This window comes from Epargyreus clarus, unplaced genomic scaffold, assembly GCF_041222505.1.
Source record: "Epargyreus clarus isolate Ecla_fem2 unplaced genomic scaffold, WU_Ecla_fem_2.2 ptg000024l, whole genome shotgun sequence".
Classification (NCBI taxonomy): Eukaryota; Metazoa; Arthropoda; class Insecta; order Lepidoptera; family Hesperiidae; genus Epargyreus; species Epargyreus clarus.
In genome coordinates this window covers 4352987-4820076 of record NW_027332231.1, presented here as the reverse complement: position 1 = coordinate 4820076, position 467090 = coordinate 4352987, and the positions used below count along the sequence as shown (strand labels likewise).

At 35.1% G+C, this 467090-nt stretch overlaps 15 protein-coding genes and 1 non-coding gene across 23 annotated transcripts; 11 read left to right on the top strand and 5 right to left on the bottom strand.

The window, feature by feature from the left end:
• The first annotated feature begins 17627 nt into the window (after positions 1-17627).
• Positions 17628-304413, top strand: Pde8 (phosphodiesterase 8). 6 transcript variants are annotated; one of them, XM_073086215.1, is made up of 19 exons: positions 17628-17688; positions 112433-112748; positions 192965-193053; positions 235048-235113; positions 236071-236276; positions 255245-255304; positions 285484-285541; positions 289302-289469; positions 290263-290465; positions 291389-291569; positions 293743-293919; positions 295528-295560; positions 296396-296488; positions 296769-297020; positions 297674-297890; positions 298525-298706; positions 299014-299147; positions 299504-299658; positions 300277-304413. In XM_073086215.1, the coding sequence occupies exons 2-19, from the start codon at positions 112496-112498 to the stop codon at positions 300408-300410; spliced, it is 2661 nt and encodes an 886-aa protein (XP_072942316.1). In that variant the 5' UTR covers positions 17628-17688; positions 112433-112495; the 3' UTR covers positions 300411-304413. The 6 variants fall into 6 exon arrangements, with proteins under 6 accessions (XP_072942316.1, XP_072942317.1, XP_072942319.1 ...); XM_073086216.1 differs by lacking the exon at positions 295528-295560; XM_073086218.1 differs by lacking the exons at positions 17628-17688; positions 112433-112748 and adding an exon at positions 133761-134371.
• TRNAS-CGA (transfer RNA serine (anticodon CGA)) lies at positions 88756-88837 on the top strand. The gene has a single exon. It is a non-coding gene; the product is annotated as a tRNA-Ser (tRNA).
• On the top strand, positions 203595-213130 carry LOC140752514 (uncharacterized). The gene is made up of 5 exons (XM_073086851.1): positions 203595-203681; positions 203942-205729; positions 212640-212753; positions 212841-212921; positions 213036-213130. Exons 2-5 carry the CDS (start codon positions 203944-203946, stop codon positions 213128-213130), a joined length of 2076 nt encoding a protein of 691 aa, XP_072942952.1. The 5' UTR covers positions 203595-203681; positions 203942-203943.
• A 5453-nt stretch (positions 304414-309866) lies between the features above and the next one.
• On the bottom strand, positions 309867-354779 carry cert (ceramide transfer protein). Its single transcript, XM_073086203.1, has 12 exons — positions 354433-354779; positions 353475-353591; positions 347220-347319; positions 345235-345405; positions 344390-344540; positions 342442-342502; positions 318459-318641; positions 314204-314310; positions 313747-313868; positions 313078-313259; positions 312307-312430; positions 309867-310448 (listed from the first exon to the last, which is right to left on the bottom strand). The coding sequence occupies exons 1-12, from the start codon at positions 354649-354651 to the stop codon at positions 310321-310323; spliced, it is 1665 nt and encodes a 554-aa protein (XP_072942304.1). The 5' UTR covers positions 354652-354779; the 3' UTR covers positions 309867-310320.
• A 614-nt stretch (positions 354780-355393) lies between these two features.
• On the top strand, positions 355394-363877 carry Fcp1 (RNA polymerase II subunit A C-terminal domain phosphatase Fcp1). 2 transcript variants are annotated; one of them, XM_073086409.1, is made up of 12 exons: positions 355404-355654; positions 356345-356492; positions 356771-356908; positions 357146-357396; positions 357667-357809; positions 358194-358545; positions 360625-360860; positions 361264-361409; positions 362183-362332; positions 363075-363211; positions 363455-363501; positions 363690-363877. In XM_073086409.1, exons 1-12 carry the CDS (start codon positions 355437-355439, stop codon positions 363824-363826), a joined length of 2103 nt encoding a protein of 700 aa, XP_072942510.1. In that variant the 5' UTR covers positions 355404-355436; the 3' UTR covers positions 363827-363877. The 2 variants fall into 2 exon arrangements, with proteins under 2 accessions (XP_072942509.1, XP_072942510.1); XM_073086408.1 differs by lacking the exons at positions 363455-363501; positions 363690-363877 and having other exon boundaries at positions 355394-355654; positions 362188-362332; positions 363075-363205.
• A 393-nt stretch (positions 363878-364270) lies between these two features.
• Positions 364271-365032, bottom strand: mRpS17 (mitochondrial ribosomal protein S17). Its single transcript, XM_073086370.1, has 2 exons — positions 364822-365032; positions 364271-364679 (listed from the first exon to the last, which is right to left on the bottom strand). Exons 1-2 carry the CDS (start codon positions 364945-364947, stop codon positions 364320-364322), a joined length of 486 nt encoding a protein of 161 aa, XP_072942471.1. The 5' UTR covers positions 364948-365032; the 3' UTR covers positions 364271-364319.
• A 654-nt stretch (positions 365033-365686) lies between these two features.
• Positions 365687-368985, bottom strand: Pex11ab (peroxisomal biogenesis factor 11ab). Its single transcript, XM_073086695.1, has 4 exons — positions 368828-368985; positions 368016-368218; positions 366770-366885; positions 365687-366546 (listed from the first exon to the last, which is right to left on the bottom strand). The coding sequence occupies exons 2-4, from the start codon at positions 368069-368071 to the stop codon at positions 366002-366004; spliced, it is 717 nt and encodes a 238-aa protein (XP_072942796.1). The 5' UTR covers positions 368072-368218; positions 368828-368985; the 3' UTR covers positions 365687-366001.
• A 272-nt stretch (positions 368986-369257) lies between these two features.
• Positions 369258-372184, top strand: nito (RNA-binding protein spenito). The gene is made up of 2 exons (XM_073086694.1): positions 369258-369442; positions 369533-372184. Exon 2 carries the CDS (start codon positions 369559-369561, stop codon positions 371812-371814), a length of 2256 nt encoding a protein of 751 aa, XP_072942795.1. The 5' UTR covers positions 369258-369442; positions 369533-369558; the 3' UTR covers positions 371815-372184.
• A 6970-nt stretch (positions 372185-379154) lies between these two features.
• On the bottom strand, positions 379155-381452 carry LOC140752293 (neuralized-like protein 2). Its single transcript, XM_073086529.1, has 2 exons — positions 380551-381452; positions 379155-379854 (listed from the first exon to the last, which is right to left on the bottom strand). Exons 1-2 carry the CDS (start codon positions 381242-381244, stop codon positions 379745-379747), a joined length of 804 nt encoding a protein of 267 aa, XP_072942630.1. The 5' UTR covers positions 381245-381452; the 3' UTR covers positions 379155-379744.
• A 285-nt stretch (positions 381453-381737) lies between these two features.
• LOC140752179 (leukotriene A-4 hydrolase) lies at positions 381738-391305 on the top strand. 2 transcript variants are annotated; one of them, XM_073086385.1, is made up of 11 exons: positions 381738-381942; positions 383468-383526; positions 384395-384507; positions 385192-385334; positions 386071-386182; positions 386708-386928; positions 387215-387413; positions 388579-388800; positions 389305-389452; positions 389874-390045; positions 390671-391305. In XM_073086385.1, exons 1-11 carry the CDS (start codon positions 381758-381760, stop codon positions 391116-391118), a joined length of 2022 nt encoding a protein of 673 aa, XP_072942486.1. In that variant the 5' UTR covers positions 381738-381757; the 3' UTR covers positions 391119-391305. The 2 variants fall into 2 exon arrangements, with proteins under 2 accessions (XP_072942486.1, XP_072942485.1); XM_073086384.1 differs by lacking the exon at positions 389305-389452 and adding an exon at positions 389121-389268.
• A 10468-nt stretch (positions 391306-401773) lies between these two features.
• Positions 401774-403720, top strand: mRpL13 (mitochondrial ribosomal protein L13). The gene is made up of 3 exons (XM_073086572.1): positions 401774-401953; positions 402040-402318; positions 403131-403720. Exons 1-3 carry the CDS (start codon positions 401930-401932, stop codon positions 403362-403364), a joined length of 537 nt encoding a protein of 178 aa, XP_072942673.1. The 5' UTR covers positions 401774-401929; the 3' UTR covers positions 403365-403720.
• Positions 403721-413006: 9286 nt separating this feature from the next.
• On the bottom strand, positions 413007-426127 carry Snx1 (sorting nexin 1). The gene is made up of 10 exons (XM_073086222.1): positions 425866-426127; positions 424331-424444; positions 422617-422860; positions 421832-422017; positions 420723-420844; positions 419528-419734; positions 418512-418628; positions 417969-418088; positions 417239-417391; positions 413007-413562 (listed from the first exon to the last, which is right to left on the bottom strand). Exons 1-10 carry the CDS (start codon positions 425956-425958, stop codon positions 413512-413514), a joined length of 1407 nt encoding a protein of 468 aa, XP_072942323.1. The 5' UTR covers positions 425959-426127; the 3' UTR covers positions 413007-413511.
• An 822-nt stretch (positions 426128-426949) lies between these two features.
• Positions 426950-438501, top strand: LOC140752190 (protein PRRC1). The gene is made up of 9 exons (XM_073086402.1): positions 426950-427101; positions 427211-427372; positions 431189-431307; positions 431793-431911; positions 432354-432500; positions 432789-432891; positions 433226-433396; positions 436435-436624; positions 437802-438501. The coding sequence occupies exons 2-9, from the start codon at positions 427220-427222 to the stop codon at positions 437925-437927; spliced, it is 1128 nt and encodes a 375-aa protein (XP_072942503.1). The 5' UTR covers positions 426950-427101; positions 427211-427219; the 3' UTR covers positions 437928-438501.
• Positions 438502-441594: 3093 nt separating this feature from the next.
• Positions 441595-461489, top strand: LOC140752541 (uncharacterized). Its single transcript, XM_073086879.1, has 10 exons — positions 441595-441818; positions 442902-443057; positions 443370-443537; positions 444018-444224; positions 447492-447596; positions 450266-450457; positions 451561-451716; positions 452195-452362; positions 452695-452890; positions 460806-461489. Exons 1-10 carry the CDS (start codon positions 441633-441635, stop codon positions 461450-461452), a joined length of 2181 nt encoding a protein of 726 aa, XP_072942980.1. The 5' UTR covers positions 441595-441632; the 3' UTR covers positions 461453-461489.
• Positions 448852-449274, top strand: LOC140752345 (uncharacterized). Its single transcript, XM_073086607.1, has one exon. The coding sequence runs from the start codon at positions 448869-448871 to the stop codon at positions 449229-449231; it is 363 nt and encodes a 120-aa protein (XP_072942708.1). The 5' UTR covers positions 448852-448868; the 3' UTR covers positions 449232-449274.
• Positions 456002-456469, top strand: LOC140752344 (uncharacterized). Its single transcript, XM_073086606.1, has one exon. The coding sequence runs from the start codon at positions 456015-456017 to the stop codon at positions 456375-456377; it is 363 nt and encodes a 120-aa protein (XP_072942707.1). The 5' UTR covers positions 456002-456014; the 3' UTR covers positions 456378-456469.
• Positions 461490-467090: the final 5601 nt, after the last annotated feature.

Sequence of the window (467090 nt, the reverse complement as noted above, 5' to 3'; positions counted from 1 at the left end):
AATCATACTTGTTATCGTCGTTAATAAGAAGCTTGGATATTAACGATATCACATTTTTATAAGGTTACATTAAAGTAATAAGTGACTCATTTGATACTACAGTTTAAAAACAGATGCGGTAGGTGAAGTGGGGACGACACCTTGGCGGCGCTCGAATTAACAGAGAGCGACATTCTGGTCGGAGACTTCAGCAAGAGCAGTCGAATAACGGAGATACTTGTGTAGTTATAATACTTCTAATCACTAGTGTGAACTTACTTACGTATAATTGTTATATCGTTACTCTGTACCGTTTATGTGACTATATTATTACATGACTTCAAGACCTTCAAGATGAGTTTGATTTCATCAGAAGTGTACAAGAACCAGCTCACAATCATGGACGGCGATTCGTAAGTACGAACATACTTGACACAGGAATAAAAACCGTGAGTTAAAACATTATTATGTCATATGTGAATTCATCTTGGTAGAATAAGTAAAAATGGGGGTAGATAAATGTCGTTGATGTAAGGGAAAACTCATTTGAATTAAGAAAATGGATAGATTGAGACTAGTAATTCAATGAAATGTTAATACCCTCTGAAAATGATATACTTAAATTTTGTGAACAAACTTTACTCTTATCAAATTACTTGTTAACATTGTAAACTGAGGTGTTTACTACAAAATAAGTGCATTTTCTGTGAAGAAGTGTCTAAAAGTAATTTTGCAAGGCAGTTCTTGTGGTAAATCTGTCCATTTGGTTAAATTCTGTGGTGTAAAAAGTAAATCCTAATTGTTCTAAAGTTACACCTACTTTGAAATATATAGAAATACACGTACTTATGAAAATATTTTAAGGATCTTTAATCTTAAATGTCAGGCTTTATAGATATGGGAACCTAATGGTTGTTAATATAGGCTAATGTACGCCAGAAATTGCATACAGGTTAGATTTGAATTTATTTTTGATAACTTTTAATGTTTCAAACGGGGTTTACGTATATGCGTTTGTTATTATTGTATGGAAGGGACTATGCGGTAGCAACAAACGCAGTTACAGAGTACAGTATACCTACTTGATATAAGTGACACGTTTATTAAGTTGCAAAATTTTGATTATTCATAATTGTACAGAAATGTATAATATCTACGTGGTACTTATTTAACTGCCTGCAAAAAAGTATCACGACCACGGTATTGAGTGGCTGAGTGTACCCAGGAGGGAAATGGTAAATGAGTTTAAGGTTTATTGTTTTTTTTTTTTGGATATTAATTGACTATATTTAAAAATAAACTTGCATTCACATCTACATTGTTCACATTTTCATTTTATAAATCAATGAAAGTTTCCTTTTGATTTCATATACTTGATACGTAATTGTTATGAAAGAAGCATACGTACGTTGCCAAATTTAGATTTCCATCAATTCTAGGCGAACTCACGCAGTACTGTGTACTACTGTGTTTTGACTCCCATAAAGTATAAATGCACATTAGTTAATGATCTATAAGAAAACTGAGAAACTTATGCGCAGCGGTCTTTGGAATATTATATATAAAAATATCTCTCTTATCTCCCATTCTACTTCTGACTGACTCACTTATACATAATATTAAATGTCTGTTTTTAATTTAGTATGCAACGTTTCGTTTTGTATTAATATTTCTTTACATCTCGTAATTTTAAATCTTTAAATTTCAATTTGAATTTGACACATTACACGTCCTTTTGGTTTGAAAATTGGGCACTATCAAATACTGGTAAATGAAGTTTGTACCTTAAACGTTGAGACGCTTAGACTATCTATATTATCAATTATGTGAGCCATTTACGAAATGATAAACGGGATCCACTTTGTATGGGATTGAGAATAAATTATTTTAAGTAAAATAATAATAAAAATAATAAATTGATGCTTTTATAACTTGAGCTTAGTTCTATTTACAAGTTACAGCAATTAAGTTATTATACGTATTAAGTGAGAAACGGTCACTGAAGCCTACATAAATTTAGATAGTCTCTTGTATACCATATTTAAAATGAGTCTTGCCTGCGACTTTGTTCATGTGGAGTCAGAATATAATTTGAATTGCATTTTTAAAACGAGTCTTGCCTGCGACTTTGTTCATGTGGATTCAAAATATAATTTGAATTGCATTTTTAAAACGAGTCTTGCCTGCGACTTTGTTCATGTGGATTCAAAATATAATTTGAATTATACAATGCCCTCTGTCAAGATCACGGAGTACGTTAGTAATTTGGAATTCTCCATTACCTGGTCATGTAATGTTTTTAAAAAAAAATGTATACTTTTGACATCAACTTCGTAGTTTTGGTTTTAATGCATTTTCAAACATACAAACCGACAGACAATTTTTCTTTTTCAAATATATTCGATGTAAACACGTGAAGATTTCATTCTTATTATATGTATATCATAGCCAAATGAATAATAATGTAATCAAATAAAAGCATAGGTACATTTCGATGGGATTTTCTTATACAATAATTTACTTTTCATATAAATTTCATACGGTTCACAATTGCGTCATGTCTAGGTTTTCTCTATAGAAACATCGAGCATCTCCTTGAGTGTTGGTTGTAAATGATACATATTATATTAATATAATCTATACAGATATTACGCACTAATATAATTTTTATTACAAACTATATAAAAGTCAGGTGAAGCCGAGGCGTTTGAAATATATATAATAAATATGAATTGTTCGGTAATAAGGTGTATCATAAGATAGTTTGACTAACTGTTTGTTTGGCTGGCTGGTATAAAATCATGATCAACTTTAATAGACCTTTTTCAGGTCATAGAAATTTTAGGTTGTGATTGATAAGGAGCCACATGTTATGTAAAACAGTTATAGTTTTAAATCTGACGATCGTGATGAGACAAAATTAGAATCGGACAAGATTATTAAAATCATGTCATGTCATAAGTATTTCAAAATTTTTAAATAAATCTGACCGTTCAAAGTAGGTAAAAATCGAATTCAAATATTCCGTTACATACATACAGGTCAAGTTAATAAAAGCGTGGCAAAAATAAAAGCGTGTTTAAAAAAAATCTTTTATCAGTTGTAGACACAAATAAGTATAGTTAAATAATGGCCGGTTTCTGAAGTCATTTTCTTGGTAGGTAGTTTACGAGTGTGTATTCAATAACACTATCCGTTTGATAACTACCTACGGAAAAAAAATCCGCTTCCGAGGAACTCAATGTAAGACAAGGTCTGTTTAAACTCCGTTTAGATTAACGGACCATTTTAATGTGTTTATTCTTTCCATAACATTATTTCATTTTTTTTAAAAACGACGTTTGCGTAAAGTCTAGCAAATCTTCCTTAGTATAATGCATAACTTTTACAGTAAAATAGCCCAAACTATAACTTCCTTATGGGAATCTTAATTTAAAACTTTTGGTGAAATAAAAAAAAAAAAAAAAAAGTTAAGTAGTTAAGCCATACACAATTGACAAGTATGTCGCTGACGTGAACGCATGGGTCCTTTGCTTTGTTAATTAAATTTTGAAATTCATGTAATAGTATGTATTATTATAACTGAATATAAATTCAATTTAATGTAATGACATTTCTTTCTGACTTTCAAAAGTGGGTTATGTGGCCCTACTTTGAAAGAAATAATTTGAATTTGTGATAAATAACGTAAAAAAATTGGGTTCATACAACTTATACGTGTTATATTGTGTGATGTTAGGGCGTTAAGGTTACTTTTCACTTGCTGGGAATATTTTAAGCAAAACAAACGTGCATTCACTTCGAAACTTTATTTGCAACTAACTTCAATAGACAAGTGGACTGTATTATTGTATCTTAGCGTAAAGTACTATTCTATTTAGACATTCCGCCCACCAAGAACATAGTTCTTAAACTAATTTAAACATAACTTACAATACATAAAAGAAAACCTTCATACAGAACATAACAAATGATAATAAAGGCTACAATATTAGTTGTTTGCAATATCTGTTACAATCAAAGAATAAATTTTATTACAATGCTACAATTTAAGAATATATTGTATTATTATATAATACTACTTAGTAATAATACACAATTTATTCACTGGACGCTTGAACACTCCTGATTTACATTGAACTGTCACAATTCTCGTTATGTTATCAGGTCCAGTATGTTTTTCTATTATCCTGCCTAAAAACCACTTAGCCGGAGGAAGGTTATCCTCTTTTAAAATTACAATGTCATTAATTTCAGGCTCGGTACATTTTGTGTTCCATTTATTTCTTTGATTTAAATTTACTAAATACTCTTTGTACCATCTATTCCAAAAATCATTTACAATTTTTTGCGTTAAGCGCCATCTGTCTAAACCTTGAACATTACATTTAGTGTAGTCATCATCTGCAATATTTAACAATGGTTCACCTACCAAGAAGTGACCAGGTGTCAAGGGGAGAGGGTCGTTTGGGTCGTCACTAAGTAAAGTTATAGGTCGCGAATTTAGGCAAGCCTCCACCTGCGCCAGTACCGTCGCTAACTCCTCATAGGTAAGTGTATTGTTCCCAACTACTTTACGCAAGTGTGTTTTTGTACTACGTACCCCTGATTCCCATAATCCCCCGAAGTTCGGCGAATGGGGTGGCAAGAAATGCCACTTGGTACTCTCCAAGGTAAGTAATGCAGCAATCTCTCCAGGCAGGGATGACTTGGCATTGTTGAACATCTCTCTCATCTCTCTATCTGCGCCTACGAAGTTAGTGCCATTATCACTGTAAAGATTTTGACAGTGGCCTCTTCGAGCGGTAAAACGTCTGAAGGCAGCAATGAATCCTTTAGCGGTCAAGTCAGTCACTGCTTCTAAGTGTACTGCTCGAGTGACCATGCAGACAAAAAGGCAAATGTATCCCTTGTAGGATTTAGCTCCTCTTCCTGGTGAAAATCGTATATTTATTGGACCACAGTAATCAACTCCAGTAGACTTAAATGGCTTACTTGGTTTTAGTCTAGCTTCAGGTAAAAGTCCCATGAACGGAGTAGTCTTCTTTGTTGTATAACGTAAACAAATTACACACTCTCGGTAAACCTTTTTAACTCTCTCTTTAACTTGCAGTATCCAATATTTTGCTCTTAAAAGGTTCAGCATAGCTTGTGGACCTCCATGTAATGTCCGATGATGAGCATCAAGAATTATCAGCATGGTAAGATGATTCTTAGCAGGCATAATTATTGGATGTTTTGTATCATAACTTGCGTCACATTGTGTTATACGTCCCGTCACTCTCAAGATCCCTTGTTTGTCTACAAAAGGGCAAAGAGTTCGCAGATTACTCCTTTTTGGTACACATCCTCGAGTCTTTAACTGTTTTATCTCATTGTCAAATTCCCGCTCTTGAACTTGTTTTATGCAAGCCAATAAAGTGTCATTTCTTTCAGTTGGTGTAATATATTTAGGTAATTTTATTCTCTTCTGTTTTGGCAATTTTAAATTCAAAATTCTTCTGCAATATGATAATACCATAAGCATTCTTGATAATGATGAAAATTTAGTCCAAATAAATTCATCTTCAATGTTTGATACAACAGTTAAAGATTTGATTCTTTCTTCTTCGTGCGTATCTTCAATACAAGTGTTGTCCTTCTTTAAGTTAGGTTCTGCAAGCCATTGTGGTCCAGTCCACCACAGTGAATGAGTTAACAGCTCGTTCGGTTGTAACCCTCGTGAAGCACAGTCAGCAGGGTTTGTCTCTGTGGATACATGACTCCACTGATCAGAGTCCATTACATTCAATATCGTAGATACTCTATTACTCACAAAAGTCGTCCAACGGCTAGACCCACCTTTGAGCCAAGCCAGAACAATTGTGGAGTCTGTCCAGCCATTTAGGTTCTCCTTGGGTATCTCCATCACCTGTGAAACTTCGCTTATAAGCTTTGCTGCCAAGGCAGCGCCACACAACTCGAGCTTTGGAATTGAAAGTTCCTTCTGTATGGGAGCAACTTTGGTCTTCGCAGTTACTAAGTGCACATGTATTTGGTTTGTCTCATCTATAACTCGTGCGTACACTGCCGCGGAAAAGGCTAACCTTGAAGCATCTGAAAACACATGAAGCTCTGTCTTAGAACCACTTGTTACATTTAACCATCTCGGTATTTGTAGTTGTGTGAGATCTGCTAGTCCATTCTTAAATGTCCGCCATTGATCCAGGAGGTCTCCGATTAAACAGTCATCCCACCCAAGTCCTGATTGCCATAATCTTTGTATCAGGACCTTGGCAACTACTACCACTGGAGCAATCCATCCCAAGGGATCGTAGAGTTGTGCTATAATTGAAAGTACCTGTCTTTTAGTTATTGGCTCTTTAGATTCACGTAAATTTACCATATATTGGAAATTATCACTCTCTCTGTTCCAACTCACTCCTAGAATCTTAATGCAGTCATTAAGTTTAATATATTCTGGCGGATCTCCTTGCTCATTACGTTTTCCAACTTTCTGTAGAACCATGTTACAATTACTATTCCATTTTTGAAGTTCGAATCCTCCCGATTTCATTAACTCCGTCATCTCATTATATATAGCTATTGCTTCATGTTCATTATCAGCGCCAGTAATCAAATCATCCATGTAGAAATCTTTTTTCGTTATTCTCGCTGCTAATGGATATTTTGCTTCTTCTAGCTCAGCCAGTCTTTGTAAGGACTTAACTGCCAAGTATGGCGCGCAAGCAGTGCCAAAAGTCAGTCTCAGTAGCTTGTAGTGTACTATAGGCTGCGTCCTGTCAGATGAAAATCTCCAAACGATTCTTTGGAAATCCGTATCTTGCTCCGCTACACAAACCATCCTATACATTTTAACTATATCTGCAACAATGCATATTTTGTGATTTCTCCATCTCATCAAAATATGTCTCAAATCTTGTTGTAGCTTGGGACCAACTAGAAGTTCATCATTCAGTGACCTATTATTATTGTCTTTACTCGAAGCATCAAACACAATCCTCACCTTGGTAGTCTCTTTATCCTCTCTCACCACGGCATGATGAGGAAGATAAACTGCTTTGGTACTCTCTATCTCATCCTCATAAACTTGTCTCATGTGATTCAAACTCAAATACTCTTGAAATACCTTGTTGTACTCTTCTCTCAGTTTAGGCTCTCTTGCCAGTTTTCTTTCTAAAATCTCTAATCTCTTGATAGCTATCTCCTCAGAATTGCCATACAGACACTTTGGATCATCAGTTGCAAATGGTAATCGCACAATAAATCTGCCCTCATTATCTCTCTCTGTCGTTGCATCAAAAAATTCTTCACAAATCTTCTCACTCCTTGTCATCTCTTTTTGAATAGTGTTAGGCTCATTCTCCATTTCCCAAAATTTCTTCAATAAATCATCGTCCCTTACTTGAATGTGCATACCAGTGAATGATGCTCTGGGGGACTCTTCCAATCCTCTGGTAGCTCTTCCAGACAAAATCCATCCAAAAATAGTGTTTTGCGCTATCAAACTGCCCTCGGATTGTTTAACTATACCATCTAGCAATATCTGGCCATAAACCTCGGCACCCAGCAGCATATCAATTTTATCCGGTGTTGCATATGTTGGATCAGCTAAGGGTAGGTTTTCAATTTCTGCCCACTCCGGTACGCTAAGCTTTGTAGCTGGAAGTAAAGAAGTTAGGGAATTTAAAACATAAGCAGTTATATTTATGAATCTCTCAGAGCTATGGTGTGACTCCACGCGTAGTGAAACTGTGTATTTGATTCTCATACGACCATCTCCCAGACCTGACACCCACCCACTGATTGGTTTACGCCTAAGGCCAAGTAACTGTACAGTAGCCTCAGTGACAAAGGACGCCTGAGACCCTTGATCAAGTAATGCTCTAATAGCTCGCTTACAACCATTTGAATTAAATACCTTAACTCTAGCTGTCGCCAGTAACACGCTGGTAGGGTGAAGCTCTGCTTCTCTCGAAAAAGCTGTAGTTACATTATGTGCGTTACCTCGTGATGTGATAGGTCTCTCAGGTAAACTCGATGACGTTGTTGCTGCAGCTTCCCTCACATTGCTGGTATTATGATCGGGTTCCTTACTCACTCTCTCAAAATGTAGCATAGTATGATGCCTTCTTCCACATCTTCTGCAACTCGATGACTGTCGACACTTCAATGCAGTATGAGTCGGTGAAAGGCAATTGAAACACAATCTATTGTTTTGCACAAAATCTTGTCTATCTTGAGGCGTCATAAGTATGAATTTTTTACAGTGATAAATATAGTGGTTCTCATGACACATTGAACACTCAACATCACTTTTCTTCGGCTTGCTCTCAATAGCTGTATGAAACGTTTTAGTTTTCGATATATTTTTGACAGCTTGTGTTGCTCGAACTGAACTTGTATCTATCATCTCTAACGATCTGAATCTGTGTTCTAAATATTCACATAATTGTTCCCAAGTGGGTATATCATCAGTAAGCATGTTAATATAGTGTTCCCACTGTTTCATCGATTCGGCATCTAATTTTGTGACGGTTAAAAACACAATAATTGCGTCCCAAGTACTCGTGTTAATGCCCATATTCTTCAAAGACTTCAAACAGGTAGATGTAGTGTCCAATAAGTGCTTAATCGCGATCGCTGACTCTGTATGTAATTTCTTCAATGAAAATAAGTTTCTTAACACAGCATTTGAGTTGTATCTTTTGTTATCATACCGCCGCACTAATTGTCTCCATGCTTCGTCATAATTACTTTCAGTAATCGAAAAATTATTTAATAAATTTTGTGCTTCACCTGTCAAATTTCCTTTTAAATAATGCATTTTTTGCACCGTTGTAATAGTCTGGTTGTTATGGATTAAAGATGAAAACATGTCGTGAAATGTTTGCCATTCTTCATATTTGCCACTAAAATTGGGTAGACTTATTCGAGGTAATTTAACATCACAATAATTATTCTCGTTAGCACCACACGTGGCCACAGAAGGCGTAGTAGTAGGCGGCAAAAGGTTCTGCAATGTTTCACGTAAAGAAGTCTTGTATTGTATATAAAGCTCTTCAAAAGTCTCGTATATATCCTCCGTAAAATATTTTTCTTTTTTCTCTTTTGAAGCCTGCGATACAATCGCCTTATGGCCATCTTTAAACTCATTATACTGTTGTTCTAATAACTCTAATCTCGTTTGTAAATAAGGAACTTTAATTTTGTCTTTAGCTGTCTTCTTGTAATTTCTTAAACCTTTCTCCAAATTGCCGTATAGATCTTCTTGTAATGATATTAGTTTCTCAACGGTAGCCATCTTAACTCACTCGTAATAATCCCAACAACACCACAATATGCACTCAGTCCTGGTTAAACTTGTAGAATTATGATTAGACACGCTGTCCGTTAATGTATCTCACTCAATTAAACGTAATTAACTCGCATTGTCCATAAAACTCATAAACTCGATGTAATAACGCGTAATTATAGTTGCACTCAAACTTGCACATCGCCGGTCACCGAGCGCTTCTTATCTCTGTTCAGGTAGCCGGCCTATTGTTCTCGGTGCTCGGGTCACTTCCGGCGTTGCCGCTCCGTCCGGCTCGATTTGGACCATATGTTAGGGCGTTAAGGTTACTTTTCACTTGCTGGGAATATTTTAAGCAAAACAAACGTGCATTCACTTCGAAACTTTATTTGCAACTAACTTCAATAGACAAGTGGACTGTATTATTGTATCTTAGCGTAAAGTACTATTCTATTTAGACATGTGAAATTCATGGTTTGTTTACCATTATTTAGTCTTTAACTTTGATATCATTCATTTCAAATATTCACGATATATTATTATTTTGATACTGCTTCATCAGTTGATAAAAGACGTACATTGGAAAGGCAACTATTTGTATAAAATAACATTGTAATAATTAAAAGAAGTACTAAGTAGTAATAAAATAATTTTATAATAGTATTTTGAGTCGCACAGTTTCATTTAGTGGCCAACTATAGATCTATCTATCTATCAGTATAACAGTTATTGAACAGGTTGTTGAGCATTCCGAAATGGACTAATAAGATTAACGTCGTTATTCTGATGCGTAACTTTATCGAATCAATAGTTGTTGGAGATTTAACTATTGGACTTAGAATCCAGACATAAGTAAAGTGGGCAGCTAGATGTTGTCATTACTGTAGGTGTAGGAAACTTTTTTAGTTTGATTTTTATTTATCTGTAGTTAAGATGGATTAGTGCAGATGCCTCGAGCAGTGTAATGTTCGCGGGTGTCTCTTGGTGATGCATATGGTTGGGTGTATGTATGTATGTATGTTGGGTGGATGTATTACATTGAGTGAATATTGCATTTTTAGAGTAAATTTGAGTTGAGCACTGGCCGAATGTTATCGTAAACAAGGTATAAAAACTGCGGTGATACATGACTAGAGTGATCCTATATGAACATCACCTAGTTATAACCGTGTGTTTTATTATTTAACAATGGTCTAATGCATTCGCTTCAATACCTGTCGCGCATATGACATTTATGTAAAGAGTCCTTATGAACTATGCCTGCAACAGAAATCCGTGGTGAACACTGTTGGGGCAGATTTATAACCTAGGTAATACACAACTAGTGTGATTCTATATGAACATCACCTAGTTTAAGCCTTGGTTCGGATCAACAGTTCGGGCTTTTTACATGCGAGTCGGTATTGCAAGAAAATGCGTAGAGTTTAAGCCATGTTTTTGATAAACAGTTCGGGCCTCTTACGTGCGAGTCGGTATTACAAGAAAATGTGTAACTCTTCTGGACTTAGGCATTAAACAACTGGTTTTCTTTTGCAGCTCTTGCATCAGACCATACACGATCGAGGACGAACGTGTGAGCAGGACGGCCGAATGTTATCGTCGTTAATAAGAAGCTTGGATATTAACGATATCACATTTTTATAAGGTTACATTAAAGTAATAAGTGACTCATTTGATACTACAGTTTAAAAACAGATGCGGGTAGGTGAAGTGGGGACGACACCTTGGCGGCGCTCGAATTAACAGAGAGCGACATTCTGGTCGGAGACTTCAGCAAGAGCAGTCGAATAACGGAGATACTTGTGTAGTTATAATACTTCTAATCACTAGTGTGAACTTACTTACGTATAATTGTTATATCGTTACTCTGTACCGTTTATGTGACTATATTATTACATGACTTCAAGACCTTCAAGATGAGTTTGATTTCATACTTTTACTTTTTTTTGCAGGAAATGTAACTTTTTAAGTAAAATATAACAATTTCAGTTGGTTTTATACAATGGATGAGCGAAAAATTAATAAGGGTTTAAAGTTGAACTGTGTATGATGGAATATTTTACTGTTTTAAGGAGAAAATAAAACTTTCCTGAACTATGATGGTTTTTAAAAGATGGTGGTAGACCCCAGAGCTAAGTTAACCTAAGCAATGAAAATCAATCCTATTGGTCGATTTGACACATATCCACAGCTTATCCTCCTCGCATATCTGTTGTTGAAAGACGCTCTCTGACAGGCACTTAGAGTACAAAATAAAGTAGAATATAGTACGAAAGATGCTGTAAGAATAGCTTTGCGGTGGGATCGCATTACCGAGAAAAGCGACTCCGATCTGCACTTAACCGTTTATTTAAACCATTAGACTCTTGATAGTCGAGCTCTTGGTAGATACTCCTTTAAGTATTTATCTATGAAGTTGATTGAAAGTACTTTTGTAGGTATTAATTAGTATTTAAAGCTACATTTTCAGAAATACCAGTAAGTAATAGAAATCGTTTTTTTTTTAGAATAAAATGTAGGATTACGTTTTAAGTTTAATTATTTTTTAAGCTTCTTGATAAGAATCCTAATTCTTGTAATTAGGTAGAGTGGAGTTTATCATGAGCGGTAGGTAGCCACTTTTGCCTAATAATAGGTGTATCTGCCTGATAAGCTGTAGTTTACAGCATGACACGACACGACGTTACGATACGACATACGATACGATGCAAACACATGTTTCCTATACTATATCGTCTGGTATAGATATCATACCTTAATTTTGTTTTCTGCATACCTTGCAATATTAAGCAGCCAACTTTATAGCGTCGATTTGTTTGTTTCTAAAAATCTGTATTTTTTTCTAAAATTCCAAAAGAAGTATAATTTCAAATCAGACCGCGGTACGAGATGTAATTTTGATATCCAATTCCTGCGAATACGTACAAAGTAGAACCAGCAATTAGAATCTCATATTCATTGTAATTAAGGCGTCCTCTGCAGTCTGGTTGCTATCCTACTACATGACAGCTTAATTAGTGTTCATATGAAGCTTTCATAAGTACACATATCTTAATAATTTATACTGTTTATAAAGGTTAACAATGTATAGACTTTGTTTAGTGGTATTTGAAAGTGCATTAATAATTTATTTATTTATTTACATGCCAACAGCAACACACACAATACATTATATAGTACTTAGAAGTACACTATAGTATTAATAATATAAGGTTCGTATGAGTCCCATTTATAGGCATGAACAACGTTTATATTATATTAGTCTGTATTTTTAATTTAATAATGTTAATATTGTTGTCGTAAAAATATTCTTCGTAAAACATGATCGCTTATTATGTTTTATGAAGATTTTTTATTAGTGTAAATGGTAAACTATGTGTTATTTTGAAGGTGGTAGAACCGTAGACAAGGCACCACCACCACACCTATTTCTGTCAAATATATATTCTTAAGTCCTGCTGTGTTTCTGTTGAAGGGTAAAGGTATGTATCCGAGGTGTTCTGCATATCACAAAGATTTTCACCGCAGTGAACGTATTTCTTATTATTTTTCGTTTATGTCAGGTTTTAGGACCTCAGGTGTAGTTTTACGATATATTCTCACAGACCGAATAATTGATAGTTAATTTCTAATACTTGTGTGTGTTTTGAAAGTGGTAGAACCCTTTGTGGTTCGTCTCCGGCGGCACCACCGCCACACCTTTTTCTGCCTTATAACAGCAGTGTTAAGCGCTGCTGTGTTCTGGTTTCAAGCTTATGGTAAGGGAGACATACAGATGTCCAGATGTTACACATGTCCATGGGCGGCATAGCCACTTTCCATCAGGTGAACTGTATGCTCGTCTGCTACTCCTACATTATATAAAAAAAAAACTTCGAAACAGAGGTGCCGCACATGTCTTTGAAATATCAGGTACCTACATGTCTGGGATTTGAACCTCGGCCTCCGATCGAAAAGCCGAGTTCGAACCACTAAGCTATTGCTGTACTAGATAAGGCGTCCTCTTATAGGAAGCTCTTTCCACATATCTAAGGCTATAAAGCCATATCGTATGTGCCAATACTTCTACGACGGGTAATAAATAGGCTAGATTCTAGGGCAGAGGTTCTTAAATATATTTTACCTAGCGTCTAACTTTTAAAATTAAGTATTGTGTGGCTTCCGAAATAAGATGAAGAAAAATTTGGTTCATTGGAGTAATAAATAAGCTATCGTATTCTAAACATCTTTATGGATTTTTCTGCACCTTTCATAGCTTCTAGGATACATAGCGCATCGCTCACTTTGAGAAACACTTTCCTGGGGCATAAAATCTCTGGTATCTACATCTATAAAATGACATGTCATACAATTGGAAAATTTTATGATCTAGGTAAGTCAAATAGGGCTCATAATAAAATTCTTTCCGTACATTTTGAGCTTCTGTCAGGACGTACGAGTAGAAGCATTTTTTCTTCTCTGTTGAGATCCAATATTGATGAAGAGTAATATTTAAAATAAATATATAATATTAGAAAACGACCATGCAGTCCAACTTATGAGAGGCCACTCATTTGTAAACTCAACCAGATCGGATTGGAGTCTCAACCGAGGTCGAAACAGATGTGCTGCTAGTGCTAAGTAGAGGTGAGGCGTATATACTGGAACAGGTTCAGGGACTAGGTATTTTACCGTACTAGGTAGCACCTATTACAACTTTTAAAATACTCGATCCACCTAGTCTCATCTTGTATCCACTACGGGCAGCGGTACTTGTGCCCAGTTACACCTAGTAACTGTCGGATCAAACTATCTGTTTGCTAAATGCTGTTTCCTAAAAAAAAACGAACTAGCTTCCTAGTCCAAGACTAAGTACACTAGGTACTTGGTCTTGGACTACTACACTACTAGTACATATGTACTTAGTCTTGGACTAGGTATTTAGTGACCAGATTTTATTGTATTATACTTTGTGACCAAATAATGAGACTAGGTGCAACAGGTATTTGGATCAAGTATTTTAATTAAAACCTTACCTAAATTTACCTAGTACATTTAGCTACTTCAACCCATCACTAGTCCTAAGTAAATTGGAATACCTCATGTAAGCGTCTCTATTCTCTCCCTTACCAACCATCAACCCTAAGATTGTTTTTATGAAGAATACGGAATAGAAATGTAGAATGGTGTCTATAATCCTATTCCGTATTCTACATTAGAATCATACGATACTATACAGGAATCTAGAAGAAATATAAAAATATGTTGTTTTTCTGAACTTTTAATTAAAAAAGTTGTAATTTTGTGCACTCTTCCTAAACTCAATTAGTAATTACCAACTGTGTTCGTCTAAACTCTTTCCATTCCGGTTAAGATTCGGACTCAGAAATACCCTTACCCTTAATACCCTATGATACCTACCCTTTTTTTTTTTTGTTGACGAGGGGGAAACCTTCAAAAGGTACCCTATGCCGTGGGAGCGGCACGGGGTTATGTGGGATTCTTACCGCACTAAAACCCCCCCGGTGGCCGTCCTCGGCGCTGCGTAGAGGACTCCAGGATCTCCAACGGAACGCAACCGGAGTCCACTTGGCGCGTTGCCCCGTCGTGCTCCGCCCAGGTGAGCTTGAAACTCACCACACCATCTGGTGTTCACGACGGTATGCGACCACACATACCGCCGTCCATCCCGGGGTTGCTGGCCAGGCGGTTCGAGCTCCCACTCTTGCCGTCCGCAACCCCGGAAGCCCCCTTTTAGTTGCCTCTTACGACAGGCAGGGGATACCGTAGCCCCATTCTGGTCCCGGATCTACAGGGACAATGATACCTACCCTACCCTACCCTTAAGGCCCTTACCCTTAATAATGTCTATAAGTACAAGAATTAGTGCCTACTTCATATAATTTAGCTATTCATAATTCAGTTCACGTCGTTGACATCGATTAAAAGCTAATTAATGCGATCTGCGTAGGATTGCAGTGCGCTTGCATAATTCTGATAGAGGTTACAAGGAAACTGATCTTTATCTAGAAATAGCTTCACGAAAATAATATTCTAATTTGTAAAACTATATGTAAATTGTTAGAAGACTTTTTAAATTATTTTGTGTTATTTTCGTGATGTGTTATTTTTATAATTACAAAATTACTGGCTGGCTACTGTACTATTTTATGAGTTAGTATAAAAAAAGAAAAATAACGCTTCTTGACACTTGAATTGTATAATAAAATAACTTGAATAAAAAAATAAATTTATTTGAAATAATTTGAATTGTATAATGTAGCGGGCATAATAAAAGTTGTAAATGTGTTGAAGAAATAGTTTTATTTTTACAAATCAGAAGTGGGATATAATTAACAAAATTATATTTACGAGTACTTTTAATTTGATATCCGTCCAAAATCCCTTGAAGTATATAGTGTTAAAGAGATGGAGTTATCCTTGTTATAAAACTCTCCTAAAACTCTTTGCTTGCAGAGCAACTCAACAAGTTTATTTAATTTGAAAACCCTTTAATATAATTCAATAATTTAAGACGAAATGTCTTATATATTTATGCAAACGCAACGTACTTTATAATACAACATTGCATTATTCCAATCTCATTTTGATGTACGAGTGCCACAAAGCTGGGAGCGCTTGGACAAAGTTTCAACGTCAACACACTTTAATTGATTGGCCTCTACATAGACGCTATCAAACTCTAGGTCCTAACCTAGAATCAAGCTTTTGCAATGTAAAGATAGAGTAAAGATGGCCACAACAAAATATTCTGTTTATGCTTGTTATTACGATAATAAGGCAATTTTTCATTTTTGTAATTTGTCTGCTCAAACAATATAATACTTAAATTAATTGAAATTTGTCTTCAGATTTTTCATATCGCGAAAAAATGAAGCGTAATTGGATTTTAATATACTTAACATAGATTAGTAAAGATTACTCACTCCTATCAAGAAAATGTACCCAGTAGCATTACCATGAGTTGGCATAGAAACGCCACTATAGAAATGGTAAATAGAAAACTATTGTCATTTTGCTATTGAATAACATAACTACTATCGTTACAGTATTTCTTGACAACGTCTGTCAAATTAATGACTCATGGGACCGAATTTGTATGGCAATAGATCATAATGACATTCGCTAGCGATTTGATTTCGATAGGTTTTTTACGTATCGAGTTACGTGACTACGGATTTTAGTTCTACGAGTAACCAGCAGAGGCGCTGTACAATTTTTCATACATTTATTTTACGCAGTCGCTAGCGAGTAATACTTTTGTAAACTCATGGTAGTCCTACGTTTTTGAGAATTGAAATAGTTGCGTAAAAAAGTTTTGTCACGTCTCCGTGCTAAAATGCCCCTAAAATAATTGAAATCATTATTTATTTATTGTGTTAATTACGCAGTATTAGTTATTTATTCTTAAATTTTCTCTAAAAATGTTTTTATTTGTCAAGAATTCAAAAAAGAACTTACTAATAAGCCGTTAGTGGCTCCATTCAATTTCAAGGCGGCGAAGTATCTTTACTAATCTATGATACTTAATTGCTTTTTATAAGTAAGTTTTTTAATATTATAATGTTATACTTTTTAACGAATAAAATAATGCACACGGTTTAACTATTAATGTGATAGAATATAGTAAAGGAGAATCATAACCTATTTTTATGGTATGTATAAGTGCATACTTGAACGTCAAGAAATTATGGATATTAACAATACTGTAAACCGACTTGAACTTGCTTTGTAAAAAATCTCATTAAGAATATATGAAACTTACTTGTAGTACATTGTTTAAACATAAAAATAGTCTCTGTTTAATAAATAAAGTAATTTGTTTTTGTAAGACCACTAATAAGAACCAGTAAATTGTGGAAAAAGGAGCTGGTAGCAATGTTAAATAGGAATGTTGGATATATATTATATTTCTGTAATATTGTATTTTGTTACAGTTTGTTTTGTCTAATAAATTAAAAAAAAAATCTAGATTTTTAACCAAACATCACTTATCACACAACTTTCAAGCAACTTTCTTTCCCATCGTCACGGAAGCAGAGAGATGAACTAGCATTAGCATATTAATGAAGAGTATTAAAAGTCGGTTGTATTAAAGTGGTTATGCAAACATTTTTCGCTTGGGCGGCGGCGGCTAGGGCGGGCGGGGTACTTCAGTCAGTCGCGATGCGTCAGCGGGAGGAGGCGCACGTCGCGTTTCATGTCCACACGCGTTCCGAAACGCCGGTAAATGTACTTTTCCCCCCTTTTTACCCACCAACTAATTATTAAACCGTGAAGTAAATCTTATCTCCAGTGGACCGTGTAGTATATATTTAAAGTATATCGCATTTTACTGTATTATTTTATTTTATTTTTTAAGTGTTTGTGTATGTTTGTCGAGTGCATTTTTATTGAGTGCCCGGATTTGAGAGGTAAGTTCCAATAACATTACTTATTTCTTTGTAAAGTTACTGTTTTATTAAAATTTACCGCGTGTAAAGAATGTTTGACGAATTTGACATCAAAAAGCAAGATTTAGGACACCCACGTGTTTATCTAGAAAACGTTCCTACTTTCAAATTATTTCTATCCGTTCTATTTTTGAATCATTTTATATTTAGAAGAAACAGATATTTTCTTGATAAACAAACAGTTTTAAGTAACAGCAATTATATTTAAATGGTGTTTGCAATTACGTTAATATGATTATTAAAGATAAACAACAACAATTTTCCTTTTAAGATTAGAATAATGTAATCGTAAATGTTATAGTGAGTTACTAAGACGATTTTGCAAAATAAGGATAAGAATCCTCTTAGTAGTATAAAGACAATTGTTATAAAATATCGTAAAATTTAATAGAATCAAACAAACTATTGCACACAAAAGTACAAATTAATTAATTAATAATTTTGATAAATACAATTAATTAATTACTTGCATTCTTTTAATTAAGTTTTTAGTGTACCTACATACGATTAATTTTATTCTTTTACAGTTTGTTTATAGATTTTGGCAAGCGTTTAATTATACATTTTAAATAACATACGATAAGTACTCTTCTTAATAATATTTTTAATTATATTGAATACTATTTTAAGTAATCCTTAAATGTTTAAATGGAAATTAATAAAAGTGAATAGGTTATGTGGTAGGTAAATATTAATATTATTGTAACATTGAAACATAGGCATGAATGTTTGATAGATTTGAAGATAAAACGTGTTACCTATAGCAACAAGAGATAAAACATTTGACAGGAGCATACATATCTAAGGCCTCGCTAATATCTACAGACGTTCAACGTGTAGTTTCAGACACGACCCGGGTAAGCACGGTCGCGTTTCGGATGATATAAATACGATACACGTCGTATATATATAGAATAATATATCTAATATTGTTTTGCTACGAACTGTGTCTGAAATTACGATATCTGCGGATATAATTGCGGCCTAGATCTTGTATACTTCTGTTAAATATGTTTATTTTAAGTTAAACTGGTACCAACATTGCACTTTAATAGATACAAGTAACATATTTCTGACTGTATTTTATGTAATTTAAATTGTTTCATTGACGTGTGGGTAGTTAAATAACCGTTAGCGTATTGTTTACGTTTTTTAATAACTTTTTGTACAATGAAAACCGTAAAATATACCTCTAATCAGAATGTCCCAATTTGTGCTCATGTAAGGTGTTGTCGAAAGCAAACAGCGATTGAGGTCGGGTGCTAATGATTTCGTCGTGACGACAGTTTAGTATGTTGACAGCGAATGACGAACACATTTCCTGTTTTATATATACGTTGTGTGTACTTGGATGGTCTATGGAGCTGTTGATTCTCTATAGCCATACTTCAATGGCTTGTTACTTTAAATGTTACGTATTTTGTTTTTAAAATTTTGGTTATTTTTTTGAACCAAGTAGGAATTGGTCAGTCCAACATTTGTTTTCTATATTTATACCTAACGATAAGGTAAGGTAAGGTAAGGATTTGGACATTTCGCCTTTGGACATTTGCAACACCAGAGGAGTCGCCAAAGCATCGCCAGCTTTGAAAGAGAGCTCTTTTTGCATCCATTTTGAACAGGACTCTTGAGGACTAAGATAGGAATGTAGGTCATCTGGCATAGTAGGCTTCGACCGAAATGCTAGTACTGCGTGTAGAAAAAGTATGTTGCTAGTACCCGCAGTCAAACATATTTGTTTCATCTTTCAATGCCTATTAAAGATTGGAGTCTTTCCTGAAACCAGCACATGATTATATTAATGTATACAAGGGCAAGCCTTAGTAACCCTTTGGGACTAGGATTCTAAAAAAGTAAAGGTTTAATTTCCACACTTATAAATTGAGACCTTATTTAAAAACTTACAACTAAAACCTTTTATTTTAGTTAATTCTAATTTCCAGGTTTCAGCAAGTACCTAGTCTTTATCTTTGTCTCTTACAGTCTTATTTGGGAAATTGAACTGATTTTGATAACACTTACAAGAAAAAATAATTTTATTACCTTCCGAGTTAATTTGGGTTACAAATGTAATGTATTTTTATTACAAAAATATTGATTGTTGTTGCGTAAATTCGAAAATTGTTTGTATAGTTAGTTGTTATTAATATAAGTGTGACTTTAGTCGGGTTGTTTTAGTCGGATTTGTTTGTTTTGGGAGATCAGAGAGAAATATTCATGCATCACGTCGGCAATCTGCATGTGAATTGTGAACGTACGGAATACATATGGCGTTGTGCCAACAATAATGTTTTATACTTTTTTAAGAAATGTAAATCTGTAAATGGATTACCATCTGATTCTCAGTGCGTCGGCAGTCTTAAATTAGGATTAGACTCCTACCTAAGATCGGCCTTTCCAGCGATTCTTTCCGAAAAAGACCGATTCTTGAATCGGTTACAATCGAAATGCAATAAATTGATTTACAAAAAATCGAGGCCCAAAGAATCGATTCTCTAAAAATCGATCTTTGATCTTTTTAGCTAAAAAAGGGGGGAAGATAGCGAAGAAAAAAAAGGTCTTCGATAAAAAAAATCGTTTTTTTTGGCCCAAAACATCGATTCTTCGATTAATCGATCTCAGATCGCCATCTAGATCGGTCCCATACGGCATCGGATAAAATGTGATCTTGTTCCGTTATGCTGTCTGAAAGGATTAACTTGGAATAATAGCTTATAGCAACGTTGAGACGTTCCAACGTAATTTTTATGGTTACGCATTTATTGCCGAATTCACAATACAAAAATCCTATCTGGAGTTGATTACAGATATTCATGGGCGGCAGTATTCTCTCACGTCAAGAGGACTGCATGCCTGTTGGTTAGTAATTCATTCATCATCATCAACCCATTATTATCCCACTGCTGGGCACGGGTCTCCTCTCAGAATGAGAAGGACCGTAGACTTCACATACCTTTGAGATTTTCTTTATCAATCTCTCAGGTATGCAGGCTTCGTCACGATCCTCCTTCCACCTTCACCGTTTAAGCAAGTGATAATTAATTTCTAATACGCACATATATCTGAAAAATCAGAGGTGCGTGCCTAGGATTCGAACCTCGGACCCCTCGATAGAGAGGCCGAGTTTTTTAACCATTATGCTATCACTGCTGTGATAGCAATTCATTATAAAAGGCTATTTTCAGAAAACAGAATCAATTAACACTGTCGTAAGGCAGAGATACCTCGGAGTGGTTTTCGTGCCTTCGGAATTGAGTCCAGATTGGTTCTATCACCTTTAAAGCTACCTCGTTTATTATAGGAGAGATACCTCGTAAAGAACGTTTATTATCGAGATAATTTTAAGCCACTTAATCTGTAAATATTTTTACCGAGAGAAGATATACTGGACAGTGGCACTTTATTAACCTTAAATAACCTCATGTTATATGTTTTCGTAGAGATTTTTAACTGATTTGTTTCATAATCCATGTTTGTCCATCTATTGTTTTAATCCATGACACTTAGGTACATGAATAAGTAACGAAAATAATTGGTCAGGCTCGAGTCGAACTCGCACACGAAAGGTTCAGTATTACGTACGACCTAATTTTATTTTTTGTATTTCTTAATTTTGTTGTCATAACAGCTATAGCAGTAAATGTATTGTAAAAGTTTGAATATATACCTATTAAGATTAAATAGCCTTAACACGACAAAACATACCTTCTTGTACGGAGACTCCTTTTATTTATAACTTTATTAGTATTTATCACTAAGAATGTAAATTGAGAATTTTATTTCGGTTTACAAGATGGAGTCCTTACAGGCAGACAGTAGAGGGTCCCGTTTTACCCTTTGAGTAAGGAACTCTAATATACTTAGTAGGTAGTGATCTTGTTGCGGTATACAGTGTGGTATTCAGTAGCATTGCACGCTGGTTGTATTGAAATGTGTTCAGGGTACCTGTACGCTGATTTGCTCGAATAAACACATCATGTTTGTGAGCTAGCGATTAGATGGGATCTGTTTAACTCATGCTACAAGTACCTACACCAGAAAGTGAGTGTCGTGAGTTAGCGAATTTAGATTTAACTCATGCTGTACCAGAGTGTGTGTCGGTTACTAGGAGTCTGATTAGTTACTTTGTCTACGGTAAAATTATATTTATACAGTATAAACATATGGTGACTTATACATTATTACATACATACTTATCTTTGCAAATTCAAATTTATTGAAATTAGGAATAGCTAGGACACAATAGGTAAATGAAGTAGTAGAAAAGGTTCTAGGGTTTTTTTACTCTGATAAGTACAAGAATATTATATTTTACTGAATTAATAATACAAAGGCCATTTTCATCATTATTTTCCCACTGTTAAATTTTCCTGAAAATAGCTTAGTCCTGACTTTATCAAGCAGCCCGTTTTATTCGAGTTCGCACTTTTTGAGAACTTAGATACAGATATTAGATAATTAAATACTCGTAGATATTAGATAATTAAATTTTAGATATTTTTAGATACAAGCCTACAAAGGTTTTGCTATTCCCTTCTTTTGACTAGTTCATGATAGAGCATGATAGATAGTTCATGATAGATGGGTTAATTTAGGTTGCATTTGTCTTATTTGTTAGGCCGTTACAAATTGATTCTCGTTATCGGTTTGTCATTTGTAAGACTTGCATATATTTTACGTATATTTTATATTTAAGTGTGTAATTTCATTGATACAGGAATAAATTTCCATTATGCTAGATCGAGCAGTTAATGGAGCTGCTAATTCTTGTACAAACATAATATCTTATAAATATATCTATTACATCCTAAGCTAACGACCTTGTCGACTGCTGCTGGATTTTCAGAATAATTTGAATAAGTGATTCATGTTACAAAAGAGGAAAATGGTGAAATATATTTTTTGTTAAGTTATGTAAGGGTGTGACGTTGATTTCCAATAATTGGGTTGAAGATTATGGTGGCAGAGATGAAGATGTCGCAGTTTAACTCTACTAGTAAAAGGGTTAAGGGTAAATTATATTGAGAAATTTTGTGGCGGCTGTTTAGCAGCATATGTGGGAATTGTGAAAGATGTAGTAGCTCAGTGTCTTCCAGTATAATGTCGACGTGAATCCGTTGTTCAATGGCACAGGGCTCCTCTGAGAATGAGAGAAGTCTAGGCCATAGTCCACCGCGATGGCTAAGTGCAAATTGGTAGACGTCTCATTCCTACTTTTGTAAACTTTTTTAAAGAATCTTGTGGCGTGTAGGTTTCCTAACGAAGTTTGTTTTCACCGTTGAAAAATCAGTTATGAAAATGTATACAAAGTATTAAATAGTTCCTCCTGGATGTTGCAACCAGATCGCTACTGTAACAAGTATAAGTCCCAATGGGAAACGTACGTGGCTCAATTACGTGTAGATATCTACATATGTAGTATGCATATATCTACATATCTACATATGAAGTGCACAGATCTCGTGTAGTTTGATTATAACTTTAAAGTCATTAAACGAGCGAGTGTGGTTCAACTCTTCTTATCGATATAGAGTTTGATTGCTATGTCCATTGATAGTTCGTTTTGTATCGAATTACGTATATTATTATTTGAGGTCTAGACCTTTTTATTGATTTTTTTATGGATATTAGTATAATCGCTCTTTATTCTAATACTAGCTGACCCGGCAAACTTTGTACCGCCTCAAAATCTATTTATCAAATATATTTCATATAAAATATAGCCTATGTTACTCGTTGATAATGTAGCTTTCGAATGGTGAAAGAATTTTTAAAATTGGTCCAGTAGTTTTTGACTATTCATTACAACCAAACAAACAAACAAAGTTTTCCTCTTTATTATATTAGTGTAGATAATCATTTTTATATTTTTTGAATTGTTTAATTGTTACATATATAAAGACAAGAGGAGTAGTAGGAAGAGAGGAGGGTACCATCGCATCAGCCGTAAATAGTTGTTTTTAATTTCGTTAGAAACAGGATTGATCAGCTGATTTACACTTTTTTATATAATACAGACGAATACTTTTCAATAGTGGCAATGCATCTGTAATTGTCTTCAGGTAGAACTTTTTGATGTCCTAGGGCGGTAGTGAATACTTATTATCAGGTGGATATCCAGTACAATGTTAATTTGCTATTTCAATCTTATAATAATAAGGTGGTAGAACCCTTTGTGGTTCCACTCCGGCGGCTACACCGCCACACCTATTTCTACCTAATACAGTGTTAGGCGCTGCTGTGTTCCGTTTTGAAGGGTGTGGTAACGGAGACAGACTATTCCGAGGCGTTCCAGCTTAGTCCTCAGGGGTAGCGGCGCATCTGTGGCCGACCTCAGGTAGGAATATCTAATCCTATCTGGGGTTGATTATAGATGTCTAGGGCGGTAGTAGCCACGTACTATCAGGTGGACTGCATACTTGTCTGCTAGGTTCTCCTATATTGTAAAAAAACGCTTTCTCATTTAACATTCTGTACCAATCAATGTGTAAACCTCATTTAAATTCTTCAGCAGGTGACACATAACAGAGGTCTAATATATTGTAGATAAGCCACCATCACCCTCGTTATCTCACTGATAACGGAGATAACGCAAGCACTTAACTCTATTATCTTGGGTCAGCCATTGATGTCTTAAAATAGTTGAGCAACTATGACGATCGTATGAACTGAACCATGGGAGAATTAAACTGAAAATGCGTCTTATTTCTTAAATATTGAATATATTCTTGAAGGAAAGTAGAGACAAAGTCTACGTTTAGCAGTTTAAAACACTATTATTAATCTAATTTCCTAATAAAATATGTATAAATATTGCTATTGATAATAAAAGTAACAAAATAAAATCAATGAAGTAAAAACAGATCCGCGGAGTTGCTAGATGTTCTCGGATCGGAAGATATTCCAATCCGGGAGTAAAATAAAAAAAAATATTAACTGATAATAATATGCAAGTGCCCACAGATGCTTGCTTGATGGTATATCATGCAGTATGCACCCAGACAAATACCTGGGATATTTATCTATACTAATACTAATTATAAAGAGGAAAATTTTGTTTGTTTGTTTGATTGTAATGAATAGGCTCAAAAACTACTGGACCGATTTTAATAATTTTTTCACCATTCGAAAGCTACATTATCCACGAGTAACATAGGCTATATTTTATATGAATATATTTGATAAATAGATTTTGAGGCGGCACAAAGTTTGCCGGGTGAGCTAGTGATTTATAAAGGCAGAAATAAAACATCTTTGAATTAAACATGTTGGAGATAAAAAAAATAGTAATTTCTGTAAAGATGTATGTACGGACACATTATATTTGTGTCACAACAATTTCAAGTTCGTTATTTATTGCAGCGGTTAGTAATTAGACAATTGAGATGTGACGTGTAGACGAAGCATGTTCGAGCATAAGTACTTGTCTCATTATGTGCGTTGAGTATTTTAAAGATATTACTGACCGAGACATGCTATTTTAAGAATCGGTAATTCGCGTTTTGGCGATTGCATCTCCGCTGGTTCACGTTTTGTTGATTGGCGGCTCTCGATCGCAGTATCGAAACGCATTTTATCAGCATTAATGCAGCACCGTGTTATTTGGTGTTTAGTTACTGTATCGACCGTCCAAAAGTAGCTATACCGGCGGTATGTGGCATTTGATTTCTATGTAACTTCTGAAGAGCAACTAATTGTTGATAGGTGATACTAAAAGGAGCATTTCTGCTCGGACCCGTATTGTGACAGCCTTTTTTATTCATCTAATTGTGTCATTTAATTCTGTAAAGTAACAAATGAGTATGTTTTCTTATTTATCATTGTGATCCTATGATAGCAGTACTATTTAGGGAGCTAACGCACGTGCGACAGATAGATCTCGAAGGTGGTAGAACTCTTTGTGGTCCGACTCCGGTGGCACCACCACCACACCTATTTCTACCTAATAACAGCAATGTAAGGGAGACAGACTTTTCCGAGGCGTTCCAGCTTAGTCCTCAGGGGTAGCGGCGCATCTGTGGCCGACCTCAAGTAGGAATATCTAATCCTAACTGGGGTTCATCACAGATGTCCATGGGCGGCAGTAGCCACTTACCACCAGGTGGACTGCATGCTCGTCTGCTACTCCTATATTATTTAAAAAAAAGATAGTTAACATATAAGCGACAATTTATGTCAATGACTACAGTAGAGTAATTAAACACTTCAGTTAAAATAATATTCTATATTTCAACACACTTACAATTTACACTACACTTTCACTTATTTCGAACTTACTGTAAGATAATTTGGAGTATAACTATCACCCGAGAACCTTCTCGCTTCGTGGCAAAGTTTCTAATGATCCTTTTTGAGAGCCTATCATATTATCTGCGTAAAGAAAAACTTTTTAAAACTACCCACATTACAATTAACATTATGATTAAATGTATGAATCAAGTTATCAACTCAATAGAAATATTAATTCATCTAGCGTTGTAAAATATAACAGAAAAATATTACAAATTTTATGAAATCATTACACTAAGGTCATTCGCTGTATGTCGTCAACGACAACCGACTTTAGTTGACGACAGCCGGCTACAATCGGCAACTGTCTAAGATCGCTTCTATGTTACCTCACTGTCGTTCATGTGTTAGAGGCCTTAGAATAAATAGAGCCCGAATAATGTTATCATCATTTTTATAGTGAATGCAAAAAAAAATTGACAGACATTTACATACAGTTCTATGAAGGTTTGTTTATAAATATAGTGCGAAGACTAAACAAAGTTAACGCCTTGTGAATAAGACATCGAAAAAGTAGAAATATCTTGTGTAAATGTTTAGGCTCGGTCTGAGGTACTTTTATCTTTCAACCAAGATTCCATTGCTGAAAGTAGGTCTTTCCTAAACAAATAACATTATCCCTTAGTCACTCGTTGGCTATGCCTATTTGATCATTGACCAGGATTGATAATTTCAAAGGTAGCAAGGGTATTTATTCCCTTAGTGGTTTAATCCAGAGGCATCATTATCACACCTGTATATAACACCTATATCTTACCATGAGTTTTTACGTTTCGATAAATATGACTGTTTTGGTATTTGTTTACGTATTGGCCCATACAATTTCCAAGTTCTGATACAATCCGCTAGGGGCGCTGATTGGAAATGGTATGGGCAAATACGTAAACAAATACCAAAACAGTCATATTTGTCAAAACGTAAAACTCATGGTAAGGGTACTGTACTGCTTTATAACCTTAATCGTTGTGTTCTGGTTGAAAGGGTGCATCAGGGCTACTTATGCATTCTAACTAATCCGGGGGTAGTACTCGGGGGTAGTACTAGGCCAGGCAGGGGTAGCTACACACCTGTAGCCGAGCTCATATAAGATTTCAGTACTATTTGGATTCATGGCAGTAGCATTTACCATTTCCTTTATAGTAGAACTGACTCATTTTTTCTACATCCAGAGATAGGTACTTAAGTATAAATAAATAAATACGTGTGGCACTCGGAGACTGCCGCGGTAAAGCTATTGCATAGCATTTTTTATGCTATGAAAACGCTCAGAAGGAATTCCAGAAATACAATATATTCTTCCATAATCATCAATATTTACATTAATACATCTTTATCCACTATTTTATCATATCTCCATTATATAAGACATTGCAAATATCAGCTGACATTTCATAACTCCAAGCAAGACTGAACATTCTAAAATATAAAATAGAAAAGTATTTAATAAGTGACATAAAGTATTAACAACCAGCAATATAAATGGATCAATGCGATGTGCCTGTGACATTTGGCCGAATGTTACAGGTACATCGCATTTTTCATTAATAAATGCACTTTGTTTATTCATATTTAAAACACTTTGTACACAAATTATTTGTACCATAAATCATAATGGCGTTTTGATTTTGTGCTGTCAAGTCTGTCAGTTGTAATTGTACGTTTAAAAATAACAAACACTCTTTTACGTTATTTTATCAATCCAGAATTCAACATAGCTTATGTTGATAAAACATATTATTTGGATAATATGGTAATATAATTTTGAATTTTATAATGGGAATATAAAATATACTTCACGCAATTTTAAGATTTCTGCACGGATTATAAAAAAATGTGTATTACTGCCATCTGTGTTCAAGTTGACGAATTAAGGTTATCAAATAAAATAATAAGGAATGTAAAATAATACTTTATTCAATTATATCCATATTTTTCTATTGACAGTCAACAACTCGGTTGCCTGGAGACTTGATATCCAACAGTCCTCCACCGCTATTTTCACTTACACCACCAGGGGCGCCGGCAGCATTTGGTCAAGGTGACGGCGCACCAGTATGCCATTTTCAGTTCTGACTTCATAATGGAGTCTACCTAATCTTCGGATGACGACTCCGAACTCCCATTTAACTCTTGGGTTGGTGTAACTGCGGACTTGTACCTTATCACCTTGTCCGAACTCCTGCGTTGGCGGTGCATTGTAATGTAATTTGGATAGTGGGGCGGATTTCTTAAATAAGGCATGCATATAGGTTCTTACCTCTCTGCCGAACATTAACTGATAAGGTGATAACTCTTTTGTATTAGGTGTACGTCTCAAGCGTGCCTTGACAGTTAACAGTTTATCAAATAAACTTCCGCTCTTGCTGATATAAAAGAACATTCAGGTATTAGCCGATTATTTTCTTTTTGTACATTCAAAAATTTAAATTTTAGCTTTGTATATATTTCTTCAAATTCGTACCTGTATTTTATTTCCTCTTCTAAATTTTCTTCTTCTGTAAGCCATTCAATTTTTTCTTGAATCGCGTAGAATTTGTTCAAATTTTCTTGTAAAGAATTCAGTCGTATATTTATTTCTTCAATGTCAATTTTTTCTATTCCCGAAATGTAATTTTCGGTTCGTTTCATTAACCCACGTAATGTGGCTCGTATTTCCTTATTGTGTTTTAGTTCATTCGACACCTCGTCGCCAATATCAAATAAAATAATAAGGAATGTAAAATAATACTTTATTCAATTATATCCATATTTTTCTATTGACAATCAACAACTCGGTTGCCTGGAGACTTGATAGTTGGATATCAAGTCTCCAGGCAACCGATTTGTTGAAAGGTGTTACTTATTTTCGTTACGGAATTTCTCGATTCGGTCGCCGCGCTCAAAGCCCGCGATAAAAGCTATGCAATAGCTTAAAAACACAGTTGAATTTTGTTTGTGTTGCAAAAACGTGACAGTGAATCATTAGAAACTTTTCCATGATGGCCGGAAACGTGAAACTTTTCCACGCGGTCTGTCAATCGCTTCCTGAACAAATAAGGGTAATTCATAGAAAAGTCAATAGTAGGCACCAACTGTCGTACGTGTCTTGTTTCAATAAATAATGTAATCTAAATGAATTTGTTTTTGAATATGAATTTATTAAATGACATGTATAAATTATGTAATTGACCTGACTTAGAGAATCTTGTAAATGTAATTTGGAATATATATGAACATAAAATTATGTTTCACATTTATGCGTGAATAGATAGGTAATAGTTAATTCGGTGTATACTAATTTGTTACTTAATATTATAAAATATTTTTGTCATACTTGACTATATATTTGCACGCCTTAAAGGCAAAATAAGAGGATTCTATACTTTGTCTAAACACCTATTGTACCTTATTTAGCAAATAAAGATTATGATTATGATTAAAATGAACTTTCGTATTCTCGTGAACACATTCTAGAATGAAGGATAGGTATTTGGGGTATACAGCTTAATGGTATAAGACTCAATTTATATCTATACATAATGTGTCTTATCAGTCAGAATCATATTTTTCTATATATTATAATATGTTCATAGGCACCGCACAAGTAGCGCGTTTGTGTTACGGAAGATATAAATACGTTTATAAATACACATTGCGCAGAATTATAATATTTTGTCTGTCACTGCACGTGCCTGACACGTTACATGTCTGAATATATAGATGCAGATTGCATTTATAAATGTTGAGATTGCCCCGCTGTGATATAACCGGCGTCTCATACGAATTCCCATGGGTTTGACGTCACAAGTCCATCGCTACACACAGACGATTCCACAAACTTAGATCCAAGATAAAAATCGACTAGTAGACATATTTTTTCAAAGCAACTTAGTTCTCCAGAGAACCCTAGGGTTGAGGGGCTTCTGTGGCCGAACTCTGATAGGAATCTATTCTTACCTAGGGTTGGTTAGAGATGGCCGTGGGAGGCAGTAGTCACCTACCATCAGGTGGACAGCATGCTCGTCTGCCACTCCTATATTATAAAATCTCAGGAAAACATATATTTCAATTATATTGATAAATTTAATAAATGTACGTACACGTAGTCACGATATGAATAGACTTTGGCACAATGCATACATGTTTTACCATAAAATCAATAAAAACCTATCTTTTACGATGATAGGTACAGCCGTATAGATTAAAGATGATGAAGTCGATACAATGATGTAGATATAACATGGAGCTTTATTTATATAGACACGTCGTATTTAAATACCATTTTCAAATGTAACCTAGATTTTGAGATATTAGGATTTAAAATTACTTTTGCTTAAAAAAGTTACTTGTCAATCTATTACTATTTCACTGAAGTTTTTTTTAGAGTACATGGGGTTTAGCTCATAGTCCATCAAATTGGCTTGGCCCAGTGCCCACACACACTTCTGAGAACTTTTTTAGGACTCTCAGGCGTTTAGGATGCCTCACGTTTTATCTTTTCACTGTAAAAGTTATAATTGAATTCTAAAACGCTTCTATTTAACTTTGAAAAATCAGAGATGTCCTTGTGATTTGGACCTTGGACGAAGATAGAGGTCTTCGTTCGATTATCATCAACCAAAAACCAATTCTTACAGTGTCTAGCACTGCTGTAGTAAGGCACGAGATTTCCTTAGTCCATTCCAACAAGTTTTTTTTTTATAATATAGGAGACGAGCATGCAGTCCATCTGATGCTATGTGGCTACTGCCGCCCATGGATATCTGTAATTAACCCCAGATAGGATTAGCTATTCCTACCTCAGGTCGCCTACAGATGCGCCGCTACTCCTGTGGACTAAGCTGGAACGCCTCGAAAAAGTACGTCTCCCTTACCACACCCTTCAAACCAGAACACAGCAGCGCTTAACACTTGTTATGAGGCAGAAATAGGTATGGCGGTGGTGCCGCCGGAGTCGAACCACAAAGGGTTCTACCACCTTCAAAGGTAGCAACCTATGTGACCAATCTCAGGTATGACTGTAATTCTATTTTGCGTTGTGAATGGTTGGAGAGCTGTGATCACTCACAAATAGACAGATTCTTGTTTGTCACTTAAATTTTATAAATAAATATCTATCACTGTCTCAGTATTAGTCATCTCTAGCAATTTCCTACTCAATCTTCCACTCGCGGACGGCAAATAGACTCACATAACTTTCTAACTTTATTATGTTTGATTTAAAGAAACTCGGATAAAGTCTTATCCGGGACCGAGCTTCAAAGATAATTATCCGATCTTCTTTATGCCGAAGTATATTTGATATTTTAAGTTTTTTCTTGCTCTAGTTTGTTAGGTAAAAATGTAATGGTTGGCATTGTTAGGAAGTAAGCCCTTATTTCTTAACAATTCAGTTTAATTCGATAACTATTTTTATATGTAGTTTTATATATGTAGGTAGGTTTATATTGGTTTATGTCTAATATTGTTTAAGGTAAGGATGTTTTATTAAAGGGGGACGGGGTGAAAGTTTATTCAAAAGCAGTATTCAAGGTCGGCGAAAAAAGGTTCGGCTAGTTGAAATATTCTTTAAGTAATTGGTCCTATATTTTATCTGCCATTTTGGATTTAGAATGACTCTAATAAGCTAATCATGTTTTGTCATGGAAACCACCATTGCGAATTATTAGCACAATACATTACTAGTTCGAAAGCTGCGAAAGCTGGTTTGAAATTCAGTTGCAAGATTTGACCCTCAGACACGAACGAAACGAACTAACAAGGCAAGTTGTAATAATTAGTCCCTTCCTAGACAATAGGCCTTTGACGCCACACCGACCTATGGTTTGTATAGTAGAACCTATCTATATAGGAATAAATATACTATTAGGAAAACTTGTCAGGAATTTATTAAAAACAAACGTTTATAAACCGAAAACATTTTACTTCACAAATTTTACTTTACAAAGTTAACAAAATAACAATTAAGCATACAAATTATAGATTCGACAACAAAAGTGGCAGAGTAACGTTCTTTACAATAATCGGAAAATAGCTGCCCAGAAGGCGATCTACATTGCCTTTTTATACGCCCCTTTTTAGTTAATATCCTCATTTGACAATTAAATTTTCTATCTTCTGTTGACGTTCCTAACAATACAAACTTTTATTCAGGTATCTATATAAATATTGAAATATTAAGGGAGGTACACGCGGATGGAGGCATCAAGTAAATAATATAATTGCCTTCTCTAATGTTTATCGGTCCAATTAGTGGCTCAGAAACCTTTATCAATCAAATCATAGCTGTCATAGTAAGAAAGCGTAACGTAATATCCATAATTTAGTATTTATCCTTTTAGATATTATTAAGATGGAAATAATATAAATGGGCATTTGATGTACTATTTGATTACACTGAATAAATGTATAATGAATGTAAAATGTCGAAGGTGGTAGAACCCTTTGTGGTCCCACTCCGGTGGCACGACCGCCACACTTATTTCTGCCTAATAACAACAGTGTTAAGCGCTGTTGTGTTCTGGTTTGAAGAGTGTGGTAAGGGAGACATACTTTTTCGCGGCGTCCTAGCTTAGTCCTCAGGAGTAGCGTCGCATCTGTGGTCGATCTCAGGTAGGAATATCTAAGTCCATGGGCGGCAGTAGCCACTTACCATCAGGTGGACTGCATGCCCGTCTGCTGTTCCTATGTTATAAAAAATGTCAAAGTGTAAATGTCTATTGTGAGTATTTTAATAAAGATTTTGTGAGCATCCAATCTTGGTCACGTACATACCATTTTGCTGACAACATAGGGATTGTGCGAATTATTTCGATAAGAATCAGACGGGAAACCAAAATCACCGAATTTTCATTAAAATTCGACTTAATACTTTTTCTAAAGTCTTGTATTGTAGGGCTTTGGAAATTAAACTACACATTCAGAAAACCTACGTACCTACAAATTACATGCCTACAATAGTAGTTGATTCACCGAATTTTCATTTGAATAAGACTTGAGAAGTCAAGAAAAGTCAGGACTCAGCAATACAAACTTTATTTGAGAACACGCACAAGTTCAAAGCGCTTTTTATCGCAGGAATGAAGATTTTTTTGCATGTCATAAATATTTAATTTCGAGAATAATTATTTTAATGTAATGAATATTGAAAAGAAATAGTTTCGAAACGACGACATTCGACGTTGTTACGATATTATTCAAATTATAATTATTGAGATTAACGATTTATTTACGACTAGCTGACCCGGCAAACTTTGTACCGCCTCAAAATCTATTTATCAAATATATTTCATATAAAATATAGCCTATGTTACTCGTGAATAATGTAGCTTTCAAATGGTGAAAGAATTTTTAAAATCGGTCCAGTAGTTTTTGAGCCTATGCATTACAATCAAACAAACAAACAAAGTTTCCTCTTAATAATATTAGTATAGATCACCTTAGACACCCGGTTGGAAAATTATAAATGAAGACATAATTTTGTATGTATATAAAAATATATTTAATCTCATTTAGCTAACTTAATGTAAAGGTCACTTTATAAATCATAAATCTAAGTTTTCAACGTAGTCTTATAATCAAAGGAAAACTAGAATCATTGGACACTTCGATTTAAACAAGTTTTCTACTTAACGCTTCAAATTAACAAAGCTTGGTAACTTTATCATTTATTTCGTTGCGGTTACTGACCTTGAGTGGTGATAACCTCTGTCTTCAACCATTAAGCGAAAAGGGTTGGAGCCGCAATTCCAGCGACAAATGAAACTGACAGCTCACTGACTACAAGAATATGAAATGTAAATGAGAACTCGAGTTTCAATTCGAAATACCTTATCTCGAAACCTTTTGGATTCAAATCGAAAGTAGACACGTAGAAATACTCGAGTACTCGAGTGCTGAGTTTATCTAGGTTTTGATAAAGGTGAGGTTCTATTGTATCTTTTGAAGGGCGGCACGAGCGTTGAACTGGGTTTATGTTTTAGTGAGTATATTTTGTCAATGTTTGGTGTCATTTGATTGACTTCTTGAAACTTTTTGAAGGTGGTAGAACCCTTTGTGGTTCGACTCCGGCGGCACCACCGCCACACCTATTTCTACCTAATAACAGCAGTGTTAGGCGCTGCTGTGTTCCGGTTTGAAGGGTGTGGTAAGGGAGATAGACTTTTCCGAGGCGTTCCAGCTTAGTCCTCAGGGGTAGCGGCGCATCTGTGGCCGACCTCAGGTAGGAATATCTAATCCTATCTGGGGTTGATTACAGATGTCTATGGGCGGCAGTAGCCACTTACCATCAAGTGGACTGCATGCTCGTCTGCTACTCTCATATTATAAAAAAAAAAACAAAACAGTGATAGCTTAGTGTTTGACACTCGTTTGGTACTTGTATTTTTCCACAAGAAGGTGTGGCCCGAAGTATGCATGTATCAATAAAATCGGTGGAATTATGTTAAAGTCACTTTTCACTGCTGCATTTCCGGATAGTGTAGCAATAAGTCTGTGATCACTAATTATCAGACGGCAGGATGCTCATTTAGTACCTTAGGTATATTACGTAGACTACGGCTCGGTAACCGAGTCCCGGGTCCGGTCCCGAGTTCGATCCCTGCCCGGACAAATAAATAAATAATAAACACTTTCTACACTCACAGCCCCACACTAGGATTCCCTGTGTCGTGGGTGCCATGGACACACACATAGACAAATACACAAACACCCAGACCCAGAAACAGAAATCTAAATTCATCATTTAGATATCTGTCTGGCCGGGGATCGAACCCGGGACCCTTTGCGCGTCAGACCGGTATGGTGACCGCTCCGCCACGCGGGTCGTCAATATTTAAATTATGAATTTAGATTTACGTTCAGAGTCTGTATATATATGTAATCGTCTTTACATGTGTCCATGACACGACGCAAAATCCTAACACTAAAAGAGCTTTTCCTAGAACTTAGAAGGGTTGAAGATTCTATTCTACGTAAAACAAAACGTTACTGTGTTCATTTTACTGGTCCTAATCGTAACTAATCCTTTATACATTTTAGATTAGGTAATTTAGTCCCTATAAAAGCTATTTTTGATTTAAAGACTCAACGCTAATTAAAGTTTGGATTAGTTCGCTCATCTTCGTATTAGCTAGACTAAAACCTCTCGTACATTTATGAAACAGTAAGATTATGAATGGATGAAGTGTGACTACTATTCTGATTGAATATTCTCTTACTTTGTAGAAGTTATTAATCATAGTTACATACTCGTATTATGTTATAATCACACATTGTTTGGGTACCTAAAATTATAACATTGAACAATGAAAATTTTCATCAAGTTACTATCACCTATGCTTCATCATCAGTCAGTATTGAGGTGGTAGAACCCTTTGTGGTTCGACTACGGCGGCACCCCCGCCACACCTATTTCTACCTAATAACCTAATTACGTACGTACGTACGTACGTAATGTACTTCCACGCTGGCCAAGTGCGAATTGGTAGACTTCACCTGAATTTGAAATTTATTTTTAAGATTTCTCAGGTATGCTGGTTTCCTCACGATGTTTTCATTTGCCTTTAGAGTATGTGACAATTAATTTCTAAATCGCACAAAACTTTGAAAACTCAGAGGTGTATGCTTGGGATTTGAACCTCGGACCCCTCGATCAAGAGGCTGAGTTTCCTAACCACTAGGCTATTACTGCCTTTTTATTACTATTTTTATGTACTATATGCTTAGTCGTTGTCAACTCATTACTGTCCCACTGCTGGGCATGGGCCTCCTCTAAGATCGAAAGGGGTCCAGGTAATAGTCTTCTGTGCTGGTATGCTGGTATGCTTCAATGGCCTTTGAACTGTCCAGCGTATAGGTTTCCTTACGAGGTTTTCCTTTACCGTTAGAGCAAGAGAAAATTATATTTCTAATACGCACACAACTTGAAAACTCAGAGGTATATGAATGGGATTTGAACCTTGGATCTCGATTGAGAGTTTTATCCACTAGGCTATTAATACCCGCCTAGCAATAGGCTTCATTTGGAGCTACAAAAAATGCGTAACCTTAACGGGAGGTATGAACAATAACGTATTGTCATGAAATACAGGTACGGGTAAATTTTTGCCGGCAAATTGAAATACGGGAAAACACCAGTCGTTATTAAAATCGAGTTCAAAGAGCCCTTTGTTGTTCACACTGTATTCAATATGACGGAAATGTATTATATATTATTATGTAACGGGTACTCACGATATGCGTTTTTTATTGCCGATATTTCGACCCAGTTGCATGGATCGTGGTCACGGCGAAACTATAAAAAACGCATATCGTGAGTACCCGTTACATAATAAAATGTCTCAATTCCGTGATAATTTTAGTCTAAAATCATATAATGTATTATATATTCATATGACTATTATTTCTGAAAATTCAGACATTTGACTCAATAGTCCTGTCCTTTAAAATAGTTATCATGTATTATTACTCTCCTACTGCTCGGTATAAGTCTGAAAGTGAGAAAGGTTTAAGAGATAGTCCTTCGTGCCAGCCAAGTGCGGATTCAGATTTTGATTTTGTAGAGTTCTAATATTCATACCACTGAAAACTTTTTACTGATCTTACGGGCTTATGTTTTTCTTCATCAGTAAAGGATGTGACAATCATCTATTGCAGTGCATGGGTCTCGTTAATGGGAAGCATTAGGCCTTAGTCCACCACGCTGTCCAAGTGTGTCTTTGGTACACTTCACACTTTTGAGAACTTTTTTTATATCTCACAGGTTTCCTTACGATGATTTCCTTCGCTATTAAAGCAAGTTATAATTTATTTCTAACATGCACATAACTTTGAAAGAATCATAGTTGCATGAGATTTGAACCTCAGACCCCTCGATCGAAAGGCCTAGTATATACCACTGCTCTTCGGGGTACGAGCATGAAGTTGCACCCCAGAATTAAAGTCCATTCCCAGTGTGGCAAGTCACAATTTATACAAGTTTATCACTGCTGTTGCATTGTATTGATGTTCGTTCCAAAGCTCTTCATTTTAACTAAATTGTGACTTTTGGCTTTCACGATGCTATAATAAAGGATCCGTGGATCTATTGCGGACACTACTTATTTTTAACAGTGCTTAGTTTGAGGGGTGTGCTACGTACCTAAATCAAGTCTTTCGTCAATGTAATGCATCAGTGGCCGACCACAGGTTGATCTCTAATCGTATTAAAGGTGCTTCCATCCATCAGCCTTTTGAGGTCCACTGCTGGACATAGGCCTCCCCCAATTGGCGCCACTCCAACCGGTCCCATGCCCTTTGCAGCCAGCGGTTTCCCGCCGTCTTCTTCAGGTCGTCGGTCCACCTGGTCGGAGGGTGGCCTGAACTCCTTTTGCCTAGGCGTGGTCGCCACTCGAGGACCTTACTTCCCCACCGGTTATTATTCCTCCGAGCGATGTGGGTTATCGTTCCTCCGAGCGATGTGGCCGGTACATTGCCACTTCAGCCTGCTTTTTTTTTTTTTTTTTTTTTATAATATAAGAGTAGCAGACGAGCATGCAGTCCACCTGATGGTAAGTGGCTACTGCCGCCCATGGACATCTGTAATCAACCCCAGATAGGATTAGATATTCCTACCTGAGGTCGGCCACAGATGCGCCGCTACCCCTGAGGACTAAGCTGGAACGCCTCGGAAAAGTCTGTCTCCCTTACCACACCCTTCAAACCGGAACACAGCAGCGCTTAACACTGCTGTTATTAGGTTGAAATAGGTGTGGCGGTGGTGCCGCCGGAGTCGAACCACAAAGGGTTCTATCTCCCTAAACAACTACGGCTTCGGCTACAAGACTAACGGATATATACTTAAATATACAAAACCACATTTTCACCATGTTTCAAACATATTTCCTTTTTATTATTACCACGTAAGAAGTACAGAAACTACAAATTGCCTCTAATACAAATGTAAAATAACAAGTTGCTTAAGTTCAGGTAATTTGAGTGATATGTTATACTGCACTTATGGGCATAAATTGGGTAAATTGGGTATTAATAAAACGTGTCTATATATAGATTTCGTGATTAAATAGACACCACCGTTTTCTACTTCAGTTTCAGTGAAAAAATAGTACATTACAATACGAGGACGAAAATTTTTTTTCTGACAAGTGTGAGTTTGCAGGCCGAGCCGCAGGCGAGGACTGCAATCACACGAGTCAGAAAAACATTTTTCGTCCGTGTGTTGTATAAAATTTTATATTACGGGGTCGGAAATGGGGGTTTTGCGCACGCGAAGCGTGCGTAAAACGTCAATTTACGCACGCCGTGATATAAACATATATATGTGTCGATACAATGGCTGACCGTAGATCTAGACCGACAGTGACACTCATTGTTGTTTGCGATGACACTGCAACAAGTGGCTGTGTAGGCTTTTGTTGTCGTGCTTTCATTTCTGTCAAAGAGCAAAGTCTTTGGCCTGCATGTATGGTTAAGGTTGATTACGTAATGGGTAGGTATAGGTTATAGATTAGTAAAGATACTTCGCCGCCTTGAAATTGAATGAAACCACAAACGGCTTATTAGCAAGTTCTTCTTTTGAATTCTTGACAAATAAAAACATTTTTAGAGAAAATTCACGAATTAATAACTAATTTACGTAATAATTACGTAATTTACGTACTAAATAAATAATTATGTCAAATATTTGAGAGACATTTTAGCACGGAGACGTGGCAAAATTTTTTTACGCAACTATTTCAATTCTCAAAACTGGGTACATTTCCTTGTTAGGAGTGAGTAATCTTTACTAATCTATGGTTGTCGTGCTAACATTTCTGTCAAAGAGCAAAGTCTTTGGCCTGCATGTGTGGTTAAGGTTGATTACGTAATGGATAAAGTGTAGGTATAGGTCATAGATTAGTAAAGATACTTCGCCGCCTTGAAATTGAATGAAACCACAAACGGCTTATTAGTAAGTTCTTCTTTTGAATTCTTGACAAATAAAAACATTTTTAGAGAAAACTTACGAATAAATAACTAATTCTGCGTAATTTACATAGTAAATAAATTATTATTTCAAATATTTTAGGGACTTTTCTTGTTAGAAGTGAGTAATCTTTACTTATCTATGGTATAGGTACAAAGTATGGGTTGTAAAGCGGCATAAAATTTCCGAAACAATTTGTATGTAACTTTTAAAATTTAAGTTGTTATATTTAAACCGACCACTTTCGTGTGTGATAACAAATAAAAAATACGCTTTTATAAAAAATTCGACCAAAAAATGAAAAATAAATAATAGTTTAAAAAAACTAAAAAAAATACACTTTTTATAGAAAATCCAACTTAAAAAATAGAAAATAATGTTTTTAAAATTTGAATTAAGAATAGTGTAAATAAGATAAAAATATTTTTTATTGTAAAAAAAGCGTGGGGTGCATGGTGTCAATAGTTATAAATATTTTATTGATAGATATTGAGTAGAAGGATTATCATTTTGATAATATCTTAAATAGCACCCCACGCTTTTTTTACAATAAAAAATATTTTTATCTTATTTACACTATTCTTAATTCAAATTTTAAAAACATTATTTTCTATTTTTTAAGTTGGATTTTCTATAAAAAGTGTATTTTTTTTAGTTTTTTTAAACTATTATTTATTTTTCATTTTTTGGTCGAATTTTTTATAAAAGCGTATTTTTTATTTTTTTTAACAATTATTTATTTTTAATTTTTTAGTGATTATTTTAGCGATTATTTTAACGATTATTACGTAGCGTATTATCAAGTTTATCTTTCGAATCAGCATCAGCACCTTTGCTTAGCAGTGCAAAAATGAATATTGGGTCTTTGTTTAACGCAGCTGTATGAAGTGGTGTTTTACATTGGTGTTTATTTTTATTGTTAATGTGAAAATCCCAGAGGAGTTGTTGAATGACATCCGAATTGCCAATGCTAACTGCTTTCTTTCATAATTTATACCATATCCCAGGTTCTCTATCTTGGATAAAAGTAATCACGGAAAAAGGATGATAGAGCATCTTTTAAAAACAGGCGCTGATGGCAATACTCAAGAGAAAAACGGTCAACTGCTTTACATCTAGCCATTTCAAAAGGACGTCGTCCAATCATCGATTTAATATTACAGCATGATGATGTTAATATCAAAAATAATTCTAGAATTTCTTCTCTTTGTGTTGCTGCTGCCTGCAGAGATTTTAAAACTGTTAGTAGTTTAATTAATTTTACAGCTCGAGTTAATAATATAAGTTGTGACTATGACGATGAGCTGAAATCATATATGCCTTTACATTTGGCAGCAAGAAATGGGAACAATGAAATAGTGGAAATCTTGTTAAAGGAAGGTGCAGATGTTGAAGTGCTGAATGAATAAGGATGATGAGACACCGCTTCATGATGCTATTAACAACGGACGCGTCGAAGTTGAGGTCAGGTCAGGTCAGGTCAGGTCAGGTCAGGTCAGGTCAGGTCAAGTCAGGTCAGGTCAGGTCAGGTCAGGTCAGGTCAGGTCAGGTCAGGTCAAGGTCAGGTCAGGTTAGGTCAGGTCAGGTCAGGTCAAGGTCAGGTCAGGTCAGGTCAGGTCAGGTTAGGTTAGGTGATCGGCGCGCCTGGTAGATTCCTTTATTGGTCTTAACGCAGACCTTCCGGGTCTCAGGAAAACAAAAATCGCTGATCCTGATTATCCTAGTAAGGATAACGGGTCAGAATGTTTAAAATATTGAATTGTCATCGGTCCTTAATAAGTATGCCAAATTTCAAGTTAATCCGACGTTTTGAAGGGGGTTAAAATCATGTTCAAAGATTCCGTTACATACTAACATACCAATATACCAACATACATACGTCTGAAGCTAATAAAAGCGTATTAATAAAAAATATGACTTCGTGGAAATTGCAGCAAATATTCGGCTAGGAATTGCTATAAGCTTCGTAGTCAGGTTCAAGCTCCAAGCTCCGTTTTAGCGTAAAACGAACCACTGTGGTATCCTTTCGCCTAAAGCCCAGCTTGTCTATGGAACTTTAAAGCTCGTCTAAGCTCATCCTCTTATCTCATGCATCCGTTTCTACTCTGTTTTTGTATGAATGGAAACATTTTGTTGCCAATGCTGATATCATCTTTTTTATTTATACATGATATATCGTTTTATATGGTTCCAAAACCTCTTATATCCCACTGCTAGCTAGTTACTCTACGTCTCCCTTTGTGAAATCTGAATAATTTAATTAATCATGTGTGTATTAATATGAAAACAATAACTAAGTTTCTCACATTTCTTGTCACGTTTATAGGTCATACTACACATAATATTATTTTTATTATTAATTATTATTTTATTATATTTATAATACTCAGTTCCTTAGAAAAAATGTATTCAGATACGTTTGTCTCAGCTTTTTTTATAATAAAGGAGTAGCAGACGAGCATGCAGTCCACCTGATGGTAAGTGGCTACTGCCGCCCATGGACATCGGTGATCAACCCCCAAATAGGATTAGATATTCCTAGGACTAAGCTGGAACGGCTCGGAAAAGTATTTCTCCCTTACCACCCCCTTCAAAACAGAACACAGCAACGCTTAACACTGCTGTTATAAGGCAGAAATAGGTGTGGCGGTGGTGCCGTCGGAGTCGAACCAAAAAGGGTTCTATCTCCCTAAACAACTACGGCTTCGGCTACAAGACTAACGGATATATAGTTAAATATAAAAAAAACACATTTTCACCATGTTTCAAACATATTTCCTTTTTATTATTACCACGTAAGAAGTACAGAAACTACAAATTGCCTCTAACCAACCTCAACTTTGTAAGGCTCTATAACTGCTAATTTTATTCTACAGCATTAGTATTTGGCAAAGACAACTGTTTTGTGCAAATAGTGTACAAGTGAGACCAAATAGAGTTGCTAGATAACATCTGAAACGAGACATTTGCGTTCCAGCGTAGAAGGCAGTTGCTAGGTCAGAGCTGTAAAGTTATAAGCAAAGAGCGATATATGACAAAGGTTCAAGTCCCATGCAACTCTGATTTTCCAAAGTTATGTGCGTATTAAATATAAATTAATTATCACTTGCTTAAAACGGTGAAGGAAAACATCGTGAGGAAACCTGCATACAAGAGAAATCTTAAAAAAAAGTTTTCAAAGGTATGTGAAGTCTAACAATCTATCAATTTGCACTTGGCCAGCGCGGTGGACTATAACCTAATTCTTCTCATTCTGAGGGGAGACCCGTGCCTTGCCGAACATATTATGCTGAGATAGTCTTTTGTTTCTATACCTTTTCTGGAAAAGGAATAGAAAAAAGCTAGTATTTTATTATCATTTGGACTCGTTAAATAATAGGCAGACGATTAAGAAATGCTTGCTAGAAATGCTAGTAATTGAAAAACCAAAATTTGCTTTTTTTCATTGATTAACAAAACGCATATAAATTAATATGAAAATAATACATCGTAGTATTTTCTTTCTTTACATCTTATTATCATGTTATATTATTGTAATTAGCATCCGTATTTACTGTATGAAATTTGTGGCTTATATTTCGCATGTACAATAGACTGAGTCAGAAAAAAAATGCTTTTTTTAGTAAATACATGTAGGTAAAAAGTTACTTTGATAAACAGAAAAAAGATCTCCTAAAATTTGAGCTTGATATCTTAAAAATTGAACTGGCGCATGGGGGTCCCCTTATCCATTTAAAATGCATTGAAAAAAACTTTTTTTTTCATTTTCAATGTAAATCATCGAGAATGTTTTTTTATAATTTCCGTTTTCGTAATCTTGTAGGAAATTAAATTCTCTACAAAAAAGTTCTTGTCTTCTTTTTGCTCAGCCTAATAGGAAAAAAGTTACAGAGTGTTTTTAGGAGATTTTTTTTTGTCTATAAAGTAACTTTTTACATGTATTTACTCAAAAAACTTTTTTTTTTCTGACTCAGTCTAATGTACAGCTCAATTTTTATTTTATTTCATAAGAGAAAACAACATCTAATTTTTCGTTAGCGACGTTTACTAAAGCTTTGTTATTTTTAACCGCTTGTCGCCTTTGACTTGTACTCAAAACGCAGTAAGATAGCATCAAACAACTCCGTCCTGAGGACCGAAGTGAACAAAGTGTACACAGAGTTCTGACTCACAATGCATTTATGAACAACCTTATCGCGGAATAGTACGAAGTTATAAACTTTTCTTGTTGTTGAACTTCTTATTATATTAGGGGTTCCAGCTTGAGTAGTGCCAAATTGTATTCATCTGGTGACGATTAACGTAGGTAGGTGTGTTTAGAGGATTAAAATTGATAATTATCGAAAAATTGTTAAGAAGATAGTATGTATGAATTAGGGAAATTATTATCTTTTTAGTCTTTCAATTTCTTTTCTGAACTTGGCCAACACGGTAATCATCACCCCGTTACCGTCCCACTGCTGGGCATTGGTCTCTTCTTAGAATGAGAAGGGTTAGGCCACAGTCCGCCGCGCTGGACAAGTGCGAATTGGTAGACTTCACATACCTTTGAAATTTTTTTTTTAAGATTTCTCAGCTATGCCGGTTTCCTCGAGATGTTTTTCTTCATCATTTAAGCAAGTGATTATAAATTTCTAATACGCACATATTTTTTACAATCAAAGGTGCGTGGGACGGTAACGGCTGGGATTTTTTGCTAATTTTACTTTCGAATTTGACCTTTACATTCAGTTGAAATTTCACCCTGTATTTTTACATGAAACATTTTTTAAACGACATCAATATCAAACTCAAAAATAAGTAAGTAATCGCCTCAGGCAAGGTTAACGATATTCCGAGAAAAATATATTAACGAAAAGCCTGAAGATGAATTTTCGCGATGAATTTCCGCGAATTTTGCCAGTCTGTATTTTGCTCTATCGTAAAAAGGCTAATTGTATCTCCGTGACATCCTTTCAAAGATATTTTATCGAAAAAATAATAATTTCAAAACGTTTTAAGTAATCAATGCTATTTTTTTCATCATCAACCCATTACTGTCCCACTGCTGAGCAGGGATCTACTCTCAAAATTGGAAGGATTAGGCCTTTATACTTATGAATTTATTTTTGTTTTAATTTCTGAGGTATGCAGATTTCTTCACGATGTTTCCCTTTACCGTTTAAGCAAGTAATAATTAACTTCTAATACGCGCATAACTTTGAAAAATCAAATGTGCGTGCCTGGGATTTGAGCCCCTCGATCAAGAGGTTTTTAACCACTTAGACTATCACTGGATTACGGTCCAATTCCATTAAGCCATATACATAAGTAAAGTAAACTTCATTCAGTTTAGAAAACATGCAGTGCGCTCGGTTAGTTCACACTTCCTTTTACGTTAATTAGGGCGATAATAAATGTAATATGCATTTATGACGTACAAAAACAAAGGTTATCTTAAATTTGACCCAGGAAGACACTATAATAACATATTAATTTACCAATTTAATTTCTTCCACAATCAACGATTGCGTAATTCTTTCAACAAAGTAAATAATAAATCGAAAACGCAATCGATCATTCTTCGAACCAGAATTTTGACACTAAAAAGACAAATTATTATACCGCATGTTACATGACAGAATTATATAATTTACATCTCAACATTGCTATATTTATTAAACCTATCATACTCTTCTCTTTGATGATATAAAACTAATTCTAAAAAACAAGCATCTGTACCAATTTGAGTCATAACTATTCTCTTTGATGATATTTAAAAAAACTGAATTCAAGAAACCAAGTATCTGTACCAATTTCAGAAATATTTTGAGATTTATAGCGCTAATTTAGTACCGGATTACCGTCACTGCGGTCGTCGGTTCGTCACGAAACAAGTTTAGTTTGAAGAACATTTTCAGACTCAAGGATACTTGTTTTACAGATTATTATGAAATTGTTTAATAACTTCCAAACCGCCCACTACTACGGATCGTGTATAGTTGTAATAATTTTACACACAACTTTTTCGCTTCTAAATAGATGTGTAATTGAAGTGTTAAGGTAAAATCCTTTATGGGTAATATGGTTGAAGGAAACCACAAATGGCAGACACATACGAAAAATGGCTGACTGTTTTACCACTATGTCTCCGATTGTCATGGGTTATTTACGCGGATCAATGCAAACATGTGCAGTTAAGTGGTGTAAAAACAACACGAAGTCGATGAAAAAATGCGGATTTCGTCATTTTTCAAACACGAAAATAGATGACAGTGACAATTTCAATTGTCAAATCTGGTTACATTTTCTTGTTAGGAGTGAGTAAACTATGGTGGTACTCGTAGTATCCACTCGTCATCAATACTGCATGCTGGTTTGTTTTTTCCAATTCATAAACTCAAATATTATGACATTATTCAAATATGTAATAACCTACGATTCAATTACTCACTTAATTAGCAGATTAACTAATTGATGGCTAGGATAACAGCATTAAACACTCAGTTCATTTGCTGTAATATTAATTCGAATACATTTTGATATTACTACGAAAATTATGTTCATGATATTTGCATATTAAAATGGAATGACAATATTTGGCATACCATGTGTGTACCTACTAGATTATTGTTCTCAGACAGACAAAAAGATAGACATAGCCTTTCGGAAAAAGTAAAAAAGCGTGCAAAAATCTACCGATTTAATTAGCATGCATGCATTACTCAGATGCTAGCAAAATTAATGTATCAGATAAATCACTTGGCAATACGGTGTTGGTCAACAAGTTTCAACTGAGTTTAAAAATAATTCATAACGGTGTGTGCAGTACTCTCGCAGTGCGGTGGATTATGACCCTATTACACTAGGGCAGAAGCAGGACGAGAAATGCAATTGCAAAACACCGGTTATGTTTATCAAGAAGAATAATTAAAGGTGTTGTTATTTTTAAAGGGCTGAACAGACACCATCGGCGATTGACGATTTAGCTTTTTTTATAATATAGGAGTAGCAGACGAGCATGCAGTCCACCTGATAGTAAGTGGTTACTGCCGCCCATGGATATATGTAATCAACCTCAGATAGGATTCGATATTCCTACCTGAGGTCGGCCACAGATGCGCCGCTACCCCTGAGGCCTAAGCTGGAACGCCATAAAAAGTAATGTCTTCCTTACCACATCCTTCAAAGTAGAACATAACAGCGCCTAACACTGCTGTTATTAGGCAGAAATAGGTGTGGCGGTGGTGCCGCCGGAGTTGAATCACAAAGGGTTCTACCACCTTTAGCTGCCTTACGGAAGCTCAAAGCTACCTCACACGTTTGAGCGTCCGTCACAGCTATCTTTAGGCGGTCCAACATAAATGGATCTGAAAATAAACGTTTACCAAACGCGAATCGCGAACTTGTCTTTCAATGCAATGTTCCGCGAGGCGTCTTTTCCTTTTGGTCTGAGATAGTATCACACGTATGTCCTACAGATGGACCCGTTTCTGGTCTTATACTTGTTTATGTACGGTATGATCCTTAAGAGTCACGTGAATATTTCCAGCATACACGTAAGCATAGTGTGGAGATTGAACGATAACCCCTTTTGCCAATTGTTAGTAAAATCGTCCATTGTGTTCGGTTAGCATAACAGCCTTATCTTCCTCGTGTCAATTCGAGAATCTACGTAAATTCACAATACCTAAAATGGAAATCAGTGGTTCCAAGATTGGTATCTTGGCTCCTCCTTTTTCCTCCTTAAATTCCTACTTAAATTTCCTTCAAAACTTTAATATTTTTATTGAAGTAGTAAACGATAATGCACTCCACATAATATTAACTGTTCCCTACTGACCCTGAACATTAACATCATTATCAGCTATCCCATCACTGTTCCACTGCTGGGCACGGGTCTCCTTTCAGAATGAGACGGATTAGGCCATAATGCACCGCGCTGGCCAAGTGCGAATTTGTAGACTTGTAGACGTAGAAGAATATTATTTAAACTAAACAATATGTTTTGAAGGTTGTAGAACCCTTTGTGGTTCGACTCCGGCGGCACCACCGCCTTTTTTTTTTTTTTTTTTGGCGCCCAGATGTAGGTGGAAAAAGGGCTGACCCTCTACGGAGAGGGAGGAGTAAAAAATGCATCCAAGCACTTACAGGCCGCGACGGCCGGTGCCTGCGTCGTGTGGGGCTGAATGAAAGGTCCTCCTGAAGGGAGGACCATCCCACTAAAAACTCCTTTAAGGCATTCGTCCAAGGGGACCGTACAGCCGACATCGGATAGCGACCTCTCGTTGCGGATCGAGAGGCGCTAGCGGCGCTCCCTAGAGAGCGACCGCTGGATAGATGACACTGAAGGTGTCAACGTATCGTGAATAAGACTAGAATCGTCGGGAAGACGATTCTCTATGGAGAGTTGTACGCCCCTGTGGGCGGCCAGAAGATTCTCCACATCGGTGGAGAGTTTGTTAGGAGCGTCGGTCAAGATATTTCTTGGCCGACGGCAATTGTAGCGGGTAGGAAGAGGGGCAGCATAGTCCGCTGCACCCTTGATTAAGGCACCACCGCCACACCTATTTCTACCTTATAACGGCAGTGTTAGGCGCTGCTGTGTTCCGGTTTGAAGGGTGTGGTAAGGGAGACAGACTTTTCTGAGGCGTTCCAGCTTAGTCCTCAGGGGTAGCGGCGCATCTGTGGCCGACCTCAGGTAGGAATATCTAATCCGATCTGGGGTTGATTACAGATGTCCTTGGGCGGCAGTAGCCACTTACCAGGTGGACTGCATGCTCGTCTGCTACTCCTATATTATAAAAAGAAAAAACAAAATAATAATAATACGAAAGAAAAATAGTGTTCAGTATAAGTATAATCTTTTACGGTGCATCAATACATCGCAAAAACAAATACTAATAATAGAAAATGATGTCATGTTTTATTCAACCGATTCTGTGATTAATATAAACACCATACGAATTACCATATCCACGTCATTTATAATTATGTTGAAGACTACATTTAAAGAACTTGTCCTATCCTCAACAAGTAACAATTAGTGAGAAAAGACAGTTGAATTTCATCTTAATATGACATTTAAAATATTTTGTCCGAATTTGATGACACAATGATCATTAAAATTTTTTTCATAACTTTTTAATATGAATTTTGTTTATCATTTAATCAAGGCTGTCTAAAGTACTAAATGTTTCGAGGATTTTCAACAAACTGTAAGGTTTCGTTAGACGATAAACTTCAATATTTTAATTCCTAAAACATGACATAAAATTACATTTTTTTTATCAAAATAATTATAATGACATTAAAAAGTCTATTATTATATTTTCCAGAATTTTCCGTCATTCTGGGAATCGCATAAAGCGTAAATATGATTATAACAATTTTGCATCCGTGTCACTTGTCCGTTATCCACAATTAAATTGACGTTTGAATAAATTTAGCGAGAAAATGTTGATCGCTTTCAATTTACTCGCGCATCGTGAAATTCGAGACACGGCCTTTATTTTCAAAATAATGTGGAACAAATCAGCCTTCGTAACGAGATCTTTTGTCACTCCAGTATGACAAATTGACTAGACGTTGTTTTGGTTAGACGACAATATAAGGGTGAGTTGCACCGTAGGCCTGTTTAAAGTTTGCGTTAAAGTTATATATATTTTCTCATAATATTGTAGTAGTAGACGAGCATGCAGTCCATCTGATAGTAAGCGGCTACTTCAGCACCTCTGCAATCTCAGCAATCTGTTATTAGTTAGATAAGATTAGATACCTACCTGAGGTCGGCCACAGATAAGCCGTTTCCCCTGGAATGTCTCTGAAAAGTATACCGTCCTTACCCTTCAAACTAAAACAAAGCAGCGCTTAACACTGCAGTTATTAGGCAAAAATATATTTAACTATAACAATTACATTGACGATTGTCAATTAATGTCACTTGTGACATTTTCACAACATTTTTTCGACGTTGACAGATACTGAAGTTGACTAAAACAATATCATTGACCAACCGAAATCGACCAGTAAATGTTGTGTTAATTATGACGTCATATAAACCATAATAAAATAGTGCAACCTAGGAGTTACGCAAGCATAGACATAACGGCTGGTTAGGCTTATGTTAACGTTAAGGTTACATGGTGCAACCCACCTTACGTTGATAAATTGCTCCCAGCCGGAAGTTTGTCAACATAACAATCTTTAGAATTTTGGACGCACTGAAGAATGTCTTGAACATTTTTGACTGAGTTTCTTCGCTATTTTTATTGTTTTAATGTTATAGACGTTTATTTTTGTTACAGGTACGATATTTGTGAAGCGAAAAACACAGACACCTGCCAAAGAATTTTTATTTACGTATCTAATTTGTCGCTAAATAAGTTGGTATCGTGTGTATTTTTATCATTTCGATTTCTTGATATTAAATGTATAATTCACGTGTTAATGTTCATACACGCTTATCTCCGAAAAAACTATATTATTGAAATTTTGTAACAACTATACACTAATTGTTTTCTTTTTGAAATATGGCATTATTTTGGAGACCATAGGTAGATGTTGTCAAAAACTATTTTCGTAGTATGAAGACGTCCGCCCAAGCCAAGTTTGAATGTAGTAAAAAATATCATTGGTAATGAAAGTTTTAATTTAATTTCTTATATTTATTACTGAATTTTTTTCACTCATCTACTGATTCTGACGAATCACAGCAGAGCGTGAACTATTACAACTAGAACCGTGAAATTTAGAGAATAGTTTCATTTTTTGAATTACCTACTAAGAAAAGATTGTTCGATAATTCATGTTTAAGGATATTATAATTAAGTATATTATATTTATATGAAACGCGGTAACATTTAATTTTCTACGTAGCTATTATATTTTTAACAATAAACGACCCTGACCTAGATAGATTCCTACCACTCCCTTTTGTCAGCAGTGTTACCTAAACATTACTAATCAAATAGAAATTACTTAACATTATTAAAACACTAATATAATGAACATCACTTCACGGGTTAGTAAAAACTTTAATATACGTTTATTGGGGCTATTTACGCCTGTATGATTTAAAGTAAGTAGTATGTGGTAGAATACTTTGTGATTCGATTCCAGCGGTACCACCGCCTACACACCTATTTCTATCTTATAACAACGGTTCTAAGCGCTGCTATAATATTTTATTTTAAGAAATGTAGTAAGGTACATAGACTTTATCCCTGTAGTTCCGGGACAAGAATAGGGCTATGGTATCCCCTGCCTGTCGTAAGAGGCGACTAAAAGGGGGCTTCTGGGGTCGTGGGTGTTAAGAGTGGGAGCTCGAACCGCCCGGCCAACGGTCCCGGGAAGGACGGCGGTATGTGTGGTCGCATACCGTCGTACGCACCAGACGGTGCGGTGAGCGATAAGCTCACCTGGGCGGGGCCCGACGGGGCAATGCGCTAAGAGGACTCCGGTTGCGTTCCTTTGGAGACCCCGGAGTTCTCTACGCAGCGCTGAGGACGGCCACTTGGGGGGTTTTAGTGCGTTAAGAGTCCCACATAACTCTGTGTCGCTCCCAAAGCATCGGGTACCTTTAGAAGGTTTCCCCCTTCGTGAACAAAAAAAAAACAAAGGTACATAGACTTATGTGTAGTGACGCATATCTCTCATCTAATACCACACGCTGGTCTTATACCAGATGGACTCTATGTCTTTTTATAATATAAGAGTAGCAGACGTGCATAAAGTCCAGCTGATAGTAAGTGGCTACTGTCGCCCATGACCATCTGTAATCCACCACAGATAAGATTAAATTACTACCTGAGGTCTCCACAAATACGTCGCTACCTCTACCTCTTCTGAGGACTAAGCTGGAATGCCTCGCATATTTATGTCTCTCTTACTATACCCTTCACACCAGAACACAGCAGCATTTAACACTGCTGTTATATGGCGGAAATAGGTGTGGAAGTGGTGTCGCCGGAGTCGAATCACAAAGGGTTCTACCACCTTCAACCACCATGTTTGCTATTTCTATATTAAAAAAATAACGTGGTATGTAGTGATTGAATAGCCTGCATAGTATGTTACCCCTTAAAAGTGGTAGAATCGTTTGTGGTTCGACTTCGACGGCACCACTGCCACATCTATTTCTGCCTCATAACAGCAGTGTTAAAAGCTGGTGTTTTCTGGTCTGAAAGGTTTGGTAAGGAATACATACAAGGCGTTCCAGCTTAGTCCTCAGGGGTAGCGGCGCTTTTGTGGCCGACCTCAAGTAGGAATATTATTTTAATCCTACCTGGCCTTGATTACAGATGTCCATGGGCGGCAGTAGCCACTTACCATCAGGTGGACTGCATGCTCGTCTGCTACTCCTATATTATAAAAACAGCACAATCGAGAAAGCTACACACAAATCGTTCGATAGAGTCAGTGGAGCGTGAACCAAATACGCCGCAATTCCGTTTGCATTTCTAAAACAGTCTTTAGAATTCTATTAGATGTATGCGGGTTCAATTTCAGTTCATGGCAGTATCGAAAAGATTAAGGATTAATCTATTAAACTGTATCCGCAGGCTGTATCTAACTGCATACAGTTAGTTCTGTCATTGCTAAACTCACTATGACGGGATTGCATAAAAATAATACTTTGTAAGGATCGTTTATCCGTGCAGTAACAGTGTGGTGGTTTGAATTTCGGCTTTTCAATCTTGGGGTCTTTGATAAGTAAAATAGAAAGACACTTCACCGCCTTGAAATTGAATGAAGCCTCAAAAGGATGATTATATCATTTATTTTTTGACTTCTTGACAAAAGAAAAATATTTTTAGAGAAAAATTACCAATAAATAACTAAGACTACGTAATTTAAGCAATAAAAAATAAATATTTAAAGCAATAGGACAATTTAGAACGGAAACGTGGCAAAACTTTATTTACGCAACAATTTCAATTCTCCAAACTGGTTACACTTTCTTGTTAGGAGTGATAAATCTATCTATTTTACTAATCTAAGCTTGGGGTATGAAGTTATGTTTGTATAAGAGAATAATGATCACTTGCTTTGCCGGTGACGGAAACAACGGCAGAAAACCTACACCCTAGAGGATTTGAAAAACAAAATAAAGTTTTCAAAGGCTTCACCCATCTCACTTTGAGAAGAAAACCGTCCTAAGCCATGGGACAGTAATATTTTGATGGCGATTATCCAAAACATATTTAGGGTTTTATCAAAAATCTACGTGTTACTGGTATTAGATTTAGTACATTCGAAGAAACAGACAATATAATAACTGAAAAAATGCAAAAATAAAGTCCAGTTAATTTTGCCGTAATACGGTTTCTTTTAACATTTAGTAGCAGAAGAGCATGCAGTCCACCTGATGGTAAGTGGCTACTGCCGCCCATGGACATCTGTAATCAACCCCAGATAGGATTAGACATTCCTACCTGATGTTGGCCACAGATACGCCGCTACCCCTGAGGACTAAGCTGGAACGCCTCGGAAAAGTCTGTCTCCCTTACCACACCCTTCAAAACGGAACACAGCAGCGCCAAACACTGCTGTTATTAGGTAGAAATAGGTGTGGCGGTGATGCCGCCGGAGTCGAACCACAAAGGGTTCTACTACCTTCAATATGTAAATATATAGGTACTAAGCATAATTGTAATTAAAAATAATTACCACACAGTAACGACCCGCGCGGCGGAGCGGTCACCATACTGGTCTGACGCGCAAAGGGTCCCGGGTTCGATCCCCGGCCAGACAGATATCTAAATGAAGAAATTTAGATTTCTGCTTCTGGGTCTGGGTGTTTGTGTATTTGTCTATGTGTGTGTCCATGGCACCCACGACACAGGGAATCCTAGTGTGGGGCTGTGAGTGTAGAAAGTGTTTTTTTTTTATACAACAACATTTTAACCAAACTGATTATTTATTTACCGGCTTGGCGCCACGTGAACTGTCCGTCTCTTTGCCAAACACCGCTGACAAGTTGCATCTGTTACTAAAAGCCAAAAACGAGAGCCAAGTCGGAGTGAATGACATTCAGCACAGATTTAAATTATAAATACGCCCCGTTCTATTAACCGCTTGAGACATTGATGCTGCGATTGTGTGCATGTACTGAATACAAATTATTCGTCATCGTCGTCGTCATCTTAAGGATCTGCTTATTACATACATTGAGCGTATCAGGCACGGGCCGTGAGCGACAAAATCATAATTTGTGTAATATTTTTTGTTTGATCTGTGCTGTGATAGAGTTAGAAAAATATAGGTATGTCGATACACATTGTCAAAATTAAGTGGAGATTTATGAATGTAAATAACCAAAAATATGACAAATTCAAAATATAGCGTATATTAAAGTTAACCGTTTAAACTTTGGCCAAAGAATGAGACAGGAATGCTTGAAAAACATTACCCTCCGCAGTCGGGTAACAAAACCAGTGAAACAAAAAATCGAAGACACAATTTAATCTTTCATTATTTTCAATGCCAATGTTGACGTTTTTCTGACGCATGTCATTCTAAAATAATACAAATTGTTGTTACTGGACGCATCAAACATTTAAATCTATGATATGGCATGGATAATAGCATAGGGTGCCATAATCATAATGAAAAATATTGCATTAACATAAAAAAAAATCAAAATATTACTTTGGTGAATGGTGACGTAGGCACCAGGTTAAATAGTGCCTCGGAACACTCACCATAGTAAAGCCGGTAGAACACGCAAAGAGAACCTATGTCCCTCCGCAAACTTTAACGTTCTAGCCGATCGGAAATCTTCGGATCGTCGACTGCCGTACTGCGTTAAGTTGGTATTGGGGCGTCCCTGCCCAGAGATGCGGGCAGTACTCCATGTGGGGTCTCACTTATGAACAAACTTTTGCACGGAACTTAAAGATCTGTGTTGAATTTAATAATTTTTGTTCTTAATCACTCCCAATTGACTACGTACTACGTACAAGGCACAGACCTGTATTTGTTTAGGTCTGTGATACAAGTAAATAAACTGGATATTTTCTTTAAAAGGTCCTATTTTCCGATTGTTTATTTGCACGTCACTAACATTATTATAACAACATAATTAATTTACCGAATTTAACTAAAAGTATTATAGAAACATAATTAATTGACCTATGTTTGACCGTTTACATTTCTAGACTGGAAACGACTGAAATGATTTTGAATGGGTTTTCTCGAAAATGTATCTTAGGGCTTTATAAAGGATTTTCTTTTATATAAGGGTTTTCTATGCAAAATTACAAAAGCTAAATTTCAGCTAAATAATTTGAGTTAAGTAAGTTCCAGTAAACCTGTCAAAGACTGAATAAAAAAATATCTATTGAATGCAAATCAATTACAATGTTTTCCTTTGAAAACAGTAATTATTTTCTTCTCTTTCAGATATAAAGGCTCGGTAGACTTAAAACTTTGTCCGTGAAGCTAAAGAAAATATAACAATCAAAGTTAATACATTTCGGGGTCGTTAGAAAAGTGTTTAATAAAAAAATGTTTCACAATTTTCCTTGTAGCTGAGGGAAATAGATTTTCGTTTCATTGTGTACGAATAACAAGCGGCCTTTTGACGTACCAAATACCTAATTTTTATAACAGACGTAAAACAGTTTTGTTTTACTTATAAATTAAGAGTAAAGTCCTGATTTATTATATAATTAACAAGATTGTTAACTAGCTATTGTATCAATAGCTCCCTATCGGTTCGGTTTGCACGGTCATTTTTCCCACGTACGTGAAAAATGTGGAATGAACTTCCTCCTGAGGTATTCCCTCAGGACTATGACATGGGGCTCTTGAAGAGGGGTGTAAAAAGTACTCTCCTTTAAAGCCAGCGATGCATTGGCGACTCCTCTGGTGTTGCAAATGTCCATAGGTGACGGTGACTGCTTTCCATCAGGTAGCCCGTCTGCCTTATCGTTAGGTTAAATATTAAAAAAATATACATCTTCTCGTGGAAGACCAAGGAGGCGACTAAGGAAAGACCGTGTCTGCTTTAAGATCAGTTTTTTTTATAAAATAGGGGTAGCAGACAAGCATGAAGTCCACTTGATGGTAAGTGGATACTGCCGCCCATGGACATCTGTAATCAACCCTAGATAGGGTTAGATATTCCTAACTGAGGTCGGCCACAGTTGTGCCGCTACCTCTGAGGACTAAGCTGGAACGCCTCGGAAAAGTATGTCTCTGTTATCCATACCCTTCAAAACAGAACACAGCAGCGCTTAACACTACTGTTATGAGGCAGAAAGTGGTGTGGCGGTGGTGTTGCAGGAGTCGAACCACAAAATGCTCTACCACCTTTAAAAGAGATAAGATTAAATTCCTACTTGAGGTCGGCCACAGATGGGCCGTTACGTCAGACTAAGCTGGAAGGATTCAGAAAACTATTGCTTCCGTCTACGGACGGGCCGTTTCCACTTAAGACTAGCTGGAATACCTCGGAAAAGTGTGTCTCCTTTACCACATCCTTCGAATCAGAACACAGCAACGCTGCTGTTTTAGTCAGAAGTATGCGTGGTGGTGTTGTCGGTGGTGTAAAACCTCGGAAGGTGAACATATATTAACAAACCTTAACACCTTCAATATATGGTGGAAAGGGTCCCTAAACACTCAGAAAGAAAATTTCTCCCTTCTACCGAAGTCTACGAAATCTGGGGCAATTTACTTCGCGTTATATTCGTAATAAGTAGCTTTCATACCTGCCCCATATTACATGCTGCTGTTTTATATGAGAAATTGCCAAGAACAAATAAGGAAGTAGAGAATATCAAATTATTTCGGGTTTCGTAAATCACAATCTTCCTATTAGGGGCGGGCGGTAATTCAACTAAATATAAGGGCAAGAACACATATTATATTTCCAGTTATTTTTATTCCAAGTTTTTATTTAATTTTCATTATTGGTTCGTGTGAGAGGATCAAATGTTGCTACAGAATTTTAAATCCCTTTTTATAATTACCTCCAACAAATTAAACTGAAATTTTGCATACACGTTTAATATCAATGATAATGCATAATTAGATCAGTGACGTCATTATAAATACAATATGGCGGAATCTCCAAGAAGATAGATGAATTTTTTTATGTAGCTCAATTAAATGTAAAGGACAGTTGTTGTTTTTCTATTAATTAATTAAATTAATTATGCTACTTAAAATTGTTTAAATAATATGAAAAGTCATTTCTGTAAGGTATTCCTTTTAAAATAGGGTATACTAAAAACTACTACTACTACTTACTATTGGGGTACTAAAAACCCACCCAATAAATGTAATTATATCTACAGTATGAGTAAGTACATTATGAACACATCTTAACCATTAACCGAGTTTCCTCACAGCTGATAACGTGACGTCAGTGCGGCACCTGCCAACAGTGCGTAACTATTTTCATAACGAAAACACGTAAACGCAATAAATTTGTTATTGCACTAGTAAACAGCTTGGTATTACTGATCTTCGGTTCGTTGCTCTAAAATATTATTATTACAGAGTCTACAGAGCTAAGTATTAAATAAACTATTCACATCTAAATGTGTAGTCTTATGGAAGTTCTTAGCAGCGCCTTAATTTCTACTCGACTGAGAAGGTTAATGTTTTTTTAAACATCGGTATTATGTATCTATGTCCCATTCCTCATACCATAGAGTTAGAATTTTTTCGACATTCTATATCTATGCCTCATCCCGTCCAAACGACTAAATTGCGGGAAATGACAAAGAAAGAGACTAAATCATTATGTGAAATTGTCGCCTTCAAACAGTTCCTCTGTTACAAAGCGTTCCGCATACGACATTACCTTCTGCTTGTTGTAATACGTTGAAAACATTAAAGATTCATTTCTATTTGGTTACTGTGTAACAAGCGTAACATTATGTGAAATTGTCGCCTTCAAACAGTTTCTCTGTTACAAAGCGTTCCGCATACGACATTACCTTCTGCTTGTTGTAATACGTTGAAAACATTAAAGATTCATTTCTATTTGGTTACTGTGTAACAAGCGTAACATTATGTGAAATTGTCGCCTTCAAACAGTTTCTCTGTTACAAAGCGTTCCGCATACGATATTACCTTCTGCTTGTTGTAATACGTTGAAAACATTAAAGATTCATTTCTATTTGGTTACTGTGTAACAAGCGTAACAATATGTGAAATTGTCGCCTTCAAACAGTTTCTCTGTTACAAAGCGTTCCGCATACGACATTACCTTCTGCTTGTTGTAATACGTTGAAAACATTAAAGATTCATTTCTATTTGGTTACTGTGTAACAAGCGTAACATTATGTGAAATAGTCGCCTTCAAACAGTTCCTCCGTTACAAAGCGTTCCACATACGACATTACCTTCTGCTTGTTGTAATACCTGGAAAACATTAAAGATTCATTTCTATTTGGTTACTGTGTAACAAGCGTAATATTATGTGAAATTGTCGCCTTCAAACAGTTCCTCTGTTACAAAGCGTTCCACATACGACATTACCTTCTGCTTGTTGTAATACCTGGAAAACATTAAAGATTCATTTCTATTTGGTTACTGTGTAACAAGCGTAACATTATGTGAAATTGTCGCCTTCAAACAGTTTCTCTGTTACAAAGCGTTCCGCATACGACATTACCTTCTGCTTGTTGTAATACGTTGAAAACATTAAAGATTCAATTCTATTTGGTTACTGTGTAACAAGCGTAACATTATGTGAAAATGTCGCCTTCAAACAGTTCCTCTGTTACAAAGCGTTCCACATACGACATTACCTTCTGCTTGTTGTAATACCTGGAAAACATTAAAGATTCATTTCTATTTGGTTACTGTGTAACAAGCGTAACATTATGTGAAATTGTTCACCACCTTTACACCGAAAATCACAAATTATGTTTTGACGTGAGGAAATATTGCCGGTGGATTTTAAAATAGAGCTAGACAGTAATTTATGACTAGAAAATATTATTTCTAATGACTCAGGGATCTTTAGGTAACGATTTTTTTCATTGAGAAATAGTTTTTACCCTCTAAACAAAAGCAACGCAACGTGATATTCGTGAGTTGTGTACACATAGGTATGTATTAACCTAGTTAGTTAATTCTTAAGTGTCTTACAGTAAGAACTAATTTTTGCGATGGCTAGAACATGTACTTGATCCACAGTACTTATGATTTGACGCAAGTTAGTGTTAGTTATTAAAATCAACTGATTATTGATCTACTATGAGGGATGGGTCTTTCACAGTGAAATGGCAATATGTATGATCCATAGTCCTATGATGTTTATCGATGTGTGTCTGAAATGTGTGATGTAATTTGCATCGTGCGAGTATGTGGAAAGAATACATGAACAAAAGAGATATGTTAAAAATGCAAAAGATGTATGGAAATATTGAAATAGAGACAATAAAATATTTTCTTTTCATTCGTAGAACTGTCTGAAAAGTTAGGTTCTACGTATAAATATGTACAGTTTGAAGATGGAGAAACAAATTAAATCACTTTAATTCCTCGTGAACGCCAACAGGCAATTAGCTGGACTTGTCGCCGACTAGGGTATGCAATACTGGAATACCGGGATCCCGTATTCTATACACAGGACTAATCCTCGCCCTGAATTGTACGGGATCCCGCGCAGGACTCCAATTCGGCGCTGGACTCCAGTCATTTGAGTCAAGTTATGAGACTAATCTGCAATAAATACTTTAAAAAATAAATTGGAAAAAACTCTCCATTCACGGAACTAGAAAATCTAGTCCATCGTTTCATTCAAATTCATTTTTTATTGAAAATAGTAATATCAAATAGTAATTTCAAAAATATTAATAAAATATATTGATTGTACTTTAAATTTGGCCTGTTTCAGTTAAATCTCTCCTTTCTTCTCATTCCTTAAAAATTGAACTTGTTCATAATTTACTTGCAAAGTAACTAACCATGCGGTATCCAGCAAATGTAGTGATCCCGCGGGATTGAGAATATCCAATCCCGCAAATACCGGGATTGAAAATCTTACGATATTGCATTCCCTACTGCCCACGGTCTGCTCGAGACGGTGTAATTTGCTCTTAATTTTTTCATTAACCTTTATTTTCTATTACTTTTTTCATACACCGACATCTGGAATTCTTTAAGTCGCTACCTAAAACGTTAAGGCTCCGGTAATTTGAAATGGAAAATATTAAACGCGATCGTATTAGATTTGGCAAGGCTTTTGAATTTTCAAAACAACGATTCAAAATCGTCATAATTACGGTTAAATTTTGTAATCTAAGTAAAAATAATTAATTCCATCCATCCAACCATCAATCTTTTAAGGTCCACTACTAGACATTGACCTCCCCTAATTGGCGCCATTTCAACCGGTCCAGTTCTTTGAATCCAGCGGTTTCCCGCTGTCTTCTTCAGGTCATTGGTCCACCTGGTCGGGGGCGGCCTGAGCTCCATTTGACTAAACGTGGTCGCCACTCGAGGAACTTTCTTTACCTTTTCGAGGAATTTCTAGATTTCTAGGCTTAGATTGAATTTATTCATAAATCCTTTGGTACCTAATAATGGATATTAGTCCATTCTTTTCTATCCTTTTCCTGTATGAAGTTTTTCGTGACACGTCAAAAAATACATTTTACACTGTGTGCACTATACAAACGTCATAATACCTGGTATATACGACGATGTACACATTGTACTATTTCGTAGATAAAATAGACTCTAGGTTGCGCAATAAATCGGATAATTGAAGATATTACTAGTGCTGAAACTTCAATATGTGAAATTCAAGATCAACGGATTATTGATTTCATTGAAAACTTGCCAAATATTTTACCATCACGTCTTTAAGAACGTCTATATGTTTTTACACATATCTATTTGTCATTTCTATTTGTGCTAAACATCAAAAAATATCATGAAAAATATAATAATTTTAAATTAAAACTCGTACATTTCTTGTAGAAGCTGGTTAGGAGATAAGATTGCATATTTTTTAGCTTAACCCAAAGGTAGAGAATGTTTCTAGCATTAAGTCCGCCTCTTGTACCACTTTCTACGGCATAATAAAGTTTTAAATATATAAATAATTTCACGTGTGAGGTGGCGTTAAATAAATTTCGGACATCCTACACAAAAAAATTAAAAAATCAAAATGGCGTCTTTCTTTGCTTTTCCGACGCTGCCTTTTAAAAAATGTGTTGGGTGTTATAATAAACCGTTTTACGAGCCCAATAAGGTGTTACTTATATTGTATGAAAATAACACGGAATGTAGCCTTCGTTAAGTCCAGCTCTTCATGTGATCCACGTACCGATACTTATTGGTCACGAGTTTTTTCAGATAAAGATCGCGAGTACGTAACTCTACCTTGAATTGGGTTCGGTGGTACGGTACCTGAATTTATAATTGATGTTGGAAAATCTTGTTGCACAAACCACTGTTATGTATCGTACATCTGTGAAGGTCGTGTTTTGTTTTCAATTCAACATTTGGGTACTCGAGAATAGCATACCGAATAACTTGCCGAATAATGTTGAAGCTCGACTTGGCGGAGGCACTGCCGTGCCTCCAGATATGTAAACGCCAAGCAAGAATACAGACGAATAGTCATTTTATTTGCGCTAGATTCAAATTTTAATTTTACAATATAGGGACAGAAACTGTTAAATTCCGATCTTTGATGACAATAAATTGCTAGATTAATAATAATTACTATTAATAACAAGCAGTGATAACCTAGCGGTAAGCAACTCGGCCTCTCAAGGTTCGAATCTCAGGCAGGTACTTGTATTTTTTAAGCTACGTACGTATTAGAAATTAATTATCACTTTTTTAAACGTTGAAGGAAAACATCGTGAGGAAACCTTGGGTACATTCAAATCGTTGGCACCTCTATTTTTTTACCTACGAGTATATGTTTATTAGAATTTATATTCATTATTAGTCATCATTTACTTTGACGGAACATATCGTGAGATAAACTTATGATAGATGAAAACGTGTTCTAGTCACGATCGAAACAATTGCAACGCTACAATACAAAGTTTCACGAAGTTCGACTCCCGTGGCGCGTGACATGAAACACATTGCAAAGGATTCCTATTCCATTTCCACTCTCTATATCACTGCATGTACGAATATTCATTTGCGACTGGATTTTGATATTAAAGTCACTTTGTATGTTGTAGTTTCATGTCATAGAGTACCGTAGGTAAATACCGTAAAGTGAGTAATAGTTTAACAGGTAGAGAAATTCCCTTATTGTAAAACTTCGATCGTCGATGGGACATCGCAAGCTACTCCAATTGGATATTTAGGCCTACTTGAGGTCGTAGAAAAATGGACACTCTTGTTTACTAACTCAAAACGTCTATTACTATCTTCCTTTAAAATACCTTTCAACCTCAAAATAAAACAAGAATATTTCCCACAAAGCATTCAAAGTTATAATACAACGGAGGATTGAGTTCAAACGTCTTTTGACATCTACCTTGTTACACAACCAGTTATAGGTATCAAAGTGAGCTCCCCTCGGTTGAGACTGACGCCTCTGCACGACAAAGGTCTACCCACAAGAGCCTACCCACACGTGAAAGCGGCGAAAGAAAGAAATTACTTTCACGAGAAAATGTGAAATTAGTTTGAAGAGTTTTCGTATAGCACAGACTAAAAAATGTAGACTTGGTGCCTCGGACTATCTATACAATATTTCGATAGGAACAGCCCTTGTACATTTTTATAGAAGAATGTTAACGTACAATGTACATATTACGTAAAGATACATTAACACAAGTTAAATTACTCGAAACTTTGATGTACGATATATCGTTATTACCCAAGCATATACCTAAATACTTAGATAATAATTTTAAATCCCACTCCATGTCAATAAGTGGGTAAATTTCTACAGCTCGACAGTTTACAAAAAAGTTCATATTCGCAACATTACAACTTCTACGCAACTTACTAGAAGGCGTTATCTTTATTTTTTGGTCCGAGAAACAAAGGAAATATATCAATTTTAATGTTCGTCAACAATCACATTGACTCAACTCCTTGCTAATCGAAATCATTTATTCTTACATTAGTGACATAAAGACGGGCCAATTCCTTAGTAAATTGGCCTGCATTGTCTTCACGCACCGCGACGTGGACAAATGGTGATAAATGATCCAATAGATAACTAACGATTGCTAAGGGTTCGAATGGAATGATCTGGTTGAACGCGAACAACTATTAGGTTTGCTAAGTTCCTGTTATTTTTTTGTCCGGAAGGTAATGTTTTTCTAGCGTATACAGGGTGAATTTTTCAAATAGGCCTTCAAGGCCAAATCCGAAACTATAAGGATTAGCGAAAAATGCTGAAAGGAGTTACGAGGCCGATTTTGATAAAAACTAAAACTGCATCATTCGTTTTTTAAAATATCCTTTTTCTTAGCCGGTAATCGAACGAGTTCATATATGAGCGTATGTACGTTGTTTTCTTTGGCAAGCCCTGCAGCCCACGGATTTTAACATTAGGTGATGTTGGATTCGTCTACATTGTGAGAGTAGCATCATATAGGTAGGCTGTATTTTTAAGCGGTTGCGTTTTTTTTTTTATAATATTCCTCTAGTTATTTAATTATTTAGACTATAATCAAATGATTCTAGTTTAATGTTGAAATAATTTGAAAAAGGATGTTTTGTTCTCCGGAAATTTGGTTTTTCTTGTTCAAGTTTATTCACGTTTATTTTCAGATCATCAAAATGCAATGTTATGTTGCGGAGTTTTGCTCAATGCTGATGCAAAATTGACAATTTGCTTGAATAAGTTTCGAATCGAAAGTTCGAAACTGTGCGATTCTATCAAAGAGATATTGAAAATTTTGTTAAACTTTGGAAAGTTGTAAATTCATCCGAACTAAATCAAAAATCGGAAATCAATTTATTTGTTGCGCTGTTAGAATTTTTATTGAAATTGTAATAGTATCAATCAATGTCTTTAATTTTTTATCTCCATGATATGGAATCTTCATTCCTGCAAAATTTACCTAAGTGAATTTCACTTGATTCTAAAACATTGATACGTCCCAAAAATATCAAAATAGAAAATTGATAAGGTATATGTATTACAGACGAGTGAAAGAAACAACGCGAGTGAATCCGCGGGGCACAGCTAGTTCTAAAATATAAGTAGCCTAAGTTACTCCTTATTACGTCAGCTACCTGCCAATAAAAGTCCCGTCAAAATCGGTTCAGCCATTTCAGAGATTAGCCAGAACAAACAGACAGACAGACAGACCAAAATTATAAAACATGTTGTTTTGGTGTATGTATCGTATGTATATTATTAGTATGTATATTATATAGTATGCATGTAGTAAAAAGCTGTTATTTCAATATAAAAACATACACTCCAATTTTATTTATATGTTCTATACATACTGAGCTAACTTTATTTCTGACTGTTTCGTTTTTCCATATTCAAAAGGAGACATAAAGGAAGGCTGTATTGAAAATAGGGAAGAAAATGTCCCTCGGCATTAGCCGTCGTTATCTACACAGTGACATTAACGAGAACAAATTATGATAAATGATCCTACAGGTTATTGAGCGAATGGATCTATTTGAGTTTGCATTTATTTCAACGAGGCTAATATTGCTGACTGGAATTTATTCTATTTTTCACTATTACGTAAGGATTTCTTCCATCAAATGGGTTAAATCTGGTGAATAATCCACAGTTATTAATTATATTGTTTTTCTTATAGCTTATATATATTATATAGCTTAGTGATCTTCAATCTGAGAATCCTAGGCACGCACCTTTTACAGTGGTGCGAGAACTGTACCAATTCGCACTTGGTTATTACTTTGAGATGAGACCTTTGCTTAGGAGTTGGGATAGTAATGGGTTGAGAATTAATTTCATTTTTAAAATATATAAGGAATCAAAAAGTGCAAGTGTATTCCATTAAATTAAATATTTTAAAAACACCAGTGTTATAAATATTTACGTAATCCTAATATTAAACTAATACTGAGCTATGAGTACATATCTATTTATGATAGTAACATAAATAATCCAGCATATATTTTCAATACAATCCATTAAAAGGGGTCGAGAAAATGAAAACTACTGAAAGGTTGAGCCTCACACTGTTGTACCTACAAACATAGTATCTATCTATCTGCAGAGAATAATGAGAAAATCAACAAAGGCTCTATTTACGTTACATTTATGATATAAATAAGATATAAATACCGACATTATAAAGACGTGTTTTATGCATACATATATGTCACGTGGGTTCTTTCGTGTTTAAAAACAATGTCCTTATATTATTGAGAGGTCAAGTTAGATCGCCAGTTCGTGCCGATTTTAAGAAAATATAAACCTTAAACAGGATCAACAAATGATCTATCAAATTCAAAAAGCCATATTCAAATTAAATCGGTATTATAGAGATAAGCGCGTTCGAACGAATACAGAATCTCTTTTGCCTTATAATATGTCTATGTCAATATTATTGCAAGAAGTAGGCAATGAGTATGCAATCCACGTGATTTCCATCGTAAATAGACCCGTGTTCAAGCCCATGGTGGAACCCTAAAAAGTTAATAAAATTCTGGGTCCCGTTATTTGAATCATAGCTGTCCCCATGAACCCATTTTAGAAGAAATGCAAATATTATTGTATAGGGTTAAAGGGTTAAGGGTTTAGAGCAAATATTTGTGAAACAGACGTGCTTCCTCACATATCGATATTGATATCCCTTTTCAATAATATTGCTGATATTATTAGTATTTCTAGTCACGTTTACTTTCCGTGCACTGCATTGAAGGATTACATTGATTATTTAACTTTCATTATTAGTTATTCAAGAATTTGAATTTAATCTTAACAAACATAATTGCTCTTGTTATTGGTAGAACCTTGTGTAAACAATTATGAAAATACCCAATACAGACTTATTTAAATGTCTTGGTAATTTTGATGTAATTACTACTGAGATTAACACTTAGATGAATTAATGTAAAACGGAAGTTATGATGTGAAAATAATTATATTGTATTAAATTAATTTTAAATAACTTATTATATTATTAAATGTTTTATTAATTTTTAGTAATATTAAACAAGGTGTACAAACAAACTAGATTATTTATGTTAAACGGATGTCCGTCCTCGTGTCGTACAACTTCCGATTACTTTGCATAGATGGCGCTCAGGTGGCGATGAAATAACTTGAATTGTTGTAACGACACGAGCACGGCAGTTGGTTGTTGGAAGCGCTACCGAGCGCATGTTCTAAAAGTGTAGTATAGAACTGATACAGAATAAAAGTGTTTTAAATATCAGGAAATCGTATTATTTCTTACAAATCAGAAAGCGGGATAATATCGAGGTAACCAGTACTCGATATTTGGACTCAGCGCCCTGTATAAAATTGGAGAACGGTATGTTTAATTTTTTTTAATTTCTATTATTATTTAACGATGATTTTTTTTTAAATTTATTATTTTTCTCTTCGAATAATTAAACTATACTTATATATATATATTTTTTTTTTATTATTTTTTTTATATTTGTTTGATATTATGACAAAAGCTTTTATATATTACAAGTATACGTTACTTTTTTTTATTTATTACTTATTGTTCGTCGTATTAAGATAGAATAAAGAATAAATATAACGTAACTGTAACGAATTCCCTTTTGTTTCGTTTAAACATTTTACTTTTTAGACTGTGTTTATTTTCTAGCGAAGAAAATGGAAAGAAAACGATCGTCTCGAAAACGGGACAGATCTCCAACTAGAGATCGTAGTGGGCGACAGCGAAAACAAATGCGGCGTGATCACAGTCCATCGCGGCATTTGCAGCGAAGCCCATCACGACGTACCCCAACTGGACGAATGGAACGCAGCGTATCCAGACAGTTGGAGCTCAACACGCCGAGGCAAATTCAACGCAGCTCTTCAAGGCGGAGGGAGAGCAGTGCTTCAAGGCGAGTCTACCGCAGCACGTCGAGGCGGGTGGACCGCAGCACGTCGAGACGACTGAACCGCAGCGCATCGAGGCAATCGGAGCGCAGCACGTCGAGGCGACTGCAGCGCAGTGCATCCAGATGTTTGCACCGCAGTCCTTCCCACCCAGCGGGAGACAGCCGTTCGCACGCACGGAGTAACGAGGAGCAACAACATCAGCCACATTCTTCCCTGCCTACTGGTGAGCTACCCGTTATTCCTTCTGTTCCTCCGGCCAATTTAATAGACACATTCAAAGAACTAATTAGTGCAATAAAAACTGATACCAGTAATGATAGATATCCTGCTTTAAATGTAATTCCTGAATTTGATCCATCTAAACGAAATCAAACAATAGATAATTGGATTAATAAAGTTAATGAATGTGCATTGATCTATGGTTGGTCGGAGCGGCAGATTATTCATTATGCATTGCCGAAACTTGTGGGATTAGCCCAAAAATGGTACCAAGGTTTACCGAGTTTAATGTTTTCTTGGCCTGATTGGCAAAGTAAACTTAAATTAGCGTTCCCTAGTAGTCAAAATTATGGTCAATTGTTGACAGAAATGCTTGCAAGTAAAGCACGATTCGGAGATTCGTTAGAAGAATATTTTTACGAGAAAATGGTGTTGCTAAACAGATGTTCAATTTCTGGTAAAAATGCTATAGACTGTATTCTACATGGTATTGAAGATAGATCGGTTAGGACAAGCGCAGAGGCGGCACAGTTTACAGACCCGGATAAATTATTAGTCTTCTTAAGAAATGTAAAAATAATGAAGAAACCTGATAGAATTTCAACGCTAACTCAAGCAAGCACTTCTGACAACAGACGACCCAGGCTGTATAAGTCTATGCAGAACAACCCAGACACTAAGTTCACGCCTAAGTGTTATAATTGTGGTGAGGAAGGTCACCCATATTTTAAATGCAAACATCCAATAAAGAAATGCGACACTTGCCATAAAGTAGGTCATTTATCTAGTGAATGTTCCACGCAAGGAACTCCTAATACTAAGACTGTTTTACGTATATCTGAACAAGTCGATAACGATTTAAAGTATTTTAAGTCAGCCAAGGTGAATGACCAGAGTTTTGATTGTTTTATTGATTTTGGTAGCCAATGCACTATGTTGAAGGAATCTGTTGCTAAGACATTAGGTGTGCCACTTTCAACCAACGATTTGCCGGTGTTAAGAGGGTTCGGGGATTCTGTAGTAAACTGCCTAGGAAAATGTGATATCGATATAGAAATAGATTCTGCTAAGGCTAGAGTTCAAGCGCTCATTGTTCCTGACCAATTATTACAGGTTCCCTTGTTGTTGGGACAAACTTTTACAGAACAAGAACACATTATCGTGTACAAGAATAATGATATCTTAAAAATAACTACGAACCAAGAAAAAATATTTAAAATTTTGTTATATGTGTCCGATTCTAAACACATTTCTTTCGGTTATAATGAGATAAATGTATACACGTGTCCCAATTTTTCTGGGGATTTATTTATTGAAACTAGTATTTCTCAACAACCCAATCGACAATATGAAGTAATTCAAAGTGTGGTACAAATAAATAATGGTCATGGTCAATTAATAACTAAATGTATTTCGGCTGATGGTTTTCAACTTACTAAGGGTATGCTCTTAGCTCGAGCTATACCAATGAAAGAAATTTTAACCTCTCGTATTAACAGAATTGAACATAGATTCGATTCCGCTGTTACTGTTATAGAAAGCTCCATGGTTAACGTTAACCAAAATATAGATAGTAATGACAAATCTAAATTGTTGAACCTTTTAAATGAATTTAGAAGTTGTTTTGCTTTTTCAATAAATGAAATCGGATGTGTTCTTGAGTCTGAAATGAGTATTAAATTAAATGACGAAACACCCGTTGTATATAGACCGTATCGTTTGTCCCAACTTGAAAGAGAGCGTGTTAGAACAATGATAAAAGAGTTAGAAGATTCCGGAATTATTAGGCAGTCTACGTCAGAATATGCGTCCCCCATATTGCTCGTCAGAAAAAAAACTGGAGATTATCGTCTATGTGTAGATTTTAGAGCGTTGAATAAAAAAACCATAAAAGATCACTATCCACTACCACGAATAGATGACCAACTGGATAATTTGTCGGGGTTCAAATATTATACTTCCTTAGACCTTGCATCGGGCTATTACCAAGTACCCATGTCTGAAACTTCGAAACGTTTGACGGCGTTTGTTACTCCAGATGGGCATTATGAGTTTAACAGGATGCCCTTTGGTTTAGCCAATGCGCCGTCTACTTTTCAAAGGACAATAAATAATATTCTTGGAAATGCACGGTTTAAGGAAGCATTCGCGTATATGGACGACGTCATAATTCCTTCAAAAACGATCGATGAAGGGCTTAGCAAGCTTCGAGACGCACTTAAACTATTTCAAAAGGCAGGCTTAACATTAAAATTGTCTAAATGTAATTTCCTTATGCAAAATGTTGATTATTTAGGTTTTGAGATAAGTGAGGATGGCGTACGACCTGGGGTTAAAAAGATAGAGGCTGTAGAAAAGTTTCCTGAACCCGTTGATCAACATAATGTTCGGCAGTTTATCGGGTTAGCCAGTTTTTTTCGGAGATTCATTAAAGGATTTTCCACCATAGCGAGACCATTAACGCAACTTTTAAAAAAAGATACGAAATGGAAATGGGGTACTGAAGAGAGCAAAGCATTTTTAACTTTAAAAGCAGAGTTAGTCAAACGTCCCGTTCTAGCATTCTTTAATCAATCTTACGAAACTCAAGTACATACTGATGCTTCCAAACTCGGTATTGCTGGTATTTTGTTACAAAGACCTAATAAAGATTCGCCGTTTAATGCTGTAGCATATTACAGCAGGCAGACCACCCCCGAAGAAAGCAGATTTACATCGTATGACTTGGAAACTTTAGCTGTTGCCACTTCATTGCAACGGTTCCGCGTGTACTTATTGGGTGTTCATTTTACAATAGTAACAGATTGTAACTCTTTAAGAGCCACTTTTGAAAAACGCGATATGTTGCCTAGGGTCGCCCGATGGTGGAACGTTATTCAGGAGTATGATTTTAATATTGTATACAGACCAGGTCTTTCAATGTCTCACGTTGACGCCCTTAGTCGTAATCCTGTAAATTTTGTTCAAGATTGCGTAAATGTACGTTGTATTGATTATAATTGGATCTCAACGGTACAACACAGCGATTCAGAATTACAAAGAATCGTAGATATATTACAAGACTCGGAAACTAATAATTTGGTGGAAATTAGGAACAATTTTGTAGTTAAGCGGGGACTTTTGTACAGAAAAACTCAAGATGGCGATCGCTGGGTTGTACCAAAGGGAGTTCGGTGGCAAATATTAAAAGCTAATCATGATGATATAGGCCATTTTGGTTTCGAAAAGACATTTGACAAAATTAAAAGCCAATACTGGTTTGCTAAAATGCGTAAATTTATAAAAAAATACGTCGAGTCGTGTTTAGAATGCGCCCGCAGTAAAGTTCCATCTGGTAAAAAGGCTGGACAGCTACATCCAATTCCTAAAATTGACCGTCCATTTGATACTATTCATATTGACCACTTAGGCCCATTTGTGCGCAGTAAAAAGAAAAATACACATTTATTATTAATAATTGACGCGTTTACGAAATTCATAGTTTTGGTTCCGGTTAAAAGCACTAAGACCGTTCATACTATTAGAGCAATAAAACATTATTTTCATACTTTCAGTGTTCCTCGACGACTTATTTCCGATAGAGGAACTTCGTTTACGTCAAAACATTTTAAAACATATCTAGAATCCCTTGGAGTAAAACATATATTAAATGCGGTGGCAACTCCTCGGGCTAATGGCCAAATTGAGAGGTATAATCGAACGGTCTTGGCTGCACTAACCGCTTCAAATCATAACAAATCTGAAAATTTATGGGATGAGTGTGTGAGTAGTATACAGTGGGGCTTAAACAATACAATAAATAAGTCAATCGGTAAAACTCCTGCTGAAGTGTTGTTTGGAATAAAAACAATAGGTACAAATGATTCCCTAATACAAACTAGTATATTGAGTGATTTAGACATTGACGATACACAAGTGCCCAATATTGATCTTATTAGGAACGAAGCATCACGACAGATAGAATTAAACCAAATGAAACAAAAAGAACAATTCGATAGAAGTAGGAAAATTTTAAAATTTAATATTGGCGATCTGGTAAGGGTGGAAAGAGATGTTCCTTCAACTGGTAATAGCAAGAAATTAATATCTAAAATTAGAGGACCATATCGTATTAAGGAAGTCTTAGATAACGATAGGTATGTAATTGAGGATACGCTTGTATCACGTAAAGGTAGGCCCTTTAGTGGTATATTTTCGATAGATAAAATTCATCCTTGGCTGGTTTACAATCGGAGCTATGAATCTGATTCTAATAGTTCGAATAATGAAGATGAGCACTAAATATATATTTACATTTAAATGTAATATGTTTAAAGTAGCGTATAAAGGTACCTATCAGTTATATTTTGAAATCAATTGTGATTAACGAATTAATTAAAATGAACTGAAATTATTTGTTTATGTTTAATGAATATATGTGTGCATGAATGTAGTGTTCTTACTTCTTAGTGAGAACATGTAGGGGTCTCACTGGGATAAGTAAGTCTGGCATTTTACCTGATGAGAACATGTAGGGGTCTCATTGGGGTAAGTAACTTTGATATTTTGCCTAGTGAGAACATGTAGGGGTCTCACTGGGTTAAGTTTAGTATTTTACCTTGTGAGAACATGTAGGGGTCTCACTGGGTTAAGTTTAGTATTGTACCTAGTGAGAACATGTAGGGGTCTCACTGGGTTAAGTTTAGTATTTTACCTAGTGAGAACATGTAGGGGTCTCACTGGGTTAAGTTTAGTATTGTACCTAGTGAGAACATGTAGGGGTCTCACTGGGATGAGTGTGAGCTTCCGTATTCTAATATTGCTGTGAGCAATGCCACTGCTATATTATTAACAGATTCTAATTACCTACTTGAAAACATGAAGGGGTTTCAAGTGGCAGTAATTTATTTGTTATAACTGTAGATAAAGGGCCAGTTCATAGCCAGTTTCCAATGAATTTATGTATTATTATTATTATTTTTTTTTTTTTTTATTTTCTGTTTATTTGTTCATTTTAACACTACTATTTCACGAGACGTGAATATGCCAGGAAAGGCCGACTGTAAACAATTATGAAAATACCCAATACAGACTTATTTAAATGTCTTGGTAATTTTGATGTAATTACTACTGAGATTAACACTTAGATGAATTAATGTAAAACGGAAGTTATGATGTGAAAATAATTATATTGTATTAAATTAATTTTAAATAACTTATTATATTATTAAATGTTTTATTAATTTTTAGTAATATTAAACAAGGTGTACAAACAAACTAGATTATTTATGTTAAACGGATGTCCGTCCTCGTGTCGTACAACTTCCGATTACTTTGCATAGATGGCGCTCAGGTGGCGATGAAATAACTTGAATTGTTGTAACGACACGAGCACGGCAGTTGGTTGTTGGAAGCGCTACCGAGCGCATGTTCTAAAAGTGTAGTATAGAACTGATACAGAATAAAAGTGTTTTAAATATCAGGAAATCGTATTATTTCTTACACTTGTTATTGGAGGTACTACTGCTACACCAATTTCTGCCTAAAAAAAGCAGTGCTGTGTTGCTGTTTAAAAGGTGTAATAAATGAGATAGACATAATTATTTACCCCAAGCATTCCTACCTCCTCAGGGGTAGCAACACAAGCAAGGGTTCTTCCTGAAGCCGATCAGCCTTATCTGCCCTTTTAAAGAAATCGGTGTTTTTATTTATAATATTGGAATAGCAGACGAGCACGCATCTTGATAAGTGGCTACTGCCGCCCATGGACAACTGTAATCAACCCCAGATAGGATTAGATATTCCTGGCTGAGATCGGCCACAGATGCGCCGCTACCCCTGAGGACTACGCTGGAACGCCTCGGTAAAGTATGTCTCCCTTACCACACCCTTCAAACTAGAACACCCTTCAACTAGTTCGATCCCCGGTCAGACAGATATCTAAATGATGAATTTAGGTGTATGTTTCTGGGTCTGGGTGTTTGTATATTTGTCTCTGTCTTAGTGATTAGTGAACCATACTGGTTCTACCACCTTTCAAACATAATCTAACAAAATCAATCATTAGGAGAGATTTACTCGAATAGATAAAACTTTAAGACGCGAAGTACATTTAACTTTGAACTAAACGTGAGTGAACTATTAAACTCAGATAGTGAGACATAAAGTTAAAAGGATTATAAAAGTAAATGCGGTTGTATATCTACGATGTTAATGGTATTCTAAAGCTATAACTAATAAAAATAAATTAACTTTGGGTTATGTAACGACATGAAATATAACTAACTACCTCAAGTAATTGTATAGAAATAAAATAAAAGTACTTAAATAATTTGATAAACAAGTTTCCTGTTCAGATTTCCTGATCAGATCTGATTGTGGAGTCGAGTTTTGAACCACTAAGCTTCTATAGTCAACGTATACGTCATCAACAACCCATTACTGTCCCACGGCTGGGCACGGGTCTCCTCTCATAATGATAAGGATTAGGCCATAGTCCATCGCGCTGGTCAAGTGCGTATATTGGTAGACTTCACATACCTTTGAGATTTTTTTTATAAATCTCCTAGGTATGCAGGTTTCCTCACGATATTTTCCTACATCGTTTAGCAAGGGATCATAAATTTCTAATACCCGCATAACTTTGAAAAATCAGAGGTGGATTTGAACCTCGGACCCCTCGATCGAGAGGCCGAGTTTCTTAACCACTAGGCTATCACCGCTAACGTATACGCGATGGCCACGTTTATGAAGTCATACATAAAGAAGCAATTAAGGTATTATAACTGTATTTGTGGGGTATAAAGGTCAGAAAGTAACGTTCTCTCTTGTATCCCTTGATCCCTCGGTTAATAGGATTTTATTGTAGTGTAGGTAAATAAAATAATAAACGTAAAAGGTAAGTAGCTAATGTACCTTCAAGGTAAGTAGGGTTTTAAGGAAAAACAAATTGAAACAAATAGTTACTAGAATGAGTTATTATTTTTAACGTTTTATTATGAAATATTGAGTTTTTAATTAGACATATTAAACTTTACATTTATCTCTCGATTTGGCTACAATCAAAATTTAGTGGTTTTAAAGATACACATTTTAAAGTTTTCTTCTACCTCCGCTATACTGATATTGACCCATCTTTTTTTTTGTTTCAGGTAACGGAAGTCTTTAGTTTAAGAAAACAGTTCTTGCGTTTCAATAAAAGGGTATGGATGACGGGTGACTTACATATGTAGCGACCATCTTGGTCCTTTGAAGATGATAGAACCCTTAGTGGTAGGACTCTGGAAGGACCACCGCCACATTTATTTAATTTAATACGTTTTTGTACACAAAAATCATACAATACAGAAATCATAGAAATAAGGTACAAAGAATTGCCACATACATGTTTGCCTATTAAAAGCAGTGTAAAACGATGTTTTATTCAGGTTTCAAGGTGTAGTATGGTGACACTTATCCAAGGCGATTCAACTTAGTATTCAGGGGTAACAACGCATCTGTCGCAAACCTCATTAGGACTGAAATGTTGTCTCTGTAGCTCCGGGACCAGAATAGGGCTACGGTATCCCCTGCCTGTCGTAAGAGGCGATTAAAAGGGGCTTTCGGTGTTGCGGGCGGCAAGAGTGGGAGCTCGAACCGCCCAGCCAGCGGCCCCGGGAAGGACGGCGGTATGTGTGGTCGCATTCCGTCGTACGCATCAGACGGTGATGCGAGCGCCAAGCTCACCTGGGCGTAGTCCGACAGGGTAACGCGCTAAGAGGACTCCGGTTCCGTTCCTTTGGAGCCCACAACGCAGCGCCAAGGACTGCCACCGGGGGCGTTTTAGTGCGGTAAGAATCTCACATAACCCTGCGTCGCTCTCACAGCACCGGGTACCTACCTTTTGAAGGTTTCCCCCTCGTAAAAAAAGGACTGTAATGTTATCTGGGGCTGAATACAGATCTCAATAGATGGTAGTTACTTAGGCATTTACCACCTCGTAGACTGCATGCTCTTTACTGATATAATATTTTGAAAAAGAGTTTAAAAGTAAGAGTAAGAGTTATAAAGTATTTAACCAAGATTTATAATAATGTTAGAGTCTGATCTATCACTTTGCCTGGACCAGCTCGAGAGGGTAAATAAGACTCCACAAGTGACCGTATAAAAGACTCACTTTTTAAGATTTATCTTCGCTCAGAGACACTTCAAGTACCTTGTATGTATTGGCCATTTAGTTTACGTAAGAAAGTAATAACGTAAGAAGGTAGTGTTTTAATGTAGGTAATAGAATCCTGACTTATAACAACAATGAGTTTTCGTTTGAAGATAAAGAAGACACTTGTACAAGGCATTCTAGCTCAATCCTTAGAGTTAGTGTAGTCGATCTTAGGTAGATCTCTAAAAGTATTTTAAGTTAATTACGAATCATTTAAATAGGATTACAAAACTTAAATTCTGTCTGCCTAAAGGTAGTTCTTAAATTGATTACAGCTACCCCAGCTATTTTGCTACCCCTGATCATTATTTAGGAAACATCGTATACATATTCTTACATTAAAATACCGTTTGAATCACATCCTTTAAATAAATACATAGCCGTGTAAGTAGTATGAAGTAGAATAGTAGTGCTAGTTCCTACCTAGCTAGGAAGATATTCAAAATTAAAAATAAAACTCAAATTTAAAAAAGGTACTAAATTTAAATCAGAGCAAAAAATGGAAATTACAAAATTTTACATCGGTTCCAGCAGTAAAACGCAGCTGGCGATATTAAAAATTGAATGTTATTTATTATCTTTCCTGGTTTAATCCCGTTTTATATCCCAACCGGGAATGGGACCAACCCTACTCGGAAGTAATTGAACAGAGTATGTTCAATTACGCTATAAATCAAAGATAACGCGATATTTATGAGGATAGTAATCGATCAATAATAATCTAGGACAATATAATACTAACTAGTCTGCGCCAAACTGCTAGTCCGCTCTGAAGTTATTGCGAGCCGGTGTAGTCATACAATTTACTATGGCGACGCGATTCATTTCTATATTCAGAGCGGACAAGCAGTTTTACGAGTACTATACCTGTGGTGCCATCTGGTGACGATAATGAAATAAAGTTAAATTTTAAATGAGGGTTCATATACTGCTACAGACATAGAACGTGTCAGACGCGTGCCGTGCCAGATAAAACAGTATTTTCCTTCAAAATGTATATTGACCTATTTTTATAATACAGGAGTAGCAGACGAGCATGCAGTCTACCTGATAGTAAGTGGCCACTGTCGCCCGTGGACATCTGTAATCAACCCCAGATAGGATTAGATATTAATAGCTGAGGTCGACCACAGGTATGCGCCGCTACCCCTGAGGACTAAGCTGGATAGAACGCTTCTGAAATATACGTCTGCACCACCGTCACGCTTATTTCTACCTAATAACACTGTTATTAAGTACCTAACTAATAACACTGCTGTTATTAGGAATAAGTGTGGCGATGTTGCCTTCGGAGGTGAACTAGAATGGGTTCTACCTTCAAATATTTTGTCATTATCAACATTATATTCATAAAGCCTCGTGTTATGATAAATAATATGACGTAACGCAACTAACATTCACAACATACTCGTAAGGATGGAATAAAATGTTGTACTTATTACAAGTGTGCCTATTTTGATATCGTTTATCATAAAATATGAATAGTTACAATATCCAGCAGTATACTCGTGGAGCTACTGAAGTGGGTGATATAAATTGTGCGACTTTAACGTGGGAGTTCTAAAAATAATATTCGAATGTATAAAATTGCGATATGCTACCTAAAAAGAAAATCAAATTGTCATCGGACTGAATATCAAGAAATGTCTGTAAATGTGTGTAGTGAATATCTAGAAACAGTTGGGGTAAGTACCTAACCGTATAAAATACATTATCCTTACTAATCCTTAGTAATATACAATATTATAAATCCGAAAGTAACTCTGTCTGTCTGTCTGGTTGTCTCTTCTTCACACCCAAACCACTGAACCGATTTTAATGAAATTTTGTACAAAGATAGTCTGAGACCCGAGAAAGGACATAGGATAGTTTTTATCCCGGAAATCCCATGGGTACTAGGGATGGCGATCTAAGGTCAATTAATCGGAGAATCGATCTTTTGGACCAAAAAAATCGATTATTTTAATCGATATTAGTAAGGATTGAATGGTAAACTATGCTTTCGATCAAGTGGTGATCTTTAGCGAAGTTGTTGTCCATCCAATTTTCGCCAGATGGCGCCACTGTAATTCCAATGAAGGTACGAATTTTCAGTTTTATGTATGTTAGTATGTCATATTATTTCCTTTTAAACAAAACTAGTAATAAATATGTACGAGTACCTATAGTATAACAAATAGATAATGTTGATTATAATAGTCATCATCATCAACCCATTACTATCCCAATACTAGGCAAGGGTCTCCTTTCAGAATGAGAAGGATTAGGCCATAGTGAATTGGATTGAATGGCGGATGGCCAAATGCGAATTGGTAGACTTCAACTACTTTGAAAACTTTTTTTTCAAGATTTCTCAGGTATACAGATTTCCTCACGAAGTTTTCTTTCACCGTTTAATCAAGTGATCATTTATTATTTTCTAATACGCATATGACTGAAAAATCAGAGGTGCCTGAAATTTGAACCTCGGGACTTTTTAACCACTGGGCTATCACTGGTTTGTATATCACTGCGTTGTATAAAATACATTGCAATAAAATTATGTACCTATAGTGCAACTAATTTATGATAATTAAGATAGTAATCGTAATATAAGTCAAAGGCTCTCGATCAATATTTAAGAAGACAATAAAAATTAACGCATTTGGTCCTTTTGGTGCTAATCTGTCGTAGATTAGGACCATTCAGTTACGATCGATTCAATATAACGTTGTCAGGAACAGATCAACCTCGCATACGACGCCACCGGCGATTCCTAGTGTATGAATAGAATTCCTTCCCTCGTGTCTCAGGGTTCCAATTTATTTCTTTATTACGAATTCTTTCCTTGCCACCAGGATGATTTTGCGATGAATGTCTGCGCAAATATCGTAATTACATTCGTTATTCGGTAATCTTGACAAAATACTGTCGTAAATTGAGATTATTCGCTTCAAGCTTCTACGGTTTATTTGTTTATGTATTTAAATTATTGTTTATTTGTTTCTGTATATTTTTTATATCTTTGTGAAAGTTAGATACTAATGTAACAAATATTTAATCTTTTTTTTACTATATGAATGTTTTTCGCTTACTTGTTATTTGCAATTTTATGGTACATATTTTTATATTTATACCTAACGATAAGGCAGACGGGTTACCTGGTGGAAAGCAGTCACCGACGCCTATGGACATTTGCAACACCACAGAAGTCGCCATCGCATCGCCGGCGTTGAAGGAGAGCTCTTTTTGCACCCCTCTGGAAGAACTCCATGTTATAGCGCTCAGGGAATACCCCGGGAAGTTCATTCACATAAATTTCTCGTAATGAATTTCTATTGTCTTCCTTCATTATTTCATAGTTTAGCAATCAAATGATGGTCCTTTTATTGGCTAGAGAATACACAGAATATTACCCCTATGTGTATATAATTAAAAAGTTTTTCTTTCATCACGTATTTATAAAGTAGACTTTTGAGTTGGGACTTAAAATTTCCATCGGGAAAGTAATTATTGAATTCTCTATTTCTACAACATCTTTAGGTCAACATCCAGAAAATTATGAGAAAATGTATAAAATACTGGAATCACTTTTCTAAGAAGCTCATTTCATTTTCTTTGACAGGTTTCCCCGCACTAATTAAGCGGTATTAAATTTTTAGAATATTTTAGAAAATAAAATTGATTGATAGTAATTTTTAATAAAAGTTTATTTTTACTTGAGGTCCATTTATCGTATAGGAGTTGTAGATATAGTACTATTTTGGATTTTCAAGTAGGGTACGAAACATTCTTACTTAGTTTTCATTTCGATTCCACGAATTAATTGCACTTGATTACCTCTTAATTTGAGAGTCCGAGGTACGCATCCAAGGTATGGGCCTCTTTCAAGTTACTATTAGGTACGTGTTAGAAATTATTATGTCTTTCTATAAAGACGAAGAAAAACATTACGATGAATCACACCGCCCGAGAGTTCTTTAAATAAAGTTCTCATAGTCGCGGACTTTGGCTTAAACCTGTCTCACTTTGAGAAGAGACATGTGCCCAATAGTGTGACAATAATGGACTGACCACGAAGATGGGTTAAAGCAAACAACTTAGCCGATTATATTTATATTAAAAAAATACATTAGATAAGACTTATCTAGATAACACGATAATCATATTTAATACAAAGAGGTAATGGCTAATATTTGGAAAGTAATTACAATGACAACGGTCACGTGAGGTTACTTAGGGACCGCCGCCGGGCAAAGGTTTGATTGCGACATGTTGCTTTGTAGCCGCGACATTTGTTCTTTTACTAAAAGAATTTTACCAAAACGGCCTTGGGAAGGGCACGAAAATTAGCTAAATTTAAAATAAAAAAGAAAATTCCATGAATTCTTAAAATAGAGTAATTTAAGACGAGAAAAACAACTTGATTAATGCGGATTATACTTATCTAAGTCTAGTCTTTTGTCCCTTAGGACAAAATTAAGTTTTTCGTTCTCTTTTAAATACTTGGAAAACATCAGGTGTATTTTTTGTAAGTTTTCTAATTATTTACTTTCATCTTCTAGTAGGTACCTTGTTTTTCCACGGCCGATAAACCTGTCTTACAGGAATAGACGTAAACTAGTGTAAAATGTTGCCGAGGCAGTTAAAGTCAACCGTAGCAATACGTCAGTCATAAACTATATGCGTCTATCTTCGTCTTCTTAGAACTTGTAAGGTTTACCTCAAACTGACGGCAAATATTACAAAACCATTAGAAAAAGGAAATCTCCTAGCTGTACCCTTAGTATGTGTTGTACCTTTTTTACAAAAATGTCTGTTTTTGTATTTGTTTACGTATTTGCCCATACATTTCCAATCAGCGCCCCTAGCGGACTGTATCAGGACTGATTGGAAATGTATGGAAAATACTTAAACAAATACAAAAACAGTCAATAATGTAACAACTTATACTAAGGGTACAGGCTATATGATCATGGTAGAGAAACGGAAATCTTATTGTTTCAGTTTTGAAGTTGTATGTTGTATGTGTAAAATGTTAAGTAAACTTCGATACTGTGATTCAGAAATATTAGCAGCGCCATCTCTTGATTAGTTACGAAAGATTCACCAGAAGTTGATGGCGCAGAATTTTTATCTATTTTTAGAAATAAGACTGTAAATGTATTTTTGCTGCAAATTTTTGGCGCTTTGAATGGTTCGCTTAAGATTTTACCTTTGATCACCACTGGATCTCTATGACTCTAGTTCAGAAAATTTTTTTATTCCTAGCAAATTTGTCACAATAGGAATTGGAACCAGCTATTTAAGGAATTCAATAACTACTTTTACGTACGCTTTTAAAATGCGTTTGATCGACGTTCAATATAAAGTCGTCCATACAGATTGTGCCTTAGAATTTCCACGATTATAAACACAAAATACAAATGTTTGGCTTACAAATCGTTTAACAGTAATAATGCTAACTTTAATTGTTTTTACGAGAAATAGTATTTAGTAAATGCGATGCTTATTTACCTCGTGCTTTTCGAATGTTTATGTATTGTTTCGTCATTACACACGGTTTGACGTGAAATTCCGGCAAATGTTAGAGTTATAATTGTTATTATAAGGTTGTGGTAAATATAGACAGGTTCAATTATGGTAAACGATGGTAGTCGTGGTATTGCGAAAAAGAAAAAGCCAATGTGTATTTTTTTTCGTGTAATTTTGTTAAAAAGTTTAAAAGGGTATATGAATTCTCCTAGTTTGCACTTGACCAGCGAGATGGACTATGACTTAAGCCTCTTTTACGGTGAGTGGAGACTCGTGCCTAGCTGTGGGACAGTACCTAATGAGATGACAATAATCGGGATGATAACTTTGTATTATAAATATCTGTCATGAAAATCTGTAAGCGATTTTATTACCATGAGTACTAAGTTGAAATATTTCTGTGTTGAAAAGTTAGTATATTTGATTTATTTCCGTCTTCGAATCAGAACACATCCTTATATTGCTACTACTTATAAGGTACCGCCGCTTACTGACACACCCATTTCTAGTACTACGAATAACTACCAGAAATGGGTGTGGCAGTGCTGCTGCCGTATTTGTTGTTATAGCGGACATAATAATGTAACAACAAAATGTAAGATTTTAAGTGTCTATCTATTACGGTTTAAGAGATAGAACCCACTGATAGATGGATAGATGAACAGTATAGGCTTAGTAATAGGGTTCCGCTTTTACTTCGTGTATAGAACCCTAGAAAATAAGTACCAAAAGTTTTAAATCGAAATTATATTGTAATAATTACCAGAAAATCGAGGAGAGTGCGCGCTCTATAAAATATTTTATTTTTGTTTTCTCAACAGATAAACAGTCAATTTGCTACGAGTATTAAATGTTCGCTATACAATCTCGGATAGTAACCGTTTGCATGTCAAAAGTACAAAAAGTGCGCATTTTTTGTTTACCGCGCAGTATGTGACGTCTACATGACGTATGTGTTGCCGATTTCGACGCCTACGCAGTGCTTTCGTCAAAAATGTTGCTACCATGGCCGAAAAACTTGATAGACCAAACGCTTGTAAAAAACTTACGAAAAATTAAAAAATATTAAATTAATTATAAGAATATCATACTCGTATTATGATTGGACATTGGTTTGTTTGTAGAGTTAAATAAATTGCTATTCATACAAATATTTCTACATACTTTACACATTAATATTTGCTAATTAAAGTTGACCAAACAACAATAGTGAGTACCGACTTTACAAGCAATTATTCAAAAAGTAACAGATTTACCTATGTACCAAAATGTATTATTAGGAGTCCATTTCCTTAGTTCATCTTTGACGTGTTTTATGTAGTGTACACATGTAGTATCGGTTAATCGATTTTAATTTAGAATCAAAAAGAGAATGATTCAGTGACGGCGCCAGAACAGTTCTCTCAAGGGCAAAGGTCAATATTCTCAAGTACTCCGAAGTTATTCTGTGCTAATGTTATACTGACAGATAAATAATAAGTAGTAAGTACATATTTATTAAACAGGGTAAGTGGTAAGTACCTATAAATCTAGTTTAATAACTAGATGATGATTATAGAAAAAGCCCGATTGCTTAAAAATATTATTTCCATTATTCCTTGTTCATAAGCAACTAGTGACGAATTGAAACTAAAAGTAACAAATTCTAAACATTGTTATGTAAAGCTCCCTACATTTATATGTAATAAACAGTAAGGCACATCTGCAAGTAACATCGGTGTAATAACTCGTGGGTGCAACATTTTTATTTATTTATTTATTTATTCATTCTTAATATACCTAAAATATGGTATAAAGGCGGACTTAATGCTATGAGCATTCTCTACCAGTCAACCTTTAGGTCAAACAGAGATCAGCGAGGACGGTATTGATATAATTAAATATAAATAAATTTACTAAATAAAATATTCAACAAAATAAGATATATATTGTACGTATAGATGTATATAAACGGTAATTTAATAAACATATAAATGCAGAAATAGTGAAAAAAGAAAAAAAAATAAAAGTAAAAAATAAAAACAAATACAATTAATTGTAATAAATAGATAAAACTAAATTAATTTAATTCCCCAGATGTTGTCTCAGATAGTATTCTGTGACTTTTGATTTGAATCTCTCCCTGTTCAGAAGTTTTTTGAGATTAATGGGTAGGGCGTTCCAGATACGTTGTTGACCGAGGGCTTCTAGTGCAATGCGTTATAACAACTTCAATTGGCTGATGTAATGGTGATATGGACTGTTGTAAAATGGATGCATGGTTTGCATGTACTATTAATATTTATTAGACATTAATAAGTAAACAGAAAATAAAAGATAACATCCATTAATACAAAAATATTTTTTAATATAAAAACTATCGCTTTACTTGTTAACTTTAAGATAATATTTTAAAATAATAACGGTGACTTACTTTGGACTAACAGATGCCCGTTTATAGTTACTGTTCCATTATTCCTTGTTCATAAGCAACTGTGAAACTAAAACTAATAAATTAAAAACATTGTAATGTAAAGCTCTCTATATCTATATTTAATACAACCACCGTAAGGCACATCTGCAAGTAACATGAATGCAATAACTCGTGAGTGCAACAATGTTGACAGAGTGCTTCTAGTGCAATACGTTCAATCAACTTCAATTGGCAGATGGTGATATGGACTGCTGTGAAATTGAGGCATGTTTTCATTTATTATTTATTTTCTTTAAAGATACATTTGGAAAGATAGTTGAGAAGTTATAGAAATCTGAATAGTTTTAATATAAAGACACACCTGAATAATTTAGCACTATTAATTCAAATCAATCCGTATAATACTTAGAAAGAAGGGGTTTTGGATCGAAGCAAAATATATTTTATTTATTTTAAATAATAACACATAGAAAATAGCAGACATCATTTATTGATACAAAAAATATATTAAAAAACCATGGCTTTACTTGTTTACTTTAAGATATTATTTGAAAATAATAACGGTGACTTACTTTGAACAAACAAATGCCCTTTTATTATTACTGTTCCATTATTCCCTTTTCATTAGCAACAAGTTGCCAACTGTGAAACTAAATCTAACAAATTGTAAACATTGTAATGTAAAGCTCTCTAATAAAGAGCAGCTAATAAACAGTAAGGCACATCTGCAAGTAACATGAATGTAATAACTCGTGAGTGCAACAATGTTGACCGAGTGCTTCTAGTGCAATACGTTCAATCAACTTCAATTGGCAGACGCTGCTTTAGACTGTTGAAAAATGGATGCATGTTTTAGTAATATTAATTCAAATCAATCAGTATTATACTTACATAGAATGGCTTTTGGACCTGACTAAAAAAAATCTATGTTTAATAACAATATATAAAGAGAAGAAAAGGTAAAGTCTATTAAGACACAAAATATATTTTGAAGTTAATAACCATTGCAATACTTATTTGTTTACTTTGCAAATAATAACGGTGACTTACTTTTGACTAACAAATTCCTGTTTATGATTTGTTCACTATTCTATTATTCCCGCCTTATAAGCGGCAACCAGTGACGAACAAAGTTGAAACTAAAAGTAGAAAAAATCTAAACATTATAATTCAGAGCTCTCTACATTTGTAAAGAACATATAGTAAGGCACATCTGCAAGTAACATGAATGTAATAACTCGCGAGTGCAACAATGTTGACCGAGAGCTTCTAGTGCAATACGTTCAATCAACTTCAATTGGCAGACGCTGCTATGGACTGTTTTGAAAATGATGCATGTTTTTTGGAGCACTCTTTCGTAATATTACATTTATGTTGTTGTAGTTTTTTTCGAAGATTCATTTGAAAAATGAGTAGAGAAGTTATTGAACTTCAAATATGTATTTGTATATTCTTGGGTTCTTATAATTTCCAAATTTAATAATTTAGAATAGTTTCGTTATAAAATAACACTCGAATATTAGAATAATATTAATTTAAATCATTCAGTATAATAACTTAGTGGGCAATTAGATAACTAAATATATTTATTAGTTTGAAACCAGATATAAGTAGATCCCAATTAGTGACGATCTTCATCCGTTTAATGGATGAAAATCATACCAAATCGCTACTTTACCTATTTTGAATAAGAGTAAATAATGAAAAAAATGAAAATTATTTATTTAATGTATTGTATTGTATTTACAAGTAACGGTGACTTATATTTGACTTACAATAGCTCGTTTGGCTTATTACCAGTGTCAAAGATTGTGATATTTTCATTATAGTTGCCATCAAACAGCCCGCCTTTACGACAATAACATCTATACCTCTCATACTATACTGGTATCGGTGACAAACACACTTGACATTTTTACTCGGACGCAATTACCCCAATACCCGTATACGATAGGTCAGCTGTGCCCAACTTTCATTGCATTTTCTACTTAGCTACACTATTTGCAAGACGACCATTCATAAGCTGTATTGGAAATAAATTTGTTTACTTTTATATGTTCCACACATTCTGTTTTATTTTACAGTTTTATTTTAAATTGAAATTAAAAATAAAACTCTTAAAAGAGAAGGAATTCTTAAGTAAAATACTGGCAATCATTGTATAAAATTAAGAAATAAGTTAATTTTTTTTTATAATATAGAAGTAGCAGACGAGCATGCAGTCCACCTGATGGTAAGTGGCTACTGCCGCCCATGGACATTTGTAATCAACCCCAGATAGGATAAGATATTCCTACCTGAGGTCGGCCACAGATGCGCCGCTACCCTTGAAGACTAAGCTGGAACGATCCGAAAAGTCTGTCTCCCTTACCACACCCTTCAAACCGGAACACAGCAGCGCCTAACACTGCTGTTATTAGGTAGAAATAGGTGTGGCGGTGGTGCCGCCGAAGTCGAATCGCAAAGGGTTCTACCACCTTTCTCTAATTTCGGTTTCTAATTATATTCACTTCGCCGATCATGCACCTACATTGTTTTCATCAGACGTGTCATTATTGCATTGATGACTTAGATTTTTTTTTCTATGTTGGTTTGACTTCTCTTCGTGTGAGAACGTCACGAAAATTCCACTACCATAAATTACACCGATGGTTCAGCACCTGAATATTTCTGAATATAGTTATAGTTAGTTTAGTTTCATCAAACAAAATTTAATTAGAAAATACGTCATAGATTTTATAATATCTTTGACGATTTTAATCACCCGTCATTCCGTAGGAGAAATAAAAATAGCATTACATCATCAATAAATTACGAGTATAATGGAAATTTTATCGACTTTCTGGTACAGTAGGTTGAGAACCGCTGCCCCGTGACGCCAGCCCACCTGCTTGTTTCCATCACCTACTAATGTAGCCGCCGTCACATAAATTTAGTTAAGGAGCCCCTTCGACAGATATACGAACCGAATTTTCGTGTGTCGCTTTTGTCTGCTCTCTCATTTCAGTCTTATTTGTTCGACAATGCTTGAAGAATAGTTCCCAATAGATGGCGTTACTTAAATTTCGATATCAAAGGTTGTTAAAAATAGTCTTAAATATTTGCGTTATGACGTAAAACGTATCGATACGCCCCTTTTGCATTTTAATCCTGCTATAACAAGCTAAATATAGAAATTTCCTGTCACCCACTTTAAAGACACAACAAAGAAACCTTTTATTTTCAGTTACAGTTAATGTGCATTTGATCAGCGTGGTAGACTATGGGCCTTGTTAGTCTGAAAACCAGCTGGAGCTAAGAAATGGGACAGTAATGGCTTAATGATGATTAGGTATAAAGAAAAAAGCTGAAAGGAGCGCAATATTTACTCCCGACTATTCCTTCTGGACCGCGCCTTAAATTCCTAAAATAAATTATTATTACATACTTAATTGAATGTGATGAAAATTTAATGTTATCTTAAAAATTAGAGTCGAGCCCGGCAAGTCGTTACTTCCCGTTTACGGGTAATAGACGACTCAAAGTAATTTAAACGTGAAATAAATTTCACTTAAGAGAACCCTTAAGTTCTCATATTGCCCCTAAGATTATAATGCTAAAATTTCATATACAAACGGTATATGGAATCTTAGAAATTTTATGTTTAAATTTTTATTAATTATGAGAATTTTTTATTTAGTTCATATTTATTTTTATACTTATTTAATATGTTTATTACGTAAATATAATTTGGAACAATTTCGATTTTAAATAAAGATACAATTTATATAGTTATTTGTTGGTCATGAGTATAGCCAGTAATTGACTCAAGAGAGATTAAAAAACAGGTAAAAAATCGGATGTATTGCTTTGCCCGCCATTAGTGTTATCTGTGGCACTCATAGACAAGGAATCTAATGTTTTTAATGCACTTTTTGTTACGTAGCGCAGAGTACAATCAACTATAATTATCAAACTAAGTATTAGTTGTATTTTTACGTACAATTTCTTATAGCTTTCAAGTTTTAAATTGACATATGAATGTTTTAAAGGGTGATTGTAACTTATCAGAATCATGTTTTATTAAATGTTATCATTAATATTTAAGACATATATTATGTGCTACAATATTTAAAAAAAATATTGTAGTTGTAATATGATTATCTGTCGAAATAAAAATATGTTATTTTGTAATTGAAACATTATATAATTAGCTTCTGTAATTAAGAAAATTTGAATTTTGTCTTCACACCTCAATAATCGTGTTAACAACTCCTTCGACTCGTATATTTTATTACGAGCTAAATATTAGAATAATTATTTAATTTATGCAAGTGATGTATCACATCATTAACCAAGTAATCAACACAAATAAACGTTGATTAAAATAAATTTTAAAACGACCCTTTGTTTTAAAACTGTAAACTTTACAACAAATCTCGTCGAATTGTGTATTTTCCAACACAATACACAATAAAGGCATTTCAGCGAAGGAATTTCTGAGCTTGAAATTCAATTCCATATCGAGTGAAACGTAAATCTATTCTATTCTATTTACGTTTCAAACCATATGAACCATGCGGATTTGTTGTGATCCAGATAAACCGATCGGCCGTGTAAAATGTATTCGAATAAATCATACATGGTATTGGAATATGTAGAAATACATTCAGTACGCAGTACAAAGTGCTTCAATTTCAAATTCGGATTTTACACATGCTATAAATGTTAAAGGATTGACGTGCAACAAAGGTTTTCAATTGATACCTATTCCCGGATTAGTGACGCAATTTGTGCTTCTGATTACTGTATTATATCTTTAATTATCTAATAAAATATTAAGTTATTTAATAAGAATTAGCCTGAATGTTGAGTAGATAGGGTATAATTGAAGTGAAGTGTTTAGGTAAATCACAAAAAGTCGTACCACGTTTTAGAAAATTGATAATTACGTATTAATGAAAAATGAAGATGCACATTTTGGAATATACTTTATAATTATTTTCTTTTATCTCTGATTATAAAAATAAAAGTGGTTAACTACAAAATGTAGAGTCGCATGCTTGTCAAACTTGCTACATTTTCTTGTTAGGAGTGAGTAATCTTTACTAATCTATGGCTTTATATAATGTAAGTCAATATTCGAAGGTTTGTGAGTAACTTATTCAACTATAGTACCAACAAAGAGTAATTCAGATTGCAACTAGAAACTAATCAATATTTAATCGCAAACACGAGTTAGGAATGGCATTCAGGGACTTTCAACAACAATTTCCTCTTCAACCTCTAGAACTATTGGTGTTAGTCTATGATAATTGAGATAGGTAATTGGATTAGTTCTGGTTCAAACCGGATAGTAGCGGAACAGTCAAGTTATTGTTTTCCGAAATAATATGTACCTATATTTTCTCACGAATTGTTTGCAGCCAGATTTTTTGCAGCCAAATTATCTATTCTTAATAGATATAACATATTTTATAAAGTAAAGTAACTATTACGCTTTTTATACTCATAATTTCACATGAGGATATTTTCTGTGTATGAATGAAAATCGGTAATAAAAAACGAAAGAAATAACTATATCGCCTTTTAACAAAATAAAGAATTCATATTCCATTTTCAAACTTTAAATTAACTATTAGAAAAACACAATGATTATTTGGTATTCCATAGATTAATATATAAATTATTCTGCTGTGCTCTCAAATCAGCAGAAACTATTTATTAATCTGTGTGATATTCCTTTTTCAAATGATTCAAATACCTACATACGAGTAGGTGCGTTCACTTTAAGTGGTCACTTCAGTTAGTTATTTATATATTGTTACAAATATAAACTGATACTATAGATAAGATACTTCCTTAATTCCATAAAATTATTGTAGAATCATCGTCATCATCATCAACCCATTATTGTCCCACTGCTGGGCACGGGTCTCCTCTCAGAATGAGAAGGATTTGGCCATAGTCCACCGCGCTGCCCAAGTGCGTATTGGTGGAATAACGTACCTTTGAGATTGTTTTTTATAAAAATCTTAGGTATGCAGTTTTCCGCACGATGTTTTCCTTCACCGTTTTAGCAAGTGATAATTAATTTATAATACGCACATAATTTCGAAAAATCAGCGGTGAAGAACCTCGGACCTCTCGATCGAGAGACCGGGTTTCTTAACCACTAGGCTACCACTGCCTTATTATAGAATATTATTGTAAATATGTATGTATATACCTACCAAACACTTCAATGTAATTTCTAAAAATACACATTAATTATTTATAATAAAATAACATAAAAAATATGCTTTTTGGAAATCGACCGAGTTGGATTCCAGGTGTAAAATAGTATTTAGTACTTTAAAAAGTCTATGCATATACTTTGCGCTTATTTCTAACGAATTCTTCGAAAAATAAGTACAGATATTCTTCATTTACTAAGACCGTTGTGACAAACTTCTTAATAAAGTGTATTGCAAGAGATTTAAAGTAAAATGAGAAACCCGTTTTAACGTATTCCATATTTCGTTCCTCTACGTATAGCAGTCGTGGCCGAGTGGTTAAGGCGTCTGACTCGAAATCAGATTCCCTCTGGGAGCGTAGGTTCGAATCCTACCGGCTGCGTGCGTTATACACGTCTGGTATATTTTTTGATATTTTATAACAAGATTTTTTTCATGTTTTTTGAATAATTTCAAAAGTAAAACACGATATGTACATTTTGTTACGGATAAGTGAATAACAAAAACTAAAGAGTTAAAATATAACTTTTACGAACCTACTTTAGTGATATTCATATTTATGAAAAGAAAAAAAACAATCCATTATCTGTTTTTATTTATGTTGTATTCTATTAAAATGTCAAATATTTATTCATACAGAAATTGTTTATAGGTTTAAATTATCTGGATATCACATTTAACTTTTAAATTTCTTTTGGGACAAATAATTTCATACTATTTAGTAAGATATTTTTATTATACATTACACGTCTCAGAAATGACAGTAACAGAAGTTTGTAGATAAACCACCCCTAACGTTATTTCGAGTTGGCAACATTGAACAAAGATACCTACTCGGAGACTTCACTTACGACTACTGTATTCCCTCGAGGCGAGATAATAATTGGCCAAGTACGAATCGAACGAACAAGGAGAGTTCCGTACCACCAAACTTTCGTTTATTTTATTTTTTGTATTTGTTATTGTAGTGCTATACAAGTAAATACCTACTTACATTGTGAAAATTTGAACGGTCTACCTGTTACGGGTCAATAGCGGTTCAGTATGGTTTATATTACGGTTCAATCAATCAACGCGAAAAACGTAAAAAATAGAGGTATTCTTTATGTGGCTTTGTATGGCGACCCCTAATTACTTTGAAGCGTTTTTTATTTTGTACCTATAGTTGTCACAATTTGATAGGCCCATTTTGACACATGCTATCTTAATGTCATTAATGTTTTAAACTAACTTTTTAGTAGACAGTTTACGACCACGTTACGGCTAAATCATAATCGACTAACCTTCAAATAATCGAAACTTAAAATTACCAATAATCAATTATTTATCCCCTTTTCATCATAACAACACACAAATAATCAAGACGTTGTTTCTTAATGAATGATAAAATGAAAAAAAAAATACAGTTAACGAGCGATGCTTTTAAACATGATTTAATTTTTAAATTATACTAGGATTTATTTTCTTTTCTCCTTTTTATTAAATATTTCGATGACTTAGAAAAATATTAAATAAATATTCTGTTTACAAAATTTTAAGTAATCTATACAATACGATGTGGGGTTGTAATCGATTTGTAGTAAAAATTGGTTTTAGGTTATCGATTTCTATATCACACGCTTAGTGCCTAAAAATGGCATGTGTCAAAATGGGCCTATTTAATTGTGACGACTATACTTGTTGTTATAGCGATCATCTTTATTCATATTATCATACTTTATAAAAAGATCAAGTGTCTATCTATTAAGGCCCAAGAGCCCTGCGACAGACGGACGGACAGCGGAGGCTTCTTGCTTAGTAATAGGGTGGCGTTTTTACCCTTGGTATACGGAACCCTAAAAGAGGAACGGGAATTAAGGAGTTTGGATGTGGGGTACGAATGTCAATTTTGCAGCATCCAGCAAAGGCTTTCATCCCCTGGGGCGATTGTTGTTTTTGTCGAACGATTTTAAGTCGCCATGGATGAGAAAAGGTAGGGACCCTCTGAATATATTTTCCAAGAAAATATTTCACGTGTTAACTTTTAAAAACGATGCTTTTTAAAAGAGTTTTGTTCAGGAAAGTATGATAGTTTTTTGTGTGTATAAAAATAAATGTGAATATGCAGCTAAAACACAAAATATTTGCTTATAAATAACTAATTTTTCATTGAATTTCTATAAATTTTGTTTGTACTGTGGACTAATGGAAACAACAACAAATAGTTTTTTTTCTCTTATTGAGACTATCAAACGGGTTTGAAGTTATAATAACGTTAAGACTGCAATTCAATTATTATTCTAAATTATTCTAAATATTTAGGTAGTTATCCCTTAGAACGAAATTGAAATATATCTTAGTCCTATCCTTATCGAACGTCAATTTTGAACAGTAACATTATCCCTTTCTATAATAAGTCAAAAATAAAGCGTTCCAAAAACGCTTAATAAGTATAGACCGCGTAAAACTGCTAGCCCGCTCTGAATATAGAAATCAATCGCATCGCCATATCAAATTGTATGACTACACCTGCTCGCAACTACTTCAGAGCGAACTAGCAGTTTGGCGCGGACTATACCTTTTGTGCGAAGCTGGCATATGAGTACGTTCACATCTGAAGTAATAACAAAAATTTACGATGCTCAGAGAATTCTGTTGCCTTGGGAATTGTTAAATTATATTTTTCGGCAACTTCCATAAAGTTATTCGATGTTGAGTCTCGACAGACCGACTTACTTCTCGGAGTAATGCTGTTATTTGCTTGTGTTTTGAGGCAAAACTTTTGTGGCAGATTTCACCAAGCCATCGCGTTGATTTAACATTTTTTGTAAGAAGTAGTAAAGTACCATGCAGTCCACCTAATGCTAAATGGTTCCAGTACATATGTAATCGGTTACTGGAAAGGTTTTAGTGCGGTAAGAATCCCATATAATCCCGAGTCGCTCCCACGGTACTGGGTACTTTTTGAGAGTTTCCCCCTCGTCAACAAAAAAAGGACATCTGTAATCGACTCCAAAAAAGATTAAAGTCCATCCTGAGATCAACAACAGATGCTACTTTTGCGTACTAAGTTGAAACGCCTCGTATAAGCATGTCTTCCTTACCACACCTTTCAATCCAGAACACAGCAACTAACACTGCTGTTATGAGGCAAAAATAGATATTGTGGTGTCTGTCTGAATATACGTGATCACTGCAACACATACCAAGAATATGCATGCAAGCGTAATTCAGAGACACGATAGTATATTACGCCCAAGAGGAGTTTACACATATTAGATATATACCTATCACTATCACATAGTAGTGAATACGCAAGTTAATTAGTTACGAGCTGACGCTCAATTCCTTCGACTAGTGATCTAATTTGGAATGGCTTATGTAAGCAAATGTAAGCTACTAACTACCAATCCCTTGGAAACTAAACGAGTATTAACCAAATTAAAGTCGGCGCAAATATTTCTTTAGGCAAATGTTCAGATGTAATGATGGTGATGTTGATACCGAGTACCGACTTTAAATATGTCTCGACCTGACATCGATTAGAGATGAATAGCCTCTGAAGCCTATGTGAGAAAGCTTTATTATTTTTCTATTTATTTATTTTATTTAGTCCAAATAAATATATGATGATGATTATTAATATTCTTAATTAATAGTATGTCCAAAAACGTGTTTAAAATTAAACTTCACAGAGCGCCTGAAGGAAATACCTTCTGGCTATAAATTGTCATCCAAAAATATAGGCAACTTATGGTTAGGTACAAATATTTTGGGCTTTTCCTCTTTGTCCTATAAATCTATTTCATTGTCTCTTTCTCTCGATTTGTATCCACTCTTCACTTGGAGTTTCTCGCTTCCATTCACCTGTTTTACTTACAATTTCTGAGTAGGTTTTCTTTTCGCTCCTACTAACTTTATTAACTACCTCTATAATCACATAATTAAAACAAAAGTAGGTACGATAGCTTTGTTGATAGTCCAAGTTATATTTCTTTTCGCCCTTTTCGAAAAGAGATCAGAGTGTATTTTAGAAGGAGACAAAATTGAGGCACGTCGATGTAACACATATTTTTTGCTATTGATCGTCACCAGCGCCATCTAGTTACAAATTAAACGCACGCATGCTACGGTATACTAATATTTTTGAACTATTTAAAAGATGGTGATTCAACACTAGTAAGCAGTGATAGCCTATTGGTTAACAATCTCGGCCTCTCGATTGAGGGGTCCGGGGTTCAAATCCCAGACACGCATCTCTGATTTTTCAAAGTTATGTGCATATTAGGAATTAATTATCACTTGCTAAATGCTGAAGGAAAACATCGTGAGGAAACCTGCATACTTGAGAGATTTAAGAAAAAATCTCAAAGGTATGTGAAGTCTACCAATACGCACTTGAACAGCGCGGTGGACTATGGCCTAATCCTTCTCATTCTGATAGGAGACCCGTGCCCAGCAGTGGGACAGTAAAGGGGTGGATGATGATGCAACACTATTTCACGTGTAAAATAATTGGACGATAAGATTCCACACTATTAATTTATATTTGTAAAACTTCATTCATATTGAAATATTTGTTTGTTTGTAATATTTACTTGTCTATTGGTTGTTTGTATCAGTTAAATTTATTTGTATACATAAAAATGTTTTACACTCTCGATTTTATAGCGTTGAAACATATGTGGAAATGGTGCCGCAGGCGTCATTAATAACCTTTGTTTGTATTTACAATATATCGTTATTCTATTGAATGTAGCGATCGTATTGTATCCCAAAAGTCATCTCTGTGCACACAATAAAGTGACCTCAATATTGCACACTGAAATAAATGTAACGTTTTCAATTAACTATTGATTTACCTGTTCGCTGCCCGGTCTTTGAAGTTGAGTTAGCAGGAACAATAAAGAAGCAAGTTTATTGAAATAAACAGTTGTATGGCGGTAGTGGTGGTAGCCTTTTCAAGCAGCTAATTAAAATCGTTTTCAGTTACAAAGGAAAGTATTTAGGTTAACTATTGTTCGCCTCAATTCTTTCTCCGTTTTGATTTCGTTTGTAATGGTAATGTAAGTTTTCTTAAAAATGAAAGGTTATTCTGATAAAAGCTAGGTTTTGCTTAGAGTCGTTTGTTTAAATAGGATTTTGTTCCTGTACCAAAATAAAAAAAAAGTTAAAATTAAATTAAGTATGTTTTTATAGCGCTGAAAAATTCGTACATAATATGTGATAGGATCTGTTTGTGTATAATTATTATTTATTTATTTTTATTTATTTATTAATAGTAACACCAACGAAGTAATCACTGACAAATCCATTGTACAGTTTATATGAGCAATAAGTGTCACTTCACTTATACGTGCGAACGGCATGCAATAGAAAACAAGTAAGAGCTAATAGAAAATTACATAATTAAAAACATTAATATCTACAATTGAATTACCATCAAATATTACTATATTTATAATAAGCTTGAAGTGTATAGAAAATATTACTTTAACTATAAGTACGACGTAGGTACCTGGTTCTTAACAAATAAAATTATAATATATTTTTCCTTGAAAAAACACATGGGTGAGTCGTTATTATTAGTATATAAGGATTTCGTCGAAATCGCGATATTGGTAGGTACTTTTCTTATTCAATAAACATCAATAGGTAAAAAAATCAGTTCGAAATAAGTAGTCCTTTGTACTATACCCTTTGTTAATGTCCTTTGTACATGTCACCGTGCAAAGTCATAAAATAAATAAATAAGGTGGTAAAACCCTTTGTGGTTCGATTAGGTGGTGGAACCCCTGTGTGTCTGGCGTCACCACCGCCTCACCTGTTTCTGCCTAATAACAGTAGTGTTAAGCGCTACTGTGTTCTGCTTCGAAGGATATGGTTAGGGAGATATACTTTTCCGAGGCACTCCAGCTTAGTCCTCAGGGTTAGCGGCGCATCTGTGGCCGACCTCAGGTAGGTACATCTAATCTTATCTGGAGTTGATTACAGATAGTCATGGGCGGTAATAGCCACTTATCATCAGGCGAACTGCATGCTCGTCTGCTACTCCTATACTATATACAAAAAATGGTATAAGTAGTAAAACATATCACTGTCAAAATCTGTCTAGTTTTGTATCATACTCTACTACAGACATTACTTTTCATATAAAATGGACAGAACGAAAGTTTATCTTAATATGGGACTTAAATGTGTCCTGACTGCGATATAGGAAGATTAATGTGCTTAACGTGATCTTTTAAATACACATTTATCTTAAAATAAGAATGCTAGAAATTTTCCAAGAATAACTTTACATATTACTAATATGTGATATGTGGAAGGTAGAATCATCTATGTTTTGAATCTGTTTTTAACCGCAGTTTTAAGGGCTGCTATATTCTGTTTTGAAGGGTGAGGTATGGGAGACATACTTTTTCCAAGGCGTTACTTTGTCCTCAGGGGTAGCAAGTAGCAGCATCTGTTGACAGGTAGGGGTCTAATCTTATCGGGGATTGATTACAGATGCAAATAGGGGGCAGTAGCCACTTACGACCAGGTGGAGAGTACGCTCGTTTGCTATTCAATATTAACAAATAAATATAAAGAATAAATCTACAGGGTGAATTTTTCAAATAGGCCTTCAGGACCAAATCCGAAACTATAAGGATTAGCGAAAAATGCTGAAAGGAGTTACGAGGCCGATTTTGATAAAAACTAAAACTGCATCATTACTTTTTTTTTTAATTTCTTTTTCCCTAGCCGGGAATCGATCGATTTCATTTTCATAAAAAAAAAATACATCCTCTATATTATTCCTCTATCTAATAGTGTTGCTTATAAGGATCAAATTTTGGGAAATAATGATAAATGACAAACTAAAGGAAAAGCCTCAATTTCCAGAAAATACATATTTTTGACAGGTCCTTCATTCATACCTTGATAGGTATCAAAGCCAAAGATCGTGTTGAAAAAATATGCACATTACGTTCATTTTGAAAATCATAACCCTGTGACTGTCGCATTTGGGTAACATCGTCCAGACGTCTCCAATTACTATATACAGGGCCGGACTTAGAGGTGTGGAGGCTAATATTCCGAATTAAAGAAACCCATTTTTATCGTCCAGTGTTTCAAAAATTTACTCCTAACACAACACACCAATATAGTTTGGAACATAACTTATAAGGTGACCCATCGATATTTGGATTTTTTCACTGTTATTGTCCCCCACAATGTGCGCTACTGCCCATAAATTGGGTCCTGGGCTAGATATAACCCATTACAGTGTTAATTGGCTAAGTTATCGTGCACAGTTATTCCTCTAATTATAAAGTAGTAGAACTAATTTCAGTGTAACGTTTAAAGCTTTCATTTGCAAGTTGATAGCAATTTGTTTGCAGTGTTCAGTGTAGCTGAAGGGAATTGGTAAGACGTTTTAATTGCTGCTTACGTTGATAGGATAATAGCAACAGATTATAGGAAATTACAAGGTACATAAAACAAATATGTTATCACTAAATTGAACCAAAAGCGAAACCATTTCAATGAATGCTTCTATAAATAATTAGAATATTTTTCTTTTCGTAGTCTTATTTACGAAATTTTTATTATAGCAGTCTGTTTTGACTTTGTGATCATATTTGTTTATTGATTTGATAACTTTTCGACAATAAATAAAATTTTGGTTAGTAAAGTTGTAAAAAACGCAAGTAGCATGTAATGTATCATATGTGGATTCAGTGTGTGATTGCAAGGGTTGCAACCCTTTTGTGTCCCACTGCTGTGCATGGATCTTCCCCAATAATGGGAGGAGAAAAGTATGACTTATAGTACAAATCTTAAAAGTATGATCAACGTAATTTTAAGATTAGTAAGACAAAATTAATAATAAGAAATAGTAAGAAATTTTAAACAGTTTGGTTGGTAAACTACAACCAAGTAGTTTGAGATTCTTAGTTAAATTCTCTGAAGTAAAATTTTCTTACATCGTAATAATTACTTTAATTTTTTGAACCCTACGCACAAACAACTTCACCCATTAACCATTTGGCTAGGCATAGATACTGACCCGTTTGAACGATCAATCTCGGTCGCAAACGAAGACGGCGAACCCATTAATGGAGTTGTTGGTCATATGATAGTTCTGTTACTGCTGAAGTTACATTCAACTTGGACCATAGATTAGTAAAGATACTTCGCCGCCTTGAAATTGAATGAAGCCTCAAACGGCTTATTAGTAACTTATTTTTTTGAATTCTTGACAAATAAAAAGATTTTTAAAGAAAATTTACGAATAAATAACTAATACTGCGTAATTTACATAATAAATAAATAATTATTTAAAATATTTTAGGGACATTTTAGAACGGAGACGTGGCAAAACTTTTTTACGCAACTATTTCAATTCTCAAAACTGGGTACATTTTCTTGTTAGGAGTGAGTTATCTTTACTAATCTATGACTTTGACCTTGAATTTAGCTTTCAGTTTCGTTTCTTTAGTGTTGTTCTTAATGTTAGAGTCTGGTCTATACTTAAATAATAGTTACATGCCAATTGTTCATTAACCATTTGGCTAGGCGCATAGACATTGACCCGTCTGAACGATCAATCTCGCTCGCAAACAAAGACGGCGAACCCATTAGAGGAGTTGTCGGCCATATGATAGTTCTGTTACTGCTGAAGTTACAATCAACTTGGACCTTGAATTTAGCTTTCAGTTTCGTTTCTTTAGTGTTGTTCTTAATGTTAGAGTCTGGTCTATACATAAATCCTTACTAATATTATAAATCCGAAAGTAACTCTGTCTGTCTGTCTGTCTGTCTGTCTGTCAGGTTGTCTCTTCTTCACGCCCAAACCACTGAACCGGTTTTAATGAAATTTTGTACAAAGATAGTCTGAGACCCGAGAAAGGACATAGGATAGTTTTTATCCCGGAGATCCCACGGGAACTAGGGATGGCGATCTAAGATCGATTAATCGTAGAATCGATCTTTTGGACCCAAAACATCGATTATTTTAATCGATATTAGTAAGGATTGAATCGTAAACTATGCATTTGATCAAGATGATCTTTAGCAAAGTTGAAGGTACGAATTTTCAGTTTTATGTATGTTAGTATGTTATATTATTTTCTTTTAAACGCGGGCGAAGCCGCGGGCAAAAACTAGTGATAGTAATATGCCAATTATTCATTAACCATTTGGCTGGCATAGATACTGACCCGTCTGAACGATCAATCTCGCTCGCAAACAAAGACGGCGAACCCATTATTGGAGTTGTCGGTCATATGATAGTTCTGTTACTGCTGAAGTTACAATCAACTTGGACCTTGAATGTAGCTTTCAGTTTCGTTTCTTTAGTGTTGTTGTTAATGTTAGAGTCTAGTCTATACCTAAATAATAGTTACATAGTATTATCAGATAGTTAATAGCATTTTTTTAAATAAACGATTTGTTTTAATTAAATTCAAATAAGTATATTTAAAAAAGCTTTATAAAGGCAATTATTTTGAGAATATGATCGGACATTTTTTTTTCTTTTTGTCTATATGAGTTTAAAAATGCAATAATCACATTTATCACACTATAATTCTACATTTGATAAAAAAATACTTCACTCAAATCTTGAATGAAAGAACTAAATAAAACATGTTTGCTCGTCACTATTACCTACCTTAGATAATGCAACGTCATTTTGTAAAGATCTTACAAAGATGACTTTGCACTATCTTATCTAATTAGATATTTCAAGGCTAAGTTCTACGGTGATCCATTAAGAAATTTGTAGAGTGAGCGATTTGGCCAATTTCAAACTATATAGTAAAGCAAATTGAGCTGTCCGGCCGCCGGTCAATCTCACTTACGAACAAGATCCAACTTAAATGGAATTCCACTGACTTTTAGGTCCTATTATTTTAGTTCTATGATAGTGAACTTATACAACCTCAACACTTGAAGTATAATGGGTTAATAAATTAGTAAATTTTTAATAGAAATAAACATTTATTTTAACTAATGTACTCGACTCGTTAGCCTTCTTAAGTTGATACATTTTAATAGTCGTTCTGAGTTATCATTGGTCCAGCTAAGAAATATCAGCTCATCAAGGTTATAGCTTTGATTACCGTAGAGTTCGTTGATTTTTTTTAATTAATTAGTATGTAACTGCTTATTGATTTTTTTTTAATTAATTAGTATACAACTTCTTAATGTTTTAGGGCTCCTTATGAATCGATTTTCATATAAGATCACCAGTATGAAAATTTTACGGGGAATGTAATGAATATAAGCGTTCGCGTTAACTCAATTTTTTATTTTTTTATTTTTTTATACTGAAAGGTCCTCCTGAAGGGAGGACCATCCCACTAAAAACTCCTTTAAGGCATTCGTCCAAGGGGACCGTACAGCCGACATCGGATAGCGACCTCTCGTTTGCGGAGCGAGAGGCGCTAGCGGCGCTCCCTAGAGAGCTACCGCTGGATAGATGACACTGAAGGTGTCAACGTATCATGAGTAAGATTAGAATCGTCGGGAAGACGATTCTCTATGGAGAGTTGTACGCCCCTGTGGGCGGCCAGAAGATTCTCCACATCGGTGGAGAGTTTGTTAGGAGCGTCGGTCAAGATATTTCTTGGCCGACGGCAATTGTAACGGGTAGGAAGAGGGGCAGCATAGTCCGCTGCACCCTTGATTAGGGGGTTGGAATGGTTTTCTGAGCGGTCGAAGAACGCTTCAGAGAATTGTCTGAGGACTTGTTGTATTGGAGCGAGCTCCAGGTCGCGGTGGAGGTCAGCGTTTCTGACATACCAGGGGGCATTAAGTGCCCGACGACAAAAGAGATTTTGTATGACCTGGAGTTTGTCTAGGACGGTGGGATTCGCGTGAGCGAAGACTGGAGAGGCGTAGGTTAACACCGGTCGAATGCAAACCTTATACAGCGTTCGCTTATTCCTGGCTGACAACTTGCTGTGTCTGCCAATCATGGCGTTGAGGCGGCTCATGTAAGAGCGGGCGGTATGGGTGACCTTAGAGACGTGGGGTCTAAAGGTGAGGCCCGGGTCAAGGGTAACTCCTAGGTATTTTACTGTGGGCCTCCATGGAATGGGGGCCCCAAGTAATTTGACGGAGGGCAGGTTGTTTAAAACGCCTGCGTTTGTGGTCGAAGCGCATTGCGGAGCTTTTCTCCGCATTGACTTCGATGCGCCATTTCCTAAACCAATCTCCTAACTCGTTGACCGAGCGTTGGAGTTTGGCGAGGACAGATGACTCCTTTTGCCCTTGGATGTAAAGGGCGGTGTCATCGGCGAAGAGTGAGAGCTGCACCCCATTTTTGGGGATAGGAATATCGTTGGAGTACGATATGAATAATGTAGGAGCGAGCACTGAGCCTTGAGGGACTCCGGCTGTTACGGGGCGTGGGGGAGAGAGGATACCTTCGTGTCTGTAGCGGAAGGTTCTGTCCTGAAGGTAGGAAGCCACGATGCGGACTAGGCGATCAGGAAGACCAGAATGGTATAGCTTGTATACCAGTCCTCCATGCCAGACTTTGTCAAAAGCCTTGGCGACGTCGAAGAAGACTGCTAGTGTCTTGTTACGTCTTGGATAAAACCCGCTTGTGATGTACTCGACAATGCGGTGGACTTGTTGGGGGCACGAGTGCTGGAGGCGAAAGCCAAATTGGTGAGGAATGATGAGTGGGGGAGCATCTATTGGGAAGAGGTGCCCTCTTATGTGAACGAGGATCACCCGTTCGAAAACCTTGCCCATTGCATTGAGGAGGCTAATGGGGCGGTGGTTGGAGGGAATATGTTTCGGTTTCCCAGGCTTGGGAATACCGATAACTGTTGCTGTCTTCCAGGCTGTTGGAAAGAAGCTGAGATCGAGGCAGGCATTGAAGATAATGACCAGAAGGGTCAGTGCCTGCTCGGGGAAGTGTTTGAGCGCCAGGTTGGAGATACCATCCGGACCTGGGGCTTTACGAGGTTTCAAACCGCGGATGACGGTCCGGACCTCGTCTGTAGTGATTTTAATGGGAGCAGAGGTGACAGGGAGAGAGATCTTTTTAAGGACGTCCTCCTCCACCTTGTGAATGTGGATAGGGTCGCACGGTTGAGTGCTGGGGGAGCACTGCGCAGCGATGCTATCTACGAAGCATTCGGCCTTCTCAGCGTCTTCGAAGGCTATGCTGCCGTCGGGACGCGTGAGAGGGGGAGTGCTTGAGAAGGCTTCGGTACGAAATCGTCTAGCGACTTTGTAGAATGCCTTATGAGAAGGTTGGATATCCTCCATGAGAGAGTTCCAGTTGAAGTCCCTCAATTCGGCTAGCCGGGATCTGACTTTCCTTTGGAGGGCGTTAGCGCGCCTCCTAAGGACAGGGGTGGGATACTTGGCGGCCCATCTGAGGGCTGCGTTTTTAGTTTGGATTAGCTTCCCGACCTCGCGAGGTAGTTTTCGGTTCGGGACCTCTACCACCTTCGCGTTGTCATGAAGCGAAGTCTGAACTAGCTGGGTGAGTGAGTTCACCGTACTGTCTATTTTCTCCGAGCTAACAAGGTAGTCTGGGGGAATAGTATACGGTGAATCGGGGGCCTCTATGGCCGAGGTGAGAGATTTCTCGTACCCTTCCCAATTAGTGAAGGTTTTCGAGGAGGTATGGGGAGTTGGATCATAGGGACCTAACTGTAGAGAGACTGGACGATGGTCTGAGCCCAGATCGTCCAGTGTTTCGATCGCTCTTGTATTGAGCGCGACGCCTTTAAGGAGGGCGAAATCCAGCACGTCGGGTTCTTGGTCTTCCCGATCGGGGTAGTGGGTTGGCGCTGTTGGAGAGAAGATATCAAAGTCCAGTGCGCGGGAAATGGTTAAGAGTTTCTTACCGTTGGTGTTAGTCAGACGACTGTTCCAAACGGTATGTTTGCAATTGAAATCTCCAAATAGTACGACAGAGTCTCCGAGCGAGAGGAGGGCCTCCAAGTCGCTTTGGAGAGGGGCTTTATTGGCGGGGAGGTAAATTGAGGCTATGATCAGGGACGGGTGTCCTGTCATGCCTAATTTGCATATGGTGGCTTCCATATTGGTGAGCTTGGGTGTTTCCAGAGGGGTGCAATGGAAGGATCTCTTGTAGTAGATGGCAGTGCCTCCGCCACGACGGTCGTCGGCTCTGTCATTACGTACAAGCGCGTAAGAGGGGAGACTTACGCCTTTAAGGGAGGGCTTGAGGAAAGTTTCCTGAACAAGCAACAGGTCGATATCCCTGTTGCGGACGAACTCTTTGAGTTCGGGAATGCAAGGCTTAAGACCTCGTGTCGGTTTGACACACACACACACATATAATGTGGCCACACACACACATATATACACTTTTTTTCTCTTTTTTATACAATTGTTAGCTTCATTTTAATTTTTAAAACTAATTGAAATTAAAAACGCTAAGCCGCAAACACAAACCGCAGGCAGATAACAGCAAACCACTTTGTGAAACGAAACCAATTCACTTTGCCTCATATACTTAGTTCTTTGATTATTTGTTGTTTGACATTCAATATCATGAATGGCTATTGTATTTTAGTACCATATTGGGTAAAATACAAATTAATTCCGTATAAATAATTTCTGATTTTTAGACTAGTTTGAGATGTTTTCGATTCGATTTGATTATGTGTTTCGTATTCGATCCCCTAATCTAAATGATGAATTTAGATTTTTATTCTGGGTCTGGGCGCGTGTATATATAAAAAAATATTTTCTACACTCACAGCCCCACACTAGGATTCCCTGTATCGTGGATGTCATGGATACCCACAAAGAAGAATACACAAACACCCAGACCCAGAATAGATATCCAAATTCATCATTCATATATCTGTCTGGCCGGGGTTCGAACCCAGAACACTTTGCCTGTCAGGTATGGTGATCGCTGCGCCGCGCGGGTCGTCACAAACGTTGTGCGTTCAAGGTATGTACGATGTAAGAAATTTTGCTGTGCATATATAAAATAATTATAGTTTAACTAAAAAACACGCTAATATAAACCGCACGAGGAAAATCATTAATCCTGATTCCTGACTATCCTGATGAGGAGAATGGGATAAAATTATCAAAATCGTGTGTTGCCATCGGTTCTTGATAATTGTTCAAAATTTTAAATAAATCGGACCGTTCAAAGTCAGTAAAAATCGAGTTCAAAGATTCCGTTACATACATACATACAAAGATACAACCCAAGCTAATGAAAGCGTGGTAATATAAAAAGCGTACATATTCAAAAACTACATCATCAAAAATAATATCTTTAATATTAAGGATTTATAAATAAGATGTCCTCTGAATAGACGAACAAATTCTTAAATACATTCAAAATTTCAAAAGCAATTTCTATAAATTAATTTTGCAATATTTCGTCGGCACTCCATTGCAACAGGATTACGAAGTCTTGGACTACAAAATCCAATTTTCTTTACGAAGACAGACAAGTATTACCATAAATTATTGATTTAACAATAACTTCGTCGTGATAAGATTTTCGGGTAGTTCAAAACTGTTATATATGACGTCTAGACGCCTGGCTTTACGCTTCTACTAACTTTTGTTATAAATGTGTCTTGTTGAATGTATCTGGAAATTGCACAGTGCACTTTGGTCATCATGCTATCCTGCAAAGAGTTCTTGTTCGTTTCCGGTTTGATCAAATTATTTGGTCAAGTGTCCATGGTAACTTTTGAAGAAAGCGATATTGTTAATTTTCTCGAGTTTTTTTTTTCTCAAATAAGTTAAACTTAATAGAAGGAGTTCTTCTTGAGGCCGATCACTGATAAATTGCTACTTCTGACGAATAAGATAGTCTCCTCATAAGTCGTATGTAAGACAGTCATTTTAAATCAACTAACGTCAGAGATTTTGATTCTCCACAACTTAATATGAGAGAATTGTCAGTATTCCTCACTTTGTCCCAATAAAAAAAAATACAAAAATTAGCGCTGTTTTAACTTGTGTTTATGCCAAGAATGCCATTTTAATAACAATAGGCTTATTTAATTGGTACCTTTTATAATATTTTATAATACAGCATATTAATATGAATGCAACTTAATATTATGCTCGAAGTCCTAAACATAATTATTTATCAGGTTAACATACAACCATTAGAGGACTATTAACTATTCATGAAAGTTTTGAAGAACTACCGTCTCACTTAGCATACTAATCTCAGCAGTTTCCTAGTTTTACGCCAACTTTACCGGAGCCTAGATTTTCACGAACATAAATTAGTTTTCAAGTGCTTTTAGGATACTTACTAAGATGGCTTAATATTTCGCAGAGTTTTATATACTTAAGTATCTTATAATGATGTCATTACAGGCCAACATTTATTAATATCATAATGCATTCTATTTTTATACCTTATGGTAGTATGCCAGTAAATCATCAGTTTTTATCATTAGATCATATCTTAAGATATTTTAATAATAAATTAATACAGTGTGGTAACTAGTTTAAATGCACATTATATATGAATGCTCAATTGTAAAATTGCCTTAACAATACTCACAATCCTAGCAGTACAATTAATTTTTACCGCGCAGGGTTTGTGTCTCTGTGCGATTTTAATTTACATGCGTGCAATTATAATAGAATGCGATCATAGTTACTTTTCCTGTCACGTAAGTCTCACGCGTGACCCGCAGAGGCTGTAGCGGATTACACACATGCGGGTGAGGCAGGCGCGGACAATAACGTGCGTGTCATGAAAAGGCCCTAAGCACCCTTAAGTGACTAGTTAATATATGCATAGTATATATATGTATAGTTGTCGGTGCGTGGGTAACCAAACACTGTTTATTATTTGCTCCGAATAAATAATTACAAAATTACTTCTAAATCGAGTTGTTTTGGAAAAAATATAGTGTGCCTTATAGAAGAAATTGTAAGGAAGAAAACTGCATAACTTATAACATTCGTAAGTCTAAGAATAAGAAGAAAGAATTTTAATAAATTTTAATATTCTTAATAACTCCAGTCGGCTAACCAAGCAAAGCGTTGAGATAAACGCGTAAGCGACGCTCATAGAAACATAAAAGTTTTTTTCACGAGAGTGCTACGAAAAAATAATATGTACATTGTATCCAATGTACTTACATATTATTTTTTTCGTAGTTTATGAGACAAAATACTGTGGTACTTATCAGTGCCACAGTATTTTGTCTCATAAACATTTTAGTGATTCAAGCGTAAAAATTAAGTTTTTCCTGAACTGACATTAGCGTACAAAAGATGGTAATAAAAATAAATTATTAATAACTTTTTCTGTGGAAATTTTTATCGCTAATATTTACATCCGTGAAACTTGTTGTGCCGCTAAAAATAAGATATCCAAGTAAAACAAAATTGATCCTTAATCCATCTTAAGGGAATAACGATACAAGACGATGAACTTATTATTAAAAAACTTGAACATAAGTAGCCATAAGCTGGAAATTATGGGTCTCGTAAACTTTACGGCAATTGCAAACTAGATCAGGGATTTATGGAGACATCTTTATGTTAAAAGTTTCCCATACTGTACAAATCCCGAAAAAGTCGAAGTATTTTATAACTTTTTGAGTAAAAGGTGAGTACCACGCGTACCTTTATAATCTTTATCTCCGTGCATGGATTTTCAAAAACCCCTAGCTTTTTTGCAGTAAAAGCAGTATTTGCGATTTCCTATATAACTTTTACGTGTATGAGAATGTCATCCATATTGCCTTTATTATACCAACTGAGACAAGCCCGTGACGAAGCATTTGTCATTGTCAATGCCAATTAATTAGACAATGCTTTCACGGAAGCAATTTCCGGGGTAAATTTTAATGTCAATATGAAATAATATTCTATTACATAGCAATGTAAATTTTCGGTGTCATTGGTATTTACTGGTTATCAATTAATTGAGCACCTATTGTAATATCGAAGGCAATTATCTCGAGTAAATAACCCTGTCTATTTCTTGTTGTTAATACTCAATCTATCCAAATTTTACCTACCAGAGATCGAAATTTGACAATTTCTAGTATAAAGTAATTGTTGTGTTTATCCTTTGCTAGGCAAAACATTAGATAGATTGATTATGAATGACGAGGGTAAATATTTAATAGTGATAGACGTTCAAATTCTCATAAGTGACGGGGTAATACTTATTAAATAACAGTAAACATTTCATGAGAAACTTGACAGCTGATGACAATATTTGACAACTTTAATAATATATGACAGCGGAATTTGTGACAACTATAACCAAACTAAACTATAATTCCATTTAACTGTCAACATGCGCCGTGACAAATTAATTTCAGCGCTATTTTGTGCTTCGTTTGACAAATGAATTTACTGTCGAAGCCACAGAGTAGATAACCGATAGAAAATTCATGGGTTACAAGATTCTATTAAACGTATATTTTTTCATAGTTACAAGAAGAATCTTCTTTTGTAAATGACCGAGTATAATACCTATGAATAAAAACTAATCACCTGAACGTCTTGCACATCAAAAATTGACATTTAAAAAATTCTTCAAGATTAACAATCCTCCTGTCCCTGTAGTTCAGGGACTAGAATAGGGCTACGGTATCTCCTGCCTGTCGTAAGAGGCGACTAAAAGGGGGCTTCCGGGGTTGCGGGCGGCAAGAGTGGGAGCTCGAACCGCCCGGCCAGCGGCCCCGGGAAGGACGACGGTATGTGTGGTCGCATACCGTCGTATACACCAGATGGTGTGGCGAGCGTCAAGCTCACCTGGGCGGAGCCCGACGGGGCAACGCGCTAAGAGGACTCCGGTTGCGTTCCTTTGGAGATCCCGGAGCCCTCAACGCAGCGCAGAGGACGGCCACCGGGGGGGTTTTAGTGCGGTAAAAATCCCACATAACTTGGCGTCGCTCCCACGTTGTCGGGTACTTTTTGAAGGTTTCCCCTTCGACAAAAAAAAAAGATTAACCATCCTCCAAGTTAACAATTTTCAGTCGAAAGAAATAGATTTCACACAGTTTCTCACAAAACTGAATTGTAACACATTTGCAAAAGTGAACCGAAACCTCAAAGGTAATGTAAAAAATTAGCTTAAATTGAAACGCAAAAGTGACTGTACATAAAAATAGTCTAACAATTATACCTAAGCTCGGAGGCATTTCTAACTATTCATAACAATGCATCTACTAACAAACTTTTATGCCTCTGATAGCGTCACTGGTATCGTAATACTTTATAACAAGCTTGATATTTATTGCCTGTGACATTCCTGATAAATAAAATTACTCCACGTCGATGGTATGGAGTGAAAACAGCGTTGCTTTTCAGTAAATAAAGCCGATTTGATGTTCAAATTGATGGGTTTCGGACGTAATCCTATCAAGAGGCCCAATTTTTTGTGATTTTGTTTTGAACATTTTTTAAAGTTGGAAAAAATACGGTCTGGCTAAGCCAGTAGGCTTGTAGACAAAGGCAAGGCATCTGTGATTGACTTCAAGTAAGACTTCTGTTAATCATTTTCCTCTTTCTTTTGATGGAGTCCTTTGTGGATTTACTTTACCTCGCTCAAGTAACTTGGGAATCGACAATCATCTTTTGCCCGCGGCTTCGCTCACGGTCAGAGTACTTTAATTTTTGTGTGCTAAGCCTCTACTAGTGCCTCAAAAATGCTAGAAAATAACCATATCACGTATTATTAGTACATGTTTCTACTCCATTATCACCCCACTGCTGGGCACGGGTCTCCTCTCAGAATGAGAAGGATTAGGCCCGAGTCCACCGCGCGGGCCAAGTGCGTATAGGTATGGTGGTGGTGCGTAAACTAATGTCCAATTAAAAATATATTGTTATCAGCTAAATGAAAAAGAGTCTGAAATAGCAAAATATGTTCCTAATTATGAAGGACATTTTCCTTTGAACTCCGTTCAGTCTGCCATTCAACCTTTACTTTAAAACTATTTTCTTGGCCAAGTAATAAAATCTTAGTTGATTATAAAAAAATCAAGTTTCCGCTCGCAGAGCTGTCGTTCAGGCTTAATCCCGCTAATAGTTTTAAATCACTTAGATCTGGGAATTTTATCGACAGTTCGTGGGGAATTTATTCGTTTAATCTAAGGATGGTAACACACGGACGACAATGAGGTAACACTCGAGCGACAGCTCATGTCAGCTACGGTCGGCAACAGTTGCCAGTCGTCGCTGGCAACGGTCGTGAGGAGGCGCTAGTTACTTTATTGAACGTTACTAAAACGTTAAAATGAACTTTTACAATATACAAATACAGATACAGAAATAATATTTAACATTTTTTTATTTATTAAATATCAATATCATAAATGTAATTCTCATATTCACTCAAAATTGAATTTAATAATAATAAAAACTCGATATAATATAATAGTACACTAATCGTAAATATGTGTTCCAATTTAAACATCACTTACGCTCGATATTCACGATTCGAAATTTGCGAATTTAAGTCGGTAAAAATTGCCAAAGTTGAAGTTTGACGGACAACAATTGCTTATAATGGATTTCACTAATGAGTATTAATCAAACTGTTAAATAGGAAGAACTAAAACAGACTACGGAATACGTAGTCTATATACAACTCAATGATCGACTCTAATACAATCTCCATTTTACAAGTACGTACCTCGACGAATGACAAGGCACAAACAACCCTACCACTGAATCAAAACAATACTGCTATTCAATTTGTAATGGACAACTGAAAGGTAGGTAGGTACTCATGTATCATTCCATCAAGTGTATTTCATTATGAACGGTTACGTACTATAATTAGTAGTACTGTGTACTAATAATGACTTGGTAACTAAATTGAGTGATTAAATAGACATAATCATTTGATATAGGCTTTGCTAGTAGATAATCGTGCTTTAATGTAGTTACAGTGGTTGTTAATATTGTGTTTGTGGTGTCAATAGTCAAATGATTTGGTTACTGGATAGTAGGTGTGAAACAGTTCTGTCCCTGTAGTTCCGGGACTAGAATAGGGCTACGGTATCCCCTGCCTGTCGTAAGAGGCGGCTAAAAGGGGGCTTCCGGAGTTGCCGCCGGCAAGAGTGGGAGCTCGAACCGTCCGGAGAGCAACCCCGGGAAGGACAGCGACATGTGTGGTCGCATGTAGTCGTAAACACCAGGTGTGCGGGAGGAGCGAAAAGTGCTCCACCCTGGGCAGAGCCCGACCGGGGCATCGCGCTCGGAGGTTGTGTTCCATCGGAGATCCCGGAGTTCTCCACCAAGCGCTGAGGACGGCCACCGGGGGGGTTTTAGTGCGGTAAAAATCCCACATAACCCGGCGTCGCTCCCACGTCGTCGGGTACCTATTCAAGGTTTCCCCCTCGAAAACAAAAAAAAAGGTGTGAAACACTTCGTGATTGGACTTCACAGGCCACCACCTTGATCGCGCCTATTTCTGTGTAATAATGGTGTCCCCTTTACGAGGCATTTTAATTTAGTCACACTATATTAAAAAAAAAAAGATTTTTCTATACTCATACACTACGTATGTACAGAAAATTCTAGTGTATTCTAGTTATACACTAGAATTTTCTGTATCGTCGGTGTCATTAACAGACAAAAAGATGAGTACACAAAAACCAGGCCAAGCAGACCATATCAGACCCAGAACAGATATCTAAATTCATCATTAATCATTCAACATTTTTGAGGGTGGTAGAGCCCTTTGTGGTTCGACTCCGGCTGCACCACCGCCACACCTACTTCTACCTAATAGCAGCAGTGTTAGGCGCTGCTGTGTTCCGTTTCGAAGGGTGTGGTAAGGGAGACAGACTTTTCCGAGGCGTTCCAGCTTAGTCCTCGGGTGGAGCGGCGCATCTGTGGCCGACCTCAGGTAGAAATATCTAATCCTATCTGGGGTCGATTACAGATGTCCATGGGCGGCAGTAGCAATTTACAATCAGGTGGACTGCATGCTCGTCTGCTACTCCTATATTATAAAAAAAATCAGATATCTGTCTGGCCGGGGATCGAACCCGGAACTCTTTGCGCGTTGAACTGGTATGGAGACCGCTCCGTCCAACTTTACGACATTTGTGGCCGACCTTATCTATCTCTTATTTTCAAATGTCCAAAAGCAGCAGTAGTCACTAACCTTCAGATACACTACAACACCTTTACTAACCTAACCTAACCTAACCTCCAGATAGCCTACAAAATTGTCGCTTTGTTCGTCTTCCCCATTGATTTAATACGTCTGAAAACTAGACGCATAATCAGTCCAATTAAGCCAATTTATTGATGTCTACAAATATAATTAAACTCGGTATGTGGCACACTTCGCAGACAATCAGCGTTCAGTTAATTTGTTTATTTATGTATTAAAGTTAATATTTACGCTTTTATAAGCGTATTAAGATTGAATATTTAACGGGTTACTCACTATACGCGGTTTTATTGCTGAACTAAAACCCACGCTAAAATCGCATCAAAATGGTTAATGATTGGTGATTCCTGACGGTCCTGAGGATAATGGGATAAAATTATTAAAATCGAGTATTGGCATCGGTTCTTGATAATTTTTCAAAATTTAAAATTAATTGGACGGTTCAAAGTTGGTAAAAATCGAGTTCAAAGATTCCGTTACATACATACATACAGGTCAAGCTAATAAAGGCGTAGTAAAAATACATTATACCTAATAGTTTCATACGTATATGAATATTTTTAGAATACATTAATAATAATATAATATACTCGTATCACTAAAAATATCGTTCATTAAAAATCATACAATAAATTACCGTTGATTACTTAATGTGAAATAACTTTGTTTTAGTAACCATTGCTATTAAAAAATCAATGAATTTTTAAACATTTTAAAATTAATTGCATTTTAATTTGTAGTTACATATTTCTTTTACGGCAATATAATCTGCAACATTATATTTTAACACGTAGTACGTGTACGTACGTATCTACGACATCTAATGCGCGAATATATTAATCTTTTTTTATTTTTTTTTATTTTCATTGATTTATAGATAGTATTCTTATAATAAAAAACCCTATTCAGTGGGAACTTTGCAAAAGCAAAAACGCTAGCACTCAGAAGTAATCCGTGTGTGTTTGTGAATGCTCTGTCTGTATCCTTGTTTAAGACGTTTATAGAATCCATTTACAGAGTGCACTTTAAAATAACCGATTTTATTTAATGACATAGAGATAAGTAAAAAAATAGTAGAATTTGTGAATGCAATTTATTTACGAAAAACTTTTCCTATTTAACACTTGCCGAATTTTAACTCTAATAAAATAAAATATAGTTAGCGAATTAAAAATAAATATTGTAAAAATTAAAAGCCAAATTTAGAATGATTAAAAAAGCTTAATAAAATAAGGTTCCGTAAGTTGAAACGAAAAACTAAACTACTATTATGTCTTATTTCTCTATCTTTAACGGAAACTCTCAATAAGGAATTTATTTTTTAAAAGTGATAATTAAAGATTTATCTTCAATTATCACTTTGGAAAATAACAGTTTAAACTGATAATGAACGACTTCGTATAACTTCGTATATAGATACTAAACAATGATACCGTAGGTTTTCATTTCAATGGTATTAGTTAGAGTCACTGCAGTAATAGCATTCGTACCGCAATTTTATTAAAAGCAAACGAAACAAGACAAACGGAATAAGAACAAAATGTCCCTGAGTTTCAATTTGTTCTCAGATTTGTCTTTGAAAATTTACTTTGCGAGATGAGGATGACGAATTACAAATGAAAACAAAATTGTAAACGACTTGTTGTATTACACGCTGGTAGAGAGTAGAGAACGATAACGAATGTTAAGGAGATTTACAATACCTTTCAAACCAGGGATATTCTACAGATCCTTCAACGAATTCTTGATCCCTCCAAATAATATTTTAACTATCCGAAACAATTGCCATTTTTTCGGACACACGCATTGTAAGGATTAGTTGAAAAATGATGAATATCGCGATTGTTACACAGCGAAATTCGTCATCAAAAGTCCCTCATTTTTCCTTTGCTTGTTGAGAATAAACGTCCAAATTACACTGGAGTATAAAAACCGAAAGTTAAGACAATAACACCGATTCTATTTGTAGAATATACCTGTGGATCATATCGTTGCTTGAAACTGCTCGTACAAACCAGAAGGATTGTACCATCCTAAATGTCTCAAATAATGCGTGATTTTTTTTTGTATTTGTCATAGTAAGAATTTACAAACATTTATGTTAACTTCGCATATTTATAAAGATTTTCAAATTTATAACTGCAACTTTTGAAAATATAACTCATCCACTCATAGTGGAACAAGTGGTAATTTCGAACGGGACGTTCAGTGGTGGAATGCAAGCGAAATTTAATTTAAAATAAAACAAGAAACCTGATTTAACAAAGCCAATTAATTTCATAAGAGATAATTTTCTCATAAATTGCTTTTCTCATTGTACAGCTGCTAAATTCGAAACAATTAATATTTATGTCAATTAACGGAAGCGATTTGGAGAATTATAAATTATTTGATGTTGCTTTTTTGAGGAAGGTACTGAAATAGTAATTAACACGTATCGAATTCCTTCAAAAAGGTCAAACGAATGCGATTTAATGGTAACAACCGGGACCGACAGCTTTTTTACGAAGAGAAAACTTTCAAAGGGTACCTATCCGGTACCGTGGGAGCGATATTCAGTTATGTGGGATTTTATTCCACTAAAACCTCTTGGTGACCATCATCAGTGCTACATGGAGGACTCCGGGATTTAAAACGGGATACAACCGTAGTCTTCTGAGCGTGATGTTTCGGTTGGGCTCGGTCCACATGCAGGTTATTACGACGATATGCGTCCACACTTACCAGGGCCCAACAATGTAGCCTTGTGGCAAGCGTCCACGGATATTTGTTATAAACTTCATACGTACATATTCGGCCACAGGCCATACACGCTCATGTAATGCAAAGGTCAAAAATATTTACATCATTTTCTCCTTGTTCCAGGCTTTACAATGTCACCAGATAAGTGCAGCAGTGCTAGTGCCAAAGTGTAGTGCCAATGTGACAATGGGTTGTACGCCGAGTATGCTGTTAGACCACAAGAACCGCCGGCGCGACAGTACCGGCTCGCAGGAGGCTGCCTTAGCCAAGATCGCACCAACACCGGTCTGCCAGAACAAGGCGGTCCAGGCAGCGAGGGCACCAAGAGCCTCGCTGGAGTCAGACGGCTTTAGCATCCAGCTGTCAAGCAAGAAGGACAGCTATGTTTCCCAAATGGGGAACAACTTCGCTACTCAGCTCCACATAAAGAGGATATCTGGTAAGTTCTAATTTTAATTATTAAGTTGTTTATTTACTTGTGTGTGCAAACAGTGATATAGATCAATAATCTCATCAAGTCTTGATAAAAATTATCAGTGATTGTGAAAGTAATAATAAATTGTTATTAGTAGATAAAAATAATTAGAAAGGTAAAGATAAACTTCTGGGGTAGGATTGCGATGCAGTAGGTGAAATAAAAGTAAGAATCTAAGAAAATTCAAACGACACTTAAACAAATTGCAATTGAACATTTCTACTTTCGACAATCAACATAGGATATTATGTTTATATAAACTCTTGTCAAAGTGAACCTCAAATAAGATAACTAGATTTAAAGTTTAATATTAATAGAATTTAAATCTTAACCAAAGAAAAGCAAAGCAAAAGGCAATATAGACATAATACGCTTTCTGTGCATCCAAATAAGCCGTGAGCTTGAGAGACAGAGCTTGAGAATTCTGAGCGAGTATTGCTGAAGAAATAAAAATAAACGAGATGATCAAAGCAAACCCAGCTCACGACATCAAAGAGCATCGTTGTAAAATAAACCAATGTTTTACCATCCGACGTGTTATCGTAGGCTGTATCTTGTTTAGCAAATTAAATATCAGCAATTTTCATATCTTCAAAAACAACTTGAGTTGAAGTATCCGTTTGTGATTTTACGGATTGAATGGTCGTGTTGTTATTTGGACCAAAAATACGTATTTGTTTTCTTTGTGTTTACTAGTAGTTTCTGTTGCTCTTGATATTTTATAATCAATGTAATAGGATTGTTCTACATAATGTCAATTCTGGATCCGTTACTATACTTTTTTATGCGGGGAAACCCTGCAAGGTGCAGCGGAGAGGAATTGGATTTCTACCGGCTAAAAACCCACGTTGCCCCTCGGGACGCCCGTGCTACCCGTGAAGACCAAATTGGCACATACATTTATAGTATACATATGGATATTTACTTTATTTATTTATAAAATATGTATAACTAATGTTAAATAAAATCAGTCAAAACTCAAGATCGTTGTGCTAATAGATAACATCTTTACGTTGAAGATTTTTTTTTGAAGGTAAAAAACATGGGTTTGGTCTATAAATACAATAACTCTCTAGTGGACTCAAATCTTGCTTTAGAAGCTAACGCTACCAATGAGTATACTCCACCACGCTTCCCTTATTCGTGATAATTATAAAGTTGCATATCTTTTAACTCATTCGCCATGCTTTCTTCCTTGTTCAAAATCGTTTTTACTTTTTAAAGGAAGATTCATTGATTTATGGATAATAATTTGAAAGCATGGTGTTTGAACAGTGCTTTCACGGCGTCGAGGTGTCTCGCCATATTGATTGCTTGGGAGCAACGTGCCTAAAGTGCAAGCCACTGAATTATTGTTAACATGTGGCCGATATGGAAAATGATATTTGTCCAAATACGTGCGAATAAATTTAATAAATAATATAAATAAATTCAATATGTTAAAGTAAGTGCACACTTAGGTACTTACATTTCAAGTATCTACTTTAATATATATTTTTAAAAATATTTTTAAAGATACTTCTCAATTTATTGGATTCTATTTTGTATGTAGCGTTTTATTAAAGGTATGTAATGTTCGTGAATTACTAGTAAATTAAGTTTTTTTTATGTTATCCAGTAATATTTGTTTTAGGATTTCATTTTAAGTAGAATGTATTTTTGAAAAGTTATAACGAAACCATTGAAACTATTTCGTGATCATTTAAAGTTCATCTGTTAACAAAAGCTTGGAAAAAAGAGAACTTACTAATTTTATATTAATTTTTATCTAGAAGCATGGAGTGCGTCAACCAAACCTTCCATACTACAATTACATCAAAATAAATATTAATTATGATTGTATGAGATTTATCATTTTAGTATTAACACATGTTGATAATAAGCGTCCAAAATTGAAATTGCTTCTATCTCCCACTTAATATGTTTATAATCATCATCATCATCATCAACAACACATTACTGTCCCACTGCTGGGCACGGGTCACCTCTCATAATGAGTAGAATTAGGCCATAGTCCACCGCGCTGGCCAAGTGCGTATTGGTAGACTTCACATATCTTTAAGATTTTTTTTGTAAATCTCTCAGGTATGCAGGTTTCCTCACGATGTTTTCCTTCACCGTTTAGCAAGTGCTAATTAAATTTTAATACGCATAACATTGAAAAATCAGAGCTGCGTGCCTAGGATGTGAACCTCGGACCCCTCGATCGAGAGACCGAGTTTCTTAACCACTAGGCTATTACTGCTTATGTTTATAATACGCATACAATTGTACATACATATAGTATATCACAAGTAAACAGAAATTGGTGCTCAGTTGAGTGTGTGGCGTTATAATTCCAGCTAGTTAACATACCAACTGTAACGTCAAGTCGTGACGACACTATTACGTTGTAGCGTTGTGTAGCTGCCAACGGTCACTAATTCAATTTTGACGTCAAGATTCTTTTCTATGAATCTGAATGAACAATGTAGCAAATGTCTGGTCTAGTTAATAGTACGTGAACAGTGTTGCTCATGGACATGTGTAATTAAGCTCATGCAGAAGAACTATATATGTATAACTAGTTTTTGCCCGCGGCTTCGCCCGGGTTTAAAAGAAAATAATATGACATACTTACATACATAAAACTGAAAATTTGTACTTTCATTGACATGACAATGGCGCCATCTGGCGAAAATTGGTCGTACCAACTCTGAAACCTCCGTGGGCTCATGAACAACAACTTTGCTAAAGATCATCACTTGATCGAATGCATAGTTTACGATTCAATCCTTACTAATATCGATTAAAATAATCGTTTTTTTTTGGTCCAAAAGATCGATTCTCCGATTAATCGATCGCCATCCCTAGTTCCCGGAATTTCTGGGATAAAAACAATCCTATGTCCTTTCTCGGGTCTCAGACTATCTTTGTACAAAATTTCAGTAAAATCGGTTCAGTTGTTTAGGCGTGAAGAAGAGACAACCAGACAGACAGACAGTTACTTTCGGGTTTATAATATTAGCAAGGAAGTAAGGATAAGCATTACCGCCTACAGATACGTTACTAAACAAGGGGGCCTAAGTTGTAACGCTACATGAAGTATCTTAAAGATTTTAATGATATTAGGCTCTTTTTGATATTCGGTGCCTAGATAGTAGATTTAAATTAAGACGACAACAGGTGTCACAGACTAGAGGCTAAAGTATTCATCATAATAGAGCCTTAATTAATATTAATTACAAAAATATATACCCGTAGTTTTGTCGTGTCATGGTAATATCCAATACCATCGGCGAAAAACTTGGTCTTTCTATCCCATACAAGATCCGGATTAAGTAATTAACTATTTATTAAAAATTTCGCGGAGCACTTCTAACCTTCATGGATCAATTTAAATTCCTCTGTAGACCCTACTGGTGGTCTGGTAATAGTAAGCGAACAATTGGACGCATTTATGCAAAATGGATCTAACCTAAAAAAACGTTTTTTTTAGTTACTATCACAAATGGCATCTCCACGTCAACTTTCGTATATGCAAAAAATATTCAAGCTGCATGGTAGGTACATTTTTTCTTTTGAAATATACAGATATCAGTGATACCAACCATAAATTAAGCAATTTAATTTTTACTAAAAGACTTATTTTCTCAAAAGCTAGTTTTTGTGGTTGGATCTATTTTGCATAACTACGTCCAATTGCCGTTAAAATTAGGAGCATTGTTATTTCAAATATCAAAAGCGTTCTGCAGTTGTGGATTTTAAGAATCATTTTTAATATAGAAGTGACTTTTACATACCTTTCTTATTTGCAAAGTGAACGTAATAAATATTTCAATTTAATAGTATTTTTTTTTTAATTGAAGTAACATACAAGCGCAACTTCCATGAACACCTTTAACAAAGTCGATAATTGTAGAACTACCTGATGTTGTACTCCTAAAGACCAAGATGGTAGCCAGTTTTATATAATATGGCAGTAGCAAATGATTATGCAGTCCTCCTGATGGTAAGTGGCTACTGCCGCCCATGGACATCTGTAATCAACTACTAAGCTGAAACGCCTCGGAAAATTGTAATTCCGTTACCACACCGTTCAAACCAGAACACAGCAGCGTTTAACACTGCTATTATTAGGTAGAAATAGGTGTGGCCTCATATGAATGTCAGACATCCACAGTTCAATCGAAATGCTATACCTGCTTCACGCAGAAATCGCTGCAGCGGTCGATGGTACATACAACCCCGATGCTGATTCTACCACCTCTCAAAATCATTCCAAAATTCATATTACATTCCAGGCTGTCAAACTTCATCTATTATCTGTACGGAGCTCAAATTGAAACTTCCGTAAACAGGAATTGGCAAGCATTGGGATCGTGACGTTTTCATTATATAATATACAGTGACGTGCTACGTGACGCCAATGTCACGTCGGAGGTGTTGGCCAGTGCCGTGCCAAACGCTAATTGAATTCTGACTAGATTAATTGTTTTGATGAGATCGTATTTAATCATCTAAATTGCGGTTTACATTTTATTTATATTTGTTTTGATCTTGGTGAAAGTTTACTTTTTATTTTTGTGAATTTGAAGTAAGTAGCCAACATGTATTTCACCTGGTTCACATGCAATACATTTGAAGGTGTTAGGTGTGGTTCGAATCCGGCACCTCCGCCGTACCTATTTCTACCTAATAGCATCAGTGTTAATCGCTGCTGTGTTCTGGTTTGAAGGGTGTGGTAAGGGAGACATACTTATCCGAGGAATTCTAGCTAAGTACTAAGATGAATAGTTGGTAGTGACTGATTATTGCTGCTCAAAAACATTTGTAGCCGGGTCGGAGACCTACTTACCTGCGTACCTACCTTTTTTTGTTTACGAGGGGGAAATCTTCAAAAGGTACCCGACGATGTGGGAGTGACGCCAGGTTATAGGGGACTTTTACCGCACTAAAACCCCTCCGGTAGCCGTCCTCAGCGCTTGGCGGAGAACTCCGGGATCTCCGATGGAACACAACCGGAGTACTCCGAGCGCGATGCCCCCCCTATCGGGCTCTGCCCTTGGGGGAACAATTTACACTCCTCCCGCACACCTGGTGTTTACGACGGTATGCGGCCACACACACCGCCGTCCTTCCCGGGGTTGCTTGTTGGATGGTTCGAGCTCCCACTCTTGCCGCCCGCGATCCCGGAAGCCCCCTTTTAGTCGCCTTTTACGATAGGCAGGGGATACCGTAGCCCTATTCTAGTCCCGGGACTACAGGGAAAACCTGCGTACCTACCTAGGGCGGGGTATACATCTACCTAATAGGGCTTGGTATATATTTGCTAGTAGTTGCTAGATGCTACTCCTGAGAACAATGATACAATGCCACTTAAAGTTGTTGCAAATATCGCTGACGCGATAGTATTCAATGGGCGGTCAGCCTTGGCTTTGTTTTTTAAATCAAAAAACAAATTCATGTAATTTTACTAATTAAGTGAAGACTTACTAAGTTATTATCGAAATTGGCTCTAATAATACCTTTATTTGAAAGTTAATGTCAAGTCAAACTTTTTACAGAAAATACGAAGTTTTTAATTTAATTAACGCCACTCAATCATATGACGTCATAATTGTCTTAATTGTAAACTTTGTTAATCTAGTTACGTCAACTGGCAAAAGGTATTTTCTTTGTTTTTGTAATCAATTGGCGAGTGTCCGTGACGTCACAGTTGCGATTAGTAATTGTATAATTTGGGAACGTGACATGAAGCCGTGATGAAAATGTCACGTCGTAAGGGATCAGTAATTGGATTTCGACATGATATAAGTTTGTTCTTATGTGATTATATAGTACATAGGTAGGTAAAATATGTTTGTTGATTGTTGTCGTCAACGGTTTACGGCCACAAAGCGTGGCTTGGGTCTTCTTTTCGAATGAGAAGCAGCTTAGTTTATAGTTTAAGGTGCTGGCTAAGTTCGGTGGTAGTGGGACAAGTAGACTTTACACAGTTAAGAGCTTTTTTTAAGAATTCTTAGTTTTGTAGGATTCTTACATACATTTGTGATATTTAAATGATTGTAAGGGTTTTTATAACAATACTTTTTAGTTAATTTATGTTAATAAGAGTCTATTTAATTGCTGAGAGCAGCAATGTAGCGGGAAACTATATAAAAAGGAAGAAGGATATTATGTTTTTTGAGAGAATAAGATGTCATGGAATGAAGTGTCAGAAAAAATAAATAATGGAGTTGTAATTGGATCTTTTATTATATAAAATAGTATTTCAGGAATAATGAGTTTACATGATATTAAAAAATGTCTTGTTAAAATCAAATTTTGGACCTTTATAATAAGTAAAGAAAATATCCAATTCAATACTTGCATGACATTTAGATTGTGTATATTTTTACTAATAATGATTTCTGGATGTCTGTCAATCAATCAAATTACATACTGAAATATTTTTACGTAGAAACAAAACATGTGTCATCTTTTCCTATTTCATACAGTATTTATTATTGCTTTTCATTATTTTCGTGACGAAAGCAGTGACGAGCGTGACGAGAGTCACGTCACTGGGCACAATGCCAGCGCTTGTGGAATGTTGAATGACAGTTTGACAGTGACATGACATTGTATGACACGCTATACAAACATTTTTTCAGCTTTGTGCATTTAAGCAACGATTTAAGATTTGATTGACAATGCAATTGATTGGCAGATCTCAGGAAAAGTCTAGACAGAAATTGTTTTTCGATCTGGTCATCAATATTTCGGCCAATCTATAAAGCAAACGAGCATACAGTCCACCTGATGGTAAGTGGCTACTGCCGCCCATGGGCATCTGTAATCGACCCCAGATAGGATTAGATATTCCTACCTGAGGTCAGCCACAGATGCGCCGCTACCCCTGAGAACTAAGCTGGAACGCCTCGGAAAAGTATGTCTCCCTTACCACACCCTTCAAACCAAATCACAGCAGCGCTTAACACTACTGTTATGAGGCAGAAATAAAATACCTACTTGTATCGTCCACCCAGTGCTGTCCCACTGCTGGGCACACGTCTTGTTTCAGATTGAGAGGTTAGAACATAGTCCACCGCGCTTGCCACGTGCGAATTGATAGGCTTCGCACACCTTTGAGAACTTTTGGTTTTAAACTAAGTGTTTTAAGTTTCCTCACGATGTTTTCCTTCAGCGTTAAGGCAAGTAACCATTAATTTCTAATAAACACATCATTTTGAAAAATAAGGCGGTACGTGGTTAGGACATAGATTAGTAAAGATTACTCACTCCTAACGAGAAAATGTAACCAGTTTTGACAATTGAAATTGTCACTGTCATCTATTTCCGTGTTTGAAAAATATATAAAAAAATGTAGTTTTTAGATCACTTACAAATGAAACGATTTTTCTCCGCACTTTTTCTTCGATTTCGTGTTTTTGCACCACTTAACTGCGCATGTCGGCATTGTTCCGCGTAAATTACACCATGACAGCCATTAAACAGCTGACACATTGTCAGCCGTTTAAGCCATTTAGTGGCTTCCTTCAATTACAGGGCGGTGAGATATCTATACTTATCTATGGTTTAGGGCCCGAATCTTGGATCTTCGGAAACTCAAGTCCTCTTGGCTTATTTTGAAGTAACACCACAGTTCTCGAGGACCTACTTGAAGTTCAAGTTTGGGCAAATCTCACACAACTTGCTTATTACTTATGCACAAGTTATGTCGTGTTACCAGTTTCGACTAGTGCAATTACTTACAGTCAACTTAACTTGGCGGCCAAAACTTGGGAACAGGAAGATTGTGCGGAAGTTTCAAGAACAGTTCGTAAATTTAAGAGGCAGGCAAATAGGACTTGTCGAGCAATATTAGTGGCAAGTATCGTATAAAGTAAGTTCTTTGCCGTGTGGTGTGGGTACAAATCGCATCTTGCCTCTCTCCCTTTGAATGTCTTAGAAGACTAAGGGTTTAGATCCAGATTATTGGAAGGTCTTCATTACTGCGGTGATGACATACGGCACAACCAAGCATGGAAAGTAAATCCTTAATCCTTAAAGCTGCTGTATTCTGGTTTGAAAGATCAAGGCAGACATATTTTTTCGAGGCATTCCAGCTTAGTCCTCAGAGGTAGCGGCGCTTATTTGGGGTTATGTCCATGGGCGGCAGTAGCCACTTACCATCTCATGGACTGCGTGCTCGTCTGCTATTCTATTATATAAAAAAAATCTAAATAATTCCTCACCACAGAAGCTTATGACCAGCTATTATATATACTTACGATCATAACAAAATCTCCTTTTTAGAGAGTGGTTACATCTAGGACCAAGTTACGGAATTAAGAGCCATTGGTTAGAACGGCGCTCTGCGGCTTTGATCTCAGTATCAATTGTATTGTTATGTAAATGTCGTCTGTTGCGCCTACTGTGTAATTCGTACTGTAAAATTTCCTAAATGGTCTCAACGCTACGTAGGTATATAGGACAGATCTATACTGAGGACCTTCGCAGGACTCGTATGTTCCATAGTACGCAAATAATATGAAAACCATAGTTTTTTTCCCATGCCGCTACCCAAATAAGATTATACTCATTCATTCATTCACTCTGCTAAGTCGTCAAATTCGATATCGTTCAGTTTCTAAGCGTGACTGCGTAACGATATCTATATATGAGTACATAAAAATGAATGTTTGTCAGTATGTTCATTAGAGAATCGTAAACTGTGCATTTGATCATGTGATGATCTGTAGCAAAGTTGATGTACATGAGCCCACGAAGGTTTCTAAGTGCATACGATCAATTTTACGAAGGTACACATTTTCAGTTATATGACTTATTATTTTTCTTAAAATGCAGGCGAAGCCGCGGGCGCTACTAGTATGCTATATATTTCAATTAAAGTTTTCTTAGCATAACAACGTGCACGAAGTTATAAGCTCCATAACATTCCAATTATGAAATGAAATTAAATTGGCTACACTTAAACATAAACCTACCTAAAAGCTTTGAAATCATTAAGTTCACATTTACGGCTACGCATAAAATGGCTTCATACTGAAAATAGGATCCTTGACTTCCTGTTAAATAACATTTTGCGCGTTTGATTTTATTGTGAAAGAATAAAAGAAGTTAAAAAGTAATTTCTGATTACCGTTATATAAAACAAAACAGATTCTAATAAAATATAATTATAAATGTACTTGTACATATATACCCATAATTGAAGCTGGTAGGACTATTTGTGGTTCTACTCCAGAAGGATCGCCGCCTCGTAACAGCAGTATTAAGCGTTGCTGTAGTCCGCTTTGAAAGGTGTGGTACCGGAGTTCTTAGTTCTCAGGGGTCGCATCTGACGCATCTGTGGCCAACGTCAGGTAGGAATCCAATTTAATTAAGGTTGATACACGAGCTTAGAAACCAACTGATGATAACAGGCAGTTGCTACCAATGAATGTTCATAGTCAACCCCATATGGAATAAGAGTCCCGCTTGAGTACGGCTACAGATCCTTTGGTACCCCTAAGGACTAATTTGGAACGTCTCTTCATCATCATCATCAACAACCCCACTGCTGGGCACGGGTCTCCTCTCATAATGAGTTTTCCTTCACCGTTTAGCAAGTGATAATTAATTTCTAATACGCACATAACTTTTAAAAATCAGAGGTGCGTGCCTGGGATTTGAACCTCGGACCCCTCGATCGAGAGGCCGATTTCTTAACCACTAGGCTATCACTGTTGCTGCTGGAACGTCTCTTATAGATGCCTTTCTCCGAACTAACAAATTCCAGCCGCTTTTCATTTCCAAAAATGTAAATACGGCTCAACTATATTGGGCTAACTTAGTAGTCAATTACGATAAAATTATAAAAGTATTTTTCGTAAGACAAAAACTGATTACCGGTAATTTTAACGTTCCGTTGAGCCTGTGAATCCTAACGGTATTTTCTTACAGTGTTTATCTTTTGTAATGGTATAAAGATATCTTTGGGCTATTAGGCAGAAAATGTTGCTTGCCGAAATTGGGAAAAACTAAATAATAAAAACAAGTTAACACTATTTATGCGACATTATTGTAAGAATGTATAAAAATTAAGAGAAAAGTTCTCACCTAAATCTAATATATAAAATTCTCGTGTCACAGTTTTCGTTGCCATACTCCTCCAAAACGGTATGACCGATTTTGATGATTTTTTTTGTGCTTATCCGGTATCTATGAGAATCGGCCAACATCTTTTTTCATCCCCCTAAGTGATAAGGGTAGCTCACCCTTAACATTTTTTTTATTTAAATGGCAACACAACGTTTGCCGGGTCAGCTAGTTCATTATAATTTTAATACTATTTCAAACTTGAAAATATTTAAATACATTAATTTAAATTGAAACAAAATATACATAAATTGAAACACTTACACCTATACTTAACTGATAAAATGAAATCTAAATAATAGCGTATCGGGTAATCATTGAGAGAGAGAACCCACGGAGCTATTTCCTTTCGTTTCCGGATACGGAAGAGCTGTTTTATTTCAAAACCAACGATAACGCAGTTTTTGTGCGGTTATAGCACCGCAGTTACTGAAGCGCCCGCAAACTATGATCGCTAACGGACGGAAAGAAATCTACTTATATATAAGTTGCCCACAGTTACAGCGAAAAACGCAGACTACCGCGCACGCCACGGAATCAAACCGCACCGGAAAAACTGCAACTGCTCCTTACATAATCATATTTTATGAGAGTTACGGTTCCGCGGTGTCCGCGGCGGTGGCGGAAGAAAAACGGTCCGTGGGTTCTCACCGTAAAGGGAATTTCCCTGAAAACGAGAGAAAAACTTCGTAAAATGGACAAAAGTAGACGTATAATTTACTTGATGTACACAATTTTTCTACTTCCCAATTTTAAAATCCATTGAATTTGAAAAATTCGGAATATTAAACCCCCCTCGACACCCGTCCGCTGCCCGCTCGCGCTCACGGGTACAAAGCGTTGCTAGGGATTATATGCTTGCAGTTGTGTTCGACCGCATTGGCTCTCTGACTGACACCCGTGGGTATTAACTTTATAGCAGACTTTAAGTTTGGCGCAGATTATACACATTTTCGTCATAATTCTGTAAAAAATAACCAAAGAGCTAACCAACCTTGGCAAAAATAATGTACCAACACACAGTAAAAGAGTACCGTCTCGGCTCGCACCCATTTTTATAGAACCCGAGCGATCTTTTATACAAACTCGTTACGAGTAAATGGTTATTTGTTTAACGGAACTGCGATTACCTTCGTTTCGTATAACTTGCCAAGTTCCAATGTTTCCGGGCTTGTCATAGACAAATTACTTTTCCCGGTGTTTGGTTACTTAGGTTATTTTCAGAGGAGCTAAAAAAGTTGGCGTTTTCGCGGAGACTTTTTGTTTTGTTGGAAGGATGACGTATTGTTGAGTCTTTTAATTAATTGCGCAGGATTTATATTTACTGTTCAAAATTAATAAATTATTTATTTGATGATATAAAGTTTGAAAATTCTTATAAGTTTAAGGGGGCTAATGCACGAGTGAATCTTTATGTCGATGACCGATGGTCACTGATTGTCGCTAGCGAACACTTACCATATTAACAGACTTATTATCTGAGCGTAATCAAGTCATTATAATTAATTGCAGAACCTATGCTTAAATTAATTTTAGGATAACTGTAATTGGCTTATATTCGGCGTTACCCCTAAAAGATACATAAATATACGAAGTAGAGTATGCTTTAAGCCTCCCCCAATGACGGAAGGAGATCCGTGCCCACAATTGGGAAGTAAAGTGTAGTAGCCGCATACACTTAATAAAAAAATGAAATCACTCTTTGAAATTGAAACTGATAGACAGCTGAATTTTATTTATTTATGTAGACACTTCTCACTGGTTCTATAAATACTTTTAGTATTATAGAGTTTTCAACCATTACTCTGTTATGACAATATGTTACATACTGTCCTATTTACATTTTATCAATAGATATGTGTCCAATAATATATGATCCGTATTGTTATCGTAGATCTAATAGTAATACCCTAATGGCTACCGCTAGGAAATATTAAATGCATATTGAGGTTATCAAGATAATTATAATAGATATTATTATTAGTACCTACTGGCCTACCTACTGGCACTTGAAACTATCTGTAGCTCCTATCTTACAATATTTAATGGGAATTGTTTACATTTTTCTAATTAAATTAATTTTGTAATCATTTAGATGTGTAATATAGGTATGTCTTTAAAATAAATTAATTAAATGACATTTAAATCAATCTAATGGTGCGAAATCGATTTAACTAGTTATGATTGAATTTATTTATTTTACCAATTTTAATACAATTCAATTTTACCTAACTGGGTTCAAATCCGGAACTAGGAGACTGATGTAGAAACCCCTACATCACAAGCTCAACTTCCTGAGATATTTTCAGAAAAGACGCAGTAGATAGACATAAATCTGTTAAGAACATTTACCTGCCTGTCATATTTTGTTTGAAGAAAACTTTTAATTGTCCCTTTTCTTGTTCGCAAATTTAATAACTGTTATCGTAAGGACGCCTTTCTTAAATTAATATTTATTTTCGTACAAAACAAGCAAGGCGCTGAAGCGAGCAAATTATATTTTTGATTTAATAATCTGATTTAGGAGTATTAAATTGATTTGATAATTGAATAGGCTCTATTCAGATATCTTAGTAAAGCTTTTACGAAATGAGTTTTGGGCAAAGTTTTCGAAAAGACACTGCACTGAGTTGATTTTTGTGCTCAAGTACCCTTACCATGAGTTTTTATGTTTTGACAAATATGCCTGTTTTGGTATTTGTTTAAATATTTGCCCATACAATTTCCAATTAGCGCCCCTAGCGGATTGTATCAGAACTTTAGTGTCAGTAACGTAACATTAAATGTCTAAATTGACAAAATGGCGCTTTATGTTTTGTCTCCCTTTTTTGCGAACATGTGAGGGAGACAATAAGTTCATCGTCACTTGAGCACTTACTTATTGTTACGTTTACTCAGTCTACTATAGCAAACGGAACAAAATAATGGATTGAGTAAACGTAACGTAAAATTGTGGGATGTTTTGAAAACTCATAGTAAGGGTACGGGTAAGGTGTGAGACGCGTGCAGGCTTAACACGCGCTACAGGAAAAGCGCTCTAGCCGTTGCGCCGCGCGGGTCAAATCAAATAAATAAAAAAAAAGTGTGTGTGTGTCAGCTACGACGCACGATTGGAGTTTACTCCTTACGAATGATAATTATGATATATATCGAATAGAAAAAAGGGTAGGTCAATGAACGCATCTGCTAAAATGATAAGAGAAACAAACATATATCTGTAATTATTCGGATTATTTATATTACTTCAATAATGCGTATTGCATAAAGTATGTTACAAAATAATATAAAATAGCGCCATCTAGTGGCAAGTTTTATAAATTGTAAGTTTGCAAGTTTATCAATCTATGTATTTTGGTTCCAAATATTATAATGGTAACTTAATATAATTGTTTATATTAAAGTAAATTTTAATATAATATAATTATTTATATTTAAAACAATGTTAAACGTTTTATAACTTAAAACTTAATAATTATAATTTCTTTGCCATCTATAAAATATCCTTGTTGCAATTTACGGATGAAATTTATATGAGACTCAATAAACATGTTATTATATGTAATTTGGATTGTTTCTGAATGTTTTATAATTCTAGAATTCATTTAAAACGTATTGCTAATTTTATATAACTTATTTTGAACATAATTCATTAGCAATAATTCTGTAATAAATATTAAATAATACTGTTTTGATTTTGCCCGTTTATCGTTGATAGATGGTGCTGATCAATAATGCATCCATTTTTATAAGTTAAATTAATATATCAGTAACTTACAAAAGCCTCTTTATGTTAAAAACTTATTTTGCTAATACTATATCTTATTCAATTGCTTACTGATTTTATATGTTACTCTTCTTTAAAAACGTTCATAAAAGATTGTTAATCATATTATGGCGCCAATGTTCATATTTTTCACAGTGTTTATAAATGATCAAACCTATAACTTAATTTATGCAAAAATGTAAACAAATTAGTTAATGACGTTTTAATGTTTTATATATTGCTAATTATTTTTATTGTAATAATTACTTTCATATGGGATTTGAACTTACTGTATTTTAAATTAATAAAAGCACTCTTGATTCATATTTTGGTTACCGTTACGCCTCAACTTTTCGTGTTACACTTGATTTTACTCCTCATAAAATTTCCGTACCGGGCCTTATAACTCAAATCGTTTCTTAAGGAGTAAACTCCAAAAATATTTTACTCAAAGTATAACAGATACTTCTTGAACGTCAATATATCTACCGCCCCCTTACGAGATGTTTAGTTATGGAGAAGAAGCGGCGAGAGAAACTCCATGTCATGGAGTTTCTTTCTTTTAAAAAACGTCTTTTAAATAATAAGTGTTGTCTGTTAAATAATAATAGATGTGTTACCATCCGTATGAACTAAGTTTGAACGGCTCCTAACTACAACAGCTCCACATTGTTTTAAATCCGAAAAAGATATGACGGCAGCATTTCCCTTCAAAGTTATAACAGAGCCCTCAGAATAGCATGTTAACATGGTGACAACGCCGGCGTCATCCTTCGAACCGCTTATCTCTTCCATTATCGTTATCAAGCAATGACGCACGCGGATACCTCCACTAATTTAAATATACCTACGAGTACTACACTTTATCCCTGCTACACATTGAATATCATTATGACCTCATTACTATACACCTGGAATCGATCTTTTCCTAGAAACAGAACGGTAGAAGAACAGATTTATGTATCTTTGGGAATATCATAAATGAGAATGTTACTAATCTATCTAATACCTTTAAACGAGCAATTCTTGTATATATTTATATCAACGATCTCGGAAACGACTCCAACGATTTTTGTGAAATTATGTATTTAGGAGGTTTCGGGGCGAATCGATCTAGCTAGGTTTTATTTTCAGAAAATGTCGTTTTTTTGTTTTATTATAACATCACCAAGCAAAGCTCGGTCATCCAGGTACTATTCTATATTAAAAGCCTTTGTGTTTGACTTTGTAGGTACCGTCTTAACCTTAAGGGTACACGAGGCACGTGCCTAGACCCCCCTCCCTCAGCTGCTTCCCGAAAAGCCAATATATTCGCTACTTGATATCTACTAAAATATAGATAACATACTAATTTAAATTATTTTAAATCTATGGAGACAGTTTATTTAGGGATTTTGCTTGATATTACCTATTTGTTTTAAAAATAACTATGCCGTGTTTATTTTTTTAATATTTTCTAAATATTTTTTTAATAGGGCCCGGAATTCTTATGTATGCGCCCCTGCCTTCAGTATTTCCTTAAACGGCTCTGTCCAAAACATTCTCTATGTATAAAATATCCCTCAGAACTCAGATTCTGAATAAGATAATCATATCAAATAGATACTTACATAACAATTTGCGTAGAATTTAATCAGAAATGAGTTAGCAGATGATCAATTAATGCGTAATTTCAAGGTCGTATCAATAACAGGGCTAAAGTTCAGTAATTGTCATGATTGAAGAATTAAGGTCGTGTCATTCGATTTAGATCATGCAAATATAAGTAGATTTTTTTTAATACTGTGATTAGACAATTTTGTACTAGTCTAGAATTAGTAGGTACAATTTTTATTTAATGACTGTGTGTGAATATAATTATGCATCTTTTGAAGGTTTCCCCCTCGTAAACAAAAAAACATTGAAACACATACAGAAGATAGCCTAACTGAAATGTAGAGTTCCGTGACCTCTACACTCTACAGGCTAAATATGGATGACATTTGTGTATTCTGATTTTGAAAGTATGTGCTCAAAGACCCCACAAGGAGCAATGAACTTATCTCGCTTGATATATAAGACTGAAAAAAGAATTTGGTAAAGGTGAGATCTCCACAATATAAATGATCTATGCCCCATTACTTTGAGTTTAAACGTCGTGAAAACTAGCTGCTTAGAAAACTTCGATAGCGTGATTCAGACTACACGTGGTGCTCTTTGTTGTCAAATAGCATGTTTCAAGTTCAATTGTGTCTCATTTGTTTTAGTCACCGTCTATTTATTTATTAGGTAATTGGTGTGTGTGTTTTTACTCTACAAGGTGAGAAGAGTAATATTTGTATATTATTTGGTATCGTTTTGAGTCTAATTTATCCATTTTTACCACGCTTTTATTAGCTTGACCTGTATGTATGTAGCGGAATCTTTGAACTCGATTTTTACCCACTTAGGTGCGATTAATTTAAAATTTTGAACAATTGTCACGCCCGTCAGGAATCAGGATTAATGATTTTCCTTGTGTAATTTTAGCGTGGTTTTTAGTTTTTAGACTATATTCTTTTTATATCTCGATATTTTTCGAGCTAAAAGCGCTCTGTTTTCTGATAATTTGTGATTTTTCGCTGACCTTCGTTGCCAACACGTCATGTTATCTCGTAGCTACCGGTGACGTGGGTTCAAGACAGATTATCTAGAAGCTAGGTAAGCAATGCCGTATTCATATCGAATTAGGCCAAGGAAATAAATTGATAGTTTGAGATTTCTTTTTTTTAAGGGAGTAGTTGATCGGGCGTTCAGTATAAATGAATGAATGACATTTCTTCTCATTATTGATTTACAAAAACTTTTAGATTTTCTTTTAGTTTCTAGTCGACTGCAGAGGGCAATGATTTTTCTTTAGCACGCGCTACAGCCCCAACTGGAGGTCCAATTTTAACATAATATATAAGGTCTCGTTGGATCGTCTTAATTTTGGTAGAGACAATGGATTTTTTTCTATAATAATTACTAGATGTGACATAATTTATGTTTTGTTTATATATTTTATTATTTACAAATAATGAAAATTTTTAGAAATTGTCTGCAGAAAGTCTCCGCTTAATGTTTAGCACCGTCTTTTATACTTCTGATTTGGTGGATGTTGGTGGATCTCTCTAGTTGTCTATATAATAAACAATATCATATCGTGTCGAATCACATGTTTAACATCATAGTTATCGTACAGAAATATAAATCTTTAAAACGAATTGGAAAGAGTTTCTGTAATATTTTATTGCTTTATTTTATGTGTTTAATAAATAATAAATAACAAATAAATAAATAATAAATCAATAAGATGAATCCCATCCAACCCGCAGAGAAGCGTCTCTTCGACCATAAAATAAACCAGTGCCCAGCAGTGGGACCCCAGCAAGCTTTACACCAATTTAAATATAGTGTAACGCAGAAGGCAATTTATGACATTTGATTATGCGAGCGCGATTATATTTAATGTATCACACTGTGATGTCACGCGATATCTAATCGGATTAACCGTTACTTGTAAATATAGTCGAGTTCATGTATGGAATGCTGTCCATACACGCTGTATCAAATTGATCAAGTTCAGGTTATTGATTCAAGATTTTTTTATATAATATAGGAGTACCAGACGAGCATGCAGTCCACTTGATGGTAAGTGGGTACTGCCGCCCATAGACATGTGTAATCAACCCCAGATAGGATTAGATATTCCTATCTGAGGTCGGCCACAGATAGAACGCCTCGGATAAGTATGTCTCTTGTCACACCTTCAAACCAGAACACAGCAGCGCTTAACACTGCTGTTATGAGGCAGAAATAAGTGAAAATATTTTTCCAAACGCGCCAAAAGAAATACAAATTCAAAAATAGAACCGGCGTTCCTAAACTGTCTACTCAAACTGTCAATATTACAAAATAATGGATAAAATTTCATCACAAATTACGCATAACTTAGTAATTATAAAGTTTTCAGTCTCAACATGGCCTCAGTTCAGACACGTGTCACAGTTGATTTCAAACTTCGAACTAATTAACTTCACTGATGTATCAACTAATCTACTAATTGATGCATTGTAGGTACATTAAATGTAATCATCGCAATTAAGTGATAAGTTTCTTTGAATTAGGTCATATTTTTTCCGTGTACATGTTTAAATAATTCGGGACATAAAATATTTGGATTATTTTTTTATACTTAAGTGGTATTTTTATATTAATATTAAAAACTTTATTTCCGCAAATAATTTACATTCCTCATTTATTATTACGGTATTACCTACATATTGTTGGAAAACTTTCGAATTTATTTATTCTATTATAGTATTATGTTAATTTTGTTTTGTGTTATTTTTATAATAATAAGTAAGTAAATTACGTAAATTATAGGAAAAAAATATATAATCACTGGCTGGAAAGATTTGATAAATTAACAGAAAAAAGTAAACAAATGTGTGTTGACGTTTCAGTTACATTTTGAGCGGGAATAAAGGATGTAAGTTTGTTGATGGAATTGTTTTATTTTATCAATATTATATTTAGAAAACCATAAAGGAGTTATTATAAGTCAAAGATGATCGCCACCCTTATGCCTTTAATAATAATTCTTTTTATATTTAATCTGTATCTATTCTGTTCTCTGCATACGTAATGATATCGATACGTGGTCAACCAAGTGCTAAGTCCGTTCGAGAAACGTCATAAGAACAAAGTGTCAATTTACTATCGCAAAGATTACATATCCAGTACCTACTTAAGGCGAATTATATATTAAAGTATTTTATGAATTATCTTATTACTTAAAATACGACTTCTATTTTTAAAGTAACAGGCAATGGTTAGTGGCAGACACTTAAAAATGTATATGAGAGAGATATTTGATGTAGAGTTCTGTGAAAGAATATTTTATGAGTAAAAAATTTACAAGCACATGGAGGGTTCCTTACCACCAAATTTCAATATTTTATATATTTAGAAATTTATTATTTTGTTATCATGACAGATATAATAGTATGTGCATTGTGAAAATTTAAATTGACTTACTATTACAGTTCAATAGTTACTACGAAAATGTCGAAAATGCAGGTTTCTTACAAGATGTAACTGTGGGCAAATTATATATAAGTAGATTTCTTTCCGTCCGTTAGCGATCATAGTTTGCGGGCGCTTCAGTAACTGCGGTGCTATAACCGCACAAAAACTGCGTTATCGTTGGTTTTGAAATAAAACAGCTATTCCGTATCCGGAAACGAAAGGAAATAGCTCTGTGGGTTCTCTCTCTCAATGATTATCCGATACGCTATTATTTAGATTTCTTTTTATCAGTTAAGCATAGGTATAACTGTTTCAATTTATGTATATTTTGTTTCAATTAAAATTTATGTATTTAAATATTTTCAAGTTTGAAATAGTATGAAAATTATATTAAATTTAGGTAAGAACTTTTCCCTTAATTTTTGTACATTCTTACAATAAAGTCGCATAAATAGTTTTAACTTTTTTTTTTATAATATAAGAGTAGCAGACGAGCATGCAGTCCACCTGATGGTAAGTGGCTACTGCCGCCCATGATACAGATGTCCAACCCCAGATAGAATTAGATATTCCTACCTGAGGTCGGCCACAGATGCGCCGCTACCCCTGAGGACTAAGCTGGAACGCCTCGGAAAAGTCTGTCTCCCTTTCCACACCCTTCAAACCGGAACACAGCAGCGCCTAACACTGCTGTGATAAGGTAGAAATGTGTGTGGCGGTGATGCCGCCGGAGTCGAACCACAAAGTCGAACCACTACCACCTTCAAAACCTATCTCATGTTATAGCGACCTTAAAAACGTTTACAGTTATTTTTAACCTTGATCGATACCGAATGTGCTCGTTTTACTACTTCCGTGTGATATATGTTTGTATTTTGTCGTAACATATGTGACGTATAAGGAATTTTACTATAGTTTCTTGTGTGTTCTATTATAAATTGAATTACTACCATAAGCATTTTTTTTGTTTTGGGTACAGAATACTTTGTACTAAGTAACTAAAATTATTGAAACATTTGTATGACCAGGGCTCGAACCTGGATTTCTCTGGAATATTTCTTTCATTATTATTACACCACGTAGTTCCGGTTGTAGAGATCTATAACTTTGCCTGTGGTGGGACCACTTTTACACCTATTTCTATTTTGTAACAGCAGGGTACCCAACTCTGTTAAGTCTCCAGCTGTTAGATCTAGTTAAAGGGTTATAAGACCGATTTAATAATTCCAGCCATCCCATACTGCTCCGTTTGCGCCGCAACGTATCTATAAAATAATTAAAAAAAGTTTAAAGACTAAAATTCTATGAAAAATAGTGCTCTAAAACTGCAAACTGAAAATACGCTCATTGTATAGTTCTAACTTCATCATGTAAAGTATAATATCATCGTATACCACTTTATTCTAGGAGATTCTCTGCTAAGAATAAGATCGACGTTTTTACGTAAACGTATACGTTTTAGTTTTGATTTATTCGGTTACAATTGCTCATATAAGTGGCAACGATAACTTAAAATCACATGGGCCATGATTTTATATTTCTTTTGTTAAATAAAATTGCATAAAATAAACACTTTACTATAAAACTTGTCCGATTCTGACCAGTATTACATAGTTGCAAAAACATATACAAATCGTATGCATAGTTCAAGCATACGTATATTATGTCATGTATTTGTGACAATAGTACTAGTTAGCGCGTGGTGTCGGCATGCGCGCTTATCAGTCGACCTCAGACGTGTGCACGCAGCACGCCGGTATAACTCGATAACATCTACACATCGATAATTGTGAACTCTAAACCATGTGTACAGTTCACAAAGTGTTGAAAGACGTCTTTTTGACTGAAAAGTGGGTTTAAAGACAAGTGTATGTTCACTTTGGCGATGGCGATCGTTTTTCGCGTTTAGAGTAAATAAGAAATAGTCTTAGTGTAAATAGTGTTCGTGTTTGTGAGTTTCTTCACGGTTTATGTGTGACTATATTTAATTGGTTAACGTAAATAATGAGACTGACTGATGATGACAGAGTGACTTTAAATTGAAATTGAAATTAATACTTAAAATTGAAAATTCAAAGTGTTATAATAGTTTCAAAGTGTTACCTTTTTGCACAAGTTTAAAATATGTAGAGTCGATTTTCAAAACATCAGCTTCAATATGGTGGTAGTAATACTAGGAACAAAATTTAATTAGTATTTAAGACTAAATCAATGGAACACGATACGAGACGAGCGTATATAAAATTAATATTGCTTACAAAGAAAATATATTTCGTATCGTATGCCAATTTATCGCAGAAGCAGAAGTTAGGAATAGTACAGTAACACTTGATAGTACAACACGAAATTGAAGCCACCGTTTGAAACGCTTTATATACACAGATTATTATTATCGATGACGATAAGATGATGATGATGACGATTTGATACTACCGACAAGACACAGTGATTTTGGTTTGCGACATTCAGTGTGATTTTCGTAAATATTCGCGTAACTTATCGACATTTTATTGTTTTATTTTTATGTTTTTATTGCAAATTTCAATAATGATGTGACAATTGTGTGACATAGGATGTGATATTAAAACGTTATGGGTATGGTTTTCCTTGTGTCACCGAAAAGGATGAATTGACCACGTAATGGAAATCGAAACTGAGGATTATAGAGGTAAATTATTTTGGAATTTGATATATACCTACTTACATATAGAATTACAAGTGCTCATGAATTTTATATGTACGTAATTATTTCTAGCTATGTTCAACATAATCTGTATTGTTTCAATTATCGCCTTCATTAATTGACATCAATATGCTTGTAAGTGTATCAAAAGCTATATGAGGCGTCCCCAAATTCAAATTTCCATGAAAAATATGGTGATTGATATAAGATTTCAATTTGGAGAATTTCGAGGAGAAGGATTTGAATTTTAAAGTATATGTGTGTTGAAGATACATATATAAACTCAATGTAAATTAATTTACTTTTAAATATATCTATGTGTCACTCTTTGATTTGATCAGTCTGTCTGTCAAGTGTATGTATAATGTAGTGTACAGATTCCAAGTAATATATCGTGATTAATCCTGCAAGTTCGTTTATATTATCCTATAACTCCTTCAATGTGTTTGTATTTAGAAGATTTAGAACCAATTTATGTACCTACATACACGGAGTTGTTCAGTAAAAAACTTACATATAAATATGACTACAATAGTGATAACCCAAACATAAAAGAGGTTAATAAAAATGCGAATTGGTGACATTCTGTGAGGTTATTATAATCTGGAAATATGTCACAACAAGCGGATCCGAAAGAAGGCCGTTAACGCTCGGTTACAAAGCCAAAACATTGGTTAGAAATTAGGCACAACAGAAAAGTCTTGATACGACCAATTAAAGCCCTCACATGTACAAGAACTTTATTTTAAAAGCACTTAGGACCACACAACTAGTTTTGCGACTTTCGTCTATAATAAATGCATCAACATGCCAAACTCTGGTATTTTGTACAAATTTCTGTATCTTAAATTTAAATCAATGATTTGTAGATATTATAACGTTTATCATGATGCGTGTGGAATTTCGTGATACAAGCTAATTTATATAAAGGCTTATACCCGTTAATTATACTTTTAATTATTCTGATAACATACCTATTTATAATTTATTTCTACTAGAAAGTGGCGGAGGTGCGGGGCTATATTAAAATTACAACACTTTGAGATATCTGTACATTTTACTTAGATTTTTTTATAATATACTTTGTAGAAAAAGACGAGCATGCTGTCCACCTGATGGTAAGTGACTACTGCCGCCTATGGACATGTATAATCAGCCACAGACAGAAATTTATATTCCTACTTAAGGTCGACCAGGACTAAACTGGAACGTCTCGGAATAATATGTCTCCCTTACCGCAACCTTCAAACCTTAACACAGCTGCGCTAACACTGCTGTTATTAGGTAGAAATAGGTATGGCGGTGGTGCCGCCAGAGTTGAACCACAAAGGGTTCTACTTCAAAACTTATTTACTAGATCCACCAACAAAGTACGCGTCAGTATCACGCGTCAGTATCGCCAAATAACGCAAGTTTCAATAGTATTTTCGGGTATCAACTTCCATACATTAGTTATGGGTGAAAATCAATAATACGCTGTTTACTCGCTGATAACGCCATCCTATACGCACTCGCTACTGTCTCCTATTGCTGTTATCACTATACCAATATCATAAACGTAGCTACCTACTTCTGTCATGTTTGTTTCACCTTTTAGTTTAATTTACCTGAATATAATACCTAGGTATAGTTTCAAAGTTAGTAGAATCTTTCCTGTTCCAGGTTTGTTTTTTATTTTTATTTTTTTTATAATATAGGAGTAGCAGACGAACATGCAGTCCACCTGATGGTAAGTGGCTACTGCCGCCCATGGACATTTGTGATCAACCCCAGATAGGATTAGATATTCCTACCTGAGGTCGGCCACAGATGCGCCCCTGAGGACTAAGCTGGAACGCCTCCTAAAAGTCTGTAAACCACACCCTTCAAACCGGAACACAGCAGCGCCTAACACTGCTGTTATTAGGTAGAAATAGGTGTGGCGGTGGTGCCGCCGGAGTCGAACCGCAAAGGTGTTACCCCTTTATAGGTGATAACACCACCGCCATACCTATTTGCTTTACTACTCGTGGTAAGCGTTGTGTTCTGGTCTGAAGGGTATGGTAGCAGGGACACTTATATGAGACATTTGAATTTAGTCCTAAGGTAGCAATGATTTCGTGGCTAACCTCAAATAGAACTTCTGTATTTTTTAAGGTTGATCGATAAAACTTAATTCCTACCTAAGGTCGGACACAGGTGCGTTACTCTGAGAACTAATCTGGAAAGCCTCGGAAAAGTATGTCTCCGTTCAAACCAGAACATATTAGCACATAATACAGCTGTTATTAAGGAGAAATATGTGTTATCATAGATGTTTCTACCTTTCTACATCTATTTAATAAAAAATACTGTTTACATTAAGTATTTAAAGCCTGTTTGTAAATATAAGATTAGGCGTTTCAAAACAGGACTTCTAATAACATCCTCTGTTTAAAGTTTATGTTTAGCTGACGTGAGCAAAATAACAATGTAACTGAATCATAGGGATGGGGACCTGAGATGGATTTATCAAAGAATAGATCTTGTGGACTAAAAAATCGATTTACTGAATTGATTTTTCATTCTAGATCTAAAGTCGATCTTCTTGAAGTTGATTGAACATTAACAAATGTGATTTAGACATTTTTTGCTGTCGGATATGTATTTCAGTGCTTGTTTGGTCCTGATGAGCTCTTTTTCGCTATTATCACCCTTTTTAGCTAAAAAGATCGAAAATCGATTTTCGGAGAATAGATTATGTGGGTCTCGATTTGTTGTGAAATTTTTTTGTGAATCGATTTATCACACGTCAATTCGAATCGATTCAAGAATCTTTTTCGGAAAGAATCGCCATCCCTACTAAATCACTATATGAATACATGATCTCAGTAGATTATATAAAAAACAGATGGATAAAGTATGCAAATTTTGAAAAATAGACGGAAGTAACATAACTAGAGAATAAAGTCCAATTGAGCTATTAATGACCATGTTATTAATTGTATTTTTTTGCCATTTTTTAATTTCACTTTTTATATCGTGATGCTTAATTAATTTTATTTTTAGTAGAACTGTTATATGGTTTTCAGTATTTTGATGATTTAGTAGAAGTAAATGGAATTAAATTTTTAATTCGTTTTTAATTAATATTCTATACAATCTTTTGCCTCTCTAATCGCAATTTGTCAATTTCTGTCACTAGTCAATTGTCAAATTTCCATCTCTGGTATGCAAAATGGAAAGATTTACGATCGTTATTAATAATCAATCTATCCACTGTTTTGTCTACCAAAGATCGAAATTTGACCACATTTGCCATTTGGTTATTACTGTAAGTGTTCTCACGACATAAATGGAGGTGTAGTAGTCTAGTTTTACTGCTGCCCGTTATTAATATTCAATCTATCCAACGTTTTGCCCACCAAAGATCGATTGACAATTTCCGCCTAATGTTAATTTCAGTAAGTGTTCTCACAAAAATGGAGGAGTAATAATCCAGTTTTACTACTCTAGCAGTATAAACTACTAGCTGACCGGCAAACTTTGTACCGCCTCAAAATCTATTTATCAAATATATTTCATATAAAATATAGCCTATGTTACTCGTGGATAATGTAGCTTTCGAATGGTGAAAGAATTTTTAAAATCGGTCCAGTAGTTTTTGAGCCTATTCATTACAATCAAACAAACAAACAAAGTTTTCATCTTTATAATATTAGTATAGATATTAGTATAGTAAATAATATAGTATAGAAGTATAGGTTAACTGCAAATACATACTACGTAGTATGCATACGTCTACTTAATTATCAAACCAGTTAATCCAATTTATGACCCTGTAGGACTACCATGAGTTTACAAAAGTATTACTCGCTAGCGACTGCGTAAAATAAATGTATGAAAAATTGTACAGCGCCTCTGGTGGTTACTCGTAGAACTAAAATCCGTAGTGACGTAACTCGATACGTAAAAAACCTATCGAAATCAAATCGCTAGCGAATGTCATTATGATCTATTGCCATACAAATTCGGTCCCATGAGTCATTAATTTGACAGACGTTGTCAAGAAATACCGTAACGATAGTAGTTATGTTATTCACTAGCAAAATGACAATAGTTTTCTATTTACCATTTCTATAGTGGCGTTTCTATGCCAACTCATGGTAGTGCTACAGATCGTACTATGAGTAGGTATACGAGATACGCCATTTGAGATAATTATCTTCTCGTTGTATTAGATCTAACAAGATATAATAACATGATTGAGTAAATCGATTCGGGTAAATGCCTATTTACGCAATTAATCGATTATAGGTTATAATATATATATGTATATCAATACATAATCGATTATAGGTAAGTACCTATTTCATTAGTAAATTTTCATCAAATGTACCCACGTAACTAGGTAAAAATAATCCTTGTCCCTATAGTATCGGGACCAGAATAGGGCTACGGTATCCCCTGCCTGTCGTAAGAGGCGACTAAAAGGACTTCCGGGGTTGCGGGCGGCAAGAGTTGGAGCTCAAACCGTCCAGCAAGCGGCCCTGGGAAGGACAGCGGTTTGTGTGGTCGCATATCGCTGTAATCACCAGGGATGTGAGAGGAGCGCAAATTACTTCCCCAGGACAGAGCCCGATAGAAGGAATCGCGTTAGTTCCGTTGGAGATCCCGCAGTTCTCCACCAAACGCCGAGGCCGACCACCGAGGGGGTTTTAGTGTGGTAAAAGTCCCACATAACCCACCGTCACGCCCATGGCGTCGGGTACCTTTTGAAGGTTTCTCCCTCGTCAACAAAAAAAAGGTAAAAAGAATCCTAGTTTAATCGCGTTTTTAATGTATTTGATATTTCACCAAAAGAGAGTCGTCGCTCATATCTATGTCCGTCTTTTTATAGAATGAAAAGAAAATAATTGTAAAAGATTAAGATAAAGAATAATAAATAAAAAGATAAAGATTAAAGGACGAAACAACTTTCATAAGTTGATCTTAACTGTACCTAAAAATAGATAATGTTTTTTACAAAAAAATAGAAAGTTAAGATTTTGTTTCATCTATTTATATATCGCATTCTTAGGTACGGGTCCTTCCCTATAGCTAGCTGTGTCTGTCATCAGCCAGTGTAAAACTTTAGTTAGGAGACAGTAAAGTGTCTTAAAGAAGCAAACTTATTTTATTTATGTATTTATTGAACACCAACATAATGTACACTAGATGTATTAGTTAAGCGTGAAATAATTAGAGAAAGTAGGTGAGTGCCATTACAATTACAGGTGAAGACTGCATGCTATAGAAAGAAGCGAGTATATAGAATTATAGGGGTAAAATGAACACATACATTTTAGATTCTACAAGTTGACCCGGCAAACGTTGTAAATAAAAAAATGTTAAGGGTGGTGAACTTATCACTTAGAGGTATGAAAAATAGATAGTAGCTGTTTCTCAGACCCACTGAATATGCAGATAAAATTTGGTGAAAATCGGTAAAGCCGTTTCGGAGGAGTACGGTAACTAACATTGTGACACGAGAATTTTATATATAAGATTTTTAAATTATTTTTAAACTAATTTCAATCTATTTTTAAAGTATTTTTATAACATAGAAGTAGCAGACGAGCTTGCAGTCCTCCTGGTGGTAAATAGCTACTGCCGCGCATAGACATTTGTAATCAACTAAAGGTAATTAGATTCCCATCTGAGGTCGGCTCCACGTATTTCTTTCCCAGTTTTACGTATGCGATCCCGGAATTATGACAACAGTTACATTGAACACCCTCGTGACATTTGGCAAGTGGCCAGTGATACAGTACTCTATTTCAGTTCAGCATTCCCGTCACGCGGCTATATCTTTATTGCCTCGCTAATTGATGTCACTGGGACGAACTATCCCAACGTCACGGTGCTAGTAAAGTTTGAACTGAACCCTGCCGCCGTGGGTTCTTCGCCCCTCAGAACCCTCGGCGGCACCATCGCCACATTTCGTCATCAATGATGTGCTTGCTGATGACTGGAAGCTGATCATGTCTGTATGCTTGGAGTTCTGTGAGATGTCTGTATGTTATCTGTCTAGTTAGTATAAGTGGGCTCGGCCGTTCTAATTAGATCAATAAAATAAATAAATAAACCCATTATTGTCTCATTGCTGGGCGCGGGTCTCCTCTCAGAATGAGAAGGATTAGGCCCTGGTCCTCACTATGTTCCCCTTTACCGATAATTAATTTCTAATACGCACATAACTATCAAAAATTGTCTGGGATTTTAACCTCGGGCCCTCCATCGAGAGGTCGAGCTTCAACCACTAAGTGTTGTGTTATTTTTTTGTTTATTTCCGTGACGTTATATTATAAATAACTAGCTAACCCGGCAAACGTTGTGTTGCCACATAAATAAAAAAAGTTAAGGGTGAACAACCCTTATCACTTAGGGCTATGAAAAATAGATAGTAGCCGATTCTCAGACCTACTGAATATGCGTATAAAATTTGGTTAAAATCGGTAAAGCCGTTTCGGAGGAGTACGGTAACTAACATTGTGACACGAGAATTTTATATAAGATTAATCTATCCAATTCTTAGTTTACCTAAGATCGAGGTTTCACAATATTAAGCAGATATTTCTATTATAGGTAGGGAGAAAAAAATAGGATTAATAATGATAAATAACAGGCGTTAGTTCTCAAGCGCACGACGCATCTGTGGGCGGGCGTAGGTGGGACTCCAAATTATCTAGGTTTAATTACAGAAGTCCAAGGGCGGCAGTTGTCATTTACCATCAGGTAAAGTATGCTGTCCCACTGCTGGGCACGGGTCTCCTCTCAGAATGAGAAGGATTAGTGGCCACCGCGCAGGCCAAGTGCGTATTGGTAGACTTCACATACCTTTGAGATTTTTTTTTATAAATCTCGCAGATATACAGGTTTCCTCACGATGTTTTCCTTCGCCGTTTAGGATGTGATAATTAATTTCTAGAAATGCTTTTGTATGCAAAAAAAAATACAATGAAAAGTGTTTGGAATTTTTCTACAAACTTTCCTTGTGTGTCGTATTTTAGTTTGTTGAGGCTAATTTAACATTAAATACCATTTTTTATGGACCATTCGCGCGAGGAAATGTTCCGTTGTTTTGGACGCGTTACAAAGAGATTCTTTCAAGTTTTTTTGGTTATAAAACCAATTATACACATAATGTTCCACGCAACATTTGCAAGATTAACGACGGCAAAGACTGTGAACTGTTTGATGTGATTCCATTTTACTTTTTGTTACGTGTAAAATGTCATGTTTCGTATAAAAAAACATTAAACATTTACGGTTACGAAGCGTTTTTCTTCCGCGTACGAACGACGAACATGAGATTTTATTAACATGCGGTTATTTAACCGGTGCGTTAACGGAAGCGCCCGCACACTCAGCGGAAAAAGATCGCAATTCGATAGCAGAAAATACATTGAAGGTGGTAGAAACCTTTGTAGTTCGACTCCGGCGGCACCACTCCCACACCTATTTCTACCTAATAACAGCAAGGCGCTGCTGTTTGAAGGGTGTGATAAGGGAGACAGACTTTTCCGAGGCGTTCCAGCTTAGTCCTCAGGGGTAGCGGCGCATCTGTGACCGACCTCAGGTAGGAATATCTAATCCTATCTTGAGTTGATTACAGATGTCCATGGGCGGCAGTAGCCACTTACCATCAGGTGGACTGCATGCTCGTCTGCTACTCCTATATTATATAAAAAAAAACATCGATATAAGATGCCCAACGTTACAGCAGAAACCTGTGGCTGTTCCCGAAGAATCCTTTTTACCCGACTAAGGTGGGTAATGTTTTTTTGAGCGTATCATCATCAACCCATTACTGTCCCACTGCTGGGCACGGGTCTCCTCTCTGACTGAGAAGGTTCAGGCCATAGTCCACCGCGCTGGCCAAGTACGTATTGGTAGACTTCACATACCTTTGAGATTTTATTTTTATAAATCTCTCAGCTGTGCAGGTTTCCTCACGATGTTTTCCTTTAGCGTTTAAGCAAGTGATAATTAATTTCTAATGCGCACATAATGTTGAAAAATCAGAGGTGCGTGCGTGCCTGGGATATAAACTTAGGACCCCTCGATCAAGAGGCAGAGTTTCTTAACCACTAGACTATCACCTGCTTCGTGTAAGTACCTACGTATGAATCATTTGGCAAGTCCTGTACTCCGAAGGGTTAACAGATTTAACACATGAGGTATCGTTGATTTCACTGATCTTAACATACTTATGAGGTGTCCTAGGATTCATCTAAATTACCCACACCAGATGGTATACACCAGATGGTGTGGCGAGCGTCAAGCTCACCTGGGCGGAGCCCGACGGGGCAACGCGCTAAGAGGACTCCGGTTGCGTTCCTTTGGAGATCCCGGAGCCCTCAACGCAGCGCAGAGGACGGCCACCGGGGGGGTTTTAGTGCGGTAAAAATCCCACGTAACTCGGCGTCGCTCCCACGTTGTCGGGTACCTTTTGAAGGTTTCCCACTCGACAAAAAAAAAAAAAAAAAGGATTCATCTAAATTGTGGGAGAGGTGAGCTATATTTTAAAGCACGATTTTTTTGTAGTTATAATATCTCTCCAGTTTTATTCATATCGTCAAAGGGTCCCGGGTTTGATTCCCGGCCAGACACATATCTAAATGATGAATTTAGATTTCTGTTTCTGGGTCTGGGTCCTGGGTGTTTGTGTATTTGTATATGTGTGTGTGCATGGGTCCCACGACACAGTGAATCCTAATGTGGGGCTGTGAATGTAGAAAGCGTTTTTTAAAAACAAAGGCTTTTTAACACAACAAACAAACATATTATCTACTCGCTCTATACAGTTATAGTTGAACGCAGCGACCGGAAATTTTAAAAGGTCTCCCAAATTACATTTCCGATGTACACGAGTTTTCTACGCTCAAATATTTTCTCATATCCGAGCTACGAATGATGTTGAGTTTATTTGTGCATCCTTTTTATAGCACTTGAACTTCGTTACGGTTAGAGGTTATTTGTAACAGGCCAGTATAAGTTCAAAAGTAGTCTAAACTCTAAAGTGACAGATAGATTAATTATTTATTGATTGTGAAAATCTGTAGTGGTTGTGTAAATGTGTATATTGTATGTTATAAAAATCTTTCAATATTAGTCGGAAACGCATTTTTAAAAAAAGAAATGATAGGTGATTGGCCAAATGCGAGTCGAGTAGCACAAAGAGGGTTCTGTCTCATTAAATTTTTATTTGTTTTTATTGGAGTGAACATTTCTTTAGCGGCGTTGTGCAGTTTTTATGATGGGTTTTCTTCAATTAAATTACAGTTTAATAGAGAAAACTAAATACGCCGCGGTCCTTGTATGCTCGACCTCCCTTTTATATTCAAGCTTTTTTTATTTTTAGTATTTGTTATAACGGCCACCGTTACACATGCTCTATAAAAAAATTAAGTGTTTATCTATTACGGTTCAAGAGATGTGTGAGCGATGTACAGACAGCGGAGGCTTAGTAACAGCGTACCCATCTACCCTTTGGGCACGGAACCCTAAAATTGACAGACACAGCCCATAACAAAAATTATGATGAATTCTAATTTTAGCGATGTATGAACAACCGAAGTAGACAACCTTGTCCTTAATTTCCAAGAACAAACAAACAAACCTATAAATCGAATAGTAACAGTAACTACATGTCTCTTAATATTGCAATGAAACGCTTGCTAAGCGTTATTAAGTGTGACGGGAAAACAGAATAATGTAACGATTATTAACAACTTGGCGCTTCGCCATTGCACCGTGTTCGAATTAGCGCGATTTTCGCACAGCGTGTGCGTGAATAACATTAGTTTTTTTTTATATAATGTAATAGTAGCAGACGAGCATGCAGTCCACCTGATGGTAAGTGGCTACTGCCGCCCATGGACATTTGTAATCAACCCCAGATATGATTTGATATTACTACCTGAGGTCGGCCACAGATGCGCCGCTGCCGTGAAGACTAGGCTGGAACGCCACGAAAAATAATGTCTCCCTTACCACATCCTTCAAACTGGAACACAGCAGCGCTTAACACTGCTGTTATTAGGTAGAAATAGGTGTGGCGGTGGTGCCGCCGGAGTCGAACCACAAAGGGTTCTACCACCTTCAAAGTTAGTCTTTAGTTGATATATAGAGGCTGTGTATCTATATATCTACAGGTATAAAGATTTACTTTAGATTTTTTAAGAGTAGCGGACGAGTATGCAGTCCACCTGACGGTAAGTGGCTACTGCCGCCCATGGATATTTGCAATTAACACCAGATAAAATAGATACCTGTCTGAGGTCAGCCAATAATGCGCAGCTACCCCTGAGGTCTAAGCTGGATCGCCTCGGAAAAGTATGCCTCCCTTACCATTTTCCTTGAGAAATGTTACCTTCTATTAATCAACTGATTTCTAATTGTAATACTTGGTAACAATGAACTAAATCTAATTGAATAATTTTTTGCAACAATCTTTACACTGAAATTTAATATATTAAAAAATTTATATACAGGGTGAATTTTTCAAATAGGCCTTCAAGGCTAAATCCGAAACTATACATAAGTCATAAGTTATGTATAATCCATAAGGATTAGTTCGCCAATGTATGAAAAAATATGTATTTTCTTTAAAAAAAAACATTTTCCTTTAATTTGTCATATAACATCACATCACAGAATTTGGTCCTTATAAGCGACACTATCAGATAGTGGAATAATATAGAGGATGTATTTTTTTTTCAAAATGAACTCGTTCGATTCCCGGCTAGGGAAAAGGTTAATTTAAAAAGTAATGATTCAGTTTTAGTTTTTATCAACTTGGCCTCGTAACTCGTTTCAGCATTTCGCTAATCCTTATAGTTTCGGATTTGGCCCTGAAGGCCTATTTGAAAAATTCACCCTGTATATTTGGTCATTATAATCAAAGTCAAATTATCTTAGCCTATTTTTGCGGATCGGTAAAATTTCTAGACATACCACCTGGTTTGTCTAGTACACAAGACAAATCGCCTTGTCTAGTACGTGTGCTAATGAAAATGTTTAGGTGCAATCAAATTGTATAAATCAAGCTAAATCGTAAAAGCAGTCTGTCTGCATTCAGTTTATTTCAGTAAACCACGTTTATTTAAACAGATCTTACTGTTACTGCCCGTTACATATTATTCGCTTTATATTTGTGACGGCTTCATTCGGCTACAGCTGTGAATGAATCACGGCATTGGAAATAAACACATGCACTGACTGCATACGTTTATTTGGGTTTGTTTTGCTCCCGATTCTTCATTGCTTGTATGAAGCAATAAATAATTCTAGTTATATATAGTCAGTTCATATACTGTTTGAAAAAAAATATTCGCTTTATATCTATGACGCCTTCATTCGGCTACTATTAATGAATCACGGCATTGGAAATAAACACATGCACTGACTGCATACGTTTATTTGGGTTTGTTTTGCTCCCGATTCTTCATTGCTTGTATGAAGCAATAAATAATTCTAGTTATAGTCAGTTCATATACTGCTTGAAAAAAATATTCGCTTTATATGACTGCATACGTTTATTTGGGTTTTCATTTGCTCCAGATACCTTGTTGTTTATATGAAGCAATAAATAATTAAATTTTACATACTACTTACAAAAGAATAATTCGCTTTATAACTGGGACGCCTTCATTCAGCTACAGCTGTGAATGAATCACGGCATTGGAAATAAACACATGCACTGACTGCGTACGTTTATTTGGGTTTTCATTTGCTCCAGATACCTTAATGTTTATATGAAGCAATAAATAATTTAATTTTACATACTACTTACAAAATAATCATTCGTTTTATTTTTGTGATGCCTTCATTCGGCTACAGCTGTGAATGAATCACGGCATTGGAAATAAATACATGCACTGACTGCATACGTTTATTTGGGTTTGTTTTGCTTCCGATTCCTCGTTGCTTATTTGAAACAATTATAGTTATAAGTATGTAGTAACGTGTTACAAAAAAGAGGCTGACTGGTGCTGATTTTTTTTAATATTAAAGTGGCAAGCATGCCACCTGAAAGTAATTAGACTTGACCGCTGTCGCCGATGAAGGCATCTAAAGCGGAGGACTAAGTTGGCCACCTCATGAGTAAATCAGCCGGAAATCACATCCTTTAAGCTAGACATGGTACTTCCCACTGTGATTGGTCCTCTGAAATTAAAACAATTAATTTAAATTTGTCAGCCTATAATATTAGCCACTACTACTCCCCGCGTCTCCATTCAGAGCGAAAACGTTTAAGCCATACACACAAAGCTAGCCATGTACGGATTGGTAGGTAAAGGTTTCAGTCAAAGTTTTCTCACTATATTTTTCTTTACTGTCGGTGTCTGCGCGCCGCGTTACGATAGATATTTAGTTTGCCACTGCACGTGATAATGATAAATTAATTATGTCTATGTCTTGAATATTTTTTCTTAGATATTTTTTGCTAAAAGGATGCCACTCGTTGTGGTGGTAGAACCCTTTGTGGTTCGACTCAGGCGGCACCACCGCCACACCTATTTCTACCTAATAACAGCAGTGTTAGGCGCTGCTGTGTTCTGGTTTGAAGGGTGTGGTAAGGGAGACAGACTTTTCCGAGGCGTTCCAGCTTAGTCCTCAGGGTTAGCGGCGCACCTCAGGTAGGAATATCTAATCCTATCGGGGGTTGATTACAGTCCATGGGCGGCAGTAGCCACTTACCAGCAGGTGGACTGCATGCTCGTCTGCTACTCCTATATTATAAAAAAAAGAAACTCTTATGGCGTTTATGATTCCATGGTTCCCACAACCGAGAAATTTAGATAATGTTAACATGACCCGTCATTTCAATTTCTAATTTCTACGCTGATATTGACATTTCTACCAAGATCGCTCGTTATCACTAATATACGTCAGATCTTGAAGATAAGCCGAGTCAAGGAGACCAGCTTGTTTTCGATCCAGTGTTTGTTGCGTGCCGAGACAATTGAGACGGGTTTATGTAATAAGTGAGAAATGACTTAGTGCACAGTAAGGTCAATATGTACCGGCCTATCGATATATGGAGACGTGAGTACTAATACGTTACTTTTATACGCTTATTCAAACAAAATTTACGTTGAGAAATTGATTTGTCACTTTACACATGTATGACCAAAGTAATTACGAAAATATCTCCCTTTCTTGCCAATTGAAGATCGATGTTTGACTATTGTACCAACTAGAAGTTGACACGTTTTGGTCTTTGTAAGGCAAAAATTGAATAAGTGGATTATTTATTAAAACAGACCACAAAATAATTCTATAGACAGCTGAAAATATCAAAACGTTTCACTTCAAAGCAAGAAAAAGACTCTACTAAACTCTTATCCCTACATTTAATCCTTTTAATCCAGAAATAATTCTTATATCATTTTAGTCCATATAATATAATTGTTGTTATAAGATATTTTAACAAAGAGTAAATTAAAAAGTTTCTTTTACTTTCAATCCAAAATAATATGTTTGCTTTAAAACATACTCGTACAACAAATCAATAATTTTTCAAAACACCTACTGTTTGTTTTGGAATAACCTAAAATTAGTACGCAAATACTCTATCTCTTATACCTACAATAACTATATTTCGATATCATATTGTATTCGTATTTTCATTGATGATATCTGATAACACAAAGCTGCTATATAAAACTGTAAAATTAGTATCGTTTATTATTATTATAAAACAATTAGGCATTTCCGAATATGCTAAGAGAAAATTCATAATCATCTGACATCGTAGAATCAATAGACTGTATATTATCTTCAGTTTTCACTGTATTATATTTATTGTCTGAAGTATTTTCAACTCTATTAAAACATTCAGGCATCATGTATATCATCTGCAACCCATTACTGTCCCTCTGCTGGGCACGGGTCTCCTCTCATAATGAGAAGGATTAGGCCATAGTCCAGCGCGCTGGACAAGTGCGTATTGGTAGACTTCACATACCTTAGAAAACTTTTTCTCAGGTATGCAGGTTTCCTCACGATGTTTTCCTTCACCGTTAAGCAAGAGATAATTAATTTCTAATGTATATACCTAATATTATTATTATACAATAGGCATATGACGCATGCCAACTTAGCCTTTAAAGTGATCATTCTTTAGGATTAACTTGCGTTAATACTATTTTATTTCTATTTTATAACAGCAGTGCTAAGGGTTGTTGTGTGTATCTATAGCAAGGCAGACATTTTCATGAGAGGTTGAACTCGGCCCTTAGTTATAGTAACGCATTCTTGGTCGTGGGTAGCAGTCATGCACACCAGACGGAGTGGCGAGCGTCTTGCTCTCCTGAGCGGTGCCCGACGAGGCAATGCGCTAAGAGGACTCCGGTTGCGTTCCTTTGGAGATCCCGGAGTCCTCAACGCAGCGCCGAGGACGGCCACCGAGAAGGTTTTAAAATCGGTCGTCCTATGCCGCGGCGTGACTTCGCCGCTTGGCGCAGGGTCTACGGGCCTCGAGGGATCCCTACCCGGGCAATCTCCTCACTGGGTATCACTGCCCACCGGTGTTGTGAGCTGCCGTGAGGCAGCGGTGCAGTAGTCGGTCCTCTACGTGACCTGTAAAATCCCATATAACCCGGCGGCGCTCCCCCGTCGTCGGGTACATTTTGAAGGTTTCCCCCTTAATGAAATAGTTTTAAAATGAAAATAAGTTTTAACTTGGAACGTGTTTAATGTGAGAGATTCTACCACAGACAACACAGAGCAGTAGTAATGTGCATTACATATAGGGTTGTGCCAATTGAGAAAGAAGGGTCAAATTTAAATATTACAACACCCCTCGTAAAAAAAGTGTAGCAGTCATCACTTATCATCGGTTATCAATGTATATAACTTAAATTTTATTTTAAAGTCGTGTTTTAGTAAAACGTCGGTCTTTTGTAGTAGTTTTGTACTTGTCAGGTAGACTGTGTGCTCATATTATTTAAATTCTTTTAAAAAATCCTTTTATTGGGAAACGCATCAATTTCTTCAACAACCGTAGAGGTACGTTCGAATCCGATTTTATTTAAAGATTTAAAACGATATTTAAAAGTAGTTCCTCTCAAAAGTGATGAGAGGAACCACATTATCATCTCGATGCAACTGAGTTCATCACTGTTTCGAAATTGAAACCATCCGTTATCTTAAGGTTACCTATTTCAGGTTACATGATAATGTTAAACCTTGCTTATAGTCGCAATAAACTTTCCGTTCTAGGCGTCACTGTACAGTAAATCTCTTGTTTTAAATTAAATAAAGTAAACAACGTGATTTTTTTAAATTAATAATGCAATCACTTATAAAAGTCGCAATTTAGTTGTTACTGACGATTCGTTAACTTGAACACGATACCGTGGCATGAAAATTATGCTAAGGGAAAAGGTACCTACTTAGGAAATACCTACTTAGGGGTTACCTCCTAAGGAAATAATATAAATACGCACTTGGCCAGTGCTGTGGACTATGGCCTAATCCTTCTCATTATGAGAGGAGACCCGTGCCCAGCAGTGGGACATTAATGGGTCGATGATGATGATGATGACTTAGGAAAAACGTCCCTTCGCGGGCTTCTGCCTACGTGTGACTCTGTACTACATTTATACCACTTGTATCCTATCATTTCATAAATTCTCTTCCTGTCATGTAGGTAAGAGTAAGCTACATTAAAAATACCGTTAATGATGCTTACTATATACAAAATAGCATACTACGACAGTGTGGTTAGTGTCATGAACACACCAATAATTACATACAAAGATCACACCCACACAACACTCAGAATGAAATTTAAAATTCGCTTTGATGTCTGGCCTAGAACTGAAATCTGTTGCTGTCTATATTACATTTTCTTCCGGACCACAAATCGAACTTAACAAATTCAGCGTGACGGTAAGTATTGATAGGATAGTGAAAATTCATATATAATAAAAACAAATAAAATTCTCAACGAAGTAGCAGTCGTCTTAGGACTGCAATAGCGACAGCACACGCGAGTGACCGTTGCCGACGGTCGGCGCGAGCCGCTTACGACAGAAAGGACCGATGACAAAACATGTTTGTAAATCGGCAAACGTATCTTGTCGTTGTCACTGATAACTGTCGGCAACAGTCGACAAGTCGCGCGTATTTACGGAGAGTAATGAGCGTTGTCGATAGCGGTAACTAGCGATAGTAGCGACAATCTAAAGATTGTAGATATACCATTAACAGCCCGCGCTACAGCCCGCGCTAAAGCGCGGGCTGTTAATGGTATATTAGCACAGTCGCTCGTCTGTTACCTCCCTTAGATCATATAACATCAAAAAGAGCACACTGTTCATACATTTCCACACTACCAGTACGATTCCGCTAAGAATAGTTCCCGAAATTCTAAAATTTGGATCTGAAAGTGATAACATTTCTTTTTTTATAACACTGAGTGGGACTTGTTAGTTGAAAAGCGAATTCTGTTCAGCAGATATTCATACCAGCTGTGTTTTGTTTTAAATGTTGTTGATCTCGTATCAAAGTGGGGAGCACGTGGATCCAATATAGCGTAACGGCCCACTATTAGTCACAATATTTACTAAATTAGTGATTTATCTCCCCGTATATACCCGTTAGCGTCGTAAATCAGCCGTATGTTGATCCTACAATAGTTACAGATGCTGCGATAAAACTACATGTACTCGTTGGTTGACGTTAGATTATATTGACCTCTTTTTTGTTGATGGAGTGAAACTTTTAAAAGATAGGAGTGACACTGGGTTATGTGAGATTTTTAGACAAAAAAAAACTCAGCCTGGTAGCCATGATCAGCGCTGCATGGAGGACTTCAGAATCGCAATGGAAAGGTAAGGAATCTGTAGAGATATTTATGTGTAAGTAACACATAAAAAGTAACAATATCGTTAATCAAGTATTTAATAGAAAACTTAACCATTTCATATCATTATAAATGTTGGATTTAGATAATAATGCAGTGAAATCTAAACGTAATTTATTCCGAGTAAATAATTTTAATACGCAAAGATTAGAAGCGTGAAATTTTAATTTTTCTTCATTCATAAGTGCGCCACAATAATCGTGCGATCACTATTACGGCTGAATAGAATACAATAGCAAATAAATACCGATTTAATATCTGTTGTAGAATATTGACAGAACGGTTATTTTGTAACACTGTTTGTAATCAAATAAAATTGACTTTGTCTTGTTCATTTGATTTTAATATCGCTTTCTAAAAATAAACAATAAATATTTATTTTTTTATTAAACCTTGGTGAAAATTTTACGACTCTTCTAGGGAGAACTGGTCGAAATGTATGGTGAGCAATAGTTTTGTATGTTAATAACAACAAGTACAACATTAAAATATTAGTTACAAAGAAAAATATTTTTTCACTTTCAAAATGTAATTCTTAGTAATTGGTTTTAGGAGTCACATATAGGTAATACATGGGCTGGTCATTATAGTTACTAGTTCAAACCCTATCACCAAATAATAATAATCATTGGTAAAATAGAACAAAACAGGACTAGACTACAAATCAGTGTTTAATGAACATAGGCTGAAATGAGTACGGAATAACCAAATAATTTAACGATGAATACATGGATTAGTGAAGATTACTCACTCCTTACAATCTTTACTAATCTATGGATGTATATTACAAAATAGAGCTAGACTACAAAATCAGTTGAAATTCCCGGCAGATAATGCAGGTTTCAAAGTATCCCGATTTATCTTTCATCGGGCATCTTCGGAATTACCGGGAATCCAAAAGTTTGGTTTTACTTAACGAAATGAGTTTGAGTAGTCAACTTTCGTGGATAAGATCAATTGTTTTCTTTTTGTTTTCGCCCGACTGGAGAAGTCTAAATGGAGGGTTATTTGTGTAACACTTAAACCTGTGTATAGGTATGTCTGTTTGTACGTACCCTCTTAGCTTCTCGTTTCGAAATGGATGAAACGATCTTGATAAGTTCGGTCCATGTTGGTAGAAAAATCTTGATTATCAAAAATAACTGGGTAGCAAAACAAAACATTAAACAGATTATATAATGTCGCGTATATTGTAAAATATTAAAAATATTGGTCGCAGACAATATTCATCATTTTTATCATACCTATAGCTTAGGTTACGTTAGGTTAGAATGAATTATCATTTTGAGGCATATTTCAATCGTATAATAAAACTAGCAGAACCCGCGGCTTCGCCCGCGAAAAAAAAAATCATATGACTGTAATTGTAAATTTGTATCTTTAACAATTATAACTATAAAGTAGCATTAATATTTCATTAATATTTTTTTTTTACATTTTTTTTTCGTCACTGTGTCCTAAATTGGTCAAGCTTTCTTCAGAAAAATACACTAAAATTCTAAGTAGTGGACTGTAATGAAACTTCTTTAAAATATAAGTTTGATGTAGGAGACAATAATAATTGCTTACAATATTCCATAGGAACCGTCCATGTTATTCTCTGACCCATATCCGTTGATATGTGAAAAGCGAAACACAAACGTATAGATAGGAATCGTATTTCAACTGGTTGGTGGCAACTGTATGGCAAATCGTTAACAAACCAAAACCCTCTCTCACAACTTTTGGTTAAGGTTTAGCTTAAAGTATGCGGCCTCACATACAGTGGTTCTTTCCAGGGTCGTTGGCTGGGTTAAAGCTCCCATTCTTACCGCCTGCAACCCCAGGAATCTCCCTTTAGTCTCTTGCTACAGGCGGGGGATACTGTAGCCATGTTCTAGCCCAAAATTTTAATCCAAGGTCTATGTATCTACCATACCCCACGGCAGGGAAAAAATGTCGGCAAGCAGTGTATCCAAAGTGGTTGCGATTTAATCAGTATACCAAAATGTGAATGTGATTCCAAAATTCCATGTGAATAGAATTACGCATTATCATATATGAAATTTGCACCTATCCACGTTATCGTGTAGTTGTGCTTACGTGACATCTTAAATTACCCAGACCCTATCTTAAATTTTACTTTTCTAACTTGGAACGTAAAAGTTTCCCGTATAATACATTTACCAATAATTTTACCTCCTTAGTGGAAAAGCATTCCTATGTACATATATATCAATAAATAGGAATATTCATTAGTAAATTTCGGAAAGCTAATGTTCAACACCAGCGGTCAGCAAGCCGTGACCCACGGGTGGTGTATGGCCCGCGTCTCTCTTGTCGCCCGCGGGTCTACGCGTTATTAAAAAAACCGTTGCTCTGCACTTCAGCACGCGCAATACATTCCCATGTTAAAAAAATATGTTACGACGGCCCGTGGAATATCGCCCTACACTAAACCTCTCTGCACTCTGTTATTTTTCCAAACACTCCAAAGAAGTATAACTTCAATAACGGTTTTTAGAGAAACTTTCTTAACTTATAGTACTCTAATGGGGCTGATTGTTAAGTAGCTAAAAATGCTGAAACAGGTGTGTAAACAGAAAGGCATACTGCATACACCGTTTTGTAGCCGTCTTAAGGGTTGATCTACATTAAGCAGTGACTCAGATACTTCATTCTGTCTAATAATAATTTTCGTATTGCTTCCTTCCAAATTAAAGGATTATAAAAAAAGTTCCTACCTCTATTCAACGACCTTAAGGATTGATTTTTCAAAAACGAAAAAATAAGTATTAGGTATATTATTTACAATCAGAAAGCCAAATATTAAGTTTAATAGACTTTGCTTCATAATCAGCTTATTTCTAAACACACTTTCAACCCCTATATTTCCCACTTAGGCATAAGTTTTCCATAAATGGTGTTAAAAAAGTTCTGTCATTCCCAACCAGAAAGCCAATTGCTAATTTTTGCAGCCTTTGCTTCCAAATTAGCGGTTTTTAAAATAAAGTTGCATCCCCTATTAAACGACCCTAAGGGTTGATTTTCCAAAAACGGTGAAATAAGTGTCCTATTATTTTCAATTGGAAAGCCGAATACCTAATTCCATAGACATTGCTTCAAAATCTGCAGACTTCTAAACGTAGTTTTTACCCCTATTTAACCTTCTTAAGGGTAGATTTTCCATAAACGGTGTTAAAAAAGCTCTATTATTTCGAACCAAAAAGCTAAAAACATATTTTAACAGGCTTTGTTTCCAAATTACCGGATTTTAAAATAACGTTCCATCCCCTATTAAACGACCTTAAGGGTTGATTTTCCAAAAACGGTATAAAAGGTTCCCTATTATTTCAATCAGAAAGCCAAATACCAATTTTCATAGACTTTGCTTCAAAATCTGCGGACTTCTTAACCAAGTTTCTATCCCTATTTTACCCTCTTAAGGGTACATTTTCCATAAAAATTGTTAAAGAAGCTCTATTATTTCGAACCAGAAAGATAAATGCTAGTTTTAGAGTCCTTGTTTCCAAATAAACGGATTTTTAAAAATAAAGTTCCATCCCTTATTAAACGACCTTAAGGGTTGATTTTCCAAAAACAATGAAATAGGTATTTAATTATTTTCTACGAAAAAGCCAAATACCGACTATCATAGAGATTACATCAAAATTGGGGGACTTTCAAACAAACTTACAACCCTTATTTATCCCAATAAGGGTTGATTTTCCAAAAACGATATAATGGGTTCCCTATTATTTCAATGAGAAAGCCAAATACCAATTTTCATAGACTTTGCTTTTAAATCTGCGGACTTCTAAACGAAGTTTCTACTCCTATTTTACCCTCTTAAGGGATGATTTTCCAAAAACAATGAAATAGGTGTTTAATTATTTTCTACCGATAATCCAAATACCGATTTTCATAGAGATTACATCAAAACTGGAGGACTTTCATACAAACTTACAACCCTTATTTAACCTACATAAGGGTTGATTTTCCATAAACGGTAGAATTACAGTTCCACTATATCTAACCAGTAAAGCAATGGCTTACTTTCATAGTGATGGCTTTCAAATTGGCAAATTTAAAATAAACTGTCAACCCCTATTTTACCAACTTAAGGGTAGATTTTCCAAAAATGGTGAATAAGGTAAGTATTTATTTTCTACCGTAAATCCAAATCCCTCTTTTTATAGTGTTTACATCAAAATTGGGGGAGTTTCATACAAACTTACAACCCTTATTTAACCCACGTAAGGGTTGATTTTCCATAAACGGTAGAATTAAAGTTCTACTATATGTAACCAGTCAGGCAATGGCTAACTTTCCTAGTGCTGGCTTCCAAAATGGCTGATTTTAAAATAAGCTGTCAACCCCTATTTAACCACCTTAAGGGATGATTTCGAAAAACCTTTTAAATTATATTTTTATTATTTTAAATTAGAAAGCTAAATATGAATTTTCATCGAGTTTGCTTTAAAATTGACGGACTTTCATACTAACTTTCAACCCCTATTTAACCCCCTTAATGGTGGAATATCAAAAAATCCGTTCTTAGTGCGCATCTACATTGTAAAGTGAAGCTATATTCCAAATTTCATGATTGTAGCTTCAGTAGTTTAGCCAAAACCTTGATTAATACGTTTTGAACGTGAGTATCTTTTCGCTTTTATATATATAGATATAGGTTACAACTCCAGCGTTACAATATCTCATTCATAAACTTGGTTTTGATATACTAACATAGTTCATATTTTGACTATGACTAATATATTTTTTTTTAAATTACCCACGTCCAAATATCATAAGATCTCGCTAGTGTCCACAACAGGAACAATAACGATTAATGTTATGAAAACAAAATTATCGTATGGTAGAAGATCCCGATATAAGACGACCTTCACCGTGCTGCTTAATAGATGAAACGTTTTTTAAATCAAATTCAATATCAAAAAGTTCATTGCAAATGGGTTGACTAAAAAATTTCATTCCAGAATAGTTTTTGTTTTTTTTTCTTAAAACTTTTTTTCGTTAATAGAAAAGTTACATAGTAATCGAAAGTATGAAGCCTTATAATATGGCAACGTTAAGTTGACTATTTTTTCCTGTCACAGTCCTTGGGTAGGCCAACTTGTTTACCCGCTATTTATACCCGCCTACCCAAGGGTTGTGACAGGAAAGGAATAGTCAACCTAACATTTGCATATTCTATAGGCTTCATTATCGATTGGTATGTAATTTGTCCAAAAAACAGAGCAGTGAAATTTTTAAGATTTTTTTTAATTGAAAAAAAATCATATTCTGGACTGGATATTTTTAGACAACCCATTTGCAATATACTTTTTGACATATTTAATTTCATATAAAAAAGGTTTCATCCATTAAGCAGCTCGGTGAAGATCCTCTCATATCGGGTTCATAGACCAGTAGGATTTGCTTCACGAAGAAAGTAAAACAAAGCAAAATACAATACTTCAATTCGGTGTAGAATTTCAAAGCCATTGATTAGGTTTCAAAAAGTTTGACATAGTTTATCTTGTAGCGGGTAACAGGATTATCGGAATGGGGAAGTTTAGTTTTAGTTAAACAGACAACTTCCCCTTTTATAGATAACCATTTTGTTATACATATATAATGGATTGTATTAAATAACCGTAAATCATAAATCCATTTAATTGTTTGCCTCGTTATTTGTATTCGAAAAAAACTTAGAAATGTTTTTTGAGTCACAACACTATTCTCACAAGGATTTCCTTTGTTGTTAGTCCCATAAAAACATATAGGGAAGACCCTATAAACCAGTACAAGATTTTCTTAATTTTTGGTTTTGCCTGGTCGGGGAAGAACCCAGGACCCTTTGCGTAAGAAACTAGTTTGTCACGTCACATAAGTATAGATTTTATTTTTGGCTTCCTACAAACTCCAAGACACTTATAATAAACTCGATTTTTTCACTCACAAAACTTCATCCTTTCTTCTAAAAACAAGTAAGCTTTGCTCAAAAACATTCAACATAAAATAATAAATATTACATTTACTTAATAGAGGACTTGAAAGCAGCACGTGTAAATATAAGCACTTTGTTTCTCCGGGCCATCTAAATGACACCTCGTATATCAATGGATGACGCAGGTTCGGTGACGTTTACTACATCCCGACCTCATTTGGGAGGCCAGATGTAGGATCACAGTGTGAGATGTTTCGATATTATTCTAAAGGTATATAGGATACTTCATATTTTGCTGTTTAGGCATGTACAGACATAGGTATAGTATAGTAGGATAAAATAATAAAGAAACTATTAGAAGCTCTCAGAAGTGTATGAAGTCTACCAAACATATCTTTAAAAGAAAAATCTTCATCTAACGTTATTGATTTTCTATCTGATCCCAAAGTAATAAAAGCAGTAAAAAGTTCTTAAAACGTAATTACAGGTTGAAAATTGCCCCGAGAAAAGCCCGCCTTATAAAATAATAAACAATAAAAAATTGCGTCTAATCAATTAGGTCTTTCATAGAGACGCAGGACATTTTCTCAAAAACGTTAGACTAACGGGGTTATTAGCAATAAGACCATATACCAAAGGCTAGAACTAATAAACTAAATGTACTATATTCTAGTCCCTTTGACGTAAAATTGCTGTCGTTAAGCTAATCACACCCTTTACCGCGTCGTAACTAACGATTTGGTGAGGTCTTGTTTCTTGTTAGTGTAATTGGGGGATCCGGTGACATCTCTAATATTACCGTACATGCCCCGTGGCTTATTAGGACTCATTTACGGCAATTGTATTGTGACTTGTTTACCAATATTTTTTGTATTATTGGAGTAGCAAATGAGCTACCTGATGATGAGTTGCTACTGCCGCTTATAGATGACTGTAATCAACCCTAGATAAGATATGATTCCTATCTGAGTTTGGCCGCAGATTCGTTGCTAATATGAGGGCTAAGTTGGAACGCCTCGGATATGCATGTCTCCCTAACCACCTCTTCAAACTTATTAGGCATAAATAGCAGTGCCTCCGGACACGAACCACAAAAGGTTCTCAGCAATTTTTTTTTATATTTACATTTTAACATGAATTTCGTTACGACAATCTGAGTAGTTAAGGTCTTTCTACATAACGTTGAAAAAAAGTCTGCTTGAAATATTTATAGCCTACAATGACTGTTTGACTCAAATAAATTGAAGGTGCTTATTAGGTACCGTATTTCATCACCATTTTCAAATTAAATCATCATCATCAATCATAAATAATTATTAGATAAAAAATCAGAACATGCGACCATACTTGTCAGTATTAATAAATTCATATCACGAACATCCGGTACCGTTTGCAAAATAGTTCAATTTACAGACCCTAGTATTACGGGTCATAAATTATCATAGAAATAGTCGTCTTCGATACGTTGTTGTTACTTGTGCGGGCGTCATCAATATCACTTTTGTCGAGATGTTGGTTCCAAACTAGTCAAGCTTCATGGCTTTACCTATTTAAAAGTTTTTCTTTGTATTCTTATTTACAAATATGTAGTAGCAAATATGTATGCAGGTGGGTTGATTGGTAGGACGGCCACCGGGGGGGGTTTTAGTGCGGTAAAAATCCCACATAACCCTGTGTCGCTCCCACGGCACCGGGTACCTTTTGAAGGTTTCCCCCTCGTGAACAAAAAAAAACGTGGGTACTGCTGCTAACTAACTTTACTTTCGCAACAACCCAAAATAAGTCTCTGCCTCCGATATACAACTTCGTACTGTCCTGTGCTATCGTTAACCAGCTTTCCACCTGTAGTTCGCCCAAGTTCTTCATTACTTCATCTTTCAAGCGATATCCGGGACAGCTGACTGGGCGTCTACTGTCGTTTAGGAACATCTGAAATCAATCCGAGATAGAAGTCTAACTTGTTGTTGTTGAGGTCAGCTACAGATGCTACCTGAGAATTAAGTTGGAAAACCTCGTTTAAATATTTCATCCTTGCCATACCGTGCAGCCTTCGATGCGCGTGCATATTTATGCATGAACGCACCAAAAACCGACGAATAAAAATCAACACCATCAAGTTGGCTAGGAAATATAAATTTTGCAGAAAAAAATGATTATTTATTACACGACACGAAACGATATTACACGTGACATCGTGTCTCTTAGATATTGATACACGTACCTTCTTTATTAAGTTCTTCAAAGAAGCATAACTTCTTACACTACATACTCGTAAATACCCACACACTTATAAATAGATACTCCTAACTTTATTAGCGACGTGACTATCCACAAGCTCGTGTGACATTTAATTCACATCTACAATTCCTATTCCCGATCCAGCCGGTTCGTTCACCTCTCCTAAGCTAAGATACGTGTTCCCTGCCAATATCGGGAAAACCTCTTAAGCCAACGACCGGAGACAACTGGAGAGTACTCAAATCGATGCCACGAAGCAATTTTAATATAAGACTAAAGAAAGGAAAATGGGCGTATAAAGGTTACAATAAGTAGGTAAATTAATAATACAAGTAGGTATTTACCTATTTACATTAAAGAAACATTTAGCAGAGAGGTTAGTTAGGTGTTAGGTGTTAGTAGAGAGCATCCGCATGGCGCAACAGTCAGGATGTACCCGTAACCTGCCTGACGTGCAGGTTACGGGTTCGATCCCCGGCAAAACTGATATCTAAATAATTAATTAAGATTTCAGAATTTAACTATTGTAGTAAGTCTACACTTTCGGGGAAATATGATAACTGCTTTCTTATTAACGCTTTCGTAAATGATACTAATGATAATCATTTAAAACAGCAGTGTTAACCACATGTTGATAATAGAGAGATATCTTTCCAAGGCGTTCCAGCCTAGTCCTCACAGGTAGCAACGCATCTGTGGCTAATCTCAGGTAGGACTCTAATCTTATGTAAGTTATAGATGTCCATAGGTGACAGTAACTACTTACCATTAGGTGGAATGCCTGCTCTCTTACTCATATAGATAAAAAATACAATCAATTCAAAGACATGAGTTCAAACCGAAATGAGTTTCGCTGATATATTCCTACCAATATTATAGATACCTATATAAGTATGAGAGGTTACGGTGGAAGGTGATAAACAGTATTGATCTATCAATGTTTCCATGGGGACGGATACAACGCGAAATAAAATGAATGAGAAACAGGAAATCAACATACACGTGTAAATGAAATTAGGAAAATAAATTGTCGGTATTCGGCTTACAAGGGTCCGAGGTTCGAATCCTCTGATTTTTCAATGTTATGTGCGTATTACAAATTAATTATCACTTGCATTTACGATGAAGGGAAACATACAGGTTTCCTCGCGATGTACCTGAGACCTGAGAGATATTTTAAATAAAATCTCAAAGGTGTATGAAGTCTACCAATACGAACTTGGCCAACGTGGTGGACTACGGCTAATCCTTTTCATTTTAAGAGGAGACTCGTGCCCAGCAGTGGGACAGTAATGGTGGACGACGACGATACGGTTTACGAAATCCATACTGACAAAAAGCAATCTTGTGTGTTTTTCACACTAAAAAAAAAGTTATAAACTACCTATGACAGATTCCATCGTTAAAATAAAGTGCTCCACACATAAGCATTTACTCAACCGGCCCAAATATCCCATTTACGAAGCGGAATTTTAATTTTAATTTTAAATTTGCGGATTAAAAGATGGACTGTAAAAGCATTTCGCTTGTTATATCCCAATTTACTTTTTAATACAACTGTAGTTATAAATACGGAACCCGTGTGTATGCCTAATTTATAAATACTCGTAACCTCAGTTTCGTAAGAAATAGCAAAAAAAAAATTATGTATGCGAGTAAAACGATTTGTCGATGTCATTTGTCGAAGCTTTAACACAGCATATGAATAGGAAAACCCGTTATCCCTCACTGTTAAAACAAAACTAAACGTGCATTACCTACGACAGATTCCATCGTTAAAATAAAGTGCTCTACACACAGGCAGTTACTCAACTGGCCCAAACATTCCATTTACGAAGCGGAATTTTATTCGTGCTTCGGCATTTTGCGGATTAAAAGATGGACTGTAAAAGCGTTTCGGCTTTAATGGTTCTACATAAACGGGATGATGTTTCGCGAAACATTTGCTTGTTAAATAATAACACAAAACATTAACAATCGTTTAAATTTCATGACTCACTCTTTGGTTGTTTTTATATAGCGACTAACAACTAAATATACTATGTAAGTAATATATTTGTTTACAACAAATGCGTATATTATTTTTGAAGCTACAAAAAATGTTTGCATTTTAAATAAAGTTTCATCTTTATTTTTATTTTTCATGAAAATGAGAATTTACAGAGAACTATCGTATGATATTCGTATCAAAAGTTTACTCGATACAACCCAGCTTTCTTTTCGAGGGGGAAACCTTCAAAAGGTACTCGACGACGTGGGGGCGATGCCGGGATATGTCGGATTTTTACCTCACTAAATCCCCCCCCCGGTGGCCGTCCTCAGCGCTTGTTAGAGAATTCCGGGATCACCGACGGAACACATCCGGAGTCCTCCATGCGCGATGCCCCGATCGGTCTCTGCCCTAGGGGAGCGTTCGCTCCTTCCACAACATCTGGTGATTACGAAGGTATGCAACCACACATACCGCCGTCCTTCCCGGGGTAGGTTACTGGACGGTTCGAACTCCCACTCTTGCCGCCCGCAACCGCGGAAGCCCCCTTTTAGTCGCCTCTTACGACAGGCAGGGGTTACCGTAGCCCTATTCTAGTCCCGGAACTACAGGGACAGCTGTAGATAACCTAGCAGTTGAACTTAGAATCCCAAGGTCCAGGGTTCGAATTCCTGGCACGCCCTTCTGATTTTTTTAAGTTATGCGCATATTAGAATTTAAATATTAGTTGCTAAATGGTGAAGGAAAACATCGTGAGGAAACCTGCATACCTGAGAGATTAATAAAAAAAAAGAAATCTCGAAGGTATGTGAAGCCTACCAATACGCACTTGGCCAGCGCGGTGGACTATGGCCTGAACCTTCTCACTCAGAGAGGAGACCCGTGCCCAGCAGTGGGTCAGTAATGGGTTGATGATGAATGATGATGATGATGATTACTTGCTATAACGGTGAAGGAGAACATCGTGTAGACCTACATAAAAGCTATTTTCTAGTACCTAAAGAATTTCCGAACTCCTTTCTCTATAATAAATAAAGTAGACTCATTACATGCCTTTGTTATAAGTATTATTATGGTATAAGTGCTCGTATTATTTAAGTATGTAAAATATTTCCTTTAAGATATCCGCACAACCGATATTCCATACATTCCTCCTAGTAAAGGAGAAATTCTCTAGAAATATATCAAGTTTCGTGATGAATTATGGAAATATACTGGTATTTTCTCGAATAGAAGGTGTATGAGTATAATGCATATTTAACAGCTTATCATAAGTGCATTGTTCATTGTTGAATGAAATTCTTCATATTTAATTCATAAAAGACAAGATTGAAGACATTTTATTCACGCTGCTACGCTGGCATAAGTTTTACACTTTTTCTTGTTTGAATATAAAAACGCTTTATACACTCACAGCCTCACACTAGGATTTCCTTGTATCGTAGGTGCTATGGACACAGACGAAAGCAAATATACAAATACCCAGAACCTAAATTTATTGCACGACTCATGATGCGAAGCATCAGAGAGTGCTTTACGATCGAAACATTTTTTTCACTTCATTTTGGCGGCTATTTTTATTATTATAGCCTTGATAGTTCACGGAATCAAGATATTTTGCATACTATTGTCGAGATAATTTAATGGAGATTAATTCCATACTTTTTAAAAATTGATTTACTGCAATAGAGTTGGAAAAAAACACCAAAATAGGTCAAAAAATTTTCCTGTCCGTCATGTGTGAAACCTGAAAACACTGTAACTTGTGAAAAAATCCATGATTTGAGTTAATTTTTTTTTTTAAATTCTAATCGACGATTGTAGGTCACTGAATGCGAATGATTAATTAATTCAGTGTCGTTTAATTGCAATTAATAAAAAACGAAAACTACAAGACTGTATATCTATAGATATTATGTACATTTATTCCACCAGGGGCGCTTGTGCAGTACCTTCTTCCTACTACAGCTGTTTTTTCGTCAATTAATTTTGAACGACTTAAGTTTTTTTTTTTTTTTTTTTATATTTCATAATTAAATATGAATTAAATGAGCATTATGAGTCGTGCACTTTTGGATTTTCCAAACTTTCATTTAGAAATCTGTTTGGCCGGAGATCGAACCCGGGACTCTTTGCGCGTCAGACCGGTATGGTGACCACTCCGACACGCCTCGTAATATGTGTGTTTTATTTATATTTTAGACGTAGCAAATGAGCATGCAGTCCAGCAGTTAGATGATAAGTAGCTACTGCTGTACTTAGATGTAGAATTGACCCCAGAATAGAGTCCTAACTAACATCACCCATACATGCGTTTCTTAGATTTCTTAGATACAGCATTTATTCCTTCGTCAAGCCACCACTGTTCCACTGTTAGACAGACACTGTTGGACGGGTCTTCTCTCAGAGTTAGGGTGGTTGAGGCTATAGTCAACCGCTGTAGCCAATACGGCGCAGCCACAGCGCTTTGAGATTTTATTTTTTATTTCACCTTGTATAGTGGTATTCCAATATTTCCAATCTTACAGAGTTCAAAGTTCAAAATCCCTCACGTGTAACGTCTCTGCCTTACATTCAGAGTTCGTTGTAGAAAATCATACATCATATACTAATCCTTTTGTACAAAAACTATACCTACTTGTCACGATAATCGTGAAACGCACTTATTAGAGCCTACGCAATCACTTATCACTTACACACGCTCAAAGTTGATTTTAAATAACCAACGATGTACCGATGAGAATAAAACCTTACCGAATACATAACTATTAATAAAATATTAAGTATTTTATTACACACTAGATGACCCGGCAAACTTTAAAAAACTATTTATCAAATGATTTCATATAAAATATATTCTATGTTACTCGTAGATAATGTAGTTTTCGAACGGTGAAAGAATTTTTAAAATCGGTCCAGTAGTTTCTGAGCCTATTCATTACAATTAAACAAACAAACAAAGTTTTCCTCTTTATAATATTAGTGTAGATTACGAATCGTGGCTTGATAAAACATATGTAATTTAATATTCTCGCGAAGAAACTGGTATCTCGAATGTATTATTGTCCATGCTACGAGTAATACTTGGTTGTAATAAAAATAATATAAAGATTATTTTAAATATACTCAAAGACATTAATAACATCGATGCAATAATAAAGCGTAAATATAAGATTAATATACCTATGTAGATACCTATATAAAATAATGTACAGTCATATTAGATTAGTCTTCAATCTTCTTGTGACGTCTGCCAGTTCGCACTTGGCTAGTGCGGTGGACTATGACCTGGATGTAATATGCTTTAGTTTTCTGATGGAAGGATTAGCTCTGATGTGATCTAGTTTAAAAGCTATGGCAAACCGTAGGGACATGAGGCATTCCAACTTAGTCTTGAAGAATCCATGGTTCCTGTTGCAGTCATGGATTAGTAAAGATTAGTCACTCACTCACTGACAATGTAACTAGTTTTCACAATTGAATTTGTCACTGTCATCTATTTTCGTGTTTGAAAAATATTAAGAATATGTGTATTACTCTGCACTTTTTCTTCGATTTCGTGTGTTATCTGCGCATGACGGCATTGTGCGGCGTAAATTACACCATGACAGCCATTAAATGGCTGACAGAATTGTCAGCCGTTTAAGCCATTTAATGACTTCCTTCAATTACAAGGCGGTGAGATATCTATACTTATCTATGGTTGCAGTTGTAGTATTTTATACACGTGATATAAAAATAAAAATGTGTTAGTGGCACGCATCACACCCACGCTTAAAATCCACTTTGAGCTGTTTTTCGAAACGCGCCAAAAATACTTATAACCTAAAAAATTCTTGAGTAAACCTGCAGAATTACCTTGGGCCAGCTTTTTTCCGTGAAACATCGTCATTGATCCCCTTCCATCTGGAAAGGTGGATTAGCGGTGTTCCTCTGGACGCTCGGTTTCGAATCACGAGAAACGTTAGAATTACCACGATGCAAATATCTATAATACTGCGGCATTACATTCGCGGCCCGGCAACGTCGGCCGGAGCTGGTATCGACGCCAGCCACGGTCTGAGAGGAACGCCCTCTGAATGGTGCCCCTAATGAGATGAGCGCCTTGGGCTAGCATATACTTCCTCACATATTACAAAAAAGATTGTAAATAAGTCCACAAAATGTATATAAAACAATAACACACTCATAATGTACTATGTTATCAGAAGACACCTAAAATACGAGTAGCTTTATAAGAATCAAGTTAGATGCTGTCGCTTCGAGATAATAAATATCGTGTCATGAAAAGTTATGACTGGCGGAAAATGCTACTGACATTAATATCTTATAGGCCTCGATACACTCTCGCTTAGCTATTTGTCACTGGAACTTAATATTTTTAAGAAAAAATCCGTTTTTTGGGTACGTTGTAGTATGTGTTCGTTGACTACGTAGAAAGTATATAAATTGCCGTAATTTTGATTACAAACCTTACGTTTAATTCTACGTTATATTGCTTCTTCTACTATCTACGTTAGGAATTAGGATACTTATAATGTTTTCGACATAATTTATCATCAGTAGCACCACCATGAGTTGGCATAGAAACGCCACTATAGAAATTGTAAATAGAAAACTATTGTCATTTTGCTAGTGAATAACATAACTACTATCGTTACGGTATTTCTTGACAACGTCTGTCAAATTAATGACTCATGGGACCATAGATATATTATACTAAAGGATAATATATCTATGCATGGGACCGAATTTGTATGGCAATAGATCATAATGACATTCGCTAGCGATTTGATTTCGATAGGTTTTTTACGTATCGAGTTACGCCACTACGGATTTTACTTCTACGAGTAACCACCAGAGGCGCTGTACAATTTTTCATACATTTATTTTACGCAGTCGCTAGCGAGTAATACTTTTGTAAACTCATGGTAGTGCTGTAGTAGTACTACTACACTTACCATGAGTTTTCAAAACATCTTACAATTTTACGTTACGTTTACTCAATCCATTATTCTGTTCACATGTCCGCAAAAAAGAGAGACAAAACATAAAGCGCCATTTTGTCATTTTGACATTTAATGTTACGTTACTGACACTATAGTTCTGATACAATCCGCTAGGGACGCTGATTGGAAAGTGTATGAGCAAATACGTAAACAAATACCAAAACAGTCATATTTGTCAAAACGTAAAAACTCATGGTAAGAGTACAGAACCAATTACTATGTGACAAAATAAAATTTTGTATTTGCTTATAAATTACTAGATGACATACTTCAAGTTATTATATTATTCTGGTTATTATTAATTGTAATAACTGGGTTTAACCAGTCATACAAATTGATAATGTCGATATACGCGTTCGCTTTACGTTGATGTTCGGTGATTGCAATGCACGAGTGTAGAACTACCTTTACATAAGGGGGAATATCAGACTAAGGTAATAAAGTAGTCATTACAAGTAATATGATTTTGAATGATGTTTCCTCTTCATTGACTTGCGAAATATGTAGTGACAGTTTCCATGTATAATGTTTTTTTCTTTGATGTTTACTTTTCTTAGGTTCTTTTGAAGAGAAATAAAGATAAAATCAATAAAATACATAGATAAGTAAAACTCACATCACTCTTACCAAGAAACTGTAACCAGTTTTGACAATTGAAATTGTCACTGTCATCTATTTTTGTGTTTCAAAAATATTTAAAAAAAGTAGTTTTTAGATCATTTACGAATAATACGATATTTCTCCGCACTTTTTCTTCTATTTCGTGTTTTTGCACCACTTAACTGAGCATGTCGGCATTGTTGCGCGCAAATTACACCATGACAGCCATTAAATGGCAGAAAAAATTGTCAGCCGTTTAAGCCATTTAATGGCTTCCTTCAATTACAAGGCGGTGAGATATCTATACTTATCTATGATAAAATAATATAATTTCCTTAAAAATCTCTTGATTAGAAATCGGCCATAAATCAAGTGAGTATTTAAAATATATTATACATTTTAAAGGAAACAAAAGGACTTTAAAAGGACAGACTTTTGATTTAAAAGTATATGATATCAATGAAATAATAAATCAATCATTTTATGATTCAATGATTTATATAACTTTGCATTTATTATTCAGTTATTCACATTAATAAAAAACAATTGGTTAATAAACAATTTATTTAACGGATACACAACAATTTATGATAGATTTTGTAATAAATTATTGAAATAACCACTGGCTATGTGATCATACGATTAGACAAGTTCCATACATGCCTTTAGGTCAAGTCCTTTAGCATGTAATCTATATGCAAATGTATCTTAGGTTAGTGTAATGTCAATGCCATTAAGCGAACTTACAATATATTGTAAGTTCGCTTAATGGCATAATAAACTACAGTATATCTTTATAATTATTTATCTAAAAGTATTTTTATGTTAATGTAGACCTGTTTTTTATAATATGCACGTAAGTGGTCGGAACTGCCGCCCTTAGACATCTGTAGTCAAACCCAGATAGGGTTAGATATTCCTACCTGAGGTCGGCCACAGATGCGCCGCTCCCCCCTGAGGATTAAGCTGAAACGCTTCCTTACCACACCCTTCAAATCAGTAGGACTACCATGAGTTTACAAAAGTATTACTCGCTAGCGACTGCGTAAAATAAATGTATGAAAAATTGTACAGCGCCTCTGGTGGTTACTCGTAGATCTAAAATCCGTAGTGACGTAACTCGATACGTAAAAAACCTATCGAAATCAAATCGCTAGCGAATGTCATTATGATCTATTGCCATACAAATTCGGTCCCATGAGTCATTAATTTGACAGACGTTGTCAAGAAATACCGTAACGATAGTAGTTATGTTATTCACTAGCAAAATGACAATAGTTTTCTATTTACCATTTCTATAGTGGCGTTTCTATGCCAACTCATGGTAATGCTACAGAACACAGTAGCGCTTAACACCGCTGTTGTTTGGTGGTCATTGTACTCGTATATTGGTCAGGTATGAGAAATTAATTCGAAATAGGGAATGTTTTCGTTTCGTTCTGAAAATAATAACGTAAATGGAAAATGAAACACTTAAAGGAAAATAGGCGAACTTTTGGAATGTGAGATTATTTCTGTAACACATTTTGAGTTTAACGACCGCAGAATTAACATCGTTTTTCAATGTCTTTAAAAATACTGTTAATATTTTTTTATTATTAATATTAATTTATAATTAATGTTTATTAAAATGCGTTATTACATAAGTAGTATTCAATCCAATCTTCCCTGCCATAGATTTAAATTTAACATTTTTTACCTACTAGGAATTTTCGAATTTCTATTTTTGGTAGAAAAAAATGTATATGTGTTGTTTTAAAAGATTTTTTCTACGGGAGCCTACACTACCTTATCCCTGGAACTTGCCTATTCATACACAATTTCAGAGGACCAAGGTACAAATAGCCTGAGAAAATATTAAGTGCCCTACGGCAAGGCAAGCGACAGGACCTATTTCAGTTATTCTAACCTTAATAATAATATAAGGGTCTAGTTACACAGCGAAACGATTATCTTAACATCGGCTTAATTATAAGATCACTCTACTTTAAATTATTAAAGTTTAATTTTACTAGATTGTGATCTTCATTTAAGGGACTTCAATGGACTTTAAAAACCTTTTAATTACCTCGAATTAAAATCATATCTGTACTTATATGAAAGTTACCGTGCGTATTACCCGTTTGAAGGTGGTAGAACCCTTTGTGGTTCGAGTCCGGCGGCACCACCGCCACACCTATTTCTGCCTAATAACAGCAACGTTAGGCGCTGCTGTGTTCCGTTTTAAAGGGTGTGGTAAGGGAGACATACTTTTTCGAGGCGTTCCCGCTTAGTCCTCGGGGGTAGCGGCGCATCTGTGGCCGACATCAGGTAGGAATATCTAAACTATCTGGGGTTGATTACAGATGTCCATGGGCGGCAGTAGCTAACTACTCCTGTATTATAAAAAAAAACCCTCCGTAGTCGGGTAGATATAATGCTTTCATTTTCCAAAAATATATCAAAATCTTGCAATATCAAAATCTTCCCAATTATGTCGTGAATATGAATTCCAAATTTTACAAAGGGCCTTGGCATAGAGATTATTTACATGCACAGCCAAGCACATTAACTATAAAACCCCTTTGTATGAACCTATCATCCATACAAACCTATATTCTATACAAAATTCCAGGGGACCTGAATTATTAGCACTGACCTTGTAAAGTAATGGAAGGGCACCTTATACCAGTAATAGTAGAACAAATAATTTCATTTTATTCTCATCAAATACAATCAGTATTAGTACGTATCCGTAATGAATAAACATTCAATAACACGTGATATGATACCAGTGATACCACTGATACGTGTGATAACAATACTACGTAGTGATGACGTCACATATCAGCTACGACACAGCTAACAGGATATTATATGTAAGACGATATGGTACGCTTATAGCAAAGCGTAATATTAAATGAACATTTCATATTCATATAAGCCTAAGTTAATTGTCCTTGTAGTTCCGGGACCAGTAGCATTACCATGAGTTGGCATAGAAATGGTAAATAGAAAACTATTGTCATTTTGCTAGTGATTAACATAACTACTATCGTTACGGTATTTCTTGATAACGTCTGTCAAATTAATGACTCATGGGACCGAATTTGTATGGCAATAGATCATAATGACATTCGCTAGCGATTTGATTTCGATAGGTTTTTTACGTATCGAGTTACGTCACTACGGATTTTAGTTCTACGAGTAACCACCAGAGGCGCTGTACAATTTTTCATACATTTATTTTACGCAGTCGCTAGCGAGTAATACTTTTGTAAACTCATGGTAGTCCTACAGAATAGGGGTACGGTATCCCCTGCCTGTCGTAAGAGCCGAGAGTAGGAACTCGAACCGCCCGGCTTACGACCCCAGGAAGGACGGCGGTATGTTTGATCGCATTCCGTCGTATACACCAGACGGTGTGATGATACAAACTCACCTGGGCGGAGCCCGACGGGGCAGTTCGCTAAGAGGACACCGGTCGCGTTCCTTTGGAGACCCCGGAGTCCTCTACGCAGCGTCGAGGACGGCCACCGGGGGGGGTTTTAATGCGGTAAAAGTCCCACGTAAATGCCGTGGGAGCGACACAGGGTACCTTTTGAAGGCTTCCACCTCGAAAAAAAGGTGGTTATGAATTGTGAGCTTAATAATGTTTCCTAATCTATTCTTGTAATTTTGCTTAAGATCTTTTTTAAAGTTACTGGTAGTAATGGTTTGAACACAGACCTGTATTTTTGTTTGAAAATCAGTCTCTCATTCTGGAGGACCAAGGTTCGAATTTTTCGAAGTTACGAATTGTTTTGCCACTTCAGGGCATGGTGCTCTTTTTGTAATGATGAGGGTTTCAGCCGCATTTGACCACGCTGACCAGTTAATAGCGAGCAATTAATAATAATAAAATATTTTCTCAGAGAATCCTAATTTACCTAATGATTTTTTTTGAGAGTCTACTGTATTAAAATGAGTCAAAAACAAAATGTAAATATTACATCTAAAGTTTGTTAATATTTAACCGAATTTTAAAATAGCTCAAGTGCCGTAATTTGTACTGAAACTACTTTTTACCATAAGGATTTAAAAAGAATATTTATTATCATTGTAGTATTAATTACAAACACGTTTTAACTAATATTAAAACCATTATGATAAAAACCAAAAAACCGACTGCTTAAAGATTAGTCTCAGGTTACTCCCACAATTTATATGAATCCAACGACACTTCATATTTTAATACCGTCACGCTATCCGTCACGCCGTTTGGGCTAAAGGGCGTGCCAGCGAAATACGCTCAAAAATCATTACCCTCTGCAGTAAGATAATACAAAATTGACTAAATGTCAACTTTACTGGGCAAGTAGCGGTAGTAAAATTTTGATGAATAAGCGAAAATTAGTATAACAATTATTAGCGTTAAGAGCTACTTTCAGTTTTGAAGGGTGCGGTATGAGAGACATACTTTTCTGAGGCGTTCCAGCTTAGTCCTCAGGGGTAGCTGCGCATCTATGGTCGATCTCAGGTAGGAATATCTAATCCTATCTGGGGTTGATTACAGATGTCCATGGGTAACAGTAGCAACTTACCATCAGGTGGACTGCACGCTCGTCCACAACTCCAATAGTATAAAAAATAGTATGTGATGAAATAATAGGGTCTCGTCTTCACTACTCAAGCTTAAAAACCTTTAAGAAAAGCTTCAAGGAACAGAAAGGAAATAATAAATCCCGAGCATAATATTTTGCTCCAGTATTATAAATGTTATTGGCGATATAAAAACTTTCTCCATTATTTACGAGCCAGAGTATTTTTGCAGGAATAGACGCTTCTTTAGTGGGACGACAACGGCACGGCACGGTACCGATGCTGTCAGAACTTCTTTTATTACCGGCTATAGATACAAAATCTAAATAGAAAGAGCGTGTACCACCGTCGTATGAGATCAAATATGCCATTTTTTTGCCTATTGCGACCTCACAAGGCGATCTATGTGATATCTTATTCGAAAATTAGTTTTAAGATCAAAAATATAAGAATAATAAAAGATTAATAGACATTATCGATACTCAGTAGTCTCAGTACTCAGCAGTGCATCGATTTAGCGAACTCTTCTGTGATGTTGTTTGAATAAATAAATAAAAAAACACAATAACTGTACAGATTGTCTTCTATAAGGGATTTGCTCTCCCTTTTGATACCCGATTTACTTTTATTTACACAAAGTACATACATTTGCATCGTCTATTTAGATATTGTCCGTGGTGCCGTTGCCGTGTCGTGCCGTTGCCATACCGTACCGTCGTCGTCCAAATAAAGAATAAAGAAGCACCAGTCTATCGTATCGTTGCGCTAAACGTTAAAACAAAATATTCTAGTTTTGGCCGAACAATTTGTTTTTGCTATGAACACCATTTATTTTCCTCATAGTTATCTTAAGTCTCGGCATTAATTAACATCAAGAGCAAAGGCTTGGGATTTACAATTTATACAAACTGTTTCAGATTCAGTGTGTAGTGAAAGATAAAATGATAAATTGTTTCGCTTTGTGGCTCTGTTTTGGAAATGATTCTGTCTTTTACGGATATCAATTTCAATGGATATTTGTCTTGTATTTTGAAATACGTATAAGTACCTATTTATTATACGTATATTTGAATATACATTATTGTTCGTGTATTTTGTAGTATATGAATAGTTTGTTACTTACCGTAAAACTAGCAAACAAGCAGGTCATCTGCACCCTTACCACGAGTTTTTACATTTTGACAAATATTACTGTTTTGGTATTTGATTACGTCTTAGCCCATGCAATTTCCAATCAGCGCCCCTAGCGGATTGTATCAGAACTATAGTGTCAGTAACGTATATTACGTAATAAACGTATAAATTGAAAAAGTGGCCATTTTTGGTATTCGAGTACTTTAGTACTCATATAAAAAAGAATCGAGTCAGTACTCGAGTCCAAAGGATTCACAAAGTACTCGAGTACTTTGCACAACATACAGTCCAATAGCACGGAAGAGCAAAAAAAAAACGCCACTCACTACACAAAATTAAACAAGTTTTTACTTGTACGAGTAGTAGTTGTAGTGTACGAGTATCGTCAGTATTCGAGTATTACTGGTACTCGAGTATGCGAGTTTATGTAAGTACTCGAGTACTGACTCGAGTCGACCTGACTCGGCACATCTCTAACTTCGCAGCCTTGAAATTGAATGAATCCGCAAAAGGCTTATTAGTAAGTTCTTTTTTTGAATTTTTTAAAATAAAATATTTGAAATAATTATTTTTCAAATATTTTAGGGACATTTTAGCACGGAGACGTGACAAACTTTTTTACGCAACTATTTCAATTCTCAAAACTGGGTACATTTTCTTTTAAGGAGTGAGTAATCTTTACTAATCTGTGATAGCAGCATTCAGTTAACATGTGGCTCCATCTATCATCGATTAGTGAAAATGATTATTTTTTGTTGATTATTAATTTTGAAGAATTTAAGAATTTGAAGGTGGTAGAACCCTTCTATAGTTCGACTCCGGTTGCACCACCACCACACCCATTTCTGCCTATTAACAGTAGTGTTAAACGTTCCTGTTCTAGTTTTAGTCTAGGTGTGGTAAGGGAGACATACTTTTACCGAGGCATTCCAGCTTAGTCCTCAGGGGTAGCGGCGAATACCACTCCTATATTATACGAAAAAAAAATACTGGCTTAATATTACATATATGGTTCAAAATAATTGCGCGTCAAAAATTTTTTTTTCCTCCGCAGCTACAAAAGCAATGATTTCGTCCTCTTCAAATTTCTTAAACGGATAATAATTGAGAAAACATTTGTGTTTAAAGAAAAAGTCCCACGCATAACTTCCTGCTCACTGGCTCAGAAATGGATCGTTATTTTATTTTTACCAAAACTCCTTTTTGACCCAAATTTCACTGTGGCCGCGCTTTGATGTCGGTTGATCTCTGATTTTTAAAGTTATGGTGCAATTTTCGTGAACGTGAATGTTTATTATTAAAGCAAAATATATCAGAGTATATTTTATCACATGGAGAATCGTACAAAGACGTTCAAAATTACTTTAAGAGCCGATTTCACCAACACTTAATTTATACTAGAGTAGCTATCCCGGTATAATTTTACACTGTCAATTTATTCCACGGTTAACTTCATTTTCGTTTCACCACGTTAGTCTAAGGATATCTTATTCTCGCATAGTTACTCTGTGATGTTGAACGAATGAATTGAACAAATACGTAATGCGTCCAAGTAAAATAGACAGTTTGACGTATACTTGCACAATAGCGCTGCATATTCTTACATTTGTTTGGATAACGGTTGACAGTGATCCCGAGGTATTCGGTTTAGTTTTGTTGTATTTAGATATTTTTAATTTGGCGTAAACAAATCTTTATTATTGATTTATATAATTCGTTTATTATATTTATTTTCTTTTATAAACGAAACCTTAACACGAAATCGTGCTCGTCATAAGTCTCCAAAATAATTAACCCTTGTTTTAAACCACCGTGGGCGAGGAAATAAACAATCATCGTCATCACTATCGGTTTTGTTTAATAGTACTTTAAAGACGACGTGCCATTATTAAGGTTTTAATCAATGATATAAATAATAAGTACAAGTTGTACAACATACAATACAGTGACAGAAAAATGACACGACTAATCTAAGAATAACAGCTTATTCGGCCGAAATCGGCGGTATACGACTTTACTCCAGTATAGAGATTTTGTTATTCCTAGATGGAATATCTACCTGAGGTCGGCCACAGATGCGCTGCTACCCCTGAGGACTAAGCTGGAACGCCTTGGAAAAGTCTTTCTCCCTTACCACACCCTTCAAACCGGAACACAGCAGCGCCTAACACTGCTGTTATTAGGTAGAAATAGGTGTGGCGGTGGTGCCGCCGGAGTCGAACCACAAAGGGTTCTACCACCTTCATACTTCTAAGTACCTTGTTATTTTGATGTCAAGTGTCTCAAACTTGGCCCCTTTAGACCAGGGTGAACATAATAATTAATCTTCGCTTTATCTGTTACGTAATGATTTATTTCTACACCTCTGGTAACGTGATACTCGTTCTAAGATAATTACTCGTTTGGTTTTATCTATCACTTGTAAATGTCAATGCTTACATGTTAACGTGACACGTTATCGAATCAAGTTCTCAGTAACTAACTTTTGCACGAACTTGAGTGTAATATTGTCATTTTTTTCTTCATTTTTTTCTTCTAGTTACGTGTTCAAGTGAGTATCAGATATATTAAATACGTATTTGTTACTTTTTAAACATGGAAATACAATGCATTTTACGCTATTACATCCACAGATACAGATACAGTTCAATCAAACATAATAGAATATCATATGATATCATACACAACATTAGAAGATTCACTATTAAAAACTATTGAATTCTTCTTTTCCAAATATGCTAAAGATCATTTATCGTAGAAAAATCTCTTTAGATCTCCCTTTAGTAGTATTTATTTAGTGCTTATATAATTTCACTTTGCTTTGTTTCTTTTGTACAAAACTATACTTAACTTTGAAAATTGCAGACTAATGCTAATATGGTCTTAAAATATGAATGTGATATGTATATTGTACAGTATAAGTGTAATAGGTAAAATATTTTTGAGCTGCAAGATTCCTGTGTAAAAATAAAAATTAAACTTACGCAAAATAAATAAGAAGTGATGTGCGCGACACCTTATATTTTTACAAGCTTTTGCCCGCGGCTTCGCTCGCGTTACGAAGTAGTATTTTCATCCCCTATTTTATCCCCTTGGGGGTAGAATTGATCAAAATCCTTTCTTAGCGGGTGCCTACGTCATAACATCTACCTTAAGCATCTACCTTAGCATGCCAAATTTCAGCCCGATCCGTCGAGTGGTTTGGGCTGTGCGTTGATAGATCACTATGTCAGTCAATCATCTTTGAGTTATATATATTAAGATTAATACCTGCATAAGTGCATATAGTGCATATATTACATGTAAATATTAATGATGCATCGCCTTATGCCCATTATCGTCTGATTCCGCGTCATTATTCAGATACATTGATAGCGTTTAATCAAGTTTATTTTTCGAAATGCGTATAATATATCTTATCTTGAAAATCACACTAGGATATACTTAGCTACGTCAATAATGCAACGGTCTGTTAATCGTCATATGATATAAAATACATATGTGTGTTGCACAGGAAGTATTAAGAAAAAATGTGCGATACGATTATTATAATGTAATCGATCTTTTATCTATTATGTGGAGCGATGATGTACCTAAATAGGTATTTATTTCTTTAATTTTTACAAGTAAATACATACTTACACTTTAAAAAAATATATTTAAAATTATATCTTTCAATTATGCAGAGAGGTTTTCTACTATTTATTAATTTTCCAACTACGCTCGCTTTGTCATCTAAAAATCTTCACATCATATCGCAGATTCATCACTTTCCGCTCGCCTTATGCCTCACTTACAAATATCTAGAAGGACGAATTCCCAAAATAATAAAGTACATTATTTAGGCAATGAGCACAAACCAATATAATAAATCAGTTCATAAAAATAACCTACTTACATTAAATTTCTGCCTCAACAAACTCGGGTGATATTTATTAGGTGCTTACATTTAGTATTAAGCAAAACACTTCAATATCATAAGCCCAAAACTCGGAGGCAAATTAAAGTAAAATACTACCCAAAAGGGCTCAAGAATCACAAATAATACGGCGTTAATTAAATCAGTTAATCATAAAATATAAATAAATCAATATAAGGCATTCCTAATTAAGTACACTTAAAAAATGTTAACGCTGTGTCTACAAATGTTTGCTCGCTTTATTCCCTTTGCTGGACGATTTTCCAAAATAACAAAGAAAATCATTTAGGTAATGAGTACAAACCAATATAATAAATCATTTCATAAAAATAACCTACTTACTTAAAATGTCTGCCTAAACAAACTCGGGTGATATTTATTAGGTGCTTACATTAAGTACTAAGCAAAACACTTCAATATCATAAGCCCAAAACTCGGAGGCAAATTAAAGTAAAATACTACCCAAAAGGGCTCAAGAATCACAAATAATTCACAACGGTGTTAATTAAATCAGTTAATCATAAAATATAAATAAATCAATATAAGGCATTCCTAATTAAGTACACTTAAAAAAATGTTAACGCTGTGTCTACAAATGTTTGCTCGCTTTATTCCCTTTGCTGGACGAATTTCCTAAATAACAAAGAACATTATTTAGGCAATGAGCACAAACCAATATAATAAATCAATTCATAAAAATAACCTACTTACATAAATTTCTGCCTAAACAAACTCGGATGATATTTATTAGGTGCTTACATTTAGTATTAAGCAAAACACTTCAATATCATAAGCCCAAAACTCGGAGGCAAATTAAAGTAAAATACTACCCTACAGGGCTCAAGAATCACAAATAATACGGCGTTAATTAAATCAGTTAATTGGATTTCTGGCGTTTCAAAACGGAACATGACATACATCTCTCATAAAATAATTTAATAGAATTGCCTTAATTCCTTTGACAATAACTTGAAATTCTAAGAGGTCATTAAAATTTATGTTATTCTGTCAGTTAACGGCAATAAAGTGTATAATTTGGGCGAGGCTTTGCCGTAATTCATTATTGAATATAAACTTAGTTTTTTATCCAATTTATTTTACAGGTTTAAGATCATTTTTAGGGATCCACGAATCTATAGCTGTTCTAAAACTAAACTACTTGAATTATTTTTATACAATAATTTTATAATTTTAAAGAATGATTGACATGGCAAACACTAATCGGATTTAAATAATTAAACTTTACTTACTGCCTTCCTTTTATATATACTTTGGTTACAGATTATATAACCACAAGATTACCGAGTTCAATATAACATATCACTAAAGTAATAATTATATTCTTTTCAATCTATGCGCTTCAATTTTACGTTCCTCTTTTATGGTTGTAAGGAAAGACTTTCAATCCTGCTAAGGCTATAAAGCTACTTTGCATACGATCCAATCAATATTACTGTTTGATGATATTACGAGTATGTATGCGTAGAGAAGACAAAATCTACTACCTAAAATATTTAAAACATCTAGTCTGTTACTGTTCTAACACTTGCATTCTCGGTAAAGCTAGATGCTAGATTTATCGTAGCTAATAATTCTGGTCAGACTTGGAATTGAAGCCAAGAATTCCTTAATCAATAGACCGGTAAGTGGTCCAATTTGAGGTCCGCAACACAAGACGGCTTGCCACTAATTGGCTTAACAACCGAGCTTAGTTAACATGCGGCAACCGTTCCTACCTGGTAACTGGGATACACCTTATAACCTGTAATTTCCCAAAACTAGATTCCAATGACCCAATGAATTTGGTTTGTTAATATGACCCATCGTAATTGTCATCAACCTGTATTTTTATAGTATAGGAGTAGCAGACGAGCATGCAGTCCACCTGATGGTAAGTGGCTACTGCCGTCTATGGACATCTGTAATCAACCCCAGATAGGATTAGATATTCGTCTACAGATGCACCGCTACCCCTGAGGACTAAGCTGGAACGCTTTGGAAAAGTCTGTCTCCCTTACCACACCGTTCAAAGAAATAAGTAGAAGAAATATTATTAGGTAGAAATAGGTGTATTTATTTAGATACAGGTCTGTGTCATCAACCCATTGTCCCACTGCTGGGCACGGGTCGCCTCTCAGAATAAAAAGGATTAGGCCATAGTCCACACTAATCAGAGGTGCGTGGGATTTGAACCATGAACCTCTCGAGCGAAAGACCCAGTTTCTTAACCACGAAGTTAGCACTGCTTTATTAATATGATTGATATGGGTCAATTAACAAAAAGCTAAGCTAATAACCAGACCAGCAGGTTTATAACCAGATTTATAAACCTCGCATAAGTAATTTATCATACAGTAAGTTAGGTTGCCACCGGATTTAACGGTAGACCTTTCCACTGTGGCAACATCCACACTTATACCTATTGTACCTTTTTGTTGCTTTGCCGATACTATGATTTGGTTTATGATACGGTAGAATAATTTACCTATATTGATCCAGTGTCGACCTCAATAGCAACACTGTTTGTATTAAAACTTCAGACAAAAATTCTTGATTTTTTACAGCGGACTAAGAATTATAATTCATTACGCTATTTTCATCTAGTCGTAAATTGGTGGACTAAATGTTTATTTGTCCATTTGTAGAAATTTACCTAAGTTTTCAGATAATGATGTTAATATGTATCTACTATACATTGATTAAATGGATCTTAAAGTAACATAACATAATATGTAAAATATTATTAATGAAATATGTGAATAGGTATTACATTTCATACACATACGTTTACTACAAATTTTCTACGAATAATTTATTTAAATTATACCCAGCTTTTGCACAAGACATTAAATAAATTTAATGTTTCGGAAAAATAACTAAATTAAAATGAACAGACTGTAACTTTAATGTTCCGAGTTTAAAACTCAAACAATGACCTTAGAGAGCGTGCAGTTACATTTTCTATTATTTTACACAGTTAAAAATATTAAAATAGTTTTACGAGCACCTCCGAGATTGCAACAACTTTACAACTGAAAACAGTTTGAAATTTTAAATTCATGCAGATATAAATCTGTTATTCTTATAGTTTGGTAGTAACACTCCGTTATGACTATATTTACGGTATAACTTTATGTACAGTATAGACCTTGTATGTTTAAAATAAGTTTAAATTGTATTATTTTAAGTGGCTTTTTATTTTCACCGAAGTTTTAATGATAATACTTAAATTAAAAAATGCAATCGTATCCAAGTAAGGAAGCTTCCTCCTTTTTCCCTATTAAGCCTATTATCAAAAAATCTCTCTTCTTCTTTCTTGCCTTTTCCCTTTATTTGGGGTCGGCTCTCCTCCTTCGTATGCGACAGGGTGCTCTATCCTGGGTTGTCTGTGTATTTAGCTGAGCTCGTTCCATATCATATGGTAACGGTTGTCCACCACGTGGCCCGCGGTCTTCCTCTGCCCTTTGCCCTGCCTCATCACATGTCCAAACCATCTCAAACGGCTGTCCACCATCTTTTCCGCAACTGAAGCGACTTTAAACGAAACTTTTATCAAAAAATTCTCAATTGACAAAAACGGAATGTACAAATTTACCTTATGCACATAATCATAACGATATCTGTATTATCCTATAAGTTTACCCTTAAACTTTTCTATACAGAATGATAGGTCGCTACTCTGACGTACTGACGTCATCACGTAGATATTTTGACGTCATTATTGCTGTTTGTCTTCTGGATAAGAGAATCTTGTTAGCGCACGGAACGTGACCGTCAGAATGGCCGGTCACTACCCATATTTTACATCGAAATAATTACTAAGAGTTGCTACCTAGTTGCTACTAGTTGCTATTAGTTGCTACTAATTGCTACCTTCGATTAAAAAAAGATAAACTACTTTTTAAGGTGACCGGCCATTCTGACATCAGGATGGCCGGTCACCTATCCAGTGAGTAGAAACTACGCAAATGAATAGAGTTTTTTTGTAATCAATAGTTGCTACCAAATTACTACCTTCATATGCATCGTATTGGACTTCATAGCTTTTAAGGAAAAAAAAATATTACGGATTTAATATAAGAGGACTAAACGCCTAATACGCCTGTATAATTAAAAGAGAAAACCCGAAATTAAACATATTATGCTTATACATTATACAGGCGTTTAGTCCTCTTATATTAAATCCGTAATATTTTTTTATCCTTAAAAGCTATGAAGTCCAATACGATGCATATGAAGGTAGCAATTTGGTAGCAACTATTGATTACAAAAAAACTCTATTTATTTGCGCAGTTTCTTCTCACTGGATAGGTGACCGGCCATCCTGATGTCAGAATGGCCGGTCACCTTAAAAAGTAGTTTATCTTTTTTTAATCGAAGGTAGCAATTAGTAGCAACTAATAGCAACTAGTAGCAACTAGGTAGCAACTCTTAGTAATTATTTCGATGTAAAATATGGGTAGTGACCGGCCATTCTGACGGTCACCACGGAACGCGGCGACATCAAATTGACACATTTGATATGTTGACGGGTTATGGTTGTGTGCAGGTCTTTATAAAGTTACTGTAAACTTCACTTGCTTAGAGGAGCTGTCGTATATTAAATTGAATTGATGCATGTATGTTGCATAAAACATTTAAATCAATGGTTTAAAAACATGAGAGAATGGGACGCTTATACTGTTAGCTCGCAAGTTATCTTTGCATTGTGGTGGAATATTCCAGACGTTCCTTAGTTATGGAAGCGACCTAATACCCTTTGTATAAATTTACTAATTGAGCCAATTGCTACTTTAAGTTTTGTTACAATACAGATTAGCAAATGAGCATGCTGTCAGTATGGCAATTGGCTACTGCCGCAAATGGACGGATATCTGCCATCAACTCCAGATAAGAGTCCTGAGCTTAGCCACAGATGCGTTGCCTTTGAGGTCTAAGTTGGAACACCTCGGATAAATAGTCTTCCATGCCACACCTTAATAACCGAAATACATTAGCGAAAACACTGCTGATATTAGGCAGAAAGAAGTAGTGCCTCTGAAGTCGAACCACAAAGAATTCTACCAGCTTGAGATACAAGAGAAAACACACTAGCTTGAGATACAATAAACAATACACAGTACACACTATATATTAATACAAACCTCAATACATCTCACACATAAATACAAATAGTTTCAAAGGCACTATGACAGATGCCTCAAGACAGATTGGCAAAGTTGAGCTACAGTTTAACTAAATTAATGGAGTCTCCGTGCAATCAAGAAATGTCACTGCAGAGAACTTCGTGTCGGAAAGGGATTAGTACGTTGCGTCTTAGACCCACTTGCTCCTGTAAGTTTGCACATTGCATGCATATAGTTATGTGACACATGTTGTGTATAGTTTAATTATTATAGTTGTCACGCTAGGTAATTGCCGTTCAAGTAAGATAAGCACCTGAATAATAATAATATACCCTTAGTATGAGTTTTTACAAAAATGACTGTATTGGTATTTGGTTACGTATTTCCCATACATTTCCAATCAGTTCTGATACAGTCCGCTAGGGGCATTTTTGTAAAAACTCATACTAAGGGTAGATACAATTGTGAATAATATGATTTTCAAAAACGTTTAAACTTACGCTTTTAATCATTATTTAACATAATTATATTTTTTACATTCTTGTGTGTAGCATTCCTTAATTTCGTAGTTGTTAAATAATTATGTTAAAAATATTTTCTTGTTTCATACTTTTTAGAGCCAATTTTCACTTCATTGCTATATACCTACTCGTAGCATGATCAGCGTCATATTCAAACAATTTGACGTCACACTTCACGATAGTCGGATAAATAAAAAGCTTTCGCAAATAAATAGCCGTCACGTTTTAAATCTCTTTGCGTATGCATCTTTTAACACCAATCACACGTTCCAACCAATTTCCTTACCAACACGATCGGGTAATGAAAACTGACGCACGTTACGTAACAAACAAGCATCGTGCATTTAATAGGGTTGCCAACAAAGAAATCACATATGTGGACATTGTCGAGATTTACGTACAAAAAAAGTTTTTTCGACACAATTTGACATCATTAACTGATTTATATTTCAGATTGATTTACACACATATCCCATTAATTATAACTACTTAGTTGATTGGTAGTTGTTGTTGGTACTTCACTACCAACCATAGTTATGATACATATATAAGTTTAGTTAACTATTATTACTATATGTGAAAAGGCAAAGGAGAAGCATGTCGGTTTGAGCTGCAAGTCTGAATATGCGTTAAATGACGTTTTAAGTAAGATAAATATAATTTAGATATTCTATAGGAAGACCTTATTTTCGCCTACACTTATGGCGGCTGCCAATACTACTTTCTACCTTATTTTGAGTTTTCACTTTAAATATTTTGTTTTCCAAAAAAACATTACAATCGTCTGAAAACTCACAACCCTAGCTATCAGCGCGAGTGCGAATTAAACGACTATGAACAAAGTGATCCGCGCACAAAGCCGACTAGTGCGACGGCTAGTTGCGACAAACGACAGCGACAGCAATGCACACGTTTCACAAGAAGTGACTAGAATTTCATTCAAAAAATAAAACAAAGGTTTTATTAACAAGATTTTATCGGTAGATACTAAAATGAAAAATTTATACAATTAATAATAATTAAATTATTATAATTATAATATTATCTGGCAATTATTTTAAAAGTTTGTAGTGCGCAAGAAGTTACACAATTTAGTGAAAATTCCTCAACACACATTTTATTTGTGCTACTTAACAAAGTAAAGGAGTATCTCGCTGTTCTTTTTTAAATCTTGTGGACAACCCTAGCTATCAGCGCGAGTGCGAATCAAACGACTATGAACAATCTGGTCCGCGCACAAAGCCGACTAGCGCGGCGGCTAGTTGCGACAAACGACAACGACAACAATGTAGACGTTTTACAAGAAGTGACTAGTATTTACATCAAAAAATAAAATATAGTTTTTTATTAAACAAGCTTTTATCGGTAGATAGTAAAATGATAAAAAAAAAAATTATGTAATTAATAATAATTAAATGTTTATAATCATAATATTTACTCGTAATATTATCTAGTAATTATTTTAAAAGTTTGTAGCGCGCAAGAAGTTACACAATTTATTGAAAATTCCTCTACACACATTTTATTTGTGCTATTTAACAAAGTAACGGAGTAACACGCTAGTTATTTCGAAATCTTGTGGACAACCCTAGCTATCAGCGCGAGTGCGAATCAAACAACTATGAACAAACTGGTCCGCGCACAAAGCCGACTAGCGCGGCGGCTAGTTGCGACAAACAACGGCGGCACCAATGTACATGTTTTACAAGAAGTGACAAGTATTTACGTCTAAACATAAAACATAGTTTTTATTAACAAGCTTTTATCGGTAGATACTAAATTGATAAAAATAAATTTTATGTAATTAATAATAATTAAATGTTTATAATCATAATATTTACTCGTAATATTATCTGGTAATTATTTTAAAAGTTTGTAGCGCGCAAGAAGTTACACAATTTAGTGAAAATTCCTCAACACACATTTTATTTGTGCTATTTAACAAAGTAAAGGAGTAACTCGCTGGTTTTTTATAAATCTTGTGGACAACCCTAGCTATCAGCGCGAGTGCGAATCAAACGACTATGTAAAAACTGGTCCGCGCACAAAGCTGACTAGCGCGGCGGCTAGTTGCGACAAACGACGGCTACACCCATGTACATTGTACACGTTTTACAAGAAGTGACTAGCACTTACTGCGTTCGTAACGGTTATAGAAGTATTTTGGTACTGTGATTTTTCTGTCCGAATATTAGTCGTCATGTAGTATAACCATTGTGGTCCACTGCTGGGCACATGTCTCCTTTTAGCTTAAAAGAGGGTAAAGCCACCACACTGACTAAATGCATGGTAGAAAAAAAGTTCTCAAAAGTCAGACACCTTTGAGAACTTTTTTTGTAAAAAAATATCGGTCATATAGATTACCTCACGATGTTATTCTTCATCGTTTTAGCACGTGATAATTAATTAATCTTATAAGTTTGCAAAACGCACGTACATGAAAAATCATAGAGAAAAGACAGTTTCAACCACCAGGCTATCTTTTTAGAACATTCGTAAGCCTATTATAAAGTGTCAGCTCTCTCTCGTGTCTCTTTAATCCCATAACAGGATATAGCATCAAAGAGCTAGAGTGAGAATATAATAATAATTAGGGTGACCACACGCACTTATTCAACGAAACAAATTCGTTCAAAATTTTGTAGTCCCGTTATGATAATGAGGATGAAATTTATGATGATAAAAATATGAATAGATTGGTTATCGATTAGTGTCTACAATATGATTATTTAAAAATAAAATAAAATAAAATAAAACGAAACGAAACGAAACGAAACGAAACAAAACAAAAAAAATAAAAGATACATTAATTGAAATGATTCAATCAGAACTGAAATCGTAGATATTGCTGTTAAATCGAATAAAATTTAGAGGGAAAAACGAACATGTCTATATTTAAAGTGTAAAGTTAATATAGGTACTCATTTTGGTATTAAGTTTTGGTTAAAACGTGTATGAGTTGACAACGCTAAACATAATGTATGCAGTTTGTTAGATTTCACACGTAATTTAGATATTTTGACCTTATAGAGAACTCGAACTATTCACGACACTGCCCTTTTCCGTTAGAATAAGTGATAATTAATTTCTTAGACATAACTACGAAAATTCAGGTCAAACTTAGATATTCAATGTGGAATGCTGGCTGGAATATTAATGTTCTTAAGATAATTGGCCAAGTGTGAGTCGAACTCGCACGCTGCGGGTTCAAAATTTCGTTTATTTCGTTTATGTTTTAGTTAAAGTTTTTGTTATCATAGAAGCATAGCTTAACTAATATATTATAGCAGCCATAGAAGTATATTGTGAAAATTGTCTACCTATTAGGGTTCAATGGATAAAGCGAAAAACGCCGAAAAGTAGCGGTGTTTTAAAATTATTTTTTTTAGATACTATTATACATACTCTGTAAAAATTTCTAGTGTTTATAAATTAAGATTCAAGAGATAGATCTCCGTGATAGACGGACAGACAGCGGAGGTTTATTAATAGGGTTCTGTTTTTACTCTTAGGATACGGAACCCTAAAAACTTAAGTTGGCATTATTTTAAGTAGGTAGTTCATCACTTAAAATACAAGAAACGTTTTGCATCTTCGTTCGTATGTGACGAAACGATTGCATTCAGTGCAGATGTCCACGCGATGCATATAAATTAGGGAAGGGTCTACTTCCTTGAACTATTTCGTTGGCCTCACCTTCTACGACAGTATCGTAAATAACTATTGTGTAACTACTACAGTCTGCATAATAAATCTACATCTACATAAATAATATTACACGTAATTACCGATGTGCGTGTGTATCTATATTTATCAATTTTTATTTTTCCTGTTACATAACGCTGCTTTGAAATATATTTATAAAATAATTACAATTAGTGTCAAAATATATTGCAACGAAATACTTATTTTATTTTACTCAGTAGATAAAACAATTCATAATGAATATTTGAATAATTTATATTATTTTGATAAATTTTGTTGTATTTACAATCAATTTCTTGCTCAAAAAGCATGAATTAACATATAAGGGAAAAATAATTTAATAAACTCAACAATATTTTTTTACATAGTTAAGACCATTTTTCTCTTTTATTTGAAAATCGTTTTTTACTTGATAACTGTTGACAAACTTCATGAATAACTATATCGTAAAATTGTTTATAATAATTATGATCCAATTTCGACTACTAGACAAAAACTAGTTTATACTAAAAGGCAGTGACGTAGTTATCAATGAGTATGCAGTTTTATATTATGTTCCTATTTGAACGTACTTTCATAATTACCAACGTTTTACGAGTAAACGTTATCGCTTCCAGTCAAAATAATGTGCTTACACGGCGTACGTTCGTCCTACATTTACCCCCCTTCTTGATCAACTGTCGACTTGACGACCATTACCTAACCGGCCGCCTTACACACTCCTCGCTGCAACTTTTAAAGCCAAAATAACTTCAAACACCTAAACAAACTTTATCGCGCCGTATTAACGCATAAAGTTAAATAAGAACATGCAAAATAAACGGTAAAAGTAACTTTGTATCGTCTACGCTCAGTACACTCGCTGTTTACACTCGGCTGTCGGCGATCATCATTCAATTAATTCGATATTTGAACGCGGTAAAGAGCGGCCATGTTAACGTTTGCGAATTCGTTTTTTGAAATTTAAATCGTCGCAGCGTGTATGAAGCCAGTGTTTGTGAACTGACCTATTTAATAGTGCGTTTTATTTTTATTTCTCGTTAAAACTATTTAACCAGTTATGTGATCTACGAAGATTTATTGTGTTTGTCAAAATGTGCGTGTTCTACAGTTTTTATTGTGTTGTGCCTAAATTATAAGTGTTAGAAAAATATGTGTATGAAAGATGCTGGCTGGTGAAGAAGCCAGTATAGAATTAGTGCAAAGATGGCTCCAAAGACGCAGTAGTGATGAAGGTGATTACAATTATTAACGATTAGAAGTTATACTCTCAGAAAATGTTCTAGTAATGACTAGGTTTTCATAGCAACATAAGAGATCACGGTTATGTATAAGATATCACAGTTATGTTGCTACCTGAGAACTACGTAAGAGTGGCCTCATATCAGAGTATTACAGCCATAGAATATTTATAATACTGAAGGAGTAAACGAAAATGCAATTTACCTTATAGTTAGCGGTCACTTACGCCAATGGACATATAGAAGTAGGATTATATCTGAAGCCGATTACAAATTATTACCATTTTTAGGGCTAAAAAAGTCGTCTCAAATATAGGCAGCGTTTTGTTATTAACGGTTTGTTTTAAGACTTATAAATTCTGTTAAAACCTAAAACAAGTTCTTATAAAACCTAAAACAAGGTTTTCAAACTAAGTTCTCAGGGCTAGCAATGAAGTGTCTTGTAATATACAATATGGAGTAGAATCTAAGCTTAATATGCACTGCTACAGATGCACTGCAAGCTAATTAGTATTTCTACTACATAGAGAAGGCGGACTGCTACTTGAAAATAGACAAGTGTATAAGCCTCTTTACAGTATAATGGAATTAAATTTTAATGCTAAATTTCTACACGTGGGTGTTGATGGCCAATTAGAGAAGATTTGCTTCATACTACTAGAAATTAATGAATTCAGTTATGAAATTGTAGCTTCATAAGCTACTTTATACTTAGCATCGAAATAACTAAATAATACCTTCAATTTTATTTTCTATTAAAGGTTATTATTTTCTATTTCTACACCAATATATTTCTCTAGTAATCATTAATTCTTAAGTAAAGAGAATGAATTACTAATTAATTAATTAGTACCGGAAATTTGTACGGGCTATTTCGCTTGACCAGTAGAATTTAATCGATTTTAAATAACTTATTAAAAACCTTTCTGTTATTATTGATCAATAATTTATATGTTACAGTAAAAAAATATTAGAAATACGATTCCCAGAGACAACATGAAATTATGAAATGAGATTAAGCATTTCAAAGGCTAATTGCGAGCCGAAAATTTTATAAATAAGTATTTATAAAATCTTTTTTAAATTTTAAATCTTACATTCGATTATCTTGCAAAAGCAATGTGACGATCAATTTATTATGTAGGATGCTGTTGATGTCAACGACTTTAAGTTTTGAACACATAATTACATCGATAAAGACAACACGATAATCTGTTGACAATATAATAAATCTGAGCCTCAAGGCACGATGAGAGGTCTCGTTTGCATACAATACATACTAAAAAATATGACTACAATATATTTGTATTTAGGTATTCATTTACTATTGATTTGTATTCATAATTATCTTTCACAATTTATTATTTTTATTCTCATAATTTCAGTGCTCAAGTGCTCACATTACAACGATCCGTTTTTAAGGAATCTATTTAATGAGTCAAGGATAATAAATTTCTAACTAAATATTTATTTATAAATTTACTGTATATTTTTATTCAAATAATTAGAAAAAAAATGAAATAGCAATTCACGTCATTTTTACTCCCACGTTCGTTTTTTAATTTATTTTTTAAATAAATTACGCAATTCAGTAATAAACTATTCAATATTTTAATAAAATGTTATTTTAAAAATAATATACAGAATAAGTGTAAACTATTATTTATTATTTAATATGTATTACAATTTACAATATATCCGAGTCATATTTTGCTTACATTATATTTCTCACATCTTAAGTAACATTGAAGTAGCTTTGCAGATATTATCTGTGATTATTTAACGTGAAATTCGTAATTAGAAAACCGGGTGACCAGCAATAGGTTCGTAGCAACTGGTCGGCCTCGATTATCTAAGATCTTGCATCTCGCTCATGTGTGAACCAATTTCGTAATTCGATTCAACTTGGTTCAGGCATAGCAGTTTAAAATTCTTTACATCGTTTCTTGTACTAATTGCAATCGATCTTATAATTTGGCGATGTATATGTAGCAAGGTATGAACCACGTATGGACATTAAAATGTTTCGTGGATAACGTATGTGTTTTTTGTGTCGCTTGCTGTTGAGCAGGCCAGTTGTTTAATTATTGTTAAAATATTTGTAATGTTAAGTAATTGATCATTACTTAAGAGTCTTATAGGGCTATATCCGTACTCAAAGGTTAAAAACGAATGCGTCTTTACTTACTAATCCTCCGCTTTCTGTCCGTCGATCGGTCCATCTATCCAGGGTTTTTATCTATCGTAATAGATATACAAATGCACGAAAGGCACGAAACAAGGCACGAAATTTTCTACGGTCGCTATAAAAACAAATATTAAAACATTCGTATATACTTAACGTAAATTTAAACTATAAGTTTTATTGTTTTTAAATCAATTTATGAAAGTATCGGTTAGGTACTTTATATAAGTAATTGTTGATTCTCAAAAAGTGGATAAACTTGTTAGGAAATAGCTAAATACAATTTAAACTAAAGCTTAATGCAGTTTAATTTCTAACCAGATTACGAGCAACTCTTACTATAGATAACCGGTTCATTACCAAGTGAGAAATGATTTATCTGAGCGACATTATGCAAGTTTGTGCCAAAGGAAGTCGCTAGCACGTGATCTCAGAGTTATCGATCAAGGACGATTTTAATTGATAAGGAACAATAAATGAATGAAAGGTCTTCAACTCTACCATTTGCAACCACTTTTCATAGAAAGGTCCTAATGTACAAAATCCGTTGTAGTCGTCACAAAACTATTACTATCCCACTGCTGGGATTGTATCTCCATTCAGAATGAGAAGGATTAGACCATAGTCACCGCGCTGGCCAAGTGCGTATTAGTAGACTTCACATACCTTTGAGTTTTTTTATGAATCTCTTATATGTGTACTGTGTAGGTTTCCTCGCGATGGATTTTCCTGCACCGTTTTCCAACACGCACATAACTTTGAAAATCAGAAGTGAGTTGAAGTGATGTGAGAAAAATCGAGAGGCCGAGTTTTAACCCTTAGGTTAGGTTAGGTTAGGTTAGGTCTGTTTATATGCAGAAACTACGCCTTATGGTATTACATCAGTCACGTAGATCTTATATAACGCTACGAGTGCTAATACTATTGGTAGCAGCATATAAAATGTATAATGCTCCTTCGACGCAGCCAGAAGCCGCTTCTCACCTCGTACATTATTGCAATAAATTAACAGATCTATTAACGATACATGACCAATGTTTCAATGGTTTATTAATGGGTCTAGTCTAGACACACTGTGAATCCCTGTGTCTCTTATCTCTAAGCTCTCTGTCTGAGGCTGAGCTCGTTACACGGAGCTATGGGCAACACTAATGGAGTAAAAATAATTGGCCAAGTGCAAGTTGAACTCGCAGCCGAGGGTTCTGTATCACCAAATTTTTTATTATTTTTTTACCATTGAAGTACATGTATTATGAAGATTTGAACTGTCTTCCTATTACGGTTGAATACATAAAGCGAAAAAGTTTAAAAATAACGTTTCCTTGTATGACCCCCAATTATTATCTACTTTTTTATTGGTTGTTGTTATAGCCGCCACATTATACACATTTTAATAAAGTGTCTATCTATTACAGTTCAGGAGATAGAGTCCTGTGACAGACGGAGAGACATCGGCCTCATAGTAATAGGGTTCTGTTTTTAGCCTTTGGGTACGGAACCCCGACAATGTGCTTTTTATCTGATTGCCGAGGGTAGTGTTTTACGAGCATAATTAATAAATCTATGTATGTCTGATTCTTTGGCTCCACAAACCAAATGGCTTGATGGATTTTTAATATACGGTGTCATTGGAGGTATATTTAGGCTACATTACTCGCCTTTTTAGTTAAATATTTTTAAGCAGTCAGGTTTTTTGTTTTAAAAATAATTCCTCTCTCTCATTACTTTACTCCTAGTAAATTGATCAATAAGACCATTGATGTAGGACACAAACTTCACAGGAATCTTACAAAATATCTCATTGGGCACAAAATAAAAGAATATATAACATACTAGCTGACCCGGCAAACGTTGCGTTGCCATATAAATTTAAAAAAATGTTAAGGGTCAACAGCCCTTATCACTTAGGGGTATGAAAAATAGATAGTAGCCGATTCTCAGACCTACTGAATATACATATAAAATTTGGTGAAAATCAGTAGAGCCGTTTCGGAGGAGTACGGTAACGAACATTAATTTTATATATAAGATGTTACAACGACACAATAATTTTATATATAAGATGTTATAAGTAACAAAGATGCTGAGAGTACCTATAAACTCCGTACGAGAAAGTAGAATACATGCAAGCGGAGTCGCGTGAGAACGGCTACTAAACGTTAAATCTTTATTGTTTATTTGGTTATGAATGAGGTAATCGTAATTAAGAGGAATAAATACCGGGCAATGACCTTAACATTACCACAAAACAAGCTTTACTGCCCTTTAGAAGTGTAACAGATGTCCCTTAAATTATCTCGGAAAGCCTTTAAATCGCCGAAGATTACAGTCTTGAGTTCACACATCCGAAAATGATTATTGAAGACGTGATTTGGTTATGTTATTTAGTATTATGTGTATCTTTGAAGATTTTTTACGTATTTCCATAGTCTATACATAATAATTTGTCATATTAATATTACGTATTAACTTATTTACACAAGAACATAAAACCTTCTTTTGTCGACCCGCGTGGTACATATACCGGTCTGACACGCCAAGGGTTCTGGGTTCGATCCCCGGCTGATATGGGTGTTCGTCTTTGTGTGTGTCCATAGCACTCACGACACAGGGAATCCTAGTGTGGGACTTTGAGTGTAGAAAGCGTTTATTTTCTTCGCTTTTATAAAATCAAAACTTAATTACCTACGTATGCTAGTAAGATTAAAATCTTTATCTTTTGAAGCTATTTTTTAAGCTGTAGTTTTTACGTTTCTAATGTATAAACACTATTTTAGTAAAAAGTTGTAGGTAAGTAGCATATAATACATCAATAGCTGTATATTTCGTATAATATTTAAATTATTGATGTAAATGTAATCTCTATTATAAATCATACTCAATTAATAAGTAAATGAAAGATAGTGATTATCCCTTGATTAATATTAGGTACACGTCATATCACGGACGTAATGATACGAAATAGTACATTTTTGTGCAAAGTTACAAATCAATTTATTTTTGGGTAATATTTTCTTTGCATTGCTAAAAGGTGTGTTAAGTCTAACAGTTCGCCCTTGATCAATGGTGTGGACTATGGTCTAAACTCCTTTTATTCTGAAAGGAGACCGTTTCACTCTGAAAGGAGAGCTCAACTTTTTTTATATATAATATAGGAGTAGCCGACGAGCTTGCAGTCCACCTGATGGTAAGTGGCTACTGCCGCCCATGGACATCTGTAATCAACCCCAGATAGGATTAGATATTCCTACCTGAGGTCGACCACAGATGCGCCGCTGCCCCTGAGGATTAAGTTGGAAAGCCTCGCCGCTATTATCCCTGAGGACTAAGCTGGAACGCCTCGGAAAAGTTTGTATCCCTTAGCCTTCAAACCAGAACACAGCAGCGCTTAATACTGATGTTATGAGGTTGAAATAGGTGTTGTTGGATTCGTCTGAATTGTGAGAGTAACTACGCTTTAATTTTAAGGAGTCCGTTGTTTTATAATAATTTAAATTTTAAATTAAAACACGTAAAAATAAAATATCATATTTTGTTAACAGGTAGTTCGAGCGGGTCGCCGGGCGCCCGCGCCGGCCGCCGCTCCTCCCTCGCCCTGACGCCCGAAGACGAGCCGCTGGTAGACGTCGCCGTAAGTAATGTGCACCTAACATACATCTCAGAAACTAGAATGATGAAGTAGCAAATGAACTAGCAATCCACCTGATGGTAAGTATGTCTCCTTTACCTCTCGATCGATGGATTCGAGGTTCAAATCCCAGGCACTCACCTCTGATTTTCAAAGTTACGTGCGTATTATAAATTAATTATCACTTGCTAAACGGTGAAGGAAAATATCGTGAGGAAACCTACATAAGTACCTGAGATTTATAAAAAATATCTTAAAGGTATGTGAAGTCTACCAATACGCACTTGGCCAGCGCGGTGGACTATGGCCTAATCCTTCTCATTCTGAGTGGAGACCGGTGCCCAGCAGTGGGAGAGTAATGGGTTGATGATGATGATGATGATGACGTTCATTTGCTATTTCATTCTTGTAATAAATAATATGCTACGCTATAGTATTCAACAAAGCATATTTTGCGTAACATGAGTAGCGACACATTACGTATGTTGAATTAAATTGCAGGGATGATTGTAATCAAAATGAGTAGAGGATATTCGACTCTTAATTGACATCAGCACTTATTTCTGTAACAGTACCTACGCACGTGTACACTTGCATTTGTTGGAAATAATTAAATTCAATTCGACACTAAAGTTACAACAACCATTTTACAGTGCATCTATAAAATGTAATTTCAAATTTAATCTATCCCGTGATGATTAATATGTACCCTTAGTGTGTGTGTGTGTATGTGTGTGTAGTAGTTTTTACAAAAATGATTGTTTTTGTTTTACGTATTTCCCATACTATTCCAAATTTCGAAGGTGGTAGAAACCCTTTGTGGTTCGACTCCGGCGGCACCACCGCCACACCTATTTCTACCTAATAACAGCAGTGTTAGGCGCTGCTGTGTTCCGGTTTGAAGGGTGTGGTAAGGAAGACGGACTTTTCCAAGGCGTTCCATCTTAGTCCTCAGGGGTAGCGGCGCATCTCGGGCCGACTTCAGGTAGGAATATCTAATCCTATCTGGGGTTGATTACAGATGTCCATGGGCGGCAGTACCCACTTACCATCAGGTGGACTGTATGCTCGTCTGCTACTCGTATATTATAAAAAAAATCATTTCTGATACAATCCGCTAGGGGCGCTGATTGGAAATGTATGGGAAAATACGTAAACGTATACGTAAAAAGGGTAGTGAGAGTGACACTATAAATTATCCAGTACTGTACTTTCGGTATAATCGCGTTTATTTTGGTCCAGTTACACTGACAAACTTACTTCGTTTGCTCAGCGATCCGAACTGGCGTTAAAATTGCTCCCGTCAGACTGACAACTTACTTACTCCGTTAGCTCAGCGACCCGAAGTGAATCTTTGCCTTAGGCACCTGAAGTTGCTGTTTCTCCCGATTATATGCAATTTCGTGGCAATTATGCGGTCAAACTGACAAATAATGTGTGAGTAAAACTAGACAATTATCATACGAACAAGGAGCCTGACAACTTAAAAATGTAATATTTATGTCACTCGCACAATATAGAAAAATCCTGTTGTCATAGAAAGTGTCCCTCATATGTTAAAATCCGTGAAGCTGTTTGCTCTGCAGGGTGTGCCAAAGAATTAGACATACATACACTCGAAAAACTTGACCCTCCACAGTCTAGGAAAAATTGCAATAATTTTAACATATGAAACCATAGATTAGTAAATATACTTCGCCGCCTTGAAATTGAATGAAGCCACAAACGGCTTATTTTAGTAAGTTATTTTTTTCAATTCTTGACAAATAAAAACATTTTTAGAGAAAATTTACGAATAAATAACGAATACTGCGTAATTTAAGTAATAAACAAATAATTATTTCAAATATTTTAGGGACATTTTAGCACGGAGACGTGGCAAAACTTTTATACGCAACTATTTCATTTCTCAAAACTGCGTACATTTTCTGGTTAGGAGTGAGTCATCTTTAGAAACAGAAGAAAGGAGAAATATATTTATATGTATAGATAATAAAGAAACATATTCCATATATCATAGACTAATCCTAACATTAATCAAACGTCACATTCATTATTCATAAGTGTATAATATTTATAAAACATCTATTAAAACAAAATCTCGACATCATTTGCACAATGAGAATTCCAATAAGTGTACACAAAAACGTAGACTCATTCATAATTCAATACAGTTGACATAACTGAACACACACGTGTGGTCAGCTGAAATTGAAGTCGGTCACTTGTATGTATTACAATTATATAAGGCTTTGATTTCTGGCACAATTGAAGTATTATTATTATGTTGATTTAATTATCATTCCACAACACCCGTTATGTGTAAAATCGAAAACCTTATATTTGCCTATAATTTATGACTAATAGAAATTGTCAAATATAACACTTTCTGATCAAAAGTTAAAAAAAAAATTAATATTTGTCAATTTCTGTCTAATAGAAATAGTCAAATTTCAGTCCTTAGTAGGCAATAAATAGAAATTGACTATTAATGAATAAATAATTATGTGAGCGTATTTGTTATCTAATAGAAATACCGAACGAACTTGAATCCCACCTTAATTTAAGTGACCACTGCCGCCATAGACATTTATAATACACACCACTGACCTATATCTAAACAAATACAGGTCTGTGATGCACACAGATAGTTCTACCTGAAACAATCATAGATGCATTGTGCGACGAATAGGAAATGCATTTCGGTATTAAAATTGAAATTCTCAACTGATACTTTCAATGTAATACCAAATTCTGTCTTACTGACACATTCAAAGTAACTTTAATAAGGTCTTTAAAGAGGTAAAGATAATGTTAACGAATAGGAAATGCATTGCGATATTAAAATTGATATTTTCAACTACTGATACTTTTAACGTAAGGCCTAATTCTACTTACTGACACATTCAAAGTAACTTTGTCTTTAAAAAGGTAAAGATAAGGTTAAAAGTATACAGTACCAATCTAACGTCTAATTCTTAAACACAATAAATAACACTGATTTTATTTTTTTGTGTACCATGAATCTAAAAGATAAAACGCTATTTTAATATAGAAATCTTACAAGTTATAACGGAGACTAAAAGTGACTTAATAACACCAATATCGTGTAATCTGTGCGACACTGATTGATAAATTAAAAGAATAAATCCTTATCATAATCATTATCAATATCACCACGGCTATTCACTGTACTAACTGTTTTAGTTTCATCCAAGCCGCGGTACAACGCTATCGTTGTAATTTTCACACATTTGTGTTATATGTTTTCGATCTTTAAATAGTGCATTAAATTTTGTCGTCGTATACGTATTGGTGATAAGATAAAACGTGCAAAATTTGTTATTAGTACACCTCTAGTGAAATACAGCTGTTTTAGTGTTATGTGGGTGATGTGTTCAACATAACAAAGTGTTACATTTTAATAATGACACATACGTTTCTAACACGTTATAAAAGTGACATTTTCTACGATTCATCGATTATGTATCGTTGCTACTAGACGGAACTAATAACCTATTCGATTATAATCACAATCGATTATATTCAGTGATATTAAATCGATTTCGGTCCAACGAAACTGATTTTAAAGTACTTGATTATAATGTAATACGGGGAAACAATTATTACTTTTATCATATAGGATTAAGAGATGATTAGTTCCACTTCCTTTTAATAATACCTGTGAAATGTAATTAATAATCTTGTGATCGCTTTATCAATAACCTTGAAAATGGATGAAACGAATAGTATTCAGGCAAAACAAAAGATAGAAGAAAGTGGTAATGAAACAAAAAAGTTAGGATGCTGGGCTAAGTTCAAAAGCTTGTTTGATGAAAGAGGATTTGACTTGGAATACGAATACAATGACAGGCGTTCGATTAACATTTTGGGCGAAAATCAAGGTGATAATGAAGGGTACAGACGCATCGAAGATAGAAAAGCTTCGATTAAGAGAGAGCGTGAACCTGAAAAAATAATTAATATTGACGGGGATTTATCTGGAGTGATAAACTTTTACGAACAATTCGCTACTCTAAATGATGAGAGCAACGAAGATGCAAATAAATGGAGACGGTCGACCATACGGCATAGAGTCTCCGTTAGGCCTAGTATACTGTTGACTCACATTGCAGAAGAAACGAGTACGGGTGAACTTGAAATGGATGACGTTGAGGAGGTAAGCAACATTTAAAGTAACATAAAGATCACGTGGTCCTTAAGGCCATGGTCATATTGCGAAATAAACACATGAATTAGAAATGGACATTGCTCAACGGCTTCGGCACAAATGGCATATTTACCGTATAATATTAAATTTGACGGTGATACCCTATGATTTGAACAACTTGATGATGATGGTGATGATGATAAGGAAGACGATCTTTTCTGCCAGCTACTCATTTCTTTACGTGTTTCTAATGTGTTGGTATTCTAACAAAAAGTGAATGTATGTACTGAATTTTATTAATATTCGCGATTTCTAGAATTAAATTTCTAGATTATCGTATTTCTAGATATCACATTAATACCCATGTCGTAATTATCGCGTGGTCACCAACTGGACCATATTTATGATTGACAATAATATTGTTTTGAAATTTATTATTTAAAAGTGAAAGTAATGTAATATGAAACAGCAATAAACCCGTACTGGCTCATTATTATATTCAAAACAAGTAATTAATTTAAAAATCAAAAACCCGACTGCACCAAAAAGGCTGAAGTAGAATTTCCAAAAGCAGTGAAATAGGCATTTCATTATTTTTATCCAGAAAGCCAAATACAAAGTTTCATAGGAGGTGTCTGCTTCAAAAACAAAAGATGTTCAAACAATATTATCCTATTTTATCCTCGTAGTGTTCATTTACGCTATATAAAGAACCTATGTGTAAAATTCCAGCACGCTAAAGTTCAGCGGTTTCCCTTTGCGTTGATCTCGGGCACAGCAACTCTCTCATTTAGTCAGACAGTCGTCTCGATGTGTATATACGAGTATATATGTACTAGCTGACCCGGCAAACGTTGTGTTGCCATATAAATAAAAAAAATGTTAAGGATGAACAACCCTTATCACTTAGGTGTAAAAAAAAAGATAGTGGCCGATTCTCAGACCTACTGAATATGTATATAAAATTTGGTGAAAATCGGTGAAGTCGTTTCGGAGGAGTACGGTAACTAACACGAGAATTTTATATATAAGATATATTATATAATGTATATGTAATCTCCTCTTAATTTCCTTTATTTTGACACCCTACTCGATAGGTTTGGTTAACTTTTTTTAAAACGTGTTACTATTTTGCGAAAAAATTCACCATTTACGGTCTATAAAATATATAACTTCAGTAAATCAAAGTTTCGGTCATTATTTTACTTCGTTAGAGGTAGCATTTCATTATTTTTATCCAAAAAGCCTGATACAACATGTCATAGGGTTTCCTTCAAAATTGACGATTGTTCAAATGACCTTTTAACCCTTATTTTACCCGCTACGGGGTTGATTTTTGGGAGGGGGATAAATAAGTGCGTCCTTGTTCCTATCCAGAAAGCCAAATACAATTTTTTATAGTAGTTGCTTCAAAATTAAAGGATTTCAAAAAAACTGTTTTCCCCTATTTTACCCTCTTAAGGGTAGAATTTCCAAAAGGCCTTTCTTAGTACTTATTCAAGCTATATAGAAAACCTGTGTGCAAAATTTCAGAACTGTAAGGTCCTTGGTTTAGGCTGTACGTTGATTTCTGAAAAATGAAAAAGTCATTTAGTTAGTCAGTCAGTCAGTCACCTTACTGTTTTATATATATACAAATATGTTTTTATAATCTCCGTTTATTTTCCTTTCATTTGATACCCTACTCGATAGGTTCGTTTAACTTTTTTTTTTAAATGTCTTACTATTTCGCGCCAAAAATCCGCCATTTTGATTTTTTTTTACTAACACCTATCTAAGGACACTCGGGTCGTTGAGACAAATATAATGACACTTTAACTGTTGAAATTCATCCAGCCGTTTGTTAGATCGGATCAAATAAAGAAAGACAAACATACAAGATACGCGCGAAAAACATAACCCTTCCTTGGCAGTCGGGTAATAAACCTTAAATTATTTTATAACCAAGGTATTGCTTGACCTATATCATTTTTATTTCTTTATTGGTTATTAAATTTGTTTATACAATTTTTTAAAGTTTTATATTCATTCAATTTAAGATCCTATGATCATTTGTGCAAAATAAACTGCAAGGCAACTTATTTCAAAAAAATCAGTATTTCAAAGAATTTTTTTTTTTGGTTTAGCGTGCAAAAGTCAAAGGACGCCATTTATATTTTTTGGACATAAAGGACAGTTAGCGTAAAGACACTTCAAATTTGTGGGGTCCCCTTTGTCTCTCGGCTGCCATCTTGAAAAAAGGGTTGCAAATCACTTTGAATTGACTCCCCTTTAACATCTTAAAAATAAAAGAAGTCGGTTAATTACGTTTTCTGAATGTACAACTTCAAAATATATCCTTTCAATCGACTACAACAAATGCAATAATTTTAAGTGTCTGCTGTGTTTCTATTTTTATTTGAAATTGAGATGTAGACTATATTTTTCAATAAACACCTAATGAGCAAGTATAGTATGTATTACATACATACAATCCTTAACCAAATTAATTTTGTTTACACTCACCAAATACTACAAATAAAATTAAAGAACACACTTGCGTTAGGGACTAAATAAATAGCTCGCCGTCTTTGTTATTTTATGATATAAATGTCACAGTTCTCAAACAGCAAACTAGGCCTTTACAAAAACAAGTAAAGGAATAATTCGTTTGCCTTTCATTATTTTCGTGGACTGCGTCAATACAATATCATAGTTAATTATACACCGGATGTGCCTGAGGGAAGCCGGTTGGACGCTTTTTCGCTAATTGAAACTCCGGTACAAAGACTGATTGTAATATAATACTATTGTTCCATATTTTTCAATACCTTCTTTATTTTAACGGTAGCATATACGCGTCTTATTATTTTTATAATTTTATATCCCGTTTGAGTTTTTAAAGTATCTGTAAAGCTTCACTCATACGATATGAAACGATATATACCCGTTTTTTAGATAACGGAAAGTGGAATGTTTCATGATCCTGTTCATATATGTATGTGAATTTATGAAAGATCACGTAGCCCAACTTACATAAAGGATAAATAGTAACTATTCATAGGTCGTACGTGGGAATGCAAAGATAATAACTAGTCAAATATGAATATCAATATTTGTTGAACCACCTCCGATATGACATTATCATAATTTACATTATAAAAGAACTAGTACGACGAAAAAAGGTCGTTATTTTTTTAGAAACTTCTCAAAAATAAAAAAGTACTTTTCATGATTTTTGTGGAAACTTTACATGATCGAAAAATCGATATTATCTTTATAATTGTCGATATTATCAGAATAGATCCTTCAATATAAACATTTACTTATATCGATATAGGTAAATAAGGACACTTATATCATTTTCACAAACTTGCATCAGTTGCATCCCTGACACTGCACTCATAGATCAGTTTTCCTATCTATGATTGATCATATATTATGTGTCGCTGTCGAAGGCATACCTGAGATATTCCAATTAGTTGTAGTCATTGATCTATTGGTTCCATTAATTTGATATTGATCTCTGCCTTACCATATGGGTCAGAACCACAACAGCTTTAGACCACTTCTTTTAAGCCAAAATGCCTGAATCACAAATAGTTCTACCAACGTTAAATTTTGAATAGATTTATTTTTATCATACAATACAAAACTCTTTATTGTACACCAAATAAAAAGTAATAAATACAAAATTTTAAAAATAAACTAATGTACAATTGGCGCCCTTATCCATAAAATAGCGATCTCTTCCAGGCAACCATTTACTTGTTGCGCAAGAACTATTAAATAATTATAATTGATTCATATTGAAGATTTATTTTTATAATTTATTGATATTGAAGTAGCAAACGAGCATGCTGCCCATCTGATGGTAAGTGGCTACTGCTGCCCATATACAACAACAATCCCAGATAAGATTAGATTTCAATCTGAGGTTAGCAACAGATGCGTAGCTAGTCTTGAGGACCAGGACGAATAAGTATATCCCATAAATAACACATCTTTCAAACTAGAATACAGCAGCGCTTAAAATTGTTGTTATGAAGCAGAAATAGGTGTGACCGTGGTGCCGCCGGAAACCACTGAGGGTTCTACCACCTTCAAAAGATTTAAGTAGTTAGGTAATAACTATTCCCACAGTCTGTCCATATGTGTAATTAACCAGAATTACTGGAACTGCCCCGGGCAGTTCGCAGATCGCTCTCACTAATTATATTTTTGACACAAAGACAATGTGAACACTTATTTAATGTCTCCAATTTCTTTGTTTATGAGTAAATAATATGTATGTTCGTTTTCCGTTATGGATACAGTCACTGAAAAAAAAATAGGTTTGTGCATGTAAAATTAAAACAAGAAAGAGTTTGAAGCATCAATCATGATCATCATATAGGGATAGGCCAAGAAAAAAGTTGTTGAAACCTTTGTTATTTTCCATAAAAACCTCCAAATCCAAATCATTAATGATTATGATCGAATTTTGAACATTCTGCGAAAACTACTTAAGTTATGAATAAAATTCACTACATCACACATTCATTATTACGTAGGTACTTTAGCGGATGTCCCTGTAGTACCAGGATCATTAGTGCGGTAAAAATCCCACATAACCCCGTGTCGCTCCCACGACACTGGGTAACTTTTGAAGGTTCCCCGTCGTGAACAAAAAAAAGGGTACTTTAGCGGTGACAGAAAACATCGTGAGGAAACCAACATACGAAAAATCTTTAATAAAAGTTGATGATGACATCACAAATTAATTTGAAGAAATCATACTCACTTATTGTCATAACACCAAAAAAGTAGTAAAAAAGTAAGAGCTTATTATTACAATTCAATAACTTTTTCTTTGCTACTTAAAGAGAAACCTTACATTTAAAGTCTCAGAAACTAAAACTTAACGTAAGAAACATTTAGCTTACATCTCAAGACTTTCTCCTTTCTTGTGGAATTTAAACTGTTACCAATTTGTATCACGTCAGCGAGATCATTTGAATATGAATACGAACAATAAAAATTTGCATAACTCCGTGAGCCATTTTCACTACTCCGTTGTGAACTCACATTCATAGATTTTACGGCACAATATTTTTTTTTATAATATAGGAGTAGCAGACGAGCATGCAGTCCATCAGATGGTAAGTGGCTACTGCCGCCCATGGACATCTGTTATCAACCCCAGACAGGATTAGATATTATTACCTGAGGCATAGATGCGCCGCTACCCCTGAGGACCAAGCTGGAACGCCTCGGAAAAGTATGTCTCCCTTACCACACCCTTCAAAACAGAACACAGCAGCGCCTAACACTGCTGTTATTAGGCAGAAATAGGTGTGGCGGTGTTGCCGCCGGAGTCGAACCACAAAGAGTTCTACCACCTTCAGAAAATCACAATATGGCTTTGACAGCCAATTGTAATGTTATAGGTATTTGATAGTGAATTATAAAACATGATTCATTGCTCAATTATGTTAATTATATTTATTACGACATATTAAGATCTTGTTGATAAATCTTTATTTTGATGAAATTGTTGTTGTACCGAATGTTTACGATACCAATGTAAAGAGTTCCTATTTTTAGATTTTTTGTTTCATTTATTTTAAGCTGGCAAAACTTCAAAGAGGTATAAAAGAAAGGCTTAATGACAAAAGCATTCACACCACACAACTTTCAGGCTAATCATAAAACCTTAAAGGTGTTTAAAAGTTTAGAAAAGTTAATAATCCAATATTATGTATTGATTTAAGGAGTTATCTACCAAGTACCTACCTAGCGTATTAGAAATTTATTATCACTTGCTAAACGGTGAAGGAAAACATCGTGAGGAAACCTGCATGCCTGAGAGATTTATAAAAAAAAAATCTCAAATGAATGTGAAGTCTACCAATACGTGGCCAGCGCGGTGGACTATGGCCTAATCCTTCTCATTATGAGAGGAGACCCGTGCCCAACAGTGGGACGATAATGGGTTGATGATGATGATGATGATGATGACCTACCTAGTAAACAACTTACTGACAATACATAGCCAAATATGTTGGTCAAGAATAAAAAAAAATTTCGTAGGAGATGCTTGTATAAGATAAAAGTATTTTTGAAAATGTATTCCCTAAAGGAAGTAAATAAGGGATGAAAGCTTGTAACAAAAGGGATGTTTGATCAAAGAAACTCAGATCTCAGATCAGAAGAAACATTTGCTTGTTGGTTTTGGGCGGACATTCTTGAGATATACCGAGAAATGAACCGTCATATACACAATAAATATTAGTAGAGGAACATCAGCAAATTTGGAATACTGCAGGTAAGTTGGAATACCTTGGTTAACTCATTATTATAAGTGCCATCTGTGTTTTCTTCTTGTAAACTTATCGCCGCACGTCATACGGAACTAATGAGCTCTAAAAACCGACCGCCATCTTTACATTTCGGCTGCCAGCCTCGTAGAAGCGAAACGTCAAATTTCAAACTTTTTTCGGTAAGAAAGCAATAATTGATAATCATTTACTATGATACATAAAATCTTTATTGCAATTATTTAAACTAATAAGTAACCTATTTAGTTAATGGTTTTACTTTTATTTTGTTAATATTTCTGAAATTAAAAATGTGATATGAAATTTTAGGTTAGGGTGTCATGTTGCTAATTTGGAATACCAAAAGTGAGTCTAATTTGGGATATTCCAAATTTTATGCACATTTTTGTAAGAAGATATCAATTCTTGTTTTTTTTTTCAGAAATGTCTGCATCTCATAAATACAGCAAAAGAAAGAAGTGGGAGAAGGAGGATATGTCCGCTGCTATTATCGCTGTTCGAGAAAAGAGAATGGGATACTTGAAGGCAGCTAAACACTTTAACGTTCCCAGGTCTACCCTCTTTCGATTTGTTAATGATAATGACTCCTCGACTGAATCTGTAATGAATAAAGTTATTGGTCGAAGGCCAGTTTTGGGTACAGATATTGAAAACATGCTGGTTGAGTACATATTAACAATGGAGAATAAATTTTATGGGCTGACCAGAATGGATTTGCGTCGGTTTGCATATCAATTAGCTATAAAAAATAATATTCAAAACGCTTTTAAGGATGGATTTGCTGGAAGATACTGGCTGAAGGGATTTTTAAAACGACATAAGGAAATTTTGTCCATAAGACAGCCAACTGCAACTTCCCAAGCAAGGGCCAATGGATTCACTAAAGAAAGAGTGGACGAGTTCTACGACAATCTTGACAAAATCCAAGCTGATAAGCCTTTCCCTGCTGCGCGCATATTTAACGTTGATGAGAGTGGTCTCTCTATAGTTCAGAGTAAAATACCAAAGATCATTGCGCGCAAAGGGAAAAAACAAATTGGAGCAATGACATCAGCAGAAAGAGGGTCCTTAATAACTATTGTCGTCTGCATGAGTCCGGCAGGGATATTTGTCCCTCCTATGTTAATTTTCCCTCGAAAAAATATGACCGAGGCTTTGATGAGGGGAGCTCCAGTTGGGTCCATAGGAAGAGCTCATCCATCTGGATGGATTCAAACTAATTTATTTACCCAATGGTTTCAACATTTCGTTGAATATGTAAAGCCAACAGAAGCATCACCAGTGCTTTTGATTCTTGATGGCCATTATAGTCACACCAAGAATATAGAATTGATAGATCTAGCGAAACAGAATTATGTGACAATTTTATCTTTGCCACCTCATTGCACACACAAAATTCAACCCCTTGACCGTACTTTCATGGGTCCTTTAAAATGTTACTACAGTGAAGAAGTCAGGGTGTTTCTCCGGGAACATAACAGACCTGTAACACCTTATGATGTTGTTGAGCTATTTGGGAGAGCCTACATTAAGTGCCAAACGGCCGAAATTGCAGCAAATGGTTTCAAAATTGGTGGTATCTATCCATTTGATAGAAACATATTCACAGAAGCCGATTACATAGCCGCTGCTATTGATGTTTCAGAGGATCCAAACCCTCAAATGAGTCCAAACCCGCTCGACTCACCCGTGGCCGCTGTTCGGCGATTGGAGAGTTTTGATGAAACTCAACCAGGGCATCAGGCATCAGGAATCCAATCAATAGTTACTCCCTCTCAAATTTCTCCCGTACCAAAATTAAAAAAGAAAACAAGCAATAGAGGCCGTAAGCCAGGAAAATCTACAATAATTTCAAGTTCCCCTTATAAGAAAGACCTTAAGAATGCACAATTTAAAAAGTCGGGAAATGCGAAGACATCACAGAAAAAAACTGTTAAGGGAAAAGGCAAGAAGAATGTAACAAAAAGCACAAATGAGAGAAATATTACAGAAAGTGAATCATCAGATTCAAATCCTGCTGTCTTTGGAAATTACACAGACTCATCCGACGATATAGCAATGAGAAATGAGTCTGCAGTCCCAACTGATGAGGATGCCGAGTGTTTTTTCTGTAATGGAAAATTTAGTGAGGATAAAAGGGGTGAAGAATGGGTAAAATGCTTAATTTGTGAAATGTGGGTTCACGGAGATTGTGGTGGTTATGAATCTGGTATTTATATATGTGATTACTGCAAGAATTAATGACTTATAAAAACAGTAATGTAAGTTCATATTTAACACTGATCTGTGATTATTTTGACTGATTATTACTTGATAATTATATTAGTTTAAGCTATTTTGTTATAAAAAATATTACCTAGACTGAAAACTATAAAACTGTTACAATAATAAGATATTTATTAGATGGTAAGAAAAAGTGTAAACAAAGTCAAAGAAAAAAAGGTGATCATAATTTGGAATACTATATTCCAAATTATCTGCACCATAAGTCAAATGAAGCTTTTGGAGATTTTTAGGTTAATTAAAATTTTGATAATGTTCTTAGTTTTCGTTTTGTTTTATTCTTTTTATTATTAAAGTTTAATACTTTTATAACCGTTTAAAGTTTTTTTTATTCCGCTAAGCCATTTTCTTCTCTACTTATTCCCAAAAAACAAACCAGTATTCCAAATTTGCTGATGTTCCTCTATAATAAAATATTGGAGTGGATCAGAGTAAAATATATTTTACTTTTACCGTCTAATGGCATTGTTATATTAGCAACTTTTTAGGGTTCCGTACCGAAAAAGTAAAAATGAGACTATTACTAAGCTTAAGATGTCTGCTTCTATCTAGAACACAGTATACTACAGGAGAAAATAGCAAAATGTATATTAGGTACCTAGTATTGCCACAATAACAACATATAGTAAAAAGATAAAAATGAAAGGGTCCCCATACAGGGAACCGGTATTCTTCGTCATTATTCGTTGACACTTTGAAATTTTACAATGCTTGTGTTCGACCCGCACTTGGCAAATGTTTTAGGCAGCTTGTTATCAGTACCCTTACTATGAGTTTTTACGTTTTGACAAATATGACTGTTTTGGTATTTGTTTACGTATTGGCCCATACAATTTCCAAGTACTGACACAATCCGCTAGGGGCGCTGAATGGAAATTGTATGGGCAAATACGTAAACAAATACCAAAACAGTCATAAATTGTCAAAACGTAAAAACTCGTGGTAAGGATACAGGTAATTTTAAAAGAGACTAAACAAATCATAACATTACAAGATTAATGTCTAGTCGTATTTTATTTTATACAAAGGAACCGCTTTCACCTTCAACATCTGAAAGATAAAAGCATAATAATCGTAAAACCACAAACATTTTCCCAAAACAGATTCCTCACATCGACCTTGTGTTTGTAAACAACCTTTGTACATACGTACTGAAATGATTCTATTGAAGTATCTTGGACCAAAATACAATTTTTAGGGTTTCGTACTAAAAAAATGCTAGCGAACTCTATACTAAGTCTCCGCTGTCCGTCCGTCAGTGAGAGGGCTGTATCTCTTGAATCGTAATAGATAAACATCACAAATCCTCACAAAATGTGTATTACAATTACATGAAGACGTATAACGGTACGGAACACTTGTGTGCAAATATAGCTCGCACTTGGTCGGTTTTTTTAAATAAATTAACGAACTAACAAACATCTCCAATATTCGTATATTCGTAAATTTCGCTGGTTGTTGAAAACATCTGTTGACCACCTAACACACTTTGATCCACTTTTATAATTTGGCTTTTACAACAGTTTATAACTACCAATTCTTAAATTCACGATACCAGGCAAAACATTTTACAACAATGCTTTCAATCGTAATATAAACTTTTATATTGTTTATGATGTCTGAAGCTGCAATGTGAAACCCCAAGAATGGTAATGCATTTGTGATGGGCTTCAGGTAGAATTCCTGTTCTATTTGAAGTTTATTTTTTATTTTAATACATAGGAGAAGCAGGCCATCTTGCCGCCGATGGACATCTGTAATAAACCCCAGATAGGATTCCATTTCTACCTGAGGTCGACTTCAGATACGCCGTTAGCCCTGAGGATTAAGCTGGACCGCCTCGGAAAAGTCTGTCTCCCTCACCACACCCTTCAAAACGGAACACAGCAGCGCCTAACACTGCTGTTATTAGGCAGAAAAAGGAGTGGCGGTGGTGCCGCTGGAGTCGAACCACAAAGGGTTCTACCACCTTTAAATTTTGTAGTTTTGTAATTTCTTATACCAAGAGAAAATAATAACAAGAATGTCCATTTTATCATCAACAACCATAATTCTAATAAACATATGGATTATGTACACAAGTACAGTCAGACAAAGATGTCTCAATATCTTCCTACACGAGAGAGGATTATTGTACCAAACTTTAGGGTTCGTCGTCTTCAACGTGTTTCATTGGGTACATGTACTTTGTATTATTAGGAAACTTCGTATCGGGAACTCGTTACTGGAATAATCTGTCAACAATACGATCGTAATACGTATTATATCAGATAAAATAAACATTAAGTTTGTTTGAGAGTCGTTCTGTTGAAAATTACTACAAATGGACCCTATTAACTTTTGTCATTAAGTGCTTTAATGTAGTTTCACTTTTTTATTTGCTTATCATCATCATCAGCAACCCATTACTGTCCCACTGCTGGGCACTGGGTCTCCTCTCATAATGAGAAGTATTAGGCCATAGTCCACCGCGCTGGCCAAGTGCGGATTGGTAGACTTCACATACCTTTGAATTTTTTTTTCTTTATAAATCTCTCAGGTATGCAGGTTTCCTGACGGTGTTTTCCTTCACTGTTTAGCAAGTGATAATTAATAAAGTTTGGAAAATCCAAAAGTGCACGACTCATAATGCTCATTTAATTATGAAATATAAAAAAAAAAAAAAACTTAAGTCGTTCAAAATTAATTGCCGAAAAAAAGCTGTAGTAGGAAAAAGGTACTGCACAAGCCCCCCTGGTGGAATAAATGTACATAATATCTATAGATATACAGTCTTGTAGTTTTCGTTTTTTATTAATTGCAATTAAACGACACTGAATTAATTAATCATTCGCATTCAGTGACCTACAATCGTCGATTAGAATTAAAAAAAAAATTAACTCAAATGATGGATTTTTTCACAAGTTACAGTGTTTTCAGGTTTCACACATGACGGACAGGAAAATTTTTTGACCTATTTTGGTGTTTTTTTCCAATTCTATAGTAAATCAATTTTTAAAAAGTATGGAATTAATCTCCATTAAATTATCTCGACAATAGTATGCAAAATATCTTGATTCCGTGAACTATCAAGGCTATAATAATAAAAATAGCCGCCAAAATGAAGCGAAAAAAATTTTTCGATCGTAAAGCACTCTCTGATGCTTCGCATCATGAGTCGTGCAATTTCTAATACGCACATAACTTTGAAAAATCAGAGGTGCGTGCCTGGGATTTGAACCTCGGACCCCTCGATCGGGAGACTGAGTTTCTTAACCACTAACCTATCACTGCCTGTATTGCTCATTATTATTTGCTCATCGACCCTTTATTGTCAAGTGTGCCGTCATTACTTAGTGCTGGACACCAATACTTTCTCAGAGTAAGTAGGATTTACTCGTAGGCCGCAGTCCACCGCGCTGGCCGAGTTGGGAGTGGTTCACAGACCTTGTACGATGTTCTCCTTCACCATTATAGCAAGTGTTTTTTTTTCTAATATGCACATACAGGGGTTTAAACCCCCGTTTGTCACACTGACATTCAACCAATAGTCATAGTAAACCAATAGTAGGAATCTGTGGTAACAGCAGACATATTTGCATGCGCGCTTCAGCGCTTGAAAGGAATTAAGCCGTCGGTTTTATCATAAGATAGCAATCTAACTCTTCGGAGGCCCTTTGAGCAGTTTTAAAAGTCCCGACTCAGGAGGTGGTACTCCACGAATACCTTTTCCTTACCTTAACCTTCATAAGGTACCCGACGCCATGGAAGTGACGCCGGGTTATGTGGGACTTTTACCGCACTAAAACCCCCCCGGTGGCCGTCCTTGGCGTATGGAGAATAACTCCGGGATCTCCAACGGAACACAACCGGAGTCCTGCTAACGCGATGCCCTTCTATCGGGGTCGGCCCTGCGAATTACAGCGATATGCGACCACACAAACCGCTGTCCTTCCCGGGGTCGCTTGCTGGACGGTTTGAGCTCCCACTCTTGCGGCCCGCAACCCCGGAAGCCCCTTTTAGTCGTCTCTTACGACAAGCAGGGGATACCGTAGTCCTATTCTGGTCCCGATACTACAGGGACAACTCCATGAATACCTATTGGAGCAGAGTGATTGAGTATGCTCGTGAACTTTCTGAGTCGTGGGAAGAACTTTATGCACAGAAATGCGAAATGTTACAGCCATGAGAGTTACAAGGAGTTAATAAGTAAATTAAAGCATAGTTAATTAAAATCTTAGATATTTAATCTACCTCCTTTATACGTGACTAATTTATTTCCCGGTTTTCCTGATTCCACCTCAAAGGATCATTGTTCCCAAACTTTCGGGACGATTTACTGTCATTTGCTTGTTTCGCCGAAAACGTGTTCTATTGTTCTGTTATGTTCTGTTCTGTTTTTGTTTTATTGTTCTTCAAAACTCCGTTGAATAACTAACGTGTTCGTACGTGCCAATTCCTTGTAATTGGGTATGAATATAATTATCCCGACAAAACAATTATGTAAAATATGCAGTCAAGGTGTGTAGATTTATATTTTATGGTGTGAAGTGGTGAAGTTTGAATACAATTTTCCGCGAGTGAGTTAAAATTAATAATCATTCGATTTTGTTGGTACAAATGAGAAACAACATTACTTTTAAAGTTTTTTTTTATAATATAATATATAAGATGTACCGATTAATTTCTTCTTATTCTAGAGGAAATAATAAAAAAGATGTGTGCTTAAAACTTTTTCAATGAAATTATCTTATCAAAGTCGCGATATTTAATTTCATTCGACAACTACAAATTACGGAGTCTCCGTAGCCCATAGATATATCAGTAGGATAATATATCTATGCCGTAACCAACAAAGGACTTGCTCTTGCCTTTTAATATCAAAATAATTTAAGAATATTCATGAAACCGTCAATAACAATAATAGACAAGATATAATAGAAGTATCTTAAAAATACCGCATAAATATACATATTTTTTTGCAATACTGAACTGCAATGCTCTAAAACGTTGAAAATATATATTACTTTTATTATCTTCATTCCTTCTATCCATATTCTATTCCAGAAAATGTGAATTCCAAGAAATAAAACTATAGATAACGACAATTACAATTAACGCTAAAACTTCTCAATAAAACTTTCGCCATGAAAATTCCACGTAGCAGACACAAAACACGACGAACAAAGTATTTCAATTCGCCACAAAGTGCATGAACCAAACTATTCAGACATAAAGGTACAACCATACTGACAACTGGCCAGGTATAAGAACAAAATAGCACTGTGAAATATTCAAAATATCATATTCAACTTTTAGTTCTCAGTAGCAAAATAGCAGATAGATGAAAATATAGTTGCTTTATAGATCAATTTCGACAAAGTTATGTGTGCGTGCAGCGACATTTGGACACATCAATGCTCTATTGTCTATGGTGTCTATAATTATTATTATACTATTTTTAATACATTTTTATTTCACGTAAAATAGTGCATATAATTAATTTGGAAGTAATAATGGATAGTGACGTCATTCTTAATCCAATATGGCAGGCGCTCCAAGATTGCGAACCTTTATCCTATGGGTAACATCCGATAGTGATGTTTAACTAAATGTAAATACACGACAGCTTTAGTTTATTTCACATATTATATACATATGCATTTTTAACTCATAAGCTACATTTTACATTCACAATTATTTGCGAGAGATGTCACTGACCTTAAATCCCCCGTTCATGAAGTCTCCTCTTTGAAGTAACAACTAAAGTAACGCGCCACGTTTCATAGAAATATAATATCATGAATATTTTAAGCAAATTGCAGTATAAATACGTATTCTGGGTAGCAATTATCTTCATTACTAAAGTTGTAGTTAGTTTTGGATTTAGTTGTAATTGTGTAGTCGTTTTGATTCTTAGAAATGTTAAAAAGATTGATATTTATAAACATATTTGTAGAAATTTGGAGTATTAACATACGTAGTTCAATTGCAATGGAATCTTCGGTTATATATTAAATCTTTATCACGCGTAGACGTCACTGAAGTCGTAACATTATGCATCTTAGATCTCGGAAGTGGCTACGCATTTGTAACCGCCTTCATATAGAACCCCTGCTCTATATGGAATTGGATGCACGGGATTTATATGGGATTGGTTTCAGACCTGAGCCGATGTGACCACACTGTGCCGTACTGCACCATGCAATCGTCATGTATCTTCTACCTCAATCTTATAACATATGACACGTTTTACCTTTCTCAGATTTACATATTATTTGGGATTATCTTCAAACGTCGTGTATATGTAAATAACAATAATAACATAATTAAAGGTAAACTAAAAACCTGTTCGGAATATCCACACTAATGCATGCATAATTAAATTATAATTATTCTCTCGTAGACCGCACATGTGATTAAATAATGCTAACCACTTCACACAAAAATATTACACCTAATAATTTTGTATATTAAATTAAAACAGTTTAAATCTCTCTATTACGAGTTAATTAAATAATAAATACAATCTTTATTAACCTTAGGGAGTTTATATACGAGTTTCAGGATTGGATCGAGATAGGGATGTCGCCAGCGACCGTCAACGACGACCGTCGATATTAAGTGTCGCTCGTTTAATAGCTAACTGTTGCTCTTGTGTATTTTATCATAACAAATATTTTGAAAATATGTATCTGACATATTAACCCGAGCTCTTAATACAAGGGGTCATAATTAATACTACAAATTTATCTTTAATTAATACACCACTAATAGTTAAAACATTACTTAGAGTCAATACAGTACTGACAGTAAGTGCATCAGTAACAGTTATTACAATGTAATGTGTAATACAGAGTTCACGTCCAATGTTTGTGCAGTATTATCTGCGCAAGTGGCGTTACACTCGGCGCCGCCGTACGTGACGCGAATCAGATTGTCTGATCCTGAGGTGCCCAAAGTTACTAGCAGTTAGTATATTACCAATAGTTACTACTTCACCATTCGTTACTACAATATAGTGTGTAATACAGAGTTCACGTCCAATGTTTGTGCAGTATTATCTGCGCAAGTGGCGATACACTCCGCGCCGGCGTACGTGACGCGAATCAGATTGTCTGATCCTGAGGTGCCCAAAGGTACTAGCAGTTAGTACATAATCAATAGTTAGTACATTACCAATAGTTACCACATCACCATTCGTTACTACAATGTAGTGTGTAATACAGAGTTCACGTCCAATGTTTGTGCAGTATTATCTGCGCAAGTGGCGATACACTCCGCGCCGGCGTACGTGACGCGAATCAGATTGTCTGATCCTGAGGTGCCCAAAGGTAGTAGCAGTTAGTACATAATCAATAGTTAGTACATTACCAATAGTTACCACATCACCATTCGTTACTACAATGTAGTGTGTAATACAGAGTTCACGTCCAATGTTTGTGCAGTATTATCTGCGCAAGTGCGGTACACTCAGCGCCGGCGTACGTGACGCGAATCAGATTGTCTGATCCTGAGGTGCCCAAAGTTACTGGTGGGTAGTACATCCCTGACAATTATTACATTATCAATAGTCACTAGGTACATCACCATTACTTCCTACAATGTAGTGTGTAATACAGAGTACACGTCCAATGTTTGTGCAGTATTATATGCGCAAGTGGCGATATACTCCGCGCCGGCGTACGTGACGCGAATCAGATTGTCTGATCCCGAGGTGCCCAAAGTTACTAGCAGTCAGTATATTATTAACAGTTATTACATCACAGAGTTCAAATGCAATGTTGTGTGTAATACTGAATTCAAGTCCAATGTTTGTGCATCTGCGCAACTTTCAATGCTAAGCCTATTCAATCGGTTTTATCTAGCTTGATATTATTGGGCCAAATCTGGTAATAGAAACCTGAAATTTGGCCTCAAATATATCTTTAATACCTGTGACAATACAATTTTGTGTATGTAAACAAAATACTGGATTACTGTTTTTATAAAAAACAAGAAAACTCGTAATAAAAGTTTGAATATAGCTGGCCGCAACAGATCTACGCTGTTTGCGCCGGATTGAAATTTATTTGTCGATAGAGCCGCCCTGAAATACAGTGACGTGTAGTGTGACCATCATTAATTAACAACTAAAGAAAAATAATATTTAACAATTAAAGAATATTTATTGTTTAAGATCACGAGTCACTAATTTTTCGATACAAAAGTAATTAGTGGATCCACCGTTTGAAAATTTGAGGACTTAATCTTTTAATAGTATTTAAAAAAGAAAAAAATTAGTCTTTGTGTCTTCTTTAATGGTTTTTATATTTCAATAAAAATCTGTTAAAATAAACTTGAAGGTGGTGGAACCTTTGTGGTTCGACTCCAGCGGCACCACCGCCACACCTATTTCTGCCTCATAACAGCAGTGTTAGGCGCTGCTGTGTTCCGTTTTGAAGGGTGTGGTAAGGGAGACATACTTTTCCGAGGTGTTCCAGACTAGTCCTCAGGGGTAGCAGCGCATCTGTGGCCGACCTCACGTTAGAATATCTAATCCTATCTAGGGTTGATTACAGATGTCCATGGGCGACAGTAGCCACTTACCATCAGGTGGACTGCATGCTCGTCTGCTACTCCTATATTATAAAAAAATCTAACGTATTCTTTAAATTATAATCTCATATTTACGCTAGATATAGGTATTATTACTTTATAAAATAAAACTTATTTTTCATAACAAAAGGGCATTCAAACACATTTTATTTATTCGATCCAACAATCCATAAGAATTTAAAGGTCCACTACTGGACATAGGTCTCCCCTAATTGGCGTCGCTCCAACTCCAGTTTCCGCCGTTTTCTTCAGGTCCTACCTATGTAACCAAGATATACCTATGTAAATAAAACTGACAGCGTCCTTAATTATTAATCCAGAAAAGGACATTCCGTGTACCAAAATATTCATGGTCACTGTACAGGCGCCCAGTAATCCCCAGAGCGATTTATACCACCATAAATTAATGCAATATTGCTACGGCCTCATATCTCTCGGTTTATTCACAAAAATTACGTATTAGCTGTTGAAATCTCGTCTTATTAATGAGTCTCGTTAAGACAGAAATAGATTTTGCATCAACAACTTTTCTTATTGCCTTGTAGTAAGAAAATATTTCGTCGCAAATTTTACACGAATAAGCTAGAGGTTCTATAGCTTTTTTAGAGGTTATAAAACTCGTAGGAGTTTGATTCCTTTGTCCCTGTAGTTCCGGGACCAGAATAGGGCTAGGGTATCCCCTGCCTGTCGTAAGAGGCGACTAAAAGGGGGCTTCCGGGGTTGCGGACGGCATGAGTGGGAGCTCGAACCGCCCGGCCAGCAACCCCGAGATGGACGGTGGTATGTTTGGTCGCATACCGTCGTGAACACCAGATGGTGTGGTGAGTTTCAAGCTCACCTGGGCTGAGCCCGACGGGGCAACGCGCCAAGTGGACTCCGGTTGCGTTCCGTTGGAGATCCCGGAGTCCTCTACGCAGCGCCGAGGACGGCCCGCGGGGGGGTTTTAGTGCGGTAAGAATCCCACATAACCCCGTGCCGCTCCCACGGCATAGGGTACCTTTAGAAGGTTTCCCCATCGTCAACAAAAAAAAGGGGTTTGATTCCAAGGGCACCACCATCACACCTATTTCTATGATTAATCAGTATTTTAATGTGTTTCTGTGTTCCGCATCAAAAAGTGGTAAGGGATACATACTTATCCCAGGCGTTCCAGCTTAGTCCTCAGGGATAGCAAAGTAGCTGTAGCCAACCTCAGGTAGAAATCTTATCTTATCAGACGTTGATAAAGGTGTCCATGGACGGTAGCCACTTACCACTTACTTATATAAAAAGTGCACACAAAAACGTACAGTTGAATCCTAAAATCTGTACATCGAAATATACTTTGTATACCTATAAGTAATGTATATTTTTTTTAGTGTATAAAGTACACAAATTTAATTTAATTTTGACCTTGGATATGAGTACTACACGAACATTAATGATATTATTTTGCATTTTAACACAAAAAACGTAGAAAATACCAGATCTAGCAAAAACTGCAACAAAAAGAATATCAGATTATTTTGAGCACTTGCATTATTTCGTCATGATAATATAATAAACCGAAAATGTAGAGTTACCTAATGTTTTAAGTAATTAGAATATAAAGAGTTTCGTCTACTAGCGCATTAATAATTATTGTAATGAAACTATATCTTATATATAAAATTCTCGTGTCACAGTGTTAGTTACCCAACTCCTCCGAAACAGATTTACCGATTTTCACCAAATTTTATATGTATATTCAATAGGTCTGAGAAGCGGCTACTATCTATTTTTCATACCCCTAAGTGATAAGGGTTGTTCACCCTTAATTTTTTTTCATTTATATGGCAACACGTTTGCCGGGTCACCTAGTAGTATTATGTGATTATTATACACTAGCTGACCCGGCAAACTTTGTACCGCCTAAAATCATCTCTATTTATCAAATATATTTCATATAAATTTCATATAAAATATAGCCTATCTTACTCGTGGATAATGTAACTTTTGAATGGTGAAAGACTTTTTAAAATCGGTCCGGTAGTTTTTGAGCCTATTCATTACAATCAAACCAACAAACAAAGTTTTCCTCTTTATAATATTAGTATAGATTTAAGGTAGTAGTACCCTTTGTGAATCGACTCCGGCGGCACCACCGCCAATCGCCATACAAACTGCATAATAATAACATTGTTAAGTGTTGCTATGTCCTGGTTTGAAGTGTGTGGAAATGTGACTTGCTTACCGGAGGTTTTACGACTTAATCCTTAGGGGTACAAGCGCATCTGTGGCAGATCTCGGGTAGGAATCTAATCTTATCTGGGGTGGATCACAAATGTACGAGGGCGGCTGTAGCCACTTACCATCAGGTCGTTTACCTCATCTATATTATAAATGAAAAAAAAAATCAATATTACCCGATATAGGTTAAGATTTACATAATCGATCCCAATAACTGCTTCCTACAGGAATACAATTTCTGCCTTAAGGCAGTAATGTTCGTGCTAGGGTGTTCTACAATGTGCTATACTTGCAAGGCTTTCCAACTTAGTCTTCGGGGTAAAGTTGTGCAAAGTAACTTGTAGGTTCCGTAACTCTGTTGTGTATGTACGTGACGCGATAATTAATTTTATTCTTGAAGTGATTGCTGTGACTGAATAAAAATATTGTAACTACTTAATTTTTAGGGTTCCGTGCTCTACGGGTAATAACGGAACCATGTTAAACTAAACCTTCGCTGGCTGTCCGTCTGTCACAGGGCTCTATCTCTTGAACCGTGATAGAAAGACACTTAAAATTTTACAGTGAATGTATTGCTACGGCCACTATAGTAAGTATAAACACCAAAAGATTTCATTTTTTTTTTCATAAAACTTGGTAGATATAAACGATCCCTACCATTTGAGTATAAAGTAAAAATCAAAAGTCGCAAACTAAATTTCACGGAAAATGTCGTCTACAGTTCACTGAAACATTGTCCCGGCTTCATTGTCATGCAAATACGTACATGCAACCGTTTATCAGTCAGTGTTTCACAAAGCCAATTTTACAGAACACGCTAGTTTCTTTTGTTCATTTACTATAATGTCAAAACTATGCTAATTTTGAACGCAACGCTGCGTTAGTACAACCTACAAATAAATAAATTGTATCCATTTTTGGGGTTCCGTACCCAAAAGTTAAAAACGGAACCCTATTACTCGTACTAAGCTTCCGCTGTCTGTCCGTCTCAAACAGGCTGCTATCTCTTGAAGTTTCTACCCAACTACGGAAGGTTAGGTTTTTCAAGCGAAGTATGTATGAACAAATTATATAATTATAACAAACCACTCGTATTATCAAACTAGATGATATGAAAGACACAAATACCACACACAATTGTGTTAAGTGCGGATTGTAGATAAGTAATCAAATGCCGATCATGGATGCGTTGTTCCTGAAGTCATATAATTAGTCACGAGTCTTCAATCAGAATGAGAGAGTGTAGGTCTTATGGCCTATAACGTCTATATTAGCCAGGTGAGAAAGCACACACCCTGAGATTATTCGGATTCTGAAGTCCGCATCGGCCCCCAGATTAAAAAACCGAGTTTGAACCACTAGACTATCACTGTTTCTCTGCTACAGCAAATGTTATATTTGAATTGAACTGCATATGAAAGCGAAACTTTCTATTAACACGAGGTGCTCTGGGGTAGCAACAAATACGTTGCTATTTGTGGCAGACTTGAATTAGAATTCCAATCCTTTTAGGACTTAATCGCAGATGTCTGTACACGGCAGTGTGAGTATTTATTGAGCTTACTTATTAGGCAACATTAAGTATTAATGCTTGGACTTAGATAAATTTAGAAATAGCATTGTCAGATCTTTGGCAAGCAAAAATTGGATTGTTTTTTTTTATAATATAGGAGAAGTAGACGAGCGTGCAGTCTACTCGATGGTAAGTGGCTACTGCCGCCCATGGGCATCTGTAATCAACCCTAGGTCGATTACAGATGCGCCCCTACCCCTGAGGACTAAGCTGGAATGCCTCGGAAAAGTATGCTTTCTTTACCACACCCTTTCCACTAGAACACAGCAGCGCTTAACATTTCTGATTTGATAGGAATAGGTGTGGCGGTAGTGCCGCCGGAGTCGAACCACAAATATTTCCACCACCTTCAATTGATTGATTATTTAATAACGGGAGTAAGTGAACTTCATGTTAGCTTTGCGTTGCGTCGCGTTGCGTTGCGTTGCGTTGCATGCATATTGCATATTTTTATGAAATACTAGACATGCTACGCAACGCAACTTTCCAACTTTTATTGAAATGATTGAAACATTTTCACAAAAAATTCACAGCCGTCCGAATTGGCGAAAATGTTCGTACATTCAGGAAAATATTTTTCAGATGCCAACCCCGTTTGCATAATGTCGCGTATAATATGGCGTATTCAGAGCCGTCGCATATGTCATACTTTATGCGATGGGTTCCGTGTGCTGCCAACACCCTTAAAATATTCATGTTATTTTTATTACTCAGATTGAAGTGGGAAATGTGCGAGTAGTCCAACTGATGTTAAAGTAGGCACTGCTGCCCCTCGGAAATGAAAGAGTAGTCCGCCTGGTGATAAGTGGTTTCTGAAGGTGGTAGAACCCTTTGTGGTTCGACTCCGGCGGCACCATCACCACACCTATTTCTGCCTAATAACAGCAGTGTTTGGCGGTGCTGTGTTCCGTTTTGAAGGGTGTGGTAAGGGAGACATACTTTTCCGAGGCGGTCCAGCTCAGTCTTCAGGAGTAGCGACGCATCTGTGGCCGACCTCAGGTAGTAATATCTAATCCTATCTGGGGTTGATTACAGATGTCCATGGGCGGCAGTAGCGACTTACCATCAGGTGGACTGCATGCTTGTCTGCTACACCTATATAATATAAAAAAGTGATCACTGCCACCTAAGGAGATCTGTAAGTAACTTCACATAGAACAGGGGTCTACCTGAAGCCGATCACCGATGCGTTGCCACTTCTGAAGACTTAAGATGGTCGCCTCATATCTAAGTCAGCTGGCATACACCTAAATGAGAGCATTTCTAACTATAAACCGCTCCCACATTTAAAGCAACATTTCGCCATTTTGGATTTTAATTTTACTAAGTTAAATATAACCACCCTTCATATTATTTTATTATAATTATCTATTTTATTTTTGGAGTTTACTCCTTAAGAAACGATTTGAGTTATAAGGCCCGGTACGGAAATTTTATGAGGAGTAAAATCAAGTGTAACACGAAAAGTTGAGGCGTAACGGTAACCAAAATATGAATCAAGAGTGCTTTTATTAATTTAAAATACAGTAAGTTCAAATCCCATATGAAAGTAATTATTACAATAAAAATAATTAGCAATATATAAAACATTAAAACGTCATTAACTAATTTGTTTACATTTTTGCATAAATTAAGTTATAGGTTTGATCATTTATAAACACTGTAAAAAAATATGAACATTGGCGCCATAATATGATTAACAATCTTTTATGAACGTTTTTAAAGAAGAGTAACATATAAAATCAGTAAGCAATTGAATAAGATATAATATTAGCAAAATAAGTTTTTAACATAAAGAGGCTTTTGTAAGTTACTGATATATTAATTTAACTTATAAAAATGGATGCATTATTGATCAGCACCATCTATCAACGATAAACGGGCAAAATCAAAACAGTATTATTTAATATTTATTACAGACTTATTGCTAATGAATTATGTTCAAAATAAGTTATATAAAATTAGCAATACGTTTTAAATGAATTCTAGAATTATAAAACATTCAGAAACAATCCAAATTACATATAATAACATGTTTATTGAGTCTCATATAAATTTCATCCGTAAATTGCAACAAGGATATTTTATAGATGGCAAAGAAATTATAATTATTAAGTTTTAAGTTATAAAACGTTTAACATTGTTTTAAATATAAATAATTATATTATATTAAAATTTACTTTAATATAAACAATTATATTAAGTTACCATTATAATATTTGGAACCAAAATACATAGATTGATAAACTTGCAAACTTACAATTTATAAAACTTGCCACTAGATGGCGCTATTTTATATTATTTTGTAATACGCATTATTGAAGTAATATAAATAATCCGAATAATTACAGATATATGTTTGTTTCTCTTATCATTTTAGCAGATGCGTTCATTTACCTACCCTTTTTTCTATTCGATATATATCATAATTATCATTCGTAAGGAGTAAACTCCAATCGTGCGTCGTAGCTGACACACACACACTTTTTTTTATTTTATTTTACCACGCAAACAGGTTAACAAATAAAACTTAGAAATTATAATGTAGTACATATACAACTGTTCAATGTATGTAAGCCAATTATAGGCGTGCAGAATTTTCATATATGATATGTTATATGTTTTATGAACAACATGAACTTAAATATTTGATCTAAGAATTCTATATCCATGTATTAATTGTGAAATTTCGATAAATTTCATATTAATGCTGCAATACTTATTATTTTTATAAGCAAGTACAGCAAAAGCTTTAGGTATTGTGATATCGGGCCCACGTTCAAGGAAACCGCTATGAATACTGATTAGAACGTCGCAGGGTGTCTAGCGTAGGGCAAGGGTTTAAACAGCAAGGGTTAAAACAGGGTAATATTATTTACAACATTTTTATTATGCAATAGGATTTCATTGCTCCCTCAAGGAATGAATTCTGAAAAGCCCTTTCTTAGTGTTCATCGATTTTTTTTAGAAGCTCCTTCATTAAAAAAACTTCCAACTTAAAAAAATGGGTTTAGTGTGCTAAATCAAACCTAAGCTAAGTATAAGATATACTATGAAAATACTTAGCTACACCATATACAGGTGCTCTGGGTTCTGGAACTACAACTCCAAAACGGTCTGTTCTGGAGTTGTAGTGTATTAGGCTCGTGTACGTGTGCAGTGTGTGTACTGAAGCAGTGTGGAAGAAGCAGTAGTGGTTAAGAAACTCGGCCTCCCGATCGAGGGGTCCGAGGTTCAAATCCCAGGCACGCACCTCTGATTTTTCAAAGTTATGTGCGTATTAGAAACTAATTATCACTTGCTAAAAACGGTGAAGGAAAACATCGTGAGGAAACCTGCATACCTGAGAGATTTATAAAAAAAAAAAATCTCAAAGGTATGTGAAGTCTACCAATACGCACTTGGCCAGCGCGGTGGACTATGGCCTTATCCTTCTCATTATGAGAGGAGACCCGTGCCCAGCAGTGGGACAGTAATGGGTTGTTGATGATGATGATGATGAGGCTCGTGTACTGTTAAAAAGGAGTCTTACTTGGTTGAAACTATTACAATAATTAACTAAATAGTAGTAGCATTAAGTTATATAATACGCGGCTTAGCTCTACATCACACCTGGGAGTTTTTTTATTCAAATATATGTGAGGTTGCTAGTGTGTGCATCGGAACGTAATGAGTGAGTGTGTGAATGATATAATGAACGGAGAACGGATGGAATGAAAGGGGCTGTGGAAGTGCCACCGCAAAAATCAATTAAAAATACAGTTGTGAGAGAAGTATAGAATACTACATTACACAAATACGTTTTCATGGAAATGCTTCAAGTATTTGACTCATACGCTTTTGTACAATGCAGGATGAATTTAAACAGAATTCGCCCATCCTAAATGCAATTTTCGCAGAAAATAATAATGCATTATTACTTCATTTTGGTATTTGCGAATGCAGTATATGTAATCATTTTATACTGAAACAAACGAAAGCTAAACTATTGTTCTTACTTTCATTACCTCAAATTAATTTACATCCAGCCGAAGACGATTTCCATAATGTCTGGTTGAACCTCTCTAGTGGGACTCTCATGGAGACGCCCGTATAAGCCCGTATATTAAGTATATTAAGTATATTAATGTTATGATCCTTGCCTAAACGTAGAAATACGAAAGACATTTGTCAACCAACTTAAAGGTAGCAAAAAAAAGGAAAAAAATACAATTCAACCTACAAAAATAATACATACATGTAATAAGATATACACATCCATACATAGACTAACAAAACAATATATGTAACAAATAATATATGTTATAAAAATAAAAGCTACCCATTTAGACTAAAGAAAAGAGGTTATTCTCCAAGAATACTCACAATATGAAGAATACTTCACAATAGACTCCGGAATAAGACGCAATATTTCCATACAATATTTAGCCCATTGTGACGATACAACTGCTCATTTAGAAATCAATATCAGGAAAGAAAGGTGAAGGGTGGAAGGGTTGCTATGGCATTTTCATTACTCCCGAATTCCCCGTCCCCATTAGAGTGTTAATATCCTTTCCTATGTGAATCACATGACTTAATTATCACGTCGTTTGCGAGTAATCAGGTAAATCTAAAGTGGTTGTTGTGTAGTTTGCGTACAGAAAGTATAGGCAAATTTACAGTTTGAATGGTATATTGTGAACATGATACATTGTTAAAAATATCAGTATTTAATCTATATATCAGTGCTACCATATTTGGACTACGAAGCGCCTAACAACATTAAAGTAAAGTATTTATAATGCTTTTAATGTCTTATGTATGTACGAGTATATACATTGTACACTGCAATTTATACTTACCAATACATTCATATATTGTAAATAAAAAAAAAAAAAAAAAAAAAAAAACAAAACATAAATTAAATAATACAAAACTTCCCCTTACATTTTATTACGTTTATCGTTTTTTGTCAATACTTTACTCCTACTTTATTTACTTCATACTTTATTTACTAATTTTGAAAATGAAGAGAGAATTATTTTCTTTTGTCCTATAAGTTTCCTAATAAACACGGAAAAGACGGAGGCGGACAATTAGTAAGTTCATAATAAAGTTGCTAAGCAGATCTTGTATATTGGAAACGTCGTTTAATATTCTCTTGGTCTTTTGTAACAAAAATACAAAATGCTTTTTAACTGAGTTCAAAAAGGAGGTTATGAAATCGATCACTATGTATGAAGGTATATGAGTTTGTATGTCCGCGATTTTACAATTTAGATTTATTAAGCTGTCATCTGCAATTACGCCTATTTAAGATTTCTGAACAAGAACTCAATATTTTCAAAGCACTCTTTGTACCGGTTATACCACGGTAAAGATTTTGATGAAGTTGTTTAATTGTGAAAATAAAAACCCACTTTAAGTAAGAATATAGGATATTCTTCACTCCCAAAATTTAGGAAAATCCACTACAACTCATATGTTGAAATCCGTCAAGCAGTTTGGGCTGCAGAGCGTGCCAAAGAATGAGACATACATACATGCCATACATACGTTCGAAAAACATTACTCTCTGCACTAGTTTAATAAAAAAATACTATTCCCAGACACCATCTATAATTGAACGTTCTATGAACGATTTTGATACAGTTCATTTACTACAATTACCTATGTTTAAAGCTTTCACCATAGGTAATATCTATAACTATATAAGCTTTAACCATAGGTAATATCAAATTCAAATTCAAATGATTTATTGCTCATGCTTATTATTATAGGTCTTACAAATTAAATATAGTGCAAGCATGCACCCTGCTAGGGTATTGCAATTTAATATTTAGAAATTTATTTTTTAACATGAAATGTCTTATCGTTATTAAACATTTTTTTAAATTAATAGTAATAATTATATCAATTGTAACATAGTCGAGGATGGATAAAGCTTTAAACATAGGTAATTTTAGTAAATTAAGTCAGGGTAAATTATGTGAAAACTCCGATACAAAGTCGAGACACGTAAGGGGTACAACCACATCGTGTAATTATGCGGAAAGCTTCGTAGACGGTTGAGTAAAACTTTGACGGCCACCTGCAACCCATTAAGTCTCTATGAAGGAGGTACGTCACATGATATGGGTATTAAGGACAAACGATCCGGTAATCTTTTGTTCCGGCAGGCTGATTTACGTCCGTTATTAATAATTAATCTATCCGAACTTGGTTGCCAAACAAAAATTCAATAATTATAGACTGAATTTGGCGTTGATGACCAAATAGGTACATAATCATATACATCATCTAATCTATTATCGATTGGATATTATAAATCTATCCAATGTTTTGCCTGCCAAAAATCTAAATTTTACAATTTCTGCCTACTAAAAATTGACTACTAAAAGTTCCATCTTTAATAAGCAAAAATTGGAAGAATTTATTATAATGGCCGATGTTGCTCAATAACAATATATCGTTTTGAATATAACTAGTAGACAAAGCAAAATTGTGGCATATAATCTTTATAAAAATATATAAAGAACTCAGCTTTGAGAAAAGATTCTATAAAGTGACAAAAAAAGTAATAAGCCCAATGAATAATTATGTGCATTAAATCCATTCTAACAGAACAGAAAAAGCCTTTTTAAATAGAATAACTTAGAGCCAGTTGCATGATTGAAACCACCGACAATAATAAAAGATTCTATAAAATGAAAGGAAAATGAATAAATCCAATGAACAACTATTTGCTTTAAATCCATCTTACAGAGAACAGAAATAGCCTTTTTAAATAGAGTAACTTAAGCCAGTTGCTTGATTTAAAAAAACGACAATAATATAGGATTCTATAAACTGAAAGAAAAAGTAATAAGCCCAATGAATAATTATGTGCATTAAATCCATTTTACAGAAAACAGAAATAGCCTTTTTAAATAAAATAACTTAAGCCAGTTGCATGATTGCGGGTTTGCGTTCAGGAAACTTTTACCAAGTCTGACATGACGAAGTTTATTTGCAAGTCGAACAGTTTTCAGGTCATAGTTTTAAAAATGGTCCATTAAGGGCCAGAGTTTTATTTTGAACTATGTTAAATGGTACATTAGGGGTTTTTCTATTTACTTTGTATTATGGAAGATATTGTAAACCTCGGCCTCTCAATCCGGGATCCAAGGTTCGAACCTTGGGCTATGGTTTTTAAAAGTTATGTACGTATTTGAATTAAATTATCACTTGCTATAACTATGGACATTACAAAACGACAAAAACATTGTGAAAAAATCCGATTAGGCACTACTACGTCTACCTACACTGTCTGCAAAGTCATACTTCTACTGCGCTCAGGAATAACCAGCCAAGCATGCTTAGTAAAGCCATTAAGCCACCTTTTCTATTAAGGAAAAGGAATGCATTTCACCAAAAATTACTCCAAACAACACTACTTTCGAAGGTGGTAGAACCCTTTGTGGTTTAAATCCGGCAGCACCACCATCACACCTATTTCTACCTAATAAGAGCAGTGTTACGCGCTGCTGTGTTCCGGTTTGAAGGGTGCGGTAAGGGAGGCAGACTTTTCCGAGGCGTTCCAGCTTAGTCCTCAGGGGTAGCGGCGCAACTGTGGCCGACCTCAGGTAGAAATATCTAATCCTATCTGGGGTTGATTACAGATGTCCATGGGCGGCAGTAGCCACTTACCATAAGGTGGACTGCATGCTTGTCTGCTATTCCTATATTATAAAAAAAAGAACTACGCAAGCAATACAATTTGTTTGAAACCTTCAAATTGCTAAACCCGTTAACTTTGAAAAATTTAACATATCTCTATACTGTTATCGCTGCAATCGTTTATCGCCATCGTCTAGTGTACGACAAGTTGGTGGAACATAAAATTTGTACAAGTTCAGCTATAAAGGTGGCACGGCCATTAAATTGTACGTTTCCCTCGTAGGTGTCAAGTTTATCGCTGCAGTGTTTAATGTCTTGTGGGTAGAACTTCGTGGTTTGATGGTGGCACTACCACATAATATATTCTACTTAACACCAGGTACTAGCGTCACATATATTTCTACCTTACACCTAACAGTGGTATTTTCTACTGCTTGCATTAAAAGATTTCCGAAATTTAGTATAGTAACACAAAGGGTTCCAGTATACTCCTCAGAGATATAAACTTATTTATAGTCGTCCGTAGATAAGATTCATGTTCTATTTGAGCTCAAAAATACATAAATCGTTAAATTACCTTAAAATTCCTTAAGTGCTTCGTGTTTTTGTAATTGATGCTCGAAACGTAATAATAAAACCACATGCTATTGTTACTCATGCTTACAATGCAATTATAAAGACAAGTTCTTTGATGTCAATGCTCAAATGTAATTACAAAGCTGCGTTCTTTGATAGTCATCCTAATAGCGCAGGAATAAAGCCACGAACTTTTGATATTCATGCTCAAAATGCAATAATAACCCAAGTATTTTTGTTATATATGCTCAAGTACAACAAAGACAATCCATTCTGTCAAAATGAATTCTACGTATATATGTCCTAAAGTGAGGAGAAAACACGTGCTTTGTTATTTATGCTCAACATGCACTAATACAACCACGAACTTTTGATATTCATGCTCAGAATGCAATAATAACCCAAGTACTTTTGTTATCATTACCTAAGTACGACAAAGACACTTCATTCTTTCAAAATAAATTCAACGTATATATCCTAAAATGAAGAGAAAACACGTACTTTGTTATTTATGCTCAACATGCAATAATAAAGCCACGAACTTTTGATATTCATGCTCAAAATGCAATAATAACCCAAGTACTTTTGTTATCTATGCTCAAGTACAACAAAAACACTCCATTTTGTCAAAATAAATTCCACGTATATATCCTAAAATGAGGAGAAAACACGTGCTTTGTTATTTATGCTCAACGTGCAATAATAAAGCCACGAACTTTTGATATTCATACTCAAACTGCAATAATAAGAAAAGTACTTTTGTTATTTTTGCTGAATTGCAATGAAGATACGTATTTCCAATGCCAGACAACTATTCTGTCAAAATAAATTCAACGTATCTGTCCTAAGATTAGGAGAAAACACGTGCATCGTTATTTATGTTCAAAATGCAAGAAAAGGCCACGAACTTTTGATATTCATGTTCAAAATGCAATAATAAGCCGAGTACTTTGTTATCTTTGCAAAGTGCAATAAAAATACGTATCCAGACAACCATTCTCTCAAAATAAATTCAGCGTATCTGTTCTGAAAAGAGTGGAAAATAGTGAAAATACTCTAGTGAATTCCCGGCTGATAAAATAAATTGTATTTGCAAAGTTCGCTGTACGTAAAAGCTAATGAGGTGTACGTTTCGGCGTCTTATTTTGACGTAGACGAAAGAAATAAATCGACTCCTAAAACAAGAGTCACTATCTGGTATCAGTATAGTAAATAAATGCTACGGTCCTGCCTGTAAATGCACTTCCGTGCCTCCAGATAGACAAATATTTATTAATAAATTTCCTATTATTTATGTTTAACCGAGTTCCTAAAGAAGAGAGGTTATCTAATCGACACGTCTATATTTTTTACGTGCCCAACGATTTTTTTTATTAGCGTATCTGCGTAGATATAAAAAACTTCTTAATTTTACGGCGTATTTAGTTTCGTCATCAGCTAGTATCAATCCACTGACAGACATAGGGTTCTGGCAAGGCGCGTACTGATCCCGGTCCTCAGATCCCGTCATCCAGTTGCTTCTCGCTGCCCGACGTTGGTATTCGCGCCACCCAGACGGTGGGCGTCCCACGCCAAGTTAACCCACATATAGTGTCTATTCCAATAACTGCTTGCACGAACGAGTGTATATAAAGCAGATGTCATCGGCCTATTCCACTTCGACCAACGATTGTCGAATGTAAATCAGATGTCATCGGCCTATTCGGCTTGCTGCTATTTGAGACGTGCCAGTGACCTTGGTCCCCGTACGAATTTCTTCGTTTCGGAATTCGTCTTTCAGGGGCCGAACATAGTCATTTTGAACTAAAAGATTTTTAATTCTCCTTAAGACATTTTCCAATACTTACTACGGGTTCATAAAGTAATCTTTTTGTAGAAATCTAAAAGGAGTCTATTCAATTACTTTATCTTTAAATTTGGCTTTCAGTGTAAACTTTCCTCAAGTTCAATGGGCTTCTTATCTAAGTTCTTTTTTCACATAAATAGTTTTAGCATCTGAACATTTTAATAAAATGAAATCTAAGATTGTTTTTGTAAAAATGTAACGTTTATATTATGATTTTACTTTTTCAACAGTATTCTAGTTATTACATTATATTTTTTGCAACTATTTTGTACATAACAAAAATAAATTAAAAATAAAGTTTGTACGGTGCGACGTACCATGATTAGTTTGAACAAGTCAAATACAGGAAGGTCGCCGTCAACCTACTCCCACTGCTGAGCATGAGTCTCCTGGGATTCAACAGTCTGCGCTAGCCAACTGCGTACTGGTAGAATTCACAACAATTTGAAAACATTTTATTAAATCTCTTAGGTATGTACATTTCCTCACGATGTTTTCCTTCACCGTTAAAGCAAGTAATAATTAATTAATTTTTAATACGCATTATATAACTTTGAAAATCAGGGGTACCTGGAATTCGAATAGGCAATCACAGGTTTGACAGAAATGTAATTCAATCCACCATGATGAGTTTACCACTTTCAAACGAAGGTGGTCAGGTTGTCTTTGGGCGGCAGCAGACACTTACCTTCAGGTGGACTGCGTGCGTCAGCTACTCCTATATTAAAAAAGGTGTAGCAGTAGTTTTCCCACTTAGCTTGATGTGGCCGTATTTTTCACTTTCATTTAAATCCCAAATAACATAAGAACTTTAAATTTTTTTATAAAACGCAATCGGCAAATGAATATTATTATGCAATCCACCTGATAGCAAGTCTGTAATCAATTCAAGATTGGATTCAAGATTGGACCTGTTATTTGTGGAGATGCGTTGCTCCTGAATACTAAATTATGATAGCTTTAGCGGTTATGTTAATGTCTTTCCCTAACCATTCTTCAAACCAGAACACAGTAGCGCATAGTAGATACCGTTACAGAACTTTTTCTAAAATTGAAATAGATACAGTTATAGAACTTTTTCTAAAATTGAAACTACCGGTAGTTTCCCCACTAAACCCGTTCGCATACTTTAACGAAATGCAAAATACATTTGACGCCCCACTTAGCTTGATGTGGCCGTATTTTTCACTTTCATTCACGCGAATGACAAGAACTCCGCATTATAGGGTGAATGTGTGTTTTACGAGTACCCTCTCGCAAATGGACTTGAGTGTACCTGAAACATATAAAGAAAGTGTGTATTCTAGTAATATATTTCCGTCTCGTTTATGCGTAGTTACACTAGCAATAAATATATTTTATAATATTGTAGTAGCATATGATGTAGCCATTAACGCCTGTGGACTTCTATAACCAAATTCATGTACATTAGGGGTTATATGGTAGATCTATATGGTCGTCTCATATTTAAGTCTACATTGCATACACCAACCTAAGAACTGCTTGACGATGTTATAGGTAGCACCCGGTAAAATATAAGAACCTACTGGTACTTATATTCGACCGGCTAAATTCTAGTGGGTAAACTTTCGTCCCCTACTGGGAATTTATTTTCAAATATTTTGTTGATTCATTAAGCATAAATAAATAACTTTGTGCAACGTCTGCGGTCATGCAGTATATTATACCTAAATACTGGACTTTAATACCCAAGCGCTTAGAAATTTATTAAGTAATAAAATAGGAAAGTAAGTAAATTACTCATGGATTAGTTTTTAAAATAGATAATTCAAAACGCATACTTATACTTTATTTGGTATTGCTTATTTATTTTAAGACGAACATCTTACGTCTATCCCTTTCAGTAAAATATCTGTATAATATTCCCCAATAAAGGGTTAGGATCACTTCAGCGACCAATGTTCAATCGGCATTTCACAATACCCTCTCAAGACATAATGAGCGGTCGACTGGAAGACTCCGTATATATAATATTTAATAACATACAAACGTAGGTGTACAAAAAATATTCTTTATGTTTTATCGAGGATCTGTACCCTTACCATGAGTTTTCAAAACATCCCACAATTTTACGTTACGTTTACTCAATCCATTATTCTGTTCCGTTTTCTTCAGTAGACTGAGTAAACGTAACAATAAGTAAGTGACGATGAACTTTTTGTCTACCTCACATGTTCGCAAAAAAGAGAGACAAAACATAAAGCGTCATTTTGTCAATTTAGACATTTAATGTTACGTTACTGATACGATAGTTCTAATAAAATCCGCTAGGGGCGCTGATTGGGATTTGTATGGGCAAATACGTAAACAAATACCAAAACAGTCATATTTGTCAAAACGTAAAAACTCATGGTTAGGGTGCTGATAAATAAAGACCAAAGGCAAGTGTGAACAGGGAATTACGCACCGTGTTATAAAAAAAAGTTTATGATACTCGTACATTTAGTAAAAATCATTCAAGAAATGTCTATTTCTAGTTATAACGATCAATTATTTCAGACATATAATTGGCCAAGTGCGAATCGAATTAACACACAGATCGGTTCCATATCGGCACCTAATTTTCATTTATTTCTTAGTTTTAGTATAAGTTAAAGTTTTACATTGTGAAATTTAAACTGGTCACCTGTTAGTTCAAAAGATAACACGAAAAATGACGATATGTATAATAGTTTTTCTCTTTTCAGTAAATTATTTTGGAGCAGTCGGGGTTTGTTTCTATAAAAAAAATCCTATATTAAACGAATTAGCTAAGTTATTCCACGTACTAAACGTTGTCTAGTAATACAGACTCTGTACTAGTGAGAAAAACAATTGATGAATCACACTTCTTTTACGACAATAATTAACATGCTGAACTGCTTTCTATTCTTACACCAGCAATATCATTGGTCGTTAATATTATCGTTGGCGCCGAGGCAGATAATGAATAATGATCAGAAATATCACTAACATTTCTATATTGTATAGACACATTGTATTGTTGTTTACGCGTGCGGTTTACGCGTGCGCCGAAATCAATACATTTGTTGCCAAGATGATCTCAGATAGACAAGTAAGAAACCGACCAAGCGTGAGTCGGACTCATACATCAAGGGTTCCGTGCGTAAATAAAAGAAATCTTTTAGAGCTTTAACTGAATATTTGTTTAAACGTACATAAAACACGTATGATAACTACATGGACACAGAAATGTGTACCTTTAAATTAAATCAATCAGATGGACAGACATACAAGAGATCTTAAAAGAATTTCGTTTACTCGTTTTTATGTACGGAACCCTAAAAATGATCTTATTCATTCACTAATCATTGGAGAACTGGATATGGACCTAGACCTCTCCAAGTTGGTGCCACTTAATCTGATCCTGTGTTGTATGGAGCAATTAGTCTTCTTCAGATCATCAATACTGGTAAAATAAGTCACCTTCAAAGAAGTCAGGACATGGCCACCACTCGACACCTCAAAAATGTTTTCATGCAAAATATTACACAAATAGCATAAAGACGTCAAATTTCGAGTTATTTTTAATTCATTTAGCTATATTTACAGATAAGCAAGGTATTTTCGAGCATGTATCATAGCTAATATTAAATTTCTTACTAAGTCTACAAAGACGGGATTAAGTAAACTACAAGCAAACGTGATTTAAGTGAGCGTTGCACTCCAATTCAATTTGGGAATAGCGATAAGGGGCAACACCTGCCGGGGAGTTGTGCGCTGTGTAAGTGTATTTACAGCACGCTCGTTGAATTTTGTACGTATTGATACAAGTATTGGGTCCCATTTATATGTATAGACTTTGAATATATCAGATGCTTTCAGTAGTAGACAAAATCGTACAACATTTTGATAGGCAAAAGAAAAAAAACGTTTTCAAAGGTATGTGAAGTCTACCAATTCGCACTTGGCCAGCGCGGTGGACTACAGGTGCTCAACAGTGGGACAATAATGGGTTGATGATGAAAATATAATTTATTTAAATGAAGGAATTGTAAACTCCATAAGTTCAAGTCAGTTTGGGGTTCCCTCTCAGCATAAATTGTCTATGAATAAGCGCCGTTAAAGTTATTATGCAACACGCACACTTAGTCTGCTCCTGTCTTGCATGGAGCAGTTATTGACTATCTCCTACCTATAGGCGTAATACCTCATAGGCGTGAAATTAAAATTATTTTTAATTCATAAAGCAATATTTACACATATGCAAGGTATTTTAGAACATGTGTCATAGCTAATATTAGATTCAAAGTCTACATCCGCACGGGATCAAGTAAACTACAAGCAAACGTGATTTACGTGAGCGTTGCACTCCAATTCAATTTGGGAATAGAGATAAGGGGCAACACCTGCCGGGGAGTTGTGCGCTGTGTAAGTGTATTTACAGCACGCTCGTTGAATTTTGTACGTATTGATGCAAGTATTGGGTCCCATTTATATGTATAGACTTTGAATATATCAGATGCTTTCAGTGGTAGACAAAGTCGTACAATATTTTGATAGGCACATATAAATATATTGTACCACTGTTTTTAATATTTAAATAGTAGTAAAATCATTTATTTAAATTAAGGAATTTCGTTAAAAAAATATAAAAAAATGTAGGTAACTCTAAACTCCATAAGTTCAGTTTAGTTCAGGGTTCTCTCTGAACATAAATTGTCTATGAATAAGCGCCGTTAAAGTTATTATGCAACACGCACACTTAATCTGCTCCTGTCTTGCATGGAGCAGTCATAGACTGTCTTCTACCTATAGGCGTAATATCTTATAGGCGTCAAATTAAAATTATTTTTATTTCATAAAGCTATATTTACACATATGCAAGGTATTTTAGAACATGTGTCATAGCTAATATTAGATTCAAAGTCTACATCCGCAAGGGATCAAGTAAACTACAAGCAAACGTGATTTCTATGAGCGTTGCACTCCAATTCAATTTGGGAATAGAGATAAGGGGCAACACCTGCCGGGGAGTTGTGCGCTGTGTAAGTGTATTCACAGCACGCTCGTTGAATTCTGTACGTATTGATAGAACATTATCAAATAAGTATTCGGTCCTATTTGTATCTACACATACTGGCCGTTGTAGGCAAAATATTTTTTTTCGTACAATATTTGTACACGTGAGTAATGATAGCCTAGTGATTGAAACTCGGGTCCCGATCGAGTAATCTGAGGGTCATATTTCAGGCGCCTCTGTTTTTTTAATTAAGTGTTTATTAGAAATTATTCATTTATTTACAACTTATTGGCCAAAACAAAGTTGTAGTACAAAAAAATATTGATTCTAAAAATACACCCTTTTTTTCTCAAAATTTCAAAATGGTTTCAAACTTTACCATTGCTGTCATCTTTAGCCTTATTACAGAAAAAATAACATGTTTAGGTTTAGTCTTTCGACAACATGGAGATTCAATTTCATCTACACACTATAAAGGGTTAATAGGGTGAGAGTCAGAATCCTTGCTGTGCGATGTTTCGTAAAATGCCAACTGAGCCGAGGTTTCGATTTCCGGTCGGGACAAATGTTTATGTGGCAGGCAAATATTTGTTGCGGACAACCCCGCATTAGGCGTTGATTGTGGACGCATATCATCGAGGCTCCATTTCCTCGGAACTTACGCTATTTCCCGCCTCAATACCTTCTGATACGAAAATAGAATATTATTTGGAATGAACATACAATAAATAAATCAATTGAATTAAAATTCCATCTATTGCCAATTTTTTCTGCAATATTGTTAAAAATCTCTATCCTCGGAATATTTTGGCTCAATAGAGAAAATGTCGAGGTCTACTAGCAAAAGTATTAATTTCTGAATATAATGACGATTACGACATCGTTAAAAATGCTGTTTGCTTTGCAAAATGGATATAACAAAGGAGCAAGTAAAGAACATAGAGAAGTAGTCACTACCGCCCATGGACGGACATTTTTACCAGTACTGTTTGAGGCAACTGATCTTAGGAATCTTTATGAGAATATTCACAAAGGTACTTAGATTGTAAAAGCAGCGATAACCTATTGCTTGAAACTTGGTTTCTCAATCAGGGGTCCAAGGATTGAATCCCAGACACACACCTTTGATTTCTGGTCGGGACAAATGTTTATCTGGCAGGCAAATATTTGTTGCGGACAACCCTGCATTATTTGTTGATTGTGGACGCATATCATCGGGGCTCCATTTCCTCGGAACTTACGCTATTTCCCGCCTCAATACCTTTTGGTACGAAAATAGATTTTATATGTAGAAAATAAATTTAAAATTTTGTCAACATTTTTGTTTTGGATTTGTTTAAAGTTTTTCTTCACTTAACCTCAAGCTAAACAAAAAAGACAAAGTTTACTAGAAATGTAATATTGAAAAATCAAATTTTGAAAAATTATTTCACCCAGATTTTTTTGAATAATTTGCTGTAATATGCTTTAAGTAATTAAAGCAGCAAACGTGACTGTAAGTAGTTTCCGTGCCTACGGACATCTGGAATCAACCCCAAATAGGACTGGAGTCCTGCTGAAGGTTACCCACAGGTGCGGTCCTACCCCCTGAGGACTGAGGTCGTTCCTGTCGCTTTAGGATAAGTTTTCAATGCCTTGTATACAATAATATCGATAAACGGTATCGTAATACTGCTACTGTAATTGATTATCATATCTGGGGAATATTGACCTTCATTAAATATTTATTTTTAAGCATGTTTGTATCAAATCCATATAATTTCGTCATATCGCTGATAAGAATATTTTCAGAGATGTTGATAAGGTTGATGTATATTACACAAAGTGTTCTCTTTGCAGAACAGGTCGCCGCCGCCCGCCTACATCCCCTCTGCCCTGTTCTACGCGCCGCCTGAACCCCTTGAGGTAATTATTTTAACATTTCTATAAGAAATAAATATCTATATTGATCTCTAAATCAGTTAATATTAAAGAAAGTTTTTCAAAACAAGCTGCTGCATCAATAAGAGTATTCATTAAGTTAAAACAACGGAAATTTGATAAGGTTATTTAAGATAAGTATTTATATTATATACAAGAGCGGTAGAACGTTAAATAGAGAAAATAGAACATCCGCCCAAAATTATAACCTTCAAAATTTTAAGAAAGTCATGAAATTTAAAGAATCATCAACAATTTGAAAGTAGGAGGCTACGTAAAACCATTAGGTGACAAGGTCGCGAAGAATAATTTCTGGAAGAAATTCTCCCAGGAGACATTAAAAGACATCCCGTAGTGAATTATTAACGAATTTTAAGAGCCGGAATTGATCAAGGGGACATTCGAAGAGGAATCTATTACGTACTAATTAATTATATTGAGTAAAACATCAACTTCCTGGTTTAAATTAAATTGAAACTTGAAGGATACAATGCTAATCGGCATCTCACTTATAGATGGATTAAGTAAACTTAGGTAAAGGCATCTATTTCCGTGATACTTTACTGGACAGAAAATTGGAAGTTTAACCATTTACTTAGATTTTTCATGGTTGATTGAATAAATTTACCCACTTTGAACGGAATAATTAAAAACCTTGAACAATTATCAAGAACCGACGACAATTTATAATTTTGAATAATTTTGACCCGTTCACCTCATCATCGATCGCCAGGATTAACGATTTCGATCAGTCGATCTTAGCGTGGTTTTTAGTTTTAAAGTGTAATTTTATTATTTACTTACGCCAAAAAATAATACATTTTTTGCGCGTAAGTAAACGGTATGTAACGGTTTTTTTGAAGTCGATTTTTACCCACTGAACAGTCAGTGTAATTCAATTTTTATGTGTTACAAGTTTATAAATTTGTGTTATCTCTCCAGCTACTATGCGTGTTCCCGGAGCGTGCGTCGCGCGTGTGCGCGGCGGCGTGCGGCGCGGCGGCGCGAGCGGGCGGTGAGGCGCGCGCGGTACGCGGCGCGAGGGAGGCGCTCGACGCGTTCCGACGCGACAACGACTCGCGGCAACCCCACGTTGTCGTTGTCGACGCGCGACAACCGCAGATACTTGATGCTGCGTTGCTTGCACGGTAAGCTTTTGAAGACTTCTTCAATCATTGTACATCGTTGACGCTCCGTATAGTAGAGCGACCATCATACCGGTCGGATACACAGTGGGTTCCAGGTTCGACCTCTACAGACAGATATCTAAATAATAAATTTAAATATATGTTGTGGGCCCGTGTACATTTGTGCGTATTTACCTTTAAGTCGTCGTCCGCCGTCCGCGCCGCGACAACGACTCGCGGCAACCCCACGTTGTTGTTGTTGATGCGCGACAACCGCAGATACTTGATGCTGCGTTGCTTGCACGGTAAGCACTTTTGAAGACTTTTTCAATCATTGTACATCGTTGACGCTCCATGTGGTAGAGCGGTCATCATTCCGGTCGGACACACAATGGGTCCCAGGTTCGGACAAACAAATATCTAAATGATAGATTGAAATATCTATTGTGGGCCCATGTTTATAGTATTTTAAAGACTACTTCCATCAATGACTACCTGATATATTTAGTTATGAGATGTAGAAATGTATCTAGTTATACTCACTCTCTCAATCACTGCATAATTATAATCTAGAAACGTGAATCATCGTATGCACAACATACAAACAAAAGTAATCAAATAATAAAATACAAAAGTAAATCAATTTAATAATTTATTTACTCACTTAAAATTCTTTGCACTGCTAAGATTAAATAGAACTGGTCATAAAACAAATATCCCGTTTAATTTTTCAAAAATATAACTGAAGCTGGAATAGCCACAAACGATTTACGAGCATTGTAGACTCAATTTGGGAGGTCGTTATTTATGTATCACTTAAAAGTCTGCGGTTTTTAATAACTTGTTGCAACTGTTATTTATTTTATAGACTGAAACTTTAATAACTCCATTAAACTACATCGTTAACTTCAAAGGGATATTGATACTACGCTTTTTAAATTTTTAAAGGAAAGATAAAAATATGATATCACGAGTAAAACTTTTTATGATGCGTTACTTTGCGAAAATCTTTGATAAATTTAGGATGAAAAACCACATTGCAACAATCCCCTACTAATATGTATCATGATATATATTTTAAACCATGCAGTATGCACCACCCTTCCTCCCAAATTAGTTACGTGGACATGCAGTCATAAAAAAAATGTATGGTTTTTATGGTCGTTTAGTTCCTTAGTTTCAGTCAAAAGAGTTTAATATATCTGTCTCACGTCTCTCTTCAAATCTTTGTTAGGTGCTGTTGCCGGCCACACCACAGTGCTGTTCGAGGTTTATTCGATGTATATCTCAGAGCTGTCTGTAATGAATTTGAAGCTCACGCTCAATGCAATCACGCAAACTAATCCGTTCCCAACGTCTTCTACACGCGCTTGTGAAATTGTAGAGGAATTCACTAGTAGTAGTGAAATTATATACAATAGAAATTGATAAACAAGCTATTGCTGTTCCACTGCTGGGCACAAATCTGTCCTTAGAACTAAAAGGATTTAAACTGCAGTTTTGCCCGTTGTCAACCTATTACTATCCCACTGCTGGGCTCAGGTCTCCTCTCAGATTCAGAGGGTTCATACTCCACCGAATTAGGCAAAGGCGAATTAGTAGACATCACACTCCATTGAAACCTCTTTTTTTAAAGATCTCAGGCGTAAAGGCAACCCCTAATAATGTTTCCCTTTACCGTTATAGCAAATGACAATTAATTTCTGAACAGGTTTAGCGCATTGTATTTCACCAAAAAATTAAACCATGAATTGAACGGAAAATAATATTGTTTAAAATATATCCTAAATTCATGTATACATCATATAAAGGATTACAATTTCACAATGAATGCATAGATGCATGACTACGGAAACGTACCGTAGGTAGGATCTAGCTGTACACAAATACAGTAAATACCGAGAGATTCAGTGGTATTACTGGATTTACAGTCGCAGTCCAATCTAGATAGAGTACCAATCACTATTTCTACTCTATCTGTACAATGTTCTAATGCTACCAAATACAATGTAAAGTTTAGTACAAAGGACAAGGTACACAAGAAGAAATAAGGTACAAGAATGTTCGTAGACAAAAGTATTGAGAAGTAAACGTTGTTAAATTCTGTAAAATTTCTCTTCACTTTAGGATTATATAGTAATACAAATTGCTTTTCTAAAGTCCATCTGTAATTTCAACACTATTAAAGATATGATAGATATGACACCTAAGCATAAAAACCAGTTTTAATAATGTACGTCTGTGTTTGTACGGGTTAATCTTAAAAGTGATCGATGTTATCACTACGTTTCTATTTCAATGGAATGTAAATGTAAAGAAGCATATACAAAAAGATAAATTATCTAGTGGTGCATGCCATCGTCATCAATAAAATATTCCTTTACTCTCAGAGCAATAGGAAGGCCGTTAAACATCACACTGACCAGGTCTGAATTGATAGACTTAATTAACACACCTTTAAAAACTTTTTTTAAAACTCTCAAAAAATATTTCTCAAAATAAAACAATGCGTAATCAGTCGCTGCAACTTATCAGATGTTGAAAACTAATTTGCAAAGAGTTTAATTCATTGTGTCCGATAAATTAATGGTTTTACGACGAACCTCTTTAGATTGATCGGTCGTTTGACATTCTATTAATCTTCAGTAATCGCTCGTTCACGTTTATTGTAATCCAGATTAGGCTAACAAAATAACAGATTATATAATCAAAAGTCATATAATGCTTTCATGTCAAACGTAAGCTCAATGTTAGTGTTATTTTAAGTGATTTAATAAACACTCTTAACTTACTATAGTTTTAACGACACTGTAAAATATTGACAGACAGACAGTCTCTAAATAATGGGACAAATATGAAATTGTAGGTAGAGCCTAAGAATTCTGTAAAAATATTTTGAGATGTGTTATGGATATGTCTGAGGTCAACCACACATGCGTAGCTGCCCCTGAGGCCTCGGATAAGTATGTCTCCCTACCCTTCGATCAACAATTGGTATTGTTGATCGAAGCCCTTACCACACCCTTCAAACCGGACACATCAGAGCTTTTATCACTGATATTATTAGTCCGCAATAGGTGTCGCGGTGGTGCTTCTAGAGTAGATGTTCCTACCCCTTTGGTTTAGTGATCAACATTACATACTCATATAAACTTCAATAGCTTTATACAACAGCAGATACGAGAATTAATCGGCGCCCAATAGCTTAAACTCGTTAGTTTGAGCAACATGTCTGGTTAGACGTGTTGCGTGTTAGTTCAGAACAGAGTTTAATTCGTCATTACTGCCTCTAATAGATTTATGAACGCGACAATCGCTTTAGGCGATTGGTCGATCCGCTTGACATTCGATTAATCATCGGTAATTGTACGTACATTCGTATAATAAGTAACTCACTATAACCTTAGATGAGTAAAATACATAGATTGATCACTCCTAACAAGAAAGTGTAATCAGTTTGATAATTGAAATTGTTGCGTAAATAAAGTGTTGCTACGTCTCCATGCCAAAATGTTTGAAATTCTTATTTAATTATTACGTAAATTACGTACTATTAGTTATTTATAGGTTAATTTTCTCCAAAAAAAATTTTATTTGTCAAGAATTCAAACAATAAATGATTAAATCATCTTTTTGTGGCTTCATTCAACTTCAAGGCGGTGAAGTATCTTTCTATTTTACTTATCAATGACTATAACCTAAATTCTGCAATAAAATTATGAAATTAAAAAGCAAAAATCCTATCTTGTATCATAAGCTATTTCAAGGTTATTACGCGTATATCATTAGATATTACTTTATTTAAATTTTCAAAATTAATAACAACATTAATCATTTACATGCATGTTTATAATATTTATTATGTAATTTATGGCAATATGAATGATTAACATTATATATATTTTAAGTTTGTAAATAGATAGATATATTATATATAATTATGTTAATAACATAGTAATAAATAACAGTAAAGTGTGCAACATTATCTTGTTATATTAAATATGAAGTAAGAATATTGACACTCAAAGTTAAACCGTTTTCCTCTTTGGCAAAATTTAAACAAAATAAATTGTAGAATCAAAATGAAAGAATTATTAGAAATTCGCAGTCGATGTTAAGCTATAAAAGTGACATAAGTAAATTCCCTTTTTGACATAAATGCAAAAACATGAATTTCTTTGAAAGGTGGCATGCCCAGAGTCCAACCAGGGAGCTACCACCACCATATCCACGTATGCGTGAAGCAGTTCTGTATCTAGGCTTAGTCCTGAGGAGTGGCAACAGATCCACATGTAGGTTACAAAGGTGGGAGAAGCCTTTGTGGTTCGACACACCTATTTCTACCTAATAACAGCAGTGTTAGGCGCTGTTGTGTTCCGTTTTGAAGGGTGTGGTAAGGGAGGCAGACTTTTCCGAGGCGTTCCAGCTTAGTCCTCAGGGGTAGCGGCGCATCTGTGGCCGATCTCCGGTAGGAATATCTAATCCTATCTGGGGTTGATTACAGATGTCCATGGGCGGCAGTAGCCATTTGCCATCAGGTGGACTGCATGCTCGTCTGCTACTCCTACATTATAAAAAAAATACTCATTGGCCACTTCAATTTTATTTTTAAAATGTCTACTGTTTTAAATGAATATTTCAAGAGTGTTGGCAACACATAGCGGAATCTACCATATAAAAACATTTAAAACGCCATATTATACGCTATATTATGCAAACGAGGTTGACATCTGAAAAATATTTCCCCGAATGTACAGGCAATTTCGCCAATTCGGACAATGGTGTTTTTTTTGGGAAAATATTTTCAATAAAAATTATTTCAAGGAAAGTTGAAAATTTGCGCAAGGAGACTCCCAATGCTTATTTTTTGGTAGTTAAATTCATGCTTGTATGCTAATTTAACAATTTCTAGAATTTGTCGACATTTTGAATGTGACGAATTTTGAAAGTGAACTGTAGCGTAGACTGAACGATCAAAATGTACCCTGGCCTAATCAAAGCGTGCTCGGTTTCTACTGACGATTTGAATTTAAAGTCGTGTTTAAACTTTGCTTTTCCGACAGGGGACTGAAAAGTGAAAAGCGAGAGAGTTTTAACGCCCATATATGTATGTTATGTCATAGGTATGTGTATCCTCACATATATATGTATCCCGACTTTGTGAGCGTGGAAAGAATCCTTAAGGAATATTATGAACATTATAATTTCCGTACAAAAATAATTTAAATATATAAGCACATCGTTTCGAAAAATTAGCGGTAGAAGTATGCTTTGTTCTATTTTTTTTTTGTGCCTGGGATGCGATGCGATGCCTAGTAGGTATATCACGGCATCCACTTTATATATCTACTTACATTTAATAAATCTAATCTAATATAATAGATATTTTATAAGCCATACTCTTTATATCTTCAGATAGTTCTATTGTTGGTATATCTCGCCATGTTCCACAACAAAGTAACTCAGTCCATTTCCCGATATGACACCACAGTCCCACGGGGCTGAACACTGCATTTGCTCTGCACAATACAAAGAGAAACGCTGGAATTGAATCTAGATGTCCATCTAGATAAAAGAGTGTGCTTCGTACTACTGACGTGGCAAGGGGTTGTCTATTGAGTTTCTTATTTAGAGAATGAAGAGGTCCGTGTCAAGAAACGTTAATATGACCATTTTAGGAAATATTAATGTGTAGCTTCGATCTTCAGAATGTTTAAGGATATTTAACTTGGATTATAATGGAAAATCTAAGTAGTCATCAATCTAAGTACTAAAACATATGTAACAATAAGGCAAAAATATGTTACTCATGAGTTAGGTGGGATGATACATCATTGATAATTATATAGAAATTAAGAGCCTCTGCAAACTACAGCCTTTTATATCGGTCGATAGTTTGGTGGGACCTTCAATTAATTTGAGTAAGTGTGCAAGTTAGACCACATTGCTACCGCGGAGAAATTACACAAGAAAGAAAATTTTGAGCGGTGCGAAGTAAACAAATTTAATAACTCTAAATGTAACTGTGTACCAAATATTTCTCTTTGGAAAATGCGAAGTTGTCAAGCCAAAAAATAGGTTAATACGATAAGACAAAGTAAATATCCGAGCAACACTTATTACTCACTGTTTTTTTTAATTCTCAACTAAACAGGCGCAAAGTCTAATGTTGTGCGAAAACCGGAAAAATGCCTATCATCTTTATAATAATCTTGGCTTAAGAAACATCACTAAATTCACAAAGTGAAAAGGTTCAACGCTCGTCACTATATTAAAACGGGAACCTTTTAACAAAACTCCGTCGGTGTAAAATTTTGATGCTCTCAGGTTGTCGCCTTCATGAATTATGGACCTTAAATGTTAGAATTTTTACACAAAAACCTTTTACAAACTCGCGGCTTATGAAGCGCGTCAGTTTTTGTAATTTTGTATTAACTTTGTGATATATTTCCCTCTTTTACAATACGGTATCATTGATTTATTGCTTGCCCTGTATATAAATCAACTATTTGATTTAATATTGCGTTTTTCATTTGTTTCATGTTGTATTCGTAATATCCGGAAATGGTGTTATATTTACGAGAGGAAAATATATTATTTTTATCTGAGCTTCCAACCTCAGTCTTAAACTACCTTTTTTGACGACGATTGGCCAAATTGTAGGGTAAAGCCCTTTCTCGGTAAATTTTAGAATCCCTCAACATACTCGTATTTAATGAACATGTCAATACCAATCGAACATTTAGCATTTAGATTGACAGGATTGTTGATATTGAGCGATCCTCGGGGATGAACCGAAATTGGTTGAGGATATGATAACTTTGAGTTATCCGTCGACAATTATTTACGATTTGGAGGTAGTGACTAATTGAGCGACCAAATAGCAGTGCCAGCTTAGTGCCTCGAATTCGAAAATTGTCAATTTTAGCCTACATACATTGACCAAAGTTATAATATATACGCGATAAGCAAAAATTACGTAATATTGATTATTAATAACAGACCTAACGCACACAATGTCTTATCTAAAACTCGCAATCCGCATTTGAAAATTCGCGCAACGCTTATTCTGCACAAATGGCTTCAACTCGGTGTAGTTATATATTTACGATAGTTAATATTATTAAGGTTGACTTAAGTATTGATCAATAAATATCGTACCGTAAAATCTCTTGTTGTCAATAAATTTTACAATCCCTTAACGTATTTAATGATCATGTCAATACCGAACGAACATTTAGCATTTAGATTGACAGGATTGTTGATATTGAGCGATCCTCAGGGACGAACCGAAATGGGTTGAGGATATGATAATTTTGAATTCAGTGGATTCCGTACAGTAGATATTAAATACTTGTCAAGTATTGTTTGAGTTGAACAATCTTGTTTTAGATTGAATAAACTTGTTAACGCTGGACCATAATTTTGTATTTGATGGAGTTGAGATATTGACATTGGAATGTCCTTCAGCGATTGTTTGAGATTTGTAAGAAGGTATTATGTTGACTTATTAACGTCCTTTATTATTAATAAGTCAATTTATACAATTTTTGCTTATTTTTTTTGTAGGCAGAAATTAATAAATTTAGATGTTTTGTAAACTAAACATTGCTTAGATTGAATATTGTCAATAACTGGTATTTATATAAAAAAAATATATACGTACATTTCATAGAATATTATATAATAATCTGTATATTGGTGTTTTCCAAAGATATATCTAGTGTAGATATTTTATTTATCATTCATATTCTATTGACAGGCGGCGGAAAAACCTTGGGAAATAAAATGTGATAGTCGGCGTAGCTCTTACCTTCATTACGAATTCTTCATTTGCCTACGAATCAGCCACACAAACACACATTACGATGTTACTTATATAATAATATCATGGTGGTCCGTATTTGTTATGCACATATAAATAAAGTCATTTTTAGCGCAAAATGTATACCGCCAAGTGGTATTAAGATATAATTATTTACATACAGCCCTATAACGTCCTATAACATATAAATATATTACTTATAACGTGTACACGATAGCGTGTCTGTGTTTTTTCAGTATGATTTTTTTTAAACGAACATATAAGGATTAGCGAAAATGCTAAAAATTACGAGGGCGTTTCGTTTAAAACTAGAAACACACCCTGTATTATCGTTTAACAGTATTAACAGTCGCTTATAAAGATCAAATTCTGAAAAGTAATAATGATTGAACTAAAGGAAATAGCAACTTTTTAAAAAACCATTTTCATAAATTCCTATACTAAGTCGTAACATTATAAACCATGAAAATAGCAATAGCTTAGTTAGTTTAGGTAGCCAATACATTATTAACTGTCAAATGATTGCATAAATTTGCATAGCAATAAATTGAATACAAGGTTTAATTAAGATAATCTCGTTTTAGATACAGGCAATAAACTTGTCAACGCCGGACCGATGTCCCGTGTGATTGATGATACCGTTGATATTGATTGATTCTTCGGAAAAATCCCGAGATAGGTTGAATTAGAACACAATTTTTATATCCTGGTATAAGTGTATCAAATAAAATAGCTATGATACAAAAATATTTGGTGGCAACCCGTTACTGGCCCACACCTGGGCACAGGTCTCTTTTAAGAGCGAGGTTTGTGCCCAGGTGTGGACCTTTTTGGCCATAGTCCACTGCGCTGGCGAGATTCAGATTAATAGACGTCACATACATCTTGGAAATTTTTTTTAGACTCTCAGGTATGCATGTTTCCTCACGATGGTTTCCTTCACTGACATAGTAAGTTCTAATACGCATACAACTTAAAAAAATCAGGCATGGGATTCGAACCTTGGGAGGCGAATCCCAAACTAGGCAAAAGGCAAAAATTGTGTGGCGTTGGCACCGCCTCAGTACCTTGCTGATTTGATTTCAATGCTCGCCTTCAAACACAAGTGACCAAAAGATCCCCACAGAAGTGATTAATGTTTACACGTAGTTGATTGGATGTAGGAATTCGATTTGCTTAATGAGCCGAAAATCCTTTTAGTGCCTGAACTAATACATGTATATCTTACGGTCGGAGCTCGACCGGCAAAGAGCCGCCGCTATATTTACTTCTTTGATTGAAAGAAAATAAAAGCGATTCATTTTTTTTTGACGTGAAGCATCTATAGCCGCAAGTAAAACCGATTTCTGGCGTGGCGACGCATGCCGACGCGTCGCCATGCGCAAAAATCGTAATATTTTATTTTATCATTATGACATATTTAGTTCCTATCACAATATGTTCTTTTCTGCATATTACTTTTACAAAATAATGTCGATGTTTCACATCTGCCAGGCGTCCCGTGACGGCTCACATTATTTTTTTTCTTGGTACGCCTGTCTTTAATAAATTAATTATCAATCCATCCATGCTTTGCCTACCAAAAATCGACATTTGACAATTTCTCTATAATGGATATTGTCAAATTACGATTTTTGGTAAACATTAATGAGATTGATCAATGATACCGAATTGTCACGTTTCATACAACTAAATATGTTTACGTCGTAAATAAAGATGTTCACGGATCATTATGAATCGTAATCTTGTAAAATGACTTAGAGACTTTACATAAGATCTGCTTGACTGATGTATTGTCATTACATTGCCTTTTTTGTTAACGAGGAGCGAACCGTACAAATGATTTTAACAGTTTCTAATTAAACATACCGCAATGGACTAAAATATTTATATTTTGATAACAAACAGGCCACCAGTTATTAAGTAATATAATTAACAACTGGCCACATTTGTTACAAACTCACTTCATCATAGTTACAAATTATAGTTGCAAATATTTCAATAGCCACCAATTAACGCTAATGTTAAATTAAATTATGGGGGATGAAGTTTAGGGTGGTTTAACGAGTTGGTGTTGCGTTCAAAATACTTATGGCTAAGTTAAGGGTTCGGCTCGGGTTCCAAATATTAAATTGAATTCCCTCCCGTGGGATGCTATGTGACCTTGGGGCCCTTACAGATGTTTCATTTTGGATTGCCTGATTAATATACGAGTACGTAGCTTAGCAACAAAGTATGTATTTCATCGCCATATTTATGGGTATATGTTGAGAAGGCTTCAGTTTCGCTTATATATTTACCTGTAGTTTATTAAAAAAAATATTAATTTTTATATGAACATTTTTTAAAAATGTGTTTTTTACTTAAGTTTTTTGTTTAAGTGCTCATTTTGTTAGACATGGTTTATGGTGGTTTTGTGCAAAAATTAAGTAATTTTTTCACATCATCTATGATGATGTTTATCTAATTATGATGCTAAGGGTGTTTAGCTACTAATGAACGCTTAGGTGTATTTTTGAAACCTTGATCTGCTCATGTACTTCTGGAGCTGACTGTACATGGGCGGCTGTTCCACTTACTCATCTGCTCCTATATTATATAAAAGAGCATGTGGGAACTCTACTTATCAAGTTAATTAACGATTGTGCCTCCATTAGCGATCGACGTTACATAGCTCACTTTGTTATAGCTTTTATTGACTTTTAAACAAATTACTGACGTCCTCACAACGGTATCAACTGAAACCACAACCAATTAAGGTTATGTCTTTTCTATAACACAGCTATAATAATAACGTCTGATTTATTTTAAAATATATTATGGAGATTATACAGTACATTGTATGTCTCTGTAGTATACATGTAAATTTAAATGTAAACATTTGCAATTGCATCTACTTTTGCCGTTGACTGTCAACGGCAAAAGTAGATGATCAAAATTGGACATTCAATACTAATGATCGTAATTTGCGTCAAAATAGTGTGGCGGTGAAGTGTTTCTAAAGCACGAGATTGTCAAGTGTACCAAATATTAACTAATAGTACTGCCGCCCAATATCAATGATGATTCATATACACAAGTTCTCTAAACTTATTTAGCGTCAAAACTAAGAAATGAAAAATTGTTTCAAAAGATGATTCATTCTTCATCATTAGTATTGAATGTCCGATTTTGATCATCTACTTTTGCCGTTGACCGTACATGTAGGTACCGTTCCGTAATGAATGCTACGGAAACATACGGTGCACTATTTCACAGCATGTCGGTCACGCGAACGGTAGGTTTTTTCCCTACAGAATATCTCTTCATACGCCACTTTTCAAAAAGAGACCAATTTGGAATAGAAGAGGATCCTACTGAAGAAATTGATTAGATCTTTAACGCGTTTTCCAAATACTAAAATATTGATTTTACTACTTCTTTTAAAATATTTTGATATTCGAAACGTTTATTATCTCAATAGTTTAATTTACTGAAAATTTTGGAACCAAATCTTGCCCTTTTTGTCTTATAAAATAACTGTAATACAAACAACGTCTCTCTCTTTATAATTCAGTAATATAATTTTGATAAACGATTCTCCTAATATCTAATAAAACCTCCAGCATATTATTACAGCGTTGTATTACGCGATTCATTTTCGTTATCAAAGAAACATCGCACCGCACTACCTAATTAAAATAATTGAAGCAATAATTTCTCTTGAAGCATAATTACCGGTCGCGAAACGTTGCAAAGCGAAAGTTTAGAAGGCCCATTTATAATCAAGTAAGAGGTTCCGTTTACAGCTACTAAGTTTAGGCAACGAACGACATTATGTTAGGAAGCTCTTAAAATAACCTATGTTAAGTTAGGGTTAAGTTACTAGCGTTTGCCAGTGACTTTGGATGCGTAAATCATAACGTTACATATATAATCACTAGTGGTGCCCGCGGCTTCGCCCGCATTTTAAAGAACTAATATGACATACACAAAACGGAAAATTTGTACCTGCATTGGAATGACAGTGGTGCCACCTGTCGAAAATTGATCTTACCAACTCCCAAACCTTCGTGGGCTCTTGGACAACAACTTTGCTATAGATCATCACTTGACCAAATGCATAGTTTTCGATTCTATAACTACTTACGAATTAAAAATTAATTAAAAAGAAACCTTTTGCCACGGACTAAATTGTGAATCTAAACCATTCTCAAGTCCTCTTGAACACACACAACAAATTTCATCAAAATCAGTCCAGTCGTTTAGGAGGAGTTCAGTGACATACACACGCACATAAGAAATATATATATAAAGATCATCATCAACCCTTTACTGTCCCACTGGTGGACACGGGTCTCCTTTCAGAAAGAGAAGGATTAGACCATCGCGCTGGCCAAATGCGAATTAGTACACTTCACATACCTTTGAAAACTTATTTTTTTAATTTCTCAGGTGACACCTAGGGCTGATTTTCCATAAACTGTAAGATAAATAGGTATTTCATTTTTTCTTATTCTGAAAAATAAGACTAAGTTTTCCTAAGAAGTCAATGAAATATAAAACGTTCGTAGAAATATTGAATGTTTTTTAATTTAATAAAAGGACTAACTTTTAATTTTTACTGACTATTTAGTGGCTTCGTAAAACAGAGTGTTATCAGGGGTATTTTATTCTCATCTCGAAAGATAAAACGGCAATTTTTTCAAAATTATTCCCCGACTAAATGACAAACCGCTTACCACGATTACCATATTCAACACTCACTGAATATTTTTCCTGAAACTACTGGATTTTATATTTTTCTAGTAATATTAAAAGTAGCGATAATTTCCGCTGTCTAATACATGGCTGCAATATGCTAATGTCCCACTGCTGGGCATAAATCTATCCCCACAATTGGGAGAGGAATGTAGCTCACTAATCAAGCTTTTTTATAATATTTAGGTTGGTAACAGATTCTCTATTCCTGCGGACTGAGTTGTAAACGTTTCGATTAAATATGTTTCCCTTACCACACCCTTCAAAGCGGAACACGGTAATGCTTAACACTGCTCTTATTAGGCAGAAATAGGCGTACCGCCACGCCTCCGGAGTCGAACCATAAATGGTTCTACCACCTTTAAAAATTCTTAAGTTCTTTACGTTAAGTTACTTCTTCACCATAATGACTAAAATCACTATAATCGACTAAATAAACTAAAATGGACTAAATGATAAGCCGCTTACAACGATTACCATGTTTAACGCTCACTGTATATTTTTCCGGGGACTCGCGTATTTTTTACCATTTTGACTCAAGAGACTGCTGGTATTAGGCAGAAATATGCATGCCGATGGTGCCTCTGAAGTCGAAAGGGTTCTACTACCTTTACAAATTCTTAGTGATGCTGGAGTCGAACCATAAAGGGTTTTACACCTTTACGAATGATAACTTCTTTACTTTAAGTTACTTCTTCACCATAAATTATTCGACTAAATGGTAAGCTGCTTACAACGACTACCATGTTTAACGCTCACTATATTTTCCCGGGGACAAGCGTATATTACCATTTTAAGCTATTAGACAGATATAGGTGTGGCGGTGATGTCTTTGGTATCAAATCACAAAGAGTTCTACCAAGTACCACCTTTACAAATTCCTAACTTTGTTACGTTAAGTTACTTCTTTATCATAAATTATTCGACTAAATGATAAGCCGCTTACAAAGATTACCATGTTTAACGCTCACTGTATATTTTTCCGGGGACGAGCGTATTTTACCATTTTCAATCTACGATAAAGTGACGATGTTTTCCGCGCCCTAATGCATATCTAATCACAATTTCTGCCGTGCTCAACGCTTAAATGTCTTATTGACGCTTATTTGCTTATACTACTAGAATATGGATTTAAATTTGTATATTGAGGCATTTGACATTTCGCCTCTACGGTTTATTGCAAACATTGAACATTACCATTTTTCTGTTGCAGTTTAGTAAAAAGTTGCCATTATTCAGAAGAAGTAAGTGAGATGCCAAGATAGCTAAGAAAAGTAAGCTAAGTGGGTAGAAACTCGACCTCAGCAATACCAGGCATTGAGTTTTGTGCGTATTAGAAATTTATTGTCACTTGGTTTAAGGACACTAAAAAGAAAACTTTGTTATGAAAAAGTTCTATGTTGTGTGCAGTCTCACAATTTGCACTTAGCCAGCATCGTGGTCTATGGCCTGAAACTCCTTTTAATCCAAGATTACCCGTACCCAGCAGTGGCACAGCATTTGACTAGAACAAAAGTCTATTCAATGTTTAGAATCCCGTCGTATTTTTTTTTAATATTTTTTGTTAATTCAAATTCAGAGTCAAAATCTTATCTAATCATTAAAACCCGAGCACCTAATTCCTACTTATTCTATGTAACATACTAAAAACAAAGAAAAAATATTCACACAATCAAAATTATTGTCCCCGAGTCACAGCAATTACAAACAACTTTAACAATATGTGGTTAGAAACGTTTACTCATTAGATTATATAATAAGCACCCGTAATTAATATTTCAGGCGCCCTCCGGCGGGGCTCAGGTGACCTCGCATCTGAAATTAATCATTTTGTAAACAAAAATTTCATTGTGCCCCACGTAAGTGTTGCCCGCGGTAAACGAAAATTATAACAAAGTTCTATTTCAAAGAATTTAAGGACTTATAAAGTAAAACATACACATAAATAATACGAGTTTCGGTTTGTGGTTTTGTTTTTTATAATATATAAGTAGGAGACGAGCGTGCAGGTCACCTGATAGTAAGTGGCTACTGCCACCCATGGACATCTGTAATCAACTCCATATAAGATTAATTTCCTGCCTGAAGTTGACAACAATACGCCGCTACACCTGAGGAGTAAGCTGAAAGGCCTCAGAAAAAGTGTGTCTGCCTTACCGGACCCTTCAAAACAGAACACAGCAGCACTTAACAATGCTGTTATTAGGCAGAAATAGGTGTAGCGGTGGTGCCGCCGGAGTCGAACCACAGAGGGTTCTTCCACCATCAAATAAATATTCTTATACAAAAGGAACCCTGTTACCTGTACCTATACCTGTTACAGTGAATGTTACATGAATGGAAATTCGTGCCTTCGTCCGTCCAGCAAGCAACCCCAGGAAGGACGTCGGTGTGGGTGGCCACACCAGGTGTGTGGGAGTAGCGTAAACTGCTCCCCCCAGGTAGATCCCGATAGGGGCATGGCGCTCGGAGGACTCCAATTGTCTTCAACCAAGCACTGAGGATGGCCATCAGGGGGGTGGGTTTGAGAGGATAGTGCAGTAAAAATCTCACATAACCCGGCTCGCTCGCTCCCACGTCGTCGGGTACCTTTTGAAGGTTTCCACCTCGTAAACAAAAAAAAGGTGTCATTCTAAAGCTCAGAGTCCAGCATTGGCCCTTAAAAAGTTGATAGAGGCAGGCAAAGGCCAGGTTTTGAGTTTTAGCGAAATTAGATATGAAAATAGTGATTTCACTCGTGATAGAAATTTTGATTGTAGCACTATATGATGGTGTATCTACGTATAGATTTTAAGTCCAGGACACTAACATTGTATGAGCAACACAGAATTTCACCCGAGATTTCGTCAGTGAATTTACGAAAAAAAACATTTATTATTTTCCAGATCAAATGATATCAAATGCTATTTGGGATTCCGAGAAATTTACTGTTCATATTCAAAAAATATTCGCTGAAAGTTATTATTAATAATTTCATGGTACAGTCAGCTCCAGAAGTAGATGAACAGGGCTCAAAAATACTTGTACCGCAAGCGTTCAAAAGTAGCTAAACACGACTAGCATCATAATTAGATGAACATCGTAAAGCGTCAAAATTAGATGAACATTAACGAGTCAAATGTAGCTGAACATCAAATTGTGCAAAAGTAGCTTACCATCATCCGCTTCTAATGTAGCTGAACAATATGAAATGTTTATTTTGTTTGTATAAATAACTTCGGTTGTGTTTACCTACTTATGCATGCTGTATATGTATATTGAAGGTGGTAGAACCCTTCGTGGTTCGACTCCGGCGGCACCACCGCCACACCTATTTCTACCTAATAAAGCAGTGTTAGGCGCTGCTGTGTTCCGGTTTGAAGGGTGTGGTAAGAGAGGCAGAATTTTCCGAGGCGTTCCAGCTAGTCCTATTATATATATATATATATATATATATATATATATATATTTAAATCTTAATTTGTTCATCTACTTCTCGAGCTGACTGTACCGAAAATAACGTTGAGGGAATTCAGACACGGTCGAAGCGCGTGAAGTTGAGAGGTGTCTGTCAAAATATTAGCATATTTCAACACTAGGAGCCACTCAGAAATGATTACACGTGATATTATATTTACAAGCACTTTTAGTACAAATTTAGAAGACTAAGTATATCCGAGTTGGTAACGTTAAAAATATTGTTCTTGGCGGAGAGTTGAACGATATGCGGATAATTTAATCCATAACACTTTCGTCAGTACGTATCTTTCACGACGAAAAATAAACAAATTCCTATTTTCCCACCTTTCTAGTTAACACGCGTAGTAAAAATCAGTCAATTTTGATTAAGGCACGTCATTAATAACTCAATATTTGACACCTTTAATCAACCCCAGATAAGATTAGGTTATCTGAGCCACAGATTCGCTACTACTGAGGACTAAGCTAGAATACCACGGAAAGTATGTCTCCTTTACCACACCCTTCAAATCAGAACACAGCAGCGCTTAACATTGTTGTTATTAGGCAGACATAGATGTGGCGGTTGTGCCGCTTCGAACCACAGAGGGTTCTTCCATCAAATAAATATTCTTATACAAAAGGAACCCTTTCAGACAGTGGATGTTACATGAATGGAAATTCGTGAATAAGGGATAGTGAATTAATATATTCCTGTCACGTATTATTGACAAACTAGATAAAAGAATAAATGTAAGTTGAAAGGGGTGAGTGCCCAAACATAATGTAAAACAAACTTTCCAATCGTGACGAGAGATCGGAAATTTGATAAAATACTGTGTACATACGTTGCAGTGAATTAAATTTTCGAAACTGAAATCAGATTTTATTTTTACTACGCTTTTTAACACGCTTTTATTAGCTTAGGTTGTATCTGTGTATGTATGTAACGGAATCTTTGAACTCGATTTTCACCCACTTTGAACAGTCCGATTAATTAAAAATTTTGAACAATTATCAAGAACCGATGACAATACACGATTTAAATAATTTTAACCCATTTAACTCATCAGGATCGTCAGGAATCAGGATAAACGATTTTCCTTGTGCGATTTTAGCATTGTTTTTAGATTTTAAACTATAATTAGACAATATTTTGGAGATACCTCCTGTAATCTGCGCCATCAGGTCATCGTTGGCATCGGGTCAGTCCTGGGCGATCCTAAATTCCATTTGCCCATGTGGTCTCTAATTTACATTTATTGCGCTCGTGTTAAATCTTTAAATTTTCAATGATATTTTAAAAATTCAAGTTTTTTTTTTCAATTTTGTGTGATATCCATAATTGCTTAGTGAATAAATATTAAATGTTAACTACAACTAGGTTTACTACCTACGTATTAAATGTTAATCAGTAAGCTCACTGGTTATATATACACTTATAGCCAAACATCATTTCACACAACGAAAAAAAATTTTAACAAAAAAATAAAACCGACTTCTATGTCACCACAAAGTAAAAAATAATTGAAATAAATGTTGGTTTAGTACATATTTCTGAAGTCGGCGCTCAATATATTTCGTTTGATAACAGCGTGTCCAATATGAGCACCCTTTTTAGTGATGATATGCTAACGTTTGTATTAATATTATGTAAAATTGTATAAATGTGATCATGAATAAAGGTAAGGTCTGAATAGATACGGATTGGACCCACCCGCTCGCAGGGCGCTGCCGCGCCCTTCTCGCTTAGTTTCATATTGTCTTATATGTTCCAACCTAACCTAACCAATTCAATACGAAACACTATAAAATAAGTGGCGGAGCTTTATAAGATACTAATTATTGGCTAGGTTAGGTAGGAACAGATAAGTTAATAAATCAAACTAGGTGGTAAAACTCTGCGAGTGAACCGGTCCAATTTACCTTAATTCAATAGTTAAGAAAAGAAAAAGGAGTTGATGGTCAAATTTTTCATCATATATCTCTGTCTAGCTACTTCATTACAACAAATGTCTAATCTATATACTTTACATGGGAGGCACCTCTGCATCATCAGGATTGAAGAATTGAAGGTCATATCTTCCATCATATGTCTCTACTCAAAGACCTTATCATATATTCGTAAGCTCCAAATGCCTAAGTTGTATGGTTGAGGCAGGAGGCACTTCTGCATTATCAGAGTTGAAGAGTAGAAGGTCAAATTTTCCATCATATATCTCTACATATCAACCTTATTGAATATTCATAAGCATCAAATGCCTAACTTGTATGGCTGAGGCAGGAGGCACCTCGGCATTATCAGAGTTGAAGAGTGGAAGGTCAAATTTTCCATCATATATCTCAACTTATCGACTTTATTAAATATCCATAAGTTCCAAATGCCTAACTTGTATGGTTGAGGCAGGAGGCACTTCTGCATTACCAGGGTTGAAGAGTTGAAGGTCAAATTTTCCATCATATCATGATAACCTAGACACTCAATGTTCATTTCAAGTTTCATGAGAATTGAGTGGGCAGAAGGTAAGTTGTCATAAAATATGTAAAAAGCAGGGGTAGTGATGATGAGTTCCACCCCATAACTTAAATTCTAATCATCAGAGCGTACTAATGTTAAGGTAGGAAAGTACCGCAACGAAACACCCTTTCATATGAAAAAAAGAAAATTAAAATAGGTTAAGAAATACTCGACTTATTCAAGTTTATATGAAATCGGGTTTTTCCAATTTTCCGGGAAAACTGGCAGAAATTTTCAAATTTCCTCGAAATGGGACCCCCTGTGAAACTAGCCGCATACAATGGTGTATGAATCATGTCGATCGGTCGCGGCATCGCGAAAAAATCGCCGAACAAACATAAAAAAAAAAAAAAAAAAATATATATACGGTCGAATTGAGTAACCTCCTCCTTTTTCGGATTCGGTTAAAAATTATAAAGATTAATTTTAATTAATAGAATTTAATAACATTATGTATCTTTGTTTCAGGGCGATACGTGGATTGAAGAACACTCAGCACATCGTACTCATAGCTGTCGTGAAGAAGAGGTAAGTTTACTTAAGATTATTACTACGATCCGAGTAAAAATAGTAAAACCACAAAAACTTATTATTTAATAATTGATTTCCTTGAAGTGCACGTGTTCTGTGTGTGTGTGTGTGTTTCCTTATAAATCCAACTTTATTTTGGATTTCATGGTTTTAAAACGGATTTCATTTGGTTTGATTTATTTTTAGCGGTACAATTATTATGACTAAAGAAAAACATCAAACTCATAATTATACACATATTTTCTACATTAAATTAATGAAAATAAATAAAGACTATATCGGTCATATAGCACGGCCGAAAATTTATGACAGTAAATTATTATACGAACGTCCAAAAATAGGGAAAGTCGCTATAAAAGCATTCCAAATATTAAACAGGAACAGCGGTTAATTTTCTCCGCTCACTGTAATTTTCAAATAAGCCTCAGTTTTATTTATACACAACACAGTTCGCCGACTGGCTTCCATTCTTTCGACCTGCTATATTTTTTTGTGTAATTTTTATTTAACCGATTAGTCATAGATAAGTATTTAGTATCTCACCGCCTTGTAATTGAAGGAAGCCATTAAATGACTTAGACGGCTGACAATTCTGCCAGCCGTCTAAGTCATTTAATGGCTGTCATGGTGTGATTTACGCGGAATAATCCCGACATGCGGAGTTAAGACACGAAGTAGAAGAAAAAGTGCGAAGAATATCGTTTCATTCGTAAATGATCTAAAAACTACATTTTTTAATATTTTTCAAACACGAAAATAATTGACAGTGACAATTGTCAAAAGGTTACACTTTCTTGTTAGGAGTAATCTTTACTAATCTATGCGTTAAGTAAACAAAATACACGTCACTTTTATATGTGTATACCTGAAATATAAATTATCAGTAAAGTAACCAACCATAATTGGTTTATTTCGAAACTTACAAAAAAATTAATAAGCACTTACATAATTTCATTTATATTTTATTTTATGAATTGCAGTAAACTCTAAGAAAATCAGACATTCAACGTAACATGAAAGCCAGTTCAACACTTTCCCCTTTCATAGTTTTAAAAGCCATTCATTAAACGATGCTTGAATTTTTCATGTACGTAACATGTGGTGTAAAGCGCGGGAAAATTGCGTAACAACGTGACAAGACTGACAAGTGACAAGTCTCTTGCGTTTTTTTCATGATTTCACGGCCTTGGATTCTGTCCTTTTGGCTTAATTCACTTTTTATTTTCTCCTCTTTTATGTCCCATGCCATAGACAAGGATACGTGTCAGAGTCATTTAATTGTGCGATATTATTAAAAAAATCAAAGTATCTTGTTTTAAAACTACATTATATTTGAAAAAGTATACCTTGTACAATAATAACTACAGAACGAGGCCAATATTTATACTGAAAATAAAGTTCAATGAATAATAAATAAAAAAATATTTTATTATCCTCCCGGATAAAAGGAAGGTATAAAACCAAGTCAAATTGACTCAAACTTTTAATGGACTGTGATGTACGCTCAAATTGGAACGTGCATATTTTATCAAAAATGGAGACATGTCACAGGATTAAATAACCGAGGTCGCCTCGTTATACTTTACGCTAATACTGTATTATACTTTATAGCCAAAGGCATTGTATGTGCTAGTTTGAAAAAGTATCATAAAATAGAAATTTATGTTTTCAATTTTTGAAGAGAATAACTTTTTATTAACTATAGAAATAGCAAATGAGCATCTTTATCACCTTACGGTTAGTGGCTACTGCCGCCTATGGTCATCATAGCAATGGTCCTTATGAGACGAACGATAAAGGATCCTACCGCTTTCGCAAAGGATTCTTCCATACGCCATCTATTTTTGTGTGGGGCAAATAATACTTAGGTATTATTGAAAATTTACGTATTATTCATCATCACCCTAACGCCATCTATTGTTGTGTCATATAACTAAGTATTGTTAAAAATAATAAAATGAATAAAAAGGAGTAAAAAATAGTGAACATTTATTGGTACGGAAGCCTCCATGTGCGAGTTCGACTAATACTTGGTGAATTATTTAATTTACATACAGAAAGACATAATATCGATAAAAGAAATAAATACATCCGTGGGAATCATATAAGTACTTTATGTACTTTACTTTAACTTTATAAACTACTGTAGCAATTTAATTAGTCTAAGATTATTTTAATTATATCATTGCTACAGCACCTAAATAATTTTATTACGATCCGCGGGGTCTTTTATCAAAAATCAAGAAGCGAAAACATGGAAAGATAATTATATTCCAGAGAGTAACTCCTCAATGATAATAAATTGATATAAATTTTACTTATTTTTATAATTAAAGCAGTGATAGCCTAGTGCTTAAGAAACTCGGCCTCTCGATCGAGGGGTCCGAGGTTCAAATCCCAGACACGCACCTCTGATTTTTCAAAGTAATGTGCGTATTAGAAATTAATTGTCACTTGCTAAACGGTGAAGAAAAAACATCGTGAGGAAACCTGCATAGCTGAGAGATTTATAAAAAATGTAAGGGGTATGTGAAGTCTACCAATACGCACTTGGCCAGCGCGATGGACTATGGCCTAATCCTTATCATTGTGAGAGGAGACCCGTGCCCAGCAGTGGGACAGTAATAGGTTGTTGATGATGAAGATGATGATGATAAATTTTACATTTTAAATGCTTATTTTTGCCTTGCCTTTTGTCTTTGTCCTATTTTAATATTTCCGATATTTGTTTTATTTCATACAATTCATAATATTGTCACTGGAAAGGCTATCACGCAAACTCCCTTGTAAATATGACGAAGACAGATATATTAAGATATCATATCATAACTGCATCATAATAAATTCAAAAAAAAACTCAAAAAATTCCTCAGACCTCAAAAAATTAAAAAAATATATATATATTAAGAACTAAGTGGTATTATCGCTTTCCATATAATTTCGAAGGCCAAAACCTTTATTGTTCCATTGCAAAGTCATAAAATGTAAGGCAGGCAGGCATGTAACTTAATTACCAAAAAAAGCAATCCCACGGGAGATCGTTAATTCAATTAAGGTTCTTAATTTATTTGACTTAAAATATAATTAAAAAATGGTTCCAAGGATACAATCAACGTTGCTCTCAAGATAAATACTTTTCATACTAGACTGTACGTGGCACAATGTTCAAACAACTCATCCGCGTTGCAGAGGTCCGCGTTCGATCCCTGGTCTTACAAATAAATTCAAACATTTTCTGTTTATGGTTGTATGTTGTTGCTTGTTGTTGTGGCTATGGGTGCTTGTTGTCGTTGTTGTTATTTTAATATGTCAGTTGACGTGTACTATATATAACATACTTACATAGTTAATTGTATCTGGCAAACTACTAATACTTATATTTTTATTATGTTCGACATATTCGACACAAAGATTATCTGTTAAGCTGTCTCAGTGCTTAGGAACACCAAAGTTCGATAAGATGGTAAAACACAAAAGGTAATCCTTCCCTTAATAGGATTCGAGATGAACCCTTTGACCTCATGCCTAAATCTGAATAACAATGTCTTTCGTTATCCACAAAAGAAAATTTTGATAAGGGCGTCTCTACATTTCTTCCGCGTACTCACAAAACCTTGTATAAGTGCATTCTTAGCTATAATTTTTCAAAAAAAATCGCAGATTTTATACTCGATATTATTTTAAGCTTAAAATGCATATATCACAGCGGTATAGCCGCGTTTAGTAATAAGGGTAGGCTGTTAATTAAAAAATGCTTACGCTTATGATGATTACGCTAGTTGTCTGCGACACAGACACACATATAAGTAGCTGTGAAGCCTTTATCTTTACATGAAAGTTATGTTACAATGGTTTCAACCGTTTCCAAGATAATCCCATACAGCAATAAATACAAAATGCCTGAACAGATTTAAAAGAGTTTATACATACGTCATATTTATATCATTGTAAGCTTGCTTTTCTCTTCTATGATTGTAGGTATCACAAAAAGTCCCTGTAGTCCTGGAACCGGAATAGGGCTACGGTATCCCCTGCCTGTCGTAAAAGGCGACTAAAAGGGGCTTCCAGGGTTGCGGGCGGCAAGAGTGGGAGCTGAAACCGTCCAGCAAGCGACCCCGGGAAGGACAGCAGTTTTGTGTAGTCGCATATCGCTGTAATCACCAGGGGATGTGAGAGGAGCGTAAATTGCTCCCTCCCAGGGCAGAGCCCGATACAAGGGCATCGCGTTAGGAGGACTTCGGTTGTGTTCCGTTGGAGATCCCGGAGTTCTCCACCAAACGCCGAGGACGGCTACCGTGTGCTTTTAGTGTAAAAGTCCCACATAACTTTCAAAATGGACCGATGGAAACCTTCAAAAGGTCGGGTACCTTTTGAAGGTTTCCCTCTCGTCAGCAAAAAGAAAAATAGGTATCACGCCAAATAAATGTTAGACGGGTAAAACAAAAACAATATTATTGAATCAAGACAAACATTTCAATTTCATTTGTCTTTATATACGAAAATTCCTAGAAAACATAATGGGACATAAATGAAAAGCTCGAAGTAATTCTTCCGCCGCCGCAAACATTTTCTCCATATAGTAGCGAAAACAGTCTTCACTTTATGTGCTCAGAGAACAAATCCGATTATGGAACCGGCTAAAGAATAATCTTCCAAGCCACTATGAGACTACCTGTTAGTACTACTTTGTTATAGGTAATAGTTACTTTAGATAAAGATGAGTAGGATTTATATTTCGTATTTTAAGAACCGTTTATTTGACTTCACATTTGGACTGTAAATGTAGGTAAGCAATTATAGCCTAATGATTGAAAGTCTGCCTCACAATTGGAGCGTCCGAGGTTCAAATCCCGTACCCTTACCATGAGTTTTTACGTTTCGACAAATATGACTGCTTTGGTATTTGTTTACGTATTGGCCCATACAATTTCCAAGTGCTAGGGGCGCTGATTAGAAATAGTATGGGTAAACAAACACGGGTACGTAAACAAATACCAAAACAGTCATATTTGTCAAAACGTAAAAACTCATGGTAAGGGTACCGGTCTAATTTTCAAGTTACGTGCGTTCACGACGAAGGAAAACATTGTGAGGAAAACTGCACACCCGAGATTTCTTGAGTAAAAAAGTTCTCAAGGGCGTGTTAAGTCTACCAATTCTCACTTTGCCAGCGTTGTGGACTGAGTATGTGTATTAGAAAGGTAGAAGTCTACCCATCCGCACATGGCCGGGGCGGTGAACTATGGCCTAATTCTTCTCATTCTGAGAGTCGAACCGTACCCATCAATAGCACGGGATGGGATATTATGTCCAGCAATGGGTTGATGATCACTGGTGTGATGCAGCGTTGCCTTTCGCGATATATGGTCTTACGTCAATAACTTGACGTTTCCGAGGCGTTACAGCTTAGTCCTCAGTGGTAGCGGCGCATCTGTGGCCGGCCTCAGGTGGGAATATCTAATCCTATCTGGGGTTGATTACACATGTCCATAGGCGGCAGTAGCCACTTACCATCAGGTGGACTGTACACTCGTCTGCTACTCCTATATTATAAGAAAAAAAAAAACCTTGTCTTATCTACGCGTATGTCCTATTTTGTTATTCAAAGCAGTGTAGTCTTCGTCTATTTTATGTTCCTAAAGAGCAAATCGGATTACGGAACTGTATCCGGTCTAATCTCCGGAGTGGTCATAAAGCTGTAAGTGCAGTTACTACATTATCACGCTGAGCTCCACCGCATTTATTTTGTGAAGCCTCCAGGGAGATATTTGTTGCGACTCGTACATAGGGTTAAACAAACTTGTATGATACAATACAAAGTATAGGTTATCTGATCTACTTTTTCGTAATATAACCCTTCGTACATTCTATTAAAGTTATTAAAAAATATCATACCTATATCAGACAGGTGATTTAAGAAAATTCAAATCAGTTGCCTAAAACAATATTTTGGTTATATTCATGGGTCTACTGGAAATCATTATGACTAAAACTGGAGCTAGAAAACAAAAAACACAATAAAATACTATACATCCGTCAGATATTCGATTTGGATTTTCTTTTTTAGGATTTTTGTGGCGGACTATAAAATATTAGCCTATGTTACTGTTGTTCTCAGGTGACAATAAGTCTAATTAAGATGTTACAGTGATGATAAAGATAAAGACACGATTATGTCAGTTGCGTAGGTGTCATGTCGTCCTAATGAAGAAGCGCCCTAATATTTTATATTACTTCTGAAGAAAAATAATCAATAATTTGATTCTATTTTTTATATTATAGGAGTAGTAGACAGTCCACCTGATGGTAAATGGCTACGGTCGCCCATGAACATCTGTAATCAACCCAGATAGTATTAAATATGTGAGTTCGGCCACAGATGCGCTGCTACCCCTGAAGACTAAGCTGGAACGTCTCAGAAACTCTCTCTCTTAGTACCCCCTTCAAACAAAACACCGGTGCCACCGGAGCCGAACCACAAAGGGTTCTACCACCACCTTCAAACGAGCATGTAGTTTATTTGGTGGTAAATGGTTACTGCCGCGATTGGACTTCTATAAATAATCTTATATATGAAATTCTCGTGTCACCGTTAGTTACCATACTCCTCCGAAACGGCTTTACCGATATTCACCAAATTTTATATGCATATTCAGTAGGTCTGAAAATCGGCTACTATCTATTTTTATACCCCTAAGTGATAAGAGTTGTTCACCCTTATGCCGGGTTAGCTAGTTCCATATAGAATATTCGTACCTACCTAAAGCCGATCACTGATACGTTGCTATGCTCAGAACTAAGCTGGTCACCTTATATATAAGATTATTCTGTAACCAACTCCATATCCATCCACTAATCCATATACAAATATTATAAAGAGGTAAAGTAATCTTTGATTGTTTGTTTGTATGGACTAATCTTCGGAAATACTGAGCCGATCATGAAAATTCTTTCACAACCAGAAAGCTACATTATTCAGGAGTGCTATAGGCTATACTTTATTACGATTTAACAAAAAGCGGGCAAAGCCGCTGGTACTCCGAATATATAATATTTATCCTACCTGAAACCAATCACTGATGTGTTGCCTCAGGGCTGAGATGGTCGCATCATGTATATGTCAGCTTGCATCCACATCCTTTCACCAAAACGCCAAAACTTCACTTTAGAAATACGAATAGATGTACCCTTGCCTCAGTACACACTCTAACTCGGTCATTACAAGGCAATCGCATTCCCACTTGCTACTGCTACATTCCGGTGTAGTTCGCACAAAGGAACCGCTTCGTTCACAGTTTAACAACCAACAGTACTCAGTTTCGTACACTGCCGATCGCTTTACAAAAGCGATCCAAGAAGATTAAAACTAACATTAATTACAGTTTTAAAATAATATGCAGTTTAGTTACACTGTGATGGCACTAATTACCCTGCATAAAGAGCAATATTTCCCCAAATTAATTTATATCAACACAATTATTATTTTGTTATTAACTGGACTCGAAAAGCAAGTCAAAAAGGTACATAGTTAATATTTGACACAGATCTGTAAAATACAATTATTATTATTAGATCAAAATAACATTAAAAGCGGAATCAAAAACTATTTATTTATGGTACATGTTAAATTTCGAGCATAAAGTTAGCCTATAATTACTGTAACTACCACAGTTATTGCATTCTGCGTTGCGTCGGTCTTTACAAACGAATACCACGAATACCTACAACGAATACATACCATTACAATCCATTACAATTACAATTTGAAGGTGGTAGAACCCTTTGTGGTTCGACTCCGGCGGCACCACCGCCACACCTATTTCTACCTAATAACAGCAGTGTTAGGCGCTGCTGTGTTCCGGTTTGAAGGGTGTGGTAAGGGAGACAGATTTTTCCGAGGCGTTCCAGCTTAGTCCTCAGGGGTAGTGGCGCATCTGTGGCCGACCTCAGGTAGGAATACCTAATCCTATCTGGGGTTGATTACAGATGTCCCTGGGCGGCAGTAGCCACTTACCATCAGGTGGACTGCATGCTCGTCTGCTACTCTTATATTATAAAAAAAAAAAAAAAAAAAAAAAAACCTACCACGAATACACGAATACCTTATGTTAGTTAACATTATGGTCACGTGACAGGCCCTCGTAAACTGAAATGACTATAATAACTGTCTGTCTTTCAAAGCCCTGAACAATAGCGCAAAGTTTGTTAATATAGAGTAGTTGTAGAGTTATGGGCCAAGTTGTTTAGTACGCAACTACTAACGCTTCATTTCTTTTCGCGACGGTCATATATTTTGATAATATAATCGCGATATACACTGTCGCCGTTCGGTACATTTTGCATCCATATATATGTATAATAAGTATATAAATTTATATTGAAAATAATTTAATAAAAAGTTTTAGTAATGTATTTGTGGTTTTCATATTCTTCTCAAAAATTTCATTTGCTATACATAATACATATACTTAATTACGGTGCTTAAAAAATAATATGTCCTTCGTATTGAATTTCAAAGATCTTTACTTATCTTAATGCCTAAATAAGTTATGTTAAAACATGTAATCTTATATATAAAATTCTCGTGTCACAATGTTAGTTACCGTACTCCTCCGAAACGATTTTACCAATTTTCACCAGATTTTATATGCTTATTCAGTAGGTCTGAGAATCGGCTACTATCTATTTTTCATAACCCTAAGTGATAAGGGTTGTTCACCCTTAACATTTTTTTATTTATATGGCAACACAACGTTTGCCGGATCAGCTAGTAAATTAATAATATATATTTATTGAAACTCACTATAATTTTCTAAGATTATGTTATCTCTGCCATTAATTTTTATTTTTGGCAAGTTTACATTATATTAATAAGAAACCAGAACTCAAAGTCATTTAAGGACATAGGTACACTATGTCCTTAAATATACGAGTACGATTATATTTCTGTATAACCTTAAACACTGCTAAACGCTTAAAACTGCAATGTTCCCCAAATTATGACGTTACAGGAATATAATTTCATTGATAAAGCATTATGCTGCCATAGTAGTAAACATAAAGCATTGTGAATTTACTAGCCATGAACTATTTTGCATGAATTCCTCCATCACTTGTTTCGCCTGCTCTGAATTCCTGATTTCTCGGAACTATTCAGTGAATAGCATTCATATATGGACATTGATGAGCGATATTAATATTCTGAATATGGAAATAGACGGAAATACGGCATTCACTTCCACAACTAAATTATTGTTAGTAAAAGGTCCGTAATATGAAGTTGAATTATTTATTTATGGACCTGTAGCTTTACCTAGTAAAGACCCTTTCTAGTTATAATTTAAGGTGGTAAGGTCAAGTAAGTATCTATCTACAAGATGTACATTATATAACTTCATTATTAAAGAAGATTTATTTTAAGACGTCTGAGGAAAACGTTGAGACTGAAACAATACCGACAACAAAAGTCGACAGCCAAAAGTTGGCTAGATAATGTCGTGAGTGTTGCCGAAAAAGCTACTAACAAAATAATTTTAAATATGTCATTCTTAGATATGATACGATCTTCGATCACTAGTTCTTATTAGTGATCGAAGGATACGATACAATACACTACGATACTATATGTACATGACAAGTACCACTCATTTGGAGTTTTTGTTTTGTTCGGCGCGTATGCATCGTACCCATACATGCACTCTTTTTACCAGTTTTTTTTTTTTCATTTTTACCACGCTTTTATTATGTTAACCTGTATGTATGTATGTAACGGAATCTTTGATCTCGATTTTTACTCAATTTTAACGGTCCGATAATTTAAAATTTTGAACAATTATCACGAACCGATGATAATACACGATTTAAATAATTTTATCCCATTCACCTAATAAAGATCGTCAGGAATCAGTATTAACGATTTTCCTTGTGCGATTTTAGCGTGGTTTTTAGTTATTAAACTCTAATAATTATTATATTAAAATCGCTGAAGAACTATGACTTTTTATGGATTATGCGTAATTATGCATTATGCGTAAATAAATACACACACGTTTGTTAACTTTCCCTTTTCGTTTTTTATCCAATTTATTAATTTTCACAAACAATTTTATTTCTATCCTGACATTACAGGAAACCCCTGGCTGCAGGGCTGCCTGCCCCGGGCTGCCCCTGTTGGAGAGATTAAGCTACGAATTTTTTGCTAAAATTCTTTCATCGAAATTCTTTTGAACCATTCAGAATTCCTTCCTCGAAAGAGTTCGATGAATAGGGACATTGACGAGGTATTTACTAAGGTTTTAAAGGTTGATAAAAAGCGAAATAAGTACCTACGTATCTTATTTTATTAAAAGGTTTCTAATGTGTCCTTTTAAATAAACTAGCTACTCAGTTGCTAAGGACATTATCTTCATATTTATAAAATTAATAACATTTATGTTGTTGTCATCATCAATCCATTAGTGTCCCACTACTGGGCACGGATCTCCTTGCAGAGTGAGAGGGTTTAAGGCGACGTGCCAGCCCAGTTCAGTTTTGGTAGATTCTACAGTATTCCAGATTTTATGGTATTGTACATGTCCATAAGAGACGACGAAGAATCCATAAGTTAATTAAAATAAATAAACACTTAAGTTTTAGAAAACTAAAAACGTACGATTGAAATTGTAGACTATAATCGCTTTTTTTTAATTAGTGATAAACGCCATGCACGCCATGAAACTGACGTGAACCTAACCATACGAGCAATAATTGCATTAAATTATATAATCATTCATAATCATAATGTAATAATATAGTAATTTTAATATGTAATTAAAGAATGAAAGATGCTGGAAAATCAATACCAGCAGGAAAATAACAATTATTAATAATAATAAAAAAAAAAAAGCATACGAGTACAATATAGTAACATGAGACGTAGGGATTCCCTACGTTTGGGCTTTTAGAACTAAAAGAAGAGGAAAATAGCAGTGGGAATTATTTTCCCGGGAAATTCTCAAGGGAGCTTACCCTATGGTACCCGCTCAATAGCTTGGCCACTACAGCTATCGCTATTCGTTGTACGATAATAAAATCCAAACATATGTTCAGTGCAATCATCTCGTATGTCTGTATTGAAAGCTCAAGTAAAATATCCTTTTCATAGAATTTTAAAAGCAGTGATACCCTGGTTCAGAAACTCGGCCTCTTGATCAAGCTGTCCGAAGTTCAAATCCCAGGCACCTTTGAGTTTTCAAAGTTGAGAGTTGAGACCCCTGCCCATCAGTGGGACAATAATTAGGGTTGATGATGATGATGAAAATAGTTAGGAACATTTCTAATTATTTTTCAATTAATGGCAACATTTTTCATTTTCATAGGCCTCAACTATTATTATAATTAAATTCATACATTCTCTCCTCTCTTCAAATTAATTTAGGAATTCTAGGCATTAAAGCTTGATGGCATTAAATTATGCCTTAACAAGTTTAAACGTTAAATTTAGATATTATTAAATATTTAACAAATATTAAACATTAGCATAATATTTTATATAAAAAGACAAACACAATTCTTAAGTACTAAGTTCTCATTTGGCTACTGACCGATTTCTTTAACAAGCATTTTTCTCGCTGTTTTTGACCTACCTCCGTTACTAATAATGAAGCTAGGTATTCAATATAAGTACTGTACTGGTTCAGTTAGTACAAATATAATGCAAATCGGTCCACCACATGTCCTACCCGCACGGCGTCCACACTAAGAGTGTCGTGCCAGATCAACTGGCAGCTAACTCGATGTCAACAACTACAGTACGTATAGACCAATACGATTTCCTAGTTCTGACACAATCCGCTAAGGGCGCTAATTGGATTTTGTATGGGCAAATACGTAAACAAATACCAAAACAGTCATATTTATCGAAACGTAAAAACTCCTGGTAAGGTTACAGTACTCGTATCTATGTTTAGTGTCTAATTATGAGCGTACTTACTAATACACTACACCTATTGCTTATCAAGGATCGATATTTAACAATTACTTCACTGGTAGGCAACATTTAGATAGATTGGATATTAATAACGGGCGTTAGTACTATCAGCAAAAACGTGGAAAATTTATGATAATATGTAGTAGAATTCCGAACATCATTACTAATTGACATGCATCGACCTTATCTGTATTCTAAAAATTACCTAATTATAATTTTACATTAGGTAGGTACTGCCTGTCGTAAGAGGCGACTAAAAGGGGGCTTCCGGGGTTGCGGGTGGCAAGAGTGGGAGCTCGGACCGTCCAGCAAGCAACCCCGAGAAGGACGACGGTATGTGTGGTCGCCTACCGTCGTAAACACCAGATGGTGTGGGAGGAACCAAAAGTGCTCCCCCAGGGTAGAGCCCGATCGGGGCATTGCGCTTGGAGGACTCCGGTTGTGTTCCCTCGGAGATCCCGGAGTTCTCCAACAAGCGTTGAGGACGACCACCGGGGGGGTTTTAGTGCGGTAAAAATCCCACATAACCCGGCGTCGCTCCCACGTCGTCGGGTACCTTTTGAAGGTTTCCCCCTCGTAAACAAAAAAAAAAAAAAAAAAAAAGGTAGGTAAGTAGGTATATAACTAAACAAAAGTGTAATAAAACATTGTTGAAATATCGACTTTTATTTATGCTCTAGTTAAATAATATTGCAGTAAAGAAATATGTTTCTGGCGATCGCGCGAAATATTTGTTGTAAATTCTCTTATCGGAATTCTATTTACCCGTTCTGAATTCCTGGAAATCCCTCGGGAACGTTCCGTGAATAGCGTTAATATAGCTGTTATCTGTTGAATAAGTATACACATAAATACAAAATCAAGATAGATATTACTCGGAAGGTCATTGATGGGCAGAGAATGTAGGGAAAATGTTAAATATTTTCGGTTTTTAGTGAAATATGATAAAAAGAAGATTTTTTCAATATAATGTATTGCATTTATAAACCTTTGATGGTAAAAATACGTAGCAAACGATTATACAGTCCATCTAATGATAATTGGCCACTGCTGCCCATAGATATTTGTCAACACCGTAGAGCCCTACGTGACATCGTCCAGTACCCTTACCAGGAGTTTTGACGTTTCGACAAATATGACTGTTTTGGTTGTTTACGTATTTGCCCATACAAATTCCAATCAGCGCCCCTAGCGGATTGTGTCAGAAGTCAGAACTAGGAAATCGTATTGGCCCATACGTAAACAAATACCAAAACAGTCATATTAGTCGAAACGTAAAAACTCCTGGTAAGGGTACAGTAATATGTAGGAACGTCATACTTGAGGACTACGTTAGAACGCCTCATAAGTGTCTTTTCCTGACCACTCTCTTCAAACCAATAAGTAACAGCATTAAACAGCTAATGTTATGAGACAAAAATAGGTGTGGCAGTGGCGCCTCAAAAGTAGAAATACGAATTATTGTGCCTTCACTTTTATAAAGGTACAGAGTAAGTCGATAAAATTAATTATCCCCTTAAAATCAAATCTCAGTAGGATTAATAGTTGAGCTCGTCTAATCCATAAGCTCAATTAATTGAAATTTTTAGTCATCACGAATTAATTTATTACAGTTGCCAAAATATCATTTTAGACTTTTAGTAATAATGTTAATCTTTAGCTCAAGATTTTTACTACGTTTTAATATGAGGAGTTAGATTCTTGAATATAAAGAAGTAAAGCAATTAAATACAAACAAGTACATACGTGTACCACACAACATTTTTTTTCTTTCTCTTGCCGCTACCGACTGGTTGGCTACCCCTTGGCCGGGCTTGGCCCTGGCGCATGTTCGTATAGTTAAAAAACAATTGGTATAAGGTTTGTCCACTTGTTTGTTCCAGCCGATCTTCATAACGGCTAGACCGATTTTGTCAGGACTTTCACTGGCAATAGTATAAAATGTAATTGCTGGCAATTAACAGATGTTATAAGAATAATATAGGCTACGTTTATATTCGAAAAAGAATTAGGGTTCCACGCCATGAAACCGCGGTACACAGCTTGTATGATACGAAGGATAAAAAGACTATCTTTGAAAGCACGTTACGATAACGTGTCTACGTCACACAGTCACGTCGGCTCGCTAACTGACGTGTAATGTAAACGCTACGTGGAATACTATCATTTTGCACTACTCTGGCACTTTTATTTGTGTTATCTGTACATAATCTTATCTGTGTTTACGTGTCTTAGTGTAATTTGTAATGTTGTAGTGTATCTTCTACGAAGATTTTTAAATTTCTATTTACGCGAAAGAAGACTGTTATAATATGACTACCTGACCCGGCAAACGTCGCGTTGCCATGTAAATAAAAAAAATGTTAAGGGTGAACTACCCTTATCACTTAAGGGTATGTAAAATAGATAGTAGCCGATTCTCAGACCTACTGAATATGCATATAAAATTTGGTGAAAATCGGTAAAGCCGTTTCGGAGGAGTACCGTAACTAACATTGTAACACGAAAATTTTAAACATATGATTAATTATAGAAAGAAATATACCATGTTGTCTTTGATAATATCTCTGCAAATATCTGTTGTAATCACAAAGAGTTCTATCTTTTTAATTAAAAAATACCTAGCGTCTGCATATATGACGGGCTTCAGGTAAAACCCCCGGTCTATTTGGAATTGGTTACAGATGTCCAATTATCCAAGGGTGGCAGTTGAAAAGTATGGCAATTTGCTATTACAACAATAAAACTCAAAAGTTGTTTTCGTAAAGTGAAAATATTTATAAGTTGTAAAATGTAGAGAGCTTACTGCTGGTATTTTGCCACTATTATTTGCAAGCGTTTGTTATTCTCAACTTGGATATTTTGCAATGCATAGTCTGTGAGATAGTACCTACTCTTTGATAGTAGTCGTTGCTACTTTTACATCTTATATATAAAATTCTCGTGTTACCGTACTCCTCCGAAACGGCTTTACCGATTTTCACCAAATTTTATATGCATATTCAGTAGGTCTGAGAATCGGCTACTATCTATTCTTCATATCCCTAAGTGATAGGGGTTGTTCACTCTTAACATTTTTATTAATTATATGGCAACACAACGTTCGCCGGGTCAGCTAGTTGTCAAATAAAATTAAAAGTAATATTTTAAAGGCGAAATATTTATAACTTAAAAAATGTAGGCAGCTTACTGCTGGTATTTTTCCGCTATTATTTTCAAGCGTTTGTCATTTTCAACTTGGATATTTTGCATTGTTTGCGTGATAGTACCTACTCTTTGATAGTACTCTTGCTACTGTTTCCTTATCAAAAATGAAAAGTTATATTGGAAGGTGGAAATATTTATCACTTGAAAAATGTTGACAGCTTTGCCGCTATTATTTGCAAGCATTTGTCATTCTCAACTTGCTTGGATATTTTGCATTGTTTGCGTGATAGCCTCTACTCTTTGATAGTACTCTTTGCTACTGTTTCCTTATCAAAAATGAAAAGTTATATTGGAAGGAGAAAGTATTTGTAACTTGAAAAATGTAGACAGTTTTGCCGCTATTATTTGCAAGCATTTGTCATTCTCAACTTGCTTGGATATTTTCGAATGCATTGTCTGCGTGGTAGTACTGTCTTGAAATACGACGCCCACCTGTCTGCGGCGTTTTCTACAAAGTATTCGAAATAGATATTCACAACTTTGATATACAAAAAGCAGTTGATATTGCAAGTGGGTATATTTTTCGCTTCACTTGGATCACAAATACATACCAACAATTTGAGTAATATTTTTCAGCGATGCAGGGTTAATATTTCCATCTTAAAGAACGAAATCAAATGTATAGATCCATAGTACCTACTAAATAGTCAACGAGCAGCTTTTGACAGTCGCGGTAACCATTACTTAAAAGCTACCAGGTGCTCAAACAATAGATGCTAATGAGCAGACAACCTCAGTCTCTACATCTCTATGAAATAAATTCGAAATCATTAAGTAAAATGTAACTTTTAACCATTAAATGTTTCCAAAAGTAATCGAGCAAAATAGTTTTCCAATTTCCCGGACTATTTGCGCAGGGAAATATGTAATAAAACTCATTCTCATTGTATATTTGCTCGGCCCGCTTTAAACGTTCGGAGAGTACCGAACAAGAGCAAATTAAACATAACATAGTTTGATTTAATCGAATATTAAAAGCCCTTTGAGTTCTGTTTCCGTTCATCTATTGGTTTCCGAATAGTAACTAGCTGTAGGGCACTTTGGCGGCTTGTAAAACATTGAAGTCGTCGAATTTTATGAAAGGAACAAGTTTATATTTACATGTTCTATATAACTATTAGATATAATAACTAAAGAGTCTTTTCTGGTTTGATATAAGAAATCGAATGTTTCGAAAAATCTATGTCTAAGTTAGTTAAGTTAGTAAGATAAAAAGATCATCCAAACTTGCCCCGAAATAACCAGGTGATACCCTGTTGCTGTTACCTTTGGAGGAAGTTAATACACAGATCATTTACTCTTCGACTAACTCGAGACAAAGTATTAATAATAGCAAAATTGTCCTTCACAATAATTATAATGAGTTATAAGAAATAAATTGAGTACAGGCCTACAGCTTCATGAAACAATATTTACTTTTCATAATCATAACTTCTGTCCGTACTTTTTGTACTCGAACAATAAAGCCACAGGACAAAATGATACACTTCCAAATGTAATAACCCTTATAGGGCTTGTGAACAGTAAAATGTAATTGATTTCTGCAATTGACATTTACAAATCCATACATTTCGTATACGGCTAAATTAAAAAACAGCTCATCATTAACCCGAATTGGATAATGTTAAGTTGTTCCCAGAATCAATCAGCTGTTTTATAACTCTACATCGGTGTGTAATAACAATTTAGTACCATAACACTACCCTGAAAAGGAAATATAATATTTTGTATCGAAATATAAAACGTTGAATACATTTTTATATTTTTGTCTGAAATTTGCTAAAATTACCATGATTTGCACGACTATGTATAAAAATAAATATTTTTTTTTATTTTCTATACTTTGTTCTTGTTTATTTTGAGAAGAGTTTTTTCCAAGAGCAATCTTGGTATGAAGGAGTTATAGGATAATATAAACGAACTTGCAGGATTAATCACGATATATTACTTGGAATCTGTACACTACATTTTACATACACTTGACAGACAGACTGATCAAATCAAAGAGTGACACATAGATATATTTAAAAGTAAATTAATTTACATTGAGTTTATATATGTATCTTCAACATGGTATATCGTCACATATTTGCCAATCAAAAAATTTCACCAATTTTCTGAACATCATAAAAATGTACTTAGATTAGATGGTTTTTAATTAAGGGTAGATTAGACATTTGTTCTAGTTCTTAAACTAATTATCAACAAATCTACTAAGCTTACTTAAAATGAAAGGTCATGTGTCCTTCTCCTGTAAGTGAAAGTAAACAACAAACGATATATGCAGTGAACTTATGTTTCTTATCGTTTAACGTGTACTGTGTTATGATCAGATTTTTATGTGGCTCAGAACATAAAACGGATCTCCCACCCGCGGGCTGACATCAAAAAGTTATTATTCGTCGCATAAAGATTCTGACGCAAAACAAGTAACATGTTTTGGCTTTACTGCGCCACTGTGGAGCGTAAAAACGCTTACCGTTAAGCCACGAAAACGGCTCAAGCGTTTATTAGTTATTAGGCTATGGCATATTATTTGGTTAAAATGCGGCTATATTCGTCGCAGATTGGTAACTTCAATGTGTTATGCCAGAGATAAATGATACATTCCAACTAAGTTTACGGTGTGAATTGAAACAGCAAATTTTGTAATAGCTGTTTTACTTATTTTGAAACTTATGAAATTTTATGTTTCATGCAGTTACATAGCCCTTGCGATTACGAAGGCGCCTGCAAATTCAGCGAAACACGATCGCAAGTTGGACGGAGATATCTGTATAAGTTGCCCTCCGTTACGTCACATAAACTATAAGTAAATAATGCACGTTTTATGATAACATTTAAAGCGTACTTTTCGCGTTTTTCATGGCCTCTCGGTTATGTATGCGCGATAAACGGCCGGCAGATTCGAATTTTGATTGCTCCTCTCAAATCAGACACGAATCATCGCTCTTTTACGAAATGTCCAATAAGCTTTACCCAAAATGTTCCCTGAATTGCTCTACACACCATTTCTAACTCACATAAAGATTTCACATCTATGGAACAAAATTTATCAAGATACTTACAGTAAGGTTTACCTGCATGCTACAATTAAAAAAACAGCTCAATGAATACACTTTACGTGGTAATAAAAGTTAAAGCTATTTAAGAGAATTCACAAACTAATTAGTATATTTTTGTGATCGGATAAAACAGTGGAGCCATGGTTAAAATATACCTATTCCAAGAGATACAACCAACTCATACTAACCCGAGAACTGATGAGTAAGTAGGAACTTGAAGTGCCTTACTATAGATTCTTTATACTGGGATACACGTAGTCCTGCCGCAGTAGATTCACAAAAAATAATTCGCCAAGTACGAGTCGAACTCGCACATGGAGGCTTCCGTACCGCCGAAAAAATCCTGTTTGTTGTATTGGGACCCCCCTTAATATTCAACTTTATTTTATTTTTACTATTCATGTGTCTATCTATTACGCTTCCGGAGATATAGCCCTGTGACAGACGGACAGACGGACAGACGGATAGACAGCGAAGTCTTAGTAATAGGGTTCCGTTTTTACCCTTTGGGTACGGAACCCTAAAAATAGTTTTATATAGAAACCACTTTGAGAACAAGTTTAATTGCACGACAATACCTTATTGTATTTTCAAGTCGAGTTTTACTACTAGTTTATTATTATTTAATTTTCATATCAAATTTATAAATTGAACGAAATATAGTTGATATTTTCTCCAACGCTAGTCCTCATTACACGAACTAATTAACGTTAGCCCGGGCGACTTGCTACAAAATAAACTTAATGCAGCGGGATGTAAAGTAATTTAATTATAGCAGACAAATGCAGATGTTTGTAAGTATGTATGTGAATAATAAACGAGCTTGCAATCCGCCTGATGTTATTAAATCGTTACTACAGTCACACATATGTTGGTAACCGAGGTAGTCCACAGTAGAAGGGGTATAATTACTGCTAAGCAAAATATTTATATGTTGTTATCGTCGTAAACCCATTATTCTCTCATGGCTAGGCACTTAGGAGATAGTTCACTGCTATAACGAAGTGTGTATTGGTAGAGTTCAGACTTATAAAAACATTTTTAAGAACTCTAAGATGCGTTCCTCGCGATGTTCTCCTTCACTGTTAAAACAAGTGAAAACATAATTAATATCTAACACGCATTTAAAGGTTTAAACATAAATTTATTTTTGTTTTTTTCTTTATACAAAAAAACTCGAAAAGACATTTATTACTAGGTACTATTAGAACTATTGTTACTACGAATAACAATTAAATCGTTCCAGATGCACACCAGTTATTTAAGATTGTAATAAAATATGTGGTGTCCAGTTTTCTAAGATTACCGCAAAAATAAAAGCTTGTATTCCACGAAATGTTACCCATGTAAAACTAACTCCATACCCATTGTATGACCCGTTTGAATCGTATCATCGCGAAATAATTGCTGAACACATAAAAAATAATAACCTTTGCAACAATTCCTTTGGGAAGTCCGCTATACGTTATATATCATAGTTTTTAATTAAATACTATAAAATTACTTGGTAATAACATTGTAGCGCGGTGGTACGCCTGACACAACAACTAATCTACTGAAAGTCCCCGGGGATAACTGAATAGGGAGCGATATTAAACACTCGACGATACAAAGGAAAAATAATTATGAAGTAAACTAAAGATTGATAGATTGGAAAAATAAAACGTTTAGAATATACTATAAATATACACATGAAAAATGATATTTAAAGATTAAGGAGCTTTTTAGTAAATTATTTTTGTGTTTCGAATTCTTATCATTTTATATTTAATTTTATAATATATTTAGCTTAACTTTTTATTTGTAACCTAGATCGTGGTTTGGGTACAAATAATTTGTCCATCCATCTTGAGGCGTCGGCCATATTGGATTTAGGGTGACATCATTGGCTCATCCGCTTATTGGTTACTTAACTTATTGGTTACTAACTTAAGTTGGTTACTATTGCATGATTTATAGTTGCGTAAGCTACCGCTTAAGTTACGGAGCAGTTGCTTAAGTATAGCAAATGTTATACATAATTCAGTTATAATTTATTATTATTCCAAAGCGACGTTTTTTATGTCGTATTTACTAAATCAAATCATACTGATCTGTGTCTATCTATCGCACATAATTCTCATGCAATATTTATATACTCAGTACTGACGATATGCAGTACTGACGAGTAGGCGCTAGGACGAATGTGTAAGCAACTAACTCGGCCACGTTCGTCCATCTTCTGTGAGGTGTAGGTTTTTCATTATTCCGCATCCTGCCCACATGCGCAATGTTTACATACTCGCCATTGTTCGAAGAGTGACTCGGCCAATTATTCGCGAGTATCTAAATGTAGCATCAAGATTCTGTAATGACAATGTGTTACACGCTATACAGGAACTAATTAACACAAAGTCTCTGGCGAGCAGTCAACAGAGACCAAAATAAACTACAAACGATGCAGGGAAAGGGAAATTAATTTCGTAGCTGTATAATTTTTACTATGTATATTATTATCTAATTTATCATAGTATAATATAACCGTATATTTGCATTTATTATACCTATTATAGGAGTAGCAAACGAGCATGTAGTCCACGTGATGGGTAGTGGCTACTGCCGCCCATGGATATCTATAATCGAAGCCAGATAACATTAGATTCCTAACTGCGGTCAGCCACTGCTGCACCCGCTACCGCTGAGGACTAGGCTGAAACGCCTCAGAAAAGTATATCTCCCTTGACACACCCTTCTAACCAGAACACAAAAACACTTATAAGTAATGTTATTAGGCAGAAACAAGTGTAACAGTGGTGCTGGAGTCGAACCACAAAGGGTTCTACCACCTTCATAATATCATAAAATATATGAAAGTACCAATTGTATACATAATTTCTGAATTTTCTTGACAACTTTAAAACTTACTTACAATACCTATTGTGAAAGCAAAATGTTGAAAGTTTTGATTAATTACAAATTTTAAGTTGTGTCATTTAAGAATTAAAGACGCCAAAATGTTTGAAGAATGTTAAGAGAACGAATCAGAATATCAAGAAATTTAGTCTCGTTAGATCGCGTGACTAGAAAGTTTACAGGAACAAAACAGAATTCCCGTTCTTGTTGTCCTAATAAATAATAAAATAGGTTGATACCTCTCTTTGTGTGTACGTCCATAATTCAAGGAATCCTAGAATGTGCATAATAGTAGATAGACATGGGTAGAGATAATGCCGAATTAAGACTACTCGATGTTTTAAAAAATCCAAGCCTGTAAGCCACCCAATCAATAAGAAAAGCTATTGAAACGTGCGGATTTCCAAACAGCCTTGCCTCCCATTTGCTAGCAACTATTTGTTTGTGCTGTAATCGCTAAACAAAACATTGTATATTTGTCAGCAATCATTATTTCCGTTTAAATAAAGGTTTTCCACAAACAAATATCTTATTTCGCTCGTTCAAAGAATTTCAAGTACATAGAAACAGCGGGGAATATTAAAATAATTGCAGCAGCAGAGATATATCGGGTTGCATTGCGATGCGAATTGTTTCTTGATTCGAACAGAACGTGATTTGTATTTCAATTTCTAACTTTATTTGTTTCTTTTTTGTCTCCGTGTTATAAGTATTGAATTGTTCAGTATTCGATTCCCGACTAAGACATAAAAAATAACAATTCGATATCTAAATTCGAAAATATTCATAAAAGGTTATCAATATATTTATGATTACAAACAAAGTAGAATAAATTGAATAACAACTAAAAAATAAAAAGTTAAAGATTAATTAAAGTTTAATTTAATTATTCTACTTTAATTAATTTTAATTTAGAGATAAATTTAGATTTCTGTTCTGTGCTTGGGATGTTCGAGTGCTCATTTCTATGTGAATCCACGGCATTGCTAATATCGGACTATCTTCATAAAAGTGTCATTTATTTCAGTAGTTATAAAGAACAAAAATATAAACGCGATGCAATATCCGTTGCCTGTTAAAACATCACTTTTTAAAGCCATCCTTTAGAGCTCATAAAACGTCCACAACATAAACTGAAGCTAACAGTGTTTTAAATGAAAACAACGGAATAAGGAAGTTAATTAAAGGAAGATATTTTTAAAACACGGTCACTGTCTAAAAATTCCTGAATTTTGAAAGAGTTTCAGAATGTGCAGAAGGGTTTAATTACGCTAAATAGCGGAAAACCTAACAGGAGATAGATCAAAGCAGTGTACTTTGAAACTCAGCCTATCGATCGGGGGTCCTAGATTCGATCCCAGGCTCTTTAATTCATAAGTGTATTAGAAATTGATTGTCACTTGCTTTAACGGTGAAGGAAAACATCTTGAGGAAAACTTATACTTGACAGGTATTTAAAAAAGTTCTCAAAGATATGTGAAGTCACCAACGCAGTTAGCCAGTTCGGTTGTGTGTGGCAATCCTTCTCATTCTGAGAGGAGACCCGTGCCCAGCTGTGGGATAGTAACGGGTTGACAGTGACAGTGACGTCGACATTAAATTAATAATAATGATTAATTCAGTGCACGATTACCGATATTCATGAAAAATAAATGGATAAAATAGTTTTATGGATGGAACGTTCGATACCTGATGAGATATCAAATATTAGTTCTGGGTTTTGGTGATCTAGGTTAAATTTATGTGGTAGAGGTCACTTACTATTAAAAGAACAATACGCGCATTTGGAACTTCAATGAAAAAATAGCTAACACTAATCTTTCGTAATAATTTCCAAAAATATAACAATAACAGCAATAACGCACCATACTAACAAGCAAAATGTTCAGAGGTGCTATTTAAAAATAAATGTGCAAAAAGAACGCTGAACAGGTTTTCAGTCTAAAGCTAGAATTCATTCCGCGTTTCGTGCCTGAAAGCAATTACAGAGACTACACTTTAAACTGAAGTACTGAGAGCTTTTCAGTATCACTTTTGTACCAAATATGGCGATTTACCGTCGAATTTGTAGTTAGAGTTTTTTTTTTTAATCAGGAAATTATAATTTAAATTAGTTATCTTTTCAGCGAATTTAAAATTGAATCTCTATTTAGAGATTTTAAATTCATAAAATTAGAATTTAAATAAAGTTAATTTCTTTCTTCAATTTACAATTAGACCTGTTTAATAGAGATTTTAAAGTCATAAAAGAATTTAAATTAAGTTAATTTATTAATTCGGCTTACAATTGTGTCTATATTTAAATAATTTAAATTTCTATGAAAATTATTTAAATCATTATATAGAAAAAGACATAATGCCAAAAATAAGAAAAGTTAATGTTTGAGTTCTTAATAAAAAACAAGTTTTGTAAGCTTTAAGTGCAAAATGATTTATGTTAATCGGCAAAGCACACTTTCATGTACTTAAAAAAGTTATTTATTGTGCACTTAAGTGCTTTGGTTTAATAAACATTTCACTTTATTTCATAATTAAAACTTGAGATTTAGTTACTATAATTAATCTTTGCCGATAAGAGTTTTGTACCCAAACACGTATAGCATGTTTATTTGTACGTACATAACTGCATAATGACAGCCTAGTTAAGAAACTCGGCCTTTTGATTGAGGGGTCAAAGATTCATATCCCAGGCATGCACCTCTGATTTTTCAAGGTAATGTGTGGATTAGCAATTAATTATCACTTGCTTAAACGGTGAAGGAAAACATCGTAAGGAAGCCTGAATACCAGAGATAAAAAAATGTTTTCAAATGTATGTGAAGTCTACTAATTCGCACTTTTGTCTGGCGTGGTGGACAATGGCCTAATCCTTCTCACTCTGAGAGTAGACGCGTGCCCAGCAGTAGGACAGTAATGGGTTGATGATGATATAACTGCAAATACCTTTATACATATAACTTGATTTATGTTTAAGTTAATAGAAACATAATTCGACGGTAAGTTTAACAGGAACCTACCTATTGATTAAATGTCATTAGACCCGACTATGATCAAAGAGGTATTTCTATTCCCACAAGTATAAGAGGGAATTTCTAATGTGTGTGCTTATGACTTTATTAATGACTACGTTACATAGCTGAATCAACGCACACAGCAACAGCAATCATGATATATAACATCACGGCTTTAGTACGTGCAAGGCATTTTTTTAATTTAAATCAGATGATCCTATACCTACAATATCCAGATAAGAGGCAGACAAAAATATTCGACACTGGTTTCCATATTTTTTATGGTGCAGAAAGGTATACTTACATAGGTATATTTAACAAATAAATAAATAAAAATAAATGTATCCAATACCAATAACAATGTAGCATTAGATACTGAAAATGAATGAATTATATTATATTTATTAAAAAAAAAAAAAACAAAAATAAACGTAAAAAATCATAGTGCTAATTTCAAAAACACTGAAAACTGACAGCTAGTAAGTGTCAGATACATTTGCGATCAAAGGTCAAAACCACACCACCGCAATCAAAACTTTTAATAGTTTACAACCGGTCCCAATTAAAACTGCTAGCAACCTGACTCCGACACAGTTTAGACTGGCATAACTAACATAATTAAGCTACACGTGTTAAATTAACGATGTTTTAAAGAAAATGCGATAATGAAATTCCTCGTCTCCCTCTTAGAAATTTCGGAATGAATTCATCTTATAACAGAAATATTTTTGTCTTCATTAGATTTCAATGCTATTTTTATTTAATTTTTATTGTCAAACGAAAAAATGCTAGATTTCTTGTGTTATAACAAGTTTAAAATTTAATAAAACAGTATAAAAAAAATTACGTACATTTGTATAAAGATTTTAATAAAAGACCTCACTAGGAATATTTTTTGTGAGGAACAGCGCTAAAAACTGCTGTGGCAGAAATGGATGTAGTGGTGGTATCTCCGGAGTCCAACCACAAAAGGTTCAACCTTCTTCAAAATCTCCATTCTAGGCGTCCTACGTTCAGTTGACTATTCAAAAGATCTACGCGTAAGAAGCGGCTAAGTATCAAGACGTACTAAAACAGAAATAGGATATATGTACATACAATGAAGTACGCATAAATTAAAGATAAACTTACGTAAGACTACTGAATCGAATATAAACAGTATTACGTGGATTTTTCAGGAAACGTGTCGTAAACAAAGGAAAAATAAACCTATCAATATTTTCCGTTTACTATATCTTGTAACAGATCCGTAGATTTATTTTCCATTAAATAATAGGATTATCCGACTTTCCTGACGTGATGAAATGTCTGACGTCTTTCAATATTACGACTCAATAATATTTATTTATCGGACGCCGAAAAATTGGAAGATCATCTCTTGTTCGATATTTCAATTTTCTACGCTTGTTATTGTCTTATTACTAATTTAATAAATCTCAGCAGTATTTGTTTATTTTGATAAATGCTAAAGTTTAATAAATTGAACAAAATTTGATGCAATTTAAAACTACACTTTTATGCTTTTTAAAGTAATTGGATTGATGAAAAATTTAATTGTTTGAAAAATCTTCATCATTTTGTAAAAATTGTTTTATGACAATACTTAAATCTAATTTACCTTTTCTTATGAGTTAATTGGACATCTGTGGAGACTAAGTGAATTTTACTAGCTATTGTATAAATAGTTAGTAATATTAATGTATTACCATAAATATACATATTGTATCTTCATACACGTTACCTATATTACAGACTACTTCTAAAATTCCTTCTATATACATATTGATCTTTGGCAGAAATGTGCGAAGTCCAGCGAAGTGCACGCAGTCGTGAAACATTTTTGACCGGATCTTTACCGCCGAGGCTGCTGAACCGAAAGCGCCCGTGACATGAGCCTCTTCAACCGTATTAAACTACTTTTTATAACTAGCTATCTTATAGCTTATAGCTAGTTGACTCTTAGTCTAGTAATAAACTGATTTTTAGTTTGAGATCGAGCTCAAGTGCAATCTTAAGTTCGTTATTTAAATAATAAACAAAATAAGAGTTGCACAGGTTTGTTCAATGTTCACAGAGGATCGATGAGGAGTACCAGAACTTTGCTTTGATTCTGGTATGTCCCGTGATATACACTATATCACAATATGATAATAGTATAATATATTATATCACAAGCGAGATTGATTACATTTACTTATCCATTACTATTGCAATTCTACTATAGTAACGGTATGGTTAATTAATAATGTTTTTACCATTTTATTACAACCTCGCTGACAGTACCACCTATTGATGATTGTGATAGCTTTCATTTGAAATTATAACGTGTGTAACGTTTATCGTTTTTCGCAAAGTCGAATACGTCTACAATCATTGGCTCGACAAATGCTATTCTACAAGCGCCTGCACTCGGAACAATCTGCAAACCCACACCAACCAAGTCAAACATTCTATACACGTCTGTATTTGTGTTAGTTTTGCAAGCGTGTGGACGCGCCGTTATAGAGTATCTATACAAAATTTACAAAAATAAAGGAGTAACAAATGTAGAGCTCCCGTATTTAAATAATATCTATTGAGATATTATTTAATTACGGGAGCTTTACATTTTAAGTCAGAGTATTGACTCTGACTTAAGAATTATGATTCGTATCTTTATAATTATTGTATAAATTATCAGAGGCGCATATATTCAGACTAATTACAATGTTTGCAGTAGCCTATATTTTTATATGGGTTTTTAAGTTTTTATACCAGTTAAATAACAAATGAGCTTGGAAAAGATCAGTTATCTTAAAATCATATAATTTGCAAAGATCTATTTATGTACTTTAACTTTATAATTACAGATATAATTATAATTATTTATCTTCTACTTAGAGTCTAGTTACGAAGCTGACAGTTAGAGGATGTAGATAGAGTAAAATATGTTAATTAATATTCCTTATATTCCCTTCAAGCAACTTGCTAAAGTATTCCACAGACACCACTTTAAGATTCCTACCGTAATTTAACACTACATAATAAATTTTGCCTTGAAAACAAATTACCTGCACTTATGGAAAAATCATAGACTTACTAAGCAGTCATTTAAGTATTGAATAAAGCAAAATTTTAGTGGATTATTTTTAATTACGATAGACTTTTAGCTAATTTGCTATTTCAAAAGAACTTTTATATAAAACCTTACTCTATTGAAATTATAAAGAAAAATTCCTTACAATCTGTTTATAACTAACCTATTACCTTGTAGTATTAAGTTACGTAAGCATTATTCTAGTACTACCAGCTGAATATTCTAGATTAAAAGCTTTGTGTGCCTGACTGTCAACTTATTGATCCTAAAAGCCTCTGAACAAAACACATCTCAATAGGAGAAAGTAAACATTCAATTGTTCATCCTACACACAATAGACATCTCAACAATAGAGATTTGACAATGACGACCATAACACCGTAAAGCCGGCTACAAACTCACGCGAGAAGTCTCGCCGAGAATTGCGCGAGAACTGCGAAGGCATCTACACTCTTTACCTATACTATACAGTTATCTTATCTCGCCCGAGAAACCCTTTGAAGCGGACAAATGACCGACACCGAGAGAACAGGCGAGCGCGAGAACGAGCAGGCAAGGAAGTGATCACATTCACGCTGCTCGGGTGTTCTCGGCGTGAGTCTGTAGCCGGAATAATAATAGATCCATTAGTAACATTAGATGACGTTTAACCATGAAGATAAGACACCATGCCTGTCTCAAGCAATACGAGTAGATTACAGGATCCCTTCGATCTCTTTGCGAATTTAATGTCTGCCTGTGGATCTTTGTTTATTATATTATACATACGTATTCAATAATAAATCAATGTAATTACAATACTTGTTGTAATGTTGTAACTTGGGAGGTAGAACCCTTTGTAGCCCGACTTCGGAGCCACCACCGTGCCTATAAGTTTGTCTTATGTAAGCCATAATTACATGGTAAAAGTCTTAAATATATTGGAACTAATGGCAGAACACAGAAATAGGAGCACCTATTTTATTGGTATTCGCCTTATCATTAAGGCGAATAATAAGTTAAATGGTCCATTTTGAAGAAAAGTTTAAGAACCCTTGGTTACAATAAAAACGTTTTAACATTAAACCTCTAAGAAAATGAAGTGGAATGAAAGACAAAGGTTTTGTTTCATGTTGTTGACACGTCTTTATATCGCGAACAAGTCTGGAAGCCTGGAAGGGTTATTTGCTAATTATTGTACTTATTGCCAAGTCACCAAATTTGATAAGCACAGATCTGTATTTGCATTGTACCCAATACTGTGGTAATAATATATTTGATACAGTTTAGAACTCTTTCTTTTCTCTTAGGCGAAATAGCAATATATAGTGACAGATCGTCAAATCAAATCAAATCAAATCAACTACAGTACAGTGCTACACCTATCGGGGATAGTCTACTCAACTACAACCTTCGTTATGTAAACAAAAAAAAAATGAAAATCCATTATAAGTTGTCAAACGCAAGCTGGCTAATTCCCATAGGTTTTTATGTGTGCATTCTGGTTCGAAGCAGTATGTTGGAGTGTGAAAAAAGACACGTATGCGTCATAATTGTATTGCTATCACACATTAAAAACAAGTAGTTAATTGTTTCATGAAAGAATACTATTTCGTGGCAAAGTGTATTTTTCAGTTTGCATGTTAGTGACACATAAAGGCTCTGTCAGAATGAATGCAGAATGACGTTGTTTCTTGGTGACATGTTCTCTACTGTTTTATAATCATTTTAGCATCATTTTAACTGTGATATATGCGAAGCAGGCGTAAACATTGCAGACAAATATTAAAATTAATGGATACTGGAGATGGCATAATATTAAAATGGACAGAATCTCATTGCATTATATTTGACACATGAATGCGATTTGCCGTTTTAAAATGGCATAATAAATGTTTTTATAATAATTTTGGCCTTAATTTTAACTGCGTAATGCGTAAAGACGTAAAGAGGTTGCAGCCAAATATTAAAATTAATAGTTAATGAAAATGTAATAATATTTTACGGAAAAGTGTATTTTTAACGTTGCATGTTAGTGACACATAAAGGCTCTGTCAGAATGACGTTGCTTGTAAATGACATGCATTCTACTGCTTTTTAATCATTTAAGCATCAATTTCAGTTAAAATAGATGGTACATTGATTATAAAAATGTGAACTATATAAAAAGACGTAAACAGGTTGCAGCCAAATATTAAAATTAATAGTTAAGGGTCATTTAATCATATTTTACGGCGAAGTGTATTTTTTCACATATAATGTTACATGTATGTGCACACATAATGGCTCTGTCAGAATGAAATGTACAGAATGACGTTGTTTGTTGTTGACGTGTCTATGCAGCACATACGAGTATAGCGGAAATTAATGGACAGAGAATTGCATGGTTCTTAACACATGAATGGCAACTGCTGTTTTATAATATTTTATATTATTACACGCTTTATATTAGCTTCACTTGTATGTTTGTCAGTGAGTAATTTCGTTTTTCAGTAGAAAGAGATCAACATACATCCTTATCTTACCCTGCATGTATGAAAGAATGAAATAGAATACTGTTAGTTGATTCTATCATAAAAGCGTGTTTTTTAGTTTCTTGAACTATATTTATTTTGGTAAAAATAATTATCCGGGAATATGGTATGCTATTGAAGTAACAAACAAACGTGCGGCTTACCTGCTAAATGATGAATGTCGCTTATTAATATTTTTAACGTACTCAAGCGGGAAAATACTTACCCAAAGACGTTCAAAGATGTGCTGCTGCATATGAGATCTCAATCCCAAAGCCTCATATCTAACTATTTCAACATCTTTCAAACATAATACAGCAGGTTGCACTTTTGTTATGTGTAACGGTCCCATCGCAGTTAAAACGAAGAGTTCAACCACATTTATAACCTAAACTAAATATACAACTAACATCAAATAAAGTGCTTTATTCAATTAATATATATTTTTCGTTTCTATTGTTTCAGTGCTTATCTCAAGGATGATTTCGCTGTCTTACCGTATTTGGAAGCGGGATTTAACAGGGTAAGTGATAAATACCTCCATGATTCAAACATGGGTGAAACAACATACACACTATTTTCTTTGGTATTTTGTTACATGATGGCACTATAAATGGTGCATTTATATCTATAGTCTGATTCATAATTAGGTGTACAAAATGTAAACAAAGAAATGTCACGGTCAAAATTTACAAGAAACAAAAACTTTAACAAACTCAACAAAAAACGAAAATTTAACAAATATACACAATTTAACAAACGCGTTATGTAAACGAGAAAACATTCGAGTTCGATCACAATCACGAAAATTAATAATATCAGTTACGAAACATATAAATTACAGCACAAGAAATGTCTTGGATTTCGGTTGTGTTACCAGTATCACATTTTAATTTTCTACCATAATCTTTGTTTTTTATTATTTTTACTGTATGGATCGAAATTGAGGTGATATAAATATTAGAAAATGTGAATTAATCTTAATTTATTTAGATTATTATTTTATTATTGTTGTATTACTTTAATATCGTCAAAAATAAGAAACTACCATTTGAAACGTATTTTCTTGATAGGTCAACACCTTTGTTTACATTTTGGACACCTAATTATGAATCAGACTATAGACAAATATAATCATTTCCTTCATACAATGTATATCGTCCGTAACACTACCGCGCATACAATATATATGAATAAAAAATATGTTTTTTTTATAATATAGGAGTAGCAGACGAGATTACGGTCCACCTGATGGTAAGTGGCTGCTGCCGCCCATGGACGTCTGTAATCAACCCCAGATAGAATTAGATATTCCTACCTAAGGTCGGCCACAGATGCGCCGCTGCCCCTGAGGACTAAGCTGGAACGCTTCGGAAAAGTCTGTCTCCCTACCACACCCTTCAAACCGGAACACAGCAGCGCCTAACACTGCTGTTATTAGGTAATTTCGACTAACACGCGATATCGCGACACGATCAATGTCTTTAAATATAAATGAAGCCGTCGTTTGTCGAATCCCGGAGACTACCTGATGTAAACAAACCTTTAGACTCGCGCGACGCAAATTCCATCAATCATACGAATTTGCGATTGTCACTCAATTCACAACGCGAGTCAATCAAAATTGATTGTCCCCGGGGTATACCCAATTTCAATGAAGAATTGAAATATAAATGGCACAATTTCTATTTACCCCTTCTAACGATAATTACAATAATATTTAAACAAGAAAAATGTATACAAGCCGTTAATTTGAATTAAATTATTTATTGAAACACACAAATTATACAACATCATCTAGTTACGAATAATAAAGTAATAAAATAGATAAATTAATTCTCACGAACCAAAATATAAACAATTTAAACAATAGGTTCTTAAATTTACTCCAAACTGCCTGAAATCTTGGTTGAATAAAAAATAATAAATGTTGCATAAACACTAATTTTACGGGCAGTTTCGAATACCGAGAGCTTGGTAAATTTGAAATTGGAACGTTTAAATAATTGCTCAAAAACAACATTAAATTAAGATTCGCTTTAATTAATTATAGAGTTTACCAGTTTACGATAAATATTAACATTAATAAATAAAAGTGACACTATTAGATATCGCACAGATAAAAAATATTGTTGGCTGAGCATAGTTACGGCCTTGTCATAAAAAAGAAAATTAGAGTGATGGTAAGAACAAAAAAATATTAAAGCAGAAATACAATATTGCTTCTAACGTTATTTTTCATTTCCATAATAAGTATTTCAAAACTTTTTTGATTCATTATAAAAGGTACTTATAATTTTTATTTTCATATATCAGTTAAAATTTAATATCAGGTTAAACTAGTTATTTATTTTTACTATTTTATTATAAAATAGTTTTAGAAAACGCTTTCTAACTAAAAACGGGATTTAACTGTAATATATATGTATATGCAAATAAAAATTATAAGTACCCACGTCAAATCCATGTAACATGTTCCCATTCATTTGCAAATTTCTAAAGATGCCGCTGTAATACAATGTGCGTTATATTCAGCTATGGTAAAGGGATTTGCTATGAAAACGTTGCTTAGCTTAAGCGTACCGCTTTGCCTACAGCGCTGAATAATGTATTTTAAAGATCCACTTGGAATCTGTCTCACATATTCATAATAGCACTTGGTATAGATTAGCATTAGTTAACATTATATAGTTGATTTATTGTTTTAAAGTAATTACCATTATAATTTTAAGTAAGTTAATTAAAGTTATATTTTTATTCTTTTAATACCTTTTATTTAGCAATTTCGAAGTCATTTCGCATTTAATTTGCCACTGCGTAGTTACCAAACAAAACTTAGTTACTAAATTATGGCAAACAATGGGCACTTATCGTAATTTATATTATACTGAATATAATAATTTTCAAGAAGTATATTTGCACAAATTTACAATTTCATAAGGTTCTTTTAAAGGTTCTACCAGAAATCTATATAGGTACTAGACGTCCAAGCTTATAGGATCTGAAAGGCTTAATTTAAGGGCGTGCAACACGTACTGCAACACATACATACCTACAAATATCATACAATTATATATATACAATTATATACATACATAGCTTATATTTATCTCTAGACACCAAGAAACCTAGATCAAGAAGAGATAGTAATCACTAAACAACAAACACAGATGTTAATTCTTGCGACTTACCACAAAATAAAATTAGTTTTTATTTTGTGTACTTACCTACATTGTATATAAAATATCGAATTTATTTATAAAATGTCTTTAAAAACATCTAAAGCACAGATTAATAAATAGTTACTACGTAATCTAAAGCCTGTTATACAATACGCTTCACTGTGTAGAAGATTTTGTGCTCCATTTATCGCCGCGAGATCGCAAGATCGCATCAACAAAGGTATAACGGTAATGCGTTTAAAAGCAACAGCCAAAGCTTTTACAAATTGTGAACAGTAGACAATGATAAATATCCTTTTATTGTCACTATATTCTATATCGTTACAATCTTTCGGTACATATTGCATTTTGTTTATGAGGCTTCAATATTGCCAGTTCACTTTAATTAGATTTTTTGTTATATGGGTAATACGAGTAAGATATTAAAATCTTAAACATTTTGACACCGTCTACGTTTTAGCTTTGGATTTCGATTTGATAAATAAATACTGAACTGTATAAGATACCATCGTATAAATGTCAAAGGAGTAACTTTTATGCCAAATACTACTTAGGTGGAGAAAGTTGACGAATTATTTTAACTTTTCTTAAACGTTTGCATACGGGCTATCTGATAGAATAAGAAGAATTATTAGTACATAAATTCGAGATAAGAGCACGACAGGGGTCTACGAAGGAGGGTAGACGAACCCACTGTCATACTTCTCCTTTATATTTCGTAAGCCTAGACCCTTAACTAAGTACTCACTGCTTAGCAATAAGTTAGCAATATCAATAAATTGTGTTTTAAGGTGGTAGATCCTTTGTGGTTTGACTCCGGCGGCACCACCGCCATACCTTTTTCTGCCTTATTAACAGTAGTGTTAAGTGCTACTGTATTCTGGTTTAAAGAGTGTGCTAAGGGAGACATACTTTCCCGAGGCGTACCAGCTTAGTCCTCAGGGGAAGCGGCGCATTTGTGGCCGACCTCAAGTAGGAATAGCTAATCTTACCTGAGGTTGGCTACAGATAACCATGGGCGGCAGTAGCCACTTACCATCACATGGACTGGCATGCTCGTATGCTACTCCTATATTATGTAAAAAAAATGTCTCGTTCCAGGTTATGGTAGAGACGTTGGGAGCAGCAGCCTGGTGTGCGGAGGTGCTGCAAGCGCGCGCAGCTGCAGCGACTGCCAGGGCCCAGGTGGCTGCGGTTGCAGCTCTCGCCGCCGCCGCAGACCGCTGCCGGGACCTCGTGGCCGTGTCGGATGACCAGCAACGGATACTCGTAAGTAGATAGATGGATAGATATTCTTCATCTATATATCTATTGAGATCATAACAATATATAATAGTACTAGCAAACGTTGTGTTGCCATATAAATAAAAAATGTTAAGGGTGAAAAACCCGTATCACTTAGGGGTATTAAAAATAGATAGTGGCCGATTCTCAGACCTACTGAATATGCATATAAAATTTTGAGAAAATCGGTAAAGCCGTTTCGGAGTACGGTAACTAACATAGTGACACGAGAATGTTATATATAATATTATAATAATAAGTAGACTATGTTTAACGCAAAAGGCACCTATGACTAAAGTCTTAGCTAATGAATACTAGTAAAATACATAATTCCATTGCCAATAAATTACTTTGAATAAGAAACAAAAAAAAAACTTTAATCTAAACATGGATATTTCAAGTTTGATGAATAGGAAGTTTGGTCTTTCCAAGTTAAAACTTTGCGATGACGTCCATAGGGGTTAGAAATGCGTCATTTAATGGTACTCTTATCCTATTTTTGTTTTCGTAACAGCTATTAAAAGCCACTTTATTCTATATTTAGAGGGATGTGGTAAGGCAAAGATACTTATTTGGGAAGTAATTATTTAGCAGCAGGAACACATCCGAGTTCGACCCCAATCTTATCCTATTTGAGATCATTTACAGATTTTCATGAGTTTCATACATATTACTAATTGTAAACCTTACTATATAGTTGATCAAAGTCGAGAATAAATTTATTAATATAATAGTTAGAGTAAGTAACTAGTTTAAGTAGTAATTTAATATCCACCAGCTAACAAACAAAGCGTGGAACCGCGTGGTGGGATGGCGCGCGGAGGAAGGTCCGCGACCGTTGACCGAAGCGGTGGGGGGCGAAGCCCTACGGCTGGCGTCGACTGGCGCCCGAGACTGGGAGGCGCCGGTCATGCTGCGGCGCCGCGCGGCCCCTGATGCAGTGCTGCTGCCTTGCCGGGGCGCTGCTGTTGCTCTTGCGAGGTAAGTTAAACCAGAAGTTAAACGTCTTGCAGATTCCAAAAGTTATGATATATATTTCAATCAATTCTCATTCATTTTATTGACATCTCATTTCATCTTTATTATACTAATCCTATGCTTCATAAACATAGCTATAGCGTAAGACATCCTAAGCTTTCTATCAAGGTAGAAGTAAGAAATGTATACATAAATTATTTGTTCAAAGTTATTTTTTACAGGCATAAGGCGGAAATAAACAATTTTTAAATTTTAGATATAATGAAAAATATAATTTTATAACTTCAATCTAGATAATATCAGTTCCACATACAACACATATTGTGTTAGGATATAAACTAAAATAAGTTTGAGTGTTTAGTTTTCGAAGAGGTATTACTCCGTGTATGCGAGTTAAGTACGCTTTTCCGGTATGCATGTGGGTCGTGGAAACTTCGTTAAATTACTCACGTAACTCGATTGCTGAACAGGAAATTTTTGATAAAACAACTTACCCTCTAGTTACTGTCGCTGATAAACGTGACGATTCGTGTGACACAGGTGAAACAAAAACACACTCTGGTAATGCGTTCAGGTAGAAAAATAAATTATGATTTTGTGTGTCAGCTTTGACTCTTAATATGGGAAAACTTCAATCAATCAACGACGATATAGACGGCATTTATCATATATAATTTATCATATATATTTGTCCCACTCCTGGATAAACGTCTCCTCTCAGCGTGATAAGAATAAGGTATGATTCACAGCATTGGACAGGTTCAAATTCGTAGACTTCACATACCGTTGAAATTTTTTAAAGGGCTATCAAGTATGAGGAAACTTCACGATATTTTCTATTCGTGACCACTGCTTTCTATGACCACTCACCATTAACTAAATTGAATGATCATGCACTATTTTAAAAACTAGGTAATTGTCAACAGGAGCACATCCCACGTGGTGTTCGTGTGCGAGTCAAACAACTCGGACTCCGGCGGCGCACGCGGCTCGCTGCACTCCATCCGGCGCGGCTCGCTCGACGTGCGCTCCGTCGCGTCGGACGGGCTGCGGCGCACCTCGCTCGCCAAGCTGCAGGGCCTGCCGCTGGAGGCGCCCATCACTAAGGTAACATCATATTAAGAAAGATACTTTATAATTTTTCATCTGAATAAATTTTGAAAACCTTGCAGGTGGTACATCCCTTTATGATTCAACTCTGAAAACGTTCCTTCTTAACCCTAATTTGTAGCAACGCATCTGTGTCCGGTAGAACTTCTTATCTTATCATGGGTTAATTACAAATATCCATGGGCTGTAGTTGTCACTTACCATCACTCATTAGAAACAGTAGATCGTTTGCTAATCTATCCGAACCGTAATTCACACAAGATATCCGCAAATCCCCAAATCCCCAAATCCTTAAGTAAGGTAAGAATAGGATTGTGCATGATTGAAATCCCCGCGTGACCCAAATCCGAGGGAAGGCCGAGTACTTTTGTTCAGGGTATAAGTCACGCCTTTGTTGAGACGCCTGGCGACGAGTTATCCGCAAACCGGTTTATCATTCCGTCACTTTGAATGTGTAATAGACAACTATTTTAGAGGAGCTGTCGTGCACAAAGTAAATGAATAGACACCGAATAGGTCATACTAGTTACGTATCATTTTTACGGGATTAGATGTAACTCCTTTCGCATAGAATAGACAGCGCGCTTATTACCCTTGATGATCAAATTGTAAAATGAAGCAACAGTATTTTTGGTATCTATTAAATTATTATTACACCAAGAAGCATGCGAAATCTATTTTACCATTTCGTTTGAATGTATCGTATTACCCACTTCTTTTGATGAAGTGACGTCAAATCTCAACACAGGAAATCGTATTTGTAAGGTCGTAAACTCTAAGCGATATCTATATAGTTTCCATTGACCACGCGTGGGCGTGGAGTTACGAGTACCTTAGTTTCAAGCACGCAATGGATAGAAATGTGTTCAGGGAATCACTCACATAAACATTTTCTAATTACCACCGCTACCTGACGTAAATATGCACGTGAACGTAGTAAATATATTAGCAGGCCATAACACCGATTTGGTGAAATGAGTAACGCTATGTGAGTTTCGAAGAACTTATTTTTTACGTGATGTAAGCACTCATACGAACTTGCCACCACGTGATGTTGTTCTCCTAATCCCAAATAGAACTGAGTCTCAAATGTCCCTCATAGTACCAAATAGATCCTTAGGTGAGCACAGATGCGTTACTGTGCTGCTCCATATAGTTAAGACGCCTCATATTAAAAGACCCACTAAGATTTATACCTTTAATAGGTAGTTTTAATAAGTAGTAGATACCTACTACAATTTGAGAAAGTTTCGTACAATTATAGTAGGAGGTAGATCTTCTTATTTTATTAATTTCGTTAACGATATTATTCCTACTTCATTAGACACATTAGTGACGAACACACGTACTTCATGACATAAAATCGACAGATTCAACAATTTTATTTCTTTACATAGAAAAATCACCCATTGTCTCAGTGAGGCGTAATCAACAACTAAATATGAAAAACAATAAATTGCGACATTAACACCGCGGCATAAATATAATTAATTAGTAACACATTATCAAGTCATAATTAAAGAAAAATGACCTTCAAGTGAATAATAATAAGTAAAACAATCATGCGATGTGAAAATTCGGAACTATTATTTTTTTCTTATTATATTGTATTTCATCAATTTATTTTATAAACATTTTATCTCTATTGTGATGTGAGTCAAGAAAGAACATTTTGGCCACTATTTTATTTTGAACACGCGCACTCCGTAAGTAATTACTTCTAATTATTTTTCGGAAAATATTACCTTCGTCTTTCTTTAGTTTCATTTTGATGCGATCACGTGGCATTGCACGCATAAAATAAAGTGACTAATTTTAAATATTTAGAATATTATTCGTATTTCAACTTGTGCAGCATGGCTATCACGTCTTTCTGCGACAGTTAATTAGGTATATTGCTGGATCCCAGTAAAGTAAAAGGTAAAAAATAAAATTTGATTCTACCAAAACCTTTCTGTTGATGTCCTTGAGATATGTTTAGCTTGGTTTTACAGAAATGCTCTATGATAGACAAACAGCCACATATCTAAATTATGAATTTGATTTCAGATCTAGATTTGTATGTTTGTCTATTCTTCTTTGTTCTTCTACCAGGACAGAGGAAAAATCCTAGTGTAAAAAGCGCTATTTAAAGCATTACTTGGATATTTAAAACACACTTTTGTTTCAGGTCATTTCACTCCTGTCGACGGCCACAGAGGGCGCTCCGCCCTCCACAGTGGCGTGCATAGAGCGGGCGGTGGACATGCTCCGGACCTCCGAGCTCTACTCCCCTCAAATGAGGGAGGACCCCAAAATGAGGGCTGAAGACCCCATCGCCACCGATCTGATTGGTGCCTTGCTGTCGGTGAGTACTTTATTTTTCTTTATTCGTAATAATAGGACACACTTTTATGTAAATGCATAACAGACTTGAATATATAATTATTATAACCTAACCTAACCTAACCTGAAGATAGTATGTTAGAAGCTATTGAACAAACTATCTATAATATATTGTTAAAATTTGTTGTACAGTGGATTTTGGATGTAGAGAAATTAAAGCAAATAAAAACTTATAACATGATAGGACACGCTAGCTTTTGTATTAAAAGATAAGAGTTTTATGTAACATATTAGGTATATAACGTATATACGTTAGAGACTGTTAACAATATTTTAACCATATCCATAATATATTATTGAAAGTTATACTACTGCTTTGGGTGTGGATTAAAAAATAAAAGGGGCGTTATTAAACTTTGCAATTTAGCCATAATTCTCTACAGCAGTGTTTCTCAAAGATAACGCCACCATGCGGGTGCTTTCTTTTTCTTTTGTAGCAGTTGTAGCCGATTTCCTTTTTTTATATTTTAAACTAAAATCAAGTTACCGATAATTTCATTATAATTCCTACCCTGTTTGATTGGCATCTCCAATTATTTACTTTATAATTTTGGGAGGCACTAGAAAATAGTTTTTGAGAACCTCCGCTCTAGAGAAACAATATTTGCTTTAAATTAGTTAGAGATGGCTCAGACAGTGCTTTATATTCATAATTCAAAATCATTCTACAAAATGAGTGAATGTTAATTCTGCTCTCTAGCCTTCCTCATCTACAAACGATTGAAATGTACGTTGACGAGATAAATTGCCGCCTCTGCAAAATACGGAGTTGTAAACAAGTTTTCCCATTTCACGATGAATATCTGATTTGACGGATGCAAGCTGATTTTCGTTTAAAAGATTTATTTATACATTGTGTAAATGAAAAAATAGTAATGTAGATAAGAAAAATAATTAGCCTAATGAGAGACAAACTCGCACACGGAGAGTTCCGTATGACAAAAAATAATTCTAGCCAGTTCTGTAATAAAATAAATAAAAGGTAAAAAGGTCTCTTTTGAAAATATATACAATCTTTAACCACAAAAATGTAAAATACGATTATACGCAAAAATATATGCTATTTATTTACGTATTGTTCCGCTTAAACCCTTTATTAATTTATCCGTTGACGTGAAACAAAACTTTGATTTTAATGAGTTTTACTGTTTACCCTATATTTTACGCAATTCTTGGTGTTGTGTTTACAAGAGAGATGTAACCTTTGGCTTTGCCCCTTTTATATCTCACAGCAACAGGGGTAGCCAACTTTAGTCACCCAAAATTATTACACAAAGAATTTCGTTATATTTACTGGAAACCTAAATAAAAGATTTCCTATTTACTTATTTAAAAAAACACCGAATTATTCTTTGCTTTGTGACCATCGACTGGACTGGGCACTGTAATCAATCGATCGATCGCGAGAAGTTGGCTACCTCTGCACTACAACATAGACTTATCTCCATAACTGAGGGAGACTTGGAGCATACTACTGCTCCAGAGCGGACTTAACATTTAAGTAATGATTCCTGGATGTCTACTAACATTATATATTTATCTGTTTATGATCCTGTTCGGGCTGGGAAAGCGGGAGCAAGTGAACACAAATCTTTTTTTTATGGTAGGAGGTTTGGTATTAAGTCTGTCTCTCCACTGTCCTAGATTCTGTCTAATATCTAACTCTATACCGCTAGATTAGTGCGATACGTATTGCATATGGCGCTTGCTACCATTTGGACAAATCTCATTTTGATAGCGTTGTGTTTTTTTTGTTTTAAAATTAAACTTTTTAACATATATTTACCCACTTGGAATTCTGCCTTTTGATGGTGTGCTTGGTGTAACATACTTGGTCTAACACGAAATCGGTTTACGGTTTAATCTCCGAGGAGAGATACATCTAAATTATTTTGTACTAAATCTGAGTCTATGTGTGTTTCGTTAGCACCCATCATATGGAATTCTATTCCGGGCATTTGGTCTATAAGCGTCGGCGATCAAAATGTTATTTGTCCAAATCTCTTCTAATCTGACATATCAGTTTCACCTGAATTATAATATTCTATATTTTCCGCATAAATAAAGAGTAACTGAAGTAATTAAGGTCAAAACTGTATATCAAATCAATATTTCTAATACACAATAGTAGACGGAATGTTACTTTAATTTTCTCATAGTTATGATCTTAATTCTCCATATCTAACAAAATAGGTAAAGTTCACGTAATGACTTAATATTGCGTATATAAGCTTTATAAATACACTTGTAACACATTATTTTACTTCTGTAAATAAAACTAATTAGTATTTCTTCATAGCAATCTAACAAGCTACTACGCATGTGCGAAGTCATGTAGATCTCCGCTAACGACTGCTAGAACACATCAACTTCATCAAGTTTCTTGAAGAACTTATTACTATATTACAGAAGATTTATGTGTTATGATTCTCTTTCAGCAAGGACCCACCAATGTGCTGTCATCTCGAAGAAGCAGCAACGACTCTACTGTCGTCAGATCACAGACTAATAGAACGAATATTAAGCATAAGGTAAATATTAAACATCAATTAATTCAAGATTAGGTAATATATGTAGTTTTTCTTATGTGGGTATATGTCACAAAAGACACTAGCGCCACCAACTTTTAAACTTGGAAGTACTAAATCTTCTTTGCGATATGTTAACAGTTTCGTTGTAATTTTTTATTACATAATTATGTATTTTACTATCTAAATAATTAAATAATATTTTTCCACTTTTACTGCGCTGGTTTAATTAAACCTACCCATTCACTCACTCCAACATAACATTCGATTACCATTTCCCCAGACATCCGGCCAACTCCGCGAACTCCTCGACACGGCTCTGAGCTGGGACTTCGAGATCTTCCGCCTCGAGGACCTGACCCGCGGCAGGCCTCTCGCGCACCTCGGCCTGGCGCTGATGGCGGGCCGCTTCGACGTGTGCGCCACGCTCGAGTGCGACGAGCGCACGCTGCTGCACTGGCTCACCGTCATTGAGACTAACTACCACGCTGTTAATACCTACCACAACTCCACGCATGCTGCTGATGTGCTTCAGGTAAAAATATAGTAACATAGTAATCGTGACCTATTAGGATTTAAAATGAATGAGGTATTTAAATGAACGCTATAATTTGCTAATGATCTGATATGATTTTCGGCTTAATTTGGAGACTGCATTTTTATATTTTTTCCTAAACGCAGACATTTTTTTTTATGTTATATTCATATTCTTTGGCCCGTCCCAGACTTAACCAAATATTTGAACAAAGACTTTGCTCACTCATTTGAACACTTGTTTGTTTAAATTTTTTAACCTGTCACTCATGTCATGGTCTTATAGTAACTAGATTTTGCATAGGTGTAGTAGGTCTTGCACATATATGAAGTTTAAACACGTTGATGTTCGCCCAACCACCGACACCAAATGGCAAAGTGCAAATAATTTAATTATTTGCACTTTGCCATTTGGTGTCTTTGAACAAGCTTTGAACAACTACTCAAATAAATACCCGTGCTTCACTGTGTTCAAATATGTGTTAAAGCTTTTGTGCTATGTCTGGCACGGGTTTTTGTTTAGCAAAAACCCGTGTCAGACATCGTCAAGCCGTCGCCGCTGCGTCAAGAAAATGAAAATCCGCCCTGTCTGAAATCGTTACTTCAAAACCACAACTTAAATCAAACAATCCGTCAAGCAAACTGTTCCCCCAGGCGGTGGCGTACTTCCTGGAGAAGGAGCGGCTGAAGTCGGTGCTGGAGCCGCTGGAGGCGGCGGCGGCGCTGCTGGCGGCGGCGGCGCACGACGTGGACCACCCCGGCACGTCGTCCGCCTTCCTGTGCAACGCGCGCCACCCGCTCGCCATCCTCTACAACGACGTGTGCGTGCTCGAGTCGCACCACGCCGCGCTCACCTTCAAGCTCACGCTCAGTAAGACTTTCGTGTAATTGCTCACGCTCAGTAAGTCTTTCGTGTAATTGGTCACGCTCAGTAAGACTTTCGTGTAATTGGTCACGCTCAGTATGATTGGGTGGATGAGTACAGTACAGATGACAGTGCCCGTGGACATCTGGAATTACCCCAGATGAGATCATAGTTCAAAACTCAGCTACACATGCTTTGCTACACCTGAAGACTAAATTGGGAAACCTCGTATAAAAGCAAATCTTTCGTCGACGCTTAACACAGTTATTAGGCAGAAATACGAGTGGCGTCTACGATGGTGGTGGCTACGATGTCGAACAATAAAGCGTCTTACCATCTTCACTCGCTATAATCAACGAACATCTGTAACCAACTCCATATAGAACTCGTGTTCTACCTGAAAACAATCATAATCTTACCTCACGAGGTCTTAAATGGTCGCTTCATATGTATCTAAGTCAACCGGCATCCTCACCCTTCCACTTAAACTAAACACACTTTTCGGCTTTTGGACAGACAGTCGAAGACGCAAATCAGAACTCCTGGTCCATTAATCACCAAATGCTCTTTCTTCCAGACAATCCAGATTTACACGAAAGCTTGATTAACCTAATTTATAAGTGTCTCACCCCGCCCCCAGATGACGAGCGCGTGAACATATTCAAGAATCTCGACCGCGACACGTACAAGACGGTGCGGCACAACCTCATCGACATGATCCTCGCCACGGAGATGACGAAGCACTTCGAGCACCTCGCCAAGTTCGTCAACGTGTTCTATGCGAAGAGCAGCGGCAGCAAGGAGGACGGCATGCATACTGATGTAAGCTTCATTGAACTATGGTCAAATATACAAACAAATGCTGCATAACGTCTTCATATAGACATTAGACTTGTGGGTAGCGATTCTAATCTGAAGATATTTGGTTACCAAAAAAAGTTCGACGGGTTATCACTATACTTTTACACGCCAGAAATGGGTGTAGCAATAGCTATTCTGCAATCCAAAAACCAATAGTAAACGCTAATAATAAATATTCAAAATTAGTATCTAGTAAATCCAGCGCATTTACTACTTTTACTATTGCTTTAAGTGGGAATTAAAGGTAACTAACCTATGTCTGTTACAGGAACCACTATCACTAGACACGACTCAATTATCCCTGCCAGAGAACGTCATTTTGGTGAAGAGAATGATGATCAAATGCGCCGACGTCTCCAATGCATCCCGACCGCAGAAGTTCGCTTTCGAATGGGCGAGGAGGTAATGATAATATCATTTTTTAATGAAACTACTTAGATCCTTCTGATTCCATTCCAGAATTTAACTAATACTTAGCTAAATGCAAAATTGTCGTAAAAAAGCTGTCGTTAAAAATCTTAGCGTTTAGTTAGCGTGAATGACTCATGGTAAATGGTCGGACACAGATGCTTTGCAACCCCTGGGGGAAAAAGTTGGAAAGCTTTATTTTTAGTCTCCATGAATCCAACATTTTAAGTTATTTTGTTTATGTTGGCTATTGGCAATCTATGAAACCATCTGGCCAGTGACAAGTAACTTATTGACTTACCTGCCTGTTTCTAATTTCACTTCAAGTAAAACTATAAATAATTTTCCAGGATTGCAGAAGAATACTTCCTGCAGACAGACGAGGAGAAAGCCAAAGATTTGCCGGTGGTGATGCCGATGTTCGACCGCGCCACCTGCTCCATCCCGCGCTCACAGATCGGCTTCATTGACTACATCATCATTGACATGATGGAGGCTTGGGCTGGTATGTTACTCTATGATGAAGAACATTATATTTTTAATAATACGAGATTTTAAACTTTAAAATTTAAATTAAACACATGTGGAAGTAATCTATGTTTTAGTTTTGTAATCATAAATACATAGTTTTCTAAATGCATAGTTTCAAAATATTGGTGCACATAAACCATAATATAAAACGTTGATATTACTTTTGACATTTTAATTATTTTGGCTTTGGAAAATCAATACTAAATATTTCATTTTTTGTACTTTGTAATATTTTTATATATTCCTTTATTATTGTATTTTTTCTCATTTTACAAATCCGATTGTCCTTTAAACTTTTGTATTATCTGCCATTTTACATTTTGTCTTCACTTGTGCTTTGAAAAACATTACCTAATTTCGATATGTAATATTATTTTGTAACACATTTTGTAAGTACGAACGTCATGCAACATTCTTTCTCCTATCTCCTTACTCTCTATTTTTATTTGTACCTTCGTTCATATACTTACTAAACAATTTGACATCGTTTCCAGTACGACTGTGATGCAACGTTCTTTTTCCTATCCTCTCTACTTTTATTATATCATCCTTCCCGAACAGTTTACAAAACAATTTGACATTATCTTCGCAGCGTTCATCGAGATGCCGGAGCTGGTGAGCCACGCGCGCAGCAACCACCAGCGCTGGCGCGAGCTGGACGACGCGGGCGTCACCACCATCGCCGACGTGCGCCGCGCGCAGCGACACCACACCGCTGAGGAGTAGGACACTCCAGCTGTTTAACCAGATTTTACAGGAGACAGATAACATATTACGGATAGCTATTTCACTAGATACTTCAGGAGAACAGATACTTACAGGAGATATTACAGAACTTTCTTATTTTGAGGCAGCTCCCATATCGCCGAGTAACGACACCTAAGGCGGAGACACCAGCTGTTACACTTTGGGAGACGTATAAGATAACCGGCTCAGCTATTTCAGGAGACAGACAAGATGTTACCGAACTATCTTAATTTAAGTTACTTTCACCATACCGTTGTGAAGTAACGTTACCAGCTAAGAATAATTCAGGAGATAGATAAAATACCCGCTCAGATGTTTCTGAAGACAGATAGGATGTTACAGAACTATCTTAAGTTAAGGAGCTGCTTCCACCATACCATCCAGGAGTAACGTTATCAGCTAAGACATTTCAGAACTTTCTTAAATTGAAATGTAGTTCCGGAAACACAGGATATTCGATATTTCAGGTCCTTTTGACTTTGAGGAATTCGTATCCTTCTTTATGAAAAAGATAGAGCAGACAAGATAATAAACACTTAAGAACTTTAAAACTTGTTGCAAAATTATCCCAATATCTCAATATATCCTATTTACTGTCAATCAGGATCAGCCATCTAGGATCCAAAAGATTTGGACTCTACGAAAACCGTCGGTCATATTAGATGATACTATTGATTTTACGAGTGACGTGACTTTTCCGGCAAAGTTATATAAAACTTGGATTTGACAAGAATCTATAAAAGGATTCTAATTATTATAATGATAATGAACAACAGCGCTGGATGTGTAAGCCGACCATCTAAACGGTCAAGATAACTTATTTATTTGTTAATATTAAAAATATTGATTAATGGTTGGAATGAGGAGTAGTTAAAAATATCTTACGAATAGAAACGTGAATAAAAATATTTCTCTGAATGATCTTGAATGATGGAGACATAAACGGATATGGAACATTTTTAAAACCTAAAATTAGAACACTTCACGTAACAATAAAGATGGAAAGAAATAAAAAACAAGAATATAAAGGGAAAAAAGAGAAACTGCTATGAAAAGAAAGGAAAATAATTTGAAGTATAAGTAGAGCTTTCAGAAGGTTTGGGAACAGTAAAATCGAAAAATATTGTCCAGCATGACTCTTTATAAAATAATATCACTTTTTCAAGAACTTTCATCCTTACTGTTGAAGACTTTAGTTAATGCAGATTAAAGTTTGAAATACACAAGAATTGTGTATTCAGTCAGATATATACAGATTTGTTCCATAAATATGACTGTTGAGGTATTTCTTTTATAAAGAGTCTATAAAGTATAATCTACGTGGAATGGTTTAATGTATTGAATGCATTTGGATGTCAACGTAAAAAGTCTGAAACGGATCACCGGCATCCTGCGTATGCCTAGCGGATGTGTCCGAATATACGCTTATTTTATACTAATTATATCCGTATTAGTGTGGATATCATTGGAATTATAATTGTTGATATCTACTTTTTAAGTAGTTGTATTAGATAATATGAAATTCAATATATTTACTATTATAAGTATATCTATCTTGTCAATCAATATTTAATTGATTCAAAGGTTGTAGTGTATGTACTATTATGCGATTCGTATAATCCTCTTTATCTATAAATGTATGTCGTATCAAGATACACTTATGCTATAAATATGTATTTATAATTTCAGTTGCCATTTAGACGGGTATTATTTTTGTTACATTTTACGTAATCAACAGATTAATGTGTGACAGGAGTGCCGCACGCGATGTGTTGGCCAACGCTTCTTAAGAGTCGAAGGTTTTGTAAACTAAACAGGCTGCCAAGGGGCAACATGAATTCCTTGTTTGAAAGTACTCAAGGATCTGACAGAGCGTGAATATTATATTTGCCCTCCTAACCACATGCTTTTGACTTGAAGGTAAATTAAATGAATATATAGACGATTTGATCGGCAAAATTGTATAACGTTGTTTATAGGTAATTGACTGAAATTAAAAAATAATAACTTTAAAAACATCATCGCTCTGGCAGCTCCTTCAATCCATTCGTAAAATACAGCCATATTATAATCGATACGGTAGCCGTTATAAGATTTCCTTCCAACTGCGCAACAAAAATGTACTTATAATATAATGACACACATATATATTTATACAAAAAGCTTAGTTTACACAAGAAATTATTTTTAGCAGACATGTAAAAAGAGAGTATTGTTCAAACAAATTCGTGTGTAATCTAGATTGAAGACTTCGTCATTTTCACCGTTATATAATAATTCAAAGTAGCAGTTAGGCCTCAGACGTAACATTTTGCCAAATAGCCAATGCTCTCCATGACAGCTCAACCTATTGTATCCAGGTTTAATTTAAACACTTTTATACCTACTATCAAAACCTTAGATTTTTTAACTTCTACATTTAATAATTGGTCCATATATACACTTGAGCTTTCAGAGAATTCCTATTTTTATACTAACTTTTTATAATATCTATTTACCGGGTATTCGGCCTCGTCATATCAAAATTCCAAATTTTTGAACACTTTTTGTGGACATCTGAGATCGACTAACACTTCAATTCTCTTCTCGGTCATGATTTATTTTGAAATCGTTTGATACCTATCTATATATATGTAGCCATATTTAATATGAAATGTTTACATATTGCATACTTACTATATGCTTAAACTATATGTACTTTGTTAGACTAAGATATATCATGTTTATAATGACTATATTACTATTATATGTAGTTATGTATTCGTCTATATGACGCTGGTATATTAAGTAACTTATGTAGTAGTTAATACAATTTGAGATGATACGCTTCCTTGTGCTCAATGTCAATACATAACGGTCTAAATTTAAATTTATCGTAGACACTTCGATATTTTAACCATTACTTAACTATACCTTCCTAATTATTGTAACATTTATTATTACTTCAAAAATCGTAGTTGACGGTGTTCAATCTCATATTTATATTTGTTTAACTATTTTCAAATTGTACGTATTCCTACATAGAACGTACAAAAACCCAAAAGTTAAGGATAATTAAATTTCAATTTATTTTGCTAGTTAGCTCAATTTATTTAGATAACACATAAATATTATTAATAATGTAGTTCGATGTTGGTTTAATTAAACAATATTTTATGGGGAATGCGCACTATGTAATTATTAATTAACACTACTATGCTATTTCGTACTTGTAACCAAATGCTAATTGTATTGGTATGTAAATTAAGTGTTATTTGATGTAAGCGAATATTTAAATGTATTGAATGGTGTAGGATCATATTTTATTCTGATTAAATTAAATAATCTCAAAAATATCGATAAAAGTTTAAAAATCGGTAGATCTTGTTCAATGACTTTTACTTGAAGTCAAAAAGTACCCATACTATATTATAGAGAGGAAAAAAAACTGGTACATTAAAATGTGCCTATGAACAAATAGATTTTAGTGTAGATAATACCCCAACAAAATATTGAGACCCCACACAATAAATTAATAGGTGGCAATTATTACAATTTGCGACCAAATTGTTACAACTATGAAGAGAGAATATTGTTATAATTATGTCAAAGAATATTATCCATTAATATTGATGTGTGGACGCCCTATAATGGTCCGTTCTACCACATTATACTTGTGGTAAGCAAAAACGCGAAGCCTAAGGTCTCTAGACCTCCTAATGTTTAAAACCAACATCTAAATCTAACCCAATGTTTTAATTTAATTTATGTTAAGTTTAAGGAGTTTGATAAATATAGAAGGAGGGGGCTGGTCCCCGTTTTGTGGTTATAGATAACATTGTTGTGAATTTTATATGCGAAAAATAATGCGTTGTATAATTACCAACTAATTTAATGTTACAAAGATAACAAGTTTTAACACTTCAAACTGAAGTGAATCTAGAATTTGTCGCTTTAATTGTTAAACATTAACTGCACAAATATTTTGTTTTATAATATTTTTTTAATAAACGTATTAAGATCATAATTACAGTGTTATGAATGTCCGCAGGAAACATAGTGTGTAACAATACGGATAGTGTTATTTTAACAGTGGATGGCCTGGTGTTAGCGGACCGCGACGAACGCTGCAAGCACTATCTGCAGACTTTGAGTTACACTCGCAAATTTATTATGTATTTATAATGTTGATAATTCATAAAACTATGAATTTGTATTCAAACTTTTAAACAATGGTGTCTTTATGTATGTGCAGACTTAAAGCGATGAATAATATATTGTAAATTCAGCCATATGCGTTAACGGGCGTATTGCTTAAGTTTTACAGCAATTAGATATGGTGTTTTATTTCCTATGAAAATATACTAAATTTGTTATTGATAAATTATTTAAAATTGATCTGTAGTTACTTGCTGGTTCTGTCAAGTTTCGTGTTAAAATTGTAGGAAATATGTTTTAAAATGTATTGTCACTAGGTTCTTCGTAACAGTTATAATTATATGTCGCTACAAAATGTTGTTTTAAATTAAACTTAAGCAATGCCTTTAAATTAATCCATTTTGAATTAATGTCTATATTTGAAATAATATGAATGACATTGTTAAGTGTTGTAAATAAAGAAATACAAAAACATTTGGTTTGTTCCTGTTGTAGTAAAAAATATATACATATTTAGGTGTAAGAAAACCGACAAACTTTTGTGGTTTTAGAGAACAATCATTTGTTGCCAACTTCGTCAATGTTTTTTTTATAATTTCCCAAAGTATTTATTTTTATTTTTTACAGTAATTTAATAAAATACGATATATAACTTTATAGTGTAAAAATAAAACTTTTCAACTTGTTAATTTGACGCCTTCAATTCACTGGGTATAACGCGCAATAAGTTCGAAATTCATTATTTTTATGCTAGTTTCAAAATAAAATGTTTACTTACGTATTATCACATATGTAAATGTTTTACAAATTGTTGGATACACCTGACCAAAGAGCATAGTAGCCCATATTGCACCTGACGACCTTTTTCGTATCCGCGAATGTCGATGCGATTAAATTTTTCGCCGAATAAAGCTTTTGTAAACTATTCACATTCAAATTAAAAAGTTCTACCTTACAACAACTTCACACAATTTAGTACAGTAATATTGTTTTCATTGATAACTTATTATTATACGGACAATTTCAAAACTTGGATATTTTCGGTCTACTTCATTTATAACTCGACAGCGACATGAATGTTCTTACCATAATTATAAAGCAACACGATAACCGATGAATGAAATAGCACTTATTATTCAATAGATGGCAGCATGTAAGCGTCTCACTCACACTTTGCGGCGTACGTTTAGAGGGAAAGAGATGCAAAATAATATTAATGTCTTTGCAAGAATGACCTTCTCTATAGTTATACTCCCCTTTTTTTTTCTAGGGGGAAACCTTCCAAAGGTACCCTATACCGTGGGAGCGGCACGTGGTTATGTGGGATTCTTACCGCACTAAAACCCCCGGTGGCTGTCCTCGGCGCTGCGTAGAGGACTCTGGGATCTCCAAAGTAACGCAAACGGAGTCTTCTTAGCGCGTTGCCCCATCGGGCTCCGCCCAGGTGAGCTTGATGCTCGCCACACCCTCTGGTGTGCACACATACCGCCGTCCTTCCCGGGGTCACTAGCCGGGAGGTTCGAGCTCCCACTCTTGCTGCCCGCAACCCCGGAAGCCCCCTTTTAGTCGCCTCTTACGACAAGCAGGGGGTACCGTAGCCCTATTCTGTTCCCGGAACTACAGGGACAATAGTTATACTCCCCTTTTTTTTTTTTTTTTTTTGACGAGGGGGAAACCTTCAAAAGGTACCCGATGCCTTGGGAGCGACACAGGGTTATGTGGGACTCTTACCGCACTAAAACCCCCCCGGTGGCCGTCCTCAGCGCTGCGTAGAGGACTCCGGGATCTCCAAAGGAACGCAACCGGAGTCCTCTTAGCGCATTGCCCCGTCGGGCTCCGCCCAGGTGAGCTTATTGCTTACCGCACCGTCTGGTGCGTACGACGGTATGCGACCACACATACCGCCGTCCTTCCCGGGGCCGTTTGCTGGGCGGTTCGAGCTCCCACTCTTGCCACCCGCGACCCCAGAAGCCCCCTTTTAGTCGCCTCTTACGACAGGCAGGGGATACCGTAGCCCTATTCTTGTCCCGGAACTACAGGGATAAGTAAGTAAGGGATGACAGTTATACTCCCCTGGTACTTTTATCGTAATATCGTGTTGAAAAAACATGAACTTATCTAATTAATTTTACAAATGTTGGAACTTGCGACCAACTTTTTGCTGTTATGGTCTTTCTTTCTTTGTATTACCTACCGATTTTGTAAAAAAAAAATTATAATTATTCCCAAACGCCCGATAAGAAATATTATTATACTTCAAAAATTATAAAATATATGCTGCCTAAATTAATGAGAAATGCTTATTAGATTTTAAAATGCTGTAACTGTACTTATTATTTTTTTTTAAATAAAATCTATCATTCATTATAATATGGTATTAAATATGCTACTAATTATACAAAGATAAAACATTTCAGTAGTTCTTTTTTGCCAATAGATTTGTTTAATAAAATAATTATAAATAAAAATCCCCCAAATATGGAAAGATAAAAACAAAATCAAATATTCCATTTTTTTTAATAATGATGATTATCTTTATTTTTTAACTTAAAAGGAGAGTATCAATTATTTTCCTTATTTGCTTAAAATTCCCAAACTTCATAATTTTGGTATGTTGTCAAAAGTGGTGGGAGAAATTGAAAAATTGCTTAAGAAGCTAGCTATCGCTTCGGAAGCTAAATCACTTTCGGAAAACCGCCTTATAAATCGTATTGCAATACTGTAAGCTTAACATCGCCCCTAATTTTCATTCGGCTATCGTTCTGTGTATTTTAGGAACAATAAAACAAACACGTACATAAAACATTTTATTATAAACAATAATTAAAAAACATACTTTATACAGGTTGTCTTTGAACAGACAACTTATAGCGGAAATCTAAGAGATACGAAAGACTATCGTTATTATCATTTTTATTACTTTCGACGAGGCATATTTAAAATGCATGAGATGTCATTTCGACAATTTTGACGAAATATAATAGGAAATTGATTATTTAAATTCAACAAGAAACAATAGGTTTTGTATCTAATGACTTGACTGTGTTCTATAGAGTACAAAAATATTAATTTCTAAAACGCAAAATAATTGTTTTATTTTTCGGGACCCAATTTAGAAGACAATAAGATAGGTACTTCTGTAAATTTCCATTAAAATACGCCTCGTCAAAATGAAAAAGACTTATGATTATGAATCTATAACTGAACATACGATTATCTTTCGTTTGCTTTTAGAAGACCACCCGAGGATTTCTGTTCTAAAACTACCCTGACTTATCGATGACATACCACATACCAATAAAAAATCTTTAGATTAAAGCATTCAGAGAAAAAATATATGACGGATACATTTATATGTTTTAAAAATGTATACATTAAATGTATACATAAAATAATATAGATCATTCAATTGTACTCATTAGATATATCTGCTGGTAAAAGATATACTCCCTTAGATTAGAATAAATCTTAAATCTGATTTGGTGTGCTCACATTTTTGTGTCCCTGGCATTTGTAACATAAACAATAATATCGGGCAATGAATATGGTGTTCATTAAATGATACGTTCATACATATATCAATGTATAGTTTATCTATCAACATTTTAGTCTAAATTAAATTTCCAATTGGTCTGTGGTAGACCACACAAATCCAACATTGCGTTATTATAAATGCAATCCGTAAACCCTTCTCTCATCCATATATCCTAAACATTGAGACATAAATAAAAATTCAAAGCAATAATATTACCCTCCATATGCATTTATGTAACACAGCAAGAATCGGAATGAAACAAGTTGCATCAAAAATTGTAAAAATCATTATGAAATATCGAAACAACATACTTATTTCAACTTTCATATGTATGGTACATACATTCTAAGTACAAACTATTGAATGTCCCTGTTTATAACATATTAAATTCATAAATGTTAACTAGCTTGAAATTTATATCGAATCCAAAATTTATCGAGTAACAGAAGTTGTAAGTACAATAGTCATAATTTGTTGTGATTGCAAAAATACTATGTTTCAGGCGGCTTACACACTACGTTTACTGTTTGAAATAATTCTCGACAGATTCACAAACGAAACTTTTATCTAAAATTTCCAAAGTAATTTATTAAAAAAATACTTAATTGAATCAATACAATGATTTTAGGAAATATTTCTACCAAAACTGCCGACAAAAGGAAGTCCTATATTCCTTGTTATCTCAGTATGTAAGCCGCCTTATAAAATTATTTTCCATTTACAATTATTTTCCTACGAATTTATTTCAACAGTATTCTAAGAAAAGTATTATTTAAAATAGTCCTGAAAATAGACCTGATGAAAAGTATCCTGAAGCCACAAGCTGAACACTTCACAGTTTAAATCCTCCCAATTCCTTACATCTAATTTCGATCTTTTACATCAATGTACTTTTACAAGGAAGCAGATTGTTGACACCGAATACTACAAAATGAATTTTTCATTGAATATTTCTACAGGTAAAAAATAATCCAAGTATTAATTTAAAATTCTTCATATCCATATTGCAAGCCAGTCGATGTCAAGAATCGGCTCTTGTAGTGTTGCAAGTCATAAAAATACATACAAGACACCCGAAATATAAGATATATTAAAAAAGTGTTAAAATGGGCGTCAAAGAAGTGAATGTAATGGAAGACGCAATAAACTTATATTACGTATCGTTCCTCAATAACACACAGACTGAGACCAAAATATAATTATTATATTATACATGACCATATTTACAAAGCACCTTTTACAAACACACGTTATAAACACGCTTGCAAATATGGATTTACATTTGTTTCCTTAAGTGAATAAATAATTCTCGGAGTAATAAAATAACATGTGATATAATCCCCTGCACAATTACAATATAATTATACAATATTTATATTACACACTACAATAATACAGAAAATACACCTTTACAATATACAGATAACAATACAAAACAGAATTATAACCCTGAATTTCTATAAACGTGCACATATTATACATAGTGTAAGGTTAACCTCACCAAACTAACGCCATAGTAAAGTATAATATAGATCTGTTGATTTCTGTACAAATAGAAATCTGTACATAACTACATAGACATCTTTTATCGTACATAATATTTAAAAAAGTTAATTGTGCCGCCTGCCTTTCAACGTACAAGTGTGCCTAATAAATATAGACAAAAGGCGGATGCACATTCCATAACGTCTGTGTTTAATTGTATCACCTTCAAATTGCCCAAGCACGCTGGGGCCACATGGTGGAGTATACCCCAGAATTACTTTTCATTCTCTCTTATTTTTGCATATTAGAAAGACTCAAATTAACCTTGAGCTCTATTAGACACATCTATATTGACATGCGCCTATGTGGCCTAAGGGTATATTTATAAGTCACATCCGACATAAGTGGCGATCAGTTCTCATAGCCAGTACATTATATTCCACATTAGCACAGTACCAAACATGGGCTGACGTGCACAATTATCCGTAAATTTTGAAACATTAGAGCGCGCCTTCGGAAATCGCCAAGTGGGCGTGGTTACACAGTGGCTACATGCGACTCCATGCGGCTACGCACTGCTACATGTGGCTATGCACTGCCATATGAGGCTACGCGTTGCTCCATGCGGCTACGCACTGCCACACGTGACTACGCACTGCCACATGAGGCTACGCACCGCTACATGCGGCTACACGCGGCTACGACACACGGCTACACGGCGGCTACGCACGGCTACATGGCGAGCGGCTTGCCACGGCACTGCTCGGCGACGTAGCCCGTGAACCGCTTTAGGAACTTGGGATATTCGCGCTTGTACACGGCACGCAGCACACCAGCTGGCGCCCAGCCACCAGGATTTACTGCAAATTAATAAAAGTATATTTAACTCAATTACGATTACCATTAATTTTCTCTTTATATATCATTATAAATAAAGCAACAAAAAATATTTCTAAATAAGACATAAGCCGCATCTGAAGTTGATTACAGAAATCCACAAAGAAATCATCAGCCATTATAATTATGAATACTTCAGCCGTTTATATGAATTGTGTTATATTTCACTAGACATAAAACAAGTTTCAATTAATTAAACCGTTTCTAGAAATTCGAAATAAAACAGTAAGTTCAATTACCGCAACAACATTGTTTTCTAAGGAAAGATAGAATCACACAATATATGTAAGCAAAATACAATAATTTTCACACAGTTCAATGGAGTCGGATGAACTCTTTGATTGACCGATAATATGAACAGACATGCGATCAAAGGGAGTAATAAACCAGTGAAATAATTCTAGAATTAAATTTTCAGATGAGTCACGCGGCCGTTAACCGACATTTATTCGTGACTGACTATATAAATAAGTATCATGCCCTTATATTTCTAGTAATTCAAAGTCTTCTAGGAATATAAATGCAGTAGATAATGTTTAATTTTTACGAGCGAAGCGTGTGCAAATCAAGTTGAAAAGCGTTCTGAATTAAATAATTGTACAAATAAAGTTGTAAATGTAATATTTTCTAGTGTAAATACGTTCATAGAACTACAAGATGTAATATGATAATATTTGTGTAAATATTGTATTTATATTTTATCCTGTAATAGTGACTGTCTGTAATTATGAATGTATTACAAGTAGTACTCCAATATTTTTTATTGTTTTTAATAAGAAATCTACAGTAATACTCAATAAATTCTTCGTTAATTATGATGTTAATTATTCGTTAATGCAGCGATATAAATTTTACCAACTGACAATTAGACATCTGTCACAAAACCTTCATAAAACATCAGTGATATACTGTTATCAGCATTTTCTGTAGTTAACAGGATAATGAGTAATTCAATGATACTGAATGTTTACACTACATATCATGTACTTAGACGTGATTTAAGATTAGCGTGTGGTGAGCAATCAGATTGGATTAGTAAGGACGTAATGTAAGCAGAGGGATTAGAATGTGGGTAAAGTCAGCGGTGAGATTATGTGGTTATTAAACACTCTAATATGAATTCGAGATTATCATATCACATCACATACACAAAAGTAGTCAGAAAGTCAGCAGGAATGCAGAGCACAGATGCAGAAGAACGGTGATAAGTATGATATGGATTGTATACAATTTTATAATGGGACGGAATATAACTGCATGAGTGTGTAAGTAATCGATGTCCGCGTGTATGTGTTGAAATATATTGTGTGTGTATGTATCTTTCTTCTTATGGCGCGCAAGTTTGTTAGCTTGTAGTACTTAAACGTACTAAGGTGTGCGTGCGTGAACTCTTACGCGTATTGCATGTATACTGTGGTAGTGGAGTGGTGGACGTGTGTGTGTGCACTCGTAAGTGCGTGCCTGCACTGATGCGTACACTCGTGCGTGAGTATATTAGTATTGTTTTTCTAAGAAATAAATACAATTACATATCATGGAATCAAGATATTTAGTACTCCGTATGTCGACCTTGGCGTGGTAGTGACTAACTAAAAAATCGCCTCTCTCGTCTTTACCTTCGTTGTTCCTTCATATAATATATATGTGTTGAGCTTACGTATGAGTATTAGGTGTGCGTGTGTGTGCGCGCGTGCGTGCGTGTGTGTGTGCGTGTGTATGTGTGCGTACGTATGTGTGTGTGTGTGTGTGCGCGTGCATGCAAATGTATGTGCATGTGTGTATGTATTTGTATGTGCGGAGCGTGTGTTTATGTGTGCATACCGGTGCTGCAGTAGGCGATGCTGGTGGTGATGTTGTCGCGCGTGGGCTGCGCGCCGGGCGGCCAGCTGCTGCGGCACGCGAGGCACACCGTCACGAACAGACGAATACACGCGCCTGTGTTCGGCTGAAAACACAGATAAAACATTCATATCACTTCCTATCTCTCTCTTTCTCTCTTTCAGTAACATCCTCATCTTAAATACATACAAAGATTGCATTGAAATGTGGGTGGGAGCAGTGCATTTTTTGTCTTGTTTGTGAGTACTATTTCCTCTTCACTACGGGAAGTCTAGAGATTTCACTGGGTACGCTGCCTTATACTTCGTCAAGTCATTGCTGTTCCGTGGCAAGTTCGTCACGTACGAGTCTCAGGTCTCCTCACAAAGTCATAAAAAATATAACTAACCGGATAATCCGCATTCGTTACAAACTATCTCATAATCGTTTATGGGTTGTCGTCAGAGGCGATTTCAGCATTTTAGACCAAAATATATTGCCAAAAACTCCATGTATATGGTAAAAACCGCAACTAGGCAGATGTTTAGGACGCACTTGAACGTCTGGTGAAAGACCAGCGCGTCCAACGCTATCGCTTCCACTACATCATCGTTCCCAACTTTGCTGGAAGAGGTATAGTCCGCGCCAAAATGCTAGTCCGATCTGAAGTTGTTGCGAGCAGGTGTAGTCATACAATTAACTGTGGCGACGCGATTCATTTATTCAGAGCGGACTAGCAGTTTTACGCGGGCTATAACCAATACGAGAACTAACCGGATAGTCCGCGTTGGTGGTGGAGTGGTTGATGACGGCGTACGTGTTGTCGTCGGCGGCGCGCGCGTGCGACCAGAACAGCGCGTCCCGCTGCGAGGCGGGCCACACGCGCTTGAACGTCTGGTGGAACACCAGCGCGTCCGACGATATCGCCTCCACTATCGTCATCGTTTCCAGTGTTGCTGGAAGGTAAAACAAGTAATATAACATTTATTTTTTATTGTTTATTTTATTTTTATTTATTTAATAAGTTTTTGTACACAAAAAAAAAGATAACCATACAGAAGAGATAGAAATGAAGTAGTTATGCTTATTTGGGAAAAAATGAGTGATTTTTTAGTAAAGCGATAAGTAATTATCGACACAGTGGAGTTGGCTAGCTAATGTCACAAATTTTGCAATAAAGTAATTGAATGAAACAACCAAATAATATGATATGCAACATATGGATCAATCAGTTTATAAGATTTTTTGTTTCTTTTTTTTATTTCTTCATTAAATATGCTCAAGAAGTACAACTTCAATTGTGCGTACATAAATACACACTTTTTTAATTACAATCAAATAATAAAAACCTTGAAGTTTAACAGGCGACTAGAAAAGCCTGCTACATACTCCATAGCGTATCACCAATGTGGAATAACAGAAACATAACTACTTAATACTCACTCTCCCACTCATATCGGTAGCGCGGGTTGAAGAAGTAATGGCACATCTCGCGAGCAGACACACCGCGCACCTTGTGCATCGCCTTCAACGGGTCCATCACCATCCCGTCCACTTCCATTTCCCTGGAAAAATATATAAATATACTTTAATGTCAGCTGCAAAAAGTTATAACATTTTTAATTTTTATTTCTTTGTTATATACGCACAAAAAGTATAACTTCTTACGTGCATACATAAGTACACACGTATTTTTCTATTAAATTCAAATAATAGTTCAGTATAGCTCATTCAGTATAGGTTTTCATTGTCCTACTGAAAGTAAATAACGAAATTAGTTAAGATTTTTAAAGGCATAGTATAGGTAAATTGGCATATCATTTTAACTCTAATTTACTTATATTATGTATGTTTGTTACATGTTATCTTTGGAAATAAATGGTCTTTTTATCAATCTTACCTTCTGTACATCCTCATGTCCCCTTCTTCAGCGAAGAGTGACCAGCCAATCTGACCTCCGACTCCTTCAAACGCAGCCTGAATTTGTTCTGTTGATATCCGGTCGATCTGTAAACCAAAATTGATCATGTCATAACGCTATTTAGTTTCTGATGGTAGAACTGTTTGTGGTTCAACTCTGGCGGCAACACCGCCACACCTATTTCAAATAACAGCAGTGTTAAGCGCTGCTGTCTTCTGGTTTAAAGCAGGGTTGTTGCTGATGCAGGTTTTTACTAGATCAGCGGATGCTGATGCTGATGCTGATATTTAAAAATATTAAATATAAATATATTTTATACTGAGGTATTTGTACGTCCCTTACGAGAATAGTCTTTTTTAACCAACATCACAAAATGAGGCGGTTTCTCAATTCTACCGTATATATGTCTTTTTTATGTTTGTTCGCGGATAACTTCGTCGTTTATGAACCGAACTGGATGATTTTTATTTTGTTGGAAAAAAAGATATTTCCAAAGTAGTTCCATAAGAAAATAAGGGTCTGATGATGGCAGACCAGAGAAATCGAGCGGAACTTTCAAAAATCGTAAGGGCGACTAGTGCATTTGTAAGATTTTTAGTATGTCATCACTAAAAAAGGTGAAAAAAAATTAATTAAAAAATACAATCGACTTCCATGTCACTACAAAACAAAAATCAACTGAAACAAATTTTGGCTCAGCACATATCTCCGAAGCCGGCGCTTATATTGAACACGCTGTTTACGCCGTTATCCAACGAAATATATTTAGCACCGACTTCAGAACCATGTACCAAACCAACATCCACTTCAGCTACCCTCCACTCTGCAGTGACACAGAAGTGGGCATTTATTTGTTATTTTTTTTTTACAAAAACTACACTGTGCCGTATCTTTGTTCAATAACGAAATATTTGGTCATATTGCACTTTTCACTGGATGTGGCATTATGAATTGAATACATAATTCTGTTATTGATTGATTGAACTATGATCGAAAGTTATTGAACAAATTACGTTGTCAATAAAATCGAATGATTGTTTGATGACAACTTGTGTTCATAAACTTCTGTGATTGGCTAAAACTCCACGTGACTTAAGCTCGGTCCCGCCTTCAACGAACATGATACAATTTCAATATCAGCATTAAATATCAGCATCTTTTGTTGCGGATGCGGATGCTGATGCTGATAATTAAGAGAAAGCTGATAATCAGCGGATGCTGATGCTGATGCTGATATTCGCAACAACCCTAGTTTAAAGGGTGTAGTAACGGAGACATACTTTTTCGAGGCGTTCCAGCATAATCCTCAGAAGTAGCGGCGCAACACGTTGCCGAACTTAGGTAGAAATATCTAATCCTGTCTGGGGTTGATTATAGATGTCCATGGACGGCAGTGGCCACTTACCACTTAGGTGGACTGTATGCTCGTCTGCTACTCCTATATTATAAAATCAAAACAACACAATTTAATTATGAACACACTTTGGAACATGCAAATAATAATTTTAAGTGCAAAAACAACGACCTTAAATCTAAAAGCGATTTCGTCCAGCAAATCGAAGGTTTAAAAGATTAGAAATGAATAATGGTAGGGGCGTTGTAACAAAAAATAACAAATGCATAGTTAAGTGAGCATGCATGTAAATATTAATGAAAAAAATCAAATAGTGTGACTTAACCAACTACTAAATCAAGATAAAGGTCTTCGCAACTAAACAGAATAAAGAGTTAATATAGATTTAGAGTTAGGGAGAAGATTTATACACTTGAGCTTAACGTGGAATACGTAGATACGATCACATTTGCGATGACCAAATATGAATTAGATGCAATGATTTTGTCGCCTACAAAACCTTTAAACTTTAAATTTCTTTTATTGCTCCTCATTAAAGTGAAAACATACATATCAACAAAATAGAAAGTGTTCACGTAAATGTAAGGTTTACCAGAAGAGATATCGTTAGAGAAGAGATATCAGAAGCGAGATACTTTAACCAGAGAGATATAGAGGTAATCGGTTATAAAGCTTTTTTCGCTTTCTAATGTCACCTTTATGGTCCACCATAATAAGAGTTCCGAGAATATCCCATAAAGTTCGTTCCACATTATTTACGCGTGTAGTAAAAACGATACAGCAATGCAATTAAGGTCACTTGCACGCTATACCACACCAAGACAAAGTCTACTAGACATAAAATAGGGCGTGGCAAAGACAGTGTATGAAGCCGTACATCATATATTTTTTTTACAATATAAGAGTTGCAGACGAACATGCATTCCACCTGATGATAAGTGGCTACTGCCGCCCATGGACATCTGTATTCAACCTCAGACAGGATTAGATATTCCTACCTGAGGTCGGCCACAGATGCGCCGCTACCCCTGAGGACTAAGCTGGAACGCCTCGAAAAAGTCTGTCTCCCTTACCACACCCTTCAAACCGGAACACAGCGGCGCCTAACACTGCTGTGATTAGGTAGAAATAGATGTGGCGGTGGTGCCGCCGGAGTCGAACCACATAGGGTTCTACCACCTTCAAATATAGTAAAATATGCTCCAAAACTTTATTTTTTAAAATGTTTTAGCATTATTTATACAAATCATTTGAGCCATTTACATTAACATACTGTCATAAAACGAAAATACTTATATAGAATTATACATTAGTGAAGCACACTATCATATCAAACAATACAAAATACATAAATAAATTGCTAACAAAGACATTCAGAACATTGGAGTCCAACGTTTCAACAATAACAACAATTATTAATGAAAGGCGAAGGCGTGATAGCCTAGTGGTTAAGAAACGCGGCCTCTCGATCGAGGGGTCCGAGGTTCAAATCCCAGGCACGCACCTCTGATTTTCAAATTTATGTGCGTATTAGAAATTAATTATCACTTGCTTAAACGGTGAAGGAAAACATCGTGAGGAAACCTGCATACCTGAGAGATTTATAAAAAAATCTTAAAGGTATGTGAAGTCTACCAATACGCACTTGGCCAGCGCGGTGGACTATGGCCTAATCCTTCTGATTCTGATAGGAGACCCGTGCCCAGCAGTGGGACAGTAATGGGTTGATGATGATGATGATGATTAATGAAATAATTAAGATATCACCACATTTGACATACTACACAAATATCGTAAATATCATTTCAGCTCAAGATTGACGAGCTCAACAAAGCTGTCACATTTATCGGTAGTGATAATACTCCGTTGTTGGTATTTTACTACGGCTGTTATCTCGTCGCTCGTGACTGACCGGTTTGATACATATAATTTTAGCTTCCTACATCCTGCTGCTCATTAAACGTTGTATCATTAAAAAGCAATAAGATAATCGTTTCATTTTTAATTTTATTGTATTCATGCTTTGCATAGGAACAGTATTTAGTACACGGGTTTCTTTCTTTGAATAATATATACCTAATATTAATGCCAAAAAAATTTCGCCACTTATATATTTTAGTTTTAGGTATTTTTTGTGTGTTTTCTTATATTTGCTTTTGTTGTGTATTGGTAATAAAATAATGTTGCAATACTTAAAATGCGTTTTAAGAGTATAATTATGTAACAAATAACAAAAAGTTGCTTTAAAATTATTATTTTCAAACATTCCTTCGACAGCTGATGCCTATTTATCTCTGGTAGTATAATGATTTCATTTATTTAAACGTTTTGTATCATACCATGAAGTCACATTTAATACTATAAGCATAATACAGAATATTATCATGGTAATTTATCACAATTATATTCAGTTAAGGCAACGCGGCTTCCTATGTAAAATCAACTCACTCAACAATTCTCTTGAATCTGTCATGCCCATGGTCTAACTAATTCAAACGGAATCTTTCTTAATGAACTAAAAACTAACGTAAACTGGATTTAAGCGGACTTTATAACGTACAATTTATGTTGCAAAAGATCTTGCACTCATCGTTTTTTCAATCGTTCTTTTTCTCATTCAGTCCACATGAAACAATATCAGTTACATTTTTCTTGCGCAAACGGACACAATGAGTTTACCGAGCTACTTGTGGTAATCTTTAATCCTCACGAATCACATCGGTGGTCGGCTTCAAGTACAGCCCCTATTATATTATATGCAGTCAGTAATACGTGTTACTAACCTCCGAAGTGAACACCTACCATCAGGTAGACCGCAAGCTCGTTTGCACCTTCGATCTTCATAAAAAGCATAAGTCACACGTAATAATATGAACTCACCTCAGTCCAAAGTGGGTGCACGGTGAGACGATTGTCAATAGCCGGGGGCGGCAGCTCGACCTCGTCGCGGGTGACCTCCACCGCGGGCGCCACACGCGCGCAACGCTCCTCCTCCATCTTGTCGAACCCTGTCTCCACGGCATCGTAGAACTCATCGTCCGGCAGCGTGGAGTGCGGACCCTCCTGTTGACAAGTGGATGGAAACATTGTCATTCAATAATTTCAAAGATTGAAAGTTCTATTATATAAATATATATTTTCAATAGAAATATATTTTTTACTCGCAGCAAATATTCTTTACTGGGCGTGGTAACAATGTTTGCTATTTCTCCTAAGTCACGTGACAAGATACTAAAGCACAGATTAAGAAATAGTTACTACGTAAACTAAAGGCAGAACTTAAGCTATTAAATAATGGAATGAACATTTTTGTCCGAAAAATTGTCAGAATAGCAATAGCCCTTAAGCAAAATATCCGATAACACTGTATTATGTTCACAAAAGGTAATTAGCGCATAACTCGAAGTAACTGATAAGCTACAACAGAGTCATAACATAACATAGTCGAATAGGTATGCTACTAGAATTTTACTGCTACATTGTTATAACCCTAATAACATTTTGAAGGTGGTAGAACCCTTTGTGGTTCGACTCAGGCGGCACCACCGCCACCCCTATGTTTACCTAATAACAGCGGTGTTAGGCGCTGCTGTGTTCCGGTTTGAAGGGTGTGGTAAGGGAGACAGACTTTTTCGAGGCGTTCCAGCTTAGTCCTCAGGGGTAGCGGCGCATCTGTGGCCGACCTCAGGTAGGAATATTTAATCCTATCTGGGGTTGATTACAGATGTCTATGGGCGGTAGTAGCCACTTACCATCAGGTGGAGTGCATGCTCGTCTGCTACTCTTATATTATAAGAAAAAAAAATCATTACTTAGAATAGGTATCATTCCTTTAACCCTGGAAACGCCTAAAGCATGACATTATGAAAGTTATTGTTAAAAGCAAAGTTGTGTTGGTATAATAAAAAGTAGATGAGATACGGGTATAATAGAACGCGCCTGTTGAATACATAGATTAGTAAAGATAACTCACTCCATACAAGTCAATGAAGCCAGTTTTGACAGTTGGAATTGTGTGCGTAAGAATAAAGTGTTGCCACGTCTCCGTTCTAGTCTCCCTAAAATGTTTGAAATGCGTATTTATTTATTATGTAAATTACGTAGTATTCGTTATTTATACGTAAACTTTCTCTAAAAAGGTTCTATTTGTCAAGAATTCAAACAATAAAATGACCAATCCCGTCGTCTGTATCTACACCACATTACGAATTGTTTTCTTAGTAGTATAATTTAGTAGGCGCTTAGAGTAGCAAGGAAAAAGGCATTAAATTAAATGTGTATTACGAAAGTAATGTTTATTTATTAAATATACTCAACGCACGCCATAACTAATAAGCAATAAAAAGTAAAATATATTAAAAATTCACTAAAAATATACAGAACTAATAAGCAATAACAAGTAAAATATATTAAAAATTTACAGAACAACAAAACATATACAGAAATTAACAAAAAATATACAGAAGAAAATATATGACAGTGACAACAACAAACATAAAATATACAATTGCTATAACAACGATTAACTAAATCCGTAAATGTACAAATTAAACAAAAAAAATAATAAATAAACAAGCTTCATGGAATCACAAATCACAAGTAAATGAGGTGATATTATTGTTTCATTATTTTTTGTGTTTGGTCCGCCATGATTAAGTTACTGACAAGAAAGAGACAATGTATTCCTTCCAAAAGAAAAGTGACGCAAAAGTTACGTCGATATTTACGTATGAATATTTTGAAGGTGATTATTATTATTATTAACCCCTTATGATTCGGCTCTGGCGGCACCACCGCTACAAATATTTCTGCCTCATAACAGCAGTGTTGAGCGCTGCTGCGCTCTGGTTTAAAGTGTGTGGTAAGGGAGACATACTTTTCCGAGACGTTCCAACTTATTCCTCAGGAGTAGTAGCATATCTGTGGCCGACCTCAGGTAGGAATATCTAATCCTATCTGAGGTTGATTACAGGTGTCCATGGGCGGCGGTAGCCACTTACTATCAGGTGGACTGCATGCTCTGCTACTTCTATATAATAAAAATAAAAAAATTAAAATCCTTGAAAGTGTATGAGTTTCTTAAACTTTTGCCGCTTCGATTCTACAGTTGTGGTTATATTATTTATTTTTGCAACATGGTGTAGTCTTATTTTTAGATATTGTTCTACGACTAATCTTATCAAACACACTTTATGACCATGACCAGCGAATGCATGATCATTTTCAATATTTACGAATGTGTTGCTGCCTATAAAATATTGTAAAATTTGTGTCACTATATATTTGTATTGAGTTTCTTTAACTAAATTTATATGTTCCGTCGATATTTTTTTTAAAACAACTTCACAAAGCGCACATATTTTATAAACATCTGTCGACGGAAAAAGTAAGCTACCTTTATTTCTCGCTATAATTAATTTATGAAACTCTTGAATTTCACTGGTTTGTAAGTAATTAAGGCATGTCGAACATTTTAAAATTTTTGAAATGTAATGAACTGTACTACCGGCAATATATCCAATAATAATTTTTTTAAATTCGTTTAAGTCCGCCACGTGCAGAGAGCGGGCCATTTCAGCAGTATCTTCTTGTATATGACGGAGAAACCCTAGTGCAGACAATTCCTGCTCGTCTGATATATCTTCCTCTACGTGCCTATAGGAAAGCGACGTTGAATTAAGAGTATTTAATGTGCTTGACTTGGAATTTAAAATGGCTACATCTTCTAATGGGACACAGTTGCCGGTTGTTAAGGCTTTTATCTCGAGGTGACAAAGTAGCTTCCTGTAAGCGCCTTTCAAATGACGCACATTAGGATTGTCATTAAAGCCACCTTGGATTCTGATGGATGAAAACATCATTTCCAAGTGGTCCTGGCTCAATTTATATATTGGAATGAAACATAGTTTATTTTCCCTTTCTATTAAGTTGTGGTAAATAATTTTCAAACTTTCTATATTTATTATAACACCCAAAAAACCTCGTTTACATTTAGCATCAAGCACTGGCTTATAATATCGAGTAATGACATAAACTGGACGACCATCTTTAATAACTTTGCGCTTGGTAACAGATTTGACTTTTAAATTTATAACATAACTTTTTAATTGATTGAGGAAAGTAAAAATTAAATCTTTATTTTCCGAACAGATAGGTTTTTGTAACCCAAATTGTGTCGTAGATTTTGAATTAAAAATATCGAACATGTCATTCATTATTTGCACGAATTTTTCTGTACTCCCTGCATCTGTAAAATAGGGAAGTTTGAGATCCTCTCTGCATATTTTTAGGGCTGTAGCTACACTCCGACTAAGTAACTGTGTGGCGAGTTTCACTTTCATTATTTGGTTTTGAAAATGTATATGCTTTTTTGTTAATTTATTACCTAAATGGATGCCAGCTTCGGTTTGTAAATTATTTAATTCTGCTAAATATTTCCATGATATTATATTATTGCTTTCATCAACAAATTGCGTTTTAGATTCAAACTGGTTTCTTATCAGTTTGATAACGTGACTAGGGTCCATAATACAGGCGACTTGGGAATCATTCGCAGGATGTTGAAATGTGGTTTTGATGTTTGTTGGATTTGAGAATTTACACCCAAGTAGTTCCATGGCTGTAAAATTTGTAGAGTGTCCATCAAATGTTATGGAAACAACGTCAACATTGGCTTCAGAACATTTAAGGAGACACACTTTGATTAGGTTTGCCTTTTGTTCTCCTGAAATACTATTGATTAAAAAGTAACCTAAAGGAATTTTAAAATTGTGATTTATTCCAACCAAGAGAAAGACTAATGCTTGGGTAGCTAAAGGAGCTGATTCCTCTACACCTGTTCCCATGTCCACCAAACCTATATATTTTTTTCCATCCCACAGCTTTTGCGCTCTAATAGCCATTTCGTCAAACATCAATGAACATATTAACCGATCTTCCGTAAGTGATTTGGCTTTTAAAGCCTCAAACGATTCTTCTGTGAATCCTGGATTTCCCTGAATGCATCCGTACCATCGGGACAATGTACTTGGATGTGGAAGGCATGTTTTAAACGTTTTCCTAACATAGTCATAGGCTTTTGGAGAGTAATAGTTAAGAGTAAGACAAAATTTTTTAAGTGCTGGTGTATACTTGATATTCTTCTTTGCCTTTTTCCGGTTCAAACTGTTAAATAAGTTAATCTTTGCTATGTTTTCATTTAAACTAGAATATAAATCTGTGTCAATGAAGTTTGCTGATTTCAATTTGTTGATAATTTTTATGAGGGATAAATTCCTATTTTTAAGGCGTCTGACTTGTTGTTGTAAAGCTTTAACTTGTTTTCTTTTTTTTCCTAAATGGATGTTCTGCTTCATTAATCTGTCTCGTAGTTTTTTTTTCCTTGGCGTGTCAATCACGATGCTATTATTTGGTTCTGGCTTATCAAGTGAATTCTAGAACAATACAATATGATACTGAACATTTTAGAATTTTGAAAATAAAGAATATACAATTAAATCTGCTCTGCATAATATTTACAAGAACTGAGACAGAGGATGTGCTCGATAACGAATGGCAGGTACTCTCAATGAATACACTAGGCCACCTTCTACTAGTAGGTGTAGTGTACGCCAATCTCTGCCGGATCTCTGCTGTTGTGTTCCGGTTAGAAGGGCGAGGTAAAGAAGATATAGCTTTCCGAGGCGATCTAGCTTAGTCCTCAGGGAACACAACGCGTCTGAGCCCGGCCTCAGGTCGATCTCTAATCTTATCTGGGGATAAGAACAGATGTCCATGGTTGCAGGTAGCTGCTTTCTATCAGGTAGATTGCATGCTCATTTATTAATTAAATATTATAAAAAGAGCATGTATTGTAATGCATGTAACAATATAGTCCATTATTGATTTAATATTAAGTATAGGTAAGTCATTTTTAGGGCTTACTTGAACTTCTGTAGGAGAAATAGTCGGCAATATAACGCAGTTATAGTCCGTAGACTTGTTAGGCTGAACTGGATTTACCAGGACCATGGTGGATGTGCTAGGGAATATAGCGCTGTTGCCTTGGATGATGGAAGGCGTCATTGTTAAGTTCTAAAAAAATGTTCATTGGAATATTACAAATTTTGTGTGTGCAAAAGTCAGAGGACGCAATTTTATTTTTCGAACTTTTATTTTAAAATTAACCCTATTTTGTGGGGTAGAAAATCTTAACCTACAAGCGGCCTCTTGAAAAAATGTTTTCACAAAATAGTTTGCAATTGTTCATTTCAAACTATTTTTCGAACACAAAATATGTAAGAAGAATTATGGTACCAAATCTATAACTTGTGTTCTATAACTTTTTGTTGTAAAACCAAAAATAAAAAAAAGTAAATACCGAAAATAAATTTAATTTATAACTTTTTTAATCCTCATTTTACAGAAAAATGACATGAGAGTTTTTGTTAGAGAAGTTTTTAAGGAATATTTGTGATTATAGTTTTTTTTTTAATTTAATAAAAAGTGTTTTTTATTATCAAGGAACAATTAAAAAATATATTTTTTAATTATTCCTTCCAAACTCCTATATGAAATTGCTCCAATTTCATTTTGCTGTAAAATTACTAGAAAAAAGTTACAAATAAATTATTGTTTTAACAATAATCGTTATTAACTTTGTTATTTTTGGTTCTACTACAAAAAGTTATAGAACCAAAGTTATAGATTATTCAACTAGGTACGACAATTCTCCCTGCCAATTTTGTGTGCGACGAATAGTTTGCCTGATAGAGCGTGAAAACGATCTGCGCCCCTTTTTCAAGATGGCGCCAGAGGGATTTATCATGCATTTTAGAACAATACAATATGCTACTGAAAATTTTAACCTATTAACAAAGATTATACATGTAAATCTGATTTAATTGAAATCTTACTTGAACTTCTGTGCAAGAAATAGTCGGCAATGTAACGCAGTTACTGCCTGTAGGCTCGTTAGGCAGAACTGGATTTACCAGGACCATGGTGGATGTGCTAGGGAAAGTAGCGCTGTTGCCTTGGATGATGGAAGGTGTCATTGTTAAGTTCTAAAAAAAATGTAGTTCATTGAAATATTACAAATTTTGGCCCTGTGTGTACAAAAATCAGAGGACACAATTTTATTTTTCAAACCTTTATTTTAAAATAATCTTAACCCAGAGGCGGCCTCTTAATATAAAGTAATGAGTAAACAATTAATGGTAAGTTAGATAAAACAAAAAATACGCGTTGTTTTGGGCGACACATAAAACTGTCTATAAATTTTGACGTGATATTGGGTCGCCATATTTGTTTACAACATAAATTCATTTGGAATTAACTTGGAAGATAATAAAAAATACCTTTCTTGGATATGCGCTTCTAGTTAGTCGACGCACTCCACATTTTGTTACATATAAATCAGTCTCATCAAAATGATCTGAGCAAACTACACTCCAAGAAGTTGCTTGCCAATGAGGATCATTATGGCTTAGTTGTATGGCAGCCTCCCATTTATCATGTAGCAATATATTTTTTGGAAACCTAAAATAACCACATTGGACAGAAAGATAAATAATAATATTATGCACTATCTACGCAATATGAGTACATAATCAAACGATGCAATTGAAAAAAATATTTTCAAAATTTAATTATAATTTAATAATATTATAAAATAATATTTCAATTTATAACATTTATTCGTACGTAGCTATTATTTCTGTTAAATTTAAATAAAACACATAATCAATATCTAATTTTACTTGCAAGTTTTTTCCCACATATAAAGTAATTCACAATAAGGTGCTGGCAACACTTAGTACTGTCAATGTTATCTATTTTCGTGTTTGTAAAATATTAAAAATATGTAGTTTTTAGACCACTTACGAATGAAATGATACTTCTCCGCGCTTTTTCTTAGATTCCGTGCTGTGTTTGCACCATTTAACTGAACATGTCGGCATTTTTCCGCGTAAATTACACCACGACGGTCGGAAACGTTATGGGAAAAACCGTAAACTGTTTTACGTGAGTGTGTGCGTAATTTCGTGTACATGCATGAAACCCGTAAGCTGTTTGATTTTTTTTTGACTTCGTCAATTACAAGGCGGTGAGATATCTTTACTAATCTATGGTTGAATAGAATAATTATTCTGCGCGACGCGACTGTAACCTACATACAGGAAAGGACACTCGTGTAGAAATAAATTTCGTTGATTGCGTGAACGCTATCAACGTGCGATGCGTAAGTAATTTAGCTATTAGTTTCGCTGACCTGTCTCAATTGTCTGTAATAGAAATAGTTTATAGAAATAAAGTTGGTTCACATACATATTTTTTTCCGAAATCTGCTCAATAACAGGTCGTTCTAACAAAGGCATTGCTTCGTAGAATCCGATTCGAAGCAACTTAGATTCGAAGAACGTTCAAATATAAAGTTACAATAGTAAGTATAAAATTTATTCACATAAATTTTTAAATTATATTAAAATGAGTAAGAAGAAGTCCGTGAACGTCGGAGACCTTCGTAATTAAAGAAAAACTTTATAGATCTAAACCAGACTTTACTTCCACGATAGCAGTTCAATTTTAATTGTACCCTTTTCAAGTCTTATAGCTCATAACGCAAATTGAATTTGCATGGAATAACTTGTGCACATAAATTCACGAGTCAAGTTGCACGCTATTCAAGTACTCATGAGTTATATTTACGGGTATAATAACAACAGTTTGATGTGGTTGTATTGGTCACGTCAGAACGGTTACACTTTCACTCTCACTAGCTTGCACTTTTTGCTCGTTACAATCTCAAAATAGGCTTCTTTCAATTGTATAACACGCTGAGTATAAAGTCCATTACGTAATCTCTGAATAAAAAAGTCCGTCTTTTTCCTATCCGTTTCAACTGCGGTAAGCGTTTCGTCAGTAGTGGAAGTCTCGATAAGACTACGTATATGTTAGCTAATGCAGGAGAATAAAACTGCACGGGAAATATTAGTACCAACTATTCAGGTACATATGTTTATTAATACTATTTTCTACTTAACTGTACAACTTCTTGAGACAGCATTTAATAAAATGAAACATTATACGCTGGCTGCAAAATCCACTCTAGTTCTTCTGTCATAAATAAAAATGTGAAAACATTAATATTATTTTCGAATTACCGACTTGCAAATCTCTTGTTTAGGAGAGATACATGTTCAGCAGGAATCTTCTAATCTTCTAATCATCTAATCTTCTATAACTTTTGTAATAAAACTCATTGTATCCACTACGCCGAGAGAACAAAAAGGAAAATGCAGCCTGATACCATCGCTGGACAGTGACAAAAATAGAATTCAAGTCTTGGCCTAACCCCACGGGAAATTCCTCTACACATTGTATCTGACATATAACGCTCGGTTGCCAAGAGACTTTCCCTCTTGATAGGTGTGGTGCTGACGTCATAGCGCCACGGGGTAAACGCTCCGAGCACGCCATTACGGGGTGTGTCGGTCTACCCTTCGAGCGGCCGACAAATGGCGTGAGGGAAGCGCGAGACAACTCGGAATGTTAACGAGCAATTTACTCACTTTTTATTGACTGGATGTAATAAGAGTATGACGTTGACTGCTCAACATTCTTGTTTCTTTAGCAGGATAAAAAGTTATACAAAATAAAAATACAATATGATGCAAGCGATTCGTATAATCTTTTATTACGTACTACTGAGCTGATTACGTACACGGTAGCTGATGTGAAATTTAAATAATGATTGTCACAACCTCAATTACAATTTGTGGTAAGTATGACACACGGAGAGAATTGGGAGTTGTTGGCGAAGTCCGGATAAGAGTCAACTAATGATACGCCCCCGCCACTAATGATACGCCCCGTTTTAGAATATCTTTAATCTTAATGTAAGGTCGGTAACCTTACATTAAGATTAAAGATATTCTAAAACATTTAATTAAAAAAATATAAGATTTTTATTTAGAACCTGAAAGACGGATGTCACATGTTAATGTCTTTAAGGTCGACATTCATCTATTACAGATTTTAAGATACTCCAGTATTTTATGGATATCGAAGGATGAACTCGTATGTATCTACTCCATACACGTTCACAGTTTCTCTTAGATAAAATTGTATAAAGATCTTACGATCCAACAAACATAATCAAATCTAAAGGCTCCACCATCGATACACTGTAAACATTCACGTTATGGTGCTAGTGCAAATGTACATAGTAAGATGTTACAAAGGCTCCACCGACACAACGTAAACATTCGTATGATAATATCACGTAACACGGATAATTTCGCTGTAAACAGAATCGAACAACACAATGTGTCTTTGTTCTGGATGCGCTCAGGGAATTAGCACATCAAAGCCGTTTTGACGTCAGCCACGTGTGTGTGTTAGAACAAAAAGATCCAACAGAGAACCACCTACCTGTTGAATACGACTTGACATTGATAGGTGAACGAATGGCGACGTTTTAAACAAACAAAGCCTTACCTACTAGACTTACTTAGACTTGACTAGACTTACTAAAACCAGACTAACAGACGAAACTAACGATCGAAAGATAATAATCTAACGCCTATTAGTAATAATCAATTTTAACCAATTTGTACCTACCAAAATTGTCAAAATCTAACAAATTTAGGTAAAAATTCGTTAACATTAATTATTTATTACTCTGACGCACGTAGACCAATATATAAAAAATCTTCTGAACGATATTAATGAATAATTACAACTTATAAAATAAAATCGTAAACCAAATATACATAGCACCAGATAGTTTGATACACAAATAACTAAAATAAAGATTCATTTGTAAACCATCAAACGGATTATAATGGAAGAAATAAAAAAAGAGAGAAGAGGTAAGTTAAAAAAACATTAAGAGTCCTATATACTCTGAAATTGAAACTGTTTACACACCTATGAGATGCTATAAATTAACCGCGGCATTTAAGGCAGCTAAAAAGAAAAAAAACAATTCTTATCAACTGAAAAGCATCCGACAACCGGGAAACTAGAACTTAAATGCAATATTTACCAACAACAGGCAATCAATAGCAAATCATAAAAAGCTATCAACAATACAAAAAATGACATCATTGTAACAGAGACGGCGGCAAAGTTTAAAAAAGGTCTATACACACCAAGGTTACTCCGTGGAAACATTCGGCACGGTACAGAGGAGACAACTCGTTACAGTACGATCGCAATAAGCTCTGGAGGCGATAGGGAGTCGAACAAAAGGCTGGCTGACGTCATCCACAATCCACATTGCACTATTTATATATGTGTGTGCCTATATGCCTACGTTGGTTAGGGGCGCGTCAATTGGTATAGTGACTACAGTCTCCCCCAATATTGACAGTGAACGCGTGTGACGTCATCCGACCGTCCGGTGTTACTAGCCGTGACCTATCTGGAACCTATGTATAAGCAACAATCTAAATTTAGCTTCCATTTTTATCGAACTCACTACGGCTTCAATTCAATTGGTAGATAGCTTTCGTAATTGTCTTAAGGAAATACAATAGGTACAGCAGCAATAGGTAGATCGGTTCTATACATATGTCGATCCAGATATGATTACAACTTTCATCATTATTTTCCAGTACAGACAAGAGAGACATTTAAATTTACCACTTTCAAATTGAGTTTGACACTAACAGGTTTTGGAAAAACACTTAACTCAGTGTAATAATCTCATCCTCTCAATCTAAAAAGAAACTGAATTTGAACATTAATTCATTGACAATTGAATTTTCAATTGTCAATGAATTAATGTATGATAATGTATAATCATTTGATGATAGATAATTAAATAAACATTGAAGCGTTAAAACGATATATTGTCGGTTGGCACTTTGCCCGACCGTAACCATCTGCAATTTTTGGGTACAAGACATTGTAATGTAAAACTTAGTATTAAACTTAGTAAAACTGCGCTTATCAATTTTTGGTAACAGCAATACTTCAAAGAGTTCAAAGTAGTAAGCACCATCAATTGTTTTAAAAAGTTCTTTCAGGCGTTGACTATACTTATATCTGTCAATCTACGTTGGACAAAGCTAATTACTTAATCCTAACATCCATCAAATTCCGCATACCTACTTTCATACTATGTAATGTTAGGCGAAATGCTTGACGGGAAGTAAATGTATTATAACTACTTAATAATACATACTGAGTCAGATAGCTCAACTTACGTCATAATAGCAACTTGAAGGTCTAATTTAAAGTTGGTAAAATTATTGGTGTTCCAACACGGGCTCTGCCTCACCTATTTCTAAATAATAACAGTAGTGTTAAGCTCTGTTGTGTTCTAGATTGAAGGGTGCGGTAAGAGACATACTTATCCGAGGCTCTCAAACGATTCCTCAAAGGTAGCATGTCTAGCTGACATCAGGTAAGATTCTAATCTTATTTGAGGTTGATTGTAGATATCCATGCATGACAGTGGTCATATACCATCAGGTAAACATAAGGAGACCAGCACATCTGTGATCTACGAAGTCCATTGACGATAATGACCACTCAACTGTTGAGCAGCTTGTTCATTTCCTATACGTCATATTTAAAGAATCTTCAAAAGATTCAACAATCCAACATTCTTCCCAACATTTCCAACTTGAAAAATATTTGCATATTCTGTGACCTAGTTATGGCTTAATAATCGGCACAATACAGCCTTGTATTTATGTATGTAGTATGACCATTGATTTAAATTATATGAAACAAACGTGCGTCCATTTCAGCATTTGTACACGCATTATTAGTTTCCCTTGTAACTAACTAACAAACAATGTAATCAAATCTTTAAAGTCAAAGTTAACTTACTTAGTGTCGTGATGATATGAAACTTTGTATGCGCAATTGTGCATGAAGTTTGGGCAATAATTTGGAATTTTGGAGACTATCTGAGGATGGAAGTGGGTAGTGGGACTTTTCAGTAGCAACTTTCCCCTAATTAACCCTTCAAGATTGAACTCATATGATTCGTTTTCATGTTTCCAATATAATGGAATTGGCAACAATATTTTGATGATTATTATAAAGAGTCCTTTTATTTTTTGTTTTATTAAACTAAATATGTTTTACGATCTTCCTTTTTAATTATTTATTTATTTCTGTTTTCATAGGTATTGTAAATTTTAGAAATTCCCAACTATTTATTACTTATTTATTTTGCACGCATGGAAAGTTAAGTGAAAAGAAAATAATGTCGTGAGCTTTCATTGACCATACGTGTAAAAGGCATACTTGTAGACCCGTTTTACGCCGACCTTCCGTTCTCTCATTATCCGCATTTTTTAGTTTACCTATATTCTTCTCAAACTTTAGTACGGTTGCCTTTATGAATGGTTTTCAACCTCACTAACTTGAGACAATCTTATTTAAATAAACATTTAAAATACTTTATAAATAAATCATATCCAAAAGAGCGATGCCCCAGTTGTATGAATTTCGATCGCTCATGTTGGATATTTGTAATCACCCCAGTTAAGACTATAATTCTACTTGAGATCGGCCACAGAGGCAATACTACTACGACTAAATTCGTACTATTAGGTACCTATGTCTTCCTTACAACACCCATCAACGGCGCTGAAAATAAGGCAAAAATAGGTGTGACAGCCTTCCAAATCGAACCAGAAAGGCTTCTATTACATTATAATTTGTGATAGCACAGACAGACATCTGCTATACTTCTCGACAACGAACAGTTGTAGTGTATAGTTATTACCGCCATTTACTAAATCAATACCAATACGCCCTTCCAATCGCGAAGCCCAACGCACCCTCGTGGCATCGATTGAGTTAAAGGGAAGTCTCCCTGTCAATTTACCGAGCAATTATAGTTATGCAATTATAGCCCGGTGCGACCTCTTTATACGCGCATCCCTGACCTGATTTAAAATATTCCTGATTTTACAAGATTGATGAGTAAATAAATTAGAAACCATTACATTTGAATAATGTGCTTCTTTATAATTAAACATAGCGATAAGGCAGACAGGCTACCTAACAGAAACCAATCACCATCGCCTATGGAAACTTCAAAGTTGCAACACCGAAAAGTCGACTAAGCATCTCCGGTGTTAAAAAAGAGCTTTTTCGTGCCTTTCTTCAAGAGCCCCATGCCACGAAAACAATTAAAATAAATGATGGACATTTTATTCAATCGGAAGGAAAACACGTTTGCTATCCAACTGATCTATTTGGCAACTGTTTCATATTCTCTCTGTCTTATGGTCCACCTATATAGTATATCTATATCTGGACGGTATCTACTACTTTTAACAACCTGCATTTTTTATTAGAGTATTGAAGTAGCAAACGACCATCCAGTTAACCTGATGGTAAATGGTTACTGCTTCTACAGACCTTTGTAATCAACCCAAAATAGAGAACCCTAGGACCCTACCACTGCGAATATGTTGTTATAACTGCGAAACGAACAAACGAGGCATTCTAAGTGAATGCCTCGTTTAAATGTCTCTCCCTAAACACACCCTTTAAACCAAAACGGAACAGCTTTTATGAAGCAGATATATGTAGATGTGGTGTCTCCGTCAAACGACAGACTTTCTACCACCTTCGTATGTATACCGACTGAGCTAACCTACTTGTCAAGTTTACTATACTTCGGCTGTTCTAACACCAATAACTTTTAACAAGTACTTACGTAATGCAATCATGCGAATGATATTTTAATCAACCACAATCAGAAATTCGTTGCTAATGGTATAATAATTAGAACTCCCGCGAACAAAGTATGATTCATTGTTTAGTAACTCCATTGTATACAGTAGCACTTTAATCGATCGTATTACATTTGCCTAAGCATATATGTAAGTAGATAAATGCCAATCAATATGTAAGGACTGCTGACAATGGAAAGTCCGTTGAATTCAATAACAAATATTTACGAGGCATGCTCATGTGGATCTATGGACTTTGATAAAATATAGATAATGTTGCTTGTATTTAATGGTGATATTTATATTTAACACGGGTTTGAGGTGCATCGTTGATTTAAAAGTAATTTAAATAATAAGATAGGAAATACATAACTAACTATTTAGATACTCCATTAAATTATTTGGTAAGTTAAGAAAATCTCTATTAGAAGAATATTCATTTTTAGTTTGTTTCGCATATTTGTATCTAGAACAGTAAGTGTTATATTTTAAATGTATGTATCATAACATTTTAAACAAACTTATGCAAAAGGAATGAAAGACTAGAGAAAAAAATCATGTAAACAAAAGTTTGGAAATATTTTTATGTCTAGGTTCTAGGAACCAAAATTCCTTAGGACGTTGTATTTTATATACAACGAACTGTCAATAACATCATACTGCCGTTTTATTTGCGAAAAAGTTCTTAAAACATCTAGTTATTTCCATCCCACCTTCCCATAATATACGGCATGACGACATAATGTTGTCCTTTTATAGGACAACATTATGTCGTCATCAGCCGATTAGTACCTCTCACGGATCTTTCACCGTAAGGTATAAATTGAAATTTGGCAAAAGTTCAATATACATAAGAGTAACTGAACGTACCATCGACAGACAGACCAACTGGTTGACCTAGGCGGAGTGCCAGATGGAATCGAGTTATTGTGTACTAGATAAGGGTACTGGTATTACGTTACCCGATTAGGGCTGAACAACGTTAACTTAATTGTATTACCTAATTACCTAACCGTAAAATTGTAATATAAAGTAATATGAAACATTTTTAATGAATTATTATTTCCATATTTATTTATGCCCACATAAATATAAATGCAGAAGCTTATATTTCAATATAACTTTCAATGATTTACCTATAATAATATTATAAGTAAATCATATCAGCAAATATTAAGGGCTCTTTTCCTGCCGCGCCAGTACGCCTGCACGCGTGTTCCATCCGCACACATGCATTAACTTTCTGCAGATCCTTCCCGTGTCCATGTATGCATGAGATATAAGATGCAATCATTGCGCTTACACTTAGAACACGCGTGAGGCTTTTAACATGCGCGACAGGAAACGCACTCGATAGTAGAAACATTACTACGGTGTTCTTTTTGTTACTCATAGAATTAGTTATGGCTGTAATGCCTCCTATTTTCAATTAAGGGCGAGTGAGTACATCAATAAAAGTGGACACCCTATTTTTGATCATTAAACAAGACATTCAGAAGAGCAATTAAAACAGTAGTAATTAAATTCATGTTATTTGAATCTAATTGGAATGTCAACCCTACGCTCACGCAACTTGACCGCAGACTGATCGGGACTGTATAATGCCAATTTATAACACCAAATGGTCTCGTTCACAAAGTTCGAGAGAACTTAGAGACTGAAGAGTTAGAGCTATAGAGCGGACATTGTTAATATCTTCCTGCAAAATCTTTCGTCCCGCTTCGTCAAAAACATATTCGACATTAGGTTAGTGTATGCCAGCTGACTTACATATGGTCGCCTTATATATAAGTCAGCCGGCATCCAAAAACTTAATGTCAGAAATCCTCAACACAAAACAGCCAATTTGATCCCCACAATAGAAAGTGCAGCACCATAACACTATCCAGTTTAATGAAATACCTTACAAAAGAATTAAATATGAAAAGTGTCTTCATGTAAAAAGTAAAGAAAGCATATCCAAATATCAATAAATCGATTCAATGTGATGGCAATGTCAAGGATTCTAATCGTGTTGAACTTTATACCTGCGCGAGTCCCATTCACCGGTGTCATTAATATCACACTATCATTAAATAAAATCAATCTATAAAACTTTCGTGTCTATCGATTTGAGTGGTACAAAACCTAACTAAAGACGAAATATTTTGACGGATATCTTCTCTGAAGAAAAGGTATATAAAGATTTTAATAACTATATGTAAGTAAATAAGTAGCAATGAACTAATATATTTTGAAGTAAACCAAGATGCAAACAGTTTTTTTTATTGTCTGTTGGCTGACTGTTTATTTTCCCTTCGGACAGTCCCTCTATGAATTGTACACCATTGGTATTGGTATATCAAAACGCCAAACTTTGACAAAACTTTTAATAAAAACACATTTTACTATAAAATATATTTATAAAAATAAAAATGGATAGATTAAATCTTACTTCGCGGACAACAAAAATAATTTAGTGTTTCAGTGTAGGCAATATTACAACAAAGAATTTTCAATATAAGACGACTACATAATTAGTTTTAGTATGAAGACAGCACTTAGACTGTATTATCATATACAGCATACGTTATTATATAGTCATCACTCCACAGGGATAAAGACATAACTTACAAGACACAGGTAATAACATTAAAATACAATATGCAAAAATATGCAGTAAAGTGAATTGATCCTCAAAGGCCACGAAGCGCATCGACCGGCATATTATTCTAGTTTGAATAATGTCAAATTCTTAGGTGTTTGCTTACTTGATCTGATAAATAATACATAGATAGGTATATAACATTAACAACGACCACGTTTCAAACAAGTCTATAATAACAACTCACGCTGTGAGTATTTCTTTTGGAATTAAAACCTAACTATCTATTTGGTTTTCAATCAGTCGCCTAGAAAGTACTAGTCTTCTATAAGAATGAGAAGTATTAGTACGATAGGCTATCGCTCGTTATTATAAATAACAATAAATATATTAAAATTTGGCCTACCAAAAATCTTTATATCAACATTTGATAATAAAATTAATAAATACAAAGTTTGTCAATTTCTGGCTACGGTCAAATTTCGTAGTATAAGGTTGGATAGATTGATTATTAATAACGAGTGTTAATGTATTGATAGCGAAACAAGAATAGTTATAAGATTATTACAAGTAAATTATCCAAAGATTACTAAGACTGATAATATATAATGAGATGATAATGTACCAACAAGATCGTGGTCATTATACTATCTCCTTACAAAACCGGATGGGATGCACTCTGAACAAATTGCCATAGTTGAAACCGGCTTTCATCAGATAACCCCGCATATCTCCGCGAGTGTCCACACGTAGCATTTTGTGTATGAGTATATTTGAACTCGGAAGTTTTATTATGTAACGCATATAGAAAATCGTCTAGATTCGGGAAATTTTGTACACAAAAATGTGCACTATGGAACGATTTTTTTTAATTGATCTGAAATAAGAGGTGAATGCATATTTTGTAAAAATGTTATAGTGTAAATTACTAACTTACGCGTAATGCACATCGGACAGTCTCCATATAAAGATGTTTTTTTTTATGAATTTTTCGAAAATAACTGAAATCGAACAAAATCCACTTCAAATTATATTTTTTTAGCGGATATGAGTCAGACATTTTATCAACCTTTTGTACCAAAATGCACAGCGGCATACATGGTCACTGATACAAGTAAGTATATCAAATATATGTATGTATCATACACATCATTGGTTTATCTTTATAACTAAGGACGTAACATTAATGCTATACAAAATTGGAACAGTTAAAACCGGCTTCCGTCAGACAGATGCTTTCGCGTACGGTTAACTTGTTCACTACATAACTTCACTCAAACATGTTAAAGATGTTGGAAGACGTGATTTTATACAGATTGCAATATCGATACTATGGACGGAATCATATATATGAAAGTATAGGTAGTCGAATAAAATAGAATGTTCAATAATACTGTTAACATGGCTTACTTAAAATACGCTTAGAGTTAGTTTACTTTTTCACATTTAAGGCTTTTAGCCTTATTCGAATTATTTTTAGCCTTATTCACCGAAATTTAAGTCTTTTGACGGAATTCTTATCCTTTCGTAAAAAATGTAGACGATAAGAGAACCATAGGAACAGAACAAATAATATTCTCCTTCTTTTACCTGTTGTCGGTTAAAAAGAAATATCAAATATCAGTTTCCTGCCTTATTTTACATTCCGGGGGACTTTCTTAAAAAATAATACAATGATATAAAAAAAATTAAAGCACAGACTTCTTTAGCGAGTGGCATTAATAAAGAAAAACAATATAACAGGTATAAAACAAAACACATCTCTAGCTGCCTGCTGCATTCTCTTACGAAAAAATTGATCACTGGCTCTATGTCTGCAAACTGAAGTGCAGTTACAATTTGAATCTAGTTACCGACGTTTTACATTACAAGATTGCCCAAGATCCTTATCTTACTTGTAATATAACACCTTGAGATAATGTGAATATATTTGCGAGCACGGCGTCACGTTATATTTCAGGGACGGTGATAATCAATTAACGGCAAACAGAAGTAAAATTCCGTTTAAAATGCAAAAAAATACACACTGTTCTTAAAATATATAAACTGTATTATTACATCATTTTCTGCATTTTAAACATTTAATACTTGACTAAGCAGTTTTTATGTTTCCTTAAAATAATTATAGATAATGTTTTTTACATAATACTAAAACATAGTCAATGCGTGCTTTGTTATAGTCGCCAAAACTGAAAACCGAACAGGGCACATCTCGATCAACCAATGGGAGCGACAGATTTTCCGTTTGAAATGTTCCGACAGATGAGCTGGTCACTGACCTATCTCTACCAATGCTAATCAATCAACACTAGAACATCGTAGTGGTGGACAATATTATGCATCAAGTCTGATTATTCTATAATCAGTAGATTTTCAGAATTCGTGCATAATATTGATCATTGATGATCTAAAATCAGTACAACTCTTTATGGTTTGACTGCAGCACACATATCTGCCACAAAATCAATAATTACAGATTAGGATTACTCATTCGAATCGTTCCGAATTAATCCCTAGTTGACGCATACATTATCAATGTCTAATAAAACTACTGATGATAAGAGATCTCTATGGGTACCTTGATTTGTATTCTCTTTGTGCTTTGTTTAAGTATATTAGAAAACTGAGTAATTTCTCATTCCTAGCATACGTCTCCTAACTAAGTTTTGTAATTAGTGATTTAAGCTAAGAAAGTCTGCACTATTACTTCACCTTGGGACGAACATGTCTACATATGGCTGCTTTGCAAGAATAATGGCACAACTCAAAATTCATTTTTTGTTAAAGATACAATTTAATCCCAAATATTTCCTCTTTTAATGTGTCCTAACAGTGCCGTAGTTACATAAATAAGTACTTATAGCTGTATTTATCATTATTTTAATTGTCATTTAAATAAAATATTTCGAAACAAAAACATTGTTTAATTTTAAACTGGCTCTCCTGGAAAATTACCTTTGTTACTTGTGCCATTATTATTGCAGAGAAGTGAATTATGGTATCCAAAGATCGTAAATAACCTTGCACCAAATCCTACATTGGAATTTTCAGAAATGTTATCGTTCATAGTTGTTTATAAATTCTGTTTCAGAGCAATGAGTCAACCGAATAGTGCATACACTTAGCCTGAAGTATTACTAGCTAACCATGACGCAAAGTTCGCACAAATCGAGACGATATCATGTTTGTGTGTAGGGGGCGTCTCACAGAATTCCAACACTCTTTAACACAGATTACATTAATCATCACCACTGAAACGAATGAATCACGACCGTTAAAACAATATGTGCCAATAAAAACATCACATCACACCGATATTTATAGGTTGTGTGAGTTTATACTAAACATTATGGCAGAAGTAGATTTTTTAATTCTTGACTTCTTAACATATTATGATCGTACGGGCTATATCAAATGTAGTGTAGTCGACCTATACAAATCTAATTTAATATGTACTTTACTTTTTTTTTAATTTTTGAATTCCATCAAATTTAATATGTACTTTTCTTTTTTTAATTCTTCACTCCTTAACCTATGGTCATGTGGGCTACATCAAAAGTATTCCAGCTTTGCAAATCTAATTGAACATGTAATTTTCTCGCAGTTCATGCTTCAACTAGCTTCATAATGTTAGAACTAATTACAAGATAATCTTAATGACAATAGTTCGCTTATAAAGTTTAATAGTGAAATGTAGAAATGTACGTGTTTTAATATATCTAGACAGTGTTTACATAAAGCGCATGTTCTAAGAAGTAGATTAAAGTATTTCATGTCAGTTTACGTCGCATTTCTATACTAATATTATAAAGAGGAAAACTTTGTTTGTTTGGTTGTAATGAATAGGCTCAAAAACTACTGGACCGATTTTAAAAATTCTTTCACCATTCGAAAGCTACATTATCCACGAGTAACATAGGCTAGTATAGTATAGTAGTATAGTAGCTAGTATTCTATATAAGTATTTCTAATTTCCAAATATATTATAACAACGATCGCCGAGTTTTCCCCCGCTTTACATAGCTTAACTGACTGCTGTTATGTATAAATAAGACAATATGTTGGTTACCAATATGTAAACTTAAATGAAATAAATTTTAATGGTGCATAAAATGTATTTTACATCTGCAATGTTGTCTGTAGCGGGTTAATTGGCACACAACTCCGTTATACACTAAGTTTACTCTTGATTAAACCTTATTTGTTTTAGTGTTGTTTATTTTGTTATTCAAAGTGTAAATATTACACTTTTAATTAAATTATTAAAAGAAACCTGTTTTAATACAAAACTAATACCAAACGATATATCGGAAAGAGTCTGCAATACAATAGTTGAATACAAATGTTTATTATATGTATAATGCAATAAAGTTACTTAAACATAATATAACGATTATTATAAATGGTAATAGTAATTCAAATCCTCCACTTACGCGAACTCGTTAAAAGCATTAACTAAATATTCATAAGAATAAATATTCAACGACAAACATTTACAACGTGACGATACGTATACAAATAAATAACACCTGAAAAAACTCACCTGCCGTTGGCTTTTCTTAAAAAATTTGAACTTCATTTTTATATGGTCACTCAAACTAACTATTAACCGTTAAATGTACACACTATAAACCAGCATCACAACATCGGAACCTACACGTACCAAGGTTAGAGATAAAAGCACCGAAATAGCTGAAAATGTACTGAAAACAGTGAATCGTGTAAATAAACGAGGGAAACGGTAGTACGAGTGACGTCCGCCGGGTGGGACGGCCGCCTGCCTTGTGCTGTGTTATGCGGAGAAATTAGAAGCATATGCTACACATACTACGAATTACGATACGATATACGCCGATTGCCTCTACCGAAGATAGAGGCGTGCCCATAGAACATTTCACGTGAACGTATGCAGTCTGTTCATATTTTAGTGTTGTGACAGCTGATATTTATCTGTTGAAACAGACTGCAATCAGGTCGTTGATCCAGATTTGTTCGAAGATGAGACGATGTGGAAATTACGAGGTTTTCAATAAAAGCCTGCTTACTTTTTAATACAAAAGATATTTCCTAATAAAAACTTAAACTGACAAATATATTCTTACAGTACAAGATCCTTATTATTACGACCAAGTGCTTATTCATCCTATCGTTAACACATTACCCACTGTCCCAACGCTTGACGCGGGTCTTCTCTTAGAGTAAGAGGCATTTAGGCCATAGTACACCACACTGCTGCCTGAGTGCATATTGATAGACTTCACACACGTTGTCGTATGTCCGTATTATAATGCAATAAATGTGGTTCGGTGGCATTATATTACATTATCAATATAACGCTTATATTCTCAATTCATTAATAAATGTAAAAATATCAGAACGGCTATTGAATCATACAGAAACGAAAATAATGAAATTGGATTAAACTTCTAGGAATTTTCAAACTACATATGGCCGCCTGCAGCCTTTTTAATGGACTTTTCCTATCACGCGAGCTTATGTCCGCATGCGGGTCTGGTCTCGTTAGTTGCATGCGTATCATTATGAGATATATTCCCCGTTATGTGTTTCATATGCACGATGGTCGCAGAAACTGCAGCGAGTTAATTCACTCCTTGTAACTCGCGTGCGGACATAATCGTGCGTGACAAGAAAAACATATCTCACAGCGGGGTACGGGATGGTTCATGAGGGCCTCTTTCTTGTCACGCGGGACTCGTCACAAATAAGGCAATCTTGGAGGATACTACCACTATGCGGATTGGATTAAAGGAAGCGTTAGATATAATGCCGTAAGTTATGACAGATTTACATATCACATTTTAGCCAAATTCAATATTAATAATTTATGTATAATATAATGTATATACTTTTACACGGTTTTAAGAAAATCACGAAACAAAACACTGTTAGCATAATTTAATACGAATTGAAGTTTAAAATAAATGCTGGTGATGTATTTTTGTCAAGATTTATAAATATTTAATAGGAATCCAATCAATTAAAATTTGTCACGCTCAAGACATAACGTGATAAGCATTTTATGTGCATTATATGTTACAGTGGAAAATACAGCCAAATCCAACACGTATAGGTGTTACTATGTGTTTTAGGGTTCCGTAACCAAAGGGTAAAAACAACTATTACTAAGCCTCCGCTGTCGTCTGTGTGTGTTCGTCTGTCTGTCTGTCACGGGGCCATGTCTCTTTAACCGTAATAGATAGGTACTTGATTTTACAGAGTATGTAAAGCGGTGTATACGGTGTAGCCGCTATAACAACAAATACAAAAAAATTAAAATAGCTTGAAAATAAATGGAGGTCGCCATACAAGTAAGCGCTATTTTTCAGCGTTTTTCGCTTTATCTATTGAATCGTAGGTAATAGGTAGTTCAAATTTTTACAATGCTTTTATTTCTAGGACTGACAAAAATATACACTAAAAAATGAAAACTTGGTGGTACGGAACTCGCCGTGTGCGAGTTCGACTCGTACTTGACGAATTATTAATCCCGTCACAGCACATACAGTACTAAATTTAGGCGGAGGCTACGGACATAAATTATAACTCTACACTAATATTATAAAGAGGAAAACTTTGTTTGTTTGTTTGATTGTAATGAATAGGTTCAAAAACTACTGGACCGATTTTAAAAATTCTTTCACCATTCGAAAGCTACATTATCTACGAGTAACATAGGCTATATTTTATATGAAATATATTTGATAAATAGATTTTGAGGTGGTACAAAGTTTGCTGGGTCAGCTAGTAACATATAAAATAATACAACCACATTACGTTTTTCCTAACCAAATGTCTGTAGTATTTTTCACATTTATTGCACCGAAAGTCACGGACTTCCATTAAACCAGTTTATTGTGAAATTTCCAAAAATCCATTCTCAATGTTTGCCTACATAACTTATAAGAAACAAAATATTCAATTTGTAGGTGATAACTGTAATGGTCCATGTTCCCACTTAGATAATTTATAGATACCGTTATATAAAGGCGTCTTACCTACACATTACATTATAATAGTTGGGCAAAAATGATAAATGAGGAAAAATTTTTTGGAAAAAAATCAGCATTCTAGAATCACCGGTTTCTGCCCTTCCTTGATCTTTGGCGCATTCAGTCACCTTACTATTTTATATATACATATTTTACTTTTGATTAGTTTCATTTTTATTATAAAGCAAAATAAAGTAGACGGGCTACCTAATAGACTAACCATACCGTTGACTGATGACATTTTCAAAAATACATGAGCCAGTCAGTCTTTGAGGGAAAGCTCTTTTTTGCTTTCGGGCATACTTCAAAAGGCAGCTGTCCGTTCCACATCCTTTCCTTGTAAGTATATTCCAAATTTATGGGATCTCCCTAATCTCCCGTACATCCTAATGTTTCGGGGGACTTGGACATTCGTAGGAAAACATCCAAACTTAGGAGTTTACGGGATTTTTTATACATCTTTGTGAATTAACGGGACATAAAAGAGTTCTTACGAATCACAAACGATTCATCAAATAAAAAAATTAAAACGATTGATCAAAAAAAATATATTAGAATAAACTAAAAACTAAACTCACCTCGTGATCCGGTCCCGGTTTTGACGCAAGCCGAGCTTCTGTCAGCTGATTTTTCAACGCCCTGTACAACCAACAGATACACATTTTAATATTTAAAGTAAAATTTAATCTTGTTTTGAGATGTGATTTATTTCTTAGCGTCAGATGAACTGCGTGTGTTGCAATATCAAGTTCATGGAAAACGTTAGTTTACATTGATTATAATTAACTGTTTTAATTAAAGAAAAATGAAGTAAATAGTCGTGAGTGAGCGGTGAATGAATGAAGAATGAGTATATGCGTTACTCAATGAGTGTAAGACTGACTTAGTTAGGAAATGTGCTATTTAAGATCTCTGTTTCCTCAGGATATTTTCCTTCGTCATTATAGTGATAATGAATTTCTAACATAAATTTGAAAAATCAGTGTGAGGCTGGGATTTGAACTTCAGACCTTGAGATGGGGGTTTCGGTTTCGGGGGTTTCGTCGGTTTTAAAACTTTCTGATGTAACTAGTTTGGTAATGAGAATTACATAATTTGTTCAGATTGAGTAGTTTGCTTTGAATTGTACAGCCATTTTATTTGTATAACTGTTTTATAAAATTCAGTATGGAAAATAAATAAATATAGTAAAAGCATTATTTTATTTCAACCCTTACGCATTAATGGATGAAAGGTGGTAGAACCTATATAGTTCGAAGAGTAGGTAGTTTCCCCCACACACCTATTTCTAATGTGAAACAGTTCTCACGTTTCGGTGGTAGCCTGGCAGGTAGTGAGGAATGACCTACATTCTTAGACCTCATGAGTGGCAATGCATCTGTGATTGGCTTCCTTGCTTATATAGAGTTAGTTATAGATGTATGAGCGGTACGGTCGTGTTCTGGTTTGAAGGGTGTGGTAAGAGCGTCCTACATTTTCAGGCATTTCTACTTGGTCCTCAGAGGTGGCGGTGCATCTGTGGCCGACCTCAAATGGGAATCCGTTCTTGTATGAGGTTGACTGCAGATGTCTTGATGCAGATATTAAAATGAGGTAGACTGCATGCTCGTCTGCTGGTTATATCTATAGCTAGCTATATTGTATGTATACATAAAGATGTGACTTAATGAATATAAAGTTTCTAGATTGTACAATCTCTAAACTCGCTATTGGAGACATATTTATCCGAGCCCTTACCACTGAAACTGCCCTCCACTTTTTTATAATACAGAAGTAGCAAACGAGTATGTAGTTCACCTGATAGTTCATGCCACTTGCATTAGATTCATACGGAAGGTTAGCCATACGCGTTATTATCCCTGAGGACTAAGATGGAATGCCTCGGATAAGTATGTCTCCCTTACGACACCCTTTAAAGCAGAACACAGCAACGTAACAACGTAACGTGTAATGCGCCAAACAGCAGTTAGTAGACAATAATAGGTGTGGCGGTGGAACCTGCGGAGTCCAACCACAGATGTACCACCTTAAATAACTTTATTCTTAAGTACCACCTTAAATATACCTAATCTTATCGGCGGTTCATTACAGATGTAACCACTTACTATCAGGTGGACTGAACACCCGTTAGCTGCTTCGACATTACAAAAACTACTAACTCAATACAATACAACTCAGCGCTATAACACGGTGTCAGGATCTACTTTTAGCGCTCCAACGTCCTAACTAAATTATCCGTCCGTCGTGTGCCCGGATCTTAAATTAGAGATGTGAGACTCTACAGCTCCTCGGCCTGACGCGCATGCTTCTCGCAGTGCTGCAGCGACGCGAGCGCCACGCCGCACGTCGCGGACGTGCGTCATTAGGTCACGCTTCTGTGACCGACCCCAGATAGTAACTCCTAATCGTATCTGAGTTACAAATGTCCATGGACGGCATTAGCCACACATCAGGTGGACTGCATGCGTCTGCTACTCCTATATTACAAAAAAATGCATTAAACTAATTATTTTTCCTAAGTCTCACATGTACAGCTCCTCGGCCTGGCGCGCCTGCTTCTCGCGGCGGCGCAGCAGCTCGGCGCAGTGCTGCAGCGTCGCGAGCGCCACGCCGCACGTCGCGCGGAACGACGCGCCCGTCGCGCGCACCTCGCCCACGTGCTTCTTCAGGTCCACCGCTGCCCAAACACATGATGGTTACAGTGACTTAGGTGTCGAAAAATAAGGTCCAGTGCTGTATCGAAACGAAAGTATTAAGTTATATAATACGACTAATGCGCTGGGGGAACGATATTCGACCATGATCGAAATTTTTAAATTTTTTATTCATAAATTTCGTTAATAATAATCGGAATCCTCATTGAATCTTAAATCACGGATTTACTTAAATGACGGATTGGTATTTACTGGTGTGAATTGATATACTCCACAAATTTAAAACTATTTTTATTAATCCCTTAGAGAGTAGATTTCCACACTGTATTCACTTACATAAATTTCTAATAGGCAGATATTTTCGAAATGTCAGATATGCTTGGATACATGCCTTGAGGTTGTACCGAAACCACTAAGATATCACTACTTTTTGCAGTATATTTCTTTACACAACTGTTATGTATGTGTTACAACAAATATGTATTGCTCAACACAGACGACAACGTCTAAATATTTACTCAAAAGTAGATTTAAAATTATAAACACCTTTGCCAATCAACATTTGAACTCTCAGGAGAACACGATTAAATTATTAATCTAAATACTTATTTATAATATGTAAGTAAATAAGATATGCACCCTTTGATATCCACAATCTATAGAAAATCAACTCCTATATAATCACGACTAACATATAAGGTCCAAATAAAAACCCACCATCAGCAATTTTGACAGCATCGATAGCTTCGCAAGCCTCGTCGTTTATTTGCGGGCAGGAAGCTACGCACAGCTCGAAGTACTTCTGCAGCTGGACTGCCTGCTTCGACAGCAACTCTGTATATGTGTCCACTTCGGCGATTTTCTCTGCGAGGCGACGTGAGGTGCGCCCTGTAACAATAACATTATTATAATTACATACTAATATCCAAAGTATGCAAAATCAAACAAAGGAATATGATTTCAATGACGTAATGCAACTATAACTGTTAAGATGGAATTTTGTTTGTTCATTTTATTCTTTACGTATATATAATATCATAATGTATTAAGATGTGACAAGGCGAATACACTAGAATCCATTTAAACTTTGTCCATTAAGGTAGAAACTCATCAGAAAACATCCTCAGGCAGGTACCAAACACTATTAGCGTTGAATACAGATGATACAGGCATATATTATTTTATTTTTATTAATTAACTAACTGTGCCCCGCAGTTTCACCCGCGTTATTAAGAAACGGGGGCACAGCTAGTTCTAAAATATAAGTAGCCTAAGTTACTACTTATTACGTCAGCTACCTGCCCAAAAAGTCCCGTCAAAATAGGTCCAGCCATTTCAGACATTAGCCAGAACAGACAGACGGACAAAAATTTAAAAAATGTTATTTTGGTGTATGTACCGTATGTATATTCATATCCATGTAGTAAAAAGCGGTTATTTCAATATTAAAAACAGACACTTCAATTTTATTTATATGTATAGATTCGTAAACAATAGCACATTTTAAAAATATTATTATAATTTTTGCGTAAACGTCGAAAAAAAATGATGCAAAATTTCAGCTCAATTGGACATCGAGAATTTAGCAAATAATGGATTATAGGATTTAATTAATACATATAAATGATAAGGAGTAAATATTGTCGGCACGTGGAAATAATTAACGGAAGCTGATTCACCAGACCAAAAATACCAGATAACGTTGTCATTTATTCATATATTTGTTCTAAGGCGAGCCATTGTCAGGTCGTTAGTCATCACTAGTGTAGGAGTTAATGATAAAAGTTTTTAATAAACTTTTATCACCAGCCTGACAACTCGCAGGACGGCCATTATCACCAAGTGAGAGTCCATGACCACTATTTATAAACATTTACATTTAACAATATCTTTAAACTATTGTATTATTCAATTACTTATATTGAACATACTGATAATATGGAGTAATATAGAGTTATTCAAGGGTGTGTGAATGGTCAAATCCAAACCTATAAAGTATGCAATGTTTAAGAAGTAGATTGCAGCTATATATTGAAAATAATCTACATAATATCGAAGAATTTTTAAGCGTTTTCCTCTAGTTTGTCATTTATAATCGCACAATTTTATCCTTATATAGCAACGGCGCAAAGGATGTGTTTTTTCCTGAACTCATTAGATTTCCGGCTAGGAAATAAAATTACAAGCGCTTGCTGGCTTAAAACTTAAAAGAAGAAAAAAATGCTATATTATTTTTTATTAGAATCGTCCCCGTAACTCCTATAAACATTTTTCATACTCTATTCCTCATATTTTCTGATTTAGCCAATTACGCACTCTAAAGTATCACGAAGTGTATCGAAGTATTGTTAATCAACTTCAATACAATATTGATATTATAATAGTTAGGTGGTAGAACCCTTTGTGGTTCGACTCCGGCGGCACCACCGCCACACCTATTTCTACCTAATAACAGAAGTGTTAGGCGCTGCTGTGTTCCGGTTTGAAGGGTGTGGTAAGGGAGACAGACTTTTCCGAGGCGTTCCAGCTTGGTCCTCAGGGGTAGCGGCGCATCTGTGGCCGACCTCAGGAAGGAATATCTAATCCTATCTGAGGTTGATTACAGATGTCCATGAGCGGTAGTACCCACTTAACATCAGGTGGACTGCATGCTCGTCTGCTACTCTTATATAATAAAAAAAAAGTTAGATAAAACATTGTACCATGTGATCCTGTCGATTGTAGTGATGTGACCGAGCCATGTCGCCGTAGACCACCGCCATTTGAACTGCTGTCTGAACTTGTGCCGTACCCTGATTCCACCTACAACCATAACACGACAAATTTAATATAATAGATTTATGTAGCATAATTTAAATACCTTTTATGTTTAACAGGAAAAAAACAAATATTGTATTTTTGTGGTACATAGACACATTTTGTTACAGGAAACAAATCTCAACTATGTTATTCCATTTTATATGCTAAAGATACAAGTCCAGTACAATGATAGCGTTACGTTCTGAGGGAGATGCTCAGACATTAGAGACAAACTATCCTTAGGGCCATCCACATATTACGTCCTTGTCACAGTTGGTCACATTTTGTGAGACCCCCATCCCTATCCTATATGACATTACATACAATTTTACATAGGTATAGAAATTATTAAATTAAAAGAGCTCCCAAATTATTTTTGTTCCATTTAAATTATCTGTACATAGTATAAAATTGCAGATATATAACGCTTTGAAATGTGACGTCACAAACCCCTGTTCGTCGACACCCTCCCTCCCCTTGACGTGTGACATAATTTGTGGATGACCCCTTATCAGACGCGTTTTGATACTTTGTAGCATACGTATAGTTCGAGGAGGTACCACCGCCACAGCCATTTCTAACGTGAAGTAGTTTTTACCCGACTGCCAAGGAAGGGTTATGTTTTTCGCGCGTATCTTGTATGTTTGTCTTTCTTTATTTGATCCGATCTAACAAACGGGTGGATGAATTTCAACAGTTAAGGTGTCATTATATTTGTCTCAATGACCCGAGTGTCCTTAGATAGGTGTTACTAAAAAAAAATCAAAATGGCGGATTTCTGGTGCGAAATAGTAACACATTTAAAAAAAAAAGTTAACCGAACCTATCGAGTAGGGTATCAAATGAAAGGAAATTAAACGGAGATTATAAAAACATATTTGTATATATATAAAACAGCAAGGTGACTGTCTGACTGACTAACTAAATGACTTTTTCATTTTTCAGAAATCAACGTACAGCCTAAACCAAGGACTTTACAGTTCTGAAATTTTGCACAAAGGTTCTCTGTATAGCGTGAATAAGTACTAAGAAAGGCCTTTTGGAAATTCTACCCTTAAGAGGGTAAAATAGGGGAAAACAGTTTTTTTAAATCCTTTAATTTTGAAGAAACTACTATAAAATTTTGTATTTGGCTTTCTGAATAGGAACAAGGACGTACTTATTTATCCCCTTCCGAAAAATCAACCCCGTAGAGGGTAAAATAAGGGTTAAAAGTTCATTTGAACAATCGTCAATTTTGAAGCAAACACTATGAAATGTTGTATCAGGCTTGTTGGATAAAAATAATGAAATTCTACCTCTAACGAGGTAAAATAATGAAACTTTGAATTACTGAAGTTATATATTTTATAAACCGTAAATGGTGGATTTTTTCGCGAAATACTAACACGTTTTAAAAAAAGTTAACCAAACCTATCGAGTAGGGTGTCAAAATAAAGGAATTTAAGAGGAGATTACTACATACATACATACATTAAATAATATATCTTATATATAAAATTCTCGTATTAGTTACCGTACTCCTCCAAAACTGCTTCACCGTTTTTCACCAAACTTTATATACATATTCAGTAGGTCTGAGAATCGGCCACTATCTATTTTTTTACCCCAAGTGATAAGAGTTGTTCACCTTTAACATTTTTGATGTGAAACATCTATAGCCGCACGTAAAACCGATTTCTGGCGTGGCGACGCATGCCGTTATACGATGGTATATATATACAGTCTATATGCAGTAGTGTGTACGGTGTGGCGACGCGTCGCCATGCGCAAAAATCGTAATATTTTATTTTATCATTATGACATATTTAGTTCCTATCACAATATGTTCTTTTCTGCATATTACTTTTACAAAGTAATATCAACATCGACATATGTTTCACATCTGCCAGGCGTCCCGTGACGGCTCACATTGTTTTTTTTATTTATATGGCAATACAACGTTTGCCGGGTCAGCCAGTACATATATACTCGTATATACACATCGAGATGACTGTCTGACTAAATGAGTGAGTTGCTGTGCCAGAGATCAACGCAAAGGGAAACCGCTGAACTTAAGCGTGCTGGACTTTTATAAATAGGTTCCTTAATATAGCGTAAATGAACACTACGAGGATAAAATAGGATAATATTGTTTGAACATCTTTTGTTTTTGAAGCAGACACCTACTATGAAACTTTGTATTTGGCTTTCTGGATAAAAATAATGAAATGCCTATTTCACTGCTTTTGGAAATTCTATTTCAGCCTTTTTGGTGCAGTCGGGTTTTTGATTTTTTAAATTAATTACTTGTTACGCTTCTTACATATAAGCCTTAGGAGCAAGGACGCTGAGAAGACATATGAGGTCACAAATGTCCATGTGCAGCAGTGACCACTTACCATCAGGTGGTCCGTAAACTCGTTCACCACTACAATCTTATGAAAATAGGAATAAACAACAGTATTTCTCTACGAAATGACAATACGGTTTAGCAAATGGAACGGCAAGATTATACAATGTGTATTTGTAATATTTTTCAAATCTTTAGAAATACATTTAAAAAAATATCCCCGAAGTTATCCAAGCTGTAAGGCGATTCAACCATTAAATATCGGACAAAAACTATGGGAACAATAGTCGATTAAACTGGGTCAGTATCACAAAGATACTTTGTCACGAAAAAGCAATCTTCACGATTCGAATTGATGAATTGTTTCGTTTTTTGGGTTCCGTGCCCAAGAGGTAAAACGAAACCCTATTTAATAAGCCTCCGCTGTCTATACATCTGTCCGTGTGTCACAGGGCTCTTACGACACTCGATTTTTACAGAGTATGCAATGTATGTATGCAGTATGCAGAATATGCAAGCGCTACAATAACAATTACTAAAAATATAAAAGCTTGAAAATAAACGGGGTTCGTCATACAAGAAATCGTATTCCGAAACATTGAAAATTTTATTTAGTTTTCAAAAAAATGGATAAAAAATTTATGGTACGCAAACCTCAAGCAAGGTTGAGTCGCACTTAGCCAATTATTATTATTATTATAATACACCTTTTAAAATTACTATCGCTGTACAAAACTATTATATTATTTATACTATCATTTAGCTTCATTTACCTCGCAAATAAACTCATTGCGACACGTGATTCATGAGTCGCTAGTAATTTAGTAACCTGAAGATTTGTCGTAACACTAAGAGCTGTTTTTCACTGGCTGACACGATTACGATAATATTTCTGTCACGGAAGCGACTTTGTTATCTTGAAGATTTTAAGGTCTTAATTCAATAGTTCTTAGTAACGAGGTTGGAGATTTTTTACACTCAGTGTATATATTTTAAGTAGGAGGTAATTCTCAGACAATATTATAACTATACATATTATAAATCTACACTAATATTATAAAGAGGAAAACTTTGTCTGTTTGTTTGGTTGTAATGAATAGGCTCAAAAACTACTGGACCGATTTTAAACATTCTTTCACCATTCGAAAGCTACATTATCCACGAGTAACATAGGCTATATTTTATATAATATATTTCATATTTGATAAATAGATTTTGAGGCGGTACAAAGTTTGCCGGGTCAGCTATTATAAATAAAATTAATGTCTTTCTGTTATTTTGCAGTAACTAAATTTTTCTCAAATTCTATCTTGTCTATCTATATCATAGATTAGTATGATCTTTATAAAATTCTTTAGAAAAGGTAGAACATATTTTAACAACTTATCCTCAATAAATTTAGAGTAAGAAATTTTTCAAAATATTGCTACATGCACCTCTAACCCCCTTAAAACTAAGTTAACTAAAAATAAAGGGCCGTTGTTCAAAAAAAAAAAAAACCGAAAAGGGAAATAAGCAAAGGTTAAATAATAAGACATTATTTAGACATTTTAAGTGTTTGTTTGAAATGTTTGATAACGCGTTACGTTAACATGTTAATTGAGTTAGTGCAGTTAAAAAGCAGTTTACCAAATTAGGTACTTGACTGGCTCCATTAAAAACGAGTTTAAAGGTTTTAAAGTCTAACATCAAATGTTAGAGCAGCACTGGGGGGGAGGCAGAAGGGGAGTTCTACCCCGGATCCCCTTCCCTGGGGGCCCCCAAACACAGCTACTAAAAGAAGCTCGTCAGAACCAAACATTCTATGAAATGTGTATAAATCAGCGAATCATACATATTTTTCGGTGAATAAGTCTATGACATATTTATAATTTTGTAAAATTAAATTTTTAACACTTTTTACACTGAGTGCCTCCATTTAATTTTTCGCCCCGAGCCTCCGACGACCTTAGTATATTAAAATTTTAATATACATTGCTTGTATATTAAAATTTTATTTTTCTTCTCCACATAAATGAAAAATGTATACATGAAACATACATGACAAAAATATTGTTTTCATGCAACTATATGAACCGTAATACATAAACAACACATACATCATATAAATTGATAATAAGCATACATCAATGACTACTCCTATGTAAAATGTATGTATAATAATAATTCAGTGCTATATTTAGATGTGTCTTTTGTGATAATAATTGAACCGATTGTATTGATGATTCGACAAAGAGGAAAACATAAATACAGTACTTAAAAGAGAAAAATGGGAGCCAATTACGTCAAAAATTTTTGAGACATCTGTATAGACATTGTATACAGCAAGACAATAATAAAAATACATCTACATAACTTAAGCATTACACAGAGTAAAACATTATATAATTTGTATATAAATAAATACAGTCAATAGTTATTGTCCTTCCTTGAGCTCATATTACATTACTATGGTTGATATGAATATTTGGTATCTCATTGTGGAAATTTTTGTTTTGTTTACTTATTATAGAATTATGTGGATAAATTCATAGAGTGGATATTTTGCTTTTTCCATGGACACAAAAGTCTAGTACAATTGTTTTTTGAAGTATAAAAAGTTTTCAAAATTAGGAACTAAAAAGGTCCTTAAAATTTGATTAAAAAAGTTATATAAATAACTCCAATTTCATTTATAATTTTAAGTAAGCAGTTTCAGTGTGTATATTTTAATCAATAAATGCTTCAAAGTATCGATTTTACTATCAACCAGGAAATTGCATTTGATCCACCTATTATCTAGAATTAAAGACAGGATTTGATTAATTATACTGTAACACTGCACCTTTTTGTAAACCACAAATTACTTCTTAATTACACTTGTAAGCAATTTGATTTAGAAATGTGTAATAAAACAGTTTTTTTTTTTATTAGCTCAAGTAGCCAGTAGTTAATAAACCTTTTTATATTGTTCTGTAACATTGTTTAGGATTAGGCATGCCTGTAGAATTAAATCAATCGATTACAACATGTGCCTGAGACTTCGTTCACAGGGATTCAAAATATAATGTTGATTGTGCAATGTAGTCTATTAAACCCACTGGGAACATCGGTAAATTGAAATTCTCCTCTCCTCAAGTACACATAATGCAATAGAAAAATTACTTCTGAATAAATAGTAATAACTTTTGATGAATGAAATAAAGACTCAATGTTATGTCAAGACATAGACTATGAATATAAAATATATTCATTCAATTTAGTTGTTTAATTTGTTAATTTCCAAACACACAGACAGACATAAATTCTAATAATCATTCTTATTACATGTATGAGATTATGTGCAGGAGTGCAATGGAAAAACCGTAAGCTAATAAAAACCTCATATAAATTGGCTTCATAAAACTTAGTGCTTAGTAAACATATTTGTAATTATTTTGCACAGAATGAGTATTTGCAATTTCATTAATCTTTATGAGTTCCACAACTGGATTCTACAATTTACCTTAAATTACAATCTCTAATCGATAAATCTTTTTGTTGTGTCTCATCCTTTGCACACCCTTTTTTTTTCTCCCACTCTTGTCACCCGCAACCCCAGAAGCCCCCTTTTAGTCACCTCTTATGACAAGCAGGGGATGCCGTTGTCCTAGTCTGGTCCCGGAACTAAAAGGACATCTTTGGCATGCTCTACAGTCCAAACGGCTTGTCAGATTTTTAAAAAGTTGAGGTGTTATTGGATTTATTGCAATTCTCTTTAAAGTCTTAATTGTAGGAGTAATCATAAGCTATATTTTAAGCAGTTGGACCTCTGATTTTATCATAAGGACTCATTATTGGAACTTACTTTGAATGATTCCAGTACATCAATCCATTGCTGCTTCTCTTCAGGGTTTGAAGCTCGCAAGTACCAAACACAATCATTTACTGACACATCAAACCTGCAGTCATCAAATTCATGTGGCTGAAATATAAAAAATACATATTATAAAATTGCACAATATATAGTACTACTAAGGTTACTCTATTAGTCATGTCTTTAACAATTAAAGACTTTTAATGATAAATTTACATAATTGTTTATGCTTTTTAATACATTCCACTGAATAATTAAAAGAAATAAATGGAATTTTAAGTACTTAATTATCATGATTACAGATTATTTTATGACAAAGTCCATATACTCTAAGCTACTGAAGCTGTGAAATTAATATAGGATGATATTTCTGTGAGATTCATTGTTAGAAAATTGTTGTGTAAAAATGAAACAGAACGCATATAATATACAATATGATATTGACATAGTAATATCTGTTATGTTCTTTTGTGTAAAATACTAAGGAATTCAGTGGTTTTACGCAATATTAAGAAGATAACTTCATATTCAGATTTCAGACCACTAAAGGGTAATAAAAGTAACTAGGCATACAATGTTTTGAAGATTAAAATGTACAGTGACATAATGATTTATTGGATCTGATTAAATTTATCTGGTAGATAATAGATAGATTTCATTAACTACTCAAATTGATACTACTACTGGATTTAATTGGAATTTATATGTGTTTAGTTTAAGCTACCTGTCAAAAATAATAACATTAGGATACCTACTGATGATAAACATCGTAAATATACTTTTTACAATCTTAGATAGCAACAATATTGAGGCTCAACAAGGAGATAAAAAGTATTCATTGGTCTAGTGCAACTAATTGAAAATATAAGGAAGATTGACCGTCTTCACAAGGACAAATTATTTTTTTACATAAATGACGAGAAGTCACGACAAATAATGATGCGCTCACCTTGACTTTGGCTTTTTTAAGGCATAAGGCACCTCTACAACCAAGATTGCTCTCCAGCTCGCTTTTATAATACGATAAAGTAGAATCCTTTAACACAATAAATCTATCTTGCCAACCATGGATGTAATTTGTCCATTTACTTAAATGCCCACGAAGTTCAGGAGTGCTTCCATCTTCCAAGTCTGAATTATCACTCACAGTTATATTTTCATCCGTCATATTCAAAAACTTATTTCCAATAAAATTTGTAACAAAACAAAAATAAAACTAAATAGCAAACTCGTACACCTACAACAGAAACGTAATTGTCGGATTTGTTTTTTTATCCATCTTCTGTACCCGGAATCTAGGACTTTAAGCACGCGTAAAAAGTATCAAACTATCGATGCCTAAATAGTATCGATATTACTACGCATCGATATTAACATTATTAAATATTCTGAGACCTGGATTCGTGATCCTGAACGTACTTTTAAGGTATGTTTAACACTGCTGAAGTTACTACCAAAGAGTATAGTAACCTATATACATGAAAAAATTCATGTCAGATATGTCGACCAGTCTTGTCCTCGCTTCTGGTGACCAAAGAGCTGGCGGCTACTTCGCCCAAAGATTGAGCCTAGCAGTGCAGCAAGGGAACGCCGCCAGCGTTTTGGGAACCATGCCTCACACGGCTATTTTAGATGGTTTGTTTTATTTATAGTGAATATTTTTTTTTTATTCCCCTTTTTTGTATATATGTACATAAATATAGTTATAATATAGGTATTGTAAATATGTTTTTTATGAATATTGTAAAGTAGATATAGAAAACTTTGTTGCAATAAAATTGTAAGTGAAAAAAAAAAGTTGAAAACCTTACTCTCAGGAAAGTCACGCTTAAAATTTCCATCGATTTTTCGAACGTTCAATTTCATTGGTAGTAATTCACTAACCGCCAAAAATATATCATAGCAACCAATGAGAGTCTGTTATCTGAAAGTAACGCGCAATATCCGTTCAAGATGGCGGCCAAAACTATGCCTATTTCTGTTCCATCAGAAAAGCCTTTAAAAGTGGTGAAGTGGAAAGTAAAACAAGGTGCTTTTGTGTCCCAAGGACAAATATTATTTTTGTACAGTGATTTATCAGGTAACAGTAATGAATTAAAGAAATTCAAGGCAGTGCGCGCTGGTACTATCACGTCCTTCAAGGTGAAAGAAGGAGACATTGCAGAGCCTGGGTAAGTGACGTCACAAGTCAGAAATTGTTTTTATTAATAATCCTAGTAATTAAACATGTTTATCAAGCATGTACATTTATTCTTAATTAAAAGTAATATTTCAAATACAACATACATGACACACAAAAAACATAAAATCTATTGGTTGTTATGCTGTTTACAATTTGCGCGGGAAAACTTAAATTTTAAAGTAATTGTCTTTATCTTCATGGATAAACATTAAAATATAGTGTATGTAGTATATGAATAAGTAATAATTTCCTTATTTGTACAATTGTGTTGGTTTGTAAGCGTATTGTATTATTATGTAAGTTAATTTTTCAACAAAAACACGCATCTTGACAACAACATAACCAAACTTTCTGTTTACGTCATTAATAAATTAAGAACAATATACTCAGAAACGCTTTGTAGATATATTTTCATTAGAAATTTAAAGTAGATTCCCAGTGACCACAAGTAACACTACCTGATTAATTTATTACCTGGTTATCAATTTTGTGATAATAACACACTAGTGTTACTGAGCTCTTCTTTGAAACTTTGTCTTGATAAGTATCAACTCATAATTTCTAGTATTTGTGTTATCTAGTATTTGTTTTCTACCTATCTATTATTTGTTTATCTATATTTTATCTTATCAAAAACAACATTATTCTTATTAACAGACATCAATTTTCTGATTTACAGAGGATGTGTAGCAGATATAGAAGAATGTCGCCATCCCACTGTGATGAAGGAAATGTGCGCGGAGTGTGGCGCCGACCTTCGCACAGACGAGACCCGAAATCGCGATGTCGCTGTGGTCCCGATGATTCATTCTGTACCTGAACTAAAGGTATTTCTACTTTACACTTTGCCATGCAAGGTAACTTTTTCATATTTGTTATTACCTTAAAATGTCTTGTATGGTGTAGTAGATGCTATACTTCTCTATAATTCTAGGTTCCGGATTCAATCCCCAGCCTGGTAATCAATAAAAACAAAACATAAGTATCTCTGGGTTTGGGTGTGTGTTTTCTTGTCTTTTTGTGTGTATGGTGACCACAAAACTGTTTTACTATGTGTTTAAGACTAAAAAGGAATATATTAAACAGTTTTTATATTAAATTCTAGGTGTCCGAGGAATTAGCACAAAAACTTGGTAAAGAAGATGCGGAGCGTCTATTAAAAACAAGGAAGTTAGTGCTCCTTGTGGACTTAGATCAGACATTAGTTCACACAACCAATGATGATATACCTCCCAACTTAAAGGTAAAGTAATAACACACTTTAATGTTACAGTTGCTAACTCTCATTATTCATCACCTTATTATTTAGCTTTGATTAAGTAATTTAAAGTTACAAGATTTTTTTTATTATGAATTAGTTATGTATTGGTATTGTTATTATCTTTCATTTTTTTATGTTGTAAAAATTGTTGTTAAGCTATAAAATATGCTGTCTTAAGGGTGAGACAACAATTTTTACAAATATTTTTATATTTTACAGGGTATATTACATTTTTTTCTGCGAGGTCCTGGTAATACTGGCAGGTGGTGTCACACTCGCCTTAGACCAAGGACACAGGAGTTTTTGGAATCAGCATCAAAGAATTATGAGTTGCATGTGTGCACATTTGGGGCAAGGCAATATGCTCATGCGGTGACAGAGCTGTTAGATCCAGAGAAAAAGTATTTTTCACACAGAATATTGTCAAGAGATGAATGTTTTGATGCTAGGACAAAATCTGCAAATTTAAAGTAAGGATAACATTTTTTTTTTATTTTTAGGAAGGTGATAATGAAAATATTTCTTAATATCTTAGTGGTATCATATCCATTGGATTAAATAATAATAATAATAAACATTTATTGCCTTAGAAATACAAAAAAATACATTGATTAAAAGAAAACTATTTATTAATATAAATTTATTAAAACTATACTTGCATTATTTTGCTAATAATACTATAAAATATTTATGGTTTGTAAATAGGATGTGAATTCTAATTTTATTGATTACGTTTACAGAGCATTGTTTCCTTGTGGAGACAACATGGTATGCATAATAGATGATCGGGAAGATGTATGGCGGCATGCTGCCAACCTTATTCAAGTGAGACCATACTCATTCTTTCAATCAACAGGGGACATAAACGCCCCTCCCCCGCTGCGTAAGTCCGTTTTCTAAATCTATCATGACCTGGCCTGGTGTCAAGTTAAAGGTAGTTCAATTTAACTGCATTTTAACATAATGCTATAGTTATTTTTTGCCTGTACTAAAAAAATGTTGATTTGGTTTACAAGATAATGATAGTTTAGATTTGCACATTCATAACAACATTGGATATACATATTTAGAACCAGGTAAAAACTTTGGATTTTGATACAAGTTGCAGTTTTAAGAATTATTGCAATTTCACTAATAATCCATACAATATAGAATAGTCCTTCTGAAGACTTTCTTTGCTGGAGTTTTTAAAGAAAGACAGATACGAGGACAACATTTTTTAATGTCATATGAATTGGTTTTTTATAAGAATATTTCCTTTTTACAGCCGATGACAAGCTAAAGTTATTGAATGTTAAGAATGGTTCACAAATACCTATAAACAAACAGATGCCTACTTTAGATCCTGAACCTGAACAAAAGGAAAAGAAAAATAATGATGTAAAGGAACAAAAAGATGCAAAACCTACTGAAGGTGATAATGGTAAAGTAATTGTAAAAGATAAAACAGATATAACACCAGATAAGGTTAATGATAAGCGTGAAGAGGATGAACAAGATAACAAGCTGCCAGAAACAACAGAACCTCGGTGGGTCGAAACTCCAGATGGACAAATTGAAGTTGAGGATGCTGATGACTATCTTATCTATTTAGATGATATTCTCAAAAGAATACATAAGTAAGTAAATAAAACATTTTTGTTCAAATACAAGTACTAAGAAACTAAGAAATCTGTCTCTCAATCAAGGGTCTGAGATTTGAATTTTAAGGCTTGTGCCTCAAAATTTAGTGCATTAATAATTAATTATCAATTGCTTGAACCTCCTTAATGTTATTTATTTAAAATGTACCAATCTGTATGTAGACTATGGCAGAAATGTACCAATGTTGACTATGGCCTAAGCTGATCTCGACCGAACTGCTACATCTAGTTTTTGGATGTTATGTTCAAAAATACTATCAAATCAAATCAAATCAATTTTTTTTATTCAAAATAGGTTCTTTACAGAGCACTTTTTGATAACAACTACCACCACTTCAAAAGGTGTTTCGTTATGGAGAAGAAGCGGCGAAAGAAACTCCATAACACACATCTTTTAAAAAAAAAAGTTTTTGACAATGTTAACTTAACGTAATGGTACATGTGGAGCTGGAGCTAATTCAGACCACACCGTTTTGTCAGTCAAATAATCACTTACTTTATAGTACGCTTTTTTACATAGCGTTAGTTTAACGACATGTTTGAACTTTTTTTCTGTGAGATTCAAAATGTGGTCGGGTATTTTATTGTAGTAGCGAATACAGTTGCCCATAAAAGATCTAGCCACCTTACTAATCTATGTTTAGGAATTGCTAATTTATTTCTATTTCTGGTATTAAAGTTATGGTGGTTACTATTTTTTTCAAACATATCAGTGTTTTCTTACATACATAATATTTTCATAAATGTATTGACTATGCACCGTCAATATATTAATAGTGGAAAACCGTTCTCTTAGGGACTTACCACGCCGCAGACTGTATATTGACCTTATTGCTCTTTTTTTAATAGTAAATATAGAGTCTATGTCAGCAGCACTACCCCACAGTAAAATGCCATAAGACAATGCTGTGAAAGTAACTGAAATAGACAAGTCTGGCAGTGGGGATGTCTGTTAACTGTCTTATTCTTCTGACTGCAAAAGCTGCAGTACTAAGTCTGCTGGACAAAGCAGAGATGTGGGGACCCCACTGGAGTTTAGAATCAATGGTTATCCCCAAGAAAACCGTTTCATTGACGAATTGCAAAGTCTCACCATTTAGAGCGACATTCATCCCCGTACTCCTTACATTTGGTAGCATAAATTTAATACATTTAGTTTTATTAGAATTCAAGAGTAGGTTGTTTGTATCAAAACCAGTTCTGAATCAAGCAAAGAGTTTCATTAATATTGTTCGTATCCTGTGATTGTCGTTTTACTCTAAACACCAAGGAAGTGTCATCAGCAAACAAAACAACCTCAGATAAATCCTTTACTACATTTGGCAAATCATTTATATAAACTAAAAATAGAAACGGACCTAGGATGTAGCCCTGAGGTACACCTATTTTAATATTAGAACCTGCTGATAATGCTCCATTTACTTGCACTCGTTGGACTCTATTGTTTAAATAAGAATTTATCAACTTAAGAGAATTTCCCTGAATACCATAATATTGTAATTTTAACAATAAGGTTTTATGATCAACACAATCAAAAGCTTTAGACAAGTCACAAAAAATACCTTCATGTGCTTGTTCCCAACAATCAAAAATATGTCGCAGCAATTGAACACCAGCATCTGTGGTAGAACGGCCTTTAGTAAAGCCAAATTGCTTTTGGTGTAAAAGATTATTTAGTTTAAAATGAAGCAACATTTGGTGTAAAAGAATCTTTTCAAAAATTTTACTTAGAACAGGCAGTACTGATATAGGTCTATAATTGTTGGGATCTTTAGTATCACCTGCCTTAAACAATGGAATTATTTTGCTGTAATTATTTAGTAGTTTTTTATAGTATTTTGTAGTATTAAATGGTATATTCGAGAAAAACGTTTTAAATTCTTGTGCAATTTCTTTATCTGAGGTAATCTGACCACGTTCAGTAGTAAGAGATACTTTACTGTTAGTTAATCTGCAAGTTCGTCTCATCATCATTACAATGCTTTATTTATCGTCTCATCATCATTACAGTATCATAATTACAATGCTTAATTAAACACATTATTTATTTTTCAGACACTTCTATGACTTGTACGATAATATGGGAGACAAACAAATACCAGATTTAAAATGCGTCATCCCAGACGTGAAGAGTGAAGTACTAGCTGGTACTAGTTTAGTGTTTAGTGGGCTAGTGCCTACACACCAGAGGCTGGAGACATCTAGGGCGTACTTAGTAGCGAAGAGCTTAGGGGCGGATGTTACACAGGATTACACGGAAAATACTACACATTTGGTGGCAGTGAGATCAGGTAAACCTTTCTTTGTTTTTTTTTTTATATAAGTATATATGTGTAAGAAAATTCCAGTTATACTGTTGTTTATTATTATTCATTGAATTTTAGATGTTGTCTCATCTTTTGAAGATTTTGTTTATATGTAATTAGATCCTTCATAACATAACATTAGGATTGTTATTAGATAACAGAAAAAAATCTACATTATTATAAACTAATGAGGTAACTAATATGCATATTATAAAGTGGTAATATCAGTCCATATTATATTGACGCTATGTACTCATGATTTTGTAGATATTTATAAAATTATGTCCTATTATGTGAAGTGTTCAAATTCAATACTTGCTTCAGGAGACAGAATCAGGAGACACATAACTCGCTTCATTTTTTAATTTTTAAATGTATGTGTATGCAGGTACAGCAAAAGTGAATGCAAGCAAGAAGATGGGTGAGGGTCGAGCGCAACGGTTGCACGTCATAACGCCAGACTGGCTGTGGGCGTGCGCAGAGCGGTGGGAACGTGTTGACGAACGATTATACCCGTTACAGCGCACTGGACAGGTACACACATATATACAAGAATGCTAACGCATATTATGCTCACACACCCAATATGCTGTCAGTATCACACTACTTTATGGCTTGTGTCTTAGAAATACATATTTTTACATTATAACAATGGACAAATGAAAATACACATAAATAAACCATTATTTTTGTGGAAATGATGTGGTACTAGAAAGACATGAGTCCTTAGTTAGTCCATTGAAATGTTACTTGAGCTTTGCATTTGTTACAGGACGCAATTTTATTTTTGGGACATGTGTGGGGGGTGAATAGAAGCTTAACTTGAAGTTTGTGGGATCGCCTCCCTTGTCCCCCGGCCGCCATCTTGAAAAACACTTTTTTCGCGATATCTCGAAAACTGTGTCTCACAAAAAAATTGTAAAGTCATAATTCGTAGCAAATTCTTTTGCCTACAAATATATTTATATAACTTTTTGTCCTAAATTAATAATTAAAGAAGTTATAAGCAAAAAAGTGAGAACATTTGGCTTCATTGTTCTGGCGAAACATGCAGCAACATCATGGATGATCATTTAAATATCCGAGAGCATGCCTGTTCTACCAGTGGAAAATATAAATTTGTCGATAGTGATGCGAAAAATCTTACTATAAGTGTAAAGCCCGCTCCACATTCTCGCGAGAACACGAGAAACGAGAACGTGGACTCATATCGGCTCACCGATTCGTATCGGCTGTCGCTCGTTCTCGCGAGAATGTGGAGCGGGCTTGTGGTATAAAGCGAATGTAAAACGGCTCGCTGTCCACAGAGCAGCTCGCGGCGGCCGCCGGCGCACTGCAGCAGCCCGCCGCCCGCGCCCGCCGCGCCGCGCCGCCGCACGCCCTCCGGCCGCTTCATGGACACGCTCAACCCGCTGCTCTCCTTCTCCAGCGACGACATCGCTGATATGGATAGAGAGGTATGTGTGTGTTTCTTTGAAATTTAGAACCAGGGTGAATCCACCATCTCACCTTTTTGCAAGGTAGCATTTTGATAGAAAATTTTGAAGGTGGTAGAACCCTCTGTAGGTCGACTCCGGCGGCACCACCGCCACACCTATTTCTGCCTTATAACAGCAGTGTTAAGCGCTTCTGTGTTGTAAGGGAGACATACTTTTCCGAGGCGTTCCAGCTTAGTCCTCAGAGTTAGCGGCGCATTTGTGGCCGACCTCCGGTACGAATATCGAATCCTATCTAAAGTCGATTACAGATGTCCATGAGCGGCAGTAGCCACTTACCATCAGGTGGACTGCAAGCTCGCCTGCTACTCCATATTATAAACAAGAGTTTTAATTCTGGATAACTTATATATGAGGCGACCATCTGAAGCAAAAATAAAGGCAACACATCCATAATGGGCTTCAGGTAGAATCCCTATTCAATATGGAGTGGAGTAAATGTTCATGGGCAGCAGTGAACACTTTAACATCAAATGGACTTGCATTTTTTTTGTCAAGCATAATTATTAATTACAGCAATATTCAAAACCAATTTAATTATTCTCTGGCTTTATTTTTGAAAGTTAAAGCATTAGACAAATGAAATGGTAAATGGTCATAATATGAAATTACATCTTTCTTGGGTTTTATAAATAGTTTAAAAAAAATTTTTATCATTAAAACTTATACATGAAACTAAATAAATATGTAAAATATTTTATAGGTTGAAGATATTTTCAATGAATCTGATGAAAGTTCATCAGATGATGAAACACAAGCAAAGGATGATGACCTTGATGATGAAGAGAATCCCCCGGAAGATAGATTACTATCTTTAGAAGCAGAGGATTCACAAGATAGGTAATTAACATACTTCTTATATTTCCATTACAGAATGTGTAATGTTATCACAATGGAAGGAAAAGATTTATATTTTTATAAAGATATTTCAATACATCTATTGTTGGATTTCCACCAAAAAATATTTCTGCCTCATAACCTGAGTACTAAGTATGTAAGATGCAATTTTATAGCGAAACCTTTATGTGCAGAAAATTGTAATATAATTGTTTGTTTTAACTCAATATGAATTTTCATTTTCAGGTTACAAGACAAACAGGAGGATGAGAATTCCAGCGAATCGGAAAAAGGTATTTTAGTCATGTTATTGTATTTTGAAGACTTAAAAATGGCCTATCAGATTATTTTATTTTCCTGTAAAATTATATTTATAATGGCCACTTTTTAAGTAAGAAATGGCGACTATGGTTTTTGTATCACACTTATTTGTAGTTTTTGTTATGACACTTAGTTGTATGAAACTTTTTATTTTTTACAGATGATGGTGAGAGGCCACGAAAAAGGCCCAGACCTTCAACTCCCCCATCAGATGATGATGGACCACCTGAAGATGATGACAGTTCATGGAATTTAATGGGAGCCGCCCTAGAAAGAGAGTTCTTAGCACAGGACTAAAACCACCAACAAATTATACAAATTAAATACTTAATAAATTTTTGTTTTTGACTTGAGTATTTTATTTTACTGCCAATTTTTGATTAGAAAGTAGTAAGATCCCTTTTTGGATAGAGTCCAATGAATGACATAGCTTTTTATGCTTTCTAGTTTAGTAAAAGTAGGAATTCAACTTCATACATGACATCTGGCTGGATAACAATAATTGTTGCTCATAGATTTCAAAACTTGTACTTTATTCTAACTTTAAAACAACTCCTCGTAGACTATTGCTTAAAAATAATTCAAAATTTATAGTACTGCTTTAAGATAACATAGATCATGCTGAAAAATATTATTTTAAATTTCTGAACTATGGGCATGAGTATAATTTGATTTAGTTCTTTATTCCAATTCCTAAATACATTTATAAACTGAGAAGGCAAGAAAATGAAACAAAATGCATCAAACATTTCTACTTATATATTTACACTAAACTAATAACTGAACTAAATTAAATAGCATAAGGATCATTTTCATCAAAAATATGGTATTTGGTGTATGTTGGTTTTGACGTAAAGTCTTTCTTTCCATCCTGCCAGCCTCTCGGAGGTGCTTTCGTGTAGTCGAAAGCTGACTCAACTTTGCCGTAAATCTCCATCTGTTTGTCAATATCCTCTCTGTACCGCTCTTTGGCAACCTTCTTCCCAGTCACTGGATCGGTAATATCACCATATGGGTAGACAACTTCTTTTACTTCGTGAGTTATAAGCTTCGTCAGTTTACGTGGTAGTGATTGTATTAGAACAATATCTCCAGTTTTACATTTCTTGTCAGGATCGAAACAGTAGTAGAATTCATCTTTTCTGAAGTACTGAAACAAAATCACTTTGTTACTTATCTATCAAGAGTTTATGATATTCCATACATGTACTTTAGAAATAGGGTAGGTAAACCCTCTGTTTATTATCTACTGAAAATAGTAATAAATTAAGTAGTTGCTACATGTTACTAACCATTAGTAAATTTTCGTCCAATTCTAACCTCTTTACTCTAATTTTTGCAGCATTTTGTTTCACTGTAGGAACACACTGACCTAGGAGAATAATTTTTTTCGCAACTTCGCCCAAGTTGCGGGCCATTTTTTATTTATAAAGAAATAATTAAAAGTCCAATTTATAAACTTTTTAATTTTTTTTTCAATAACAAACTATAAAATAGCGTACCGCAAGCAATTTGACAATGATAAAATTGACAAATGACAATGACGGGTTGACATTGACACTTTTTTTTAAGGGTGTATTACGGCCTTGGCTTTTTGCCTTTCAGCCTAACTGTGTTATACTTTCATTATTATGACATTGACACAGTCAAATCAATAGAGCACAGATAAGATTTAGCACTTAAAGTAACAGATATTAAAAATATTGTCATGAAATTTTTTTGTCGCGCTTTAAATATTGTACTGTGCTGCTCTTGAATTAAACCTACATTAAATGTAATTTTGAAGCTAGGAAAATTTGTTTTCCATTTTTATTTTATATAAAGAGATACAGGTTGCCGCGGCTTTTATCATAGTACATGTATGCTGTTAATTCTACTTTCACTAATTACAGACATTTAAAATATGTAAATTTTGTGCGACACAAATAAAATTAGTCATCTCAGAATAAATACTACGTAGTCATTTATTGTGCAGGATAAAATAAAATATCTGCTTAATATACATCCATGTGTATTGTTTTGAATTTATGAAAGTACTTAGCACGTATCACAAAGAGCTTATTACTAACACCTGTTGTATTTTTCTTTCTCTTTGTGTAACCTTACATCGCGCATGTACTTAACATTTATGATCAGTAGCAATAAATAAATACGGGATTTATGGATTTCGAGACATATTTATTATTATAAAAATATTACATTCACCATGAATCTATTAAAATACAACAGTATTTTCAACTTTAACACCTTTACATTATATACAACAATTTAAGGAAAATAAAGGCAAATACAATATGATTAAGAATAAACAATGATTTTATCCTTGTAAACATATTTTGCTTATTACTTATATACCAATTATTTTTCAAATTCTGTACTTATAATACACACTAGAAAATATCACATATCAGGGAAACCAACAACCATTGGGAAGAATAAATGCAACTTGAAAAATACTTAATAATTAATAATTTAGGCAGGCACAAGCTTTGTTATGGGTTTAATTATCGTGACTAATGCAGCAATGGAGGATGCAGCTCCCAATGCACCTACTGCACTAGGGCTTAATTTCGTAAATCCTAATGCAGTCAATGGAATAAATAAATCGCAAGAGTTCTTTAACGTATCAATAAAAACATCCTTGTGACAATGTATAACTGTATACAGATGTTTCATGCTCACATAAAAATCAAAATTCTGTATGGAACCATTTAAAAGATGTGACGGTTTTAAAAGAGTTGTTCTATTTAACTCCAGAATGTGAAGAATTTCATAAAAATCTCTTACTAAATTGGCAATAATGGATAACAGCCAAAATTTATTTGCTGTACGATTCCATTTATCTGTGTCAGTCTTCAAAAATCCACTCTTGGCAAGCCACACTATGTGATCAGCATAAAGATATAAGCCATGGGTCAATTTGCTTGTAGTCAGAGCAAATCTCAAAATTGGATCATCAATGTGCATGTTGTTTAATGCAGTGTAGCAGATATCAATACATCTTCCAAGTCGTAAAACTGAAAAGAAAAATATTATATTAATAATGTATAACAACAGACTATAATAAATTCCTGCATACAACTACCTAATTAATTTCTGCCTTTTAACATAACTCTTCACTTCATGTTATCGTCATGTAACATGCTGATATTAAATATTTAAATCCCTTTGAGCAATATAGCTTAGCTCACCTAGTTTGACTCCTATGCAATATTTAAAGTTGATAAACATTAGACATACCTTTTCTAAATGAACTAAGTGTATTTTCTAAGCTTTTTATCCTGTCCACTGAGTATTTATTTGCATTTCTTGATTCCAACTGATGCCAAACTAAGCGACTAGCATATTGTATCAACCTGTAATGTAAGATGATTTCTTATAATTAACAAAAATAATACATTAAATTCAACAGAATATTTTAAATTATAATAACTATTTATTACTTTAAAAGCTTTTATTGTACCCATAGTCTAGCAAATAAAGAATTATGAATGATTAATGTTTTATTTAAATGAGATGGACGTCACACATTTTGAAAATATCTTAGTATGTATTTGTTTCTTAAGCATCAAAGAGAAATCATATCTTCTTTAACCTCTTCCAATTTTATTTAAGCATCTAAGTAGACTATAGTTTGAACAGGCTGTTCAGTTATGAAAAGACCCTTGTGAACAGCAGATGGAACTAATAAAGGTAGCTGCCATATATAGAAGTTGCATACATATTTCATATATGTACTTTAAAAACAAGTGTTAAGCATCAGTATTTAGGGTTGCAGAGTTGATAAGGAAGGAATACTGAGATATAAGGTGCCAACTTATTTTTCAATGTTAGCAATGTATGTTTTATTTAGGTCCAATCAATAAAACTATTATTTGGGGTTAATTGCAGATGTCCTAGACGGCTCTTGCCACTCATCTTTAAGTGGCCTACATGTTGATTAGGCACTTATATATAAAAATAAATAAAATGTTACAGGAGATATCTACAGTTACATAACTTCCATCAATCTTTGTAAGTCTAGAACAAATTTTATGTCATAAATTGTACACATTATAAACACATAAAAAATTAAGTTGCATTAAAAGATTAGATAGCATATTTATCTCAAAATTGTATAATATTTATTATGACTATATTTATATAACACATTGATAGAACAAAAAGTTACATAACAATGTATCACTTTAATGATATTATGATGATTATAATTTATTCAGGCATAGGTCAGGGCAGTGGAAGATGGTTTTTTCTAAAGACATTTGATTTTTATAGATAAATTCTTGTTTTTAGGTTCTTGTTTTTGATGTAATATGTTATTTGTTGTATTACAGTGCCTCTTGGTACTTAGTATCTAGAGCAACATCTTCTCTTGACCTACCAAAATGCCGATGCTACTCTTAGTAGATAGAGTATATTGCACAGACTACTTATTACCCTACTTTCATACTTATACATAAATAAATAAGTAAACTATAATACCAACCTTGCAAGTTTATCTCTTCCATTCGATTGATTGTTAACTTTTATTAAAATATCCATTTTCAAATGTTTGGTAAGAAATCCACCATGTAAGCCTGCTGTTTGCTTTTGCTCCTTGTTTCTTATATTTAACTTTAACCTATATTGCAGCTATATTAGCAGTAAACATCTCTTAGTTAAATACAATGTTGTATGCTGATCAGACACCTGTAATATGTAAATATTTTATCTTTAGTATTATTCTGTCATAGTTAAGTGTTAATATTGTTTATTGTGTACTCAACTGTGAAGGTATGCAAATTTAAATGCTATAAAACTAAATATATGTTATTAGAGGAGTCAAAGAAGTCAAGAAAAAAGGAGTTTTTTCTTGGACTAATAATAGTTGTGTCAAAAACGCTGTAGTCTGGTTTAAAGGCATTCTAAGTCTTTGTAGTAAGCAATGCAACAATGGCTAATCGCAGGTGAGCCTTTGATCTTGAGTCATTTACAGGTGGACATGGGCAGCTGATAGGTTACTATACTCTTTGGGCAGCAGTTTTCACCGATCGTCAGGTGAATATCGTGCTTGTGAGCTACTTTTAATAAAAATGATGTCTTTTAATGTTTATGTTTATGATATATAATTTTGAAAGGTCTTTAGAGTTTAGATAGGATATTATAGATGTTGTAACTCCTTGAAAGTTCCAGAAAAATCAGTGAACTATTTCAAATTATTTACAAGTAGTATTTCTATGATCATAAAACATATCAAATATTAATAACATTAATAAAAAATATGCAAAACAAAGTATTTATTGTAACTTTTATACTTACAATTTAAAATATACTGAAAGTTGGCACCCAGTGTGTATTGCACTCGCTTTGTTTTTTTCTTCTACAAAGTACAAAATAATTACAATAATAAAATGATATTAATGATACAAAACCGAGAACCCGACTCGATTAGTTGTCATCTGTCATGCAACGCAACACATCAGTTGAGTCTTGAGTGTCAAATTTACCATAGACTACCAAAAAAGATATACAAACTATTTCAGCCAAGAAAATAGATTAGGGTACTATCATACCACGTAGAAAAACTTAACTTCAACACTTCGACATTTCCATTGCCAGCAGGAACTGTGATATTAGAGATTTTAAGTCCCAAGAACCCAGTTACATGCTGATGGTTATTTCTAAAATGGTTATTTGCTTCATGACAACGCTATAAAATAAAATATCGATGACTCTAGCAAGTGGCAACACTAAAACCGCGCCATCCTCCATTTTATTTTGTTCCGAAATAATTTCTAAATCGTTTGTGCGGTGCAGTGCCGAGAGCATTCGAATTGTTGTATTTCTGTATGTTTTGAAGTGTTTTTAACTTTATTTTATAGTGAGAAGGTGTTGTGATCATAGCGAAGTGACTTTGGTCGCTAATTGTTTGTGGTAAGACGATAGTCGATAACTTTTTTCGCGAAGTGCTCGTTCTGGAAAGTGACGACATTTTGAAGTGACGTGTAATGTTGTGCATTTCAGATAGTGGTTCATCGTACTGAGCTTACATGATTGGATTACCGCGTAGCGATAGAGATAGAGATCGTATTACGGTGAAAATTCGTAACATGAAGAGGAGTTCGTCCAGGGACAGTATGCCGAGATCGAAAAGGACGCGTAGTAGCATAGGCAGGTACGATGACAGCTCCGACGAACGCGTCACCCCGGAACGCGTCCGCCGTCGGGTGCGTTCGCCCAGCCCCCGCGGCCGCTACGTATCGCCCCATCGCGATGATTACGTACGCTCTCGCGATGTTCGAGAGGACTCCGGCCGTCCCTATTATAAAGTGTTGTGTGTGAGCGCTTTACACCCTAAGGCATCGGACGAAATTATCAAAGACACCTTGTACAGGGAGTACAAGAAATTTGGTGACCTCAGCGTCAAAATTTCCCATGAGCTCGACGAACGCGTTGCGTATATCTGTTTCCGCAGTACAGAAGACGCGAGAGACGCTAAACATGCAAAGCCGAGAATCATTTTGTATGACAAAGTGGCCATAGTTGACCCTGTGTATGAACCCGTCAGATCAGAGTACAGAAGTAGGCCTCGAAGCATAACTCCTCCCGACTATGATCGCCCCTACACTTCTTACGCCTGGTCTCCTGTCCCCGAAAGGCGTAGGCCGCCGCCGGATGAGAGAGCTTACGGGATACCCCCAACTGTTCCGCCCCATCATAGAGATTTCCGTCCGCCAATGCATGAGTATCCAATGGCGGGTCCCCACGGTCCTCCCATGCACCACCGCCCTCCGATGCATCATCCTCCCCATCCCCACTACATGCCGCGTCCATACATGCCCCGTCCTCATCATCCACCTTTTGAGAAAATGGAAAACAAAAAAGATAAATTCCCTAACTATCTTCACCATGTTCAACCCGAAGATGATCCCTTAGCCACCAGAACTCTTTTTGCCGGTAACTTGGAAATTAATATATCTGATGAGGAACTTCGTCGTATTTTCGGACGTTATGGTATTGTTGAGGACATTGATATTAAAAGGCCCCCACCAGGAACTGGCAATGCTTTTGCATTTGTCAGATATCAAACATTAGATATGGCTCATCGTGCTAAAGTTGAGCTGTCTGGCCAGTACATTGGCAAATTCCAGTGCAAAATTGGTTATGGCAAAGCTACCCCTACAACTAGAGTGTGGGTGGGTGGTCTAGGCCCATGGACATCTGTTGCACAACTGGAAAGAGAGTTTGACAGATTTGGAGCCATTAAGAAAATAGAATATGCGAAGGGTGAAGCTCATGCCTATATCTTATATGATTCAATTGATGCTGCCCAAGCAGCTGTAAAAGAAATGAGAGGATTTCCATTGGGTGGGCCTGATAGACGCCTGCGGATTGATTTTGCTGATGTTGGCACAGGTGGACAGTTCAGACCAAAGCCATATGCTCCTCCTGTTGGTGAGGATGGAAGGCCAGTGGAGGGGTACGAAGGTTATGAAGGCACCTGGGAGGATGGTTATAGTGGTTATGGCACAGGATATAGGGGTAGAGGTGGACATCGCGGACGTGGGCGTGGTATGTATCGTGGTGCTTACCATGGTACAGGGGATTATAGGGACGAGGAGTGGAGGCGGCCGCCAGTCGATGGCGAGTACGAAGGTCGACCCCGACATTCAGGCTCCCGAGAACCGGGAGCTGATAGGTCTCGATCTCGTTCACCACGACGACGTTCCCCTGACAGTGACTCAGATGGGTCACCACGCCGAAACAATGGCATGCTAGCATCTGCCAGGACATTGCCTGAAGTTGTCAGGAAGGCTACGACAATATGGAATGGGGCATTGATCCTGAAAAACTCCCTGTTCCCAACTAAATTCCATCTTACAGATGGTGATTCTGAAATCATTGACAGCCTAATGAAAGATGAAGATGGTAAAAATCAACTGAGAATTACACAGCGGCTGCGTTTAGACCAGCCCAAATTGGATGATGTACAAAAGCGTATTGCCACATCCAGTTCACATGCTATCTTTTTGGGGGTTGCCGGATCATCAACGGCTGTTACCAATGAGGATACAAGCATTCAAACCAGACCAATGAGGAATTTGGTATCATATTTGAAACAAAAGGAAGCAGCTGGAGTTATATCTCTGTTGAATAAAGAAACTGAGGCCACTGGTGTGTTGTATTCTTTCCCACCATGTGAGTTCTCAACTGAGCTGCTGAAACGGACATGCCACAATCTTACTGAGGAGAGTCTGAAAGAAGACCATCTTGTGATTGTAGTGGTACGGGGTGGGACTGCATAGCATACGGTTAAAAGTGATGACATTATGGAAGAGACATTATAGTATAAGATCTATTTTTAAAAGCTTTTCTTTCATTTTCAGATTATACTTACATTTAGATAAATTAAACTGTGCGTGTAGTGTTGTGAGGTGTTTGTAATGTTAGTTTATGTGGAGGTTTTAAATGTTTGACCTTGTGCAGTGCTGTGTTCATCACAGTTAAGTGCAAAGCAATAATTTATCATTGTGGATTAATAAATATAGTTCTTAATAGTTTTGCTAGTACCTTGCAACAAATTGTGTAAACATTATGATGAACCATGAGTTTAGTGTAATAAGTGTATTAGGTGATGTGTAGTGTGTGTACACAATAATAGATTGTTTAATCCAATGTTGTAGTTTTTTTATACCTTGTGAATTTGTGAGTCTAGAAGTGCAGTTAAGTGAGTGGGTGCTGTTGAAGTTTGTTAAAAGTAGAATCAAAAGATTTAACGATCAAAAGTTTTGAATTTAGAGTTACTAATCAATCTGTGATTAAGTGCAGAATCACTAAATTTAGAAAGCAATGAAGCATTCAGTGAAATATTGTGAAAAATATTTTCTCAGTGTCTGTGTGTGGTGTCCAAAAGTTCCTTATTATGAAAGTTATTAGTGTTCTGAACTTTGGACAAAATATTTAAAAAGTTAGTGTTTATTTAACAAAACTGATCTGTGATTGAATACAGGGTTGAATGAATAATTAATTTCTGAAAATCTATTATAATTTTAAAGTTTAAATATCAAATCTGTGATAGTATTGCTCATAAACATAAGTGGTCTTAAGATAAGCAGTGCTGTGATGCTAAAGCTTGGTGAATCAAGGAGGAATTGCGTAAGTATTTGTAAGTATACAATCTACTTAGACTGATAAGTATTATTTTATATAGGCAAGTTAAAGTATCTATATTAGTTAATCTATAAGTATCCAGGAAAATACCAAAGAATGGACTTAGTATAAGTTATACTCTAGTTATATTCTGTCTGTGATATCAAATCAACTACTTGGTATTGTCTCTACAATCAAAGATCAAATACCCATTCTTCTAATAAGGGTGTTATTTTAGAAACACTGAACTGATTTTGACGGTAAACATATGAAACTCTGCCTTGAGCAACAAGACTAGAAAAATGCTGTCTAAAAAAATAACTGCCAAGTTAAGAGCTAACTTGCAATATTTTATATTATCCATCTTTAGTATGCATCCATAATTATACTGTGCTTCTGAATTACTTGGGCTCAGAAAGCATGATAGTTAAATTCAACCAATATTACCCTGATAATAAGTACCTACTGCCACCCTTGGATATGTGTAATCATCCCTAGATAAGTTTAGATTCCTACCTGAGCTTGGCAACTAATGCGTTTCTATCCATGAGGACTAAGTTGGAACACTTGACAAGTATTTCTACCATACCACACTCTTCAAAGCGGAATATAGCAGCATTTAACACTGCTGTTTTTAAGCAAAAATAAGTCAAAGGAGCCTTTGCGTTTTGCAAACATCCGCGTAGTACACCTTACACTTCTCTTGAATTATAGTCTTTTAGTTCTGTTATAAAAAGGACAGATTTCGCCGGTAGGTACACAATAATTTTTTAATGTAGTCCTTTGGCTCAATATCGTAGCAATACGTGTTATGATGGTATGATATATCAAAATGTATAAAGATTGATCTCCACCTCCAATCGTGTTTAAGGTTAGTTATAAAAAAGTCCGCTAGTTCCACAAACCACTAATATATTAGTGGGTCATAAATAAGAAATAAATAAAAAATCTGCTTGAAATTAAGGGTTTGTCTAAAGTAAGCGGAGCCTATATGGGGTAACTCTTTATCTTGTAATTAATTTTGTTTTTGATGTGATGGTGATGGAGATAATTCTGATGAAGAGGTAAACAATAATGTATAAAGGTGGTTACCCATTTATATATGGTCCACCATAGGAAGGTACTAAATATTTTCCATTACAGATAAATCTAGTGATTGATCTATGGATGGGTCAAAATACAAAACTGCGAGACGACGACGTAGAGTAGCGGACGTGGACTAAGTGGAACCGTGAACGAGGGACGCCTGGCCAGCAGTTTGCGTCGTAGTTTTTTGCATTACAAATTATTCACATCTCATGATTGTCTTTTAGTTTGGTATTGTGGCCCTTTAAATGTCGCAACCCTTTTTATTTCTTACTACTAGCTACAAGTCTCCTCTCAAATCCATCCATACTATTAAGCACTGCCTGCTCTTACCAACAGTTATAAATGTTCTCGCATAATATTATTTTACTTATCAAAGTTTAAATTATAAAACATGTAGAATAAACGGCATAGGTACGACAAACATAAACGTCGCAATAATGCACAAGTTCCCATGACACGAATTGCGAAATATCTATTAATTTTAGGACGTCCGCTAAAACTGGCGTATTCACATACGTGTATGGAATAAAAATTGTATGAGCAGTGCAATTGACGTGTGCGTGCGACGGGTTTTTACACACGCGGTAAGCTCGGATGCATAGAGCGTTCGTACGTTGCGGGCGCCCGCTCGCATATTGTTTCTCAAAATTTATTACACACTAGCTGACCCGGCAAACTTTGTACCACCTCGACATCTATTTATCAAATATATTTCATATAAAATATAGCTTATGTTACTCGTGGATAATGTAGCTTTCGAATGGTGAAAGAATTTTTAAAATCGGACCAGTAGTTTTTGAGCCTATTCATTACAACCAAACAAACAAAGTTTCCCTTAGCGGGTCCCACGGCATCGGAGCGGACGACTGCTACGTGCACATGCGCCAGTTTTAGCGGACGTCATTGATGTGCTGTTGAAAGTTTAAAAAAATAAAAATTAATATCTTGTTTTTTTCCAGTGTCTTCCTGCATCTTCATTTTGTTCTGGTAGTGGTAAATAGTGTATCAATCTATTATTTTACCTGTATGTAATATGTGATAATAAAAGTATCAATATATTTTTTTTGTTTTATTTCTTTCATAATACAATATTCTTAAAGACTAACAAAGTAATCGAATAATCTTATATTAAATTTTACTTACGATCTCTATTTAATAAATTAAAACTTATTTGCTCTCATTGAAATTAAATGGCGCCACCTGGTGCCGAATAAAGTGTTTTCTTAAGTAGCAATACCATCTTTTGAGGAGTAGCGGCATAAAAGTTGATTTACTTAATCGCAATATAGATGGCAGTAGTTGTGGCTTTGTAAATGTTTATATTTTACTGGGCCAAAAGTTTAATGGCTTTGTCATAGAAAATGAAACTGGATTTTTAATAATAATAGTTGTGTGTACAGTATAGTATTGTAACTGTAATAGAATGTCACCTCTATCGTGTACAATGATCGGTAGGTATTAAAAAGTACAATGGACGACTTTAAGAGACAATGCTAAGGTAGCCGAACTTTGTTTCTAAAAGAATTACCATTGAATACCAAACTTAACGTAAATTAAACGTTCACAATGAAGTGTGTGATTATTATCAATATTAATGAATCTCAAAGAAAGTACTTACTTATTTTTTCTTCTAGAAATGCAAGTACGAAAGTGAACCAGACGAATATTTTAATAACAGGGTGAATAAGCTTATATATTTACAATTTTATTAGTATGGTGATAAATAAATAAATATAGGTACTCACATGTTATAAAATATGCCTTGTTCGTCAACCCATTACTGTCCCACTACTGGGCACGGGTCTCTTCAGAATGAGGATTAGGCCATAGTCCATCGTGCTAGCCATTGGTAGACTTCACATACCTTCGAGAACATTTTTTTAAGATCCCTCTGGTTTTCTCACGATGTTACCATTTACCGTTATAGAACAAGTGATAATTAATTTATAATACGCACAAAACTTCGAAAAATCAGAGCGTGCCTGGGATTCGAACCTAGGCTATCACTGCTTCTGATTTATCTAATTTGCCTTATAAATAGATTGTTTTCGTCAAATAAGGTCGTATTTTGGTCGTCAACACCGTAGTGCGGATCGCCGTCGGTTAGCTCATCTATTTACTATAATATTACTACTATTTATACGGCTATTTAGAAATCTGAGAAAAAGAATAGCTAAGTAACAATACAAAATCCAATAAACTTTTAACTTTTTGGACTAATGGGTGTGATGACCTTATGACAGTTTTTGTAGGTTTACTCGGTCATAGGTAATTATAGACCTATTTGAAGAGCAAGACAATTTCCCAAATTAGAATAAGTACACGTGAATAATACCCTATTAAACTATTAACCTTTTGGAATACCACATTGCCTTGATCTTTGTTCTCAAGTATTCTGAATCACTGAGTCTTATGAAAAGTAGGTATATAGTGTAGCAGTAAACTGACCAGTGTGGAGGAATATTGCCTTAACTGTTATTATTAAGGAGATAATACCCAGTTAATTGCGATGTGAAGGAAACAACATACCAGATAAAATATATACCTAAAATAGCCACCTTTGCTAATATGTGGAGAGTTCGTGTCTACATAGAAAGGCAGTTTGGATGAGACGGCGTGGGTCAGTCGTCACAGTTGAGGATTTTGCGTATTGTTCAGTGGAAATTGGAGTTAACTTCAGGTTGAAAGCTACAGTGACATTACAAAGGATAAGTTGAAAAAGCTAAACGGTTGAATATTATAGAAAACCGACTTTTTATTATAAATTAATTACCAGTATCTCCGTTGTTGAATGAACTACAATGGGCTACATAAATTAAAATTAGAACACTACGCTTTATTCTTATGTTCGTAATAAGATACGGCAGATCGTGTATTGTCATATTTTAACTCAAGATTTCACTATACCTATTCGACTCCTACTCATTGGCCTTTGTCTTTATTACACGTCCGTTGACGACATGCGTCATTTAAGACCCCGTTATAATTTGAAACAATTTTCACAGACGCTTGCCACGGAACAAATATATGGATCCTTATACTGTGCACTTGCGCTGTGTAAACGCTCATACTTTGACTGCAAAAGTATACAGTAAAATATTTAGGCACTTTCATATTTATATAGGTACCTAGTATTTGTAAAAATCTTAAAATATATAAGGAAAATTAAAAAAAATCGACATTTACCTTTATATACATGTTTTAATTACTCCTTACGTATCATAATATAAGCTGCTAAGAGATATCAATAACGTTTTTTAAGAAATTTCTTTGCTAGATATTTAATTAAGGAACTATAGTTCTATTAAATATTAAAATATTCATTTATTGTAGCGTTTAACAATAAATGCTTAATAAGCTTTACGAAGAGATTGCATTCAACATAAAATGAAAAGTTCATTTCTAATATTATAAAAAACTAAAAACAATGAGATTATAAAACAATGTAAGTTTCATTTTTAATATAAATAAAACCGAATGTAATCAGCCTTCATGTTTCAAATTGAAAATTATTATTGTTAAGTTAGACTCGCTGAAGCTAAGATACAATTTTGCACAAACATACAACATATCTAGTTAAATTTGTTTAGGTACATAATTATTTGAGAGAAACTTAAATCTTAAAAGAAATGACATTTTCTTATAGGGATATGCTCCCACTTCAGTGATAAATTTTATTCAGATATTGTAATAGCATATATCTGTGTATATTTACAAAATATCAACATACATACAAAGAAAATAATTTAAATCAAGAATTTAAATTGGACTTTTTTTAAAATACTCCGAATGTTATAAAGATGAAAAGTTTCTCCTATCAAATAACTGTTTAATAGGAATCTTGATAGAAATAAGAAAAAATCATGTAGAATACATACGTTCTTGGGACTCTGCCTAATAAAAAGTTAAGGAACATGAAATAGTGGATAGTACATAATTTATTTTGTACAAATAAATAAATCTACGTAAATTTGAAAAAAGGTATAAGTACCTAAGGGTACTATGTTTCTTTACAGTTTTTACAGACAGACGTTGGACATGATTTAACAATTGTTATATGAGTACAATTCAACACAATTCTGAAATATATTTTTTTATAGATCTAAGTAAAGGAGCTACACCGTTGGTCATGGCTAAAGTGACCAAATGTCCAGTTTTCCGGTTGTCCGTCCCGGTGTCCCCAACGTTAACCGCGATTTATATGTAATTAAAAATCAGGACAAACTTAATAGGCTCTCAGGACGAGGGACGTTATCATCGAAATCGGGACTGTCCCGACAGAATCGAAAGTGTAACCACACTGGCTACATTGCTTATATACACTGCTAAATATACGATATTCTCACGATCACGATGTCTGCTTTCACCGTTAAATCATTTTGCGCGACTGGGATTTTAATTCTACAATAGATTAAAATTCATACCACTGGGACCTAACTGTTCTTCTTTGTTGCAATATAAATATAAAACACTAACTTAAATAATTTCATAATTACAAGCTTTTGACGGAAATTGAATTTGACGAACACATTTAATTGGGTCATTACAAATATCGTATGGTTTCATAGATAAAAAATAATAATTAGTGGAATCAAATAAACATATGCGATGTATGATATCGAATTGCGGGCTGGTATTAATTTTGTTTGGCGGATACTCCTTCCATCTCATACACTTAGCACAAATCATTTTCATAAATATTTTTTTTATTTATAGGTATATTGTATTTTACGCGATTGAATTCCCTTTGGTAAAATCTAATAGATACAAACATATTTTTTTCAATTATCACTTTGTAATTTCATCACAAATAGTCAATTTTAAATAAGATTTAATAAAAAGAAATATGTATGATATAAGCACCAATCGCTACTTTATGGCACCTAGTTTACTTTTCAGTGCACTAGACCAGTGTTATGAACTGATGTAATTTGCCGCCTTCTGAATATAGGTAGATATGGAAAAAAAGTCTTCCTTTACAAACTTTTGCATTATCTTAATGCCGCCAATAAACAAATGAAAAAGTTATAATTTATTTGATTTAGCGACATTACCATTTTGATGAATGCCTGACACTTAACATCTCTGGCATTATCTGCATTAGGCTTCGAACGCACTACAGTGCGTTCTCGGCCTTAGACAATAAATTCATTTGAGTCCCCAAAGGCAACATATCAACACTTGAAAGGCAAACCTTAATAAGCTATATTTAAAAAATATATACTGGTGAGTGAATTAAAGTTGAAATATTAAAAGATAAAAATAAACTCACCAAATTTTTTAATTGAATGATTGTGATTATGTGATGTAAATAATATGCAAGCTTATGTCATTTGTTTGTAAATATTTCAAGTCCAAATCATGTCTCAGTAAATTTTTTTACTCAAATTTACTTTTACTCAAAGATTTTACTCAAAGTTGCTTACTAAGAATTACATTGCAAGCGTCAATATGTGTTTGTATAAATACCTGAAAATGAAATTCCTTAAATGTTATATTCTAGATATGTTCAAGGGCTGCAATTATCATGAATTCCTTAAGAAATGCAGTAAAGCCAAATGAATTGTATAATTTCTTTCTTCATAGTTAAAAATATTACATAAATTTTAATGTCTTCTTATAATAACATCTACCTAAAGCTATTTTCACCAACACATGGCAACATAAGCCACTATACACCCACATTTTTTGAGTTCCTGCTCACAATTTACACATACCAATATTTTACATTAAAACAATTCATCTCATTTGCAATTGCTATAGTATTAAAATTGTGCAAATTAATTCATACTGAATAAACTAAAATTAAACTTTTACTAGCTATAGATACATAAATAACTAAAATAAACAATGAGTAGGCTCCAAGTATTGTTTAATTAATAACATTAATAATATTTTACAAATACAACTTCATAGCAATTGCTAATGGGACATTAATATAGTACAATTAACAACCTTATTGTCATCATAATTAGATAACATTATCACTTTTTTATTCTATGATAGTAAAAAGTCTTTTAAACACTTTGGCAAAGGCAATGATTTTACAGAGCCATTGTTTACGTATTGCAAAATTGCATCCCTGCATACACTCTGCAATGTTTTCACTGAAACAGAAAATTTAAATTTATAATTAGCACTGTTACATGCAACATTCAGTCATAGAAAAATGTACCATAGATTTTAGCCTTTCTAAATTTAATTTTAAATCAATTATTTCCACTATTTATTTATTTATTTATTTATTATAAATAAACTGACATTTTAGTGTACACAAACTTATAAGTTATTTCAAATACTAAAGACAAAGGATGGAGATTAACAATGTAAATCAATTTATTTAAGTCAATGTACTTTTTACACTTTTTAGATAATTTATTATGTATAAAATGGTCTACATACTAAAACATATACTATCATACATTATATATTTTTTAATTCTTATTAAAACTGTTTAAAGTAATTTTTTTTTTTTTTAATAATATAAGAGTAGCAGACGAGCATGCAATCCACCTGATGGTAAGTGGCTACTGCCGCCCATGGACATCTGTAATCAAACCCAGATATGATTAGATATTCCTACCTGAGGTCAGCCACAAATGCGCCGCTACCCCTGAGGACTAAGCTGGAACGCCTCGGAAAAGTCTGTCTCCCTTACCACACCATTCAAAACAGAACACAGCAGCGCTTAACACTGCCGTTATTAGGTAGAAATAGGTGTGGCGGTGGTGCCGCCGGAGTCGAACCACAAAGGGTTCTACCACCTTTAAAATATATATATATATTGCATCAATAATACAAACCTCCATACAACTGAATAATTTTCACTTGCTTAGTCGTGCCGTATACATCAACAACTGCATGTAGGGGTCCTCTTGTGTAAGGTATAGTTTTTGAGCATGGTCCCTGGTCCTCGCCATTTATTATAAAGTGCATCTCAGCCAAGTCCTGTTCATCCTTGCTAGTCTTTGGACAAGGTACAAACATGACACCAATCCGGCTACCAGCATCCATGGGGAGGATGCCCTGAGGTGTACCATTCTGGGATAACATTTGTGGCCTTAAAACCATTTTGGAAATATAACCGCGCGGAGTTTTCACGCTGGGGCCGTCACCGAGAACGGAAACTCTGGGCTCATTCTCTCGACGCCCACTGGCTCCTTGATTAACGATCTCGATGAGCACATTGTTTTGAGATTTCGAAATAGGAAATATCCATGACATACCGGTATTAGCCAGATCGGGTAGCGCGTATTGCGGGAGCCCCTTCTCTCCGAGCGCCGCCGTCTGAGGATCGAGCAACGTTAAACCGAGTCGCATATGACCGCTCCAGCCACGTTCAGTTTTTTCAATCTCCACTAAAAATATTTCTCCCGGCAATAACGGCTTCTCGCTGAAAGTCAGACCATGAGCGAAACTGGTTTTCCTATATGCAACCGTATTTTCTTCGAATAACACTATATTTGTCCCGTGATAATGGTGAAATCTAGACAACATGTTTATAAATGCTAATTAATGCTACACGTTCATTTGAACACTCGACGATACGAAATCGCTTTAAAACTAAACTGTAAAGTCAATCTGTACACTTCATTTAAAACTAACTATCAACTTTTCAAGGAAATTACGTGCGAGTTAGTCGTTCATAATTCATGTATGCAAATAAAAATAAAATTCGCATCGTACAGTTGTCTGTCAAATAACAGTGACAAATGACAATGTCAATAACATTAAGTTGAACATCATTTATATATTATGATTGTCAGTGGTTTAAAAACGATTCATATACAGTGCTTCTTTAAATTCAAATTGAATCTTAACATAAAGTGGTAGTTTATCTTAATTAGGGGTCTATCATTACCATTGATGCTATAAATCATCTATAGGTAAATATTTTTATCCGTTGTCTTAAACTGTATACCATTGAAACTTTTGCTCGAAGTTGCTCTTAAAAATACAAGTTGTCAAATACTCATGACTAGTCATGACGTATAGCTAGATGACGTAAAGATGACGGTTATCGGCAAAATTGCATTTGTACGGCATTTTCGTTTCCCTTTACGATTTTTTACAAAAAACAATCGTGCATTTTCAGTTTTGGCCAAACAAGCAAACCAATCTAATTTAAAATTTTGCAAACCAAACTTTTATTGTTTATCAGGAAATAAATACAGTACCTTCCATTTTATAAACAGGTTGGTACAATTTCGTTTTATAGATAAGCATTTTTATTAAGCTCAGGTACCTATCAATTCCTAAAGTAGAAAAGTATGCTATTTAAATATCTAAGCAATTTAACAAACACAAGTAACAATTATTTTATTGAGCAGAACGGGATAACCTTACGAGGTGTGATAACCACAAACTTGTAAATCTATAAATACACCTACATTGTCTATATAGAAATATAAGGAAAGTAAGACGAATAATGTAATAAGATTAGATGTATATCTCAAATTACAGTGCGCCTAACCTGTACTTGTATGATCTTCTTATATATACAATTTTCGTGTAACAATGTTAGTTACTGTATTCCTCCAAAACGCCTTTACCGATTTGCACCAAATTTTATATGCATATTCAGTAGGTCTGAGAATCGGCTACTATCTATCATATTCCTAAGTGATAAGGGTCGTTCACCCTTAACATTTTTTTATTTATATGGCATTACAAAGTTTGCCGGGTTAGCTAGTAATGTAATAAAAAGAATGATATATTTTTGTAGGCTTCCATTTGAATTGCATTTAAACATTGAGTTTAATATACAGTGTCCTTTTAGTGGTGTAGCTCTAAACGACATATAATGTGTATAAAATGCAAATATATAGCAAGGTATTACGTTCAGGCACTTCGCTTTTTGATATCAAATAGCCCAATGGAGCAAGAGTTATGTAATTTTAATAACAAACCAGTTTTCATATAAGATAGTGTTTGTATACACTTATATTATCTATCAGATTTACCTATGCAACTAACAGCTATGTAGTAATACCCTAGTGGCTGAAATGAAGTTGATCAAGATGTCCAAAGTTCAAATCCTAAGCATGCACCTCTGATTTTCTAAAGTTATGTGTGTATTAGAAATTAATTACCACTTGCTTTAACAATGTATTATTTAAGTTTTAATTTATTCTGATACAAGACAATATTATTATAATATGTTTTAGTATTTTAATATGTATATTAGCTTGGAAAAGTCATTTTGAAAATACTAACACATTAATATTACTGATTTCTATATACACCAAAAAAAAAACATTTTATATATTTTTAACATAAATGTAGCCTTGATATATATGTATCTCATCCCTAAAATCACGATAATATACATGTATTGAGTATTACGTCGGTAACTGTTTTGTTTAGATATTATTGCTCTAGCTCATTGGTAAGTTACATGAGCATTGATTCAGAAAAAATGTATCTAAAATTGTAATACCTGATTGACTGGTTTTATTCTGTATTTTTCCTTTAAATGTCGTCACAGCAGAAATCTAATCTAACCATGCCTTCATATTCATAACATATTGCATAACCAATTCATGTTATAACCATGTCTATATAAATATAAAAAGTGATTGTCAATTTTCCTATCAAGCGTGACAATAGATAGAGTATAACCATTATACAACAGTATCTGGTTACGGATAGACCACTCACGATGGATAAGTGGAGCATAAAATTCTTCTGTATAATATTTTTTATTTTTTTGTTTTTTAGCTCAGCTAAAGCAATGGGTGCCTTAAGTCCAATGGATCCATCCTCGTATTCACGACCTGGTATGTATTCTATATTCATTTTTTTTGTTGTATAAAAATAGTTTTAAATTTATTTATAGTTGCATGTAATATTATTGTAGATTATTTTTAATATTGATTACAATGGGCGGATCTAATGTCTAGTTGCATTGTCTACTAATTATCCCTAGCAATAATATATAATTAGTACTATATAATATGTATAATAATTATTTTCTATAATTATTATTTTTAAAATGATCTTTTTTAAATTATCTTATTTCATAATGCATAATATTTTTTTTTAATTCTTTATTTTATTTATTCTTATTTCATTATTTTATATTTAATATTCATATAAATCAAGTATTACAATGTTTTGGTTAATAATTATATCTATTTTTAAATGTAGGTTTGTAGATACTGCAGACCTTGTGTACTTTTTCTAAAAAAAATTGGGTCATTTAAATGTTTGGCTCTAAAATGTTTTATGTTGCCATATTTAGTTACAATTCTTAATGTTTCTACTATGGTTATTACAGCTTTATTTATAAAAAGAGGTATTGTGTTTTTTAATTAAATAGAATTTTCTAATCTGGTTAATTTTCTTCTTATGTTGAAACCAGGCTTAAACCCTCTTAAAACAAAATATTGGCCATGACTATGAAGATCAAATCTTTAATGCCAATCCAGACCTCTTAGGAATAAGGCGGGTTTAGATAAGCTTTAGTCAACCACAGTGGCTAGATATTATCATTAAGAATTTTGTGAACTCCTTGAGATAACTTCTGTCATGTAAAATTTCCGTAAAAATGTTCCTGCACCATTAAAGGAAGTACATTAAGTTGATTGTTTATTGTCGTATCATACATAATTATGTATTATTAATTTATACATTATTTTGTTTCAGAATTGGCTGTGATTGAACATGTAAACTTAGAATTCAATATAGATTTTGAGAAACAAGTATTATATGGGGTAGCAGTTCTTAACTTTAAAGTATTCCAAGATATTGATGAAGTGGTATGTATATTCTTTTATGTATATTTTTGGTGGTTATACTGTTTCTGTTCTACAGTTTTCAAATTTTAATTACAAGTTTTTTTTGTAGCATATCTTTGCTTTGAGAGATAGTTACTACCCTGGCCAAGTGTGAATTGATAGACTTTACACTTAATAAATAACAATTTTATAAAACACAAGTGTTTTGGTGTTCTGACAATAAACAGTTGTACATTTCATCTCCTAATATCTAAGAACTGCTCTTAAAGATAATAACATCCACTGTACATATCAATTTTGGATAAGCATTACTATTAAAATGATTGGCATTATCACCACTTGTCAATACTATTTATAATTTATGTACATTTTGAAACTTCTCAAAATTATCGATAAATAAAATATAAATATAAAATGTGAAGAGGATTTTGAGTAACTCCCATTTTTAAATCCAAGCTTATTTGTATGACCCCAAAATGACACCCTATGCTTTTTAAAGGAAGAGATTATAACTTGTACCTTAATTGTGAGACCGTTTTCTAACAGTGGGACTTTCACAAACTTTTCATTACATTATTTCACAAGCTTAAAGCTTAAAGCTTTTATAATTATATGGTGAATTATTTTGTGCCTTAAAAATTTAGACATTGTGTGTGAATTCTTAAAAACAGTCTATTTTTTTTTATTATATGGTTGTTATTTCAGATATTAGATGCTAGTAATTTAACAATAGAATCTATAGAACTAGAAGATGGTACATCTTTAAAATATACAGTGGATGACCCGATTCCTAATTTCGGTTCAAAATTATTGATAACTCTAGCAAATACTGCTACCGCTGGAGAAAAGTAAGTACTTATTTCATTGCATACAAAAATTTATTATATAGTATTGTTGTGTTTTTTAAGTTGTATTTGTTTAAGACTCATACAAGGAAAGTATTGGTGATATGTTTTTTTTTTTGTAATGGAACCTGTTAAGCTAGAGGGTTATGTTACAATGATAATAATATAACAATTTATTATCGATTTATAGATATGACTTATTACACTATGCAATTTGATATTACAAATGAAATAGTTTTGTAATTAATTTGTCTCCTAATAGTTTCATACGCTCTTTCATATAATTTGTTATTATGTGCTTACATAAGTACACACACACTTTTATTTTATTTTATAGTATTTATAGTGTATAATAGTCTATTAGAATTTTTAATGCTAAATAGAAATAAATAAAAATAGTCAAATAAAATAATTTCATATTTTCAAAGACTATCCTCTTGATCAAAGGAGTGAATTAAGAAATGAAGATACAGAGACAGTGTTGAAAGATGATTCAATTGATACAAAGGTTTCTATTACTCACAATGAGACCATATCCTTACCAATGTGTGGTGCCTTCAAACAGATAAATTTTACAGAAGAAATAAATGAAAATGATGATGTAGAAAAGATATATAGTTTTTGTATTTGTGCGAAACAAATTCATAGCAACTCTCAGGAAGGGTTAGCATACTTTTGTACAAAGTTTGGCTTTTTTATACCTTTTTTTGGAATGGTCTTAACATTAATCTGTTTTCAGATTAAAGATAAGGATAAAGTATAGCACGTCTCCAACAGCAACCGCATTGCAATGGTTGGAACCAAATCAAACATCAGGGAAAAAGTATCCCTACTTGTTCAGTCAATGTCAGGTAAGTTTCAAATTAATTATAAAAGTTATTAATTCAAATGAATAAGCGTATTACACCTAAATTACTCCTTGTAAAATCTATTTCTTTACAATTTAAGGTTTCGCTTTATATAATATAAATGCTATATATTAACGTTTTGGTTGTAATTTTTTACAAATTTGTACAAATTTTAATTTCACTGACATATGTATTATATGTAACTAGCTGACCCAGCAAACGTTGTGTTGCCATATAAATAAAAAAGTTAAGGGTGAACAACCCTTATCACTTAGGGGTATAAAAATAGATAGTATCCTCAGACCTACTGAATATGCATATAAAATTTGGTTAAAATCGGTAAAGCCGTTTCGGAGGAGTATGGTAACTAACATTGTGACACGAGTATTTTATATATAAGATATATAGACTTGGGCGAAAAAAAGCGCAAATAGCTTCCTTTGTCTTGTGCCTTGTAATTTTTCGCTATATTGATTATAAAAGATCGTTATTCATAAGTTAACATAATAATATTTATTTTATTCCCAGCCAATCCACGCCCGCTCGATCCTGCCCTGCCAAGACACGCCAGCTGTGAAGTTCACGTACGAAGCGGAGGTGACAGCGCCCGAAGAGTTCACAGTTCTCATGAGCGCCATCCGAGGCGAGAGCAGAAGCGCCAAGACTAAGTTCAGGCAGCCCGTGCCCATACCCTCCTACCTCCTGGCAATAGCTGTGGCTGTCTTGGAGTCTAGGGAACTTGGACCCAGGTTAATATTAATTTTGGTTAAATACATGATTTTGATTTGTAGAGGTGTAATTACTCTGGCATAAAAAAAGACGCTTTCTACAAAGTCTCACACGAGGATTCCCTGTATGTATGTGTGTATGCGCGTATAAGTGTGCATGCGTGTGTATGTGTGTTTGCGCATATAAGTGTGCATGTGTGTGTATGCGCGTGTAAGTGTGCATGCGTATGTATGGGTGTATGCGCGTGTAACTAATGGGCGTTAATCGTGCATTATATTGATGTTATTACCTTATCCATTCTTTCAGGTCCCACGTATGGTCAGAGAAGGCCGAGATCGAGCAAAGCGCTTGGGAGTTCGCCGAGACCGAGAAGTATCTGCAAGCGGCCGAGAAACTCTGCGGGCCGTACCAGTGGACGCAGTACGACCTACTAGTACTGCCACCTTCCTTCCCCTACGGCGGCATGGAGAACCCCTGTCTCACCTTCGTTACACCCACGTTGTTGGTGAGTGTTTTTATATGTAACTGCTGACTGGCTAAAATCTTTTATATGGGGATCTCGGCAACAATATAATTAAGTAACCTCATAAGTATAAGTACAAATAACAATTGGCCAAAATGAAGTCAGTTAAAAGAAAAAGAGTTACAATCATGTGAACACCAGAATTATTTCTATACATAATAGTGAAAGTAATAATACGCCAGGCTTTCGAGACTATCTCGAAAGCCTGGCGTAGGATGACTATAAATTATAAATTACAAAAAAATATAAGTTATCTTTATCTCAAAAGTATTTGAAAATCTTTGAACAATACTTTCAGATATTTTTTTCTTTCAGATGCAAAACCATAAAAAGTTTTAACAATAGCTATTCTATTATAGTATAATCACGTGATAATATATCCTTGTGGCCAACAACAATCAGAGTTTTATTACATGATTTACAGGCATGCAGAGATTTATCGTTACACATCATAAATAATATTGTGCCTTATTGTTTATCGCATTAAATGTACTACACCATTTAATCTAATAGTAAAAAGTCAGTACAATTGAAATAATACGTATATAGCATGCGTTATGTAGATTTTTTTAAACGGTAACAGATAAAAAGTAAATAACGTTGTCATTTGAAATTCGGCCTCCAAACCTGGAGGTCGGAGCTTCGAATCTCAGGCAAGCACTTTGATTTAACGGTGACAGAAAACATCGCGAAGAAACTTACATACCTGAGAATTCCGAGATTAACTGATGTACCAATGTATCCATGTGAATGAAACTGGCAGTACTTGGCATGGCTTTACATCGCATCTATAGTGCCATGCGTCATATGAAGATCCGCGTAGACGTGGTCGGGCGACATCTTGTTATTATCTATTTTCAGAATCAGACTAGATTCATTATTTCTTAAAAAACACTTTCTGTCAATACAGCCATCTAACATTGATGCTTTTATTTGACTATGAAGCAAAGTTTCTCTAGTGGAAAAAAAATATAAATATTTAGTAAAATTAAATAGAATAATTATTTTATTTTATTTATTTATTCATTAAAAAAAGGTTCTACACGTTGGGTGATGTGTGGACCTGTATCTACACTGATACACAGTAATGGGTGAAACAATAATCATTATTGGTTCGTAACTAAAGGCGATATTATTTTCCATACAGGCTGGTGACAGGAGCCAAGCAGATGTTATAGTCCATGAGATCATGCACAGCTGGACAGGCAACCTGGTGACCAATAGGAACTTCGAACACTTCTGGCTGAATGAAGGTTTCACCGTTTTCCTAGAGAGGAAAGTGGGTGCCTCCCTCATTAACGACTCTGCTGAGGCTAAGCGCAGCAGGGACTTCCATAGCTTGCTCGGACTACAGGAGTTGAGCGAGACGGTATGTTAAGATTGGTACATTTAATTAAAGAAAAAAAGTAAAATAAGTTGTAGTTTCACACAAATTGCTTATCAGTTGTCTAAACTATATTTACATCAAAAACTAGATCAAAAAGCGCGATTCTTCCATTTACATTGTACATTGTATGATTTTGTTACATAAAATTTCATTTTTAACATTATGTTTATTAGCTGAAGAAATATTTATTTTATTTATAATGGGCAAAAATATCTAATTTCGAAAATCATCTCATTCATAATCATTTACTCATTCTGTAATATAATCCATTCATTCATACATTCATTATCTGCACTTTGCAGATAAACAGTAACCTTGGTATCACGAACCCACTCACACAATTGGTGCCAGATTTGGACGGAGTACATCCAGATGACGCATTCTCAAGAGTGCCCTACGAGAAGGGCTCTCTGTTCCTCCGTTACTTGGAAGACCTCGTTGGAGGCCCCGGTAAGGTTCATCATCTTATCATTGACTATATTTTAGATGAATGAGGAGTTGGGTGTGGAGAATCCGTTGACACGACTCGTGGTCAACTTGGTTGGGGTACATCCCGACGACGCTTTCTCAACTGTGCCTTACGAGAAGGGATCCCTGTTCTTGCGGTACCTCGAAGATCTGGTCGGAGGACCCGGTGAGACTGCAATCCAGATTTTATTGTACTCTGATAGATTTATTATTTTTACGAATTGATTTCATTTGGTTAGAGCGTAATGTAATACAATAACATTTTTTTATTCTTACACATACCACTCTTAAATACATCATATATATTGTTTAGTTGTTCCAAAGATAAACTATATTTATGCTTTAATAAAACTAGAATTATGGGCGTACTATAAAAAAAAAAACGAAGTCACAATATCCTTTAAAGGCATGCCTATTATTTCTATACTTGCCATAAGCAAAAAGTGTAAAAAAGCAATACAAAATGCATCAAAATTTGTACTTAATAATCTCAGTCAGCAGTCATACATTAGTAAGCCCAGTGATTGAATCTTCATGAGTGCTTGAACAATACTTTGTTATTAATTTGTGCCTTATTTCTTTTTTAGAAGTGTTTGATGAATTCCTCACCTCCTACTTGAATCATTTCCAAAGGAAATCATTGGACACTGACGAGTTCAAGGCGTACCTTTTGAATTTCTTTAAGGACAGCGATAAACTAGAAAAAGTTGATTGGAACACCTGGCTGTATAAAAGTGGAATGCCTCCGATTATTCCTCAGTAAGTTTGATTTGTACCTTTTTTCTAAAAACCTCATAAAAACGTGTCTTTCCTTATGTAAATTAGTAACTGACGTGACTTGCAGCAGCCCCTGGAAAGCTGTATCCAATGTATTAATGTATAAAATATGCATATATTCAAGAGGGAATTGATTGGGTGGGGATCTTGATAGTGGCTGTGAGTCTATTAGAATGCTATATATTTTCCAATAAAGATGAATTATTTACGTTATAACAATGTATATCAACACAATTAAAATATAGTACTTGGCTTAGGCAAAAAGCAGTGATAGCCTAGTGGTTAAGAAACTCCGCCTCTCGATCGAGGGGTCCGAGGTTCAAATCCCACCTCTGATTTTTCAAAGTTACGTGCGTATTAGAAATTAATTATCACTTGCTAAACGGTGAGGTCTAAAGGAAAACATCGCGAGGAAACCTGCATACCTGAGAGATTTATAAAAAAAAATCTCAAAGGTATGTGAAGGTCTACCATTACGCACTTGGCCAGCACGGTGGACTATGGCCTAATCCTTCTCATTATGAGAGGAGACCCGTGCCCAGCAGTGGGACAATGGGTTGTTGATGATGATGATGATGACTTGCTTAGTAATTTAATTATTATGCAGATACGACACATCAATGACGAAGGCGGTGACGGCGCTGCTCGCGGACATCGAGCAAGAGGACCACGTATTCACTTACGACGACATTAAAGCATTTACCCCACACCAGTTGATCAACTTGTTGCAAGACTTAATAGACAGAGATCCGTTACCGTTAGACAGTATTAGAAGTCTAGGAGAAGCATACAAGCTAACAGGCAGCAAAAACAGTGAAATAGTCTACAGATGGCTTCGACTATGCATCAGAAGCAAAGATGATACTAAATTAAGTGATGTGTTCGCGTTTGTAAACTCCCAAGGACGGATGAAGTATGTGAGACCAATTTACAGAGACCTCTATGCTTGGGAGGATGTCAGGAGCCAGGCGATTGAAAATTTCCTCAAAAACGAACCCTACATGATGCATGTGTCTGCTTATACTGTAAGGAAAGACTTACATCTCAGTGAATAAATATAACATTTTCATATATTTTTATAATGTTTTTCTTACCACTATGGTATGTTATTTTTATATGCATCTGTTATTGTAATTGGTCATTGTTTATTTAAACGCTGACAGTAATTGTAAATTTATATATACATAATTAAGTTGACATTCAACTGCAAGTTCATAGTTTCATTAAAGTGATTAATTTTAATTTGTTTTTGCTTGTACTATCCTTTATATACCCTCTACTTTAAATCACAAATTTACAAATAAATAAATCTTTACAAATAAATAGTCGTTTGTAATTTCAAATAACAGCTTTTTACTAAATGAAAGTATACATACATACATATTATGATGCTAAACATCAAAAAACAATTTAAAAAATGTTAGATTTGCTTGTTCTGGCTAATATCTTTGAAATAATTGGACTGATATTTACGGAACTTTTACTGACAGTTATTTGATGATATAAGGAATAACTTAGGGTACTTTTATTTTAGAATAAGAATTAGGGTTCCACGCAAAATAAACCCCGTGAAACAGACATCATCTCAAGATTATTTACACGTAAGTTATGTATTGCGTCGGAATGCAGCAGCCAGGATACAGAAAGACCGAATAACGTATTTAATCAAAACCGAATATTACATGTTTTGGATTAAATCCAACCTAAACTATGACTAACTATCCTAAGTGACTTGCTGGGGCAATGTTAGCGCCCAGAGTGAATTCCCACGTTCGGGACTATACGATGGAAACGGAGTGGTGGTGCGGAGTCAGCGTTCCCACGGCACGGCGGCGGTGCAGGATCAGATGTCTTCTTCATAATTTTGTTTAAGGCGAATGCCTAACTATGGCGGTTAAGGCCAATATATAACACGTAAAGACCGGAGAAACCGCGCCCTTATTCAATAATAACAATTTATTGGCTGGCATGGGCATTTAAAATAATGTAATAACATGAGGTTATTTCCTAGATTTATTTAATTTAAGTACTATTTGGTTAATTATAATATTAATTACTTAATATGATGCTTTCACCTGCAGCTCTCATAGTACTCACATTCCTATTATTTTTTCAAATTTTAAATATACCAAACATGCATGCATCAGACCTCGATGGTCAGTGGCTACTACCGCCCATGAACCTTAGGTCAGCAGTGTCCGTGAAACTAGCACAGCATTTGCCAGCAGAGCACTAAAAAATAAGAGTTCTATTCGCATGCACATGAGTTCTATAGTTCCTGATAGTTTACAGGAATAGTTCTGGCGATTTCACGGAGATAAAGCAGAATGAAATAATGCTCTGCTAACTTCACACAGCAGAGCATTTTCTACAAAATTGAAAAAAAAGCTATTGATTAGTGTAATTAGCTAATATCTGGAGTTCCTAATAGTTTTCAGTGATAGTTCTCGCGAAATAAACTTAAAAAATAATTTATAGATAAAATAAATAAACAAAAATTTAACCAAAAAAATAAAATATGGAAAAAGGTTATTTAAAAGTGGAAACTCGTCGATTTTGCAAAGACTAGTAATAAAATGATACATTTGTACAATAACTGACCCAGGAACTCACACTAAAGTGCCAGCACAGCATACTAGAATAGTACAAATCGGAAAGATTTTCGACAAAACTTTTTTTAATATTATTTTCACGTAACCAGGGGGAAGGATCTCAGCGGTTTTACATAGGCTAGTACTATGGCTACAATTTAAAAATATAACCAATCCCAGAACTCATACTAAAGTGCCAGCAGAGCATACTAGAATAGCAAAAATCGGATGGATTTTCGACAAATATTTTTTTTCAATCATGTCCACGTAACCAGATGGCGGGAACTCATCGGTTTTATGTAGACTAGTAACATAGCTACAATTTAAAAATACAACCAATCCCAGAACTCACACTAAAGTGCTAGCAGAGGATACTAGAATAACAAAAATCGGATGGATTTTCGACAAATATTTTTTTTTCAATCATGTCCACGTAACCAGATGGCGGGAACTCATCGGTTTTATATAGACCAGAACATAGCTATAATTTAAAAATATAACTAATCCCAGAACTCACACTAAAGTGCCAGCAGAGCATACTAGAATAGCAAAAATCGGATGGATTTTCGACAAATATTTTTTTTTCAATCATGTCCACGTAACCAGATGGCGGGAACTCATCGGTTTTATGTAGACTAGTAACATAGCTACAATTTAAAATTACAACCAATCCCAGAACTCACACTAAAGTGCCAGCAGAGCATACTAGAATAACAAAAATTGGATGGATTTTCGACAAATATATTTTTACAATCATGTCCACGTAACCAGATGGCAAGAACTCATCGGTTTTATGTAGACTAGTACCATAGCTACAATTTAAAAATACAACCAATCCCAGAACTCACACTAAAGTGCCAGCAGAGCATACTAGAATAACAAAAATTAGATGGATTTTCGACAAATATATTTTAACAATCATATCCACGTAACCAGATAGCGAGAACTCATCGGTTTTACATAGACAAGTAACATAGCTACAATTTAAAAATATAACCAATCCCAGAACTCACATTAAAGTGCCAGCAGAGCATACTAGAATAGCAAAAATCGGATGGATTTTCGACAAATATTTTTTTTTCAATCATGTCCACGTAACCATATGGCAAGAACTCATCGGTTTTATGTAGACTAGTAACATAGCTACAATTTAAAATTACAACTTATCCCAGAACTCATACTAAAGTGCCAGCAGAGCATACTAGAATAGCAAAAATCGGATGGATTTTCGACAAATATTTTTTTTCAATCATGTCCACGTAACCAGATGGCGAGAACTCATCGGTTTTATGTAGACTAGTAACATAGCTACAATTTAAAAATACAACCACTAGTCTACATAAAACCGATGAGTTCTCGACATCTGGTTACGTGGACATGATTGAAAAAAAAATATTTGTCGAAAATCCATCCGATTTTTGCTATTCTAGTATGCTCTGCTGGCACTTTAGTGTGAGTTCTGGGATTGGTTGTATTTTTAAATTGTAGCTACATTACTAGTCTACATAAAACCGATGAGTTCTCGCCATCTGGTTACGTGGACATGATTCAAAAAAATATTTGTCGAAAATTCATCAGATGTTTGCTATTCTAGTATGCTCTGCTGGCACTTTAGTGTGAGTTCTGGGATTGGTTGTATTTTTAAATTGTAGCTATGTTACTAGTCTACATAAAACCGATGAGTTCTTGCCATCTGGTTACGTGGACATGTTTGAAAAAATATATTTGTCGAAAATCTATCCAATTTTTGTTATTCTAGTATGCTCTGCTGGCACTTTAGTGTGAGTTCTGGGATTGGTTGTATTTTTAAATTGTAGCTATGTTACTAGTCTACATAAAACCGATAAGTTCTCGCCATCTGGTTACGTGGACATGATTGAAAAAAATATTTGTTGAAAATCCATCCGATTTTTACTATTCTAGTATGCTCTGCTGGCACTTTAGTGAGAGTTCTGGGATTGGTTGTATTTTTAAATTGTAGCTATGTTACTAGTCTACATAAAACCGATGAGTTCCCGTTATCTGGTTACGTGGACATGTTTGAAAAAATATATTTGTCGAAAATCCATCCGATTTTTGTTATTCTAGCATGCTCTGCTGGCACTTTAGTGTGAGTTCTGGGATTGGTTATATTTTTAAATTATAGCTATGTTACTAGTCTACATAAAACCGATTAGTTCCCGTCATCTGGTTACGTGGACATGATTGTAAAAATATATTTGTCGAAAATCCATCCAATTTTTGCTATTCTAGTATGCTCTGCTGGCACTTTAGTGTGAGTTCTGGGATTGGTTGTAATTTTAAATTGTAGCTATGTCACTATTGTATATAAAACCGATGAGTTCCTTCATCTGGTTACGTGAACATGATTGAAAAAAATATTTGTCGAAAATCCATCCGATTTTTGCTATTCTAGTATGCTCTGCTGGCACTTTAGTGTAAGTTCTGGGATTGGTTGTATTTTTAAATTGTAGCTATGTTACTAGTCTACATAAAACCGATGAGTTCCCGTTATATGGTTACGTGGACATGATTGAAAAAAAATATTTGTTGAAAATCCATCCGATTTTTGCTATTCTAGTATGCTCTGCTGGCACTTTAGTATGAGTTCTGGGATTGTTTGTATTTTTAAATTGTAGCTATGTTACTAGTCTACATAAAACCGATGAGTTCTCGTCATCTGGTTACGTGGACATGATTGAAAAAAAAATATTTGTCGAAAATCCATCCGATTTTTGCTATTCTAGTATGCTCTGCTGGCACTTTAGTGTGAGTTCTGGGATTGGTTGTATTTTTAAATTGTAGCTACATTACTAGTCTACATAAAACCGATGAGTTCTCGCCATCTGGTTACGTGGACATGATTCAAAAAAATATTTGTCGAAAATTCATCAGATGTTTGCTATTCTAGTATGCTCTGCTGGCACTTTAGTGTGAGTTCTGGGATTGGTTGTATTTTTAAATTGTAGCTATGTTACTAGTCTACATAAAACCGATGAGTTCTTGCCATCTGGTTACGTGGACATGTTTGAAAAAATATATTTGTCGAAAATCTATCCAATTTTTGTTATTCTAGTATGCTCTGCTGGCACTTTAGTGTGAGTTCTGGGATTGGTTGTATTTTTAAATTGTAGCTATGTTACTAGTCTACATAAAACCGATAAGTTCTCGCCATCTGGTTACGTTGACATGATTGAAAAAAATATTTGTTGAAAATCCATCCGATTTTTACTATTCTAGTATGCTCTGCTGGCACTTTAGTGAGAGTTCTGGGATTGTTTGTATTTTTAAATTGTAGCTATGTTACTAGTCTACATAAAACCGATGAGTTCCCGTTATCTGGTTACGTGGACATGTTTGAAAAAATATATTTGTCGAAAATCCATCCGATTTTTGTTATTCTAGCATGCTCTGCTGGCACTTTAGTGTGAGTTCTGGGATTGGTTATATTTTTAAATTATAGCTATGTTACTAGTCTACATAAAACCGATTAGTTCCCGTCATCTGGTTACGTGGACATGATTGTAAAAATATATTTGTCGAAAATCCATCCAATTTTTGCTATTCTAGTATGCTCTGCTGGCACTTTAGTGTGAGTTCTGGGATTGGTTGTAATTTTAAATTGTAGCTATGTCACTATTGTATATAAAACCGATGAGTTCCTTCATCTGGTTACGTGAACATGATTGAAAAAAATATTTGTCGAAAATCCATCCGATTTTTGCTATTCTAGTATGCTCTGCTGGCACTTTAGTATGAGTTCTGGGATTGTTTGTATTTTTAAATTGTAGCTATGTTACTAGTCTACATAAAACCGATGAGTTCTCGCCATATGGTTACGTGGACATGATTGAAAAAAAATATTTGTCGAAAATCCATCCGATTTTTGCTATTCTAGTATGCTCTGCTGGCACTTTAGTGTGAGTTCTGGGATTGTTTGTATTTTTAAATTGTAGCTACATTACTAGTCTACATAAAACCGATGAGTTCTCGCCATCTGGTTACGTGGACATGATTCAAAAAAATATTTGTCGAAAATCCATCAGATGTTTGCTATTCTAGTATGCTCTGCTGGCACTTTAGTGTGAGTTCTGGGATTGTTTGTATTTTTAAATTGTAGCTATATTACTAGTCTACATAAAACCGATGAGTTCTCGCCATCTGGTTACGTGGACATGATTCAAAAAAATATTTGTCGAAAATCTATCAGATTTTTGCTATTCTAGTATGCTCTGCTGGCACTTTAGTGTGAGTTCTGGGATTGGTTGTATTTTTAAATTGTAGCTATGTTACTAGTCTACATAAAACCGATGAGTTCTTGCCATCTGGTTACGTGGACATGTTTGAAAAAATATATTTGTCGAAAATCTATCCAATTTTTGTTATTCTAGTATGCTCTGCTGGCACTTTAGTGTGAGTTCTGGGATTGGTTGTATTTTTAAATTGTAGCTATGTTACTAGTCTACATAAAACCGATGAGTTCTCGCCATCTGGTTACGTGGACATGATTGAAAAAAAATATTTGTTGAAAATCCATCCGATTTTTGCTATTCTAGTATGCTCTGCTGGCACTTTAGTGTGAGTTCTGGGATTGGTTGTATTTTTAAATTGTAGCTATGTTACTAGTCTACATAAAACCGATGAGTTCTTGCCATCTGGTTACGTGGACATGTTTGAAAAAATATGTTTGTCGAAAATCTATCCAATTTTTGTTATTCTAGTATGCTCTGCTGGCACTTTAGTGTGAGTTCTGGGATTGGTTGTATTTTTAAATTGTAGCTATGTTACTAGTCTACATAAAACCGATGAGTTCTCGCCATCTGGTTACGTGGACATGATTGAAAAAAAATATTTGTCGAAAATCCATCCGATTTTTGCTATTCTAGTATGCTCTGCTGGCACTTTAGTATGAGTTCTGGGATTGTTTGTATTTTTAAATTGTAGCTATGTTACTAGTCTACATAAAACCGATGAGTTCTTGCCATATGGTTACGTGGACATGATTGAAAAAAAAATATTTGTCGAAAATCCATCCGATTTTTGCTATTCTAGTATGCTCTGCTGGCACTTTAATGTGAGTTCTGGGATTGGTTATATTTTTAAATTGTAGCTATGTTACTTGTCTATGTAAAACCGATGAGTTCTCGCTATCTGGTTACGTGGATATGATTGTTAAAATATATTTGTCGAAAATCCATCTAATTTTTGTTATTCTAGTATGCTCTGCTGGCACTTTAGTGTGAGTTCTGGGATTGGTTGTATTTTTAAATTGTAGCTATGTTACTAGTCTACATAAAACCGATGAGTTCTCGCCATCTGGTTACGTGGACATGATTGAAAAAAAATATTTGTCGAAAATCCATCCGATTTTTGCTATTCTAGTATGCTCTGCTGGCACTTTAGTATGAGTTCTGGGATTGTTTGTATTTTTAAATTGTAGCTATGTTACTAGTCTACATAAAACCGATGAGTTCTTGCCATATGGTTACGTGGACATGATTGAAAAAAAAATATTTGTCGAAAATCCATCCGATTTTTGCTATTCTAGTATGCTCTGCTGGCACTTTAATGTGAGTTCTGGGATTGGTTATATTTTTAAATTGTAGCTATGTTACTTGTCTATGTAAAACCGATGAGTTCTCGCTATCTGGTTACGTGGATATGATTGTTAAAATATATTTGTCGAAAATCCATCTAATTTTTGTTATTCTAGTATGCTCTGCTGGCACTTTAGTGTGAGTTCTGGGATTGGTTGTATTTTTAAATTGTAGCTATGGTACTAGTCTACATAAAACCGATGAGTTCTTGCCATCTGGTTACGTGGACATGATTGTAAAAATATATTTGTCGAAAATCCATCCAATTTTTGTTATTCTAGTATGCTCTGCTGGCACTTTAGTGTGAGTTCTGGGATTGGTTGTAATTTTAAATTGTAGCTATGTTACTAGTCTACATAAAACCGATGAGTTCCCGCCATCTGGTTACGTGGACATGATTGAAAAAAAAATATTTGTCGAAAATCCATCCGATTTTTGCTATTCTAGTATGCTCTGCTGGCACTTTAGTGTGAGTTCTGGGATTGGTTGTATTTTTAAATTGTAGCTATGTTACTAGTCTACATAAAACCGATGAGTTCCCGCCATCTAGTTACGTGGACATGATTGAAAAAAAATATTTGTCGAAAATCCATCCGATTTTTGCTATTCTAGTATGCTCTGCTGGCACTTTAGTGTGAGTTCTGGGATTGGTTATATTTTTAAATTGTAGGTTTGTTACTAGTCTACATAAAACCGATGAGTTCTCGTCATCTGGTTACGTGGACATGATTGTAAAAATATATTTGTCGAAAATCCATCCAATTTTTGTTATTCTAGTATGCTCTGCTGGCACTTTAGTGTGAGTTCTGGGATTGGTTGTATTTTTAAATTGTAACTATGTTACTAGTCTACATAAAACCGATGAGTTCCAGCCATCTGGTTACGTGGACATGATTGAAAAAACAATATTTGTCGAAAATCCATCCGATTTTTGCTATTCTAGTATGCTCTGCTGGCACTTTAGTGCGAGTTCTGGGATTGGTTATATTTTTAAATTGTAGCTATGTTACTAATCTACATAAAACCGATAAGTTCCCGCCATCTGGTTACGTGGTCATGATTTAAAAAAAAAATATTTGTCGAAAATCCATCCGATTTTTGTTATTCTAGTATGCTCTGCTGGCACTTTAGTGAGAGTTCTGGGATTGGTTATATTTTTAAATTGTAGCTATGTTATTATTCTATATAAAACCGATGAGTTCCCGCTATCTGGTTACGTGGAAATAATTAAAAAAAAATATTTCTCGAAACTCCATCCGATTTTTGTTATTCTAGTATGCTCTGCTGGCACTTTAGTGTGAGTTCTAGGATTGGTTATATTTTTAAATTGTAGCCATATTACTAGCCTATGTAAAACCGCTGAGTTCCTTCCCCCTGGTTACGTGAAAATAATATGAAAAAAAGTTTTGTCGAAAATCTTTCCGATTTGTACTATTCTAGTATGCTGTAGTGTGCTGGCACTTTAGTGTGAGTTCCTGGGTCAGTTATTGTACAAATGTATCATTTTATTACTAGGCTTTGCAAAATCGTCGATTTTTCACTTTTAAATAACCTTTTTGCATATTTTTTTTTTGGTTAAATTTTTGTCTATTTATTTTATCTATAAATTATTTTTTAAGTTTATTTCGCGAGAACTATCACTGAAAACTATTAGGAACTCTAGATATTAAGCTAATTACACTAATCAATAGCTTTTTTTTCAATTTTGTAGAAAATGCTCTGCTCTGTGAAGTTAGCAGAGCATTATTTTATTCTGCTTTATCTCCGTGAAATCGCCAGAACTATTCCTGAAAACTATCAGGACCTATAGAACTCATGTGCATGCGAATAGAACTCTCATTTTTTAGTGCTCTGCTGGAAAATGCTATGCTAAGTTCACCAACATAGGTCAGCACCACTTGCGTTGTATGCTACGTCCATAGATTAGTAAAGATAACTCACTCCATACAAGTAAATGAAGCCAGTTTTGACAGTTGGAATTGTGTGCGTAATAATAAAGTGTTGCCACATCTCCGTTCTAGTCTCCCTAAAATGTTTGAAATACGTATTTATTTATTATGTAAATTACGTAGTATTCGTTATTTATACGTAAACTTTCTCTAAAAAGGTTCTATTTGTCAAGAATTCAAATAATAAAATGACCAATCCCGTCGTCTGTATCTACACCACATTACGAATTGTTTTCTTAGTAGTATAATTTAGTAGGCGCTTAGAGAAGCAAGGGAAAAGGGATTAAATTAAATGTGTATTACGAAAGTAATGTTTATTTATGAAATATACTCAACGCACACCATAACTAATAAGCAATAAAAAGTAAAATATATTAAAAATTAACAAAAAATATACAGAAGAAAATATATGACAGTGACAACAACAAATATAAAATATACAATTGCTATAACAACGATTAACTAAATCCGTAAGTGTACAAATTAAACAAAAAAAAATAAACAAGCTTCATGGAATCACAAATCACAAGTAAATGAGGAGATATTACTGTTTCATTATTTTTCGTGTTTGGTCCGCCATGATTAAGTTACTGACAAGAAAGAGACAATGTATTCCTTCCAAAAGTAAAGTGACGCAAAAGTTACGTCGATATTTACGTATGAATATTTTGAAGGTGATTATTATTATTATTTACCCCTTATGATTCGACTGAAAAAAATATTTCCAAAATTTAATTATAATTTAATAATATTATAATATTTCAATCTAATGTTACTCGTACGTAGCTATTATTTCTGTTAAATTTAAATAAAACACATAATCAATATCTAATTTTACTTGCAAGTTATTTCCCACATATAAAGTAATTCACAATAAGGTACTGGCAACACTTAGTACTGTCAATGTTATCTATTTTCGTGTTTATGAAATATTAAAAATATGTAGTTTTTAGACCATTTACGAATGAAATGATACTTCTCCGCGCTTTTTCTTAGATTCCGTGCTGTGTTTGCACCATTTAACTGCACATGTCGGCATTTTTCCGCGTAAATTACACCACGACGGTCGGAAACGTTATGGGAAAAACCGTAAACTGTTTTACGTGAGTGTGTGCGTAATTCCGTGTACATGCATGAAACCCGTAAGCTGTTTGATTTTTTTTTGACTTCGTCAATTACAAGGCGGTGAGATATCTTTACTTATCTATGGCTACGTCGCATATTTTTCTAAATGTCTTTTTTATTATTATATTTTCACTGTACACAAAAAACGAACGACAATCTATTTATAACTCGATAAAAGGAAAAGGACGAAGTTTTAAATCCGATGTTCGCTATATTTTTTAATTGTAATTTTATTTTAAGCGACATCTATTATCGAGTAGCAGTACTTTTAACAAAAAGTACATAAAAGAAATTGTACATGAAAATCCTGTATTAAACGCTTACTAAATGGATACATTATCTATAACCGGTTTCGATTTAGGTTTCAGAATAAAAAGTAGTTTTTCGTAAAATATAAAATACGGCTGTATGTTTCAAAGCAGCGTATATGATTGGCTTTTGACATATTAAAAAAATAACCATTGGGCATAGAGGACTTAATATAACCTATGCTATAATTTAAAAATACATTTTCATATAACAATATTATTCAGTGAGGATTTTACAGTATATTTTCAAAATTAAAACAATAAAAGAATTGAAACAACTGTTAAGATCTTAAATTATGTCTGCAGCGAAAAGAGTTCAGGTAAACAATCTAAAAGATAACCTAAATACATGATAGTAACTTGAGAAATAAATATTACATTTATAATTAATCGTTACTATTTCCAGCAATGGGCTACATTCGCGCGAACTTGGCACATATTTGACTGTAAGTGGCAAGACCCTTACGAATCGGCTCGTGTTATAAAGAAGTATTTGATGGGCTTGCACAAACCAATATACCATCCTATGAACGACTGTGGTGATGTGGTTGTCTGTATTAATAGCCGAGAGATCGCATTAAGGGGAGATGAGTGGCGGAAACGGGCGTACTTCCACCATACTGGATACCCTGGAGGTGCCACCTGGACTCTTGCTTGGGAGTTGCATAATAAGGATCCTACAATGGTTTGTAAATGATATATTGCAAAGCAGAATTCTGAGTTCAATCCCTAGACAGTCAGACATGCTTAAGATCGATTACCAAAGGACATAAATGATAATTTTAATTATATGTGTTCATAGCATTCAAAGTATACAAAATTCTAGTGTGAAGTTATGATTGTAGCAAGTGTCATATAAGTTTTAGTATTTTAAATGTAACAAATGTTTATAGGTGTTAAATATGGTTATATACAGGTGCAATGTATACATATACCAATCCAAGTCATTGAATCTAATGTCGTTAATACTTTTATGTTCCGTCACGCAAGTATTGTTGGTTTTGAGAACTAGGTTGTCCCTATGTTTGACATTTTGGCTGCAAATTTTTCTCTAATGCTCTTTAGTCTTGACAAGTATGTTTATTTTAGTAAAAGGTGGGATTTTAGTAAAGTTAAATAATACTTGTTTGTCGTGTAGCAATTGCACCAACTCAAACTAAAATATATTGTAGAAAAAAATTGCAACAATTATCTGATATGTTTCATTTGTATTTCATTTAATTGCTGGTTTCAATCTCTAGCGTCTTAAGGGGGGGGGGGGGATCTTGGGGGGTCTCGAAATATAGTTTCTAAAAAAAGTAGTCAGAACCTAAATATCTGTGAATGTGAAAGGTTTATCTATCGGCGAAAAAAAAAAGTGACTGAATCACAGGCGAATAATTCTATGACACATTTGTCATTTTGTAAAATCAAATAAGTTTTTACACAGGGGGCCTCTAGTCAATTTTTCCCCGGGCCTCTGACGATCTTAGTCCACCTCTATTTTCATTGTTACAGATAATCAAAAAGGCAGTATACAGATCTATGACTGGTAATCTTCAAAGGCGGCACACGATGGAAAGATTATTTGTTTACCCTGGAGAGGAAGTCCCCCTTGATGTGATGCAAAATGTGTCTAACCAAATCAGGCAACATCGCCTGGTCCCAACAAGACTGGATCACATACCTGAAGAGGAAGTACAAAAATTCCCCAAAGTTATGGATTATCCATCGGATTATGTCCTCAAATAAATTGTAGAGATATGAATATTGTACAAATATGTTTAGTTAGAGTCATAATGGATATATGTGCATTTATATCTGTACATTAAATATGTTGGCATCAAAAATAATGGAATGATTAAAGGATTACTGATAAATGTGTTAGGATTATTTGGATTTCTTGTGATACCATTGGCTTAATTCAAATGTATTTTTATCACTACAGACTATTCATACATATAAATATATAGTTTAAAAAATTTACATTAATACAGATTTTGACGTTAGTTAACATTGTGTTTCATTATGGCTCTTAGATATTTAATATTAGTTTTGTAATAATGTAGGTAATAAAAATTATGAAAGCAATAAATACTTGAAATTTCCTTTGCATTATTTTTTTTATACCAAATACCAAAGATGTATATTGCCAAATACTGTGTAAGCGAACAGATGACTCATTATTAATTATCTAATCTTATTATAATCAACGACCTAGTAATGCTATGACACATTAATGTATCACTCGAGTATAATGTTTATATTTTACAATAATTACTAGCTTTCGCTCGCGTTACGAAGTAATATTATTAACTTAGAAGATTTATACAAACTTTCATCCCCTATTTTATTCCCTTGGGGGTAGAATTGATCAAAATCCTTTCTTAGCGGATGCCTACGTCATAACATCTACCTGCATGCCAAATTTCAGCCCGATCCGTCCAGTGGTTTGGGCTGTGCGTTGATAGATCACTATGTCAGTCAGTCACCTTTGAATTATATGTATTTAGATCATAGATTAGTAAAGATTACTCACTCCTAACAAGAAAATGTACCCAGTTTTGAGAATTGAAATAGTAAAGTAAATAAGTTTTGCCACGTCTCCGTGCTAAAATGTCCCTAAAATATTTGAAATAATTATTTATTTATTATGTAAATTACGCAGTATTACTTATTTATTCCTAAATTTTCTCTAAAAACGTTTTTATTTGTCAAGACTTAAAAAAAAGAACTTACTAATAAGCCGTTTATGGCTTCATTCAATTTCAAGGCGGCGAAGTATCTTTACTAATCTATGCTCCAGTGGGAAATAATCTAGCATCACTCTCACCAACGTAACAAAAAACGTAGTGATTATATTCTCTTTGTGCTAAATAATAAGATAATATATGCTCGAAAACTATCATTATCTTTGACAGTTTGGAAGTTTGCAGTATTTAAATCGCAAGCACTCCACACTTGATTTTTTTCGCCTGTCTTTTTTTATAGGTACTTACATCTTGGAATTACGACTTTCACAATACAATGAAATAAATAAGTCATATTTTTGTTTTTTGTTAAGATTTTATTATTATAAATATTATAATAATAGCATTATTAAGGCCAAAAAAAGTTTTATTACAAAGATGTAATAATTACATCTTGGCGTATTTGCATATTCTGTATGCTTCATACTTTCGATTGGTATGTAATTTATCCATAAACCAGACCAGTGAAATGTTTAAGATTTATTTTATTGAAAAAAAAAAACATATTGTGGACTGAAATTTCTTAGACAACCTATTTGCAATATAATTATCGACATATTTAATTTGACTTAAAATACTTTTCATCAATTAACCCGCCCGGTGGAGGTCGTCTTAAATCGGGATCTTGGCAAATAATTTTATGACGAGAGAAGAAAGTTCTTCCCATACCTAAGAAGAAATATAATAATAAAATAAGGGAGCTTGACTGAACCCGCCATTGAACCAATGAACTTTAATGTTAACGCCACATGGGGTCAATTCGAGGTCTGTACGGATACGGAATGTTATCATGCTGAGGAATATTAAAAAGCTGGATACTCTCAAGCTCAGAAGGTGCAATCGCTTGAAAACCATCATCATTTACAAAATTATTGACATTTTCATCCGCAGCCACTGGCTCAGGTACTTCGGCGAAGTCGACGATACGTAGGCTGTCATCAGGATTGAACGCCAGGTCAGGTACGTCCACGACCTTTACCGGTTCCGCGTAAGGAGCAGCAGGCTCCGGCAATTCGGCTGGCTCGGACACTGCAGCGCATACGGCGACGAGCGCAAAAGCAAGCACGAAGAATGTCTTCATTTTGCTGAAAAATAAACAGACAATAACTATACGTTGTAATTGCACCTACATACAATATTGGTAAATTAATTGTATTTTAAAATATTTAATATTAATTGGATTTTTTTCATAATTATTGAATGTAACACGATGATTCAATATGTTACATCTATCTATGGTTACATCCAACAATTAAAAAAACACACGATAATATGAGTCTTTTCACCATGCAATTTCGTAAATCTGGGTGACTAGCGGCTTAAGGGGGCTGGAAGGGGCGGTCCGCCCCGGGCCTCCAAGCACAAACTATGAAATGCCTATCACTCAGCGAAAAAAAGGTCACCGAATCACAGGCGAATAATTCTATGACACATTTGTCATTATGTAAAAACAAAGTTTTTATACTTTTGGGGGCCTACATTCAACTTTCCGGCCCGGGCCTTCTACGACCTTAGTCCGTCACTGCTGGATGATTTGCCGTGTTAATAAACATTAACATAAGGTATTATTTAGTTATACCTTCCTTTGTAGAACAATTGATTACAATTGCACTGAAGAAATCCAATTGCGACCCAGTTAATTGCTGAACAAATCTAAGATTTCAATTTATTGTTACTAATTATCAATATACTTTAAAAACGGCTATAAATGTTTACTTAACTACTAAAAACACAAAACAACTTACCTTTAGGTGCAGATATGTTTACAAGCACTGGCCCGTGATTAACGGTAAGGTAAAGTAGATAACGTATATATATGTACGTTTTCACACTGGTGACAGTGTTATCAATAGATATCATTCGTCTTATCATTTATATTTGATTTAGCCACGTACTCTAATAGGTACTAATTTTTTTTTTGTTGACGAGGGGGAAACCTTCAAAAGGTACCCGGTGCCGTGGGAGCGGCACAGGGTTATGTGGGATTGTTACCGCACTAAAACCCCCCCGGTGGCCGTCCTCAGCGTTACTAAGAGGGCTCCGGGATCTCCTACGGAACGCAACCTGAGTCCTCTGAACGCATTGCCCCTTCGGGCTCCGCCCAGATGAGCTTCAGGGCTTGCCACACCGTCTGGTGTTTACGACGCTATGCGACCACACATTTTTATCACTATATATTTGTGCCATTGATTCACAAAATATTTTATTATTAATTATTCAGATTCATGCGCTCATACGTTGCGTTGAAGAAAAATAATTTCATCAGATATATTTTCTTTGCTATCCTCTTGTAGACTGGTTTCTTTTGGTATGACACAAATACCATAAGTGTAATGACCTGTTATAATTAAGGTATAATTATGGACTTATATATATGTGGGATCGTTGAAATGAGAGGTCGATGGTGATATTTAATTCTTATTTTATTTCTCAGAGTTCATGTCAAATCCTACGTACATCGTTTTAAACTCTCTTCAACTGACTTCCTTCTTCAGTGTTGCTACTTTTACTAAATTAAACATTTCGTCAGAGTTTCTATATAAAAATAAAAAGGAAAACTAAATCATATCCTAAATAGACATTATCCCACACGGCCATCCTGCTCATTCATCAGACCCTGATGAACTGTAATCATAATCTTTCGCTTCTTCTGAACTAGTTCATATGGTCCCAAAAATTATATATATATTTTTTAAATATAGGTACATATACTATAGCGCAAATAGTTCCCTCGCCATAAAGGGTTTCACACACTCACGCACATCAAATAATACGTCTGTAAATCGGTAGCGGAAAACTTTTTATTTATAACGCGCAGATGGAGTGTGCCGCGGAGAGGTGTTTTCGGCCAACTGACTACGGGGGGAAAACTTACGGGGATCCTTATACTGTGGCACAGTATAAGGATCTATAGATATTTGTACCGTGACTGTGGATTAGTCATGTTCGGGAGGCGTGACGGTATGGCGACCATAGTTATACGTAAAGTGACCATTTATTATTTCAGTCAAAACGGGAGATCGATTTTCCTATGTCAATTACTTTTTACTTGAAAATTTATAATTTGAAAAACTAAAAAACACGCTTTTATGATAAAATCAACTAAAAAGTAAAAAATAATTCTCAATCTAGGAATAATTTAAGGAACAGTAAATAGTATAATTGTGGAAAAAATGTGGGACGCTTTTCGAAAACTGATAAATGGAGCACCCCATGCTTTTTTCACAATTATACTATTTACGTTTACTTAATTAGAAGTTACTAGAAATTCAAGACGGCTAAAATTTTCTTATCCACCCTATGATAACATGGGTATCAGATGAAAGATTTTGCTGCAAATTACATGAAAAATTATTTGCTTTTAACACATTGTTTTTTTAAATTTATGGATTTTAATATTTAGTTATCATTATTGTCATTTGGGAAAACGGGACAATTTTGTGTCCCTCGGGACATTTCGGGGACAACGGGACGAAGCATCGAAAAAAGGGACTGTCCCGTTCAAATCGGGACGTATGGCCACTTTAGTTATACAGGATGGCGGCTATAATACCTAAATTATGGAGTTAACATAGCAGCGCTTAGCACTGTTGTTATTAAGCAAAGTTGGTGTGATGGTTGTGGTGCCTCCGGAGTCGAAGTACTCAGTTCTATAGTCCGCGTAAAACTGCTAGTCCGCTCTGAATATAAAAATGAATCGCTTCGCCATAGCAAACTAAACCTGCTCGCAACAACTTCAAAGCGGACTAGCAGTTTGGCGCGGACTATATCATCTTCAAAGCGATGCCCTCTACTCACATATACCTTAGTCTTATAGTCATGAGTGGGACAAAACCAACGATTATACAAACACTTAGACCTAGATAATAATGTCTAGTAAGCCTACACCAAGTGTGTACGTACAATGATCACTTGATACTTCCACTGTGATACTTCCGTAATATAAAATAAATAATTATAAGTAGTTTAAAACTAAAAACCACGCTAAAATCATACAAGGAAAATCGTTCATCCTGATTCCTGACGACCCTGGTTAGGATAATGATAATGGGATATAATTATTACAATCGTGTATTGTCATCGGTTCTTCATAATTGTTCAAAATTTTAAATTAATCGGACCATTCAAAGTGGGTATAAATCGAGTTCAAAGATTCCGTTACATACATACATATATACAACCCAAGCTAATATAAAAGCGTGGTAATATGACGTGTATCGACTGTCGCCAGTATGATTTCAAACCTGGATTTTAATGATTATTCACTTATGGTATAATACGGATTACGGTTCTTTTTCAAAATAAAACTCGCACGTGATTTACGTAATAATAATATAATTGGAATAAAGTACAATTTCTAGACTTCGAAACCAACATTATTTATAATTTATTTAAAATTATCTCTTCCTTTACACCGAATTACCACTAAATATATTTGGCAATATAAAAAATAATTAATACATTAGACTCGAGATTTTCTTTAATCGTACTATCTACTTCATATACCCACATAAATAATATTAGTTATTTTTTGTTCCAGTCAGAGTCTTCAATTTATTTCTTTAAAAATAAAACTTGACTTTATTTTTTTTAATTATTCCAAATAATAAAAAGTAATAAATTAAACTTATTGATAGTGATATTTTCACTATTTTAATTCAAGTTTTATAATAAATAGTTTATGTAAAACACACACATGGACAAATAACTGAAGAAGGCAAGCACTTAGAATATTTCAAGATTCTACGCATTTAACAACTTTGTTGATAATGATAGTGTCATGCATCTTGAGACATAACAGGTGTTATACCTACATATACAGGGTGATTTTTTCAAATAGGCCTGAGGACCAAATCCGAAACTATAAGGATTAACGAAAAATGCTGAAAGGAGTTATGAGGCCGGTTTTGATAAAAACTAAAACTGCATTACTACTTTTTTATATATTTTTCCCTAGCCGGGAATCGAACGAGTTCATTTTGAAAAAAGAAATACACCCTCTATATTACTCCATTATCTATATTTGTTTCTAGCCATTTTGAATTAAGCGTGATAACGCTCGCGAGTGTCATGGCGTCCGTTGGTGACTTCACGTTAGAATATCCCATACAAAATTTCAAGCAATTCAGTGACATACCCAAAAATGACGTCATCCGCGCCCGATTAGCGCTTCAGACAAGATGGCCGACTGCAGTATTTTATACTTTTATTTAATTGAAAATATAATAAATCTTAAAGTTATTTTTTAAACCGAGTCATTTTTGAGAATACTTTCAATATATTGTGTTTTCTTAAATCATTTATTCTTTGATTTGATTTGATTTAATACTGTCATCATGCCAATTAGTTAAACGAATAACTTATCGCCCCATTTTATTTATTTCAGACTGTATTAATCAGTGTTTTTCAATCTTCGTACGACCCCCCAAGTATATTAAATTTAAAATATATTCCCCCCAAAGTATATATTTCGATACTTTCTACTTTTTCTAGCTTGTATTTTATTAATATTAATGTCAAATCTATAAAAAATCGTTACCAAGGTACCAGATTAATACATAATCAAGTATCTATAATGAATGCGCTTTAATGAACATGTTCGTAATAAAAATATGTTTTGATACATTTCACCCTAATAAAAAAATTACACACGTACATTAGCGTACCCAGCGCCAGCTCAAATCAGTCCCACATACATAAAATAAAAATTAAGTTGATGGATTATTTATATCATTATTTATTGAATATTTATCGTGTCAGTAAATTAGGTTATTTTTAATTTACTCACAGTTATTACAACGCGATGTTCTCATTCATTGGCATGCCCTGAAACGCAAACGGCTTAACAGATTTTAACATATGACAGTCGTTGAATTCGGCTAAATTGTGGGAGCGGAATAGGTTATATTTTCAAATTGTCTTGTTTTTTCGCTTTTAAAACAATTCTCGTCTTCTATTGATATACTCTGACTGTAACATACAAAATTTAACTTAACTAATTTGGAATACATTGCCTACTACCTAATTAATACGTATATTAGACGAAAACAAACTATAAAAATATATGCATATACGAACGAATTTAACAAAACATACAATAAGCGATAAAAGGAAGCCAATACAAATTTATTTTTTCAAATTGTGAAGACTATGATATTAGGGCGTGTACAGCTTAACGATTACTAAGCAGCAGTTGAGTAGTTATTCACAATTGCGATATGTCAAGAAGAGCCAGCGATTATCATCTAGCAATAAGATTTTGTTAACGTACACGTAACGCAGTGCCATTGACAGTAACATCTCAGAAAATACCACCCTAATCGCAAATGTGGTAACGCCCTTATTATAGACACACGTGTCTGAAAAAGATTATATTTTACTTAAATGCGAATTATTACATAAAAAAATAAAAAAATTACATTCTCAACTGAAATGAAAAACTATTTCCTACAAATAACGAATGTAGCATAAAAACATTTAACTGAGCTCATACATCCATGCACTTATACGATAAGGAAATAAGAAAACAGTCAAATTGTAATGCAGACTTGTTTAAGAATTAATTAATTTCTTTAAATATTTCATAGACACAGCCTATATAACAGATACACCCTTTCAAAAAGTTGTTCTTTTTCTATAGTTCAAGTTCCTACATCATCATTTTTATTGCAACTCGTGATTTTACGAATAGGTCTGATCACGTGAACATTCTTTTGTAGGCGTCCGTGTGTCCGGAGCACCACAGAAATATTTTTCTTAAATACATATTTTCAATTTCTTTAAAGTAAAACGTATACTTAATATTTTAATATATAATATAATATAACGTATACTTATTAAAGAAACTTATCTATTTCAACAATTCTAGGTTATATGACCACTGATCCATGAAAATTTGTGTATTTTTTTCATGTAATCGCGAGTTGCAATAACTTAAGCATTATTTCACGAACTTCGGACATGTACGCAATGAAAACGTAATATAAAAATATATGTATAGGAAAATGTAAAAGTATAAATAAAGTCATAAGATCTGCATCCAGCAATCCTCTTTAGGAAAATCCTGAAAAATAAATTACGGGACCCAAACGAAGGTTTGGAAAAATAATGATAAAAGTAGATATATATTTAGTATTATCTTTTTGTGATTACCTTAACAGTGCGTACATACATTATTCACCAATCCTCTGTACATATATCCAATTATTATTATGTTACACATTATTATATATTTCCATTATATTTATATACTATTTTATAACATTCTTATTATATTACCATGGTACACATACATTCATAGTACTATTTTTGTCAAAAATAAGCATATTTTTTTTAATTTTACACTTTTCAGTTTACTATCGGTGGAAAATTTAGTTTTACAATTACATATTTAAAAATCAAATACACGACAGCTGATTAAACCAGAGACCAAAGATACCTTTATAAGTTATGGTCTGGTCAGGATCAAGCCTATGCCTATATAGGTTACTATACCCTTTGAAGGCTATGAATCAGACCATGAACTCATTAAGACAAACATGTTCGGAACATCAATCCCCACTAAGATCTGCGGTTTGGTATGCAATCGTGTACTTAATTCTTAAAAAGCCTCAATAAGCTTAATTATTTAAATCTTGTTAAAAACGGGACATCCAAATGTTTTAATGTTTTGTTTTAGCGATTATTTTATATGGGATTGTCCCATTCAGATACCATTTTATTCTAGAGTAGCGTACATAATCTACTATTAGTAACATTATTACTAATTTATTAATAATTATAAGTCATCACTTATGACTTTCTACGAATGTATGTGTATCAATTATTATAGGGAACTGTGCAACAACAAATATGAATCGTGATAAGTATTTTTTTACAATTATGTACAATATTAGGTCGCAAATATTACAAACCGAGTTTTAGTCATAGAACCGAGTCATCGACATAGTCCCATATCAATTAAGAGTTGTTACAACATATAAAAAAAGTTGATTTTATAGTATCGCTTAAGTAGAGTGGCAGCTATACTACTCTATATAATGTACAGAAGTGGACCACAAATTTGAGACACATTGAAATGTGTGATAGTCTAATCTCAAAAAAATCAAAATCCGTCGATTGGCTTATTATAAAACCAGATGCGTAATATTACGTCCCTAATAAAGTACATTTTATGAAATTAATTATATAACGATATAGAAACATTCATTTTTACTACAATTTTTAACCACCTAGAAGATCTTTATAGATGTTGTGATATATCATATTTCTTACATTAAACAATCTAAGCTTATTCTAAGCTTAAAATTGTACCAGTATAGTTAAAAATTATAACTTACTGTTCCGCTACTTTCAGACAAATATTATACACCATTGTATATCTAATATTTTATACATTTATAATATACATTGTAATGCATCATTAAAGTGAGGAAACAGTACATTTATGAGAGTCGTAAAATTTATTCATTATACAATTTATATTATAATACAATTCAAATTTTAATTTTCAGAAACATAGAGGTAGTGAACGAATTTTGAGCACGATTGAATTCTGTAATATGTGATATTATAATTTTAAGAGTAGTCGCACAATAAAAGCTTACGTGTATCTTAGCAAATGTATTTCAAATTTTGCAAAGGTTGTATAGCTGATTTAGCATTCACATTTGATTTAATGGAAATGATTATCAGAATGTATTAAATTAAATCTCTTCAGAATGACAATATTACCAATATAAATAGTTTTATATAATAGTTAATCGGTTTTATATAATAGGCACTAATAAATAGAAACCCTTTTCACTACAATTTTGGCATATTGTCTCACTATGACAAGATTAAATAAATACATTTTTGAAAATCTAGAAATTAAATTCTTACAGATAATGGATTCTACAGTAAATCTCAAATTGGTAGGTTAAGCTGAGTCAATGGTAAAATCGCATATAATTTTGATACAGTGTACTACGAAGGAACTGTACTGATCACGTGACATTGTCTGTAAATACACGTGACATGCCATCTGTCAAAACGTTTTAATACGAATTTTGAAATGTTCTATACTTAGAAGTTATAGGATATCGCGAAAGCAGTTATTGTGCGGCGTGTGGCGTGATCATAAACGTACCGTTGGACGGCCGCCGCTCTCATTTGATCGCGCGGGCTTCGGGTAGGAATGCGTCCCAGTATCGGATGGCCTGGAACATTAAATACAATTAATTTTTTGAACAATTTTTGAAGTTATTTTAGGCGCGTTAGTTTATGAGTAGGAGCGCAAATTAGAGCTTGCATGCATGATGTATTTTCGCCGAGTACAGACGAGTAAAGGCGAATAAGAGTAGCAGTGTACGTAGCAGTGTAAACTATTCGGTATTCGCCAAGACTCATCCGTTTCTCCGCAAGATATTTGAATCTTTTACAGTGTTTACATACTTGCCAGTGAGTTCAGCGAGTTACTGAACGGATTATTTGCGAGTATCTTAAGGACCATATGGACCATTCTGTGTGACTGCTTATTACTAACTTAACACCACTCGGCTCTGTGGCGCGGCGTAAGGATGTACTTCTAGATCTCACCTATGCTAGCGGCTAGTGGACCGCTATTATGAGTTTGCTCATAAAATAACCTCCCTGGCTTGTATTTCCTTGTATAATGTATAATTTAATCTGAATAATTAAAATTTCTAACCATTTAATTTAATGTAGGTAGTATAGTTTAATCTAATTTGATTTAATTTAATTCAATTTGCATGCTTAAGGAAGGCTGAATAAGAGAGAGAGAGAGCTGAATTATTAATATTGTATGTAACATCTTTTCTCACTGTTCAAAGCAAATAAATTATCTTTATCTTTCAAACGTGAACGGAGGCACTGCCACGCCAACTTCTGTCTAATAATATACAGTAAGAGCCCGCGGCCCCCAGCCCCTCGTTATTTAATAAAAGTTTGTCTGTGCACGACACCCACACAAACGTTCTGCGACTATGGACTTTGGATGATTTTTTTTTTTTTGTAATAAGAGTAGCAGACGAGCATGCAGTCCACCTGATGGTAAGTGGCTACTGCCGCCCATGAACATCTGTAATAAACCCCAGATAGGATTAGATATTCCTACCTGAGGTCGGCCACAGATGCGCCGCTACCCCTGAGGACTAAGCTGGAATGCCTCGGAAAAGTCTTTCTCCCTTACCACACCCTTCAAACCGGAACACAGCAGCACCTAACACTGCAGTTATTAGGTAGAAATAGGTGTGGCGGTGGTGCCGCCGGAATCGAACCACAAAGGGTTCTACCACCTTCGAAATATTTAATGATAGTGGCTTTGGCAGATATCAGGTAGTAAATGTGTGAAAAATAGTACCTTACTTTCGTTAAAGTATAATTCTCAGTTATTATATATTTTATTTGTAATAACGATAAAAACAACCTCGTTCATTGCCAGACACCTAGTGCAGTGGCCACACCCTGCCAGACACTCTTGAAGTATAAGTAATTATAATTCTACTTTTGTCATGATTCGTCATAATAGATGACAGTGACAATTTCAATTCTCAAAACTGGTTACATTTTCTTGTTAGGAGTGAGTAATCTTTACTAATCTATTTTAATAGCGTTAAAAACGACCTCGTACATTGCCAGACATCTAGTGCAGTGGCCACACCCTGCCAGACACCCTTAAAATATACGTAATTATAATTCTACTTTCGTCATAGTATAGAGGCTTAACTATACATATGTTATTTGGGCAACTAAAAAATGATGTTTTCTCTGTAACAATTCCGATAGTTCCCCTATCTTCCCAGACACATTCAAAATCACTCTAAGTGCGAGCGCGAGAGTAAGTGCTAATAAAATACTGCGTTCTATTTACTAGGTTTACCTAGAAAATTGATTTTATAAATATTATTAGGGCTTTTTAAGCAGTGAAAGCTTTGTGGTTAAGAAACTGGGCCTCTTGATCGATGGGTCCGAGGTTCAAATCCCAGGCATCTCTGACTTTTCACGCTTATGTGCGTAATAGAAATTAATTATCACTTGCTTAAACGGTGAGGCAAACATTGTGAGGAAATCTGCATACTTGAGAAATGTTAAAAAAATGTTTTCAAAGGTATGTGAAGTCTACCAATACGCACTTGGCCAGCGCGGTGGACTTAGGCGTAATCTCTCTTTTTGATGAACATTTGGATCTAGCAGTTTACCATATTGTAAAAGAGACCAATTACAACAATTTTTGCTAACTTTATTTCTAAATTTGGAATAACGCTCACTTAAAAAAAGAACTTCAAAAGAATTAGAAAATAATGGCTGACCAATACCATTTTAAATTGTTTGAAGGGCATCAGCTTACTTCCGTGATTTTCTAAGGACTTTGTCAGGTATGTAAATTATGATATGAAATTATCATAAATAAATTATAGGCTATTCATAATTATTCCAACTTGTGGAATTATTGCAGAAACAGACCGAGAAGGCGATAAAGTTAATGACCAATAAGTACACAGTTGAAGTGGCAGTGAAGATAATGAAATTATTGATGCAAACGATGGAGACGATTAAATATATTTTTTGATTTGAAACATTACTTTTTCTATGTATACTAATGACTATAAGTTTAATTAAATTTCATTTTTCATTGGATTTATTAATGCTTTAATAATTTCCCCTCTATAGTATACCCAGCACACTTCCAAATAAATCTATTAGAGTTTTTTACTACAAATTTTCCACCTATTCTGAGTTGAAATGCTCCGTAAAAGTATGTCTCCCTTACCACACCTTTCACACCATAACACAATCGGGCTTAACACTGCTGTTATTAGGCAGAAATATGTGTGGCGGTGGTGCCGTCGGAGTGGAACCAAAGAAGGTTCTTCTTTTAAACCGTGTTAAGAGAAATAACGCGGGTGAAACCGCGGGGCACAGCTAGTTCTAAAATATAAAAGTGACTCCTTATTGCTACCCCAGTTATCCAGCTACCTGCCAATAAATGTCCCGTCAAAATAGGTTCAGCCGTTTCAGAGATTAGCCAGAACAAACAGACAGACAGACATAATTTAAAAAAAAATGTTATTTTGGTGTATGTACCGTATGTATATTCATATGCATGTAATATAAAGCGGTTATTTCAATATTAAAAACAGACACTCCACTTTTATTTATATGTATAGATAAACTGATAATTGTTGAAAGATCCTCAATAAAATCATTGAGAATCTTTACGTTAAATGATAATGATTAATAATGATAATTTAACACTGATGTTTATTACCGCGTGGTTGCATGACAATATTTTTGCCATAGATTAATAAAGATTACTCACTCTTAACAAGAAAATATAACCAGTTTTGACAATTGAAATTGTCACTGACATCTATTTTCATGTTAAAAAAATATAAAAAAAATAGTTTCTAAATCATTTACGAATTACGATTTCGTGTTTTTGCAGCACTTAGCTGACACGTTGTCAGCCGTTTAAGTCATTCAATGGCTTCCTCCAATTACAAGGCGGTGAGATATCTTTACTTATCTATGATTTTTGAAAATAACAATATTTTTGGACGGTTGTAGCGTACAGTACCTGCGCTATATTTTTGGACGGTTGCAGCGTACAGTACCTGCGCTATATTTTTGGATGGTTGCAGCCTACAGTACCTGCGCTATATTTTTGGACAGTTGCAGCGTACAGTACCTGCGCTATATTTTTGGACGGTTGCAGCGTACAGTACCTGCGCTATATTTTTGGACGGTTGCAGCGTACAGTACCTGCGCTATATTTTTGGACGGTTGCAGCGTACAGTACCCGCGCTATATTTTTGGGTGGTTGCAGCGTACAGTACCTGCGCTATTTTTTTGGACGGTTGCAGCGTACAGTACCTGTGCCTGATGTTTCATGTGCTCTTCGAGGTGGCGCAGCAGTGCGGCGCGAAGCTCCGAGAGCCGCAGCTCCTCGAACCGCTCCAGCTCCTTCTTGATCACGCGCGAGATCGTGTCGAACTCCTGCTGCCCACGCTCCACTTTCGCCTCCCACTGTATATAAAGTGTGGTATAGAGTATCACTCGTACTTGATGTACCGATTAGATCATAAGATATAATGTAATACAGTTTTTCTCCAGTATTTGACTTGTTGCACTCGCCTCCTAATACGCTGCCATTACAAAAGACATTATCATGATAGCATGAGCAAAGGCATAAAGATTTAATATGAGCAAATGTTATGAAGAAAGACACAGAACATACATCTCCATCTTTTTGAAGTCTGTTAAAATGGTAAAGGTAATCTTAAAAGCTAATGGTTCTTCAATGCGACTTAATTTGGTGTTGCAATTATATGCAACAATTTACTAAGTTGATGTTGTCCAGGAATCTCTAAATTATCTAGGTCTCAAGTAAACTACAATGGCTCACCAAGAATCACACATCAATAATATCAACCTTACATTTTTTTAAGTAGCAAGACGTATTTTTTGTTATTACATCAATTCTTTAATTTATACCAAAAAATAAGTTGTTTTCATATTAATATTTAGAATGAATCATATCAGCTTACTAAAGCAGACTTTTATCATAATCAAAGTAAAATTGTATAAAGGATGATAATATTACATCAACAATCTCATTGGACGCTTGTTCAATCTTCTCCGGCCGGTTAGCTAGCTCTGCTTTCGCTTTGTTTTCTCTCCGTTTCGTTAGCTGCATTTGCGCGTGTTGCCAGTTTTGGAATACCTGAAACAAAACCGTATAATCACTATTTCTCAAGACACAATACTTAAAAATATATTATTTTTATATTTTTAATTTACAATTTTTATTTTTATTTTACAATTTACTAACGCTAAATCTCTTATGGCCATGGATCTTTAACTGTTTTAAGCAATCTTTTTTTAAGGAAATGTTGCTTTCTTTGTAAAGGATACAGACGCAATGCTAAGAAAAAAGGGAATTGTAGAACATAAGTAAATGGGTCACATAACATTTTTCAGACCAAATCATATAAAACTAATAATCTAAAAACTATAAGGGTATCATTTACCCTAATGATGAATGCAAATTAATGGTGTTGCAATAGGAATCATTGCAGTCGCACTAATATGGAACCACTTTCATATTACGATCATGTAAAACTCGGTAATATTATAGCAGACTAACCTTAACTCTTTCATGGAAAACATCTTTGATTGCTCCAATCAATCCGAGGTAGTCTTTGATGTGTTCCGCCAGAACATAGAAGTCCGTGTTGGATTGTTCAAGTCTTAAATGCTCTATCTGTAACAAAGATATGAAACATTATTTTCTTGTATTATTTATCGATTTAGTTGCCATTCGCACTTTAGATGAACTTGAGCACAATAGTAGGTAGTTTTTGGACACTGTAAATTTTTCCCTACTATGACAATGATGTCATACAGGTTAGCAGGGGTGCAAGAAATTACCTGTTAAAGCGTTCACGATATAGATTAAATCTTGGTAATTCAGCACTTGCATACAAGGGCTTCGATGCGCGCGCAATCGACATACTTCCGGGTCAAGGGTTGAACATTGACTGACTCACACTCCATACTTTTGTGACTTTGTGACGTACGCGTGTAAGACAAACCTACGCGCATGTAACATTTGGATTGTGGCCGAGACAGACCAATTTTCGCAAAGTACATGTAAGTAATGAACTTGGCGGGTATTCAGTACTCGCTAACAATAGTCGTCAACTCTGGATAAGGTGTTTGCTCTTAACGCGAATAAAGAGTATGTATGTATTTGTGCGCGTCATTTAAACACTTGTTAATATTCGGCAAGTTTCATGACGAGTTCACAAGTATCTGAATGTTGCAATACACTAACGATATTGTATAGTCCGCGTCAAACTACTAGTCCGCTCTGAAGTTGTTGCGAGCAGGTATAGTCATACAATTTGCTACGGCGACGCGATTAATTTCTATGTTACGAGCGGACTAGCAAGTTTTACGCGGACTATACCAGTGTAGGTATTGGTGTCGCACCTTTTCGTTCTACTACAGTTACTCAGTCACACAGTCGCTCAGTACAGTGTAACGAGTGGCAACGTACCTTCTCGTGTAGGTCGGCGAGGTGCGAGAGCGCGCGCGAGAGCGGCGCGTAGTGCCTTCTGCCACTGCACAGTCAGTATTATGTACTCAGCAGTATTATACCTTCTCGTGCAGGTCGGCGAGGTGCGAGAGCGCGCGCGAGAGCGGCGCGTGCGGGTCGGCGGCGGCGGCGGCGGCCGTGGCGCGCGCCGCGTCGTGCGAGCGCGCCGCCAGCTCGCGCCGCTCGCCCGCCAGCGCCTCGCACGCGCCGCACAGCCGCCGCAGCCCCGCCTCCAGCGCCTCGATGCGCGCGCAACGCTCCTCGAACCACTGGGCACAACAAATTATATACATTTTAACCATAGATTAGTAAAGATTACTCACTCCTAACAAGAAAATGTACCCAGTTTTGAGAATTGAAATAGTTGCGTAAAAAAGTTTTGCCACGTCTCCGTGCTAAAATGTCCCTAAAATATTTGACATAATTATTTATTTATTATGTAAATTGTACATTGTAATTGTAAATTACGCAGTATTAGTTATTTATTTGTAAATTTTCTCTAAAAATGATTTTATTTGTCAAGAATTCAAAAAAAGAACTTACTATAATAAGCCATTTGCGGCTTCATTCAATTTCAAGGCGGCGAAGTATCTTTACTAATCTATGATTTTAACAGTGATAATGATGAGACTATAACAGCAATATCAAGCACGGTGATCTACTTGTTTGTATGCTGTAGGGTATCAATGCATCTGTGGCACATATAAGGAACATTTTAATTCTATTGGAGGTGGATAATAGGCGTCCATAGACCACAACTATCATTTTCCATCAGGTGAGTTACAAGCTCCTTTGCTACTTCTATAATAAAAAAAAAACGTATTATGCTTATATTATATTACTATAATAATTACGCTCCTAATAATTTACCAATTAAGTTTTAATACTAAATATATAATATATCGTTATATAACAATGCAATAATCAAGATTAGATACGAAATCAGAGATAATAAATAATAATCTAAATGTATCATATTCCAAGTTAATTAATGTAAAGGTATGGAAACAAAAAAATATATAAATTGTTATCTCATATTGTTTGCATATTTGTGTCATATGCAAACAATATGAGATAATTATGCGTCATAAGTTCGTCATCATTAAGATCCTATTAAAAAAAATACTCTACCTACATGACAATCTTTATCTGCCAGCAAACATATATCTAAAATTAAGATTATTCCCATTGATATTAGGTTAACCAAATTCCTTTGATCTAGTGTCATGAACTATGTTACCAATAAGAGTTACTCACAGGGTCTGACTCGTCCATCCTGTAGGTGATCTTATTGACGGTCTCGCCCACTTTGTTGAAGAGCCGCATCATGCCCGCGCCGCTGAGAGCCGATGTGCTCGTCGCCTTCGGTAACTCTGTATCTGTTCGCAAAATAACTCATGTTATTCGACGACGACCCGCGTGGCGGAGCGGTCACCATGCCGGTCTGACGCGCAGATGGTCCCGGGTTCGATCCCCGGCCAGACAGATTTCTAAATGATGAATTTAGATTTCTGTTTCTGGGTCTGGGTGTTTGTGTATTTGTCTCTGTGTGTGTCCATAGCACCCACGATACAGGGAATCCTAGTGTGGGGCTGTGAGTGTAGAAAGCGTAAAGCGTATTCATAGTTTATAATACTTCAAGACAATTATAATTGACTTGTAATTTTATAGTTACATTTCTGGATTATATATTATTATTATATTTATAATTAGTCTTGTAACACAGTAAATGTACCCAAATAAGACCCTAATGAAAAATTTTCCTGTATTACATCAGTTAATTAGGATTATATTGTTATATAGTTATTGCAGTATGTTATATAGAGTACACACAAGTAACCAATATAAAATTAGATGTATGTCGCAAAGTTCCTCTGTTCTGTATGTGATGCTAACTGTTAAGATCTATTCTTAGACACATTAGAGACATTAGAAAGAAAATGTTTCAGAAAAATTAAAGAGATTCTATATACATTCTACAGACAAACCAGATGAGCGGGTAGTCCACATGATGGTAAGTGGCTACTGCCGCCCTTGGACATCTGTAATCAACTTCTACAATCAATTCCTACAGGAATTCGGCCTCTGATGCGCCACTACCCCTACGGACTAAGCTGATTAGACAAAGATTGGTGTGTAGCCAATTCCGGCTACTCGTCAAGAGATGGCGCTGCTGAATCACGCTATCGAAGTTTTCTAAACATCTTGCATATATACAAGCTCCAAACTGAGACTGTTGGAGCACGGCCGCTCCCGGGGCATGATCACCTAGCCCGGCGGGAGATCTTCCTTTGCCAAAGGTGTGTTGCCGGAGTCGAACCACAGAGGTTTCTAGCACATTTAAATTAATTAATTGATGAACTTACCAGATTCCAGAAACTCCCTGAAGTCGGGGTCGATACAAAGTACAGGGTGTTGCGCCACGCGGTTCAGGAAGCGTTCTAACGCCGCGCGCCGTCTCTCCACGAACTGCGACTGCAGGCTGGCAGATGAGTTGCTACCGTTCGCGTTCTCCGTTGATGGCGTTGACGTCATCTTTAGTTTTGTTGTGCCTGTCAATTAATTGAAGATACTTAATCATAAGATATATACCAATCGGGCCTTTATAATATAATCTTTTAAGTTAATGATAGAAGTAGGAAACAGGCAAACTGATGTTAAGAGATTATTGCCGGGCATGGACATTTTTAATGAACACTAAATAGAACAGGTGTTTTACCTGAAGTAGAATATGGTTGCATTGTTACTTTTGACGACTCATTTCTAATGCCATTCAAAAATAACAAGGACTGTTACCACAACTGTTTGTGTGACACAAATTGCTTAACAACTATGCTAGGTTGTGTGTGTATTTTTATAACTAAATAAATACAATACATTTCTGATAATATGTATATGTAAATAATATGTATATACATATACATATCATTTTGGTATTATTTGTGTAGTTTCTCTACTTACTTTTTGTAACTTAATTAGGACTGTATTCCTTCTCTTTCTTTTTAACTTGATTAAACTTTAAAGCAAACAAGCACTTTAGCTGCAATATGCGAAAACTATTAAATGGTGTAGTATGTAATTATATTGTAACTTAGTATTTAAGCACTGTATGTTTTCCGAATAAAATAAAATAAAATTAAAAATAACTTACCGACAATACTCTTCTCAGGTGCAGGAGGTATAATTCTACCGGATCTGAGGTATTTTTCAGCTAACTTCTCATGTAAGCCGAGAAAGTCACTAAAACGTCTAAGGACGGCAAATTCGTGTCTGTTGAATATTGGCATGTTGGTTTTTGTGATAACCCGATAAGCTACATATGAGCTCATGCCTTCCCCAATCTTCTGGGGCTCTGTGACTGTTATTATTATATTGTTGGCACGTTCAGTTGCTATCTGCAGACAAATAAATCATTATACACATTTATTGAATGATTAAGTTTAAATTTTGAACAATAAAGATATAAGATTTTTATACAATACAAAATGTGTGTCTAACTCTATTTTGTAGTATATGCCGTAATTTTTAACCTACTTCAAAAAAGTAGGAGGTTACTCAATTCGACTGTATATATGCTTTTATTTTTTTATTATGTTTGTTCAGCGATTTTTTTTACCCCTAAAATGGGGCCCCCAAAAAAAATATACATAAGTATTATCAATATAAATATGATTTAGAGGAACATACAATTCAAAATACAAATTTAGTTTTATGGACATATATTTAGCTTATTTTTAACTCTTTAGTTTGTAAATAAAGAAAGTATAGTTGAGTTTTCAATTATTTATTTTTTGTGCCTAGGGGCACTGGCACTACTAAGATGTCCCTGAGTAAATGATTTTATTTCTATTTTCAAAAGTTACAGTATTTTCTCTCAAATAGGGTCAATGTACTTTTACTGCATTAATTGCATCTAGAGATCTCCACGCGCCAATCACATCATATGGATTATATTGAATTATTGTATATTGTGATAATTTAAAACGACAACTCTTATCTACAATATGTAAAAACAGTTTTTTTGATATGGCCAAGTGCAAAAGATCGGTGTATCCAATGCCTTATCTTAATTACTGTTGTGTTGACTATTCCTGACTCATACATATCAAATTCTTTGGTAAAAACTAAAATGAACTAATATTAATTAACATTAGTTTTCCTTCAACATAATTTGATGTATCATACTATGAAATTTAACTTACATAAGAATTTTATGATCAATGTAGAAAATAAGGAAAAAGTCTAGGAATATTATATTATGTATTATTTTTATTTGATTTTTAAAGAATTCCAGAATTTTAAAGGCAAAAACTATTATTAAATTATTATTTTTCCTTATAGGCATTATTATAGTTCTAGCTGTTATTGATCAATAAAAAATCATAAGCCTATTATTTTTAATCAATCTATTTAGTATGGTATCAATAAATACTTGAATATGAAAAAAAATTTAAAGACTAATTATCAAATTGTAGATTTTAAGTTTGCTTTACATTTAGGGTCAACAATATTTCTATGTCTTATAAATGAATACAGAAATAAAGCCTTATTTTTTATGGGATATAGGAAGTAGTACGATCCAATGACAGGCAATTTTAATACAATATCACAACTTCACTATGCTACAATTGCTGTACTCTATCCTTGATTGAAGCTCTACAAGTTTATCCGTCATCTATTATGTACACATTCATGTGTATATTAAAAGGTATTCAATTTGTTAAAGTTGGTATGTATGGCTCAATTTACTATATTATTCTTAATACATGTTGGATAGTATAATAATACATAATTTAGTAAAGAATGTTACCTAAAATTTTCTCAATCATTAAAGAGACTGACCTAAGTAAATAATAATAATATACCTCTTCCATGATGGGGCTACTGATGGGTCCAGCTGATGATACTGATATTTCACCTATTGTTGCTTTTTCCAGCTCTTCCTCAGCTCCATTCACATCCGGATCAAGGCTGACCTCCTAAAACACAAATGTAGGGTAATATTAAAACTCATCTTTATTTAATAACATGACAATACAATACATTTTTAAATACATACAAAAAAGTATAACATAGACATAGATTTAGTATATCTTGATTACATTGCCTGATAATGTAATACACTAGAGACTTGATCACACACACAGTTATATGGATTCTCTATTATCTGGATTGCTAACTGTTAATCAAATAACTTTCTAGTTTACAGCCCTAGCAGACTATTTTTAGTTATAATGTTTTTGCAATTGACTCAATGTTGCATCATGTTTTATGGACTTAACTGAGTTTGATCACAGAGAAAACAAGTGTTTTAATGATTGCGTAATGCTGCATTGTGTCTTTCGTGTGTAGGTGCTGCATGAAATGACCTAAAGTAGCCATGACTCTTGTAACTAGTACTCAAATAATGCCAAATGGTGTGTTTGATCTCTATGTCTAGCTTTGGCTGATTTAGAGATTATTTGGATGTCTTAGGACAATAATTATTGTAGTTAATCAGGTCTATATCATACTTTTGACTTTTTTACTAGGTAGGAAATTACATAACACTTTTTTCTAATTGATCTAATGTTTGATATTGATAATAGCAGTTTTCTCCATAAAAGTACCTCCATAAAAGGAATATACTGTTTTATGTGTGTTAGTTTATTTTAATAAAAATAAAGTATACATTACAGCTTAATTCATTTTTGAACTATGAACTGTTACATTATTATAAGTAATATGTTAATCAACTCATACTTTTTTATTGATAGAATTATATACCCAATTATTTTTAATACTTGCATCCTGTCTCTTTTGACTTGATTCTGTTTCCAGAAGGGATTACTACCCCCATTTGCTATAAGAGAAGCTTTGGTTAAATAGTTACATGAATTAATTGGGAAAATTAACTGTTGCATTGGTTGATATAGGTTTTTTAATGGTAAAAGAGGTATATAAGTACACTGACTTACTTATAAAATATTTAACAAGGATAAAAATAATTTTACCTGGAAATAGGATTCAGATGATTCATGATATAATTTATTGTGTACAAGTAATCATAGAGATGTTATGTCGTGCCCATAACACGTCTACTTTTTATGTAAAAGATACAGTTAATACGCGAACTATGCTTGCACATGCATAATAAACATAAAAACAAGATATTCAAGGTGACCCACCCAAACAACTACTTAACAGCATTATCAGGTGGAATAACTCGCGAGAGACGAGTAATTAAATTAATACAAACGATAATTAACGCTCTACAGACTATTTTTATTATTTAGAAAGAACATAATTCACAAAAACATTGTCGTGATTTAACAATATGGGTACACAAAGGGGCGTCAACGTCCCCTAATGAACGCCGGTTGGACGCGATCGTATTGAAAACAAGATTCCAATTAGATACCTGGACCGCCGAAGCAAAAAGATCTTCGTCATCCCTGCTTTTATTGTTAATGTCCACGTTGCTGAACAACGGTGCATCAGAAACCTCCGACATGGTTCGATAAACACTATTAAACACAACTACCGGAGCAACGTACTTAAATGCTTCTAATCAATGCACAGAAAATAGCGAGATAATTTTTGAGAGATACGAATTCCTATGATGATGGCATGTCATAAACCGAATGACAGATACAACAAATACAATACAATCATTACAATCAAACAGATTATTGATGAAGTTTTTCGGATATACGGATGCGTTCAACAACATGGAGTTCACATGGCGTTTTTTAACTCATCTAATTTATATGAATCAAATTACTTAATATTAATCATGAAATAGTCGTATTATTTAAATTATAACACTAATTTAGTAATATTAAGTAATGTAATACGTTGATTTATGATAAGGCCACACAGAGCGCATATTCTAGCGCCGCGCTAGGGCGTTAGCGCTAGAAGTAAATTCTGACGCCGCTGAGTTGTATTGTATTGTACTGAACTACTGAGTTACTAGTAAGCGGTCACACAGAGCGCGTACGCGCGTTCTGTAATTATATATAATATAATTTTTCCCGTACAACGACGCTTGTACGCCTACGCAAATCTGTAAAAAAATACAACACACTAACCCCATACTAGTAAATTCAAATTCAAATTCAAATCTCATTTATTCAAAATTGATTCATATAGAATACTTTTTGAAAGTCAACAAACTACCACCGCTTCGGAAGGTATTTCGCTATGGAGAAGAAGCGGCGCAAGAAACTCCATACGTGTGCAACACAACTCGGCGCTAGAGCGCGGCGTCAGGATTTTGTTCTAGCGCTGACGCCTAGCGCGGCGCTAAAATAGGCGGTCTGTTTGGACGGGCCTTTATAAATATACTTTTACAATACCCTATAAATGCTTTATACCAATTTTATTACACTTCTATAAATACATTCTTTCTTAATATGAGACGTTCGGTATATATTATAAGTAGTAATATATTTTTAATACACTATAAAATATTTGAGATATATTTCTATATCCACGTCAACAAAACATTTGACAGATAAACTGGAACATATGACATTTAGATTGATAACAAAATCAGCAGTGTCAATTTTTTACAACTCAAAACAAACTGCACTTTACAAACTGTAAAACGCAATCTTTTAAAGGATATTTGTATATACATATTGTTTAAGAGGTATTTTTATTGGAATACAATATCTTTTGGATTAGGTATACCTATGTTTAGGTATAGCTTTTCATCAGATGTTAAAGCATGAAGAATTGTTTTTAATTTAAAAATGCAGGCTGGCGAGATGAGTGGTTCAGAGAAAAGAAGTAAAATCCCAGCTGCGCCAACGCCGGCTGCTACTCCGGGCAATTTGTTGTCGAGTGTGGCTCCACCGACAGAATTGCCGAACTTTATTACAGCAGCGCCGACGCCTCCGAAGAGTTCTGCCCCAGAAGTGGTAAGCTGTAAACTATGGTTAGATAGATATAGCCAGAAAAAGCTACATTACTATTGCCAAGAAGGTAATTTTAACTGATCACTGAATCATGAGATATTTTGGAACAATACAGTTTTAACTAAAGCAGAAGCTTCTTCATAGCTTAACTAGCCCCTTGCGAGCTGAGTATTTAAGCTGTAAATGATGTAATTTGTAATTATTTTCACTATACTGAATAGAGTAAACGAATAAGGATTTCACTCAAATAAATGAAAACCCATGAAATCTCCTTAGTACACATTTAAAGCCAGGTGAAACCGCAGACCATAGCCTGTAAAAAATTTGATTATACGAAGATGAAAATGGAGAGTGACAGGTTATTATAATTACTGAGCTAATCGAAATTCTTCTTTTTCGTCGTTTCTTCATTTCTGAAGGTCGTGCTCGTTCTGGTAAGCCTCTGTGGATGATCTGACGAGCTGCTTCCATGCTACCCTGTCTTCCGCTTGTCTGAGAGCAGTTGTAACTGGAAGTCTCATTATTTCTTTTATAGAATCCGACCATCGGCTAGGTGATCGGCCTCTAGGTCTTCTTCCATCTACCTTGCCCACCACAACCAGCTTTTCAAGGTTGTCTTGCTGTCTTCGTGCTATGTGGCCAAAGTAGGTCAGAATGCGTTGGTAGCATAGCGTGGATAACCTGGTTTTAATTTTAAGCTGTTGGAGAATCGACTTGTTGGTTCTTTTAGCCGTCCACGGTATTCGTAACATTCTCCTCCAGCACCACATTTCGAAGGCATCGATCTTCCTTCTGTCTATAGCTCGGATCGTCCAGGACTCAGATGCGTATAAGAACACCGAGAAGACCAAAGTCCGTACAATTCTTATTTTGGTGGCATTGGACACATTTCTGCTCCTCCAGATCTTTGTGAGCTTACTCATTGCATCTTTGGCCATTTGAGTTCGTCGGCGTATCTCCTTTTCACATCCTCCCTGGTTGCTGATCATGGATCCAAGGTAGACAAACTCCTTTACCGTCTGCAGGTTTGATAAAAGGCCAGTCTGTGAAAGCTGCCCAGCTCTATCGACGAACATGACTTTGGTCTTCGCCCTGTTAATCGACAGCCCCACCAGCTTGCTCTCGATCTCCACTTTCCGAAACAAATCGGCCATCTCATCCTCTGATGCCGCAAATAGTGCGGTGTCATCTGCATATCTCAGGTTGCTGATCTTTTTGCCACCAATTGTGATGCCTCCATCCCAGCCATCCAATGCTCTTCTCATGATGTACTCTCCGTAGATGTTAAAAAGGAGAGGAGATAGAATACATCCCTGGCGCACTCCTTTTTCTGGTTTCAGGGGTCCCGAGATCACATCATTAATCCTGATCATCGATTCACCATCTTCGTACAGGCTTGCGATCAATGCTGTCAGATGTGTGGGAACTCCCATTTCCTGCAGGATGCGCCATAGGCAGTCCCATCGTACACAATCAAAAGCCTTTGTGTAATCAATGAAACAGATAAGCATCGGCACGTTGAACTCTCGACTCTTCTCTATCATCTGTCGCACATTCACTATTTGCTCTCTTGTGCCGCGACCTTTGACAAAGCCAGCTTGTTCACATGGTATTTGCCATTGCAGATAAGATTGCAGTCGCCCATTGATTACATGAAGCATTACCTTGCTGGCGTGAGATATGAGAGCCACTGTTCGGTAATTTGCGCACGATTTTGTAGATCCCTTCTTATGTATCGGAACTAATACGGACTGTTTCCAATCCGTTGGCCATTTGCCTGTACGCCACACTTGGTTACACAAATCTAGCAGAAGTTTCTCACCTATATCACCGAGGCATTTTAGCTCTTCAGCGAATATTGTGTCGACGCCGGCTGATTTGTTGTTCCTAAGTTTCCTTAAAGCATTTTGTACCTCGGATTTCAATATATCAGGTTCCAAGTTGTTCTGCTCGATCAATATATTTGCGCGTTCCCAGCTCCTGTTGTCAGCGTATAAACCTTCGCAGTAAGATCTCCACCTCTCAGTAACCAGATCTATCTCCGATATAAGGTTCCCATCTGCGTCATCAATGGTCCAGGTTTTTGGCCTTACGTCCCGGATGATATTTTTCACTTTTAAAAACAAGTCCCTTGTGTGCAGGTGTTGTGCGTGATTCTCAATATCCTGACAGATGGAGTTCAGGTATTGATTATAGTCTCTTCGACACAAGCGTTGTATTCGAGCTGAAAGCAGTTTGTAATCTTCGTGTACGGCGTCAGTTTTGCCTGCAAGTAGTGCCTTTCTTTCTTTTATGGCCTTCCATGTTTCTTCTGTGATCCATGCATTCCTCGGTGTGTCCGAGTTTACAGTCCGTATTTCGTTTCGTGCTGAGAGAATTAGGTCTTTGACTGCTGTCCAGTTCGTGTCTATGTTATCGTTAAGATTCAGAGAAATCTCAGCTATCTTTCTCTCAAAGCACTCTCTAAAACTAGGCAGGTCTCTTGGGTTCGGCCTTCTCTGAGGCCTTATAATTGTTCTGTGACACCGTTTCAGTTTTACAATCATTTCTGCCATCAAGAGTTTGTGGTCACTTCCGCAATCAGCTCCCGGGTATGTTTTGGTGTTACGAATACAGGATCTCCATCGCTTATCAATTGCAATGTAGTCGATTTGGTTTCTACATCGGTCACCGGGCATTATCCAAGTATATAGCCTCCTTGGGTGGTTTTCGAAGCATGTATTCATGATCGTGAGGGAGTTCTCAGTGCAGAATTGAAGCCACATCTCACCTCTGTCATTTCTCTCTCCTAAACCAAATTTTCCCACTACATCTCTTAAGTGGTCATCGAAACTTGTAGACCCAACCTTAGCATTTAAGTCACCCATCAGCACCGTTATTTCTCTCTTAGGAAAGCTTTTAAGTGTATCTTCGAGGTTTTGGTAGAACACGTCAATTTCATTTTCTGGCGATGCGGCTGTTGGTGCATATACTACTATTAGGTTCATGCGACATGGCTTCGTGTTTATTTTCATCGTAATGATGCGGTCGCTCACGGGGTTGTATCCCAAAATAGACTTGTTGATACGGGGTGATAAAGACAGAGCCACTCCGTTTCTGCTTTCCTTTTCTGGGCCGGAGAAATAGAGTGTGTGACCGAACGGTGTGCTATGGAATCCCGATCCTCTCATGTGGGTTTCTGTGAGACCTAGTATATCGGCATTATGCTCCAGTTGTTCTCTTTCTATGATTTCCAACTTGCCCGGTTGGATCATTCCTCTCACGTTCCATGTCCCCAATTTAATTTTCTTGCGCAGTTGTGGTTGCGTTACATGATGTGAGGTATTCGCGCCAGTAACATTCACTCCACACTGAGCCTGGCGTGTCACTGCAGTGAGGCCAGTAGCATACTTCACACCATGCGACCTGGACTCGACATGGCGCCGGGTGGTAGCCGGATCGCATGCCATCGTTCCATCCTTTACTTGACTTATCATTACGGGTTTCTTGGGAAAAATAGTGCAGTGGTTTCCCGTTGCCTTCTGCACCGCAGTGGTGTTAGTATTTTGTTCAGAGCGTCCTGCTGCCAACGCCCGACAATCCGGATTGAGTGACTTAGTCCGGACCCCCTTCTCCCATCTGCTTATCGACCTATATCTCCACCGGGGTTGGTTACCACAATCTTGACATAGGTTACTCGATGTAACAGGGTCCACCGCGAGTAGGATGGGAGTGGAGTTGGTGAGGAGAGGCTAAGTGACTATTCTTGACTTGTAGTCATGTGTTGCGCATCACTCACCCTTGAACCCCTAATCGAAATTGTACACTCTTAATTAACAGCCCAGAGTTCTTCAACCTATAGTGACAGGACCACCTCCTCCCAGCCAGCTACCTCCAGGTATGCAAGACCAAGGCCAGCAGAAGCTGGAGGCCACACCCCAAACCCCAGAGAAGTTTAGGTAACTTATGAAAATAACTTTAGTATAGTCTGTGCCAAACTTCTAGTCCGCTCCAAAGCTGTTACGCACAGGTGTAATCAGAGAGCCAATACTAACAAACACAACTACAAGCATATACTCAGTAACAACAGTAAGGGTACACTAACGAAGCTATGGACCTGCAGGCGAGGGCGGGCAGTGCAGGGTGCCAGGGAGTCACACCTTCGTCCCGCTAATGTCTATAATTTGCTATTGCGACGTGACTCATTTAAGTTAAGATTAAAACTACTAAATAGCATGGATTTCTGCAAAGGAACGCCTGATACAATTAACTCATTTCTATATTCGGAGAGGACTAGCAGTTTGGCGCGGACTCTAACAATTATATCTTCTACAATCTTGTTGAATAAATCAAGCAACTATTTGTAAACAATAAAAATAAATAAAATTAAATTTTAATTGAATAAATCAACATTAACTATGTATAGGAATGTTTAATTTTTCAGCCCTGCTATTCCATTATGTAAGGGTGAACCTACCCTACCTATAAGGTCACCTGAAGACTCTCAAACAACTCAGTCTCCGGAATCAATGTCTGATTTGACACCGGAGATGGATAGGATTGGTAAGTGACAACTTAGATAAAAACTATTAAAACTGCTTGCTCATTAACTAAACACAAATGAAATATTATGTTTCTTTATAAGTTAGAAATAACGAATTTTAATGTACCTACAGTCCACCTGATTGAAAATGATCACTGCCATCTATACATTTTTTTATACTTTTTGTAACTAAAAACATGGGACTTATACTTTTATTCTCTGTATATCAAAGATCATATTTATTATAGTTTTTTGTTAATGTTACAGTTAGATCACACTTTAATAATGTGCATATAAATGTATGCAGTTTCCAATAAATATTTGTGCATAGATTAATTTATTAACTTCCATGCCATCAGTACACACAATTATATCTATAACTTACACATGATAGAACTTACAGATGATACACCTAGTATGTGCCCCCGCCAAGTCAAGCCAAGAAAAATTATTATCTTTCAGGTGACATAATGCCAGGCAGTGGTCTGTTCACTTGGATGAAGGGTGCAGTGGCTAACGGAGGCATCTTGCAGCGAGTGGCTGAAAAGGCCAAGAGCTCTGTGGATTCCATGATCACCACGCTAGATCCACAGATGAAGGAGTATCTCAGTAAGTTACTTGAAATATTAATATCAGGAATGCAAACAATATATAATCAATGGCATGTCTTCATTGCCCAAATTGAATTAAAGGCAAAGAAATATTCAATTATATAAGTGTTTCAAAATTATATAATTAATATATCGAAAATATAAGGCTGTTGAATTAAATATGAGTAAATTATGATTTCTCAAAATTGTGCCTACAAATCTACATTGTGGTTTATGACTATAGTCTAAGCTGCTTTATATTAATGCATGTGTATTAAATTGAGCAAAATTTTCAAAATGATTTCAGGAAGTGGTGGAGATTTGTATGTGGTAGTTGCATCTGATAAGGAAGTGAAGGTGTCACCAGTCAGAGAAGCATTTCAGTCTGTGTTTGGGAAAGCCAATGTTATGTAAGTTTCTCGTCCATTATTATAACAGCTGTGTTTTGGACTGAAGTGTGTAGGACAAACAAGACTAATTAGTGTAACTGTAGTGCTAACACATGTTTTATTTTAGTAATATCTGAGTAAGAAGTAGCATGCACTACAAATCGACTGATTTTATTTTCGTAGAAAGTCTGACAAATCAATTGACTGTATTTCTGGTGATATTTATTTTGATCAACATTAATCTACATATATTTTGTCCGAAAGCTGAATCAGGATTTCAACTCGGAATTAAGTAGATACAGTATTATTTTTCATTTCTATTTCTTTATTAACAAAAATACTAATTATATTCCAGTGGTTGTGCAGCCCAAAGCGATGTGACAGCGGTACAACCGGTGGGCTACGCTGCAGCGTACGCGGCGGCGAAACAGCGTATCGCACACCTCCGGTCAACGAATGGGGAACTGAACAATAATATACCCGTTGTGGCAATTGAGAGCTTCTTGCAAGAGGCAGTGGCTGACAGGTCAGTAATAAATGAAAATATATTGATGTTTTATCATATTTATTTGAATCTTATGGGCGTCTTAGCTTAGAGCGTTTTCGCGCTTAATTCAAAATAAGTATAAAAATATGCTATTAATTTCGTTAGTACTGAATCTATTGCAGGAATAATACGATTTTTGGAATCAGTACACATGTACGTAGTTTACATTATAGGAGAAGTTTTCAAAATTTGTTATCATGCCAATTGAAGGAAGCCATTAAATGGCTTAAACGGCTGAAAATTCTGTCAGCCCTTTAATGGTTGTCATGGTGTAATTTACGCGGAACAATGCCGATCTAATTCTAGACATGACAAACAATAAAGTGTAACAAAAAGATTTTTTTTATTGCACTTTATTGACCAATAATAAAAGTGATACAATAGGCGGAATTAATTCTAAGCATTTTCTACCAGTCAACCTTAAGAATGTGCAGAAAATATAAAGGCGGCGCAAAATACATATCCATATTAAAGATAATTAACAAAAGAAAAAAAATAGAAGGTTACTTGATTTTAATACTTGATTTTAGTGTAACATTATCGCATTATTAATATCTTTATTATGTAACGGGTGCTCACGATTAACATTAACAAAATAAAACCACCGATTGTGAGTGCCAGTAATGCAATAAAATATATACTAAAATATATTATAGCATAAGATGCGAATACAAGGTCAGTTTATTAAAGACCCAAAGTCATTTTGGCAGTATATTAGGACAAAGAGAGGGTCTAGTAATAAACAGGTTATTGTATTCAATGGTCAACCTTTAACTGATGGCGAATGTGCAAAACAGTTTGCGGAGTTCTTTAAGTCTGTGTACAGCATCGAGCCTCCGCGACTTGATGTGCAGGCGGCGGGGGCGGCGGGCGCAGCGACTAGTGCCCGAGTGCATTTGGATAGCTTTAGGATTGAGGATATTAAAAGAGCGCTAAAACATCTCAAGCCAAAGAATTCAGTGGGTCCAGATGGCATATCCAGCGTTTCTTTTTAAAGATTGTAGTGGAGTACTAGCGGAACCATTACTTTATATATTCAACGTGTGTCTTAAATTAGGAGAATATCCGGTGCAGTGGAAAACCACCCGAGTCGTCCCAATTCCTAAGGGCAAACCTGGATCAGATATTCACGGTTATAGACCTGTGGCTGTACTGTCGACGGCGGCAAAGGTTTTTGAGTCCGCCATTCAGCGCAGCGTGCAGGCACAAGTGCGAGCACAACTATCGGACGCACAACATGGATTTAGCCCGGGGCGTAGCACTGCAACTAATCTTCTCAGCTTTATGGCGCAAGTCGTCCCTTCCATAGATTCTGGTAAGCAAGTGGATGTAGCTTACTTGGATTTCAGGAAAGCTTTCGATACAGTCGATAATGACGTTTTATTAAGAAAGCTTGCAAAATTCGGCTGTACGCCGCATCTCTTAAATTTTTTTGCCAACTATATGAGGGATAGACAACAATATGTTGATGTTAATGGTTTCCTATCTGAGCCATACTACACCAGGTCAGGGGTGAGCCAGGGCAGCAATTTGGGGCCTCTCGAGTTTATAATAATGATTAACGATTTGCCAGAAGTCGTTCAACATGGCACATGTTTGTTATTTGCGGACGACCTTAAATTGCTGCTCGAGGTTAAAGAAAGAAGGGACTGTGAACGACTACAAGACGACATAAATCGGATAACAGAGTGGAGCAGTGAAAACAAGCTCTATTTTAATATCTCCAAATGCTCGGTGATATCCTTTACTCGCGCACGCGCCGGCCTGCCTTACGAGTATCGTATGGGCTCCGAGCCGCTACAGAGAGTAACACAGGTACGTGATCTTGGCGTTACCATTACCCGTGAAGTTAGGTTTCGCGAACACATTATTAATGTTTGTAAGAAGGCGTACCGAAACCTAGGATTTGTTTTGAGGCAGTCGCGAGGCATGACTAACGTTACCGCAATCAAGGTGTTATATATGATTCACTGATCAGGAGTCATCTGGAACACAGTGCAGTCATATGGGCCCCTTATGAAGCAAAATATGTAAATGTTGGAGCGAGTTCAAAATAAATTTGCGAGGCATCTGTACAATAAATTATACGGTGTATATCCATACTACCCGTTAATGTACCCCACATTGTTCGTGTTAGGAATGGTGGGTTACAATCAACTCAGAGTACGCCGAGAGTTCGCACTAATCGCGTATTTAGTCAAATTGTTGCGCGGTGTAGCTCATAATCCGGAGGTACTGTGTCGCCTGGAGCTCTGTGCTCCAGAGGACTATGTGTGTAGACGCCGGCGCCCGCCCCTGCTGGCCGTGCCGACAGCCAGGACCGAGCTATTGGCTAAGTCACCTCTTACTCGAGCACTCTGTACACTCAACCAGGCGCATGAACAACTTGACGTATTTTCATGCAACTTGAGTGAATGTGAAAGTTGTGCTTCATATAATATGTTTAATGAAGTAGGAATGTAGGTAAGAATTTAGTTAAGTATTTAAAATAAGGCCTCTCTATCGTATTGGGTGTTTAGCCTGTAAGGATAGATGTAATGGTGTTTTAAGAATAAATAAATAAAATAAATAAATAAATAAATATTGTATATAAGTCAATATATACTAAAAATAAAATTCAGTACTAACGAAATTAATAGCATATTTTTATACTTATTTTGAATTAAGCGCGAAAACGCTCGCGGGTGTCATGCCGTCCGTTAGTGATGTCACATTTGAAAATCCCATGCAAAAGTTCAAGCAATTCAGTGACATACCCAAAAATGACTTCATTCACGTCCCGATTAGCGTTTCAGACAAGATGGCCCACTGCAGTATTTTATACTTTAATTTTATTGAAAATGTAATAAATCTTAAAGTTTTTTTTAAACTGGGTAAATTTGAGAATCTTTCAATATATTGTTTTTACTTAAATCATTTATTCTTTGATTTTTAAATACTGTCATCGTGCCAATTACAAGGCGGTGAGATATCTATACTTATCTATGAGTACATTTCGCCACTACGCTCGTGTTCAGGTGGTACGACGTGAGCCTGGTGGTGCTGTCGCAGCCGTCGCTGGGCATCGAGCTGCAGCTGCAGTCGCAGGGCACGCCCGTGGCGAGTGCGGCGGTGGCGGCCGCGCGCGCCGCCGCCACGCCCGACTATCCGCACGCGCAGACCGGCTTCGCTATCACCATCGGCTCCGTTATGGCGGACAGTCTGCAGGTGAGTGTCGCTACTGTATAATCTGCGCCGAACTGCTAGGCCGCTCTGAACTTGTTGCGAGTGTGCAGGTGAGTGTAGCTACTGTATAGTCCGCGTGAAACTGCTAGGCCGCTCTGAATATAGAAATAAATCGCGTCGCCATAGCTAATTGTATGACTACACCTGCTCGCAACAACTTTTTTTTTTAATATGGGAGTAGCAGACGAGCATGCAGTCCACCTGATGGTAAGCGGCTACAGCCGCCCATGGACATCCGTAATCAACCCCAGATAGGTTAGACATTCTTACCTGAAGTCGGCCACAGATGCGCCGCTTCCGCTGAAAACTAAGCTGGAACGCCTCGGAAAAGTATGTCTCGCCGCGCCCGGCGCCGCGACAGCCTACTATCCTCACGAACAGACCGGCTTCGCTATCACCATCGGCTCCGTTATGGCGAATAGTCTGCAGGTGAGTGTCGCTACTGTACAATCTGCGCCAAACTGCTAGGCCGCTCTGAAGTTGTTGCGCGCGCCCGACTATCCGCACGCGCAGACAGGCTATCACTATTGGTTCGGTTATGGTTGATAGTCTTCAGGTGAGTGCAGTGTAGCTTCGACCTAGCTTCCACAAAGTACCGGTGACAAACCAGCTCTTACTACCGATTAGGAAATTAGGTTAATAGAAAATTTTCTTTAATTTTGTATATTGTCAAAAATTGCTTATAGGTATAGTCCGCGTAATACTGCTAGTCCGCTCTGAATATAGAAATGAATCGCGTCGCCATAGTAAATTGTATAACTACACCTGCTCGCAACGCGGACTATACCATTTTAAAAATAAATAAGTTAAAATAGAGAAGTAAAATTGGGAAACACCACATTAATATCAACCAATTTAAGATTTTCCAGCAAACATTAAGACCATTTTTATCAGAATATTACAAAATGTTTTAATACTAAAAAGTATTTCCTGTTTGACATTAGCCTAAAATAGACAAAGTTCTTTTTTTCTGTAGATATAAAATGTGACTAAGATACGGTGAAATATAGTATGTCCTCTCCTTGTAAAGTCAGTAATTGCAGCTCACGGATCATTGCAGAACGGGATGTGGGTGTGAGTAAGCTTAATACAAGTACCTACTATAGAATCTTGTTTTAATCCAGGGTAATATTTTATTAACGTGTTATTTTTGTGTTAGGTACCCCACGCGCAATGGCAAGAAGCAACAACGGGTGTGTCGAGACGAGAGATCCTGCTACTAGCGGCGCGCTCTGTCGCCGGTTCCTACAAGAAGTTATTAGCAGTCTCCGCGGCTGAAACTTAATCTAACACTGAAATACGAGGACACATGACTTACTCTTGTATACTTACGACCTATATTATATAAAGGTTTTGTCTTTATTTTGATTCGCCATAATATGCGAAAGGTGAACAATGACAATGAAATATTTCTCATAATTTCAATGTGTATGTAAAAATTAACTACATATTAAAAGATTTATGTAAAACAAATTTAGTTCAAGTTTTGTGAACTAAAGTAAAAAACGGAGTTTGGATTTGTTAAAATAAAAAGACATTAATATAAAATATGCTAATAGTGTTGGAATAAACCAATTTAAAATTTATAATTTTTCTACATTGATAGCTAGAGGATAGTTCATTATTGTATGTTTTAATCTCATATGTATATTAAGAAACATCATAAATATCTATATTAAAGTTAGTTTTCCATTTCTTTTAATAAACTTTGTTTTAGGACGGCATATGTATATATCCTACGAAGCATCTACTTTTACATATTATTGTAAGTTTATTGTAATATAGTATAGATATATGTATATTATAAGATGTAAAATTATTTTAAAATAAAATATATCATGATGCAAACATCTCTACAATTATGTTTGACTTTTTTATATACATACAACTTTATAGATAAAATGATTGATATAGGGTTAGTAAATAAAATAATTGATTTACAAGCACTGGATCAAAAGATTACGGTCCTAAGGCGATGTAAACGTACTTACAAGGTTATAGACGCAAATACGTCATATCTTAACTAAAAATGTGTATGTGAATAGTAGTTACAAAATAAATAATTTTAAGGTGGTAGAACCCTTTGTGGTTCGACTCCAGCGGCACCACCGCCACACCTATTTCTACCTAATAACAGCAGTGTTAGGCGTTGCTGTGTTCTGTTTTGAAGGGGGTGGTAAGGGAGACAGACTTTTCCGAGGCGTTCCAGCTTACACCTCAGGGGTAGCGGCGCATCTGTGGCCGACCTCAGGTAGGAATATCTAATCCTATCTGAGGTTGATTACAGATGTCCATGGGCGGCAGTAGCCACTTACCATTAGGTGGACTGCATGCTTGTCTGCTACTCCTATATTATAAAAAAAAATGTTTTTATAACCAGATTACTTTTCAATCTGCGATCTAAAAAATAAAAATGCTGCTTTATTTCATTTTCCTCCATGAGAATAAATAAAATATGTTTTAGATTACCACACTTTTTTAAGATTACTTAGACTCCACAATTTATTTTAATGATTTAAATGGTATTTTTTCACAAAACAGGTAGGTATTTATTTGTTAAGTATCTCATACAATTTATAAAATATTTAATACTTTTTGGAACTACACAACAAATAGCAACACTTAATATTTTTTTTATGTCTACATGTAGGTACATAATACATATAATACATTTAAATTTTATATTGCTGTAATTTAAATACAGGTGCTTAGTGCGTCATTCCTGGTTAGTTTAAGCAAGTTTTAAAAATATCCATACTGATAAATAATGTCACAAAATTGAAACAATAATTAAAAAAAATTAGTTTGACATATTTTGGTTACGAATAGAACCATCTTGTTCCTTAATTTGTTCCTAATTCAAAAATAATCATGTCCTACGAAAGGAGTTTGAAAAAAAGTGAAAATTGAATCTTCAGAATAAGATTTTAAAAAATAGACTGCGTCTGATTCGTTTTTTGAGGGAATTTGAAAAGTATAGTCCGTTTAGGAATTTATAGGTTTACAAATTTAGTACTTGAAATACTACGTCACATTTATCTTACCTAGTTGTAACCGCTATGTGGAATTTTTGCTTATCGTTGCCTACCGCCAATCAACTCATTATGATGGATTTATTACAATATTGAGAAATAAAAAATAAATGAAATTATACCTAACTACAGTTTTCATATGTTTGTTTGTAGCTGCATCTATATACTTTTAAGGGCTAGTAACCAATGTCAATTTTTATCGTCTTATGAGTGTTTATTAAACATCTTTGACGACCTGCGTGGCGGAGCCGTCACCATATCGTAGAGGATTTGCATTCAAAAAGTGCTCTTTAAAGAACCTATTTTGAATTAAAAAAGTATTTGATTTGATATATCGTAACCTTTATATAATGGCAGCAGTGATGATGTTTAGGTTGGTATATATTTTTTATAATGACTAATATGAAAATAACAAAGACGCATGTAATCTACCTTATGGTAAGTGGCCACTATCGCCCATAGACATCTGTAATTAACTTTAAATAAGATTGGAGCCCTACCTGAGGTTGGACATAAGTGCACCCCTGAAAAGTAAGATGAAACGCCTCGTATAAGTCCACGAACGGTTCTAATCAAATCAAATCAATACTCTTTATTGTACCCAATAAAAGAAGATACATATAAAAATAAATAAGTAATTTAAAAGACAATACAAAAGGCGGTCTTATCGCTAACCAGCGATCTCTTGCCAGACAACCTTTAGGTGAGGAGTTATAGTAGGGATGAATAGAAAAATAGGTAGGGTTCAATATACAATTTTAGGACGAAGATGGCATAAACATGCAGGAATAAATAAAATATAGCATAAACTAAGCACCAGTAAAAGAAGGAGACTAAAATAGAATGAAAGAGATAATTGAAAAAAAAATAGCAAAGGAAAATAAAAATAAAAAAAATAAAAACAAACGAAGAAGTAATTAATAAAACCAGAGTTATAGCTGTAAGTAATAAGATTTAACCAGATTTTTAAATGAGTATAAGGATTTAGCGTTACGTATGGAAACAGGAAGGGAGTTCCAAAGACGGATGGTTACTACCGTGAAGGATTTTTGTAGAAGAAAGTAGAGTGGGCAGGAGTACAGACAGCAAGGTATTCAGAAGAGCGAAGGGATCGATCATGCAATGAGTGAAGAAATTGAAAGTGCTGCTTGAGTCAAAGAGGGGTATTCGGTTTAAATAATACGCCATAAAGAAGAGATAGAATGTGAGCATTCCGGGGAAGGCGAATTAGGAGCCACTTGAGTTTAGCGCGATATTCAGAAACATGGTCATATTTATTCTACTAGGTACCTTACTAACTCCTACTAAAACCATATCTTTGGGGAAGTTCAGTCTAGAATAGGTACTATTACTTAACAAGTCTTAAGTCCTTGCGTTTTGGTGGAAGAATACCACCTGATTTAATTAAAGGATATTTTAAGAGTTAGTTTTCAAGATTGTGCTCGCCTTCAAGTAGAACCCTTGGTCCAATATATGGAGTTTGTTACAGACGAGAATGGACGGCAGTGGCCATCAATGGACTGCATGCTTCTATGCTATTATCTTTAAAAAAGTACCTACCTACTAAAATTCCTACGTAATACAGTAATTTACAACAAAATTTACTATGTGATTAAGATATTTGACATAATCCACGTAATAACTAGTTATTGATACCGAAACTTTATCTACAAATACAGTATAAATATACATGTATTTGAAAAGAATATCATAATTCGTCAGACGGCAAGGTAAGCTTTCACATAATTAAATCTAATATTTAAATACTTTTAATTTTCTATATCTTACACTATTGTCCAAACTCTAGTATCTATTTCCAATTTTAATAACATCAGTTCTCTATTCATTAAAATATTTAAATTGCTTTTTTGTCTAATTATAATTTTAATTAGAACCAACCTTCAAATATTTTTTTAAATAATAAAAAGCAAATTTATTTTCAGGCATAAAAGTTCACGATGAAATTCCTGGTTGTATTCGCTGCCATCGCGGCTGTGGCCTTCGGCTACCCTCCATCCACCACCTGGACCCTCGAGGAGCTCACCACCGCTCTCCAGAGTCCCGCTGTCGACCCCATCCTGAAGCCTTACCTCGAGGCCGCCCTCAACGAAATGATGGCTGCTCTTTGGGCTGGCGAAGAATTGGTATGTTGAAAATGGCATTCGTTATAAAATAATATATAATTCATATGAAATTATATTTGATGGAACATTGTCACATTTATAGGTATGTGTCTTGTAACATAAATAGTTTTAACCGAAAAATGAGATGAATACCGAGACGTTTCAACTTACTCCTCCTTTATGGCTCGCTAGCTAAAATGAAATTCTAACTTTTTCTCATGAGAAGCGACGCAATGCGTTTGTATTTAGATTTGATGTAATTTTTTACTAAATTTCCTCACGTGGTTACGCAATGTTTCTTTCATTTTTCAATTATAGAAAAAAACAAGTAAAAGAAGAAAAAAAGGTACTGAGTACAATAGAGACATGTATACGTACAAATCCACCCTTTTGGAGATGTTTCTCTAAATTGAGTAGGTACCTGTGGGCTTAATTTATCTCACCTGTCGTAATATTTGCTGCTGGATGAGTATCCATTTATGATAATGCACATTTCACGAGATCTTCGCGTTAAAAATAGATCTGATAAGCAGATTTGTCGTACCTAGATTTAGGGATTTAGATACATATATTGTGTCAATCAATAAATTAACTATCTTGGTTGGTAGCAAGGAATTGAAGTCAGAATGGAAGTTTTTTTTATTTGGGTTTTTTGACTTCGGTGTCATTACCTAAATATATTGTAACTTGTTGCTTTTATGATTTGACTTTTATGATTATTGATAAAACGAATATTATTCATATAATATACTACCATTTATTACGATATGATATATGTATATGTACGATAATGATGTTTCCCTGGCAACACGATAATCTTCTTAACCCTAACAAATGTCTAGATTCATCAAAGATGGCTACCCACACTCGCGAGTATAGGTTATAGTACTAAACCGTGAACATGACTCTTAAAAGATCTTAGGGTATACGACCCGATCGGCGCAGGTGTCACTATACTGGTCCGCTGCACAGAGGGTCCCGGATTCGAACCAGGCATATTACAAATTTGGATTTGTGAAGTCTACACTTACGCTAGTACTATACTAATACTTTTAGGTCTTCGTACATATTTACGTTAATACAACTTTATTTTTTTTCCACCAGACCCACATCACCGTGCCTATGCCCCTCGTAGCTAGCTACACCCTGGAGCAGCTGGTCGAGGCCATCCAGAACCCGGCTACCCACCCCGCCCATATCCCCTACTACGAGGATGCCCTCAATGAGCTGATGCTCGCCCTCCACTCTGGTTCTGACCAGGTAAGATAAATCGACCGACTTAAAAAATATATTGTCTAGTCTGCACCAGCCGCAATCACTACTTACCATCTGGTGGACTGTATGCTATTGTGTTAGTTCAATTTTACTTCAATTTAAGGAAATTATTAAAATATTCTTCAAGAGTTATAAGAAATTGATATTCATTTGCTATACGGCAAAGGAGAACATCCCGAGGAAACTGTGTACTGCCTAACACCTTGCACTCTGAAAGAAGGCCGTGTCTAGCAACGGGACAGTAATTACAAGCCGACGACAGTCAGATGTTTTTTAAATTCATGTTTGTAATTCCAGCAAACCATCACCGTGGTGATCCCCGCTGACCTGCCCATGCCCGTGCCTGACCCGATTGTCGTGGTGCCTGAAGCCGAGAACGTCCCCGAGATCACCCCCGTGGACGTCGCCACCCCCGTCTCCAGCCCCCTCGTCCAGATCATCGTGAACGTCAACAAACAGGAACAGGTGATTATTATAAATATTATACTTATAAGGCTAAATAGTGTTATAGGGAGAGGCTAAATAGTGTTTTGTCTTTTGGTTGTCAGCTGAACTTCTTTTTGTTTGATGTTTTTACGAGCGATCATAAAAATATAGGAGATATGTAATCTGAATTCCACGGCTGAAAGAACATTCGTTTACATAAAAGGAATTATTTGATCACGCAAATTACTAAATAGTACCTAATAAGTAGCATGTCTGATCTTCAAACTAGGTTGTGATAGAAAATATAGTTTTACCACCAATGAAATTTTAGAGATAAAATTAAACAGAATAGTCTGAGATAACGTATCAAGACAAATCTTAGTAGGAGGGTATTTGATAAATTACTTATATTATGACGTACTGAAAACGTCTTTAAACCTCCCACTTGGTAAGTGTTCATCTTTTTCCTAAAGCAATACTTTAAAAATTCACATTCTTATAAAAATGTAATTATTTCAGATCGCTGACATCGTTGGTGTTTCTCCCGTTGAAGAGAGTGAAATCAAGCCTACCCCCGTGCAAGTTGTTGAGGACGCTTTCGTTCCCGTGGACCACATTGCTGTCAACCCCATCGGTGTCAGCCCCCCCATCTTCCCTGTCAGGCCCATCATCCCTATTGGCTTCCCTAGGCCTCCGGCCCCCCTCCCCGGCTTCGGACCTATGATCTAAGGAATTAATATTCTATGAGATTTAACACCCCGTGAAGTTATCAATAAAGATGATTTAGAAAAATATATTTGTATCATTTAAATTGTTCATGTGCGCAACAGATTGAACACTAAATTCTGAAATTAAAGTAAATCAATTTAACATAAGTAACAATGAATGTGAAAAAATTGCACAGTCATTTACATAAGTTTGATTTAGTAGAGACCATGATTTTCCAATAGTGTAGGACGCCCTTCAATTCGGTGAACCCATAACCTTATAAAGGCAATTGAGACTAGACTAAAGTTCAGCGAAAGACCAAAATAAACACAAACGTATTTTCATTATATCAATTTGTGAATATTTCGAAAAGTAATCACAATTTGATATATGCTTTCAGAAGAGTAAATTTAAATGTGAAATTAGTGACTGAAGAAATATCAGCACATCTGTATCATTCGATCAAAGATTTATGACCATGGTGGTATTTGAATCATCATAGTCGGGACATATATAGATTGTTGATAATAAAACGACCTTTGGGTGAAACGCATAAGAACATAGGTCACATGACTCAAGCCAAAAATTCCATACATGATTAGATTATACTGACATTCTGATAGTACAAAAATTACATGTAAACTTTAAATTTGTTACTTGAAATAATCAATAAATATTATGAAATATTGAACACCATGCTTACGAGCATTTAGCTGTTATTTCAAAATAATTGCCCTTTGCAGAGTCTATATAGTATAAAGTATATTGTGACAGTAAACATTTGGGCATCCAAATGTTTAATCTTAAAAATTAAAAAAACATAATAATAAGTGTGTTTGTGACGTGTGTGTGAGAAGACAGTAGGCAAAATATTAGGTAGATTAATTAACAGCGATATAGAACAGGGCGGTTATTGTTAATTTTGGATAAACTTCCGTTTAGAACATACCTCCGATCGATCTGAATTTTGGTACACCTATGGATTTCGACCCGCAGATGAAGAATATCGTACTCAAAATACCCGCAAATAATATTTTCAAGGTCAAATTGCTCAAAAACGATTTTTTTTGCTGCTATATTTCTCTGAAACAACTGGGTCCACGCAAAAAACATATAGAACAAAAAATATGTATTTCTTTACGGTCTACAACTTTTGTTTGGAACCTTTTTCTCTAACGTTCATATTTATCGCAAAAAGCGCAAAAAACTTATATGTTCCAACCTAACCTAACCAATTCAATACGAAACACAATAGGCTAGGCTATATATATAAATAAATACTATATTATTGGCTAGGTTAGGTTGGGACAGGGAAAATTACATTACCGACTAAAGAAAACTCCGCACTATATAAATATAACGCGCGTGCTAAAATGCAATTTTCACAATTTAATTTCTCGGTAACTATGGGTATGCGCCAAAAATCCCTTTAGGGGTTGTCTTCGAACATCCAAAGGAAAGTCCGAGCCAAGTTTCAAATCGATCGGACGTGGGGGTTTTCCGAAGTGCACCACATTTTTCTCCAAAACAACTGGGTTTATGCGGAAAACATACAGAACAAAAAATGTTGTACTTTTTAGCGTCTACAACTTTTGTTTGAAATATTTTTCTCTAACGTTAATGTTTGCTACAATATACGCGGAAAACCATTAAAAAATCATTTTTCAGCAATTTGACCTTGAAAATATAATTTGCGGGTGTGGTGAATTCGTCTCGAAGACCAAAAATGTTATGCATTCGGCTCCGAGACTGAAAATATTAAGATTTCCGCGGCCGTTAGAACAAATAAGGAACCGAATGTTCCTCTCTTCGATGGACAGGATGACCGTGTCCCGAAGAAGGTTAAGTGGACTGTATATACGAAAATAAGATGCAAAGTGCTATAGGGTCACGCACTCACCTGCTGCTGATGGGCGCAGCCTCTTGTACTAGGTATAAGGCACCTTCAACTCACCCTAAGCTCGAGCTAGCTAGTCTTACCTCGGAATGGTCTACCGGTTACCTCTACCTTCTTCCTCTTCTCACGTGGCGTCGATCTTACAGCACGTTGCACCGCGAACAATGAAGTTAACGCGAATTTAAAGGAAACGCTACGAATACGAATAGTGGCTTCTACTTCGGAGTATAACTAAAACGACAAATATGCGCGAGCGCGACCGACGACTCCGAAGCTTCTCGAACAAGAAAAAAATCCGGGTGGTGGCATACACCACCGCGAACGACACGACGACAACGGTACTACAACGAACTATTTCAAACTATAAATCTCTATGCTTTTTATCCTACAGATTAAAATTAATACCAACGACAGATAATTAATACGTAGAACCATAGACAAAACTGAACAGCGGGTATTTTGAGTATGATATTCTTTATTAGGGAGCCAAAATCCATATGTGTACCAAAATTCAGATCGATTGGAGGTATGTTCTAAACGGAAGTACACCCTTAATTTTTTTATATAAAAATCTTCATCTCGCTTCACCATTCCATTTCGGATTGACTGATGTTTGACTAGGATAGTATATCTTCGTATGCTAATAAGAATTTATAATTTTGTAATGCTCATAATGGCGGTAGATAATATACACCTTAGGCATAGATTACAGCTATTTATTAAAGCTAGTTGATAAACTATCGAATAATTACTTAGTTAATTGTATTATAAGTATGAGAATGTCTGAAAAGTATATTTTCTTTAAAATTAGCGACACTATCCGATGGTAGAACAATATACTTAGTTGTATTTTTCAAAACCCAACTCATTTGATTTCCGACTAGAGTAGAATAGAATAGAATAGAATATTCTTTATTGCACACTTACAGTAGAATTTAACAGTATTAATTAAGGTAAAAACAGTATGCAATAGGCGGCCTTATCGCTAAGCAGCGATCTCTTCCAGACAACCTATGCATGGGAAAGAGAAAAGGACAAATAAGGAAAGTAGGATAGGGTGTGCGAAGTTAGAGGTGGAGCAGACTACAAGGAATAGAATTACAGTAAACAATAATAACATAAGATGCAGGAATCCGATAATAAATGAAGGACAAGAAAACAAAAAAGACAAAAGCACATCAGATAAAATAGCAATAATAATAGACCAAATAAAATATATAATAATAATAATAATTGAAAAAAGAAAAGGAGCAAAACTAAAATGTGGAAATGACGAGAGCAAGGGAGGAAAAAAAAATCAAGATTTATAAATAATGTTTCCTCAGTTGATTTTTAAATTCGTCAAGCGATTTAGCGCGGCGTATGGACAAAGGTAATTTATTCCACAGGCAAACAGCAACAGAGGAAAAGGAGTTTTTGTAGAAGGACGTAGTATGAGTGGGAGTTCGGAGAGAGAGATTAATAGAGGAGCGAAGACAGTGGTCATGAGTAAGGTAAAGATACTGGAAACGGTCTTTTAAATATGAAGGAGCGATGGGGCTAAACAGCACGCAGTATAATGCAGAAAGAATATGCATATTCCGGCGAAGTCGGATTGGGAGCCACTTGAGTTTTACACGATACTCGGATATGTGGTCATATTTGCGAATGCCAAATATGAAACGAATGCATAAGTTTTGAAGGCGCTCAAGTTTATTAAGTTGCTCCTCAGTGAGATCAAGATAGCAAACATCGGCATAGTCGAGAATTGGAAAGAGTAAGGATTGGGTTAACGCAATTTTAGTAGCAGTAGGGAGAAAGTTGCGAAGTCTTCTGAGTGACCCTATTACGGAAAACATTTTTCTACTCACCTCGTCAATTTGAGGTGCCCATGATAAATGTCTGTCTAGGTATATGCCGAGATTCTTGACTTTGTCAATATATGGAATACATATTCCATCAAAACTTATGCTTGGTATCAATCTCATGTCTAATCTGGATAGTAAGCGAGAGCTACCTATTATCATAGCCTGTGTTTTGCTCGGATTAACTTTAAGGCCATGAGACTCGCCCCAAGTCAAGTTACGTTTTAGGTCGCTGTTTAAGGCGTCGATAGTCTTAGGTAGATCTACTAATGTTGCTTGTTGGTAGATTTGGAGATCATCTGCATAAAGGTGATAGAGAGAAGTTAGAGTAATAGTTTTTTTAAAGCAATGATGCAATTTTAGTTGTTATCCTGCATTTTCGTTAATTCTTTTTGTTTTGGATTTCGTTATTGATGCACACTTGTAAAAATCACCCTGTATAGTTGAATGTTTTTGTTATAAGTATTGTTATAAAGGCTCTACTTTTGCATATTGGTAAATAAGTAACATACATATACATGAAAATAAATAAGTATGTATATTTCACAATAGTGGACTGCAACCTGTGGGAATATAAACAACTAACTCTTTATAGGATTGACTCTTACCTGAAGTCGGTTAGAAAAGGTTGCTCCCCTGAGGACAACGGACATTATATGAGACAGGAAGATAAGTTGACATTTCAGAACAAAACTAAGTATCATTTTTTCTTTTGAATTGTTTATTTTGATCTATTCTAACCGACTCAAAAAATCCTAGTGTATGTAGGGCTATAAGTATAGATTTTTTTCAAAATAAATATTTTGTAAACATGCTACATAAACCTTTCTTTTCCACTTTGTTAATAAGAACTTACTATGTATATTGTATTATGTTTTGCAATTAAGACTTAGATAATATTTCTTTCACAGATAATTCAAAATGTCTGGAGTTCCCAAGATTACTATTGATGAGCTGTCTAGGGGTATCGAAGACCCCACCAACAGCGGTAGTGCAAAGAAGGTACTCGAAGGTATCCTAAACGACTTCATGGACCTTCAGTACGGCAAGGAGACCCCATACACCACAGGCAAGACGGTCCTACCCATGGAAACCACGATTGAAGACGTGGATTCTGCGAAAGCTAGCGAGACAACTGAGAAGCAATTCCGCGATATCTTCGTCAAGATCTCTGACACTCATAAGAGTGGAGATTTGACCCCTCAATCAGAAAATGACGGTTCTTGGGATCCTAAATTCAAACCAGTCCTCGTCTTTGTTACTCCCAACAAGAGATTACCTTAATTTTTCTAATTTATTAATAATTTATCCTTAAGTTTTAATTATGATTGCACTCATATTCATTTTAATACAATAATTTATTACATCAATCATCACGTATGAAGCATTAATATATTGTCTATAAATAAATATATCATTAATAATGATGTTTTTCTTTATTTTATTTATTTGCGAAAGACACTAAATCTCAAAAACTCATGTTCAATTTTTCATCTGTATGTTTGTATGACTGAGTGGAAAGTGTATTATTCACGTTATTGATGACACTGAATTTAATCTTTAAAGGGTAGCAATTTTAATAATCTTAAACAAAATCAATCTGATACAAAGTTCTCAAATAGTAATAGTAATCTTAAACAAAGTTCTCAAAGATATGTGAAGTCTACCAATACGCATTTGACCAGCGCGGTGGACTATGGCCTAATCTTAGTAATTCTGAGAGGGGACCCGTGCCCTGTGGGACAGTAATGGATTTCACGACGGTGGTAACTGCCGACTGAATCATACTCGATCTATCATCTTCCAATTCATTAAAAAAATTAAACATACAAAAAATATTATTAATAGCATTCAACACAAATTACATTATATTCCATTGCATTTTAGCTTTCAAAATAGTATAGTAATAGATACTAACATTCGTATGAAATACAGTAATTTACAACAAAATTTACTATGTGATTAAGATATTTGACATAATCCACGTAATAACTAGTTATTGATACCGAAATTTTATCTACATATACAGTATAAATATACATGTATTTGAAAAGAATATCATAATTCGTCAGACGGCAAGGTAAGCTTTCACATAATTAATACTAATATTTATATACTTTTATTTGTTTATATCTTACACTATTGTCCATAACTATAAATTGAAATGAACAAGTATCTATTTCCAATTTTAATAACATCAGTTCTCTATTCATTAAAATATATAAATTGCTTTTTTGTCTAATTATAATTTTAATTAGAATCAACCTTCAAATATTTTTTTAAATAATAAAAAGCAAATTTATTTTCAGGCATAAAAGTTCACGATGAAATTCCTGGTTGTATTCGCTGCCATCGCGGCTGTGGCCTTCGGCTACCCTCCATCCACCACCTGGACCCTCGAGGAGCTCACCACCGCTCTCCAGAGTCCCGCTGTCGACCCCATCCTGAAGCCTTACCTCGAGGCCGCCCTCAACGAAATGATGGCTGCTCTTTGGGCTGGCGAAGAATTGGTATGTTGAAAATGTTGGCATTCGTTATAAAATAATATATAATTCATATGAAATTATATTTGATGGAACATCGTCACATTTATAGGTATGTGTCCTGTAACATAAATAGTTTTAACCGAAAAATGAGATGAATACCGAGACGTTTCAACTTACTCCTCCTTTATGGCTCGCTAGCTAAAATGAAATTCTAACTTTTTCTCATGAGAAGCGACGCAATGCGTTTGTATTTAGATTCGATGTATTTTTTTTCTAAATTTCCTCACTTGGTTACGCAATATGTTTCTTTCATTTTTCCATTATAGAAAAAAACAAGTATATAGAAGAAGAAAAAAAGGTACTGAGTACAATAGAGACATGTATGCGTACAAATCCACCCTTTTGGAGATGTTTCTCTAAATTGAGTACCTGTGGGCTTAATTTATCTCACCTGTCGTAATATTTGCTGATGGATGAGTATCCATTTATGATAATGCACATTTCACGAGATCTTCGCGTTAAAAATAGATGTGATAAGCAGATTTGTCGTACCTAGATTTAGAGATTTAGGGACATATATTGTGTCAATCAATAAATTAACTATCTTGGTTGGTAGCAAGGAATTGAAGTCAGAATGGAAGTTTCTTTTTATTTGGATTTTTTTTTAACTTCGGTGTTATTACCTAAATATATTGTAACTTGTTGATTTTATGATTTGACTTTTATGATTATTGATAAAACGAATACCATTCATATAATACCACTATTTATTACAATACGACATGTAATTGTACGATAATGATGTTGCCATACCAACACGATAATCTTTTTAACTCTAGCAAGTCTAGTCTTTTAGTCTAGTTCCATCATAGATGGCTACTGACACTCACGACTATAGGCTATAATTCTAAACCGTTAACATGACTCTCTTAAAAGACCTTAGGGTATACCACCCGCTTGGCGCAGGTGTCACTATACTGATCCGCTGCACAGAGGGTCCCGGATTTCTATCTAGGCATATGAATGAATTCGGATTTCTGCTCTGAATTCTAGACTTACGTTAGCATTATGTACTTTTAGGTCCTCGTAAATATTTACGTTAAAATAACTTTTTTTTTTTCCACCAGACCCACATCACAGTGCCCATGCCCCTCGTAGCTAGCTACACCCTGGAGCAGCTGGTCGAGGCCATCCAGAACCCGGCTACCCACCCCGCCCACATCCCCTACTTCGAGGATGCCCTCAATGAGCTGATGCTCGCCCTCCACTCTGGTTCTGACCAGGTAAGATAAATCGACCGACTTAAAACACCGACATTATTAAATTTCAGGAGTCTCTGAGCTTCAGAGCTGTGTTCTATGGAGTTGGTAATAGATATCTACGAGCGCTAATAACCACTTACCATTTGGTGGACTGCGTGCTCTTTTGCTAGTCACTTTGTGTATGAAAAAACAACAAATAATACTATACCTAAATATAACTCTAACATTATTAGATTAATTCAAGGTAGTTTTATTGTTTCTATGTCTTAAAAGATATTCGAAATTGACTATGACTTGCTTTACGGTGAAGTAAAACATCACAAGGAAATCTACACCTCAGAGAGATCTTTCAAAGTTCTTAAAAGTGTATGAAGTCTACCTATTCGCGGGATGGACAATGGCCTAAACACCACTGACAGACGAACCGTGTCTAACAACGGGACAGTAATTACACGCCGACGACACTGAGATGTCATTCAAATTCATGTTGTAATTCCAGCAAACCATCACCGTGGTGATCCCCGCTGACCTGCCCATGCCAGTGCCTGACCCCGTCGTCGTGGTGCCTGAAGCCGAGACCGCCCCCGAGATCACCCCCGTGGACGTCGCCACCCCCGTCTCCAGCCCCCTCGTCCAGATCATCGTGAACGTCAACAGACAGGAACAGGTGATTATTAACTACTTATAAATTAATAGGAATATACCAGTTGGACCGACGACCTGACAACGGCGGGAAAACGCTGGATTCAAAGCTCGCGGGACCAGTTGGTGTGGCGTCAATTATGGGAATCCCACATGTTATGAATAGGCTAAGAAGAAACAATACAGTGTCTTTTCTTTTGGTTGTTAACCAGAATAGTCTGATATATAACCTACCAGGATGAGTCTTAGTAGCATGGTATTAGAAAAATCATCACCTGTTCCACTGGGCACCTTTTCATCTATTCCCAAAGGAACACTTCAAAAATACGCATTTTTACGAACATGCTCTTATTTCAGATCGCTGATATCGTTGGTGTTTCTCCCGTTGAAGAGAGTGAAATCAAGCCTACCCCCGTGCAAGTTGTTGAGGACGCTTTCGTCCCCGAGGACCACATTGCTGTCAACCCCATCGGTGTCAACCCCGTTGATGTCATCCACCCCGTCAGGCCCATCCTCCCTATCGGCTTCCCTAGGCCCCCTGTCCCCCTCCCCGGCTTCGGACCTATGATCTAAGGAATTCATATTCTATGAGATTAAACACCCCGTGAAGTTATCAATAAAGATGATTTAGAAAATATATATTTGTATCATTTAAATGAATGTTAACGTGTGCAACAGATTGAACACTAAATTCTGAAAGTAAAGTAAATCAATTTAAGATAAGTAACAATGAATGTGAAACAATTGCACAGTAATATAAATTAATTTGAGTTCTCGAATGGAGACTATGATTTGCCAATAGTGTAGGTCGCCCTTCAATTCGGTGAACCCATAACCTTATAAAGGCAATTGAGACTAGACTAGAGTTCAGCGAAAGACCAAAATAAAATAAACGTATTTTCATTATATGAATTTGTCAATATTTCGAAAATTAATCACATTCATACATGCTTTCAGAAGTATAAACATTGAAATTTAAAATTAGTGGCTGAAGAAATATCAGCACATCTGTATCATTCGATCAAAGATTTATGACGATGGTGGTATTTAAATCATCAAAGTCGGGACATATATAGATTGTTGATAATAAAACGACCTTTGGGTGAAACGCATAAGAACATAGGTCACATGACTCAAGCCAAAAATTCCATACATGATTAGATTATACTGACATTCTGATAGTACAAAAATTACATGTAAACTTTAAATTTGTTAACTTGAAATAATCAATAAATATTATGAAATATTGAACACCATGCTTACGAGCATTTAGCTGTTATTTCAAAATAATTGCCCTTTGCAGAGTCTATATAGTATAAAGTATATTGTGACAGTAAACATTTGGGCATCCAAATGTTTAATCTTAAAAATGAAAAAATCATAATAATAAGTGTGTTTGTGTGTATGTATATAATAGATTGACTTGAATGTTTTATACGATGTTTTAACTTTTATTTATTCCCCTAATATTTATTAAAATAATGTGGTAGGGTTATGAGGCAGGTTGAACACTGTATAATTTTAATTTTGTCTTATAAATATGGAATTAAAGTACAAAAAAGTCAAAAGCAAAATATTGGAAATAGGTATTCACCTATCGAGCATTGCTTATCAAAATGCATCATTATCAGTATCTCAATACTTATCACTATCTCATGTTGCAGCGACACGTAATACATTTCTCACGGAAATATGAAAAATAAACTATGACTCGCTGATATGAGGACATCTTTATCGACATTTCGCGTCCCATGCGAAATATCACCGCGATGTGTCAACAATTCTCAGAGATAAAATTTGGTCAAAATATTATCAATATGTTGACACGCCAAGCCCACGTACATCAGTACTTTGGTCATACGTGATTTATAAAGCCGACATGATACGAATTAAACGCAGTTCGTATCGAAATTTCAAAGTGAAATTGCTACCCGTATTTCATCTACAAGTAAGTTAAAGTAACATTTTTTACTTTTACCAAACTTTCTTTCTTAATTTTACCCAAAATAACTGGTCGTCGTAGTACAGTAGCAGACTTTAATGCAATCAATTTAATTGTGTTATACGTGTAATAGCATTATAAATTGTTATTGTTTGCCCTATCATTTTATGAAGAAATTATTTAATCTTATTCTTATCTGTTAAAATAATAAATTCAATGATAAAAGGACGTTTAGAAAATACGTTCAATAAAATATTAAATGACTATAAAGATAATATTAATAAAACATTAAGGCAAGGTGCAGGTCTTTGTTCAGGAGGAGACAGTAGGCAAAATATTAGGTAGATTAATTAACAGCGATGTAGAAAGGGCGGTTATTGTTAATTTTTTTATATAAAAATCTTCGTATCGCTTCACCATTCCATTTCGGATTGACTGATGTTTGACTAGGATAATACGTCCCTGTAGTCTCGGGACTAGAATAGGGCTACGGTATCCCCTGCCTGTCGTAAGAGGCGACTAAGGGGCTTCTGGGGTTGCGGGCGGCAAGGGTGGGAGCTCGAACCGTCCAGCAAGTAACCCCGGGAAGGACGACGGTGTGTGTGGCCGCATACCGTTGTAAACACTAGGTGTGTGGGAGGAGCGTAAACTGCTCCCCCAGGGAAGAGCCCGATTGGGGCATCGCGCTCGGAGGACTCCGGTTGTGTTCCATCGGAGATCCCGGAGTTCTTCACCAAGCGCCGAGGACGGCTACCGGGGGGGTTTTAGTGCGGTAAAAATCCCACATAACCCGGCGTCGCTCCCACGTCTACGGGTACCTTTTGAAGGTACCCCCTCGCAAACAAAAAAAAAAAAAAGATAGTATATCTTCGTATGCTAATAAGAATGTATAATTTTGTAATGCTCATAATGGCGGTAGATAATATACACCTTAGTCATAGATTACAGCTATTTATTAAAGCTAGTTGATAAACTATCGAATAATTATTTAGTTAATTGTAAGTATGAGAATGACTGAAAAAATATTTTCTTTAAAATTAGCGACGTTATCCGATGGTAGAACAATATACTTAGTTGTATTTTTCAAAACCCAACTCATTTGATTTCTGACTAGAGTAATAGTTTTTTTTAAAGCAATGATGCAAAGTTGTTATCCTACATTTTCGTTAACTCTTTTCGTTTTGGATTTCTTTATTGATGCACACTTATAAAAATCACCCTGTATAGTTGAATGTTTTTGTTTTAAGTATTGTTATAATGGCTCTACATTTGTATATTGTTAAATATGTAACATACATATACATGAAAATAAAAAGGTAACCTATGTATATTTCACAAAAGTTGACTGCAACCTGTGGGAATTTAAACAACTAAGTCTTAATAGGATTGACTCTCACCTGAAGTCGGTTAGAAAAGGTTGCTCCCCTGAGCACAACGGACATTATATGAGACAGGAAGATAAGTTGGCATTTCAGAACAAAACTAAGCATCATTTTTTCTTTTGAATTATTTATTTTGATCTGTTCTAACCCACTCAAAAAATCCTGGTGTATGTAGGGCTATAAGTATAGATTTTTTTCAAAATAAATATTTTGTAAACATGCTACATAAACCTTTCTTTTCCACTTTGTTAATAAGAACTTACTATGTAAATTGTATAATGTTTTGCAATTAAGACATAGATGATCAAAAGTAATTAAGACTTAGATAATATTTCTTTCACAGATAATTCAAAATGTCTGGAGTTCCCAAGATTACTATTGATGAGCTGTCTAGGGGTATCGAAGACCCCACCAACAGCGGTAGTGCAAAGAAGGTGCTCGAAGGTATCCTAAATGACTTCATGGACCTTCAGTACGGCAAGGAGACCCCATACACCACAGGCAAGACGGTCCTACCCGTGGAGACCACGATTGAAGACGTGGATTCTGCGAAAGCTAGCGAGACAACTGAGAAGCAATTCCGTGATATCTTCGTCAAGATCTCTGACACTCATAAGAGTGGAGATTTGACCCCTCAATCAGAAAATGACGGTTCTTGGGATCCTAAATTCAAACCAGTCCTCGTCTTTGTTACTCCCAACAAGAGATTACCTTAATTTTTCTAATTTATTAATAATTTATCCTTAAGTTTTAATTATGATTGCACTCATAATCATTTTAATACAATAATTTATTACATCAATCATCACGTATGAAGCATTAATATATTGTCTATAAATAAATATATCATTAATAATAATGTTTTTCTTTATTTTATTTATTTGCGAAAGGCACTAAATCTCAAAAACTCATGTTCAATTTTTCATCTGTATGTTTGTATGACTGAGTGGAAAAGCGTATTATTCACGTTATTGATGACACTGATAAGAATTTTTAATTTAATCTTTAAGGGGGAGCAATTTAGCAAGAGAAAATTAATTATTACTTGCTTTAACGGTAAAGATCATGTCAGTAAAATCGTCATGAGGAAACCTGCACGCCTGGTAAATCTTAAAAAAATTCTCAAAGATATGTGAAGTCTATCAATCCGCATTTGACCAGCGCGGTGGACTATGGCTAATCATTCTGAGAGGAGCCAGTGCCCACCAGTGAAACAGTAATGGATTTCACGACGGTGGTAACTACCGGCTGAATCATACTCGATCTCATCATCATCATCATCTTCCAATTCATTAAAAAAAATTAAACATACAAAAAATATTATTTATAGCATTCAACACAAATTACATTATATTCAATTGCATTTTAGCTTTCAAAATAGGATGATTAATTTGTTTGCTTCGACGAACAAATAAATCAGTATAATGGAAGTTACGGGCTAGTCGTATAAAATTGTTTGAAATTCTAGCTAGTAAATAAAGAGACGAAAGAATTTCAAAGTTTTTGTTTTATTGAATAACACTTTTTATTTGGGTCAAACAGATGTTAAATAGAATATTATCTGGAATGCTTTCGATCCATAGATGAAATAACGATAGACTCCTCATTGACCGATTTTTTTTTTTTATTATAATATAAGAGTAGCAGACGAGCATGCAGTCCACCTGATGGTAAGTGGCTACTGCCGCCCATGGACATCTGTAATAAACCCCAGATAGGATTAGATATATCTACCTGAGGTCGGCCACAGATGCGCCGCTACCCCTGAGGACTAAGGTGGAACGCCTCGGAAAAGTCTTTCTCCCTTACCACACCCTTCAAACCGGAACACAGCAGCGCCTAACACTGCAGTTATTAGGTAGAAATAGGTGTGGCGGTGGTGCCGCCGAAGTCGAACCACAAAGGGTTCTACCACCTTCAAATTTCTATTTATTGTCCCATAGCTGGACAGTTCTTTTAATAAGAAGTGTTTAGGCCGTAGTTTACCACGCGGGTTAACGCAGATTAGTGGGTATAACACGCATTTCGTTCCTGTAGTTCCGGAAACAGAATAGACTACGGTATCTACTGCCTATTGTAAGAGGCGACTAAGAGGGGGCTTAGGGGTTGCGGGCGGCAAAAGTGGCATTTAAAAACAAAGAAATTTCAGTAATGTAGGTTTTATTGCCTATGATTTATATTTTCATCGTTATTACGGAAGTCAATTTTATTTATCCTTTATACTTATACTATGTCACATCACATTGCCCCGTGTGTCTACGATGCTAAGCAATGAAGAGCGCATTCAGGATTTAGGTGGATGATCGTTAGTAGCTCAGTACGATTTTCTCGTCGTGTGTTTCATGTGAGTGTGCTTTTGTGAGACGCGCGTCCGAGCGTAAACACGTGCGGCAAAAACTTGCTTAACCATTTAAGCAAGTTTTTGCCGCACGTGTTTATATCATATCCGATAAATAATTTAAAGCTAAGTCAGTAATACAAACCAAATAATCATATGGATATTACTTCGACATTAAATTAAGCTAAATTATGTTATATCAGTGAAGCAAACGGAACAGAATAATGGATTGAGTAAACGTAAGGTAAAATTGTGGGATGTTTTGAATACTCGTACTAAGGGTACAGTAACCTTACCATGACTTTTTACGTTTTGACAAATATGACTGTTTTTGTATTTGTTTACGTATTGGCCTATGCAATTTCCAAGTTCTGACGCAATCCGCTAGAGGCGCTGATTGGAAATTGTATGGGCAAATACGTAAACAAATACCAAAACAGTAATATTTGTCAAAACGTAAAACTCATGGTAACGGTACAGGTAGAGTCTACATGAAGTTGGTTACAGATGTAGACGGGCGGAAGTGACCACTTAACATCAGATGCCTGTATTTTGCTTGTTACCTTAGTTTTTTAATATGTAGGTATGTAACAATGCGAGTATGTAGTGGGAAAGTAGGCTAGTAATGAACTGCCCTGCAGTGGCACAGTGGCACGTTGACGACTCATAAAGAATCATAATGTACAATAGTAGAAACATGTAGTGGAATTTAGTGGGATATATCAAACGTTGTACCGAATAAATTGAATATTCTGTAGTTAAGGGACTGAATAATATAATTCAATTGGCAATAAACGCAGATGTTGCATCGGAACAAATTGTTATCCGAAATAAATTGACTAAAAGTGGTTTTTCACATCAGTTAATCTGCTGAAAAGCGACTGAAATGGTAATATTTCAGTTTGACTGTATCGTTTATTACATATGTATGTTTAGTAAAATTTTAAAATTGTAGAATCGTTAAATGTATGGTTAAACTGGTAATATTATTTTAAGGTCCCGCTCGGAATTATAAAAAAAATGTTCTGAAAGTGGTTTTAAAAGTGTCCTGCTGAGCTTCATTATACTTAGTCTAAATAATCTGTAAAAACTCACAGCAAGGATCTGTTTAAAATATTTGGAACAAAAACCTGCTTGCTTAAAAATGTAAGCTTTGGTCATTCTCACATTTTAGATGATTCCAACGATTCATCAGAGATATATTAAAATACGACAAGCCGTGGGCTGTAGGGGATGCCAAAGATTAATACGTAACATACATTCCAAACACATTACCGTCCGCAATCGGGTTAAAAATTGACTGATAATCGTCAAACCTAGGGTTAGGAGGGTCTATTTAATTACGTTATCTATGGTCTGTCTCTCGAATAAAGTTCTTTCACGGTTATTCTTTTATAAAGTTTGTAAAATACAGATTTATCTAAATCTCTCAACTTGCTTAAATAGTATATCTGATAAAGAAATTAGAGCTAAGTCAGTAGTTCAAATAAAATAACTTATATTAAACAATATTAAATACAGTAAATGGGTATTGCTTCGACATTAAATTAAGCTATATCAGTGATATATCTTAGGTTTTCTAAGAAGCTTCCAATCGGGATCACAGAAATAGCGTTGTTTTTTTGCGCATTATATTATTATAGTTATCATAATTATAAAGATCAACTGAAATTTTAAGTCTATCTTTATTATAACTTTACTATTGAAGATTAAAATACATTTGTATAGCTAGCTTTATTATTTGTTTAGCGGGAGCTAATTTGATAAATCGTTTTGGAGATATAATCGTATTAAACAGATCATTAATTAACTGAGGGCGAAGAGAGAGATAATTAATTTTACGGTATTTTAACGCAAAGATGTGTATGACTTTGAAACTTAATTAGAACAGAATTATTTTCCATTTGTTTTAATTATGTTTTTAATTTCTTTCATAGGTTTTATAAGACGCTTTCTACACTCACATCTCCACACTAGGATTCCCTGTGTCGTGGGTGCCATGGACACACACAAAGACGAATACACAAACACCCAGACCTAGAACAGATATCTTAATTCATTTTTCAGATGTCTGTTTGGCCGGGGATCGAACCCGGAACCCAGACCAGTATGGTGACCGCTCCACCACGCGGGTCATTGTTATAATTGTGTTTGTTTGTCACTGACATTTTAAGTTATATTTACAACATTGATAAAGCTAGTTACGTTGAAATTTGTTGTATTATGTATATCTAGGAACTCAACTATCTTATCTAAGCTGTTAATTTAGTGAAATACAACACGCTCTACAGATTAGGTGCTTACTGAGCAAGAAAACAAGTTTGTATAAGGAAGTTGTGTTATCTTTTATCTTTCATAAATTATAGTTTTTAATTTATTGTCGATCATATCTATCACGTCAAAACTTTAACATCGTAACATAAAGCGTTGTGTGTGGGTGTTTTCGCTATTCTAACATTATACCTTCGTCTGTAGCGCAGGTAAGATGTACATTTTTTGGCCATCAATTAATTTATAATAACGATATTAATTAATTTACTGTATTTCTAGTTTTTAACAATTCGAATGGACACAAACATAGTCTTCATTATATAACTAATAACATAATAGTTTTAGAATGTTTAGATTTGATTTTCAAGATGTAATTTGGGTATAATAATAGTAATAGTCTATGACAAATAAGCATTATATGTCAGTTATATAACAGCATAGGTGTCATTTAGCTATGATCTGTCATGGTTTGATGTAGCATTTTGAGAGAAAATAAAGTTGAAGAAAGCAGTGTTACGTGACCAATAATATTTAATTTCAGGAATAAGAAAAATGAAAGTATTTCTTCTGGCTTTGTTCGTGGCGGCGGCGGTTGCGGCGCCTGCCCCCCTCGAGGAAGAGATTGGCGAGCCAGTCGAACTGATTGTTAATGGGGTTGCTGAAGGCGAACCTCTAGAACTTGGAGATGTCCTTGATCTTAAAGTAAAGGAACACGCCGACGGACAGGTCGTCTCCAGTACCAACTTGCTCCACCCTCTCACCGCCGCGGGTCTCGCTGAAGCTGCCGCCGCTGCTGAGCAAGATAAACCTCTCCCTGAGATCGTCGAAATTAACCCAGTGCCAATTGAGTTGCCTGAACCTGTTCAGCCTGTGCCAGCTCCTGAAGCAGTTGTATTGCCTGAGCCTGCTCTACCAGAAATAATTCCCGAACCCATTGACCTTCCTGTCCCGGCTTTACCTGAATTAAGCCCTCCTGTTTTACCTGAAGTTGACCTCACTCCTGCTGAAGTTCTTCCCGTACCTGTCCCTCAGCTGCCTACAGGTGAAGTCTTCAATGATGGCGTCGTCCAGGTTACAGTGAATGCAGGAGATCCCGGCGTTCTCTCGACTATCCAGTCCTGGTTCAACATGGTTCTGAACTACTTCAACGACGGTACCCAAACTACTCATCAAATTGTGTAAAAACGAACGAAGGCCGATTAAAAGAACTTTTGAAGCAGTAACGTTTTTCTTTTAAGACTTTGTGATGTTTCTAAATCCTATCTGATCTGATGTACTTCAATCTGTATTATTCAAGACAACCGCATAATCTTATTTTTTTCTTCTTTATTTCTAAAACGATTTGTATGAAAATAAAAGAAAATATTTTTATATTTTTCAAGCCAGCACACAGCAATTAAGTTGAGACGGTGTTTCATTTCTTTCCAATAAGCTGCACTCAAGTGTAAAAAATCAGTTTGGCGTTTATCCAAATAAGTTGTAGCAACTTCAGTCACTTAGCTTGTTTGTATGGACTTCGCAACTTCCGACCAAATTACCGCTGACACTTGGAATCTTATTACTGCCGCTTAGAGTGATAAACATTTCTTTGAAATTATGTAATAAAATAATTTGTCCCGCTGAAAGTTTTGAATTATACAAAAATATAAATATGTGAAACGTGTCTCGACTATCATTATCATTGTTTGCCATTTCTTGCTTGCTGTTAAATGCTGACCAAATAAAAAGACGAAAACTCTAGTATTAAGTGAGAGAAATCCACATCATCGAGAGTTCCCCATAAAGATTTTAAATATGTCAAATCCTAATTTATCCTAATGTGGTTGACAGCGATGGTATGATCCTCCTCGTGAAACGTAAATCAGCAGTATGAGAGAAATAGGCTGATTACAATGAAATTAAGGAACAATTTTTCTTGCGGGAAGCAAGGAGGGCGTATTTAAGGGGTCGTCTTTAGTCGTTTCAGACTCCCTCGTTAGCTACTTTTTTTTGCTGACCTCTCGACCCCCTTCCCTCCTAACAAAAGCTACTACCCCATAATAAAACTACACCTATTGTAACCCTTTATAGCAGTCACGCACATTTCTTTATTGTAACCACAGGAGGATTTAGAAGACGGAAAAAGACTATGATATTCTTATCTCACTAAATTTGTCACATGTTACGTAAATTATCCAGACATCTTACACACTCTTTCGCCAAAATGTTTATCGTAATAATCCCTATTACATTCCTGTTTAGACCAAGAATTTTGTCAAAAATTCGCAAGAATTGAAACATTCCTAAGGGGTTCGAAACAAATTACAAGTTGTAAAATGCTTTTGACATCTGAGAAAGTTTCTTCGTCAAATAAATAAAACTGCAGTGCCTGTTTGCTGTTGGAACATTCTATCCTTATATTTTATGTGTATTTTTACGATACACAATATTTGTTAAACGTTTTTGGTTATTTGTACCATTGTTGATAGCGATCAATCGAATTCTGATACTCTTTAAGTATTTCATTGCGCATGCATATACATTTGTTCAGTTCGACACTCAAGAGAAAATTCAATTGAGATAATGGTGGTAAAATTATAATACTAGGGAAGAACTACCGTCACACATATTTCTGGCTAATAACAGCAGTGTTAAGCGCTGCTGTATTCTCTTCTAAGTTAGTCTGCAGGTCATATGTGGCCGATCCGAGGTTATCCGAGATCTTATTTGAGGTTGATTGCCTATGTTTCCTGGCGGCAGTGGCCACTTACCACCAGGTCCAATTGCATGTTTGTTTGCTATTTAAATATTATTTGTTTGCTATTTAATTTATATATTGATGGTCGATCTGCATTAAGTTAAAGTTTAGACAAATATGTTAAATGAAAATAATCCGTTTAACTAAAACAATAGAGTACTAGTTTGTGTGGCCCTGTTCTTGGGCTTAGACGGGAGATTTACGCATCAACGTTTTATGGGTAAATATTATGCTGGCTTCCTACGGTCACTGACATTACGGATGGACGCGGTCGCATTATTAGAAGCGTGTATAATGTACGACCTTCAGGTTGAAATGGTTGAGGAGTTCGTGGTCCGCCTAGCTCGCTTATTGCTGGAGGAGGCCTGACTAAACGTTTTTTTTTTATATTTGAGCCTAACGATAAAGCAGACGACCTACCTGATGGAAAGTAGTCAACGTCCCCTATGAACATTTGGAACAGCAGAGGAGTCGCCGGCTTTGAAGGAGAGCTCTTTTTGCACCCTTTTTGAAGTGTTTAAAGAAAACTGAAACTCCAGTTTAAAGGTGTTCCCACCTATACGATCAACCACTGCCCTGTCCTGTCCTAGCAAAAAGGTTGCATGCGACCTGATAATTTCTAACTTCCAACCTACCGCCCTTATGTTGTCATGTAGCATGTAATACTCGCTGCATATGACGTCCTCTTCAACGACCCGTGCCCTGGAAAGGGCATCGCCTGTGGTAGGATGGACGAGCTCGTAGCAAAATTGCGATGTAATCTCTCCCTTTGCATCTCTTTGGCTTACATTTGAAAAGACAATTTTTTTTCGAATCTCAAGGGCGACAGACTGACACGTTGGAAGTGTTCCTCAGTCGTCCGTGCAAAATGCCTACAACCAGGGATCGTAAGAAGCTGCTATACTATGTAAATATTAATATGTTATGACTGTTTGAGGTAATAAATCGAGTAGACGTTTACGACATTCTGGTGCGCTGGTAGATAATATTGATTAATTTATACGGGCTCTCATGAGCGATATAAAGGATTATGTGTTAATTTAAACACGGTATAATACAATTGAATGACCGATTAGTATAGTTACGGCGTAGTATCTATACTTTGTATTATACTTTGGAGAATTTTACTCGTACATTGAAAACATTAGGTTTCATCTATTATTTAGTCTTTGGAGTTCCATTACTTTGTGAAGACTTTTTGCAAGATCACCGATTTAAACAAGGACATTATTGTCTTAGTTAGATGGGATTTCTATCCTAATTAAAGGAGTTAAGGCTTAGTATTCAGCTTAATGTCGATTGAATGATTTGTGAATTTTATGGAGATCTCTTAAACATAATTATAATTTTTCACTAATGTGGTTTTTATCCAGGCAGACATAAGACCCTTTTATCCGACTTATTTCAGAGACATACTACAGTTATAGGAAATTCTTTTTGTCGCAGATCTTTCGGGTGGACTAGAAAATAATTGATCCTAAAACTAGGTGATTATATAATAAGTTTGAGAATCTCTGAGTTAGACAGTGAAAGCTAGAAAGATTAGGTAAAAGATGATTCACCTGTTTCGATATATATGGATACTGTACCACAAACACCTTTCTAAGCTTTCGCCATAATATTCTAGCCTAAGGATTGACTGGCGCCGCGCCAGAATCTGTTCCCGTCTTGGACAGTTTTTGCGAGATTAGTTGTTTGTTTCTACTAAGGTTTGACCTCTTTAGGCATAAACGTCGTACAGTCCGCGCCAATTTGCTAGTCCGCTCTGAAGTTTTTGCGAGCATACAATTTACTATGGCGACGCAATTCATTTCTATATTCGGAGCGGACTAGCAGTTTTACGTGGACTATACACGTTTTGTTCTATAAAAGCTGATTTTATATAAGTTGCCGTGTTTCGACTCGTTAGATCGGTCTCGATAAACATTTTCAATGTAACGATTAGTGACATCTCGCTTTTACTAGACATATAAAGTAATAGGATTATATATTTTTTTATAATCTTGAAGTAGTAAACCTATATACAGTCCACCTGATGGTAAGTAGCTACTGCTGCCCATGAACATGTGCAATCAGCCCCAAATAAGATAATAAGAACATGGTGGAAATGCCTTGTTACCCATGAGGACTAAGTCAGAACGCCTCGGAAAGTATGCCCTTGCACCTGTCAAAGCAGAACACAGCAGCGCTTAACACTACTATATACTACACACTACTATCAGGAAATATAAAGAGTTCTATCATCTTAGGTACTTAATTAACACAACAAAAGAACAGAAATATAAGAAAAAACCTTTACAAAGCCAATTCAACTTACATTCATACACAAACGTAATTTTGAACTCAACACTGCCGGTTGCGGACGTACGAATACGAAATAAAATATGGCCGCTCACCTTCGGCCGGTTGGGCTTTACATTAGTTGTGGTTTTAATAAGTTTTTTAAGCACAAACAAAGCACGGGACAGCACGCACGGTGGTCACGCGAGGTAGGACCGTGGTCGATTACCGCACTCCGCAGTTCGGTCGATTGGGACACGCTCCGCCCGGAAACTTGCTTCAAAAGATCGTAATAAGTCAGTTTTTAATTTGGAATGTCCTTAATCGGGTTTTAAGGGAAATGATGTAGTTTGTCTTTGTGATTGTGAAATATGAATAAAAGTATATCCGCCAGTTAATTAATCTACCCAATTTTTGCGAAATTTGACCATTTCTTGTAAGTAGAATTTAACCAATTTTATTTTTGATGCAAACTTCAATCTTAGACAAAACATTTGATAGATAAATATATATAAATTTAAAAAATAGAGGCGCCTGTCTTAGTTTTAAACCTACGAATCCCTGAATGAGAGACTGATTTTCAACCTCAAGGTTATCACTGCCTAACAAAATATAATAGCAATTAATTGTTATCGGTTAAACACCTAGCCTACAGTACTGAAATTCAGGCGCTGAAAGTCATGGACAGAGATGAATATTTTATAGATGCTTCTAAAGCCTTTTTGTTAAATAGAAAGTTTGTTATTTGAGTTTGAGCAACAAAAGAGCTCGCTCATTCGTAATGGCCGAAACAATTGCGTATTGTGACTTATAATGAGGGGCTATGGTTTCACTAACATACAAAAATTAAAGTTCTTTATTACGCTTGTTGATAATAACCCTATTTTCAAAAAGGTTTTACATTTCAAGCTTAAAATAATACGGAGTTTAATTGTTTTATTTTTGTAGCACTAATTGTGTTCTATATACTAGTTATATTTATAAAAAGGGAGTCATAAGGAGGATCGTAATAAGGGATTGGATCATACGCACCGCTGACTCTAGAGAGAGAGAGAGAGAGAAAGAGAGAGAGAGAGAGAGAGATATTTACACGCACAAAATCTGTAGTTTTGTCCGAAATTCCGGAAATTTTCCTCTCTGATATATGGATGTCGGTTTTAGACAGGCTTGATGAATAATGTTCAATATTAATCATTGGCAGCTACCCTACTCTACTCGTTACACGCAACCCTGCTCCATAAACTTTCTTAAACCTTTCTTGAATTTGACATTTGTTTTATCGGGTCAGATGTGGGATTTATCATGGGTTGAAAGCCGCTGTGGAACGTTAGAAAAGACTAATTGATTTCTAAGAATACGAACTTGTACGCAACCCCGGAAATTGTTAAAGGGGCTAAACATCCCTAATAAGGCTTAATGACTCTTATCTACTTATAACATCGGAAGACTATTACGTATTCTGCCTCTATATATGTGAAAAACTAAAAAACTTTGGATTAAGCGGATTTATTTTCTTATATCCGTATGAAACATAAAGCGAAACTTATGTTATAAATAAATGTAATTACAATCAATGTTAGTTTCAATCAGCTCTTTGAAACGGAACACAAAAAACAAAAGGTGTCAATTCCAAAAAGTCCAAATTAAACTAATTTTCTCCGATCATTATTAACTAGATTTGAATAAATATACTTTGCAATCTAATGTAAGTATCTAAATTACTTCGCAAACGGACCAATTAAGGACATTTCAAATTAAAAACTGACTTTTACGATCTTTCCAAGCAACCATTCCGGATAATCT

Bases quoted from the DNA above. Each gene is read 5' to 3' on its own strand.
- LOC140752344 (XM_073086606.1), top strand. From the start codon at position 456,015: ATGTCTGGAGTTCCCAAGATTACTATTGATGAGCTGTCTAGGGGTATC.
- LOC140752293 (XM_073086529.1), bottom strand. From the start codon at position 381,244: ATGTTGTCTAGATTTCACCATTATCACGGGACAAATATAGTGTTATTC. The intron at 379,855-380,550 runs GTTTGTATTATT...TTTCTGTTTCAG, and splicing joins AATTATTCAGTTGTATGGAG to TGAAAACATTGCAGAGTGTA.
- mRpL13 (XM_073086572.1), top strand. From the start codon at position 401,930: ATGTCTGCAGCGAAAAGAGTTCAG. The intron at 401,954-402,039 runs GTAAACAATCTA...TACTATTTCCAG, and splicing joins CTGCAGCGAAAAGAGTTCAG to CAATGGGCTACATTCGCGCG. The intron at 402,319-403,130 runs GTTTGTAAATGA...TCATTGTTACAG, and splicing joins ATAATAAGGATCCTACAATG to ATAATCAAAAAGGCAGTATA.
- LOC140752190 (XM_073086402.1), top strand. From the start codon at position 427,220: ATGAGTGGTTCAGAGAAAAGAAGTAAAATCCCAGCTGCGCCAACGCCG. The intron at 431,912-432,353 runs GTAAGTGACAAC...ATTATCTTTCAG, and splicing joins ACCGGAGATGGATAGGATTG to GTGACATAATGCCAGGCAGT. The intron at 433,397-436,434 runs GTCAGTAATAAA...GCTCGTGTTCAG, and splicing joins CAAGAGGCAGTGGCTGACAG to GTGGTACGACGTGAGCCTGG.
- mRpS17 (XM_073086370.1), bottom strand. From the start codon at position 364,947: ATGGCCCGCAACTTGGGCGAAGTTGCGAAAAAAATTATTCTCCTAGGT. The intron at 364,680-364,821 runs GTTAGTAACATG...ATTTTGTTTCAG, and splicing joins TGGACGAAAATTTACTAATG to TACTTCAGAAAAGATGAATT.
- Pex11ab (XM_073086695.1), bottom strand. From the start codon at position 368,071: ATGGATATTTTAATAAAAGTTAACAATCAATCGAATGGAAGAGATAAA. The intron at 366,886-368,015 runs GTTGGTATTATA...CTTACATTACAG, and splicing joins GGAAGAGATAAACTTGCAAG to GTTGATACAATATGCTAGTC. The intron at 366,547-366,769 runs GTATGTCTAATG...TTTTCTTTTCAG, and splicing joins ACTTAGTTCATTTAGAAAAG to TTTTACGACTTGGAAGATGT.
- cert (XM_073086203.1), bottom strand. From the start codon at position 354,651: ATGACGGATGAAAATATAACTGTGAGTGATAATTCAGACTTGGAAGAT. The intron at 347,320-353,474 runs GTAAGTTCCAAT...TTATGGTTGTAG, and splicing joins ATGTACTGGAATCATTCAAA to GTGGAATCAGGGTACGGCAC. The intron at 310,449-312,306 runs GTATGCACACAT...ATTAATTTGCAG, and splicing joins CATCGCCTACTGCAGCACCG to TAAATCCTGGTGGCTGGGCG.
- LOC140752541 (XM_073086879.1), top strand. From the start codon at position 441,633: ATGAAATTCCTGGTTGTATTCGCTGCCATCGCGGCTGTGGCCTTCGGC. The intron at 450,458-451,560 runs GTATGTTGAAAA...TTTTTCCACCAG, and splicing joins TTTGGGCTGGCGAAGAATTG to ACCCACATCACAGTGCCCAT. The intron at 451,717-452,194 runs GTAAGATAAATC...TTGTAATTCCAG, and splicing joins TCCACTCTGGTTCTGACCAG to CAAACCATCACCGTGGTGAT.
- Snx1 (XM_073086222.1), bottom strand. From the start codon at position 425,958: ATGTCGGAGGTTTCTGATGCACCGTTGTTCAGCAACGTGGACATTAAC. The intron at 424,445-425,865 runs GTATCTAATTGG...TTTGTGTTTTAG, and splicing joins TTTTTGCTTCGGCGGTCCAG to GAGGTCAGCCTTGATCCGGA. The intron at 422,861-424,330 runs GTATATTATTAT...ATTTGTCTGCAG, and splicing joins GTAGCCCCATCATGGAAGAG to ATAGCAACTGAACGTGCCAA.
- Pde8 (XM_073086215.1), top strand. From the start codon at position 112,496: ATGGGTTGTACGCCGAGTATGCTGTTAGACCACAAGAACCGCCGGCGC. The intron at 193,054-235,047 runs GTAAGTAATGTG...TTCTCTTTGCAG, and splicing joins AGCCGCTGGTAGACGTCGCC to AACAGGTCGCCGCCGCCCGC. The intron at 297,891-298,524 runs GTAAGACTTTCG...CCCCGCCCCCAG, and splicing joins CACCTTCAAGCTCACGCTCA to ATGACGAGCGCGTGAACATA.
- LOC140752179 (XM_073086385.1), top strand. From the start codon at position 381,758: ATGACGGTTATCGGCAAAATTGCATTTGTACGGCATTTTCGTTTCCCT. The intron at 381,943-383,467 runs GTTGGTACAATT...TTTGTTTTTTAG, and splicing joins ACCTTCCATTTTATAAACAG to CTCAGCTAAAGCAATGGGTG. The intron at 390,046-390,670 runs GTAAGTTTGATT...ATTATTATGCAG, and splicing joins ATGCCTCCGATTATTCCTCA to ATACGACACATCAATGACGA.
- LOC140752514 (XM_073086851.1), top strand. From the start codon at position 203,944: ATGTCTGCATCTCATAAATACAGCAAAAGAAAGAAGTGGGAGAAGGAG. The intron at 205,730-212,639 runs GTATTTATATAT...TGTGTAATACAG, and splicing joins TTGTGGTGGTTATGAATCTG to AGTTCACGTCCAATGTTTGT. The intron at 212,922-213,035 runs GTACTAGCAGTT...ATGTTTGTGCAG, and splicing joins TGATCCTGAGGTGCCCAAAG to TATTATCTGCGCAAGTGGCG.
- nito (XM_073086694.1), top strand. From the start codon at position 369,559: ATGATTGGATTACCGCGTAGCGATAGAGATAGAGATCGTATTACGGTG.
- LOC140752345 (XM_073086607.1), top strand. From the start codon at position 448,869: ATGTCTGGAGTTCCCAAGATTACTATTGATGAGCTGTCTAGGGGTATC.
- Fcp1 (XM_073086409.1), top strand. From the start codon at position 355,437: ATGGCGGCCAAAACTATGCCTATTTCTGTTCCATCAGAAAAGCCTTTA. The intron at 357,397-357,666 runs GTAAGGATAACA...TTACGTTTACAG, and splicing joins ACAAAATCTGCAAATTTAAA to AGCATTGTTTCCTTGTGGAG. The intron at 363,502-363,689 runs GTATTTTAGTCA...TATTTTTTACAG, and splicing joins TTCCAGCGAATCGGAAAAAG to ATGATGGTGAGAGGCCACGA.